This window comes from Myotis nattereri (assembly GCF_964212035.1).
Source record: "Myotis nattereri genome assembly, chromosome: 3".
Lineage (NCBI taxonomy): Eukaryota > Metazoa > Chordata > Mammalia > Chiroptera > Vespertilionidae > Myotis > Myotis nattereri.
Window position 1 is genome coordinate 58,564,700 of NC_138077.1, and position 487,587 is coordinate 59,052,286.

Consider the following 487,587-nt stretch of genomic DNA (forward strand, 5'->3'; position numbering starts at 1 on the left):
TCTATTCATTTTACCTTTTCAGAGAGGTGTTCCTTTGGGGTGTCTGGCCCCTAGTGGCAAAGCCTCCTTCTCCCATTCACTCCATTCCATCACCATTTCTTATCCTGCTTTATTATATTTAGGGTGTTACACACTTTACTGATGGTTTGAAAGCAATAAATTGTGGGGGTTCTTAATGGGATCACAGAGAGGCTAGAGCAAATCAAAGCATAGAAAACAACTTTAAATGAACATTAAATACTCTGTTCTTTAAAACATGTAGGGGAAGAAATATTCAAAGTGATGAATAGCAAGAACCTACAACCAAGATTACTTTATCCAGCAAAGCTATCATTCAGAATTGAAGGTCAGATAAAGAGCTTCACAGATAAGAAAAAGCTAAAGGAGTTCATCACCACCAAACCAGTATTATATGAAATGCTGAAAGGTATTCTTTAAGAAGAGGAAGAAGAAAAAGTGCGGAGAAAACGTCTGCCCCCTGTTCCGAAAACCACCAGCCTCGAGACTGCTCCTCCAGAGGGCAGGACCCTGAGACTCAGGAGCGAAAGTCTCACGGAGGGAGTGGCACCACTTCCTCCTCTCTGCAGCTGCAACCCTCACAAGTCAAGGCTGGAGAAAGGTGCCCTCAGATTCCTCCTGCATCTTCCCCAGCGCAGGCCTGTGGGGTGCTTGGGAGGGCTGGTCTCTCCCATAGTTCACTGTCCAGGGCCCCAAGGAGCTGCCAGCATAAAAGTCCATGGGGTAGGGCTGCTGCCAGGCAATGTCCCACAGGGCCACCGCCGCCTCATACGGTGTCAGCAGCGGCTTGGGGAAGGCTGTGCCCCAGCCAATGGAGAGGCGTGGACATGCCACTTGTACCCACATGTCCACCTGTGAAAGCAGACTGAGCTTGCTGGGGAAGATCTTGGGGAGCAGCAGCCTCACAAAGGGAAGTCCCAAGGCTTGCAGTCTGGATTCCAGGTGCTCCAGGATCTTGGGGCTGCCCTGACGGCTCAAAGTGCCCAGGATAAGGCCCCAGGATTTAGCTGAGCATGCAGTGGCTATGGTTTCTTGGCAGTTAGTCTGCATTCGCTGATGGTCATAATGCTCTCTGGATAGGACTTTGCTGTATGGATCATATCGGTAAGCAGGGACATCGGGGTTGGCAATCATGACAGACTCCAGATGGAAGGGGTCATCTCCAAGATATACAACAGCCTCCACCTCTTTGGGCAGGTAGGGTGATGTGCAGCCCAGAATCTCCCCAGGAAACAGGGGATTACACTGTGGGACACTCATGCGATACTCAGCTTTCAGCTCCTGGGCAACTGCCTGCAAGATTGACACAAACTGTATGGTGCTGACCAGGTCAAGGGCACTGGCTGGGGGAAAGGTGAGGCGGATAGAGTCCAGTAGGTGGGTAGTGTCTATCTGGATGTCCACATAGACATACAACACCCGTAAGTCTTGGGCAGAGGTGTCCATGGAAACCAGGCAGCTGTGGCCATAGTGCACCAGGAAGTCAGCTCCCAGGGCCCTTGCAGTAAAGTCATCCACACAGCAAGCCCCATAGGTCACATCACCCATCACCATCACTTCGGCCTCTGTGAACCTTTCCAAGATATCCACAATGGTGCAGGGAAGAGGAGAAGGCCTACCGGCATTTGCAGGGCCACCTTCTTGGCCTGGGCCTGTTGGACCCTTCAGATGGTCTTGGGGATCTCAAAGTTATAGTTGGAAGGCAGGACTTGAATGGCGGCCTGCAGCTGGGGGTTGTTCAGGATCTCAGGGGGTATCTGATTGGCCAAGCAACCCTGAGGGACTCGACCTCTGCCAGGGCCGCCTCGGAGGCCAACAGTGCTGCCATCACTGGCCCGCCCATGTGGGGAACCCCCGCTCACCCCCCCACAAGCCCCCTTCCCCCCCACCCCCCTGCTTCTTTCCATTCTCTCTAAAAGTCAATGGGTAAAATGTCCCTGGGTAGGGATTAAAACAAAATAATTCTCTAGGTGATATGATTTTATACTAATCCTGGGGTATAGACATTTAGATAGAAAGGCGGGTCGTTAGGGCTGGTTTGCTGTAAAATCGGTGACTCTTGATTAGATTATGCTTATAGAGGTTATTTGGGGAGATTAATTAGGGTGTGAAATTAATCCTATCTAAAGACCTCTGAAATATAATCCCTAGAAGAAGTAGGCGTGGTCTTTAGAGAATCAAATATAAGAACACTCAGGGAGCACAACTCAACCTTCTCCAGAACAGAGTGTCTTGGGAACTCACCTGGCTGGGGAGACTTCTGGAAGAGACTGCAACCACACATCAAGGCTTGATCCTTGAGCTGACCGCTTCCTATTTTTCCTGCTACGAAAGCCCTGGATCTGCTCCTTAGGTGAGCGCACAATTGCCCATTTGCACTATTCTAAAGAAAAGGTCGGTGGGTGGGTCGGTGCGTGAGGACTGGCCCTGATGCTGTAGCTGATGCTGGAGCTTGATGCCATATGGTGCCATGCCACTACTCCATATGTCACAAATGCCATATGGTGCAGGCATTTGTTTCTTTTCATTGCTGTATAATATTCAATTTTGTGACAATATCAGTTTATTGATTCATTTTACTGTTTGTTGGCATTTGAGTTGCTTCCAGTCTTGAGCTATTATGAGTAACTAGAGGCCCGGTGCACGAATTCATGCACGGGTGGTGTCCCTCAGGGTGGCCTGTGGGGATCGGGGCCAAAACCCTCAGTCCAACATTGCCTGCAGCTCCTACCTGCTGCTCTTGCTCATCCTGGCCCCACTGTGCCTGCTGCGGGCTCATGCCCAATCAGTCCTGATTGAGACAGGTTCACAGCACCACAGCAGCTCTCACCAGCCATGAACCTTGTGTCTGCTGCCCTCCTGAGGGGAGTGGCCTGTGGGATCGGGCCGAAACAGGCTCTCTGACATCCCCCGAGGTGTCCCAGATTGCCAGAGGGCACAGGCCAGTCCAAGAGACCCCCACCTGTGCATGATCGTGGCCAGGGAGGGACTTTGGGAGGGCTCCAGAACATGTCTGGCCCATCTCACTCAGTCCCGATTCGCCAGATCCCAGCAGCAAGCTCACTTACCAGTTGGAGCGTCTGTCCCCTGGTAGTCAGTGCACATCATAGCAACTGGTTGACCGGTCAACTGTCTGCCCCCTGGTGGTCAGTGCACATCATAGTGAGCGGTTGAGTGACCTTAGCATATTATGCTTTGATTGGTTGAACAGTCAACCAGTCACCACACAACCAGACACTTAGCATATTAGGCTTCTGTTATATAGGATGTTGCCATGGATGTTTCTTTATGTGTTTCTTGGTGTACATGTGTTTGCATTGGACAATATATAGGAGTAATATTACTAGGTTAAAAGATATGCATATGTGTAGCACTAGAAGATACTACCAAAGAATTTTCCAAAGTAGTCATAAAAATTTATATGTCCACCAGTAGTCAATGAGAGTTCTTATTCATTCACCTACTTACCAGCACTTGTTATTACAGATATCTTTTGAAAAATATTTATTACTCTTGTAGGTGTAAAGTGGTATCTCATTATTGCAGTTTTAATTTGCATTTCTCTTATGACCAGTGAATTTGAGTCCCTTTTTATATATTTATTATTTGAATATTCTCTTTAATGAAGTATCTCTTCATGTCTCCCTCTCCCACCTCTTTTAAAAAACTGAGTGATCTCTTTACTGCCATATGTGTTTATTTTTTATTAATATACTTTTTTATTTTAGAGAGGAAGGGAGAGATAGAAACATCAATGATGAGAGAGAATCATTGATTGGCTGCTGCCTCCTGGAATCGAACACGACCTCTTGGTTCATAGGTTGATGCTCAATCACTAAGCCACATTGGTTGGACCATATGTGTTTATTTTTTTAAAAAATATTCTAGGTTTATATTCTAGGTTCTTTATTAATTATTGATATAGAAAATGATCTTTTCCAATCCTGTGGTTTGACTTTTCACTTTCTTTAGAGTGCTTTTTCCATGAGCAGAAGTTCTCAATTCTAATGCAGTTCAATTTATCTATTTTCCCTTTATGGTTAGTGTGTTTTGTCAAGCTTAAAAAAATCTTTCCCTATAACAAGTCATCAATATATTCTCCAATGTTATCTTTTTTAAATTTTTTTATTTTTAATTGTTTTATTGCCTAAAGTATTACAAAGAGTATTACATATGTCTCCTTTTTCCCCCACCCTTGACAATCCCCTGGCCTCCCCTTCCCCCCAGTGTCTTATATCCATTGGTTATGCTTATATGCATGCATACAAGTCCTTTGGTTGATCTCTTACCCCCCCGCCCTGCCCCCCCACCCTCCCGGGCCTTTCCGCTGTAGTTTGACAATCTGTTTGAGGCAGCTCTGCCTCTGTGTCTATTTTTGTTCATAAGTTTATAATGGTCTTTATTACCCATGAATGAGTGAGATCATGTGGTATTTTTCTTTCATTGACTGACTTATTTCACTTAGCATAATGCTCTCCAGTTCCATCCATGCCATTGCAAATGGTAAGAGTTCCTTCTTTTTTACAGCAGCATAGTATTCCATTGTGCAGATGTACCACAGTTTTCTAATCCATTCATCTACTGATGGGCACTTAGGCTGTTTCCAGATCTTAGCTATGGTGAATTGTGCTGCTGTGAACATAGGGGTGCATATATCCGTACTGATTGGTGTTTCTGGTTTCTTGGGATATATTCCTAGAAGTGGGATCACAGGGTCAAATGGGAGTTCCATTTTTAGTTTTTTGAGGAAACTCCATACTGTCTTCCATAGTGGCTGCACCAGTCTGCATTCCCACCAGCAGTACACGAGTGTTCCTTTTTCTCCACATCCTCTCCAGCACTTGTCGTTTGTTGATGATAGCCATTCTGATAGGTGCGAGATGGTACCTCATTGTTATTTTGATTTTTCATTTCTCGGATGATTAGTGACTTTGAGCATGTTTTCATATGTCTCTTGGCTTTCTGAATGCCCTCTCTTGAAAAGTGTCTATTTAGGTCCTTTGCCCATTTTTTGGTTGGATATTTTATCTTCCTTTTGTTAAATTGTATGAGTTCCCTATAAATGTTGGAAATTAGGCCCTTATCAGATATGACATTGGCAAATATGTTTTCCCATGCAGTGGGCTTTCTTGTTGTTTTGTTGATGGTTTCTTTTGCTGTGCAGAAGCTTTTTATTTTGATGTAGTCCCATTTGTTTATTTTTTCTTTAGTTTCCAATGCCCTAGGAGCTGTATAAGTGAAGAAATTGCTTCGGCATATGTCTGAGATTTTGTTGCCTTTGGATTCTTCTAGTATTTTTATGGTTTCCCATCGTAAATTTAAGTCCTTTATCCATTTTGAGTTTATTTTTGTGTATGGTGTAAGTTGGTGGTCTAGTTTCATTTTTTTGCATGTAGCTGTCCAATTTTCCCAACACCATTTATTGAAGAGACTATCTTGACTCCATTTTATGTTCTTGCCTCCTTTGTCAAATATTAATTGAGCATACTGGTTCAGATAGATTTCTGGGGTCTCTATTCTATTCCAGTGATCTGTATGTCTGTTCTTGAGACAATACCAGGCAGTTTTGAGAACAGTGGCTTTGTAATACAGCTTGATATCTGGTATTGAGATCCCACCTACTTTGTTCTTTCCCAGGATTAGCAGCTATTCGGGGTCTTTTTTTATTCCAGATGAATTTTTGGAGAGTTCGTTCTAGGTCTGTGAAATATGCTGTTGGTATTTTAATTGGAAGTGCGTTGAATTTATAGATTGCTTTGGGTAGTATGGACATTTTAATAATGTTCATTCTACCAATCCAAGAACATGGTATGTTCTTCCATCTGTTTATGTCTTCCTCTATTTCTTTTTTCAACGTCCTGTAGTTTTCTGAGTAGAGGTCTTTTACCCCTTTAGTTAAGTTTATTCCTAGGTATCTTAATTTTTTTGGTGCGATGGTAAATGGTATTGTTTTTTTAGTCTCTCTTTCTGTAAGTTCACTATTGGTGTATAGAAATGCCATAGATTTCTTGGCGTTAATTTTGTATCTTGCTACATTGCCAAATTCATGTATTAAGTCTAATAGTTTTTGATGGAGTCTTTAGGGTTTTTTATGTAGAATATCATGTCATCTGCAAATAAGGACAGTTTTACTTCTTCTTTTCCAATTTGTATGCCTTTTATTTCTTCTTCCTGTCTAATTGCAATGGCTAATACTTCCAGTACTATGTCGAACAGGAGTGGTGAAAGTGGGCATCCCTGTTTTGTTCCTGTTCTTAGGGGAAATGGTGTTAGTTTTTGTCCATTGAGTATGATGTTGGCTGTGGGTTTGTCATATATGGCTTTTATTATGGTGAGGTATGATCCTTCTATACCCACCTTGCTGAGAGTTTTTATTAAAGACTAGAGGCCCGGTGCACAAAAATTTGCACACTGGCGGGGGTGGGGGGTGGTGTCCCTCAGCCCCACTTGTGCCCTCTCACAGTCTGTGACCCCTTGGGAGATAACGACCTGCTGGCTTAAGCCCACTCCCAGGTGGCAGAGGGCAGGCCCAATCCTTCGGTGCCTGCCCCGCAGCTCCTGGTCAGGCTCAGAGCAGGGCCGATTGGGGAGTTGGGGCGCCGCCCCCTGTCACATACAGAGCAGGGATGATCAGGGGGTTGGGGAGCTACCCCCGTCATGCACAGAGCAGGGCCGATCAGGGGGTTGTGATGCCACCCTCAATCACGCTCAGGGTAGGGCTGACTGGAGCTTTGGGGTGCCGCCCCCTGTCACACCCAAGGCAGGGTCGATGGGGAGGTTGGGGCGCCACCCCCTGTCACCCACAGAGCAGGGTCGATCAGGGGGTTGGGGCACCGTACCCTGTCATGCACAGAGCAGGGCCGATCAGGGTGTTGGGGAGCTCCCTCCTATAAGGCACAGAGCAGGGCCGATCAGGGGGTTGGGGTGCCTTCCCCTTTCATGAACAGAGCAGGGTGGATAGGGAGGTTGTGGCCCCGCCCCCTGTCACACACAGAGCCGCAGAGCGATCAGGGGGTTTGGGTGCTGTCCCCTGTCACGCTGCTCCAGGGGCCAGGAGGCCTTGTAGTCCCGCTGATCCAAGTGCTGGGAGGCCTCGCTGCTCTGCTGATCACGGTGCTGGGAGGCATATTACCCTTTTACTATATAGGATAGAGGCCTGGTGCATGGGTGGGGGCCGGCTGGTTTGCCCTGAAGGGTGTCCTAGATCAGGATGGGGGTCCCCACTGGGGTGCCTGGCCAGCCTGGGTGAGGGGATGATGGCTTTTTGCAGCTGGTCACACCCCCTTCAGGGTGAGGGTCCCCACTGGGGTGACTGGCCAGTCTGGGTGAGGGGCTGAGGGCTGTTTTCAGGCTGGCGGGTGACTGAAGCTCCCAACCTCTCCCTTTTTCCTTATTTTTAATTCTTGGATTTATTTACCTTCTATGGCTGTCACTGGGGCTGAGAGCCGGCTTTAGCTGTGAGACCTCGGCTGCTGAAAACAGGTTTCTGGCTTTGGTTACCTTCTGTATTTGAAACTTTGTTGCAACTCCAGCTCTGAGATCCTGGCTGACTGAAAGCAGGTTTCTGGAGTTTTGTTTAGCTTCTATATTTGTAACAATGTTTCTTAGCAGCTCAGAGCCCAGCAGCGGCAGGCAGGGAACCTTGGCTTCCTCCGTCACTGGAGCAAGCAAGCCTCCTGTTTGCGTCAGTTGCCTGGCCGCCGGCCGCCATCTTGGTTGGCAGTTAATTTGCATATAGCCCTGATTAGCCAATGGGAAGGGTAGCGAAGTTACGGCTAATTACCATGTTTCTCTTTCATTAGATAGAATGGGTGTTGGATTTTGTCAATTGCTTTTTCTGCATCAATTGATATGACTATGTGGCTTTTTTCTTTCAATTTGTTTATGTGATATATCATGTTTATTGACTTGCGGATATTGTACCATCCTTGCATCCCTGGGATATATCCTACTTGGTCATGGTGTATGATCTCTCTGATGTACTGCTGGATCTGATTTGCTAAGATTTTGTTGAGGATTTTGGCATCTATGTTCATGAGAGATATTGGCCTGTAATTCTCTTTCATTGTGTTGTCTTTACCTGGTTTTGGTATTAGGGTGATTCTGGCTTCATAGAATGAGTGTGGAAGTGTTCCTTCCTTTGGAATTCTTTGTAGTAGCCTGAGGAGGATAGGTTTTAGTTCTTCCTTGAATGTTTGGTAAAACTCCCCTGTGAAACTGTCTGGTCCTGGGCTTTTGTTTGCTGGAAGCTTTTTGTTGACTGCTTAAATTTCTTCCATAGTTATTGGCCTATTGAGATTTTTAGATTCTTCCTGATTGAATTTTGGAATGTTGTATTTTTTTAGGAATTTGTCCATTTCCTTCAGGTTGTCTAGTTTGTTGGAGTAGAGTTGTCCATAGTATTTTTTAACAATCATTTGTATTTCTGTGGGATTTGTTGTTATTTCGCCTCTATCATTCCTGATTTTGTTTATTTGGGTCCTCTCTCTTTGCTTCTTGGTGAGCCTGGCTAGAGGTTCATCAATCTTGTTTATCCTTTCAAAGAACCAGCTCTTGGTTTCATTGATTTTCTGTATTGGTTTTTTGGTTTTTTTGTTTTTTTTTTTGTTGTTTGTTTTTTTTTTTTTTTTGTCTCTATGTCATTTATTTTGCTCTAATCTTTATTATCTCCTTCCTTCTGCTCACTCTGGACTTTTCTTGTTGCTCTCTTTCTAATTCTTTGAGATGTAGAGTTAGATGATTTACTACCATTTTTTCTTGTTTTTTTTTGAGATAGGCCTGTAGAGCTATAAACTTCCCTCTCAGGACTGCTTTCATTGTGTCCCATAGGTTTTGGATTGTTGTGTTTTCATTGTCATTAGTTTCCAGGATTTTTTTTTAACTTCTTCTTTGATCTCATTGGTAACCCAATCAATATTTAATAACATGCTATTCAGCTTCCAAGTGTTTGAGTATTTTGGGTTGTTTTTATCGTAGTTTATTTCTAATATTATGCCACTGTGGTCTGAGAAGATGCTTGGTATGATTTCAATCTTCTTGAATTTGGGGAGACTTTGTTTGTGATCCAATATGTGGTCTATTTTTGAAAATGTCCCATTCGCCCTTGAGAAGAATGTATATTCCATGACTTTGGGTTGAAATGTTCTGAAGATGTCAATTAAGTCCATCTGATCTAGTGAGTCATTTAGGATTGCTGTTTCTTTGCGGATTTTTTGTCTAGAGGATTTATCCAGTGATGTCAGTGGTGTATTAAAGTCCCCTACTATGATTGTATTATTGTCGATCTCTCCCTTGATATCTTCCAGGAGTTTTTTTTTTTTTTATGTATTTGGGTGCTCCTGCATTGGGTGCATATATGTTTATCAGGGTTATATCCTTTTGTTGTATTGATCCCTTTAGTATTATGAAGTGGCCTTCCTTATCTCTTGTTATGGCCTTCACTTTGAGGTCTATTTTGTCCGATATAAGTTTTGCTACCCCAGCATTTTTTTCATTTCCATTTGCCTGAAAGATATTTTTTCCATCCCTTCACTTTCAGTCTGTGTGAGTCCCTTCTTCTGAGGTGGGTCTCTTGTGGACAGCAAATGTATCGGTCATTTTTTTTATCCATTCAGCCACTCGATGTCTTTTGATTGGAGCACTTAGTCCATTTGCATTTAAAGTTATTACTGAAAGGTACTTGTTTGTAGCCATTTCTAATTTTTGTGGCTGTTTTCTTTCTGAGCTTTTTATTTCTTCTTTTTACACCAGTCCCTTTATCATTTCTTGCATTGCTGGCTTGGTGGTGATAAACTCCCTTCACCTTTTTTTGTCTGTGAAGCTTCTTATTTCCCCTTCAATTTTGAATGATAGCCTTGCTGGATAGAGTATTCTTGGATTCAGTCCTTTGCTTTGCATCACTTTGTAAATTTCCGTCCATTCTTTTCTGGCATGATGTGTTTCTGTTGAGAAATCGTTTGATAATCGGATGGGAGATCCCTTGTATGTAACTTTCCGTCTCTCTCTCTTGCAGCCTTTAAGATTCTCTCTTTGTCCTGAACATTTGCCATGGTAATTATGATGTGTTTTGGTGTGGGTCTTTTGGGGTTCATCTTTTTCTGTCATGCTGCATGCCCCTGTTTCACTTAGCTGCTTTTCTTGTGAGTTCTCCTTTTCTTTCCTTTGGGGGTTTCTTTCTGTGCCCACGTTTGATCCCACCGACATATCTAGATGTTGAGTTGTTCAGGGGCTGCTCCTTGGGTGGCAGTGGCTCCTCAGGCTGTGGTTGCTCCTCAGGCAATTGTGGTAGCAGCTGCTCCTCAGCTGACAGCAGCTCCTCTGGTGGGTGCAGTTCACAGTTGTGGTGGCTCCTCTGGCTGGTGGGGAGAGGCTTTACACACAGCTGCTGTTCCTCAGACAGAGGGTGTGCTGATCACGAGGTTGCTATTCCTTGGATGGGGGCGGGCTACACACACAGCTGCTACTCCTTGAACTGGGGCAGACTGCTCATGTGGCTGCTGATACTTGAATGGGGGCTGACTGCACATTGCTGTTGTTCCTCTGATGTGGTTGGGCTGCTTGTGGGGCTACTGCTCGTATGACCGGCTGCTGCTCGTCGGACAGGTGCAGGCTGTTGTGGCTCTGCTCCTCAGACCGGTGTGTGCTGCGCAGGGCTGCCACTCCTCGGATGTGGATGGTCTGCTCGTGTGGCTGCTGCTCCTCGGACTGGGGTGGGCTGCTGCTGCTCTTCTAATGGGGCCGGGCCGCTCGCAGAACTGCTGCTCCTCAGATGGGGGAGGGCTGCTCTCACAGTTGCTGTTCCTTGGATTGGGCAGGCTGCTCGTGTGGCTGCTGCTGCTTGGGCGAGGGCAAGATACTTGTGTAGCTGCTGCTCGTCAGACTAGTGCAGGGTGCGGGCTGTGCACAGCTGCTGCTCCTCAGATGGGGGCGGGCTGTGCAGGGCTGCTGCTCCTCAGAGATAGGAAGACTGCTCATGCAGCTGCTGCTCCTCAGACAGGTCGAACTGCTCACGTGGTTGCTGCTCTTTGGACAGGGGCAGGCCATATGAGGCTGCTTCTCTTAGGCTCGAGGCAGGCTGCTCACGGGGCTGATGCTCCCTGGACAAGAGCGTGCCGCTCACATGTCTGCTGCTCACGTGTTTGAAAAAGTAATGTGAAAAGAAGTAGGAAATAAAGGAACAAATAAAGAAACAAACAAACAAAAGGAGAACAAAGAAAGAAGCAAAAATAAAGCAACAAAAAAAGCTAACAAAATAATAATAAAAAAATAAAAATGAAAAATTGAAATGTCATTCCTTTGGCTGGCTTAAGATCCCAGTTTTCTGGAATGTCTGTGATTTTTGTTGTTGTTGTTGTTGTTGGGACTGAAAGCCCCTCTATAAGCCAGACCCTGTTCTCCAATGTTATCTTTTAGGAATCTTATGTTTGCCTTTTAAATTAAGATCTACAATCTTCCTGGTTCAACTTTCATTTTCCCCCAATGAATATCCAGTTGACTTGTCACCATTTATTGAAAAGATCAACCTTTTCTACTGTTCTGTATATCACCTTTGCCATAAAGTACCCATATATGTGTCGGTCTGTTTGTGGACTCTATTGTATCTCATTGGTCTATTTGTCATTTCTTTTGCCAAAATACTACAGTCTTATTTATTGTGGCTTTAAAGTTTTGAAATTTGGTACAGTAAGATATCTAAATTTATTCTTTAAGATCATTGTGGCTCCTCTTGGACCATATATATTTTTAGAATTAGCTTGTCCTCCCCCCCCCCCCCCACACACACCAATACATTTTAAAAAATTGATATGAAAGAGATCCATTGATTGATTGCTTCCCGTACACTCCCCAGCAGGGAATTGAACCCACGGCCTCCTAGTGCACAGGATGGCATTCCAACCAACGGAGTCACATTGGCCAGGGCACCAATACTTTTTTTAAATTTTATTTTATTGATTTTTTACAGAGAGGAAGGGAGAGATACAGAGAGTCAGAAACATCGATGAGAGAGAAACATCGATCAGCTGCCCCCCGCACACCTCCCACTGGGGATGTGCCCGCAACCCAGGCACATGCCCCCGACCGGAATCAAACCCGGGACCCCTCAGTCTGCAGGCCGACGCTCCATCCACTGAGCCAAACCGGTTTCGGCACCAATACTTTTTTTTTAAAAAAAATTAGGACTACATTGAATCACTAGGTCAATTTTGGGGGAAATTCACATCTTTATAATATTTAGATATGCCACAAACATGACATATCCTCCCACTTGTTTAAGTCATATTTAGTTTCTCTCACTAATAATTTCTAGTTTTCTGTTTATCAGCCTTGCACATATTTTGACAGATTTGTTCCTAGGTTTTTATGCTTTTTGATGTAATTGTACCCTTTTAAAATTTTAATCTTAATTGGTTGTTGCTGTAGTTTTTCATTAGGACAAATCATCTCCTGACATATATTTATGTTAATGTCTCACAAAAAGTAAATTTTGTGAAAATAGAGATTTTTGCCCATTTTGGTTACAGTTTTATCCCATGCCCCAAAACAGTTCCTAACACATAATAGGCACCATAAATATTGCTGAATTGAGGAGAATATATTGTTGAATATATTGAGCCGAAATCTTCCTCTTGCAACCCATACTTCCTTCCTCCAGGACAGAGGCCTGCAAACTGCGGCTCGCAAGCCATACGCAGCTCTTTGGCCCCCAGAGTGTGGCTCTTCCACAAAATACCATGTGCGGGCGTGCATGTACAGTGCGATTGAAACTTCGTGGCCCATGCGCAGAAGTCGGTAATTTGTGTAATAGGCACACTCAAGGGCCCAAAGAGCCTCATGTGGCTTGCGAGCTGCAGTTTGCTGACCACTGCTCTAGGACAATACAGGATACATTTCATTCTTTTTTATGATGGCTCTTCTGCTGTGCCACAGCAGCATCTCCTTCCCAAAGACAAGCACTTCAGTCCTTCAGATGTTCCTCACAGGCAAGTTTTAGAGACTTTCATCAGATTGTCTGCTCCCTTATATGTGCTTTGGTTTGCCAATGTTCCCTCTCAATCTGGGATCCCAGAACTGATTTGACCAATGCATATGGTGAATTTAGAGTACTACTTGTCTGAGCTGGCTCATTTTTTATTTGCTGTGTCACAATATTGATGCATAGTAAGATTGTAATCAGACGATACCCCCCAGCCTATATTATTGAAATAAAGTTTAGTTATTTTAACATAAATGCAAATTTTTTTTTTTGCCAGAGTAGTTATACCCTAAAGCTAATGAAAGCTTAAGCTTCAAGGGCCTTCATTTGTCAGGCCCCTGTGAATGCAAGGAGATTCTGAAGCTGAATAAAGTGAGCTAACTCCATGGCTGTGATGATTTCTTTATTATGTTAATAAATATTTACTTTTGTACTTTATTTTTTTATTCATAATGTTCCTTTTTTAAATTAAAGAGGGGCTTCCAAATTCTATAGGCTTCAGGCCTCACGAAACCTGGATCTGACTCCACTAAATTTTAAAGTAGAATTTAGGTTAATTGAGATCATTTTGAGTCTTGATGTGATCATCAATTATATTATTAACTGCCTTATATAGCCAGAAAACTTGATAAGCAGGTCCAAGTAACTTAACACCTATAAACCTAGACAGGGCTAAAGTCCAGATCCTGCTGCTCTTCACTTATTTATACCTTTGGGTAAATACCAATCCCTTTACCAACCCTCTTTAGATGTATTTGATCAGTAAGCTACAAAATTGCTGACCATATTACCATTTAGTTCTTATTTAACCATCCAAGTAACTTTACTTTCATGAGAGACTTGCTAAACTCAAGAAATCTAATAACACCTTCCCTATTGCATGCCCAGTAATTCTGTTAAAACAAGAAGCAATTATATTATTTTGGTTCAACTTGTATCAATCAATTCAATATGACTCTTGACTCTAATACTAAAAAAATTATTTAATAATTTATTTTGTTTTCTTAAATTTTGCCTGGAATCAACAGCTACCTTATCTGTCTCTTGTGTCCAGAATCCATTTGTTGTCTCTTATTTGAAAATAAGGCAGAAATTGGCAGAATAGATAAAAAAAACACGAGTCAACTATATACTGTGACAAGAGATATACTTTATTTTTTTGATGTTGAATTTCTTTTTTAAATTTTTTTTTATTGTAGAAAGTATATGTCCCCCTTTCCCCCCACTGACCCCCTCCAGCCTACCCCTGCCCTCTCATCCCAGGCCTTCAGCACACAATTGTCTGAGAAGAGACATACTTTAGATTAAAAAACACACATAGTTTTAAAGTAAGAAAAAGATATACCATGCAAACAGTATCCAAAAGAGAACTGGAGCATTTATACCAATATTAGACTAAATACACTGTAAGACAAACATTATTGCCAGAAACAAAGAAAGTAATCTTTTAGTGATAGAAGGGTCAACTCACCAGAAAGACAACAATTATAGACATATGTGTCATAACAATAAAGTGGCAAGACACACAAACTAAAACCTGACAGAAATGAAGAGAAAAATAGACAACTCAATAACAATGATGAAGACTTCAATTCCCCACTTCCAACAATGGATAGAACAACTAGGAAGAACATCAACAAGGAAATAGAAGACATGAATGAAAGTATAAACCGATTAGACCTAAACAGACATTTGTAGAACATAACACCCCTGAATAACAGAATACACATTCTTCGCAGTTATACATGGAAATTCTCCAGTATAGACAACACTATAGAGTAGACTGAATATTTGTGTTTCCCCAAAATTCATATGTTGAAACCTAATTCCCAATGTGATGGTATTTGCAGATGGGGCTTTTGGGAAATGATTAGGTGATGTAGGTAGAGCCCTCATGAGTGGAATTAATATTCTTATAAAAGAGGCCCCGAGAGCTCCCTTGCCTCCTTTCCCCATGTGAGGACATGACAAACAGTTAGTTATCTCTGAACCAGGAAGAGAGCCCTCACTAGACACCAAATTTGCAAGCTTCTTGGTATTGGACATTTCAGCTTCCAGAACTGTGAGAAATAAATTTCTGTTGTTGATAAAGCATCCAGTTTGTTCTATTTTGTTATAGTAGCCTGAACAGACTAAGACAGATCATATGTTAGGCCATAAAACAAGCCTCAATTAATTTAAAAAGATTGAAATCAGACAAAGTATGTTTTTTGACCACAATGGAATGAAATTATAAATCAATTACATAAAGAAATTTGGGAAATTAGTAAACATCTGAAAATTAAACAACTCAATATAGCCAATATGTCAAAGGAGAAATCATAAGGTAGATTAGAAAATTCTTTGAGATGAATTAAATGAACAACCTACCAAAATTTATGGGATGCAGATAAATCTGAGGGAAATGTATAGCTATAAACATCTGTAGGGAAAAAGAAGAAAGATCAATAATCTTGCCTTTCACCATAAGAAACAAACAAAAAGGCATAAAAACTAAACTCAAAGCAAGCAAAAGGAAGGAAAATAAGTGAAATAGAGCATAGAAACTAATAAAGAAAATCAATAAAATAAAATTTGGTTTTTTGAAAAGACTGATAAAATTTTTAAAACTTTAGCTAAACTAAAAAAAAGAGATAAGACATGCATTACTAAAATAGGGAATGAAGAAGAGAGATTACTACAGACTTGATAGAAATAAAGAGGCTTACTAAAGAATATTATTAAAAACTAGAGGCCCAGTACACGGATTTATGCACTGGTGGGGTCCCTTGGCCTGGCCTGTGGGGATCGGGCTGAAACTGGCTCTCTGACATCCCCTGAGGGGTCCTGGATTGCAAGAGAGTGGTTCTTGGGTGATGCATCCTGGAATCTGGCTCTCTCCTCTCTGGTTCTGGGTGTGTCACCTGAGAACCGCCTCCTGGTGGTTAGTGAGCATCATAGCTACTGGTTGGATGGTCAAATGGTCTGATGGTTGCTTAGGCTTTTATATGTATAGATAGTATGCCAACAAATAAAAAAACCTACATGAATGACTCAGAAAGAAATACAGAATTTGGAATAGGCCTATAACAAATAAAGAGACTGGATTAGTAATAAAATAACTTCTTACAAAGAAATGTCTAGACACAGATGGCTTCACAGATGAATTGTACCAAACATTTAAAGAATTAACAGCAACTCTTCACAAGTTCTTCACAAACATAGAAGAGGAGGATATACTTCCCAACTCCTTCTATGAAGCAAGTATTACTCTGTTACCAAAGCCATTCATAGACATCACAAAAAAAAGAAAATTATAGACCAATATCCCTTATGAATATAGAAACAAAAATCTTCAACAAAATACTAGCAAACCAAATCCAGCAGTAACACAGAAAGAATAATATATCATGACCAATTGGGATTTATTCCAGTAATGCAAGTTTGGTTTAGCATCAGTAAATCAATTACTGTGATATAGCATATTAATAAAATAAAGGACAAAACCACATGGTCATTTCAATAGATGAAGGAAAAGTTTTTGACAAAATACAGTACACTTTCATGAAGATAAAAACATTGAATAGACTAAGAAAAGAGAGATCTTTCTCTACCTGGTAAAAGACATCCTTTAGAGGTCTACATAAAGGTTAAAGACTAGATGTTTTTTCCTTCAGATAAGAAACAAGGCAAGTATGTCTGCTCTCACTACTTCTATTCAACAGTGTTCCAAAAGTCCTCTCACATGGATGTTTCTCTCTGTCTTTCCCTCTCTCTTCCACTCTCCCTAAAAATCAATGGAAAAACATCCTCAGGTGAAGATTAACAAAAACAAACAAATAAGCAAGCAAATAAACAGAAATTGTTATGCTAATGAAAGAAGTCAGACACAAATGCCACAAATTGTTTGATTCAACTTTTTGAAAATGTCCAGGATAGGCAAAGTCATAGAAACAGAAAGTAAATTAGTAGCTGCCAGAGTTTGGGGAGGTAAAGAATGGGAAATAACTATTAATAGGTATGGAGTTCCTATAAGAAGTGACAAAAATCTTCTGGAATTAAATAGTAGTGATCAATACACAACTCTTTAAATACCACTGAATTATATACTTTAAACGGATGAACTTTTTGGTATGTGAATTGTATTTCAATAAAACTGCTATTAAAATTTAGTCAAGACAAACTATAATATTTGAAGAGATCAATAAAATAGAAGAAATAGAAAAGTAGTCCAAGTAAATAAATGGAGAGTAATGCCATTCTATGTATAAAAAGTTTTAATATTATTACCAAGAAATTTTCACCAGATCTATAATAATCAAAGAGTAATATGCTAATTAGACTGGACATCTTCTGGATGTCATTCTGGACATCCTTCCTGATGAAGCCGGGGCCCAAGGGAAGCCAGCCTGGGTCCCGGGTACCTGCGGGCGGTGGGAGGAGGGAAGCAGCCTGGTCCCCGGTACCGGAGGGAAGCCAGTGCCAGCAGCCAGGGGAAGGAAGACCTACTCTTGCACAAATTTTAGTGCCTCGGGCCTCTAGTCAATATATAATTCAGTGTAATATCAATGAAAAATTAATTGATTTAAAAAGCAATTATCTTCCAGATTCTTTTAAAGTTCATCTACTAAAGTAAATACATAAGAAAGACCAATGACATTTTAAAACAGGAAAAATATCATAATAACAAAAGCTATTATGAAGTTAATAATTAAATACTGTGAAACTAGCTCCAAGAAAACTATGGCTTTATTTTGTGATAAATGAACAATTGTTCATCATTTTTTAGAGAAAAGAAAAGAAATAAAATCACACTTCACAATCTATACAAAACTAAATTCCATATAGATTCAATAGCTAATTTAAACATCAAAATGATTAGAATAAAACTTCTAAGTATCCTAATAAAAGAGAAAGATGGTAATTGGCATATGACCGCTACCCTTCCCATTGGCTAATCAGGGAGATATGCAAATTAACTGTCAGCCAAGATGGCGGCCGGCAGCCAGGCAACTGATGCGAACAGGGAGGCTTGCTTGCTTCAGTGACGGAGGACTCCAACGTTCCCCGCCTGATTTGCCGGCCTCTCAGCTGCAACTCTAAGCAACTATGTTGCAAATATAGAAGCTAAAAAAACCCCAGAAACCTGCTTTACTCAGCGGGGCTTCAGCCAGCAGGATCGCAACATTGTATCAAATAGAGATGGTAAACAAAGGCCAGAAACCTGTTTTCAGCAGCCGAGGCCTCAGAGCTAAAGCTGGCCCAGAATAAAAAAAGAAAAAAAAGAAGAAAAAGGAGCGGTTGGGAGCTTCAGTCACCCGTCAGCCTGAAAACGGCCCTCAGCCCCTCAGCCAGACTGGCCAGGCACCCCAGTGGGGACCCCCACCCTGATCCAGGACACCCTTCAGGGCAAACCAGCCAGCCCCCACCCATGCACCAGGCCTCTATTCTATATAGTAAAAGGGTAATATGCCTCCGGGTACCGAGATCAGTGGAGCCGCGAGGTCTCCCGGCACCGGGATCAGCGTGACAGGGGGCAGCGCCCTAACCCCCTGATCGCCCTGCTCTGTGTGTGACAGGGTGCAGCGGCCCAACCCCTGATCGGCCCTGCTCTGTGGGTGATAGAGGACGGCGCCCCAACCCCCCCCCCCATGGGCCCTGCTCTGTGTGTGACAGGGTAGAGCCATAACCTCCCCATCGGCCCTGCCCTGAGTGTGACAGTGGCGGTGCCCCAACCCCCTGATCGGCCCTGCTCTGTGGGTGATAGAGGGCGGCACCCCAACCCCCTGATCCGCCCTGCTCTGTGTGTGATGGGGGGCAGTGCCCCAACCCCCCTGATGGGCCCTGCTCTGTGCATGACAGGGGGCAGCGCCCCAAACCCCTGATCCGCCTGCTCTGTGTGTGAGAGAGGGCGGTGCCCCAACTCCCCTATTGGCCCTACTCTGTGCGTGACAGGGGGGAGCTCCTCAACCCCCTGATCGGCCCTGCTCTGTGTGTGACAGGGTACGGAGCCCCAACCCCCCTGATGGGCCCTGCTCTGTGCATGACAGGGGGCAGTGCCCCAACCCCCTGATCCTCCCTGCTCTGTGTGTGACAGCGCGTGGCACCGCAACTTCCCTATCAACCCTGCCTTGAGTGTGACAGGAGGCGGTGCCCCAACCCCCCAATCGGCCCTACCCTGAGCATGACTAGGGATGGCATCGCAACCTCCCGATCCACCCTGCTCTGTGCATGACAGGGGGCGGCGCCCCAACTCCCCAATCGACCCTGCTCTGAGCCCGACCAGGGGCTGCACCTAGGGATTGGGCCTGCCCTCTGCCACCCGGGAGCGGGCCTAAGCCAGCAGGGCGTTATCTCCCGAGGGGTCCCAGACTGCAAGAGGGCACAGGCTGGGCTGAGGGACCCCCTCTCCCACCCGAGTGCACAAATTTTTGTGCACCGGGCCTCTAGTATTTTTATAATCTTGGGTAAGACTCTCCTAAGCTAGACAAAAGCAGTTACCAAAAGGGAAAGATAGATGGATCTGACTATATACAATTTAAACTTTCTGTACAATAAAAAGCATTAAAAACAAAGAAGACAGAAAATATTTGCAATATACAGAACAGGCACTATAATTTAGTCATTAGAGGGCTTTTACAAATCATTAAGCAAAATACAAACCATCAAAATAGAATGGACAAGGTATGTGAACAGGTAATTCACAGGTGACAAAATATAAGTAGCTAGTAATATGAAAAGATGTTTAGCCTCTCTAGCAGTTAATGTAAACTAAAATAATACAGATTGAACAAAAACAGGTATTTGAAGTTTATAATAACCATGGTTGCAGAGAGTATAGAAGAATGAGTATTTTCATACACTGTTGATGGGAATTCAAATGGCATGGCGTAGTTGGGAGGCAATTTGATTTTACCTACCAGGATCTTAGAAATGCCTGTCAATCTCTAAAAATACCTGCCAGTCTTAACATCTCCCTCCAGAGAATAAATGGAACTTAATAGAAAGCTTCCCTTGTGCATAAAAACTGAGATTCTCATCAGTATTGATGGGAGTAAAAACAGCTTTACTAATATTTATCAAAAGTTTGAAAATTTCATACAATCTGACCCAGTAAATTCCATTACTGGTAATTTGTCATGAGGAACTTATCCTATGATAAAACCTTTATACATAAATATGTTCCCTAGCATTATCAACCTTGCTAGCAAAAAATTTTAATGTATTCAAAAGTCCAAAATGGGAATAAATTAAATAATCCTTGGAAAATCTGCTCAATAGACTATAATTTGAAAATGATATTTATGAATATAATGTGTTATTAACATAGAAAGTGTTTTTGAGATTATATTTGCAAAAAGGTCAGGGTACTAAATTAATATGAATTATCATATTAAGCTCCTTTCTATATAAGCCCCAAGGTCCTCTATCCCCATCAGTGTATTTGCCCATTCCCCAACCTCCTCTGCAGGGTTTCTCTTGTGTCTGTCTCTGAGTTTATCTACTGCAGCCTGCCTTTCCATTGTTTCCTGGCTTCTACATTTTTTCAGCATCTAGTCCTTCCCTCCTTCCCTCCCCCCGCCCCCCTCCTTGCAGGCTTCACTGCATTCAGGCACTACCCTTCTTCTTCCCCAAGGCTTCAGGAATACAGGTGGTTGTCTGTACGAGATACTGAAGGGGTAGAGATAACAGAGGGGAATTTGAACATAGTTCTGAAAAGAGCATCAAAATGAATGTACATTACTGTTGCTGGAACAAATTCTCTTCTCTCTGTGGTATTCTGGTGCCAACTATTAAAATAGTACTCTGCTTTCCTCTCCTTCTAAAAAAAATAATATGCATCTTTGAACTATGGAACTATATGGTGGTTTTAATCACACATGTCTACTGTGGCTGATGGGGCTGCCAAGAGCTCTGTCTGCTGGGGCTGGAGGAATAGCGCTGGCATCTGCATGGCCCAGGGAGGCCGCCAGTCGGCCACCTTAGTCAGGAGAATCAGACCTTGATAGCAAACCTGGTGATCAAATAGGATTATAGGCTGAGCCCATTTCCACAGGCAAGAGAGGAAATTAAATTCTGCAGTCTCCGAATAGGAACAGCTTTTGCTGTCCCAGAAGCACGTTGGACAAAATTGTGCTTCCTGCAAATGGTGCTGCTCTCACATCCGTGCGCTGGAAGAAAGATGACTCCTGGGGCTCCGTGCCCTGGTCAGCCATGTCCACAGGAAGAGCAGGAAATGACCCCGAGTTGCTCACCGCAGTTTACAGCTGGAGGGGAAAGTGGCCAGTGTCTTCAGGATTATTTAATGGGAGCTGAAATCTTATTAAGCTCCTGTTAATAAGCACCGCTTCCTTATTTATCAGCATAATGCGGTCTGGGATTAGAGAGAGAGCCTAGTCTTTAGCTTTCAGGAAATAAACTATTTTTTTCTGTCTTACCCCACAGCTGTGAACTCAAGATTAACCATTTTACTGTCACAGTATTGACCTTAACTGTGATGTACCAAGTTCATATCTGAGCGTTTAATTATGTCCCAATTCTTGATTTTTAAAATTGTTGCCAGGTAATTAATAAGAAAACCATAATTACAAATATCAAACGTCCTTTCCAAATAGTGGCTCAGGTTCTTTTGAGAAGAATAATTCTGGCCTTATTTTTCTTTATAGTAGAAGCTTGTCTCTTTGAATTTTAGATTATTTAATTGATTGGGTCTATCAAATTTTCCATCAGAATTTCTAGAATGACCCTTACCCTCTTAGGTAGAGACATGCAGAATGTCTCTCTTCTCCCCTAAAAATCCCTTCTTTTTTTTAAAAAAAAAAATATTTTTATTGATTTCAGAGAGGAAGAGGGAGAGAGAGAGAGAGAGAGAGAGAGAGAGAGAGAGAGAGAGAAACATCAATGATGAGAGAGAATCATTGATCAGCTGCCTCCAGCACAGCCTACATTGGGCATCGAGCCCACAACTTGGGCATATGGCCTGACTGGAATTGAACCCTAACCTCCTGGTTCATAGGTTGACGGTCAACCACTGAGCCATGACAGACAGACAGCCAGAATCCCTTCTTATTCAGTGTCATAGACTGATTTGGGACACAGTGCAGCTCAGAGAGATCCCCCTTTTACCCAAATATTAGGCCCCCATGAGCAGAGTCCCTGCAGAGCTGAAGCTGCCACTAAACACCCAGGGAAGCAGCTAGAGGAGGGGGCCTTGTAGGCAGGTGGCCACCCCAGTTCATGTGCTCAGCGCTGTACTGGGTGGTGAAGCAGATGACAAAATAGAGAAAATACTTTGTGCAGCTCCTTTGGGAAAGTTGTAACGTGAGCTTCCTGAAGTCCACCAGGCATGGGATAGAGCTCTGGTCAGGAAAGAGAGCTCAGAATCCTTGTGTGGGGCCTGGAACTGGGTTACTGTCCTGCTGGGGAAAGCCCACTCTCTGCAATTTTGTGTTGGGCAGGTACTTGGCAAAGCCTCCCTGGCCAGTTAGAGTTTTCCTTTTAGCGAAGCTTGACTAAGAATGTTCATAAGCATTACCCAGTGCTTTTTATATCTTTATTTTAAAACATAGAATATTCAAATTGTTCTCTGTGACCATGTCTTCCTAGTAAGGTGGAAGATAAATGGGTCCAGCAACGCACTTGGACCAGGTAAAGGGAGGAAGTCTTTTCCATGCTGGGGGCTTAGCTGGGCTCAGCCATCTTGGAATGCCTCTGGGTGAGATCACCAGGCCCCTGAAAGCCTCTGTAGGGCCACAGAGACCACCTCCACATTTTCTCAAACATGCAGCCTCTGTATTTGAGAGGCCCCAATAATAAAAGCTAATTCAAACAATAAAATATTTATTGGCCACCGAATATGTGCTCAGCACTGAACGGGGTGCTGAAAAATTATATATTATAAAGTTATAATGCCTCTCATATTTAGCAGCAAAAAATCGATGAGTAGCCCATTTTTATTACACATTATATACATGAAGAAACTGAAGCAAAATAAGGTTAGAAAAAACCTCCCTAAGATCATGCAGCTGATAGAGCAGAGATTTGATTGTACTAGTCAATGGCAGGCCCTGAGCTTGAGGAAGGCACTAGAATGTCCTTCCCTGTCATTTTAGGACTTCTGAGATCCTGAACCTGGAGGATATAATGGTTTATTTTCCAGACTATGGTGATAGGGAAAATTTGGATTAATTAGCTGCATATTCTGTCTTCTAATTTTGTCCCAGTCCATACATTTAGGTTTGGGTTTGTGACAAGATTTCTATTATAACTGTGAGGGCCTTTCTCAAGGTATAGGAGGCATTTCCACACCACTGTTTCAAACAGTACTCAAATGTACTTTTATTTACTTCACTATCTGTTTGTTCATCTGAGCATGGAGTATTTTTATCTGGATCAGGTTCACCTGATAATTCCAAAGTGATTTTTCCACCCCTACATGCTCCAAATCCCTTGCGTTAGGAGTTTTATTTTTCTGTCACCGGTTTGATGGCTCATTTTTCTCAGAACTTTGTTTCTCAGAGCATGAATGACTCATACCTGTGCTAAGTCAGCAGGGTGGCCAGGAGAGAGGGAAATGGAGTCAAACCTGGAGTTTATCCATGTTAGGGATGATGGTTCAGAGAGAAATGCTGTCGGACAAAAGATGAATTGGTGGCCAAGGCATAAAAACCACAGGGTTCAGACAATTAGAACAAGGCATGATGAGAGCTGGCCTGGAGGTGAGCCAGGCACAATGAAGCTCCAATGCCCATTCTCTCTCATAGCACCTGTTCTTCGTTTTCATTGTATTTACTACAATATATCACTGAGTTTGTGGAAATTTGCTATAGCAAATTTAGGAAACTAATACAGTGAGTGATCTGGTAAATGTGTCATTTCTATATACTGCAGGAATAAATTTACTTTTTAGTGGAAATTGTCATACATGTTGGTGGGTGTTTAATTTGGAACAAGTTCCTTAGGAAATTAGTTTGACTTTCTTTAGTAAAACAGAAGCTAAGCATATCTCACGACCACATAAACAAACCCTGTTGTAAGTGTATACCAGGACATGTGTATAAGAATGTGTCAAAAAAAAAAAAACAAACACCCACAGAATTCAAGTGAGTACATTTGAAGACCAATTGACTTTATTAGATGACATAGGAATTGGGCAGCAAGTAGAAAGGCACTATGAAGAGTTGAACAAAATGGAAAGGTTTTATAGACAGAAAGAGGGTGGGGCAATGGAGCTTTTGCAAAATAAAAGAAAGGGTTGTTTCAGGCCAGGTCATCTTTTATTTGAGGGGAAAGGGAGTGGCAGGGGTCTCATGAAAATTATCTTACTAGTGCTAATCAGGATACTTTTGATTAACTGCTTGAAGTTCACATTCCTAGAAGAGGAGCTGGCAATTAGGTCTTGGTTTGCTGTCATGGGGGCAAATGACTCCATTTTGGGCTTATTACTTCTTTTTTTAACAATTCCCCCCTTTTGATCAAACAGCCTGAGAGATGTGACAAAAAATTAAGGCATTAGTGCCACTCTCAGCTACCACTCTCTAGTTCTTACAGCTTTTGCTGATGCTTTGTGTGGTATTCCTAGGTCATGACATGGTGCTGAATCTTGGAACTCTCACAGGCTGTGACCCCAGGCCCACAGCTTTCAAGACTGTCACTTTCTCTTCCCTCTCAGGTACTCCAGTCCTAGGGAGATCATTTGCTGAGTAGTTAGCAGCTGTGAACACGCATTTACACTTCCCCAGGAGTGCTGAACCAGGTACAGCAGGTAGTGTTGGCCACAGCAGACACCTCCTTGCTCAGCAAAAATATAATAGAAGGTTATTCTATTATCAAGAACAACTTTGGCTAGAGAATGTAAAGATTGGGATGGAGGGTGAGGGTTAGCTATTGCTTTCACAGCAGATTTCTGCCTCATTTATATTTATTCCTAAACCAGGGAAGTAGGGACCTGCCAAAGGTCCTTTTAAAATTTAAAGTGAAGCCTCCTGTAAGTACTTTCTAACTCAACAATGTAGATTCAGAGAAGTTGACCAATGAGGAATCCCAGTTCAATTGTGAAGTTAGGGTTACAGTTAGATAATCTAAGAGGCATTGCCTGGCTGTGTGCTATGGCACAACTGTGAGTAGATTCATTTTTCAGGAATTTCTGCATATACCTGTTCAAACCAGGGGTCAGTTAGATTTTTAATGCATATGGGAAGAGAATCTCCTAGCCTGAAACAAAGAGTCATCCTACATGCCTTGTAAAAATGGGTGCTGCTGTTGAGGACTCTTAATAGGTGGAGGAAAATCTTAGCTAGTTAATTTTGTATAAATTGGAATCTTTGATAACAATCCAGCAATCTGAAAGGTCATCCTCTTAGTAATGGCCTGCGAGATGCATGGTGGTGTTAGCTTTCCAGGCCAATGCTGGAGTAAAGGAAAGTAAAAGAAGGCAAAAATGTTCCAAATTTATTGAAGTGGGAAGTCTTAACCCTTTGTCTTGAACAGAAGCACTCTAATTGATGTCAGCTCCTTCTTTTCCTCATCAGTTTGATTCGGAAGTCTCCAGCGTCTATACAGGACCAGATGTCAGGTAGAGCCTGATGCACATCCACAGCTCAGTTTTGTAGCAGGAGCACTTGGAAAGGTCCTTTCTAATGGGGCTCATGGGCTGTCTTCCTCTCATGATGCTTCTGGAATACCAGCACCAGGCTTTAGACTGTAATGAACAGGAATCTTTGAATTGGGATCTGGTAAGGCTTCTTTAACCTGTTGACAATAGACTTGTATTATAAGACATCAAAGACTTACAGTAGCTGGTCATACTAGCACGGGCAACAAGGGATCAGCAGATGGTTGTAATCCAAAGCCCTGACTGTTCATTTCATTTACAGACATTGTTTACCCATCTTAATACTCAACTTCTGGAGCACACTGTTACCATGTTATAAGAACACCAGGATGGCAAAAGTCTGGCAATGAGGGATCATTTTTGGCAGGTCAACTTTGAACCACTAGAGCCACATTTCTGGCCCTACAGAGATTTGCAAGACAAAGATAGTTGTTGCCAGTTCCCCAGGAACTGGATTGCAGTCTGAATAATATCAAAGCAATGACCCACCCATCCACTTATTGTTGGAATGGTTCTTTCCTAGTTTTAGCATAGGGTGGAAGGTGTTAAAAAAAATTCCTACCAGGCTCTGAATATCAGCTTCCAATTTGGCCAAATTTGTGATCAAAGGTTATTAATTCCTTTCAAATATCTTGTCAGGTTTTAGTCAGGACAAACAGTAGATATTTCTGTTTCCTGTTGGCTGTTTAAGAGAATAGCATAGCAGTTTTCTAGAAAAGCTCTCAAGAGTCCCATCAATTTTAGGAGGGGCTCCTATGTGGCCCTCCTTTGAAGGTAGGTATAAAGGCATTGGAGAATTTGCAAAGGATCTTGAGGAAAATTTCTTCTCCAGTGTTCCAGTTGATTACAATTAAGACATCAATTTCTGGGCCAGTGTTTTGATACTGAGGAGAGTATAATGTGGAGGCCTAAGGTGTTGTTTTAGATACCTTTCGTAGCTTTAATTTTTTATTATTAGCATTTTGCAATGAATCTTTCAATGAAGGCACTTTGGAGTATAAAGGCTTTTGTAAGTTTCTGCATATCAATTAAAGTAGCCATTCCATTTCTTTATGTTTAACTGGCATCCTTTGCTCTCAAGTGCATTTCTTAAGTGAACATTTTTGTCTAATTGGGCCATTCCCTATAATGACCATTGTTAATACTTTGCCATTTTGCTAAATATCTGCAGTTTTGGGGACTATAGTTGTCAAATTTTTGGATATAAAGGATCCCATTCCCCTTAACCTTTATCTTTAGAAAAAAAGACAACCAAATTTGTGCACCTAAATATATCAGCAGTAACCAAGAGATATTACTGCATCCTGGCCAAGAAAAGGCCCTGTGGACACCACAGACAATTCCCACGGAACCATGGATTAGGGAAAGAACTGAACCAGCAAATCATAGGAATGGGACTGTGGACTGATTCCAAACAAATGGAGAATTGCAGCTGCTACCACACCAACAGTTACCAACATGGAATCTGGGAGCAGAATCAAGGGCCAGAGTTTTCCACTACTAGTATATTGCCATTAACCAAGCGATGTTACTGAGTCCTGGCAATTGTGGCCTGAAAGGCTAGGGGCTTGGTTCTGGGGAGAACCCCCCAGCCAGCTCAAGCAGACCTACCCAGTAAGGGAAAGCCAATTAAATCGGAAGCTTAAATACAAAGAGAGTGGAGCTCAAAACTGAGAGGAACTTACAGACAGCCCCGGAAATGGTGGGAAAGACAGTGAACTCAAAAGGCTTCCTGGGTACCACACTTATGTTTCTCTTCCCTGATGCCACTGGAAATCTCCTTTGATTGCATCACTGCCCCCAAATCTGTCATAAAACAAAATTTAACCAAGTAAATTTAAAGATCTAATTGGCTTTATTAAGTGATTCATGAATCTGGCAGCACCCCATCTAGCAACTAGAAGGGTATTCCAAGGAATGGTACAAAATGGAAGGTTTTTATAAGAAGAAAGAGGGTGGGGCATGGGAATTATTTGAAAAACCAAAGAAAGGTTGGTTTTGGGCCAGGTCATATTTTTTAAGGGGAGGAGGGTAGTAAAGAGAATGGTAGGGTATTATTATGCAAATTACCTTACTGGTGCTAATTGGGAAATTTCAGATTAATTGTTTAAAGTTCACATTCCTGGGAGAAGTTGCAATTAAGTTTTGGTTTGCTAACATGGGGGTAAATGACTCCATTTTTATAGCCCCCATTTATTGGCCTGTTATTCCTTTTTAAACAAATGTTAACAATAGTATGCTATATAATAAAAGGCTAATATGCAAATTGACTCAACGGTGGAATGACCAGTTGTTATGACACACACTGACCACCAGGGGGCAGATGCTTCACGCAGGAGCTGCCCCCTGGTGGTCAGTGTGCTCCCACAGGGGGAGCACCGCTCAGCCAGAAGCTGGGCTCACGGCTGGTGAGTGCAGCAGTTGTGGCGGGAGCCTCTCCAGCCTCTGTGGCAGCACTAAGGAGCAGTGAGCCCAGCTGTAAGGCGCAGTGAGCAGGTGGGTGGTAAGGAGTGTGGGGTCCTGGACTGCAAGGAGGATGTCCAACTACTGGCTTAGGCCTGCTCCTGGGGGGCCTAAGCCATCAGTTGGACATCCCCTGAAGGCTCCTGGACTGTGAGAGGGCACAGGCTGGGCTGAGGGCCCCCCTGCCCCGAGTGAATCAATTTTGTGCATTAGGCCTCTAGTTCTTCATAACATCCCTAACTTAGGAAAAATTAAATTGCTCGGCAAGAATAAGTGAATTCTCAAAATCATGCTGAGTGAAAGAAGCCAGTCAAAAAAGTATACATACTCTATGATTTTCATTTATGGAAATTTATTATCCATAAGTTAATCTATGTAATCCATAATTTATAATGACAAAAAGCAATTGATAGCTGTCTGAGGGCCAAGGATGGAGAGAGGGATGGACTTCAGCGGGAGTGCTGAATCTTTTGGGAGTGAAGAAAATGTTCTGAATCTTGGTTTTGGCAGCAGTTTCATGGGTATACAAGCAGTATGAATTAAAAACTTGAATGTTAAGACCTAAAAGCATAAAACTCCTAGAAGAAATCACAGGTGGTGAGTTTCTTGATGTATGTCTTAGTAATAATTTTTTGGAATTGACACCAATAGCAAAGGCAACAAAAACAAACAAGCAAACAAACAAACAAATAAATAAATAAGTGGGACAACATCAAATAAAGAAACTGCAAAACAAAGGAAACCATTGATAAAATGAAAAAGTAATTGAATGAACACATTTTCAAATAATATATTTGATTAGGTACTAACATCAAAAATATATGAAGAACTCATACAACTCAATAGTAAAAAAAATCTGATTAAAAATGGGCAGACAGCCAAAACCGGTTTGGCTCAGTGGATAGAGCCTCGGCCTGCGGACTGAAAGGTCCCAGGTTCGATTCGGGTCAAGGGCATGTACCTTGGTTGCGGGCACATCCCCAGTAGGGGGTTGGCAGAAGGCAGCTGATCGATGTTTCTCTCTCATCGATGTTTCTAACTCTCTATCTCTCTCCCTTCCTCTCTGTAAAAAATCAATAAAATATATTTATAAAAAAAAAAATGGGCAGACAATCTAAATAAATTTTTCCAAAAAAGGCATAAAGACAGCTAATAAGTATATAAAAAGATGTTCAATATCATTAATCATTAGAGAAATGTCAATCAAAACCTCACACCAGAAGTTGATGCTGCACAGACATGCTCCCAGGAACAAACTGATATTACAACTAAAATACAGGAAAATCTTCCTGAATAACCAACAGAAAACTCACAGGAGAGAACCCTGACACCTGAGGACTGAAAGTGGAGACTGCATAGAGATTGGTAGGAGGGGTGGAGGCGTGAAAGGGTGGTGGGGCACCCACAGATAGCAACTGAAGTCTTGGAGAGATACTCAGATACTCTTGGATCTAATCCCTAAGATGGGCTCCCCAGCAGAGAGCACCAAAACTGAGGAGGATACCCACATAACATCTGGCTGTGAAAAGCAGTGGGGTGCTGTCTGCCAGAGAGTAACAGCTAAAAATTCAGGCACCCTTTTAAAGGGCAATGCACAAAATTGCCCATGGAGCCATCCACCTTGTGCTCTGGCAGAAGAAGGGGGAAGTGGACTGGAGCTGTGAGAGCAGAAGCCAGGACTGGGGACTTGTGGCATAGAGCTCAGAAGGCAGACATCCCAAGTTTCCTGGGCTTAGTCATTCCCTCACACAGCGGAAGACATCTTTCACACATAGACATTTGTCTTGACTGGGGGGAAGACAATTGACACATCCTATTAGAAAACACCTTGTCCTGAGGCCACTTAAAAGAATAAAAATAACAATTAGCCTCCAGGCAGAAGCAACTGCCCTAGCCTGTTGAAAAAAAACTCTCACCACACCTGAGGACAATTGCCCTAGGGCAAGTCAAGTGGAATCCTGTCAGTCTGTAGGAAGAGAAGATCTCTGGAGGCTTTGAGTCTTTGCCTGACCTAATTAGTCAGAAACAGCCTTTAACACTGTCCTGCACTAGAGATTGAGAGGTGTAGAGAATACCTAATACATAGTCACAAAACCAAATAGAAAGCCAAAGTGAGAAAACAAACAATCCCCAAATGAAAGACCTAGAGAATTTTCCAGAAGAAGAGGTAAATGAAGCAGAGATAAGAAATTTATGTGAAACAGAGTTCAGAGTAATGATGGTAAAGATGCTCAATAGCGTGAAAATAAATACAGTAACTATGAGATAAAGAATGACGTAACACAAATAAAGAACACATTGGAAGGAATACATAGCAGATTCGGGGAAACCGAGGATCAAATAAGTGAATTAGAAGACAGAGTTGAAAATATCACTCAATCAAAGAACCAAAAGAAAAAATAATTAAAAAACAGGAGGACAGCTTAAGGAAGCTGTGAGACAATGTGAAACATAACAATAGTAGAATAGCAGGTGTGCCAGAAGAGGCAGTAAGGGTGAAAGGCATAGAGAAGGTGTTTGAAGAAATAATGGCAGAAAACTTCCCCAACCTGGTAAAGGAATAAAATCACACAAGTTCAGGAGGCACAGAGAACCCCAAACAAGAAGAACCCAAATAGGCCCATGCTCAGACACATCATAATTAAAATGCCAAAAATTAAAGACAAAGAGAGAATCTTAAAGGCAGCAAGAGAAAAGAAAATTGTTACCTACAAAGAAGTTCCCATAAGGCTGACACCTGATTTCTCACCAGAAGCTCTACAGGCCAGAAGGGAATGGCATAAAGTACTCAAGGTAATGGAAAGCAAGAATCTGAGACCAAGATTACTATATCCAGTAAGGCTATCATTCAAATAGATGGTCAAATAAAGAGCTCCCCACACACAAAAAAAGGCTAAAGGAGTATATCACCACCAAGTCAGCATTACAAGAAATGTAAGTCAGCATTAAAGAGATTGCCATAATGAGAAGAAGAAACAGAGAGAGAAACCTAGCCATACAGAATTAAAATGGCTATAAATAAGTACCTATCAATAATAACCCTAAATGTAAATGGACTAAATGCTCCAATCAAAAGGCATAGGGTAGCTGAATGGTTACAAAAACAAGACCCAACTATATGCTGTCTACAAGAGACCCACCTCAAAACAAAAGACACACATATGATAAAAGTGAAGGGATGAAAAAATTTTTTCCATGCAAATGGAAAAGAAAAAAAAAAAAGCTGGAGTAGCAATACTCATATTTGACAAAAAGACTTTAAAATGAAGGCCATCACAAGAGACAACAAAGGTCACTACAAAATACTAAAGGGGTCAATCCAACAAGAGGATATACCCCTGGTAAACATATATGCACTCAATATAGGAGCACCTAAATATATATAAAAACTTCTAGAGGACTTTAATGGAGAGATTGACAACAATATAGTCATAACAGGGGACTTTAACACCCCTCTGACTTCACTGGATAGATCTTCCAGACAAAAACTTAACAAAGACATAGAGACTCTAAAGGACACACTGGATCAGATGGATTTAATTGACATTCATAGAACATTTCATCTCAATGCAGCAGAATATACATTCTTCTCAAGTGCACATGGACCATTCACAAAGATAGACCACAGGTTAGGACACAAAACAAGTCTCTACAAGTTCAAGAAGATTGAAATCATATCAAGCATCTTCTCATATTACAGTGGAGTAAAATTAGAAATCAACTACAGTAAAAACACCCAAAAACATTCAAATAATGGAGGCTAAATAGCATGTTATTAAACAATGAATGGGTTACCAATGAGATCGAGAAAGAAATAATAAAAACTTCCTGGAAACAAATGAGAATGAACACACAACAACCCCAAATCTCTGGGACACAGCAAAAGCAGTCCTGAGAGGGAAGTTCATAGTACTACAGGCATACCTCAAAAAACAAGAAAAATCAGCAATAAACTGTTTAACCCTACAACTTAAAGAACTAGAAAGATAACAACAAGAAGAGCCCAGAGTAAGTAGAAGGAAGGAAATAATAAAGATTAGAGCAGAAATAAATAACATAGAGACTAAAAAAACAAACAAAACAAAAAATCAATGAAACCAAGAGTTGGTTATTTGAAAGGATAAACAAAATTGATAAACCATTAGCCAGATTAATCAAGAAACAAAGAGAGAGGACCCAAATAAAGAAATCAGAAACAAAAGTGAAGAAGTAACCACTGACACCACAGAAATACAAAGGATTGTAAGAATATACTATGAACAACTATATGCCAACAGCTGGACAATGTGGATGAAATAGACAAATTCTTAGAAAAATACAATCTCCCAAGACTGAATCAGGAAGAATCAAAAAACATGAATAAGCCAATAACAACTGATGAAATAGAAGCAATAATAAAAAAAAACTCTCACCAAACAAAAGCCCAGGTCTGGATGGCTTCACAGGGGAGTTTTACCAAACATTCAAAGAAGAACTAACACCTGTACTCCTCAAACTATTTAAAAAATCCAAGAGGAAAGAACACTTCCAAACTCTTTTTATGAGGCCAGCATTATCCTAATTCTAAAACCAGATAAAGATACTGCAAAGAAAGAGAATTACAGGCAAATATTCATGATGAACATAGATGCTAAAATCCTCAACAAAATCTTAGCAAATCGCATCCAGCAGTATATTTAAAAGATCATACACCATGATCAAGTGGGATTTATTCCAGGGATGCAAGGCTGGTACAATATTGGCAAATCAATAAATGTGATACATTGCATAAAAAAACTGAAAGACAAAAATCACATGATCATATCAATAGACACAGAAAAAGCATTCAACAAAATCCAACACCCATTTTTGATAAAAACCCTCAGCAAAGTGGGAATAGAGAGAGCATATCTCAACATGATAAAGGCCAAATATGACAAACCTACAGCCAACATCATACTTAATGGGCAAAAACTAAAACCATTTTCCCTAAGAACAGAAACAAGACAGGGATGCCAAGTTTTACCACTCCTGTTCGACATAGTACTGGAAGTATTAGCCATTGCAATTAGACAAGAAGAAGAAATAAAAGGCATCCAAATTGGAAAAGAAGAAGTAAAACTGTCCTTATTTGCAGATGACATAATATTGTACATAGAAAACCCCAAAGACTCCATCCAAAAACTATTAGACTTGATAAATGAATTTGGCAATGTAGCAGGATACAAAATTAACACCTGGAAATCTATGGCCTTCTTATACACCAATAATGAACTCACAGAAAGAGAAACTAAAAAAAAAACCAATCCCATTTACCATTGCACCAAAAAAATTGAGATACCTAGGAATAAACTTAACTAAGGAGGTAAAAGACCTGTACTCAGAAAGCTATAGGACATTGAAAAAAGAGATATGTTGCCGAAACCGGTTTGGCTCAGTGGATAGAGCGACGGCCTGCGGACTGAGGGGTCCCAGGTTTGATTCCGGTCAAGGGCATGTACCTGGGTTGTGGGCACATCCCCAGTGGGAGATGTGCAGGAGGCAGCTGACCGATGTTTCTCTCTCATCGATGTTTCTAACTCTATCTCTCTCCCTTCCTCTCTGTAAAAAATCAATAAAATATATTTAAAAAAAAAAAAAAAAGAAAAAAGAGATATGTTGATGATAGACATTCTGACAGGTGTGAGATGGTATCTCATTGTCATTTTGATTTGCATCTCTCAGAAGATTAGTGATTTTGAGCATGTTTTCATATGTCTCTTGGCTTTCTTTTCTTTTTTTTTTTTTTTTTTTTTTGGCTTTCTGAATGTCATCTTTTGAAAAGTGTCTATGTAGGTCCTTTGCCAATTTTTTGATTGGATTGTTTATCTTCCTTTTGTTAAGTTGTATGAGTTCCCTATAAATGTTGGAGATTAAACCCTTACCGGTGATAACATTGGCAAATATGTTCTCCCATGCAGTGGGTTTTCTTGTTGTTTTGTTGATGGTTTGTTTTGCTGTGCAGAAGCTTTTTATTTTGATGTAGTTCCATTTGTTTATTTTCTCTTTAGTTTCCGATGCCCTAGGAGCTGTATCTGTGAAGAAATTGCTTTGACATATGTCTGAGATTTTGTTGCCTTTGGATTCCTCTAGTATTTTTATGGTTTCCTATCTTACATTTAAGTCCTTTATCTATTTTGAGTTTATTTTTGTGTATGGTGTAAGTTGGTGATCTAGTTTCATTTTTTTGCATGTATCTGTCCAATTTTCCCAACACCATTTATTGAAGAGACTATCTTGACTCCATTGTATGTTCTTGCCTCCTTTGTCAACTATTAATTGAGTATGTTGGTTTGGGTTGATTTCTGGGCTCTATATTCTATTCCATTGATCTATATGTTTGTTCTTGTGCCAGTATCAAGCAGTTTTGAGAACAGTGGCTTTGTAATAGAGCTTGATATCTTCAACTGAGATCCCACCTACTTTGTTCTTCTTTCTCAGGATCGCTGCAGCTATTCAGGGTCTTTTTTTTTTTTATTCCAGATGAATTTTTGGAGAGTTCATTCTAGGTCTGTGAAATATGCTGTTGGTATTTTAATAGGGAGTGCATTGAATTTCTAGATTGCTTTGGGTAGTATGGACATTTTAATGATGTTGATTCTACCAATCCAAGAACATGGTATGTTCTTCCATCTGTTTATGTCTGGAGAGGATGTGGAGAAAAAGGAACACTCATGCACTGCTGGTGGGAATGGAGACTGGTGCAGCCACTATGGAAGACAGTATGGAGTTTCCTCAAAAAGTTAAAAATGGAAACCAGAAACACCAATCAGAAAGGATATATGCATCCCATCTGTTCATAGCAGCACAATTTACCATAGCTAAGATTTGGAAACAGCCTAAGTGCTCATCAGCAGATGAATGGATTAGAAAACTGTGGTACATCTACACAATGGAATACTATGCTGCTGTAAAAAAGAAGGAATTCCTTATAATAGAATCAGGGGCATAGAAAGGGAATGGATTGATTATTCTCGAGGGGGAAAGGGGTGTGGGGGGTGCTGGAAGAGACTGGACAAAAATCATACACCTATGGATGAGGACAGTGGAGGGGGAGTAAGGGCAGAGGGTGGGGTGGGAACCGGGTGGAGGGGAGCTATGGGGGGAAAAAGAGGAACAACTGTAATAATCTGAACAATAAAGATGTAATTTAAAAAAAAAAAAGAAGGAATTCTTACCATTTGCAACAGCATGAATGGAACTGGAGAGCATTATGCTAAGTGAAATAAGCCAGTCAATGAAAGAAAAATACCACATGAACTCACTCATTCGTGGATAATCAAGACCATTATAAACTGATGAACACAAATAGATACAGCGGCAGAGCAGCATTGAACAGACTGTCAAACTACAGTGGGAAGGCCGGGGAGGGTTGGGAGTTGGGTAAGAGATCAACCGAAGGAATTGTATGCATGCATATAAGCATAACCAATGGACACAAGACACTGGTGGGTAGGGGATGCCGGGGGAAGGTCAAGGGGGAAAAAAAGGAGACATATGTAATACTCTTTTTAATACTCTAAGCCAGGGGTGGGCAAACTTTTTGACTCGAGGGCCACAATGGGTTCTTAAACTGGACCGGAGGGCTGGAACAAAAGCATGGATGGAGTGTTTGTGTGAACTAATATAAATTCAAAGTAAACATCATTACATAAAAGGGTACGGTCTTTTTTCTTTTTTTAGTTTTATTCATTTCAAACCCTCGGCTGCTCTAAGCAATAAAACAAAATTTAAAATAAAATAAAATAAAATGTTATTTACCTTAAAAAAAAGAAAGAAAAAGAAAAAAGAGATAGAGGAAGACATAAACCAATGGAAGAATATACTGTGTTCATGGATTGGTAGAATCAACATCATTAAAATGTCCATACTACCCAAAGCAATCTCTAGATTCAATGCAATTTCCATTTAAATACCAACAGCATATTTCACAAACCTAAAACATACTCTCCATAAATATTTAATGTTTATTGCATGTAATGCTATATTTAAAATGGTTTTTCTTGAAATTTAAAAAAAAGCAAAAACCTCACAATAGTTAGAAAGGCTATTACAAAAAAGACAAGAAATAATAAGTCTCAGTGAGAAAGTGGAGAAAAGGGAACCCTTATGCACTATTGGTGGAAATGCAGTTTGGTGCAGCCAATATGGAAAATAGTATGGGGGTTCCTAAAAAAATTAACATAGAACCATCACATGATCCAGCAATTCAACTTCTGAATATCTACACAAAGAAGACTAAAATACTAATTTGAAAACATATATGCACCCTCATGTTTACTGCAGTGTTATTTACAATTGCTAAGACAAGGAAATAACTTAAGTGTCCATCGATGATAAAACCAACTTTTAAATGAAGATAGAATTAAGGGAGGAGGTTCCTGTATGAGTAAGGGCAAGTCTCAGAGAGAGGGAAGCTGTGGGTTATCAGTCAACATTCACAGCACCCGGGGAAGAGGTGCACTGGCCAGGTAAAGGGCTCCTGGGTGGGACACCAGCAACAACCATTACACCACCTTTCCTCCGTTCCATGTATTTAAGTTTGGATTGATTCCATTCCCCTAGGATTTGGGGGAGGGAGCAAGAGAGAATAAGTTCCAAAATCCCTAGTCATGGTCATAGCTTCTGGGATAAACTTTGACCTAAACAAGCCCAATCAGCATCCTCTTAAGGATATTCTGCTGGATCCAACAGAGAAGATACTCTGGACAACATAAGCTGGAGCTGCTTGTGGCCACCTTTCCTGGCTGTATTAAAGGAACCTGCCTATAATAGGAGAGGATATCAGCAGGCAAAAAATCTGAGCCAAAATAAAGTTGAAGAGAGAAAGAGAGTGGCCTGAAAGTACTGATTGTGCCTTTAGTCTCAGCTGGGCCAAGGCTTTTCCATTCTGTAATGCAGTGGTTCTCAACCTGGGGGTCATGACCCCTTTGGGGGTTGAATGACTCTTTCACAGGGGTCGCCTAAGACCATCGGAAAACACATATATAATTACATATTGTTTTTGTGATTAATCACTATGCTTTAATCATGTTCAATTTGTAACAATGAAATTGGGGGCCACCACAACATGAGGAACTGTATTAAAGGGTCGCGGCATTAGGCAGGTTGAGAACCACTGCTGTAATTTATCAATTAAGAACATTCTGTTGTCTAGAACAGAAAGTCTGACTTAAGGAATAAAATCAACTCAAGGAATAAAAAGGGATGTGAGGAGAGGAGAGGGAGAGAGAGAAAAATGACTTATTGGCTCACATAACTGAAGAGCCCAGGTGTAGATTTGTTTCAAGGGTGGCTGGAGGGGCCTGCCTGACCTCCCCATGATCCATCTCTTGGATCTACTTTCTTAGGACTGGCTCCACCTTTGGGTTAAATGTGAATTAGACAATAAGCTGAGTGACAGACATTCTGGTTTCCTCAAAATCTACTTACTCCGTTTAACAATAGTTCCATGATTCCTGAATCAAATATCCAAACCTGGATTCTCTCTTTCTTTAGGATAAATTATTTTTGAATACTACCAGTTCTTCCCCATCAGTTCTTTCCTCATGATCACTCATACCAGAGCCTTAGTGAAGGACAATTTGGGTTCACATTGCATCATCCTGCCTCAATACAACAAAAACGGTAGGTCACTAGTCTACTGCTTTCATAATTCTTTTATCTTCTCTATATTCTCATACTATCTTAATCAGCATGCTTTCTTTTTGGTTTTCCTAAAAGTTATTAAACTTCTAAAAGATGATGCAAACTTTTCCCTTCTTCCCAAGATAATATATGTAAACTGTTTAACATAGTTCCTGGCACATGGTGGGCTCAAGAAATAGAGATGAAGATGATGATGCAGCAACATCTCTTCCTTACATAGGTTTGGGAAGATTTGAAAATTGTTTCCAATGCTTAATACCCTAATGTAAGATTTTCTTCATATTTCACTGATATTTTCTGTTACAAATAAACCATTGCTAGCAAGTTCTGGATATAAGCAATTACTTTGAGAGAATGAAAGTTTTTAAAATTCTCATTGATCTGCCATCTTGTTTCTCTAAGTTTTGCTACAGTACTTTTTTTTTTTTTTTTTCATCCAAGACTCTTTAAACCCTGAGAACATTCATACATGTTAATAATATGCATGGCTGGTTTGGACACAGAAACGGATTTATTTTTAATGTTTGAAAAGCAATCCTCTTCTTTTTTTTAAAATTGATAGAGTCTCAAACTCTGACACACTAAAAGAATTCAATAAATAAATTTAAAACTAGAGAAGATATTAGTAAATCCTAAAAAAAGAGGGCTGATTTGATTGTTTGGATCAGCTTTTAAAAAAATGGAATAGATGATGTTTTCCCATCAAGTGGACACAGCTCACTTGTTCTTACAGAAGTTGTGAGGTCTGAAGCCTGAGGGCAAATACGTGATGTGTACAGTTAAAAAGTGGCAGGTGGGCTGGTGGAAACAGCATATAACTGGTAGTTTGTGCTACCAGTCAGCAAGGTAATCATACCCTGGCACATTTTAAACTTCACATATATGCTTTGGGTTGCAAATACGAATTTAAGAAATTCACATCAAATTAATTATTTGATAGTCAGGGATCTGGAAGCAAATAGACCCTGCTTTCCGTTCTGTCTAATGTCTCTCATATCTGAAATTAACCTTTGCCCTAACTCATGCTGGGTCTGTGATATAGAAAAGGACATTTTCACCTTGGTGACTAAATCAAAGACTGATGTATAATACTATTTTTAGTCTTCTAGCTATGGCGGATCATCTAGCCTTTCCAACATCATATTTTAGGATTTCTTTCCTCTCATTCAGATTGAGTACAGAGAACTCCTGTGATCTACCTCTAGTAGAACAACTCCCTTAAGTTTCCATTTCCCTGTCATTTGGATTCACTTCTGTAGTGGAGTCTACTCGGCCATGCCCCTGGTCTAATGAGCCCAGGCACCAGGATCCACTCTGGAAATGTCAGGAGGCTTTGCCTAGTTCGGCTTCTTAGAAATGCCATGCTTGTGCCAGTTTCCTAAGTGATTTTCCTGCCTCTGATATACACACTCCTCTCCCCCACAAACCATCTTCTGTATGAGTGCCCTCTAAAATGGATGTCTTTCAAAATCTTGGCTAGGGATCCCTACCCCCCTACCCCCTTTTTATCTCAACCTGACAGCTTAGAATTTCATGTTCTATTTAGCAATAACAGAGCTCTTGCTAAATATCAACAGAGGAGTAGAGATTTGGGGAATGTCTGGAAATAATCTTACAAAGGGGAGATAAGGAAGGTCTTAGAAAGATGGCTTTGGCCTCAAATAGTAAAGATGGAAAAGTCCCCTGGGCTGAGATTCTGAAAGGCTTCTTCATGTGATGCTGATGTAGCAATGATTGTAGGAGCATTTGTGGCTTTCATCAGGGTGTGCAGGGACTTCTGGTCTGAGAGTCATATGAAAATCCACACCCACCCCTATTACTCCATGATGACTTCCTGTTCCAATTCTCTCACTACTAATGCTCCCTCATCACTCCTAACCCCACTCTAATTACAGGTTTGCTGGGGTTCCTCTCCTCTCCTCTCCTCTCCTCTCCTCTCCTCTCCTCTCCTCTCCTCTCCTCTCCTCCCCTCCTCTCCTCTCCTCTCCTCTTCTCATTTGTATAATCCTCATATCTTCTAGATTGTCCTTGATCTCGTGAGGTATGTATGTTTTATTAAGCCTATTTATACATAAGGAAACTGGGAATCAGGGAGATTAACTAATTTGCCTAAGGTCACAGGCCAACTATAACAGCGTCAGGTCTATCTGACTCAAAGTCCATGCTCTGGCTGTGTTACACTGTGCTGACGCCCACTTCCCAGCTCTTCCAGGGAACAGGAAGAACAGAGGGTCTGAGTAAGGGGGAAAGCACCTTGGTCTGAAGGTTGGGAACCTAAGTTCTGCACATGGCTCTATTTGGTGTTTGGCGAATCTTCTCTTTGCTCTCATTTGCCACAAAAACAGAAAAAGAAAAAAAGGATACTTTCTACATGTCTCCCATTTCTAATAGATTGTTAGGACAATTCAGTGATTTTTTTACTCTGCACTCTATACATTTAGCAAACCCATGAGTTCACAGCTTTTAATCTCAGAACAATGATATACAATTAGGTTTTGGGAAGAAGCCACTCTGCCATATGCTATGAGTAGCACTGAGCTGGCCCCACTATCAGGCTAGAGACACACTTTCTGAAATAAGCTTGTGTCTATTTTAAAAAGGTATCTTTTCATAATAAAAACACTTAAAAAGTACTGGGCACTCTCATCTCTATGTTACACTTGTTTATAAAAGTACATTATTGTTCTTGTGTGTATACGAATAGGAAACAGTATGATTGGTGCCAGGAAGAGGAGGAACACACACACACAAACCTCCTCTCTCCTTTGGCTCCCAAAATGCTGACAGCCAGACTTCTACCTTCCAGGCAAAATACTGCAAAACTACCAGCCCAAGAGTAAAGACCTAAAGATGATTTCCTAAAAAGGCTCACCAGATTCCTTTACAGTAAATCTGTAAATCCTATATAATAAAAGCCTAATATGCTAAGGCCACTCAACCACTTAATATGACATGCACTGACCACCGGGGGGCAGATAGTCGACCACTCAAACACTTGCTATGATGTGCACTGACCACCAGGGGTCAGACGCTCAATACAGGAGCTGCACCTGGTGGTCAGTACGCTCCCACAGGGGGAGCACAGTTCAGCCAGACACTGGGCTCATGGCTGGTGAGCGTAGCAGCACTAAAGATGTCCAACTGCTGTCAGTTGGACATCCCCCAAAGACTCCTGGACTGTGAGAGGGTGCAGGCCAGGCTGAGGGACCCCCCCCCCCACCTCCCGTGCACAAAGTTTGTGCACCAGACCTCTAGTAGTTAATAAGCCAATCCATAGACCCAGATCCTCCAAGCAAATTTTTGATTTCTCACTCTTACTTATGAATAGACAATCAAGGATAATCCAACATAGAGAAAGCCTCCAACATAGATGCTAAAGACCAAGGCAAACTTCATTAGTAGACAGCCTTGACCCCTGACACAACATCTATGGTTCCACCAACTCTGTGATTCTGATTTAGACTCTGCAGCTATACGGTCATACAAATTTGAGATGTATTTCCTTGCCCACTAAAAAATTTATTAATCACTACAGTCAAAAGTGTAGATTAATAGGAAATAATTTGAGAAATGGAAATTTTATATGCTTCCTTATAAGATGTGAAAACTACTAATTCTAATCTCTTTTCTGCTTCCTTCATTATCATGACTTTTATTTTTACTACTATTCACAGGAATCTATAATAATAAAGCATAATATGCTAATTAGATCAGATGTCCTTCTGGACCACCTTCCTGAGGAAGCCCGGGCTGCGAGGGAAGCTGGTGCTGGCAGCAGAGGGAAGGAAGGCCTGCCTACTCTTGCACAAATTTCGTGCATCAGGGAGATTAAGTAATTTAATTGAGTCTATGTATTGGCTTATTAACTTTACAATAATTATTTTGTAAATAATTCTTTTGTAAATAAGGTTCCCAAGGGGCTTACTCAGACCTTCTGTTCTTCCTGTTCCCTGGAAGAGCTGGGAAGTGGGTGTCAGCACAGTGTAACATTTCTCTAGTATATAAAGACATGTATAAGGAATAATCAGATATAACTATCTACGTGCTTAAAAGTGTTTTGTTACAAATAGGCAAAGTGCAGCAAGGTTCAGAGATGTAGCCATAAATGGACATTTTTCCTTTTTTTATTCTATTTTAACATTGCCACCACCTCTGAGTGAGTCTTCTCTCTCTGTTTCCCATATCTCCAGACCCTCCCTGCTTCCCAATACCTGTGGCAACCAGCCTTCATCAGTCCCCCATGAGGGACAAGAACTGATGGGCTTCTTTTGAGCTCTTAAATTATATGATTTCACAATATGAGAAGTTTTACTTTAGTTAATAAGGATGTCTAACTAAAAATGAGGGATAGAAACAGGGAATATAGCTACCTCCTGTGTAGAATAATGTACTCTGTTAATCCTGCTTCCTGTTGGCTGGGAAGAGCTGGTCTGGTATAAAAACTCTGAAATAATGGGTTCCAGAGGTTGAGATGGGTGAGAAGATGATTTTCCTGGGAGGCAGTTTTTTAGGGGGGTGAATCCAAGTTGTATTTAGAGAGGGAAACTGAAGTTGTAACACGGGAGTAGGAACTGATTGTCAGGTCTAAGTGGTGTGGCAAGGAAAAGAGGCAATTCAGTGGTTGAAAGTCAGGATGGTTGGGGTGAATTTGGCATGTAGAGCATGCAACTACCCAGACCAATGGGTTTAGAACTAAGGTTGTGCACATCAGGAGGACACTTGCTTATTCAGTGGCTTGAAGTTCACCTTGGGAAACCTGGAGCTGCTCTATAAATTGGCCAATGGCTAGAGTCATGGTGCTTGGTGGAGAAGAAAAGTGTTGGAAAAAGAATGTGTTATTGCTGGAAAGGGTGTTCTTCGATAAGAAGGATGTGATGTCATTTGTAATACTGAAGCATGTAGTCCCACAGAAGTAGTGGTATTTGAGCCAAACTTTAATGATGAACATAAGTCCAGTAAGCAGTGGGAGATGGGAGAAATATTCCAGATTAGCGTAAGTAAAAAAACCCAGACAATACGAGTTATATTTAAAAAATTATTAGCAGATAAATCAGGCAGGATCATGGTTTTCCAATATGAGAAGAGGGAAAAATAAGGTTGGTAAAGAGTTGAGTTAGTTTGGAGTCACATGGTTGATGACTTTGGATTTAGGGCTGGAGGCAGTCAATGGTAAAGTTCTGGAAATTTTGAGTAGTGGAGTTCCAGGTAAGGTGATAGGTTAAATATACACATCTAATTCCATTACTTCCTGAAATTCCATTAAGACTAAAGAAAAAATTATTTTTAAATTTAAATGGAAGAAGTTAACAAATGCAAGAATAGGGAAAGAGATAACAGTTTGTAATCTACAAGAGTAGATGGATGAGAGGTAAATAACTGGCAAGGCAAGACAGCCAAATCTTATCTGTTAGTTGGGAAACCCAAGAAACAACACAGTTTATACCCTATAATCATCAAAAACCTCAGGAACTGGCAGGACTGGTTACCAACTGAGGGTGAAGATTGGGAGCAAATATCAAGGCCAAAATGAAGAAGACTGGGTAAAGGCTGTTTGAGAAGCAGTTAGAGCTGCTCTCCTTTCCCACTCCACACCATTGGGCAACGTCCCTCTCCCACCCTGGCAGACGTATGGAGTCTTATTCTCTGGAGAGGATAAAAAAAAAGTGAACTGAGAGACATCTCACACATTTGAGAATAGAGTTACCATACTGAAAACACATGGATTAAGTAAATTTATGCATACTGAGTCAAGCCTGCAGAGACTCCACCACTAAAACACGCATGAACACACACACACACACACACACACACACACACACACACACACACACACACCCTTCTCTCATTTGGCTCCCAAAATACTGACAGCCAGACTTCTACCTTCAAAATACTGCAAAACTACCAGCCTAAGAGAAAAGACCTTTTAAAGATGGTTTCCTAAAAAGGTTCACCAGATTCCTTTATAATAAAGCTAAAGTTAATAAGCCAATCCATAGACTCAGATCCTCCAAACAAATTTTTAGCTTCTCACTCTTACTCATGAATAGACAATCAAAGTTAATCAGACATCACAAGGAGCCTCCAACATAGATGCTATAGACCAGTGGTTCTCAACCTTGGCTGCACATTAGAATCACCTGGGAATCATTTTAAAATCCTGATTTCTGGACCTCATCCTCCAGAAAATCTGTTTCTTTGTTACTAATGTTGTGGCCCCACCCCATAACAAAGAAACAGAATTTCTGGAGGATGAGGCCCAGAAATCAGGATTTTAAAAAGATTCCCAGGTGATTCTAATGTGCAGCCACGGTTGAAAACTACTGCTACAGACCAAGGTAAACAAACAGGAAGAAAAATCTTGGAGGATACAGAGACAATACAGGAAAAAATAACACTTAAAAACCTACCGATATCTTCAGAGAGTTAAGAAATGATACTGAAACAATTAAGGACAGGCTCCTTAGAGAAAGAAATATTGAGAGAACAAAAAGGAGCTCTTGGAAATGAATATTTGATAGCAGAAATTTGAAAATACAACAGGAAGTTTGGAAGATAAAGTTATGGAAATCTTTAAGAAACAGAGCAAAAGACAAAAAGATGGAAGAGGACAGAAAGATAAGAAAATAGAAAGGTCAGCCTAGGACAGTGGTCGGCAAACTCATTAGTCAACAGAGCCAAATATCAACAGTACAACGATTGAAATTTCTTTTGAGAGCCAACTTTTTTAAACTTAAACTATATAGGTAGGTACATTGTTATTAACCTAATTAGGGTACTTCTAAGGCTTAGAAAGAGCCACACTCAAGGGGCCAAAGAGCTGCATGTGGCTCATGAGCCACAGTTTGCCAACCATGGGCCTAGGAGACCCAACACTAAAATTCAATATCCTAGAATGACAGATTAGAGAAATAGAGAGGGGGGGAAAAAATCAATGAAACAATTCAAGAAATTTCCCTAGAGTAAAGGATGTATGTTTTCAGATAGAAAGTACCACCTCAGTGCTAACCACAGTGGTCAAATAGGCATTTCATTACAAAATTGAAGAACAATGAGATAGACAGAAGATCCTAAAAGCTTCCATATAAAAAGATAAGGAGCCAGAATATCTATAGATATTTCTAGAGCAAGACTGGAAGCTGGAGACAATGAAAAGAATTTCTAACTCCAAATTCTATATCAAGACAAATGATCAATTAAGTAGGAGAGTAGGATAAAGATATTTTCAGATACACAAAAATCTCATTAAATTTACTTCTCACATATCCTTTCTCAAAAAGCTACTGGTGGATATGTACAACTGAAGTGAGGAAGTAAGTCAAGAAAGACAAATATATGAGATGCAGGTAATGGGAGATCCAGTTCAGAATGACTTATTCACTAGACCTAGGATATAACTTGTTATGATTGGAGCACATTCAAAAATTTGTGTCTAAGGACAGTGCAAGACTTTGAATATGTTTGTATTTTTCCTCCTGGAGTACACAGGTGGCGATGATGAAAGCCAATGGAACCTCAGTTTTATTATAAGTTCCACAAGAATGCTGGTATATGGATGAGACTGAAAATTGATACAATAAAGAAGTATATTTGTAATCATCTTAACAAGGGCCTTATGTTTATGTTGCTTAGGTGTAGAATAAAACCAAACCTGAATGAAATATATATATATATATATATATGTATATGAAACATATGGAACACATATAAATAAAATAAATATATACACATATATGTGTGTGTATATATGTATATATGCACATAGACTCATACACACTATATATATGTATATATGTATATACATAGTGTATCTATGGAAGGATACATAAGAAGCTGGAGATTAAACTCGCCTCTGTGTGGTTAGGGGGAAAAAAAAGAATGTGGGAGAGATCTTCTTTTCTCTATTTACCTCCTTGTTCCCTTTTTAAAAATTTATTTATTTATTTATTATTGGTTAAAGTATTACATATAGTATTACATATGTCTCCTTTTCCCCCCATTGACCTCTCCCCATCCACTCTCCCCTCCCAGAACATGCCCCCACCCCCATAGTGTCTGTGTCTATTGGTTATGCTTACATGCATGTATACAAGCCCTTTGGTTGATCTCTTACTTCTCCCTCCCGCTGCCTTGTGTCTTTTGATGTTTTGGACGAAATGCAGGGTAAGAGAGAGAGTAGACTGGGGTCATTTTGGTTTTGATTGTCAGTTCTTGGAAATAAGAGCCCGGCTGAGAAAAGGAGTGGATGCTGAAGCTGGAGGGACTTTGCCTGGCCTGGTTATGACCAAATGTGGCAATACAGTGGAGGTGGCAGTGGGTGTTGAGGGAAAGGTCGGAGGGCAGTAGTCAGAGGTGACTGTGCTTTCTAGCTTGGGTTAACACGTGAAGGCGCTGAGTGGATGAAACTGACTTCAGAAGGGTGGAGGGAGGAGGGTGAATTGCAAAAGAATAGTAAGTGGCAGGGGTGGAGGGGGAGGCAACAATTATAGTTCACTTCCCCCCTGCCCAAAAACTCATTTTCACTGGCCACATCATATGCCTTATGAGGTGATGAATGACTTCTGGAAAAATCAGTGGCGGGTCCTCTGCAGGCACTATTTTGGGTGACTGAGCTAGTGTAACAAAAGATGTGGTGTAAGCACTCACCTGCTGTCTCTTCTATGGCCAGAAAACATGGGGCTGGGAAAGAAAGGAATGAGGGGTGGGGATAATGCTTTTAAAAAGTTTCCCCAACTCTGCCACTTACTAAGTTGGAGACCTAGGATAAATTGCGTTGACTACTCTGTGCCTAAGTTTCCTTATCAGCAAAACAGGCATCATATCCCAATACTGATATCACAGGGTCATTATGAGGATTAAGTGGGATAATACATTTAAAAGTTTAGAGGAGTCCCTGTTACAAGGTGAACCTCTTTTAACCTTAGCTGGCTTTCTTTTCCGCAGACTTGGAACTCAGAGGTCTAGATAATTTAATATACAAAGGAGGGATTTTTTAAACCAGATATTAATATTGAATGAATAAGTATTAATGTTTCATTCAATAGCTAAACAAATAGTCTTGAGGTTCTGCCTTAGTTTCCTGGGATTTGTTGGTGAAGAGGTCAGATCACATCCCTGCTCTCACAGAGCCTAGACAGTTTTCCCCCAGAATTTCCCTACATTTATTTACTTATTTTTAATTGAGATATAATTGACATATAATGTATTAGTTTTAGGATTACAACATAATGACTTGATTTATTTATATACTGTGAAATGGTTACCACAATAAGTTTAATTAACATCTATCACCATGCATGGTTACAAATTATTTTTTCTTCTGATGAGAATTTTTGAGATCTACTCTCTTAGCAACTTTCAAACATATAGTACAGTTATATGAATTTATTTTATAGTAATGTGTTGTTAGAAATACTTTTACATTAGCCTTTGTTTAGTGACTATACAAGCACATAATTTTAAAATTATACTGTATAAAAGTTTATAAACTGAAAAGCAAGTATCCCTTCCTTCACTCTAAATTCCCCAGTTGTCTTCAGAAACAACCTGTCTTAACTAATCTTTTATGTGTTATTACTGAGATTAACATATAGAATTATATTAGCTCCTCTTTCTCATACAATGGTTAGGGGAAAGGGAAGAGGAGAAGGTTTGGGATGAGTCAGAGGCTTCTAGCTTGGGTGACTGGAGAATGGGGCTACCACAGAGACGTCAAGAGGAAGTATATTAGGAAGACAGAGGGAGGAACATCAGACTACAAGTGCTGAGTAGTACTCCGGAAATAGAAGCCAAACATAAATTTTTACATCAACTTAATGAAAATTTATTGAAAATTTCTCTGTACAAAACTCTAAGCAAGATGCTTAGAGTCTAAAGAAGGCAGGAGCAGGATAGAGCACACAAATGGCAATTTTACAAGGACAAGCATGGCTAACACAGCTGTCTATAACCCTCTAGGCTGGCTCTACAGAAATATTTCTATAGCGTGAGCCCCCCAAAGTCCTCTTTAGGTTCGAACCGAAGCTGCCCCATCTCTTAGTGATGTTGCTTTAGAGCCAGGGTCTCTCGACTTATTTCTACTGGGTTAGTATATTTGTCTCTTGGCACCCAGTTTTCTTATTGTTGAAAATGATGCTCATAGTCCTCAGACACAAGTTCACTAGCACTGCTCTGGGCTGGCCAATATGTTCTTAGGGCAACTGTGGGATAAGTCGACTTCTGGATGATTTGCATGCTGGTCAAACTAATTTTATTCCAGCTCTTTGTCTCTCAGCCATTAGTTGGAAAAGTTCGAAGTCTCCTTCCATTTATCCCACGATCAAGATGATAGCTCTCTACTCCAAGCTCTGCTTTCAGCCAGGTAAAATATCACAACCACCTGGTATCATCAAAACTCCTCACTGACCACTTAGGAAACTACTGTCTGTTTTAAGTCCATTTGGACAAACTGTCCATCTGTGGTTTGTCCCCAAAGCTTGTCGAAGGACTGGACAGACTGAACATTCATGTGCATCTCTGTTGGTCAAGATCTTTCTCTTTTCCCTCTCTCTCTCTTTTTTTTTGAGTATTGTGATCTCTCCGTTGGTTCTTGCACAGTTGCCCAGGCCACGATCTCAGTCAGTTTTTTCAAGAAGAGAAGTAGGGTTCACGAGGCACGGCACTGTCCTGTTTTATCCAGCGCTCTCTCCTAAGGCTTATCAATCACTTGTTGGTCACATGGATCTTCCTTAGTGTTAGCAACAGCCCATATAGAAATGGCTCCAGGATCCAGAGTGCTGCCATCTCCGTCTCTCTTAGTCTCCCAAATTTTGAGTTTGTCTGCTTTCCTTACTGACCCTGACAGAAGAACAACAACTCCTTGGCAGAGGGTGGACATTTCTCAAAGCACATAATTACATTAGTAGAGTACATTTTTGATATTTCAAAATGTTAATATTAACACTATAAAGCCATAAAATACATAGCTCCCTCTCAGACTGAAGAGGTAGGTGTTCAGTCATAGGTATACAAGATAGGTTGTGGCATTACCTTAGAATTCAGAGTAGATAAAAGTCACTATTCCAGGTAGTGGGAGTTCTACAGAAAGCACAGTTTGTAAAATTAAGAAAAGAGGCCACATCTGACACAGAAGGCATTAGTCCTAAACATTAGGATCCAATCCAATCCAATCCAATCCAGTCCAATCCAATCCAATCCAATCCAAGTGTGTTCTGAAAAGAAGCAGATAAAATCTGCTCCTGGCATAGGGAGCCGAGCTGGCATTATAAGGAGGCTATTTTGTATAGAGGGAGTCCTAGAGCCTCCACTATTATTTATGGTAAAATTTTCTCACCTTCTGGGAAGGTTTAGAGAGACAAAAAAAAGTCAGCCAGAAACTTGAAAAGGAAAGCGTATGTATCATAGAATGTACACTTGAAATCTACATAATTTAATAATCAATGTCATTCCAATAAATTTAATTTAAAAAGGGAAAGAAGAAAGAAAAACCACCCACATGGTATAAAAAATAGTCAAATGGACATTACTCTTTAATTAAAAATGTGTAGCACTTTTGTCACCTGAGTCTGTCTTTGAAATATTGACAATACACTGGGCTTCATCAGATCTTTCAGGTACACGGTTTTCTACTCTGGAGAAATAGAAAAAAGAATTAGGTCAGATTTCACAGTGGAGCCACTTCCTTTTCTAGATTTCAATGACAGGGCCAAATATAGGGGACATTGCAATAGCAATGAGGAAGAACAAACGATTGAAGAGAGAGGTGAAGTGTCACCCACACTGTTTTCAATAGCTACCCTTTATTTTTGTCTGGGCCTGTCCCTGCCTTAGGCTGAGTCCCTGCCACCTTCACTCTGTAGGCTCTTCTGGACTATTTCTGAACTAAGTCAGACAGGGCAGGCAAGATCTCAGGACCCTGACTCACCATCCAGGATCCCTAGACTCACAGTGGCTGGAATATCCATATAAGTGCTGGGCACTCTGGGTCCCATGTGCCCTTGGGTCCTAGCTGTGTCTCTGTGACCAGGCTCTTCACTGAAGGCTGCTTTGAGCCCACAGCCATGCAGCCAGAGCCTTGATATTTTTGACAAGCTCAGTTCCTCAGGAGGGACAGAGGTATGGACAATCTAATTATACCATGTGGTGAAAGGACTGATCACCAGGAATCTTCATGCATCCCTTCATGTATTCATTCAATCTTTCAACAAATATGTATTGAGCACCTACTATATGCCAGGCACTGTGCTGGTTGCTAGCAGCACAATCATTAGTTTAACTAATATGATCCCTGCTCTCTATAGAGTCTAGATTTATAGAGTTTAATAATATGTAAATATTGTTTCTTTATAAAGAAAAAGGACAGGTATCCACATGACACTATAATGGGCTGACATAATCTAGTTTGGGATGGGTTTTTAAGAAAGTGCTGCTTGAATCAAGATCTGAAGAATGAGATGAAGAAGTGGCACAAGAATATGCCAAGCAGAAGGCACAGCAGATTCAAAGACACAGAAGCTAAATGGAACATATTATCATTCCTCGTTTATTCATGTATTCATTCCACATATGTAGGAAAGCCACTAGTCAGACACTGTGCTAGGTACTGAGGTTACCGTGGTGAATAAGATGCAGCCCATGCTCCCCGCATCAGGCCCCTTTGGTATTGATTGTTTACTTGGCCATGACTGAGCATTGTGCATTGGACTCCCTGCCATCCATTTACAACTAGGACATTTTCCTCCTGGTCCTATTAGTTTCGCTTTCCTTTCCCTCTCCATTAGTTCATGTTTGTTGGAGTCTCAGCAGGCCTCAGATGTAAGTCTATCCAATTAACAGACCCTCTGGGAATCAGACCTCTTTCAACAATGTTATAGGGTCTGGACTCACCTTTCCTTGGCCTCTTCACTCTCTTCCCCTTCCACTCTGATGACTTCTGAAAGAGAGCAAAACAATCTCAGAAAATGTATTGCCCCTTCATCCTAAAAAGGGGAAAGTTTGAAGAGGCTCCAAAGTCCTACTCGGAGAAAAATCCTTGTAGCCTTACATGTGAAATAGACGGTTACTTGATGCAATTTCAGGGGACTGAGAAGGAGCTCCTTGCATCCAAAAAGTAAATGCCTTTACTTGCTCACTGTGCCTTAAGTTCTAATGTTGGAAATAGGATTTTCACTTACAAATCTAGTCTTTGCTAAAATAAAAATACTAGTGGGGAACACATTTAGTTTTAGCAATCATTTAGTGATCAGACAAGAATTTCCAATCCTTTTCTGAAAAAAAGACTTAGGAGGAAAAGGAAATCTTGAAGATGTTAATGCTGAAGTGGGTTAGCCAGTGGGCACTACCAACTACACAAAACCGCATGGATGGACTCACGTGAGAAGGCTCCAGCTGGCTAGATCTCCCAAAGCCTGAGTTGCTACTGGAATGGACTTACTACTGATGCAACTTGGAGTGTAAAGTCCTCTAGGTTGACTTCTGTGACAGTGCTATCGTCCCACTTAGAGCCTTACAGCAGGGGTTGTTAACCTGGGTGTCCACTGAGGAATTTAGGGATCACGGGAATTCTCTCAACAGCTCCCCTGATGGTTTTGAATATTTTCTATCATTGGCAGTTCATGCGCACACAGATACGGGTATGTGTGTGTGTGTCTGTGTGTGTGAAAGTGCATGTGTGTGTTGAGAAATAATCAGCTTTATTGAGATACTAGAGGCCTGGTGCACGTGTATTGGAGGTGGTGTCCCTCAGCTTGGCCTGCACCCTCTCACAGTCCTGGACCCCTTGGGGGATTGGGCCTAAGCCAGCAGTCAGACATCCCTCTTGCAGTCTGGGGCTCTCGCAGTCTGGGACCCCTCGCTCCTTACCCCTCGCTCCCACCTGCAGCAGAGGTGGGAGAGGCTCCCGCCACTGCTGCTGTGCTCGCCAGCTGTGAGCCCGGCTTCTGGATGAGTGGCACTCCCCCTGTGGGAGTGCACTGACCACCAGGGAGCAGCTCCTGCATCGAGCATCTGCCCCCTGGCGGTCAGTGCGTATCATTGTGACCAGTCTTTCCACTGTTCGGTGGATTTGCATATTAGCCTTTTATTATATAGGATAATTAATATACAATAAAATTCAATCAGTTTTCATATAGATTTTGGTGAGTTTAACAAATGTATGCAGTCATGCAATTACCACCATAACCAAGATATAGAACATTTATGTAAGCCCCCAAAGCTGCCCTTTTCTCCCACCCTGTTCCCTGGTAACCACTGATCTGTTTAATGTCACAAGAGTGTCACTTAATTTCATGTAAGTAGGATCAGATAATGTGTGGAGTCTTTCACTTAGCATACATAATGCTTTTGAAATTCATCTGAGTTGTGGCATGTTGCCAGTACTATACCACTATTAGTTTATTCATTCACCAATTTGGGATGCCAGGTTTTCAGTACCATAGGCTGCTATAAACATTTGTGCAGACATGGTTTTTATTTCTCTTTATTTTATTTTATTTTATTTTAATTTTTTTATTTTTTATTGCTTAAAATATTACAAAGGGTATTACATATGTGTCCATTTTATCCCCCCGCCCTAGACAGTCCCCTAGCCTCCCCTATCCCCCAGTGTCTTATGTCCATTGGTTATGCTTATATGCATGCATACAAGTCCTTTAGTTGATCTCTTACCCCCCTACCTCCTGCCCCCCAACCCTCCCCGGCCTTCCCGCTGCAGTTTGACAATCTGTTTGAGGCAGCTCTGCCTCTGTATCTATTATTGTTCAAAAGTTTATAATGGTCTCTATTATTCATGAATGAGTGAGATCATGTGGTATTTTTCCTTCATTGACTGGCTTATTTCACTTAGCATAATGCTCTCCAGTTCCATCCATGACGTTGCAAAGGGTAAGAGTTCCTTCCTTTTTACAGCAGCATAGTATTCCATCGTGTAGATGTACCACAGTTTTCTAATCCATTCATCTACTGATGGGCACTTAGGCTGTTTCCAGATCTTAGCTATGGTGAATTGTGCTGCTATGAACATAGGGGTGCATATATCCTTTCTGATTGGTGTTTCTGGTTTCTTGGGATATATTCCTAGAAGTGGGATCACAGGGTCAAATGGGAGTTCCATTTTCAGTTTTTTAAGGAAACTCCATACTGTCTTCCATAGTGGCTGCACCAGTCTGCATTCCCACCAGCAGTGCACAAGTGTTCCTTTTTCTCCACATCCTCTCCAGCACTTGTCGTTTGTTGATTTGTTGATGATAGCCAGTCTGACAGGTGTGAGATGGTACCTCATTGTTGTTTTGATTTGCATCTCTCGGATGATTAGTGACTTTGAGCATGTTTTCATATGTCTCTTGGCTTTCTGAAAGTCCTCTTTTGAAAGGTGTCTATTTAGGTCCTTTGCCCATTTTTTTATTGGATTGTTTATCTTCCTTTTGTTAAGTTGTATGAGTTCCCTATAAATTTTGGAGATTAGGCCCTTATCAGATATGACATTGGCAAATATGTTTTCCCACACAGTGGGTTTTCTCGTTGTTTTGTTGATGGTTTCTTTTGCTGTGCAGAAGCTTTTTATTTTGATGTAGTCCCATTTGTTCATTTTCTCTTTAGTTTCAAGTGCCCTAGGAGCTGTATCAGTGAAGAAATTGCTTTGGCATATGTCTGAGATTTTGTTGCCTTTGGATTCTTCTAGAATTTTTATGGTTTCCTGTCGTACATTTAAGTCCTTTATCCATTTTGAGTTTATTTTTGTGTATGGTGTAAGTTGGTGGTCTAGTTTCATTTTCTTGCATATATCCGACCAATTTTCCCAACACCATTTATTGAAGAGACTATCTTGGCTCCATTGTATGTTCTTGCCTCCTTTGTCAAATATTAATTGAGCATATTGGTTCGGGCCGATTTCTGGGCTCTCTATTCTATTCCATTGATCTATATGCCTATTCTTGTGCCAGTACCAGGCAGTTTTGAGAACAGTGGCTTTGTAATACAGCTTGATATCTGGTATTGAGATCTCACCTACTTTGTTCTTTCTCAGGATCGCTGCAGCTATTCGGGGTCTTTTTTTATTCCAGATGAATTTTTGGAGAGTTCGTTCTAGATCTCTGAAGTATGCCGTTGGTATTTTAATGGGAAGTGCGTTTAATTTATAGATTGCTTTGGGTAGTATGGACATTTTAATGATGTTGATTCTACCAATCCATGAACATGGTATGTTCTTCCATCTGTTTATGTCTTCCTCTATATCTTTTTTCAACGTCCTGTAGTTTTCTGAGTAGAGGTCTTTTACCTCTTTAGTTAAGTTTATTTCTAGGTAGCTTAATTTTTTTGGTGCGATGGTAAACGGGGTTGTTTTTATAATCTCTCTTTCTGAAAGTTCACTATTGGTGTATAGAAATGCCTCAGATTTCTTGGGGTTAATTTTGTATCCTGCTACATTGCCAAATTCATGTATTAAGTCTAGTAGCTTTTTGATGGAGTCTTTAGGGTTTTGTATGTATAATATCATGTCGTCTGCAAATAGGGACAGTTTTACTTCCGCTTTTCCAATTTGGATGCCTTTTATTTCTTCTTCTTGCCGAATTGCAATGGCTAACACTTCCAGTACTATGTTGAACAGGAGTGGTGAGAGGGGGCATCCCTGTCTTGTTCCTGTTCTTAGGGGAAATGGTGTTAGTTTTTGTCCATTGAGTATGATGTTGGCTGTGGGCCTGTCATATATGGCTTTTATTATGTTGAGGTATGATCCTTCTATTCCCACCTTGCTGAGAGTTTTTATCAAAAATGGGTGTTGAATTTTGTCAAATGCTTTTTCTGCATCAATTGATATGACCATGTGGTTTTTTTCTTTCAATTTGTTTATGTGATGTATCATGTTTATTGATTTGCGGATATTGTACCATCCTTGTATCCCTGGGATAAATCCTACTTGGTCATGGTGTATGATCTTTCTGATGTACTGCTGGATCCGATTTGCTAAGATTTTGTTGAGGATTTTGGCGTCTATGTTCATGAGGATTATTGGCCTGTAATTCTCTTTCATTGTGTTGTCTTTACCTGGTTTTGGTATTAGGGAGATGCTGGCTTCATAGAATGAGCTTGGAAGTGTTCCTTCCTCTTGAATTTTTTGTAGTAGCCTGAGGAGGATAGGTTTTAGTTCTTCCTTGAATGTTTGGTAAAACTCCCCTGTGAAGCCGTCTGGTCCTGGGCTTTTGTTTGCTGGAAGCTTTTTGATGACTGCTTCAATTTCTTCCATAGTTATTGGCCTGTTGAGATTTTTAGATTCTTCCTGACTGAGTTTTGGAATGTTGTATTTTTCTAGGAATTTGTCCATTTCCTCCATGTTGTCTAGTTTGTTGGAGTAGAGCTGTCCATAGTATTTTTTAACAATCATTTGTATTTCTGTGGGGTCTGTTGTTATTTCGCCTCTATCGTTTCTGATTTTGTTTATTTGGGTCCTCTCTCTTTGCTTCTTGGTGAGTCTGGCTAGAGGTTTGTCAATCTTGTTTATCCTTTCAAAGAACCAGCTCTTGGTTTCATTGATTTTCTGTATTGTTTTTTTGGTCTCTAAGACATGGTTTTTATTTCTCAATAGAGGCCTGGTGCATGAAATTTGTGCACTTGGGGGGGGTGTCCCCTCAGCCCAGCCTGCACCCTCTCATGGTCCCAGACCCCTCGTGGGATGTCTGACTGAACTTGGGGGGGTGTTCCCCTCAGCCCGGCCTGCACCCTCTCACGGTCCCAGACCCCTCATGGGATGTCTGACTGCCAGGTATCGGGCCTAAGCCGGCAGTAAGACATCCCTCTCGCAATCCTGCATTGAGCATCTGCCCCTGGTGGTCAGTGCGCATCATAGCGACTGGTTGCTCAGGTTGTTCTGCCGTAATGGTCGCTTAAGCTTTTATTATATAGATGGGTAAGTATCTAGAATTGCAGGGCTGTATAGCAGTGCATCAGGATTTCAGTTGTTTCACATCCTCTTCAAAACTTGGTATTTATTAGTCCTTTTAATCTTTGTCATGTTAGTGGGTGTGTAATGGTATCTTGTTATGCCTTTAATGTGTATATCCCTAATGATTAATGGTGTTATGGCTGTGTGACCATGTTTATTGACCATTTATACACCTTCTTCTATTAAGTATCTGTTCAAGTGTTTTGCTCCCTGCCTTTTGTTAAGTGAATTTTTTTTCTTATTACCCAGTAGTAATCTATAATTATATATTCTGGATATAAGCCCTTTATCAAATATACATTTTTGCAATATTTTCTCCCAGCCTGTGGCTTGACTTTTCATTTTTTTAACAAAGTCAAAGGATAAAAGCTTTTAATCTTGATGAATTTCAGTTTATCAATTTGTGTTTATTGTGTCTGTCTAAGATTTGGGTAAGGTAAGGTCACAAAGATTTTTTCCTATGTTTTCTTTCAAAAGTCTTTTAATTTTAGCTCTTATATTTAGATATGTAGTTCACTTCAAGTTAATTTTGTGTGTGCCTAGGTTCATATTTTTCCATGTGGATATCTAATTGCCCAACACCATCTGTTGAAAAACTATCCTTTCTGCATGAAATCATTTTCACACATTTGTCAAATAAGTTGACCATGTGAATTTATTTTTGGACGTTCCATTTTGGTCCATTGACTGATGTGTCTGTGCTTTCACCAGTATCATGCTGTCTTGATTACTATAACTGTATAGTAAATCTTAAAATTAGGTAGTATAAGTCCTCTGTTTCCTTATTTTTCAGAATTCTTTTGGCAATTGTAGGTCTTTTGCATTTCCACATGACTTTTAGAAGCAGGTTTTGAGTTTCCACCAAACAGCCTGCAAGGATTTTGATTGGTATTGCATTAAAACCATAAATCAATTTGGGGAGAATTGGTATCTTAAAATCTAGTCTTTTGATCCATAAACATGGCATATTTCTCCATTTACATAGGTCACTTAAATTTTTGTGGGTTATATTTTTTAGTTTTTAGTATACAGGTCTTGAATTTGTTCTTAAAATTTAATTCCCAAGCCTTTAATATTATTTGATGTCACTGTAAATGGTGTTTAAATTTTGTCCAGTGTCCAATTGTTTGTTGTCAGTATATAGAAATACAATTGATTTTGTGTGTTGACCATATATCCTGTGACTTTGCTACACTCAATTAGTTCTAATAGTTTTTAATGGATTCCTTAGGCTTTTCTATAAACATGAGCATATTATCTGCAAATAAAGAGAGTTTTGCTTCTTCTTTTTTAAATATGTATGCCTTTGTTTCTTTTTCTAGACTTGTTGCACTGGCTAGGACCTCCAGTACAATGTTGAGCAAAAATAGTGAGAGTGAACATTTTGCTTTATTCTTGATCTTAGGGGCAAAGCAATCAGTCTTTTGTCATTAAATATGATGTTAACTGAAGGGTTTTGGTAGATGTCCTTTTCAGGTTTAGGAAGTTCCTTCTTATTCCTACTTTTATAAGGGTTTTTTCTTGCTTTTTAAAAATCATAAATAGGTATTAATTTGGCCAAAGGTTTTATCTGTATCCAATGACATAATCACATGGTTTTTCTTTCCAGTTGTCGATATGGTGAATTTTAGTGTTTGGTTTTTGTATGTTAAACCTACCTTATGTTCCTGAAATAAACCCCATTTGACCATGATGTATCATACTTTTAATATATTGTTAGATTTTAGTTGTTAAGTATTTTGACATTTATGTTCATAAGAGATATGTGTAGTTTTATTTTCTTGTAATTTTTTTCTAGTTTTGATATCAGGGCTCCCCCTACCATCAGAGCTATGTGTTATTTGACTTAGTTTCCAAACAAAATAAATCTGTTTAGATTCTATATTTGTCAAAGTTCCTCTTGAAAATAATGGCGCTTATAGCTGAATGAAATATTTCAAATGTCTGTAGACCAATCCAGAATAATTAAGTTATCCTTTTATGTCCATGACAAAAATCATCACCATTAAACACACACACGCACACTTATATTTTAAGAAAAAGCAGATAATAAAGATAGATTTCTAACCTTTTAGGTTTGATTATAAATTTAGCATTTTGAAGGGCAGATGTGATGATATCACTAACTTTCAATTTTTAAGCCCTGTGAAGGTTTCTGCTTAAATGGTGGTTGAAATGTTTTATTTTGGAGAAAACACTTGCCCTTTAAGAAAGCATTCCTGGAAAAGCCAAGACTCAGGTTTGGTGGAAGGAGGCAAGTTGAAAAAAAACAACTGTTGGTTGCAAGGGCACTAATATATATATACAGATGTCAGTCACACAAAACCAAACAAGGAAGCAAAATTTCAGGAGGAGTTTTTTAAGTCTTTTTCCTGAGTGGGTAAGCTGACAGGTAGCTTTTGATTGGGAAAAGACAGTAATTCAAGATGACATTTTCTCATGCCTTACCTGTCTTATTTGATAAAAATACAAAATAAAAAGAGAAGAGAGATTGGAAACCAGCAAAATAACCATGCCATTTCCTCTTTTTAAAAATTTAACAGGTTAAACAGGGTAAATATGTATGGTTTAGGGGGAAAACCCAGTATAATTATGAACGAACACTGGAAAGAACTTTTGATGCCAAGTTAATTTAAGGATTGTTCTCCTCTGAGGAGAGGATTAGTTTTGGAATAGGAGGAAGCTCCATTTTTGGAGAAATTCCTATAGATTATCAGTAAACTTGTGCCTCTCTGAAGGGATCACAACTGCTTTCATGTTTGTCTGTTGGCAGAATTTAGTTCCTTGTGGTTGTACGACTGAAATTTCCATTTCCTTGCTGGCTCTCAGGTGAAGGCCATTCTCAGCTTCTAGAGGCTGCCTACATTTCTTGGCTCATGGCCCCTTCCTCCATCTTCAAAGCCAGAAATGGTGGGTTGAGTCTGTCTTAAGTTTTGGTTCTCTTCTCCTTCCATTCTTACCTTTCTAACCAAGCTGGGAAAAGTTCTCTGACTCATGTGATTAGACTGGGTCCACCTGGATAACCCAGGATAATTTCATTATTTTAAGGTCAGTGTCCTAATCACATATGAAAGTCCTCTTTGCTGTAGAAGAAAACATTATAGATTCTGGGGCATGTGAGGTGGACACCTTACTGTGGGCATTATTCTGTTTATCGCACAGCTAATGCCAGAGGAATTCACAAAGCAAATGTAGACATTGCTGAAGTTATGGAACCCAAATTTACAAACATCTCATATCTACACATCATAGTTATTCAGTACATCTCCCTTCCTCCAGTGTTATCAAGGCTCTTCTCTTTTATCAGATTCACTGGCATAAGTGACTGACCAAACAACGTTTTCCTATCAGTACTTTTACCATGCATAGCTCAATTTGACCATCTTATATGCACACATATAGCTTCTTAAAACTCTTTCCAATTTCTCTCATGTGTATACACACATCCTCCTCTTTAATTCCCTTCTCTAGTCTCCTGAATTTTTCTGATTGCTTCTTGGAGGAAGAAACATTCTTACTTTCTTTTTCTCTATCCCTTCTTCTTTGTTTCATTTGTAAACTAATTATTCCAATGTGAAAGCAAATTTAGGAGACAGCTTCTTCCCTAACTGAAGGTTGCTTCTGCACATTTAGCCAATTCTAAAGGCAATGAGATTGGAAAAAAGAGAAGCTCAAAACCCTAACCTTGAAAAGTCAAAACCTGGGCAAGCATGGTAAATCCATACATCTGATCCTCTGTACTGAATTTTCCCTACATTAGCAGCTTGAATTGCTCTGCCATATGCTTTGTGTCAATTTATGGAAATTAGATAATCACTCCCAAATTTCCTGTTTTAAAGTAGGGATGAAATAAATAACTGCTAATGTCATCCATCTATTTTCTACATGGATCTTAAAATCAATATAATGAAGTTTTAAATAAGATGCTGACCAGAAGCATTATTCTTTTTACCATAAGTGAGTAAGAAGGTTACCTGAATTATTAACACCAACCAAACTTCTACTAGAGGCAATTACTGAGATGAAGTCCAACCTTATTTTACAACTTTATCCAAACCAGCCCAAACCATATATAGGGATTATTCTAAAGTCAGGAACCATTTTCCCCACTAAACAAACACAGGCCACTTTTACAACATATGTGGGAGGCTGCTGAATGCAGTGCTATTTACAATAGCAAAAGATCCAAGTGTCCAATGATATAGAGTTGGTTAAATAGATTAAGGTATATCCACATAATGGAATATCTCGCAGCTATTTAATGTGATGCTGTAGAATGATGTTTAATGACATTGAATATTTTTTGTACATTTAGTACAAAAAAGTTAGAAAACATGTGAGATTATCCTACTTGTAAAACGAAATAGTCCTTATAATAGTATCCCACTTATGGAAAAGAACAGATTCATACATAAAAAGTATCTGGACGATATAGACTAAATGCTATCAGCATAATAATATTTTTCTTACTACTGGAACTATAGGTGATTATCTCCCCCCTCCCCCAGTATATTTAGTAATGCATATGTAATGCTTGGTAATCAATAAAAGTTCATATTCTTTTTTAAAGTTAGTGAGGAACAATTCATCTAACTGCTCAGGAGACCTATTTTAGAGATGAGAAGGCAAATCTGATGGTTATCTAATGTTCCTCTTCTCCCACCAAACATCCCTGCTTGAACATCACCAGGTCTATAAGTGCTTTCACCATTTTCCTTCATTGAATTCTGAAAGTAACCTTATCAAGGGAAGTAGGTAAAGCAAGGAATAATCTTTTATATTTGTAAGTCTTAGGTTAGAAATGTTGCCTTTCCTAGAAATCCAGAGCAATGTTATTAGTTGCTGAGTCTCATCTACAGGGATTCCAGATCATGAGGGGAAACCTTGTCTTCCAACCTCTTGTTGACTTTCTGCCAGTCTGGGCTCAACCAACGAGCTGCAGGAGGCAGCAGATGGGGAAGTCCCTGCAAAGTCTCACTCTGCGGAGAGGACAAGCACTGACTCACCACATTCATGATAGGGGCCAGACTTCTTCTTCCTTTTCTTTAGTGTTATGAAGAACACTACCATCGCACACACACCAAACAGCAGTACAGGTAGAGCAGTCAGGAGGACATTGTCTGGGACAGGCAGGGGTGGCTGAGGTGGCTTTGCATCTAAAAATGACCACAAATTTTTAATTAGCCAGGAAGATTGGTTATAAAAGGTTTATAATGGCCACTGTTCTCTTATTTATATGCCAGCTTTTCCCCAGGGCTCTACTGCCAGAGAAGCCAGAACTATACAATATGAGGTGTTAGAAAGTCCCAGTCCAGGGTCTTCAGCAGTTAACTAATAACCAAGCCAGTGCCTCTGACCAAATACCTGGACTGAGCTCCCTTACTTTCCCAGAGGCTGGGATGACAGTGACTGTGATCTGGAAGAGGGTTGGCCTTGCCCTTGGAATCTGGGTCAGGTACCTGTGCCAAGGCTCTGAATGTACAGTCCTCTGTGTGATGCCTGCATCCTCAGCTGCCTGTGTAGACAGGCCCAGGTCCTGAAGTTTCCTTCATAATAATTCTTCCATCCACTATCATCTCTAGATCAGGCTTCAGACACCTCTCACCTGGACAAATACAATGACCTCCTCACAGGCATTCTACCTCCAGTTTTGTTTTTGTTTGTTTGCCTTTTACACTGAGGTCACAGCAGATTTCCCCAAGCAGGGCTGTCAGCATGTCTCACCCACTAGAAAAACTTTGCTGTCTTTTCATGCCCTGAGGTATCAGGGTCAGATTCAGCTCCTGGGAGGCCAAGACTTATTTCCTTCCGTGGAGACTCATAAGTTTCCAGGGAGTTGAAAAAGAGGCTTTAGGGGGAAAACTGAGAACGGAGGGGCCCATTTCATAAACATTTATGAGAACACTTCCAGTAGTTAATCCTAAATTACAGGAAAACAGGACCTCCTGTTAGCTTAGCTGCAATTTGTGGACCCATGCCCTGATCCTGGGGCATTAAGGAGTTATTGCAAGTCTTATTCAATACTTTTTGAGTCTGTCCCAGTTCATCTCACTTCAGCCTATTTGGTATTCCCAGTAAAGTGGGGGTGGGAAGGTTAATACTTGTTAACATGGAGACTGCTACCTTTTGACACCCCAAAAGATTCCTTGACTCACAGTCTAACCTATCTCTGATCAAGCCATAGAATGGGGTCGCAGAGAGGCCAGCCCCAGCTTCTTGAGGCAGCTGGAGCTGAAAGTTTCTGAAGATGGTGGTAGCTGGGAAGGTTTCAGCAGTAGTTGAGAAGCAGAGAAAGGTGAGTCATGATGAGGCTATCTTGGTGGCAAGGCCCTATTTACTTGTTGACTGTGGGAGCCATGGTAGAGGGCCCCAGAGCATGTCATGTGTGGTGATGTTAGGGGCTCCAAGAAGGTGCTGAACTTCAGGGATGGCTTGGAGAGGCCTCTATCAGGCTACAGTAGAAGCAACCAGGACAGGCTGGATGGCCTCACCATTTACTGGATTCTTAGAGGGGGAAGTACTTGAGTGGAGGAAATCAATACCAGGAGAGAGAATTGGCCCATCGGTAAAGTTGGCTTTTAGGAACTGGCCCCAGAGGCTGTACATAAAAATATGTCCATAGGCCAAGATATGCTTGAACAAGAAGACATCAGGATAAAGAAGGCAGCAAAGCCAGAGGGTAGAGCTAGGAGTTGGAAGGATGACTTAGGAAAAGACAAAGCATGGGGCCAGAGTTGGAGAAGGGGCCAAGGCAAGCAGAAGGCAGATAGGTGGGGGAGGGTTCCACATCAGAACCAGCAGTGATGGAGACTGTGGGAGAAGGGTGCTTCTATTCCAGGAAAGAATCTTGCAGTCACTGCACCTCAAAAGTGGGGTTTCAAATATGGATACATTCCCTCAAGGGCAAAGTCATGACTTTAAAATGTCAGGCTCCTATTAGTGGACACTGCTTAGGCTCAATGCTTTCCTCCAGCTGGACTGGTCTCCATACTGCACTATCAACATGCCACAAGAATTTCTGCTTCTGAGTCTTTCCTTGACATATATGTACATTTCCTTTTGTGCCCACATTGGATACTGCTAGTCCATTGTGGTCCTCACCTGTCATCACCTCACCACCAATTTTTTCTTTTGTTTTGTTACAAGCTCCCACCTCCTTTTAAAAGGCTTCCCCTGACTCCCAAGAACTTGCCTATATCTGATTGCCTATAAGACTAATTATAGTCACTTTAGTTTTTAATTTTACAACTTATTTCTATGGAATAATTTAGATTCCAATCCAATCTTTTTAAAATACAGATTTTCGTGTGTATACATCATGAAGTTCTAATTCTATTGGAAGGTCTTTGAGGACAGAGAGTGTATCTTATACCTTTTAGTTTTCATCCTTGCAACCAAGAATTTCTAGAATGGTTCTATATTCACAACAAGAGCTATATGTATGTATGCCTGGTGTGTGTTTTGGGGGTGAGAGGTGTGGGTGTGGGTTTGTGTGTATTTTAATGAATGGAAGAATTCTAGCTTGGAGGAATCTTGCATTTTCTGACCTAAACTTCAGAATTGTCTACCCAAAGGTAGCCCAAAAGACTGGGTTAGTTTCAGGGCTTAAGAACATGCTTCCTCGAGTGCAGAATAGGTTCCTAATGTTGGCTGTAGGTTCATAGTGTCCTGGACCCTGCAGCACCTCTGTCAATATAAAATGGCTCAGTTGGAGGTTTCCTGGGACATTGGATGATCTGTCATAGCATTTGTGTATAAGACCTGGTAAAAGACATAGTCTTGGGCAGAAGCCTTACCTATATTGTAAGGTTGGGAGAAAAGCTCTGTCTGTGTTGGCTCAGGTTGCAGGACACAGAAGATGCTCACATTTGTTTCTGGAAACACCGGTAAAGACGAGCTGATAGAAACATTGTATAGTCCTGTGATATTATCTTGAATTATTTTCATGACAGCATCATACTCAGATGTTGAATTCATGGTTTTTAGCAGAAAATTCATCTTCGTAGGTTTTGGGTAACCTTGTACAGATGAACAGGTCACATTTATGAAGGAATTTTCTGTTCTATTAGAAATTAGCATTATTTCAGGTTGACTGAAGTTAGCTGAATAGAGATACAAAGAGAGAGAGAGAGAGATTGATCAAAATTTAAAAGTATTTAGAAGAGAATAGCAAATGACTAGGTACCTGTTCTTGGAACTCTCTGGGAACTCTTCTGGGAGCCTCAGAGTGCCTCAAGCATGGGTCTCAGACCATGGTGAGAGCCACATAAAGGCCTTCATTGAATTCTGAAAGTAACCTTGTGAAGGGAGGTAGGTAAAGCAAGAATAATCTTTTATATTTGTAAGTCTTAGGTTAGAAATGTTGCCTTTCCTAGAAATCCAGAGCAATGTTATCAGTTGCTGAGTCTCATCTACAGTCTCATCGCTATAGCATTTGGTTACATGTCCCATATTTAATTTTTAAGAATGAAGTTTGGGACCATGGTTACTTTCTGTTTACCCAAATCAAGGGGATGCTGTCTGAGTGATAGGAGGGCTAAATTTAAATCATCAGAAATTTATAGTGAGCCCTAACTGGTTTGGCTCAGTGGATAGAGTGTCGGCCCATCCATTGAGTTCGATTCTGGTCAAGGGCATGTACCTTGGTTGCAGGCTCGATCCCCAGCCCATGTTTGGGTGCGTGCAGGAGGCAACCAATTGATGTGTTACTCTCACATCGATGTTTCTCTCTCTTCGTCTCCCTCCCTCCCTTCCTCTTTCTCTAAAAATCAATGGGAAAATATCCTTAGGTGAGGATTAACAAAAATAAAACCTTTATAATGAGGCTACTTCTCTAAGGAACAAAGTCTTTGGAAGGAGAAGTAGTCTGACTTTAGGACCTAAGTGTCCCATGGAATATATTTCAGGTCACCAGACCAAGAGAACAGAATGGGACTGAGGCTAAAGTTCCACAAGGAACCAACAGAGTTCTGGGTGCTGGTGTGCTCTGGGCCCTATCTTCCGGGAATCCACACAGGATGGTGGGAAGTGAGTGGGTGGGGACTTTGGATTTAGATATTCAAAATACTGGTTTTGGGAAGGACTGTCAAAGTATCTTCATCATATATTTTAAGATGAAGGGCAAACCCAGCCATTTTTAGGAAAAAATATATGTTGTTAATAAACACAGAGCTTCTCTTGCCTTGTTTACCGTTCAGATTTTTATGGCTGTTGAGGATTGCTGGCACCTATTCCTTCTGCCAGAAAAATAGCTCACTCTCTTTCCAGAGTTATGAGGTCATTTTCAGGTTCTACATACTAATGTATACGTTAGCATGTTGTCTCTGAAACTTCAGTGATTTGCATGCCATACTACAAGTTCTGCTATATCAACACACTACTTAAGCATTCGGCTTGTAACTTTATGTGGTTTATCAAAGGTGGAATGCCATGGTACTACCTACTGTAGCCTTATTAGCAATATCTATGAAGTTATAGGTTTTATAAGATAGGTTTTTATTAGTTTTTCTAGTACATATTAAAATAATATAAAACCATTAAAAAAATTTTTTTTAAAAAAATGATTGTGTCCCACCTAAACCACACCATGTTTCTCTATAGAAACTGGCCACACTTTGAAAATATTGCTATAGCATTTGGTTACATGTCCCAAAAAACCCTACAGCCTAGTTGAGTGACACTTAAAGGGAGCAACTTCCCATTCTAATTCTATTTTTAATTCTGCTTTATTCTGGTTTCAGAATTGTTGTTAATCTGCCTTTTTCAGTTTTGTAAAAAATTAATCTGTGTCTACGCCTGACCAGCATGGCTCAGTGATTGAGCATCAACCTATGAACCAGGAGGTCATGGTTCCATATCCAGTTGGGACACATGCCCTGGTTGCAGGCTCGATCCCCAGTGTGGGTCGTACTGGAGGCAGCCAATCAATGATTCTAGCATCATTGACGTTTCTATCTCTCCCTCCCTCTTCTTTCCTCTCTGAAATCAATAATAATATATTTTTAAAAATTAAAAACAATGCATTTTATGGTATTATAATTTTTTAAAATCTATATTGACAGGTTTTTCAAGGCCTGGAGGAACAAAGGAGCTGGTTTACTAGTTTTTAGACTCTGTGCATTGGGTTATTTCCCTTCTGTCTACCAAGCTCATGGTTGGGCAGAAAACAACCTCTGGAATGTTGAAGGGAAAACCCAAATTACTTAGCTGTCACCCTCACTAGGAGCTCCAGGCAAAGATTCAGGGGGTGAGAAATCTTGGACCAAGGGAGAAAATAAATGTAAAAGAGATTTGAGGCCTATGTGATATATAAACTTAGTAATGGAAAAATTACCCATGGTTTTTACTTAGCCACATTACCTTTGTTTAGTTAGCTCTATTCTGTCCCCAAAGCGGATTCTTACTGATCTTTCAGAAGCAAACTATAAAAAGTACAAAGGACTTCTAGTTCCCTACTCCCAAACCCTGCATTACCTTCAAGTGGACTTCCCAGAAATGACTGTCCTCTGCCTTCTCTCTATAGGTCACCCCTGCCCCCTACCAGTGTTTCCCTGATCACTGCAGTCTCATCTAGAAGGCCAGGGGTTAGGACATGCCATTGACAACATACCAAGCACTGATAGGTCGATATCATTTTGGTGGATGATCATTCCTTGGAGGCTTTTTCGATGATAGATGAAACATTGATACAATCCCTTGTCCTTGATCTGAATATTGTGGAGTCGCAGGGTCCAGTTATCCTGGTCCAAGCTTGTGCGGTCCTTGTAGTTGGCATCAACACTTTGAGGATTCTCTTTGCCTTTGAGTAGTTCATAAAGAACCAACTTATCCTGGTCCTGCCAAAATACTACCAGCTCATCCAGGCTTATGTTTTGAGGGTTTGTAAAGTAACATGGAAGGTCTCCAGTTTTGTTGAAATATGCCTGACTCTTCATGGAAGCAGCACCTAAAAAAAGAAAGGTGGCTATTGGGGAAGGAGAAACAAGAGGGAAGAACAACAGCAACAACTCCATTTTTCTTTATATAATACCAGATGCTACCTTATCAGTAATGAGATTGAGGAACTAGATGTTAAATTCTGGAACAGTTGCATACGTGTTGGCATCTGGAGGATGGGACTTTTGTTCTCACTCTACTGCTAACTAAATCTGTGTGGCCTTGTGTAAACTACAACTGCTATGAGGCTAAGTTTTTTTAATCTGTTTAATGAAGGTGTGAACCAAATGTTCTAATGATCTATCCAGCACTATGGGTCTGTGAATTTAAATCCTAGAACAGGGACAACTAGCAGTTGGACAACTCATTCGCCCATCTGTTACCTTCCTATAACCTGAACACTAATTCACTGCAGCTGTCACAGGCTCCATTACTTCTACACCATCACCAAAAACTCTCCCTTTTCCTCCCCATCCCCTTATTCCTTAGCCTGAATAGAGCTTCCCTTATGACTGCATATTTCATGGCCAGCTCTCCCAAGGATATAGTACAGTTTGGAAATGACATAAATAGCCAACCAAGGCTTCTAATCTCAGTGACCTCTCTAAGCTCTTTCAGGGATCAGAAAGAGAACTGAGCAAATGCGATGGCTGTTTGGGATTGTGGTAGTCAAAGACCATTTAAGGCACATGAATGAAATACTGAAAATGAATCATAGATGGGAAGGTGAGAATGTGCTTTTTGGAGTATTGGGGAAACCTCAATTACCATAAACTTGCTCTTTCCAGGATGCATTGCTCTGGCAGTTTTTTAAACCCCTGGAGGACAGGCTGGGAGAGTTCAGAGAAAGGCTTTCCTCCCCAAGGACATTTGGAGTTTGTGGAAGGGATTTTGTGTGATTGATTATATATTGTAATAATTATGTATGGTGCTAAGTACTTGAAATATCAGGGGGACACTTTGTAAAGTATCTGATTGTCTAACCTGAAACTAATATAAAATAATATTGAATGTAAACTGTAATTAAAAAATAAAGCTTTTTTAAAATGTGATTGATTATAGGGTTTTTGTAGGACCTACTCTGAGTCATGGAATTGAGACTTGGCCAAGAAATTAGTGGTGAGTAAGAAGTGCAGGGCTGGGGGGAAATGCTGTTTCTTAGTTAATATGAAGTTAGCTGCCACCTTGGAGAGGAAGTTCAGGCGGATTCTAAGTAAAGCTCCATTGTTTAGACTTTATTAAGGGGGAAAGTGAGGTGGGTTGGTGAGAGAGAGAAGAGTAGTTTCATTCAAGTTGTTCGTTGAGGGGTGGTAGGAGAAGTTGAATTGATCTGATCCATGGGTTTCTCTTTCAAGAGAAAGTAGGACAAATAACAATGACATGCACTTGTCAAAACTGGACTGCGTGCAGAATGGCCCAGTGAGAACAAATAATCAAGGGGGTTGGTAGTGGTCTTAAATTTGAAGGGAAGAGGACTCTAGGCATCAGTGAGAGCTGGCACAAATTTGAATCACCACCTATTACATTCTGCTCAGTAGAACTCTGTGAACCATTTGAAAGTATACAAATGCAGTATCCATATAGAATACGTTCCCATATTGGAGGGAAGTGGGAAAATCTACCTGGGAACCCGAAACAATAATGAAAGGGGGCCTTAAAGGAGATTTACTATATTGAGCAATTATCTTACAAGGCAACCTTGAGGCTCCTGCTCCTTCTTTGCTAAACTCTGAATGGTAAGGTAAGGGTGCCACCTACTGTAAAAGCTTCTAGCAGTGATCACTGGGTTATATCAGTGACTTGCCAAATGATATAGGGCAAATGACCTAACAGAGAACCCAAACACAGTTGGAAATTCTGCCAGTTAGTGGTCAACGTTACATTATTACTCAGGGATCAATTGTGTCTTCTGGGCCTGGAGATGACTTAGCCTTAGGCTTCTGTCTTTCTGATTTATGGTTGTTTCTCTGTTGAGCCTCACTGTACCTTTTCTCCTTCCCAACCACTCTCTTCACTCACAAATCAGTCCAACTTCTCTGACCCAGGACCCCTCTCCAAAAGGTTAAAAGGGCTTTTTCATCCACATGTCTAACTGCGCTCCCCTTCACCTAACAACCAAAAGTGTGGCCTGTGTTCTAAAGACATCAGCATCAGGGAAGGGTGGTCAGAAATGCACAGGTTCTGGCCCCACTCAGGCCTACTGAGTCATAATTGGCATTTTAACAAAAGCTCCAGTTTGAGCTTGGTCAGTGTGGCTCAGTGGTTGAGCATCGACCAATGAACCAGAAGGTTAAGGTTCAATTCCTGCTCAGGACACATGCCGAGGTTGCAAGCTCAATCCAAAGTAGGGGGCGTGCAGGAGGCAGCTGATCAATGATCCTCTTTCATCACTGATGGTTCTCTCTCCTTTTCTCTTCCTCTCTATGATATAAATAAAAATATACTTAGAAAAAAATTCTCCAGTTTGAGAAGCTGCAATAATGGGTTTCTACCTCTGTCTCTGAGTGAAACAGAGGAGATTATGAGAAGAACATTTGTTTCCATCCAAACCTTCTTTCCTACTCTGGAATGGAAATCAGTCTGAAGCCCATTCTGGGTGGAACTGAAAGTATTTCACAATTTTCACTCCACAGTTCCTCACCAGCCACTGGCTTCCATGACATCACGTAGAGCTACGCATGCTAAGCCCCTCCCTTACAATATGGGAAAGATTTAGCTAAAAGTCTATTTTCCCTAAGTGGCTTCAGGCCTCCCCTGTTATGACCCCAAGTCCTAGACCACACAGCTCCTGGGCTCACTGGGACTCCATTAGTGGGAAAGCATTGAGAGTCTCTTCTTCCCCAGCACTTGGGTGATAGATATGTTCTGGGTCTAGTTATAACTGACTGCTATGATGATGTCAGGAGCTAGAAACTCAAGAATCCATTTAGATACCTCCCTAAACAGCTGAAGGAGCTTGTTTCAAAAGATACATGAAAACTTCCTCAGCAGTATACTGTTTGACTATCACACAAAAACTATAGTCTTCTAACCTTGTGAGGTCTCTGACCCCATGTGGGACTACATTCTTCCCTGGCTACTACCCAAAATGCATGTCTTATATAGTCAAGGGTCATCTGTACTCATGAATTTTCCTCCTTTTACTAAACTTCCTTCAATGTTATGCAGGATAGGGCAAAATTAGGTTTACAGTTGTTGGTATGGAGAAGAATACATCCTATATTAAAAGGCTAATATGCAAATTGTCCCCTCAACCGGAAGTTCGACTGGGAGTTCGACCAGGGGGCAGAGCCACCAGGCAACCACCCGCAGCCCCTTCCCCCAGCCAGGCCCACCCCATCAGCCCAATCGGGGTGGGCTGGCTGGATCCCACCCATCCATGAATTCGTGCCCCGGGCCTCTAATTAATAAATAATAATACAAGAACAAACTCTGTCTCACGTACTCACAACTGTAAACCTACTTTTGCCACACCCTGTATGAGGCCCTTTGGAAACTTCATTCCACTGTAATAAACTATATCTTCAATTTCTTCATCAAATGTTTTCCCCAAGGTTGTGCTTTCATTGAACTCTGGCCCTACCCAAAGGACGTCATTTGTCCCAGCCACTGCTTCTTTTGGCATACTTCATGGAGACCTTGAGCAACACCCTTCCCCTTTGAGGTGTCCCAGTCTCTCATTGCTGTCAGCTACTAACAGCAACATCATTACTTCCTTGTTCACTGAGCATTTTAGCATTAGATACAGATCTTTCTTTTCGACCAATTATTACTATCAATTTGAGTGACTTCAGCAAGGATGAGTTCACCAATACACTTGCTTAGAAGTTCTTTGATCTTTTCCACTCTGAAGATCTTCATCCACAGACTATTTTAGCAGCCCCTCTCCCATGACATAACCCTAAACCTTATTTCCAAGAACAGTTCTGCTCTAAGAACCTTAAACATCAATGTACCTATCTCTGTCCACAACATTTGCTCAATTACTTCACCTATATCTGTGTTTTACTTCACCAAGACCTCAACTCCATCCAGTCTAGACCCTATAGCTCAGTGCTTTCCAAAAGAGCCCTGCAACAATGGAAAAGTACTGTATCTGTGCTGACTAATATGGTAGTCACTGGCCACTACACTGAGCCATTGAGCACTTGATATGTCACTAGTGTGACTGAAAACTGAATTTTTAATCTTATTTAATTCTAACTAATTTAAATAGCCACATGTGGCTAATTGCTATCATATTGGACAGCAGAGTGACAGTATATCTTTTCAATCATGCTCTTTCTCTCTTTTTTAAAATATATTTTATTGATTTTTTTACAGAGAGGAAGGGAGAGAGATAGAGAGTTAGAAACATCAATGAGAGAGAAACATCGATCAGCTGCCTCCTGCACACCCCCTACTGGGGATGTGCCCGCAACCAAGGTACATGCCCTTTACCGGAATCGAACACGGAACCCTTCAGTCTGCAGGCCTACTCTCTATCCACTGAGCCAAACTGGTTAGGGCTCTCACTCTCTCCCTCTCTTTTTGTTAATCCTCACCTGAGGATATTTTCCCCCATCGATTTTTAGAGAGAGTAGAGGGAGTGGGAGAGACAGAAAGAGAGAAACATCTATGTGAGAGAGGCACATCAATTGATAGCCTCCCACACGCACAGGGATGGAGCCTGGAACCGAGGTATGTGCCCTTGACTAGAATTGAACCTGGGACACTTCAGTCTGAAGGCCAACGCTCTATCCACTGAGCCTAACCAGCTAGGGCTCAATTATTCTTTTGCCAGCAACTCCAATAAAGTTGCCCTTTTGTGCAGAATTCATCCTAAGCACACTCTACTTTTGATCTACATATCTGTTCTTACAACTGAATGTTTGAGCACCCCTGAAGGAAATTATTCCATTATTTGAACTGGTGACATTATCTTATCCCACTTAACTTGGCCTATGAGCTGCTCACCCTGCTTACCACCCTCTCCCTTCCTCACATGGTTCCCTCTGTTACTACTTTTAGTTTCTCTTTCTCTTATAGTCAAACTCCCTGAAAGAGTAAGCAGCAATTGCTGCCTTCATTCCCAACCTCTGTCCCCCACCACTCTGCTGAAACTTCCCTGGCAAAGATTGTCCGTGACTTCCTACCATTGCCAAATTCAGAGCTCTTTTCAGATTTCACTTTATTTGACCACTCTGCTGACTATCACGCTGCTGGCCATCTCTCCTTGAAACCCTATTCTTTCCCAATCACTGATCTAGTCAGTTTTCTCTGATCACCCCTTAAATACTGATTACCTTGAGTGCCTCCTCTTGATCTCCTTACTCTCTACACTCTGTCTAGTTTTTCTCCTTTAGTAAAAGAAAATTCATGAGGACAAATAAGCATGGATTTATCTACCAAATATATAAACTAATAATTCACAGATGCTCATCTCCAGCCAATAACTTTCACAGACATCCATATCCAACTGCGTGCTGGATACTGCTATTCAGATACCCATACCTACTCTGTTCAAACTTCCCTGTCCTCTATTTCAGTGAATGATTTCCCCACTTGCTGCTGTCAGTAACCAAATGAATCATCTGTCTGAATCATCTGTTGACAAAACCCAAAGAGGGTCTGCACAGGTGTGGCTGAGGAGAAACACTCAAAGAGGGTCTACATAAGTGTGGTTGAGGAGAAAACAACCAAAGAGGGTGTGCCAAGTGTGGCTGAGGAGATCTAGAACTGCCACAGGCAGAGCTGAACTCATGGCTGGGCTGGGGAGTGAGGAGCGGCCTGGTGCTGCTATGGCCAAAGTGCAGGCTCAGCTCCCCCTCCCTGTCTGCCCCACACCAGGATGGATGTTTGAGAGGGCTTTCCCCTCTGTGCTGAGGGTGGGGTAAATGAGCAGCTGGAAGGGGCAGGACAGTGGAAACTAAAGGCACCCAGTCACAGGGTGGCAGGAACCTCCACCAACTCATTAACAAATGAAGAAATTGAAACTCAGAGAGGAGCTGCAAACAGGGAAGATCAAAGTTCTGTGAAGCATGACACTTTTAAAATTCCTTTTGGGGGCAGGGATCCCTTTAAGAAAAGAAATGCAGAATTCAAGTTCAAAATGCCCATGGCCAGTATAATGTCTGCCAACTGTCTGAGAATGTGATGGAGAGAAAAGTTGTAATAAAGAAAGGCCGTGGTCTTGACTTTTTGCGGGTAAGATACCTGTCGAAAATTTTACCAAAACATATGACATGTGACCATACTGGTAGGGCCCCTCATGGGATTTTGGAGGGGCTTTAGATAGAGCTTGTGCAAGTGAGAATCCTGCAGCTCAGCTTCATTAGCGTCATAGTAAATCGGCTGATACAATTAGCTGAAGGTCACTAAAGTAGGTAGTAGCAGGGCTGGGGTTTTTTACTCTCCCAGTAGGCAGTGTCTACTATGATCTATGAGTGTGGGCTGGTGGGGGAGGTAGAGGAGGAAGAGAGGAAAGGTATGGAACATGGGAAGCAATGCTCCTTAATGAAAGGAGGGTTTTAGAAACCCATGAGCTGTTTCCTAAAAGTCTGAGACTTCTAGAAATGAAACAGAGACGACCAGAAAGGAGTATGTGTGGAGCAAAAGAGTTAAGCTTCAGGGATGTTAGAGGAGGGACTTCTCCTTGCTTCCTGGGTGCTACTGGACAGGCGAGTCTACCTTCCTTTGTGAGATGGAAAAGAAGGATGCACAGAAGGGATAAGGCTCCATCTGAGGCCAGGCCTGCCATCAGCTGAGATACCTGTTCTTCTCCACCAAAGATGTTTCCTTCTTTTCCACCAAAGCCTTTTTTTGCCTGTGGTATTGTGCAACACGGGGTAGAAGGTAAATAAAACCCACCAAGTCTCAGGCCTGGGCTTGCAGCAGTCAGACTTAACACAATGGAAGGATTCTAGGACTTTATAAAACCAAAGGTTCTTACCAGAGAGCAGGAGGGCCATCACAAAGAGAGTGGTACTCAGTCCCATAGTGCTAGAGTTGAAAAAGAAAAGATAAAACATGATTAAAAAGATGAAACAAAACCAAAACATGACAAGTGGAGTTTGATATTCACTTAGGTCCATGGGTGTAGTAGAGAAGGTTCACCAAAGCCATTTCCTTCCCCCTCTAGCTCCACAGATACACCTATTTCCCAGCCTCCCGTTAGTTAAGAGGGCCATGTCTTTGGGTTCTGGCCAATGGAACTGTGGACAGAAAAGTAGGTGTTACTTTCAGACCTGCCACTCCCTTGTCTTCATGAATCCAGAGGAGTTCAGAGGAGGAGTCCAAGGGTGTAGAGCAAGAATGTCTAACTTGTGGTCCGCAGGCTGCATGCGGCCCACAACAAATACTCATTAACGATTATTCTTTATTTCAGCCCTTTTCTTCAGCATGTCTCTATCGAAATAAACGTACGTTTCTATGAAAATGGAAGCTTTTGTTTTTTTGCGGTCCACGTAAATTTAAACCTTGTTTATTTGGCCCGTGCTAGCCTTTGAGCTTGACATGTTTGGTGAAGAGGATGGCAAAGCCTCACTGTGAAAGGACGCTGATTTGCTGAACAAATTAACAAGACAGCTTTCTCCACCCCCACCATGATCTATACTGGACTATGACATGAGCAAAAAATAAATTTTTACTGTATAAAGCTAATAAATTTTTGACATTATTTATTGTAGTGGCTGGCATTACTTGGCCAACACAATGCGTATGATGGGGCAAATGGAAAGTATTTATGTTTAGACATCAACATTCCTTTCGTTTCCCCGTGCTTCTTAAACTTTAATGTGCGTAAAAATTATAAGGAGAGTAAGTTAAAGCAGTTTTCTGGGCCTCATCCACAAAGATTCTGATTTAGTAGGTTGGGTAAAGACCCATGTACAACAAACTCACAGGTGATGAAGATGCTGCTTGGTCTGAAGACCCCACTCTGAGAACAATGGCACAACAGTATTCACTTAATCTACATGGTAGAGCCAATAAAAACGACAGGCACTGCTTTATAACCTCTATCTTCTCTTTCTTCCCCTCTCTCCCTCCCCCTTTCTGCACTCAAGGTTATAAAGTGGCTTACAGGGAAGCATAGAATAAGGAAAGATGAGCATTAGAAACAGGTGAAAAGAAAACCAAGTGCAGAAATATAAAATGGGTCCAAGTACAAGCCCAGTGTTAAATGCTTACCATAGAAATCTGTCCACCCTGCATGGCTTATAGTGTTTAATGGCCAAAGGGAAAGGAAAAGCTAACTGGTGAATTTATTTATAGATCTGTCTGGAAGATACAGTCAAACCAATGCTCAGGAAAATGTGCACAACTATTCCTGACTCAATAACAGAAAGTTCTTCCTTGAGGGTAGATAGAAGCTATCACCGATCCTTCCGGCTATGTGAGATGCCTTTCCTCTGTTCCCACGGCACTCAGCACAGGGCTTTGAGCTCAAAGTGTCTGTTCTGTTTTTTCCCTTGTAGACTGAAACCTCTCTTTTTATTTATTTATTTATTAATTCTTTATTGTTGAAAGTATTACATATGTCTCCTTTTTCCCTCATTGACCTCTCCCAGCCTGCTCCCACCCCCCAGCACAGGCCCTCACCCCTCTACTGTCTGTGTCTATTGGTTATGCTTATATGCGTGCATTGAAGTCTCCCTTTTTATCTGTTGATTGATCTATTTATTTATTTTCGTTAATCCTCACTCAAGGATATTTTCCATTGATTTTTAGAGAGAGTGGAAGGGAAGGAGTGGGGGAGGGAGGGAGAGAGAGAGAGAGAGAGAGAGAGAGAGAGAGAGAGAGAGAGATCAATGCAAGACACATGACACATTGATTGGTTGCCTCCTGAATGTGCCCCAACCAGGGCCAGGGATGAACTTGCAACCCAGGTATGTGTCTTTGTGCAGGAATCCAACTGAGACGCTTCAGTGAGCAGGCTGACACTCTAACTACTTAGCAACACTGGCCAGGGTAACCTCTCTTTTTCTTTAATTAAAAAATTTTGAATACATCATACCTGCATATGGTATTAAATTTAAAAGGTAAAGGTGATAAATAGTGGAAAGCAAGTCTCTCTCCCAATCCTGTCCCTTAGCTATCTAGTTTTCCTCCGTAGACATAACTGAAGTGACCACTGTTACCTGTTAGCAGTTTCTTGCCTTTACTTGCAGTTATTTTAGGAAAAACATAGACTGACTTTTTTTCATTTTATTTTTAAACACCTGGTAGCACAGTACACATACTTTTGCACACTAGCCACTACCTTGGAGATTGTTCTATGTCAGCACGTACTGTGTATCCTAATTCTAACAGCTGCATATAGTGGATGGTAATAATTTATTTTTCCAGCCCCTATCAATGGCTATTTATGTTGTTTCCAATCATGTTGCAATGAGAAAACCTTGATCATGTGTCAAATTACATATGTGGCAGAGTAAGTTATTTTGAATTGCTTCTGCCTTTGGCGATTGTGAATAATGCTGTCACAAACATGGATATACAAATATCTCATTTCTTTTGGGCATATATTCAGAAGTGGAATTACTGAGTCACACGGTAATTCTACTTAAAATTCTTTTTTAAGAACTGCTATACCATTTACCATAGCAGCTGCACCATTTTACATTCACATTAACAGTGCATGAGTTCCAATGTCACTATATCCTTGCCAACATTTATTTTCTGTGTGTATGTGGGGTTTTTGTGTCATTCCAATGGGTGTGAGGTTGTTCTCACTGTGACTTTTAAATAAATGTTTTTTATTATGAGTATCAGCATCTTTTCAAAAGTATAAGAGGTTATATTTGGTTTTATGCTGTGCATACATTTCTTTTGCTGACTTTTAATTTAGGTCTTTAGCCCTTTTCTTATTGATCTGTAGGAGCTCTTTTATATTTAAAAAAATAGTGCTAATTAGTAACTAATTAGAAAATTAGTGCATTGTGACAATGAGCTGCAAATATATTTAGTCACTAAAGCACACAGTGAGTCCTAGCTGTTTTGGCTCAGTGGATAGATCGTTGGCCTGCGAACTAAAGGGTCCCAGGTTCGGTTCTGCTCAAGGGCACATGCCTGGGATTGTGGTCTCAATCCCCAGTAGGGGGCCTGCAGGAGGCAGCCAATCAATGATTCTCATCATTGATGTTTCTATCTCTCTTTCTGCTTCCTTTCTCTCTGAAATCAATAAAATCCTAATATATAAAAACCCTGGGTCTGTCAAAACTGGAGGCTCAACCAACTGGAAGTCAGTCCTGCAGTCAGCGCTGGGTTGCCATGGAGACCCAGCTCTGACTGCTGAGGGGGCTGCGAATCAGGCCCAGAGAGAGGTCTGAAGAGAGAAGCAGGATCTGATCTGTAGCCTCTGTGGCAGCTGTTGATCAGCACTTGCCTCTCTCTTTCTCTCCAGCAGCCACACCTCCATTTCTCTCCAGGCCTCCACCAGGACTGCTGATCAGCCCCGCCTTTCTGATCAGGCCCCATTCATAGGCCCAGAGATGCTGACTGGCATAGAAACCAACCAATCAGAACCAGATTTGGGTGAAGTGTGAGGAGCCAATGGCTGCCTAGGAGGTGGAGTTTTTGACGCTAACTGGCATAGGAACCAACCAATCAGAACCAAATTGGCTAGCAGAGGAGGGCAGTTGGGGATGAGATCAGGCCTGCAGGGGAGGGCCATTGTGGGAGAGATAAAGCCAGCAGGGGAGGGAGTTGGGGGCTATCAGGCCGGCAGGGGAGAACAGTTGGGGGGGGGGGGGCCAGGTTTGCAGGGGAGGGCAGTTGGGGGCAACAAGGCCAGCAGGGGAGAGCAGTTGGGGGTGAAATCAGACCAGCAGGGGAGGGCAGTTGGGGGCGATTGAGCTGGCAGGAGAGTATCAGCGGTTCTCAACCTGTGGGTCGTGACCCCTTTGGCGGTCGAATGACCTTTTTACAGGGGTCACCTAAGACCATCCTGCATATCAGATATTTACATTATGATTCATAACAGTGGCAACATTACAGTTATGAAGTAGCAATGAAAATAACTTTATGGTTGGGTCACAACATGAGGACCTGTATTTAAAGGGCCAGAAGGTTGAGAGCCACTGAATTAGGTGTTAATCAGGCTGGCAGGGGAGCAGTTAGGGGATGATCAGGCTGGCAGGTAGAAGCAGTTAAGGGCAATCAGGCAGGCAGGTAGGCGAGTGGTTAGGAGCCAGCAGTCCTGGATTGTGAGAGGGATGTCTGAGTGTGGGTTTAGGCCCGATCCCTGTGGGCAGTCAGACATCCCCCGAGGGGTCCCAGATTGGAGAGGGTGCAGGCTGGGCAAGGGACACCCCCCACGCCCGCCCCCCCAGTGCACGAATTTCATGCACCGGGCTTCTAATATATATATATATATATATATATATAATTTTTTTTAAAGTAAAACACATGGTGGGTGTCAACATATGAACCTTACACTGCTCCTGATTGCTGTCTCTTGCCCTTCTAGTGATTTCAATAGATCTCAGAGCTTGAGCATTATCTGTTGGGCCAAAGCTGATATCGCTCAATGGTAGAACGTGGAAACAGTTCTCTACTTGATTCTTGTGCACTTCCTCATATTAAATCATCACCAGCATCCTATTTATCATAGAATCTGAGGGCTGGAAACCCTTTATATCTGAACTCCCACCTAATACAGGAATCTCCTATAGTTTTCAAACCAATAATAAGTTAAACGGGGGCATAAAATCAAATTATATTTTGTTATAAATTTAACTAATCACCTTGAATTCAAATAATTACAAGAAATGATTGGCCCTGGGAAATCCTGGATAAATGATCCATCCCTGTAAGTCACACTGTGGGAAATAGCGCTGGGGTATGACAAGGAAGTCAACACCATTTTTGACTTCTCTATTTGGAAACTCTCTTCCCCTGAGTGAGAAGCTGCCTCCTGGTAACTTCCTCTCATTGACACTGGTGTTCTTCTCTGAAACTGCTCAGGATAAGCCTAACACACTTTGCCAAAGTCCTTCAAGGTTTTGGGCACAGTGATCACATTCCTCCTCAAAATCCTGCCCAGCCGTGACAGTCCTAGTGAACTTCACTAATATTAATTTGGAGGTGTGCTCCGTCTTGGACAACACTTTGGACACAAGGTTTGTCAGAGACCTAATAAAATATGGTGTTAAAATTCTTGAGACTGACATGATTCTCTTTTATAAAGTATTCATGCCCCATGTGAAGAATTTCGACTCTAGCTGTCATGTGGGCTGGGAGTGGGGCTGGGGGTCGGGGAGTGGGGGGCGTGAGGAAGGGTTGGGTAAGCCAGTCTCTTCAATGTTGTTAGCTCTGAAAAAGAACAGAAATGTTGCTGCTCCCTCAGGAATGAGGTCTCAGCCACAACCACGAGTCCTTGCTTTCTCCAGAGCGCCTGCGAAGTAGAAACTTGCTTTTGGAGGGAGAGAGCCAAAAGGGGAATGAGAGGGGAAAGAACCTAAGAGTTTACAGGGGAGATTCTCTGAGAGATTCCTGTCAGCTGTGAGCAGACTGAGGTCTGTAGGTGAATGAACTGGTCACACACCTGAAACGAGTAGCCTCCGTGTAGCTGGAGGCTCCCTTTGGAAACAAAGAAGAACACCCATTCTACACTGCTTTCCCTTACTTCAGGGGTGGGGAGCCTTTCTTCTGCCAGGGGCCATTTATATCATCCACAGGTCATACAAAATTATCAACTTACAAATTAGCCCACTATATTTGGTCAAACATTTAATTAACTCACTCCTAATGCCTTAGCTGGGCCAGACCAAATGATTTTGCAGGCCTTGTATGGCCCATGGGCCAGACATTCCCCACCTCTGCTTTACATGCCTGGCCCATCATGGAGCGTGAGTGAGAGGCAGCTGAATGACTCTACTATTCGTCCTCAGGATAAGGTGGGATTCCTTGCCCTCGCGTTACAGATGAAGAAATGGAGTCTCAGAGGGGTTAAGAAACTTGTCCTAGCCGCTGGCTAGTAAATGACAGAGTTGAGGTTTTAAACCCACACAGCCTCTTTGTGTTCTTTTAAAACACTGGTGTAGTTCCTAAAAGTCCCAGCCGGTTTCAGCTGTGCCGGGGGAGCAAGCGGAAAGGTTTCTAATTCTGCCCACGCTTGCAGTGACAGGGAGCAGCCCATCCCCAGGTCAGCTGTGCTGGCAGCTACTGGAATCAGGGTGTGATGCTCAAGGGAACATGCGGGATGAGGTGGGAGGGGACCCAACGTGTCCCTTTCTATCAGGGGAGTTTCTGAGCTTCCATTCATTCCACAACTATTGTTTAAGCACCGTTATGTGCCAGGCAGAGAATGCGCCTCTTCCCTCCGGCCCTGGACAGGTCATTAGTTTCCTGTTGTGGGTTTAGCTCCAGGCACGTGTTACAACCAAGCCTCACCCAGAAGAGCTCTGGGCAAAGATGAGTACTTGAGCAGAAAAAGGAGGAAATACACAGAAGGGACCTTTTACTTCGGTCTGAAGCACATGTGAGATCTAGTTCAGGCAAGAGTCAGCATGAAGGGATGTGGACTGCGGGTGGCCAGCAACGGGGTGGGACAGGGAAGTACAAAAATGACGACACAGAAAGTGAGACAAGGATTCCAAGGCAGAAGTTGGGGAGCAGCAAATAAAATGTTCCTTATTTCACAACTTTGTCTAGGATACGTATTAGTGGTGATCAGGGTACTAGGAAAAAATGCTAAGTTTGCTGTTGTCTTAGGAAGGTTGTTCACTGAGACCAGCTCTCGTACAAACATTTACTGAGTGTAGTGTCAGGCTTGCTTTAGAGGTTGTGGGGGAATAGAAAGATGTGTAGGCCTTGGCCCCTCACCCAATCCTATAAAGAAAGATAGGGTCCACAAATAACTACCATGCCAGCTCCAGGACTAGTGTGGAAGGTGGCAATGCCCATCTCCTTCCAGCAAATACAAGAGTCCTTGTTCCAAGCAAAAAGCAGGACAACTTTGTGGTCACACGTTCTCTATCTCAGCTACTCAACCCTACCATTGGAGTGCAAAAGCAGCCACAGATGATAACTAAATAAATGAGTATGGCTGTGTTCCAAGAAAACTTTGTTTGTAAATAGAGTTGATGTGTAGGCCTTGGAGGGAGGACCAGGGTGGCCTCAGCCCACACTCAGGGCCTGGCCCTTTGCCTTCACCAGTTCATACTGTGACCAGACAAGGCAGCCGTGATGGCCAAGCACTGTCAGCCAGGTGAGAGGAGAGTGACATGTGGGAGGAGTACAAGCTGCCCAGGGCCCTGGCTTGCCTGTGTGACATGCCACATGGATTACCTCTCGGAGCACCAGAACCTTTAGAGCAGCTAGTATTACCTTGGAGGTACCAGGAGGAATAAGGTGGGTTTATTTCCCTTTTTAATAAAGTTCTTTAACTGCAAATTAGGAAGAATTCTGGGAATTGAATGTATCTGAATTTTCACAAGGCTTCTGACAAGGTGTCACATGATATGCTTAAGAGCAGTATGGGGAAATGTGGGGTTGATATTAGTATGCTTACTTGGCTGAAAAGCTGTGCCCTAATAGTGTTCATTTGTTCAACAAATTTTTATTGAGCCAGGCATGGTGCTACATGCCGAGAATATAACAATGAACAAAACCAGCAACAGCTTCCCTTCATGGGGTTGCTTACAGTTAAGTAGAAGAGCAAGATAATGATCAAATAATCACACAAATAAATATAAAATTACAATGATGACAAGTGCTATAAAGGAGAGGCTATACCATGAGTACTCTAAACATGAAGAATGATGTGGTAGATTAAACATAGACACATTCTTTACTACCTCTCCCATGAAGAGGTGGAATCTAATCTTTCCTTGAATCTGGGCTGGCTTCAGAGACTTGTTTGACCAATAGAATGTGTAGAAGGGAGGTTTGGGACTTCCGAGGCTAGATCAAAAGAAGCTTTACAGCTTCTGTCGTTCTTGGAGTACACTTTCTGGAACCTAGAGCTGCCATGTATGATATTCCACTACTCTGAGACCTCTGTGCTAGGTGTTTGAGTCAATAGTCCCAGCTGAGCCCAGCTTTCCATCTCTGCCAAGCCACCAGGCATGCGGCTTGAATTCCCTAGATCAGAGGTCATCAAACTGCAGCCTGCAGACCAAATCTAGCCAGCAGCTATATTTACAAACAAAGTTTTCTTGGAACGCAGCCATACTCATTTATTTAGTTATCATCTCTGGCTGCTTTTGCACTACAATGGTAGAGCTGAGTTGCTGAGATAGAGACCATGTGACCACAAAGCTGAAAATACCCTCTATCTGACCTTTTATAGAAAAAAATACCTTGCTCCAGATCAGCACTATCCAATAGAAATGTAAGCCAAGCCACATAATTTGAACATTTCTAGGAGCCACATTAACAATTGAAAATAGGTGAAATTAATTTTAATAATATATTTTATTCAATCCAATATCTATAAAATATTATAATTTCAACATGGAATCAATATGAAAATTATTAATGGAAATTTTACATTCTTTTTCTGTACCAAATCTTCTAAATCTTGAGGTTATATTACACTGACAGTCCATCTCAATTAAGACAAGCTGCATTTCAAGTGACTGCCAAGCTGGGCAGTGAAGCTCTAGAGAAGTCCATTCATTAGCTTAATATCACCAAGTGGCCTCAGTTGATGCCATGAAAACAAAAACAATCACTTAGAAGTCTGCCCAAATTTCTGACCCACAACACTGAGAGAGAGAGAGAGAGAGAGAGAGAGAGAGAGAGAGAGAGAGATATTTATTGTGTCATGCTGCTAAATTTGGGGGCAGTTTGTGATGCACCTATAGGTAGACCAAAGAGACTGAATAGGTGCTAAGTAGGTACAAGGTTGGGGAATGGCTTGGGAGGATTCTAGGCAAAGGAAACAGCATGTGCAAAGGCACTGAGGCAAAAGGTAGATGTGCTAAAGTGAACGAAGAGGTGGGAGACAAGGCTGGAGAGGTTAGTAGGAGCCAAAACATGTTTACCTTATGGGACAGGTAAGGATTTTGGTCTTTATTCTGAGAGCAATGTGAAATGCTGAAGAAATTAAAGCAGAGGAGTTACACAATCAAGTTTGCACTTTGAAAAGATGACTCTGTCTGCTGTGTATCAAATGGACAGTAGGGAAGCCAGAACAGATGCCAGAAGACCAATCAGTTGACAGGCATTCAAGTATAAGAAGATGGCTGTTTGGCTAGGCTGGAAGGAGCAGAAGTAGAGAGAAGCCGCATGTAGAATTCTAATCAACAGGATATAGTGACAGATTAAATATGGGGGATGGGGACAAGATATCAATTGGTTCATTGATTCATTCTTTTTTTTTTGATTCATTCATTTATTTATTCAACAACCAAGTGCCAGGAATCATTCTTGTTTAAAAGGCTGATATCAGAGTGGATGCTAAAGACTCTGTTTTTTACTTTTTCACTTTCGCATATTTAGTAAAACTATGAATGAAAATACAGAAACCATGGCTCTGCTTTCAAATGTGCAGATGACCCAAAAATGAGCTAGATGGCTACTGGTCAGTTGGTCAGCTGAATTAATAATTATGAATCCTGAAAAGAGAATCTGATGCTAACATGATGAAACTCATGATTCATAAAAGCATAAAGAACTTAAGTTTTAAAATAACAACTGTGAAGTGGAATAGCTTATCGATAGTCAATGCAAAAATTACATAAATGCTAGTGTGGCATGACTAACAAAAAAGTAATTCTAATCTTAGTGAAGAATGTGGTTGCTATACTCTGTGATTATCAGACCACATTACTTGTGGTATCACGTTCAGTGAGGGTGGTTATACTTGAATGACAATGACAAATCAGAGTTGTTCAAGGGAAGGAGCAGCACAATTCACTAGAGAATAATGAAAGCGTGTCAAATGAGGAACAGTTAAAAGAACTGGGGGCAATAGACTTGAAGAGAAATTTACAAGCACATGACAGCTGTCTGCAAATACTTAAAGGCCCTCTGTGGGACACATACACTGTTGCTGGAGGGCAAGTAGTTTCAATAACTGGAAGGCACAGGGATCCAGAGTTCAGTTTCAGATAATGGGGAACTTTGAATAGAGTGCTACGACCAAAGACTGGACGTTCTTGTGAGGTAATGAGCTCCCCATCACCAGCAAAAGTGGGGTAACAATGCTTTGGAGACATTTTAGGGGGGATTATGGAATTGGGTGGGTGGTTGAACTATATAACTTTTACGTTTCCTTTAAGGTTCTCTTTACATTTCAAGAAAGAAGGGAAAATAAAGGAGAAACCTGGACACACCACCTTTCTTTGCCCCCCGCCCCAGAGTCCATTTCTCTAAGGTGCATTTACAGGATCCACCTGTCTATGGAGGTTCTGCTGAGCTGACTACAAGTGGCCCAGGACTTCAGAAGAGATGAAGAATAGCAAGCAACCCTATAGCCCAGAGGGTGGGGTGAAGGTGTAAAAGTAGGTCAGACTTGGTCTCAGAACTGTACACTGGTGACAGAACATGGTGGTATTTGCAGGAGAGTCGATTTCTGGTAGAGCAGAGGAGGCTTTTACCCAGTATTAGTTCCAGCTGAGCCCATTCATTCTGATACTCTCACTCCTGAGAATTGCCTACAGAATGTTAGAGAATTGCTATTTTCTTTTCACATTAGCATTTGTTGACTTCCTAGAACTCAATGTAATGACCTTTTGCCTCTGTCCTTAAAACGCTCTGCAAGCTTCCAACAATTCTTCTCATGACAGCCCTTCAAGCAGATTCCTGAAGAGGTACAACCCTGCATCCCAGGCATCCCGTTGATATGTCTCCAAAACTACTGCCTCCTGATGAATCACTTTTAAATGCTAGATTGAGTTCCACTGGATAAATATTTCGGCCATACTCTTGATACACACATGAATAAGAACAGAGGCATAACTCTGTTTAATATTTCCTACTGGTATAATAGCCTTTGGCAACTTTCTAAGTCACAGCCAAATATAATACACAGTCTATAAGGATACATGGGAATGGGGGCATCATTCCTTTTATAGGACACTAAGAAAAGCTGACTGAACTGGAAGAGAGGTTGCCTTTGGAGAAATGGTGGGACATTAGCTTCTATAAGTAGGGTAGGATAGCTTAATGGGGCCTAGACAATGAGATAAGGAGTTTATATTTGATTTGATATAGAATTAGGAGTTTGGGACAGAAAAGTTATATAATGAAAGTTTAAAGAAAACAAGCCTATCAGAAGCCTGAGAAAAGAGGTGAGGACTGGTAGCAGAGCTCTCAAGAATGCCAGTATTAAAGGCTTGGAGTCTTGACATGAAGAGGCTGAACCAGCATGGCGACAGTAGGCATGACAAAAAAGATAGGAACATAGGTGATATCTTGATGAAAACATGAACACTTTCCAGTGTCTGGTAGACACGTGAGACGATTGGCTATGAGTACATGTCACCCACGCTAAGCTCTACTTTCCTTGTGCTCCCCCACCAGCCATGTCTCCTTTGAGGTCAGGCTGAATCATAGGTCTGACTTGGTTTCCAGTCGTTTCTTGGAGAAAATCCCCTTGAGCCCCCATCTTTGGAGAAGTTTTCTACTTAACACTGTCTTCCCTTCATGAGCTGTCTTTTCCCTCACCCACTTGGGAAGACAGTATTCCCACATGGATATGAGGGTATAGGTACAAAGATTTATTGGGTACAAAGAAGACATGTCTATGCAGATCCCTAAGGAGCAGAGGATGCTTTTATTCACTCCCCAATATTGTAAGAACCAAAGGGTTAAAATTAAGAGTCCATTTTCCTCACTCGCTCAGATGAAGGAGCACAGCATGGCAATAGCATTTAGCTTTTCTCATCCCCCAGCAGCGAGTTTATATGCAAGACAGATGCCCAGCTCTCTTAGGCACCTCTAGAATCAGACCTTTCTGTGTCAAGGAGCATGTCTTTTTCAAATTAGCAATGGCTTTGAATACCACTTCTCCCATTTTGCCAAAATATAGGTAAGCATCATACAAAGTTTTATAGGTACTCTGAGTCCATGCACATCTAGTCAAGGGCTCTATATGCCGAGAATAAAACCCACAGAACTCACTAAAAGGCAGCCATGCCAATTTTGGCCCCTAAAGGAAGCCCCTTCCTGTTCTCTCAGGACCAGAATCCTGGCCAAAGAGAGAGAGTCAATGTTTCAAAGGCACAATTTGAGAGGTGTCCCCCTCTCCCCATTTCGAGTTACCAGCCCTACCCTGGTGATTGGAATTCCCAAATTACTCATTCCTTGGGTTAAGGCGTTTTTGAAAACCCCTGTTAAAATGCAAGTGCTAGCTGGAAGGGAGAAATGTGTTTTTGTTTTTAGCCATTAAAAGGTAAGTTCAAGTTACTTTATCTAAGTAGGAAATGGAACTCAGAAAGGAATCATACTCACAAAAAGAGAGAGAAGAAAAGGTAATGAGACCTTTCTCGTCTTGATGGGAGACGAAAGCGCCGAAGACACTTTTCTTCCTAACACATTCAAAATGTCATCTATTTCCCAAACCTCAGCCTGAGTATATGCCAATGTACAGTTCAGAAATAAGTCTGTATATTAGAATAAAGAGGAGGATAAGGGTCCAATAAAGGTTGTGTGCCCAGCTTATGGACATTCTCCCTTCCTGCCTCCCAAAGACTTCTGTCTGCCTGACCTTAAAAGGCGAATTATCAACACTTGCATGGACTCTGGCTAACCCCCACAACCCTTCCCACCCCTCCCCCCACCTCCTTGCTAGTTTCAGACACGATTGGTTCTAGTTCTGTCTCTTCACAGCTTCAATCTCCTGGCCCAGAGGCCTCTAAACTCATTCCCACGTTTATCCGGTATTTGATTTTCTCCTCAACAACCTGGCTTGGTTCACCTTTTCACCTTTCATATTCTCTCCCTCTCCTTCCCACTCCCACTCCACCTCCACCTGACCTCCAGGGATATCAGAGTAACCAAAATATCAAGCTCAAAGACATAGTGATTAAACTCTGAGCCACAGCCGCAAAGACTTATTTCCTTCTCTTCAAAGTACAGTTGCTATGCTGTTATTTTTTTAGGCTAGAAGCTTCAAGGGTATAGGGACTATGTCTTTTATGCTCCGTTAAAAGCTCAGCACCTGGGACACAGTAAGCACTCAATAAGTATATTTACAGACCCAAATGAACAGATTTTAAAAAGCTCTCATTATGTACAGGACAGCTCATGTAAAAAGCACTAACGGTATCTACAGAAGACATAATATGAACTGTGAACTTGTGCACATAATTAAACAGACTCATTGTAGTGCAAAGCCTTAGTCCTAAGATTGAGGCTGCAGGTCAGAGAAGCAGGTCCTCTCCTTCGTTATAAAAATTTGAGAGGAGTGGGAAGTTCCCTTGGCCCCAAATTACTTTCACCTGTCTCTCCAGAACCTTAAATAACTATTAATGGAGGCATTATTTTAAGCCTATTTGCAAATGCAAATATGTTCATGGTATGCAGAACACAGTAAACCACTGCCTCGGCTCCTTTTTTTTTTTGCCCAGACTATTTCCTATTTCTTTCCAAATGAGCTATTGAGGTCTCTGATACTAAGAGGGGCCAGTCTTGGGATGGGACACTTGGATGGGAAGAAGAAATGGGGAAAGGTTTCTGGACCGGAGAAGGAAAGGGCCAAAGGAGAAAGCAGATGCCACCGCAGAGGCTGTGAGTTTTACCGCCCCCCCCCCCCCCACACCCCCACCACGACTGGCTTCCCACTGGCACAAAGGGCTCAGGCCAGCATCCTTGAAGAGTTTCTCCTGAAGCAGAGCTGCTCGGAGCCCCGGCACTGTAAGGCCAAGGGAGGGCATCAGTTGTTTAAGTGGCCCCTTCTATTTCCTGCCTGTCCTGTGGCTAAGTTTATCAAAGCAGACAAAGGAATCTGGCTGAACCACAGTTTTGTAACGCCCTACCTCGAACATAGCCAGTCTGAGAATCAAGCCTCATGGTCTATGGTTTTAAGCATGTACTCCACACCCCTTCTTACCCGCTCTCTTGCTAGCCATCAGCCCGACCACTGAACATCTGCCGCAGACGCACCTTTACCACACACCGCGCTCCCCAGGCACACGAGCTTCATTAGAACATACCTGTCACAAATGCCCATCCACCGTAGCTCCCAGAGACCAGATGTATAAGCCCAGAGGCATTCCCAAGGAACAGAGAAGCGAGGCATCAAGAAAAAACGAAGAGGAGCCGTAGTGAGCTACCCATTTTTCCTAACACTCCGTGTAGAGAGAAAAAATGTTAGCGCCGAGGCCAGAACTCAAATGCAAAAAGGGGAACTGACTAGAGAGAAATAACACCCAGAAAGGGCTGGGCTCTTGCTCCAGATAAGATTGGCAGGTGGGCATTTCCACTGATCATAATGACTACGAATGCACTCTCAGAGAGTGAGTGAGTGTAAAGCCCTGAGGAAAACCCCCAAAGACAGCCCCAGCCACAAACATGAGAAAGGCACATTCCCTAAAAGAGGGACAGATCCAGGCGTGTAGTCTTTATCAATAGGGAAAGATTCAGCTCAGTTCAACAAATGTTTTACTGGGCAGCCATGTGTTAGGCACTGTGTCTTGCATGGAAGGACTTCAAGACCAGAGAGAGCAAGGAGACCAGATATTTCACCTGCCACCTTCTTCCCAAATCATTCATTGAGTACCTACCTCTCCATGGATCCTGCTAGAAGCCAATGATATACACAGCCCCTACTTTCATATTATCTCAATCTAATCCTAGATGTCCTAATCTAGAATGTTTCTATTACCTTGGTCCACTATTCCTAGAAATGAGTGGTACTCTTGAGGTTGGGTAAACAAGTCAAAGTGGAAGTGTAAAATGTATGTGAACGCCCAGTGGATTTTTCCAAGCCTAGTACTTCAGCAGGGACAGGCTTTACAAATATAATCCTGCCCCCACATTCATGGCTTCTTTTTCTGACCTCATCAGTCCCTGCAAAGTTTCTTGCTCAAGGTGGGAGACATTTATGTGCCTTTGAGTCTGCAGCATTAGAGCTCAGGAGAGAGGCAGCCCTCTCCAAGCACGTCTCCCCACTCTCTTGGGGGCTAGCCATGTCCTGCGTGGCTGGAGAAATTAAGTGACAAAGTGAAAGCTGTTGCTGTCTGGGGTTGAGGACGCTCACTCGAGCAAGGATGTGTGGTGCAGGGGGAGCTATTGCAGGCTTGGAACTGGCGGTCCACAGTCAAATCCTGGCTTGACCACTGCATTCTGAGCAAATTACTGAGCATCTCCCAGTCTCAGTCTTCTCATCTATGAAATGTTACAGCTTCCTTGCTGCATTGTTGTGCAAAACAAAGGAGATTTGCATGTAAGTCATCTGGCACAGAGCATGCCATGCAGCTATTTAGCCTTCACGATTACTTTCCTATCTTCTTCTTGGACTTTCCAATTCTAACTTGGAACTTTCCACAAAGATCTTCCCTCTATCACTGGAAAGGTGATGATCATTCTTCCCAAAACAGGTCTGTACAACCCTTCACCTTCCACACGGGGCCTCTCAAACCCAGAGGACTCCTGTGTGGGTCCTGGGCCCTGACTCACAGGTCATCACTTCCTCTCAGCCCGTCTATGTGCATACCTTGGAAACTTCATCCTTTATCGAATAGGCCCCACCTGGGGTTTTCCTCTGGATTTTACAATCATATCATTTTTTTTTATTTGCAAGGGTCCATTTGGTTTCTTTATTGTAACACGTGAAATAACCCACCCATCCGAGCACAAGAGAATTCATTCATATTCTACTTAGTTTTTAAGTTTTCTTCTTTTCCTGGTACTCAGCAGTCAAAACACAAGATAGGCTAAATTGGAAGGTCCTGCTATCAAAACTCTTGGGATGGTATTTCCCAAATTACACTCATTTTAGCTACTAGTACCATTTTATACCCATGTAAAATCGGTGTTATTTGTTATTCAATGTTTTTCTCTTAACTCTAAGTAAATTTATTTTAAACAGTGTCTTCATGTTAACACTAACACTTTTTTTCTCAAAGCAATACCATTTGCCATAAATAAAGGATGGGTGAAAATAACAGGTCACATTGGGCTTTAGAATCACAGAGATCTGTGTTCAAACCCTAGCTCCACCAGTTAGTGCCCATGTGTCCTCGGGGAAGTTACTTAATTTCTCTGAGCCTTCATTTTCTCACAGAAGGAAGACTAAATACCTCACGAGTTTGTTGTGAGGAGTAAAGAGGATGACATACATAGGGTGTTTAGCACAGATTCTGGCATATAGTAAGCTTTTTTTTTTTAAAGTTGTTTTATTGTTTTCTCTTTTCCATGACCCTTCCCTCATCTACTTATTTCAGTTTCTTCCTAGAGCAGCTCTCCCTCAATACTGTGAGTCAGGCAGCAGAAATAAAGAACGAGACGGTGTCATGGGATTCTCTTATTCGAAGACAGAGTTGCAAGGTTGTTTAAGGAATCTCAGAAATCATTCCAGTCTCTCACTCAAGCAAGGTGCCCCTGACGTCATCGCTGATAGATGGATAAGCTTTGTTTTCTCACTTATGTTGGAAAAACTCACTACCTGATAAGACACTTATAAGAGAAAGGTCTTCTTTCTAATAACCCCCAATCTCCCACCCCTCACTCCTCAGCCCCATAAGTACCATCAAGTTGTCCCTGTCATATTTTCTGGAACTATAAGAAAGAAAATATATATATATATATATATATATATATATATATATATATAAATTATATATATATAAATTTCCCCCTTTATATAAAACACTCCAAATACTGTAAAGCAGATTTTATAAATTGCCTTAATAGTCTCTTCTCTCAACTAAATATAATCGGTGTCCTCAACTGTTCCTCATATGATGTGGTCTCTAGACCTAATTAACTTGACAGCTCTCCCTCTGCCACCCGGGGCCCCTGAATTTGTAAACATACCTCCTTGCAGAGGGGGCTCACAGGATGGAACGGACAATGACAAGATTACTTCCGTTCATGGGTCAGAGATCAAATTTATCTGTAAGCAGTTGCATCGGGAAAGTGGCTGGCCATGATTTTTTTTTTTTATGTCAAATCAGATCACCACCCCTTGGCCTCATTTTGTTTGTGTATCAGTGTTTGGGGCCAATGAAAATAACTCTGAATCTGCCACATGTCATCCACTGTATTTGACATCCCTCTTGAGTTTTTTGCCACTCCAAAATCTGAGAAGGAGGCCTTACCCAAGAGTTATGAGCGCCAAGCACAGAGAAGTTTCAATAGTGATGGTGGCCAAACAGTGGTCAGCAATATGAAATGCTGAGAAGAGGTACAGTAGCATGAAGATCAATTCCCGTGGGGAGCCCGCACGGCCATGGCATACTCAGCCCTAGGGCGCCTTATGTGCCATGCCAGCTCAGCCTGGTTCAGTGACCCTGAGTGGGGGTGGTGAAAGGCTTAGAAAAGACAGACATGAGAATGAAAAGCTGGGTCTCCGTGGGACGCTGCTTCCCTGCTGAGGAGACAGCGCCAGCGCCCACAAGCGGGTCTTTAATTTTCAGCAGATGCCACGAGGCAAAGTAGGGGCGTGATCAAGATGTTTACAACATTCCCGATGCACCTGAACTCTATCACACAGGCACATGGGGCCACATGTTCGGACCACAGGTTCAAGCTTACAGCTATAGCTATTGGCTATCATTGTGCTGGGAAGGCCCTGCCCTCCAGCTGGGACTTGCACGTGGCAACGAGAGGACTGTGCCCTCTCCTCAGTCCAAGGCTTGAACCTGTCCAAACACTGTAACCGCGCCCCATAAATTCCTTGTGTTTAGAGGGAAGGAAGTTGCTGGTAACCTCAGAAAGCTGCTTTCTTTGTGGGGCTGCTTCCTCCAGCGCCTCACTCCCGGATGCTCTCAGGTCTGAGGAAGCCAAAGCTAAGCAGCAGGGAGTGGCTACAGATGGTCGCCCGGTGGGAGAAACAGACACCTTCCTGGTCGTCCCAGCTCAACACTGCCCAAGAGAGAGGTCCCTGGGACCACCTCGTTAGGATCCACTCTGTGAGGCAAAGCTGGAAACCTGCAGGCATTTGGCAACATCTAAACACTTAGCCGAAAGTTTCAATTCCAGCCATGTATTTGTTGCCCTCTGTAAGTGGCTTCCTGTGGCCAGTGGTCAGGAGGCCGTCTAAAACTATGCCAGGTGGTGGGGGTGCCAATATAGGGTAAAATAATCTCCACAAATAACTGCAGCAACATTATTGATTGAAATGTTAATTAGTGTTTGTTTTCTGAGTTTTCTTGACACAGGGATTTTGGCAGGGGTGAAAGTAGGAGAAACCTATACTAGTACTAGCAGTCAAAGGTGCTTCTGAACCCTTGAGAAAGCCCATGGAAGACACAATACAGGTGCCCGAGAAGGTGAGAGAAAGAGACAGAGTGCTTTTGAGATGCAAGAGGAAGGGAGGGAAGGGCACAGGTATGAGGATACTGCAAACAGTGCGACCAAGCATCCTGTCTCAGTGCTCCCAAGGGGATAACTACCTCAGGGATGATGGCTCATTCCTACAGAGGAGGTGCCCTTGGCTCAGAGGGCCCAGCCTAGCAGATAATGTTGTCCCCCACCGTGGCATGGAGGCAGATTGCTGCCAGGCTTCACAGACCACTATGGGCTAGAGAGTGAAGTTGCCAATGACAACCAAGACAGACTGGGGACTTGAGGTCCTTTGGCCACTTTCAAGGCACCAGGTAAGCCTCCTGAATTCTGACTGGGCTGCAGGAGGGGTAGGGGGCCCCTGTATGATCAAGATAGAGTCTCCTGTCCAACTGGTAGAATGGGGGCTCAGAGGTGGTATCAGGTTGAATAAAAGGAGACAAAAAAGTGATCATCTCTTGCATACTTGGATTCATGGACAGCAATTCATACCCGATGCATAGTAGCATCCATGCAAGGGGGGCCCAGGATTGGACGGTAAACACAGTTCCCAAATTGTTCTTGATTTAGAAGTGATACAGCTCCGGGTGAGGTCCTGTTCTCATTCCCAGCCCTGCTGCACAACCTCTAGTGATGCAGGGTCATCAGCCACAGCCTCCAGGACCTGACTGACCCCTTCCAATGTAACTCTGCTGGGCCCACAGGCAGGGTTTCCTGACACAGCCTTAGGGAGAACAGAAAGCATTTGCTATGAAATCTTCCTTTTGCTGCTATTGTAACATTGTGTTTTTAGAACCCTTTCTCCTTAAATCATAAATATACTAACTGTTAGGAAAATGAAAAGACAAATCACAGACTGGGAGAAAATATTTGTAAAACATATATATGATAAAGGACTGGTATCCAAAATATACAAAGAATTCTTAAAACTCAAAGATAAGGAAACAGACCAATCAATTTAAAAATGGGCAGAAGAATAAATAAACAAAATTGAAACAGACTCATAGACACAGAAATCAGTTTAATGATTGGTTGCCAGAGGGGAGAAAAAGGGATTGAAAAGTACAAATTGGTAGTTATAGAATAGTTATGGGGATGTAAAGTACAGCATAGGGAATGTAATCAATAATACTGTAATAACTATGTACAGTGTCAGGTGGGGATGTGAAATATAAATGGGGGAACCACTTTGTAAAGTATATAATTGCCTAACCACTATTCTCTACTCCTGAAACTAATACAAAATAATATTGAATGTAAACTGTAATTGAAAAATGATGTTTTAAATGGGTAAAAGATCTGATCATATACCTCACCAAAGAAGATATACAGATGGCAATTAGTACATGAAAAGACGCTCAGTATCATATGCCATTAAGAATTTGCTAAGTAAAGCAACAATGAGCTACTCCTACCTACCTTTTCAAATACCTAAAATCCCCCCTCAAAAAATGACAACAACAATTGCTGACAAGGCTGTGGATTAATAAGAACTCTCATTTATTGTTGGTAAAAAAAATATATATAGGCACTTTAGAACACATCCAGTTAGTTTCTTATAAAAATTAATGATTATAATATAAGCCTACCATATGATCCAGCAATCATGCTCCTAGGTGTTTACCCAAATGAGTTGAAAATTTATGTCTACACAGAAACCTGCACGTAAATATTTACAGCACCTGTACTCATTAACTCCAAAAACTGGAAGCAACTAAGATGCCCTTCAATAGGTAAATGGGTAAACAAACTATATGGTACATCCATACAATGGAATATAGTTCAATGATAAAAAGAAATGCACTATCAAGCCACAAAAAGATATGGAGGAACTTTAAATGCATTTTGTCTAACAGAAGAAGCCAGTCTGAAAGGTTACATACTGTGTGATTCCAACAAGATGACACTCAGGAAAAGACAAAACCACAGAAATAGTAAAAAGATCAGTGGTTGCCAGGGGATGTGAGGACAAATAAATATGTGCAGTACAGTCCAACTATTCTTTATGACACTGCAATGGTGGATTTGTTATTATAAATTTGTCACAATCCATAGAACTATAGAATACCAAGAGACAATCTCAATATCAAGTAAGGACTTTAGTTATTAATAACGTATTAATATTGATTCATTAATTGTAACAAGCATATCACACTAATGCAAGATGTTAAAATAGGGGAAACTGTAGGGAAGGGGGGTGTTTGGGAATTCTCTGTACTGTTTGCTTAATTTTTCTGTAAATCTAAAACTGTTCTAAAAATAAAGTTTATTCATTTAAAAAAAACACACACTAACCACATGCACTGATTCCTGGTAAAGCAACGAAATTAATGGTGTGGCATTTTAGAGGCCTTCGAGACTAGTGGGTGAGAAAATTAGCATCAATTTCACAGTCCAAAGGTTCACTTCTGCACATTGCAGACATATAAATCAAATACCATACACACCATGTTGCTGTGAAAAATCTCCGGTTTTGTATTTCGGCCTTCTATTTTGACATTTTCTGCAGATTGCTGGTGCAGGTCCATAGATTTTTATGTCAATTCCTTAGGTAAATTAAAGAAAAGCCCCATTTTTTTCTAAGGGCCAGATCAATTTAAAAAATAGCTTTCAGTTCCATGTTTCTGGAGGAACATTCTTAGAAATGTAATAAGTTTCTTTTTTTTCCTTTGAGGTGGTGATACAGTCTTGACCTACACTTAAAAGCAACTTTTATACAGTTAAGCATTAGAAGTTGAGTCTTTTTCTTTGTCTGAGCCAAAATTTTGCCACCTCCATGGTTTTTTGTTTTGTTTTGTTTTGTTGTTTGTTTGTGGGTTTTTTTGTGTGTTTCATAGAGGAGAGCACCGGAATAGGTTAGACTTCGTTGCTGTAGCAAGCTCCAATTGTGTCAGACAGTGCCACCTCCATGTTTATATCCTACAACTGAGTGTGACGGAGGCAGAGACCCTCACTCTTACAATCTCTACCACAGGCTGGCTTGTTTGGTCTCCCTGCCCTGAGGTACCTTCTTCTATGACTTTCTCAGGATGCAAATTCACAACCATCATTCATGCATGCTGAAAAAAAGAAAAACTCAGAAAGGCAAACCAGTTGTTTGTAAGACGCCAACAGTTATTTGTAAGATCCTATCAAGTGAGTGCAAAAGATTCTTGCCTGCGCTTTCTATCAAAATCAAATGGTGGGTAAATAAAACATACCTGACTTCAGCAGCAAAATACACTGAAAATTACATTAGCACGTATTAAAAGGAGGTGAAGCCAGTCAGAAAGATAAATACCACATGATCTCACTCATTTGCGGAATATAGACAACAACATAGACTGATGAACAGGGACAGATCCAAAGACAGAAAAACAGCAATCAGACTATCAATCCCCAGAGGGAAAGTAGGGGAGGGAAGGGTTAGGGGGAGAGATCAACCAAAGGACTTGTATGCAGGCATATAAGCCAAACCAATGGACATGGACACCAGGGGGATGAGAGTATGCAGGGGGGGGGGGGGGAAGGTTGGGGGTTAATGGGAAATTAGGACACATTTATAATACCTTAACCAATAAAGAAATTTAAAAAAAAGAAAATTTAGGGAAAAAAAAGGAGGTTAAGAAAAAAATGTCGAAAGGGTAAGCATCGTGATGCATGCAGTTTAGAAAAAGGAGTACCATCGTACCAGGAGTAGGTTTGGCCTTCAGATGACCTATGAGTTTAGCAGTGTGGGCAAGTGAGCGAGATGAGGAAGGTGGGGTTGGGTAGAGTTCAGGCTAGAGACAACAACCCCAGCAAGTGAGGAGCCAATCTTTCCATACCCAGGGTCAGAGAGGGGTTGGTGGTCTGGTGGAATATGGCAGAATGGTGGGGGCGGGGAGTAGTGCTGTGTCACCCCCAGAATCAAGAGTTTCTGGGAAGTGTGGGATCTAAAGTGTGGTGGAAGGAGGCACGTCATCATTTCTCCCTGTGGAACAAGGCCCATCCCTGGGGAACAGCCCCAGGAGCCAGTGGGGAACTGGACCATGGGTCAGGAAACAAGGCTAAGCCAGAGAAGGACTGCAGTTTGTGGAACTGAGGGACTCGTAACTCACCCCCTGGAGACTAGAGATCAGGATTATAACTGCAAGAACACACCCAGTGCTGCTGTCCCAGCTTGCTTGCCCATCTGTGAACAAACACCTCATGAAAGGGCGTGGGCAGAGTTGCAGGGGTGGTGCCAGGGTGTCCATCAGAACTGGTAGTGACTATAGGCTCTAGTGACACGCAAATTCACACATTTTTATGCTTTACATTTATTCCTACCCATTTTTGTATCTCAGTGACATTTAACATTTTCCAACAATACTTTAACATCAATAGCTATAATTGCACCACTTGGAATTTCCACTTTTTACTTTGTCATCATTCGTTCAACAAGTACTGAACCAGTCGTGATTGAGTACAGGCCCTGGGCTGGTCCTGGGATCCAAGGTGAGTCCTTGCCTTCCCAGAGCCTGCAGGTGAGTGTAAGAAACCTGCACAATCTAATAATGTCAAGGTACTTGCCACCAAGTGATTTTCAACATAAACAACTTCACTTATGTATCATAGTGATTAAATACCATCTTAAGAGCATGAAATAGATTTATTAGGTCATATAGGTCACAATTAAGAAAAAATTCCCCAGCCCTGGTCAGTGTGGCTCAGTTGATTGAGCATCATTCTGTGCAGTGAAAGGTCACCAGTTCAATTCCCAGTCGGGGCACATGCTCAGGTTGTGGGCTTGATCCCTGGACAGGGTGTGTGCAGAAGGCAGCCAAGTAATCTCTCTCTCTCTCTCCTTTTCTCTCTCTCTCAAATCAATAAAGAAAAAAAAACATATTAAGCAAAAAATTCCCCAGGCCCTCTATCTCAGGAATGGGCTTCTCCAAGAGATATGGGTTATTCTTCACTTTATAATTTAAATGGCCATGGTGTCTGCATGACCACTAGTCATGGATGGCATGGTAGAGACAACTCACGCACGGGAAGGGTAGACTAAGTGGTCCTGAATTCCTAATTTAGTAATCCTATATTCTAGCCAATCAGTAAGGTTTACAAAACAATACACAAAAGGTGGCCTATTAGTGAACAAATAAGACTCAGTAAAATATTTCCAAGATGAATGAAATACATACAGCAGCAAGCTTACACATTACCAATAAGCTACCAATATCAGTGATGGCACTTTCAGAATTCAACAAAGTATCTGATTCCAAGCTTATTACCCTTTCAATCTTTGCTGTTCTCTGGGAATATTAAACCCGAATTCAGAAGATTGTGATCTCTGAATGGAAAGTGGCCCGTTTGCTTAAGGGCGTGTGCTTACACATTCTGATAAACTGTCATTTCTTTTACAAAGTATCTGCCACCTGCCATTTCCTTTACAACCTCAGAAGAAATAAAATGAGCTAATATTCCGAATGTAAAAGTTGCTTGAAGAGTTAAGTCCATACATTTTTTTTTCTATGTGCTCAGAGGAAAGAATATAATGCAAAACAAAACTAGCACATTTTAACAAATGGCAGCAAATTTCAAATTTAGGGAAGCATGAAGATGTGTGAAAGCACCTTTTTATGCAAAGTATTTATATAAGAGTATAAGTAAAATATGCACTACAGAGTAAGATAAAATAGATTGGAGCATACAGAACACAGACAATATGACTAAGCTTGTTTAAAAAACAAAACAACAAAACAAAACAAAACTGGATGTTTTGAAGCTTCCATTTCACAACAGGGTTAAGGGAGAGGGCATTGCACCCCGCAAGGTTCACTTCCCTGTGGCGTCTTAGTAACCAAAAGCAATGCTCATAGACTTCTGAGAACCCTTAAAATATGCATTTATCAACTTGCACTTGTAGTTTTCAAGTGGTGGTGCAGAACCATCGAGGTGTCATTTTTGCAGCTCTCTTTGCATATCTTTGCTAAAATATTGCAAAGGTCCGCTATCACAGAGCTGTTGCTACTTGAAAGGAATTTTCCAGTAAAACAAGATGTTACTTCTCGTACTCTTGAGTGATGTAAGGAATGGCCTCTTTTGAAAGGGGCCTTAAACAGCTTTCCTCAGGTCTGATTTATTATCGAAAACAATCACACATCAGTCTTGTACTGGTTGGCTACAGTTTTAATGTGAGATGTTGAATGTTTAAGAAGGACAATATTGGTAAATCAATTCGATTTTTGCGTTTTACGGATTAGAGACAAAATATTGCACTCGTCATCTCACTTGAGTTGCATTTTCACTCTGCATGGCCTATTTGCATACAAACAAAAGAGATTATTTTTAAAAGAGGTTTGCTTTGTTTTTGTTTGGGTCCTTTGGGATGACTGTGGTAAGCAAGACTGGACCAAACCATTTTCATACCTTGGATTTCACTATTGTATTATGTCACCCTCCACTTTCTATTTCTCACCACCCACTTCCAATTCATTGGCGGCTAATCTGGGGGTCTACGTCACCTCTTGTCTGAACTACTGTAATAGCCTCCTGGCTGGTTCCCTCTCACTATTCTTTTTTTTTTAAACCTTTTTTAAAAATCAAATCTATTGGGGTGACATTGGTTAATCCTATATAATAAAAGCCTAATATGCCAATTGTTCGGCCAGGAGTTTGACTGCTCACTATGACGTGCGCTGACCACCAGGGGGCGGTATGGAACATGGCAGGCATCAGCAACACAGCACTGGCAGCAGGAGGCAGTGGAGGCACTGCCGGCCCCTATGGGCCCTGAAAAGAGTGGGACTGCGGTGGGATGGTGGAGCAGATGAGTAGCTGGTGCCAGGTCAAAGTGGGTGTGAGCGGGGACCCGATCACCCTGCCGATCGCCCCACGGTGGCAGCTGAGGATGGGGCCGCTGCCCAGCTCACAGCACTGAGGGAGCTGAGTGGGGGGCCTGGTCCCAATCTATCGCCCCACAGATCAGATGGTAGAGCAGGTGCAGGCGTGGAGCCAAGCCAACCACCGGCAGCCCTTCCCCCCAGCCAGCTCCACTTCTGATCAGCCCCCGCCCCCGACTGGGGGTGAGGCCTGCCAGCCAATAGCCCATGGCCCCTCCCCCAAGCCAGGCTGGCCCGATCAGACCTCCCACTGGTGCACGAATTTGTGCACTGGGGCTCTAGTAAAATTATAAAGGTTTCAGGCATACAATTCTACAATACATCATCTGTATATTGTATTGTATATTTACCACCCCAAGTCAAGTCTCCTTCCCACTCTCACTATTCTTACTACTGCCCTTCATCAAAAACTATCTGTTTACAAAATGTCCTTACTTTAAAGACTTGATATCTGTTCTTCATATTTCTTACCAGGGCACACAAGATCTTTCACAAGTGCTCTTCAAAGCCTGAATGTAGTTTTTCTCTTCTGCTTCTATCAATCACCCCGTATAACTTACCCTCCAGTCATACATGAACTATTCACTATTCCCTGGTTCCCAAACCTTTTTAGACTTTTTAGTGGGTGTGAGCGGGGACCCGATCACCCTGCCGATCGCCCCATGGTGGCAGCTGAGGATGGGGCCGCTGCCCAGCTCACAGCACTGAGGGAGCTGAGTGGGGGGCCTGGTCCCAATCTATCACCCCACAGGTCAGATGGTAGAGCAGGTGCGGGGGTGGAGCCAAGCCAACCACCGGCAGCCCTTCCCCCCAGCCAGCTCTTTGTGTTTGTAGAAGCTATTCCTTCTGCATGAAATGTCTTTCCTGCCTTCTCTGTTTGCAAAACTCTACTATTCCTTTGAGATCCAGATTACTCCTTAGTTCACAATTGAACACTTCCCAGCCATCCTTCCCTCTCTTTTCACCATATTTGTATCTTTCTCCCTCTCGAATAACAATATTTATTCTTCCATTATAACAGTTTCTCATTGTGTTAAAAATTCACTGTTCATGCCCTGGCCAGGTGGCTCAGTTGGTTGTAGCATCATCCTGTACACCAAAGGTTGCATGTTTGATTCCCGGTCAGGGTTCATACCTAGGTTGCAGGTTTGCTTACCAGTTGGAATAATTATGGGAGGGAGGCAACTGGTCCATGTTTCTTTCTCACATTGATGTCCCCCACCCCCGTCCTCAAGTAAAGATTTAAATTTTCTTTAAATATGTTTTTAATGATTTCAGAGAGGGAGAGAGAGATAGAAACATCAATGATGAGAGAGAATCATTGATTGGCTGCTTCCTGCATGCCTCACACAGGGGATTGAGCCCACAACCCAGGCATGTGCCCTGACCAGGAATGAAACCATGACCTCCTGGTTCACAGATGAACACTCAACCACTGAGCCATGCCGACCAAGCAAAAAAATATATATGTATTTTTAATGTCACTGCTTATATGTCTGTCATGTCCTGAGTTAAGGGCAGGGAACATCTTTCATTCCCCTTTGCATTCCCAGGTCCAGTAACTGTTATTAAAGTTAATAACTCTGAGCAGATTGCTTATAAGTTTAAAAAGTTCTACTAAGAACTTTAAAAGTATTGGTTCATTTAATCTATACAATAAACATACAAAGTTTTTTATAGGTGAGGAAGCTGAATGTCAAAGAAGTTAGGCTACTTGCCCAGGGACACACAGCTGGTGACCTCAAGATTTTAGCAGGATATAGAATTGAATCTGTTTGAATTTCTAGCCAATAATATTATATGACTATCATTAGAATGTCAGACAGATAGCAGCATACTTTTGGGGGGCATAGCTTGGCACTTTTTGAGTAAGCCTCTCCACTCTGCGGTTTATTAATTGCGTGACCTTGAGTAAGTTACTACACCCAATCTAAACCTCAATTTCCTCATTTTACTGTTTAAAGGGGGGAAATAACACCTCGTTCACATGGTCATTGTAAAGATTCCAGGACAACATAAGTAAGGTTCCTAGCCCCATCCCTGCTCATCACAGCAATCATTTATTCCTTCCTATGAGCCATGCACTTCATATTCCTCCATTCACTCACTTAATCTTTACCGTCTGCAAATTTGAAACTATTAAACCTTCTAACAGATGAAGAAACTGAGGCTTAGAGAAATAGGTAACCTGTCCAAAGTTCCTTTAATCTAAGGAAAGTTTTTCCTAAGGTCCCTAGAACTGAGTGAGACTCTCAAATCAATACTTAAATAGCGTGTAAAGGAATCACTCTGCCTGTATGTGTGAAAATATAACTAGAGACATTAAAAAAACTGGGTTTGAATATTTTTGTTTTTCTTTTTTCCTAACTAGTTTTCCTGGCAATCATGAATACTTAGCAACTCGGAGAATTCTCTTGGAACCAGAATCTTGAGTAAGCCACTAAATGGTCACATTAACTTTTTTATTCCCTGTGGTCTAAATTCTCCATGTCCCTCTAATTTCCACCTCTCCACTGAGCCCTCAATCAAGCACCCCCACCCCCAATCCACTTCCTTCCAACCCCAGCTGAAAATCTTGGGACCATGTCCAACCCGATCGAAAGGGAACCAGATAAATGGCACCTGCCTTAGGGCCTGGAGGCCTCAGAAAGTGTCTTTCTGGGTTCATACTTTCAAACACTCTTAGCTTCTGCACTCCCAGCTCTCACCTGCTTTGCTCCATTTAGTTATTTCTTCCTACATGCTGATTCACCAGTTGTTACCATAAGGCGACAATTTTCAACTGGTGTGCCGTGACAGGCACACTGGTGTGCTGCAAGAATTTTTAGGACATGCAATACCTGACTATTAAGTCAGGGGCACTGACCGCTTTTCCTTTAGACTGTCAAATTAAAAAAAATAACAACAACCAATACAACAATAGCCATCTGGTGTGAATGAATCAAAATTATATCTTTTTTTGGTCAGATCAGCAAAAAAGTATATGTTTTTTGGTGTGCCGCAGCATTTTAGTACAGTTTATGTGTGCCATGAGATGGGAAAGGTTGAAAATTGCTGCCATAAGGGCACATGGGCCCAGTGTTGCTAAGTATTCTGATTTCCCAGAGGAGCTGGACATCCACATTTATGTGACTTCTCCAGATTTTTAAAGTACTGACAATGAATTGTAAAGTTCTTTTTTAAAAATCACTCTTAACGACTACTGTCTGTGTACTATTTTTGGTTTACCAGCCTTTAGTTTTTACCCTCTGCCCCAGACCAATGGCTCCCTATCATTTGGCTGCCAGAGCTTGTTTTAGACCCTGACCCAACACAGCTCTCTCCAACCTCACACCTTTCCATCCACACACTTTTCTGGCTACCGAGAGTTATCTACTCCTCCCCTATCTTCATAATATATAACATGCTTGTCTAGAGCTTTGGTCTAGAATCAGATGGGGGTCTGGAAATCCTGCTCTGCTACCAGCTACGTGACCTGGACAAGTCACTTAACACCTCTAAGATTCAGTTTCCACGTGTGGAAAATGGGGAACAATAATAGTATCTACCCCTTTGACTTGTGAGGATTAAATGAAATAATATACGATGTAAAATGGTATACCAAAATGCCTGCCATATAGTAAGAAATGTTAGCTGGGGGGAAATCTCCTTCCTGAGTAGCTTCTAAATAGGATCTCTATCTGATTCATTTTCATTGTCTCAAGATTAAATAAAACTTTATTGAATAAGTCAATAAACAAACAGTCCCAGCCCCCTCCCTTCTAGCCTGATTCCCTACAGCCTGAAATATAACATATTCCTTAACCACTCCATTCACAATGATCTCCCTCTCCTCTAATCCTCTGTTGCACAACACAGGTCAGAGGTAAAAGCTGCTGGCCTGGGCCAAATCAACCCATCAGGACAATGAAGCACTATGAATGTAAAAATCAGGAGATTTCACCTATAAGGCAACTTTCTGACTTCCCTTGAAAAATAAGACTGAGGTGTGCTGGACCTCACTCCTGCACACAGCACAACAGAGTGGTGATCAGAAGCAATGCTCCAGGTGAGGCTCATCTGCTGGTGTAACACGGCTCCACCATTCACACAATATGAGGGTGTAATAAACCACAAGCCTCCTTCACTCACTTATTAGCAAGGGTTTCCATAGGCACTCTAGGTTTGCCACTCCTGACTCAGAGTCTATACCTCACCACTCGGTTAGTTTTTAACTTGATATCATCCTGCTCTGCTGAGTGATGTGAATTCACTGTAGATTTAACAATTTTAAGCAAAGAAAAAAAGCCTTATTTCTGTAATTTTACCAACTTAGAGGCAACCACTATGTCTATTTTGACATAATCACTTGCTCTCGTGTTTCTATGCATTATCCTATATAATAAAGAGGTAATATGCAAATTGACCATCACTCCCACACACAAAACGGCCACCACATGTGGTCACAGATGGCCACCCCCATGTGGACACAAGATGGCCAGCAGGGGAGGGCAGTTGGGGGGACCAGGACTGCAGGGGAGGGCAGTTGGGGTGGACCAGGCCTGCAGGGGAGGGCATTTGGGGGGACCAGGCCTGAAGGGGAGGGCAGTTAGGGGTGACCAGGTCAGCAGAGGAGGGCAGTTAGGTGCAACCAGGCCAGCAGGGGAGCAGTTAGGCATTGATCAAGCTGGCAGGGGAGTGGTTAGGGGGTGATCAGGGTGGCAAGCAGAAGTGGTTAGGGGCAATCAGGCAGGTAGGCAGGCAGGCGAGCAGTTGGGAGCCAGCAGTCCTGAATTGTGAGAGGGATGTTTGACTTCCCTTTTAGGCCCAATCCCAGTGGCAGTTGGACATTCCTCAAGGAGTCCCAGATTGGAGAGGGTGCAGGCTGGGCTGAGGGACACATAAAACCCCGTGCATGAATTTTGTGCACTGGGCCTCTAGTTTTCTTTATAATTTCACTAGAGGCCCGGTGCATGAAAATTCATGCACTGGAGGGGGGTGTCCCTCAGCCCCGTCTACCCCTCTCACAGTCTGGGAGCCCTCAGGGGCAGGAGGCGACCCAGCAATCAGGGGAAGGCAACGCCCCATCACACCTCTGCTGCTGCGATTGCCAGCAGCGCAAGCCTCGGCTGGCCCTGGTTACCTGAGCCGCGGGCGGCCCTGGGCAGCTGGGCAGCCACCATCTGAGGCTTGCCTGCAAGGAGCAGACACTCAATGCAGTAGCTGCCCCCTGGTGGTCAGTGCACTCCCACAGCCAACCTCCTGCAGCCGGTCAACCTCCCGCAGCCCCTGCTAGCTGGCCCTGATTACCCTGATCGCTGGCCAGGCTGAAGGACCCTACCCGTGCATGAATTCATGCACCAGGCCTGTAGTGTCTTTATAAATTAAAAGGAGACATAATAGGCATAAGTTATTTAAAGTTCAGAAGATATGCACATGATTACAAATTATAGAACAAGATTTTATTTTAATGTTTTTGGCATCCTACGTTTACATAAAATATATTTTAGGTGGCTTTTACCTTATTCACCTTCATTGTCTATAATTAGGAGTTCTACTATGGCAACTTCTAGATTATAGGTAAAAATCTATTTGCTAGAACTGAATCAGAAAAGGCAAAGCTAAAGAAAATTGAGTCTTAACCTAAAATATAGGAATCCATAAATAAGAGGTGTTGGTGAGGATGTGGAGAAAAGGGAACCCTTATGAACTATTGGTGGAAATGCTGATTGGCGCAACCACTATAGAAAACAGTATGAAGGGTCCTCAAAAAATTAAAAATGGAACTGCCCTATGACCCAGTGATTCCACTTCTAAGTATATATTCAAAGAAATCCAAAACACTAATTTGAAAGATCCTATGCACCCCTATATGCATTACAGCATTATTTACAATAGCCAAGATATGAAAGCAACCCAAGTGCCTACCAATAGAACAATGTATATAAAGGTGGTTCATATATACAATGGAATATTACTCAGCCAAAAAAAGAATGAAATCTTATCATTTGTAACAGCATGAATGGATCTGGAGGATATTTTGCTAAGTGAAATAACTCAGTCAGAGAAAGACAAGTACTATATGATTTCACTTATATCTGAAATCTAAAGAACAAAATGAACAAACAAAACTAAAACAGGATAATTGACACAGAAAACAGACTGATGTTTGCCAGAGGGGAAGGGGTTTGAAGGACTAGGTGAAAAAGGTGAGGGAATTAAGAACTACAAATTGGTAGTTACAGAATACTGGGGATGTAAAATACAATGGAGGGAATAGAGTAACAATATTGTAATAGCTATGTATGGTATCAGTTGGGTATGGCAATATCAGGGGAACACTTTGTAAAGTATAGATTATCTAATCAGTATGCTATATACCTGAAACAAATAAAAAATTATATTGAATGTAAGTTGTAATTGAAAAATAAAGTTAAGAAGAAAGAATAGATTTTAAAGAAAAGATTGTGAAACCTAAAATATTTTATTTCCACACTAGAGGCCCAATGCACGAAGATTTGTGCAAGAATGGCCCTACCTTCCTCTGGTTGCCAGCACTGCCTTCACTCCAGCCCAGAGCCGCCTTTCCACCTTCTCACGCTGCCCAGAGGCCCGGAGCAGCTGGAGCAGTGCAGAATGCCTGCATTGTCGCCATGGCGACAATGCAAGCATCCCGCCCCACTCCTGGCCACTCGGCACCTGCATATGCAAATTAATCTGCTATCTTTGTTGGGTTAATTTGCATACTCACTCCTGATTGGCTGGTGGGCATCACAAAGGTACGGTCAATTTGCATCTTTCTCTTTTATTAGTGTAGAAGCTTTTACATCTATTATAAATTCATATAAACTTCATGGCACTGGTAAGTACTCATAGCCACATTTTACAGATGAGGGCACTGACATTCAGGGAGCTGGGTAGCTTCCCCAAGGTGATACCACTAGTAATATAAAACTACCTATTATTTGACACCAGCCTGACTGACTCAAAACTCTGGCATTGACTCAAAACTTTGTCATTTATATTTATTTTTTTAATCACAGACACTTACTCAAGACACAATGCTGCTTACAGACAAATGGGACAGCTACCTTTGTGCTCCTGTGGAACCTCACACACTTCACTGTCATAAAAAAATCATCACAGTTGCTATATTTACCACTAAGCTGAGCTCCTTGAGGAGAGAAATCATATATACTTATCTTTGGTGCACTTCTAATGTGTGGCACAGTGCCTGAAACAAAGGTGCTGAATGAACTGAAAACACTAGAACACAGAGAAATAGACAGTGGCCAGAATGGGTGTTTGCTTATACAGATGCTTCTCAACTTATGACAGGGTTATTTTCTTATTTTTTACTAGCGGCCCGGTGCACAGATTCATGCACCAGGGGGTGGGGGGGGGGTCCCTCGGCCTGGCCTGCAGCCTCTCACAATCTGGGACTCCTTGGGGGATGTCAGACTGCCAATTTTGGCCCAATCCCTGCAGACAAGAACAAGGGACCCCACTGGTTCATGAATCCATGCACCAGGCCCCTAGTATGCATATAAGATCTTTGGTTAATCTCTTTCCGCCCTCCCCCTTCCCCTCTGAGATTCATCAGTCTGTTCCATGTTTCCATGCCTGTGCATTGAGCGTCTGCCCCCTGGTGGTCAGTGCACATCATAGCTACAGGTTGAGCAGTCAGACGGTCACTTAGGCTTTTAATAGTATATATATAGATAGATTCTAGCCATTCTAATAGGTGTGCAGTGATAGCTCACTGTGGTTTTAATTTTAATTCCCATAATGGCTAATGACATTGAACATCCTTTCATGTACTTACTTGTCACCTGTACTTACATATCCTCTTTGGGGAAGTGTCTTTTTATATCTTTAGTCTTTTTTAATCGGATCATTCATTTGTTTGTTTACTATTTAATTTGATAAATGAAAATATCTAATTGGTGTTTGACTTGGTGTTTCTTTAATATCTAATGAGAATGAATATTTTTGTCATTTATATTTATATTTTTTAATCACAGCTATTAACTGCACTGGATTGCTTTTGTCATTTTATTTTATTTTATTTTATTTTTTAAAATATATTTTTATCCATTTCAGAGAGGAAGAGAGAGGGAAAGAGAAATAGAAACATCAATGATTAGAGAGAATCATTGATCGGCTGCCTCCTGCATACCCCGCACTGGGGATCAAGCCCACAACCCAAGCATGTGTCCCTTGACTGGAATCAAACCTGGGACCCTTCTGTCTGTAGGCTGACGCTCTAACCACTGAGAAAAACCAGGTAGGGCATTTTTGTCATTTTATAATTGTTTTATATTCCCAGTTAGACTATTAAAACTACATGTTGGCTATTTCTTCACAAAGCCTTAGAACTATCAGGTTCTTGATAAAGATTTATTCTTTAGTTGGTTGAAAATATTTGTAAGATGGACATGATGATCTAGGTTTATCTTTTGGGTATTTACTTAAGGTTTTGCTCCATGGGAATTTCTGGCTGGTAGTGACTGGTTTACTTCATTCTTTTTATTATTATTCGGTCTTTTATTAGATTTTCTTTTAGTAAAATCTGATTAATTTGATTCCCTAATATAGAACTGTGACATTGGGTTATTTGGCAATCAAATCCCTGAGACTATGGAAAGAAAATTTAAGACTCATTTTGAGTTCAAAGCTTTCTAAGAAAGCGCTTTAATACTTCTCCATTCCAAGTCTATGGGGTTTTCTTCCCTGCTTATTGAAATAAATGATAGGTGATCCCCAAAATTTCACTCAAACTTGTTTTCTTCTTTTCATCACCAAATTCACCAAGGTTTTCATCTTTGAGAAGCCTTGAATAACAACTTTCTATTGCTTAACAAAACAGTGGAATCTGTGTTTGTACCAAAATCCCAATGTGTAAAATGACAACTACAAAAATCGTTTTCTTCCTGAAATCCTTCCCAAACCAGTTTTGAGTGGAATAAGAAGTATTGACTTTTCTCTCCCATGTTTAGCTGTTAAGTTAGAGGATACTCCAGGTTTGGCTGACTCAACTCAAGTTGTTTCCCTGTGGCTCTTTACGGACAGCAGAGGCAAGTTTGGTCCAGTGAAGAGGTCCCCTTTCATCACCGAATGTTTTTCAGCAATAGTCTGTTTGCTGTCTCCACATTCTCAGCTCTCTGAGGTCTACTCCTACTTAACTGGGAGTATTCTGCAAAGGTCACTGAAGGCCTCAGGATTGACATTTTCAGTCATTCTCCTACTTCGCCTTTCTGCAGAATTTGATCCTGTGACTACCCTCTGCTTTGTGAAACATTTTTCTCCTCTTCACTCAGGTAACCTAATCGTTTTGGACACTCCCCGTCCCACATATGAGACACGTATTCAGTTTCTTTCTCTGGCAGTATGCATTCTTATTAAGGTACTAGTGGCCCGGTGCACGAAATTTGTGTGTGGGGGGGGCTGCTCTAACTGGTTTGGCTCAGTGGATAGAGCATTGGCCTGTGGACTGAAAGGTCCCAGGTTCGATTCCGGTCAAGGGCATGTACCTTGGTTGCGGGGGTATCTCCAGTAGGGGATGTGCAGGAAGCAGCTGATTGATGTTTCTCTCTCATCGATGTTTCTAACTCTCTATCCCTCTCCCTTCCTCTCTGTAAAAAAATCAATAAAATATATTTTAAAAAAAAGAAATTTGTGAGGGGGGGGCGTGTCCCTCAGTCTGGTCTGCACTCTCTCCAATCTGGGACCCCTCAAAGGATGTCCTACTGCCGGTTTACAGGTATCAGGCCTAAACTGGCAGTCCGACATCCCTCTAGCAATCCGGGACTGCTGGCTCCTAACCTCTCACCTGCCTGCATGCCTGATTGCCCCTAACCACTCTGCTTGCCCCCAACTGCCCCCCCCCTATGGCCTGCTTGCCCCCTCTTTCCCTCCCCACTGGCTTGCTCACCCCCAACACCCCCCCCCCCATGGCCTGATCACCCACAACTGCCCTCCCCTCTTGGCCTCTAACTGCCTCGAACTCGGCCCCACCACCATGGCTTTGTCCAGAAGAATGTCCGAAAGGTCTCCTGGAAGGTCTCCCAGTCTAATTAACATATTACTCTTTTATTAGTATACAGGCCTGGTGCACGGGTGGGGGCTGGCTGGTTTGCCCTAAAGGGTGTCCCTGATCAAGGTGGGGGGTTCCCTTGGGGTATGGGGTGGCCTGGGTGAGGGGCCTGTGGTGGTTTGCAGGCCAACCACACCCCCATGGGGTGAGGGTCCCTCCTGGGGGGAGGGGGGGCATGGCCAGCCTGGGTGAGGGGCTGAGGGCTGTTTTCAGGCTGGCCACCCCCCCCCCCCCCCCCCGGTGACCCAGGCCCTCAGCCCCTCCTTCAGCAACAGCCAGGGTGGGAAGCTTGGCTTCCCCCATCACCAGCGGCAACCCAAGCCTCCTGCTCACTCCAGCTCCGTGGCTGCTGCTGTCTTTGTTGGGTTATTTTGCATACTTGCCCTGATTGGCTGGTGGGCATAGGGAGGGACGGTCAAGTTGCATGTTTCCCTTTTATTAGTGTAGATTTTGTTCATTTACCAAATGTATTCATTTATTAGGGATAGTGGATGAAAAGGGGCACTGTAATAAATCTGAGAGTAACCTCACAGAGTGATGTGATAAAAAAACAAAAAATATTCCTAACTGGGCAGGTCCTAGGCATATAACTTCTTAACTCAAAGGTTTATCTTTGCCTTGACCAAGCCCTGTCCATTGTTTTTGTGCATCTAGGTTAATACACCATTGAAATGCTTCTTTTGCAGACCACTCAGAAGCGTAGTCACTTTCAAGAGAGCACATAATCTTGTTAACTATCCTGTCATTCAATCCCTGCTTTGCTTTCTTTCACCTTCATGTAATCTTTCTTATATTCCCTTCTTAATTCCAAATGCATAAAAGAAACTGCAAAACTGTCACTCTTCAGAGCATTTGAGATCTTGTTTCCCAGCAATCGTCATCAGTTTGGATCAAATTAACTCTTATAAAAATTCTCTACAGGTTTAGACATTCTTATGTTGACAGGATGTAGTAACAAAGTACCATAACTGAGTAGCTTAAACCACAAAAACGTATTGTCTCATAGTTCTAGAAGTCAGAGTTCCAAAATAAAGATGTTGGGAGTGTTGATTCCTCCCAAGGACTGTGACAGAGGGATCTGTTCCAAGGAGGGATCTTTCATTGGCTTGTAGATGGCCCTCTTCTCCATGTCTGTTCACACCATCTTCTCTCTATCTGTGTTTCTGCATCCAAATTTCTTCTTCTGTGACAACCACCAGTCATTTTGGATCAGGGCCTACCCTGATGACCTCATTTTAACTTGATTATCTCCAAACATGATCACATCTTGAAGTACTGATGGTTAAGACTTCAACATATGAATTTTGAGGGGACACAATTCAACCTTAAAACTGAGTTGCTAGAGTCACTTTTTCCATTGTATCTCATGTGCTCAATGTAGAAGGTTGGTAAATATGTTTTGTCTTTCCATGGACACATCCTCCTCTTTCTTGCATCTCTCTCCTGCTTTGCTGCAATCTATGGTCCCTCCTTGGAATTTATTTTGGACTCTTCATCCTACCTCCTTAAATTTCAAAGTTTTACAGGTTCCATCCTTGGCTTCTTCTCACTTTGCCACCTCTCTCTAGTGATCTCACCCATAACAGGAATTTCAACTATCAGCTGTACTTATGCTAAAGACTCTTAATGTCTACTCCAGCCCATATCCCTTTCTTGAGTTTTGCCTGTATAACCACTTGTCTACTTGCACATCACCATTCACTTGCTCCACACAATCTCAAATTCAGTATTTTAAAAAACGAACTCAACTTCTGCCCTCTCTTTCCCCCTGCCCAAACCCAATCCACTTCCTATAGATTCCCTATTTTGGGGGGAAGGATGCCACCGTGTATTTAGATCTCTTCTTCCAAGCTCCACATCTGTCAAAACCAAAATCCTGTCAACTGTAGTTCTTAAAAATCTTTTAAATGCATCCTCACCTCTCTGGTCCCACCATAAGTACCCTGGTTTCATGTCCCTAACACCCATCCTTGAATTATTACGATAGTTTTCTAAATGATTTCCTTGTCACCTCAAATCAATTCTGCATTCTGCTGCCAGAGGAATTTTTAAAGCAAATTTTATCGTTATCTCTGCTTATTTATGTGTGACCGCTCAAACTTAGGCTATGACTTTGGGATAATCATGACTGGATGCCTGGGCCCTGGAGGCTCCTTGTCCTGTCCCTCCCAGTTTCTACCTCATCCTCTTTTATTACTATCTGTAAGGCATCTTCTCGTAGCTATACTTGCAATTCCATCATGCACCCTATTGTCTATTCACCCATACCTTGGATCTTTAAACCAACGTGACACCCTTCCCCGTGAAGTCCACAGCTGAAGGTCTATAAAAGTATCTGAGTGATCTCTCCCCTCCTGCACTAGCTCTTTGCTTCAGGATTTATCTCTGTGCCTAACCTGGTTCTTAGCTTCCTTAGCCGCACCCTCCTCTCCAGCATTTGGCTTCCCTTTGTGGTCAGTCATTCCCTTGAGGTGGCTGGCCTTGTACGTAGGCTCTGCCTGTTTCAGGTCAGCTTCCCTTGCAGCCGAGACTGGGGCTGTCCTGATGGGCTCAGAGGGTATTAACCACCTGCCTGAAAAAACCTTCCTACTGTCATCAAAAAACCTTTCTATTGCCATCGTATTGCCATCAATAGTTGTATAATCTTAGACAAATCACTTTTCCTCTAGTATTTCTAAATTCTAACAGTAATAGTAGTAAAAACAACTGATAATAATTACTGAGTAATTATCAGAACAAGGTCCTAAGCACTTTACATGGATTATCACATTAAAATCTCATAACCACCTTATAATAAGTGACAATTATGCCCGCAATAAACATAAAAATCTGAGGACTACAATTATTAAGCAACTTGTCCAAAGTCATATAGCTAGAAAGTGGGAGGAGCTGGAATTCAAACCCTAGAACTAATGTTCCAAAGTATAGCCACTTAACCACTACACTATTCTTTCTTCCAACATGCAGCTCACTCTCTAGAGCAGTGATGGCAAACCTACGACATGCGTGTCAGAGGTGACCCGCGAACTCATTTTTTTGGTTGATTTTTCTTTGTTAAATGGCATTTAAATATATAAAATAAATATCAAAAATTTAAGTATTTGTTTTACTATGGTTGCAAATATCAAAAGATTTCTATATGTGACACGGCACCAGAGTTAAGTTAGGGTTTTTCAAAATGCTGACACACCGAGCTCAAAAGGTTTGCCATCACTGCTCTAGAGCCATGCCATCACATCCATAAAATAAGAAAATGAGGTCTCTAGTGTCTTCTACATAGAACATCCTATGAAAACAAGCCCATTAGGATCTAGTGAATTATGGGTAAAGCTGGTATATTTGAGGAGAAGTCAAGATACAAAAAAATTAAGTACAAGGAGCCAAAGCCCTAACAATGAAATTTTACAAATTATGAGTTATTGGTTTCTTTTTCTTAGATATTTAAATTTATTTTTCTGCATGCACATATAATCCAAGTTTAAAAACACAAAGTAGAAAATAAAAATTATCTATATTTCTGTATTTCTGATTGATGTTGTGTGTATACAGGTATCATGTATGTAATAAACATTCTGATTTTTTGTTCTTAAGCTAAACATATCAAAAATTGTTCTACAATAGAATTTTTAATGATTGTATGGTATATATGGATATTCCCTAATTAACCAATTACCTATGTTCACACACTTATTTCCAAGACTTTCCCTATTAGAAACAATAGCAAGAAAAATATTCATGTCCTAAAACTTTACAGACATTTATGATTATGTCCTTACAATAAATTCCTAAAAGTTAAACTGCTTGGCTAAAGGAAATACACACTTTAAGGGCTTTTGAATCTGTTTGAATCAACAGATTATTGTCCAGAAAGATATTACCATCGTCTGGTAATAAAGACATAAAATGATCCTCCCTCCTGAGAAGCCTGCCACTTTGATAAAAGAAAAATAGCATTTCACTGTTTTAATTTGTATTTCTTTTATTTCAGATAAGACTAAACATTATTTATTGGTCATTTATATTCTAAAATTTCCTGCTCATAATCAATTTTCAAGCACTTTGAAACAAAGAGAATCTAGACAGTGGCCTGTGGTTCTATCGACAGCTACAAGCAGTATTAACATAATTAAGTGGTACCACTTCTGTGGCTCCACAAAAATTGTAAATTCTGAAAATATTTTTCATACATGTGTAACATTTCAAAATTCCACTGGAGGGAAAAGTAATCTTTACTTGGAAATTAAATTCTAATCTTCTGAAGAAAAAGGAGCGAAGCCGTTTTCCAAACCACTAAGCAGTGGGTAGATTATTTACTTCTGGTCTTAGATTTTCAAAGACCAGTAGTAGTAAATAACAACTGACCCCAGTTGCCACGATCCAAGAGAAGGGAGGTGTGACCCCTTCCAGTAAGTCACAGCCATAGGGGACTGCCAGGGCATGGAGAAACCCTGTGGTGTACAACCAACCGGCAAGAAAGATTTTAGCCCTGACCCTTATGAGCGGTGTGAGCTTTAGCCTCTTCAGCCAGTTATCTCATTCATGAAACACAGTGATGATAGCATTTTCCTGAGAGTCATGGCAAAGATTAAAATTCAGTGAGATGACAGTAAAGTACACAGCACACCAAGCATGTTCAATGCTTAGTAGCTAATTGAATTGCTCTGCTTTTTTCCATCACCTCACCCTACTCAGAATCTCCCATGGTTTATTTGTGACTCATTATCTGGGTTCTGTATTTTCTTTTTATACCTCATCTTCCTCTTCCTTTTCCTTAGCCTGTTCCTTTCTACCTTCTCTATCGCATTAACCCAGCTCCCTGCCAAACCGACATTGGTATACACAAAATTTACTCTCTATTAGTCATGTTTATGCAGACATTTTAAAATTTCATGTTCTTAACATCAACAACTGAAACACTGAAATATTTGAAAAACAAATTTACAAAATTAACCACTTAAAAAACAACAACAAGCAATAACAATTTGAGCAGCTCAATAATTCCCTCCTTCAAGTGGCAGTCAAATGTCTTTGATAGAAAATGTTTAAAAAGCTTCCCCGCCTTGGAACTCTGGAATCAACCTAGAGTGGATACTCCAAGAAGGGAAGAATGGCTTTGGGACTTTAGCTAATGTTTCATAGCATCCAGTGGTCGGCAAACTCCTTAGTCAACAGAGCCAAATATCAACAGTACAACGACTGAAATTTCTTTTTGAGAGCCAAATTTTTTAAACTTAAACTATATAGGTACATTGTTATTAACTTAATGAGGGTACTCCTAAGGCTTAGGAAGAGCCACACTCAAGGGGCCAAAGAGCCGCATGTTGCTCTCGAGCCGCAGTTTGCCGACTATGGGCATAGACCATTCTTAATGTATATTAGCATCTTGGGCAGGAAAGAAAGAAAACAGCACCTTAACCTCAGCCTGCTGCTGAAGTCACTTAATTAAAAGTTGCCTTTCAAAAATAATAAGAAAATAATAATAATAAGAAGAATCACTTACCATCTGAGATCCATCTTGGCTGTGTTCCCCGTTGGGCTAATGTCTGGGAATGACCCCACTTGTCTGTCTGTGTGTTCTGTGTGTGCTCGTCTGCGTTATAGTGGAAGGTGGAGCAATCTGTTCAACTCCTGTGAAAGCCTTCCTTCTCAATGACTTTCTCAATGACTGTACACCCTGTAACTTTCTTTAATAAAAGCTGTTCCTCTTTTCTGTTTTGTCAGATTTTGCTGACACTTGTGGAATTTAACCCTTTCATTGCATGTGAATTCATTGACCTTTTCTAAATACATGTTTAAAAAATAATTAGTGCCTTGAATTCCAGATACAACATGGAGAGAGGCAGACTAACCCCCCCCCCCTTCCCCCGCTTGAATTTCCCTAAAAAACCTAGAAAATAAAATAAAGAGAGGAGGGTAAAAATATCTTCATCTATAAAATAGAATCAAAGAAAATTCTATAGACTTTGGTAAGACAATAAATGTGATTTATTATGCATCTGGATTGGGATTGAGAAGCTTTCCCCTGCTGATTACCACCACTGAGATGATGGAGGATTTTAACGACCTTTGAGGGCAAGAGGGTGTCCTCCTGTGAGAGTTGCACAATCAAGCATGGCAACAAAAGCTACTGCTTTTATTATTTCATTTCTACTATAGACAAAGATAAAAATGGTCAAATAGAAGATTCCTGAAATAGAGGAATATTTAAGAAAAAGCAGTATCCTACAATTAAGAGATGCACATGTAAGGGAAACATAAAAGTCATGAAGTAGAGACTATTACCAGAAAAAAAAGCAATCTTCACATACGAACTAAAAAGGGCACTATTATGGAACTCAAAGGGTGTGTCAAAACACTTATGAAGATAAATTTTTATTTAGATAATTATTGTGGAAATTTTAAATTCCAAAGACAAAAAGGGCTAAAAACAAAATTTAAAAGTGGGATGACTACAGAGAAAGATAAGCTTTGGCCTCTTACTCAACCCTAAATATCAGAAAAACATGAAACAATATCTATGGAGGTTTTTTTTTAATCCTCACCCAAGGATATGTTTTTATTAATTTGAGAGCGAGAGAGAAACATAGATGTGAGAGAGAAACATAGATTGGTTGCCTCCTGTATTTGTCCTGACCAGGCATAGAACCTGCAACCTAGGTATGTGCCCTGACTGGGAATCAAACCTGCCAACTGATCCACCTGGCCAGGACTCTATAAAGTTTTGAGGTAGAACATTCTCTACCCAGATAAGATTCCAGTTAAATGTAAAGTCAATATAAATGTATTACCAAAGAGACATATGAGTTTGGGGGCACACAATTTAGTCCACAACAAATACTTTTCATATCTATTAAGGCTATCTCTTTTTATTACTTTTTTTTCAAAATCTTCTAAAGTCATAGATACTATTCTTTCTACTTACATTCTGGAGTAATTTTTTTATTTAAAAATAAATCCTCCGTTAAGTATTTTAAGAACTTATCAGTAAATTTTATAATTGTGCTATTTTCATCATCTATTCTACTTTTACACAAGCTATATATAAGACAACACATTATTATTACTTTGCTTTGGATAAACAGTTATCCTTTAACACATTTAAATCTAAAGAAAAAATAGATTTTACTTTCATTTATTCCATTTCATTTACTCCATTATTCCATTTTAATTTTTGTGTATATCCAATTTTCTGAATTATTCACATTCTTTGTGCCTAAAGTTCCCCCCCACCCCAGCTTTATGGAGGTATAATTGACATACAACATTGCATAAGTTTAAGGTGTGCAATGTGATTATTTGATACTAGAGGCCCAGTGCACGAAATTCATGCACTCGGGGGAGGGGGCGTCCTTCAGCCAGGCCTGCACCCTCTTGCAGTCTGGGAGCCCTTGGGGGATGTCTGACTGATGGCTTAGGCCCGCTCCCTGTGGGAAGCGGGCCTAAGCCATCAGTCAGACATCCTTAGTGCTGCCATGGAGGCAGGAGAGGCTCCCACCACTGCCACTGCACTCACTAGTCAGGAGCCCAGCTTCTGGCTGAGCAGCGCTCTCCCTGTGGGAGCCCACTAACCACCAGGGGGCAGCTCCTGTGTTGAGTGTCTGCCCCTGGTGGTCAGTGCACATCATAGTGACCAGTCGTTCCACTGTTTGGTCAATTTTCATATCATCCTTTTATTATATAGGATACATATATATTGCAAAATTGTTACAACAGTGTTAATTAACAGCCCCATCACCTCACATAAGTACCATGCCTAAAGTTTGTGGACTTTTGTTTTCTTTTGTTTTTTTATACTTCTTGAAAAGTATGTATACTGGCAGTGAATTTCATAAGTATTTGTCTGCAAAAGCATTTCTCTATCATTTATTAAAAGTATTTTTGCTGAGCAAAGAATTTGGGTTAACAGGTTTCTTCCTTTCAGCACTTTAAATATGTCAGTACATTGTCTTCTTACTGGCACAGTTTCTGGGGTGTAGGAAGTCTGCTATAATTTCTATCCTTGTCCTTCTGTAGGTAAGCTTTTTCTGTGTGTATTTTTAAGTTTTTCTTTTTTTGTTTTTAGCAGTTTGAATATTGATATAAATTGAATTATGTCTCCCCAAAGCTCATATGTTGAAGTCCTAATCCCAAGTACCCCCGAATGTGACTTATTTGGAGATATAGCCTTTAAAAGGGTGATTAAATTAAAATGAGACTGTTAAAGGTTGCCCCTAATCCATTATGACTGGTATCCTTATCCTATATAATAAAAGCCTAATATGCTAAGTGTCCAGTTATCCATTCAACCAATCAAAATGTAATATGCCAATGATAATGCTAAGGCCTTTCAACCACTCGCTATGACGTGCACTGACCACCAGGGGGCAGACAGTTGACCAGTTGATTAGTCATTGTGACATTCTGACTGGTAGGTTAGCTTGCTGCTGAGGTCTGGCCAATCAGGACTGAGCAAGACAGGCCGGACATGCGCTGGAGCCCTCCCGCAGTCCCTCCCTGGCTGGCCAACCTCCCACGTCCCTCCCAGCCCCGATCGTGCACTGGTGGGGTCCCTTGGCCTGGCCTACACACTCTCAAATCCAGGACCCCTCAGGGGATATCAGAGAGCTGGTTTTGGCCCAATCCCACAGGCCAGGCCCAGGGACCCCACTGGTGCACAAATTCATGCGCCGGGCCTCTAGTAAGAAAAGAAAGAGACACCATGGATGACATCCACGGACAGAAGGATAACCATGTGAAGAGACAGCAAGAGAACAGCCATCTGCAAGCCAAGAGGGGGTGGACCAGAGAAAACCAATCCTGTCAAGCACCTTGATCTTTAACTTGCAGCCTTCAGAACTGTGAAATATACATTTCTGTTGTTTTAGCCTCCCAGTCTATGGAATTTTGTTGTGGTAGCCCTAGCAAACTAATACAAATTTGATATGCCAAGGACTGGGTTTGGTTTTGGTATTTATCCTTCATGGTGTTTTTTGAGCTCCTTAGGTCTGTGATTTGAGGTAAATTCTTAGCCATTATCTCTTCAAATGTTTTTTCTTGTCTCATATTCTCTCTCTCTACTCCAATTGCATGTGTATTTTACCATTTGATATTTTCCTTCAGCTTTTGGTTGCTCTGTTCTGTTTCTTACACATTTTATTTTTTTCTCTTCCTTACCACTTTATAGAATTTCTATTGACTGATTTTCAAGTTCCATCAGTTTTTCTTTTGCTGTGTCAAGTCTACTGATGGCCCTCTTTAAGGCATTTTTCATCTTTGTTAGTGAATATGTTTCTTTTAGCATTTCTATTTGATTCTTTCTTATAGTTGACATTTCTCTGCTATCTGTCTGATTCTACATGCTGTCTAACTTTTCCATTAGATCCTTTAACATCTTAATTATAATTATTTTAAATTCCATGTAATATAGTTTCAACAACTGTGTCATGTTTTTGTATGGTTCTGATTATTACTTTGTCTCTTCAGATTTTTATTTTTCTTGCCATTTTGTATGTGTGCTCCTCCCCCCATCATATGTTGAGGCCCTATTTGGAGATAGAGCCCTTGGGAGGTAATTAGGCTTAGATAAGGTCATAAGTATGAGGCCATTATAATAGGATTAGTGCTCATCTGAAAAGAGACATCAGTGAACTTTATTTCTCTCTCTCTTATCATATGGAGACATGAGAGGACAGCCATCTGAAAGTTAGGTAGAGAACTCACATCAGAACCCAACCATTCTGGCACCCTGATCTTGGACTTCGCAGCCTCTAGAACTGTGGGAATAAATTTATGCTGTTTAAGCCACCTAGTCTATGGCATTTTGTTATGGTAGCCTGAGCAGACTAAGACAATTTCACAATTATTTTTTGTCAAAGTCAGATGTGTTTTATACATAATAGATACTGAGGTAAATATGTTTTATCCTTAAAGATAAGCCTGCCTCGACGGGTGCAGCCACTGTGGAGAACAGTATGGAGTTTCCTCAAAAAACTGAAAATGGAACTCCCATTTGACCCAGTGATCCCACTTCTAGGAATATATCCCAAGAAACTAGAAACACCAATCAGAAAGGATATATGCATTCCTATGTTCATAGCAGCATAACTCACCATAGCTAAGATTTGGAAACAGCCTAAGTGCCCATCAGTAGATGAGTGGATTAAAAAACTTTGATACATCTACATAATGGAATACTATACTGCTGTAAAAAAGAAGGAATTCTTACCATTTTCAGCAGCATGGATGGATCTGGAGAGCATTATGCTAAGCGAAGTAATCCAGTTAGAGAAAGATAAATATCACATGATCTCAATCATTTATGGAATATAATGAACAACATAAACTAATTAATAAAAACAGATCCAGAGACAGAGAAGCATCGATCAGACTGTAAAACCCCAGAGGGAAGGTAGGGGAGGGTGGGGGTAAGGGGGAAGATCAACCAAAGGACTTGTATGCATGCATATAAGCCTAACTAATGGACACTGACAACAGGGGGGGTGAGAGCATGAGTTGGGAAGGTCTCAGGGGGAGGGAGTTATGGTGGGATAATACCTTAATCAATAAAGAAATTTTTAAAAAAGAGACAGACAAAGGCCCTGGAAGGACTATGAGTGTGACCCTCAGACACAGTGGTCAGTTCTTCTGGGGACTTAGAACATCTTTTCTCATGATCTTGGGGCAAAGCACTTCAGTGAATGATGCCAGAACAATCACATTAAAAAAAAGAATTGCCTGTAAATCCTGTCAGAAGAAACCCACTCACAAAAGATAAACATTTAAACTTCCTCTCATCTCCTCTCATCTCATCTCATCTCATCTCATCTCATCTCATCTCATCTTATCTCATCTCACCTCACAAGAGATGAACAAAGGGTAAATCTCGCCATATCCCTTTTCCTGAAGAATAAATCATTAATTTTCCCATTAATGACTTCAATAAAAGGATGTCAAAGGAGCAATTCAAAAAAAAAAAAAAAAAGATAAGCCTGCCTTTCCTTCTGATAGGCCCTTAGTAATGTTGGGTATATATGTTAATTTTGTCTGGAGTTGAGTTGGGTTTGAATTTTATTGTTACTATAGCTAACCTTAGTGCACCACAGGCTTCAGCTTTCTCCAGTGACCTTGTGTGGACTGTTTGCCAGAGTGTTTCTCTCAGTATCTGCTCTCCACTTGGCTTCATGTCTCTGCTTTGTTTTGAGTCCTTCCTTTGAACTGTTCCCCAGGAAGAATCTGTCTTTTGAAGCTTTTGTAGCTGTATTCTATTCTTATTTTTACTTAACACTTTTTAGAGTGGTTATGGGAGTGGGTGTAAGGAAGTCAAAGTTCTCTGGTCTTCTCATTGTTTCAGTTTTAGTCAGACATTGTCAACCTGCTTCTTATGGGCCTTGACTAGTGTTCTTGCCCTTCTTTCAGATTTAGTGCTGAATCAGAATCGATTGGGGTAGATTTTTTCTTCTTGTTTTCTTCCCCCAGTGTTGATGGGCTCACATCAATGTTTTTGTTTCCATTGTCCTGCAGATTAAGTTTTTTGTTCAATAAGGGAGATAGAATAGATGGATTTGGACAGAGTTTTAACAGCAATTTCTAGTTCCTGTCATCCAGCCATTCCTGTGAGGAAAATTTCCATAGGATTTTTTCCAATCTTTCTTTGTGAGCTCCTGATGAGGGTATCACAGAAAAACCCTGAAAAAAGGTGCAAAACTCCAGGGGCTTCACTAGCCTACATTTAACCTTTAGTCATTTATTATAATACTAGAGGCCTGGTGCACAAATTCGTGCATGGGTGGGGTCCCTCAACCTGGCTGGCAATCAGGGTAGTCTTGCCCAGTCCTGATCAGGCCAATAGGGGCTGAACAGCTGGAGAGGGACCATGGGAGGGCTCCAGAGCATGTCTGGCCTGTCTCGCCCAGTCCTGACCAGCCAGACCCCAGTAGCAAGCTAACCTACTGGTCGGAGCATCTGTCCTCTGATGGTCAGTGCACATCATAGTGACTGGTTGAGCAGTCAACTGAACAGTAGACTGATTGGTTGGAAACTTAGTATATTAGGCTTTTATATATATAGATTCCAGCTGACTCTTGTTACTGGATTATATGGCATCTAGAGGCATCTGCCGAAAGTGCTCTGATCTTGTTTTACCATGTAGGATCTTGACTCTCCTAAATTTTAGATTACATTTTTGTCCTGTGACAGAAGGTGTCTTAAGGAGTCAAGAATGTACATTAGTTTGCAGTTTGTCCAGCACTTTCTTAATGTAAGGGTAGGAATAATTCTCTTTTTAGCTCTCTACATTTCTGAGGTAAAACCAGAATTAATCTCTATAATTCTTCATATGCAATTTTTGGGACTTGACATAAATAACTAGATACACAAGTTTGTTGAAAAGAAAGTCAACATATATAATCAACTGAATTTCTATATGCCAGCCACAAAAAAAAAAAAATTAATGATATGATTTACCATCAAACTATGTTAACATCTAAAAAGAAGCCCTGATGGCGTATGACATTTCTACACCTGCCCTCCCCACCAAAGAAACTAAAAAAAAATTATTGAAAGGAAGTGAAGAATATAAAAATACATGGAGGTACACACTAAGTTCAAAAATTGGGAGGCTCAATCATATAAAAATGGCAATCCATCCCCCCAATCCTAATTCAGATCCTACCAGATTTTTGTGGAAATTAGTAAACTGATTATAAAATGTGTGTTGAAATGCAAAAGGCTAAGTATAGTCAAGGAATTCTGAAGAAGAAAAGGACTAGTTTTGTAGAAGGATTTCTCTAGTAAATATCAAGACTTGTTATAAGGCTATAATAATTAAATGAGTGTGGTATTGGCAAAAGGGTTGGCAAATGAATAGACCAATGGAAGAGGATAGAAAATACAGAATCAGATATGCACACGTATGCACACTTGAATGTGGAAAAGCTGACACTGCTGAGTAGAGAAAGGAATTAATTTTCAATAATTGGGTTTGGTCAATTGGATATCCCTATGAAAAAAAGTGAAGCTTATTTCCCTATCTCATACCTCAGTTTTATGTGGACTATAGATCTAAATGTGAAAAGCAAAATATAATGCTCCTAGAAGACAACAGAGTAGAATATCTTCATAACCCTAGAAAAGGCAAGTACTTCTTAAATAAAACACAAAAACCTTCAAGATATTCAAGGAAAATTTTAATAAGTTAATTAATATAAATAATAAAAATATTAGTTTACCAAACAATATAGTTAAGAGAGCAAAAAGGCAAGCCACAAATTGAGATATTTTAACCTATATAACTACAAAAGGACCATATCCAGAATACATAAGAAACTCCTACAAATCAATAAGAATATAAAACTGAATAGAAAAATAAGCTAAAGATTCCATCAAAGCCAACAAAAGGATATTCAGAAGTTGACTTAACATACAAAAAAGTGCTCAACTTAGTTAGTCATCACAGAAATGCAAATTAAACCACAATGCAATACCGTTACACACCCACCAGTAGAGCTATAATTTAAAAGCTGCCAATTTCAAATATTGCTAAGAATGTAGAACGATTAAAACTTTCATGCATTGGTGTTGTGTAGGTAAATTTTAAAAGTCTTTAGTATTTTCTACTAAGACTGAACGTATACTTATTACTGATAATCTATTGGTGCATAATAGCAATATTGTTCTAGTGGCTTAAAACAGTACACATATATTTTCTCACTCTGTGGAATTTGACAGTAGCTTATCTCTGTATGGTTTTCAGCTCAGGCTCTCTTATGAGTTTACAGTCAAGATGTTAGCTCCTCTAAAGATTTGATTACAGTTAGAAAATTTCCTCTCAAGATGGTTCATCCACATGACTATTGGCAGGAGGACTTAGTTCCTTACCATGTAGACCTCTCCACAGGACTGAGTGTCCTCATGATATTGCAGCTGGCTTCCCCAGGGCAGGAAAGGAAGAAGCTATAATGCCTACACTTGAGGGTCATAGATTTAAGCACCCACCCTTTTGAAGGGAGAAGGATCAAAGAATTTATGGACATATATTAAAATTACTACACATACCCTATTGACCAAACAATTTGATCCCAAGTTGTAGAAGCAAAAATGGATGAGTGTTCAAACATTTATAAGACTGTTTATAGCATCATTAGTCATAATAGCCAAATAGTAGAAACAAATCAAATGTCTATCAACAATAAAATGGATTAATAATTTGAGGTATATTCTAAGAGTAGAATACTATTCAGAAATAAAAATTAATAAACTAAACTACCAATACATGCAAAACCATAGATGAATCTAATATAATATTGAGAGAAAGAGATAAACCCCCAAAATGTATACTACATCATTTCTTTTATATAAATGTTAAAAGATACAAAATTAGTCTACAGTATAAGAAGTCAGGATGGTGGTTACCTTTGGAGAGGAGAAAGGAAGATGTGAATAAGAGGGATATGAGGGGGAGCTTCTGAAATGGTGATACTGCTGCATAACTTGCCCAGAGTGGTAGTTGTAAAGGTGTGTTTTACATCATTATAGTTCATTGAGCCATACACCTCTGATTTGTACAGATTTCAGAATTATACTTCACGTTTGGAAAGTTTAGAAAGATACCAAGGAAAGAAAAAAGTATTCTGCAGGCAAAAATAAAACAGGCCTGTCTGTGTGCTAAATTTGGATGGCAAGTAGACAGTGTGTAGTATCTGTTATAGACCACATTTGGTAAGTACCATCTTTGGCAGGCCTCAAAGCTTATGTGTTACGATAGACTTTGGTAGTAGCATAAATCTATTCCTATAGAATTTAGAATTGTCTCGAGTGGGTTCTGGAAAAGACCTCTGGATCATTTGATCCAGTGATTTTTCAAACCAACCTCTGTGACAGAGGCAACCCCTTTCGTACGACATCACAAAATGCCACAGCTTCTTAGAACACAGTATGAAAACCACTGATCTAGTCGACATTCCTTGTGTTACAAATAGAGAAACCAAGACTTAGAGAAACTGTGTTGCTTGTCCTACACAGCTACTTGGTGGTAATGTCCTAAGCTTAACTTCCATCTGATGGTTCCATGAGTCTGTTACGCTGTCTTGGTGAAGAAGCCAGAAGAGGGAAGTTACACATCTCAGGAGCGTGGGCTTTGGAGTAGAAACTCTCTTATCACTCTAGGTAGTGGCAAAGCAAAGTTACCAAAGAGAAGCTCAGATAGGAAATATGTTGGAGAATGTTCCAGTTAGGGACAACCCTGGGGAATGCCCTATTTGGTAACAAACCCTTTAACTATCCTTTCAACTCTGGCTACACATTAGAATCCCCTGGGAACTTTTAAAAAAATACTGCTTCCTGGGCCTCCCCATAGACTAATTTAACTAGGCTTTCTGGAGTGGGCTGGAAAGAACTGGATATTCTGACCTTTATTGGAGCTTTACTAAGAGGTATGTGGACTGAGTTCATTATCTCAGAGGAGTCTAAACAGCAAATTGTTCTTGTGGTCTTGCCACAAGAGGAAGAAATACCAGAGAATAAGGACACATATGTAATACCTTAATCAATAAAGAAAAAAAACACTGTACATAAAAAAAAAAAATGTCTGTGGTGGTAGCAGAAGTTCAGGCTCTCTACCTTTGCTTCTATGACTTCTTCTCTATGGCTTCAGTCTCAGGAATGCAGCCTCCCACTTGCCCCTGGTTTCTCTTCTTATAATGAACTATTGAGAAAACCAGATTCTTAGGCCTTACAGGACACTTGCAATTAAAGTACTTTGGTTTCATGCATGACTTTAGCAGATCATGGAGTTTCATCCATTTCCCAAAAGTGACTTCTATATAACATTACACTGGATGTCAGTGGGAATGTCCTGACACATACTTGGTCTGATTCCACACTTACTGCTCACTCTTTTTTTGTCTTAAAAGTATATTAAAGCCCTAGCCAGTTTGGCTCAGTGGATAGAGCGTTGGCCTGCGGACTAAAGGGTCTCAGGTTCAATTCTGGCCAAGGGCACATGCCTGGGTTGCAGGCTCGATCCCTCCCAGTAGGAGGTGTGCAGGAGGCAGCCAATCAATGATTCTCTCTCATCGTTGATGTTTCTATCTCTCTCTCTCTCTTGCTCTCTGAAATCAATAAAAAAACATATAGTTTTAAAAAGTATATTTAATTACAAAATATGCCAAAGGTACAGAAAAGCACATAAAATAATATAACGAGTACCATTATACACTTAAGTTTAATGGATTTTACATTTTTAGTGTATTTGTTTCAGATATTAATAAAAAAGGATACACATTCAGCTAAAGTCCTCCTGACCCACTGCTCTCCTCTTTCCTCTCAGGAGTAATGACAACCTAAGATTGGAGAATCCCAGTCTTCTGGTTGTTTTTATACTTTGTTCTGTGTATATATGTATCTTCCATAATTCAATACAGGGTGTCCCCCAAAAAGGTATACACAATTCAACAGCTGATAGCTCAATTTCAAAGATGAAATGTATTTTAATGAACCTACCTTTATAATTATTCAAAGTGTATGTATACATTTTGAGGGGACACCCTATATGATACTGTTTTGGTTTTTTTGTCATAACATTTGACAAATTTCTGTACATAGTATATTTTAACTTCTTTATTCATTATATTTTCAATATTCATCCATGCTGTAGATGTTAATTCATTTTTTTAATATATAAGTTTTAAATAACATGCTTTTTTTTCTTTTTGTTAATCCTCATTTGAGGATTTTTTTTATTGATTTTTAGAGAGTGGAAGAGAGAGGGAAAGACAGAGAGAAATATTGATGTGAGAGAAACACATTGATTGGTTGCCTCCTGCGCGAGCCCCCAACCAGGGCCAAGCTGGGAGGAGCCTGCAACCAGGGTACATGCCCTTGACCAGAATCGAACCCGGGAGCCTTTGGGCCACAGGCTGAGGCTCTATCCACTGAGTCAAACCGGCTAGGGATGTTAATTCATTTTAACCATGGCATATTATCTCATTCCATTGATAAGCCCCAGGTTATTTATTTATTCTTCTTGATGAAAAGTTGTTTCCCAGTTTTGCACAAATCACTTTGCCATGAGCACCCTTGCACGTGTATCTGTTTGCACAGAGTGAGAACCCCTAGAAGGGAAATCACAAGGTCCTAGGATATGTGCACCTTCAATTTTATGAGGTTTTTCTCAAATTTTTCTTCAAAGTAGTTGAGGCAATTTACGCTTCTTACATCTTTACCAACACTTGGTTGGCTCCAACTTTTACATCTTAACCAATTTTCCAGTTGTGAAAAAGCATTTATTGTTTTAAATTTATGATTTCTGGTTACCAGTCAAGTTGGGCATCTTTTAATATCCTTAACAGTTAGTCAGATTTCCTCTTATGTGAATTGCCTGTTCATCTCCCTTATCATTGGGTTGTCTCCTGCTTACTTTTTAGAAATTTTTAAAATCTTACTGATTATATTTCTTTTGCTTTTTAAATGCATATCAAATATCTATTTCTAGTTTGTGACTTGTTTTTTCATTTTGTATATGTTGTCTTTTGTTTGTAGAACTCTTTAATTTAATATAGTCTTATGTATGTCTTCCTTAATGAGTTATTCTTTTTGTTTTTATTTAAGAATTTACTCTTTTCTTCAAGGTCATATGAGTATTCTATCAGACATTCTTCTAAAAGCTTAAATTTTTTTTCTTGTAACAGTTAGATTTTAATCAGTTTGAAATTTTCTTTGTGTTATAAAGAAAAGATATAGGCATACCTCCTTTTATTGTGCTTCACAGATGTTGTGTTTTTTACAAATTGAAGGCAAGACTCACTACCATCAAAAAGACACAGAAGCATGGAACAGACTGTTGAATCTCAGAGGCAGGGGTGGGTGAGTGAGAACAGATCAACCCAAAAACGTATATGCATCTATGCCTAACCCATGGACATAGATAACAGTGTGGTGAAGGACAGGGGTGGGGGGCAGGGGCAGGCTAGAAGGGGTCAATGGGGAAAAGAGTATGTAATACTTTCAACAATAAAGATTTTTAAAAATGACAATAGCAGTACAATAGCCATTGGTTTGAATGAATCAAAATTATTTTAAAATGTGATTAACAGTTCTTATTTTATATAGCTATTATGGAAATTTAATGAGATAATGCATGTAAATTACATAGAACATTGCTTGGTACAATAATATATAAGTGGTGAAGGAAAAAAGATGTGTGTAAGAGACAAAGGAACTTATAAAGTTAACAACCATAAAGAGTTCACTCCAAGGGAAGCAATGGAGGTAGAAGTTCAACTGAATAAGTGATTCCCAAGAGAAAATAAGAAAATTCTAATTCTTCTGCACTTGGATAAACTTTGTTAAAGTCTTTTTTTGTTCCTATAGGAGTCTCCAACCCCTGCCAATTAGGATTTCCTAGAATATGTTCCATGAACATCTGCCCTGAGATATGTGTGAAGAAAAAAAAAAAGATTTTGTGATTGAATAATGCTGTGAAATATTCCCTTGGAAATTCAAATATACACTAGCACCCTAAGGGTTTGTCAAGTCCTTAAAAATGTTTAATTTTGTTTAATCCAGCATTTCTTGAATTTATTTGATCACAGAGCCTTTTTCCTATATACTATTTATTAACATTCCATGAAACTACTGTTCCATGAAATAAACATGGAGAAATTCTGGCTCCAATGAATATTAAAATGACCTTTATACCAAAACAAGGGCTGAGGGGCATGGTTGTAGGTGTGGGAAGAAGAGTGTTCATACTTTTTTAGACTGAGGTTGAAAATTTGCCTAGAACAATTCACTAAGCCAGCAACCACACAAATCCTTCAGCGTACAAACACTCAAACACATACAATGTTCCTGGGAGTATGTGCAGGGTCTCTGGAGAGGGGAAGGACAGCACCCCTCACTCACATTGCATCTTGCTGCTGCTGTGCTGGGATCCCACGGTGCAAGAACTAAAGGCTCCTAAAAATACTGTACCATCTGCCCTTGCCCACGACTTCCTGAATTTACTTCCCATTTTCTGGAAGAGAAGAAACTACAAGAAAAACATTTAAAGTGGAGAGGCCCAATTGTGGAACCAGTTGCCAGACCCAAGAGTGGAAGGGGAGGAGGGAAGACGGAGAGAAGGGACTGGGTAGAGACATCAATCAGATTCAGGACCAGGATAATGCGTGGGGGGGGGGGGGGGGGGGCGGGCAGGCACACCTGTAACATCAGTGAAGAGGACTCTGCAGAGCAGAGCAGAGCAGGGCAGGGATACACTTAAGAGAAATACTATTGACTTCTAAGGTCAGTGCCCAGGATGGAAACTTCCTGAGGAGCAGAAACCATGTTAAATGCATCTTTATAATCCTTTTGTTGAGGAAAAAGCTGGTGGCTAGGAGGGAGGAGAACTGTGTATTATGTTAGGGAAGGGGGAGCATGATGAAAAATCCCTGATAAGGGAGAGGCTTACAAAATGGCTTGCTGTCTATTTACATTGACTACTGTATGGTGATTTTCCAAATTAACATTGTTGGTTGGTTGGTTGGTTGGTTCCTAAAGCAAAGTGAGCCTTCCTCCTGTTTTCCTTTCTCCTCCCTGTGAGTCCCTGCCAAAGAAGAATTAGATATAAAGGATATCCTCCGTGGCCTGCTGTGAAGAGACCTAGAAGCCAGGGGACCTCGGGCAGGCTGAGGTCTGTGAGGGGCCCCTGAGCTGCGTGCAGGATGGGAGATCGTAAAAAGGAATATACCAACATTAACAAGGCCTGACTATCAGTGGTGGAGCGGGATTTACTTATTTCCATCCATTTACGTTTTTCTAATTTTTCTAGAATAAACATCTGTTACTTTGATCAGAATCGAAAATTAAGTTTATTTCTCAGTTCATATGCTATAAATTTAGTTTCTAGAATAGACACTTCACATTAGTGTGTTTTAGTATAGAAAAAAAAAATGTTTTCCAAGCACGTGGGAGTGAATGAAAAACAGTAACTACTCCCCAGAAAGTTGTATTTCAGAATTCTACAAAAAGCGGGGGATAAGTTATCTAGGGGTCGAAGTTCCCGCGAACTTTGGAGAAAAGTGGTAACGTTCTGCATAGGCGGGAGGGTGCGTGGCCGGAGCGCTTCTCGGCGAGGAGAAGACATACCTGGCCGCGCGCAGGCAGGGCGGGGGCAGGTAGGAAAGTTGGCCGCGGCCTCGGGGCGGGGGCGGGGCAGGCAGAGCGGCGCGGGGGCGGGGCGGGAGGCGGAGCCGCGGGGAGCGCCCCAGGTGGGCCTGAGCCGCGCACCTGCTGCCGCCGGCCGCCTCCGCCCGCGCCGACCGGACCGAGCGGAGCGGAGGGATCCCGCGGAGGTGCTGCGTCCTGGGGCGGCCGCTGAGGAGGAAGGGCAGTGCCCCGGCCCCAGGACGGAGAGGGGCCAGAGAGGGGCCGGCATGGGCCTCGAGTTCCCCGCGCCTTGGCTGCTGCTCTTCACCTGGCTCCCAACAGGTGAGCCGTGGGGGAAAGGGGGCCCACCTGGGCCCTGGGGGACTGGGAGCCAGTGCTGCCCGCCTTGCAGAGCTGGCGGCCGGCCGGGCAGCCGAGGCCTGGGCCGCGCTCAGGCGGCTCTTGGCAGCCCCGGGGCGCCAGGAGGTGCGGGACTGGATCGTTTTACCTGTGGGAACCTGTTGTTTTCCTCTTTGATGAGCCCAGGCCTTTCAGAAACAGGTGCAACTGAGAAGGGAACCTCTAGGCTGCCCCTCCTCCCGGCATTAGGCACTTCTTCACCTCTGAAACGGAATTGGTAGATGTCGTAACACCACTTTTACGTGGTGATACTTGCTTTTAGGTTTTAGATATGGTAACAACCATATTGGTCCAGAAGTGCATTTATTTCACTCCTGGGGGATTATAATGTGTCCTCAGGTATGTACCGATGTTCGGTGTGATTGATTCAGAATATGTTTTACCAGGACTACAACATTCAGCTCTTCGCTAATCTTTTCAGGGTCACTTTTCTACTTTTTTTCTATTCACCTGCTTCTCTGACTTCCCCCTTGCTCAGTATCTCCCCTTCAGGGGTCCAACACTCACCTCTACTCATCTTCAACCTCTAGGCCAATCCCATGCCTGCTTTGGAAAGCCTGGCTTTGTGTCTGGTTTTTTATCTCTTGGGAATATGACAGAAGTGTGTATCTGCATGAGTGAAACCAGGTAGGAAAGGCTAGCTGAAGATGTGGGCTCTTTCAGCCCTTTTCAGTGGGGATGTAGGTGTGATCTTGCAAACCAGAGCATATCATTTCCCGTTGAAATCTGCCCCGTTTTATTTTATCTTTTTTTTCTCCCTCTCTTTTAAGAATAACTGCCCTCTTACCTCTTTGTCAATGGGTGGTCAGCTCAGTTTGCCCACAGACCAATTTGAGTCTTGTATTTTTTGAGGGAAAAGATGTAATATGAAGGTACAGGCAGAATCCCGTTTTTACAAGCTTAATAGGACATGAAAATCACTCAGATGTAACACATTCAGGCAAGATTCTACAATAATTTAAGCTTATGCTGAGGGAAGGAGGATTGCAAAAGGGTAGAAAAACTAGAAAATTGGTATCCCTAAAGTCCTCTAGCTTACCACATTTTCTGCAGGATATAGGATCTACAAAGGATGTGAAACTGACAAAACTAGATGTTGGGCACCCACAATACACAAGAAAATGGACCACACCACACCTAGATCGACGTACCTAAAATTCCACCAGGGCAGTCATCAGTTTGACTATGAAAACAGATTCATAACAATCTCGCAATTTTGCACGGTTTTCCCTTCTATGCCTGACGTATATAGCTCCAAGTCCACAGCAGGTAAGGATTTATGAAGCTGCTTGAGCTGCCTTTTTAGGAAAATAGAGGTCTGCCCCTTCCTCTATCCCTGGGCACTCCATCCCCAGAGTGCTCCTGAGCTGAAAGGGGCCAGATTTTGTAGCCAGCAGTCATCCAGGTCAATAGGATAAGAAAAGAAGCCTTACAGATAAAAATCCCACTAGGGTATAAACCCCACTCCTTAAGGCACCAGCATATTGTTTTACAAACTATTTAGTTTATATGAAGAATATTAAACAATGAGCATTTTTCTAATATTGTGATGCTGACCAAAGGGTATACTCTTGTAGTAAGCACATTGCTAAATGGACAGGGACTTCAGAAAACTTTGCTCCCGGTGCTTGTGAGCCAGCCTTGCAGTGTGTGTAGCCAGGATGCTGAAGGAAAAAAGACTGCTGTGTTTGCCTGACGTTCTTTAAATGGAAGGCTACCTGCATAACACATTTTAGAACCAGAGAATGCTGAATGTGAAAAGTCCTAAGTGAGCATCTATCTCACTTTTATTTCAGAGGTGAGAAATTGAGATTTCAACTGTTTTGATTCCAACACTTTAAGGGGGAAATAGCTCTTTTAGCAGGCATTTTCCCTGCATATGTGCAGGAAAGGTCAATAAAGATACATTTAACTATTTAATGTGCATTTGGATTTTGCATCCATGATGTTGGTTAACTTACTAAACTGCTAAAAGCCTCCAGTAAACTGGGATGATCATAGCACATAGCTCGTAAGGCTTTTGTGAGAAGTAAATGAAATGTAGGTTTTTAAAGCACTTAATACACAGTGCCTGGAACAGAGTGAGGGCTTCATAAATGTCAGCCATGATGACAGGCAGTCATGATTTAGAACCTCATAAGAGTTTATAAAGCTAACTTTAAAGAAACAACTTAGGTTCCTCTACTCCTCCTCCACCTACAGCTATGAAACTGCAATTAATAGTCAAATGACTATCAGGCTGGATTTCAGAATCTGCCTTTTGCTAGTTGTAACTTTGAAGGAATCTCCCTTCATCTAGAAAACAGGCGAAATTCTTGACAAAACTTTTTCCTCCCCACTCCCTTCCCTTCCACCAAAAGACCAGTTCTTGTTGGGTGGATGAAGATCAAGCACAGTGTCTACAACATGGTCATCATTCAGGAAATACTGGGTCCCTCCCCACTGCCCTCACTTCTTTATTTTTAAACCAAACTTACTAAAATGTCCCTCAGATCAAACTGGTGGAGATCCGCTTCCTCTCTCACTCCCAGTATCATATACCAAAGCAGTGTTTTTCAAACGTTGTTGTTTTTTTTCATAGCTCCCAGTAAGAAATACCACTTACATTATGACATGTAAACACATATGTAAGATTTCTAAAATAGAAACAAAAATCCTGTTACTATGTTGGATATAAGAATAACAAATTGACATCAAATATTATGTTAATAACATTTAAATTCATAGGAAATATTCCCTAAATTAACAGTATTAAATAGAAAAATCCCATCAGATGATTTCCTCAAGGTCCACTGCAACTGGGACTATGAACTTTGGAAATCCCTCTACTAGAGTGTGTTCATTTTGTCCATCACCTTGTTCACTTCTGTTTCTGAAGAGGAGTCAACCCGATCCTCTGATTAGCATCCAAGCTTCTGCCGTCGCAGAGTGTGGGCCACTAGTGAAATGATGTCAGATTTTGGGCACTGACAAAGCCTCTGAGGTCAAGGAGTCATGGGAACTTAACCTAGGCCCTTTGCTCTGAGTTATGGTGAGATCAGTTTTCACACCATTTTTTTTCTTTACAAAGAAATAAATTTTTATCACATGAGTAATTCTTGCTTCTTAAAACACAACATTAAGATGAAGCTAAAGTAAGTACCTGCAGCCCTTTGTATTACTGGCTGACAAGCTCTGTTATGTTCACCCAACCTCAAAGTTTATTCCTGGAATGAAAGTTCAGTTCTACCCCCAACTTCTAAAAAAGGTGTGTCATTTGTGCTTTTGTGAAAACATTTTAAGATCTTAGGATGGTGTTAACTTATAGATCCACACAGCTGTCAGCGTGTAATATTATTCTTTGGGAAATCAGACTGCTGAGTCTTAAGGGACAAGATTCTTAGCATCTAGAACTCAGAATTTTTACTCAGCGGTGTGAATGAAGGTTAGGATCCTACCGAAGACTGAATGACATCTTGATCCCTGGTGTAATAGATAGCCAAGTGGAGCTTCTCAGGGTGAGGAGCCTGTGGGTGGTGGATGGGAGGCTGCCTCCTCAGCAGCTTCCTTGCCCCCCCCCCCTGCCCCCTTGGGCCCCCTGAAATACCTCCCCAGAGTCCCAGGAGTTTGCTGAACATAAGTAGAAGTCACTCCCAGTCCCTGCCTTCCCCTCTCGGCCAGTTTTACAGATGGGGAAACCTGTGTTCAGAGAAGACACCCACCTCAGGTTGACACCATGGAGTTAACTTGAGGACTGAGATCAGAACTCTGGCACCCTCACTCTTAGTCCATGGCCCTTTCATCTGTTTCATGCCATGGTATAGGCTTATTTTGTTTAATTAAATCCTGGAATGCGGGTATAGAAATAGATTGCCTCCTGTATGTCTAATGAAGTGCTACTTATTGAACATTTTAGAATGAGATGCCAGGTAATTGATGCACCGTCTGTCTGGGGGGTTTTTAGCCTAATACTTTACTTCCTTATTTGACATCCTTGGGGGAGAAATAAAATTGTGTGTTTTAAGAATTGGGAAGGCTCTGATCATGTCATCTTTCTCTAGTCCTTATTTCTGTATCTTCTGATGTGTAAATCTTAGGACAAGGTAAGGTCATAGGAAAGCATTTTTGACATTTTTTTTAATTTCCCAAATCCAGTTAATCGCCAAGTTCTGTTGCTTAATCCTAGGATCTACCCTTTTTCTATTTCAGGTGACAAACCTCGAGCATTAAACATCTTAAAGTTACTTGCCTCTAAACTTTAGAGTCTAAAGCTACTACCTCTCTGTCTACCCAAATGATAACTTACCTGGGCTAATCTTTCCAACCTTCACTTTAATCTTTCAAGAACCTCCACTAGATCCCCATAGCTTCTAAGAGTGGGTTAAAGTTCTTTATGTGGAATTCAAGGCCCACTCATTCTTGCCTCACTAACTTGGACAGCCCTGTCCCACTGATATGGCATGCTCTTGTACCCCCTCTTCCCTTCTTCTGTGCTTTTTATTTGGCCATACTACAAATGGTTAACTTTAACTAGTTAACTGCCATGATATTTTGAATGTAATTAAAAAAGGTCCGCCGCTTTCATCTATAGACGCTTATGGCGTACAAATGGTTAACCATTTATTTTCTGTACTTTTAGAGCACTTAAAATTTGTTCCAAGCACTTTGGACGGTCTTATATGAATTTATTGGTTCTTTTATTCAGCAAATGTTTAATGCATAACATTGCAATGGAATGAGATGCTGGGTCATTAACCAATAGGCATGCTGGCAAACAAAAGCAGACATGGCCCTGGCCCCATGGTGCTTAAAGTCTAAAGGAAACATGAGCAAATATAGAAATACAACTATGACAGGATCTATGAGGAAGATCTATAAGGTACCACAACAACATATAATAGATGGATTTTCCTCATTCAGGAGGCCCTCCCTGAAGAAGTGATACTTGAATGGAAAACTGAGGAATCATCATTTCAAACTAAAGGAATAGCATGTGCAAGACTGCTAGATAGGAGCTCAGTGAGTGAGGGAAGAGAATGTTAACATGAGTAGAGGAAGTCACAGGGTGTATGGTGGAAATGGGGCATGGTAGGAAGATTTGTGTTTATCCTAAGAACTGTGGACAGCTTTTGGAGATTTTTTAAAGAGAAGGAGTTGTGAGACTGACAGCAGTGTGGAATCCACATGGCTGAGAACCAGAGTATGAGCAGATACCAGTAAAGCTGAGGCAAGGACTGGCCAGAAGTGATGGTAGCTCTTACTAGGGTGGGAGTGAGGATGGACAGAGAGATTCCAGAAATACTTTGGAGATATATACACCCAATTCGATAATAGATTATATAGGGAGAGTGAGGGAGAAAGATGTCAAGGACGATTCCTAGTTTTCAGTGTTGCCCATCACTAAGATGGGAAACATTGAAGAAGCCCGAATTTGTATGGAAAGATGATGATTTACATTTGGGGCTTGACTTAGACTTTGAAACAACCAAGAAGACCTAGAAGGAGTATTTGGGTCCGTGTGCCTGTCTTGTACCTTTTTGTACAGTCGTAGTATTTGACATTCAAAGCTCTACTGGTATCAGTTTCTGAACAACCCTATAAAACTTAACCATGAAGTATCTTGTTTAGGTGTTTACTTGTTTATTGTTGACTCTCCCATCAGGAGTATAGCTTCTAATAGTGCAGAAGCATTGTCTCCCTTATTTGCAACTGTACCCCCCTCATCTGGAATGATGCCTGGCTCATAGTAGGTCTCCAATAAATTATGTGAATGAGTGATCTCTGAAGGCCAGGGCATATAAAAATTTGTCATCCTGAGACCCAAATTTGCATATGCTCTGAGATTAGCATGTGGGGACATGGATGAGTCACTGCTCTGATTGACATACTTTGGGAAACTCCGAGCATCTGCCTCTTAACCAGGTTTTGTCTTCTGCCCCTAAAGGAATACCAAGTTCAAACCACCTGAGTGGCTATTTTTTCACCTGGTAGTTTATCAAAAATTTTAAAAGATTGATTATGTTCCCCTGTTGGAAAGATTGTGGTGAAACATGGGACTGTCACACTGTTGATGGGAATATGAACTTCTTCCCTGAAGTTTCTATCCTACATATTAAAAGCCTAATATGCAAATTGACCAACCAGTGGAATGACTGGCGGAACAACCAATTGCTATGATGCACACTGACCACGAGGGGACAGACGATCAATGCAGGAGCTGCCCCCAGCCCACAGGCCCCAGGCCAGCCAAGTCAGGTGCCAGTGGGGACCCCTGATCACCTGCCAGGCCTAGGGGCCCTACCCGTGCATGAATTTCGTGCACTGGGCCTCTAGTTTAAATATAAAAGCCTTCTTTCCTTTGACCCAGCAATCTCACTTTAAGAAATATATCCTACTGGAAGGCATGCATGTAAAGAGATATTTTATATAAAGACACTCATTTTAACAATTCATGTCAGCATTGTTTGTAATAGTGATAAATCAGAAGCAACCCAAATGCCCATTATTAGGAAAAAGGGTAACTAAATATGGTTCATCCATGTAGTGAATTTTCAGGTAGTCACTAAGACAATTAGGTCTACAAAATAATTAAATCTATAGAATGTAATGATATTTATCATTAGTTTGAAGAAAAAACAAAGTTGTAAGTTAATATACATAATATGATTAATTTTTTTAAAGAGCAGCATAGGAGAAGATGTGGAGGGATAGACACCAAATTATCAACAGTGGTGCTTCTGGAGAGTAGAATGCATGGTGAGCAAGGAGGAGCTTTTTATGTTATACCCTTCTTAATTGTTTGAAATTTCTTATTTTATATTACAAAAAAGTAAAAAGAGGTTTCTATGCAAAATGGTTAAAATAAAATTGTGATGTGCCTTAAATATGGTAATATCCCTTAAAGGTTAAGCCTCCACCATTAGAAAAACTTATCCAGAAGGCATCTGATACACTGGAAACAGTCTAGGCCTTGGAATTTTAGAGGTATAAATTTAAATCTAGCTTGCTGCTTTCTAGCTGCATGACCTTAAACCAGTTACTTAATCTCCCTGTGGATTTTCCTCACCTATGAAATTGAGATAAAAATAAAACTTATCTCATGGGGTTTTTGCAAAAGTTAAATGAGATACTGTATCATAAAGCATCCAATACTATGTCTAACAGCATGTAAGTGCTCAGTGTATGTCAGTTTCCTCCCCAGCATAGCCACATGCTTAATGCCACCCCAAGACTAGCGCTGTTGAGTAGCACAGGCCAGACCTTTGTTAAAGATGTAATATGTAGGCATAATTCCTCCCCCACCCCAACTCTCTCCTAACTCTCTGGATCCCTTACTTTCTGTCTGTACTCATTGCCAGTCCCTCTTCCCCTTTATTCCTCTCATATTTGCACTGTTATCTAAGGAAATGTAATAAGTACCGATGGCAAATATACTTGGGGAGATAGCTTGCTCAGAGATAAACTCTGATAGGATTAGACCTGTGTACTTTATGTTAACATGCTTCCTGGAGCAGAGGTGCCTGGGTATCTGAAAAATACTCAGGAATCAAGACCTTCTGTCAGCGTCAGCACTAGGCCACTGCCCTTGCCAGGAAAGACCATGTTCTCCCCCCTCCCCCAACCCCACCCCTGGCTACCATCCCCTTTTAAGCATGACCCTTCATGTGGAAAGGAGGGAAATGCCATCTAGTATTCTGAAAACAGTTCTTAGTTAGAGAGAGAGAAATCTTTGCACCTACATCCCTATGCTGTATGGATAATATGTTCTAGAAACTGTAAAACATCTTGCCCAATATGATTGTCGACAGGGAAGACAATGAAAAAATAAATGTACAGAGATATGTATATATTTGGGAACACATGGCATTTAGTTGTAAAGATACTCTTCTTTTTCGGTATGTTTTTCTTCCACTTTAATGTCAGATGGTAGTCCCCACTCTGCACAGCAGCATAGTCTTGGAAAGTACCTCATGGCGGGAAACAGAGAATCCCCCTTCCCTTTCCCTCCTTCCCATGAGCTCTGGTATCTCATCTGAAGTTACCTTTCCACTCTAAATGACAGGTCTTCCTCCCTTCCTCTTTCTCAGAGGACGTAAATTGTGAACTTGTGAATGGGTTTGCCAGAGTACAAAGCAACACAGCTTTAAAAGCTTCTAATGCACTAACTCATTTTGCAAAAGGAAGATAGTAGTGATCCTTTACATTTGTATAATTTTAATTCTTTCAAAATGCTCTTACGTGATGGTCTCAGTTGATCTCAGTATTTTAAGGCAGGCAAGATACATACAAATGATACAAATGACAGCTTGTCTTTATTGAGTGCCTAGGATGTGACAGGCTCTTTCCTAAATGCTGGACATTTATCTCATTTAATCCTCACTACAACCCTATATTAGGCAAGTATTAGTATCATTCCAATTTTGTGGGTAAAGAAACAACTGGAGTTTGGAAATAACTTTTCAGGTCTTTTAAATGGTGGGAAGTGAAGGTAGAATCTGAACTCAGAAAGTCAGTCTCTAGAATTAATGTTTTCAAGGGAAAAATAAAAAGAGACAGCTATGAAATTAGGTGGCAATGAATTGGGGATAAAGAGATGCCACAGGATGAAATAAATCCTCTTATATAATAAAAGGCTAATATGCAAATTGACCAAACAGCAGAACGACTGGTCACGATGACGTGCACTGACCACCAGGGGGCAGATGCTCAATGCAGGAGCTGCCCCCTGGTGGTCAGTGCACTCCCACAGGGAGAGCGCCATTCAGCCAGAAGCCAGGCTCACAGCTGGTGACCCTCTCTTCTCCCATCTCTGCAGCAACACTAAGGATGTCCAACTGCTCCCCATGGGGACTGGCCTCAGCCATCAGTGATACAACCCCCGAGGGCTCCCAGATTGCAAGAGGAACCACCCCCCCACCCCACCCCCCACACACACACACCACCACCACCACCAGTGTACGAATTTCGTGCACCAGGCCTCTAGTTTAAGAATAAAAATACAACTTAAGAATTTGAAAACTTGTAGAACTAAGTTTAAAAAAGCAGTGATACAATCTCTAAACAAGGCATTTATCTTTTTTAATTTGTTCATATTTTCAACCCTGATTTTGCTGCTTTTGGTCTCTTCTTGAAAACCTTATCTGCTTAGTAATGTGTGTGCCCAGTGTGGTTAGTTTTATAGAGAAGTTACAAGCTAAAGGGAAACAAAGATGGGAGGTTTTTGCCTTTGACATGGACTTGCTACTTCCTTTGTCTTTTTCCCAATCTGAAAAACCCTCCTGCTTTTAGAGAATTCAGCATCTGACTTGCTTTCACTTGGAAGGTTAAACTTGCCTGCTTGGGAAAGAGTGGGTTAAAATAAATAAATACAAAGATTGGCTTTTGTTGTAAGCAAGCCCCGAATTCAAATCCTGAAGCTGAGAGGGCTTGGGTTATTGTCTGAACTTTTGCCCACGAAGATGAGCCGGGATGATCACACCCTAGGGTGTTTGTGAGGATTAGAGACAATATATGTACATGGCCCAGCATACAGTAGATGTAGAGAAACAACTGAGAAGAAGGAAGAAGGGGTTTGCTTGTTGCTTATTTACCTTGGGACCCTTCCCTGCTTTCCATGTGAGGGTTGTGGGGACAAGCGGGGGGTGGGGCGGTATTCTGAGAGCTGTGCAGGATGCTATGGGGCTGGCAAACCCTCAGAGGGACTGTGAGTGAGCTCAATGTGGTCAACATATCTGGGAACCTGGAATATTTTACGGCTCAATATTCACATAAGGGATGAAATTGAAGAGAGGATAAAAGGCAGCACAGCCAGTGCTGACGTTGGTAAAGGTGAGTTCTCTGACCCCAGGTGTGCTTTGCCCATAATAAGGGCATTCATGGAAGGGTACCTGAATGAGGATTTGATAATGAAGGCGCTCCCCTTGTCCCTGTTCTCCTGACTCAGAGTGTCAGATTCAGCAATCTGCAAAGCTACTACAGAGCAACTTCTGGCCCCACCAAGCTCCCTCCTCTGACTCCCAGCAAGCCGGCCCTCCCTCCCCTGCAAATGACCCGCCTCTATACAAATAATGTGGAGTAGAGTCCTTTCCATAAACTGCTATTTATGTTGAATCACTATTCAGCAAAATAAAGAACATGTAAGTTATTAATTACACTATCAGAATGACAGTTAAGTGTATATTAATTATTGCTCATGTAGCCTGCCCCCATGTTTTAGTTCTTTGCAAGCTAATGAATACCAAACACGTTCTTTTATTTATGGCCAGGCAGAATGGCAAGAGCTGCTCAGGGGAAGAATCTTAAATCATATTCTCTTAGAGAATGAATGACCATAGACAAGTCACGTTTTCCAATTTCAGATTTGCTGTGTCTGGTGTGGGGCCCAGCTCATCTCTTCCCAGAGGTCATATTTAGTGTGTGAAAGAAAACATCTGAAAGTGCTATGCAAACCTAGGGTCACGTGTAGACTGCAGGTCAGTGTCTTCTCCCTATTCCAATGCATGTGTGCTACTGTACAAAAGGAGCTCGTGTTAATACATTCATTGTTGGAATCTTACTGCAGTTCCTTCTATTCATTAGGCTATGTTGTTGGGCAAAAGCTCCAAAATCTATTTCAGGTCAGTTCTGGGAAAAACAAAAACAAAAAAACAACAAAACAGGGTGAAGATGGAGAAACAAAAATAAAACAGCAGATTATGATAGAATTCATGTTAGGCATGAGATGCTGGTCACTGGCTCTTCTGTTGATTGTATTGATTTCCAGGAATCCTACAGCTGGTAGACAGCAGCTCTTTCCCCCCAAACTACAGAAGGCTTGTTTTCAAAATGATGTTCTTTTTCCATTCACAGCTGAATAAGGAAGTCATCTATCTTCCTGAAAACACCACTGTCACCCTATTACTCTTCTTCAGAAAAGCCTTCAGTGATTATCCATTAACTAGACATTGGAGTGTGATATAGATTTCACTCCATCTCCCCACCTCCTGGTCACCACACCAGTACCACCTTATTTATCCCTTCTGCCTCCCATAAAGCCAGAGATGCCAGCTAGTTGGTTCCCTCCAGGTTCCCCAAGTAACTCCTGCCCCTTCCTGCTAAGGGCCGTGCTCATCTTCCATCCTGAAATGGTGAGTTTCTCTGCCCTCTCTTTCTCACGTGTCATCTTTATCCTATCTGAGTTAGAGTCTCTCGTAAATCTTTTCCTTTATGAAGGTTTCCCCACCCAGAGGTCTCCCCTACACTTCTGCAGACCCTCTCTGCAGCTCAGCTGCCAGGGCACATCCTTATTTACAGCCCAACTCGGGAGATGCCTCAGGTCTTATCTGGGGGCCAGAGCCTGTTCTGAGCAGCATTCTCTTGCTTCTCCATGGATATGAGAAAAGCAGGTGTGGGTGCCCATCATAAGCCTCAACAGACTATCTTTTGTGGGCTGTGTCCAGAAGGTGAGGTGCGACCCAGAACCATTGGCTTTGGCCACTGAGATAGGCCCACCCAGCTGCTCTGTAATGGGTGTCTATGTTTGTTTTGTTTGTGGGAGTAACTCAGTCAAAATAAAGGCAATTATACCTGAGAACTCCAGTTTGAAAGAGGGAGACTTATACACTGACACTAACATGGCAGTGTGCGTGCCAGGCACTGTGCCAAGCACCCGATGTGGATTATCTCATTGAATTCTTGCAAGGACCTGATAAAGGTAGTACTATTATATGTAATTTCCACTTAGAGTTGAGTAAATAACTTGTCCACTGTCTAAGTATGTAGTAAAGTGATTTGATCAACATCATATCTGAGTCCAAAGCCTAGGTGGTTGCTGTTTTAAAGTCTAGTCTGCACCAGTGTTTCTCAAAGGATGATGCCCAGAGCAGTAGCACCAGTGTCTCCTGGGAATTCATTAGAAATGTAAGTCCTGGGCCCCACCCAAGCCTTACTGAATCAGAAACTGCTGACATCAGTCTGGGCTGCCACAAGTCTTCCGGGCGGTGTATGCTCAGGTTGGAGTGCTCCTGCTCTACACTAACCCTCCTATGAGGAGATGCCCGATAACCCGGCCTAGAACCCATACTGACATAGAAACATTACAAGATATCAATTACGTGTGGCCCTCTGACTGCCAGAGTCCCACCTGACATATCTGTGCCACCTGGTTCCTCATCAAGGCAGACCTGCTGTCTGTGTATTGGAAAAGTGAGAGGAGGGAGTTTTCTTTTAAAAAAAAGTGTTTAATTCCTTCAAGTCTTTCTTGATAAAATTTGGCAGTCTGATTTTTGTTTCATTTGCTTGATGCTTATGTTGACCTGACCACTGGTTAATGTATTTTTGGTCATTTAGTCCATCATTTATTCAACAAACATTTGTTGGTTGCCAAGGAGGTGACAGGCACAATATGAGGCACTTATGTTTCAACAGTGAGTTAGAGACAAAACCAGTCGTCCTTCTCAGGGCCTACAGTAAACTGGCCATCACTACGAAGTGTGAACAAGTGCTCCTTATGGTAAGATGAGGCACTTGGGGCAAACAGGGGGAGGCCCCTCTCCCAGATTTGTAGTCAGGGAAGGCTTCTGGAGGAGGTGAGGGTGCAGCTGAAGACCTCAGGAATAAATAGTAATTAGTCTAGTGAAGGGAGTGGAATGGTGGCCAGTGATATGATAGAGTGCTGCTTTTGAGAGATCCACATGCAGGAAGACCTGCTGAAGATGGCAATCCTAGCATGGCCGAAGCTCTGAGTGTAAGGTAGGGCATGAAGGGAGATGAGGCAGGAGAGAAAGGCTGAAGACAGATGTGACCAGCCTTAGAGGCCTTGTAGAGGTTGAAATTTATCCTTAGGGAAATGAAGAGAAAATGATGTGAAGAAAATATATATTAGCAAGTTCACTCCAGTACAAATGTGGGCTTATTTTAATATAATTCTTTATTATTGTTGTATGTGTTATCACTATCGATGGACCATGAGCTCCTTGATCTTTTTCTTCACCATCTTCCCTTTTGTCTGTGCAGTATCCACCCCACATTTTTCCCAGGCCAAGTAAGAACTCAGACTCCACCTGTGAGCTCCCAACCAGTCAGGCAGTGTGGTGGTTCATTTGCATTGCTTTTATTTCCCACCAGCCGAAGTAGGTCACCTCCCAGAGATCTGGTCTCCCTTCAGCATTGTCTCCTGCTCTTGGCTGCAGGGTGTCTGTCCTTGTTGGTGACCGTCCAGCACACAGAGCGCTATGTCACCCTGTTTGCCTCTGTCGTCCTCAAATGTGACTACACCACCTCTGCCCAGCTCCAGGACGTGGTAGTGACGTGGCGCTTCAAGTCCTTCTGCAAGGACCCCATCTTTGACTACTATTCTGCATGTGAGTGTCCTCCCTCTCTGGCTCTGCCAGGGTCCCCTTGTGAAGTATTGCCATTAGGGTGTAGGTAGGAATGACTTAGCATCACAAATCCCCATAAGTGAAAAGCCACAGAGATCACTTAATCCAGCCCCCTCATTTTATAGTAAACTGAGCCCAAGCAGATAGAGTAACTAATTGAAGGTCACATACTATTTTATTTATTTTAAAATGTATGTCCCACCTTGTTCTAAAAAGATATAAAGCAGCCCAGACATTAAGAAAAAGGCAGAGCAAATTCTGCATCCTAGTCTGTGCCAGCACGCTAAGATGAGGATGCAGATTTGCCTCTCATCACCCTAGTCTTAGAATGCTGACAAGAAAACTCCTGCATCCCCGGAATGCACGAGGAAGGGTCATTTGTGAACTTGTGCCCACTGCCAGGTTCAATTCTACAGCCAGCTTTCCTGGTGGACAGTCACTCCCCTGCTGACTAAACAGTGATACGGAGCTCACTGCCCCCAGGGAGTAAGTACACTTGTTGTTTGACATCTCTGAGATGCACAATTCCCCTATGTTTAGCCAAATCTGACCTCTAAATAACAATTGGTTCCGCTGTCTGGAACTAAAGCTCTTCCTAGCTGCCCACCTCTGCCTCTCTCTAGGAATGAAGGAACCCAGATACCCACTGGCTGCCTTTAAATGGGATAATTAACCTGGGATAATTAACCTTGTAGAAATTTTGGGAACAGAAGCAGACACCCTGTTGGAAGGAAGCAGATGAGCTCCCTAAGATGAAAGGAGGGGGAGGCATCAGCTTTATCTCTTTGAGTCCTACAAATGTCAGTATGAACCCCCAAACCTGTCTGAGCCACCCATGGAGACTGATGCTGTCCCCAGAGACCCCTCTCTCTCTAAATTTAGGTGTAGTTTCATGGTGGGGAGGGGACTCTTAAAATGCCTGGGTTAAGTGGGGAGGTAGGGGAGATTAGGATAGTGGGCATTTGCCCCAGCAGATTTAACAGCTTTCAAACTTTGTATTGTAAGGGCAGGTGTATTATAAGGGAGAGAGTCTGGGGCAGCTAAAAATGAGACACGGGAAGTTGGGATGGGAGTCAGTGGATGCATCCAGGACTTGATGGCCTATTGGGGGGGATGCTGGAGTCTCGGGCTCAAAGTGTGGTTCATTGGTTTCACTTGGGAGCTCATTAGAAAAGCAGAATCTCTGCTTCTCACCCCAGACCCACAGAATCAGAATCTTCATGCGAACAAGATGCCCCGGGGACACAGAGGTTCATAGTGAGGGCACCTTTCTTCCTGGGAGTTCCCCGTGGCTGTGTGACTTAGGCGTGTCCTCTCTCCACAGCATACCAGGCAGCTTTATCCCTGGGCCAGGACCCTTCCAATGACTGCAACGACAGCCAGCGGGAGGTCCGCATCGTGGCCCAGAGGCGGGGGCAGAATGAGCCTGTTCTGGGGGCGGATTACCGGCAGCGCAAGATCACCATCCAGAACCGTGAGTGGGTGCAGAGGTGCAGACACCAGGCTGAGTCATTGTGGGGGATTTCCCCTTTTCTCTGCTGCCTGATGAGCTACTTGCTCCCTGCCCTTGAGGAAAATGCCAGCTATGCTGGTACAGAATGTGCCATGACACTGGAAGTCACTTCCCTGGAAGCTGGTCTCTGGATGTGCTTTGGCTAACGGTGTAGGAGTGGATGGTTTCCTCTGTGTCCCTGAGATTCAGGGCTGAGGTGTGGACCAGGCTCCTTTGACTCTTCCATGAATCGCCCTCAGGACCTGCTCGAACCCCAGGCTGCTGGGTTTCCCTCTGGCCGTGCCTGTTTTACCCGTCTAAGGAAATAGAGCCTTCCAAGGAGATGCCCACCTTCAGACCAGCACCCTTCAGTGGTACAGAAAAGAACATTGGGCTTAGAATCCAAAACACCGGGCTGAGGTCCCATTACTCCCACATGTTGGCTTAGTGACCGTGGCAGCTATGTTCTCTAGCTCCCGTTGCCTCATCTGCAAGATGGGCATAATGGGCTCTGTCTCCCCACACTGAAGTGAATATCAAATGTGATATGTGAGAGTTAGGCTTAAAGCGTATCCTTTGCGGTGATTAGACTCAGGTGTGAGTTCACTTATAGGGCGTGTGAACCTGGCAAGTCCCCTCAACTTTTTTAGCCTCAATTTCTATAAAGTGAAACTTGCCACAGTACCTGGGGAGTTGTCAGGATCAAGGGAGATGATATGTATGAAGCACTTAGCCACAGAAAGTGTGCAGTGAACTTTAGTTACGATCACTCAGCATACGTTGGGATGGAGGGGTTAGCACCCCACATTCCTATCTTATAATCCAGGATTGGTGTGATGGGTTATTGGCACAAAATTCAGAGCCTGTTTCAATGAGCTTTGTGTACTGTGTTAAGTAAACATTTGCTGGTTAAAAAGAAAAAAAAAGGTGGGGGAAATACACCCGGCAGGCCACTCAGAATTCCCATAGCAACAACATGAAGAAATCAGTTAATATTCTTTGACCATTTAAAGGTAGAGCATTTAAAGGGAGCCAGTTTAACAATTGCTTCCAACTTTGTTTCTAACACTTTGGCTGTAAAACTTACGTTTGATGCTTTGACATTCAACCTCTGATTCCCCCAAGCCATGTTCCCGGCTTTAGGGCACAACTGTCCTTTTCCCGTCTTTAGGGGCATTCTCAAAGATTCAGGGTGGTTCCACTTTCTCCAGAGCCCGCAGAATGAGCTCTAATAAGTCTCTTTCATTAACAAGTCTCCTTTACAGTTTCTGAAGGTCAAACGAAAGTCCCCAAAGGTGATAGTCCCTGCTTTTATGTCTTTTTTTCCCTAATTTTGAGCAGTGCGGTCTGCTACCTCCATTCCCAACCAGCCACATTGGGTCAGACTCTGCTCTTTCTTACTCTCATGGGAAAGTGGCATTTCCCTTTGGTTTTATTTCTACCTTCAAGCTTGTGACATCTGGAGCCTTGTTTTCTGATACTTTTATGCTCATGTCTGCATCATTTGTGATGAACCTGTCAAAATAGTTCTTGAATCATTTAAAATGCTAACATACTTGAATGCCCTCATTACTCTGACATCCCTAAAATAATCTTTATGTCTCTAATAAAAAGTGGGGAAGATTTATAATACACATTAACCTCTGAGGGGGAATTTCCCCCAAAGCATTTTCACCATTCTTCCAAGTCTGTGGTAAGCTTGTTTCTAGGAAAGGTAGTGGGTTTGGAAAAACATGAGTAGGAAAATGATCATAGGGATTGACGTAGAAAGAGAAGGAAACAAGTCAAAGTTAGATCCAATAGTGGGTGAGCTTACATTTTTGTTTCATTTCCTCAATAAATATTTCTTGACAAACATATAAGAAAGAATTGCAGATATACAGATCATTTCTTCACTTATTGTGGTGATCATTTCATATGTATATAAATGTTGAATGACTATGTCATACACCTGAAATTATTACAATATTGTATGCCAACTTAAAATTTTTTAAAAAAAAGAATTGCAGATATGACTGTCAACTAAGCAGGAGCAAATCTGTAAAGTAAGGTCTTTAAGAATTGGAAGATGTCCTCTGGCACTTACTGTGGCTAAAATAATGGAGTCTTGGAGGCTACCCTGATGCTCCGACTAGACTTTAAGCCAGGGGTGGGCAGACTTTTTGACTCGAGGGCCACAATGGGTTCTTAAACTGGACCGGAGGGCTGGACAAAAGCATGGATGGAGTGTTTGTGTGAACTAATATAAATTCAAAGTAAACATCATTACATAAAAGGGTGCTGTCTTTTTTTTTTTTTTTAGTTTTTTTCATTTCAAATGGCCCGGATCCGGCCCGCGGGCGTAGTTGGCCCACGGCTGCTTTAAGCCCTTTTAGGACAGAGATGGGTTTTTGTTTTTTTTTTAAATATGGAACGCTTCACGAATTTGCGTGTCATCCTTGCGCAGGGGCCATGCTATTCTTCTCTGTATCGTTTCAATTTTAGTATATGTGCTGCCGAAGCAAGCACCAGAGATGGGTCTTATTCCTCTTCAGATCTCCCGCATTTCCTCTTGAAATCATCCACACAGTGTCTAACATAGTGCTGGACCCACAAAAGGTCTTAGTGAGCCTGTGTTGCATTTGCTAATCTTGAACATCCGATTCATCTATCTTAGTGGGGGAGCACAGTGCTTGGTGTTCCTGATAACTGAAATTATTATTATTTTTTAGTAACATTTACTCTTAAAACAATGGCATTTCATCTTTGCCTATTCAGGTTTATCTCATAACCTATTCCTTTAAGATCCAGAGATATCTGTTCACAGCTGGCAAGTGATCCAGGCTACTATAGCATTGTCTACCTAGTTTGGAGAGGATATTAGAACTTGGTGGTTAAGAGCACCAATAGTGAAGCAGAGAGACAGGGTTTGAACCTACCTCTGCTAAGCATTAGCTCTCTGTTGTTAAGCCTGTTTCTTAGCCTCCTGGAAAAGGCTGAGGCCTGCTAAGCCTCTTGGTTTCTTCATCTGAAATGCAGCTAATAATGGTACCCACGTATCAGGATTACAGTTGTGAATATGCAAAAGCCCCAAGTATTAGTGACTTAAACAATAAAGGTTATTTCTTCTCTTGTATAAATTTGAAAGTCGATGGAACTAGTGTAGTAATGGCTTTCTTTCATTAAGTCCTCAGGTCCCCAAGCTCCTTCTAACCCACCAAGAATATCATCTTCGTCCTCATAATCCAAAATGGCACCATCATATTTGCTTTCCAGATAACAGAGTAGAAGAAGAAATAAAGAAAAACCGTGGCCAGTGTGGGTCAGTGTTTAGAGTGTTGTCCCATGCACCAAAGGGTCATGAGTTCAGTTTCTGGTCAGGTTATGGGTTCAATCCCCAGTCAAAGTGCATATGTGAGGCAACCAATCAATGTTTCTCTCTCTCTCCTTCTCCATTACTCACTCTCTCTCTCCAATCATTGGAAAAAAACACACATATCTTCAAGTAAGGATTAAAAAAAGAAGGAATGAAGACAAAAGGGTAAAAGTGTCCCCAGACTGTTTTTAAGAAAGTTCTTGAGTTATGATGTAACACTTCTGCTTACATTCTATCCGCCCTGAGTCATATGTCCATGTCCGTCTGTAAGAGAGAATGAGAAATACTGACTTTATTCTGGATGGCCTCATACATGACCAAAAATTCTATGACTCTGAGTGAAAGGGAGAATAGACACTGGGAGACAAGTGGTAATCTCTACCTCACCCGCTTGGAGAGTTGTGGTGGGAATTAAATGAAGTGATATATACAAAACCCTTTCAAAATACCTCATAGGCCTCAATGACTGGTCAGTTCTACCTCCATTACACTGTTTGGAGAAAGAGCAGGGCCTCAATAAAAGGAATTGAGGCCTTTCTCTGAACTATGAGGGGCCCACTTAAGATGTAGAAGGACAATGCTAGGGCCTTGAATCTACGATAGGTCAGAAAGCATTTCCCTCTCTTTCAATCAGTGCACATTCTTTTTCCTTTCTTGCAGGAGCAGATCTTGTGATTAATGAAGTGATGTGGTGGGACCATGGAGTGTATTACTGTGCAATTGAGGCTCCAGGGGACACATCAGGTGACCCAGATAAGGAGGTGAAACTCATTGTCCTGCGTAAGTACTGTGGGAACTTTTTATTTATCTGCCCCACCATGACACTTTTTTCATACAGGGAAAAAAAAAAAAAGCAGAAACAAGCAAGGCCAGGTTGTTATTTTTGGATTGCCAACCTCAAGTTCTCTTACCAAAGCTAACCTTTTTTTTTTTTTTTTTTTTCATTATATTGTTCAACCTTAATCTGTAGGTTGAGAGCGGTATTTGTTAGACCTCTAGGCTATTAGAACTGCTCCTGTATATTTAGTGTGACCCCTGCTTGGCTTCTCCCCTGCAGACTGGCTGACGGTGATCTTCATCATTCTGGGAGCCCTCCTCCTGCTCCTGCTGATTGGAGTGTGCTGGTGCCAGTGCTGTCCTCAATATTGCTGCTGCTACATCCGCTGCCCCTGCTGTCCCACCCGCTGCTGCTGCCCTGAGGAAGGTGAGAGGGGATGGACAAGCAGTGGGATGGCTTACTGCTGGAGCCTGGAGCCCCAAACAGATCAACTTCAATACCATAGGCTCTTCCAGGTTCTCCTCCACAACTTTCTCCCATCACAGGCTCAGGGGTCTTTGGCCTCAGCCCAGAAAATGATTCTTGGGCAAGCGACAGAGTCAAGTGAGAGGACTTTTTTCCTGTCCTCATTCTAGCCTACCTATGGCCTTCTTCAAATGACTCTGCCTACTGATAGCATTTCCTCCGTGGCTCTGGTATACCTGTGCTCCACTATTTGCTCTTAGCACTGACCTTGCTTAACATGAGGTCTCTGGAGAGAATTGTTTAAATGTAGCAGTGAGAGAGGAGGCCACTCCTTAGAGATGACTTGAAAAGAGTAGATCTGAGGAAAGAGGTGTTAGAGCAGTGGTTCTCAAACTTGAGTATCACCTCAAGGGCTTGTTAAAGCTTAATTGCTAGCCCTCACCACCAGTTTTTTTTATTTAATTGGTTTGGAGTGTGCCTGAGAATTTGCATTTCTCAAAAGTTCCCAGGTGATGTGATGCTCCTGGGCTAGAGCCACACTTTTAGAATTTCTGTGTTAAAGGAAGGGAAGAGGGAGCAGAAGATCTTGCTTTCTTTGGGCAGACATTTGACTTTTTAAAACAGAATTATGACAGGCCCTAAACAATTTAGCTACGGAATGCATGGTGAAGATAAAAGAAAAATAAATTATTCTACAATGATCTTTTCTTAGTAACTAGCTAGAATGGAATCAACTTCTTTAAATGAAAGTGGTATTTGTGTTCTAAAATAATATATCCTATTCCTGGTGATATCAGTAAAGTATTACATTTCTGAGGAAATTCCAGAAATTTTGGAATATGTAAAGACTGAGCACCCAGAGATAACCACTCTTATCCTTTTGGTCCACTTGAAAGGGAATTTTTTTTTAAGGAATTGCTTCTTAAGATGGAAACAAAACTTAGTCTACAATGTTGAGGTCAATGCTCTGAGTCTGACTTCAGGCCTGTGTTCCGAGGTTGATGTCTTACAGGAAAAGAGAACTAACCTTTATTGGCTGTTTGCTCTGTGTAGGCCCTTTGTACATATTTCCCCATTGAATCTTCACAACCCTAGAAGGCCAGTATCATCACTTTTGACAGATGAGGGGACTGAAGGTCAGAGAAGTCACACAGATAGTGAGTAGCAGTGGTAGTACGGTGCTGTATCCATGTTCATCTGACTCACGAGAGCCTGAATTTCCCACCATGGAGAAACACCATGGAGAAGTCACTGTCACTGACATATTAATATGCAGGAAAAGATGAGAAAAACCCTCTCAAGGTGTCTTCTTAGCATCCCTAGGTCAGTGGGACACTCAAAATAGGCAGGACTGGGGAGAAACCCAGCATAAATGATAAATGTGTCCACTGTCAGCTAATAAACAGGTTCTGGGGAGAAGAGTTCCTCCTAAGTGGTTAGAGTTCATTTAGAAGAACTGGTAAAGTCAAGAAATGCAGGCCACAAGTAAAGGTCCCTAAACTTGACCAGATGAGGTAAGTTCCGAAGTGAGTCACTAGGGCAGACTGTCCTGCGAAGTTTGGTGATGAGAGGAGATTATATGGAGGGGTCAGAAGTTGTTAAAGCTTTTGGATAGAGAAGGGTGTGTGTATGTGTGTGTATGACTATTTTTTGCTTGTTTTTAGAATAGGTAACCCTAAGCATATTTGTAGGCAAAGAACCAAGGCCTATGGAAAATAAGTAAAGTAAAATGATCAGTGAGGAGTGATGGAGCCAATGGGAGTGACACCAGGCTTACAATGAAATGACTGCCTTTAGGAAAGACAGCCTGACCTCTGAAGAGAGAGAGGAAGTCATTATGATATGGACAATGATTAAAGTATAAGGGAGGAAGCTGGGAGAACTCATACGTAGCAAGTAAAAATTCTAGACATGGCAGAGAGCTTCAAGAATGATATCAGTGGTTCTTGAACTTCTCTGACCACAGCCAGTCTCCCCAACCTGCTCCTACTTTCTAGTGAGAGTTACTAGAGAACCAGAGAGGGGAAAAATTAAAATGACACCACATTTCAGTAACTTGATCATTCATTCCATACCAGTAAAGAACCCACAGTAGAACTTAAAGGTGAAAGCTATTGAAAGTGAACTTTATTTTTTCTGGGAGAACTGGAGAAACAAGTTTCATCTCTAGATGGTTTACTAGCCCTCCTCCCCACCGAACCTCTGGGCACACCAGCAGTAGGCCACAGTGGGAATCTCTGCTCCATGCCGTGCACCTCCTCATGGGTGAGGGATGTGAGGCCTGGTGAGACTTTTTCACAAGTACACACAGTTTGTTAGTGGCAGAGCCTGGACTAGAACTAGGTCTCTTGATTCCTTGCCCAGGGTGGTTCCTCTTCCTCAACAAAGATGATGCCATCTGCTAAAAGTTCATGAGGAGGGGAAGGCATGAGACCTGGGGTATGTTTAAACTGCTGCTCTATAGGAGGGAAGCCAGGTCTATATATCAGACAGGGAAAGTTAGGTTGAGAGGAAGGCTCTTTGAGGTCAGTTGCCTCACAATGCAGTCAGCTCTGGCAGTGTGGAGCTAGGATGCATGTGCTGGTGATTCCCTAAAGCTGAGATGGTAAGAGTTCAAAGAGTGTGGGATTCTAGAAAGTTCCTGAGGATGTTACCGAAATGACTGGCCAGTCAAGTCATAGGGGACTGGTAGTATGGGAAAAAGTGAAAGGACTCTGTGATCATGCGTCAAAAGAGGGAAAAGAACAAGTTCTGGAAGAGTGGAGGGGATTGGTAAGGAACGGTAAGCAGTTACAAGCAAGTGCAGTTGGAGATCCTCATTAGGTGAGCAGCAGACTGGTAACTGAGTGCAGTTACAAGCAAGTCAGTGATGCCCCCTGACGATGCTGGCTGCAGAGGACAAGAAGCGTTGGCCTCTGGAGGAGGGGGAAGTGTTGAGGGTCATTGAGGGTCATTTCTATCAGGAAGGGGACATCTTAAAGATGGTACCCCAGGTTTTCCTCAGAAAGGAAGGTGAACGTGCCTTTGGTGGTGTAGTTTCCCAGTATGTACATTTGTCTCTGATGAGATCTAAGGCAAAAGAAGCAACTTATAACAATTTATTAAAACAATGTCAGCCATTATCTATCAACAATCATACATTAGGCACTTCATGTGAATTCTCATTTAACCTCAATAATCTTGTGAAATAGATACTATTCCCATCTCACAGATGAGGAGGCTCGGCTCAGACCCTCTAAAACCTCACTCAGAATCACACAGCTGGTATGTGCTGGGATTCCAGTTGAAGTCCATCTGACCCTCAAAGCCCATATTTAAGGAAATGTATCTCCGAGAATGATATTTCTTGAAAGATTGTTGAGGATCCTCAGTAGTCAACTCTGATTTGACTCCCAGCATTAGAATAAAGGAGCTCGTTGAAAACACAGATTTTCTTGTCTTGCATTAGACTGAGGGAGGGTTTGTGGTGATTCAGGAGTCTGTATTTTTAACCAGTTCATTAAAAGTGACCAGGGCAGACTTTCCTCCATTGAGTTTCAGAGATAACTTTCTAGGAGACTTTTGAAGCTTTGCCGCTTTCTCCGTGTTTCTTATTTTACTAGAGGCCCAGCGCACGAAATTCGTGCACTGGGGGTGGGGGGTGTCCCTCAGCCCAGCCTGCACCCTCTCCAGTCTGGGACCCCTCGGGGGATGTCCGACTTCCGGGCCCACAGGGATCAGGCCTAAACCAGCAGTCGGATATCCCTCTCACAATCTGGGACTGCTAGCTCCCAACCGCTCACTTGCCTGCCAGCCTGATCGATGCCTAACTGCTCCCCTGCCTGCCCAATCGTCCCCAACTGCCCTCCCCTGCTGGCCTGGTTGCCCCAACTGCCCTCCCCTGCTGGTCTGGTCACCCCTAACTGCTTTCCCCTGCTGGCCTGATTGCCCACAACTGCCCTCCCCTGCCAGCCATCTTGTGGAGGCCATCTTGTGTGATGGCGTGATGATCAATTTGCATATTACCTCTTTATTATATAGAATTGCCTATCTGATTCCTCATTAGGTGAGCAGCAGAAAACCCTCATAGTATAGACATCCCCATGGGGCTGTTTCCAGGGACAGGATGGCAAGGGAGAAGCTCAGAGGCTGTGTTTCCCATTTGCATCTCATTAGTTCCAGTGCATCAGGGAAGGGAGGAACCCTGAGGAAAAGGCGGTAGCAGTTAAGAAGGGAGCAGGTAGATGAATCTCTGGAGAATGTAAACATTTGATGGGAAAGTTCATGGAGGATCTGGAATGATCTCTAGGGAGTTATCTATGCAGGGGGTTCCATGAACTTAAAAAGTCCTTTGGAGAGCAAGGAGTAAGCCTAACTCTCCCTTTGTCTCCTATGGAATTGGGGTCGTGGGGGAAGAAAGTGGCCAAAAGGGGGAGGGGTACTATTTAGAGGAAGTCAGGAGTCAGTTAGAGGGGTAGGTGGTATATAGGGTTGTTCCCAATGGAATTAGATGTCCTTGGGCCTTGGAGGCAGAGACTAGTCTGGAGTGGGTTTTGAAAGTTGTGGAGCTGAGTTGGAGAAAAATAAAGTGGGGAGTTACCACTGGGGAAGGGTTTTTTTGTTTGTTTCACAGAAATAAAAGTGTCTAGGAGGGACTCGGTGGTTTGGCAGAAAGACTACAGGCTTGGGTGTCAGACACAGGGTCACACTCTGTCTCTGCCAGTCACCCGCTGTTGGACTGTGAGCTAGGGAGGTAACCTCTGGGACCCCAACTTCCTCATCTGATCCCACATTGAAGATTTCTCTGAGAAAAAAAAAATTCTCTGAGGACTAGTTAGCTTATGTAAAGTGGCAGGGCATTGTGTGTGCTGATGGTGGCTCATGTAGGGAGCTGGGAGAGGCATCTGTTAGCAAAAAGGAGAGGAAAGTGCTGGGCTAATGGACTTGTCTTTGGAGGGTCCGGAGTGCTGTCTGTTGGCTTGAAAGTGTGGCAACTGGGTGAGCTGCTATTAGTTTGCATCTGATTTCCTCCAGGCTGGGCTGTGACTCACCATTAGGGCTGGAGCTCCAGACATTTTGGGGGGCTCTGCTGCAACCACATCCTGTTGTGCTGGAAGTTTATTTCACACTGGAGCCACTGGGTAGCTGTCCAGGTGGCCCCTTAACTGCTGGCCTCAACAAATCACCCACCCTGTGCAGCTGGGTCCAGAAGGCCTGCCTTCTCTTCCCTCCTCCTGTGGCAGGAGGAAGCCTCAGGCAGAGCCTGCTGCTTGGGGTGAGGGGGTGAGGTGACACAGGGTTTGGGGAACTGAGAGGAGGTGAGAGTGCTGCTGGGAGCCTGGGGCAGGCAATTCCTGCACTCAAACACACAAGTACATCTTCTACATGCATGGATGGACAGGGACTTTGGGAGATGTGGCACTCGTCAAAATTACCTCAAAATAGAAATTCATGAGCAAAACCAACTACATGCTTTTGTTTTTAACATGCACTCATTGTGGGTTAGCTGCACCTTGGGGACTGGAGTGACATTTCCATGGATCCCTTGTGCTGCTTTTTTATGTTCTTTTCTTTGCCCTGAAAGGAAATGGTATTTCTCTTCTCCCTTCTCTGCCTCCACCCCACCTCTGAGAGATTCTTCCTGCTTGGGGAAAGCCTCAACACTTAGCAAAGTGAGGAGAAGAATACAGAAGGTCTACTGGATCCACTCCAGCTTTTTGCATTCTCTTGCCTTCCTCCCACTGGTTTTCTCCAACCAGGGCTGGCGTACTAGCTAGAAACATTCTTTTTTTTTTTTAGTTTTATTGCTTAAAGTATTACAAAGGGTTTTACATATGTCTCCTTTTTCCCCCCACCCTTGACAATCCCCTGGCCTTCCCTACCCCCCAGTGTCTTATGTCCATTGGTTATGCTTATACGCATGCATATAAGTCCTTCAGTTGATCTCTTACCCACTTTACCAGTAATTCTGCCCATTGACCTCAGCATCTACGTCCTTCTCTTTTTCCACTCTGAGCAGGCAGCCCTGAGCTTCCCTGGCCGCGCCTGACTCATAGCCTCCTCTAAACTGTTTGCATGTGTACCTTCTATATTTGGCCTGTGGCTGACGGCCTTGTTGGCTTGTGGCCTGAGATTTCACTGCCTGCTAATTACCCATGTATATCCCTGCGCATTATAGTTGACCTTGGGAATGGCGGGGTGATGAAATGTTTCTGAGACTAGGAAGTCAATTTTAAGGGTATAATCCCGGGGTGTGGGATTCCTACTCTTGCCTACGGAATTTATTCCCAGTTCCTTCCTGGAGGAGCAATTGATTCACTACTTCCTTAACCTCTTACTCCCATGCAGGATAAGTCGTAGTGAACTTTGAGGAGAGAAACTGGCCTCTTGGTAAGGCCGCTAGATGGAGAGAAGTGAAGTGGGAGGTGTGGGCCTTTCCCTGGCTGAGGGTCTGCATTTCTCCTTTTTCCCCTGCAGCCCTGGCCCGCCACCGCTACATGAAGCAGGCTCAGGCCCTAGGCCCTCAGATGATGGAAAAACCCCTCTACTGGGGGGCGGACAGGAGCTCTCAGTTTTCATCTTATCCAATGAACCAGCTGCTTCAGCGAGGTAAACTGTGCCAGAGACGTAGGGTGGGAGAGGGAAGAGGGCAAGAGTAGGAGCATGGGCTACCTCAGGGCTTTCCTGACCAATATGGTGGGTATCTTTATGACTGAGGATGGGAGGGGATGCATGCAAACTAAATAATGTGGCATGTTGGTGCCCTGATTCTGAGGAGCATTCTGTGAGCCAGCTTTTCTGCATGTTCTTATCCTTATTTCCATACAGATTTGTCCCTGCGATCCAGCCTCCCACAAATGCCAATGACCCAGCCCACCAATCACCCTCCCATCACTAACGGTGTCCTAGAGTATTTGGAGAAAGAGCTGCGGAACTTCAACCCAGCCCAGCCCCTACCCCCTAACCTCAAAGCCATATCTGGCCAACCCTGCAGTATGCTGTCCTCCCTGGGCTCTGAGGTCGTGGAACGCAGAATCATCCGCCTGCCCCCACTGAGAGACCTGCCATCTTCTCTGATGACCAGCAACTCCTCCCACCAGCATTGGCTCGCTCCAATTCCCCCTGGAGCCTGGGATCTGAGGGAGGAGAAGAGGCAGCACCACCACTCTGGTTTCCACCAGGAGCTGCAGGACCGGCAGCCTAGGCACTGGGCGTTGGAAGGAAGGGAGCTGGACCAGCTTCGGAGTGGAAGGCACCGCAGCTCCAGGCCGAACACATCATCCAGGCCCTGGTCAGACAGGGATAGCCTCAGCGATGTCCCTTCGTCCAGTGAGGACCGCTGGCGGTTCACGCACCTGCCTCTCAGGGGCCGCTACCCAGACAGACCCCGCAGGCCCAGCCCCCGGGAGAGCGCGCACAGGCACCAGAGGCGCAGGCCCCGCAGCTACTCCCCTCCCCTGCCCTCAGGCCTCAGTTCTTGGAGCTCGGAGGAGGAGAAGGAGAGGCAACCCCGGGACTGGGGGGCCCACCGCCGCCGCCGCTCCCACTCCCCAAACTGGCCTGAGGAGAAGCCGCCCAGCTACCGCTCACTGGATGTCATCCCAGGCAAGAATGGCAGGAAAAAAGGGAATGTGGAGAGGCGCTCGGTGAGCCTGGGGCATCCTGCCGAGGGTAGGGCATGGGCAGAAAGGACCCTTCAGCCAGGCTTGGCCACACCTGACACAGGCCACCGCTGAGGGTGCCTCTTCCCTGTTTTGCACGGCGAGCCCTGTGGGCTCGGTGAGACACCTCTTATAAGCTAGAAGGGACCTGGTGAGTCCCGAGGGTGGGGGAGGTGCTGGATGCTTACAGAGGGCTTTCTCATCCTCAGGTCCCCCCAAGTCACAGGTGAGGAAGTGAGGCTCAGAATCATTAAGCTCCAAGTGAGTAGTGGGGCTAGGACTTGAACACTGGTCTTGATGGCTAAGGCTGTTACTTCCTGTCACAGCTGCTTTGCTTTACTTAGCAACTGTATTTCCATACCCCAAATTAGAACACCTGGCCCGACAGAGGATGTATGTGCCACTCTGGGTGCCTCACGTCAGTGTGCAAGACAGTGTTGTAGTCAAGGAGAGGCCTCTGAGCCCTCCCCTGCCACCTTCCTGGGAAAGGACCTTTGGACTGATATACATATACACACTTTAGGATTCAGTGAACAGGCAGGGTTGCCACGAGGTATGAGGGAGCTTTCCAGCCGAAAAGGGATACAAAGGGATTGATGTAGGCCTTTTGGGGCCTCTGAATAAGACCTTTTTAAAAAAAAAAAAAAAAGTGACTTTGAAAACATATTTTATAATTAATATTCCCAAATTGTGGTATTCTTTTAGTGTTGTCACTTTGCAAAGTTAAGCTGTCACTGCTCAAAAAATATTCCTGAACTCCCTTCAGAACTGACTTAGAAGCTACCCACAAAAATATATTTCTCTTTTGACCAGAATCTCTTGCTGTTTCAGTTCTGTTGAGATAAAGTGATATGGAGTAAGCTCCGAGAGAAGTTGCCGGAGTAGAGGGCTATTACAGGAACAAGAGTTTTAGTCTCTCTCACACACTGAAGGATTCAGCTCTCACTTGGACATGCAGGTTCTGCTGTAATTGGTTTAAAATCCAGTCACATGCATGGAGTGTGCAAAGGAGCAGGCACCTTGTGAGAGCCACAGTGCTGGTCTTTCTAGGGGAGGACTTTGGTCAGAGAGTGAGGAAGGTAGCAAAGGCCTGCAGGCATTGCTGAAATAATCAGTGACAATTATGTCATACTCTCACAGATGTCCCATGAGAGAGGCAACGACCAGTAATAATGAAAATTAGTAGTATCCTAAGTGATGCGGAGCTCTGGACATCTATGCTACATCTCTTTTCATCCTTATAACCCCCTGTGAGATTGGTACTACTGTCTTCATTTTACATTGGATACAACTCTTCCTTCCATGCTACTAGTAAGAAAATTACATCCTGAAAGAAAACACAGTGTGTTAGGGACAACTGCTGTTACTTCGATTAGATAGTGACTAAACTGTCTCTCAACTTCATTACAGCAAAGAAATGCAATTTCAAAGCCAGTTTTGGGCCCCAAATCCAAACCCCATTTTCTTTTAAGTATCTTCTTGTCTTTATTTTCTTCTCTTTAAGTGAAATTATGAGGTTTCTTGTAAGTTAGAGAAAGGTAAAAGAAATACCAATTATGTTCCAGATACTAGGGTAAGCCCTTTTCAATGCTTATTTCATACTAGAGGCCCGATGCACGAAATTCGTGCTAGGGGCTCGGCCTGCACAGCCCCAGCTGCCTCGCAGCCCTGTGACCCCGCTGCCCCCGCCTACTGGTCATTCTGGAGGGTCGTTCTGGAAAGTCATTCCAGAGGTTGTTTCACTGTCCAGTCTAATTAACATATTATCTCTTTATTATATAGGGCTAGAGGCCCAATGCATGAAATTCAAGCAAGAGTAGGCCTTGCTTCCCCTGGCTGCCAGCACCGGCTTCCCTCTGGCACCCAGGACCCAGGCTTCCCTCACAGCCCCGGCTTCGTCCAGAAGGACTTCCAATCTAATTAGCATATTACACTTTTATTATTATAGATAATTCTTAAAAAGCTCTGTGAGGCTCAGTGAGATTAAGGAACATGTCCAAAGTCACACCATCAGTAGGGAGTGAAGCCAGAATTAGAACAGTCTCTGACTCTCAGACCTGTGCCCTTTCAGTCATGTTTCTTCATTTTCTGAAAGCTTCCTTTATCATCCAGATGTACACACCAATAATCCAGATGTACCCCCAAGCAACCCATATTTTTTATTATGAACTTACTGGTGAGAGGCAGAGATTTCGCTGAAGGTCATTTTAAAAGCCTTCATTGTTTTAGATGTCTCTGAGTTTATCTCCCAGAGAGCTATCACTTTACTTTAATCACCTCCCACTGTCCACTCACAGTCTGAGTGATCAGAGGCCCAGGACCGAAACTTGATTTGGAAGATTGGTTGGTCTAAAGGGCACCGTGTTTTGTATGTAACTTGAATTTTGAATGCCTTTAGTGGGACCAAAGTCTTTTTCTTTTCTCCTCTGCTCGGTGGGGCTGGATGCTTTCCACACACCTCCCTGGCCTCTGAAGTCTTTGGAGCTTGCAGTTAACTGCAGAAGTTATAATACAATTGGGCCACTAGATGGTGATCTTTGATTATGTATAACGTGGAGGTTTGTTTACTCCTTGAGTTGATAAGATTTATTACTGTTTTTTTAAACCAAGCTTTCAACAGTTATCCTTCTCCATAACTTTTTTACAAAATACTTATTAAAACTACTTCATTAATATTTGGCGCAATATAAATTTTAAAAAATCTTTTGGTGCACATGGAATCCTCTCTCTCAAGAATAATGTGTAACAAGTAGATACCAACAAACAAGGGTTTTCATGTAAATGATCACATGGGAATGCAAAACAGGTAAGAACTACTCTCTGCACAGTGTCCAAGAGAAAAGGGAAGTTCTGTTGAGGAATCTCCCACTTGACGCCAGAACTAGGGCACTAACTGAGATCTCATTTTAGGTCTGCTGATCTTTTTACTCCACCAAAGGCTGCAACCTCAGAAATATGAGAAGCAGCAGTCACACAGAGCTTTAAAACCCACTGGTTTCAGACTGAGTGGCCCCTAGGCTCTGGTCTCCTTCAAACTGATTATCATTCTTTTCTATCCACCCTATCAGAAAGCCACTTCCGGTTTGTTCTGAACTTGGCCTGTACGTACTCATTCTAAAACCTGTTCTAAGAGAAAACTAATGCATCCTTTCCTCTCTAAGCTAAACTCAAACTTTCTATAGAGAATCCAGGATTGTTTTTTTGACTCTTTGACTTAATGAAAGAAAGAAAAAAACACCACTTTTTTTAGAGCAGGATATTTCATCTTCTCCTTACAAGGAATGTCTATTCCTTGATAATGTCTAGATTTTTCTATAGCAAACCCTGGAAAAGTTCCCTTTGTGCCACTTTGTTGCTTTCCTTTGTGTCAGCATTCATCCCATAGCTTTTTAATTAGAAACCACGTGCCTAAAACTCACTTTTCTGACAAACTGGAAACACAAAATTCCTAAGAGTAGCAACATACATAAACAGTGCATTTTAAACAATACGTTTTAGGACAGATACCGTATCTTGCCATTTCAAATAAGATTAGAAAGGTAACATTCATGTACTACAGCTGTAGATACTCAAAACCTAAATAAAACAATCCCCTACCATACAAAGTTAGAGAAATATGAGGAAGGTAAGCCATAGTCCTTGACCTTAGAGAGCAAGTTGAAAAAGACAAAAGACCAAGAGAAGTTGTGTCTGAAGAAAAGCCACTGAGTTTGGTCAGGAAGAGGTAATTAGTTGATCTTTGAAAAGTAACTTCAGAGAAGTACTAAAATACGAAGCCAAACTTTTTAGACAAGGGTTGAGAATAGTTCAGGAGTATGTATATAAGAAAGGGAGAGTGGGCCATGTCTTCATGAACGAATGGGGGAGAGACTGGTGAATGGAACAAGGTACCTTTTTTCTTCTGTCTGAGGGAGGCTTGAAGATGTTAAAAATAGAAAACGTAGAGTGAATGAGACTTCAAGAAATTTTCAGAAATTAAAGATGTTTGGGGAGGCTCCAGAGAGTTAGGAAAGAAGAAAAACCTAACCCAGGAAGAAAGTCTGGCTTCATGAAGAGTTAAATATTTTTTGGATTCAGATCTGCTGTCCCAGCAGCCGCCACTCACCTAGATTTTCACCTAAATCAAAACCACCTTGTGTATTTTATGCATCGAAAACAAAACCCAGCTGAGTGGGTTTCTCTGTTCTGTTCCGCAGGAGAAAGACAGCTCCCATAGTGGAAGGAGTGTCGTCATTTAGTCACCGGATGCAGCACTACTTCTGTGGTGACTCTCGGCTCCTGCACATCACCGGTATCACCTGCACTTCCAGGTGACTCGGGAAGGACACTGCGAGTCTGTATCTTACAACTTTTGGCTTAAATTCTGAGAATCAAATAGAAGAATTTTAAAAGCAAGAGTTTTAGGAATTAATGACTTAGTTTCAGACTTGGTTCACACTCTCTGAATATTGAGACAGTCTCTGACTTGTAATGGGCCCAAGTGAGATTTGATTCCTAAAGAACTTAATTGCCTGAGTCCTCAGCTAGGTTACACTACTCAGAACCATGGCCATTCTCCAAGTGAGAACTCAGGAATCTTTAAGAAAAAAGTCAAACATGTTTCAAGAGCAGGAAATCTATGGAGTACGATAGGATAATTTCCATGGGCACTTCTCTCACTTTATAGCATATCTAGAGGGTCCCTCCCACCTTGCTGCCCCTGTGCCTGGTCCCAAGTGCCCATGAGGGCCCAGGAAGAGATGGCACAGGAAATACTCCCAGCAGTGTGCTCTCTTATGAGCCATTTATTCCAAGAAGCAGTTTTGTACCAGCTTGTTTTCCTTTTGTTCATTTTATGTTTTTGCTTATATCTAACTTATATTTTTGTATATGGTATGTAGCCATTAAAATTGCTTTAAATGTTTCTTGGGAACAACAGAGTATATAAATAAGAAGGAAATAAAAATGTACTGGTGTGAGGATTCTGCCCCAAATAAATACCTACTTTGGTGCATTTGACTGGATTAAGCCTTCTTTCCGACTAAAGCTCAGAGAAGAGCCAGGGCAACCTGAGGAATTCTGGAGCCGCCTTTCTCCTGGCACCACTCAGTCTTCACAAGCAGAACCTTCCAGGCAGGTTTTGCCACTCAGAACCCCCAAAGGAGGGGCTGCACCTTCTCTATAGTAAGCTCTACCACTCCCTCCTATTTTCCCCAAGACCCTTGGTAGCTTCATGAATCCATTTGTGCTTGATGTAGAGACCCTCCTTAAAAAGACTGGAAGGATATGGCCTGTGAGAAGATGTGTGTGTGTGTGTGTGTGTGTGTGTGTGTGTGTGTGTTCCTCAACAGTATCTTTATGTGTATGGCCCCAAGCTCAATGTACATCCTATTGTGTGGACATAACCATCCCCCTCCCCCCAGTCTCGTTAATTATATGTTGGAAAAATAAGCTAAATGCCAGCTTCGGGCAAAGGTGTCTTTGGTATTTTTTATTTCCATAATGTAATTGAGTGTGAATTAGCAGAAAAAATTGAAATTTTAATAGGTAATAAATACATCAAATTCAGTAGATGAGGGACTTCTGTTCAGGGCAAGATGGCATAGATTTTATTCCCTGCTCCTCCTTGCTTAGTACAGCTCTATAAATCCTGAAAGTGGCACAAGAAACAGCAAAGGAAAACTCTGAATGGTGCTAAAAAGAAGACAAGCTGGTTTGGGAACTCAGGACCTGAAGAACAACACAAAGGCAGGTCATCTTGTGTCCCTCAATCAATAGAAGATGGCCACCCAAACTTAGCATTTTCTGACTTGCCACCTAGCAATAAAAGGTATCTCAGCTCATTCATCCCCCTGGATCCAGTAGAAGACCCTCTGACGACTTCTGGGGAAGCAGCTGGGAGCCTTGCCAAAAATAGGGTATGCATTTTCCTTCCCTGCTGGGTCTGAGAATCCTCTTTTCCATGGAGAAATACTAAGGTAGGTAGGAGGAACCAGTAAGAGTGAACCAAGGAAAGCAGCTGGCCCAACTGGGAAAGTCTCTGTTCCCAAGGAATGGAGACTTTCCTCCCCTGCTCAGAGACACTAGGGCTGACAGGTGGAACCAGAAAAAATGTACCTGTCTATTAGAAGCCCTGTAGCTACCAGCCTGGTCCCAGAAGCCACTTTGTCTCCATGGAACTGAGACTCTCCTCCCTGGCTGAGAAACCTGTATAGCGGGAGGGTACCAATAGAAGGATTTCTCTACACCCCTCCCTCACCAAGATATACTAGTATCTGGCAATCCAGCCAGAGAAAATTCCTCCCACACACTCAGGCAGCATTAACAGAGACCAGCACAAGCCCCAGCAGAATTGGGTACATCAGACAGACCAAATAACACCACAAAGACTCTGAAAATGAAATCGCCATGGGGATGTACAAGAGTAAGCTAATAATCATATGCTAAATCTAAGTAAAGTACCTCCCTGTAAAGTAAAATATTTAAGTAGGACCCAGAGTATCTGAATGTGATAGACAAAATGTCCAGGATACCAAGAAAATCACAACTTAAATGAAATCAACTGATGCCAACACTAAAATAAATCAAATGTTAGAGTTATCTGATAAGAATCAGAAGGCTGACATTATAAAATGCTACAATTACAAATTCTCTTAAAACAAATGAAAAATAGAAAATCTCCCAAAAGAAATAGAAGTTATAAAAAAAGAAATAGAAATTATAGAACTGAAAAATACAATAGAAATAAAACCTCACTGGGTTGCCCTGGCCAGTTTGTTCAGTGGTTAGAGCATCTGCCCATAGACCACAGGTTTTCAGGTTCAATTCCTAGTCAAGGGAATTGGTTCAGGTTCAATCCCTAACCAAGGGAACCAATTGATGTGTCTTTCTCATGTCAATATTTCTCTCTTTCTCTCTCTCTCTGCCTCTTCCCTCCCTTCTACTCTCTCTAAAAATCAATGGAAAAAATATCCTCAGGTGAGGATTAAAAAAACAAAAACCTTGTTGGATGGGCTCAGTAGTAATGTGGAGATGATGGAGGATAGACTTAGTGACCTCGAGGACAGAACAATACATTTCACCCAATTTTACCAATAGAGAGAAAATAGACTAGAAAAAGAAAAGAACAGAGCCTTAGGACCTCTGGGGCAAAAAATATCCAACATTTATATCATTGGTATCTTAGAAAGTAGAGAAGAAAGAGTGGGGATGAATGAGCATTTGAATAAATAATGGCTGGAGAAACCAAGATGGCAGCATAGGTAAACACCGAAATTGCTGCCTCCTACAACAACTTCAAAAATACAACAAAAAGACAAAATGGACATCAACCAGAACTACAGGAAGGCTGGCTGAGTGGAAATTCTACAACTAAAAGGAAAGAGAAAAGCACACTGAGACTCAGGAGCTGCGGAAGTAAAGTGCAAAGGTACGGAGGCTCGAGCACATGCGAAAAGGGGCTGGTACCTGAGGACGCGGTTGTCTTTTTGAATTGGAAGAGAGTCACAAGCTCCCGACTGCTCTGAACTCCAGTTCCGGGAAGTCTCTGGGGACCCAGGACTCATACAGGGAGAAACTGGACTGTCTGGCAGCAGGCAGAACTCGGAACTCAAGGGTGGCTTTCCCTCAGAGGTGCTTGCAGCAATTAAATTACCGGGACACTGAGAGCTCGGCCTCTTAGGGCAGGGCTGAGGATCACCCATAGCTGTTTGCTCCACCCTGTTGATTCCTTGAGACCCTGCCCCACCCAGGCTGCAGCAGAGGCTTTTGCATATGAATGCCCTGGCCCCTGGCAACCTGAAAATTACCTAACAAATTACAGCTGGGCCAGACAGACCCAGAACTTCCAAGAGAAGGGCCAAGGCCCCACAGCAGCTTGCATTGCTTCACAGCTGGGCCTCATCTGGGCACCTCCAAACTCCAAAAAAGGAAGGGGAATCTGCAGATATTTTCGAGGCTCCCGCTGGGTAACCTCAGGCAGAGACTAAATTAGCACCTCCTTAGTGATCCAAGAGCCAGTGTACCCAGTGATCAGAGTGGAACCATCCAGATTACAACTCCTCAGATCCATAAGGGACACACTCAGGGGGCAGACTCAGTGAGCACCAAAGCCCCACTGAAGCAAGTCTTGCCCCAGAAGGGTGTCTTCAGCACAGAAGTTCTCCCACTGCAGACACAGCTGATTCTCACTGCCAATTGGCCTGGAGGTCAATTCCTCCCAGTGATACATACAACAATCAAGGCTTAACTATAATAAGACTGTGCACAAAGCCCACAAGGGGGTGCACCAAGAGTGTCCACCTCAAGTAACTGGGGAGGCTGAGCCACTGGGCCCTATAGGACACCTAGCACACAAAACCACTCTACCAACACGGGGAAGCATAAAAAATGCGGAGACAGGTCACAAATGACAGAAATGGAGGAAAGCAAACGACTGGATATAGAGTTCAAAACCACGTTTATAAGGTTTTTCAAGAATTTTCTGGAAACCGCCAATAAATTTAGTGAGACCCTGGAGGATATGAAAAAAGACCAACTAGAAATTAAGCATACACTGACTGAAATAAAGAATAATATACAGAGATCCAACAGCAGACAAGAGGATCCCAAGAATCAAGTCAAAGATTTGAAATACGAAGAAACAAAAAATACCCAACCGAAGAAGCAAAAAGAAAAAAAGAATCCAAAAATATGAAGATAATGTAAGGAGCCTCTGGGACAACTTCAAGCGTACCAACATCAGAATTATAGGGGTGCCAGAAGAAGAGAGAGGGCAAGATATTGAAAACCTATTTGAAGAAATAATGACAGAAAACTTTCCCTACCTGGTGAAAGAAATAGACTTCCAAGTCCAGGAAGCACAGAGAACCCCAAACAAAAGGAATCCAAAGAGGACCACACCAAGACACATCATAATTAAAATTCCAAGAGCAAAAGACAAAGAGAGAATCTTAAAAGCAGCAAGAGAAAGACAGTCAGTTATCTACAAGGGAGTACCCATACGACTGTCAGCTGATTTCTCAACAGAAACCATGCAGGCCAGAAGGGAGTGGCAAGAAATATTCAAAGTGATGAATAGCAGGAACCTACAACCAAGATTACTTTATCCAGCAAAGCTCTCATTCAGAATTGAAGGTCAGATAAAGAGCTTCACAGATAAGAAAAAGCTAAAGGAGTTCATCACCACCAAACCAGCATTATATGAAATGCTGAAAGGTATTCTTTAAAAAGAGGAAGAAGAAAAAGGAACTCTTACCATTTGCCACAGCATGGATGGAACTGGAGAGCATTATGCAAAGTGAAATAAGTCAGTCAGAGAAGGATAAATACCACATGATCTCACTCATTGGTGGGATATAATGAACAACATAAACTGATGAACAAGGACTGATCCAGAGACGGAGAGGCATTGATTGGACTGTCGGGCCTTGGAGGGAAGGTAGGGGATGGTGGGGGTAAGGGGGAAAGATCAACCAAAGGACTTATATACAAGCATATAGGCCTAACCAATGGACACGGACAACGGGGGGGGGGAGGGGGGGTGAGGGCATGAGCCGGGGGGGGGGGGAGGGGGGGATAGCGGTAACGTGGGGATAAGGACACATATGTAATACCTTAATCAATAAAAAATATATTTTAAAAAAAAAGAAATAATGGCTGAAAACTTCTCAAATTTGATGATTGATATCAACCTAGAGAGCCAAGAAGTGGAATTAACTCTAAACAGGATAAACCCAAAGAATTCATGCCAAGACATTTCATAAGTTTTTGAAAACTGAAGACAAGAAAAACATACTGAAAGCAGCCAGAGAAAACCAATACATTCCTTGTAGGAAAACACCAATTTTGATGGATTTCTTATGTGAAATCATGAAGGAGAGATGACAAAATATTTTTAAGTGCTAAATGAAAAGAAATGGTGACCTACAGTTCTATATCTAGCAAAACTATCAGAATGAAGGGAAAATAAAAACACAGGATGAATGAAAATTAAAAGATTTTGTGACTAGCAAAACTACCCTTGAAAGATTGGCTAAAGGAAATTCTTCAAAAAGAAGGAAACTTTGAGCACCTGGAAGCAAAAAGAAACAATAGAAAGAGCAGAAGCATGAGTCCATACAATAGACAATTCTTTTCCTTATGGATTTTATGTCATATTCAAATATTAAAACAAAAATTATAATACCATCTAATATTCTAAACAATGAAATTTAAAGGTGGGAATGTAAAGGGACCTAAATGGAAGTGAGGTTTCAATACTTCATTTGAAGTGGTAAATGCTGATACCAGCACATAATTATAAGTAGCACCCAGAGCAATTACTATGTAAAATATACAGAGACAAATTCAAAGGTGCTATAAAAAAAAAATCAAATAATCCATACAAGTAATCTGCAGAAAGATAAAGAGATAACAGGGATTATTGCTGACCCGAGGAAGATGGCGGCTGGCAGGATGGAGGTGAGGGATAGGAAGTGAGTGAGTGAGGGGATAAATGGAGAGTGTGTGGATATGTGTGGTGTGTGAGTGAGTGAGGGACAGTTAAATCCGGCAGGAGCAGCAGAGGCTGACAGACCAGGCTCTCTGGGACAGGGAGAGACTACCACCGCTGTGGCACTCCCGGGACTGCGGGACTCGGGCACGGAGCCCACACCATCTTAAAGGGAAGAGCGGCCTCTTCTAGGAACTCAGCAGCACCACCACCCAGACAGGCCTTGGAAACTCCCCGTGACCCAGCAGCCACTCCGGCAAAAATCCTGCAGCCACACCAGCAGACTCTGGGACTCTGTGCCAAAAGAGCAACACGCAGTAAGTGCAGTCTCCCCCTCCCCAGCGGCAGACCTCCCACATTGCCTGTGTGCGCATTCGCGCACCTCCAGCGCACAGGTCTCCGAGGCACACCACTCCATAGACTCCCTTAGGAGTCACTGGGAGACTAAGCTGGGTGTGATTTTGTACAGACGCAGGCTCACTGCCACCCAGTAGAAATTCTGAATTCCCTCTGCCTGAATAACTGCCCCCACACACCCAGCTGCGCAACTTAAGCGCCAGGGCCCCACAGAGTGCTTCAGAGCTCAGTGCCCAGGAACTGCACCTGCGAACTGCACCGCCACAGTTGCTCACTCCCCTCAGCCCATCTATCCACAGGGCACTTCGGGGAAGCCGTGGTGAGCCTCTGCTGGGTCCGATCTTGGACTAATAGGGATGCACTCCCCTGGGCAGTGGAAATTCGAAATTCACCCTTCCTGGATACCTGCCCAAAGCGTGCCAGGGTCCTTCAGAGTGCTTCAGTGCGCCTGTGCTAGCAAACTCACTGCAGGTGCTCCTGTGTGCCGCTACGGGGAATGTGAGCCTGTCCACCATAAGTGCACCAGCAAAATCTGAGTTTCCCCACCCCACAGCTGCAGAACTCTGGACACTACAGGTGCATGCTTTTCCATTGTGCAGGTCTTCCAAGACCACCACTCCACAGGCAGCCCTGGGGCCCCGCTGCGAGCCCTGCTGGTCATGCACTTAAACAAATGGGTGCACTGCTGGGCTGTAGAAACGCTGAATTCCCTCTTCTGGGATACCTGCCCACAGACACTGCAATCCAGTGGCTTCAGTGCCAGGGCCCTTCAGAGTGTGTTAGTACCCTGCTGGCAAACGCACCACAGGTGCCTCTGTGAGCTGCTGCTGGAATTGCGTGTATCCAACCACGGAGGCAGCAGCAAAAGCTGAGTCTACCCACCCCACAATGACAGAACTCGACACCACAGTCACGCTTTGCCAGAACGCAGGCTTTCTGAGCCCCACCACCCCAATAGACGGTTCCTGGGTGCCATTGTGAGCCCCTGCGGGGTATGCGTGATTTCAATCAAGGGCATAAGACAGCAAAAATTGGAACACCCCCTCCACAGCTGCTGACTTCTAGACACCTCAGTTGCGCATTTCCAGCTCACAGGCCTACATCAAGAGAACTCAAATAGCCCAAGTAGGGAGCTACACTAGACTACCAAACCCAGGAGACCTGAGAGGTCACACCAGTAGCACCACATCCTAAAGAAACTGGGTAGCAAAGCAATTGAAACTACAATTAAAACATTACAGCAAAACATGGAAAGACAAAAAAGCAACCCACAAAGGAAAGAAAAAGAGGAGTCACCAGAAAGGGAGTTAAATGAGATTGAGGCTACTAACTTATCAGAGAAAGAATTCAGAGTAATAGTTATAAGGATGCTCAAACGGCTGGATGACAAATGCACACAACTCAATGAGAATTATAAGGAGCTGAATGAGAATGTCACCAACATGAAAAGAAACCAAGAGGAAATGAAGAACAACACAGCTGCAATAAAGAACACAATGGAAGGCTTAAACAGCAGACTAGAAGAGGCTGAGGACCGCATCAGCAAATTAGAAGACAAGGTAGGAAAAAAAACACAAACACAGGAGCAACTGGAAAAAAAAACTTAAAAAGCAAGAGGAGAGCCTAAGGGAGCTTTGGGACAATGCAAAATGAAACAACATTCGCTTAATAGGGATACCAGAAGGAGAGGAGGAGAAGCAAGGAATAGAAAACTTCCCTGATACTGGCAAGAAAAAAACTACACAAGTCCAAGAAGCACATAGAGTGCCAAACAAGATGAACCCCAAAAGACCAACACCAAGACACATCATAATTAAATTGGCAAACACCAACAACAAAGTAAGAATCTTAAAGGCTGCGAGAGAGCGACAGAAAGTTACCTACAAGGGATCTCCTATTAGAATATCAGCTGACTTCTCAACAGAAACACACCAGGCAAGAAGGGAATGGAATAAAATATACAAAGTGATGCAAAGCAAGGGAATGAATCCAAGAATACTATACCCAGCAAGGCTATCATTCAAAATTGAAGGTGGAATCAGGAGCTTCACAGACAAAAAAGGGCTAAGAGAGTTTATTACCACCAAACCAGCAATGCAAGAAATGCTAAAGGGACTGCTGTAAAAAGAAGAAACAGAAAGACAGGAAGAAACACAAACATTAAGAATAAAAATGACCACAAACAAGTACTTTTCAATAATAACATTAAATGTAAATGGATTAAATGCTCCAATCAAAAGACACAGGGTAGCTGAATGGATAAGAAAACATGACCCATATATTTGCTGTCTGCAAGAGACCCACCTCAGAACAAAAGATTCACACAGACTGAGAGTGAAGGGATGGAAAAAAAATTTTTCAGGCAAATGGAAAGGAGAAAAAAGCTGGGGTTGCAATACTTATATCTGACAAAATAGACCTCAAAGTAAAGGCCATAACAAGAGATAAGGAAGGCCACTACATAATAGTAAATGGAGCAATTCAACAAGAATATATAACTCTGGTAAACATATTTGCACCCAATACAGAAGCACCCAAATATATAAAACAACTTCTGGAAGATATCAAGGGAGAGATCAATAGCAATACAGTCATAGTAGGGGACTTTAATACCCCTCTGACACCACTGAATAAATCCTCTAAACAAAAAATCAGCAGAGAAAAAGCAATCCTAAATGACTCACTAGATCAGATGGACTTAATTGACATCTTCAGAATATTTCACCCCAAAGCTACAGAATATACATTCTTCTCAAGTGCACATGGGACATTTTCAAAGATAGACCATATATTAGGACACAGACAAAGTCTCTTCAGATTCAAGAGAATACAAATCGTAACAAGCATCTTCTCAGATCACAATGGCCTAAAATTAGAAATCAACTACAATAAAAACATTGAAAAAAAATCAAACACTTGGAGGCTAAATAGCATGCTATTAAGCAATGAATGGGTTACCAGAGAGATCAAAGAAGAAATAAAAAGCATCCTGGAAACAAATGACAATGAAAACACAACAATCCAAAATCTATGGGACACAATGAAAGCAGTCCTGAGAGGGAAGATCATAGCTCTACAGGCCTACATCAAAAAACAAGAAAAACTGGCAATAAATGATCTAACCGTACAACTCAGAGAGTTAGAAACAGAGCAACAAGAAAAGCCCAGTATCCAGAAGGAAGGAAATAATAAAGATCAGAGCAGAAATAAACAACTTAGAGAAAAAAAAAAAAGAAAAAAAAAACAATACAAAAGATCAATGAAACCAAGAGCTGGTTCTTTGAAAGGGTTAACAAGATTGATGAACCTCTAGCCAGGCTCACCAAGAAACAGAGAGGACCCAAATAAAGAAAATCATAAATGAAAGAGGTGAAGTAACAACTGACCCTACTGATATACAAAGGATTGTCAAAAAATACTACGAACAACTCTACTCCAACAAACTGGACAACCTCAATGAAATAAATGGACACATTCCTAGAAAAATGCAAGCTTCCAAAACTCAACCAGGAAGAATCAAAAAACCTGAATAGGCCGATAACTACTGATGAAATTGAAACAGTAATCAAAAAGCTCCCAGCAAACAAAAGCCCTGGACCAGATGGCTTCATAGGGGAGTTTTACCGAAAATTCAAAGAAGAACTAAAGCCAATCCTTCTCAGACTATTCCAAAAAATTCAAGAGGAAGGCACACTTCCAAGCTCTTTCTATGAAGCCAGCATTACCCTAATCCCCAAACCAGATAAAGACACCACAAAGAAAGAGAATTACAGGCCAATATCCCTGATGAACATAGATGCTAAAATCCTAAACAAAATTCTAGCAAACCTGATCCAGCATTACATTAGAAAGATCATATACCATGAACAGGTGGGATTTATTCTAGGAATGCAAGGCTGGTACAATATCCGCAAATCGATAAACGTGATACATCACATAAACAAGTTGAGAGACAAAAATGACATAATCATATCGATTGATGCAGAAAAGGCATTTGACAAAGTCCAACACCCTTTTCTGATAAAAACGCTCAGCAAAGTGGGAATAGAGGGATCATACTTCAACATAATAAAAGCCTTATATGAAAAACCTACAGCCAACATCATACTCAATGGGCAAAAACTAAAACCATTTTCCTTAAGAACAGGAACAAGACAGGGATGCCTACTTTCACCACTCCTGTTCGACATAGTACTGGAAGTGCTAGCCAAAGCGGTAAGACAAGAAGAAGAAATAAAAGGCATCCAGATTAGAAAAGAAGTAAAATTGTCATTATTCGCAGATGACATGATACTGTACTTAGAAAACCCTAAAGACTCCATCAAAAAATTATTAGACATAATAAATGAATTTGGCAATGTAGCAGGATACAAAATTAACGCCAAGAAATCTATGGCATTTTTATACGCCAACAGTGAACTTACAGAAAGAGAAATTTTTAAAAAATCCCATTTGCCATTGCACCAAAAAAATTAAGATACCTAGGAATAAACTTAACCAAGGAGGTAAAAGACCTCTACCCAGAAAACTACAGGACATTGAAAAAAGAGATAGAGGAAGACATAAACAGATGGAAGAACATACCATGTTCATGGATTGGTAGAATCAACATCATTAAAATGTCCATACTACCCAAAGCAATCTATAGATTCAATGCACTCCCCATTAAAATACCAACAGCATATTTCACAGATCTAGAAAGAACGCTCCAAAAATTCATCTGGAATAATAATAAAAAAAACAAACAAACAAACAAAAAAACGAATAGCTGCTGCGATCCTGAGAAAGAAGAACAAAGTAGGAGGGATCCCAATACTAGATATCAAGCTGTACTACAAAGCCACTGTTCTCAAAACTGCCTGGTACTGGCACAAGAACAGACATATATACCAATGGAACAGAATAGAGAACCTAGAAATCGACCCAAACCACTATGCTCAACTAATATTTGACAAAGGAGGCAAGAACATACAACGGAGTCAATACAGTCCCTTCAATAAATGGTGCTGGGAAATGTGGTCAGACACATGCAAAAAAATGAAACTAGACCACCAACTTACACCATACACAAAAATAAACTCAAAATGGATAAAGGACTTAAACGTAAGACAGGAAACCATAAGATTATTAGAGGAATCCACAGGTAGCAAAATCTCAGTTATATGCCGAAGGAATTTCTTCACTGACACAGCTCCTAGGGCAATGGAAACTAAAGGGAAAATAAACAAATGGGACTATATCAAAATAAAAGGCTTCTGCACAGCAAAAGAAACCATCAACAAAACAACAAGAAAACCCACTGCATGGGAGAACATATTTGCCAATGATATCTCCGATAAAGGCTTAATCTTCAAAATTTATAGGGAACTCATACAACTTAACAAAAGGAAGATAAACAACCCAATCAAAAAATGGGCAACGGACCTAAATAGACACTTTTTGAAAGAGGACATACAGAAGGCAAAAAGACATATGAAAACATGCTCAAAGTCACTAATCATCCGAGAGATGCAAATCAAAATGACAATGAGGTACCATCTCACACCTGTCAGAATGGCTATCATCAACAAATCAACAAATGACAAATGCTGGTGAGGATGCGGAGAAAGAGGAACCCTCATTCACTGCTGGTGGGAATGCAAACTGGTGCAGCCACTGTGGAGAACAGTATGGAGTTTCCTCAAAAAACTAAAAATGGAACTTCCATTTGACCCTGTGATCCCACTTCTAGGAATATATCCCAAGAAACCAGAAACACCAATCGGAAAGGATATATGCATCCCTATGTTCATAGCAGCACAATTTACAATAGCTAAGATTTGGAATCAGCCTAAGTGCACATCAGCAGATGAATGGATTAAAAAACTTTGGCATATCTACACAATGGAATACTATGCGGCTGTAAAAAGGAAGAAACTCCTACCATTTGCAACAGCATGGATGGAGCTGGAGAGCATTATGCTAAGTGAAATAAGTCAGTCAGAGAAAGATAAATATCACATGGTCTCACTCATTTGTGGATTATAATGAGCAACGTAAACCGATGAACAAAAACAGATGTAGAGACAGAGAAGCATCGATCAGATGCTCAAAACTCAGAGGGAAAGCAGGGGAGGGTGGAGGTGAGGGGGAAAGATCAACCAAAGGACTTGTATGCATGCATATAAGCATAAGTGATTGATGTGGACAGCAGGGGGTGAGGGTGAGGGAAGGATTGGGGGGATGAGGGGACAGACATTAGGGGGATAAGGACACATTTGTAATATCTTATTCAATAAAGGAAAAAAAAGAGATAACAGAACAAGAACCAAAAGAAACATATGGAAAATAAATGATAAAATAGCATCCTAAAGTGCAAGCATATCAATAATTAACTTAAATGTAAGTGGTCTAAATACACCAATCAAAGGACAGAGATTGGCAGAGTAGATTAAAAAATAAAACCCACTCAACTATATGCTGCATATAAGAAACTCATTTCAAATTCATACACTGGTAGGTTGAAAGTAAAAGGATGGGGATTAATATTTCATAAAGTAGACTGCAAAGAAAATTACCAGAGACAAAAAGGGACATTATCTAATGAATCAAAAAGGATCAATCTTCTAGGAAGACAGAATATACTAATGTGTAAAAATTAAACCACAAAGCCTCAAATACATGTAGCAACAACTGATAAAGCTGAAAGAAGAAAGAGAAACCTATGATTATAGTTGGAAATGTTAACACCTCTTCCATCCAGCAACTCATAGAACTATTAGGCAAAATATCACAAGGATATAGATTATCTGAATGACAAAATCAACAGGATCTAATTAACATATGTAACAGATCATCCAACAATGGCAGAATACATTTTTTCTCAATTGCCTGTAGAACATTTATCAAATAGAAGAAAAAAAATGTAAAACAAACCTTGACAAATGTAGAATAATTGAAATTATACAGAGTGTGAGCTTTGACTATAATGGAATCAAACTGGAAATCTATAACAAAGACAACAGGAAACTCTCAAAACGTTTGGAAATTAAACAACACATAATTATAGGTCAAAGAAATCTCAAAGGAAATAATGGCACCTGGTGGGAGTGGGGGACCTCAGGCCATGGCCCCCCCCCCCCCCCCCCGTCCGGCAGGGGTTGACAGGGGATCTCAGCCTGCGCCCCCTGCCCTAGTGCCGGGGCAGGGCAGGAAGAGATTAACCAAAGATTTTATATGCATATTAGAGGCCCAGTGCACAGATTCATGTATGGTGGGGTCACTTGGCCTGGCCTGTGGGGATCGGGCCGAAACCGTCAGTCCAACATCCTCTGAGGGGTCCCATATTGCAAGGGGGTACTGGCCAGGCCAAGGGACCCCACTGGTGCACATATCCTTGCATCGGGCTTCTAGTGAAATAATAAAGATAAGAGCAGAAAATAACATTGGAAATAGAAAGTCAAAAATCAAGGAAACAAGAAGCTGGTTCTTCAAAATATCGATAAAACTGATAAACTTCTAGCAAGACTGACAAAAATAGAACACAAATCACCAATACAGTGGGGCCTTGACTTACGAGTGTCCCGATTAAAGAGTTTTTTGAGATACCAGCTGTCTCTCCGTGGATTTTTTGCATTGAGTTGACAGAGTAATTTGAGTTAACGAGCTCCTTAACGAGCTCTGTCTGGGAACAAATTAAACTTGTAAGTCAAGGCCCCACTGTATTAGGAATGAAATAGGAGATATCATTCCAGCTACTTGCAGACATTAAAAAAATAATAAGGGAGGGAGTGCTACTACAAACAACTTGATGCTGATAAATATGACAACTTAGAAGAAATAGAACAATTTCTAACATACCAGGACCCGCCAAATTTTAACTCAGATAAAGTAGACAATCTGAATAGTCCTATAAATTAAGGAAATGGAATCTTTAATGAAAAACTCTCCAAAATGAAATTTCAATGCCCATATAATCTCAATAGAGAGATCTAGCAACTCTTTAAAGGGTAATTAACAATAACTTTACATAATCTGTCCCATACAATAGAAGAGGAGGAAATATTTCCCGACTCATTCAGGAAGCAAGTGCAGAGTCAGACAAAGACATTACAAAAAAACAAAACTACAAACATCCCTCCTAAACTTAGATGCAAAAATCCTTAACAAAATACTACTAATATTTTAATATATAAAAATTATGCACTGTGAATAAGTAGGATTTATTTCAGGTATGCAAGCTGGTCCTCAGAATAGCCAAAACAATCTTGAAAAATTAAATTGGAGGATTCATACCTTCCAATTTTAAAATGTACTATAAAGCTACAGTACTTAAGATAGTGTGGTACTGACATAAAAATAGACATATTGATCAATGGAACAGAGTTAAGAGTAAGAAATAAGTCCTTATATTTGTGGTAAATAGATTTTTGACAAAGGTGTTTAGACATTTCAATGGGGGAAAGATAATTTTTTCTACAAATGGTGCTGAGTCATTTTATCCATATGCAAAAAGATGGATTTAGACCCTTCCTACCATTATAAACAATTTAAAATGGATAATAGGTCTAAATGTAAGAGCTAAAACTATAAAATGTGTAGAGAACAGTGTGTCCTTGAATTAGGTAAAGAGTTGCCAATAGCATTATCTTTAAAAGAAAAAAATTATAAATTGGACTTCATAAAAATGCAAACCTTTTGCACTTAAAAAGACACCATTAAGGAAATGAAAACACAAGTCACAAACCATATTTCTGATGAAATACTTACAACCAGAATATATAAGAAAATCTTACAACTCAATAAGACAACTCAATTTTTAAAAATAGGCAACATTTGGGATTCGACAAGATGGTGGCAATATAGGCAGATGCGTCCCAGGTCTTGTCCCGGAGCAGATGGAGTAAGCAGCTGAAACTAATAATACCCACCCGAATTGGCGAAATTACTCAGCTGGTGAGACGGTTTGCAGCCGGGAAGGGCAGAGCTCCCCTGGAAAGATAAAAGAACCAGGGATCTGGGCAGGAAAGTTTGCCAGACCTCTGAGCCCAGCGGGTCAGAGGGAGACCGAGTGGCAGACAGCCGCGTCTCTTGGAACAGGCACAGCCCCTGACTGGGGAAAGGAGATCTGCAGGATTCCTGGCACCAGGGGATTTGAGATCTGGGTTCTGTGATTACAGAGGACTGAGCCTAGAGGGGGCAGCCTGAAGAGCTGACCAGACAATGCAGTGCCAGTAAGAGAGGAGATTACAGAAATTCCGCCTTCCCCGTTTCCGCGGCCGGCGTTTGTTTATTTATTTTCACTGAACCCTGTTCATAGGACATTTCAGATACAGACACTCACTTGTGCTGAAGAGAGGGAGAAGGTGCGGACGAGTGGAATCTGGGGAGACGCTGGGGAGAGAAGGGGGGCCAGAAGAGGTGCCAGCGAATTGAGTGCTGAGATACCCCTGGGCCCAGGACTGGGGCAGCCATTCTCTCCAGCGGGTGGGACTCTTCCACCTAGCCCCCAGGCAAGGAGCACAGCCACACCCAGATTCCACCCTGAACAAGATTAAAATAATCTGATCAGTCCCTGGGAGTTAACAGCGTCAGGCCTATAGAGGGACTTTTGTCCCAGCAATAAAACAGAGCAGCTTAATGATTAAAGAACCAGCTCTGAGGAGTTGACCTCCCCAAACCAGTTTTAAGTGCAATAGAAAAAATAAACCCTTGCTACTGGATAGAGAAGCCATATAGCCTCAGAGGCCAACCCAAAAACACTGTCACCCAGAGGTTGAGCCACAAACTGACTCAGCTAAATACAAATTAAGGCAGTCTGGGACACAAATACGGCCTGCTTTAAAATCAGGACTGTGGTTTACAACACGGAGGAACAGTGTATCGCAGGGAAATTCAACACCTTCCTGAATACCTGGCAAGACCAAGGTAAGCCAGACTGAAGAGTAGAAGAACCGAAGGACCTTCACTACTGCAATTTTTTTTTCTTTTTTCACCTTTTAACTAAGAAACCAATTTTTTTTCTTCTTTTTCTGCTTTTTCCATCACCTGATTTTACCCTTTTAATTACTACATTTTTATTTTTAACCATTATTACTGCTACCATTTTACCATTTTTTAAAGTGACATTTTATTTTCTCTTTATTTTATTTTGGGATTAGTGTTCTCCATTCTATTTTCATCATTCCTTTAGCATCAATTTTCGCTACCTCAATTTTACTTCTATGCTAAAACCCTCTTCCTCAGTTTTCCCCTTTTGTTGTCCTGTTTCTCTTACCCTATTCCTGCTTTAGATTTTCCTGATTCCTTCTTTTTTCCCCCTGTCAAAATTTCACCCTACTTATATATCCTATTTCCACGCCACTGCTCTAAATCCTTCAACACCTATCCCTTATCTTTCTTCACTATCCAAATTTTTTTTTCTCTTTTTTTTATCTTTCTACTAGAGGCCCGGTGCACAAAATTTGTGCACTCAGGGGGGTCCCTCGGGCGGCCTGTACCCTCTCGCAGTCTGGGACCCCTCGGGAGATAACGACCTGCTGGCTTAGGCCTGCTCCCGAGTGGCAGAGGGCAGGCCCAATCCCTAGGTGCAGCCCCTGGTTGGGCTCAGAGCAGGGCTGATTGGGGAGTTGGGGCACCGCCCCCTGTCATGCACAGAGCAGGGCGATCGGGAGGTTGTGATGCCACCCTCAGTCACACTCAGGGTAGGGCAGATTGGGGGGTTGGGGCACCGTTCCCTGTCACACTCAAGGCAGGGTCGATGGGGAGGTTGCGGCGCCACCCCCTGTCACGCACAGAGCAGGGCCGATCAGAGGGTTTGGGGCACTGCCCCCTGTCACTCACAGAGCAGGGCCCATCAGGGGGGTTAGGGCTCTGTACCCCGTCACGCAAAGAGCAGGGCCAATCAGGGGGTTGGGGCACTGCCCCCTATCACCCACAGAGCAGGGCCAATCAGGGGGTTGGGGTGCCGCCACTCTCACACTCAGGGCAGGGCCGATGGGGAGGTTATGGCTCTACCCCATCACACACAGAGCAGGGCGTTGGGGCGCTGCACCCTGTCACAAACAGAGCAGGGTGGATAGGGAGGTTGTGGCCCCGGCCCCTGTCACACACAGAGCCGCAGGGCCATCAGGGGGTTTGGGCGCTGACCCCTGTCACACTGACCCCGGTGCCGGGAGGCCTCGCGGTTATGCTGATCCCGGTGCTGGGAGGCATATTACCCTTTTACTATATAGGGTAGAGGCCTGGTGCACAGGTGGGTGCCGGCTAGTTTGCCCTGAAGGGTGTCCTGGATCAGGGTGGGGGTCCCCACTGGGGTGCTTGGCCAGCCTGGGTGAGGGGATGATGGCTGTTTGCAGCTGGTCACACACCCTTCAGAGTGGGGGTCCCCACTGGGGTGCCTGGCCAGTCTGGGTGAGGGGCTGAGGGCTGTTTTCAGGCTGGGGGTGACTGAAGCTCCCAACTGCTCCTTTTTTTCTTTTTTTCTTTTTTATTCTGGGCCAGCTTTAGCTTTGAGGCTTGGCTCCAGCTCTTAGGCCTCTGCTGCTGAAAGTAGGTTTCTGGGCTTTGCTTACAATGTTGTGATCCTGCTGGCTGAAGCCCGAAGGACTAAAGCAGGTTTCTGGGGTTTTGTTTAGCTTCTATATTTGTTACATAGTTGCTTAGAGTTGCAGCTCAGAGGCCTGCAGCGGCAGGCGGGGAACGTTGCAGTCGTCCGTCACTGAAGCAAGCAAGCCTCATGTTAGTTTCAAGCTGCCTGGCTGCCAGCCGCCATCTTGGATGGCAGTTAATTTGCATATCTCACTGATTAGCCAATGGGAAGGGTAGCGGTCGTACGCCAATTACCATGTTTCTCTTTTATTAGATAGGATTGTTTTATTGCTGTTTGCTTGATTGTTGAGTATATTGTTTTTTTCTGTGTGTGTGTGTGTGTGTGTTTTTGTTTTTCTTTTTCTTTTTTTAGGACTGGTGGTTAGGTTGTTTTGCTTTTTCTTCTTATTTTTTTTTCTGTTGGTTTTTCCCTTCCCTCCACCCCCCAACCCCCCGGTTATTTCTGTGCTTCTGTTTTCCCTTGCCTCTCTTGATATTATTGGTTATTTGTAGTTTGCATTCATCTCCAGGGATCTGTTGCTGGAATTTGTTGGGATTAGTGGCGGTTCTATTGGAGTTTTCTCCTCATATAAATAGTCTCTTCCCCTCTTCTACTTTATTCTCTCTTTTCACTCATTTTTTTTCTTTTTTTATCCCCCTCTTTTTTCCCAATTTCATTTTTGCACTACTTTTTTTTCTTTCTTTTCTTTCCTTTTCTTTCCTTTTCTTTTCTTTTCTTATTTCTCCTTTATCTTTTTCTCTTGTTTCTTCCTTATCCCCTAATCCTCTTAAATCGGGCAGTCACCTTTATTTGGGGTTATTAATATCATGAATATATTTGTGTTCAGTGCTTGGTACGTTGTGCCTTGTTGTGTTGTATTATGTGCCCTTAAATCAACGCAGCAGATCCAAGCAACAGCAGCCTCGTGATCACCACACCCTCTGAGGATCAGCAGCTGTACGTGAAGCCTCCCCCCACCAGCCAGAAGAGCCACCAAAGCTGTGAACAGCACCCACCAGAGGAGCAGCTGCCAATGGAGGAGCAGCTGCTACCGCAACCGCCCGAGGAGCAACCACAGCCCAAGGAGCCACTGCGACCCAGAGAGCAGCCACTGAACGACTCAACGTCTAGATATGTCAGTGAGATCAAACATGGGTAGACACAGAAACCCCCAAAGGAAAGAAAAGGAGGACTCGCCAGAAAAGCAGCTAAGTGAAACAGAGGCATGCAGCATGACAGAAAAAGAATTCAGAATAAGGGTTCTAGAGCGCATAAACCGGATGGAGGAAAAAATCAACAACATATACAAGAAGCAAGAAGAAACAGATGAAAAAATCAACTACTTATGCAAGAAGCAAGAAGAAACAGATGAAAAAATCAACAACTTAAGTAAGACCCAATAAGAAATGAAGAGTGATGTAGCTGCAATAAAAAACACCATTGAAAGTATCAACAGTAGAGTAGGAGAAGCGGAGGACCAAATTAGTGAATTAGAAGACAAGGAAGCAAAACACACCCAAACTGTATTGCACTTGGAGAAAAAAATTAAAAGACAGGAGGAGAGCCTAAGGGAGCTCTGGGACAACATGAAACGAAACAACATACGAATAATAGGGGTGCCAGAACAACAGAAAGAGGAACAAGGATTAGAAAACCTATTGGAAGAAATAATATCAGAAAACTTCTCTGATGTGGGGAAGAAAAAAGTCACACAAGCACAGAGAGTCCCAAACAAGGTGAACCTGAAAAGACCAAGACACATCACAATTACCATGGCAAATGTTCAGGACAAAGAGAGAATCTTACAGGCTGCAAGAGAGAGATGGAAAGTTACATACAAGGGATCTCCCATTAGATTATCAAGTGATTTCTCAACAGAAACACATCAGGCCAGAAAAGAATGGACGGAAATTTACAAAGTGATGCAAAGCAAAGGACTGAATCCAAGAATACTCTATCCAGCAAGGCTATCATTCAAAATTGAAGGGGAAATAAGAAGCTTCACAGACAAAAAGAGGCGAAGGGAGTTTATCACCACCAAGCCAGCAATGCAAGAAATGATAAACGGACTGGTGTAAAAAGAAGAAACAAAAAGCTCAGAAAGAAAACAGCCACACACAAAAAAAGAAATGGCTACAAACAAATACCTTTCAATAATAACTTTAAACATAAACGGACTAAATGCTCCAACCAAAAGACATCGAGTGGCTGAATGGATAAAAAAAAACATGACCCATACATTTGCTGTCTACAAGAGACCCACCTCATTAGAAGGGACTCACACAGACTGAAAGTGAAGGGATGGAAAAATATCTTTCAGGCAAATGGAAAGGAAAAGAAAGCTGGGGTAGCAATACTTATATCAGACAAAATAGACCTCAAAGTGAAGGCCATAACAAGAGATAAGGAAGGCCACTTCATAATACTAAAGGGATCAATACAACAAGAAGATATAACTCTGGTAAACATATATGCACCCAATGCAAGAGCACCCAAATACATAAAAAAACTCCTGGAAGATATCAAAGGAGAGATTGACAACAATACAATCATAGTAGGGGACTTTAATACACCACTGACATCACTGGATAAATCCTCTAGACAAACACTCAGCAAAGAAACAGCAATCCTAAATGACTCACTGGATCAGATGGACTTAATTGACATCTTCATAACGCTTCACCCCAAAGCCACGGAATATACATTCTACTCAAGTGCTCAAAAGACACATTCAAAAATAGACCACCTATTGGGTCACAAAGTCTCCCCAAATTCAAGAAGATTGAAATCATACCAAGCATCATCTCAGACCACGATAGCATAATATTAGAAATAAACTACAATAAAAACAACCGAAAATACTCAAACACTTGGAAGCTGAATAGCATGTCATTAAATATTGATTGGGTTACCAATGAGATCAAAGAAAATTAAAAACATCCTGGAAACTAATGACAATGAAAACACAAAAATCCAAAACCTATGGGATGCAATGAAAGCAGTCCTGAGAGGGAAGTTTATAGCTCTACAGGCCTATCTCAAAAAACAAGAAGAAGTGGTAGTAAATCATCTAACACTACAACTCAAAGAATTATAAAGAGAGCAACAAGAAAAGCCCAGAGGGAGCAGAAGGAAGGAGATCATAAAGATTAGAGCAGAAATAAATGACATAGAGACCAAAAAAAAATACAGAAAATCAATGAAACCAAGAGTTGGTTCTTTGAAAGGATAAACAAGATTGACAAACCTCTAGCCAGGCTCACCAAGAAGCAAAGAGAGAGGACCCAAATAAACAAAATCAGAAACGATAGAGGTGAAATAACAACAGACCCCACAGAAATACAAATAATTGTTAAAAAATACTATGGACAGCTCTACTCCAACAAACTAGACAACCTGGAGGAAATGGACAAATTCCTAGAAAAATACAACATTCCAACACTCAATCAGGAAGAATCTAAAATCTCAGTAGGCCAATAACTATGGAAGAAATTGAAGCAGTCATCAAAAAGCTTCCATCAAACAAAAGCCCAGGACCAGACGTCTTCACAGGGGAGTTTTACCAAACATTCAAGGAAGAACTAAAACCTATCCTCTTCAGACTGCTACAAAAAATTCAAGAGGAAGGAACACTTCCAAGCTCATTCTATGAAGCCAGCATCACTCTAATACCAAAACCAGGTAAAGACAACACAATGAAAGAGAATTACAGGCCAATATCCCTCATGAACATAGATGCCAAAACCCTCAACAAAATCTTAGCAAATCGGATCCAGCAGTACATCAGAAAGATCATACACCATGACCAAGTAGGATTTATCTCAGGGATGCAAGGATGGTACAATATCCGCAAATCAATAAACGTGATACATCACATAAACAAACTGAAAGAAAAAAACCACATGGTCATATCAATTGATGCAGAAAAAGCATTTGACAAAATCCAACACCCATTTTTGATAAAAACTCTCAGCAAGGTGGGAGTAGAAGGATCATACCTCAACATAATAAAAGCCATATATGACAGGCCCACAGCCAGCATCATACTCAATGGACAAAAACTAACACCATTTCCCCTAAGGACAGGAACAAGACAGGGATGCCCCCTCTCACCACTCCTGTTCAACATAGTACTGGAAGTATTAGCCATTGCAATTAGACAAGAAGAAGAAATAAAAGGCATCCAAATTGGAAAAGAGGAAGTAAAACTGTCCTTATTTGCAGACGACATGATATTATACATACAAAACCATAGAGACTCCATCAAAAACCTACTAGAGTTAATACATGAATTTGGCAATGTAGCATGATACAAAATTAACCCCAAGAAATCTGAGGCATTTCTATACACCAATAGTGAACTTTCAGAAAGAGAAACTAAAAAAAATCCCATTTACCATCGCACCAAAAAAATTAAGCTACCTAGAAATAAACTTAACTAAAGAGGTAAAAGACCTCTATTCAGAAAACTACAGGACGTTGAAAAAAGAGATAGAGGAAGACATAAACAGATGGAAGAACATACCGTGTTCCTGGATTGGTAGAATCAACATCATTAAAATGTCCATACTACCCAAAGCAATCTATAAATTCAACGCACTTCCCATTAAAATACCAACGGCATACTTCACAGATCTAGAACGAACTCTCCAAAAATTCATCTTGAATAAAAAAAGACCCCGAATAGCTGCAGCAATCCTGAGAAATAACAAAGTAGGTGGGATCTCAATACCAGATATCAAGCTGTATTACAAAGCCACTGTTCTCAAAACTGCCTGGTACTGGCACAAGAACAGACATATAGATCAATGGAATAGAATAGAGAGCCCAGAAATCAGCCTGAACCAATATGCTCAATTAATATTTGACAGAGGAGGGAAGAACATACAATGGAGTCAAGATAGACTCTTCAATAAATGGTGTTGGGAAAATTGGACAGATATATGCAAGGAAATGAAACTAGACCACCAACTTACACCATACACAAAAATAAGCACAAAATGGATAAAGGACTTAAATGTATGACGGGAAACCATAAAAATTCTAGAAGAATCCAAAGGCAATAAAATCTCAGACATATGCCGAAGCAATTTCTTCACTGATACAGCTCCTAGGGCACTTGAAACTAAAGAGAAAATGAACAAATGGGACTACATCAAAATAAAAAGCTTCTGCACAGCAAGAGAAACCATCAACAAAACAACGAGAAAACCCACTGCGTGGGAAAACGTATTTGCCAATGTCATATCTGATAAAGGCCTAATCTCCAAAATTTATAGGGAACTCATACAACTTAACAAAAGGAAGATAAACAATCCAATCAAAAAATGGGCAAAGGATCTAAATAGACACCTTTCAAAAGATTACATTCAGAAAGCCAAGAGACATATGAAATCATGCTCAAAGTCACTAATCATCCGAGAGATGCAAATCAAAACAACAATGAGGTACCATCTCACACCTGTCAGACTGGCTATCATCAACAAATCAACAAACGACAAGTGCTGGAGAGGATGTGGAGAAAAAGGAACACTCGTGCACTGCTGGTGGGAATGCAGACTGGTGCAGCCACTATGGAAGACAGTATGGAGTTTCCTCAAAAAACTAAAAATGGAACTCCCATTTGACCCTGTGATCCCACTTCTAGGAATATATCCCAAGAAACCAGAAACACCAATCAGAAAGGATATATGCACCCCTATGTTCATAGCAGCACAATTTACCATAGCTAAGATCTGGAAACAGCCTAAGTGCCCATCAGTAGATGAATGGATTAGAAAACTGTGGTACATCTACACGATGGAATACTATGCTGCTATAAAAAAGAAGGAACTCTTACCATTTGCAACAGCATGGATGGAACTGGAGAGCATTAAGCTAAGTGAAATAAGCCAGTCAATGAAGGAAAAATACCACATGACCTCACTCATTCATGGATAATAAAGACCATTTTAAACTTATGAACAATAATAGATACAGAGGTAGAGCTGCCTCAAACAGATTGTCAAACTGCAGCAGGAAGGCCGGAAAGGGTTGGAGGGCAGGAGGGAGTGGGGTAAGAGATCAACGTAAGGACTTGTATGCATGCATATAAGCATAACCAATGGACATAAGACACTGGGGGTAGGGGAGGACGGGGGATTGTCAAGGGCGGGCGGAAAAAAAGGACACATATATAATACCCTTTGTAATACTTTAAGCAATAAAGCTTAAAAAAAAAATAAAAATAAAAATAGGCAACATTTGAATAGAGATTTCACCAAAGAAAACATAAAGATGACTAATAAGAATATGAAAAGATGCCTTTTATCATATCACTAGTTATTAGAAAAATACAAATTAAAATCACAATAAGATATCACTTTACACTGACTAGAAATGAAAATAAAAGAGACAAAAAATAATAACTGATAGCATAGATGCAGAGAAATGGGAATCCTCATGATTGTTGATGAAAATGTAAAAATGATGTAGCCACTTTGAAAAGCCTTTCAGCAATTAAAAACAAACACCCACATTAAACATAAGTTTACCATATGACATAGAAATTTTACTCCTTTGTTATCTACCCGAGAAGAATAATATATGCACATAAAGATTTGTACATGAATGTTCATAGTAGTCTTATCCTATATAATAAAAGCCTAGATGGTGTCACGTGCAACGTCATCACAAGATGGCTGCCACAAGATGACCACCACAAGATGACCGCCCTCATGTTGTCACAAGATGGCCATCACAAGATGGCCAGCAGGGCAGGGCAATTGTGGACGATCAGGCCATCAGGGGAGGATAGTTGGGTTCAAACAGGCCTGCAGGGGAAGGCAGTTGGGGGGGACCAGGCCTGCAGGGGAGGGCAGTTAGGGGCCACCAGGCTGGCAGGGGAGGGCATTTGGGGGCGAGACCAGGCCAGCAGGGGAGGGCAATTGGGGGCAACCAGGCCTGCAGGGAGGGCAGTTAGGAGTGACCAGGCCTGCGGAGGGAGGGCAGTTGGGGGCGATTGGGCTGGCAGTGGAACAGGTAGGCATTAATCAGGCCAGCAGAGAAGCGGTTAGGGGGCGATCAGGCTGGCAGGCAGAAGCGGTTAGGGGCAATCAGGCAGGCAGGCAGGTAAGCAGTTGGGAGCCAGCAATCCCTGATTGTGAGAGGGATGTCTGACTGCCGGTTTAGGCCCGATCCTTGTGGGCCCAGCAGTCGGACATCCCCCAAGGGGTCCCAGATTGGAGAGAGTGCAGGCCAGACTGAGGGACACCTTCCCCATGCACAAATTTTGTGCACTGGACCTCTAGTTTATAATAACTTTAAAAAGTAGGGAAGAAATCTTCCCTCAATTGGTGAATGGATGAACAAAATGTGGTATATCTATAATAGAAAAGAACAAATGACTGATACATGCTGCAATGTGGATAAACTTTAAGAACATTATGCTAAGTGAAAGAAGCCAGATGTAAAAAATCACATATTATGTGATTCTATTTATATGAAATGTCCACAAAAGGCAAATCTATAGAGACAGGAAGTAGATTAGTGGTGGCCTGGGACTGGGGCAGGAAGAAATTCATTGCAAATGGGTAAGAGGTGATGGAGATTTTCTAAAATTAAATATGATGATTGTTGCACAACTTTGTAAATTTACTAAAAGTCATTAAATTGTAAGTTTATGGATGTAATCTATGATACATCTATACCTCAATAAATGTTTTTTTTCTACTTGATTTTAACATAAAAAAGGAAATTGAAGTGCAAGTAAAGGTTTTGTTAAACTCCAAATCTTTCATTTCAAGAGATTTTGTCTTATAAAAGAGCCCTCCCAGATTATGAAAAAAGGCAAAGAGTTGGATTTATTGTGTTTTAAAACCCCAGGTTTCAAAGGGACTTCCTGGAGAGAGAGAGAGAGAGAGAGAGAGAGAGAGAGAGAGAGAGAGAGAGAGAGAAAGAGAATGAAAGAAACTCATATTTCTTACAATCTCTCTGCTCCTTACCTCCCACCTCAGTCTTGTTGTCAAAGTAAACAAATTTCTCAGTATATTTATTTTAGAAAACCTGAAAAAGATATTTTTTATTCAAGATTATTTTCCAACATCTAAAGAAGGGATACAAAGGCTTCTGATAGCCATCTTAAAAATCAAAAGTTGTTCTCATCTTTTTTAATTCTGTAGAGTAAAATGTTGTGCTTTTCTTGGGGTAGAGTTCATGGAGAATAGAGTTTCATAAAGATAGTGTTTATAGAGTTCATTTTAAGTTCAGCTACATCAAGATGCAAACTAGCCAGGCCTTGGACTTCCTTTCATTATCTCAAATGTATTTCACAATTTTTGACAAACAAAAAGATTTACATTTCAGGTAAGTCATTAGACTGTTTGACAGCACAAGTTTTAATTTCTTTACCTTGAATAGCAGGAAACTACAGCAAATAAATTATAGGTAAGATAGAACATAGATGAGTTTTGTATTACTGGAGACCTCATCTGAACCTGAGTTAGTTAAATACAAACTTTCTTTAGTCACTTTGATCAAGAATATACTGTACCCTCTAGATTTTATTATCAGAAACAAATTATTTACAGAATAGTGTCCAAATAAAAAAGGACTTCTAGGACCTGTTATTGATTTTATTCAGTTTCTTTTTAAGTTAATGCCCTTGTTAAAGGAAGGCTCAAATTTCGGTTTACATATTTTCTTTATAGATGAAATATATTATTCTGTTTCTGTGTACATAAGTATTAGTTTTACCAAACTTTCTATTTATAAGGTGCTTTATAATCACATTCTCATACTTAGTATTGGTTTTATATTTAATGCAGCCTATTCATTCCCAATTTTTTATTTTTATTCATCACTTCATTATCAAAGCTTTTGCAATAAGTTCTCATAAAGGCAATCTTCCTTGAGGTTGTTTATGTTTATAAAAGCTGTCAGTGACCCTAAAATTTTGACCACATTTTGGTATAATTTTTGTTCCATTATCTTTCAGTATTAAATATTGCTGTGGAAAAGACTGAGTACAATCTGTGGGGATTTTCTTTCTTCACTTCTCTATAGATCAGTGGTTCTTAAAGTATGGTCCCTGGATCAGCAGCATCAATATCACCTGGGAATTTGTTATGATGCAAATTCTCAGGCCCCATTTTACAGCTACTAAGTTAGAAATGTTGGGCATAGAATCCAATATTTTAACAAATCATTTCGGAGTTTCTCATGCACACTGAAGTTCAATAACTGGTTAAATATTTAAATATTCATCTATTCTACCTGAATACTTGAAGATTTCTTATTTTGAAATTTAGTGAACTGGTCAAGAGCCAATAAAGTAGTGTAGGTAAACGTGGTACTCACTGCCTCCTACGACCACATCAAAATTACAATTAAAGTTCAGCCAGTGTAACTCAGTGGTTGAGTGTCGACCTATGAACCAGGAAGTCATGGTTCGATTCCCAGCCAGGGCATATGCCCGGGTTGCAGGCTTGATTCCCAATCAGGGTTGTGTAGGAGGCAGCCAGTCAATGATTCTCTTTCATCTTTGATGTTTCTATCTCTCTCTCCTTCTCCCTTCCTCTCTGAAATCAATACACATTTATTTTTTTAAAAAATTACAACTAAAATACAGAACAACCATCACTTAGGACCGCCTGAAATATGGCTGAATGGAAGCCCTACAGCTATAGAATTAAAGAAGAAAGCACATTAAGACTTGTAGGAGGGACAGAGGCATGGAATGGGCTAGTTTGACACCCACATGTGGTGTGTTCTTAATCAGGAGGGATATCTAGGATACAGAGGCCTCCCATGAGGAGCAAGGGGTTCCAACCCAAACCAGACCCCTAAGTCCATGTTCCCAGTGCTGGGAAGAGAAGCCCCATAACTTTGGGCTGTAAAAACCAGTGGGATTATGGCTGAATGACACAGTTCCTAGAAACTCAGGCAGTTCCTCTTAAAGGGCCAACACATGAACTTCCTTGGACTCGCTTCCTCTGAACTCCAGCATTGGGGAAGTGGCTTGGGGGGATCCAGGTCCATATGGGGAGGACCTGGATTGTCTGGCATCAGAGCAAGAACTCAGGTGGCTTTCTCCGAAAAAAGGATGCTTACAAAGGTCATTGTTCCTAGGCTGAGACCTTCCTCATTGCAGAGCTCACTGTAAGGCGCCATATCTGAGTCTCCATAAACCAGGCTCACACTGTTTGCTCTGCCCTGGTGATTCCCTGAGACCCCACCCATACAATTTGCAGTCCCACCCAAGCTGTTTGCAGTGTCTTATCCATATGAATGGTGTGTCCTGGTTCAGGCTTAGACTTTCCTAAAATCTCTCAAACAAGCAGCAGCTGGCATCAGCATGTCCAATACCACTCAATAAGAGGCCCCAGGCTCAGCACTAGCAGCAGCCTGCCCTGCTTCATGGCTTGGCCTCTCCTGAGCACTTCCAAGCCCAACACAAATAGCAGCCATCTGCAGATCACTCTGTAACTCCTGATGGGTGGGCCTAAGCATGGCACAGGGGGATGACTTTGCATCCTCAGGGGGCCCCAGAGCCAGTGCATCTGGTAGATAGCTTCCGACCATTCCAGATTACAACACTATACATCCACAAGTGACACACTAAAGGGACAGATTCAGTGAACACCAAAGCCCCACTGAAGTAAGTCCTGCTCCATAGGGGTGTCTCCTGCACAGCAGCTCTTTCACTGTAGTTGCAGCTGGTCCTCAGAGCCAATTGGCCTGGGTGGTCAATTCCTCCCAGTGATGCCAACAGCAATCAAGGCTCACCTACAAGATAGTGCACACAGCCCACACAGGGGTGTACATGAGGCCCCGCTCAGGTGACTGGGGAGGCTGAGCCACTGGGCCCTACAGGACACCTACTACTCAAGGCCACTCTACCAATTCCAGGAGACATAGCAATTCTACCTAATACATAAAAAAAAAACACACACACACAGGGAAACAGCCAAAATGCACACAGAAATATCACAAATGGAAGAGCAGAAGAAATTCTCCAGAAAAAGAATTAAATGAAATGGAAGCAAGCAAACTACTATGTACAGAGTTCAAAACAATGGTTATAAGGATGCTCAAGGATCAATGAGAGCTTCAAGGGACTTAGTGAGAATTTCAAGGAACATCGAGGAACATGAAAAAGGACCAATCAGAAATGAAGGATACACTAACTAAAATGAAGAATAATTTACAGGGAATCAACAATAGGCTGGAGGAGGCCAAGAATCAAATCAATGATTTGGAAAGCAAAAAACACTCAACCAGAAGAGCAAAAAGAAAAAGGAATCCAAAAATATGAAGGTAGTGTAAGAAGCTTCTGGGACAATTTCAAGTGAACCTACATTTGCATCATGGTGGTGCCTTAGTGCTACCACAGAGGCAGGAGAGGTTCCTGCCACCGCCACTGTGCTCACCAGCCATGAGTGAGCCCGGCTTCTGGCTGAATGGTGCTCCCACTGTGGGAGCGCACTGACCACCAGGGGGCAGCTCCTGGACTGAGCACCTGCCCCCTGGTGGTCAGTACATTTCATGGTGACTGGTTGTTCTGCCAGTCATTCTGTTGTTTGGTCGATTTGCATATTAGGGTTTTATATAGATAGTGCAGCTTTGAGCTACAAGTGTGACAGGGAAAGGGGAGGGGAGAGTCTACAGCCTGGCCTTCAGGAGCTCTAAGTCTGATAACAAGGTAGCTAAGCTTCTATGATGTTACAAATAGCTCAGCCTTTTCCTGGGGCCAGAAAATGGTCAGTATTCCTGAGGCAAACTTGCAGGGAAGGGAGGTGTCAGTTTCTTGGCATGGCAACCAAGTTAAAGTGTGTCCTGTTCTTGGTCAGTTCTTAAAATGTACTTCTTTTCTGAGTAATGGACCCATCGAGGCATCTTATCATTTTACAATCATTGTGTCATCCTCCAGTTTCCCAGGGTCTGTACGAAAACTTCTTATCTATAGTTAGTGAGGTGAATACTTATTAAACAATTGTCTCTATTCTTATTATGTGCCCTTCCCCACTATCATTATGACAGGCATGTCCTCAGAGCTGGGATGGCTCAGCAGGTAATACATAACAAATCTACTCTAACTTCTCATCTCCCTAAATCTTTCTATTCCTTCCTCTACAAGTAAGAGGGTCATTATGTTTATCTGGATAAAGAAAACTTCCTGTGAAGCAAAGGCCCTTTGGTGAGCAGTTACATAGGACACAAATATTCTGACACTATGAGTTCATTCTGAGAGATCCCTTCACATAACTCTTTCTCCAGAACAACCGGTTACCAATCCTCATCTTATCCCTTTCATGTCCATTGACTGTCCTGCCAAATCATTAGACCAGATCTATGTCTTATAATAGAGCTGCTCCACAGGAATCTCAACTCAGCATAGGCCAGAAGTGAATCCAATTTTCAGTCTACCAACAACAAAAAGAGAAAATAACTAGAACTCTACCAACTGCACGTGACAGCACATTGAGTCCAGAATCTCTGTGAAGTGCACCTACCCTATCTAATAATAGACAAACATGGTAATTAACCACACCTCCGACACGCTTCTCATTGGCTAATCTGGGCGATATGCAAATTAACTGCCAACCAAGATGGCCGCCAGCAGCCAGGCAGCTGAAGCAAACAGGAGGCTTGCTTGCTCCAGTGAAGGAGGAAGCCAAGGTTCCCCACCTGCCTCTGCTGGGCTCTGAGCTTGCAGTCTAAGCAACTATGTTGCAATTATAGAAGCTAAACAATCCCCATGCTTTCAGCCAGCTGGCCCCGAGCTGGAGTTGCAACAGTGTTTCAATCATAGAAGCCAAACAAACCAGATACCTACTTTCAGCAGCCAAGGTCTCAGAGCTGGAGCCAAGCCTCAGAGCTAAAGATGGCTCTCAGTTCCAGTGACAGCCATAGAAGGTAAATAAATACCAGAATGAAAAAAAAGAAAAAAAGGAGTGGTTGGGAGCTTCAGTCACCTGCCAGCCTGAAAACGGCCCTCAGCCCCTCACAAAGACTGGCCAGGCACCACATTGGGGACCCCCACCCTGAAGGGGGTGTGACCAGCTGCAAACAGCCATCATCCCCTCATCCAGGCTGGCCAGGCACCCAAGCGGGACCCCAACCCTGATCCAGGACACCCTTCAGGGCAAACCAGCCGGCCCCCACCCATGCACCAGGCCTCTATCCTATATAGTAAAAGGGTAATATGCCTCCCAGCACCGGGATCAGCAGAGCCGCGAGGCCTCCCAGCACCAGGATCAGTGGAGCAGTGAGGCCTCCTAGCACTGGGATCAGCTAAGCAGCGAGGCCTCACTGCCCCGATGTCAAGCAGAGCCGCAAGGCCTCCCAGCACTGGGATCAGTGGAGCCACGAGGCCTCCTGGCCCCTGGAGCAGTGTGACAGGGGGCAGTGCCCAAACCCCCTGATCACCCTGAGGCTCTGTGTGTGACAGGGGGCGGGGCCACAACCTCCTTATCCGCCCTGCTCTGTTTGTGACAGGGGAAGGCGCCCCAACTCCCTGACCCGCCCTGCTCTGTGTGTGACAGGGTGCAGCGCCCCAACCCCCCCCATGGGCCCTACTCAGTGTGTGACAGGGTGGAGCTGCAACCTCCCCATCGGCCCTGCCCTGAGTGTGACAGGGGGGAGCTCCCCAACCCCCTGATTGGCCCTGCTCTGTGTGTGACAGGGTATGGAACCCCAACCCCACTGACGGGCCCTGCTCTGTGCGTGACAGGGGGCAGCGCCCCAATCCCCTGATCGGCCCTGCTCTGTGCATGACAGGGGGTGGTGCCGCAACCTCCCCACAGACCCTGCCTTGAGTGTGACAGGGGGCGGCACCCCAACTCCCCAATCGGCCCTACCCTGAGCGTGACTGGGGGTGGCATCACAACCTCCCAATCCGCCCTGCTCTGTGCATGACAGGGGGTGGTGCCGCAACCTCCCCATAGACCCTGCCTTGAGTGTGACAGGGGGCGGCGCCCCAACTCCCCAATCGGCCCTGCTCTGAGCCCGACCAGGGGCTGCACCTAGGGATTGGGCCTGCCCTCTGCCACCCGGGAGTGGGCCTAAGCCAGCAAGTCGTTATCTCCCGAGGGGTCCCAGACTGTGAGAGGGGGCATAAATGGGACTGAGGGACACTGCCCCCCCCCCCACCAGTGCACAAATTTTTGTGCACCGGGCCTCTAGTATAATAATAAACTGAAGTTTATTTCTTCCATCTCCGGTCTAGTACACTCATAATTCAGTTCCATGTATATTCCTCAGGTTCTTGCTGATAAATACTAGTGTAATTTTGTAATTCTTGCCATGCAGCCCTCTTGCTCCCCAATTAGACTTGGCAATTCGCCCCATGGATATTTTAGGATTTGTCTACAGTTATAGATATGGAGGCAATGAAGGAGAGTGGAGCAGGGCATGAGGAGAATTGGTAATCACTTGGCAGGAAAGCACCTCAAATGGGATTACTACAGGATCTTTAAGCAAGGCAGGCTCATCATCAGCCAGGGAGGGTAAAAGGCTTCTTTTTCTGTAACAGAGGCTCTGTGGTGTTTGAGTTAGCAGATACTTGGAGTCATCTGAATCCTTCTAGGGTGACCATCGCAATTCTTGAGTCCCATTCTTTCCCATTTGATATCCTGTCCCTTTATCTTCCTCACTTTTCCCTGAATTTCTGTCCTCTTGTCTGTTTTTATCTCTTTCTATTGCTCTTTTTTTGGCGTGTCTTTCTTTTAATCAGTTCCACTTTTCTCTCTGTATTTGCTCATCTGTCTTTTCTGCTGACCACCTTGTGTTACAGGATTATAATTTCGACCCGGTGTAACTTTTGCTTATACAAAGTTTCCGTGGTGCCAACACCCCTACCCTCAACAATCTACACACCTTTCAGTTAAAGTGCCCTAACTCTCTGAACCTTTGTCTAAATTCTTGAGGGACTCTGATGGACCCACTTTGCCAAAGTCCACCCTGGGTCCAAACTCTAAGGATGACAGGGTTACTTAGTATCTAGGACTTCCCCTTTTCTGGGTTGTGGCTGGAGATTTTCTTTAAGAGACGGATTTGAGTAGGGAGGATCCAGTCCTATCATAGTGTCCTTCTTGCTCTTCCTCAATATGCCATTACTTCTTCAAGGCCTTTGCACTCTCTATAGTCTTGACAGTCAGTCAAGGTAAGTGAGGTAAGTTTGCACACAGGTAAGGTAGATTATTCATCTTTGTTTTTCCAGTACCTAACTTAGTGGATGGCATATAGTAGAACTCAAACGAGCATTTGGATAAACAATATCTCTCTTAAAAAAACCTGGAGATGTTAGCCAACCACATGGTTAGAGTATAAGCCTTCATTGTGATGTAGTTGCCCCAAACATCTAATGTTACCTGTATTAACAGATGTGTATTGTGTGGAGAAAGGCTGATCCTAGTTCTTCTAGTCAGACCACTTCTGGAATGTTGTATTTGGCTCTAGACATCACATATTAAGAGGGATTCTGATCTACTGGTGCATTTCAGACAAAAGATATTTTTTCAGAAGAGGAAACACAGGGTAGTGCAAGGAGAGACGACGGCCTGTGAGGAGCAGCTGGAGAAACTGAGAATCTTTAGCCTGATGAATACTTACTTGATGATTGTGGAGGAGAGGTGAAAGCTCTAGACAAATAGCAAACAGTCTGCAACGTGAAAGAGGGGGTTAAGCTCATTCTTGTGAGCTAGAAAGAAAAGAACCAAGGTGGGAGGCGGTTTCAGAGAAGAAGCTGTAGTTGGGTATACGTAAGAATTCCCTAAACTAGCGTTCTGCAGAACACTACACCATGTTAGGCTATACAAAGTGCTTTTACTGCAGGATTTCTCAGAATCTTTAATATACAAATGTTAAGAAAGAGATATAATATGCCCCGTTCCCCAAATATATTTGTCCATACAAACTTTTATTCACCGAGCACTGTTAACATCTCTTCAAACAATATTTCATTGACCAGATTGAGTTAAAGCTGCTCTGGTTCACATCAAGACACAGCATCTGGGGAAACTGGGTGGTGTGCTGTCACTTCAGTACTTCTGAAACCTTGGTCACTAAAACTAAAGTATACGATGTTTGGGAAACTGGAGCAACTTCTCTTACTTGTTATGTTTACAGTGTGAAATGCAACCCAGTTCTAAATGACAATAATGGAGCAAAACCAATGAAAATGAGGCTCTCTCGTACAGTGGTTCTGAACTTTTTTTCCTAGCAATACATCGTAATGACATTCCCATTCCTCTCCAAGGATTCATTTATTGTGTTCAAGGTAATGTTTCTCACCTTTTCATTGACACAGAAACAAACAAACAAACAAAAAACCCTCATGTTCTGCCCTCCTGCCCTCCCCGCAGATTGTTCTAGGATCCTCATATGGAACCATTCCCCTCCATTTGAGCATCACCATTTTAGAAACTCAAAACTATAGTATTAATATAACTTTTTAATAAGAAAGAAATTCCCAGGCCTAAGTGAAAAAAATGGTATTTGAAAATTGTGAGGAAAGTAAGATAAGAAAAATTATCGAAATGAAGTCACTTAAATTGGGGGAAAAGGAGACATATGTAAAACTTTACACAATAAAAAAAAATCTAAAAAAGTGAAGCTACTTATTTGAGGCTGAAGGGAATAAAATAAAAAAGGAAGATGGATTCATTAAAATATGAATTATTAAATATTTGTTGCAATAAGTAAGACATGATGTAATAATGAGAAAATGCTGACCCAACAACATTGAAAGGACAGGGTTTCAAAATTATAATTAGTGTCTATACAACTGTTCACAGGACATAAGGCAGAGCTGAAGCATTGTAGTCACTAAGAAGAATGTGCACTGCAGAGGAGGGATTCATCAGGATTTCCACAATTTAGACCCATTCCTGTTTCCCAGAACCAGATTTACCAGTGTGTATTTTCTTTAATTTGATTTCCAACGATCTATCAGTACTTAGAAAGGGATGTTTGGGTTGGTAGATAAAATAGTGAAATTATAAGAAAGATATATCTTCTCCTGTGTTAATAAAATGTCAGTCTGTTATTCTGTACTGAAAAATTTACTAAGGTTTTATCAAACTTGGATAGTTGATAAGCCAGACCCTAGACCAGATCACACCAGATATACCAATTCTTGAGGTCCTTGTGAGTAATTCCATTGCACTGCTAATGAAGAAACTTGAAATACCATTTCTCTCTTATTCTGCAATTTTGCCCCTAAATCAGCACCTCAAAAAGTGGGGTCTTCTGTTCTAAAAAGCAGGTAAAGGAATCCCCACATAATTTTGCATATGCACAGAGACGAATCTCAATTATACATTTGTGTTTTCTTGGCCATTTGGAGACCCAGGCCAGTTTCACCAACACAACACATGGTTTACTGAGTTCACTGATAAATGGGAAGACATGAAGTCTTGGGGCCTCACTCTTTAATGGACTGGAAAATACAGAACTGCCTCTATCATGGGAGAAAAGTGGAGGAGACCAGCTCATATATGATGCCACCTCACTCCCCTAACCAAATGGAAGGAAAAAATGCTTGAAGTTCAGTGATGGCCAAGACCAGAGGCAGGAATCTGGAACTGGGCAGAGTCCCAGGAGTCATTAGAGCTTTGTGTTCTTGGTCTCCAGGTTTGTTGTGTTCTCTTGGATGTGGGGAATCTTCTTAGCTGCTGGCTCCTGACTATCCTCTGACTTTAGAGGAACATAGTAGTAGCCCATGATGGAGAAGATCAGGCAGACCAGCAGCAGGAGACAGGAAAACAAAGTGAATTCGACCCACTGCAGGAAGAAATATATATAAGAAAAGAATATGGTGAAATCTAAAACTAAAGGGATCTTCAAAGGGCGAGAACGGAGGAGCAGATTGACCCAGGCTCGCCATTTAGACAGAGGTTTGCTAGGAGAAGACTGGGTTCACTCACCTTTCTTCACATGGGTATATGGTGGACATTACTGATACTTACATATGTCTATTTTTCTAGCAAGGTCTGTGTGCGTCCAACTCATCTATCATGGGGAATGTGGAAGACAGAGGGATGGAGGAGGAGGAAAAGGAGGAATTTGAAGGGGAAACCTTGGGTAGATTACAAGCTCCTCTTTCTCTTGGATCCATACCTGTACCAGGTCGCTGAACTGTGCCACAGTAAGCACAATGAAATTGCCAACTCCAATTGTCAACAACCAGGCTGCCTGGAGTACAGATTTCATGCTAGAGGGAGCCTAGAGAGGACACAAGTTTGTCAGTAAACGAAATCCCTACACTACTCTCATGCCCCATGCATCTATCCAGAAAACTTCTTCCACAAAAGTTTCTAGATTCAACTTTTCCCACTGAGTTCATTTATCACATTGACTCAAGGGGTATTAATTATGTTAATAGTAATAACAGAATGGAGCTCTTATTAATCAAATATTTTAACTCATATTATATAATCTTCATTACAACCCTAAGAGATAAGTTCTATTAATATTCTTATTTTATACATAAACAATAACACTAGAGAAATGATTATTCACTTGCTCAAGATTACACAAAGGGTTGTGTGGCCAAAATTTGAACATAGGCAGTTTGACTCCACAGCCCTTATTCTTAATTTTTAAGTATTTTTTCCTCGATATCAAATTCCATAGACTACTATGCTGCACTTCCATGATCATGGGAATCAAGATGACTCTCTGTTTAGGATCATGTATATGGAATCTAAAGCCAAAATATATGAAGGTCTTGGCCAGGTCACATATCTATTTAAGGCAGTGCCAGGAAAATAATTCACCATCTTCCATCTAAGCCCTATCTCCACCTCCATTTCCCACCTGAAAAAAACCTACCTGAGAATAAGAAAATTCAAGTCCTGTGACAGAGAACATGACCTCCCCAGCTGTCACCAGCACATATTGTGGTAGCTGCCATGCAATGGATATTTTGTTGGCCGGAATATCTTCTGTCTTCCAAGCCTGGGGACCCTGACGGGAGCTCTTAGTGAGGGAAAGAAGAAATTGGTTTGTCAGTAGTCCCAAGTAAATATTCCTTACCTACAGCATTCTATGATCTTATGTCCATCCCATCTTTATATTTTTATCCTTTTGCTACCTCCAAGAGATTGAGCAATTTTTACAGTTTCAGGGTTTGTTTGTTTTTTGAAATTTCTTTTGGCAACACTGCACTCACTAGCCTGACTTAGGATATTGACATTAAAATAGTCCTTAAATGGCAAAATATGTTGTTATTATATGTCAAAATGACAATCTTTGTTTTCTTAGAACCATAATGAGACTGAAGGAGACCATGTCACCTCATAGCAATGACTCAAGATAAATTAGTTCTTCCATTTTCCCAGATCCTATGCCTGCTACCAATGATATCTCTTTTTATGTCCCATATGGAGACCTCAGTCATAAAGTCACTAGAATATATCATCTTACACTAGAAATAAGTATGTGATCCTATCTTGCTACAAAATCTTCTTTGGATTCCAGGATAGACACAGACATAGATACAGCTTACATGGAAGGAGAGTGCAGGGGTAGCCATGAGCTACTTACATTAGTAATAACAAACAGATAAGCTGCACCAAAGTTTAGTAGACCCAAATTCAGCAAAAAGTCATCATCTTCTGTTTTACAACGTACTGCAGAGTATCTGGAACAGGATGAGTTTAGGTTAGAATAAACATCACAGCTTAGAAAAGCACCCCCATTATCACAAGAAAGAGTGATCTCATCTCTTTATTGATGGTGAATCGAGCAGCAAAACCACCCATTTCTCTTAAAGAGAGAATTCTCAAGGAGTAAATTATTTTCATGCCAGATTTTTCTGCCCCTGGTCTGAGCCCCTTATTATCTATCTGGTATCTTTTTTTTTTAACTTAAACCTGAATAAAGAAGGCACAAATCATCTTTTTTTATGGACACCAGGCTCTTAAGTCTTATTAATTTTTCTCAGCATAAAACGGTGAACCCAAAAGGATAAACCTGAAGTACTGATGTGCCAGTAGGCAATACCAAAGGATAGAAGTGGGAGTCCATAATAAACTTTGCAAACCTCCCAGAGATGGGCCTTATTAACTTCATAGCAATCATGATCTCAATATACCTGTGTAGAGAAAGGTGAGACTAAGGAAGGAGGCAAGGGTCAAAAAAGAGCTGGAGTCTGTGTATACTCAAGATTAGCCAAGATATACCCACTATCTTGATATACCACCACCTATATGCAAAGAAAGCATTTTAAAATTTGTTGATAGAAGTAAAATGTTCAAAGGGTAATGAGTGTACTTACTCTCCTATTTGTACAGTTCTGTAAGCAGACACACCATAGTCTTCACCAACATTAAGTGAGATATCTGCACCCAGGTTGATGTTGACCTCTTTATGCAAAGTGTTAAGGAACCTAAGGGTAGAGACATGGTTACAGATCAGACAAAGCTTCCCAAGCAACAACACATGATAAAAGGGTAAGGGGATTTTTCTTTTGTTTGCCATTATATCCCCGTGCCTAGAACAGTGCCTGATACATAAAAGGTACATCATATGTATTGTTAACTGAAGGAATGAATCAACTCAAATGTAAAAAGTATCAATAGTCTTCTTAGCTGTCCTTAACATTCTCATTCCTAAGGGAATAGCTTTCTATCTGCCATACCCTCACCTGATCTCTAACTGGATGGACACTATCCCATGGCAGTCTGAGTTTCCTCCCTAATCCAGCTTAGGTGCATCCAATATCTTTCCCTCTTATAATGGTGGGGTTCACCAACTGCTACTCCATTAAGAAAAATGATTATATAAATATATACCAGTATGCTCAAACCTCAGAGGGAAGGTAGGGGAGGGTGAGGGTAAGGGTGAGAGATCAACCAAAGGACTTGTATGCATGCATATAAGCATAACCAATGAATACAGACACCAGGGGAGTGGGGGGGGGGTACTATGGGGGAATAAGGACACATATGTAATACCTTAATCAATAAAGAAAAAAAAACTGATACTTTATCTTCTTATAAATGATTTGACTTATGCAAATTCAGACTCCCAGCCCATAATAGATCCATCATTATCATGGAGTCTGCAGACAATCCTGGACCCTTCTAGAACGATCTTTTTAGTCTTCTGAACCTAGGCCTCTAAGTATGGGTTTGGGGTACATTTCTATTTTGATAGCTTGTGCTTTTTTCTTTGGCCCATGGAATAAAAAGGGCAGTTCCCTCTAGAATCCTTAAGTTGACTCCTGGACTTTTTAAATAATCCTGCGCTAATCTAGAAGTTTCCCCTTCCATCTCTTCTGAAAGTTCCTGTGGCTCTCCAACCCAGGAAAGTCCTATCAACTTTTAACAACAACTACCTACTAGTAATCTTGATGGCCATACGCATGTGCATCTGTCCATTTCATGTCAGATTCCTGCCACAGAAAGCAGGTGACCTCTTCAGTGCCCCAGCTCTGAAACTGTCCCAGGCTGTCTGACAAGGCCTTCAGACTTTTCTGAATTCACAACCAAGTCTTTTGACTCCAAATGTTTCACCTTTACTACACCAAGATGCGTCTATAAGTTTAAAATAAAAACTATACTTTACTTTAAAAACACAGTAAAAATAGAAGCCCAACTACCAACAATGAAGCATTATTTGCTTACTTCTAAATTTCTCTCTGGTCATCAGAGAGAGGAAAGTACTGAGTTACTTTCCTGAGAACAAGATAAGTGGATAAAATTCGGTATAGGAAATGCATGCATCAGAGCACAGGAGACATACACAGACACAGGGTCATCTTTGAATGCCACATGGGAAAGCAAGCCTATCTGCTCTGCGTCCTGGAAAATGCCTTCTGACACCTATGCCCCTGACATCCCAGGAGAGAATCCCTGCACCAGACAAGTAGAATGTTAGGCCTCATTATCCGAAGCCCCACAGATCAGAAGAGGCCCAAGATTCATGAGAACAGAGTGGCCTGGGATTTCTTTGACATCCAAACCTCACGGCTGTCATCCCATTGGTTGTTATGTTTTCCGCATCCTTCACCTTAAATAAAGGAAAGTAAAAATCAGTCACAGCTGACAACAGGGAACCAATAATCAGAAAAATTTATCATTAGGCATATCCTTGGTAAGCTATTGATGAGCCAGTCATCACACTCTAAGATAACAATTTGGAACCAAGACCACTCCTCAACTTACCATCATGCTGGAAATACTTTCCCCCTCTTTTCGAATGATCAGACTGTACCACTTCTTCTCCTCCACAGAATGCTCAGTGTAGACAGACAAATTGTGATATTTCAGGTGGAAGTGAAAATCCTGGCTTTTTGTCTTCAGGTGAAGTTTGGAATAGTGTGGCATTTTCTGTAGAATGGAAAACCTGTCACACTCACCTTCTACCCCATTTTGGACATCATAATCCCATAGCTTCCCATGCGAGTAACCTTAACATTATTGTTAAGCTAGTAATTCCATTTTTGTGAATATACCATAGGAGTAATTAGAGGGATGCATAAATATTCATGAGTAAGGATATTCATCATAGGATTTACATATTATAATACTTACCATTACAATAACTTCTGATTTTAAAATTATTGCCATTTTACAGATGCTTAAACTGAAGTTTAGAGATAAAATAACTTGTTCAGGGTCTTGTAACTAGGGAGTGACAGAACTGGAAATCGGACTGGAGCAGTTTGACTTCACAAATGCATGCTCCACAAATGCATAATGTAGTTAGCCACTATATTATGCTGCTGCTTTGGTGCATAATCAGAATGTGTTTCTAATTCTTTCAAGTCCATTTCTCACCTGAAAAGATCTGATGGACTCTGGCAACAAAGAATTGTTGTCATCTCCCACCACTGTCACCTTCACCTCATCATCTGCCAGATTCAAGACTTGTAGGAAAATCTCTTGGGGACCTGGCTGGGGTGGAGCCATTTCCTTAGGACAGAGAACACATGTTAGAATCACTAATAAACAACCCTGTGGATACAAGGAGAACAGATATCTCAGTCCTATCTCTGACAGCCTAGTCCCGTGGTCGGCAAACTGCGGCTCGCGAGCCACATGCGTCTCTTTGGCCCCTTGAGTGTGGCTCTTCCTAAGCCTTAGGAGTACCCTAATTAAGTTAATAACAATGTACCTACCTATATAGTTTAAGTTTAAAAAATTTGGCTCTCAAAAGAAATTTCAATCGTTGTACTGTTGATATTTGGCTCTGTTGACTAATGAGTTTGCTGACCACTGGTCTAGTCCATCTAATCAGGACAACACAGTTTTCTCCCACTAAAGACCATTTGGCTTAGGAAACTCTGAAGTCAGTCTAGAGCGGGAAACACCAGCTCAATGCAGCAAGCACAGGTGTCAGGTAACAACCTTCATACTTTTTGACTCGGCTGGGGCCTCATACATCATTCCCCAATAGTGGCCATTCAATCTGTCAAAGGGTATATGTGTAAGTATCTGGTAAGGTATCATATAAGCTTGTGTTTGCAAAGAGATGGCTGGATACCTTGATATAAGTGTTTGGAGATTCCTTGACAATATATTCTGAATCACGCAGGTGGGAGCTGAGCCTCCTTTTCATTGCTGCTCTACCTCTGTACCTACTCATTTGTCACAAATATGAGTTATGCACCTTCTTTAAAACAGGTACTGTGCTAGGTCCCAGGGAATCAGAAGAGTGAACAAGATAGATAAGGTCCTGTACTCATGGAGCTTAAGAATTATTGAACTCACATTAACTTTTGTCTCTACAACTGCCACAATTGCAAATGCCAGGCACGCTAGGATCATACCAACAGCCATTTTTCTAAGCGATCTGCAGAGGAGAGGGAGAGACATTTATACCTAAACTTTAGAGTTAAAGGATAAAATCCACCCCTGCCCCCCCAAGCCTACCATTAAAGACCTTTCCTGATTTGGCCCCAATTACTTTCCAAAGTATTTCCTAGAACTCCCCTTCACACATCTTTTCTTCTCCCTGTACTTGAGTCGCACTGAATGGTTCTTTGTAATGCACCATATTCCCCACATTTATCTTTGTTTATGTTTTTTCTATCCATCACGTCATAATAACAAGAAGAATAGTATGCAGTCAGAATAATTGAACATGCACCATATGCCAGGCGCTATATATTATTACTTCATTTTCCTCTTGTTCAGAAGTTTTTCTTGACCCTAGCAACAGACTTCTCTACACTTCCCTGGCACTTTGCTCCCTTATTAGGGCAGCTAACATATTTTACCTCATGTAATAATTATATGTGCACAAGTTCCACCTCCTTATTAAACAGTAAACCTCTTGAGGGCAAGATTTGTGCTTTTACATTTGCATGGCTTGTTGCTGAACCCACTTCAATGAATGAGTAAGTGATAAAAGGCCATTTGAGTATGGTAAAGTGGTCATTAAATGGAAATTGCTATTAAATCGAGAATTAAGAGGCTTACAACACTCCTCTGTCAAACTTATCAAAGAATAACAACCACTTCTATGGGAGAAAGCAGTAAATAGGGACAATTCTATCCCCACTCTTACCAGGTCCCCTTACTTGTTTTATAGGGACAATAGGAGATTTAAAGGGATTCATTGTCATCAAAGGCTTTAGACTTCTTTGAAGAGGCAACATTCAAGAACAAAGCAAAAAGTTGGAAAGTGAGAGACCACTGTCACATACTCTTGAGTTTCCATGAAACTTAGACATACCCCTTCAACATTGCACAGTTCAGAAGGCAGTAATGGCTTAGACTTCCTACAGTAAGAATTAATTCGTTCTAATTCCCATCCTCTGGTATTCATGGTGTGTAATATAACGTGGGTAAATAGAACCAGAAAAAAATTATAAAACCAAAACAAATCATCACTAGGTAGAAAACTACTAACATTGAATCTTTATCAAACGGGGCAAAGATTGAGTCAGTCTGGAGGAATACAGGCATAATGAGCACTTACGAGAAGTTGATTCCACACTTGGAGACCAGAGGATAAATGACAAGGTCAAACAATGGGATGAAGATAAGAACCAGAAGGGGATTTAGTACCTGCAATACCATAGTAAAGAAGATTAGTTACAAGTGTTCTCCTATCATAAGTGTGAGCATGTGCTCTCATTTGCTTTTGTGCCTCCTTTCTCACATCCAAAGACACTTTTCTCATACAAAGTACAAAATGATTCCATATCTCTTAGTCTCTTTACACATAAGACTCTATTTCCCTTGCATAGCACCTTAGTTTCCAGATATCCCAAGGAATCAGTTTCACTCTGAACCTGTTTTTCTGTCAATCACTTGGGTGTTCCCATTTTCACTTGTCATGTCCATTTCCACAGCCCAAAGGAAAATGTCAAGGCCAGAAGAAATGAAAGGAAGAATTGGGGATTCTTGAACAAAGAGTTAAAAAAAAAGAACTAAGAGTCACCAATGAACAGAGATTCTGACTTCGTTGCTCATACAACAAAGCCTTCTACTTTCGTTGACAACATTTCCATTATACTGTGCCAGGGATAAAAGTCCAATGCTTATACTTTTCCTGTGAGCTCAAAACTTACTCTCCCTGGACTTGGTCAGGAGCTACTTACTTAACAGAAGATGTAAAGAGAAGTGTGGCGCTCAAGGAGAATATGTTCATCCCTATGCTTAGCACTCTTCAGCATACAAGGGAAAATAACATCAAATTATGGTTGGCAATCCTAATACTACAGGTAGAGGTATAAATGAGGAAAGAAATAAGTCCCCATGACTACAAAGAAGTGTCCTACCTGCATCTGGTCCGGCTGAAGCACAATAAAACCCTGAAACATTATAATAAATTAAATTTAGAGGTGGCTAAAGACAAGAAAAGCCTAAATCAGCAATCTTGGTAATTAACAGGCAATAAACATACTAGTAAGTTAAAATTCACCAGGTCTTTGTTTCAGCCATTATCATGCTTGTAAGGATATATGGGCTGAACAGACTGTTAATGGCTTTAGGCTATGTTTGTTGAAGGCAGATGCCCTAAGGCAGAATATGCTTTTCTATGTACCATACTTTCCTTAACCTCGGAGAGAATAGTCAGTGTGTTTTTATTCATCCCAGTAACTGCAGTCATAGGTAATAATTATGTGAAGGACAAGCTATCTGGTTTAGGGTAAAGATTCCCACTGATTCACAGAGTTCTCCAGGGGGTCAACAGGAGGGTAATCATGGTAAATCCTGGACAACCAGAGGAAGGAAAAAGGTAAACTTATATTTGACAGACTGCACAGAGGCTAGCTAATAAGACCCTACCCTCTTCCCAACTGTGATGGCAGAAAAATAAGACAATAATCTAGAAAGTGGAATGATTGAGAGCAGAGATGGAACTTTATGTGAGTTTGCCAAAGAATGGAGGTTGGAAAAAGAGATAAAAATGCTTACAACTTTCCCAATTTTTCCATATCCATGTACAAAATATTCCATGTGCAGATCCTCTGCTGTGAATCTTGACTGGGATGGAGCCAGTGTACTAGCACCATTAAACCTGTCTCTGCTGTGTGGGGCAGGCACAGATGGAAGAAAGCCATCACTATCCAAGGTCTGTATCCCTTTGCTACCCTCTCAGTACTTCCTTGTACACATTTTAACTTTTCCCATCCTTCTGTTCCTGATTTCTAAAGGTAAGACTGGTTTTTATTTCTAGACTAGATTTCTTTATTTTGCCTACTCAGTATTTGCATGCTAAAGGCACCTGTCTTATGACCTTTAGTCCATTTTCAGGCAAAAACACAAAGAAATTAATTTTTCCCACATATGGATTATAAAGAAAATAACAGACTTCTCTGGAAAATCTCTTCCACTCACCAAATTCCTGTTCATCCTGGTGGCTTGCAAGGTCCATCGTGAGCCCTAGGGCAGACAGATGCCATTAGGAGAAATCCCTTTTCTATGAGAGGGTAAAGGCTGGAAGAGGGGAGGCTTTCAAAAGAAGTATTCTTACCTGCTGTTCCAGAAGGGCCCAGAACATGGGCAATGGGATATAAAGGAATAGTATCCTGGTCAGTGCCTTCACATCCATAATGAGCTGCTTCTGCAACACAAGGGAAAGGAGGAACAGGCTAACGGTTTTCATGCTTGGAGTAGAAGTAGTCCAGAACAGTAAGAGAAGAGGTTAAATGCCGCAGGAGGGAATCGGTTTGGGTATTAGGAGAGATGTTACAGAGATATTTATAAGATATTTCTGAAACTCCAACTTACTGGGTATTTCTCAGCTGCCCAGTCCAGCCAGTGCTGTCGCTTTGGAATGTCCCCAGAACGGTTCTTGAAACGGTTGGAAAGAGCGAACTAGGGCAGAGCATAGACCTCAGAGGAGAGACAAAAAAGAAACCTTCCCCTGCTTTTTTCTTTTTTTATTTATTTTTATTTTTTTTATTGATTAAGTTATTACATATGTGTCCTTATCCCCACATTACCCCCCATCCCCCCACCCCACTCATGCCCTCACCCCCCTGTTGTCTGTGTCCATTGGTTAGGCCTATATGCTTGCATATAAGTCCTCCCCTGCCTTTTTCAAGTCATCATCCCTTCTCTGAAACAGACATACTTCAAGTGACTTATTCCGGTGCTTTGATTTAATCAGACATTAAATTTCAAAATATTTCAGATATAATTTTATTTATCCTTCTGTCTTTTAAAAATTTAATTTAATTTCCATCACCATTTATTCTCCCTATACCCTTTTCCACCGCCACCCTCCTCCACCCCACAGCCACCACATTGTTGCTCATGTCAATGAGTTTTTTCTCTTTTTTGCTCAATCTCTCCACCCACCCCCACTCTCCCCCACTGCCAACAGCTGTCATCCTGCTCTGATTGCTTATTTCACTTAGCATAACGTTCTCCAGGTCCATCCATACTGTCACAAAGGGTAACGTTTTCTTCTTTTTTACGGCTGAGTAGTATTACATTTTGTAAATGTACCATTGCTGTTTTATCCACTCATCTACTGATGGACACTTATGACTACATTTCAGAAGATTTTTTCCAATTTAAAAAATGATTATGTTTTCCTTTTTTACTTAGAAGTTAAGTAGGGGAACAGAGGAAGACTGATTAATTTCAATTTGCCCAAAGGCACAGACATAGAACAGAGGTCATTGAGAAAAATGTAGGTCTATGTTTGAAGGTCTCTGCTCAGCATAGCATCTCTTTGTCTTTGGTTGAAAAGGCAGGTAAACAATTCATGGACTTACCCAGATACATTTGATAACTTGAGCCACTATGTTTCCTTCTGGCGGTGTTTTTTTGTACATTTTGCTTCCCATTGCAAACACAGCTGCGGTTGATACACAAAGAAGGTTCTTAGCTTCTCATTCAGCACATTCAGTACCCGAGGCTACGGACAGACTGCGGATGTGTAGGAGTGACTGGCAGATCATCTCGTCAAGGGAGGAACCTCACTTAACACTTCCTGACTTGAGAGTTATAAAAGTTATAAAAAGAATTAAATGGTCAATTGTTAAAAGAGATGTCTGTTGAGACTTTTCTGTAATCACAGAAATGGAAGTCATCTTTGAGTTCTCACTCTTTTTTCTCCATCTCCACATCTGATATGTTACCAGCTTTCATTGATCTTGCTTTAGTCGGCAGGCTCTTTTCCACTACCATTGCTATAACTCTTATTTAGGACCTCACAGCTTCTACCCTGGGTTATTAAAATGGCCATCTTCTAGTTCCTCAGTCCCTGGTCTATTCTTCCCCTATCTGATGCCAAATTAAAACTTTCTTTTCAGGACCTACCTAATAAACCCAAGCCCCTGGCATGAAATACCATCCCAATTAATTATTGTTTTGATGGTTATTATTATTACTAACTACCTATTGAAGGTTTATTCTTATATGTAAAGTGTTAAACATTTTACATACATGAACTGATTTAACCTGACAAAATATGTACTACTCTCTCCACTTTACACACAAAGAAATAGAAGATTAAAGAAATTAAGCATCAGGTACAAGGTTAGAAAGCTAGAAATTGCCAGAAACTACACTTTAGACCTGAGGCCTGTCTGATTCAAAAATCTATGCTCTTAAATATCAGAAAGCTTCTCATTCACTCCTTCTTGCATTAAACCTTTGGATACTACTAGGAATAAAGTTAAAAAAAAAAAAAAAAAAAAAAGACCTGGCCTCTGTCCACAACGTAGCTTACCATTTCCCACTTTACATTTCATTACAGAGAGTAATGCTCTAACCACTATTCATCATTCCTACAAAAAAATTATCTTCTGTACTATTTCTGTTCTTAAGCTTATTCTTTGCCCTTAATCTACATCTTCATTCTTTAAGCACATCTCCTCAGCTAATTGTGGACACATTTTTATTTTCTTACTTTTCCTTATACTTTCCAAATAATCAGCAATGAGCTGATAATACTTTTATAATTATAAAGTGCTTTTGATTCAAGTTTATTAAATTTAGGTAAAATCAATGGGGAGACTCCAGCTTAGATATACTTTCCTCCCCAAGGGATTTTCCTGCTCCAGCAAGATGTCCCTCTAGCTGATCATTTACCAAAGATGCCTTTTCAGTAGCATTTCCAATATCCTTACACACTGAACATTGTGAGTCTCTGGCTCTTTTTCCTCTATTGAGTTCTTTATGTGTTTTGACTGGACATCTTCCAAGGGGGTGTTACCCAAAGGCTCAAAGTGAGAACAGGTTTCCAGGTCAGTGATTAGAAACAATTATGTCCAAATTTCTCATTAGATTGCATAAACTAAGCAGCCCCTTTCCTCTTCCATTACTGGGTTCTTGGTGGTAAAGAGAATGCCACTTGATCTAAGTTGCAGGAGTCCCCACCTACTTATCCAACTCCTCTTATTCTCTTTGTTCCTCTTATTCTCAATGCTCCTTGGGAGAACTGCAGAGCAGGGCAGAAACTGCTAAACCTAGAAGTGACTTTATAAGTCCCAAAGAATTCAAATGTATCTTTCAATTACCAGATGAAATAAACTAGTTTGAGAGAAAGGGTTATCTTCCTTGCTTCCCCACATATTTTAGTGTAGAGAGTACACATTAGAATTACCTAGATATTTTTAAAAGTATAGATGCTCAGGCCCTATTCCACAGAGAAACTAATTTAATTGGATCTACATCAAGCCCATGGCTCAGTTATTTTTTTTTAAGCTCTCTAGGAATCTTCTTATTAGTTGTGTAACCTTGAGCACTTTTTTAAAAAAGGTTTTTGACTTTAGTGAATTTATCTCCAATGTTTAGGAGAAACCCCTACAATAATGCCTACCTAAAAGAGTTAGTCTGAGGGGTGGGTAAAATCATTTGTGTAAAGTGCTTACATGATGCCTTACATTGGCAGGCATCGGTGATTATTAGTTTCCTCGGCGACACTGGACTTACCAAGAGCTATCACCATAAGCAATCCCGGGACTCCAAAAGCCAGTGCATAGCAGTCTCCCCCGAAACACTGCACATCTCCTAAAGAAAAAAAAAAGTAATCCTGAATCTTGAGTCCTTGATGTTCTGCAAGCTCAAGTTTTTCAGGTTGTAGACGTAGACATCCATAATCTTTCTTTGGGGTCAGACAAATCAAGATTGAAAGAGATTATCTCAGGTTTTCAAGCCCTTATAAGAGGATGAACAGCAGGAAGTCTTGGACAGATTTTTGTCTGGCTGAGAAAGCTTTATAGAGGGCCGCTCTGAAAAGATTCTAACCTCTTAGCATGGGTGTGACAAAGGTAGAAATCAAGCTCCCTGCATTGATGGAGAGGTAGAAAACTGAGAAGTATCTAGTCCGTTCCTCTTCCTAAAACAAAAGGAAATATTATCAGTTCAATATAACTCTTAGCTGCACTCTACCCAATCAATGTTCAAATTCAGCTGGAAGTACATATACAGAGACAGATTCAGATATTGCCTCCCCGGTATCTGAATATTATATTAGATATTTTAAAATATACCTGGCTCACCACATACAAACATTTACCCATCTTTCAAACCTTAGTTTAAACATGCATCTTTAACATTCTTTTACCCCTTTACCATACCAAAAATAATCATCCTGTATACTATGCCACTACTGTGCTCCATATATACCTATTATAATATATATATTTTTTATTAAATGTCTGTTTCTTTCAGTAGGTTGTGAGTTCCTTTAGGACAGAAATCGTGTGTTACCCATTTCTGTAATCCCCACTGTCTTTCATAATACCTGCATATATTACAGACTAAGTAGGTATTTATTGACCAAATTAAGCAAATGATTGACTGAGTTAGAGAAAATATTTTGTGGAATGTGTGGTAGGAATAGGATTGGAACATAGGACAGTGAAGTAAACTGCTGATCAAGTAATTTACCTAGTGCTTATGGGAAGTCTGCCAGAGAGTATAAAAGGAAGTCCATGGTCTTAGAGGTGGCTGATGGAAACTTGGAGATGGGTTTGTCCTATGATTAAATATCTTTGTGGAACAGTTACCAAATGAAGCAATTTTCAAATAAAGTTGCTAATGCTTTATTCATTCATTGCGTACTGCTGTGCTTCATTTTGCCACCCAGATCTTTTCCTGACACAGAACAACCTGTCCTTCCCATTTTCTATTTTACAGTGTATTTCACTTCTTCTTCTGCTCCCTATTTAAACCTTATTTCACACACATATTTGTATAGTTCATAGTGTGTAGAATCTCACTTGCCAAAGTTTTGTTATTTCTCCAAATTATGAACTCTGGACCCCAGACATATAAAGAATACAAAATGATTGCTAAATGGTCTGAAGGATAAAAGACCATTTGAGTTAAGACCACAGGAAGACAAGACACAGAGACACCAGAGAGAAAAAAACTAGAAGCATGACAAATAGCTATAGAAGAGGGAATATATACATGAAGACAGACCAAAAAAGAAAACAGAGAGCAAAAAACAGAGCCAGAAAATTCGGCTGATCTAAGAATAGACAGTTTCCCTTACCCAGTTCTCACTACTTCCTCATACAAGCTCAATTTACTTCTTTTATACTGTCCCCCCCCCCACCACCACCATTGACAATGTAAAGTATTTAGGAAAAGAGAGAATGTCATCCATACCAGTGATTTTCAGCCTTTTTCATCTCATGGCACACATAAACTAATCACTAAAATTCTGCAGCACACAAAAAAATACATTTTTTTTTTTTTTTACCAATCTGACACACACAAAAAATAGATACAATTTTGATTAATTCACACCAGGTGACTATTGTTGTGTTGGCTGTTGTCATTTTTTTATTTGACAACCTAAAGGAAAAGAGGTCAGTACTCCTGAGTAAATAGTCAGGTATTGCATGTTCATAAAATTATTGTGGCACACTAGTTGAAAATCCCTGATCTAGACAAGTTCATCTAAGGAAATTCATTCTGCTTGGTCATTTTGCCCTTTCATAGGATCTCAAAGTTAGAGATACTTAAATCACCTTTACACTACTCATCCCTTCCCATTCCCAAAGTGCTTACCACATTTTTTTCCTAAATGCTTCAAGTGAGAGTAAATTCACTACTTCAAACTATTTGAAGTTTTTCCTTCTTTCAAGCAAAAAGCTAGTTTCCTATAGCTTTCACTCATTGGCCTCACCTGACATTTGTCCAAAATCAATAGAAAGCTATAATATTTTTCATTCTTATTGAATCTAAATATTTCCATTTCCCTCAACCTTTCTTCATAAGATGTGTCTTTTTTAGGACATCTACCACCCTGGTCATTTTCCTTTGAACATTTTTCAGTTTTTCTCTCTATTAATGACCCATACCCAGAATGGAACATAACTCCTCAGATATCATCTCACCAATGTTGGCAAATGGCTACCTGCCAGGTACCTCTTTTAACATCTGCTCTGCAGTCTTGGAAATACAGGATTAACAGGACTCTTACATGTGTTTTTTCAAACTGGTCTCCACCAAAAGCTGCCACACAGGGTTTGATACCTCCTGTTCCCAAAGCTATTAGACTCAAGCCGACCAATGATAGGACTCTGAAATGGAGAGGTGAGGACACTAACCATATTGATATTAAACACAACAGTAAAAACTGAATATAGGGCTACAGGAGGAAAAAAAGTATACATGTAAAGATCCCTTTACATTTCTAACCTGTGAGCACTCTCCATCTGCCTTCACTCCCAGGAAAGACTTGAGGGTACTTAAGAGCTTTGTGACCCTTGAGCCTCTGCCAGGAAGTATTTATTGCATGGGAGGATTTTGTCCCTGACATTTCCATTTATCCCTTGTGTACAACAAATAGAAGTAGATACTGAAGCAACTTCAAAATTAAAGCTCTAGTTATCAATTTTGTCTTAGTCAAAGAGACACTTCAATAGAAAGACCTTATGAATCCTTATCCCACATACCATTACTGAACACAAAATAAAATGTTAAAATCCATCATAATTATTAGAAGTGTCACTGATTTTTGGTGGGACACCAATAAGGAGGTATCTAATAATTATTAAATTTCAAACAAAATTCTTAACTCACTGGATAAATACATGTATAGGCACATTATAAACATGAATACATATGTCCTGGTTCTTGAACAACTGTAATCCTCTTTGGTGACTGAACCATCAGACATAAAAAGCTATCAAATACTTCTTGCCCCATAAACATCAGTAGCTTTAGTAAAAATGGATAGAGCAACTGCGATATATGCAACTACATATAAATGGAAAATATCCAAGCTTTGAATATGACTTCTACAATGCATTATAAGAAAACGTTACAGACATTTTTTTAACCCTGGTAAAGTACAGATGCATGAATGGATGAATAAGTGAAGGAATATGGAGGACAAAATAGTTTTAATGATTGCCTTCAAGCATACAATGAGTTTTTATGAAGAGGATACCAACTAGGCATTCTAAAAGTCCCCAAATATTTAATAAAAACAAATGAGTTCAGATAAAGTATGAAAGAGTTCAACTTGTAAATAACTTCTTCTTAACCAATTTGGTAATAAAAACAACAGTAGGCTGTGAAATAAAAGGATATCTCTGGTAAGAAAATAAAAAATAATCTGTAATACAAGTATAAGAGGTTTACCTAATGGAAAAAAAAAGGTCCAGTTTATTCCATGATTTTACTCACGTGTGTACCATGTGTCCCCCCAGTATTGGTAAGGCACCCAAGGACTTGATCACATGGCCAAGTACATACACCAAAGATAGATACATAATTGTCCTGTTGAGAGAGTTAAATTAGTCATTCCAAACAGAATTCAGAGACTTAAGTAATACAGACTCAGAGTTCATACTATTCTCAGTGCCAGAATAAATAAAGTGAAAAGAGAAAGGGGTGGAGGAGGAAAAAAATTTCCTGAGAAATGCAAATAGAAATAATAATGGTAAATGAAGTAAACAGACTAGAAAAAGAGAGAACTATTTGCCTTGAGTGTTAGAGGTAATGGACATTCCCTTCAAGCTCCTTTCTCATATATGACCTCTCCTCCCCCCTTACTTTTATGTTCTTACTTTACACAAACACATACACAGAGCATTCCTGCTCTGGTACAGATATGTCAAGGCCAGAATAAATTTGTAGTGAGTGATGATGTTTTAAAGTTGGAGAACCAGAAGAAGAGGATATTTTGAGATGTTTTTCTCACGGAATGTCTTTGGCTCTAGATATTGACAGAGGTTGAGGAAAAACTCCAATTAAACAGAAAAAAGGAATGGCTAATACAAACTTTCTCTAAACCAAACCATTAAGACAGAGAGAGAGGTAAATTGCTCTCAGATTCAGCTTAGTCACTTGAACACTTGGTTTAATTATAATATCTGCCACAGTTGCTTCATGGGCAATTAAAAATGGAGCCATGGACTCTGAATTGACTTGCCAGTGATAAAGATCATACAGCTGGTAGAGACTGCCTGTTGTGTTGTTTTTCCTGAAATCTGAATGGCAAATACAAAGTAGAAGAGTGTGGAATTCTGGTAAGAATGTATGTAGAACTATAAACATTGAAATAAGGCATACAGCCACATATACAATACACTTCTTAGGTATATCACCACACTAGCAATCTCTTTATATATAAGTAGAATGTAAGTTCTAGAAGGAACCTTGGAAATTATATAGTTTACATCTGTGATTTTAAAGTATTACATGCTAATGTGGAATATAAAGAAAGGAATGAAGGAATCAGAGAGAGGCTAAAGATACCAAAAACTTAGGATGTGGATTTCTCATTTTAAATATCGAATTTTCCTAGGTTGGCTCTCCAGGGAAGGGATCTTAGAAGGTTTATAATGGCAAGTAGGGGATAAAAAGTTGGGTGACTAATTAATATCAGAAGGAGGGGCCAGGGTTTCGCAAAACATTTTGGAGGGCCTTCTAGAGAAAAGTTCTCTTTGTTGGAATAAAAAGAAAAAATTAGAATGAAAAAGGACTGAAAAAAGGCCAGCTCTCATAAGCCCAAAAGAGATGATCTATGCTAGATCATCCGACAGAAAAATCAAAAGGAGTCTGAGCTGGAGTAATAGAGTCTGACTAGGGAGATCAGCGCAATATCAAATTATTGGACTAAATAAATAAGAGAAGTGTAAGTGGCGTAGAAGGAAAATAGGCAACTTTCTAGGTAAAAGACTCATGGAATTAGTCTAGGATATGGAGAACATAAGAGAGGAATCTGATGGCAGGAAATTAACAGAAGGAGAAAGAAGTCAAGAGAAACATGGAAAGCCCACATTTGAAATGAGATCACGGGAATCATTGTAATTCAAACCATATAACACAGAACTGTGTTAGATAGACTTGACCTAGCTTCCATTTGCAAATGAGGAAAATGAAATCCAGAGAGATCAAAGGGCAGTCCTAAAGTGACATTCCAATTAGTATTTGCATTAGGTCTAGAACTTCTACTTTCTAACTCAGAGTCCAGTGTTCCTTCAGGTTTATCATGAACAAGTTAATGTGGAAAAAGAAAGGGAAATAGAAGACCTTTTAAATTTTATTTCAACACCAGAAGTAATTTTTAATTAGAGCTTAGGAACTGAGGGGTATGTGTGGTGATGGCAAAGGAAGAGATCGAGTGTGAAGAGAGTAATTTCTGACCAGACAAAAAAGATAGGAGAGGGGAGGAAATGCTATAGACCCACTAAGGAGAAAGAGAAAGAAGTGTAGAGAGGACATCCAAAAGCATATTTGACAATAAAGACATTTAAGAGGGTGGTTGTGATTGCCAAGGTTGAGTCCAGACTGATAGGGTTGGGTCACAGCGTACAAAAAACCAACATTAGGGATAAAAGTCATCTTCATGGTTGCCCACAGCTATCCTCAGTCTTGTGCCTACATTTGAGTATCTGAGGGTGAATAAATTTATTAGTTGAAACATTTAGCAGGCACTCTTCTAGGTGCTGTGGATAAAAATGTATATGAGACTTTATTTTCTCTTCAGAAGAAAATATTAGATTTATATACAAATAACTATAATAAGATAGAATTTGGTAAATGCCATATGAGGGCAAAAAATAAAAGTTCAGAGAAGATTAGGTTACTTCTGACTAGTAGTAAGAGTGAAGGGCAGAGAATAATCCATAACATAGGTGGCCTTCGAACTGAGTCTTACAGGATTTGGACAAAGGAGGATGGGGAGGAAGGAAATTCCATGAAGTAGAAACAGTGCAAACAGACGTAGAAAATGTTTGCACTGACTATTGTTAGGGGAACTTTAGTAGTATTCAGTTTTTCTTTAATAAAGTCTTGAAAGGGAGTATGACAATAAGGGCAGGAAGGTCAGTGGGGATGAGATTAGTAACAATGGGTGAGTCAGCAGAAAATTTTGAGCAAAGTAGCAATGTGAACAGAGATTTCTTTCAGGAAGATTAATGTGGCAGTCCTGTATATACTCAATTGTAAGAAAAGGATATGGGAGGCAGTGATGACATTATAGGTGTCCAGTTCAATAGCCCAATTTAGAGGTAATGAAGACCAAAACTCGAGTTGCGGCAGTTAATGGCAGTGAGAATCACTGTTGAAGAGGGATAAATGTGAGAGATATTATAGAAATAGAATTGGTAGAATTTGATAACTGATTGAATGTGAGCTTATAGGTTTGGGAAGTGAGGATAAGTTGGAACACCCAGGCGATGAATGGCACTATGCAGTTATAATGCATACTGAACTTGAATGAGAAATTAAGATTATAGAGTTGGAGGAGCTATCTGCATATTGCTAATATTGACGCCATAGGATCTGCTAAAAGAGAATTTGGAGAAATAGAAGACAGTAAAAAAATATTCCCTGGGGAATTGCCTACATTCAGGAAAGAGTGAAGTAAACAAAAGGCAAAAAGCCAAATAAGGAAGAATCCAAAAAAAGTATGAGGGAAAAAAATCAGAAAATGCAGTGTTAGAGAAGCCCATGAAGTTTCAAGAATATAGGAGTAATAAATAGACTGAAATGTTAAAATAAGTTTAAAGTGAATAAGAATCTAGAAAGTACTGCTGGAATTTGTCAACAAAGAGATCACTATCACCCTAGCTGGTTTTGCTCAATGGTTAGAGGATTGGCTCAAGGACAAAAGGGTCTTGGGTTCAATTTCCAGTCAAGGGTACATATCTTGCAGGAGCCAACCTATCAGTATGTCCCTCTCACATCCATGTTTTTCTCTCTCTCCCTCCCTTCCACTCTCTCTAAAAATCAATGGAAAAAATATTTCTGGTGAGGATTTTTTAAAAAAGAGAGCGATCACTATCAATGATCTTAGAGAGAGGCATTTCAATAGGATAAAGAGATCATTTATGCTATATTTTATTGTACTTACCACAATCTGCTGCTCTTCATTAAAGGCAGTTGAATATGAACAGTGTGAAACAGGTATTTGTGTCTTATTCATCTCTTTACCACCCCCCCATGCTTATTTGAACAAATAGAAGTTTGCTAAACATTTATTTAATTAAATTCTATCAGATTAAATTCAATTGAATTGGATTCTATTGCATTACATTATATTAGTCTGCCCTAAGGAGTGATAATGAAGAGTGAGAAAGGAAGGCAACAAATACAGATGATTCTTTTTAAAATTTGGAGATAATAGTAATAAGACAAAGACAGTTTGAAAGGAGAGTTAACAATAGTCTTGTTTGTTTAAAGATCTCAGAGATTTGAACAGGCTTCTAGGTACAGAAAAAGACCATCTCTATGGAGAATTTGAAGGCAAGAGAGAGGAATATTGAAAATACAAAAACTCTAGGGAAAGTAAGCTAGGTAATGGTGACACATATGTGAAAATTCATCAAACTTTACACTAAGACTTTTGATTTTTGTATTTTATTTTAATTTTAACTCAATAAAAATAATTTTTTAAAAATAAAGAATACCTCAAAAAGGATTGTGATTGAGGGCATAAGTAGAGGTTGTAAAAAAATATATATATAGTTAAAATAAAAAAATCCTTAAAATTAAAAAAAAGTAGAGGTTGTTATATTTCCTCTGAAATAGACAGGAAGCTATTGTTCACCATACCCAAAAACTATACTCCAACTTTAAAGGAAGTCATTTTTAAAAATCAATGGAAGTACTGGTTATGTATGTGAGTCTTTTATTCTATAACTGAATAGAGACCATGGCTTATGCTTTTTATTCTGCATATAGTGCCAAACCCCTATTTGGATGGACTTGGTAACTAATACTATAGAAGGAGCAAACATAGAATTCAGCTACCTACGTACCGCCCCCCTCTCAAGTAAAAACAAAACAAAACTGTTTAGTACTTTACATATAGGTTGTAGTTATTATAAAGTGCTGATTAAATACTTCAGAACAATGATTATATAGAGGCCAAAGTGAGATATAAGCCAGTGTTTCCTAAGAGAATTCTTTGAAACACTAGGTCCACAAGATACCCTGAAAAAAATATCCTTTGGTCAAACAAGTTTGGGAAACACTATGTGCCATAACCTTCTCTTTGAGATTTTCCAGTGCATATTAGCATGTTAAAGGCTATAAGAAGTCATGCAGTAAAGAAACATTTTAAGCTGTGTTTAGCCTAGCATTTTTCAAACTTATTTCTCCATGAGGTCTTTATCTTCCTGTATAACACTCATTATTATCCTATACAGCAGATTTTTAACAGAATGTACTTTGAAAAATACTAATTCAGATAAATCCATAGGTGACAAGTCCACAGAAAATGACTGGGTGATGGATATCTAAGCTCCATCTCTAGCCTGTGAGGATAATGTTACAGAGGACAACTCTAACATTATCCTATAAATGTCTCCTGGCGCTAATTTCAGGAACTTAAAAGATACTGAACTGAACAGACCATTAGTCTAACTCATAAAAAATTTTAAATTCTTAAGAAGAAAACTACAGAAAGAGGTTAGAGAAGAGAATAAGAGTTGGTATAAGAACCGAAAAGAGGGACTCATAGATATTAAAGGAATTGGGATGATTCAATATGGAGAAGAAATGGCGAGTATATCAAATAACTACACTGACGTCTCTAAAATTATAAATTTTCTGGTGGTTAGAAATCTTTATTTTTCCCTGAGATCAGGACAAGAATTAGTCTTAGACTACAGGATAGAAAGTTAAAATTAGATTTAAGAAAAGCAGCAACAACTCCTGATTGAAAAGGATGTAAAAATATTGGAAAAACTGATAATGAAAAGAAATAGCCTTTCTATGTATCTGTCTTAGAGAGATTCTATCTGTCATGGATGATATGGTGTGTTCTTGCTTGGGAAAAGAGGCTCTAAGTGGTAACCTCTGTGAAATTAATCTGTAAAACTTCTGGGGGTGTGATCTTCCATCTTCCTTACTTGAATTTTCCCAACCATGAGTCAGCAACGGCGGCTCCCAGAATGGGAGTGAAATAACAGAGGCTGCTGAAGGCATGGTATACAGATGTGGAGGTGTCTTCATTCCAGTGCAGGAAATACAGGAAATACAGGGTCAGCACAGCTGAGATGGGGAAAAATGGAGGCAAAATAAGATAGGTGCATTAAAGTGACTTATGGAAGAGAAGTACATTTGCTCTATGGTCTTCGAAGGTGATCTTAACCTTCAACACTCCTAGCAGGGAAATGACTGAGGAGTGACTCCCAGGCAGTAGAAGCAGTGCCCGCGGGAGCTGTGAATGGGGTGGTGCTTAATGTACAAATGTAATACTCCTCCCTTCAGTCTATGTTCACACATAGCATCATTTAGGCCAATCATAAAGAATATGATGCTTCTAATATACCTTCCATCTCCTTTTCAGCAACAATCCTATGTAATAAAACGCTAATATGCAAATCGACCAAACAGGGGAATGACCGGTCACTATGATGCTCACTGACCACCATGGGGCAGACGCTCAACACAGGTGCTGCCCCCTGGTGGTAAGTGCGCTCAGCTAAAAACGGGGCTCAAGACTAGCGAGCACAGCAGCAGTGGTGGGAGCATCACTCGCCTCCACAGCAGCGCTAAGGATGTCCAATTGCCGGCTTAGGCCCGCTCCCCATCAGTCGGACATCCCCCAAGGGCTCTCGGACTGCAAGAGGGTGCAGGTGGGGCTGAGGGACACCCCCCCCCCCCGAATGCACAAATTTCGTGCACCGGGCCTCTAGTACATTCATAAAACTAATATGAAGAATGGAACTCAGATGGTGAGTGTTTTCCCATTTCAATTCTCACAGATTGTGTTCTGGTTTCTATTAGTCCTTTCTATGCTTGGCCTGTATCTGTTACTAGGTAAAATCCCATGAGGCATTTATTGGAAGTCCTGGCCAAAGGAAGGAACCAATTTGGATGAAGACAGAAAGAGTGGATAAGGGAAATAAATGCATACAAGAAAACTAGACATTACAAACATGGAGTGAGGGTGCATGGAGAAGACTTTGGGACACAAAATTACCTTTCATTCCATAATAGGAAAAGCGCTCACAGAATTCATTCACCACAATGAAGATAATGCTCAGTGGATAGTTGGAGCCACAGATTTTCTATGAAGCAGAAAGACAACGGTTCAAGCATGAGCTTCTCATTTAAATCTCTACCATTCCACAGCAGAAAAATGTATTTCTTTTAAGTCACCATGATAGGTAATGTGAGGCAATGATGCCTACTCTTCAAGAAACAGCTATTATCTACTAAAAGTGCTTGCATTGATTGCTGATTTAGGAATGATAGAAGCTATTGTGAACATTACTTGTTCTTCATTCATTTAATATGGAACTGCTCAGACATTCCTTGATCCTAGGCCCAAGATTTGCTTATCTTCCCAACACTACTAATTGAAAAGCCTGGGACTCTGGGCAGAATACTTACTATATCTAGGAACATAATGAAGAGGTGGCTATAGATAGATTAAAAACAACCCCCCTAAATATTTTTTTTTAAATATATTTTATTGATTTTTTACAGAGAGGAAGGGAGAGAGATAGAGAGTTAGAAACATCGATGAGAGAGAAACATCGACCAGCTGCCTCCTGCACATCCCCCACTGGGGATATGCCCGCAACCCAGGTACATGCCCTTGACCGGAATCGAACCCGGGACCCCTCAGTCCGCAGGCCGACGCTCTATCCACTGAGCCAAACCGGTCTCGGCGACCCCCTAAATATTAATATACTAGAATACCAGTGCATGAATTCATGCACCAGGGAGGTCCCTCAGCCTGGCCCGCGGGATCGGGCTGAAACTGGCTTTCCAGCATCCCCCAAGGGGTCCCGAATTGCAAGAGGGCACAGGCCAGGCCAAGGGACCCCACCAGTGCACGATTGGGGCTAAGGAGGGATGTGGGAGGTTGGCCAGCCAGGGAGGGACCGCAGGAGGGCTCCAGTGCATGGCCAGCACACCTCGCTCTATCCGGATCTGCCAGACCCCAGCAGCAAGCTAACCTACTGGTTGGAGTATCTGCCCCCTGGTGGTTAGTGCATGTCATAGCAACTGGTCAACCGGTCGACTATCTGCCCCCTGGTGGTCAGTGGACGTCATAGAGAGCAGTTGAGCGGCCTTAGCATATCATTAGCATATTACACTTTGGTTGAACGGCCGACTGGACGACCGAACACTTAGCATATTAGGTTTTTATTATATGGGATATTAATGTATGATAATAACTTGCTTGAAAGACACAATGAATTGACTTATAACCTTCCCAGCTCACAGCCTGAGAATTCTGCAAGCTGAGGTTTTGTTAATACACTTTCACTAGCTATGTAACATTGCCACTGGCTGGGGGAACATACTGGCCCTGGCCATGTCACCACACCTGTCTTTATGCTTCAGGTCTGTTATTTCAACAAAATGAGAATACTACCACCTCTTGGCCCACATTAAGAACTTAGTAAATATTGTCCATTATTACTGTATCCTCTTCATTACAGGATTTTGATGTGAGAACTGAATGAGATAATGAATTTGGAAGTGCTTTAACCATTATTACTTTTTTGTTTTTCTATCCTGCCTCCCACTGTAAACTTGAACACATCGTAAGTACTGAATCTATTCTCAAACTTCTCTTGGTGTCCAGCTTAAGACTCTGGACACGGGGAACTAAGGGCTGCGTTTTTATATTGGTGAGAAAGAACAATCACACACAGTTCTCTAGCACAGGAGTGCTTGCCAAGTTTCCCTGGACTTTCCCATTGCTTTTTCTTTTCTTCACAGAGAAATTCAGAATATACATACAATGAAACATAGCAAAGTCCTGGGTCTCAAATGAAAAATTTTGACTCTCTCTTCCTGCTGCTTCCCCTCCAAAGTAAAAGAAACCTGTTTAGGTTTTCATGTTAATTCTAACTCCAAGAAAGAATAGTTTTTAATCCCTATTACATCTCAGCCTAAAGCTCCAAGAAGCCAAAGACGAGAACCAAAAGAACAAGCTTGTTCCTGTCTAAGGCAGAAAGGAGTCTGGGGACTCACCGGAGGTGGCTTCTTTGGAAGGCTGGGAGGTGGAGGTGGTACCTCTTCAGTGGAGACAGGTGAAAAAAAAGTTTCCTTGGACTCATTTTTCTGGAAGGGATTCATAGCTGGCTCCTTACTCTCTCTCTCTCTTCAAGCATTTGGCTTCGGTAAGCACTTGGGACAGCTGCCAGCCTACTGTGAAAAGTGGGACTGACTGGGAGGGGAAAAGGGGTGGCTTTAGAAACTAGGTTTAACCCTGTAGGTGTTGGCTTGAGCAACTGCCTGACCCAGAGCAAAGCATAAATCTATAGGAAAAGAAAATGTTGGGTCTTAGAGACTAGTTCAAAAGAATAATTATGTCAAAGAAGAATTGTGAACAACACATCATAAGATGGGAAAGACAATGCTGGAGAATTGCAAAAGAATGCATAATAGTTAAGAATGCAATCCTTCAAACAGATTTAAGCATTGATTTGTGGATAACAACAGTTGCCACTTACTGAACACCTATTATAAACAATCTATACTAATAAAGAGCTAATATGTTAATGGTCAATACCCCATAACTGTAATGACCAGATCATTAGCATATTAGCTGGAGCATTGCTCTGGAGATGGGCAGAAACGGGGAGGCACCCGGAAGAGGCGGGACCATCCCCTGCTGGGGAGGGCAGGGGTGAGAGTGCATAGCGCCCCCTTACCAATCCTTCGCCACCCACCACTCACACTCTGAGTGCCCAATGGCCACCTGCCAGGGGAAGGAGCACAGCACAGGGGGTGGGAGGCTTCCATGCTCTCCTCTGGTGCCATGATGGGGTGGTACTGCTGTGTTGCTCCGGAGATGGGGCGGAAGCAGGAAGTCATCCAGAGAAGGCAGGACCAGACCTAGGTGATTCGAGGGACTGAGGGTGAGGCTTAAAGCGGCCAGAAAAGGCCAGAGGGTTTGGGGGCTGGGCCAGGTGTGCTGGAGCTCTGCATGGAGAGGTTTGGGTGTCAAGACAGGGCGGCACCACAATTTCAAATTGTGCGCTGGGCTCCTAGTATACATATAATTACATATAGGGTATGGCAAAAGTAGGTTTACAGTTGTTTGTATGGAAAAGAATATAGTAATCCTATATAATAAAAGCCTAATATGCAAATTGTTCAACTGGGAAGTTCAACCACTCACTATTATGTGTGCTACTATTATGTGGAACACGGTGGGGGTCAGCAATGCGGGGATGGCAGTGGGCTGCAGTGAAGGCACTGCCGGCCCGATGGACCTGGACAAGAGTGGGTCCGTGGCAGGATGGTGGAGCAGGTAAGTGGGCAGAGCCAGGCCAAGGCAGGTGTGAGCGGGGGCCTGATCACCCGCCAGATGGTGACCAGCGGCTGGCAGGCCCTGATCGCCTGATCAGGGCTGGGCCCCAGGCTGGGACAGGGTACTGGGAGTGGGTGGCGGCGACCAACCTCCCGCAGTGCCTGAGTGGGGGGCTGTGACCTCTTGCCAGCTACCTGGGGGTGGGGGTGACAGGAATGGAGGTGCGGCGAGAAAGCGTGCTGCCTGCCCGGTTTCCATGCTGTGCCACTGGGTGGCCCAGAGGCCCATGCTATGCCCTGGCCATGGCATCTGACCACACTCACCGCATCTCTGTGTGGGGACTTGGGCACCATGACTCAGGTGGAGGGGGGTGAGTGGGGCCCCAGGGGCCCAGGTGCTTCCCAGGGCCCAGAGGTCAGCTGGGACCTGCCCTTCCATTCCAGATGCTTGCACTTCTATCACCGGCCAGGCCTAGGGACCACACCCTTGCAGGAATTTTGTGCACCAGGCCTCTAGTCCTATATAATAAAAGGCTAATATGCAAATTGTCCCCTTGGGAGTTCGACCAACCAGGAGTTCGACTATTTGCTATGATGTGCATTGACCACCAGGGGATAGCACAGAATGAAGAAAGGCCCTGGCCAGCAGCTGGGGAAGGAAGGCCCCAGGCAGTAGTCAGAGGCCCCTATCGGCTCTGATTGTGGGCCAGGCCTAGGGACCCTACCCATGCAGGAATTTCATGAATCGGGCCTCCAGTAAATAATAATACAAAAATAAACAACATTTCATGTACTCACAACTGTAAACCTACTTTTGCCCCACCATGTATATATAATCTATCTAGCACTGGAATTTCACCATGACAAATAAAGATTGGTTTTAGTAAACTGAAATTCATTGGAGACTGGGAGTGAACACAAAATTGAATTTAGAGAGGTAGAAAGATGTTGAATTTTGGTTTTCAACATAATAAAGTTCAAATAGAAATATCCTATAAGCAATTAAAGGCGTGGGGCTAAAGAAAATGAGAGAGAAGGGTGGTGATGTACATTCGGGAGTCATTCGTCTCCTTTGCTAAATTCATCCCCTGTGCTTTCATCACTTCAAGATGAGTCCATCATTTCATGAATAAATATTTAATTTGAGCAAAAGTTATGAACCAGTTACTTTCTAGGTACTATTGCAAATATCATTTTCCTTATATTTTAGTGGATGAACTCCCAAATACTCCAGAATATAGTTAGACTTTTTCAGAGGAGGAATAAGAACAGGGATGGTGATAACAGATGAATTTTATACATACTGTATTATTTTTACTAATTCAAAAAAGTAAAAAAGGAACAAAGGAGTAGGGTGCCCTTCTAGTTTTCAGTTGAAAGAAAAAGGAAAAGAATGGTCAGAGGCAATAAGAAAAATAAGGAAAGCAACTAAGAGGTTGGGAAACAGGAGCATGAATTATTTTATCTGAGACTATGAAAGAGAACCTATGGCTCTATCCCTTGCAAAATTCTTACATTACCTATTTGAGTAATTTATTGACAAAACCAGGAAAAGTCTGGCCTATCTTCCATAAACAACTTCAGACTTTGACCATGTTCTCCCAGCTTTTTTTACACGCATCCCCGCTCTGTCCCACAAACTTTTACCTAAAGAGTCCAGCTTCATTTCTGAATGTAGCATTAATAATTAAGCTGTAGTTATTCTTTCAGGAAATATTTCTCTGTTTGGGTTGGTTAATGACCCTACATGCAAAACAAAAATGAAATTACTAGTCAAGTTAACCACTAGAGGCATAAATGCCTTGAAGGGCTAATTATGTCAATGGCTCCCCTGCTCTAGCCTTGTACTTCTAGAACAGCATTTGACTTAGCAGAGCAGATGAAATAGTACCTGTATGCAATGCACTATTTCATTTGTGCTTATAGGTACCCTAAATACCAAACTTTATTGCATTGGTTCTCTGATACTCCTTTGTGTAGACAAAATTCTTCTTTTGATGATGGCAATATAATGCTAGTATTCATAGACTCAAATAATATCAGAGATGGAAGAAATCTTAATCTTGTCCTATGTAAAGTAAACTTGCCTGATGATCAGTCATTAATGTTAATTTATATATGTAATAGAGGCCCAGTGCATGAATTCCTGCACAGATGGGGTCTGGCGGCCTAGTCCCAATCACGGCAGATGGGGCTGGGCCTGTTGGGAGGAGAAGGCAGGCAATTGCTGGCCCACCCTGATTGGGGCACAATCAGGGCCAGGCTGGCTGAGGGGAGGGGCCATGAGCAATTGGCTGATGGGCCCTACCACTCATTGGGGTGGGGGGAGGATTGGGGGTGGGGCTAGGGAAAGGCTGTGGGTTGTGGGCTGGCCAGCTCCATCCCTGGTTGGTGTGCGTGGGGTGATTGGGGGCAGAGCTGGCTGGGGGGGAGGGGCCACAGGCCAATTGGGTGGTAGGGGCCCATCGGGAGCAGGACCGGCCAGGGGGAGGAGCTGTAGGTGGTTGGCCAGCTGGCCCTGCCCATAATTAGGGTGGAGGGCTGATCTGGGGTGGGGCCAGGTGGGGGAAGGGGCTGCAGGAGGTTGGCAGGCCAGCCCTGGCTCCTATTGGGGTGGGGGGGCAATCAGGGGTTGGGCTGGCTGTGGGGAGGGGCTGCAGGCTGATAGGGGTGGTGGGGGCTCATCAGGGGCGGGGCTGGCCGGGGGGGGTGGCTGCAGGAGGTTGGCGGGCCAGCCCCACCCCCTGATCAGCCAGTTTGCTGGCTGCAGTGAGCGTCATAGCAACCAGTCATTCTGGTCATTATGGTGTTCTTGTCACTGGCTTTTTATATATATAGACTAGAGGCCCAGTGCACTAATTTGTGCATGGGTAGGGTCTGGCCAGCCTGCCCCCCGATCAGGGTTGGGGGACTGATTAGGGGAGGGGCTGGCCAGGGGGAGGGGCCGCGGGTGGTTGGCCATCTACCCCTGTCCCCTAGTTGAACTCCTCGTCGAACACCCGGTTGAGGGGACAATTTGCATATTAGCCTCTTATTATACAGGACCAGAGGCCTGGTGCACAAAAATTTGTGCACTCGGGGGGGTCCCTCAGCCCGGCATATGCCCTCTCTCAGTCTGGGACCCTTCGGGGGATGACCACCTGCGGGCTTAGGACTGCTTCCTGGGGGATCGGGCCTAAGCTGGCAGTCATACATCCCTCTGGCAGCTGGGGGGCCCTCAGGGGATGTCCACTTGCCAGTGGGGACCAGGCCTAAGCTGCAGTAGGACATCCTTAGCACGGCTGAGAAGGTGGGAGAGGCTCCCACCAACACCACTGTACTGGCAGCTGTCAGCCTGTCTTGTGGCAGAGCAGAGCTCCCCCTGTGGGAGCGCACTGACCACCAGGGGGCACCTCCTGCATTGAGCATCTGCCCCCTGGTGGCCAGTGAGTGTCATAGTGACCAGTCATTCCCAGTCGTTCTGCTGTTAGGGTCAATTTCCATATTATCCTTTAATTATATAGGATAGAGGCTTGTTGCATGGGTGGGGGCTGGCTGGTTTGCCCTGAAGGGTGTCCTGGATCAGGGTGGGGGTCCTTCTGGGGTGCCTGGCCAGTCTGGGTGAAGGGCTGAGGGCCGTTTTCAGGCTGGCCATACCCCCTTTGGGGTGGGGGTCCCCACTGGGGTGCCTGGCCAGCCTGGGTGAGGGGCTGATGGCTGTTTGCAGGCTAGCCACAGCCCCTTCAGGGTAGGGGTCGCCCCTGGGGTTCCTGGCCAGCCTGGGTGAGGGGATGAGGGCTGTTTTCGGGCTGGCCACACCCCCTTCAGGGTGGGGGGTCTTGCTGGGGTGCCTGGCCAGTCTGGGTGAGGGGCTGATGGCTGTTTGCAGTCTGGCCAAGCCCCCCAGCGGGGACCCTCACCCCATGAGGGTGTGGCCATCCTGGGTGAGGGGCTGATGGCTGTTTGCAGGCTGGCCACAGCCCCCAGCCACCCAAGCTCCCAGTGGAGGCTGGCTGGAAGCAGGTTTCTGGGATTTATCTTCTATAATTGAAACTTTATTGCCTTGAGTGGAGGCCACAGCTGGCCAGGGAAGGTGGGAAGCTTGGCTTCCTCCATCGCCGGGGCAACCAAGCCTCCTGCTTGCTCCAGCTCCGTGGCTGCCTGCCACCATCTTGGTTGGGTTAATTTTCATATAGTCGCTCTGATTGGCTGGTCTGCATGGCTTGGGCATAGCAGAGGTGCGGTCAATTTGCATGTTTCTCATTTATTAGATTAGACTAGAGGCCCGGTGCATGAAATTCATGCATGGAGAGGATCCCTAGGCCTGGCTGGCTATTAGGGCTGATAGGGGCCTTCCATCTATTGGCCGGACCTTCCTTCCCCAGCTGCCGGCCATGGTCTTCCTTTATTCCATGTTGCCCCATGGTGGTCAACGCACATCATAGTGACTGATCGAACTCCTGGTCTCCCGGTTAAACTCCCAAGGGGACACTTTGTGTGTGTGTGTGTGTGTGTGTGTGTGTGTATCCTATCTAATAAAAGATAAACATGGTAATTAGCCGTAACTTCGCTACCCTTCCCATTGGCTAATCAGTGAGATATGCAAATTAACTGCCAACCAAGATGGCGGCCGGCAGCCAGGCAGCTGACGCGAACAAGGAGGCTTGCTTGCTCCAGTGACAGAGGAAGCCAGGTTCCCCGCCTGCCGCTGCTGGGGTCTGAGCTGCTCTCTAAGAAACATTGTTACAAATATAGAAGCTAAACAAAACCCCAGAAACCTGCTTTCGATTTCAGAGCTGGAGTCGCAACAAAGTTTCAAATGCAGAAGGTAAAGAAAGTCCAGAAACCTGCTTTCAGCAGCTGAGTTCTCAGAGCTGGAGCCGAGCCTCAGAGCTAAAGACGGCTCTCAGCTCCAGTGACAGCCATAGAAGGTTAATAAAATCCCAGAATAAAAAAGAAAAAAGAAATAAAAGAGAGGTTGGGAGCTTCAGTCACCCGCCAGCCTGAAAATGGCCCTCAGCCCCGCACCCAGACTGGCCAGGCACCCCAGTGGGGACCCCCACCCTGAAGGGGGTGTGACCAGATGCAAACAGCCATCATCCCCTCATCCAGGCTGGCCAGGCACCCAAGTGGGACCCCAACCCTGATCCGGGACACCCTTCAGGGCAAACCAGCTGGCCCCCACAAGTGCACCAGGCCTCTATCCTATATAGTAAAAGGGTAATATGCCTCACAGCACTGGGATCAGCTGAGCAGCGAGGCCTCACTGCCCCGGTGTCAAGTGGAGCCGTGAGGCCTCCCAGCCCTGGGATCAGCAGAGCCGCGAGGCCTCCTGGCCCCTGGAGCAGCGTAACATGGGGCAGCACCCAAACCCCCTGATCACCCTGCAGCTCTGTGTGTGACAGGGGGTGGGGCCACAACCTCCTTATCAGCCCTGCTCTGTTTGTGACAGGGGAAGGTGCCCCAACCCCCTGATCTGCCCTGCTCTGTGCCTGATATGGGGGAGCTCCCTAATCCCCTGATCGGCCCTGCTCGGTGACAGGGTGGAGCCGCAACTTCCCCATCGACCCTGCCTTGAGTGTGACAGGGGGCGGCACCCCAACCCCCCAATCGGCCCTACCCTGAGAGTGACTGAGGGTGGCATCGCAACCTCCGGATCCGCCCTGCTCTGTGCATGACGGGGTGGCGCCACAACTCCCCAATCAGCCCTGCTCTGAGCCCAACCAGGGGCTGCGGGGCAGGCACCTAGGGAGTGGGCCTGCCCTCTGCCACCCAGGAGCGGGCCTAAGCCAGCAGGTCGTTATCTCCTGAGGGGTCCCAGACTGTGAGAGGGCACAAGTGGGGCTGAGGGATACCCCACCCCCGCCAGTGCACAAATTTTTGTGCATCGGGCCTCTAGTATCCTATCTAATAAAAGAGAAACATGGTAATTAGCCATAACTTCGCTACCCTTCCCATTGGCTAATCAGGGTGATATGCAAATTAACTGCCAGCCAAGATGGTGGTTGGCAGCCAGGCAGCTGATGCGAACAGGGAGGCTTGCTTGCTTCAGTGATGGAGGAAGCCAAGCTTCCCCGCCTGCCTTGCCGGCCTCTCAGCTGCACTCTAAGCAACATTGTAACAAATATAGAAGCTAAACAAAACCCCCAGCTTCAGCCAGCAGGACCGCAACATTGTTTCAAATACAGAAGGATAAACAAAGGCCAGAAACTTGCTTTCAGCAGCAGAGGTCTCATAGCTGGAGCCTAGCCTCAGAGCTAAAGCTGACCCAGAATTTTAAAAAAAAAGGAAAAAAGGATAGGTTGGGAGCTTCAGTCACCTGCCAGCCTGAAAACGGCCCTCAGCCCCTCACCCAGGCTGGCCAGGCACCCCAGTGGGGACCCCCACCCTAAAGGGGGTGTGACCAGATGCAAACAGCCATCATCCCCTCACCCAGGCTGGCCAGGCACCCAAGCGGGACACCCACCCTGATCCAGGACACCCTTCAGGGCAAACCAGCCAGCCCCCACCCGTGCACCAGGCTTCTATCCTATATAGTGAAAGGGTAATATGCCTCCCAGCACCGGGATCAGCGTGACAGGGGGCAGCGACCAAACCCCCTGATCGCCCTGCGGCTCTGTGTGTGACAGGGGTCAGGGCCACAATCTTCCTATCCGCCCTGCTCTGTTCGTGACAGGGGAAGGCGCCCCAACCCCCTGATCGGCCCTGCTCTGTGCCTGATAGGGGGGAGCTCCCCAACTCCCTGATCGCCCTGAGGCTCTGTGTGTGACAGGGGGCAGGGCCACAACCTCCCTATCCACCCTGCTCTGTGTGTGACAGGGGGGAGCTCCCCAACCCCCGATCGCCCTGCGGCTCTGTGTGTGACAGGGTGCAGCGCCCCAACCCCCCCCCCCCCCACTCCAAGGGCCCTGCTCTGTGTGTGATGGGGTAGAGCCATAACCTCCCCATTGGCCCTGCCCTGAGTGTGACAGTGGCGGTGCCCCAACCCCCTGATCTGCCCTGCTCTGTGTGTGACAGGGGGCAGTGCCCCAACTCCCCTATCGGCCCTGGTCTCTGAGTGACAGGGGGGAGCTCCCCACCCCTGATGGGCCCTGCTCTGTGTATGACAGGAGGGAGCTCCCCAACCCCCTGACTGGCCCTGCTCTGTGCGTGACAGGGTACAGAGCCCCACCCCCCCTTATGGGCCCTGCTCTGTGCGTGATAGGGGGCAGTGCCCCAAACCCCTGATCAGCCCTGCTCTGTGTGTGACAGGGGGTGGAGCCGCAACCTCCCTATCGACCCTGCCTTGAGTGTGACGGGGGCGGTGTCCCAACCCCCCAATCGGCCCTACCCTGAGCGTGACTAGGGGTGGCATCGCAACCTCCCGACCCGCCCTGCTCTGTGCATGACAGGGCGCGGCGCCCCAACTCCCCAATTGGCCCTGCTCTGAGCCCGACCAGGGGCTGCACCTAGGGATTGGGCTTGCCCTCTGTCACCAGGGAGCGGGCCTAAGCCAGCAGGTCGTTATCTCCTGAGGGGTCCCAGACTGGGAGAGGGCACAGGCCGGGCTGAGGGACCCCCTCTCCCCCCCGAGTGCACAAATTTTTGTGCACCGGGCCTCTAGTATATATGTATATATTTGTATACACACACCAAATAAAAATATACAGGTCCCTTAAAAATTTATCTAAGAATCTGTTTTTTTAAATTAAATTTATCAGGTTAACATCAGTTAATAACATTATATAAATTTCAGATGTACAGCTTTGTAATATAATAAATGTGTAACCTATTGTGTTTTCACCATCGGAAGTCTAGTCTCCTGTCACCTTATATTTGACCTCCCCAGTTCCCTTTCCCCTCTGGCAACCACAATTCTCTTGTCTGTACCTATGAGTTTCTGTTTTGTTTTGTTGGTTTTTATTGCTTTTTGTGTTATATCCCACATATTAGTGAAATCATACAGTTCTTTTCTGCTTTTTTCATTTACCATAATAATCTCAAGATCCATCCATGTTGTCACAAATGGCAACATTTCATCTTTTACATGACTGAGTAGTATTCCATTGTCTATATGTAATTGTCTGTATCCAATCATCCATCTAAGGACACTTCGATTGTCTTCACATTTTGGCTATTGTAAATAATGCTGCAATGAACACTGGGGACATAAATCTTTACGAGTGTTTTCAATTTTTTTCAGGCAGATACCCAGAAGTGGGATTTGTGGGTCATATCATAGCTCTGTTCTTAATTTTTTGAGGGACATCCATACTGTTTTTCATAGTGGCTTCACTGATTTACATTCTCACCAGCAGTGTACTAGAATTCCATTTTTTCCTCTCCAACACTTGTTATTTTTTGACTTATTAATAATGGTCATTCTAACAAGTGAGTTCATATCTCAGTGTGGTTTTGATTTTCATTTCCCTAATATAATTGGTGACATTGAGCATTTTTTCATATATGTGTTGGCCATCTATATATCTTCTTGAGAAAAATGTCTATTCAGGTTCTCTGCCCATTTTTGTAATTTTTTTTTTTCTGTATGTGGTTGAGTTGTAGGAGTTCTTTATATGTTTTGGATATTAGCCCCTTATGGGAGGTATCATTAGCAAATATCTTCTCCCAATTAGGTTGGTTACCTTTTTGTTTGGTTGATGGTTTCTTTTTCTGTGCAGAAGCACTTTAGTTTGATGTAGTCCTATTCACTTATTTTTTGCTTTCACTTCCTTTACCTTTAGGGTCAGTATCACAAAAGAACCTTTATTTTTTTTATTTTTTATTTTTTTAGGTGCCCTTGACCAGAATCGAACCTGGGACCCTTCAGTCCGCAGGCCGACACACTATCCACTGAGCCAAACCAGTCAGGGCACAAAAAACCCTTTAAAAGTCCGTAAATTTAGTGCCTATGTTTTCTTTTATGCATTTTATTGTTTCAGGTGTCATATTCAAGTCTTTAATTCATTTTGAGTTATTTTTTGTGTATGGTGTCAGATGGCAGTCTAGTTTCATTCTTTTGCAAGTAGCTTCCCAGTTTTCCCATTTATTGAAGAGACTTTCATTTCTCCCTTGTATATTCTTGGCCCCTTAGTTGAAAATTAGTTGCCATATATGTGTGTTTATTTCTGAGGTCTCAGTTCTATTCCATTACTCTGTGTACTTGTTTTTCTGCCAACACTATAGTGTTTTGATTACTATAGATTTGGAGTATAGTTTGAAGTCAGGGAGTGTGATACTTTCGACTTTGAGAACCCATGTTTTTAACAAGAACCTTTAATGATTTTTATGACAGGGATTTAGAGAACCTGGTTTGAATTCCCTCTTAGTCTAACCTGAAGAATGTTACAGAAGAGCTCAGAAGGGACAGAACAAGGATCAGAACTCTAGCCTTCCAAGGCCTATTCTAGAGCCCTATCCGATCAATATGCCCCTTATACCTTATCATTTTTGCTAAGTTGAAAACAGATATAAGGACAAAAAGAAATAGATTTGAGCACAAACTCTTCAGAGACAAAATATAATAAAAAAGAAAAAAGATAATAAAAATGGAAAATTCTAAAATATCTGTGATAAGAGTAAAAACATTTATGTCCTCATTGCTTGACATCTGAGTGACATTTTATAGTCATCTATAGAAAGGAGACTGATGCTCTAAATTGATAGATACTAATATATTCAGAGAGAAAAGGCAAATATGGAAATAAAAGAAAACGTGTTTAACAGGCATATAAATATAAAATCAGCACACAAAAATAAATTGTATATAAATTCAGCAAAAGCAAACAGAAAGAAGGATTTAAAAAAATAATAATAGCATAAAAAAATACCTGGAGGAAATCTAACGAAAGATGTTCAAGACCTCAAAAATCACATGATCTTACTTACATGTGGAATCTAATGAACAAAATAACAAACAAGTCCAGAGACATGGAAGCATGGAAGAGACTAACAGATCTCAGAAGGAAGGGGGGGAGAAAGAGATTAACCAAAGAACTTAAACTCACACTAGAGGCCTGGTGCATTAATTTGTGCATGGGTGGGGTCCCTTGGGGTGGCCTGCAGGAATCAGGCCCCAGTTCTCGGCCCCCAGCCTTGCAGCCCCAGTTCGTGCCCCCACAACTCCACCTGGAACCTAGCCTTGGCCTGGTGCTGCCCCCTCACCTGCTCCACCATCCCTACAGGGCGATCAGTTGGGGCCGGGCCCCTCTGTCCAGCTCCCTCAGCGCCTGGGATCCAGGCGGTGGCCCCACCCCCCACTGCCCCCACTAGTCACCCTCTGTGGGGCGATTGACAGGGTGATCGGGCCCCGCTTACACCTGCCTTGGCCTGATGCTGCCAGCTCACCTGCTCCACCATCCCGCTGTGGTCCGGCTTGTCGGGGCCCATCAGGGCCAGCAGCACCTCCACTGTCACCCACAGCCAGCACAGTGTTGCTGACGCCCGCCATGTTCCACACTGTCCCTGGTGGTCAGCGCACATCATAGCACATAGTGACCGCCCAGGGGGCAAATTTGCATATTAGGCTTTTAATATATAGGATATGCATAGTCCATGGATACAGACAATAGTGTGGTGAAGGCCTGGGGTAAGGTGGGAGCCAGGTGGAGGAGGACAGAGGTGGGGAAGTGGTGGACATCTGTAATACTCTCAACAATAAAAACAAATTAAAAAAAGAACTTGCTACTGGTCAGTGGCTTTCAACTATAAACTAATATTTATTTTTTCATACAAATAAAAAAATGTTAGAGATGTAAATATTAGTTATATCAACACTTAACTGTTTATTTTTCTCTCAAAAGTAAAATAAGAAAATGATGAAAAATATTGAGATAAGTTATTTCATTAAAATAATTATTTAGCTTCACCTTACCCTAAATTATAATTTAATTTTGTCAAGGACTAATAGATTTTCAACAAAAATTAACGGAATACGAGATAGAAAAGGCTCAAAGATATAATTAAAATCACAGAATTTATTATAAATCCATAGTTTTGACATTTCACAATTGGAGATAGCAATCTGGTAAAACAGAGCACTGAACTTGAACACTACAACACCTGATCTGCCACTTGTTAACTAATAATATGTGGGCAAGTTACTAACCTCTGAGTCTTTTTCTCATCTTTAAAACTTCAAAAAAGTGCCCAGCTAGGTATGGCTCAGCAGTTGAGCAATGACCCAGGACCAAGAGGTCACCGGTTCGATTCCTGGTCAGGGCATATGTCCGGGTTGCGGGCTCAATCCCCAGTGTGGGGCATGCAGGAGGCAGCCAATCAATGATTCTCTCTCATCGTTGATGTTTCTATATCTCTCTCCCTCTCCCTTCCTCTCTGAAATCAATAAAAATATATTTTAAAAATAGAGCAAGTGGAATTAAAAGAAAATTCTTTTAAAAAAACTTCAAAAAAGTTTTAGGATTAAATGAAAACACATGGAAATGCAGGTTCTCATAAAAGGTTAAAAAATGTAACATCAATAGAAAATTCTGAATCAAATTTAATTTCTTTTACCATTTAAAGTACATTTTCCTCAGTCTTAGGAATATTTTTTCTTAGTATAAAATATATTGTCATATGTCTTGTAAATTTTATATTTATAGCTGAATGTTTCTTCAATCATCAGTATCACTTCCTGAATCACTCAGCTGCAAATCGTTTCCTAAAATAAAAAAATAGCAAAACTGTAATAATGAAATATTTATATTTAATATATTTATTTTTTGACAACAAATATTATACAAAAAGTAATCCAAGTGGTCCTATTTAGGCAATATTTTGTCATTAATAATCAGATTGTTGATCCTACAATTTAATCATATCATTAGTAATTTAAATAATACTATCTGTAAAGAAAAAATACACCATCAATCTTCAGCATAGTTTTAGTATCATCTGGCTTTTATATTAGTCTTCTTTTACATACCAACATCACCCTTCTTTTTATATCACTGGTTTAACTACATCAGTAAATGAGAGAAAATATAATTTAGAAGATCAGCCCATATCATTTGGAAGTGAAAAATTATATAACTTCTTACTCAAAATGTTGTCAAAATATTTACATAGTGCTTAAGGGTAACTCATCATTAATTCCTTTTGTAATTCATCCATGTGATTACAGTCATGAAACTTACATTCCAGTGAAGAAAACAGACAGTAAAAAAAATAAACAAATATATAATGCCAAGTAGGTATAAATACTATGAAAATATAAAGATGGGTATGGAACCTGGCCAGCATGGCTCAGTGGTTGAGTGTTGACCTATGGACCAGGTGGTCACGGTTGGATTCCTGGTCGGGGCACATGCTTGGGTTGCCAGCTCTATCCTCAGTGTGGGGTGTGCAGGAAACAGCTAATCAATGATTCTCTCTCATCATTTGTATTTCTATCTCTCCCTTCCTCTCTGAAATATATATATAAAATAAATAAATAAAAATGAGTGTGGAGAGATGAGAGATGCTACTTTATACAGGGTAGTTGGGGAGGCCTCCTTGAGGAGTGACATTTGACTGGAGATCAAAATTTAAAAATAAAGTCAGCAAAATATGGAGATGGGTAACTGCCCAGGCTCAGGGAACAGCACATACAAATGCCCCAAGGCAGAAGCATGCGTTTTGTGTTCTCTGACTATGAAAAGGCCACTGTAGCTGGAGTGAAATGAATGAGGAGAATGATAAGAAATGAGGCCAAAAAGATATCAGTTGTTTTTTAGGTCACGGTAAAAACTTTGGATTTTGTTTGATATGGGAATTCATTGGAATAAAGATTTGGGAGTCACTGACTGCAGGGGTTTATCTGAAATTATGGAATTGGACAAAGTCATTTGGGTGGTAAATTAAAATGGTTAAAAATATTCTCATATTTTTTAACTCCTCCACAATCAACAAAAGCTGGCATGTTTCAAAGTTAATACACAGTTTAAGAGTAGATTTTATGAGATTAAAAATGGCGACAGAGTAGGAAGATGCTGCACAGACATGCTCCCAGGAACAAGCTGGAATTACAACTGGAATACAGAAAGGCTTTCTGAAATGTGAATGGAAAACTCACAGGAGAGAACTCTGATACCCAAGGACCAAAGGTGGAGATGGCATAGAGACTGGTAGGAGGGGCAGAGGCGCGAAAGGGCTGACCTGGCACCCACAGATGGCAACTGAAGTCCCGGAGAGATATATCAGCTGTGGGGGAAACGGGGGTGCCACTGAGAACTCTGGGATCTAATCCTGAAGCTGGGCTCCCCAGCAGAGAGCACCAAACTGAGGAAGATATCCACATAACATCTAGCTGTGAAAAGCAGTGGAGTGCTGTCTGCCAAGGAGTGGCAGCTGAAAGTTCAGGCACCCTCTTAAAGGGCCAATGCACAAAAATTCCCTGTGTAGCCACCTACCTTGTGATCTGGCAGAGGGAGGGTGAAGTAGAATAGAGCTCTGAGAGCAGAACCCAGGACTGGGGACTCAGAGGACAGAGCTCAGAAGGCAGACATCCCAGGTTTCCTGGGCTGAGTCATTCCCTCACACAGCAGGAGACATCCTGCTGACACAGACATCTGCCTGACCTGGGGGGAAGACACACTATTGGAAAACACATTGCCCTGAGGCCACTTAAGAGATTAAAAATAACAATTAGCCTCCAGGCAGAAGCAACTGCCCCAACCAGTTGAAAAAAACTCTCACCACACCTGAGGATGATTGCCTGGGGGCAATTCAAGTCAAAATCCTATTAGTCTGTAGACCAGTGGTTCTCAACCTTGGCTGCACATTAGAATTACTTGGGAATCTTTTAAAAATCCTGATTTCTGGACCTCATCATCCGGAAATTCTGTTTCTTTGTTACTAATGTTGTGGCTTCACCCCATAACAAAGAAACAGAATTTCTGGAGGATGAGGCCCAGAAATCAGGATTTTATAAAGATTCCCAGGTGATTCTACTGTGCAGCCAAGGTTGAGAACCACTGCTGTAGATAGAGGTCTCTAGAGGCTTTGAGTCTTTGCCTGATCCAATTAGTAAGAAACAACGTTCTACACTATCCTGCACTAGAGATTGAGAGGTATAGAGGATCTACCTAAAACATAGTCACAAACCCAAACAGACAACCAAAATGAGGAAACAAAAAAACAACCCCCAAATGAAAGAACTAGAGAATTCTCCAGAAGAAGAGATAAATGAAGCAGAGATAAGAAATTTATCTGAAACAGAGTTCAGAGCAATGATGTTAAAAATGCTCAACAGCATGAAAAAAGATATAGTAACTACGAAAAAAGAACAGTCTGAGATAAAGAATGACATAACACAAATAAAGAACACATTGGAAGGAATACACAGCAGATTAGGGGAAGCTGAGGACTGAATCAGTGAATTAGAAGACAGCTGAAAATATCATTCAATTAGGGAACCAAAAAGAAAAAGCAATTAAAAAACAGGAGGACAGCTTACGAGAGCTGTGAGACAATGTGAAAGGTAATATTAGAATAGCAGGTGTGCCAGAAGTGGCAGAAAGGAGAAAGGAATAGAGAAGGTATTTGAATAATGGTAGAAAACTTTCCTAACCTGGTAAAGGAAAAAGTCACACAAGTTCAGGAGGCACAGAACCCCAAACAAGAAGAACCCAAATTACACTGTCTATTAAACTGACCGATGGCCAGGCACATCATAATTAAAATGCCAAAAATTAAAGACACAGAGAGAATCTTAAAGTCAGCAAGAGAAAAGAAAACTGTTACCTACAAAGGAATTCCCATAAGGTTGACACTTGATTTCTCATCAGAAACTCAGGCCAGAGGGAATGGCATGAAATACTCAAGGTAATGGAAAGCAAGGATCTGAGACCAAGATTACTATATCCAGCAAGGCTATCATTAAAAAATAGATGGTTAAATAAAGAGCTTCCCGGATAAAAAAGAAAAAAAAAAAAAGCCTAAGGGAGTTCATCACCACTAAGCCCGCATTACAAGAAATGCTAAAGGGATAGCTGTAAGGGATTGCTGAGAAGAAACAGAGAGAAACCTAGCCATACAGAATTAAAATGGCTATAAATAAGTACCTCTCAATAATAACCCTAAATGTAAATGGATTAAATGCTCCAATCAAAAGGTGTAGGGTAGCTGAATGGATACAAAAATATCACCCAACTATATGCTGTCTACAAGAGACCCACCTCAAAACAAAAGACACATGCAGACATATATGTAATACCCTTTGTAATACTTTAAGCAATAAAAAAAAAAAAAGACACATGCAGGATGAAAGTGAAGGGATGGAAAAAATTTTTCCATGCAAATGGAAAAGAAAAAAAAAAAGCTGGAGTAGCAATACTCATATCCGACAAAATAGACTTTAAAAGCATCATGCTAAGTGAAATAAGCCAGTTGGAGAAAGATAAGTATCATATGATCACACTCATTTGTGGAACATAATGAACAACATAAACTGATGAACAAAAATAGAGCCAGAGGGGAAAAATATTCTAGAATATAATAGAAGTAATCCTGTTATTTGCAGATTTTTAATATTTCCTACAACTTTTATGATATCATACTACGTTAGTACAGTTTTGGTGATATTATTATACTTAAAATTCTTTTATGCTTGAAATATTAATGTTTATTGCATATAATATTATAGGTAAGACCATTTTCTTGAATAATTGGTGTTTATGGCATGTAACATCATATTTAAAATGATTTTTCTTGAGATATTGTTTATTGCATGTAACATTGTATTTAAGATCATTTTTCTTGAAATATTAAGGTTTCTTGCATGTAATATTATTATATCTAAAATCGTTTTTTCTTGAAATAAAAAAACTGGGAAAAAGAGTAGTTTTTATGCAATATACAAGTTATTGTAAGACATCTCAGTCCATTACCTGAACTCCAGAACTGATTACATCATTTGATAAAGAAATCTGCTAAAGCTTCTTGTGTGCATCTGGTTCCCATGTCCATTTTCTCATTTTCAATACTTAAACTTCCACTTACTGCCTTAGCTAGTTTGGCTCAGTGTTTAGAGCATCAGCCGCCCATGGACCAAGGATCCTGGGTTTGATTCTGGTTAAGGGCATGTACCTCAGTTGCTGGCTCAATCCCCAGCCCTGATCAGAGGAAGTGTGGGAGGCAACCAATTGATGTGTGTCTTTCACCTCAATGTTTCTCTCTCTCCCTCTCCCTTCCACTCTCTCTAAAAAGCAGTGGAAAAACATCCTCGGGTGAGGATTAGCAACAACAAAAAATTTTTCCACTAATTACTATACAACTATTGAATGGCATAAGAATGTTAAACTTGATATGATACCTGTAACAGGCATTTCTCAAATGACACAAACCCAAACATCCTGAATTCTACTTTTCTTACTAGACTTCATGCTATAGAGGTTATATTACCATGTTGTTAAAATGGTCAGTTTTGAAGATATGAGATTAGTCTTTGAATATGAGATGTTTAGTACAGGCAATATTTTTAATCAAAATGGTAATTATAACTTGGGGAAAAATAGTTTCCCATAGCAAATGCATTCAGACACCTAAACCAATGGTTTTTAATGAAACCAATACTGCCCCCTAAGAGATGTTACAGAAATTTACATGAGGGGTTGCTTATGCAGGTGATTTGCAAATTGCTAGTGGCATTCAGTGGGAGAATAATTTAGGGATGTTAAATGTTTTGCAATGCTGGGGCCAGACTTGTACAATAAAGATCTCTTCTACATTCTATAACACTTGAAAGTCCAGTGGGATATTCATGTACTTGGAAGAAATGTTTATAATTTTAAGGCCATAACCAAATTACATTTTTATAAACTAAAAGTATTCTTTTGCACAGATTTAAAATTCACTTACGAGGATGTAGCTCTCATGTAAACTGAAAGAATACTTTACTTTTGTTGTTCTTAGAAGCATAGAAAGATTTTCTTTTTTAATAATTTGGGAAAACACAATAGTGATCTCAATGCTGCCCATTGTATTTGGGTCAGCAATACAGCACCTCAATACAGAGTTGATATATATAATTTTATTTGTAAATAATTCTTTATTGTTGAAAGCATTACATATGTCCGTCCCTTTTTTCCCACCATTGACCCTCTCCAGCCTGCCCCCACCCCTCCCCAGGTTCTCACCACCCCATTGTCTGTGTCCACGAACCACGCATATATGCATACAAGGTCCTTGGTTGATTACCTCCCACCCACCCAGCCTCCCCTGCCTTCCCTCCAAGATTCCGCACTCTGTTCCATGTACTCTGTTCCATGCTTCTGTGTCTCTGGACCCATTCCATTCCTCAGTTTATTTTGTTAACTAGATTCCACAATTGAGTGAGATCATATTATACTTATCTTTCTCTGATTTACTTATTTCACTTGGCATGATACTCTCCAGGTCCCTCCATGCTGTCTCAAAGGGTAAGAGATTCTTCTTTTTTTACCGCTACATAGTATTCCATAATATAAATGTACCACAGCTTTTTAGAGTGGATATATGTTAATTTATATAAATTATTTTCATTTTGTCTTAATATATTAAATTAATAATTTTAAGACAGTAAGGGGGATTAAAAATATCTGTTATAAAAGAGGGTACTAGGTTTGATAAGGTTGAAAAATGAGATGATTTCAGTAACAGTAGGGAGAGTTTATTTTCTCTTATTAGGAAACCTCCAGTTTGGATAAAATATATTGAGAAAAAAATCCCAAGTGGTTACTATTGGTATAACAAATCACTACTGACTTTTGCATGTGATTTTTGTATTCACAATCTTTCCAATTCTTTTATTATTTTTATAGTTTGCTGATTCTCTTGGATTTTCTATGTAGGAAATTACACTGTCTATTAAATAAGGAGAATTTTATTTATTGTTTCCAATTCTTATATCTCATTTCTTTTATTTTTTATTGCATTTGCTAGAGCCTTCAGTAAAATGTTGAATAGAAATCATAGTATTAGTCCTCCTTGTCTTCTCCTGACTTCAGTGAACCAGAGAGAATGCTTCTAGTCTTTATTACCATAACTAGAGGCCTGTGCACTGGAGTGGGGGGTTCCTCAGCCCGGCCTGCCCTCTCTCATAGTCTGGGAGCCCTCAGGGGGTGTCCTACTGACAGCTTAGGCCCGTTCTCCATGGGGGAACGGACTTAAGCCACAGCTGGCCTCCCTCTGTGGGAGGCGACCAGGCCTATTGGGAAGGCACCACTCCATCACCCTGCTGCTGCCACTGCTGCTGGCCACAGCGGCTGCCTGCCCTTGGACAGAAGGACATCCACAAGGACAGGCGTTCAGCTGTCCGGTCTAATTAGCATATTATGCTTTTATTATTATAGATGTTTAGGTGTTTTTTTTAATAGTTAATTTTTATGAAGTTAAAGAAATTCCTTTATATTCAACCTTTGGTAAAAGTTTTAAAATTAATATTGAATTTTGTTAAATTCAAATTTGCTGAAATGATCATATGGCTTTACTCCTATAACTTGTTAATGGGGTGAATTATATTGATACTATTTCAGCTACTGAACACTTCCTACATTTGTGTGATAACCCTCATTTGGTCATGATTTAGCTTTGCTTGTTTCAAGTACATTGGCCATTCAATTCGCTAATATCTTATTTAGTAATTTTGCATCCATGTTATTAAGTGAAACTAATCCACATTGCTTTTTGTCTGTACAGTTTTGATATTGAAATTATTCTAGAATTATAAAAGAATTGGATCACTTTCCCTACTTTTCTATACTCTGAAACAGTTTGTAAAAGAATTATTTGTGAAACTATCTTTAGTTTTCCAGTATCTTGGGAATTTGGAAATAGGGTAGAAGATAAAGAGACATTAGTTTCTTTTGGTAAATTATACTTTTTCTAGAAAATCATCTACTTCTATGCCAAATTTACTGGGTTAAATTTTTTATATAATTCTCATAACTCAGAAAACAAAAGCATGGCATAGCTATAATTTTAACCACTTTTTCATTACTAATATTGTTTATTTTGTGCCTTTTCTCTTTTTCTTCATAAGCCCTTGTTAGAGGTTGGTCTTTTTTATTAGTTTTCAAAGAAATTACTTCTGGTTTTGTTTATCCTCTAATGTTTCTTTTTTTCCCATTACACTACTTTAAAATCTAATCTATATTACTTTCTTCTGCTTCCTTTAAGTTGTTATAATTTTTCTAGTTCCTCCAAGTGAAACTTTTACTCATTTATTTTCAATTAAAAAATTTTTGTGAGGCCATACATTTCCTTTTAAGTACATGTTGGCTGCATTCCAAAATTGCTAAGATATACTATTTTTGATTCTGCTTAATTATAAATATTTTATAATTTCACGTAGCTTCCATTTAACATGTAAGTTATTAGGCATGTGCTTTGAAGTTTCTAAGCATGTATTTAAAATTAATTTTTATTACTTATTTATATTTTTATTGTAGTATAATCATATAAAATAATCAATAAAATATGAATTCTTTGAAATGTGTTACTTCCTTAATATAGTAGGAATTAATTTCTATAAATGTTTTACATATATCTAAACCAAAGGCCCACTTCGCAGTTTTGGATTGTAGGATTCTATATTTACTATTAGAATAGGTATGTTAATTATGTTGTTGAAAGATTTTGCATGTCTTTACTAAATTTTGTCTGCTTGATTACAGATGTGTTAATATTCTGCTATGATAAACACTTGTCTATTTCTCTTACTTATGTCAATTTTTGTTTTATATGTATATACACATAAATAACTACATATTTTAATATATATGAACATATGTGGTAAAGATATATTATTATGGGTATACCACTTAATAATTGTTTATCCTCCTAGTGAATTAAACCCCCTTGTCATTATTTGGCCATTCAAGAAATCAGATGCTCCAATTTTACCTCTCAAGTTAGGAGTAATAGCTTTAAAGACATAAATAACTGGAAGTTCAAAGACCTTTCCTGGGCCCTAATGAACGCATAGTCTTACTCTCTTCACCACCTAGACGTGGCTCTTTTCTTGTTTAATTCTGTTACTAGGCTAGAGCTAGTCAGTCTTTCCTAGATGCTTACTTTATCATTATTAATTTACACAGTGAGAGTAGTTTTAAACATAAAATCCCATTCTCCCCCAGAGAGTATCAACCTGCATGCCTTTCCTGGGCATCTACTATGTATCAGGTACTGTGCTAGGTGCTAGCATTCAATGATAAGAAAAAATAAAGAAGATTGCTGTCCTCCTGGAGCTTATACTTTGGAATAGAACAAATCACACAAAAAAATATAAATTGATAACTATGAAATCTGATATAAAAAAGATATTACTCTGAAGGTCTATAAAAAGAGGGATCTGACCCTATTAGGAAGGTCAAGGAGGCTTTCTTGATAAAGAATACTTTGAATTGTAACGCAGAGGGGAAAAAGTTAACTACATGAAAAGCAGGAAGTATTTCTGGATGAATGGACAGCATTTAAAGGGTCCTGATATGGAGAAAAGGTTTAAGTATAATGACAAAAGAAGGCAAATGTTGCTATAATACAAAGAGAAAGATCATTATGTTAAGGTGTTTTGTTGCTATCCTAAAAGAATTACAAGCTATTAAAAAGTTTAAAGCAGAAGAGGCGACAAATCATAGTTTAATTATGAAAAGATCAATATAGTTGCAATGTACACAATAGATAAAAAATGGGTTTAAATAGAATGGGGTGAACCAATTAGAAAGTCACTACATAGTTAAAGCAGGAAATAATGGTAGCTATAATAATTTATAATAATAAAAGCATAATATACTAATTAGACTGGATGGTCCAGACAAAGCCGTCCAATGGAAATGACCTGTCACTATGATGCACACTGACCACCAGGAGGAAGATGCTCAACACAGGAGCTGCCCCCTGGTGGTCAGTGTGCTCCCATAGGGGGAGCATCACTCAGCCAGAAGCTGGGCTCACCACTGGTGAGTGCAGTGGCGGTGGCGGGAGCCTCTCTTGCCTCTGCATTAGCGCTAAGGACCCCTCGGGGAATGTCCGACTGCCGGCTTAGGCTTGGGGGAGCGGGCCTAAGCTGGCAGTCGGACATCCCCTGAGGGGTCCCGGACTGTGAGAGGGCACAGGTTGGGCTGAGGGACCCCCCCACCACCCAGTGCACGAATGCTGTGGACCAGGCCTCTAGTATTTAACTAAAGTAATAGCGGTAGTGTAAGGACAGAAAGAGGTCTCTCCTTTTATTTGCTGCAGCCTTTCCTAATTATGAAAAGCACCTAGCAACTAAACCCCAAGATTGGTGGCTCCTTTGATTCAAACAGCTCTTCTGTTCAAGCTGAGGGTCAAGATAAGCTACTCTCAAGGCTTCATTCTTGCATCCCCCTCTCCTCCCTGCTGTTTTCATAACTCAGGGATAATTCACATCCAGGAGTCTCTAGTTAGTAGAAAGTGCCTTTCCTCCTCCCTTTCAAACCCAAGCCTCCCCCTTTTGAACTTTTTGTAAATTTTGCTCTAAGCATGTTATACAGGCTTGGAAAAAATACTGATAAGACACCTCCTTAGAACATTTGCCAGACTATCTCCTAGAAAGCAAACAAACTATAACTTTTCAAGACAACCCCCCTGGTATCTGCCCCATTTGAACCCAAACCCTCTTCCTTCCTTGTCGTTTAGCAACAGACACTGCTTAAAAGAGCAGGCCACCCTTTCTTCCCTGCCTGTATTGACTAGCAATACTTGGCCTCTCTTGGAAAGTAAAATAAACTTCCTCTCTGCATCTCCTATTTCTTTTTTTTTTTTAAACATATTTTATTGATTTTTTACAGAGAGGAAGGGAGAGAGATAGAGAGTTAGAAATATCGATGAGAGAGAAACATCGATTAGCTGCCTCCTGCACATCTCCTACTGGGGATGTGCCTGCAACCCAGGTACATGCCCTTGACCGGAATCGAACCCGGGACCTTTCAGTCCGCAGGCCGACGCTCTATCCACTGAGCCAAACCGGTTTCAGCTCCTATTTCATTTGTGAATTTTTTCACAGCCCATGTCACCAGCCAAACCCTAACAGGTAAAGATGCAGAGAAATAAATGAATTTGAGAAATATTAAGGAGGTAAAATAAACAGAACTTGGTTAAGGACTGACTATACTGTAAAGAAAGAGAGGAATCAATTCTGGTCAAGGGCACATGCAGGCTTGATCCCCAGTAGGGGACGTGCAGGAGGCAGCCAATCAATGATTCTCTCTACTCATTGATGTTTCTAGCTCTCTCTCTCCCTCTCCCTTCCTTTCTGAAATCAATAAAAATATATAATAATAATAAAGTAAAATTGTTTAAAAAAAGAAAGAGAGGAAATCAAGTCTTGAATACAATCAGGCTTCTAGTTTGCCTAATTAGAGGAATCCTATCTTTCATTTGGCTGAGCTTGTTTAGAAAATAAGCTCAGCTAAATATTATAAGTTGGTAAAAAAAAATATTATAAGTTGGTTTTGGACAAAGTGAATTTGAAATGCCTTTTACTAAAAGATGATGTTGGATTTATGCATCAAGAGCTCAGAGGTCTGGGTCAAAGATGTAAATTTAGAAGTTATCCATTGACTGCACCACAAGTATGGAGATTATGCAAGGAAATAGTATAGAAGAAAAAGGACCTAGGATTAAGTCTTGAAGAACTCCAGCTCTAATGACTGAGTAGAAGATAATAAACCAGCAAAGGAGACAGAGAAAAGTATCTAGAAAGATAGGAGAAAAGTCAATAAGACATTATGTCACAGAGTCTAAAGAAAATGAGTAATTCAATAAGAAGGTAATGATTAATAGCATCAACTGAATAAAACAGGAGTCTTTCTCCTTATACAAATTTTACATCATAATTGGTATGGCTTCACTGTGAACTTTTACTTTTCTAATTACTCATGCTTATGTATACTTACTTAAGGTATTCATCAGAAGGCCACTGTTGTTATGATATCTATTATGACCAGCATCTACATCAGGAATCCTGCATTGTGGCATGGCAGACATGGTAGGATCTCCAGAGATATAATTCCCTGGATCAGATGGAGAGGATCTGTACTCTTCATCTTCTGAGTCACTGGAACTACCCTCACTGCTTGAAGATGATGAACTTTTAGAATCTGATGAACTATCACAACTACTCATCTGGTCCATCAGACTAGCTTCTGCCTTCAGTTCTGAAAATGTAACAGAAGTTAATAGATAGGTTTAGTAAATAATATTAAGTACATATAATAAATTTTGAATGAGTTAGTTTCTAAGAAAGTGTTAACAAGAAATAAGACTAAACATACATTTACAGCTTTTTACTTTAAAAGCTTCTCTACTAATACAAAATAAAAAGTAACATCCTTCTCCTAACCTTCTTTAAGTTCCTTTAAGCCTACCCCCTCAACCCCTCCCCACCCGCCCGGAATAATCACTTTCTTGTGACCATATATGTTTTTAAATTCTGATTGGAAACTGGTATTTTATTTAACACCCAACTCACACATTGTTAGAGCCTGAGTTCACTCTTTGTCACTACCCAACTAAGAGTTAAAAAAAGAAAGAAAAAAAGAAAGGAGCAATTCAAATTTTCCTGCAAAAGCTGCATCCATGGACCCAAACTTTACCTTTCCAGCTTTTCTCTGTAGCACCTCTTTCTCTCATTTCTGGACAACATACATTTCTGGACAACATACATACAGAGTTCATGAAATTCCCCAGTTAAAAAAAAATCTCTATTATCAAGCCAAGCCTTACTTCAATGTTGAAATTACAAAAATTAGAAGACATAGGCAGTGTCTAAATCTAAACACTACATTTATTTATACTATTATACTGAAATATACATGTAATTCAAATAAAATATATTAAAAATGTGAAAGATTAAAACTATAAAAATTAAAACTTATTTAGGCAGGAACCATCCTCCAATTCTTTTTATTTCCCCAATACATATAATGCAATGCAATACATACAGATGAATTCCTTTTTTTGTCAGCTCTATTGAGGTATAATTGACAAAATTAAAGTGTACAGTTAGTTTTTGTCATGAAAGTATATTACATTTTTTGTCAAATGCTTTTTTACATCTATTGAGATGATCAAGAGTTTTAATCCTCATTCTGTTAACGTGGTGTATTGTGTTTATTGATTTACATACATTTAAACATTCTTGCATCCCAGGCAAAAAAAAAAAATACATTTAATCATCATGGTATATAATTCTTTTAATGGGCTAGTTTTTTTTGTTGAGAATTTTTGCTATGTTCAATAGATATTGGTTTGTAATTTGCTTTTCTAATAGTATCCTTTGTCTGGCCCTGGTATGAGAGTAATGCTGGCCTCATGAAATGAATTTTAAAGTGTTCCCTTCTCTTTAATTTTCTGAAATAGTTTGAGAATATTTGGCATTAACTCTTTTTTAAGCAGACATTTGGTAGAATTCACCAATGAAGCTGAAAAAAAAAATTGCTTTTTAATCAAGAATGATAGTTGAGCCCTAGCTGGTTTGGCTCAGTGGATAGAGCGTTGGCCTGCAGACAGAAGGGTCCTGGGTTCAATTGTGATCAAGAGCATCAATCCCCAGTAGGGGGCATGCAGGAGGCAGGCGATCAATGATTCTCTCTCAACATTGATGTTTCTATCTCCCTCTCCCTTCCTCTGCCTCCTGCACACCCCACACTGGGGATTGATGTGCCCTGATCGGAATGGAACCATGATCTCCTAGTTCACTGGTCAAAGTTCAATCACTGAACCACACAAACTGGCCTTTTTCTACTGTTTGTTTTTGAGATGGCTTTTGTTTTTTATTTTTAAAACTGGTGAATATTGATTGACTTTCAAAAATGTGTATTCCTGGGAAAACTCCACTTAGTCATGATGTACTGTCCTTTTAATATATTAGCATTTCTCCACCTCAGCAATATTGGCATTTGGAGTTATATAATTCTTTGTTGCTGTTCTGTCACTGCAGCATGTTTAGCAGCATCCCTAGCTTGTATCCACTAGATGCCAGTAGCACTACTGCTTGCCAGCTGTGACAATCAAAAATGTCTGCAGACATTGCCAGATCTCCCCCTAGGGGACAAAAATCATACCTAGTTGAAAACCACTGTTATATAATCGCTAAATTCAATTTGCTAAAATTTTGTTTAAAAATTTTGCATCTATATTCATAAGGTATCAGTTTGTAGTTTTGTTTTTGGGTTTTTTTTTCCTTTGTACTATCTTTGTTGGGTTTTGGTAGCAATAATTCTGACCTTGAGGAATGAGTTATCAAGTATTCCCTCCTTATTGGATGATTTATTTTAGATTTATTTATCTTTATTGTTGAGGGTATTACAAATGTCCCCCATTTCCCTCCAATTGCCCCTCTCCATCCAATTCCTGCCCCACCCTAGGTCTTTACCACACTATTGTCTGTATCCATGGATTATGCACATGTGCATGTAAGTTCTTTGATTATTCCTCGCTGGTCCCCCTCTCCCCTTCCCTCTGAGATCCGTCACTCGGTGCCATGCTTCCATGCCTCTGGGCCTATTTTATTTGTTGGTTTATTTTGTTCATTAGATTCCACATATAAGTGAGATCATGTGACACTTGTTTTTCTCTGACTGGCTTATTTCATGTAGCATAATACAGAGTTTGTATCAAATTGATATTATTTCTTCCTTAAATGACTAGTAAAATTCTCCAGTGAACCCACTTCTGGCTGGAAATTTGTGTGTTTATGGGAGTAGGGGTAGGGTTTTATTCTATTGTTTAAATTATTACATATAATATTACATATGTTTCCATTCCCCCCATTGACCTCCTCTCACCCCCCGGGCATATGCCCTCACTACCCTAGTGTCTGTGTCCATTGGTTATGCATATATGCAAGTATACAAGTCCTTTGCTGGATCTCTTACTCCCTCCCCCCCCCCCGCCCCCCGCCAGGGGTAGGGCTTTAAATACAACTCAATATTTTTAGAGGATGTAGGAATATTCATGTTATCTGTTTCTTCTTGAGTCAACTTTGTACCCTTTAAGGAACTGGTCCATTTCATCAAATTTATCAAATTTATGGGCAAGCACAGGGAGAATAAGAGTTTAAGTAACTTTCCTTAGGCCACACAGCTGATACATGATAGAGCTGAGATTTAAGTGCAAGTAGTCTGACTCCAAAGATGACATTCTTAGTTAACCATATATACTATGTCTAACAGAGACCAAAAGCTGGTTCTTTGAAGATTGAAATATATCAAATTCTAGCAATATTGATCAAGAAAATGAGAAAGACATGGCATAAATAATCAGTGTTAGGAATATAAAAGGGCCATAACTATGAATATTGTAGGGCTTTGTATGGATAAATTATGCTAACAGTTTGAAAATGTGAATTAAACTGACAAGTTTCAAGACAAAATTAAATAAAGAATAAAAAAAACTGAGTAAACATATAGTCAGTAAAGAAATTTACCCACACTATCAAGAATCAGGAAAACATATACAACTGTTTCAATGAATAGGAAAGTATCTTGTATATAAATCCTTTAGAGTACATTCAGACATGTACACAGATAGACAGGAAAAGGAGAAGAATGTGTTGGAAAGTAAAGAGACTCCTGTAATTTTTTTAAAAAACCTAAACCAAAGTGGCAAAATGTTAAATCTTAAGTTGTAGGTGTATGATTTGTTATATTATTACCCGTATTTTTCTGTATGTTTGAAATATTCATTAGGGAAAGTTTTAAAGGTTAGTTGAAATCATGTACGGGAAGACTTGGCACATAGTATTTACCTTTAAAAACATAATGTATACTATGCTGCTCTAAAAAGGAAGGAACTCTTACCATTTGCAACGTCATGGATGGAACTGGAGAGCATTATGCTAAGTGAAATAAGCCAGTCAATGAAGGAAACATACCACATGATCTCACTCATTCATGGATAATAGAGACCATTATAAACTTTTGAACAATAATAGATACAGAGGCAGAGCTGCCTCAAACAAATTGTCAAACTGCAGCGGGAAGGCCGGGGAGGGTTGGGGGGCAGGAGGTAGGGGGGTAAGAGATCAACTAAAGGACTTGTATGCATGCATATAAGCATAACCAATGGACATAAGACACTGGGGGGATAGGGGAGGCTGGGGGACTGTCTAGGGCGGGGGGATAAAATGGACACATATGTATGTAATACCCTTTGTAATACTTTAAGCAATAAAAAAATAAAAATAAAAAATAAAAAAATAAAAAAAAATAAAAAAAAAATTTTACAGTATGGATAGAAACTGATAGTTCCATTAGGGTGGCGAGATTGAGTGATTTTATATTAACATTATTCTTCAACATTATGTTCTCTTCTAAATAAATAATAATTGTCTAAAAAATAACAACTTCATTATAAAAATTCAAATAATTTGCACATAAAAAATGAAAGGTTCCTATAATCCAAACTTCTAAAGATAATGCTTACATTTTACTATAATTCTCCCAAGTTCTTCTATGCATCTACAAACTTATACAAATTTTGTTTTCAAAAATTATTCATACAACACATATATTACATGTAAAATTTTCTTTTTTGCTTAATACAATATCTGGATATCCTTCTTTGTTACTAAAAATGTGGTCTCTTTTAAAAAATCAATGTGCAGTATTTGATGGGCACTTGGGATTTTTCCATTTTTTCCTTAATATGAAAAATGCTGCATAGAACATTCTTATGTGACTGATAGAGATATATCTATGTATATCCTACATAATAAAAGGCTAATATGCAAATCCAATGGCAGAATGACCAGTCGCTATGATGCGCACTGACCACCAGGAGGCAGATGCTCAACACAGGGGCTGCCCCCTGGTGGTCAGTGCACTCTCACAGAGGGAACATGACTCAGTCAGAAGCCCGGCTCATGGCTGGCGAGTGCAGCAGCTGTGGCAAGAGCCTCTCTTGGCTCCACTGCAGTGCTAAGGATGTCCCACTGCTGGCAGTCAGGGAGCGGGCCTAAGCCGGTAGTCAGACATCCCCCAAGGGCTCCAGGACTGTGAGAGAGTGCAGGCCAGGCTGAGGGACGCCCCCTGAGTGCACATATTTTGTGCACCAGGCCTCTAGTATTTAATATATCTATCTGCACAAGTTTTGCTTTAGGAGAACTTTCTATGTAAGGGATATGCACTTTTTATTTTAATAGTTATTAGCAAATAAGGATGATGATAATAACAAATCCTCATATAGTAGTTACTATGTACTAGACCAGTGATGGCGAACCTATGACACGCGTGTCAGAGGTGACACGCAAACTCATTTTTTTGGTTGATTTTTCTTTGTTAAATGGCATTTAAATATATAAAATAAATATCAAAAATATAAATCTTTGTTTTGGTATGGCTGCAAATATCAAAACATTTCTATGTGACACGGCACCAGAGTTAAGCTAGGGTTTTTCAAAATGCTGACACGCCGAGCTCAAAAGGTTTGCCATCACTGTACTAGACACTGTTCCAAGTGCTTTGCAGAAAAAAATTGCTCTACAAAAATTAATATGTGCCAAATTATAATTTCTTTAAAAAATGCATGAACTACTTGCTTCCCTTTATGTTCTTACCACTACTGAATGTTGACAAATGTTTTAGCTACTTCCAATCTCATAAATGAAAAACTATCTGTTAATCTTAAAATGTGCATTTTAAAAGCATTAGTGAGTTTCACCAATCTATCTATATAAAAGCCTAAGCAACCGTTAGGACAGAATGACCGGTCGACCAGTCGCTATGATGTGCATTGACCACCAAGGGGCAGACACTCAATGCAGGAGCTGCCCTCTGGTGGTCAGTGCACTCCCACAAGAGGAGCGCTGCTCAGCCAGAAGCTGGGCTCATTGCTGGTGAGCACAGGTGTGGCGGCAGCACTACCAAATGGGGAGCGGCAGGAGCAGGCGCAGTGAGCTAGGATGAGCATGAGCAGCATGGCGCCCGCCCCGGTTCGTGCTCCTCCCTGGCTGCCTGCTGCTTGGTGCACTGCTACATCCCTCAGCAGTCAGACATCCTCCGAGAGGTCCTGGATTGTGAGTGACTGTGTCATAGCTTATAAACTACTACATCCCATACACAGTTAAACAAGGAAGGTGGCTTCTGTAATACTTGAAAAAGAGATCTATGGCTGCTTAATTCTACTTTATCAGAAGACTCTCCAAACTGTCCACGTCCTATTTATTCTACATGGGGATGAACATGCATTCCTATATATTGAGAACAGTCTCTGAGATTTAAAAATTAAAACCTGGCAAGACTACTCTAACAATGAAAAAACAGGATACTGCAGCGATGACATGCATGGACTCTGGCTTGCACATTTTGCAGTCAACCCTGATTCTGACACTTATAACTGTGTGACAAAGCCAATTACTTAACTTCGCTCTGCTTCAGTTTTTCCACCCGTAAGATGGGGAAAATGGTACTAATGCCTCAGAAGGATCATGTTATGAACTACTTTTTATAATCAGGGCAAAAAAATGCTACCCATACACAGCAAGATGCCTTTCACCTGTATGGAAAGTATGGTCACTGGTGCATGCAGCATTGTGGATTGCAAGAAGAATGTCCGACTAAGCCGGCCTAAGCCGGCAGCATGTGGACATTCCCCCGAGGGGTCCTGGACTGCGAGAGGGTGCAGTCCGGACTAAAGGACCCCCACCCCCCCCAGTGCAGAAATACACTGGGCCTCTAGTTAATAAATAATATTGACGAGACTAAACTCTGTTTTACTTACAACTGTAAACCTACTTTTGCCCCACCCAGTATTTATTAGCCAATGTATATTTTATGTTGTGAAACAGACTTAAGTCTATATAGAAATTTTGCATGTGATAAAAATGGCTCTTCATATTAGCAAGAGAAATGATGGCTTATTCAATAAATGGATATTAATATATAATACTGTTTATCAATACAATATGTTGATTATCAAGACTATTTATTGATACTGTTGGGGCAGAGGGAAATTTGGATTCTTATTTCTTAAACCAGTGGTTGGCAAAACTCATTAGAACCAAATATCAACAGAACCAAATATCAACAGTACAACGATTGAAATTTCTTTTGAGAGCCAAATTTTTTAAAATTGAACTATATAGATAGGTACATTGTTATTAAGTTAATTAGGGTACTCCTAAGTTGGCCTTTGCTAAAAATGTCCTCAATCTGATTGAGGTACGTTTGCTGAGGTCGACCCCTTCCAACTCTCCCATCCACACTCGTGTTGTATACTTGTTTCGTCTATCTCCTTTCGTTCATCCTCTCTATATGTCCAAACCATCTCAACATACCTAAAAAAATGTTTCATTTTATAATAATAAAGCCACCATCACAAAATAATTACAATTCTTAAATTGATGACAAAAATACCTGTAGGATTTGCAGCTGGTTGGAAAAATACAGGTAACTTTATGCTTCGAGTAGGTACTTTTGTCACCCGCGCGCGATTTGCGGACACGACTAGCACTAACCACTGCACAATGAGACTGCTGACTGACTGGTTCACGCAACTCCTGCATGAATCACGTGCGCCTCCCCCGAGCTGTGTATCCCGCGGCCCGCCTGTGCTGCGTCGCCTGTCGCCTGACCAACCGACACCCCCCACTTCGCCACTTCTTCAAAATAGACTCGCCCGGTCGAAAACCGACTTCTGCGCATGGGCCACGAAGTTTCAATCGCACTGTACGTGCGTGCCCGCACGTGGAATTTTGTGGAAGAGCCACACTCAAGGGGCCAAAGAGCCGCATGTGGCTCGTGAGCTGCGGTTTGCCGACCACTGTCTTAAACTAAAATTCCAGGTAGCTCAAAGATGTAAATGTAAAAATTAAACCACAGAAACACTAACACAAGTGCTAGGCATCTAGATATAAATCTGAAAACATGATTCAACTATTGCAGGAGGCACTGGCAGAGTAGGGTCAAGAAAATATTTAAAAGAAGACTGTCTGCCCTAGCTGGTTTGGCTTGGTGGGTAGAGTGTCGGCCTGTGGACTGAAGGGTCGCAGGTTCGATTCTGGTCAAGGGCACATGCCCAGGTTGGGAGCTCAATTCCCAGGAGCGGGTTTGCAGGAGGTAGCCAATCAATGATTCTCTTTCATCATTGATGTTACTAGTTCTCTCTCCCTCTCCTTTCCTCTCAGAAATCAATAAAAATGTTTTTAAAAAAGACTGTCTAAGGAACAGGCTATACTAGTTATATACATCTCAATGTAAATTCTTATACAAAGTTAGATCTTATGCTTAGATCATGTTAACTTACTCTCTACTCTACAATGCTTCAATACAATGCTTTTATTAAGGTCTCTGCTACAAAAACTGACACAGAGAGGAACTTCTCGTATTGTAAAATTATCATTGAAGATACTATATCATTTAATACTCCCTAGAACGGGTTCCATATGATGAACTTCTTTTAGAATTTAATAACAGGGAAGAGTCTAATTCTTTAGAACCTGTCTCTTAAGTAATCCAAAATATGCTATTTAGGTCTTAATTTTTGTTTTAGTGTTTAGAAAGCTCAGATCTAAATTTAATGTTTTATTTATTAACGAATTTGCTTCCTCTTCCCCTTCAATACCATGATTTTCTTTTCCAGTATTTTTCTGTATATATGTAAATTAATGACATCATGATTTGAATCCATTTTGGAAGCAGATATGATATAATAATAAAATTCAAAATCCCTTTTACCAAAAAAGGGTTCTGAGCTTATATCTTCCTTATTGTTAGTAAAGGGGACAATAATATATTAGGGGACTAAAACTATACTGGGCCTAGAAGAGGGCAAGTGGAATTGGATTGCTACATGTAATTTATATAAGAAAAGTGAAGAGGCAAATATACAGAAGCAAATATACTTTGGTGACCAGGGTCTTATTACTACCACAATTACTATAACACTAACACTGAAACTGCAGCTAGAAAAAAATGGAGATTTAAATGTTCTTACTTTCAAAAGGACTGTGCCTCCCTAGAAACACTTTCTGCTCAGATTCAGAAGAACTTGCCTGCTGCTTCCGCTTACTATATCTCCTCACTTCACTATTGTTTTGGTGACATCTTATACATCTATAGTCTGTCTATGCATAAAGAACTTCGACAGACGATGCTGTGAAGAACTGAATCTGAATCATCATAACTGTCAAAAAGAAGAAAACTCCAGTTACATATATCTAAACACTTTCCCCCCTGAATAATAAAAAAGATATAAATTCTCTTATATAGATACATAATTACAGAATACCCTAAATCACAAACTATACTCTTCCTCTCCAAAATCCATAATATAAAAAAAATATTATGTTCTCAATAAAACTTTACAGTTAATTCCTTTGTTAATTAAAATTAAAAACTTCACTTATCTATATCATAAAAACAACCGGTCACCAGGACTCACGGCTGGCGTGGTGGGGGGAGCCGCGCGGTGAAGAGGGAGCAACAAGGCAGGCGGCGGGGCCATGTGGCTGAGAGGGTGCAGGGGATGGGCGCTGGGCAGGCGGGAGCTCGGCGCAGGTCCCCAGGTGGTGAGCAGAGGTGCTCCTGCCACTGGGGGAGGGTTGGGGGCGCAGGGTGAGGCGGCATGCAGGGGAAGGGCGCAGGCTGGGAGCTTCGCAGGGCACCGGCAGCGTCCACAGAGCGTGTAAGGCGACACCGGGTGGCGGACAAGGCCCTGATGGCAGGCTAGGCCTAGGGGACCCTACATGTGCATTATTTAATCGTGCGCTGGGCCTCTAGTTCTTAATAATTTCTTGTAAAGGAACATTATATACACTTAGATTTTACCTCTTTCAATATCATCCATCGGAGATGTTGGGGACATCTTGTCTTCGGATGGAGAATCTTTTACAAGATTGGGAGTCCTAGTTAAATTCCACATTTGTTGCTGCTGATGCTCTACACGAGACTGAATTTTACTGCTTCCTTCAAATCTGCAATTAAGAATATCAAAGGTCAGCCCTGGCTGGTTTTGCTTAGTGGATAGAGCCTCAGCCTGTGGACTGAACGGTCCCAGGCTCGATTCCAGTCAAGGGCACATGCCTGGGTTGCGGGCTCCATCCCCAGTAGGGGATCCTGTGCAGGAGGCAGCCAATCAATGATTCTCTCTCATCACTGATGGTTCTATCTCTCTCTCCCTCTTCCGTCCTCTTTGAAATCAATAAAGATATATTTAAAAAAGAGAATTATAAAAAAAAATCAAAAGTCAAAAAAGATATGATGGCAATGTAACAATTTCAATTTACGAAGTTACTAACACTGACCACTTATTTTTTTCCTTAGACATCTATAAATGGTATTCAAGAATTAAAACATTAATTCATTATTTAACAAATACTTCTGGATCCCTGCTATATATGCACGGCATATACACAGTTCCATTGAGTGATACAAGTGTGAATATAAACAAAACCACTGCTCAAATTTTTTTTTTTTTGTTAACAGCTTTATTGAAATATAATTGACTTTACATATTTAATTATATGATCTTTAAAGTTATGCCATTCGTTCTATTTGCATATTAGGGTTTTATATACTAGTATATAGATGATTGACCACCACTGCTCAGAATTGAAGTGTTGCTGAAACCGGTTTGGCTCAGTGGATGGAGCGTCGGTCTGTGGACTGAGAGGTCCCAGGTTCGATTCCGGTCAAGGGCATGTACCTGGGTTGCGGGCACATCCCCAGTAGGAGATGTGCAGGAGGCAGCTGATCGATGTTTCTCTCTCATCAATGTTTCTAACTCTCTATCTCTCTCCCTTCCTCTCTGTAAAAAATCAATATATTTTTTAAAAAAATTGAAGTGTTAAGATATACACAAATGCCTAAAATAAAATACACCTAAGTGTATATAGGTACTATATATTCCCTACATTCTAAAATTATCATTTCTGTTAAAATTAAGTCACTTCCACATTTTAACAGAGGCATGCTACTAAAGCAGATTCATTTCCTTTTAATACTTTTAAGAAGAGTTTATAACACAATTATATTTGACTTTTCTGCCTTTCCTTTTTCCAGTCACCAAATTCTGTCAATTCTTTCTTGTATGCATTTTTCTGTTTCCCACATAGTTTCACTTTACTCAGTTATTTGGTGTATTAATGTTTCAAAACAAAAATGTTTTTAATTAAAAATTTAATCTTAGTTTAAAAAATTTAATACATAATCACTGCCAATGGAGCCATTAAGACGTCCTAATTTCATATTTAATATTGAAGGTATTAGCTTTAACCTACCTTTATAACCTTACTTTTAATCCACTATCAACCTCACTCCTCACTTTCCAATACTTATTTCCATGCACAGAGACAAATCCCTTCCTTATTCAAACAGGTCTTACTCATTGGCCCAAAATAAGTCAGATATATTCCTGCCTTTAAATATCTTCATGTTCTCTCTGATCAATTAAATCAGTCATTTTCAAACTTTCCTACCAATAAGAAATCACCTGGGAACTCATATATTTAATAAGCATTAAGGGTAATTCTTATCACCAAGTATGTTTGGTGTGGAAAAAGCCCTAAATCTTAACCTCTTCTCAAATTACATCAATAAAGGCTCCCTGAATGCTGCAATCAACCATAATCTTTCTCTTCCTTTAATTCCTAGAGCAAATTTTATCTATACTATTTGCATAGCTTTGAGAGCAAATCCCTTATATTACATAGCAATTAATGCACCTGCCTAATTCCAAAAAAAGGTATGAGATGGCTATATTCTCTTATTGACTTTCCTAGTAGAATTATATGTTAATCCAATTAAAATGCAGAAATTTTGAGGTTAGTACTTATATAGAAAACCTTCGTTCTCCAAGTGCCTTACATAGTCTAGGTGTTCAAAGACACTTTTACTAATGAAGATGAAATTATGTTGAAGAGTACATAATGGCTCCTTTCAGTCCAGTTATATATAGAAGAAATTATATCTATACATGTAGAAAATATTCAGAAACAAGTTTTTATGTATCACAGAGAGAAATCGTACAAGGTTGTGGCTAAGGTTCTCCACCAAATTTAAACTTGAAAAAAGGTTAAAACATTTTTGTATCCCATAGAAATAAGCCTTATATAATAATGTGGCTTAATCAAATAATTTTTTTCACTGACATTTCCTTTGCAATTATGTGCTGATAAAAGAATTTGTTTTGTTAACCACATACCTTGTTTTTTTTACAGTGATGTTGCTGCTGAGTTTTTCTAGTCGACATTCTCCAGTATCATGGTTAATTATCAAAATGCATTCTTTTAAGTAAGGTTTCTTTGAACCTTTAAAAACAGTTACTGGTGAAGTTGATCCCTGTTTAAAAAGTTAATTATCATTACTTGAAATTTATCATATAAATTCAACTGGGAGGGACTTTGAGATCTTCTGTTTCTCAATTTATACTTCAAGTCACCTAACTACCTAAGTTTAGTAAAAGTCAAAAATAAAGAGAGGCTGAGATCTTAAAGTTGCTATCCTTGAGGAAAAGGAATAGAGAAAGTACTTTCCCTGAGTCAGTAAAGATTTGTTTCATTCGTCTACAACAGGTAATTGGGATTCAGTTCTAATACAATCAATATATTTTACAGATAAAGGAGCAGAAGCCCTGAATCATATTTTCTACCCCTTTTCTTCCTTTATAAGTTTAGTTTTTAAAATCTTATATTTTCTTAAAATGGTGCTTCCCTATGCAGATTAAGGAAAATGAATGTATCAAGAAACACCTGTTAGAGTAAACCCACTGATTAAACTTAGCATCATGAAAGGTGGGACAAGCAAACATTATATGCTTCATGACGTGATATAAAAGAAAGTATGCAGCATCACCCAAAAACAAACAAAACAAAAAACCCACAAATAATCTAACTCTCATTAAGTCTTTAAATATATAACTACCAGTTTACAGGAAATATGAAGAATAAAGGAACAAGTTAAATAATACCAGACAGAAGTAATTTGAAATCCAGAACATGGGTATATTCTCTAAGACAAATAACCTGGTTTCTCTAGCATACTAATTGTATAAAAAGGGGAAGGGACATTTACAGAATAAAAGAGACTTAAGAAACATAGTCAAAATATTATAGAAACTCTAATTTGGATTCCTAGAGGAGAAACTGTAAAAAGACATTTCTGAGTGCATCATGAAAATGTGAGTATGGCTCCAGTATTATAATTAATTCTGCTACACGTAATAACAGCAACTTACTTAGGTAAAAAAAGAAAAAATCCTTGTCAGTTAGAAATGCATACATAAGCATTTATGAAATGGCATAATATCTGAGATTGCTTTAAAATATACCAGGAAAAAAAGTGGTACGAGAATATATAAAAAATATTAGCAAAATGTTGGTAATTATTGAAGATCGGTGATGAGTACATGGGGGTTCATTATACTATACTATTTTCCATAATAAAAGGTTAAAGAAACCTAGGTCATTGCTCACGACCTATGTGTTCTCACGACCTATGTGTTCGTTCTCCTCCTTCCTTCATGTGCATCCCTCAATCCTTAAGGAATCTTGTTTATCATCTTTTAACTTTATTCCATACATTTGTATCCTTAAACAATAAAGTGTTATATTTGCTTGTTTTTCAACTTTTTAAAAATGCATTAAAATGTTAAAGCACTCATTATAATAATTTTGTCAAACACAATAGTAATATTAAATCTGGTTAGAAAAGGGTGACTTCTGAAAAGACTAAAGGATATATCATAGTTTAAAAGTTAACAATCAGAGATTTAACATGTAACAGAAAAAGTAATATGAGATAAATTTGGTAATTAAAGATATCATAAATGGGGGTAGATTAGAGATTTCTGAAAGGTAGGGAGAGAAAATGATGAAACCAAAAGAAAAGAACAGGTTTTTCACCTCACATCTAAGACTTAAAAAAATCTATAGGAAATCAAGCATGCAAGGTGCACAGACAAGAATATGCCTGGAGTGGCCTTAGAAGAGTGAGATGTGGAGCACTAAGTTGAAGCACTGGTAATGTGAAGAGCCAGAAACATGGTCATGACAAAACAAATTGGGCTACTTAGCTGGTAATTATATTTTTCAAATGTCCTGGCTGAAGACAAGTGACTATGATACCCCAAAATAGCAAGGACTTCAAGTTATGGTTGATAGACATTCATGCAATATTCTCTAATATTCTTATTAAAGACTAGAGGCCTGGTGCACGAAATTTGTGCATGGGGGGGGGGCGGTCCCTTCAACCCAGCCTGCACCCTCTCCAAACCGGGATCCCTTGGGGGAAGTCCAACTGCCAGGGATCAGGCCTACACCGGCAGTCAGGCATCCCTCTCACAATCTGGGACTGCTGGCTCCTAACTGCTCACCTGCCTGCCTGCCTGATCACCCCTAACTGCCCCCCTGCCAGCCTGGTCGCTCCTCACTGCCCCCCTTCTGGCCTGGTTGCCCCTAACTGCCCACCCTCCTGTGCTGGCCTGGTCACCCCTCACTGCCCTCCTCTGCCAGCCTGGTTGCCCCTCACTGCCCCCCCCTCCCCCCGCTGGCCTAGTCGCCCCACACAGCCTGCTGTATGGTCATTTGGTCGCCCCTCACTGCCCCTCCGCCTGCCTGGTTGTCCCACATAGCCTGCTGTTCGGTCGTTGCATGAGGGTGTCCTGACCAATTTGCATGTTCCTACTATTATTAGTATAGATATTTGTATTATTACCTAGATAGAATACATCTTAAAATTATAATACATTATTGTACTCTTGAGTTACTAAAGAATAAGGATTAGATCATAAAATTTTGTATTGCTCCTAGCAACTAAACTACCAAGCTCTTCACAGATACTCAATGAACGTTGAATGCCAACAATATGAACATTTTTTACTGTAATTAACAAGGTAAATAAGACTTTCATAGTCTCTATACCTGTCTTTCACACTTTAAACAAGTTTTAAAAAATTAAACTTTTTGTCATCATGGAATTGAGCAGCATTATTTTTATTTATTTATTTATATTTTTGTAAGTTATTGATATATTTCATTATCTTGGGAAAATTAAAAAAGGACAAATACAGTTGACTACATTTTGGTGGTAATTAAGATATAATTTTCATCTTACTATTTTTTAATGAATTTATTGGTACAATATTAATAAAATTGTATAGGTTTCAGGTATACAATTCTACAATACATCATCTGTATATTGCATTGTGAGTTTACCATCCCAAGTCAAGTCTCCTTCCAGCACAATTTATCCCTTCTTTACCCTGTGCTATCTCTACCCATCCCCACTTCCCTGTGGTAATCACCATAGTATTATCTGTGTCCATGAATCTTCCTTTTTTTTTCTTTGCTAATCCTTTCACACTTTTCACCTAGTCCCCAACCCCTTCTCCTAGGACAGCTGTCAGTCTGCTCCCTGTATCCATAAGTCTATCTCCACTTTGTTAGTTTATTGTGTTCATTGATTCCACATATAAGTGAAATAGTATGGTACTTGTCTTTCTCTGACTTGCTTATTTCACTTAGCATAACACTCTCCACGTCCATCCATACTGTTGCAAAAGGTAAGATTTCCTTCTTTTTATGACTGAGTAGTATTCCATTGCATAAATGTACCACAGCTTTTTTACCCACTCATCTACTGAGGGGCACCTGGGCTACTTCCAAATATTGGCTATCTATACTAATAAAAGGGTAATATGCTAATTAGACAGGTTGACTGGACATGTTCCAGACATCCGACTTCCTTCCAGACAAAGCCATGGTGGCAGGGTCCAAGGCAGAGGTGGTTAGAGACAATCAGGCCAGGAGGGGAGCAGTTAGGGGGCGGCCAGGCCGGCAGGTGAGCAGTTAGGGGGGGGCCAGACTGGCAGGGGGGCAATTAGGGGACAACCAAGCTGGCAGGAGGGCAGTTAGGGGGCGGCCAGGCTAGCAGGGGACCAGTTAGGAGGCAATCAGGCCAGCAAGCAGAGGCAGTTAGGGGCGATCAGGCAGGCAGGCAGGTGAGCGGTTAGGAGCCAGCAGTCCCAGATGGCAAGAGGGATATCCGCAGGAATCGGGCCTAAACTGGCAGTTGTATCAATAAAATTACATAAGTTTCAAGTATACAATCATCATCTCACTTAGATTATTGTTATTTTCCTCCATACTCTACTTCCAGTTTTGTTTCTTATCTGCTGACAGGCAAATTGATCATGCCTCATTACGAATATCAGAAAAGGAAAGTAATCAGTAATGGAATGGAAATGTACAATATTATTCCTAAAGTAACGAGGAGGGGAAAAAAGAAAGATGAGATGCCTGAAACTAAATAAAGAACAAAAATGAGGAAATAAATCAAAATAACTAATAAACATACAAAATGATAATAAACATACAAAATAAAAATACAAAATGATACAAGTAAAAATTAAGTATGTCAATTTCAAATTAAATGTGGATATAATTCTCTTAGTAAAAATAGAATGTCAAACTGGGTTTAAAAATGAAACAATATTCTGTTAACAAAAGATATACTTAAAACAAAATGTCAACTAAATAAAAGGAAAAGAACTAAGATTCCATGAATATGCAAACAGAAAGCAAAGGTGGCAATATTAATATCAGATATGGTGGCATTTAAGCTTAAAAATCACCAAAACAAGATAAAAAGGGTTGATTATGTAATGACAAAAGATATAATTAATTTAAAAATATAACTACAACAAGCTGTTAAAATAGGACTCTGGTATTAAAATAGGCTGAAGTCTCCAGAATGCGGTGGGCTATTTTCCCATGTGAGCTAAGTAAACTTAATGAAAGGAATCAGACTGGGTTCAATATATAGAATGGCATAATAGTCTACCAGACATACTAGTATAGAACTCTCACAAGTCTAAGGTTTGAGGGATAAAGTCATAAGCAACCAGTAAGGATGCATTTCCTACATAATAGGAATTGTAGTTGGAAGTTTCCAGTGGGCTATTTCATTGAGGCCTACAAAAGTACCCGATATTTTTAGTCAGCACTAAAAATATGCCAAACTTGGACTGCACCAATGACAAATCATAACAGTCTTTTCCTTTCAAAATTCAACATTTTGAAATTTTATAGCAGTTAACCATACAGAACTGTTTATAAAGAAAAAGATTTGCAATGCCCAGTATTAACCAACTAAATTGTCTTACTTTTTTATTAGTTTCTCCTATATGTTATTATCAAAACAAACAAACAAAAACCTAGAGAAATGAGAATTAGAAAATCTACCCTATTGAAGAACCGTGAGAACCTTCTTTAAAGTATCTATAATAATAAAAGCAGATGGAAAACCAAGATGGCGGCATAGGTAAACACTGGAAATTGCTGCCTCGCACAACCACTTCAAAAATACAACAAAAAGATAAAACAGACATCATCCAGAACCACACGAAAGCTGGCTGAGTGGAAATTCTACAACTAGAAGGAAAGAGAAAAGCATACAGAGACTCAGAGGAGGTGTGGTGTGGAAGTAAAGTGCAGAGGTACGGAGGTGCACACGGAAAGGACTGGCGGCTGAGGACACGGTTGTCTTGTTCAATTGGGAGGGAGTCTCAAGCTCCCGACTGCTCTGAACTCCAGTTCCGGGCAAGTCTCTGGGGACCCAGACTCATACAGGGAGAGGCTAGACCAGGGGTGGGCAAACTTTTTGACTCGAGGGCCACAATGGGTTCTTAAACTGGATTGGAGGACCGGAACAAAAGCATGGATGGAGTGTTTGTGTGAACTAATATAAATTCAAAGTAAACATCATTACATAAAAGGGTACAGTCTTTTTTTTTTTTAGTTTTATTCATTTCAAACGGGCCATATCCGGCCCGTGGGCCGTAGTTTGCCCACGGCTGGGCTAGACTGTCTGGCATCGGTCAGACCTGGAGGGCGGCTTTCTCTCAGAGGTGCTTGCAGCGATTACCGGGACACTAAGAAGCGGGGCCTCTTAGGACAGGACTGAGGAGCAGCCATAGCTGCTTGCTCTGCCCTGTTGATCCCCTGCGACCCCGCCCCACCCAAGCTATGCACCAGCTTTTGCATATGAAAGGCCTGGCCCTTTGCAATCTGAAAATTACCTAACCAACTGCAGCTGGCCCAAGGCCCCACAGCAGCTTGCATTCCTTCACAGCTGAGTTCCTGCTGGGTAGCCTCAGGCAGAGGCTAAATTAGCACCTCCTTAGATCCAAGAGCTAGTGTACCCAGTGGTCAGAGTGGGACCATCCAGATTACAACTCCTCAGATCCATAAGGGACACACTCAGGTGGCAGACTCAGTGAGCACCAAAGCCCCATTGAAGCAAGTCTTGCCCCAGAAGGGTGTCTCCAGCACAGAAGTTCTCCCACTTCAGACACAGCTGATTCTCATAGCCAATTGGCCTGGAGGTCAATTCCTCCCAGTGATACCTACAAAAATCAAGGCTTAACTACAACAAGACTGTGCACACAGCCCACAAGGGGGTGCACCAAGAATGTCCACCTCAGGTAATTGGGGAGGCTGAGCCACTGGGCCCTATAGGACACCTAACACAGAAAGCCACTCTATCAACACAGGGAAGAATAAAAAATGCGGAGACAAAGAAACAGGTCACAAATGACAGAAATGGAGGACAACAAACTACTGGATATAGAGTTCAAAACCACACTTTTAAGGTTTTTCAAGAATTTTCTAGAAACCGCCAATAAACTTAGTGAGACACTCAAGAAATCTAGTGAGACTGCCGATAAATTTAATGAGATCCTCAATAAGTCTAGTGAGACCCTCAAGGTTGTGAAAAAGGACCAACTAGAAATTAAGCATATACTGACTGAAATAAAGAATATTATACAGACTTCCAACAGCAGACCAGAGGATCGCAAGAATCAAGTCAAAGATCTGAAATACAAAGGAGCAAAAAACACCCAACTGGAAAAGCAAAAAGAAAAAGAATCCAAAAATATGAAGATAGTGTAAGGTGCCTCTGGGAAAACTTCAAGCATACCAACATCCGAATTGTAGGGGTGCCAGAAGAAGAGAGAGAGCAAGATATTGAAAACCTCTTTGAAGAAATAATGACAGAAAATTTCCCCTACCTGGTGAAAGAAATAGACTTACAAGTCCAGGAAGTGCAGAGAACCCCAAACAAAAGGAATCCAAAGAGGACCACACCAAAACACATCATAATTAAAATGCCAAGAGCAAAAGACAAAGAGAGAATCTTAAAAGCAGCAAGAGAAAGAAAGTCAGTTACCTACAAGGGAGTACCCATACGACTGTCAGCTGATTTCTCAAAAGAAACTTTGCAGGTCAGAAGGGAGTGGCAAGAAATATTCAAAGTGATGAATAGCAAGAACCTACAACCAAGATTACTTTATCCAGCAAAGCTATCATTCAGAATTGAAGGTCAGATAAAGAGCTTCATAGATAAGGAAAAGCTAAAGGAGTTCATCACCACCAAACCAGTATTAAATGAAATGCTGAAAGGTATCCTTTAAGAAGAGGAAGAAGAAGAAAAAGGTACAGATACAAATAATGAACAACAAATACACATCTATCAACAAGTGAATCTAAAAATCAAGTGAATAAATAATCTGATGAACAGAATAAACTGGTGATTATAATAGAATCAGGGGCATAGAAAGGGAGTGGACTGACTATTCTCCGGAGGGGGGAATGGGGTGTGGGGGATGAGGGAAGAGACTGGACAAAAATTGTACACCTATGGATGAGGACAGTGGGGGGTGGTAAGGGCCGAGGGTGGGGTGAGAACTGGGTGGAGGGGAGCTATGGGGGGAAAAAAGAGGAACAACTGTAATAATCTGAACAATAAAGCATTAATTAAAAAATAAATAAATAAAAGTATAATATGCTAATTAAACCGGACATCTTTCCAGACGAAGCTGGGGCTGCAAGGGCCGAGCCCCTTGCATGAATTTCATGCATTGGGCCTCTAGTAGTATAATAAAAGTTCTATTTTATGGGATGACTCCAAGCTTCTAGGCATTTTTACCAGGATGATAAAAATGAATTCATAAAGAAAACAGAAGAAACTAAATGCCTCAAACTAATAATCATTACAGTTCCATAAAATACCCACAAAATTAAGAACTCTGAAGAGTAAACCTCCTACTTGTTATTTAAGAAGTTCTTTAATTAAGAAGGAAAAATTCACAAAGTTCAGTTGAAATTGTAATTTCTATTCTTATTCATAATTATTTAAGGACTGCAAGAAGAAAAAAAATATTTGCTCTTGATAGGTGGTAATTTTAACAATTTTCTTTCATTCTATCTGTCTAAAAGTTACAGGATACGTTCAAACACTTATGCATTACACAAAGGTCCTTCACTTCCTGATTATTAAATACCTTTCCACCTCTCAGTATGTCCCCAAATGCACCCACCTAGCCAAAGTAGCTTATATATAGTTCTTCAAATGTAATAGGCTCTTCAGTTGCTTTGTCTTAGACCAGTGGTTCTCAACCTTCCTAATGCTGTGACCCTTTAATACAGTTCCTCATGTTGTGGTGACCCCTAATTTCATTGTTACAAACTGAACATAATTAAAGCATAGTGATTAATCACATCAACAATATGTAATTATATATGTGTTTTCTGATGGTCTTAGGTGACCCCTGTGAAAGGGTCGTTTGACCCCCAAAGGGGTCGCGACCCACAGGTTGAGAACCGCTGTCTTAGACCATTATCTTTTTCTTTTCTCTGCCTAAAATGTCCTTCCCTCTATTCTTCAACTAGGCAACTTCAAAACAGTATGTACTCTTGTCTCATTTCCCTCTCCTGGCTGAGTTATCTCACTTTTGTACTCCCATAATACTCTGTATATACTCTTGTGATAGTCCTTATGGTTCTATATTATAATCCATTATTTCCTGTCTTCCTCATTAAATAACATTTTTTAGGACACTGACCATGTCAAATATATCTCTGTATTCCCAATAGCTACCTAATGCATGAATTGTGTAATTATTTAATTTAAATTCAGCGGGAATTTTACAAAAATATCCCCTTAGCCTAAATATATAGAAATAGGTCAGCCGGCATGGCTCAGTGGATTGAGCGTCGTCCCCTGAACTACTAGGTTTCTGGTTCGATTCCAGTCAGGCATATGCCTGGGTTGTGGCCTCAATCCCCAGTAGGGGGCATGCAGGAGGCAGCCCATTGATGTTTCTCTATCATCAATGTTCTTCTCTTCTCTCCTTCTCCCTTACCCTCTCTCTAAAAAATCAATAAAATTTTAAAAAATAAGTTAAATAAATAAATAAATAAATATATAGAAATACTGCCCAGCCAGCATGGCTCAGTGGTTGAGTGTCAATCTATGAACCAGGTCACAGATTGATTCCCGGTCAGGGCACATGGCAAATGCCTGGGTTGCAGGCTTAATCCTCTGTGTGGGCCATGCAGGAGGCAGCTGGTCAATGATTCTCTCTCACCATTGATGTTTCTGTCTCTCTCCCTCTCCCTTCCCCCCTAAATCAATAAAAATATATTTAAAATAAATATATATATATATATATATATATATATATATATACACATATATATACTCACTTCTATATTTGGCAGAGTTATTGTCACCTGTTCACCTTTGCCGACCTCAAGTTCTCCTTCACAAGAAGTGTCAACAGAAGCTGGTTTGAAGTCATCTAAAAATAGATATGGATACAGACTGTTATAAGATGGAACAATACCCTATTACTTAGATATGAGCATGTGTCAGAGTGATAAATCATTTTTCAACAACCAGTAATTAAAATGGTTTAAAAGAGTCTTTATATTACAAATAAACAAACAAAATACAACCCAGTTTACTTCTGTATGTATAATAAGGAACCACAAAATTCAGCTAGAATAAAAAGATGAGAGGTTGGCCAACAACCTCTGACATCAGTTTCATGATATCAACATCAATGGGGAGAGAAGACAACGATATCTTCTTTTATAACATCTTTTCAGAGACATCTCCTTCCATTCTTGCCTCATTTCAAACTAGCTTCCAATCAACAAAAGGCTAAACTATCAAAGTACCTAGAGCTTGCCCTTCTTTTCTCTGCGCTTTTGCTCTCTTAGAATTGGAATCCTATTTTAAAATTCCCTCTTCTATGAAGGGGTCTCTGTGTTTAGCCCTTTCCCTATTCTCCAAAATCTCTACTCTTATCGATTTCTGTAGCATTTACCATATCACTTATGAAAATCTAACATATATTACCTGAAATTATTTAACTCTTTGTGTCCTATTGAACTGTAATATTTATTTAGTTATTGTTAATTTATTGGGGTGACACTGTTAACAAAATTATACAGGTTTTAAGTGCACAATTCTATAACACATCATCTGTACACTGTATTATGTGGTCAGCACCTCAAGTCAAGTCTCCATAACATTTATTTATTTTACTTATTTTTTAATCCTCACCCGAGGATATTTTTCCTTGATTTTTAGAGAGAGTGGAAGAGAGAGAGGAAAAGACCGAGAGAAATATCAATGTAAGAGAAACACATCAATTAGTGGTCTCCTGCTCTTGACCGGAATCAAACCCGGAACCGAACCCGGAACCCTTTGGTCTGCACGTTGATGCTCTATCCACTAAGCCAAACCAGCTAGGGCAAGTCTCCATAACTTTTTTTCCCAAACTGTTTTTAAAAAATAATTCTTTATTGTTGAAAGTATTATATATGTCCCCTTTTTACCCCCGCTAACCCCCTCCAGCCTGCCCCCGCCCCCCAAGTCTCCATAACTTTTAAAGCACAATGCCTCATATTTGAATTCCTTCAGGATTGTGGCTCCTAACACAATGTCTTTAATATAATGGGTTCCTAAGAGATCTTCATAACTGACTCTGGTTCATACTCCTTCTCTGAACCACCTGCAAACTTCTTTCTAAAAAATATTTTTATTGAATTTTATTTTTTTTTATTTTTTTATTTTTGGGGGGTTATTTTGGCGGCGGGCAGTGGGGCGCAGGCACAGCCAGGCACGCGCAGTCGCGGTCGGCGCATGCCTAGCAGGCGCTACGGGCTCCGGGAAGGGGGCCTTTTTATTGAATTTTAGAAAGAGAAGAAGAGAGAAGGGAGAAGAGAAACATCATGTGAGAGCAGAACATCAATCAGCTGCCTCCTGCATGCCCTCTATTGGGGAATCCAGCCCATAACTCTTTTGATGCATGAGTTGATGCCCAACCAACTGAACCACACCAAATATTTTTATTGTGTTCAGAGAGGAAGGGAGAGGGAGAGAGAGATAGAAACATCAATGATGCAAGAGAATCATTGATGGGCTGCCTCCTGCACGCCCCCTACTGGGGATGGAGCCCGTAACCCATGTGCCCTTGACCAGATTTGAACCTGGGACCCTTCAGTCCTCAGGCTGATGCCCTATCCACTGAACCAAACCAGCTAGGGCACCAATTTTTTAAAAAATATATTTTATTGATTTTTTACATAGAGGAAGGGAGAGGAATAGAGAGTTAGAAACATTGATGAGAGAGAAACATCGATCAGCTGCCTCCTGCAAACCCCCTACTGGGGATGTGTCCGCAAACAAGGTACATGCCCTTGACCTGAATCAAACCTGGGACCCTTTGGTCCACAGGCCTATGCTCTATCCACTGAACCAAACCAGTTAGGGCCAAATTTATTTTTAAGTATAAAGTAATTTAAGTTAAATTATGTGTTTGTGTTCTAATTGTTTTGAGGATTAGATTCATCTTTACTGCAAGACTCATCATCAGTAGATGAGTAGATTTAAAAAGCTGTGGTACATTTATACCATGGAATACTATGCAGCAGTAAAAAAGAAGAATCTCTTGCCCTCTGAGACAGCATGGAGGGAGATCTGGAGAGTATCATGCTAAGTGAAATAAGTCAGTCAGAGAAAGAGAAGTATCACATGATCTTACTCATATATGAAATCTAAGTAACAAAATAAACTGATGAACAGAGTGGGTCCAGAGACACACAAGCATAGAATAGAGTGCGGAATCTCAGAGGGAAGGCGGGGGAAGCTGGGTGGGTGGGAGGTAATCAACCAAGGACCTTGTATGCATATATACATGGCCCATGGACACATGGGGCGGTGAGAACCTGGGGAGGGGCAGGGGCAGGCTGGAGAGGGTCAATGGGGGAAAAAAGGGGGCATTAAGTAATACTTTCAATAATAAAGAATTATCCTATATAATAAAAGCCTAATATACTAAGTGTCTGGTTGTCCAGTCGTCAGTTCAACCAATCAAAGCATAATATGCTAATGAAATGCTAAGGCTGCTCCACTGCTCGCTATGATGTGCACTGACCCCCAGGGGGCAGACGCTCTGAACGGTAGGTTAGCTTGCTGCTGGTGTCTGGCAAATCGGGACTGAGCAAGATGGGCTGGACACCCCCTCCCGTGTCCCTTCCCAGCCCTTATTGTATACCGGTGGGGTCTCTCAGCCTGGCCTCCACCCTCTCGCAATCTGGGAGCCCTCGGGGGATGTCGGAGAGCCAATTTTGCTTGATCCCGCTCAATGCAGGAGCTGGCCCCTGGTGGTAAGTGCACTCCCACAGGGGGAGTGCCACTCAGCCAGAAGCTGGGCTCATGGCTGGTGAGCACAGTGGTGTTGGCAGGAGCCTCTCCCACCTCTGCAGCAGCGCTAAGGATGTCCGACTGACGGCTGGGAGCGGGCCTAGGCTGTCAGTCGGACATCCCCCAAGGGCTCCTGGGCTGAGGGACCTCCTCCCCCGAGTGCATGATTTTCATGCACCGGGCCTCTAGTTTACAAATAAAATAAAATAAAATAAATAAGTCTATCAAAACTATTCTGAACCTATTTGCATTTCTATTATTCTATTAAGATAAATTTCTCTTTTTATTATGTTATTTAAGCAATGTCTTTTATTTACCTTCAAACAAAAAGTTTTTTTTAAAAAAAATGTTGGTTTTTTTAATCCGAGAGAGAGAGAGAGAGAGAGAGAGAAAAGAATCCAAGAGAGAGAAACATGGATCAGCTGCCTCCTCCTGCACGCCCCCTACTGGGGATGGAGCCAGCAACCAGGATATATGCCCTGACCAGGGAATCCAACCTGTGACCTTTTGATGCATGGGACTAAGCTCAACCAACTGAGCCACACCGGCTAAGGCAAAACAAGTTTTTTAAAAAGTGGACAAGTTTTCAGTTTCAAGGGGTTAAATATAGTTCTAGAATTTTAGAATTTGTTGAATAATCTCATCTTCATGCTTTCTATATGCTTCCAAATGTCAAATGCATTCTCTTGTAAGTTGCTGATTCCAAACTAAATAGTTTATTTCTTTCAGTTCTCCTTGGTTTGGAAATTTCACCACCAATTTTACTGTTATTTTTTCTCTCTGGATCTCCTTCATCTATGTTATTTTCTTTGGCTTTCTAATACAATTACTTATCCTATATAATAAAAGGCTAATATCCAAATCGACTGAACAGCAGAATGACCAGTTGCTATGATGTGCACTGACCACCAGGGGTCAGACGCTCAACACAGGAGCTGCCCCCTGATGGTCAGTGCATTCCCATAGGGGGAGCCAGAAGCCGGGTTCACAGCTGGCGAGCACAGCGGCAGTTGCAGGAGCCTCTCCCGCCTCTGCGGCAGGCTAAGGACCCCTCAGGGGATGTCCACCTGCTGGCTTAGGCCCGCTCCCTGACTGCGAGAGGGCACAGGCCGAGCTGAGGGACGCCCCGAGTGCATGAATTTTGTGCACCAGGCTTCTAGTATTTAATTAAATATAGAAATACTCTGCCTGCTTCAACAACAAGAATAAAACCAAAGAGCTGAAAACCTTTCTAATGTCTTCCACAGGACTAAGAGTGTATTCACACATCTGGGTTTATTGTGGTTGTTGTTTAGTTTATTTTCATTCTTGTAGGTGGATCATCTGATTCTCAGACTCTTAAGTCACAATTCCAGCATTTTGAGAACTTTTACAAACGAAAGGCTTTGAAACTCCTGCAAAGTGCTTTTCAAAGGCTATTTTTATTCACTTAATTTTGGGTTCACACCCTTAAAAAGAGAATATACACCCAAGTTAGATGAACATATATTCTTGAGCAAATTTTTATTATCTTAAATTCTGTAATTTGGAAAATAAAGACTACTGTATACCTGAGAAAGAAGAGGAAAGAAGAGAGGTAATACTAGTTGAGAGAAAGTCATGGGGAAACAAGATAATAACTACAACATACTTTTGTAAAATGGGACTGAAGAAGGCAAGAAACTTTACAGCCAGCACTTACTGTCTCACTGTGGGGAGCTTAGAATAACAAAGTATGGAGAAGAACTCAAGGGGCACTGTTTAAGAGCCTCTGTTTACAAATATCTCCCCCATTTATTCCATCAATTGGATATTGATTTTCTTAACAAAACCCTTTATAAAATGTAAGTATATCCTTGGAAAATTAGAAGCCTATTGGTTCTTCATATCTTTACTATGAGTCAATATAATTAGATTGTCTAAAACTTACTAAACATTTTGGGAATGGAAGTTCTAATGCAGTGTTTTGGTTGAAGCATGGAACACTTCAGAGTAAAAACCATAAAGACCTCTGGATGGTCTAGGACCGTGGTCGGCAAACTGCAGCTTGCGAGCCACATGCGGCTTTTTGGCCCCTTGAGTGTGGCTCTTCCTAAGCCTTAGGAGTACCCTAATTAAGTTAATAACAATGTACCTACCTATATAGTTTAAGTTTAAAAAATTTGGCTCTCAAAAGAAATTTCAATCGTTGCACTGTTGATATTTGGCTCTGTTGACTAATGAGTTTGCCGACGACTGGTCTAGGAGCAGGAAGACAGAAAAATGTAAAACTGAGACACTAGACACCAAGGAAAGGCAGAGCTGGGGAAAGGAAGTGAAAAAATACCTACTTTACAATTTTGGCACAGAAAAATAAGAGGTTATGACTCAATGATCTCAAAGTTTCCTTTCCGCTCTTTAATTTTATAAGGGCTATTATGCAAAGAATGAATGTTTTACATACCAAATCATAATATGCTATATTTTCCTTTCTGTAATCTATATCATCCAACTATTAAAACAAAAGAGCTCCCTTTTCAACCTCAACAACACAAAAAAGAATAGGACTTAAACATAAGACGGGAAACCATAAAAATACTAGAGGAATCCACAGGTAGCAAAATCTCAGATATATGCCGAAGCAATTTCTTCACTGATACTGCTCCTAGGGCATTGGAAACTAAAGAGAAAATAAACAAATGGGACTACATCAAAATAAAAAGCTTCTGCACAGCAAAAGAAACCATCAACGAAACAACAAGAAAGCCCACTGCATGGGAGAACATATTTGCCAATGTTATATCTGATAAGGGTTTAATTTCCAACATTTACAGGGAACTCATACAACTTAACAAAAGGAAGATAAACAACCCAATCAAAAAATGGGCAATGGACCTAAACAGATACTTTTCGAAGAAGACAGAACGAAGGCCAAGAGACATATGAAAACATACTCAAAGTCACTAATCATCCGAGAGATGCAAATCAAAACGACAATGTGGTATCATCTCACACCTGTCAGAATGGCTATCATCAACAAATCAACAAACGACAAGTGCTGGAGAGGATGTGGAGAAAAAGGAACACTCCTGCACTGCTAGTGGGAATGCAGACTGGTGCAGCCACTATGGAAGACAGTATGGAGTTTCCTCAAAAAACTAAAAATAGAACTCCCATTTGACCCTGTGATCCCACTTCTAGGAATATATCCCAAGAAACCAGAAACACCAATCAGAAAGGATATATGCACCCCTATGTTCATAGCAGCACAATTCACCATAGCTAAGATCTGGAAACAGCCTAAGTGCCCATCAGTAGATGAGTGGATTAAAAAACTGTGGCACATCTACATGATGGAATACTATGCTGCTGTAAAAAAGAAGGAACTCCTACCATTTGCCACAGCATGGATGGACCTGGAGAGCATTATGCTAAGTGAAATAAGTCAGTCAGAGAAAGATAAATACCACATGACCTCGCTCATTATGGAATATAATGAACAACATAAACTGATGAACAAAAACAGATCCAGAGACAGGGAAGCATCAATCAGACCATCAAACCTCAGAGGGAAGGTAGGGGAGGGTGGGGGTAAAGGGGAGAGATCAGCCAAAGGACTTGTATGCATGCATATAAGCCTAACCAATGGACACAGACACCAGGGGGGTGAGGGCATGAGTGGAGGGGGGGGGGTAATGGGGGGATAAGGACACATATCTAATACTTTAATCAATAAAGAAATTAAAAGTAAAAAAAAAAAAAACACCAAAAACTAGTTCCAGAAGACAACCAAAAGGAAATGAAAAGGAGAAATCACAGGGAGGTAAATATCTTTCCAATAAAGAATAACACACCCTCCAGTACTTTGATGATCAGTATTTGATCATCAGGAAATCAAGAGAGATGCAGATTATTAGAATGGTTCAGAACCTCTCCCCAGGAACACACTAAATAAGAACCCTAATTAGCCAAACAGAAAAAGTGACGGGAAAAAAAAAGGATGATTTGTCCACCAGCCTCAGGGCATCCCCCCTCCCTCTGTCTAAACTGGGTCCTTTGCTCCCTTCCACTTGCCACCTGGCTGTTTTCCTTTCCACCTTCGTATCGCCTAGCAGTCACGTCTGTCTCCACAGTCACTGCTGCAGACCCTCTTCACAAAGTTTCCCTTTCGCCTGCTGGTTTTACTGAAATCTCTCTGTCCAGGGTTTCTCCACACCTGCTCCTTCCCCCGATGCCCCGAGGACTCCAGGCAGGGCGGTGGATCGCGCGGGGCCGCCCCGTTCTCCAGCAAAATAATGGAGTCCTCCGTGGAAACACAACTCGGAGACGTTTGTGCCTCCAAACCCCCATCCCCAGAGCTCCCCCCTTTCCCCGGGATTGTCCTCACTCACAGCGCACCGTGTGGAAGGCGCATCGCGGCTGCTTCTCAAAACTGTCGCCCAACTTGAGAATCCGCTCGCGACTGTCGACGTACCAGGGTCCATTCATTATTCTCCGTCGGCTCCGACTTCGCCTTCGCCGCGGACGCGCCTCCGGACCCTCTGCCACCTCAGCCTGAGGAGCAGCGTTCGCGGCCGCCGGAGCGGCCAACCGAGACTCCGCCCCGCGCCCAACGCGCGCGCCCACTGGGAGCATCTCGAGTGCTGATTGGCTGCCTGGCGGAAGGCGCCCCGCCCCTTGGCTCCGAGAATCCCGGTCCCGCCTCCAGGCCTTTTCCCGCGTTGCGACGCACGCCGCTCCGGGAACGCCGTGCCGCGGAGGTGCGCGGTGGGAGTGGGGTCTTTCGGTGGAGGAACGCGGAGTGGGATGAGGTAACGGGCCTGAGGTGGCGGCGGGGAAGGGAGCGGGCCCCGAGGTACCGAGAGGCGGGGGCGCCAGACTTCTGGAGCTAGCGACCCGGACTGCGGGAGCCCTGAACGGGAGAATGGGCCTGCTGCACGCCCGTTCTGTGGAGATTTAGCCTGGAAACTGAGGCCCGGGAGGGGCGGACTCGGGGCCCGAGGCCTGGTAGCGCCCAAGTTGGTTCTAGAATCAGGAGTGAAGGAGCTCGCGGCCTTAGAGCCTCGGCCCCGGGACCTGACTGGAAGGCGACGCCGTTACCTAGGCAATCGTTTTCTGACTTATTTCCAGAGGAAGTTCTCGGCACGATTAGGACCCACAGGTTCAGGTCGCGTGAAGCGAGGCGGAGAGAAGATTCGGAGTTCGAAACTGCAGATGTTTAGGATCAATTTCAACGCCATTGCCTTGTGTTGTCTTATTATTTCCCTCACAGTGATCCGTGGAGGCAGTAAACCGCGCAGCCGAGGCGACCAGGTTCCTGAAGGATCAAGGCCGGAGCTTGTGCTCTGGCAACAGGGTAATAGCATTTATAGTAGAAAATAATTCTTTCTTTTTTTTCCTGTCAGAAAGTTCATGAGTTTAATAGTGATAAAGATGAGGGAAGTGTTGTCTTAGAGGAGAAGCACCTCCAAAAAGGTTAATAATGTAATAAAACTCTACTCCCTTACTTAACTAATGCCTTAGCCAGATTTGTCAATGTATTGTCCCAGGCAGGCAGATGAATGCCTCCCAGAATCTATCTGCTTATCTAAATGCGACTCTTTTTTTTCTTTTCTTTGTTTTTTTTCTAAATGCGACTCTTTTAAGGTGAAGGTGTACTGAGACGTTGTTCTGTGGTGGTGAAGTCAAACCCAGAATCTTTGGATTTGAACTTCATACTTGACAGTGTGACTTTATGCAAACAAAAGTGAAGTATGCTCATTGTAAAAATCGGGGGAGAAAATAATAGTTCTTACACCTTGGAGTTGTTGACAGAATCAAATGAGTTAATACATGAAAGCATTCAAAGCTCAACGTAATAAAAGCTCTGCAAGTGGTTATTAATATCGAGACTTTACTGTCATGCAACATTTTAGGGCCATCCTCGGTGACTGCCTTCTCTTCTAAATCTTGAATTATTCTAGGGAGTAGGGATTGCTGCTTTGTTTATTTTACAAACAAGAAAACTGGTTCAGGGAAGCCCAGTATTTTGACTCTATGATCTGTATTATCTTCTGTGTCATCCCTTTGGCACTTAACACTTTATATAATTATTTTATTTTACATATATGAGTGTGTGTGTGTGTACACTTTTCCTTCCCAATCACCACATTGGAGGGAATATGTCCTAAATAAAATCTTTGTGACCCTTGCATCTAATATAGTGTCCCCCCACGTGTTGGGTGATAATAATGTTTCAGCGGTTTTATTATGTTAGCCAGAGAGCAAGAACAGTGTTTTAAGCCTGTTAAAAGGCTTCCAACCAGAAATCTTAGGTTTCCATTTTTGTGTAACAAGGAGAAAAGCATAGGGTCAAGAAATTGAGTTTTAGAACGCTCAAAGTTGGTGCCTTTATTTGTTCTCTCAAGATATACTCATTAAGTTTCTACCCTATGCCAAGCTCTAGTCTCGCCTCTTGGGTATATAGCAATGAACCAGAGAGAAGCAGGCAGCTATCAAGGGTGGAATGAGTTTTGCCCTCATAAAGCTTACATTCTAGTGTGAATTTTCTCCAAATTATGTTGTACCAGCCTAGGAATGAGCAAATAGATTAATGAACTACATAAAATCCAAAAATACACTCAAGTAGAATTTCAGATAGTTTCTGTTATATCTGTCCATGACTAATTATCTCAGGAATTTATGACAGCCATGTGCATTTGTTCTTATTTCACCAGTAACCTCATCTAGCTTAAAAATTTTAGATTCCCATCTACACCATTCAGAAAAATAACATATGTATTGGAGATATAAATAAGTTAAATGAAAATACAACAAAAGCACAAAAATAGGAGAATATATATTTAGGTCTTTGGATAGGGAGCATGACACCAATGGCAGGAGCCATAAAGGAAAAGATTATTATGCTTGACCACATAAAAATTATAAAACTGATAAATACAACTTCAAGGAAAATTCATCTTACAAAGTACCAGATGAGTGCATAAAGACATGTACCAGGGTACATTAATATTCATTACCGCATTACTGATTATAGCATACACTCTGAATGACTTCCAGTAGAGGAGATGTTTAAATACACAGCCCCCTTCTCACCCTCAATGGATGCCTGTAACCACAGGTGCACCAAACCATACATATACTATATTTTTTTCCTATGTACATATACTAATGATGAAGTTTACCAGTATAAATTAAGCACAGTAAAAGGTTACTAACAATAACTAATAATATAGAACAATTATAACAAACTAATAAAAGTTATGTGAATGTGGTCTCTCTCAAAATATCCCATTGTACGGTAGTCACCTTTTTACTTCAAGAAAGCACTTTACAGCTTCTCTTTGACATATCCAAATTGTCCAGCATTACTACTCTTGCACTTTGGGGCCATTATTTAGTAAAATAAGGGTTACTTGAATACAAGCACTGCAATACCAGAACAGTCCTATGTCATCACCAAGAAGGCTTCTAAGTGACTAGTTGGCAGAAAGACTTTGGAGACACTGGACAAAGGGATGATTCACATCCAGGGCAGAAGGGAGTGAGATGGTACAAGATTTCATGTATTTCATACTATTTAGAATGGTCTGCAACTTAAAAATAATGAATTGTTTATTTCTGGAATTTTTCATTTAATATTTCTGGGCCTCTGTTACCGCGGGTAATTGAAACTGCAGAAAGTAAAACCATGGATAAAGGAGGGACTGCTGTATTTTGATTCACTCTGATAGAGGAAGCATAGCTTAATGTTGCCATTGAAAAGAATGAGGTATTTATACCTACATTCTTGGAAAGTTGTATGCCTGCTATGTGCTGGAAGATGTGCTGGACTTTCTTTAAAATAGTTCCTGAAAATTTGTTTTTTTAAATAATTCATATTTTACCTAATAAGGAATGATTTGGTATGCATGTATTATGGCCAACTCTTCAATATAAGGATGGACAAGTGTGGTGAATAATAGCTAAAAAAGTGATTTAGAATAGGTGATTTGGGTATGTTTTGTGTTTTTTACTGTTTTATATGGGAGGGAATATTATAAACATTGTAATTAAAACCGTAGACTTTGGAGTCAGACTGATTTGAATTTGAATGCATGCTGGTGGAACCATGACAAGTTTCTTAAGTTCTTCAAGCTTTATTTTTCTTATCTGTAAAATGGAGATGATTATGGCTTACAGTCTTGTTATGAGGATTAAGTAGGGTATGCATATAAAATATGGCACTTTTTTAAGAGTGATATCTTTAAGAAACTGAGAGATAATAAATGCTTCTTGTTTTAAGCTGCTAGTTTTACAGCAATTTGTTATGCAGCAATAGATACTAATACAGATGCCTTTCTTGTCTTTCACACAGAATGTTCTTAGAAAGCTGAATGGAACTGCCCTAGCTGGTGTGACCTCATTTGTTTGGGCATTGTCCCAGGCACTTAGAGGCTGCCAGTTAGATTCCAGGTCAGGCAGGGATTGGTGTTTTGCTCTCACATCGAAGTTTCTCTCTCTTTCTCCCTCTGCCTTTTTCCTCTCTCTAAAAATCAGTTTTAAAAAAATTAAAAAGCAAAAACACTGGATGAAACTAGTTTTGCTAATCTAAATCTAATTTTGCTCATATAAATAGTAGCCCTCTGTATTATCTTCTCTTTTGTGTTATTTTTTCATTGAGTTTGTCTTGAAGATCTTTCAACATCAGTACACATAGACTTCCTTCATTCTTTGATTTGATGCACAGTATTCTATGCCATGGATATATTATGGATTATTTAAACACTAAAGGCCCGGTGCATGAATTTGTGCGCGGGTGGGGTCCCTCGGCCTGGCTGGTGATTGAGGCCTGTGGGGGAGCCAGCCAGCGGCGGGGGAGGGACTGTGGGAGGTTGACTGTGGGAGCACATTGGTTACCATGGGGCAGCTTCCGCATTGAGCGTCTACCCCTTGGTGGTCAGTGTGCATCAAAAAAAAAAAAAAAGTGATATCTTTGAGCTTTGAATGCTTTAAATTATTTTTATAAAGAAAAGCTTTAGCAACAAATTGAATTGGAATGTGGATTTAAAACAGTGTTTAAGATAATTGATTTTATTCAGTCTGTTTTTATAAACAAGCTTTGATTATTTTATAATTAAACAGCATTTCTGAGTTGTGTGTTGGGGATCTCCAAGACTAATCCCAGGTTCAATAATTTGATAGGAGGGCTCACAGTTCTCAGGATATCACCGTATTCATGACTATGATTTACTTATTTGTAATATTTTTTTATTGATTTCAGAGAGGAGAGGAGAGGGGGAGACATATAGAAACATCAATGATGAGAGAGAATCAATTGGCTGCCTCCTGCACGCCCCCTACTGGGGATTGATCCCACAACCCGGGCATGTGCTCCGACTGGGAATCCAACTGTGACCTCCTGGTTCATAGGTCGGCGCTGAGCCATGCCGGCTGGGTTGTGATTTATTATAGTGATGAAAAGATACAAAACAAAATCAAAAGAAAAAGGCCCATGGGGCAAGATCTAGAGCAGTGATGGCGAACCTATGACACGCGTGTCAGAGGTGACACACAAACTCATTTTTTTGGTTGATTTTTCTTTGTTAAATGGCATTTAAATATATAAAATATCAAAAATATGTCTTTGTTTTACTATGGTTGCAAATATCAAAAAATTTCTATATGTGACACGGCACCAGAGTTAAATTAGGGTTTTTCAAAATGCTGACACGCCGAGCTCAAAAGGTTCGCCATCACTGATCTAGAGGAAAACAAGTACAAACTTCCAAAAGTCCTCTCCCAGTAGAGTCACATAGGACATTCTTAATTTCTCCTGCAATGAGTTTTGACAACATATTGAAGTGTTGTCTATTAGGTTAGCTCACTAGAGATTCAGTGACCAGAGTCTTTATTGGAGGATAGTTGTGTAGACAATCTCTGTTACCATGTACCAGATTCCAAATTTCAGGTAGGAAAGTAGGCATTCAGCATAAATCACATGGTTTAGGCACAGTGAGTCATTCTTATTAGGGAATGGTAGAAACCTAAAATCCAAGTTCTAGACACCAGCCGAGGACCAGCCTTGTAAGGAGACCTTTGAAAAAATAGCAGCCTTGGGCCTATGTTAGCTCTTTTATGCATATGCGATTTTTCTTTTATGATAAAGGAAAATTAATTCTTATCCTAGGATTGTTGTTCAGATTAGAAAAAGTGAATGTGAAGCCCCAGACACAGTTCCTGACTGTTAGTGAGTACACAATAAATAATACCTACTGTAGCTGTTACAGTAAAGTATAGGGGTCTCTTCTCTCTTTTAGAGGTACACTACTTAGGAAAACAAGAGATTTCTATAAGGGAGAAATGAAAAACAAAATAAAATCTACCTTTCATTTCTTAAACAAAGCAAGTAACGTTAAGTTTTCATTTATATTGAAACTATATTTCAAAACTTTAGGGAGTAAATATTTTAGGGTATTTGACCTTTCTTTTCCTGATTCTGTTAAAATACAGGTGATATGAGAAATGAAGCCAAGTACAGACCCAAGGATTTTATCTCTAGCTGCTGAAGTTGCAAAAAGTCCTGAGCAGAATGTCCCTGTTATACTGTTGAAGTTAAAAGGTAAGAAAATCTTTTTGTGATTGGCTAACACTGTTTAAGGAATAAAACAATTCCATCATGGGTACAATTTTAGTATTTGTTTCTACAGTAAAATCTCACTATAGTGGACTAATTCCAGCAAGGGGGTGTCTGTTAAAGCCCAAAGTCTATTATAGTATAAAGTAGGTTTTCCAAATGCATATGTTAAAAAATTGACAAATTAGTTTACCTGTTTTACTTATATAGACATGTTTGTGTAATTAAGCATGTATGAAAAGTTTAATTTCATAGAAAAGTTTTCTGTATGTATTACTATAATTTTAAATTTATACTGAATAGGTCTAATAAATGTGTGCATTCACCAGTCACCATGAGTAAACAAAATGCACACAGCTGGGCTATGGCTTAATGCACGTTTGACTTTGGCCGGCATCCCTTAAACCTGCTGCAGAGCCTTAACTGGTTTGGCTCAGTGGATAGAGTGTTGGCCAGCAGACTGAAACGTCCCAGGTTCAATTCCGGTCAAGGGTATGTACCTTGGTTGTGGGCACATCCCCAGTAGGAGGGTTGCAGGAAGCAGCTGATTGATGTTTCTCTCTCATCGATGTTTCTAACTCTCTCTTCTTCTCTGTAAAAAAAAAAAAAAAACCAATAAAAAACAAACAAGAAATACTGCAGAAAGTCACTCCGTGCAACAACAGAACCAATTACCACTAGCGATGGGGTGTGATCACATGCTAATCATTCGAGGAACATTAATGAGCAGTGAATCTTGGATTTAAATATGTAGACTATAATTGTAGATACGTAATATTTATTTATGTTGGCAAAATTACTAGTATTTTTTCCAATATATGGCCTATTTGCTAAAATTTATTAAAAATAACTCAACTCATAATAAAAAAATAACTTGTTAATTTAATTATAAGCAAATCTTTGTTAAAACCATTTTAAAATTAACAAGGTGTTAATTTTCACATATGACATAAGGACTGGAAATTTTGTCCATTAAGTCCAAAGCTCGGCCCTACCCAGTCTGGCTCAGTGAATAGCACGTTGGCCTGCAGACTGAAGGGTCCCAAGTTCGATTCCAGTCAAGGGCATGGACCTCAATTGCAGGCTTGATCCTGGGCTCTGATCGGGACTCATCTGGGAGGCAACCAATTGATGTCTCTCTCTCATACTGATGTTTCTGTCTCTTGTGTCTCTCCCCCTCCCTTCCACTCTCTCTAAAAATCAATGAAAAAATATCCTCAGGTGAGGATTAACAAAAAACAAACAAAAAATCCCAAGTCCATTGAATCGAGATCCTTAAAATAAAGGGTTCGCTGTAATTTGTTCATAGAAACCTTAACATCATGATAAAGCAGTGCTTTCTCTTTTAAATTATTTTTAGTTACTATTCAACCTATAAAAAATAGTTTTTGAATTTATTAAGTAAAAGTAAGTATATCTTATTTTCTTTTGCCTTAGAAATAATAAACAACACACCTTTAGGAAGCTCAGAGTTGAAGAAAATCAAACAGGATATATATTGTTATGACCTCATTCGATATTGCCTCTTGGTGCTCAGTCAAGATTGTTCTCGAATCCAGGGTGGTTGGACTACAATTTCCCAGCTTACACAGATATTAAGGTAAAATGAAGCAATAAGTCTGTGTTCTTGGGAAATATATTGTTAGATTCTTATTTTCAACATTCGCTCCTTTTTATTCATTTGCCTAACAAGCATTGGCAGCCTCCTATTGTAGGTATGGTTGTATTTTTCTTTCACACTGTATGTTGTTTTTTCTCACAAATCCTATCTAATAAAAGAGAAACATGGTAATTAGCGTACGACCGCTACTCTTCCCATTGGCTAAACAGGGTGATATGCAAATTAACTGCCAGCCAAGATGGCGGCCGGCAGCCAGGCAGCTGGAAGCGAACATGAGGCTTGCTTGCTTGCTTCAGTGACGGAGGAAACCAACGTTCCCCACCTGCCACTGCCGGCCTCTGAGCTGCAACTCTAAGCAACTATGTTACAAATATAGAAGCTAAACAAAACCCCAGAAACCTGCTTTAATCGCAGTGCTTCAGCCAGCAGGATCGCAACATTGTTTCAAATACAGAAGGTAAACAAAGGCCAGAAACCTGCTTTCAGCAGCGGAGGCCTAAGAGCTGGAGCCTCAGAGCTAAAGCTGGCCCAGAATAAAAAAACAAAAGAAAAAAAGGAGCAGTTGGGAGCTTCAGTCATCCGCCAGCCTGAAAACAGCCCTCAGCCCCTCACCCAGACTGGCCAGGCACCCCAGTGGGGACCCCCACCATGAAGGGTGTGTGACCAGCTGCAAACAGCCATCATCCCCTCACCCAGGCTGGCCAGGCACCCCAGTGGGGACCCCCACCCTGATCCAGGACACCCTTCAGGGCAAACCAGCCGGCCCCCAACCGTGCACCTGGCCTTTATCCTATATAGTAAAAGGGTAATATGCCTCCTGGCACTGGGATCAGCGTGACAGGGGCAGCGCCCAAACTCCCTGATCGCCCTGCGGCTCTGTGTGTGACAGGGGGCAGGGCCACAACCTCCCTATCTGCCCTGCTCTGTTCGTGACAGGGGAAGGCGCCCCAACCCCCTGATCAGCCCTGCTCTGTGCCTGATAGGGGGGGAGCTCCCCAACCCCCTGATTGCCCTGTGGCTCTGTGTGTGACGGGGCAGCACCCCAACCCCCTGATGGGCCCTGCTCTATGTGTGACAGGGGGGAGCTCCCCAACCCCCTGATGGGCCCTGCTCTGTGTGTGACAGGGTATGGAGCCCCAACCCCCCTGATGGGCCCTGCTCTGTGAGTGACAGGGGGCAGCGCCCCAACCCCCTGATTGGCCCTGCTTTGTGCGTGACGGGGTGGCGCCGCAACCTGCCCATCGACCCTGCCTTGAGTGTGACGGGGCTGTGCCCCAACCCCCCAATCACCCCTACCCTGAGCGTGACTGAGGTTGGCATCGCAACCTCCCGATCCGCCCTGCTCTGTGCATGAGAGGGGGCGGCTCCCCATCTCCCCAATTGGCCCTGCTCTGAGCCCGACTAGGGGCTGCACCTAGGGATTGGGCCTGCCCTCTGCCACCCAGGAGCAGGCCTAAGCCAGCAGGTCGTTATCTCCCGAGGGGTCCCAGACTGTGAGAGGGCACAGGCCGGGCTGAGGGACCCCCCCTTCGCCCCGAGTGCACAAATTTTTGTGCACCAGGCCTCTAGTATATATAAATATGTGAATATTTCACTGTCTAAAATTTTGCTCCATAAGCTCTATGAAGATCGTGATAATGTCTTTTGCTCACCATTGAATTCCAAGTGCCAGTAGACTCTTTATTGACTGAGAATTATAGGAAGAAATGAAACTATTAAGGCACTGACTCTATACTGGAAAAACTTACCATAGAGATGGATGTCACAGTCATGTGAATTTATTGTACAAGGCAGAATGAAATAGGTGCTGAAATGAAAGGCATAAGCAAAGGTAGTATAGGAGAACAGAAACTGTTCATTTCACTTTGTGTTGATTTAGCTATCTCAATTGTGTATTTCATTAGGTAATCCCAATCCTGTCAATATTTAGAAGCAGCATTTACTGGTCTACTGCCATGCTAAAAATTTAGAGAAAAGAGGTCAAAATCTTTTATTTTGAAAGAGTTGATAAAATAAACCAGATGTTCTCAGTGTCTAAGCCACCTCCAAATTAACTAACTGAACGTGTGCTTTACTAAGTGAATTTAGCTTTTGAAACTGCTTACTCCTACTTTGTTATTAGGTGAAAGACAGAATCAACGTATACTTTAAAAAAACAAAACAGTGGTATACTTAGTACTTTTTTTATACTTTGATTTTCAAGATTATTTACATAAGTAAATAAAGCTCTATGTCTTTGTTTTGGTTAGATGTGTAAGCTCATGAAAATATTGGTTGATCTGTGCTCTCTTGAGTGGAATGCAATGTTTGTGAACATATAAAAACACTAGAGGCTCGGTGCACGAAATTTGTGCACCGGCAGCGGGGGGTGGGTTGGGAGGTGGAGGTGTCCTTCAGCCCACCCTGCACACTCTCACAATCCGGGACTGCTGGCTCCCAACCACCTGCCTTCCATGATTGCCCCTAATCGCTTCTGCCTGCCAGCCTGATCACCCCCTAACCACTCCCCTGCCAGCCTGATCAACACCTAACTGCTCCCCTGCCAGCCCGAAAGTCCCCAGCTGCCCTTCCCTGCCAGCCCAGTTGCCCCTAACTGCCCTCCCCTGCAAGCCTGGTCCCCCCCCCCCCCCAACTGCTCTCCCTGTTGGCCATCTTGTGGTGGCCATCTTTTAACCACATGGGGGTGGCCATCTTGTGTGAGGGTGTGACAGTCAATTTGCATATTGCCTCTTTATTATATAGGATGATTTTATTTGTTAATGTTCTCTATAAAAATAGGTATTCTTAGCCGAGACCGGTTTGGCTCAGTGGATAGAGCGTCGGCCTGCGGACTGAGGGGTCCCGGGTTCGATTCCGGTCAAAGGCATGTACCTGGGTTGCAGGCATATCCCCAGTGGGGGTTGTGCAGGAGGCAGCTGGTCGATGTTTCTCTCTCATCGATGTTTCTAACTCTCTATCTCTCTCCCTTCCTCTCTGTAAAAAATCAATAAAATATATTTTAAAAAAAAAATAGGTATTCTTAAATAAGTAACTTTAGGAGCCAAACAGAAACTGATACATATGAGCATTAGTCTATTGACTTTAGGACTTGATGTGCAAACCCAAAAACAAAACAGATACATTGAGCATTAGCCAGTTAAGTTTTTAGCATAATCTGTCTGTAGTCACTATTGCTCATCAGTGTCTGCATATGTTGTGGAAAAGCCTCAGGTAACAGTACTTATTTATGACACGTATAGAGACCATGCTTGAGTTTCCTCTTCTGATGTAAGGAATATGCAGTCAAATATTTTGCAGCTTTTAGGAAATTAGCTCTATTAGAAAGTTGAATTGGTATAAAATTAGAGTATTTGATTTTCTAATATGTCCCTTGCAGACTAATCTCACCCTGGGTATTTTTTCAGCTATTTGATGTCTAAAATGTATCCGTTAACACAAATGATATTAATAAATTAGACTATCAAGGTATCCTATTACTTTTAGAATGTTTGTAGTCCATTCACTGAAAACTTACCTCATTTCTCTTTAATGTGAGTCAAGTGCATTTTGTTTCCTGAAGAGTTGACAAATAGGTTTTTAGGACACATGAGTCCTGGCTCTAAGTATAGGCAAAACCCGCATGACTTTTCTAGAAAGTTGTTAAATAATTTTCCAGCAAAAGTTCTTTATTGACTTGACAATTAAAGGAAGATACTAAAAATTCTTATTAAGGCACAGTGTCTACAGAAGCTTTAGCATTCAATTGAAATTTATAATTAACCCAACCTGAGTCACAAACTTGTGCTCTTATTTCAGCCATTGCTGTGTGGGCTTAGAGCCAGGAGAAGATGCAGAGGAATTTTACAATGAATTACTTCCATCAGCTGCAGAAAATTTTCTGATTTTGGGAAGGCAATTGCAAACATGTTTCATCAACGCAGCTAAGGTATATGTGTTTATTTGTGCTTTGTGTTTTGTAGCCAAAACAGTTAAATTCTTGAAAAGATGTCCCACGTTATTTTTCAAATGTACAATATTGGGCTGAATGCACAATTAGAATAGTAAATTCAAATATTTTTTAAGTAACAATCAAAAAAAATGTCTACATTAAAAAAGTTTTAAATGCTGGCTGAAGCATACTGTTTGACTTTTTGAAGGATCTGCCTTACTATGCAACTTTGAACAGCACCTGTAGACGTTTATTTCCATAGCAGTTTCCTAAAACATACCTTCTACTTAAAAAACAGTAGAGGAGAGTGTTGTTCTCTAGCCTCAAGGCTTTTCTCAATAACTCCAATGGTGAAGCAAAATAAAAGTGAACCTTCTATTAGATCTTTCAAATCTTCTCTAGTCAAAATATTTCAACTTTAACATAGGGTCATATCAATCCGACAAGTATTTCTTGTATGAATTGTACTAGATGCTATATGTACATTTTTTTTGACCCATGGAATAAAGAATTTGAAATTAAGCCCTGGCCCAGGTGGTTGGAGCATTTTCCTGTACACCAAAAGGTCTTGGGTTTGATCCCCAGTCGGGGTATGTATAGGAGACAACTGATCGATGATTCTCTCTCACATCTATGTTTCTGTCTCTCTCTAAAATCAATAAAAAAAAGGATATCCTTGGGTCAGGATTAAAATAATAATAATAATAAAAGAATTTAGAATTAATTTTTTCTTTTTCTTATCTGTGAAGCTCTTTATCTGACCTTCAATTCTGAATGATAGCTTTGCTGGATAAAGTAATCTTGGTTGTAGGTTCTTGGTATTCATCACTTTGAATATTTCTTGCCACTCCCTTCTGGCCTGTATGGTTTCTGTTGAGAAATCAGCTGACAGTCATATGGGTACTGCCTTGTAGGTAAACTGCCTGTCTTTCTCTTGCTGCTTTTAAGATTCTCTCTTTGTCTTTTGCTCTTGGCATTTTAATTATGATGTGTCTTGGTGTGGTCCTCTTTGGATTCCTTTTGTTTGGGGTTCTCTGCGCTTCCTGGACTTGTAAGTCTATTTCTTTCACCAGGTAGGGGAAGTTTTCTGTCATTATTTCTTCAAATAGGTTTTCAATATCTTGCCCTCTCTCTTCTTCTGGCACCCCTATAATTCTGATGTTGGTACGCTTGAAGTTGTCCCAGAGGCTCCTTACACTATCTTCATATTTTTGGATTCTCTTTTCTTTTTGCTTCTTCGGTTGGGTATTTTTTGTTTCTTCGTATTTCAAATCTTTGACTTGATTCTTGGGATCCTCTTGTCTGCTGTTGGATCTCTGTATATTATTCTTTATTTCAGTCAGTGTATGCTTAATTTCTAGTTGGTCTTTTTTCATATCCTCCAGGATCTCACTAAATTTATCGGCGGTTTCCATAAAATTCTTGTAAAACCTTATAAACGTGGTTTTGAATTCTATATCCAGTCGTTTGCTTTCCTCCATTTCTGTCATTTGTGACCTGTTTCTTTGTCTCCGCATTTTTTATGCTTCCTGTGTTGGTAGAATGGTTTTGTGTGCTAGGTGTTCTGTAGGGCCCAGTGGCTCAGCCTCCCCAGTTACCTGAGGTGGACACTCTTGGTGCACCCCCTTGAGGGCTTTGTGCAGTCTTGTTGTAGTTAAGCCTTGATTGTTGTAGGTATCACTGGGAGGAATTGACCTCCAGGCCAGTTGGCAGTGAGAGTCAGCTGTGTCTGCAGTGGGAGAACTTCTGTGCTGGAGACACCCTTCTGGGGCAAGACTTGCTTCAATGGGGCTTTGGTGCTCACTGAGTCTGCCCCCTGAGTGTGTCCCTTATGGATCTGAGGAGTTGTAATCTGGATGGTCCCACTCTGACCACTGAGTACACTGGCTCTTGGATCTAAGGAGGTGCTAATTTAGTCTCTGCCTGAGGTTACCCAGCAGGAGCTACGAAAATATCTGCAGATTCCCCTTCCTTTTTTGGAGTTTGGAGGTGCCCAGATGAGGCCCAGCTGTGAAGCAATGCAAGCTGCTGTGGGGCCTTGGGTCTTCTCTTGTAAGTTCTGGGTCTGTCTGGCCCAGCTGTAATTTGTTAGGTAATTTTCAGGTTGCCAAGGGCCAGGGCATTCATATGCAAAAGCCTCTGCTGCAGCCTGGGTGGGGCAGGGTCTCAAGGAATCAACAGGGCGGAGCAAGCAGCTATGGCTAATCCTTGGCCCTGCCCTAAGGGGCCGCGCGTCTCGGTGTCCCCGTAATTTAATTGCTGCAAGCACCTCTGAGGGAAAGCTGCCCTCAACTTCCGAGTTCTGCCTGCTGCCAAATAGTCTAGTTTCTCCCCGTATGAGTCCTGGGTCCCCAGAGACTTCCTGGAACTGGAGTTCAGAGCAGTCCGGAGCTTGTGACTCTCTCCCGATTCAAAAAGACAACCGCGTCCTCAGGTACCAGCCCCTTTCCGCACATGCTCGAGCCTCCGTACCTTTGCACTTTACTTCCGCAGCTCCTGAGTCTCAGAGTGCTTTTCTCTTTTCTTTTAGTTGTAGAATTTCTACTCAGCCAGCCTTCCTGTAGTTCTGGATGATGTCCATTTTGTCTTTTTGTTGTATTTTTGAAGTTGTCGTAGGAGGCAGCAATTTTGGTGTTTACCTATGCCGCCATCTTGGTTTCTCACGCTAGAATTAATTTTAATAAATTTAGAAGTATATTGCTTAATTTCCAAATATTTGAAGATTTTCTTGATGTTTTATAACTGTTATCCATTTCTTAATTCTGACATGGTCAGATAGCATACACTGTACATTTAAATCCTTTGAAATGTTTTCAGACTTGTTTTATGGCCTCCATATGTTTTTATCTTGGTGCATATTTCTTTGTAAGCAGTCCTTGCTTTGCACATTGCTATCTCAATTGAAACACACATATCAGAGCCATGTAAAAGTTTAAATTTGCACAAGTTTCATTTAACATGATACCATGCAAAAGCAAGCACTCCCTGCATACCTGAATATGAATTCTGCAGTTGTTTGTGTAATGTTTCATTAGTGTCAATTACATCAATTTGGTTGTAGAATATATAAGGAATCATAGGTCTATAATGCTGTAACTCCTTTATGTTGGAAGAGTTCTTGGTTATATGAACATTTGAGTCTACTGCTACATTAGAGATTGAGCAGATGCACAACTTTTGTGAATTACAAAACTATTTAAGTTATGAGATATTAAGTTTTATTTGAGATGCTTTGAGAATATAAGGAGTAGATACAGTCTTGTACTTCAAAAAAAAAACTCAGGCTAGTAAAATAGTCAAGCTCTTTAGATATTTCTTTTAGAAAACCTAAGACAAATATATTATTAATTTAAAAAACAAGAAATAAAAAATTATGTAAGTGAAATTGAATGACATGGACAACATATTGTGGTTTGAGTGTAAGACTCATTGTTGGCATAGAATTTAACTTAGTAGTGGAGAATATGCCGTCTTTGTAATAAGTTACAAATTCCACTTGTAGAATTTCCACTGCCATTTTTGAGGGATGCTAGCACTAAATCAGTATTTGCAAATTTGCTAGATTTCATTTTATTCAGGTCAATTAAAGTGGCATGAACTATGGACATTTTGTTGGACTTGATTTCTTTTTCTGGCTATGCCACAGACTAATTCTTATCTCTTATCTAATCTAGAATAATTTTCACCCTGTATTCTAGAAAAGAAGAAGCTAGGAAAATTGTCATTTTTCTATTGACTTAACATTTGCTAATTGTAAGAGTCGTTTTTCGATATTGAGTGTATAGTGGAGAGCTAAATAACATGGTCTCTACCCTCATGGAGTCAAAGAATAGACGCTTCAACTGAAATACACTATTAATGATGCTTTACATGCTGACACCTACATTTGCATATTGTGATTTTCAGCGTTGGGTGTATAACCAAGTCATCCATATAACTTTGTAAAAATACTATGTCCAGACTTTACCTTTGGAGATTTAGAATCACTGTGTTTGCACCAATGCCTGTGCATGGTATATTTAAAAAGCTCCAGAGGTGTTGAGAAATCCTAGTGTAACCACTTCCAGTTTTTATACTACTTTCATTGTCGTATTTAATCTTAGGTTAACAACCATGTCTAGTAAGTAGAGTAGCCTATAAGCTACTTTTTTTTATAAACTAAAAAAGTAAAGGCTTCAAGATGACATACCTCATGAATAACTGTTAGATCCAGACACCAGGTCCCCTAACTCCTCAGAAATCAATTCATTCTCTCTCTCTCCCTCTCCCTCTCCCCCCCTCTCTCTCTCTTTCTCTCTCATAAAGCAATTACAGAAAAGTAACTTGGTTTTTTTTTGGTTTGTGTGTGTGTTAAGGGTGAAGAAAAAGATGAATTACTACACTTTTTCCACATTGTGACTGATTCTCTCTTCTGGCTTGTGGGAGGCCATGTTCAACTTATCCAAAATGGTGAGAGAAAAGATATTTAATGTAACTGATAGTCATTATAAAGTCATATGCTAACAGTTGGGGTTTTTTTTCTGAAAATACATACTTCGTTAACTATAAGCATAACCATAATTAAAAGAAACCATGTTGAAATAGCCCCACATATAAGAAAATAAAAGTCCATTTGAACATTCCAGCTTTAAAGAGCCAACATTGACAATGTGAATATATTAAGGGGAAAATTGCTAAAACATAAATAGTCTATGTACATAGGGATTTCTCTCATACTAAATCTCAAATACAACTGTAATCATTGAAACTTAAAAAAATTTCCTCTCAAATTATTAAAATTATTATTAATTCTTATCTTGGATTTGCTAAATTGAAAAGGCTAAGGAGCTCCTTACCTGTAAGGGTAAGGTTTTATGTAATGATATTTTATTGAACTTTAAAGTTATTTTATAGGCTATTTCTACACTTACATTGAGAAATATATGTTAGTGTTATATTTTCTTATGACTGAGAAAGTAATCCTTAATTATAATTATGGGAGCATTTTTCTGTTTTGAAAGACAAATGGAACAATGTAGAAACATTTATTTATTTTAGGAATTAAAATTTAAATTGAATTTTTATTTTTCTCTTAGAATTATTCATACAAATAATTTAAAGAGTCAAATAGTTCTGTAAGGATTATTAAACAGAAAATATCATCCCTGGTTCTCATGCTTCACTTCATGTCCCATTTTCCCAAGGCAATCACTTTCAGTTTATATAACTAACTAGAGGCCTGGTGCACAAAATTGCACAAAATTCGTGCATGGGCTGAGGGGGAGGGCATCCCTCAGCCCAGCCTGCACCCTCTCGCAATTTGGGATTCCTCGGGTAGGGTCCCTAGGTCTGGCCATCAATCAGGGCCTATGGGGGCTTTCCTTCCCCTGGCTGCCAGCAGCTGGCCCTGCCACTGCCACTGCTTGCCATCTGTGCGGCACTGCCCCCCTCTCCCCTGCCACCGATCGCCTCCCTCTGCAGGCGACAGGTGTGGGGTGCGATCACTTGGATGGCCTGGGCCTCCCTCTGAAGGGCGATCGCTGGCTGGCCCTACACACCCACCACAGCATCACTGGCCAGTGGCCTCGGCCTCCCTCTGTGAGACGATCAATCCTGGGGCCCCCAGATCGATCGCCCCACAGAGGGAGGCCCCGTCCACCTGCCACAGCGCTGCCAGTCCCGTGGCCTGGGCCTCCCTCTGCGGGGCCATCGATCGTGGGGCAATGGCAGGGCTCCTGACCAATCACATTGCACTCACCTTGGCTGGCAGCATGGTCGTCCAGAAGGTCATCTGGATGTTATTCTGCTGTTTCGTCATTTGGTTGATTTGCATAATATGCTTTTATTATTATAGATATTCTTGATAGTTATATTTCTGTAGAGCTAAGGAATATGCTTAGATAATTCCTTTTTTTGAAAACACATTATTTGTTTCCTGTTATGGAACAAATACTATTATAAAGTTTCCAATTTAAAGAAATATTTTACAAAAAATATAAAGTACTTAGTTTCATTATAGTGGAATGTAAAATACCTCATAAAAAGTGCCAAAACCGGTTTGGCTCAATGGATAGAGCGTCGGCCTGTGGACTGAGAGGTCCCAGGTTCGATTCTGGCCAAGGGCATGTACCTGGGTTGCGGGCACATCCCCAGTAGGAGATGTGCAGGAGGCAGCTGATTGATGTTTCTCTCTCATCGATGTTTCTAACTCTCTATCTCTCTCCCTTCCTCTCTATAAAAAATCAATAAAAAATATACTTTTTAAAAAAATTAAATAAATTAAATAAATAAAAAATAAAAAGAGAGAGAATACTTGCATAATTTAAAACATATGCCATATATCCTTTAAAAATAATAACTAACAAAAATGACAATATTCTTCAGATCATCTGTAGATTTAAAATATCAATAGAGTATATATTAAAACTAAATTAAGTAGTTGTGAAATCTATATGCAAAAAATAAGTGGGTACAAAATTGGAGTCTCCAATAACCTTTTCTCTCTAAAAAGAATCAGCTGCTTCGAGAAATGGCTGACTGCAGATCCAAAATAGAAAATATGCAAAGTAAACCCGAAATATATGGAGTACCAGATAGGAAAGGTGCAATCAAAATGTATTTGGGATTCTGTGAAAGGACTCAGAAGCCAACATAAGGAGGCTTATATTAGACAAAAATGGTAAATTTGAATGGTAATCAGAATAATAACTACAGTAGATTGAAACAGCAAATACTATGAGACTATTTTTAAAAATTGCCATTACAGTCCAATAGGGAATCAGTTCATTTTGGTAAATGGAGACTCCAGCATTTATCTTGCCTTTTCTTACATATTGATGAGAAATTTCTCTGTAAAAGTAATCTAACCAATAAGTGAAAAAGAAATAATGGAATAGCGCTATTTGCAACCCTTGGTGGATTAGTAAATTTAGAAATTAATCATCCATCACTGTCAGCATCTTAAAAGGATAATCATAGTGAATTCAAAGTTAATTAAAAAGTTAATAAAACATCTTTACGTAGGTAAAAATGAAATGTTATACTTATCCCAGCTACTTAGAAGAACTTTTTTACTATGAAAGTAATGGAATATAAGAAGCCTTAGAAATATTTTATAGTAGTGGACCTGTTTTCTGAAGTTTTTAAACATTTAAAAAATTGGTTTCTAGTGAAATACTGAAATATTATACTATATATAAATAGACATGAGGAACAGTAGTCAGCATGTGAAAGAAATCAAATATGTTACTTCAGGGAAAAGGAGCAAGTTGTTTTGTAGAAATTAGGGGAGTGTTAACAGAACTTCCTTGCCATATACCTGATCCCACTTTAGTTACAATTCTGATTAGTTAGCGGAGAAGGGAATAGAAACTAACATTTAATCGGAAACCACCCTGTTCTTCAACATTCTACATTAGCCTGTGAGACAACTGTTATTTCTAGTTTTACAGGTGAAGAAATGAATGTTCTGAGAGGTTAAACAATTTGCAGTAAGCATCCAATGCCAAGTCTTCATAACTGGCTGCTGAGAGCCTAAAAATTATTAACCAATAAAAGCAAATGTTTTGTACTTAATGATTTTTATTATTATTTAAAACAAAATGTTAGCAAACTTGATACATTTTATAACAGAATTACATTTTTTAAGGATGTGATTATAGTTACCGGTGCCATTTCCATGTTCTCCCTTCACAAGAAATTTGATTTTATTTGCTGAAATTCACTATTAGAAAAGAGATTCAAATTTAGGACATATTTTATTTTTCATTTAAGGAGAGCTAAGAGATTCTTAGCTTGGTATTGATGGTTGCTCTCTGACTATTTATAATAACTGTCCATAAAAATGGAATGAGTTACTTATAGTTTTTAAGCTGCGTATGTTAAAATCTTTATTTTTAGGTATACATAGACAGGAAGTTTAGCAGAAATAGTCATGCTTTGATTTGGTTTTGAAAGGACCAAATTGTATCAACATAGAATCTTTGTTTTAATTTTTCTTTTTTCCCTCTTACTTTAGTACTACAAAGTGATCATTTCTTGCACTTACTGCAGACTGATAATGTTCAAATAGGATCTACAGTCATGAATATGGTACAGAACATACTACAGATCAACAGGTGACTTGGTTTTACAAAATACTTATAATTTTTTATTTTTGATTAGCAGCATAACCAATTGTATTCCAGTTTTACTGAAATCAATTGCAAATGGAGTGTACATGTCACTTATTACCATTGTCTATCAGAAAGAAAAGAATATAAAATAAGATACTGGAAATTTATTATTGAATTGATATCTTATCTGAGAGCTTAAGATTTTATACCAAATCTCACACTTAGTGAAGAAAAATTACTGTCATTTCTGAAGAAAAGTTTTGGTATCATAATAACCATTAAACCTAGTATATGTATATATGTATGTATATGGCAAATGAGCATGTGAAAAGATGGTTAGCAACATTATTAATTAGGAAGATGTCACTACACACTTGTTAAGTGACTAAAATTTAAAACATTGACTTACCTAAGTGTTAGAGATATGGAAGAACTCATTCACTGTTGGTTGGAGTGGTAAAATATGCATTCACTTTGGAAAATGGTATGGCAGTTTTTTTAACAAACATACGCATCTATATGATCTATCAACCCACTGCCTAAGAAAAATGAAGCATATGTTCATACAAAGACTTGTACACAAATGTTCATAGCAGCTTTATCTGTAATAGCCAAAGACTAGAAACAACCCAAATGTCTACTATAGGTGAATAAACATGTATCCATACAATTGATTACTATTCAGCAATAAACAAATGAACTTTTTATGCATGTGGTAACACAGATGAATATCAAAATAATTGTGCTCAGCGAAAAAAAAAACAGGCCAAAATACATTCTGTATGTTTTCATTTGTATAAAATTCTAGAAAATGTAAACTAATTTTTAGTGACAAAATACCTCAGTGATTGCACACCCCTAGAAAATCACATACTCCTGAATGAGGTGAGTATAAAGACACCCAGTAATCCCCTTTAGAGAATTTCTAAGTTTCAGATAATTTTCATGACATCTGCAAGATAAGGTTGTTAGTGTAATGAAGGAAACACCAAAGGATAAAATTCCTTTTGTATTAAGTATATGATAATTGAATTCCTATAGCATTTTTGTCTTCATGTTTGGAGATAGGTGCCAGAGAGGGCAAAGAGAAAAGGACCACAGTGGAACATAGGGAAACTTTGGTGGGGGGAGTTGATATGTTTATTAGGTAGATTGATAGATTGATTTTTGTTTTTTTCCATTGATTTTAGAAAGGGGAGGGTGAGAGAGGAGAGAGAGCGAGCCACATTGATTGGTTGCCTTTGGATATGCTCCTACCGGGGTGGGGAACCTGCTACCCAGGTATGTGCCCTTGACCAAAATCGGACCCAGGACCTTTCGATTTGCAGGCTGATGCTTTAATCACTGAGCCATGCCAGCCACGGTCATGTTCATTATCTTGATTATTATGGTGGTGAAACAAGTCAAAATTTATTAAATTATACACTTTAAATATTTGCAGTTTGTTGTATATCAATTAAACATTAATGAAGCTGTTAAATCAACAGGATTTGGTGACGTTTTGATATGGGACACAATAAAAGATGCATTCAGGTATGACACCAATATGACAAAGTTTTGGTGTCATATTGGGTAATTAGACAGTGGTATAACCTGAACAAAGAATATAAGGAGTTGGTGTGGGGAGACTGATGACAGATTCAGTATGAATTATGTTAAACACAAGATAGATACACTCATCAGGCAGTGAAATGAGTGGCCATGTAAAGACTTGTACACAAAGTGTGTTTTTTATTTTCAAGATGTTTATTTTCTGTTAATTTCTTATTTGAATAAAGAATTGCCATTTATTCCTCAAGTTTATAAAAGTCAGAGAAAAATACTACATACTAATAAAACCATGTCTTTCTTTTAGCTATCATTGTATTTAAATATTGTATTCTAAGTATAAGATTCCAATATCATGTTGTTATAACTAGCATAGATTAAATTATTTTTAACTCATTCAGGTTTCTTTTCCATTTAGTGGCATTTCATGTAGTCAGGGTGGCAAACTTGTTTTTCAGGGTTGTTTTTTCAATTACAGTTTACATTCAATATTCTGTATTAGTTTCAGATGTATAGCATAGCGGTTAGACAATAATGTACTTTACAGAGTGGTCCGCCCAATATTTCAAATACCTACCTGGCCCCATAGTTATTATGATATTATTGACTATATTTCCTATGTTGTACTTTACATCTCTCTGACTGTTTTGTGGCTGCCAATTTGTACTTCTTAATCCCTTCACCTTTTCTCCCAGTCCCCCAGACCTCCTTCCCTTTATCAACTATCAGTCTGTATCTATGATCTCGTTCAATTTTGTTTATTATTTTGTTCTTTAGAGTCCACATATAAGCGAAATCATATGATATTTGTCTTTCTCTGGCTTGTTTCACTTAGCATAATATCTTCGAGTTTCATCCATGCTCTTGTAAAAGGTAGTATTTCATTCTTTTTTATGGCCGAGTAGTATTCCATTGTGTACCCAAATGTTTATAGCAGCTTTATTTGTAATGGCCAAAAACAAGACGACTCAAATGTCCGTTGACAGGTAAATAGACAAACTGTGACCTCTGGAAGAAATCTGGTACATTTATGAGTAATCAGCCTACAAATGATGTTAAAAGCATGAGAGAAGATAAATAAGCTCAGTGGGAAATATGAATAGAGTGAGAAAGGAAATTGGTTGAAAATAAAATCCTGGGGAATAACCTTTATACTGGGGAAAGAGATCCAATAAAGAAGACGGAGAAAGAATGGTCAGAAATCTCTGAGTGGAGCATGGAGGAGGAACCAGAAGAAAATTGTATTACAGAAGTTGAACTGGTAGAGAGTACCAGGTACAACCCTCACTTTTTCTACTGCACAAAAGTCATTTATGGTGTTATTGAATAAGAATCTTTTGCTCTCAGGTAAGCGTCATTGCCATTATCTTCTACAAACCAATTTCTCCTTTTAAGAATTACAAAATATCCTAATTAATAATGCATAGATAGCCAAACAAAGGTGCACATCCCTAGAAAATCATATACTCCTTAGAGAGGTGAGTAAAAGGATCCCCAGTAATCCCTTTCGCCTTTTGACTATTTCTAAGTGTCAGATAATTTTTCAAGACATCAGTTCTGCAAGATTAGGTTTTTAGTGAAATGAAATACCTAAAGAACAATAAAGTTCTTTCTATAGAAAGTGATAATTGAATTCCTATAGCATTTTTGTTTTCATGCATCACTAAGCTGCTTTCTCTTATTGTAGCCTTGAAGCTTTTGAATCATCTGTTTAATATATTGCACATTTATCTTAACTCAGCCGTGGGCAAACTATGGCCCGCGGGCCGGATCCGGCCCGTTTGAAATGAATAAAACTATTGAAAAAAAAGACCGTACCCTTTTATGTAATGATGTTTACTTTGAATTTATATTAGTTCACACAAACACTCCATCCATGCTTTTGTTCTGGCCCTCCGGTCCAGTTTAAGAACCCATTGTGGCCCTCGAGTCAAAAAGTTTGCCCACCCCTGTCTTAACTCCACAAGTTGATTGTAAGTTTTTCTGAGGAGGGGCCTTTGGCCACTTTGTATTACCTATTTTTACCTAGCATGGTGCCTTATATATACAGTATGAATCCAGTAAATATTAATTGACTTATTGTGCTGCATTCTTGGGACTAAGGTATACATTTTTTTATATGTATACATTTTTAAAAAATAGTTACCCTCTGCTTAGCCGGCATGGCTCAGTGGTTGAGTGTCGACCTATGAACCAAGAAGTCACGGTTCATTTCACGGTCAGGGCACATGCCTGGGTTGTGGGCTGGGTCCCCAGTGGGGGCATGCAGGAGTCAGCAGATCAGTGATTCTCTCTCATCATTGATGTTTCTGTCTCTCTCTCCCTCTCTCTTTTTCTCTGATATATATATATATATTTATTTTTATTTTTATTTATTTTTTAATGGTTACTTTCTTGGATCAGGCCACAGCCAGGCATCAAGTTGCTGAACATTTTATATTTAATTTGTTGTGATATCTATGTATCAATTAGTAATTGTACATTTTTATTTTTTATTTATTCTATTAGTGGTGATTTACTCAGAATAGAAGCAAAAACCCTGCATTCAATTTTAGATGAAGTTATTTTCAAGCTTTTATCAACTCCTAGTCCAGTCCTAAGAAGTACTGCTACAAAGCTCCTACTGTTGATGGCAGAATCCCATCAGGAAATTTTGATTTTACTAAGACTAAGTGCCTGCTACAAAGGTAGTACATATGTTCTTTCTTTTCTTGAGTTTTGAAAAAATAACATGGATGGTTTATGGAAAACAATTCCTGTGTTTTGAAAAAGTCTCTAACTGAAATGTGCAGATAAAACCCTATCACAACAGGTAACCAATTCAGGAAAAAGTCTTTATATAATCAAGCTATCTTCATGTCTTAACAGATAGCATATGGCACATTGTTGATTAATGAATATTTCATCATCATTTACAATGAATATTTACTTCCTTCTGACAAAAAGGTTGTGTATAGAATATACCATATAGTGATATAAAATTATGACCAAAAAGATTGGTGACCTTTTACCAACTTTACTGGAGAAAGTAAATCTGCCTGAGAGATTGACAGCCCTTTAGATATTTATATCAATTAACAATTACACTTCAACTCCCTCACTGTCTTTCCTCAAAACAAAACATCTCCCTCCCTTTTAATCAAATGTGTATGTGAATAAAAAGTCAGAAAATTTAAGACGGAAAGGGCTCAGTATATTACCCTTCCCAGATAGTAGCTTTCATTTAATTGAACATTTACTATGTGTCAAATACTACTCTACATTATATGCTTTAAAATATTTAATCCTCATAACCTTATGAGATATTTACTCTTATCTTTATTTGATAGCAATGGGAACAGAGACATGGAAAATTTATTCAAGATCACACAGTGTTGTTTTTTCAATTGCCAAATGAAGTTATATGTTAGTTTTGTTTTATTTCTTTGCTAGCCAGAGCCATTAATTTATTATTCTTATTCAACATAGTGCGGAAATGGGTTCTAGTTTATTAAATATACCTGTTTATACAGGGTTATAGTATATGTAAATTTCAAAATTTTAGAATACAATGTGATGGATTTAATACCAAAACTATTACAATGGTCTTTTATAATTCTTGATGGCACTTTATTAACTTGTCTTGCACCAGACATTACTGTGAACATTGTAATTATCTTGTGTTAAAGGGACAGAGAGGGAGAGAAATTGCCAGTAATAAAACCCTCTAGTTGATTTTTGTGCCAGGTGAGTGTACATTTTTAAAATCTGTAATTTCTATAGATTTCTTCTATAGAAATGCGACTGTTACAACAGTTCATTATAAAGGAATTTCACCTTCCTTTCTTTTCTCAATAGTAGAACTTACCCAGTTTCTTCAAAATATTTTATAATTATTAATATTGCTGAGAACATCATTCTTAAAGAGAATATAAATCATGAAAAGATCCATATAGTGGCTTCCCCAATTGTGCACTCCAAAGCCATTGTAGCTTACTTATTTATTTTGAATACATATGTTATAATACATCATTTCAACATGCCTTGGAAATTATACTTACTTTGTACCTCATACTACTATGTTTTATTTTGGATGAAAATGCAGCATTATACTGTTATAGCACTTCTATAATATTTGCTCAGGAAGCTTTTGATTTGCCCCAAGTTATTTGTATTACTGTATACTGTATTACTTAATAATAACTTTAATAATGATAAATAGGTCAGCCAGCATGGCTCAGTGATTGAGTGTCGACCCATGAACCATGAGACCATGGTTCGATTCCTGGTCAGGGCACGTGCCCGGTTGCAGGCTCAATCCCCAGTGGGGGTGGGGGCGTGCAGGAGGCAGCCAATCAATGATTCTCTCCCATCATTGATGTTTCTATCTGTCCCTCTCCTCTCTGAAATCAACAAAAATATATATACAGATATATATTTTTAAATAGGTAAAAAATAATAATGACAAATAGCTTAAGTGTTTCCACTGGGTAGGTATTACAAAGTATGTATTCATTATCTTTTTTAAAATGTTTTAGTCTAAGGTATTTATGTTAAAACAGAAAATAAATTGTGTATCTCTACTCTTTGACTTACCACAATGATTCCAGTCCCCCTTTTTGATTAAAGAGATTGACTAGACATATTTTGCATCAGATTGTACAAGAACTGTTAGGACACAGAGCACATAATTCTTAGGACAGAGGAGTATCCTAAATATCTCAATCTAGAAGTCTTTGAGAGAAGAAAAAAGAAAAATCATGTGATTAATCTTGTGTTCATTTGTTTCTAAATTAGCCTTTTTAACCTTAAATTAATACTGATTAGATAACAAAATCATATCTTATTATTAATAGTTGTATCTTTGTTATTCCATTTCAGGACTCAGAAGTCTACTAAATAAACAAAAGCCGGGGACAGAGTTTCGTCATGAATTTAGACAGCTCATTAGCCTTTTAAGCCCGAAGGTCTATCAGGAAGTAGAAGAGCAGGTACTAAATAATGTGCAATTATAAAAATTATTTGCTAACATTTCAATAAACACTTTAGTTTCAAAATATTGGAGTGATAGCCTCTTAAATCTTTTTTTTTGCTCTCTCTCCCCCCTTTTTAAGTTATTTCTAAGATCCAGAGTAGCCATAGTTTGATGGGAAAAAGGGTTACTTATGGATTGATTTTAGTACATTGAATCTTTGACTAAGCTGTCAAGCAAAGAAGTTAAAACGGTTAAATAAGCAGAACTATGAAATACTTGAAGCTCATCAGACTGTATCTTGAATACTTTCTATATATTGCCTAAGTGAGCCTAACATACCTCCTTTGGGAGGTCAGGTTTAATATTCTTAGGTCTTCCCTGTCATGGGCCTATGAAAATGTTGCCTCCTGCCCAACTTATTAATGCTTCCCCAGGGCTGATAATTTAAGAGGTAAACTTCTAAAAAAAAATCTTTTTTAGAGATGTCTCTAAATTCTGGCATTTAATTTCAGAAACTACATCAAGCAGCATGCTTGATTCAAGCTTATTGGAAGGGTTTCCAAACTAGGAAGAGATTAAAGAAGCTTCCGTCTGCTGTGATTACTTTGCAGAGGAATTTCAGGTAAAAAATTTTGGTGAGAGGAATGTTGACCTGAGAAGGCTACATATATCTTATTAGAGTACAGCTGAGTGAAAACAGGATTTTTGGGTTTTGGGATTTTCTTCAATTTTCTAATCTGTTTCTTTTATTCTTACTTTTCATTGTTCTGTAAATTTCTGAGTTACAGCACTGTAGTAACCAGATGTGCGTTCAAGCAAAGGACATAAAGTAAAACAAGAATATAATGTAACGGATACAGTCTTACTCACTTAAGAAGTGTTTGTGGGCCAAGTCTACAGAGGGAGCCAGTGATAGTCAATTACCTTTTCGAACCCTTAAAACCAAAAATTGCCATAATTGTTTATATGTAATTATGATGAGAACATGTGTGTGTATTTAAGTATGTTAACCTGATCTTCCTAAATAAAGAGGGCATGGATAGATATGGTTATTGTGATATGACATAATCTGTCATCTCTATTTCAGGTGGACTAAAAATGAAATACTGAAGACAGCCCAGTTTTTGATGTGACTAACCCATCCAGATTCTTAAAGGCAATAAAAGAGCACAAACACGCAAATTACTTAGCTCCCAGGTCATTTATGATACAGTTGAGCCTTCTCAGAGTGCTTTCTCAGGCAGCCTAACTTAAATTTTAGTTTACTAAAGTGAAACTTGCATGTTCCAGAAGTCAATGTGTCTTTTTTTTAAAAAAAAACTGAAACTATTCTTTGAATAACTGCAGCTGCATTTCTCAGTTTTAAAAATATTTTAAAATAGTGAACTAAAATTTAGCTTTAAGTTAGACTGCATGACAAACGCATTCTTAATCATAAATAACTTTTTCATAAGATCATCTACGGCTCGTGTGTGTGAGTGAGCACACTTTTCATTGCCTGTAACAGTCTGGATGGGTTAGTGGCAAGTATTGAAGCTATTGTGGCTAACTGTATCCCTTAGTAGACATTCTTTTTATTGATGAAGGTTTCCTTCAGAGAAGAGTTAAAGATAGGATATTAATATTGGACATGAGCTTTGTTGGTAGCAAAAAAGGCATTAATTCTTTAAACATATTTAAATTGCTAAATATAAGCCAGAGGCTTTACTAGATATTGGAGAGCTAAATAGAGTTGAGTTTGAATCTCACCTCAGCAACTTATGGGCTGAAGACCTTAGACAAATTGCCCCACTTCTCTCAGCCTGAAATTTTCCCTATATAAAATGGGGATAATTGCCTGTGTACTTCACATGATTAATATAAATTTTTTTTTTTTTTGGTATAGTACCTGACATTTAGAAAATGGTAGGGATAATACATATGGCACATTTTTTGCCCTTGAAGATTTGCAAATCTAGTTAATTAAATAGTCCTCATGAGAGGCAAGTATAATCAATTCCAGCATTGCTCCGAGTTTATTGTCTTACCTAAAAGCTCCTTTTGAATTTTTAAAAAGGATTTCTTTGGTGATGTAAATTAGGGAAATGATGAATGCTTTGAGAGACACTGTGTATATATTCTTCTGTTCAGGAGCTGAGATTTCTTAGTATAGTCTTCCTCCTGTAGTATATTCATTATTTATGGATTCTACCTGCTGTTAACCTCAGCTATTATCCTCTTACATTTAAAGGTACTCTTTACATGGATTCAGATAGTTAATGTTTACTCTCACAGTAATTGCCAAATATGCCAGATTACTTTCTCTTGCATTATTAAAGAACAGAAGTATGTCTATGGAATCTAATTCATAATAAATTGTTTTAAAATAGAAATTCCATTGCTTTCTGTAACCAAACCAGATTGGTTATAAATATTTCCATTAAAAGAATTTAGCTTTTAAGCCAAAATTATTTAAATCTCACATTATAATGTATTTGTTTCCAGTATTTTGGATTTGAAGTTTTAGGATGGAGTGTGGTATAGTTTTAGCCTTTAGGTTCTATTTAATTTTCTTTTTTTAATTTTGTTTTATTGCTTAATCTATTTAGTTTTTTAATTTCAAGTTTGCTTCAAGCTTCAGCAGCTTTCCTCCTCTTTTAGTTGTAACAGTTTATGCAAATTTCTCTTGCTTCCTTTATAGCTGGGCTTTCTGCAAAGGTTATTTCTGTCCCTTTGTGGTTAGGTCATTATCTCATATTCATTTCCCCCTTTCGTGTTTTTTTGGAGGGAGAGACTGCCCATCACTCACAGTTATGGAATTATGGGCCCTGATGCATCAGAGCTCTCTAGATTCAGCAAGAGGCACTTTTTCTTAGTCACCTTTGGTAAAGCACTTTCTTGGAAGATTTTTTCTTGTTGTTTTTACTTAATGGTTTTTTGAAAGAGAGAGAGAGAAACATTGATTTGTTGTTCCATTTATTTATGCATTCATTGGTTGATTCTTTATGTGCTCTAACTGGGGGTCAAATCCACAACCTTGGTGTATCAGGCAGATGCTTCAACCAATTGGACTACCCAGCCAGGGCTTTTTGTTTAATTTAATCATTTTCATGGTCAGAAACTTTATTTTCTGTTAAGTACTCTTTTCCTCAGCATTGTTTTCTGTAGCAACTTACAGCTACTCCAGTTAACTTTATGAAACTTCACAATTTTCCTACTTCTATTATGGAGTTGCTGATATTTATGTATTTTAATTATATATCTTTGACCTTGTAGGAAAGTAAAACAGTTTTTTCTTCTACCCATCTTAGGTTCATTGGCTGGAGCCCTGAAAATTAGACTAACAGAAAAAACCACAACACATTAACAGGAGAAAAGAGTTTATTTACTTGTGCAGTGCATATCATGCAGAAGAAACCTCACATGATAAATAACTCAAAGGGTTGGCTAGAATTTGGGCTAATATACATTCTAACAAAGATTAGTAAATTTTGAAAGAAATGGTGGGTACAAAGAAAGGAGATTTAGGCTTCCAAGGGCAGCAAACTGTCAAAAGGTAAATATATTGGGGAAATGAATGGAAGATAGGGGTTATTTGTGCAGGTTTATCTTATTCATGGCCATAAAACTTCTTTGGGATAGAGGGATTTGTGGCACTCCTCATTTCTCAGACCTTTTTGCTTTTAATTGGATAAGGAAAGCTCTGGAACATCTTTTTTTGCATATGTCGATTCTCATTTGCTTCCAACTCAATCTTCACACCAAAGTGGCATATTCTGCTACCTTTTTTAAAAAAATTGTTGACACTATTACAAATGTCCCCCATTATACTCGTGTCTGTGTCCATGGGCTATGCGTATATGTTCTTTGGCTAATCTCTTCACCTTCTTTTATCCAGCATCTCCCACTCCACTGCTTGCTAACATATTCTGCTAACTTTTAACTAACCCTTGAAACTGAGCTCCTTAAGGGAATAATTGTTTCTCTTCTCCTTTAGGACAGTAATACCAAGCAGGTAGCAATTACTCAGAAAAAAATGTTTGTTGAGTAAAGGAACAGGGCCCATCAACTGCTTTGCCCATTAATTCATATGGTACTCCACAGGTTCATACTATTTCACAACAAAGGAATTCTTAGAGAATTTCTGGTGTCTTGTCAGCAGGTAGTTTGGTCAATTCCCTCTTCTATGGCAAAGATTCATGTTCGTTAAATATACATCATGGAATGCAGTTACATAAATTAATTAGAGAATATGATATCTAATCAGTCATTTCATTTTCAGAAGTGCTATACAAATGCCAGAGGGTCATATGCCTACTAAACCAGTTAATAATGTTTTAATATTTGAGTGATAAGTGATTATAGACACTCTTACTCACTAAAATGTTACTAAGGGGGGAAACATTAAAAATCCTAATAAATATATTTTTAAATGTGAAATTACAGTATATGAATCCAGAAACACATATTTACCATCTTTACTTATGATTTCAATCACCAAACCTCACTTTTCTACTGTCTTTCTGGTTTATATTTTACTTTTACCTGCATGCTTCATAGTCTTCCAGGTTTGCCATATTTCATAGCCTGTATGCCTAAACTGTTTATTGAACTCAGGTTTTTTGACATATCAAATGTCCTAGTGATGCAGTTTTAATGGTTACTATGTTTAGTATATTAAAGTTAATAGTAATGCATACTAGGTGTTTATAATCAGTTCAGTTAGAAACAAGTGGTTTTTTCTTTTGTTCATCAATTTGAAAGGCGATGCTGTTTAGAGCCTGTTCTCTTTTACCCTCTATAAGCAGGTAAGGGGGAAACACCCTTATCTGCATGTTGTACAGGCACACCTTTTGGAGGGAAGGTCCATAGGAGAGGCTTGCTTCCATCAGCTAGTGGGAAGGAAAGGGAAAGGTTTTTACTTAATCTAACTATCAGGAGGAGCAAAAGATATGTACTTAGAACTATTCAACTCACCCTACAACCTCTCTAGAACATCTTCTCTTTTGGCACACATGTACTTGAGGTCTTTTCTACCTTTGATGATAAGGGTAAGAAAGACTATGTTTTGCTTTTTAATTTTTTTTAAATTCTTTATTGTTGAAAGTATTACATATGTCTCCTTTCCCCCCCATTTACCTCTCCCAACCCTCTCCCGCCTCCCAGCACAGGTCCTCACCCCTCTACTGTCTGCATCCATTGGTTATGCTTATATGCATGCATACAAGTCTTTTGGTTGATCTCTTACCCCCCTCCCACCCTTTTTTACCTTCCCTCATGAATTTATTGAGGTGATATTAGTTAATAAAATTGTATAGGTCTCAAGTGTACAGTTCTATAATACATCATCTGTGTATTGTATTGTGTGTTCACCCAAACTCAAGTCTTCTTTTATCACCATTTATCCCCTCTTTACTCTCTTCTATCTCCCTTCACCCCCTTTTCCCTCTGGTTACACAGTACTGTTGTCTGTGTCTATGAGCTTTTGTTTGCTTTTACTTTGTTTATTTTTCTTAATCCTTTCACCTTTTTCACCCAGCCCCCCAACCAGCTCCCCTCTGACAGCTGTTTTTTCTCTGTATCTATGAGTCTCTTTCTATTTTGTTAGTTTATTTTGCTCATTAGATTCCACATATAAGTGAAATCATATGGTACTTGTCTTTCTCTGACTGGCTTATTTCACCAAGCATATACTCTCCAATCTTACAAAAGGTAAGATTTTATTCTTTTTTATAGCCTAGTAGTAGTCCACTGTGTAAGTGTACCACAGTTTTTTTATTCACTCATCTATTAATGGGGACTTCGGCTGCTTCCAAATCTTGGCTATTGTAAATGAACATAGGAGTGTATGTATTCTTTCAAATTAGTGTTTTGTGTTTCTTTGGATATATTCCCAGAAGTGGAATTGCTGAGTCATTAAGCAGTTCTATTTTTAATTTTTTGAGTTAATGCCATAGTGCAGGGGTCCTCAAACTTTTTAAACAGGGGGCCAGTTCACTGTCCCTCAAACCGTTGGAGGGCCGGACTATAGTTTAAAAGAAAACTATGGACAAATTCCTATGCACACTGCACATATCTTATTTTGAAGTAAAAAAACAAAACGGGAACAAATACAATATTTGTATTTGCATGTGGCCCGCGAGCCATAGTTTGAGGACCCCTGCCATAGTGTATTCCACAGTGGCTGCACCAATCTGCATTCCCACCAACAATTAAATCTATCTGGTCTAGTGTGTCATTTAAGCTACTGTATAGGTCTCAAGTGTACAGTTCTTGTGTTTTTTTTTTCTGGAATATCTATCCATTGATGTCAGTGGGGTGTTAAAATCCCCTACTATGACTGTGTTTTTGTCAGTCTCCCTTTATGTCCATCAAGATTTACTTTATATATTTAGGCGCTTCTATATTGGGTGCATATATGTTTACAAGTGTTACATTCTCTTATTGACTGGATCCCTTTAGTATTATTTAATGTCCTGTTTGTCTCTTCTTATAACCTTTGGTTTGAAGTCTGTTTTGTCTGATATAAGTATTGCTACCCCAGCTTTTCTTTTGTTTCCATTTGCATGAAATATCTATTTCCATCTTTTTACTTTCAGTCGGTGAGTTTGAGATACCATACTCTTCAGTGGGGACTTTTGCAACTAAGATATTGTGAACCACTGCACATGGGCATGGGGGCCAGACCTTTTCTATGTCTCTGCTCATCTTACTGGTTTCTACATGGCTTCTGTAAATCCTTGGTTATAATACTTATGTTCAGCTAGTCTTCAGTTGGATATTCAGATTGATTGCTCTATAATTTAGCAGTAAATCTGGTTTGGTGTAGGGAGGAGGTGAGTGTAGCTTCCAATTACTCTGCAGCAATCTTGGAATTATAAGAAACATATTTTGAAACAAATAAACTCTCTACTTTGGCCTAAGTGTAAAACCAAAGAGAACAAATTGTACTAAGTAGCAGTTAACCCTTTGTATGCCATAAGCATCTATAGACACAGTGGAGATGGTTTCCATTTTGGACTCGTGGCAGTTAACTGGTTAAGAAGCAACTGATCAATGATTCTCTCTCATCATTGATGTTTCTATCTCTGTCCCTCTCCTTCTCTGAAATCAATAAAAATATATATTAAAAAAGAAATAAATGGAAAGAAAACAAAAGAACACGCATGAAATGTTATAAAAATTATTTTCTGAATTTTCTTCTCTACTTTAAAATACTTTCTTTTAAAGTTGTCTTATTTGTTTTTGCTTTTTCACAAGAAATTGAGTTAAAAATCATTATAACTGTCTACACCATTATGAAGTCTGCCTTTTAATACTACCGAGCTATGGCCAAATTGACTACATTTGTTGGCAATTTAATTATAAGAAAGCAAATTCTCTTAATAAGATACATGCAAATTAAATCTATATAGATAAAATAAATAATGCATTCTGCTTCTCTTTTATCCTCTTTGGTTTCTTTCTCTATGGTTACCTGAAGGAATTTTGAGTATAGTATGTTTACTAGAGACTGACACATGTGATCTCCTTACATAGTAATTTAGGAAGCATTCAAAACTGGCTAGAAATGGCTAAGGAGAAATTTTGTTGAGTAAAAGCAGATAATACAAAAATCCTAATTAAATAAAATTTTGTGGCCACATATTATAAAAATAATATTAATAATTGAGAAATATGTAAACATCTAAAGAAAATTAAAGTCATCCATAATCACACCATGCATGTGTTGAAAGTTTTGTTTTTAATCACTTGTTTTTCTATATAAGTAAATACACACACACAACACACACACACACATATATATTTATATATATTAAACAATTTGGATCTCTTCTCTATCCTGATTTTGTTTTCACTTGACTTAGATTGTTGGTATCTTCCCATGTTACTGAATAGTCTTTGAAATTTTCATTTTTTATAGTACCCATCCATTGAATGAACCAGTATTTATTTATCCAACTCGCTATTGTGGGCGTATTTTTGTTTTCAACTTGTTACTGTTGTAATGCTATGGAGAATAATATATAACACGTTTTTCCTTAAGAAAATTATTAGAAATGTAATTAATTGGTTAATATTTTTAAGGCTTTTGATATATTCTTTTCTTTTTATTGATTTTAGAGAAAAGAAGGGGCGGGGGGAGACACATTGACTGTTGTTACACTTATTTATTCATTCGTTGGTTGTTTCTTGTATGTGCGCTGACCAGAGACCTTGGCACATTGGGATGATGCTCCAAGCCCTGAGCTACCCAGCCAGGGCGACATGTATTTTAAACATTTCTCTGAAAGGTTGTATAGCAGCAGCACATGAAAATTTATTTCATCATTCTCTAACACTAGGAGTTACGTTTAAAAATTTTTTTAACGCCGAAACCGGTTTGGCTCATCGGATAGAGCGTCGGCCTGCGGACTGAAAGGTCCCGGGTTCGATTCCGGTCAAGGGCATGTACCTGGGTTGCGGGCACATCCTCAGTGGGGAGTGTGCAGGAGGCAGCTGGTCGATGTTTCTCTCTCATCGATGTTTCTAACTCTCTATCTCTCTCCTTTCCTCTCTGTAAAAACTCAATAAAATTTAAAAAAAAAAATTTTTTTAACAATATTTATATGATTACTAATGAGTTTAAGCATTTTCATATACTTCTGAGTGGACATATGATTTATGAAAATTGTACATATGGTATTTAATGTTTCCATCACAGATCTAAACGAGCAAAGATATTATTAAAACTAAAAAGACAGAAGGAAGAAGAGGACAACAGATTACAACTGCAACTTGAAAAGCAGAGAGCCATGAGACTTTCCCGAGAAGTACGGCTGAATATGCTTGAAATTGTTCATCCAGGTGGGTGGCAGTATCAATTTTATAAATGTAAGAATGTTTAGGATATCATTTAATAAACCAGATTCCCTAGTTATCTGATGATTACTTTTTTAAAATTTGGACCTTTTCTTTGTTTCTCCATTTTCAGATAAATCTTATTAAATCTCTTGACTCGAAAGAAAAGTTACTATTTTTCTGATTAAGGCCTCTTAGTTAATGATGAGCTACCTCTCCACTAATTTTTTTTATTCTTATCGTTCAGATAAATTAGAGAAATAGGTAAACATATTCTTAAAGATAGCTGTCAGTGAATTGAAGTAAGGAGTTAGAATATGACCCTTCTACCACTAGAACTTTACTCATGCCTCAATTCAAATTTTCTGACACCTTCTTGCCACCTTTGACACACTAACCTGAAATTTTTTTAATTTAATTTTTTCCATCACCATTTATCCCCTCTATGTCCTCTTCCACTCCCCTCCATCCTATCCCCCAAAAATCTACACACTGTTGTTTATGTCCATGAGTTCTCTCTCTCTTTTTTTTCTTTTTTGGTCAATCCTTCCACCCTCCAACTACTACCACATTCCTCCACCAGAGCTATCTGCCTGCTCTCTATCTATGGGTCTGTTCTTGTTTTGCTTGGTAGTTCAGTTTATTCATTAAATTCTACACTTGAGTGAAATCATATGGTATTTATCTTTTCCTGACTGGCTTATTTCACTTAGCATAATGTTCTCCAGGTCCATCCATGCTATTGCAAAGGGTAAAATTTTCTTCCTTTTTACTGCAGAGTAGTATTCCATTGTGTAAACGTATCACAGTTTTTTTATCTCCTTACCTGCTGATGGACACTCGGGCCGCTTCCAAATCTTGACTATACTGTATAATAAAAGCCTAATAAGCCAAGTGTCCAGTTGTCCTGTCATCCGTTCAACCAATCAAAGCGAAACATGCTAATGATATGCTCAGTCTGCTGAACCACTCACTATGACGTGGGCAGACAGTCGACCTGTGGACCAGTTGCTATGACGTGCACTGACCACCATGGGGCAAGCGATCTGACTGGTAGGTTAGCTTACTGCTGGGGTCCAGCTGATCGGGTCGTAGCAAGATGGGCCGGACATGCCCTGGAGCCCTCCCACAGTCTCGCCCCTGCTGGAGAACCTACCGCGACCCTCCCCAGCCTCGATCGTGCACCAGTAGGGCCCCTTGGCCTGGCCTGCACCCTCTCACAATCCGGGATCTCTCAGGGGATGTCAGAGAGCTGGTTTCAGCCTGATCCCACAGGACAGGCCAAGGGACCCCACTGGTGCACGAATTCATGTACCAGGCCTCTAGTTGTAAATAATGCTGCAATGAACATACATATATTCTTTTGAATTAGTGTTTCAGATTTCTTCGGATAAATTCCTAGAAGTGGAATTGCTGGGTCATAAGGCAGTTCCATTTTTAATTTTTTTAGTTAACTCCATAATGCTTTCCACAGTGGCTGCACCAACTTGCATTCCCACCACAGTGCACAAGGGTTCCCTTTTCTCCACATCCTCGCCAATACTTGTTACTTGTTGAAAGTAATATTAAAATGTATTCTGAGAAATCTGACTGGTTTCAAGATTCTTTTTTTGTTCTTCTTCCCTTCCTACTACTCATTTCCAGTGTCCTTCACTAGTTTTTTATTTCTCTCCCTTTCCATAAATATAGATGTTTCTTGGTATTCCAACTCCACCCCATTATTCTCATGTTGCTCTTCCTAAGGCATCTCATTCATAACTGTAGCTCCAACTACTAAGTGCTGAGTACTCTGAAATCTTGTCTCCATCCTTACCCACTCTCCTAAGCTTTGGTCCAGCAGAACTTTCCACAAAATGAAATTTTCTGTATCTGCACTGTTCAATACTTAGCCACTGGCTAGAGGTGACTATTGAGTACTTGAAATGTGGGTAGTGTACTTGATGACCTGAATTATTAATTTTACTTTATTTAAATTTAAGTAGCCATTGTGGCTAGTATCAACTATTTTGGACAACATAGCTATGTAGCCAGCTGCCTGTGGGATAGCTTTACTTAGCTATCTATAAACATCCCAAAATCTAGTCCTTATCTCTCCCCTCTAATTTCCTCTCTGTGTATTCCTAATCTCAGGTTATTGCACCAACAGTCTACTCAGTTTCTGATCTGTGAGACATCCTAGAGTTCTGTCCCTCTCTTACCGCCACATTTGGTTGGTCATTAAATCCTATCAAACATTTTTTTTGGAACTATCTCTCAAATACATCCCTTTTTATTATTACCTTTTATTGCCTTGTTCTTTCAGTTAGCTACTGTGAACCCTGGGCTATATGCTGACTAACTCTGATAAATTAAAAAGAAAGTAATCAGTAGAATTGAGTGGGTGACTGGAGAGAAAGTTAGAAGCACACAGAGTGGATAATACATACATATGTTTTGCCCTTTCCCTCTGATGGTACTAAATGACTTTCTTACCATGTGCTTGTGATTCTTTTTCTAAATGTTCTTGCTATTGGATTTTTCAGCCCTTTTTTCAGTGACACAAAACATTATATGAGTCTTTTCTCTAAAGAAGTTGTATAATCTGAAATCTGAGAAACCTTTTGAAGCTCTTTCTGAAATTTTAGAATCATATAAAATAATGGAATTGGGAAAATAAGTAAACAGTATTAAAAAAACAAAACTGCAGGATTGTTGTTATTATCATTGTCCTGGTTCCAGAATTTGAGTGAGAAAGCATAGAAATGAGTAGGTTGTAATAGTGTCTGTCCTCCTTTTAGGTCAGGTGGAAAAACATAATCGGGAAATAGAAGAGAAATCAGCATTAATTATCCAGAAACATTGGAGAGGGTACAGGGAAAGGAAAAATTTTCACCAACAGAAGCCATCTCTCGTGGAGTATAAAGCAGCTGTCATACTTCAGAGAGCAGTGAGTGTGATGTAGTAAAAGTACTAGATTAGGAGGAAAAACTTGGATTCAAATGTGACTTTGCTATTTACCTGCTATAAGTCTTGGTCTACTCATTTAGCTTTCTGAGCCTTAGTTTCTCTTCTATAAAATAAGAGCCTTCTTACAACTTACCAACTAATTCAGTCCTTAGTACTTTCATAGATCTTTATACACATTTACCATACAGCAGTGTTTATTTGTTAAATTTTTTCTTTCTTACTTGAGTTATGAACATCTCAGGATAAAGACCTAAGTGCTAATTTATTGTAGTCAGCTCTCAGCACGTGTCTGATGTTTAAAAGGATGTCTATCCTACCATTTTCATTCAGGTTTTATTTGAGTCAGATGACCTAATTTATGGGAAAGTGTTTTGTAAATTTTAAAGTTCTATGCAAGTGCAGTATGTCATATTTGATGTTTTTAATGCACAGATAATGTAATAAATATAATTTGATCATTATAATTTTTGAGTTACAGAAAGGTGTTCTTAAATTATCATTTTCTTGTGGTTTATCTGGAACATAGTAATATATATATATAACTTCCCAGAGAAAGGCTAGAACGGTTGTTTACTTCCTCTTCTTCCCTTACCTGGCAAAAGCAGAATCATTGTTTTTTAGGTAGCTAAAAATTGAGAAAGTCCTATATAAAGTTGATAATATATATATGAATGCCTTGGAAAAACACTGCAGAAGAGTATTTATTTCATTTAGTTACCAGTTTTCCTAATACCTGGTTAACTTTTATACTAGTATTAGTACTAGAGGCCCGGTGCACAGGGGAGGTTGGGGGGTGGGGGGCCCTCAGCCTGGCTTGCACCCTTTCCAATCCGGGATCCCTCTCACTATCCGGGACCACTGGCTCCTAACCACGCACCTTCCTGATGCCCCTAACTGCTCTCCCCTGATGGCCTGATCCCCCTACCTGCCTAACTGCTCTCCCCTGCCAGCCTGATCCTCCTAACTGCACTCCCCTGCCGGCCTGATTGCCCCTTACAGCCTCTGCCTCGGCCACGCCACCGTGGCTTTGTCTGGAAGGATATCTGGAAGATGTCCAGTCTAATTAGCATATTACCCTTTTATTAGTATAGATTTCAGGTCCTATAGCATTTTACAATCCCTTATAGTTGAATGTTAGGTCAGTTTGTTATTTTCACAGTGATAGGTTTTGAAAATTCTGAATTCTCTGAATAACTTTTTACAAAGATTTTTAAAGCCATTAAAAAAATAATAAAGTGCTGGGAAAATAGGAAGAGGTCTCTGCCATCTCCTTCCTCGGGCTCTTAATCTTAGACTTTATCTGCATCAAATAGTCCTGCACAACCACTGAATCACACCCACACCTGATAGCTCTGCTAAATAAGATCATCTAAGGATTAACCCATGGATGTCAGTGCTGGAGATATTTTCTTTTCTTTTTTTTAAATATATTTTATTGATTTTTTACAGAGAGGAAGGGAGAGGGATAGAGAGTTAGAAACATCGATGAGCGAGAAACATCGATCAGCTGCCTCCTGCACACTCCCTACTGGGTATGTGCCTGCAACCAAGGTACATGCCCTTGACCGGAATCGAACCTGGGACCCTTGAGTCCGCAGGCCGATGCTCTATCCACTGAGCCAAACTGGTTAGGGCTGGAGATACTTTCTTTAGAGGAACCCTTGGGTCCTTTCTAATACTTTTACCACATGGCAACCTCCTTGTTAAAACTCTTCCCTGTCAAAGAATCAACTGGATCTTTATTAAGTTGACTCGCTACCTTACCTGTATGTACGCCCAATACATTGTAAAAGGGTCCTCTACCTAAAGTGAGGTACCCCCAATTTGTCCACCATTCCTTTGACAGAAAAGCAGGGGTCATTATAGGAGAAAATCTGAGGACAGTGAAGGCAGGGTTGTTTTGGTTTTTACACTTTCTTTTGGCATAAGAGAAAAAATATTCGTCAGATCTGCCTAATATCTTAACCACCCAAAAAGAGGAATATTGGTTTCCATTGAAGCAAGATCAAAAGAGATTTTTTATGAAAAAATAATTTTTATAGTCTTTGCAGGTCACTACTAAAAATAACAGTTAAGCTCTGGCTGGTGTGACTCAGTTGGTAGTAGTGTTGCCCCATACACCAAAAGGTGGCAGGTTTAATTCCGGGTAAGGACACATACCCAGGTTGTGTGTTCAGTCCCTTTTTGGGTCTTGCGCGGGAGGCAATTAGTTGATGTTTCTCTCGCACAACAATGTGTCTCTCTCTCTCTCTCTCTCTCTCTCTCTCTCTCTCTCTCTCTCTCTTCCCGTCTTCCCTCCCTCCCTCCCTCTCTTTAAAAAAAAAAACAAAATAAAATAACAGTGAAGCCAAAGAAAAGCTAGTCAAATATAGAAAAGAAAAGAAGAGGATTACTTTAAAAGAGGGAATGGAGAAAGAAAAATGAAGGTACAGACAGGGAAGAAAAAGAAAAGTAGTAGAGAAAATCAGAACAGGGCAATGGTTAGTAAAAGATATACTTGCCACATTTTTTAAGCATCCATTTCTAAGACATACACTTAATTGGACTTGTATTGCTCAATATAGTAGCCACTAACAACATGTGGCTATTGAGCACTTACTTGTAGTTAGTCCAAGTTGAAAAGCGTTGTAAATGTAAAATATCCACCAGATTTTGAAGACTTACTATGGAATAAAAAAGTAAAATATCTCATTAATAATTTTGATACTGATTTTATGTTGAAATGCTAATATTTTATATATATATGTGAAAAATGTTAACTTTACATGTTTCTTTTTACTTTTTTAAATATATCTATTAGATAATTTAAAATTGCATGTGTGACTTGCATTATACAGGGTGAGTCAAAAGTGAGTTTATAGTTGTTCATATGGAGAAATAATACAATAATAATAATACAAGAGTAAACTGTGTTTTGTGTACTAAAAACTCTAAACCTACCTTTGCCCCACTCTGTATTTCTGTTGCCACTCTAGTTGACCTTGGTAAGAAAGAAAACAGTCATCAGTTTCACAGAAAAATGTAGGGTTTATCATTTCATTGAATTCATCCCTCAGGGAACTGGTTATTAGTGTTTTTCACAGAGAAAGGCTAGAACTGTCGTTCACTTTCTGTTCCTCCCTTACCTGGCAAAAGCAGAGTAATTATTTTTTAGGTAGCTAAAAATTGAGAAAGTCCTATGTAAAGTTGATAATTTCAAATTATACATCCTTACTTGCATAGATAAGTTGGAATTCTCTGTAGTGGTGTAGTGTTGGAATTCAATTTGTTTTTTTGGTATTTATTGATTTTGAGAGAGAGAAAGAGAGAGAGAAAAAAAAATCAATCTGAGAGAGAAACATTGATTGTCTCCCCTTCCCAAGCCCCAACCGGGATTAAACCCACCATCTTTTGGTGTATGGGATGATGCCCCAACCAACTGAGCTACACCAGCCAGGTTGGAATTCAGTTTGAAGTTAGCTACCTTTTTCTTTTGATGTTGCAGAATTTTTTTATTTTTTTTTTGTCGTCTTGTCTCTTAAGAAGTTTAGAAGGTAGGTCATGGTTGCTATCCCTTGATTCTAGAGCAGGGGTGGGCAAACTTTTTGACTCGAGGGCCACAATGGGTTCTTAAACTGGACTGGAGGGCCGGAACAAAAGCATGGCTGGCGTGTTTGTGTGAACTAATAGAAATTCAAAGTAAACATCATTACATAAAAGGGTACGGTCTTTTTTTTTTTTTTTTAGTTTTATTCATTTCAAACGGGCCGGATCTGGCCCGCAGGCCATAGTTTGCCCACGGCTGTTCTAGAGCCAGAATGATGGCTAATTCTTGCTATTTGATTGCAGCGGAAAAGTACTATAGTGCCATTACACATGTCCATCACAGACCTACCACAAAAGCACTTAGTGAAACAAACCATTAGCAGTTGAGAAAATAAATAAAAATTGGGGAGTAAATACAATTTCAGAAAGTCCTGAAATGACATAGAATGGGGAAAAGATACAGAAAAGTCAAGGTGGGGCCCTAGCCGGTTTGGCTTAGTGGATAGAGCGTCGGCCTATGGACTGAAAGGTCCCAGGTTCGATTTCCGTCAAGGGCACATGCCCAGGTTATGGGCTTGATCCCCATTGGGGTGTGCAGTAGGCAGCTGATCAGTGGTTTTCTCTCATCATTGATGTTTCTATCTCTCTCTCCCTCTCCCTTCTTCTCTAAAATCAATAAAATCAAAATAAAAAAGGTCAAGGTGGGCTTTTTCTTATCTAAGGACTGAGATTCCTGTTTTGGAACATTTACTTTGAAGTTCCCAGCATAGCATCATAAGCATAGGATGGTACTGAAAGCCAGAGGTGGAGGAAAGGTAGGAGAAGTAAGGAAGAAAAATCAAGAAAAGGGAAGAATAGAAGGAAAGGAGAGGGTCTCTCAAAAGGAGGGTGCAAGTACAGTTTAAGGCTTGGTTTCTATACTAACAACACAGGAGTATTAGGGAAATTATATATACTGAATGTGAAGACCTCCAGTCCTTTTCCTCATCTCAGCTCTCAGGGTGCTGTCAGCCAGGTTTGTATCCTATACACAGTAGATTGAATGTGTTTTCTTTGGGAAATCTGAATAGCCCAAGGGAAAAGTCTTAAGTATACTCACAGTGAGGTAACCCAGTGAAACCACCCAGTTCAGAAGCCCTATATTGAAAGACATAGGAGATACACCCTATCCACCTACTGCTCAGAATTTCTAAATAACTCATAAATATCAGCTGAAAGTATCACAGGACATCTGAAGAAAACTAAAGTTGAATAAAACTACTTGGTAAAAATAGAGATATTACAAGGGTAAGAAAACTTTAAAAATCTATTATTTCCTCAGACAGTAAAATAAAATAATACATGAAACAAAACCAGGATGCTTATAAGGAGAAAATATAGATTAAAATTTAATAGGAAAAGAAAAGACATGCCCTGACTGGTTTGGCTCAGTGGATAGAGTGTTGGCCTGCAGACTGAAAGGTCCCAGGTTCGATTCCAGTCAAGGGCATGTACCTTTGTTGCGGGCACATCCCCAGTAGGAGGGTGTGCAGGAGGCAGCTGATCGATGTTTCTCTCTCGTCGATGTTTCTAACTCTCTATTCCTCTCCCTTCCTCTCTGTAAAAAATCAGTAAAATATATTTTTTAAAAAAAAGAAAGAAAAGACGTAATAAAAGTGCTAGGAAAACAGGTTTGGGAAATCTAGGAAGCAGCGCAAAAAGAAAAGATAACCAGTCCAGGAAGTCAGACACCACATTTAAATCAAACAACCAAAAAAACCTGAGGAGTGGAAATCAAATAATTTAAGATTTCCCAGAACTGAATGTCATGAGTTTTAGATGAAGAGGTCTGACTCCTGTAATATAATGACAGAAACACCTACATTTATTTCACATGACTGTGAAATACACTGGGAACAAAACTACTTCTCAACAGCATCATTAGAAGCAAAAAGGTATTGGAGAAAGACTGTGACATGCCTAAGCAAAAATTATTTCCAACTAGAATTCTGTACCCGACTAAACCATCTATTAAAGGTAAACATAGACTAAAGACATTTTTATGCATCACAAAGTCTCTAAAAGGAATAACCCAAGAAAGAAAACAACATAGAATCCAGGAAACACAAAGGAAAGATGAAAAGAGTCCCCAAGATAATAGTGAATGAGAGCTCAGGATGATAGCTATGCATGAGTCACAGAGAGCAATCAATCCAAATTGGAGCATGTGAGAACGCTTCAGAAAATGTGTATCCAAACAAAATGAATTTGATAAAATGCCTGATGTGTTTTAATGTATTGAAAATTAGGGCAGAGTTTCTGATCAGTGATAAGTATATAGAAAACTAAGCATAAGAAAACAAAATTATTAATTCTAGTGAAAATAAAAGATATACAAGGAAGGAAAAGTAATCATGTTCAAAATTTATGTAGTAACTAGATGCCCATCAAGTGAAATCACATGGCCCCGCCCACCCACGCAGCCTTGCTGTGCTTGTAGCCCCGCCCACCCATGCATGCCCTGCCACGCTCATAGCCCTGCCCAGCCACTGTGCAGCCCCACCCACATGCACCGGTCTTTGGTGGTACGGCATTAGGGCCACAGGCCTTTTATCCTATATAATAGAGGTAATATGCAAATTAACCCTCACGCCCTCACAAGATGGCTGCCTACAACCAGGCTGGCAAGGGGGTTAGTGAGGGACGACCAAACAACTAAACAAGCAGGCTGCGTCGGGCAACCAGGCTGGCAGGGGGTTAGTGAGGGACGACTAACAACTGAACAGCAGGCTGTGGGGAGACCAGGCTGGTGGGGGGGGCCATGAGGGGCAACCAGGCCAGCATGGGGGGAAGATGGGAGCGACCAGGCCAGCAGGGAGGGCAGTTGGGGACGATTAGGCTGGCAGGGGGGCAGTGAGGGGAGACTAGGCTGGCAGAGGGCACAGCTGGGGGAGATCAGGCCAGTGGGAGGGCAGTTAGGGGCGACAAGGCTGGCGGCGGGGCAGTTGGGGGTGACCAGGCCAGCAGGGAGGGGCAGTTAGGAGCGACCAGGCTGGCAGGCAGGGAGGGGGCAGTTGGGGGCAACCTGGGCAGCAGCGGGGGTCAGTTAGGGGCGACCAGGCCGGCACACAGGGACAGTGGAGGCAATCAGGCCAGCGGGGGGGGGGGGGGGGGGGCAGTTAGGGATGACCAGGCAGGCAGGCAGGTGAGTGATTAGGAGCCAGTGGTCCAGGATTGTGAGAGCGATGTCCGACTGCCGGTTTAGGCCCGATCCGGGATGGGGCCTAAACCGGCAGTCGGACATCCCCCGAGGAGTCCCAGATTAGAGAGAGTGCAGGCTGGGCTGACGGGACCCTCCCCCATCTCCCCGTGCATGAATTTCGTGCACTGGGCCTCTAGTAATATAGATAATGATGTAAACATGAACATTGACTTAACTGAAACTATGATATATTTTTTTCATCTTATTTATCATTTACACAATGGACTACTACACGCTATAATTTTATTTTTCAATTACAGGTTACATTCAATATTTTTTATTAGTTTCCGGTATATAGCATTTAGACCAGGGGTCCTCAAACTACGGCCCGCGGGCCACATGCGGCCCGCCGAAAACATTTATCCGGCCCGCCGGGTGTTTTTGCTTCCGCTGCCTGTTGCTTAGCAGCTGACTAGTTTTCTTTTAACCTATAGTCTGGCCCTCCAACGGTCTGAGGGACAGTGAACTGGCCCCCTGTTTAAAAAGTTTGAGGACCCCTGATTTAGACAGTCATATGCTTTACAAAATGATCCCCCAATATTTCCAATACCAACCTGGCATCATACATAATTATTATAAGATTTTCCCTATGTGGTACTTTACATCACCATGACTATTTTGTAATTAATATTTGGGTGTTTGGTGATATGGAAAGTATGTGGGTCTACAAGCAGTGAAAGAGCTAAATCTCTACCTTCCATATAAGAAAGTCATTGAATAATACCTGTATCTGAAAAATCACAGAGAAGTAGATGGAGATAAGCATCTAAAGAAAAACAGGGAAGAGTTAAAGTTGTCTTTGGGGGTAAGGAAACCAGCAGAGAAAGAGAGGGGTTTTTTTTTGTTAATAATTCTTGTAAAAATGACACTTTAAAAAATAGAATTACATAAACTTTTTCTGGGAAACATCAAACTTTTAGTAAAAGCCTAAAAATACTTTACGCTTTGCAGGCCATGAAGTCTATTGCAACTATTCACTTCTATAATTGGAAGCTATAGACAATACATAAACAAATGAATGTGACTGCATTTCAATAAAACTTTATTTATAGACCCTGAATTATGGATTTCATATGTCACAAAATATTTTTTTTAACTTTGTAACCAGATAAAAGGTAAAAAAGCCTACTCATAACTCGAAAACCATTCAAGAATAGGCAGCAAGCTAGACTTGGCCTGAGGGCCATAATTTGCCAACCCTTGCCTTAAACCAGCGATTTTCAACCAGTGTGCCATTACACACTGCTGTGCTGCAGGAATTTTAAAACATGCACTACCTGACTATTTAGACAGGAGCACTGACCTCTTTTCCCTTAGATCAGCGGTCGGGAAATTCAATAGTCAACAGAGCCAAATATCAACAGTACAACGATTAAAATTTCTTTTGAGAGCCAAATTTTTTAAACTTAAACTATATAGGTAGGCACATTGTTATTAAGTATTAGGGTTCTCCTAATACTTAGGAAGAGCCACACTCAAGGGGCCAAAAAGCCGCATGTGACTTGCGAGCCGCAGTGTGCAGACCATGGCCTTAGATTGTCAAATAAAAAAATGACAACAGCCAACACAATAGCTATCTGGTGTGCCGCAGAATTTTAGCAGTTTGTTTATGTGTGTCATGAGATGAAAATCATTGCCTTAAACAATGTGAACTTCAATGGAAAAAAAAAAAAACTGCAAAGAAGGGAGAATAGTGAAAAAAATAGGGCAGAATAATTTCAAATTTGTCTCCAAATCTTGCCTTTTAACAAGATTTTCTGTTTTACCAGAATTCCATTCTAAAGGAAATGAGGAAGAACATTCATTTACAAAGCTTTAACTTATAGATTATCTCTTGGATCTTTACAATCTGTAGGCTAAGTAGAATTAGGGTCACTGTTTCTGTCCTATAGAGATAAGGGACTAGCATTGAAACTAGAACTCAGTGCTTATTTCCTGTTTTTCCTCTTTATTGTTTATGCACAGATAATACATGAATATATCCTTGTAAAATATGAAAATACTACAGAAGAATGTAATTAAAAAATAATTATTTTCTCTCATCCCTGTCACAGCCCCATCCCTCTCCTCATACACACTGAGTTAACAGCTATTGCAGTATTGTTGCCTCCATATTTTGTTGTAAGAAGAAATTAGTTCTATTAGGGAAGAAAAATCATAAATCTTTTTTTTCCCCAGACTCTTAAATTTCTAGCAAAGTGCCGTACAAAAAAGAAACTATTTGCTCCTTGGCAAGGACTCAGAGAACTCACTGATGCACGTAGAGTTGAACTGAAGCAACATGTTGATGACTATGTCAGAAGACATCCAGTATGTAGTTTTCTATCCTATATCAGTGTTTCATTATTTTAGTACATGATATTTGCCAACAAAGCATTCTCTCAGATGGATATGTACATATATTGATGGTGTAAGGCAAAGCAGTTGCTTTATCATAGAGTTAATGGATTTAGAGTCTTCTCTATAATTTTATTGACCAGAGATGTGTAGTCAGTTATACAGGAGGGACTTTGCTTCCAGTCAGTTATTTTCCATACTGCATTAGCAAGACTGTCTCCACATTCACACCAACATTTGTTATTTTTACATCCTAATGGGTGAAGTGGTATTGTAATTTGGATTTGCATTTCCCTGATGATCAGTGATTTTAAGCATCTTTTCATGTTTTTATTGGCCTTTTTTAAATCTTTTTGGAGAAATGTCTATTCAGGTTCTTTGTTTATGTTATAAGTAGATTGTTTTGTTGTTGAGTTTTAGGAGTTCTCTATATATTTTGGATATTAATCCCTTATCAGACACATGATTTGCAAATATTTTCTCCCATTCATTGGGCTTCCTTTTTAATTTATAGATAGTGTAAAACTTTGATTGCACAAAAGTTTTAATTTTGATGAAGACTAGTTTGTCTTTGTCTTCTTTTGTAGTCTGTGCCTTCAGTTTTATATCCAAGAAATCATTGCAAAATCCAATGTCAAGTTTTCCTCCATTTTTTTTCTATGAGTTTAATAGTTTTAGCTCTTACATTTAGATCTTTAATGTCCCTTTTTTTTAATGCATTATGTGATTCTGATGCATACTCCTGTTTAAAAAATAAGCCCTAGCTGGTTTGGCTCAGTGGATAGAGCATTGCCCTGTGGACTCAAGGGTCTCCGGTTCAATTCTGGGCAAGGGCACGTGCCTCGGTTTTGGGCTTAATCCCCAGTGGAGGGTATGTAGGAGGCAGCTGATCAATGATTCTTTTAAAGTTCTGCTTTAGCCATTTTGTAGTGCACCTGTTTAAAATTCCATGGCTGAAAAGTGAGATGTTAGCTGGAACAGAGCTGAATCCAAGATGCAGGAATTAGAATTTTTGTGGTGTTGGAAGCTTTAGCAGCTTTAAAGTTAAATTTCATTCTTCTCCAAACTAATTAGTTAAGTTCCCTTTAAAGTAGCTGACTGGCCAAAAGAACATGATCCTTTGGCTGATTTTGTCCCTTGTTCTATGAAATCAGAAGCAGTTACAAGATGGCTTAGATAAGTTTGGGAATTGTAATATAACTAAGATAGTCTTATCAGGTGGTGTCTAGAACAGACGGGTTGGCCTTGTTACTTCTCTTCCAGGCCATGTCTTCACCAAACCATTTATAATTTTTACTATAATTTCTAGGTCTTCTCCCTTCTCCCAGAATACCATACTGTGTGAGGAAGTGAGGCATAGGAGCATACCAAAAAGAAACTTCCCCACCTGTATTTTCATCTAAAGCTGCTTTTAAGAGTCTATTTAAATGCTTGCACAAGAGTAGAAGGTGGACATCTGTCATAACAATAAACTAATAGATGAGAGACAAGCATTCTGGAACCTCTGCTAAGTAGTTGAGGGAAACATACTTTGGTATATTTGTCCTTCCTGTGACAATTTTTTTATGTCCTCTGTTTCAAGAGCTCTCAGATGTCAGATGTGGCCAGCAGAGAGCTCCATTCCCAAGCACAAGAACGACTACAACACTACTTCATGGGCAGAGCCCTAGAAGATAGAGCCCAACAGCACAGAGATGCTCTGAAGGCGCAGATCAGTACCAACATTGAGCAGTTAATGAGTATGTGCTCATTCCATTTTTATTTTCTAAAAGGAACCTTTACAAGATTTTGTGATATTAAAAATCTTCAGAAGGAAAACACCGTTTAGTGATCTTTTAGTCCATCTCCTATCCTTAGAAATTTCTACTTCTAGGTCATACCAACACCCAGTGTTTCCAAATGATGCAGATCCCATAACCTCCTTCTTGACTACTTCCTCCAGCCTTTCTATCATTCATGTGCATCAATTCAGACAAAGTTATTCATTTTAAAGATACTAATACCAGGCATAGCTGGTTTGACTCAGATAAAGCATCGGCCTGTGGAGTGAATGGTCATAGGTTTAATTACGGCCAGGGCACATGCCCAGGTTGCAGGCTCGATCCCGGGGGGAGGGGGGTGGGCTGTACAGGAGGCAGCTAATCAATGATTCTCTCTCATCATTGGTTTTTCTCCCTCTCCCTTCCTCTCTGAAATCAATTTAAAAAAAAGAAGTTACTAAGACCTTCTAGCCAGATTCTATTATGTAGTCTCAAAAGCTGTTGATCATATTTTAGAAGTAGATGATAGCAGTGGTTACAGTGCCATTTTATAATTTTTAATGACGGGCTTTCACAAAATTGAATTTATCTAATCATCACTGGTGCATTTAATGAGATATCCCATCTGTGAAGCCATAGTGTTTCAGTCAGCCTCTAAAACACTTGAAATATATGTGGAGCAGAGGGGGCTGGGGTCCTCTATTTAATGACATTACTTGAAAGTTTTGTATTTTTGAATGAATAAGTGGCTATAACTGAGACTCTCATCTGTAGGATGGAGTTCTGCTATTATTTTAAATATTCCTGCTTATAAATAAATCTGCATCTTATTTTATTCTTTTAAACACAGAATGAGGGAGTTGGGTGCAGTTCCTGCCAGCCACGCCACAACTACAACTTGTGAATAGTTACATGCCATCTAGACTTAGCAATGATGATAGATTCAGAGTTGGAACTCTGACCCTGCCTGTTATTGCAGAATTTTGACTCTGTAGTTTCCAAGTTCCTCCTTGTTTGTACAGAACTCTTCCACTTACCTGTTTATTTTCTATTACTACAGAGGCACCAAGTCTGAAGGAGGCAGAAGGGAAAGAACCTGAGCTCTTCCTAAGTAGATCCAGACCTGTGGCGGCCAAGGCCAAGCAGGCCCATCTCACCACTCTGAAGCATATACAAGCACCCTGGTGGAAAAAGCTCGGGGAAGAAGCAGGAGATGAGATTGATGTCCCAAAGGATGAGCTTAGTATAGAATTAGGAACTTTATTCATTGGTGGAACCAAACCGCCTTAACGAGTTATCCTGAGAAATGATATAAATCCTACATTTCAGGGGATTATATTGGCCTGCCTCTGGCATGCTTTGACAAAACTTATGGTTTTTCAGAGGTTCTAAGCATAGAGTTACCTTCTACCTCTATCTCAGTTGTTTTTGTTTTTTTTTTTCACACACCTCCATCTCTGGCCACACACACAAATTGGTGTGGCTTTTATTGTGGAACTAAACTGAGCATGTCATTCTACTGCTTTTATAAAATGTGATATTTCTCTTTTTGTTTCTGCTGTTTTCCAACTAAAGTTGTTTTCAAAATAAATATGTTCAACAGTTCTGAAAAACTTGTCAGACTTACTTCAACTTTTCACATTTATTATTAAAATTCCTATTCTATGAATACAGAAAGTGTACTCTTGGCCTTTATTAAAGTAAGGAAAAGGTCAACTGATAGACATTTAACTATTTTCTACAAAATACTGTTTGAACTCAATTTCTATCTTGTTATTTCTAGAAGGAACTACATTTAAAAAATCCTAGGATTCAATGCAATAAAAAATGTCTCCATATAAAAACTGCGTTCTTTCTATAAGAAATATAAAGCCCACCATTTCCTTATTTGTCTTGTCTCCTAGGAATCTCAGAGCTAAATATAATGCTTAATTTCTGTTATGTTCCTAGGTACCTATATGATTATTTGGTTCCAACCTAATAATTTCTGATAATCCCTATTTATCTTTGTGTTTTAATAGCAAAAGCCACCACTATTTATGTTTGTTAATACAGAATTTAAGTTAAAATCAATTAGCAAATCATGGACTCCATATAAGGAACGATGGAGTGTGTGTTTTATATAAATGAGTGGTAATACCAGTATTTCGGGATGGAAAGACCAAATAGCATAATGTCCATTCCCAAAGTTGAGTTTAGTAAAATTCTAGTCAAAATCCTAAAATAATTTTTATTAATAATTGGAAAATAAATGTACAAAAATTCATCTGTGAATAAGCAAATGAGAGTTCTGGTTTCACTTAGAATGTAGAAAGCTACATGAGAATGTTGTTCCTACCTTAAAATAAATGCTAGGTAATCTACAAAAATAACTTTTTTTTAGCCTATCAGTTAAAGCCTCAAGAAAACTAAGTAGATTGAGATAGGGCTCAGTATCTGTGAAATGAACTATTTCATAGTTAGTAGAGCATTGGAGACAAAGGTAACAGGATAAGAAATGATAGTAACTAAAATTCTAGCAAATTCTTAAAGGCCGAGTGTGGGGTAGCATGTCAGTTAGAATATCAGAAGTTTCAGACAGAAGGAGAATTTAGACCTCTACTAAATACAAGAACCTTTGGGAGCAGGTAGGAGGCCTGAAGAGATGCCCTTAGTGGTGCAGGCAAACGTGAAGTAATAGGCTGCTACTTACTGGTTGATTGACATGCCCAAAGCATCACCCACTTTCCCAAACCCTTGCCTTAAAGCTGCAATCACAGGGGCAGCAAGCCCTCTAACCTCCAAGGCTCAGATAAAATTCCATTGCACATAAGGAACGAATAGAAATAAAATCTGTCTCGGAGGGCGGGATAGGAAACACTAGACCCAGACACAAGTAGAAATCCAGGGATAGAAACAAAACCCTCCACTCCTGGGAGGGGCAGGAAATCGTCTTGGGCTCAGAAATCCTACACCAATAGAAACCAGAGGTCTGCTAATGCTGGGGAGGAAACTCCTGCTAAAGACCAGCCACAGCAATTTGCCATGGGGTAGAATGGTAGAAACCCTGAGGAATCCCCACCCCAACCCCAGGAAGAAGAGACCTGGCCTAAAATTTAGGCTGGATCAGGACAACAGACCACCTATGTCTCAAAAGACTAGCCTAGCACCAAGTAATAAGGAATAGTTTACTGCTAGGATAGGGAAAAGGTACATGGAGAGAGAACCCCTCTGTGGTAAAAGCATACAGGGATGACTAAAAGTAGAGGGTGGAGCAGGAACGCTGAGAACAGCTTTCAAGACCCCACTCTAAGCACAAGGTATCAGCAGCTAAAAAAAACTTGAAGCTGGTGCATTGAAGATAAAAAGAAAACCAGCCCTGGCAGGTTTGGCTCAGTGGATAGAGCCTCGGCCTGAGGACTGAAGGGTCCCAGGTTCGATTCCAGTCAAGGGCATGTACCTTGGTTGTGGGCACATCCCCAGTGGGGGTGTGTGGGAGGCAGCTGATTGATGTTTCTCTCTCATCGATGTTTCTAACTCTATCCTTCTCCCTTCCTCTCTGTAAAAAAAATCAATAAAATATATTTAAATATATATATATATATATATATATATTTTTTTTTTAAAAAAAGAAAACCAAACCCAGCTAAACTGACTAGTTTAACTCAGTCCCCCCTGCAATACTGAAATACAATCTTTACTTTTAATTTTGACAATGCTGTCATACTTTCTGACTGATAATGCTGTTATGTTTACTATATTAAGTAAAAAAATAATTCTGTATTACTCAGATAAGAGTGAAAAAATCTAAGACACATGAAAAAGTGACTATCAATAATTCTTTAATCAACAATTAGTCAGAATTTAATTTTGTTGGATTACTTGCTCACATCAGAACTCACTATATAGAAGAAAGTATATGTACTTTTAAATACAAATAATATATGAAATATACATACAAGTATGAAATGTAAATTCTAAACATTTTTAAATTAATTTTAGAGAGGGAGAGAGACAGAGAGAAACATCAATTGGCTGCCTCCTGCACTCCCCATACTGGGGATCAAGCCTGCAACCCGGGCATGTACCCTGACTAGGAATTGAGCCAGCAGCGTCTCTGTACATGGGAACCTGCTCAACTGAGTCACACCAGCCAAGGCTTTTTTTTTTTTTTTTTTTTTTAACATTTAGGACCCTATAGAGTGCCTAAAAATAGAAGTAGAAAATTCTGTAGTTAATACCAATTCTGTAGGAAAGCCACTCTGCATCATGTTCTTCATTTCAGTAATATCCATATCTATTGAGGTCAATTTCATATCATGGCAAAAGGGAATCTATATGCATGATTGCTGGACTGAATTTTAGTGATTAAATTTTGAAGGCCCACCCCAGATCTATTGAGTTGTAATTGATAAAATTGCATATCTTTAAAGTATCTAATATGATTGTTTCATATATGTATGCACTGTGAAATGATTAGCACAATTTGGTTAATACATCTATCATCTCATATAGTTATGAGACACGTGTGTGTGGTGAGAATGCGTAGGATCTACTCTTACCAAATTTCAAATATTTAATATGGTATTAACTGTTGTCACCATGCTGTATACTATATTAAATACCCAGAAGTTAATCTTATAACTGAAAGTTTGTACTCTTTAACCAGCATCTCCCAATTTCTTCCACCTCCCAGCCCCTGGTAACCACCATCACCATTCTACTCCCTGTTTCTATGAATTTGACTTTTTTTATAGATTCCACATATGAGTGAGATTATACAGTGGTTTTCTCTCTGGCTTATTTCACTCAGCAGGATGTCCTCCAGGTTCATCCACATGGTCACAAATGGCAGAATTTGCTTCTTTCTTGTGACTGAATAATATTCTATTGTATATTTCATGTTCTTCAGATATATACCCAGAAGAAGAAATTGCTAGGTCATATGGTTATTTTATTTTTAATTTTTTGAGGAGATCCATACTGTTTTCCATAATGGCTGTGCCAATTTACATTCCCACCAACAGTGTACAAGGGTCCCCTTTTCTCCACCTCCTCATCAACACTTGTTATCTCTTGTCTTTTTTATAAAAGTTTAAGAACTGCTGATCTAAGATGATAATTTCAGCATTAGTCTTTAACAATTGGTTCCTTACCCTGGTCTAGTTGAGAATTTAAGGAAATGGTATTCATAGACCCTTCATCAAATCATCCCACCTTACTCCAGGAATCTAATGATACTTCCTACTACTATTACTACTACTAAGTAATAGTTAACATTTATTGTGTGATAAGTGCTCATCTCTGCTAATTATTTTATGGTCATTATTTTATTTAATCCTTACAACAACCCTAATTTCTATTTTGCAAATGTGAAAACAACTATAGGAGGCATTGACTAACTTACCCAAGTTTAAATCCAGGTCTATATATCTCTAAAATGAACCACTTACTCATTTCAGTTAATCATTCCCTCACTCTCTTCATACTTGGGATTTATGTAGATATTTAATTGGTTGCATGAAAATGGCCCATTTGCCTTATGGAAGCCCTCATGAGCACTGGGATGGTGCATTATATACACTTAATAATTGCTAAATGACTTAGTTATCAATATTTGACCAAGTGTCTATAATGTAAAAGATACTGTGCTAGATGTAGAAGACAGTCTCTGCTAATGGTGCTTAGGTTCCAGTGAAAGATAACTATTAACAAGAGGAAGATTTACAGTGTTGCTACTGTTATTTTTCAGGGAGTGATGTTGGACATGAGAGTCACTAACTTAGTCTGGGACTTGGACAGACGAAGCCTCTCAAGGAAGTGAATTGAAGAATAAACTGACTAGTTGAGGGAGAAGGAGGAGTGTTCTAGGCAGAGGGAATGAAAAAAATATATCTATTCAACCAGTTTGCCGTTTACCATGAAGAGGTACTGAGTAACTATTTACTGAGTGTGGATTTGTCTAGCACACATGGAAAAGTGGGCTTGCCCTACTATTAAGAGATCCAAGCAGTTTTAGTGCTCTGTATTTTCATGTAATGGTCACAAGAATAATAAGCATAGAAAGATTAAAAAAATAAAATGAATATGGATTGATTACATTGACTTCATGGAGTTCCCATAAGACAGAGAGAAGACAAGAGAGATAAGGCAAAGTCCTAAGATGGCCTTCTCTAGAATGTGCAGCCCTTAGCATTACATAGGCTTAAAAAGGAAGTCATAGCTTAATGGAAAAGACTGTTCCAGGGAGTAGACTCAACACCTGTGTCTGAACAGAACTCCTATAAGGTATTTTATTACTGGGTTATAAATTATGCAGCTAAATCATTCATATTAATCAGTCTGTATTTCTTGTGCCTGTCAGCCTAATTAAAATGTGTGTAAGAAAAGCGAATGAGAAGGTTGATAATCTTGAGGGCTGAGAGGAATAAGTCAGGAGACAAAAGGTAGGATTGCATTTACTTCAAGAATCAGAAGGAAGGTTGCTAACTGCTTCTGGTTATACAAAATCCATAAATAACTTGGTGTTGACTCTAGGTTAAACACACCTTCCTAAATAGCATGCTTAGTACTTTAGTAGTAACTGAAGATATCTTAAAAATTTCTGATAAAAATCAAAGGGAGTTTATTGTGCAGGACACACCTAGGACAATTTAAGACAATTAGGAAGTCCACAGATTTTCTCACAGTATGTGCTTTATATGCAAATCTTCAAATTTATTAGTTATATCAGCAATGGTTGGGTGACGTTGTTAATCTTGGTGACGCTTTTTTGCTAGGAATATTAATGAGGGTAGGCCTTAGTGATGTAGTCCTTGGAAGTTCCTATGAAGTGTATCAGAGATGTCAGTTTGATAAATAACTTGAGTTCTAGTGTTCTCATTGTTAGTACATTAACATATTAAATATAGCTGTATCCTGAGGAACATTTATAGTACTTGGGAGTTCTCCAAAAGGGGGGCCTGCCACATCTCCGAAGGTACATAAGAACATTCTTCAAATTGATGGGCTAGAGAAGTCCCCATTACAAAGCTTACTTGGAGTCCTGGGATTTGTTCTTAGCTCCTAAACAAAAAATTAGCCACACCAGAGCCTGGCACATAGTCTGTGCTTATAAGTATTTGTGAATAGGAGCTTTTTAGTTTTCTTTTCTTTGGTTTCAGATTCTTCACACCCTTGCCTTTGGGTGCCTTAGAAGGAGAAATTCAGAATTGCTCCTCATATGACTTCATCATCTATAATAATAAAAGTGTAACATGCTGATTAGATCGGATGACCTTCTGGATGAAGCCGGGGCTGCAAGCGAAGCCTGGGTCCCGGGTACCAGAGGGAAGCCGGTGCCCACAGCTGGGGGAAGGAAGGCCTACTCTTGCACCAATTTCGTGCATCGGGTCTGTAGTATACAATAAATGCTCAATAATGATTCATATAGAGGTAGTACCCGAGTTGTTGTGGCATGATTGCTGCTTCTCTACAAAACACTGTGGCTTCATCCCCTATAGAGAACAATCCACTTGTTGAGCCATTCCCCACCCTTTGGTTATGATGGCTTCCAAGGTTTTCTGCCTGGCTCCACATGCTCCATGTAGTACCCAGAGCCTGCTGATTCTGTTGGAAAGACTTGAAGTTAAAAGAGGCCTCAGTCAATTCTGGAGAAGAGCCTATTCCTGTGGTCGGCAAACTGCGGCTCGCGAGCCACATGCGGCTCTTTGGCCCCTTGAGTGTGGCTCTTCCTAAGCCTTAGGAGTACCCTAATTAAGTTAATAACAATGTACCTACCTATATAGTTTAAGTTTTAAAATTTGGCTCTCAAAAGAAATTTCAATCGTTGTACTGTTGATATTTGGTTCTGTTGACTAATGAGTTTGCCGACCACTGGCCTATTCCATGCCTTTGAGTCAAACAACTCTAGCATTTCTAGCCTCAGAAGATACAGTGCAAGTTTTAACAGTGATCTTTGGCTGGGAGACAACCCTTGTCATCTCCTAGGCAAGGATACCTAGCTTCTATAGCTCTCCTATGTGCCAGGGTTCCTGCTTAGCCCTTTCCACCTTTGTGCAAACTGCTGCTGCTTGAGGATGCTTAGCCAGAACTGAAAGAAAGGCTATAGGTTCTTAATATCAAAGTAGGAGCAGAAAACAGCAAGTTTCTGAATCCCCCAGGCATCTCTGATGCTTCTGAGAAGACAGAAGCAAGGACATTTGCTCATTCTACACAGCCCTCCTAAAATCCAACCTAACACCTATCCTCCCCATCCCAAAGCTTATCCCAGCAGAAGGCAAGCTGATACTGCAGACAGAATAGATCCCTGAATTTCAATTTCTTCCATCCTCAAAGACAGACTACATATAGAGACCTGTGGAGACCAGAAGCCTGGAGCTAGGCACGAAAATATACATCAGGGGCTGCTGTACATAGTAAGTTTTAAGGAGTATAAGAGGATGAAATAAAGTCGTCAGGCCTGGTCTGACAAGGCTTAAAAAGGCTTATTATTTCCTAAAACCAGTCCAGTCTCTCCATGGGTCTAATGCCTAATTAGTAGTTCCAACATTCCTAGGAGGCAATTCAGGAGAACAGAAGTCCCAATTCCTGTAGGAGGCCTCCTTCAACATCTGTTTCTAGGAGTCAATTGGTATGAAGAATGACTATTAGTATCAACTGTTACATGGAGACAAATAGTCTAAAATCTACCGCATGTCATATTGGCCTCCTAGGGACACCAGAACAGAGCCCAAACAACTTAGAGCAGCAATCCTCTGTACTCAGCATAGGTGTGACACCATCTGCTACAACAGTGTTCTGCCGGCAGGCCCTAGTCAAGAAATGAGCACCAAAATATGAACAATATCTCTGCACTTCCAGAGAAAACACCCATGACTCATTACCTATGAGCACTAGAAGAAAGGTATTTTCTTAGGCTTTGAGTATGGGGTGTTTGGTACATTCTGGATTCTTCAGGGATTTTTGTTGATATAGTGGAATATAGCCAATTAAGAAGCCAGAAAGAAATTATTTAAATATAACACTGAGACTAGCTACATGAGAGGTATATATATCATCAGGGAGCAGTTTCAGCTGTTGATGCAGTCAGCTGGATGTCTCAGCCCTAAGCAGCTGCAGTTCATATTCAGCAACATTCCTTTGTTTACTGTCCTCAGCTAGCAGCTCTTGGAGAGCCTGCAGAAGACCTTCCAAGCCTTGGCTCATGTCAGGCTCTGGAAGGGCAGCCCTGCACATTCTAAGTTTTGAGTACAAGAGGATGAAACAGAAGTTATTGGGCCTGGTCTGTTTTTCTAAAATTGCAGTCCCCTGCATGCACTATACCTCTTCTATGCTTATTTTTTCCCTAAGCATTTTGCCATCTACCATATTATTTATCTTCATTTTCTCTCCTCACTAAACTGAGTTCCAGAAAAGCAGGAATTTTTGCCTCTTGATCACAGCTATATCTTCAACAATATACAGTATACAGTAAGTGCAGGGGACTGCAATTTCAGATGGGTAGCCAGCAAAGACCTTACTGAGCATTAGGGTGAAGATGCATTTAGTGGACTAGCTCAGTGGCTGGCACACAGTAGCCTCAATAAATTCAAATTAATACTCACTGTCAAGAGAGTGCCTTAGGGGCTTAAGGAGATCAGGCATGATTTCGGTGCCTTTTTACTGGAGCTCCTCACTGACTCCCATTCCAGGACCTGACTCCTCAAATTTCACCTTTGGCCCAGTTTAAGCGCCACTTCCCATGAGGCACTTAACTAGTATTCACTATTCTCTCACTCATGGCCTTAGAGACATCTCTAATCTTTTATATAGACGCCAGGTTTTAGTCCAGGTTCTTTTACTAAGTCGCTATTTGTCTGTGGGCGAGTCACTTTAATCTGGTTCCCATTTTTCACGAGTAAAATGAAAAGGTCATATTAGACGACTTTCTTCCCGGCTCTAATATTTTATTACTTTAAAAGCAAGACCCACATTCCCCACCCTCTTCTCAGAGGTCATACAACCTCCCTGATGGCAGTGGTAGTCTGGGTCAGTCGAGGCCAATGCCGCGGGGTAATTGGAGGAATTCGGCCAACACGGCAGACGCAGAAAACACCTGATCTTTCCCCGAACGCCCGCCCTCCCGATATTTCCGGTTCGGACCCAGATCTTCTTCCGGAACACTAGCTCGCGCCAGACTCCGCCCTTCCACGAATCTTTAGAGTCCACTGGCTGTTTCTTTGAGGAAGCGGAGCATTTCCTGACGTTGATTGGTTTCTGCCATTGTTGACGGGTTAGTTACAAACAAGGCGTGCCTGGTCTCCCTGGTAACGCCGTGCCGGTAGCCCTGATTGGTCCATGTCATAATCCCATCTTCCGTCCCAACAGCGAGTGGTAGAGTCCCCTGGCGGGGCGCGGCGGTGGTAGGTGTTGCCATTCGGGATTCCCGAGTTGACGTGGCTTAAATTTGGGAGGGGGGCAGCTGGAGCCGCAGGCGGCAGCCTCTTTCAGGTGAGTGGGGGACGCTCCTCAACTCCTCCTCTCCGTGAGTCTCTTAACGGTAACCCACCCCCGCCGCAGGCCCGCAGAGCTGCCGAAGCAGCCACACGCTGGTCCCCTCCCCGCCCGTCCTCTCCCTGATTCAGTCTGAGATCCGGCCCTTCACTCGCCTCCCTTCACCTACCCGGCCTAGCTCTCGTCGCCCACAAGCCTGCTGGCCCTGCGGGAGGGCTTCCGGTCGTCCTGCGCGGCCTTGGGCACGTACGCGCGGTCGGTCCCCTCCCCAGGACGGTTCTCCGCCGGGAGCAACGGAGAAAGGCATTTGGGTCAGTCCTTCCTGGTGCCTCGCTCTCTGAGCCGCCCGCCTCGGCCGGCCTGGACCCAGCTGCTGACGGAGAGAACCTGCTCTGCTCAGGCCCTAAACAAACTTAGTGTCCGGAAGGGGAGGCAGGACCCAAATAAATGAAAGGTCTTGAGGGCGGAGATCGCAAAAATGTTGGAGAGAGAAGCGCAAACAAGGGTCTTTGGAATGATCCTGCTAAGGAGTTATTGGAGAGATTAGGAGAGAGGGATGATTCTTGCAATCCCAGCAACACTAAAATCCCAGAAATCAGAGGTGGGCAGGCTGTTAGAGGAAAGGGTTACCTGAAGAGAGTTCCGGAGGAAAAAGAAATTGATTTGGTGTGGAGGATGTTTATTCTGCATAGCGCGAGTGGTGTGTAGGCGTGTGAAGGGGAGGATGAGCCTCTTGACAAATGAATATATTTGTCTGACTTATTTAAAGAGGTTCAGTTGATCTATGGGGAGAGAACATTTTAAGAGTGGGACAGATATTTAAAATCACTGGATAAGTCCTTCACATTTGGAAATAGTTGGAAGCTCTCTGAGCTTTTAAAGAGTCCTACAGCTCTGCAAGACGACAGTGGAGAACTCCGTACAGAGAGGCCGGAGGTCTTTTCTGAAGCACGAAGTAATTAAATTTGGATGGTCCGATGATCGTGAATGGTCAAAACCAGGAAATATTCTTTTGGAAAATGGCAGGATTTGGTCATGGACTAGATATAGGGATAAGTTGCTAATTGTGGCTATTGGATAAATAGCACTTTAAATATATTATAAAATATGCAAAAGCATATTTTCTAACGGATGAAAAACAAATCTTGCCCACTCCCTGGGATGCTCTCAAACTAATTTGGAGTTCATATGAAGGTGTTTATTTTTTCAAGAAGGCTGTTTGCATTTCTGAGGACTTCCAGACTGAGGAGATCTCCTTTCTAAAAATTTTTTAAGGACCTCCATTCTTCTGGGATGCAGATTCTCCTAAAAATAATCATCTATAGGAGATAATTTTTTTTCTTCTGCTTGACTCTTAAAGGCCTCCCCTCCCCCTTTACATTAATGAATTAATTAGAAGAATGTTGTTGCTTTTACTCTTGTTTATAAGAAATCGTTCATGAACTTCTTTAGGTTAACCACTTTTAGGAATAACATAGTTGGGAAATGTCTCACCATTGATCATTACATACCACTCTATTGTTAGGAACTGCTATGTAAGTGGAGCTTAGGCTGTATAATACTCTATTTTTAATAAGCTATTTTAAAATCAACAATATGTGTGTTTGGTAAAATGAAATTTAATGCAAAAGGATATAATATTACAAAAAAAATCTCTTTACTGATCCTTTTTCCCATTCCCACCTTCCAGAAGTACGCATTGTAAGTAACTTGTTTTTTCCTAAGAAACTTTCTGATCATATTCAAGCACATACATATTTCCCCCTTCTTTCCTCTCCCACAAGTGGAATAATAAAACACATGCTATTTTACAACTTTTTTTGCCTCTAAGTATTACGTATTAGGTGTTTTTTCCATATCTATAAGTATAAACCACCTCCTTTTTAAAAAAAGGCTACATAGCATTCCCTTGTAGAAATATGAAAGTGTATTTAGCCTGCCCTCTCCTGATGGACATTTAGATTGTTTCCAGTTATTGGCCATCACAAACACTGTTATAGTGAACATCCATGTGCATATATGCTAGCCTAGCAGCTAGGCTCTTGTGTAAACCTGTCTGTGATGTAAACAATATGGAATTCTTTGGGACTATACTATTATGAGTCATTTCATTTTAGTCTATGTAGTCCTCAAAAAAAGTGCTTATGGAACTCTAAGTACAGGATTATCTTCATGCCTCTCAGCCTTATTTTCAGCCCCAGTGACAAATGTTGGGTGATGGGATTACTCGGAAAATAGATTCTTTTTTTGTTTCCCCACCGGCCAAGTAGCTTTGTTGAGCTCTGTGACTAAGCATATTATTTAACCTCGCTATGCCTTTGTTTATTCATCTTAAAACTTAGGGTATTGATATACCTCCTCTTTGAGGTTGTTTTAATAACAAAGTGAGTAAAATAATTATGGTAAATAAATTAATTATATGTAAAGCGATTGGAGCAGTACTTAGTACATAGTACTGAGTATATAATTATAGCTAACATTTACTCTAAATTTATTGAAAATAGTAATATTTTATATCATGAAAAATAGTTTTTATTTTCTAATTATAAAATTGTAATATTGCATATGCTTTTTCCAGCTATATGGCAATATTTCCTATGAGCTCCTCAAACTGGTTGAGAATCACGTTGAGAATTAAGGAAAACTACTGAGGCTCAAACAAATATGCGTTATATAAGTTTGAGGAGAGACCTGGAAATCTTACCGTTTTCTGTTGTAGTTTCTATGGGAAAATATGATTTAAATTCCAAAGCAAATGGATGTACACAGGCATGTGCTATCTTTAGTTATTTTCTTGTATTAAGTTCTCTGTGGTTAGGGACATGCATTATATTTCTTTTTATATTTCTTGTGGCTCCTGGCATTATGCTCTACACCAAGAAGGTATTTTGAAAATAATTATGGATAGCAGTGAAGACTTAGAGAATGTGAGACTTAATGAATTTTAAGTGCCACCTCAACACACAAGTGTTGAGATCCTGTACAGGGTTTGTGGGAGGTGTGGCCAGGACTGACATGGAGGGATTGTTTTATTTGCCTAAGTGTTTTTATTGAAGCCTGGCCTTGGCATGTAGCTCTTTATTTTTTTCTTTTCTCAAGTTGCTACTCATCATTCTGGCGCTTTATAAAACAGTAGTAAGAACATTGTTAGTCCACTGGCCACACATACTCCATACATGAACTTATCATTATGAACATAAATATTTTCCCATTTACTAATTTTTATTTATATGCATTTGCCCATTTCTGTCCTATAGTTAATCTAACAGAGGAGGAGGTCTGGTTCATTTAGCTTAATTATTCTACTTAGTGGTTCTCTTACCCTCAAATTCCCAACCTTTAAGCTACCTAAAGCACTTAACTGTGTCTGAGATGCCCTTTCAACTTCCATTTCCATATTGTTCCTTTAATATCAACAGCTATAGAAATCATCTTGAATCACAGAGTCATAGTACTGGACATTAGAATACTCCCTGTCAGTCTTCATTTTAAGATGAGGAAACTGTAATGTGAATTACCCAGAACAATACAATCAAAAGTTCAGTTCCTGACTCCCAATTTGGTGCTCTTTCCATTATGCCATCTCTTTTTCATGGCCCTCTGAGATTATTGAATCACTCTACGAGCAACTCCTTTTACTTCTGCCTGAAATGGTACATCCCTGATACCGATCTCTCCTTTCTTCAAATATACATGTTTTTAAATGGTTATGTGGAAAAGTAACCTATTTTCCATTTAAAGAGCATCCTATCTAATAAAGAGGGAATATACTAATTGACTGCCACGCCCTCAAAGATGGCATCACCCACAGCCAATAAGGAGGGAATATACTAATTGACTGCCACGCCCTCAAAGATGGTGTCACCCACAGCCAATAAGGAGGGAATATGCTAATTGACTGCCACACCCTCAAAGATGGCAGCGCCCACAGCCACAAGATGGTGGTGTCCAGTCCCCTCCGCCCCGCCCGTGCAGCAGGCGCATGGCTCCGCACGCCTGCCTCCGGAGTCCCCCAGTCCCCTCAGCCTCCCAGCCCCCCAGGTGCCCAGGGCTGGCCTGAGGCACAGGCACGCCTCAGATGGCAGCTGCCCAGCCATCCAGGGTCGCCCGAGGCTCAGGCAACAGGGCCGGCCGAGGCTTGCACGGCCAGCAGTGGCAGCAGCAGAGGTGTGATGGGGCGTTCGCCTTCCCCTGATCGCCGGGTTGCCTCCCGCCCCTGAGGGCTCCCAGACTGTGAGGGAGGGCAAGCCGGGCTGAGGGACACCCCTCCAGTGCATGAATTTTCATGCACCGGGCCTCTAGTTTTATGTAATAATGCTTAAGCTGAGGGACTTTGAAATACGCAATTTCTGTTGAAGAATTGCGGCCTTTTAACCTGTGGTGTTTCCCAAACTCTGGGAATTATACTTTTATGGGAGCAGTTCAGCATATTCCTCTGTCCTCTGCATTTCCTGCAAATTGGCAGCCAATCCAGTGGCTTCACCAGACTGAAGTTGAGTTTCTTTGGCAAGACTATAAATGGTGGTATAGTCTTTCATCAGGAGGGTCATAATGTCTGCTTTTTGCTCTTTTGTTGCTATTAGCTATCAATGCTCTTAAGTCTAGATCAGCCGTGGGCAAACTACGGCCCGCGGGCTGGATCCTACCCGTTTGAAATGAATAAAACTAAAAAAAAAAAAGACTGTACCCTTTTATGTAATGATGTTTACTTTGAATTTATATTAGTTCACACAAACACTCCATCCATGCTTTTGTTCCGGCCCTCCGGTCCAGTTTAAGAACCCATTGTGGCCCTCAAGTCAAAAAGTTTGCCCACCCCTGGTAGATGCATGAATTTATTAGTTGTAAAATATTAGACTAGAAATTCTGATTCTATCATTTTATTTTCATTTATTAGCTGGAATAATTTTATGAGACAGTGTGCCCCCTCATCTCCCCCATCATCTACTATTTGCTTCCTGAATGGTACAGTTCAAATAGAAAAGGCAAGATAAATTCTTGTACTTACCTTATCAGTTCAGATGATGGATGACCCGTTTATTATTATTATGAACTTGTGGCTGTAAATATTTTTGGTATGTTTCAATGTGTTGCAGTTCATATTCTTTATATATATATATATATAATTTTATTGATTTTTTTACAGAGAGGAAGGGAGAGGGATAGAGAGTTAGAAACATCAATGAGAGAGAAATATCGATCAGCTGCCTCCTGCACACCTCCTACTGGGGATGTGCCCGCAACCAAGGTACATGCCCTTGACCGGAATCGAACCTGGGACCTTTCAGTCCACAGGCTGACACTCTATCCACTGAGCCAAACCAATTAGGTCTGCAGCTCATATTCTTATCAGAAATTCTGATTGTTCCTTTGACCTATGGGAACTTCTTCAGTTTGGCTCCTGAGTCATTTTGACATGACTGTAGAAGTCTTTGATAGCTTCCTTGTTATTTCGCATGACAAGATATTTCTGGCTCATATTGTACATTTCCTACTTCAGAAGTGGAACCAGTCATTTCTCTAAGAAGCCCTCTGCTTTAAAAAAAAAATTTTTTTTAATGGAAACTAGTATTTCAAGACCCCATCTAGGCACTAGAGATGCTCATTGTTTCTCAGTTTGTCATTGTTTTTAAACCTTTTCAGAGGACAGAGCTAGGAAAATATATCTGTTAAAGTAAAATACCTTGTAGGTACATACTGATATGTTCAATTCAAATTCAAGATCAGTTTTATTCTGGGGTTCTTAATTTCTTCTGTTATATCTGTTACTCCCTTTTTCATACTGAAAATAGATATTACTATGCCCGTAATTACTCATTTGCTTTAATTCCACATGATGCATATAATAGTCTAGGAATAACAGCACTGATACAACCACCACCAATTGTGGTTATTGAAAACAATTTTAAAAGGTGGTTTTTGGGGTGTATTTTTTGCGTATGCTATTTACATTCTTTCCAATATTTTTCATGGTAGCCCTATATATTGTCAGAGCATATAATCATTAAATAGTATGCTCTCTCCATCCCAGTCTTAGTTCTACAAGTAACTATATATTGAATACTTACAATCAATCTTTAAAAAAATTTTTTATTGAATTTATATTTGGGTGAGATTGGTTTATAAAATTCTATCGGTTTCAAGTTTATAATTCTATTTTATAATACATCATCTGTATATTGTATTGTGTGTTCACCATCCAAAGTCAAGTCTTCTCTTCACTATTTATCCTCCCTTTACTCTCTTTACTTCCCCTATCCCTCTTTCTCTCTGGTAATCATCATACTATTGTCTGTGTCTATGAGTTTTGGGTTTGTTTGTTTTTTTGTTTAACCCCTTCAACTTTTCCACCTAGTCCCCTAACCACCGGGCTGCCCCTCTGACTTGTCATCAGTCTGTTCTCTCTATCTCTGTTTCTATTTTGTTTGTTACTTTATTTTGCTCATTAGATTCCACATATAAGTGAAATTATACTGTATTTGTCATTCTTTGACTGGCTTATTTCACTTAGTGTCATACTCTCCAGACCCATCCATGCTGTTGCAAATGATAAGATTTCCTTTTTTTATGGCTCAGTTGTGTTCCACTGTATAAATATACCAAAGCATTTTACTCATATATGATGGGCACTTGGGCTGCTTCCAAATCTTGGCTATCCTATATAATAAAAGCCCAGCAACCGAATGGTGGAATGACCAGTCGACCAGTCGCTATGATGTGCATTGACCACCAGGACCACTGCTTGGCTGACTATGATGAGCGGTGCTCCCACAGTGGGAGCAGCCCCTCAGAGGGCGGGTTCACAGCCGCTTGGCTGACAGGGATGAACGGAGCTCCCACAGCAGGCCCATCCTCACAGGCCACGCCCCCCACCAGTGCACGAATCCCATGCACTGGGCCTCTAGTGGTAAATAATGCTGCAATGAACATAGGGGTGAATATAATCTTTCTAATTAGTGTTTCAAGTTTTTTCAGATATATTCCCAGAAGTGGAATCGCTGGGTCATAAGGCAATTCCATCTTTAATTTTTTGAAGTAACTCTACACTGCTTTCGACAGTGGCTTTGCCAATCTGCATTCCCACCAACAGTGCAAGAGAGTTCCCTTTCCTCCATATCCTCTCCTGCACTTTGTTGATTTATTGATGATAGCCATTCTGACAGGTCTGAGGTGATACCTCATTGTAGTTTTAAGTTGCATTTCTTTGATGATTAGTGATGTCGAGAACATCTTTTCATTTGTCTATTGGCTACCTATCTGTATGTCCTCTTTGGAGAAGTGTCTGTTCAGATCTTTTGCCTATTTACTAATTGGATTGTTTGTTTATTTTTGGTGTTAAGTGCTTTATAAACTTTAGATGCTAACTCCTTATTAGATGTATCATTGATGAATATATTCTCCCATTAGGTGGGTTGTCTCTTCATTTGTTTATTGTTTTCTTTGCTGTGCAAAAACATTTTGGTTTGATATAGTCCCTTTGTTTATTTTTTTCTTATTTCCCTTGCCCATGGAGATATAGCAGAAAAAAATACTACTATGAGCTATGTATGAGATTTTACTGCCTATATTTTCTTCTAGGATTTTTATGGTTTTGAGTCTTACACTTAAGTTTTTCATCCATCTTGAGTTTATTCTTGTATATGTGTAAGAAGGTGGTCTAGTTTTATTTTATTGCACATATCTGTTCATTTTTCCCCAGCACCATTTATTGAATGATTGTCTTTACCCCATTTGTATGTTCTTGCCTCTTTTGCCAAATATTAATTAACCATGAAGACGTGGTCTTATTTCTGGGTTCTCTATTTTGTTTTATTGATCTAAATGTCTGTTTTTATGCCTGTACAACCAGTAATGATGGGTTTGGGTCATTTTGGTTGTCTCAGCTTTCTCTCTGATAGAACCTTAGTGATGTTGAGCATTTTTCAATTTGAATGTCTTCTTTTGAAAAATGTATATCCAAGAGCATCAGCCCAAGGACTGAAGGGTTCTGGGTTCGATTCCAGTCAAGGGCACATATCTCAGTTGCAGGCTTGATCCCTGGTACTGGTCAGGGCATGTGTGGGGGGAAACCAATGGATGTGTGTCTCTCACATCACTGTTTCTCCTTCTCTGCCTCTCCCCCTCCCTTCCAATCTCTCTAAAAATCAATAGTAAAATATCCTTGGTGAGGATTAACAACAACAAAACAGAAAATTGTCTATCCACATTCTTTGTCCATTTTTTTAAAGGCATCTTCTATTGCTTGATTTATTGCTTGCTTGCATTTAGAGAAAGAGGAAGGGAGAGGAAGAGAGCGAGAGAGAGAAACATCAAACTGAGAAACATTGGTTGGCTGCCTCCCACATGTGCTCCAACTGGGGATAGAACCTACAACCTGGGTATGTGTCCAGACCAGGAATCAAATCCATGACGCTTTGGTGCACAGGACAATGCTCCAACCAACTGAGCCACACCGGCCAGGGATCTTTGTCCATTTAAGATTTTTAAAAAATGTTTTTTATTTTTATTTTTAGAGAGAAAGGGCGGGGGATAGAGAGATAAAAACATCTATGAGAAACATCATTGATTGGCTGCCTCCTGGTCGCTCCCAACTGCCTTCCCTGCAGGCCTAGTCACTCCCAACTGCCTCCCCTGCAGGCCTGGTCCCCCCCAACTTCCCTCCCCTGCAGGCCATCTTGTGTGTTGGAGTGATGGTCAGTTTGCATCACTCATGACTAAGTAGCATATCCAGTTGTGACTGTGAGGGTGTTGTGACCAATTTGCATATTACCCTTTTATTAGTATAGATTTTAGCAAAACCACATAGTTTATCTGGAAAACTTCCTGAGACAATGGGGTTCATGGGCACATAAAAAGAAAATATTTGCCAGGCCGTTGTGGCTCAGTGGTTGAGCACCAACCTATGAACCAAGAGGTCACAGTTCGATTCCCCGTGAGGGCACATGCCCAAGTTGTGGCTGATCCCCAGTAGGAGGCATGCAGGAGGTAGCTGACCGAGGTCCCTCTCTCGCATAATTGATGTTTCTATCTCTCGCTCTCCCTTCCTCTGAAATCAATAGAATATTTTTAATAAAGTAAAAAAAAAATTTGCTGAATCATGGAGTTTATTTGACAGAATAGGAGACAACAGTCTGGGAGGGGCAGGAATCGTTAGAAGTTTATGTTTGTAAGTTAAGTTCTGATGAAAGAAATGGCATTGACGATAATTTGTAAGGTGCATTATTTCCCACTAAACAATTGTGTGTTTTCGTTTTATTTAAAAAATATTAGTGCTCATGATTAAAATCTCTGCAGTTGTCATTTAAATGAAAGGTGAATGACTGCACTCTACATACTCAAATGCCTTTTTAATTTATTTTTTTAATCCTCACCAAAGGATGCTTTTATTGATTAATTTTTATTTTTTAATTTTTTTAGGGAGAGGAAAGGAGAGAGAGAGAGAGAGAGAGAGAGGGAAAAAAAACCCATCCATGTCAGAGAGAAACATCAGTTGGTTGACTCCTCTATGCGCCCTGACTGGTGATCAAACCTGCAGCCTAACTATGTGCCCTGATTGGGAATCGAACCCTCAACCTTTTGGTGTATGGGAAATGCCCTTTTTAATGATACTATCATCTGCATTCTATTTTTAATATATATCACCTACACAGATTTTATTTCACTTATAGATGATATGGTTACCTATATAGGAAAAAACTATATTCAATGTTTTATTGATTCTTATGTTTTCTTTTCCTGTAGAAATGCTGAGTCGTTTGTCAGGATTAGCAAATGTTGTTTTACATGAATTATCAGGAGATTACACTGATCCAAATATGAGGGCTTCCTTAGATCCTGTAAGTAGCTCTGTTCTGAATTAAACAGGCGAGGCATGTGTTCCATGTTCTTCTGAGGAAAATAATTTAAGGGTGTGAATAGCCTCCCCTGTGCCAGGTAGAAGAGAAGATTAAGAAAAATATTGAGACTTTATAAATGGTCCGTCTTCCGTAGTTTGTAGCCTAAGAGCCACAGAGATAAGAATCAAGTCCTGGATGAGATTCTTAAGATCTTTTTCATTCCCCCATCCCCAGACTTGTTTAGCATTAGATTGTTTTAACTCCTATTTGGATATATATTCCTTTTCCATAAGAAAGATTTGAGTAACAAATGGTAGAATTGGAACACCTTTCTGGTTTGAGAATATCTGTTTGCTATTGTTAATTTATCTATCACTTCTCCTAGGGTTTGCATTGTATTTTCTGAGGTCCACATAAGGAACCAAAATAAGTCCTTTAGTTTTCTGGAAAGACAAGAAGTATTGTCTAGTGGTTAAGAGAATTTTATTCATTACTCTCTTAATTTAAAATTTTGGGCTCCCCCATTTAATGGTTTGTGATATTTGCTTGCCTTTATTTTTCTTGTTGGTAAAATTAGAATAATAAGACTGTAAGTGAGATAATGTTTCTAAGATGCTTAACATTTACAAAATACTTAATATATTATAATGGCTGTGGTAGTAATTATTATTGGATTCGAGTTGGAAAGATTTCCTAAGTAAGAATGTGAGTTGTGATAAGATTAAGTTGGAATGAAGGAACTCATGTTTAAAAACTAATACCTTTTCCTTGGTGCATTGGCGACTTTTTGTCTAAAAACTAGGAATTACCACAAGAATTGGACATGGAATTTAATGATAAAACCCAAGAGGATGTTCTGGAACGCCTGGCGTACACAGAGCAGTTGGTGGTGGAGCTAAAAGAACTCATCAGACAGAAGGATACTGAGCTGCAGCAGAAGGATGAAGTTCTGCAGGTACCATTGTTTTGGCTCTTTCTTGCTGACTGTATACTAAATGATTATTATTGAATCTGATTCTTATTTCCCATCATCAACAAAAGATGATGCCTACTTTTGTTATGTACTAGATAAGTGATGAAGTGATGAGTAAACATTTATGCATTTATCATCATTGTTCTCTGACAGGAAGAAAGAAAAGCTTCTGACAACAAAATAAAAAAACTGAAACTTCATGCTAAGGCCAAAATAACTTCTTTGAATAAACAAATAGAAGAATTGAAGGCACAAGGAGGGATTGCTTTGCCAACTGGATCTCAGTCAGAGGAGCAACTCTCCAAGGTATGGTCACTGGGTATAACACGTATTTTCTAAGTGGAAAAAGCCTTCTTAATATAGCAGGTTTTCACTAATCACAAATATTTATGAAGCTAAAGTAATACAGTTCTAAATGCTATCCTTATTGAACTTGCAATCTAGCTGGGCTATGGGCCACACACAGGGCAAACAAAAGGTCAACAGAAAACATGGAAATGAAATGCCAGTTGTGACTTAGACTTTCAGAGAATTAAAAAGGACATTATTATGCTAAATGAAATAAGCCAGTCAGAGAAAGACAAATATCACATGATCCCACTTATCTGTGGAATCCCATGAACACAATAAATTGATCAACAAAGTAGTAAGTCCCAAGGCATGGAACAGAGTGACATATTGGGGTGACAAGAAGAAAAAAACCAGCCTGGCCAGAGTGGCTCAGTGGTTGAGCGTCGACCTGTGAACCACGAAGTCACAGTTCGATTCCCGGTCAGGGCACATGCCCAGGTTTCGGCCTCTATACCCCGTGTGGGGTATGCAGCAGGCAGCTGGTCAATGATACTCTCTCTTCATTGATGTTTCTATCTCTCTCTCTCCCTCTCCTTTCTGCTCTGAAATCAATAAAAATATATAAAAAATAAAATAAAAGTTAAAAAAAAGAAGAAAAAAAACAAAAAACTTACATACTTATGTACATAGCCCATGGACATAGACAATACATAGTGTGGTGAAGGTTTAAGGTGGGGAGTAGGGGCTGGGTAGAAGGGAGAGAAATGGAAGATATTTGTAATATTGTCAACAATAAAAATATATTTAAAAAAAAGATCTCATAATCCAAAAAACCCACAAAAAACAAAGGCTAATGAGAAGAAGTAAATACTGAAGTGAGGTTTTTAGGTAGAAGACATTGCTTTTGGAGAAGTTTCATTATTGGTTAGAAGGTTAAGCTAGATGGTCTCTAGGTTTCTTCCAGATCTGAAATTCTTTAATTCAGTAACTTGATAGAGAATATTTTATGTCCTTATATGGCCATATAAGAGTTAAAGTTTCATGCATGGTAGGCTCAGTTAGATTTCCTTGGCCTCCCTGTAAGGCAGCGGGTCTCAACCCTTTGGGAGTCGAACGACCCTTTCACAGGGGTCGCCTAAGACCATTGGAAAACACATATATAATTACATATTGTTTTTGTGATTAATAATTATGCTTTAATTATGTTCAATTTGTAACAATGAAATTGGAGGAACTGTATTAAAGGGTCTCAGCATTAGGAAGGTTGAGAACCACTTCTATAAGGTATGTTCTCTAGACTGATAACCACAACCAATTAAACAGTTTGAGGATGGAGCTAGAGGAGTAAGGAAAGTGGTGCCTTTTGAGGAATAGAGCATTGTTTCAAAACTCGTCTTTGTTACCTTTCTGAGTTTGGTATAGAATATATGGAGGGTAATATATCACATGTGCATACCATAGTTGGCATAGACTTCACTCTGCATAAGAAATCTTTTGATTTTCTTAATTTCATCCTGTCTCACCCTTTGACCCACTAGTGTTTTTATTTTCAGTACTTTTAGTTCTTGGGATATTTAATTGATTCTCTAGGTACAACCCTTGGGGTAACTAGTTAGCTTCCTAGTTAGTCTTTCTTTTTGGGTCTAATGCTCCGAAGACATTACTTCTCCTGCATTGATTGCTTTATTTGACTTCTAAATAGCTTGTTTTAGAAGCTGTTGTCATTCTTCTCATGTAATTTCTTCAGCTCGATTCTTTTTTTCTTCCTTCTTGGTTTCTCCTCTGGTAATTCTTTCTTCCCCCTAGCTACGATAGTAGCAACTTTTCCCATGTGACTTTGTTTCTTCTAACTTGCCTTTCCTCTGCTATGTTGTTAGATTTTTAAATTATCCATTTCAGGAGACTGAAAAATTATCCATTTTATAATCTGCCTTTTTTTTTAACTTCTGAGACCTTAAGCCAGTGATGCTTAAGCATCACCTTCTGAGCTTGGCGTGTCAGCATTTGAAAAACCCTAACTTAACTCTGGTGCCGTGTCACATATAGAAATTTTTTGATCTTTGCAACCATAGTAAAACAAAGATTTATATTTTTGATATTTATTTTATATATTTAAATGCCATTTAACAAAGAAAAATCAACCAAAAAAATGAGTTGGCGTGTCACCTCTGACACGCGTGTCATAGGTTCGCCATCACTGCTTAAGCAAATCAACATTTTACAACATCAGTTCCTTCCTTTGTTAAATAAAAAGATTGGATTAAATGATTTCTAAGTTCCAGCAGCCCTTTAACTGTTATACACCTATTACAGAGCTAAATATTCTGTGGAAAGTATACTTGAAGAAATGATGGTAATCTTCAGATGCTTGAACAACTAATACATGAAAGAAAGTATAAAATTATTCTGTGTAAGTCCAATAAGGAGACTAGGTTCATTTGGAGGAAGGGGTGTGGAGTCAATAGTGAGGCATAATCTGGTTGAACCTAAGGAGCTTTTGGGGGAATAAATAGACTATTGAAAGATTTTGATTTCCTCTCACCGGTTCTTTTATGATCTTTTGCCCCTCACTTAGGAGTTTTGGCCTCTGGCTCTTCAAGGCAGGGAGACTGAGTTTTCTGTTGAGTCCGGCATGACACTGACAGGTTTTGCCCTCAGACTAAAAACCATAAACATGGGAAACTCGGTGCCATTTTTCCCAACTATCAACATCCCTCCAGTATAGGTTTTTGGTTGCTCTCCTCATTTTCAGATAGTTGCTTTTATTTCTTATCCATGTTTGTAGCTGTTACCTGAGGGTCTAGTAGGAACTACTTGGTGCTACTAAAACTGGAAAATTCTAAAGTTTCTTACTTGTTCAGGTAGGTGTTTTCTCTTGCTCCCATCAGTTTGATAAAATGAATCAAATGGTTTTATAGGGCAAATTAGAACAAAAGATCAAATATATATTAATTGTAATATTTTTAAAAAAATATATTTTATTGATTTTTTATAGAGAGGAAGGGAGAGGGATAGAGAGCTAGAAACATTGATGAGAGAGAAACTCGATCAGCTGCCCCTTGCACACCTCCCACTGGGGATGTGCCCGAAACTAAGGTACATGCCCTTGACCGGAAACGAACCTGGGACCTTCAGTTCGCAGGCCGACACTCTATCCACTGAGCCAAATCGGTCAGGGCTGTAATATTTTTAAATAAATGACTTTGTCTTTTGCATTTTCAGCATGACAAGAGTTTTACAGAGGAGGAGATGGAAGTGGAAAAGATGAAGTGTAAACTCCAGGAGAAGGAGGCATTAATTAGCAGTTTGCAAGCCCAGCTCACCCAGGCACAGGCAGAGCAAGCTGCACAGGTATGTGGTGTACCACTTCATGTCATTAAGTTAACAATTCACCAAAGCCCATGAATTATTATATGACAAAGATTTTTTAGGTGCCCAGTGGGTATTTATCCATGTTATCTATCAATTTCCTTACTTCTTTCTTGCCTTTCTTTCCCTCCCTTCCTTCTTTCCTAAGTATGATAATTTTATTAGACTATACACTAGTATTTGTCATTCTTGGTTGATGTTTATTGATACCAAGAATGCTTTTTGATATATAGTTTCACATTTTTATTTCAGAAGACTTTCCTTTAATTATATAGCTTATTGTATTTGGTCTGTTTTCTTCATTAAGGACTTCTTTTAGCTATATGTTTCATCTTTGATTTATCTTTAATATTTGTCACTTTGTCTCATTTGATTTTTATCTCTTTTTTTCATTTTATGTTTCTTCTTTCACTTAAGGCATTCTATTTTGTGTTTATTTTGTTGTTGTTGTTAATCCTCACCCGAGGATATTTTTTCCAGTTATTTTCAGAGAGTAAGATGGAGTGGGGTAGAGAGAGAAACTTCAGTGTGAGAGAGACACATCAGTTGATTGCTTACCACATGCACCCCAACTGAGCCTGCAACCAAGGTACATACCCTTGACTGGAATTGAACCCGTGAACCTTCAGTCCAAGAGCTAATGCTCTAACCACTGAACAAAACTGGCCACAGCTATCTTTATTTTTGTATTCCTTCTTGTGTTGTCTTCTTTTTCTGAAATGATTTTCTTTTATATCAAATTCTTCTTGAGTTCTGTCACCTTATTTCTGAGTTTTTCAATTCTGATTTATGGTGTTCTTTTGTGTCATATAATTTTCATAATTTTTAACATCTTTTGAAAGAGTATAATTTTTTTTAACATAACACTGATATGTTTTCATAACCTGTAAATATATTATTCTGCTCCTTAGTTGTTTTTTATTTTTATACTAGGGGCCCGGTGCACGAAATTCGTGCACTGGGTGTGTGTGTGTGTGTGGGGGGAGAGTGTCCCTCAGCCCAGCCTGCCCCCTCTCACATACTGGGAGCCCTCAGGCATTGACCCCCATCACCCTCCGATCGCCTGATCGGCCCTTTGCCCAGGCCTGACGCCTCCGCCAGAGGTGTCAGGCTTGGACAGGGGACCCCCATCTCCCCCCGATCACTGGCTCTGGCCCCCGCCCAGGCCTGAGGCCTCTGGCCCAGGAATCATGCCTGGGCAGGGGACCCCCATCTCCCTCTGATCGCTTGCTCCACCCCCTGCCCAAGCCTGACGCCTCTGACCCAGGCTTCAGGCCTGGGCAAGGAGACCATCATATCCCCCCAATCCCCGGCTCTGCCCCCCACCCAGGCCTGATGCCTCAGCCAGAGGAGTTGACCCTCATCACCCTCCGATCACCAATCACCGGATCGGCCCCTTGACCAGGCCTGAGGCCTCCAGCAGAGGTGTCAGGCCTGGGCAGGGGACCCCCAGCTCCCCACGGTTGCAGGCTCCGCCCCTGCCCAGGCTTAACGCCTCTGGCCTAGGCTTCCGGCCCGGGCAGTGGAGACCCACAATGGCAGCGGGGGGCGCCGCGATCGTGGGCTTCGCTTTAGGCCCAGGCAAGGGACCCCTAGCTCCTGAGACTGCCAGCTTCGACCGTGCCCAGCTCCCATCGCTGGCTCCACCCCTACTTCCTGCTATCACTGGCCAGGGCGGCAAAGGCGCCTGATTCTCTGATCATGGCTGGGGGGCAGGGCAAAGGCCGCCTTTGCCCTGCCCCCCAGCTCTTAGCTCCCTGCTGGGTTTCCGATCACTGTCAGTGGCAGGGGGCTTCTTCCTGCTTTCCCTTTCGCCTCCCTGCATTGTGCCTACATATGCAAATTAGCCGCCATCTTGTTGGCAGTTAACTGCCAATCTTAGTTGGCAGTTAATTTGCATATAGCCCTGATTAGCCAATGAAAACGGTATTGCTGTACGCCAATTACCATTTTTCTCTTTTATTATTGTAGATTTTTTTATTAAATGTATTGGGGTGACATTGGTCAACATGAAAATATAGGTTTCGGGTGTGGGTTTCTATATTACAAGATCTGTATTGCACCATGTGCTCACCACCCAACGTCAAATCTCATGCCACCATATATTAGGACTCCTTTCTCCCCACACTCCGGCAGCTAACACATTGCTGTTTGTGTTCATAAGTTTCAGTTTTATATCCCACACTAGAGGCCTGGCCTGCGAGGATTAGGATCAGGCTCCCCCGAGGTGTCCCAAATTGTGAGAGGGTGGTTCTCGGGTGACATACCCCGGAATTGGGCTCCCTCCTCTCTGGTTTCAGGTGCGACACCCGAGAGCTGCAGCTGCCAAGTCACCACAGCTCGGCAACTCCTGCATGGAGCATCTGCCCCCTGGTTGTCAATGCACGTCATAGCTACCAGTTGGAGTGTCTGCCCCCTGGTGGTCATTATGCATCATGGCTACCGGTCGGATGATCAAATAGTCAGATGATCACTTAGGCTTTTATATATATAGATATGAGTGAAATCATAGATTCCTTAGCTTTTTCTGACTGACTTATTTCACTTAGCGTAAAGTTCTCAAAGTCCACCTGTGCCGTGCCAGTACAGCCAAGGGTTCAGTGAGCTGAGGAGGGACAGCGAAGGAATAAAGAAAAAACAAGGAGAATATAGCTGGGGCTCGGAGGATCTCCTGTGCCTGGATGAGGCCACAGAGAAGGATCCAGCCAGCAAGCTGAGGCTTTATTTTTATTTTTATTTTTATTTTTTTAAAATATATTTTATTGATTTTTTATAGAGAGGAAGGGAGAAGAATAGAGAGTTAGAATTGATGAGAGAGAAACATCAATCAGCTGCCTCCTGCACACCTCCTACTGGGGATGTGCCCGCAACCAAGGTACATGCCCTCGACCAGAATCGAACCTGGGACCTTTCAGTCCCAGGCCGATGCTCTATCCACTGAGCCAAACCAGTTAGGGCAAGGCTTTATTTTATAGTCAGAGAAAAACAAGGTAGTAGTCACCATAGTTACAATGTTCTTGTGAGTTGCACTTGTTTTGGCAGCACTTGCTGCACCTCTCACAGTCCATTAGCTACCTAGGAAGGATCTAGGGGGCAGCCATAAGGTCAAGCTTAATTATGCTAAGAGGGCTCTGCCCTCTAAGCTGGGACTTGTTTGTGGCCCTCTCACAGGTCAAACTGAGTCTTAACTCTAGAGCCGCTCCCTACATCCACCCATGTTGCAAATGGCTGTTTCATCCTTTCTTATGGCTGAGTAGTATTCCATTGTGTATATGTACCACATCTTTATCTCTATCGCAGGACATTTTGTTTGTTTCTATGTCTGGGCCATCCTGAATAATGCTACAGTGAACATAGGCATGCATATATCTTTGCAAATAGATGATTTTGAAGTTTTCAGGTATGTTCCAAAGAGAGGAATTGTTGGGTTGTATGGTAGCTCTATTCTCAATTTTTTGAGGAATCACCAGACTGCTTCCCATAGTGGTTGTACCAGTCTACATTCCCACCAGCAGTGGATGAGTGTTCCCTCTTTTCCACAACCTCTCCAACACTTGCTATTGCTTGTCTTGTTGATAATGGCCACACTAACAGGTGTGAGATGGTATCTCATTGTAGTCTTGATTTGCATTTCCCTAATTGCCAGTGAGGTTGAACATTTTTGCATATATCTATTGGCTGTTCGTGTGTCATCTAGGGAGAGGTGTATTTTTGGGTCCTCTCCCCACTTTTTGATTGAGTTGCTTGTTTGGTGTTGAGTTTTATGAGCTCTTTATATATTTTGGAATTTAAACCTTTGTCAGAGCAACTGTTTCAAATATCATCTCCCATCTGGTTGGCTACCTCTTTGCTTTGTTGTCAGTTTCTTTTGCTGTGAAGAAGCATTTTAATTTGATATAGCCCCATTCATATTTTTTTGCTTTGGGGTCAAGTTCATAAAATGTTCTGTATGACTAATATCCATAAGTTTGGTACCTATATTTTTTTCTATGTAACTTATTGTTTTGGGTCTTATATTTAGGTCTTTGATCCATTTTGAATTAATTTTTGTACATGGTGACAAACTGTAATTCAGTTTCATTCATTTGCATGTGGCTTTCCAGTTTTCCCAGCACCATTTATTAAAGAGACTATCTTTACTCCATTGTGTGTTTCTGGCTTCTTTGTCAAAAATTATTAGTCCATATACATGTGGTTTTATAGCTGGGCTCTCCATTCTGTTGCACTGATCTGTGCATCTGTTTCTCTGCCAATACCATGCTGTTTTGATTATGGTAGTTCGGTAGTATAATTTGAAGTCAGGTATTATGATACTTCCAGCTTTGTTATTTTTTCTCAGGATTGCTTTGGCTATTTGGGGTCCATAAAAATCTGATGATTTCTCATTCTACTTCTTTAAATAATGGCATTGGATTTTGATGGAGGTTGCATTAAATCTGTATATTGCTTTGGGTAATATGGCCATTTTAACTATGTTGATTCTCCCAATCCATGAACACGGGTTATTTTTAAATTTTGTTTTATCTTTTTCAATCTTTTTAAATAATGCTTTGTAATTTTCTATATATAGGTCTTTCACGTTCTTTGTTAAGTTTATTTCTAGGTATTTTATTCTTTTGGTTGCAATTGCAAAAGGAATTTTTTTTCATTCTTTTCTGAAGTTTTGTTGTTAGTATACAGGAAGGAAGTGGATTTTTGCATATTGGTTTTGTATCCTGCAACTTGACTGTATTTGTTTATTGTTTCTAATCATTTTTTGATGGAGTCTTGAGGGTTTTCTATATACAGAACCATGTCATCCACAAAAAGTGATAGTTTTACTTCTTCCTTCCCTATTTGGATGCCTTTTATTTCTTTCTGTTGCCTTATTGCTCTGGCTAGGACTTCCAGCACTGTGTTGAATAAGTGTTGAGAGTGGACATCCTTGCCTTGCTCCTGATCTTAGAGGAAAAGCTTTCAGTTTTCTACCACTGAGTTTGATATTACCTCAGAGTTTATCATATATGGCCTTTATTATGTTGAGGTACTTTCCTTCTGTTCCTATTTAATTGAGTGTTTTAATCATGAATGAATGCTGTATCTTATCAGATGCTCTTTCTGTGTCTATTGATAAGATCATATGATTTTTATCCTTTCTTTTGTTAATGTGGTGTGTTAAATTGACTGATTTTCATATGTTGAACTATCCTTGTGCCCCTTGAATGAACCCCACTTGATGGTAATGTATTATTTTTTGGATGTATTGCTGTATTCGATTTGCTAGTATTTTGTTTAGAATTTTTGCATCTGTATTCATCAGAGATATTGGTCTGTAGTTTTCTTTTTTTGTATTATCTTTGCCAGGATTGGTCTTAGGATTATATTGGCCTCATAGAATGTATTAGGAAGTATTGCCTCTTCAATTTTTTTTTAGAAGAGTTTGAGAAGGATAGGTTTTTTTTTTTAAATATATTTTATTGATTTTTTACAGAGAGGAAGGGAGAGAGAGAGTCAGAAACATCGATGAGAGAGAAACATCGATCAGCTGCCTCCTGCACACTTCCCACCAGGGATGTGCCCGCAACCAAGGTACATGCCCTTGACCGGAATCGAACCTGGGACCCTTCATTCCGCAGGCCGACGCTCTATCCACTGAGCCAAACCGGTTTCGGCAGAGAAGGATAGGTTTTAAATCTTTGAGCGTTTGGTAGAGTTCACTGGTAAAGTTATCTGGTCCTGGACTTTTATTTTTGGGAGGTTTTTGATGGTTGTTTCAATTTCCTCACTACTGATCGGTCTGTTTAGATTTCCCAATTCTTTATTTAGACTAGGCGGGTCACATAATTCTAGGAACTTATCCATTTCTTCTAGGTTATTGAATTTGGTGGCATATAGTCCTTCATAATATTCTGGTATGATCCTTTGTGTATCTATGATGTCCATGGTGATTTCTCTCTCATTTCTAATTTTGTTTATATGGGTCTTTTCCCTTTTTTCCCTTGAGTATGTCCTGCAATTGAGGTTTCCTGGTGATAAAATACCTAAGCTTCTGTATGTCTGGGAACATCTTTATTTTCCTTTCATATTTAAAGGATAGTATGGCAGGATATATTATTCGTGGCTGTAATTTCTCTCTTTCAGATGTTTGAATATTTGGTTCCACTCTCTTCTGGTTTGTAGAGTTTCTGCTGAGAAGTCACATGAAATTCTGAGGGGTTTTCCTTCTTTTCCCTGGCTGCTTTGAGAATTCTTTCTTTGTCATTAATTTTTGACTGCCTTGGAGAGGGCCTCTGTGGATTGAGGTAACTAGGTGCTCTGTTTGCTTCTTGGATTTGAGGATCTAATTCTTTCCATAGGTTTTGGAAGTTCTCAAACTTCCACTATTTGTTTGAATAGACTCTGTTCTATGCTCCTTCTTCTTCTCCTCTGGAATGCCTATAATTCTAAAATTGCTTTTTCTGATGGAATCAGATAATTCTCATAGAGCTCTTTAATTTTTCTTTATGCTCAGGTCTCTCTCTTCTTCCTTCTTTCATTTCTAGATTCTTATCTTCATTATTCTTTCCTCCATCAGGTTGGCTCTGTTTTCTATGCTCAGTAGTTCACTCTTAATCTCCTTAATTGCATGTCTCATTTCCAGGATTTTTGATTAGTTCTTTTTTAAAGTTCCAATTTCTTTGGTAAAGTACACGTTTTAGTCACACTGATTTATTTACTGAGTGCATTGAATTGCCTGTCTGTATTTTCTCACCTCATTGAGTATTTTCAGAACTTCAAACTTGAAATCTCTGTCATTTATATCACATATTTCCATGTGTTCCAGCTTGCTTTCTGGAGATTTTTCATTTTTTTTTTTATGGTCATCCTCATTACTGTGGTTATTCTTAGTATTTGCTGTCCTTTGCCTATACTCCATTTATCTCTAAAGAGATAATTCTACTATTTTCCAGTAGATTGTGCTGAATCGCAAGATTTTTTTTACCTCTGTGATTTCCCAGTCTTGAACCTCTGCAGCTTCCATAACACAGTACAGTCACGCTGCTGGGGGGTGAAGTTTGTTTTGCCCTCGCCATAATGGCGACCTCTGACCTCTGTGGGGTTCTGCCCCAAGCACCTCTCCTGGGTATGTCACAGAGGGAGATAGCAGTTTACTACAATACTCTTGGTTTACAGATAATATGCTCTTGGACCCAAGTCCAAGGGCAGTGGAAGGCGAGTTATGAAGTCCAAGAGGCACCAGGACTCTGTGGTTCCATTTCTTTGTCTGAAACACCATTGCTGGCTCAACAGGCCGCATGATAGAACCCCATGCTCTGTCAAGCACATGCTGACTCAGACACTGTTCGCTCCTTTGCTGCTAGCCTCGCTGCTGGGCTGTCTGCTCCCGCACCATCCACTATTCCCCCCCCCCCCCCCCCGCCGCCCCCTCCCTCCCCCCCTTCCCCCCCCCCCCCCCCGCCCCCAACAGATCTCTGTTCCGGCTGAAGGAAGCGCCTGCTACTGCTGGCTTTCTTCCCTCTCCCGGTAGGCCATATGTGCTTTTCTCACTTCTCCTCTCCCTGTTTATTCCCGGTTGTCCACCTTTAGATGTTTCAATACGTGAATCTCTCAGTTATGTGTCTGTGTTGAGCAGGAATTTCTTTGTTGAATTATAGTTGGTTGACTTGTTGAAATTTCAGGGGGAGGAGAGGATAAGAGGCTATCCTATGCCGCCATTCCTCGGCTAATGTCACTTCCTTAGTTGTTTTGTAATTGTGACTTAGGGGCGTTGATCTTGATCCTTTCTGCTCCTTATTTTTGTGTGAAATCAATTTTCCTCAGTGTTTGAAAGGAATCTTAGTTCAGGAAAGCTTTTTTGATTTGTCTCTTCTGTTGTTTTTTTGTGTTGTGTTCAAACATATGACTGTTGGATTTCTAAGATTTTCTTGCTTATACCAAAACATAGTTGTGTTTAGTGGAAAAATTATATTTCTTCAGTTTTTATTTATTTATTTTATTTTAATTTATTTATTTTAATTTATTTATTTTAATATATTGTATTGACTTTTTTTTACAAAGAGGAGGGAGAGGGATAGAGAGTTAGAAACATCGATGAGAAAGAAACATCGATCAGCTGCCTCCTGCACATCCCCTACTGGGGATGTGCCCGCAACCCAGGTACATGCCCTTGACCAGAATCGAACCTGGGACCCTTGAGTCCGTAGGCTGACGCTCTATCCACTGAGCCAAACCGGTTAGGGCTATTTCTTCAGTTTTTAATTAAAATTAAGTAATGTTAATAACTAAATTCCTTATTCACATTAGGTGTATTTCAAGCCTTTTGTAGCCATATATGGCTAGTTGATAATGAGTTACATAGCACATGTATAGACCTTCTTTTTCTTCTATTTTGGTTGTCACTACTCTGCTCAATTTTCATTTCATTCTTAGTATAGGTCTGTGTATTGTAAGGCAGCCCTGCTAAGTCAGTTTTGAGAGTTCAGAGGAGCTAGGTTGTTCTCGCCTGTTAGTCCTTCTTACTGTTGACCCCTTGTATTTACCCAATATTGGGAAATGGGCAAGTCCTGCCAATTTAAGCTGCTGTTAAGATTGGACAACTGTGTTTTCCAGTAAGTGCTTATTGGCTCTTTGGGGGTTTTCCTGTTCTCAGGGCCATTAGATATTGCTCTATTGCTTCCTCTCACAGACTCTAACACCAGGTCTTGTGCCTTTTGGTGGGTTGACCCTACTTGCTTGTATTTTGGACTTTGTGGGACTACGTTCCTGTTTTTATTATAAATATTTTCTATGGGTTTTGGTTTTGCTATCTAGTTGTACTGTCCCTTTCTATGTGAGAGACATTTTCATTTATTTGTTTTGTTCTGTTTTTGTGAGAGACATTTTAAAAATGCTGTTATTGCTTTTATCTTCCTGAAAAATAGTTTGATAAACATTCTTTAAAAACTGCAATACATGCAATTCCTTTTTGTGTTAGGAGGAAGTTAGAAGGATATTGGTAGGTATTTAGGGTGAATAAAGAAGGGAGATGAAAGAATTAAGAGTGCTAAATAGTTTGATTAAATAATTTTTTTTCCTTCTGTGTCTTCAGTTTGATAAAAGTTCAACAGAGATGGAAGAATTTTCAGTAATGAAGCAACAGCTCCAAGAGAAGGAGGAACTCATTAGCACTTTGCAAGGCCAACTGAGCCAGACACAGGCAGAGCAAGCTGCTCAGGTAGGGTGGAACGTACTTCGTAATTGTTAGAATAAAAAATCACGAAAATCTAATGGGTTATTACATGACAAGTCAATTCAGACACTCACTTTTAAAACCGTAGTAGATGAAAGTATAAAGCTAGAGTGTTACACTAGAAATGAAAAGGTTGTGCTAGAAGAAGAATTAGAATGTTACTTACCTGGATGAATTTTCCATAACCTAATTGATAACTGTTTCTTTGTTTTACAGGCCCAGATATTTGATTTTAATAGCACCCAGAGATTCAGTCTCTTAGGAATGGGTTCATGCTAAGTTCAAAAGAGACTGATAGATAAACTAAAAGAAATACAAATGATTAGGTCCATTCTTTCCTTTTAACAAAATCTTAGTGGGAAGTTAAATTATAATCAGAAGATTACTTAGTGTGTATGTAATGAGAAAGTGGTATAGTTTATGTGGTTTAATAGTAAATGGAACTCTAGTATCTAGTGACATTCTTCATATTTTTTTTCTTCTATTAGGACCAGAATGTTTGGACTGGTGTCCTCAACTCTTTCTCTCTGATTATTGTTCTAAATTTCCAGTTTTACCACCTACCCCTATATTTTTTCTTTGGGAATGCTTTCGACTCCTGACACATTTCTTTTTTTCCTGAAGTGACTTTGCAGCAGATGTTTACTTTATTGATAATTTGCAGTATTAGTGGTGCCTTCTCTCTGTGGATGGTCTACTGTTGTGTATACAGTTAAAACTGTATATCCTGAAATCCTTACTTTTACCTATTAGCTTTTATTGTGTCCTTTTCATATATAAGCACTATATGCAATTCAGGATGAAAAATACAAAACATAAATTTACCGACAAGTGGCTTAAAACATGGAAAGCCAAGATATATAAACATATTAACAGATGAATCATAATGCAAGTCATTCCAAGTAAGTGCATAGCAACAGCAACACAGACTGAAAGTATTTTGGAGAGGTGAAAGTGGTTACTTTGAGTGTGACAAGAGTTCAACAGAAACTTAAGCAAAATTGTGATGGATAGATAATGTAATATTCTTGACAAGGTAGGGGAAGGTGTTCCATTTGTGGAGAATGGTATGAGCAAAGTCTCAGAGAGGAAAAAGACTGGTACATTTGTGGGAAAGGATGTATATATGTGTTTGGCTAATGAGGGGACTTCAGGGCCTATACACTTGAAACATAGGATTCCAAGTTCATAGTGATGACAGAATTCAGATAATCACAAAAATGTTGAAGATCTTTTCTTACCTAAAAGGAAGGCCAAGGTCAATTCAAGGTGTCACGAATTGAGAAATCAGCAATAGTTAAGGACCAATGCAAAATGGACTCCTAAAAGCTGGTGGACATGCTCAACTGGAGATTTTTTTTTTGAGCTTGTAAGACATCTTTTAATTCTTTGACTCTTTTAGATTTTTTTCAATCTTTAATTTATTGATTAAAGTATTACATATGTGAGATCTTAATGAAATGAATAAGCAGGCACACACACGTGTGTGTGCAAACACATGCATGCACACACACTCAAAATAGCAATGATACTGAGCAGCTCACAGTCAGTCAACATATTTTTATTTCATTCTATTAAGAGCCAATTACAAGTGAAGATGATCTAGAACTCTTCAAATAATGACAACTGAAAAGTGCTATCTGGGGAGGTGATGTGGGTTGGGAAATACACAAAGTTCTTTGGTAGAAGCAATTCTTTGAAAATAAGTCTAGAAAGAAAGATTCATGTTTTCTGTTGCAGAGAATCCTGAATAAAAAATCCATTAGTTTGAAGTTTGACTTATGAGGATTTCATTGAAACTTTTCAAGCATGAATATAACATTGAAAGAAGTGTCTAGGCATTAACAGAAATCTAACTTCACTTTGTATGTTTAATATTCTAACCTTGAAACTTCAAAAATATATAACTATTGAATACTTAAACATTTCTAGCAACCATGCAAATACGATTTTCTGTCAGAATTTATATTTAGGGTGACTTCTGAATTTGATAATAGGCTTTCTGTCACATTTGGAAGTTGCTGTCAGGCCTGCCTCTCTTCCAACATTATCAACTTTGACATTCCAACTTTAATTAGAAGAACCTATTGCTTATCAGTTCTCAGTGTCAATCTTTGGAGAATAGTCTATGAGTTTTGTTTGTGATATTTGGGGAGTGTAACTTGTATAGTTTCTCTGGTGTGTCTTTAGTTGAGTTCCATGCAGCAGGTGGTCCGAGAGAAAGATGCCCGCTTTGAAACACAAGTTCGTCTTCATGAAGATGAGCTTCTTCAGTTAGTAACCCAGGCAGATGTGGAAACAGAGATGCAACAGGTGTGTTGCTAAAACTTAGTAGAATGACTGTCATTTTTGGTTAACATTTAGTTAAATTGTCACGGCCATTTTTTTCACCATTACCCACTGCTCTTCACATGGTCTTAGCGTGCTCCTTAATTGGCTTCTTTTTGGTGTCCTTGTCTTCTGTTGCATATTGATTATTTTTTTCTTATCCTACCTTGCCTCTTTAACCAGGTTGTTGGTACTCAAAAGCTGAGTTTAATTGGCAAATGTATGTGGTAGTCAGAAATTGGTTTCCCTTTGGTTTGTTGATCATAAGCTGTTACCTATGTGCATTAAAAACCTGATCCAAAGCTTCAAATCATGAAGCCAGTTTTAAATTTTCAAAAATTAAATTAAAATAGGATTGATTTTGAAGCCATGAAGTCTTTCATCAAGTCAATATTTAAAAAAAATTATTGAATCTCTTTTGAAAATTGGCTTCATTGATTTTGAGCTTTTCACCTACTAACTCAAAGGTATTTGTTTCTGTTTAGTGTGTAGTGCAGTGTGGTACCTAAAGGGACTCCAGTGGCTTTTCATGATTGATCCATTTAATTATTTTGAGTGAAAACTTTTTCTAAGTTCTAAGCAGTCCTTCAGAATATGCCACTAAGGTTTCAGAATACAATGCTTTTTAAAGTAGAATATTACTGTATACATGTATCATAGATTAATTCATTCAACACACGTCTATTGAGTGCATGTACCATGCATGACACTAGAAGAAGAATGGTTCTTGCTTGCAGAGAATGTTTTCTTTGGTAAGCGAGATATATATGTACCTGTGTTATTTAGGTCCAGGACATGGACTGCATAATTTTAAAAAGTGGATGTGTGTCATTTTCCTTAATTATTAGGAAGGCTCCCTAACTCACGTACTTGCTTGCGTCTCAGTTTGGTGGTTGTCAGTGCTCTGGAAGAGACCTTTTTCGAGATTCTCTCGCTGCTGGTTGGGGAGCATGGCATGCTGGTGTCCCACTCTTTAATCTTTCATCCTCAGCATCCAAAACTCTTAAGTTCACAAATCTATGTGACATTTTGAAAGGTAACCAGATGACAGTGCTCATGTGTTAGCACATTATGTCTAACATGTTTCCTTGTCAGAAACTGCGGGTGCTACAGAGGAAGCTTGAAGAGCATGAAGAAGCCTTGTTGGGCCGTGCTCAGGTTGTGGACCTGCTGCAACAGGAGCTGACTGCTGCCGAACAGAGAAACCAGGTACTGCCCTCTGATCTCAACTGCCTGCCTCGGCACTACTCATTTCTACTGTAGTTTGCCAGGCAGCAGGTATAAGATTTTGTTATAAGTTTTCAGAGAATTGATGGCATTTATCAATTCTTTCAACAAATTCCCTGTGGTGGTGGTGCATTGTAAGCAAAACAGATACAGTTCAGGTTTTTTTCCCTCGTGAAGCTTACATTTAACATATGTATTTTTAAATTTAATATTTACTATAATGTATATCTCTTTTCTTTATTTTTATTGTTGACGCTATTACAGATATGCCTATTTACCTCCCCCCCACCCCTGCTTTTGCCCACCTCCGCCCAGCTCCAGCCCCCACCCCGGACCATCACTACACTGTTGTCTGTGTGTTATCCATATGTGTTCTTTGGCTAATCCCTTCTCCTTCTTTCATCTAGTCCCCTCCTCCCGCCTCACCTATGAACTTACATTTCACATCTTTCTTTGCTGTTCTTTTCCTTTGTGATTTTAGACCTAGGTCTTACTTTCTCTAGAATGTCATATGCTCCTCTGGTGATTCTTTTCCATCAGTTTACCTCTTCTCTGTCTTGACTGATTCTTTTGCTTTATGTACTGTCCCTTCTTTGTTTTTGCTGGTTGACTTTCTGTTGGGTTGAATTAATCCCACCATTTTGTAATATTTCCTTGAATCTAAAGGTGATCAAGGATGCTGGTGTTCTAAGATCTTAAACCCAAGTATTCCATTCCATGACTGTAACCCACCTTGTTGTTCCCTTTCTTAGACTTTCCTAACCTTCCTTCTCATCGAGGTCCCTTGATCCTTTCACTTTGTTCCTTTAGTATTATTAGTTCCTTTTGGCCTCTCTCTCTTGCCTGTCCAGTATAGACCCATGTTCGACTATTTTGGCTATTCTTCTACCAGCCCTTGGATTCCTTGTGTCTCTGCCCTATCACATTCAAAAAGCCACACTGTAATGTGGAGTCGGTGTCACAGTTCACATTCTCTTCTTGTTCACGTGAGTGCAGATGCTGCTGGAGAAAGTCAGGCATCTCCTTTCTTCTTAATTTTCAACTCTTTTTAAGAAGACTTTCTTGCCGAAACCGGTTGGCTCAGTGGATAGAGCGTCGGCCTGCGGACTCAAGGGTCCCAGGTTCGATTCCAGTCAAGGGCATGTACCTGGGTTGCGGGCACATCCCCAGTGGGGGATGTGCGGGAGGCAGCTGATCGATGTTTCTCTCTCATCGATGTTTCTAGCTCTCTATCTCTCTCCCTTCCTCTCTGTAAAAAAATCAATAAAATATATTTAAAAAAAAAATCTTAAACATTAGTCAAAAAAATCCTTAAAAAAAAAAAAAGACTTTCTTGCATAGAAACATATTCCCTTATCTCCAGTCCTAACAAAAGCCATACCCTGACACTGAGGCCCCTTTCTGGATGTCATCAGATAATCAAGTTCAAATCCCAGTTATGTCACTTACTAGATTGGTACTTTATAGATGATTGTATATATGTGACTTTTGGTAAATTTCCCTCCTTCTCTGCTCCTTTTAATACCTTTTAAGTATCTCTTTCATGGTGTCTATAATTTTGCATTATAATGATCTAAGTGTGACTCTCTCACTGAACTCTGAGTTCCTTGAAGGCAGGGACTGGATTGATTGATTAATTAATTTATTCATTTATTCATTGTTTTTGAGTACCGTGTACTTAAAATACTATATACTGTGCTATGTGCTAGAGAGCAATGATGATAAAACAGATACAGTCTCTTTCTCTTATTGACTTTATTTTGTATTGGGAGAGACAGAAATTAAAAGATAATGACTCAAATAAATAATACAATTAATGGCACAAATAAATACAAACTGTCAAAAGTATCAAGACGCAAACATTGAGAGTCTTACGCAGTTGTAGGTTTGGTGCTGAGTGTCTAGCCCAGGGGTAGGCAAACTTTTTGACTCGAGGGCCACAATGGGTTCTTAAACTGGACCGGAGGGCCGGAACAAAAGCATGGATGGAGTGTTTGTGTGAACTAATATAAATTCAAAGTAAACATCATTACATAAAAGGGTACGGTCTTTTTTTTTTTTTTAGTTTTATTCATTTCAAACGGGCCGGATCCGGCCCGCGGGCCGTAGTTTGCCCACGGCTGGTAACCCATGCTTCACCTAGAAGAGGCACTTCCCTTTGCTTATTGAGATGAAAGAATGAATTTATGGTTCATGAGATTTTGTCTTTCTTTCTTAGGTTCTCTCTCAGCAGTTACAGCAGATGGAAGCTGAGCATAATACTTTAAGAAACACTGTGGAAACAGAAAGACAGGAGGCCAAGATTCTGATGGAAAAGATGGACCTTGAAGTGGCAGAGAGAAAATTATCCTTTCATAACCTGCAGGAAGAAATGCGTCATCTACTGGAACAGCTTGAGCAAGCAGGTCAAGCGCAGGCTGAACTTCAGTACCGGTACAGTGCTTTGGAGCAGAAGTACAAAACAGAAATGGAAGAGAAGACCTCTCACATTTTGAGTCTTCAAAAGATTGAGCAAGAGCTACACTCTGCCTGTGGTGCTCTAAAGGATGAAAATTCAAAGCTTCTCCAAGAGAAGAGTGAGCAGGCACTTCATTCAGCCCAGGCCATTCAGCAGCTGGAAGGTCAGTGTTTGATTGCTTTTGAAGCTCACGGTCCAGAACTTGGGTGCTCCTACTTCAGAATTTTAGGGTTAATAGCATCATTTGCTCAAACCAATTGAATCAATGGAAGGATTAAAGCATCTTTTCTGAACTCTTTGTTGTGTTTCTCCTGTCTCTGATGAAAATTATAATCTTGCTTAATACTATAATTGTACTAAAAACTATTGATAATGATGTGTCAGATATTTAAAGGAATGCTATATAAAATATGACTGGGGTCTGAAGGGTTCAGTGACTGAATTGAGTAGGATTTGGAATAATTTATGGATAACTCAGGCTAGATCTAGGTGCATAGGTAGGGGGACATGGATCTGAATGCTTTTCTTATCATTGAAAATTTCTTTTTAAAGAAAATTTTTATCCTTGATGAAGGTTTAAGAAAACATTTTTTTTTTTAAATATATTTTATTGATTTTTTTACAGAGAGGAAGGGAGAGAGATAGAGAGTTAGAAACATCGATGAGAGAGAAACATCGACCAGCTGCCTCCTACACATCTCCTACTGGGGATGTGCCCGCAACCCAGGTACATGCCCTTGACCGGAATCGAACCTGGGACCTTTCAGTCCGCAGGCCGACGCTCTATCCACTGAGCCAAACCGGTTTCGGCAAGAAAACATTTTTTGAAAAATGTTATTAAAATAAGAGATGCCTCTAATTATTTTAATTCTTATAGATTGTTATATACATAAAGGAAAGAATTAAGTTGAAGATCTGTATTGAAGAACTGAACATTAACTAGAAAGCCTTGAGGCGCATAACATGGGAACGGTGTGTTACAAGCACACTGCCCTCTTAAATGAACCATGTTCATGTTTAAAACTGCTATAAAATCTCCATGGACTGTATAACACTTCAGTGAAGAGTAAAGAAATAAAACAAAAAATGCCACGTAGGCCTGTTTTATTTTACCTTTGAAGCAAGGGGTTTACTGGGGATGCCTTTTGGTCCTTAAGATCATTTAAACAGTTTTAAAAGATGTTGTCATTGATGGCATAATTGTAATTAAGAAAACTAAACAGCATATAATGTATCCCTAGAAAATAATAACTCACTAAGTTTCAGACTTGAGGCAGAAATCTTTTCTATTTATTTTCTTTTCCTTAGATCAACTTGAACAAAAATCCAAGGAAATTACCCAATTTCTAAATAAACCAACTTTGCAGAATGATGAAACGGCAACTCAGACTTCTTTCCCAGATATTTATAATGAGGGTGCACAGGTAATTAAATGTACATTTCTTATGAATATGGTCTATTTGTGTTTGGGTGTTCTAATGAGAATTTATTCCAGAGGGCAGTATAATAAGCCTTTTGTCCTTTAGGCCTGATAAAATGCTTTTTGGAAGGAATCAGGAAAGACATTAATTTAGTGTCTCAGCAACAAATAATGAGAAAAAAGTAGATAACAAGCACCATGATCTCAGGAGCCCTTCTGATTCTAAGATCTTAAAAAATCTGTATTGGAGAGTAATCGTTTCTTTTTTAATCTATAATCAGTTTTCTCAGTTGAGAAGGCAATTTCATTTTTGGTAGGCTGAGATTTGATCAGGTTTAATGCATGCATTTCAGTCTAACCAAATTTATTAGTGTATTATAGAAATCATAATGTTCTCGTTAATTAATTAACAGTAAAACATTTAATTACCAAGTGGCCGTTGATTGGCCAGTATTTTCTTTCTTCCTTCTATAAAAATTTTTGTGGGAAGTTAGGTTATAATCACAAGAAGGCTGCTAATTCAGCATGCACAAAGGGAGTTATTTTGATGATCTTAATTAGCTAGTGTCAAAGTAGGATACTTGGATTCATTCATCTCCATGTATAAAGATAAGAATGTATCTTTCTAAACTGACAGACATATTGGCCAGCAGAGTCCCATTTTCCCTGCGCAGTACTGTGCACTGATAAAAACTTCTGCTTCCTGGTTTCTAGCATCTAGGCTTTCCAGTCTCTTCTATTCTTTCATTCTCAACCTTTCCCTCCAATGTTTTGTTAAGACATTTTAAACAATTCAAAAAAATTGAAAGAACATGAGTATACCCAACATCTAGATTCTGTCACTAACATTTTACTGTATTTGCTTTACCAAATTTCCATTTATCAATCCAGTGATTCATCTTAATTTTTTTATACATTTTACGGTAACTTGTATACATTTTTCTCTAAATATCTCCGCATGCATGTTATTGACTAGATTTTAATATTTGTTTACTAGAGACCCGATGCACGAAGATTCGTGCAAGAATAGGTCTTCCTTCCCTTGGCTGCTGGCACTGGCTTCCCTCCGGCACCCAGGACCCGGGCCTTCGCTCTGGAGCCACCTCCCATGCACTCTGGCTGGCTCCGTTGCTGCTGCCCAGAGACTGGCCCTGGGCGGCCGGCCAGGACTTGCGGGAGGCTTGGCTTCCTTTGTCGCTGGGGCAACGAAGGAAGCCAAGCATCCTGCCCGCTCTGGCTGGCTCCGTGGCTCCGTCCGGCGCTGCCATCTTTTTATCTATGGGCTCCATAGTTGTGGAGTGATGGTTAATTTGCATATTACTCTTTTATTAGTATACATAGTTCTTTTGAGGATTTACAAAACATGAAATGTAAAAATATTAAGTATACCATTCATTGAGTTTTGGTAAATGCTTATAAATGTGTTATCCAAATCCTTAACAAGATATATTATTACGGTAGTATCCTCATACCCTTTTTTTTAAAACTGGGGTTACATTGGTTAATAAAATTAAATAGGTTTCAAATCACATCATTTTGCAGTCAATCCTACCCTTCCTCTCCAGAGACAATCAGTGTTCAATTTTTCACTGTAGAATGATTATACCTGTTTTACGGCATCATATTAATGTAACCACATATGTGTGCTCTTTTGTGTAAAGCTTCTTTCTTTCACTTAGTATATTTTGAGATTCATTCATCTTGTTCCATATGTTATAATTTATTCTTTTATATTGCTGAAAAGTATTGTATTCTATTTTATGAATATACTTGCATTTTCCTTTTGCATGATTGGGCTATAATTTCCTTGATAATTTCATGGTTTTTTTGTATTTTATTTTCATTTATCTATTGATTTTCCTTTTAAACAGCTTGAATAGAGGTGTAATTTACATACAGTAATTTGCACACTTTTAAAGTACACAATTTGATAAATTTTGGCATATGCTTTAAACCATCACCACTATAAACAGCATGAACATACTCATTACCAGGTCCCCTGTTAATTTCTTCTTCACATCTCTTCCTACCCAGGCAACCTCTGATCTTCTTTCTGTCATATAGCTTAGTTTGTGTTTTTTAGGATTTTACATAAATTGTATATACTCTCTCTTTTTTTTTTAAATATATTTTATTGATTTTTTTACAGAGAGAAAGGGAGAGAGAGAGTTAGAAACATCGATGAGAGAGAAACATCGATCAGCTGCCTCCTGAACACCCCCCACCGGGGATGTGCCCGCAACCCAGGTATATGCCCTTGACCGGAATCGAACCTGGGACCTTTCAGTCCGCAGGCCGACGCTCTATCCATTGAGCCAAACCGGTTTTGGCAAATTGTATATACTCTTTATGTGTTTCTGTTTCCTTTTGTTCAGCAAACTTATTTTGAGATTCATCCTATTATGTGTGTAGAAATAATTCATTCCTTTGTATAACTGAGGATATTATACATACATACCACAATTTATCCACTTGTTGGACAAATTTGGGTGGTTGAAAGCTTTTGACAATTATGAATAAAGCTTCTGTGTATGTTCTTTTATAAATCTTTGTTTGAACCTATGCTTGTTTTATTCTTGGTAAATAACTAGAAGTGGAATGCCTAGATCTATGAGGAATATTTGGAAGGTTTTAAGACACTGCCAGACTGTTTTCCAAAGTGGTTGTACCATTTTACATTCACACCAGCAGTGAATGAGAGTTGCAAGATAAACTTTACTTTGTAATAATATATTATCCTTCTATTTTGTTGAATTCAATTTGCTAAAATTTTGTTTTAAAATTTTGCATTTATGTGCATGAGGAATATTAGGGGTTTTATTGTGTGTGTGTGTGTGTGTGTGTGTGTGTGTGTGTTTTAACTTTATTGTTGAAAGTACTACTCTTTATCCCCCCGTAGACTCCCTCCAGCTCTTCACTACCCTAGTGTCTGTGTCCATGGGCTGTGCATATATGCATACAAGTTCTTTGGATGATTGCCTCCCACCCACCCACCTTCCCTCTGAGATTCTACACTCTGTTCCGTGCTTCCATGTCTCTGGATCTACTCTCTTCATCAGTTTATCCTTTCTAATAATAGACAAACATGGCAATTAACCATACCTCCACTATGCTTCCCATTGGCTAATCAGCAGGATATGCAAATTAACTGCCAACAAAGATGGCGGCCGGCAGCCACACAGCTGAAGCGAGCAGGAGGCTTGCTTGCTCCAGTGATGGAGGAAGCCAAGGTTCCATGCCTGCTGCGGCCCAGCTCTGAGCTCCAGAAGCAACAATGTTTCAATTATAGAAGCTAAACAAACCCCAGATACCTGCTTTCAGCCAGCCGGGGCCTCAGAGCTTAGAGCGCCTGTGATGGCAACAGAGTTTCAATTATAGAAGCTAAACAAACCCAGATACCTGTTTTCAGCCAGCCACGGCCTCAGAGCTGGAGTCAGGCTTCAGAGCTGGAGCTGGCTCTCAGCTCCAGTGACAGCTACAGAAGGTAAATAAATCCCAGAATAAAAAAAATAAAAAAAAAGGCTGGGAGCTTCAGTCACCCGCCAGCATGAAAACGGCCCTTAGCCCCTCACCCAGACTGGCCAGGCACCCCAGTGGGGACCCCCACCCTGAAGGGGGTGTGACCAGCTGCAAACAGCCATCAGCCCGTCATCCAGGCTGGCCAGGCACCCAAGCAGGACCCCCACCCTGATCCGGGACACCCTTCATGGCAAACCAGCCGGCCCCCACCCGTGCACCAGGCCTCTATCCTATATAGTAAAAGGGTAATATGCTAACTGACCCTAACAGCAGAAAAACTGGGAATGACTGGTCACTATGACACACACTGACCACCAGGAGGCAGACGCTCAATGCAGGAGCTGCCCTCTGGTGGTCAGTGAGCTCTCACAGGGGGAGCTCTGCTCAGCCACAAGCCAGGCTGATGGCTGCCAGTACAGCGGTGGTGGTGGGAGCCTCTCCTGCCTCCTCAGCAGCGCTAAGGATGTCTGACTGAAGCTTAGGTCTGCTCTCTGCTGGCAAATGGACATCCCCTGAGGGCTGCCGGGCTGCCAGAGGGATGTCTGATTGCCAGCTTAGGCCCAATCCCCTGGGGAGCAGGTCTAAGCCAGCAAGTGGTCACCCCCGAGGGGTCCCAGACTGCGAGAGGGCACAGGCTGGGCTCAGGGACCCCCTACCCCCGAGTGCACAAATTTTTGTGCACCGGGCCTCTGGTTTTGTTAATAAGATTGCACATATGAGTGAGATCATGTGATACTTGTCTTTCTCTGACTGACTTATTTCACTTGGCATGATACTCTCCAGGTCCCTCCATGCTGTCTCAAAGGGTAAGAGATTCTGCTGCATAGTATTCTATGGTATAAATGTACCACAGCTATTTTTAAAATATATTTTTATTGATTTCACAGAGAGAAAGAGAAACATCAATGGTGAGAGAAAATCATTGATTGATTGCCTCCTGCATGCCCCCCACTGGGGATTGAGCCCACAACCTGGGCACATGCCCTTGACCAGAATTGAACCCAGGACCCTCAGTCCGCAGGCCAGTGCTCCATCCACTGAGCCGAACCAACCAGGGCTGTACCACAGCTTTTTTATCCACTCATCTACTGATGGGCAACTGGGCTGTTTCCAGATCTTATGCTGCTATGTACATTATGCTACTATGAACATAGGGTGCATACCTTCTTTCTGATTGGTATTTGTGGTTTCTTAGGATATAAGGAATATTAGTTTGCCTATAATTTTCTTAATATCTTTTTCTGGTGTTGCCGAATGAGTAATGCTGGCATTTTGGAATGAATTGGGAAGTTGTCCTTTCTCTTTCATTTTTTTAAAAATTCTGTGTATACTTGGTATTATTTATTTCTTAAATTTTTGGTGAAAATTCACCAGTGAAGCCAACTAGTCCTGAAGTTTTCTTTGCAGGAGCATATTTCTGTACAAATTATATTTGTTTTATATCTTGTAGAAAAATTGTCCATTTTATCTAAAATCTCAAATTTATTAGGCATAAAGTTATTCAAATAGTTCCTAATTATCCTTTTGATGTCAGTAGAATCTGTAGTGATATTGGCTCTCCCATTCCTGATATTGGTAATTTGTGTTTCCTTTCTTATTACAGGTTAGACTGCCCAGAGGTTTATCTACTTTACTGATCTAAAAAATGGCTTTGGTTTTATTGATTCTCTGTTGTTGTTTTTTATTTTTATTTTATTGGTTTATACTTTGATCTTTGTTATTTCCTTCTTCTGTTTACTTTGGATTTGATTTCTTATCTTCTTAAGATGTTATCTGAGACCATTAGTTTGAGACCTTTCTTATTTCTAATACTAGAGGCCTGGTGCACAAATCCGTGCACCAGTGGGGTTCCTCGGCCTGGCCTGTGGGATCAGGCTGAAACTGGCTCTCTGACATCCCCTGAGGGGTCCTGGATTGCAAGAGCGCGCAGGTCAAGCTGAGGGACCCCACCAGTGCATGATCAGGTCCGGGGAGGGATGCAGGAAGTTTGCCAGCCAGGAAGGGACCATGGGAGGGCTCCACAGCATGTCCGGCCCATCTTGCTCAGTCCTGATCGGCCGGACCCCAGCAGCAAGCTCACCTACTGGTCGGAGTGTCTTCTCCCTGGTGGTCAGTGTACATGATAGTGAGCAGTTGAACGGCCTTAGCATATCATTAGCATATTATGCTTTGATTGGTTGAACAGCCAACTGGGCACTTAACATATTAGGCTTTTATTATATAGGATTAGAGGCCCAGTGCACAAAATTCATGCATGGGGGGGTCCCCTCAGCCCGGCCTGCACACTCTGTAATCCAGGACCACTGGCTCCTAACCACTCACCTGCCTGCCTGCCTAATCACCCCTAATCATCTCTACCTGCTTGCCTGATGACCCCCTAACCGCCTCTGCGTGCCAGCCTGATGACCCCCCTAACCACTCCCCTGCTGGCCTGATTGCCCCCAACTGTTCCCTTGCCAGCCTGATCGCCCCCAGCTGCTCCCTTGTCGGCCTCATCACCCCCAACTGCTCCCCTGCCGGCCTGATTGCCCCTAACTGCTCCCCGCTGCCAGCCTGATCACCCCTAACTGCCCTCCTCTGCTGGCCTGATCGCCCCCTAACTGCCCTCCCCTTCTGGCCTGATCACCTCCTAACTGCCCTCCCCTGCCGACCTGATCCCCCCTAAGTGCTCTCCCATGCCAGCCTGATTGCCTCCTAACTGCCCTCCCCTGCCGGCCTGATCACCCACTAACTGTTCTCCCCTGCAGCCTGATCGCCCCTACCCGCCTCTGCCTCGGCCCCTGCTACCATGGCTTTGACTGGAAGGATGCCAGGAAGATGTCAGTCTAATTAGCATATTACCCTAATTAGCATATATTAGTATAGATAGGCATTTTGTACTATCAATTTCTCCCTGAACTCTGCTTTAGCAACATCCCTCAAATTCATTTTCACTCAGTTTGCAATACAAATATATCTTTTTATTTATTTTTTGCCCTCTGGCTTATTAAGTTTCCAAATATTTGTAGGTGATATGTTTAGAGGTCTTTTTGATTTTTAATTTAATTCCAGAGTACCTATTTTATATGACTTGAATCTTTTAGAATTGATTGAGACTTGTCTCATGGCCCAGAATATTGTCTATTTTGGTAAATGGCCCAGGTATACTTGAAAATAATGTATAGTCAGCTCTTGTTGGCTGAGTGTTCTATAAATGTCAGTCATGTTGGTTGATAGTGTTATTCTTTTCTTTCTATCCTTATTGCTTTTTTGCCTACTTGTTCTCTCAATTATTAAGATGATTATTGAAATCATCAGACTATAGTTGTGGATTTATCTATTTCTCCTTTATAGTTCTGTCAGTTTTTGTATCATGTATTTTCAACCTGTGTTATTAGGGATATAAACATTTAGGATTTTTATGTCTTTTTGTTGTGTGTGTGTGTGTGTGTGTGTGTGTGTGTGTTTAATTACAGTTGACATTCAGTGTTATCTTGGTTTCAGGTGTGCAGCATACTGGTTAGACATTTGTATAAGTTGTGAAGTTACAACAATCTCCCCATGCACCACCCTCCCCCACCCTTAAGTCTAGCACTTACCTGGCACCATACATAGTTATTACAGTACTAGAGGCCTGGCGCATGAAATTTGTACACAGGGGGATGTGTCCCTCAGCCCAGCCTGCACCCTCTCCAATCTGGGATCCCTCTCACAATCCAGGACTGCTGGCTCCCAACCGCTAGCCTGCCTGGTTGCTGCTAACCACTTATGCCTGCCAGCCTGATCATCCCCAAACCACTCCCCTGCCAGCCTGATCAATGTCTAAGTGCTCCCCTGCCAGCCCGATTGCCCCTAACTTCCCTCCCCTGCTGGCCCAGTCACCCCTCACTACCCTCCCTTGCTAGGCTGGTTGCCCCTAACTTCCCTCCACTGCCAGCCTGGTCGCCCCCAACTGCCCTCCCCTGCAGTCCTGGTCAGCCCCAACTTCCCTCCCCTGCAGGCCTGGTCCCCACCACTGCCCTCCACTGCAGGCCTGGTCACCCCCAAGCACCCTACCCTGCAGGCCTGGTCACCCCTAATTGCCCTCCCATGCTGGCTTGGTTGCCCTCAACTGCCCTCTCCTGCAGGCTTTGTCCCTCCAAACTGCCCTCCCCTGCAGGCCTGATCACTACCAACTGTCCTCCCCTGCAGGCCTGATCGCCCCCAACTGCCCTCCCCTGCTTCCAACTTGTGTCCACATGGGGGCGACCATCTTGTGTGTTGGAGTGATGGTCAATTTGCATATTACCTCTTTATTAGATAGGATTATTAACTATATTCTCTATGCTGTACTTTACATCTCTGTGACTATTTTATAATTGCTGATTTGTACTTCTTAACCTCTTCATGTTTTCCACCTAGCTCCCCAAGCTCCCCTCCATCTATTTGTTCTCTGTATCCATGATTTTTATGTCTTTTTTTTTATTGTGACCCAGTTATCGTTATGAAATGACCTTCTTTATCCCTGGTGACATTCTTTGCTATGAGATGTACTTTGTCTGATTTTAATATAGCTACTCTATTTTTCCTTTGATTAGTGTTAATGTGATACATCTTTTTAACAATATATATCCTTAACCATTCAGTCTTCTTAGAGTTGATACTGTTCCACTCCCCTTAAAATATAGAAATCTTATAATCATAAACGCTTGTGCTATTCCTTTTTTTTCTTTATTGATTAAGGTATTACATGTGTCCTTATCCCCTTGTGCTATTCTTTATGCTATAGCTGCTGTATGTATTATATTAACAAAAGTTAGAAATCCCAGATCACAATTTCAACATTAAGACTTTCCTTCTATCCTTGTTTGATGGACTTAGTTATGGTTTTCTTTGTAATTTTATTTCCTAGCTTTTATTAAGTTTCTTACATGTATAAATTTATGTTTGGGAAAATTTTGGCCATTATTTTTTCAAGTAATTTTCATACCCATTTTGCCCTTTGTTTTTCTATGGAAGTCTTTACTAAGACTTCCTATTTTTTCATCCATTATAAAATATCTTTCTTTATGTCCTGAGATACTTATAATCATAGATCTTTAAAATCACTGTTTGCTAATTCCAAAATCTGCATCATTTTGTACTTGGTCTCTGTTGATTATATTTGTTTGCTTGTTCTGAGACTTCATCACATTTCCTATTTCTTTGTGTGATAAGTGATTTTGTATTGAATATTGTGAGTGTTTTTTTCTCAAGATTCTCTTCTGTTATTTCTAAAATCTGAAGAGTTTTGATTACTTTTTATCAGCCAGTAATTAGGACTCAAACCACAAACTCTGGCCTATGGTAGGCAGCCACTCAAAACTTGGTTGTATTATTTTTGTCTTAGCTGGACTGCTTCAAGTCAGCCTTGCAAATGCGCAATTCATTGTTCATAGTTTATATATAGAATTTAGGGCTCCCCTAAATTTGTCCCAAAGTCCGTCTCCTCATTCTTCAAGCCAGAAACACCTGTGGCTTTTCTGTGGTTCACCTGCCCGGTATAAAGCAAATTGGGAACTTCCCTCAGGATAAAAGCCATAAAATCCTTACACTCATCTCTTGTCATTTCTTTAAGCTTGAAATGAAGGTTTGGGGCTAAGTGAGCTATAAAGACCCTCAAGGCTCAAAAATTCTACAATTTTCTGAAAAATTATATAGAATAATCCCCCTGGAGAAGAAAAATATATAAAAAGACATAAAACTAAAGGTGTGGCATAATTTGATATTTGCCTGTCATTAGAAAAAGCAAACAATACATATGCATAAATGAAACACAGGCGAAAAACAATTGTGGCTCTTCCTCCTTTCCTAAGGGGTACATATTACTTTGCCTGTGTTCTTCCTTGAGAGCTTCTCTGTGTTCAGTCTCCTGAAGAGTCACCTTATTTTCATGTGACATTAACCTAATTTTGTGATGTTATGTATTTGTGAACTTAAAGATGTTCTTTCCTATGCAATAGACTTGGGATTCTGTCTTTGTAATCTAGGCTTCAGTTTTACATTCAAAAACCAATGAACTAGAAGCTTGTGTGAAATATTTTTTCTTTCTGGAAAAAATATTCTTTAATAATTACTTAAGCAATAAGTAGATGCTCTTTTTTAAAATAGATATTTTTTTATTGCTTTCAGAGAGGAAAGGAGAGAAGAGAGAGATAGAAAACATCAATGATGAGAGAGAATCATTGATCAGCTGCCTCCTACATGCCCTCTGCTGGGGATTGAGCCCACAATCCGGGCATGTGCTGTGATAGGGAATTGAACCATGACCTTCTACTTCATAGCTTTATGTTCAACCACTGAGCCATGCCATCTGGGCAGTAATGCTACTTTTAACATATTTTCATGGCTGAAGAACTTTTAGAAGATGAAAATGCTTAAGGCTATCTGGCACTAGTATGAGAGTTTTTCACTGGAGATAATTAATTTGTTGTTTTTCTACAATTTAGGTGGTCACTGAGGAGAATATTGCCTTTTTGCAGAAGAGAGTGGTAGAACTAGAGAAGGAAAAGGGAGCCTTGCTCCTTAGTTCCATAGAACTGGAAGAACTGAAAGCTGAGAATGGTAGGTAAAAATGAAAACCATAATTCTATCTTCTTAACCCACAAGTGCTTCTACTTTTACCATGATATGTATATAATATATAGATTCTCTGATTATTTGATAATAAAAACCTTACTTAGATAGCTGAGGGTGATTATTGAAGACAGGATTAACATAATTTAAACAGTTTAAACACAATACCAATGTTTACTATAACTTTTTGCATCATGGGTTATAAATGCTGTAGGATGTCTGTATTCTATTCATTTTGGAGTACTCAAGGACTGTTAAAGGAAAAATGGCCTAAATAGGACTTGAATAAGACGATGAATTTTTAAATAGGAAAAATGAAAAAAGAACAGAAATGCCTGGTAATAAATTTGTGAGATGAGGTAATAGAGATCAGTATAAATAAAGGTTCAAAGGTAGAAACGATTTTGGGTTTTATTCATGCTATACTCAACTGAGAACCCTATACTTATCTTTAGCTAGAGTGTTACCTTTTTCAGGAAGTTGACTTTGATATCCCAAAGTTGGGTTAAATGCATTTTTGTGTTTTTGTAACATCCTTGCATTCCTTTAACATTATATTAAAATAATTTGTTTATATTTTATACTATTTGCTCTTCAAAGATAAAGGTAAGCTGTTTCAGGACGGGCCATTTTCGTTGTTCTTTGCTTTACCTTTTATCAACAACTAGAATAGTATCTGTCAAATAGTAGCTGCCAAATAAAGTTTTGTTGATTTGAACTAAATTTAGCATTTTATTCTGTAGGAATGTGTGTGAATAGTTTAGTAAGAATGAAGACATACCTTCTCCCATTTATCACCTGCTTCACAAGGACCTTATGATTTTAGTAGCATGTAGTTAATGCTTTACTGATCTGTTTTATACTGATTAACTAATATGCTATGTCTTGAGTGAAAATGAATACCAAGTAAAGTTTGTCTCATTTCTTAAATGCTAAAACCAGTATTTCCACTCTAATCATGCTATAGTTACACTTAGCTCTAAACTGGTGGTTACTTTATTAGGCTACTAGAGGCCTGGTACATGACATTTGTGCACTGGGGGGGGCAGGTCCCTCAGCCTGGCCTGCACCCTCTTGCAGTCCAGGACCCCTCGGGGGATGTCTGCCTGCCACCTGCCTGCAGGGAGTGGCCTAAGCCAGTAGTCGGACATCCCCTGAGGGGGCCTTAGCACTGCCACGGAGGTGGGAGAGGTTCCCGCCACCACCGCTGTGCTTGCCAGCCGTGAGCCCAACTCTGACTGAGTGGTACTCCCCCTGTGGGAGCGCACTGACCACCAGGGGGCAGTTTCTGTGTTGAGCATCTGCCCCCTGGTGGTCAGTGCACATCATGGCAACCATTCGTTCTGCTGTTTGGTCAATTTGCGTATTAGGGTTTTATTATATAGGATTCCAACCATTGTTCCCACCAAAAATTCAACACATTGTTCAACCAACTCAGAGCACTTTTTTGAGACCTATCCATGATGATTATTTTGCAGTTTGGCAAACAATACCTATCATTGTCATGCAGCTCATTATGGTTTAGAGGTATTACATACGTTCTATTCTCCTTGCTCTTTCCTGTAGAGATCACTAATACAAAAGAGAAAAAAAGGATTTTTTGTATTAGTTTTTCCATCTGGTCTCATAGGTTACCTTTGCTTTATGCATCATGTTCTGCTCACCTCACCCTTTGCACTCTTTTACCACTGTGCCCCTTCCTCAAATAATCTTGTGAAGTGTCTGAACATATTGTATGACTTAAATTTGTTTCATGAATGTTCACTCATTCAGCAAATTTTTATGTGCCAGGCACTAATCTAGTTGCTAGGGATGCTCTGAACGTATTAGAAGGGAAGATAGGCCATAAACATGTATCTAAATAAGATCATTTCAGAGAGTGATAAATATATATATATATAAAAAAGCCTAAGTGACCATTATCACTGGACAACTGGCCGGTAGCTATGATGCTCACTGACCACCAGGGGGCAGATGCTCAATGCAGGAGCTGCCCCTGGTGGTCAGTGCGCTCCCACAACCAACCTCCTGCGGCCGGCTAACCTACCGTGGTCCCTCCCCCTAGCCGGCCGACCCCAATTGGCCCTGATCGGGACTGAGCGAGGCGGCCCCAATCAGCCCCGATTGCTGGCCAGGCCAAGGGACCCCACCTGTGCATGAATTTGTGCACCAGCTCTCTAGTTGCATTATAATAGAACATGGGATAGAACTCAAAAGACTGGATTCTGATTTCAGCTCTCTATGAACCAGCTGTATATAGGTCATGACATTTCTTCGTTTCCTCATATGGTCATTGAGGAGATTTGGACAGCTCCCTTCTAGTGCTGAAATTTGATATCTTTATGAACATATGTAAAAGAACATTGAGGACATTATAAGTGCTATATTAATATAAGATGTTTTTGAATACAGTAGGGTTATGGATAAATTAAGGCAAATTTATTGCCCTAGAAGTCTCAACTTATTTTTACAGAAATATTCACTGCTTCTTGTCACATGCTCGGATGTCCTTTTACTTTAAAGCCTCCACTTTCTATAATAATAAAAGCATAATATGCTAATTAGGCTGGAAGACCTTCGGGACTAAGCCGTGGTGCCGTGGGGGCCGAGGCAGAGGCAAGCCACCATGGCGGTGGGGACCGAGGCCCTTGCACGAATTTTGTGCATTGGGCCTCTAGTTTATTATATTTCACTCAGGTTATTATTATCACCTAGGAGTAGGTGATAATACCTGCTATTTTCTTGCAATTTCTATCTTATACCTGCTCTTTTCTTTCCATTTCTTTTTAATTAGCCTTCTCTCCCAATCTACTTTTATATGTTTCTTTACTCTTGATTATTTCATGCATCTCAAAAAGCCTCACACATAAAATCATGCCTCTGCGTTTTTAAACACTTTACCTATATCTGCTAAGGATATTTATTTTGTGACTTTCAGAAAAACTATCTTCTCAGATTACTCTCCTGGAGGCTCAGAATAGAACTGGAGAGGCAGATAGAGAAGTCAATGAGGTAAGTGATGCATTCTTAAAATAACCAGAATGTGAATTAGATCACGAGGATTTAGTTTCAAACCTAAACATTTCTGCAATTTTCTAATGTTGACAGACAATTACATTACCTAGAAAGTTAGATCTGTTTAAGAAATCAGTGGTTATTATTTCCCATATACTCTCATTTATTTCTGAATATTTGGATTTTTTAATTTGTCCTGAACAAATAAAAACAGGTTTGATAACCCATTTCTCATAATGGGTTATCATTTATCTCAACTTCTTTGCCCATCTCAAAATAGTTTCTCAGTAAAGTGCTCAGATAAACACTCTAGTTAACCCCCCCCCCCCATCAGTTGGCACAGTTTCACTTAAGATTATATTAAAAAAGTATTTTTGGATGATGTTGCTTTTTATAATCTGAAAATTACTATAATAAATTTGTGATTCCTTAATATTCTGTTGATATAAGATTACTGTTAGCTGGTGTTTTATTAGCTATGTTTTTCCAATCAATAAGTCAATGATAGAGTCATATAAATGGCCTTGAGAAATAATGTAACTTCTTAACAGAAGTGTCTGCTTGCTTATTGTATTAAAGTTCTCCAGAGAAATAGAATAGGAAGTGTGTGTGTGTGTGTGTGTGTGTGTGTGTGTGTGTATGGGGGGGGGGGGGAGATATTTTAAGGAATTAACTCATGCAATTGTGGAGGCTGGCAAATTCAGAATATACAGGTTAGGCCAGCAGGCTGGAGACCCAGAGAAGAGTTGAAGTTCAAATCCAAAGGCAATCTGCTGACAGAATTCCCTCTTTGGAGGACAACATCCTTTTTTTTTTTTTTTTTTTTTTTGAGTGGGTGGGTTTTAAGGCCTTCAACTGATTGGGTAAGACCCACCCACATTATAGAGAGTAATATGCTTTATTCAAAGTCTACTGATTTAAATGTTAATCTCACCCAAAAATACCTTCACAGAAACATCTAGAGTAATATTTGACCAAGTGTGACCTAGCCAAGATGGCAATAAAATTAACCACCACAAGAATATTCATGCCTTTTCATGGGGCCATTGGTGCTCTGTTCACAAAATTGTCAAAAGGAATTAAATTTTGAAAATAGTAGCATTATATGAATACTGACAGAGTAAAAATAAATTTTGTTTGGCCAGGGGATGCTTAATGTTTTAAGATGCTTAGTAGTGGCTAGTGAGAACAAGATAATTTAGCTCAAAAAGGAACAAATAAGAAAGATGGGAATCTGTTAAGAAGAAAAGAAAGAAAAACAAAACAACCAGAAGGGAGAACAAATAGGGAACAATGAAAAAGAAAGATAAAAAGGCACTCAGAAATTGCAAAGAAAGGGTGAATAAGGTCATTCCGTGGGATAAGAGAAGGTGAGTAGGAAAGTGTAAACTCAGCTGAAAGAGGCAGGCTTGTATTAGGAGAAAAAGTGAGAGTGGCTAGAAACAGTTAAATTCTCTGGTTATATGCCCTCTCCTTATGGGATGACATTGATTTTTTACTGGAGCCAAAAAGTTAATTAAACTGTAGATGTAGGAAGCAGCAGATAGCATGACAGATAGTTCAAAAAGAGGAAATAAGAATACTTAGGGTAAGAGAGAGAACAAAAAAGGAGTTCGTTTTATTAAAGTCTTCTGGCAGGTGTGATTCCTTAACCATATCAGATTTTTAATGTATATATGGATGGAAAAATAGGAATGTGACATGAAGAAATTATAAAGAAACATTTTTCCTGTCCCAAATACTGTTTCTAGAAATATGACTGTGAATAATACAGAAAGTGAAGAGTTTTAAATGATTAAAAATAATGCTTATGAAAACTGATGAGATAACTTTTATCAGAATAATAATTCTAAAATAATGAATTTTTTGCTTTGTGGCTGAGAATGATACTAAGCTAATATTCACTGAATACTTACTATGTGCCAGTTTTTGCTAGTAGGTGGCAGAACTAAGATATGAACTTGGACAGTCAGGCTGCAGAGCTTGTACTCTTGACTACTTCATTATTTGACAATTTTCTATCAAATTGGATTTTGTTTTCAGGTAGGAAAAGGTATTATTGACAAAGGTGGAGATTTTATTATACATATAGGCCCAGTGCACAAAATTTGTTCACTCAGGGGGTGTTCCTCAGCCCGGCCTGTGCCCTCTTGCAGTCTGGAAGCCCTTGGGAGATGTCAGACTGATGGCTTAGGCCGGCTCCCTGCAGGGAGTTGGCCTAAGCCGGCAGTTGGACATTCTTAGCATTGCCGCGGAGGCGAGAGAGGCTCCCACCACTGCTGCTGTGCTCACCAGCTGTGAGCCTGACTTCTGGCTGTGGTGCTCCCCCTGTGGGAGTGCACTGACACCAGGGGGCAGCTCCTGCATTGCGCGTCTGCCCCCTGGTGGTCAATGCACTTCATAGCAACTGGTTGTTCTGCTGTCGGGCCGAAACTGGTTCTCTGACATCCCTTGAGGGGTCCCAGATTGCGAGAGGGTGCAGGCCAGGCCAAGGGACCCCACTGGTGTACAGTCGGGGCTGGGGAGGAACACGGAAGGTTGGCCAGCCATTGAGGGACTGCGGGAGGGCTCCAGGGTGTGTCTGGCCCATCTTGCTCAGTCCTGATTGGCCTGACCCCAGCAGCAAGCTAACCTACCAGTCAGAGCATCTTCCCCCTGGTGGTTAGTGCACGTCATAGCGACTGGTCAACCGGTCGACTGTCTGCCCCCTGGTGGTCAGTGCACAGCATAGTGACTGGTTGTCTGTCTGCACCCTGGTGGTCAGTGCACGTCATAGTGAGCAGTTGAGCAGCCTTAGCATATCATTAACATATTACGCTTTGATTGGTTGAACGGATGACCAGACACTTAGCATATTAGGCTTTTATTGTATAGGATACTGTCCCCAAACTGACTTAATAAAAATACTAATTAAATTTACTATGAGATTTCACTGATTTTGTTTTCCTAAAAAAACAATTATAGAAGTAATTTATATGGATTGAGCAGTTTAACATAATGATCTCTATATATAAAAGCCTAAGCAACCGGCCAACCAGCTGATAGCTATGATGCGCAATGACCAGCAGGGGGCAGACGCTTTGACTGATAGCTATGACGCACACTGACCACCAGGAGGCAGATGCTCAATGAAGGAGATGCCAAGCTGTGGTGACTTGACAGCTACAGTTCTCCGGTGACGCAACCAGAGCCAGAGAGGAGGGAGCCCGATTCCAGGGTGTGCCACCCAAGAACCACCCTCTTGCAATCCGGGACCCCTCAGGGGATGTTAGAGAGCCAGTTTCGGCCTGATTCCCACAGGCCAGGCTGAGGGACTCCACCTGTGCACAAATCCGTACACCGGGTCTCTAGTCTTTATAATAATAATGATTCCCATTTTGCCAAAGAAGTCCATAATTTCTTACATAAGTTCCAGCAAGACTCCTTTTTGATTATTTGATCCTGATCATTTATTTCAATCTATAGCAAGCCCTCACTCAAATAATGTAATTTCATTCAAAGTTGTTTCATTATAATGTTGATAAGATGCTGCAGGAACTTAAACTCTTTTTTATATCAATTAATCTATGGTAAAATTGGTTTCATTATACATAGTTTTGCCACAGTTCTAAGAATCTATCAATATCATGAGGACTTACTGTACTTGGTTAAAAATACACCTGTCTATTAATTGCTCATTTCAAGTTTAGAAAAAGGAATTTTATAACTTCCTCCTAGGTATAGTATGAAACAAAAATTTTATATAGTTCCTGTTTCCTTTTTAAGTTTTAAGCATTTCTTGGGGGAAACAAGTAGGTATTTTAATTTGAACAAATAAAGTTTCCCAAGTAAGCAATAACTAGAAAATAAGTTACAGCTTTTCTTAGGCCTTATGAATATTGCTTCACCTCAGTGCAAAAATGAGAGGGTGCCTTAGAGGTCCAACTTGGAAAATAGATACTGATTTTAAGAGTATTTAGCAGTTTAATGATAGGAAGAAGGTTTGGACTAAAAGGTTTCAGGTTTTGGAAAATGCACAAATTTCCATTTATTAATTAAACTATTTCTTATAAGCCATTTGATTGAAGTTTTTTCTTTTTTTTGTATTTTAAAAACAGGTCAGCATGGTTGATATTACCACGCTCAACAAGAGCAACTCTTCTGCTGAAGAAAGTGGACAAGATGTCCAAGAGAACACATTTTTTCAGAAACATAAAGAACTGTCAGTTTTACTGTTGGAAATGAAAGAAGCTCAAGAGGAGATTGCATTTCTTAAGTTGCAGCTCCAGGGCAAAAGGGCTGAGGGGGACCCTGAGGTCCTTGACCAGAAAGAATTGAAACAGATGGAAAGTGAAGGAAAACCTTCAGTTGCAATGAAAATATTACTTGAAGATACAGGGCAACATTTTCTTCCAATATCAAATGAAGAGAGCAGTCTTCCAGCAATTGAAAAAAAAGAGATGAGCTCTGAACATCAAAATAGAATATCTGAGAAAATATCTTTAAATGACACTGGAATGGAATTGAAATCAACAAAACAGTATGATGCTGATAATCCCCCTTGTGCTGTACCAGGCATTTGTCAGTGTCACCAGGATGAATTGGAAACACTGAAAAGTCAAATTTTGGAGCTCAAGATTAGCTTCCATAAAGCAGAAGAAACATATGGGAAAAATTTAGATGAGAAAGCTAAGGAAATAAGCAGTTTAACTCAGTTGGTTGAGGAGTTTAAGAAAAATGCTGAAGACTCCAACAGTGCATTGACTGCTTTGTCTGAAGAAAGAGACCAGCTTCTCTCTCAGGTGAAAGAACTGAGTGTAGTAACAGAGCTGAGGGCTCAGGTAAAACAACTGGAAGTGAGCCTTGCAGACGCAGAAAGGCAAAGAAGACTTGACTATGAAAGTCTAACTCATCACAACGTGCTTACTGAACAGATCCACAGTCTCAGCATAGAAGCCAAATCTAAAGATGTGAAAATTGAAGTTTTACAGAATGAACTGGATGGTGTACAACTTCAGTTTTCTGAGCAGAGTACATTGATAAAAAACCTACAAAGCCAGCTACAGAAGAAGGAATGTGAGGTGCTTGAGGGGGCAGAACGTCTGAGGGATATCACAGATAAGATGGAAGAACTTTCACAAGCTCTTTCACAGAAGGAACTTGAAATAGCAAAAATGGATCAACTCTTACTGGAGAAAAAGAGAGATGTGGAAACCCTTCGACAAACCATTGAAGAGAAGGACCAGCAAGTGACAGAAATAAGCTTTAGTATGACTGAGAAAATGGTTCAGCTTAATGAAGAGAAGTTTTCTCTTGGGGTTGAAATTAAGACTCTTAAAGAACAGCTGAATTTATTATCCAGAGCTGAAGAGTCAAAGAAAGAGCAAGTAGAAGATAAAGAAGTTGTTTCTGGTCTTAAGCAGACTTTTGATGAGTTTAGTCCAGCAGGACTAATAAGTAAAGAAGAACTTCAGCATGAATTAGACTTTGTAAAGAAAGAAAGTGAGCAGAGAAAGAGAAAGCTCCAGGCAGCTCTTATTAACAGAAAGGAACTTCTACAAAGAGTCAGTAGATTAGAAGAGGAATTGGCCAAAGTGAAAGATGAATCTAGAAAAGAAGTCCCATTCAGTGAGAATGAGAGGAGAGAAATGGAGAAAGATAAAGAAAATAAAGAAGACTCAGAAAAATGTGTAACTTCTAAGTGCCATGAAATAGAAATTTCTTTAAAACAGACAATATCTGAGAAAGAATTAGAACTAGAGCATTTAAGGAAGGATTTGGAAGAAAAGGCAGCAGTTGAAGAAGAGTTACAGGCTCTCATCAAACAGATGAATCAGAACTTCCAAGATAAGGTAAACCAAATAGATTTGCTCCAAGCAGAAATCATTGAAAACCAAGCAATTATTCAAAAGTTAACCACAGGTAACAAGGATGCAGGTGATGGAGGCTCAGCAGAACCTGTAAAAGAAACAGTTGTGAGCAGTCCACCTGGTGCAGGTGGTGGTGAACACTGGAAACCAGAACTGGAAGAAAAGATACTGGACCTTGAAAAAGAAAAGGAACAACTTCAGAAGAAGCTACAGGAAGTGTTAACCTCTCGCAAGGTGATTCTTAAAAAGGCACAGGAGAAAGAAAGACATCTTAGGGAGGAGCTAAAGCAACAGAAAGATGACTATAATCGCTTGCAAGAACAGTTTAATGAGCAAAGCAGAGAAAATGAGAACATTGGAGACCAGCTAAAGCAACTCCAGATTCAAATAAGGGAATCTGTAGACAAAAAACTCCCAGGCACTGACCAGCAGGAACCAGGTTCTCCTGCTCAAGGTTTAGAAAAACATTTATTCAAAGCCATTGAGCAGCAACCTGCTGAACCTATTTTAGAATCTGAATTGTGCCCAGATTGGCCTTCTCATCCTGGAGATGCAAATGCTCTGCAGGACAATACTTCTGTTGCCCAGATTAAGACCCAGCTCAAAGAAATAGAGGCTGAGAAAGAAGAGTTAGAATTGAGGGTTAGTTCTACAACAAGTGAACTTACGAAAAAATCAGAAGAGGTATTTCAATTACAGGAGCAGATAAATAAACAGAGTTTTGAAATCCAAAGTCTGAAAACAGCATCCCATGAAGCTGAAGCCCACGCTGAAAGCCTGAAGCAGAAATTAGAAAGCAGTCAACTAGAGATTGCTGGATTAGAACGTTTAAGAGAATTACAGCCTCAACTAGATGAATTGCAAGAACTCATAGGCAAAAAGGAAGAAGAAGTTAGGTACCTTTCTGGACAGCTTAATGAAAAAGAAGCAGCTCTAACTAAAGTACAGACAGAGATAATAGAACAAGAGGATTTAATTAAGGCTCTGCATACACAGCTGGAAATGCAAGCCAAAGAACATGATGAAAAGATAAAGCAGTTACAGGTGGAACTTTGTGAAATGAAGCAAAAACCAGAAGAGACTGGAGAAGAAAGTAAAGCAAAACAAATACATAGGAAACTGCACGCTGCCCTCATTTCCCGAAAAGAAGCACTAAAAGAAAACAAAGGTCTCCAAGAGGAGTTGTCTTTGGCCAGAGATGCCATTGAACATCTCACTAAGTCTCTGGCAGATTTGGAAAAACAAGTTTCTGCTCAAAACCAAGAAAGAGATACATTCTTAGGAAACTTAGCTCTTCTTCAGGAAGAAAGAGACAAACTTATTACTGAAATGGACAGATCTTTAATGGAAAATCAAAGTCTCAATGGTTCTTGTGAAAGTCTAAAATTAGCTTTGGAGGGTCTTACTGAAGACAAAGAAAACCTAATGAAGGAAATTGAATCTTTGAAATGTTCTAAGATGGCAGAAAGCGCCGAGTGGCAAGAGAAACACAAAGAGTTACAAAAAGAATATGAAATTCTTCTGCAGTCCTATGAGAATGTTAGTAATGAGGCAGAAAGGATTCAGCATGTGGTGGAAACTGTGAGGCAAGAGAAACAAGAACTGTATGGTAGGCTGCGAAGCACAGAAACCAACAAGAAAGAGCTGGAAAAGCAGTTGCAGGAAGCTCAACAGGAAATGGAAGAAATGAAAGAAAAGATGAGGAAGTTTGCTAAATCTAAACAGCAGAAGATCCTAGAGTTGGAAGAAGAGAATGACCGGCTTCGAGCAGAGGCACACCCTGCAGGAGGTACATCTAAAGATTGTATGGAAGAACTTCTTTCTTCCAATTCCAACATGAAGGAGGAGCTAGAAAGGGTCAAAACAGACTATAAAACCCTTTCTAAGGAGTTTGAGGCTTTAATGACTGAGAAAGACTCTCTGAATGAAGAGATTCAAGATTTAAAGCACAAGATAGAAGATAATGTATCCAAACAAGTTAGTCTAGAGGCCCCTGAGACACCTGATAACCAGATGCATATCATTGAAGAGACTGCAAGCCAGTCTCTCCCAGGTGAGGCTAATGAGGAAAACTCTTCAAGTAGGAGTATAAGGCCTGAATATTCAGAATCCATTCTACCAGACACCAGTGCCAATCTTGGTACAAGTGAGAATGTCAGCTCACATGATGAAATTAATAACTACCTACAGCAGATTGATCAGCTCAAAGAAAGAATTGCTGAATTGGAGGAGGAGGAACAAAAAGAAAAGGAATTTAACCAGACTTTAGAAAATGAGAGAAATGCTTTACTGAGTCAGATATCAGCAAAGGATGGTGAACTAAAAGTGCTTCAGGAAGAAGTAACCAAAATAAATCTTTTAAATCAGCAAATTCAAGAAGAACTTGCCAGAGTTACCAAGCTCAAAGAGATAGCAGAAGAAGAGAAAGATGATTTGGAAGAGAGGCTTATGAATCAATTAGCAGAACTTAATGGAAGCATCGGGAATTATTATCAGGATGTTACAGATGCCCAAATGAAAAATGAGCAACTAGAATCTGAAATGCAGAACCTTAAAAAGTGTATGAGTGAGTTGGAAGAAGAAAAGCAGCAGTTAGTCAAGGAGAAAACTCAGGTGGAATCAGAAATCCGAAAAGAATATTTGGAGAAAATACAAGGTGCTCAGAAAGGACCTAGTAATAAAAGCCATGCAAAGGAACTTCAGGAACTGTTAAAAGAAAAACAACAAGAAGTAAAGCAGCTACAGAAGGATTGCATCAGGTACCAGGAGAAAATTAGTGCTCTGGAGCGAACCGTTAAGGCCCTAGAATTTGTTCAAACTGAGTCCCAAAAAGATTTGGAAATAACCAAAGAAAATTTGGCTCAAGCCAAGGAACACCGCAAGAAGGCAGAAACAGAATTAGCTAGCTTCAGAGTACTGCTAGATGACACTCAAAGTGAAGCGGCAAGGGTCCTAGCAGACAATCTCAAGTTGAAAAAGGAACTTCAATCAAACAAAGAATCAATTAAAAGCCAAATGAAACAAAAGGATGAAGATCTTGAGAGAAGACTGGAACAGGTAGAAGAGAAACATCTGAAAGAGAAGAAGAATATGCAAGAGAAACTGGATGCTTTGAGTAGAGAAAAAGGCCACTTGGAAGAGACATTTGGAGAGATTCAGATTACTTTGAACAAGAAAGACAAGGAAGTAAAACAACTTCAGGAAAACTTGGATAGTACTGTGGCCCAGCTTGCAGCTTTCACTAAGAGCATGTCTTCCCTCCAGGATGATCGTGACAGGGTAATAGATGAAGCTAAGAAGTGGGAGATGAAGTTCAGTGATGCTATTCAAACTAAAGAAGAAGAAATTAGACTCAAAGAGGAGAATTGCAGTGTTCTAAAGGATCAACTTAGGCAGATGTCCATCCATATGGAGGAGTTGAAGATCAACATTTCCAGGTAAATTAATTTTTTTTTGTCTTCCAAAGGTTATTAAAGGCTAAAAAAGTCTATTTAATATGGGACTGACTTTGGCTTAAATTCCCCCAGAAGATGTATTCTCTCTTATCCCCCCTTTCTCTCTCCCCCCCTCTCTCTCCCTCCCTCCCTCCCACCCTCCCTCCCTTCCTCCCTCCTAAAAATGCCTTTGTGCTACAGCTGTATTAACATGAAAAATTCATGTCTGTCTGCTTCTCTTCCCATCTTTCTGTTGAGAGATCTCCTATATTTCTCCCTTTCGTTCATATCCTTCATTTCCACTACTCAAGATTTATACCACAGTACTCCCAAATCATTGCCTTAGCCTCCCAATCATATGATACTCTCTTTTCTCTTCCTCATATTCCACATCAGTTCATACCACATATGTGTGTTACAGTCATTTTCTTCAAACTCTAATTTTTTTAAAAAATATATTTTATTGATTTTTTACAGAGAGGAAGGGAGAGAGAGAGAGAGAGTTAGAAACATCGATGAGAGAGAAACATCGATCAGCTGCCTCCTGCACAACCCCTATTGGGGATGTGCCCGCAACCCAGGTACATGCCCTTGCCCGGAATCGAACCCGGGACCTTTCAGTCCGCAGGCTGACGCTCTATCCACTGAGCCAAACCAGTTTCGGCCAAACTCTAATTTTATATCACTTTTCAAACTCAAGAACTAACAATATCCGCCACGCTTCATACTCTTCCACTTTTAATAGTATCCTTCTGCTAATTGTCTCTCACACAAAGAGTATTTTTTTAAAAAAATATATTTTATTGATTTGTTTACAGAGAGGAAGGGAGAGGGATAGAGAGTTAGAAACATCGATGAGAGAGAAACATCGATCAGCTGCCTCCTGCACAACCCCTATTGGGGATGTGCCCACAACCAAGGTACATGCCCTTGACTGGAATCGAACCTGGGACCCTTGAGTCTGCAGGCCGACTCTCTGTCCACTGAGCCAAACCAGTTAGGGCAAGAGTATTTTTTAAGGGGCCAGCCATTAGCTTTTCTAGAGCAAAGTAAAGCAAAATAGTAGAAAGTATTACTTTCTAAAGTGTCTAAAACCATGTCACTAAATAAGCAACATACTTTGGAATTTATAATTTAAATGTGTGTTTTTAAAATATATTTGCATTGATTTCAGAGAGGAAGGGAAAGGGAGAGAGAGAAACATCAACGATGAGAGAGAATCATTGATTGGCTGCCTCCTGCATGCTCCACCACTGGGGATTGAGCCCACAACCTGGGCATGTGCCCAGACTGGGAATCAAACTTTGACCTCCTGCTTCATAGGTTAATGCTCAACCATTGAATCATGCTGGCCAGGCTGGAGATTATAATTTAAATACCTGAATCATGCAGTGCAATATACCTTTAATACAGTAATACAGAGTATTTGGTAGAACTAATATCTTTTCATTAAAATGATGAACACCTTCAATTATGAATACTCATTTGTAGATTTGAGTATATGTTGTCATTTGTGTTTTTTAGGCATCAAGTAGTTCTTCCCTTAAATCTTTAATTTATGACCTTTTCTCTTTTTTTTCTAGACTTGAACATGACAGGCAGATTTGGGAGTCCAAAGCCCAGACAGAGATCCAACTTCAGCAGAAAGTGCGGGATACTCTGCAGGTGGAAAACAAAGAACTTCTGTCCCAGTTGGAAGAGACGCGGCATCTGTATCACAATTCTCAGAATGAATTAGCTAAATTAGAATCAGAACTTAAGATTCTCAGAGACCAGTGGACTGATTTAAATAATTCTTTAGAAAAATGTAAAGAAAATAATGAAAATTTGGAAGGGGTTGTAAAGCAGCAAGAGGCTGATATCCAAAATTATAAGTTCAGTTATGAACAGCTAGAGACTGATCTTCAGTCCTCCAGACAACTGACCAGTAGGCTGCACGAAGAAATAAACATGAAAGAGCAGAAGATTATAAGCCTGCTTTCTGCCAGGGAGCAGGCAATCCAAGAAGCTGTTGCTGAACTTCACCAGCAGTATGATAAAGAAATTAAAGAAATGGAAAAGCTGCTGACCCAGGAGGAAGAGGAGAATATTGTCTTAGAAGAAGAAAACCAGAAAGCTGCTGTCAAAACCAATCAGCTGATTGAAACACTGAAGTCTATCAAGAGGGAAAACATGCAGCGGAAGGCTCAGTTGAATTCCTTCGTTAAATCTATGTCTTCTCTCCAGGACGACCGAGACCGCATAGTATGTGACTACCAAAAACTGGAAGAGCGACATCTCTCTGTAATCTTAGAAAAAGACCAACTCATCCAAGAGGCTGCTGCTGAGAATAATAAGCTTAAGGAAGAAATGCGATGCTTGAGAAGTCATATGGATGATCTTAATTCTGAAAATGCCAAGCTAGATGCAGAACTGATCCAGTACAGAGAAGACCTGAACCAAGTGATATCAAGCAAGGACTACCAGCAAAAACAACTCATTGAAGCTCAAGTTCAGCAGAATAAGGAGCTGAAAAATGAGTATGCTAAATTAGAAGAAAAACTGAAGGAGTCTGAGGAAGCAAAGGAGGAACTGCAGAGGTCCTCTGTTGCCCTACAGGAGGAGAAACAAGATTTATCTAAAGAGGTTGAGAGCTTGAAAGTATCTATATCCCAACTAAAGAGAGAATTGACAGCCTTGCAAGAAGAAGGCACTTTAGGATTATTTCAGGTCCAATTAAAAGTAAAAGAAGAAGAGGTACAGAGGTTAAGTACTACCCTTTCCTCCTGTCAAAATAGAGTTACAGAACTGGAAGAGGAATTGGTTCATGTTCAGATGGAAGCTGCCAAGAAAGTAGGTGAAATTGAAGATAAAATGAAGAAGAAATTAAAGCATCTTCATCATGATGCAGGAATAATGCGGAATGAGACGGAAACAGCAGAAGAGAGGGTGGCAGAGCTAGCAAGAGATCTGGTGGAGACGGAACAGAAATTACTCATGGTCACCAAAGAAAATAAAGATCTCACAGCACAAATCCAGTCTTTTGGAAGGTCTATGAGTTCCCTACAGAATAGTAGAGACCATGCCAATGAAGAGCTTGATGAACTGAAAAGGAAATATGATGCCAGTCTGAAGGAATTGGCACAGATGAAAGAACAGGGACACTTAAGCAGAGAGAGAGATGTGCTTGTTTCTAAAGCTGCCTTTCCAGTGAATGCCACTGAGGATGACAGCTTGCCTCACCTTGAGAAACTTAACCAACAGCTTCAGTCCAAAGATGAGCAACTGCTTCACTTGTCCTCAAAACTAGAAGTTTCTTACAACCAAGTGCAGTCCTTTTCCAAGGCTGTAGTCAGTCTACAGAATGAGAGAGATCACCTGTTGAATGAATTGGAAAAATTCCGCAAGACAGAGGAAGGAAAGCAGAGGTCTGCAGCCCAGCCTGCAACCAGCCCAGCTGAAGTACAAAGTTTAAAAAAGGCTATGTCATCGCTCCAGAATGACAGAGACCGACTAGTGAGTGTGTAGTTTTCTCTTTCTGATCCTTGAGAGTTTTTGAATCTTTCTTTAAATTTAACTTTCTAAAGAAAAACACACAATTATTTTACATATTATTTGGGCACTGAGGGGCAGTGGTATATATATCCCACAGGTTCTGTTTGGTCTTAGAGAGAAACAGAAACATTATTTAAATTACTTTAAACCTGTCATTACCATTTTTTTTAAATTACAAATTTCCTTGGCATAAAACTCTCCATGGGTTATAAAACGTCTAAGAAATGGAGAGCTATTTTATATCTTTTATACACACAACACACATGTAAATGTTTCTAGAATTTGTCTAGAATAAATAAATGACTAGTAAAGTTTTATTTCCAGACTGAACCATTTACTCACTTTCCTGTCATACCTAACCTTTTTCAATCAGAGTGCAAGTAAGGAGGATTTCTAATTCTAAATTCTGCTGCTGTTAGTAAGAGCCAGTAGTTAATCTTTTATTCTGAAAAATTACAGGTCATCAAGATTCAGAGGCAAAACTGGAACTGTATGAGCCAAGCCAGGTTGTCCAGGGGATTCTACTTTGTGGCATTACTATCTTCACTTTCTTGACAGTTTCTTAACTCTGTCAAGCCCATGTGCTTAGGCCAAATAGGAAGTAAAAGCTTTAAAAAGGCTAGATTTTTCCATTTTAAAAAGTGACCCATGACAGAATCTGAAAGTTCTAGTTTTTAAGATTAGCTTTAGTGAAAAGATCATTCTCTTAACTGTAAAGTCTTACGCAGTTTTTTTTTTCTTTGTAGGCAACGTGTTCATTCATATTGCATTAATATCCAGTATTTATAGACAGTTTTTTTGCTTTTTGTTCTCTGAACAAAGCCTCCCACCCTTCAGCAGTGGCTTTGACATCAACACAATTTATGTATATTTGTTTATATTTTTAATATAGTTTGAGTTCAGCTGACTTTGTCCTAGGAGCTTGATCTTTTATCATTGCTTTCAGAATGTAGATGCAAAAAAGTTTTTTATCAGGGCAGTATATACCTCAAAGCTGTAATTGATACCACCCAGGTGTTAATAATCTTCTAAATCAAAATCTTTTTTCTGGAAGCTGCCAGGATAGATTCTGAATTAATTCTTTCATTCATTGAATTGCTTTACAATTCTTATCTATTATAAACACTAGAGACTAACCTTTGTATCTCTCAGCACTAGTTCCTCATTGCTATCTGCTGGATATTTACAAGCCAAGCTGGCTTTTAAAAAAATTTCCATGTTTCTATATTCATAGTAATACGTATTCCTTTGTTCCCTAAGGCTCATAACTGTACGATTTTATTTCATTTAGTCATCGAGGTCTATAATTTCTTTATTCATAATATGACTTAAATTTTTCTTTTTCCTTTCTACCATCAACATGTTAGGATAAGTCCTTAATACCTTACCTTTACACTGTTGTAACATTGCTGCTCCAAATTTGTCACCTCTTGAGTATATTGTATATACCACTGCTGACTAAATATTTCTGAAACTACTTTGTTGTTACTGCCCTACTCAAAAACCTGTAAAAGTTGTGCTATCTCGAGATGAGGCTTATAATTCAAATCTCTTAGTCTGACACTTATGACCCTATAATTTGTCCTTTTCTTTCTTTTAGTCTTCCCTTTTACTGTTTCCCTACTTATACTCTTCATTCCAACCAAACTGATCTGCTCATTATGCAGTAATCATATCTAGTACTTCGTACTTAGCTATATTACCATTCTTTCAACTAAAATGTCCTTTCCATTTTCTTTATTGGGGAAAATATTACCCATTCTTTAAAAGTCACCCTAGAGCTCAAATCCTCTTTGGTTACATTTCCAGATCATTTGATTGTTTATTACCTTCTGTTTTTACTTCCATGACACTTTTCATTTGTCCCGTAATGCCTTGATTGTGTGTGTTGTGTGTCTATGTGTGTTTAATGTCTGCACACTTATTATTTATTTCCCTGATTAGATTGCAACCTCCTAGTGATATGTGTCACGTCTTAACTTGTTTATATATCCCATGGTCCTTAGCATAGGGGTAGTTAATTAATTTTATGATAGATAATCAGCAGTTGGTGATCATCCCCTATATTTATGGTTGTTCCTGTAAACACTGTTTTCTTCATTTTGTAAAACTATCATGTTAAGGGAGTTATGGGAGCTTTTGAGACTGAGACATCTGCCATGAAAGAATCATAAAGCCTAGGCAGGTTATAAATCACATGACAGTGTGACTCAGTGGATACCACTACATACATGGTTCACTGACTTGCTGAGGCCCTTCTGCATATTTTGTGAATATATTATCTGTCCCATCAACTCTTCCTTTCCACATATCTTGTTCTCATTCTGTCTCAGGGGTATTAAAGTTTCTAGTTTCTCAATTATTTGGCTGCATGTGGATAAATATGGGAGATACCATATTTCAACCTCTATCCGTTGAAACTTTCAGTCTAGGCCAGCATTATCACCTCTGCTTACCTTATTCTCCCTTCCCCTCAGGACCAACCCAGAGATGATTTAGGTCTGAAAGTGACTTCGACTGCTTTGGTTCTCTTCTTTACGTAGTCATGAGGAAGTTTCCCCAAATAAAGTCTGAGAGTCCAAGTGGCAAGAATTAGCCCACGGGATTCTACTGGGACATATTAGACAACTCTGAAAACTTGTATATCTGTCTAAACTTCCTTAGGACTTTTCCCTAAGCAAACTAAGCACTTATACAATTACTACCTAAATAGTAGAGAGCATATCTCTAGAGGTACCTATATATTTGTTTATCTACACCCACTTCATTCTAAAAATGACTTGAGGTAGCATATAAAGATATGAACAGTGTTTCAAGATAATACAATACAGTAACTGGGAAGGAAGAGAAAATGAGGGTAGAAGGAAAAAGAATAAACCAGGAATAAGTTTAATGCTCCAAGGAGATGTCACACTGTCCCATACTCTTTCTTAGAACTATGGGCCACTAGTTGCTCTGAGCTTTCTGGCAGTCATCAGAAATAGGATATTAAAAACCATGTGCATGAATGGAATGCTCATATTTTAGGAAAGGGGAAGAAAGAAATACTACTTGTTCAAGATAAGAATAAGAATAGTTACTCTTTAAGTATTGAGGCCTGTAAAAAATGTCTTGTCTGTTTCCAGAGAAAGAACACTATGAAGTTTTGAAGTATCCTTTACTTCTCTACAGTAAATACATGTTTTACTGTGAAAAAAGTTTTACATTTTCTGATGATCTGGTCTATTCCAAGGATAACATTTAGAGTGTCTGGATCACAGGAGTGAGTGGATTCCATAAAGAATATATTTTCCCTTTAAAATAAAACAAAAACATTTTTATTTTAATTTTTGGGTTAAAAAAGTTATATACACATATTTAATAAGTCACTGAATTCTACAGTTTGATCAGAAAAACCAGCAGTAGCACTCCCAACCTGTTTCTCTTTCTCCCAAGGCAATTTGTTGTTAGCTAATTATTTTGTGTTTCCTCAGTATCTAAATATGCTTATAATGTATCTTGGCTTTTTATCCTTAGATTAGGTATCAACTTTTCAGTTCTCTTTACTACCTCTACTTCCACTTTAATTACACACACTTTCAATATACAATTCCTTCTCCATTCTCCTGATGTAATTTAATTTTAAGTTTGGCTAAATCAACATTCACAGTTTATATTTTTATGATTATAAATGGTATTAGAGCTGAGACATGTTTTTCCTAGAGTTAATAACTGTGTTTTTGTTAACTTGCTTAGTTTTCTTTGTACTTATCAGTGTAATTTAAGCCAAGAGTTACTGCTATTTATTCACATTTTCTCTCAAGATGTTTATTCCTATCAATTTCATCTTGATGAGAAAATTCTCCAAGAGTCTCTGACTTGCTCTTATATGAACCAGTTGCCTTGTACTCCTAGGACACAGTTTTCATCCTAGAATATCTCCTTTCACCTTTCTCCTCTATTAGATCTTCTGTTTCTTGCATTACATGTCTCTCTTGTCTTGATGTTGTGCCATTATTTTGATGGAATCAATCATCCTGTAGCTCCCTAAGAAAAGGTATGTATTGAAAATGTCCCCTACTATGACTGTATTGTTGTCAATCTCTCCATTAAAGTTCTCTAGAAATTTTTGAATATATTTAGGTGCACCTATATTGGGTGCATATATGTTTACCAGGGTTATATCCTCTTGTTGGATCGATCCGTTTAGGATTATGTAGTGACCTTTGTGTCTCTTATGATGGCCTTCATTTTAAAGTCTACTTTGTCGGATATGAGTATTGCTATTCCAGCTTTTTTTTCCCTTTTCCATTTGCATGCAAAATTTTTTCCTATCCCTTCACTTTCATCATATGTGTTTCTTTTGTTTTGAGCTGGGTCTCTTGTAGACAGCATATAGTTGGGTCATGTTTTTGTATCCATTCAGTTACCCTTTGCCTTTTGATTGGAGCATTTAATCCATTTACATTTAGGATTATTATTGAGAGGAACTTAGTTGTAGCCATTTTAATTCTGTATGGCTAGGTTTCTCTCTCTGTTTCTTCTTTTCAGCAATCCCTTACAGCTATCCCTTCAGCATTTCTTGTAATGCTGGCTTGGTGGTGATGAACTCCTTTAGGCTTTTTGTCTGGGAAGCTCTTTGTTTGACCGTCTATTTTGAATGATAGCCTTGCTGGATATAGTAATCTTGGTTTCAGATTCTTGCTTTCCATTACCTTGAGTACTTCATGCCATTCCCTTCTGGCCTATAGAGTTTCTGATGAGAAATCATGTGTCAGCCTTATTGGAACTCCTTTGTAGGTAACAGTTTTCTTTTCTCTTACTGCCTTTAAGATTCTCTCTTTGTCTTTAATTTTTGGCATTTTAATTATGATGCGTCTGGGCATGGGTCTGTTTGGATTCTTCTTGTTTGGGGTTCTCTGTGCCTCCTGAACTTGTGTGACATTTTTCTTTACCAAGTTAGAGAAGTTTTCTGCCATTATTTCTTCAAACACCTTCTCTATTCCTTTCTCCCTTTCTGCCTCTTCTGGCACACCTGCTATTCTAATATTGTTATGTTTCATGTTGTCCCACAGCTCCCTTCAGCTGTCCTGTTTTTTAATTGCTTTTTCTTTTTGGTTCTCTGATTGAGTTATATTTTCAGCTCTGTCTTCTAATTCACTGATTCAATCCTCAGCTTTCCCTAATCTGTTGTGTATTCCTTCCAATGTGTTCTTTGTGTTATGTCATTCTTTATCTCAGACTGTTCTTTTTTCATAGTTACTATATCTTTTTTCATACTGTTGAGCATTTTTACCATCATTACTCTGAACTCTGTTTCAGATAAATTTCATTTTCTCTGCTGCATTTACCTCTTCTTCTGGAGAATTCTGTAGTTCTTTCATTTGGGTGTTGTTTCTTTGTCTCCTCATTTTGGTTGTCTGTTTGAGTTTGACTATGTTTTAGGTAGATACTCTACACCAGTGGTTCTCAACCTTCCTAGTGCCACGACCCTTTAATACAGTTCCTCATGTTGTGGTGACCCCCAATTTCATTGTTACACATTGAACATAATTAAAGCATAGTGATTAATCACAAAAACAATATGTAATTATATATGTGTTTTCTGGTGGTTTTAGGTGACCCCTGTGAAAGGGTCGTTCGACCACCAAAGGGGTCACGATCTGCAGATTGAGAACCACTGCTCTACACCTTTCAATCTCTAGTGCAGGACAGTGTTGAAGGCTGTTTCTGACTAATTAGATCAGGCAAGGACTCAAAGCATCCAGAGATTGCCTCTGTCTACAGAGTAATAGGATTCCTACTTGAATTGCCCCCAAGCAATCATCCTCAGGTGTGGCAAGAGTTTTTTCAACTGGGTGTGGCAGTTGCTTCTGCCTGGAGGTTAATTGTTATTTTTTAATCTCTTAAGTGGCCTTAGGACAAGGTGTTTTCCAATGGTGTGTGTCTGACTGTCTTCCCCCCAGGTAAGGCAAATGTCTATGTGGGAAAGATGTCCTCTGCTGCATGAGGGAATGATTCAGCACAGGAAACTTGGGGTGTCTGCCTTCTGAGCTCTAGCCCCTGAGTCCCCAGTCCTGGGTTTTGCTCTCACATCTCCAGTCCATTTCACCCTCCCTCTGCCAGAGCACAAGGTAGGTGGATCCTCAGGGAATTTTTGTGCCTTGGTCCTTCAAGAGGGTGCCCGAACTTTCATCAGCCACTCCCTGGCAGACAGTACCCCCACTGCTTTTCATAGCTAGATGTTGTGTGGGTATCCTCCTCAGATTTGGTGCTCTCTGCTGGGGAGCCCAGCTTGGGGATTAGATCCCAGAGTTCCCAGTGGCACCCTTCCCCCTCACCCCCCATAGCTGAGATACCTCTTTGGGACTTCAGTTCCTGTCTGTGGGCGCCTTGGCCAGTCCTTTTGTGCCTGCACCCCTCCTACCAGTCTCTATGCAGTCTCCACTTTTGGTCCTTGGGTATCAGGGTTCTCTCCTGTGAGATTTCCGTTGATTATTCAGGGAGCCTTTCCGTATTTCAGTTGTAATTCCAGCTTGTTCCTGGGAGCATGTCCGTGCAGCATCCTTCTACTCTGCTGCCATTTTTAATCCCCATTTTTTATTTCTGCTCTAATGTTTCTAAGTTCCTATGTTCTCTCTTAAATCTTTGAGTATATTACATTTCCCCCTGATAATCTCCTTCAAATACTCTTATAGTTTCTTTTCATCTTTATCTTAATAATAGCCATTCTTCAGGTGAGTGTTAATCCTTGTTTTACTCTTTATGTTTAAGGGAAGGGTCTCAAAAGCTTATGAGAGGGGCTTACCAACTCCAAGTTTCATTGCAGGGCAGTCATGCTGATCTTTTTGTGGGTAGTCCCTATGTTGGTGTCTTTAGTTCCTCTTGGGATAGTCATATTTTCTAGAGAAGAGCTTATCATTTTCTGCATGGAAGGTAAAGGCCTGTATGCCAGCACTTGGAGAGTTTCCTACTCAGGGGAAAGGCTTCATGCATTCTGAAAGAATACATTTGTCCTGGCCGGTGTGGCTCAGTTTATTGAGCATGACCCATTTAAGGAGAGGTCCTCATTTTGATTCCTGGTCCAGGCTCATACCCGGGTTTTGGGCTCAATCCCTGGTAGGGGGTGTGCAGGAGGCAGCTGATCGATGTTCCACTCCTGCATTGATGATTTTCTCTCTCTCTCTGTTACTTCCTCTCTCTCTAAAAAATCAATTTTAATTTTTTTTTAAAAAAGAATATATTCACTTGATCAACCTTGCTTTAGACCAGTGTCCTTACCTTCAGCTGTGTCTGATGTTTCATAGTCCAGAGACACTTCTTTTACCTTCTCCAGAGAGTAAGACTCTAGTTATCTATCAGGGTAACAAAAGTGTGGAGCTGAGGAGGGTACTTAGGGATACAATTGTTTCTTAAGCAGCTTTCATCTAATCCTCCTTATTTCAGCCACCTCCTCCTTATTCCCATCGCCATCTTTTCCAGAGGTACCTGGTGCTGTTAATTCCTGAGCCTTTTGAAGATTCTGCAGAGTAAGTTCTATTGGCTCTTGGCTTTCCCTACTGCTAGCTTAAGATATGGCTTTTCCAGATCTGTTAAGTCATTTACAACTTATGCATCTGCTTTTCAGCTTCCAAAATTAATTCTGTTGCTGCTGACCTCTCTCTTGTTCTTTCTGTTCTTGTGTTTTATGCTTTAAAAAATAATGCCTTTATTGTAGCATTAGTGACTTTCCGAAGTGGGTGAAACAGATGTGTGTTCAAGGCTCCCTCTTTGCCCAGATGTCCTGACATTTTTTCTTACTATCAAGCTTTTAATGAGTATTGGGGATAAAGAGTTTAAAGATATATCTGGAATGTAGAAAGGCAGTTCTGTTAATTAGAGTCAAGTCCATCATTACTGTATCATCATCATCATCACCACCACTAACTGTGTAACACATTAATTTTTTTGTTTCTCATAATCTTATGAGAGGTCCTGTAATTATATTCATTTTATAGGTGATGGAAATTAAGGCTTAGAGGGTGTGAGGAACATGTATAGGATCACAACCTGTGTGGACAGGATAACTGATTCCAAAGCCTAAGTGCCCTTAACCACTGGGCATGGGCATCACTGCCTTCTTCATATCATAGTCATCAGATGAGCTAGAGTAAAGGTTGACATCCATAACCCAGGCACATGGATAAATAAAAAAACAGTCTGTGTTTATACTTCTTATTCTAGGGAGTTACCACTCACAAAGAAGCTATCGGTCCCTTATGTCTATCCCCCATCAGAGTTGTAGATCGAGTCAATTTAGGACCTTGGGAGGTGCGGGGGAGTGGGTAGGGGGGGAGGGATAGCAGTTGCAGGAATGGTCAGGTCCTGTAGCCTTGATGGCAGCTTCATGGGGTGATTCCCACAAGCCTGGCCGCATGTATTTCACCATTTTAGGGATTCATGCTGCAGTGATATGTCAATGAACTGTTAGGTGCTGATAGTCTGTGTGGTGTCTGACTGACTTAGTAGGGACCTGCTGATGACTTATAGCTGGGTGAATGATGTGATGAATCACCCTTTACTTTCCTTTTGGTTAAAGCTGAAGGAACTGAAGAATCTGCAGCAGCAATACTTACAGATTAACCAGGAGATCACTGAGTTACGTCCAGTGAAGGCTCAACTTCAGGAGTATCAAGATAAGACAAAAACATTTCAGATTATGCAAGAAGAGCTCAGGCAGGAGAACCTCTCCTGGCAGCATGAGCTGCATCAGCTCAGGTACGATAATCTCTGCTTTTATACCCTTTTAGTTTTCTTATTTTTTAAAACATCTTATTATGAAATAATTATAGCTATATATAGGAAGTTGCAAAAATAGCACAGAGTTCTCATGTACCCTCCACCCAGTTTCCTCTAATGGTCACATCTTAACTCTAATGCAATATCAACACCAGGAAATTGGCATTGATATGATTCAAAGACCTTATTCATATTTCACCAATTTTACATTCATCTGAGTATTTATATGTGTATAGTTCTGTGTAGTTTTACCATATGTGTAGATTCACATAAGTACCACCACAACTCACATATACAACTGTCCCATCAACACAAATATGTCCCGTATGCCACTAGTTTATAGTTATACTCTTCCCTCTCTCTGCTTCCCACCCTCTCATTCCTAATCTCTGGCCACCAGTAATCTGTCCTCCATCTCTATAATTTTGTCATTCTGAGAATGTTTTATAAGTGGAATTATACAGTATGTAACCTTTTGAAATTAGCTTTTTTCATGCATCATAATGCCCTTGAGCTCCATCAACTTTGTTGAGTGTATCAATAGTTTATTCTTTTACCAACAAATTGTATTCCATGGTATGAATGTATTGCTTTTAGCCATTTACCCGTTGAAGAACATGAGTGTTGTTTCAAAATTTAGCTATTGTAAACAAAGCTGCTATGAACATTTGTATATAGATTTTTATGTGGACAATAAGTTTTCATTTCTCTGAGATAATTTCCCAGGAGTGCAAATGCTAGGTTGTATGGTAAGTGTAATTTTTAGTGTTTTAAAAAGCTGCAAAACTATATTCCAGAATGACTGTACCATTTTATATTCCTACCAGCAATACATGCGTGATCCAGCTTCAATATTAAATGCTGCATTCTTGTCAGCATTTGATATTAACAGATATGTAATGTTATTTTAATTTGCATAATAGCTAATAATGTTGAACATCTTATTATGTGCTTATTTGACAGTCATTTGTCCATTTTGGTGCAATGTATATTCATGTTTTTTGCCTATTTTTCTATTTAAGTTGTTAATTTTTTACTCTGGAGTTTTGAGAGTTATTTATATATTCTAGATACAATTTCTTTGTCAGACATGTGGTTTGCAAATATTGTTCCCAGTCTGCAGCTTTCCTTTCATCCTTCTCAACAAGATCTTTTAAATTTGGATTAATATAATTAATTGATTATTTTTCTCTTTATTCAGGAGTCAGCAATTTCTATTGTTCATGTCTTCTTTATATGTTCTATTTCTTTGCTGATGCTTCCTTTATTTTTATTTGTTTCCAGTGTATTAGTAATTGCTTGTTGAAATATTTCTATAATGACTGCTTTACAATCCTTGTCACATAATTCCACACTGTCATCTCACTGTTGTAATCTGATGGTTTTCTTTTGTCAATCAAGTTGGGATTTCCCTGGTTCTTAGAATGTGACATCCTTGTTTCTTATTATGATGAGTTCAGTTTTGGAAATTATGACTTGGAGTCTTATTTAAATCTGCTTCAGTGGACTTCCACTGATACCACACCAGCAGGGGAAGGGGAACATTGCCACTTTATTGCCAGATGGAGGGTGAAGGCCAATGGGCTCCCCACTCAGCCTCTATTGATAGTTCTAGAGAGAAAGGGTGCCCTGATATTGCCAGGAAGAGGTAGAAGTCTCGTCTCCCCACTTGTACCCCACTGACAGCACAATTAGTTGGGAGGGTTGCCTCGTTACTGTTAGGTGAGAATAGGAATCCGGGGTCCACACACGGCCTCCGCTGATATCACTATGGGGTGTGGAGAAGGTCACTTTTGTTACTGGGCAGTGTCGCAAGTCCATTCTCCTCACTCGGTCTCCCCTGGCACTGCAGAAAGCGGATTGGGGGAGTGGCACATTGTTACCATTGGGTAGTGCCCGAAGTCCAAACTTTGCTCTTGGCCTTTTCTGATACTGCCTCTGCAGGGACAGGGAGGAGCACTTCATTACCTTGTCATGGAAGAGATGGATGTCCAGGTCTCAACTTGTTTTCTCCACTGATACTTCAGTAGGGGTGGGGTCAGTCAGAGAGAGGCACCTCTTTACCACTGGGTGATGGTGACAGTTCAGGGTACATAGGGAATTATTCATCTTTCTCTCACAAGTATATTTTTGCTGTGATTATTTCATGTTTTCCTAGGATGGAAAAGAATTCCTGGGAAACTCATGAGAGGAGAATGAAAGAACAGTACCTTATGGCTATTTCAGATAAAGATCAGCAGATCAGTCATCTGCAAAATCTTATGAGGGAATTGAGATCTGCCTCCCAGACTGAGACCCTCAAAGTACAGTACCAAAGGCAGGTGAGTAATTCCAATGCAGATTGCTACTCAGAAGTAACCATTACCCAGGAAGCATCAGCTTCATGCAAGCTAAGTGCCTACCTGTCAGTATTCGGCAAGCCATTTCATGACTTCCTATGGGGTGGACAGGGTTTCTGGAGGGAAGGAATTAAGTGTGAGCAAGCTTCATCGCTGTTTGTATCCTGGCAGGCATCCCCAGAGACATCAGCTTCCCTGGAAGGGCCACAGAACCTAGTTTATGAGACAGAACTTCTCAGGACTCAGCTCAATGACAGCTTAAAGGAAATTCACCAAAAGGAATTAAGAATTCAGCAACTGAACAGCAGGGTAAGTCTTTCCTGCTAGACTAGAATTCAGTTTCTTATTTCCATGACTAGAAGCAATAAGGTAAGTAGATGATGATTAAATCTAGGCTCCAGCTATAGCATACCCTAGGGTACAGAAGTTTTACCTTTCTCAGATTAACTTGCCTAAGGTGTTAGGAGGAGTTTGGTCTGAGATAAATATGACGTACATAGAAAAGCAAGGTGCCTGCCTTATGTAGAAGGTACTTTTAAAATATTGTTAAATTCAACTAATTGACATGAAGAGACTGATAACACTATTTACTTTGGCATAGAAATATACATTTTTAAAAATTTTTCTTTTATATTATTTATTTATTTATTTATTTAATATATTTTATTGATTTCTTACAGAGAGGAAGGGAGAGGGATAGAGAGTTAGAAACATCAATGAGAAAGAAACATCGATCAGCTGCTTCCCACACACTCCCTACTGGGTATGTGCCTGCAACCAAGGTACATGCCCTTGACCAGAATTGAACCTGGGACCCTTGAGTCTGCAGGCCAACGCTCTATCCACTGAGCCAAACAGGTTAGGGCATAGAAATATACATTTTAAAAATACTTTTGTTGAGCCCTAGCTGGTTTGGCTCAGTGGATAGAACATTGCCCATCAACTGAAGGGTCCCAGGTTCAATTCCAGTGAAGGGCACGTACCTCCATTGCAGGCTTTATCCTGGCCCAGGACCTTTGAGGAGGCAACCAATCTGTGTGTCTTTTTCACATTGATGTTTCTCTCTGTGTGTCTCTTCTCTCCCTTCCACTCTCTCTAAAAATCAATGGGAAAATATACCCAGGTGAGGATTAACAAAACAAAAAAAAATTTTGTCGATCCAAATAAATTGGTAAAATTGCAGACCCTTTGTTAGGGGAATTATGTCGGAGTTTTTAGAGGGGCTCCAGAGAAGCTCCTACCCAGTTCCCCTACCAGCTAGTCAGTTATTTCCAGAAAGTTCTGTCCTTCCAAGTTCTGTAACACTTTCCCCCCCCCCATAAACTAGATCCCCCCTCAACCCTATTATATTTGCTCTCCTGAACATTAGACTGTGACTCTCTCTCTGGGCATTTATCTTTCTAGGACAATATTTTAAACTGCAATTCAGTGCTATTAGTAGATTATGAAGTCATTTTAGTAGATAGCAAAGATTTTAATGTAAATGTTTTATTGAAGTAAAAAGTACAAAAAAGCACTCAGATCATAAATGGTATGGCTTATTTCCATAAAATGAAGACAGCTGTGTAATCAGCACCCCACTCAAGAGTTAGAACATACCAAATCCCGAAGTCCTTGTGTCCAATTCACTACCACCCCCCCACCCCCTAGAGCTACATGTAAGTGGAATCATGTTTTCTCTTTCATGTTGCTTCATTTATTTTGTGAAATTCATCCATATTGTGTATAATATGATTTTTCGATTCTCATGTATTGCATTGTGGACATATGCCATAATTATCCTATTTTACTGTTGAAGAAATTTGGGTTTCTCTATTTTGGAGCTATTATAAACAGTGAAAATAGTATTTTTTATTTAAAAAAAGATTGAAAATGTGTATGTATTATGTAATTAAAAGTGTATCTTGTTTTCAGAAACTTTAGTTTCAGTTATTTATGGACTGGTTTCTGGCTCATAATCCAAGTTACGTTTTCTTTAACAACTTTATTGAGGTATACTTCACATATCACTTAACAAAGTATGAGAAACATTGCTTTAGGTCGCCATAATTCTGGGCGACAAAGAGTTCTTCCTTTAGAAATCAGCTGTAAGAAAGGTATCTCCATATCTAGCATCATTCATTCATTTATTCATCAAGCAAATAGCTATTATTTGCCTTTTATGAGCCTAGCCATATGCTAGGTATTGAGGATACATATAGCCATTTATGGAGCTTACATTGCAGTGAGCTTAGAGCCTCACTCTAACTGGTCCTAGAAAACTGGAAGAATTGCTTCTTGGGCCCTAGATTGGGATTGTAGTAGATGGGCTGTCAGCATAGAATGGCTCCACTCCAAGGCATTGCCCTTTTCTTATGTGGATGCTCAGACTTCATATGTATTTGAACAAGCATGGTTATATGTTTCTATGTAATGCCAACTCGAAAACATGAGAGGAATGATACTGTAGTCTAGATGCTGTCCTCCATTTTTACAAGTATAGACATGATGAAATACAATAGCTTATGAGCTAGAGCAGAAGTCACAAACTTTTTCTTGCAAGCCCAGATAGTAAATGCTCTGTTAAAACTACTCAGCTTTGCAATTGTAGCACAAAAGCAGTCATAGACGATGCATAGACAAGGAGGGTGGTTATGTCCCACTTAACCTAATTCACAAAAGGTAGTAGGCCCTGGATTGTAGTTTGTCAGCCCCTGTGGACCTCTGTAGTTTATTACAGACAAAATAATATAAACATTGTAAAGGTGGTTCATAGGAGGGTAGCTTATTGTAAATAATTAGACTTCTTCAGTTAGGGGGTTTGTACACTTCTAGATATGTCAAAGAAAAGAGTGTTAGGATTTTTTTCAACACTGAGGGATGTTGTTTGTTTCTGTTTTGGGGTGTTTTGTTTTTTGGTATGGTTTGTCTCCTATGTTAGGAGAAAGTTAACTCCTTGCCTCAGAACCCAGTAGTTGTCATTATACCAAGCTATTTCTGTCTTCAAATTAGTTTGTGCTTTCCTTTACTAACTGCCTTTTCTCCTAAGAAAAGCCCATAACTTGCTTAACTTCCTTGCTGAACTCTCAGTTGGGGCACCATCAGGTAGCAGATAGAGCTCTAGACTTGGAGTCAAGAACATACTTGAGTCCTGGTCTGCCACCTACCAGCCACATGACGTTAGGCAAGTCACTGCTCCTCTCTTTGTTTGTCATTTATAAATGTCTCTCAAATAAGAGAATACTCTTGAAAATGCTTTGTAAACTGAACATTGCTCTTAGAGGTAAGGTTATTATGTTTTTCATTCTGGCTATGTAGATGTTTTTGTTATACCATGTGGATTTGTTGTTCTAATTTTTCATATGCATCAAATGTCCTTTCCAGTCATCATGTTATCTCTAGAAAAGTATTATATTCTTTTCTCTGAACATTGATCCAACTATTTTACTTAAACATTAACCCAGAATACTGACAACAAGGAATACTCAGGAAGAGATTGAACACACAGCTAGGCACACCAGTCTCCTTTCACGTGGTAGACAGTCCTACAGTGGGTACTTCGGAGAGACATCTCTGTGGTTATTAATGTATCTGGGTGTTAATTATTACTAAACTTAAAACTTGACACCTACAAGTGAGGACTTAGAATTAGAGTTCCGGGAGACCAAATTCAAATCAATATGTAGAAGCTCCAAAGAGTAAATTTTTTGCTCAATATTAAAAATAATTTTCTGTCTTTGACATGGTGGGAAAGGGATTGGGCTGCTTTGTCAGGTAGTGAGTGCCCCTGACACTGGATGTGTTCAAGGAAAGACTGAATAACTACCTGTCACTCATGTAGCAGAGAAGAGTCCTGCTTTGAATGACTGAAATTTTTATACCGGTGAGAGTCTGTACTCCCAGTATAGTTTCTTACGTATATATCAATATATTAAGATCTATTCTATTTCCCCCTCCTACCACATATTGTAATTTTTTATTCTGTGTTCTTGGTCATTTTAACTTTTTACAGCATCGAAAAATCTACCCAGAAATATTATTGTATGAATTTTTTGATGACAGCTGTATCTCCAGCCATCTAGAACTCTAGGGGTAATAGTCATTTGTTAGTAACTTCACCTTGGACCCAAGCTACTGCCCTTCTCTTATATACCTGGGAGAGCCTCTCCTATTAGGTTGCTTGTGGCTTCTGCTTCCTGGTTCTTCAGATAATGTACTGGGCACCACAAATACAGTTTCTTGCTACTTCCCCCAACTTGTTTTCCTTTCCTTGTCAAAAATTATGAGTTTTCTCACTTTGAAGGAACACATTATTGAAATAAAGGCCTTGCATTTAAAAACAAAAATTAAATCCTTTAAACTCAGGACAGCTAGCCTGAGGACTGCTTATAGTGAAACAGCCCTGTCCTCTGTTTCAGTTTTCTCAACTACTCGAAGAGAAGAATACCCTTTCAATTCAGCTGTGCAATACCAGTCAGAGTCTTCGCGAGAACCAGCAGCACTACAGTGACCTTTTCAATCACTGCACGGTCTTGGAGAAGCAGGTCCAGGAGCTGCAGGCGGTGAGTAAGGAGAAGTGGAGAGGCTGGGAAAACTGTTATGAAACTGAGTTTCAATGAGAAAGTAAGTGGGCAGCATTAATGAGGCTGCTGTGTGCAGGCTGAAGGTTAATTAGCTGTGATGGGAGAAAGTGAGAGAGAAGAAGGGAATTATTAAATGGGAATAAGTTGTAGGAAAAATTGAGGGGATTAAAATAAAAAGGATGAGTGAGGTGGTGGGAGATAAATCAAAACGCGTGGAAAACAGTGATGATTGAGGCTTTTAGAATTCTGAAACTAGGAAAGTTTTTATTTTGCTTCAAGAAATAAGAAAGCTGTAGGGAGATTTGGACCTGAGGAACAAAATAGGCAGAGCTGCCCAGCCGGAGTGGCTCAGGGGCTTAGTGTTGAGCTATGAACCAGAAGGTCACGGTTCGATTCCCTGTCAGGGCACAGGCCCGGGTAACAGGTTTGACCCCCAGTATGGGGTGTGCAGGAGGCAGCTGATCAATGATTCTCTCTCATCATTGATGTTTCTATCTCTCTCTTCCTTTCCCTTCCTCTCTGAAATCAACACAAATATATATATTTTAAAAAATAGGCAGAGCTGTTGGGGGCAGTGAACAGCAGTTCATTGTCGAAGTTGGCGGAGATTGAAAATCATTATGGAGATAAATAGGGCATGGCCGGAGGAGAACAGTTTTGGGAGGGATTGTTGAGCAAGGGAAGATCAGAGTAGCTTCTGGAAAATTCGTGAGCCTCCACTGGAAGAAAGCAGATTCAGTGTTAAGCCTTTAAAGATTTAAGAGGAGAGATTCAAGAATGGGAATCTGGAATAAAATTAATGAGAGTTTTATGTAGGAGATTAATGTATTAGAGCTGAAGATTCTCACTTCTAAATCTCTACTTGAAGAGAATTGCAAACACGTATTCCTCTCCAACATTTCTTATTCTCTTTGATGTTAAGTGAGTTCTCCTTTTACCCAACTACAGTTTAAGCACTTTCATCACTGAATGGCTAAGCTTATTCTTCTTCTAGGGGCCGTCGAGTTTGGATGTTGCTCCAGGAGCTCCCCAGGAAAAGAATGGGGCTCACAGGAAGAGTGATCCTGAGGAACTGAGGCAGCCACAGCTAAGGTAGGGAGGAGCTCGCACCCCTGCAGCATGCATTATATACGCAGAAATTGGACAGCTGTCTGGGATCTTCTAGACTCTAGATTGAACTGGAGTCCATTGTATGGATCTGACATATCATCTTATCTTATTGGCCTCGCAGAATTGATGTGAGGATTAAATAGTAATAGTTCTAACAGATTAAGTATGAAAAGTTTGTAAAGCAAAAACAGAAGCACCATTACATACACCCCCCCACCCCCACCCCACTAATTCTGTGGTTATTCAAATGAAAGCTATTCAGTTAATCCCTAAAATCTCTTAAGATATTTTCTGCACCTTAATCGCTCTACATCTATGCTTTTAATGTCTTATTTGCATCTGTAAATTTTTCTGCTTTATAACCGTATGAAAACTTGGAATCCCTTGCATCAGCAACTGGGTTCTGCAATTAGTGATGCTGTTTGTTTTCCTTTTGTCCTGAAGTTTTTCGGAAGCCCAAAAGCAGCTGAGCAACACTAAACAGGAGGTGAACGAATTGAGGAAGCTGCTGGAAGAAGAGCGAGACCAAAAAGTGGCTGCTGAGACTGCCCTCTCCATGGCCGAGGAGCAGATCAGACGGTAAAGGGCTGAGGGAGATACCTGTTTCCACCTCTGGTCCTTTCTGATCACACTCATGTACATTCCAGCAGCTAGACTTAGGAATAATTAGGATGTAATCCTCATCTCAAGACGGGTGCTCAGGGACTTCAGGGTCATTGTAGTCATGTGAGAAGACTGTACTTTTGGAATCTAGGAGGCCTGCACTTTCCAAAGCAGTTGTTCTTAGAGAATAATAATAATATCATCTACCATTTATGACAGCTGTATTAACTTTTTTTTTTTTTTCAGGGCCACATTAGAATTTTAACAGAGAAAATTGGGAGTACATAAACATTGCATATGAAACACAAATTGACATAACCTAAATGAAAGTGCCTGAGGGAACAAAGTACAAATTCAAGCTTAGAAATGTAGGTACTGGTACTTGATGAAATCACATTATTTCCCAGCAATTCAGTTTCTTCCTTTGTGGTTTAGAGTGATAATCAAGTGAGTCAATAAGTGAGTATATGTATATAAACATACATAAATAATAATATATAAAAATTCTATATACTGCCCAGTGCTATTAAAAATACAGATGTTCTCTTCTTAATTTCTTTCAATCACGTTTCTTTCTCTTGAGCTTTCTCTTGTATTTTCGCTTATACATTTCTTGTTTGAATTTCTGTTTTTTAAAAACCGTTGATTTACCTGTTTTTCTGTCATGTTAAATTCAAATGCAAGCGATAGACTATGTCCTTTTGTGGGGCATTTGTTTAACTTAAACGTTGCCCAGAGAGTGTCCATGAGGGGCTTGCTGACTAATCTTTTCTCCGGATATTCTTCCTCTCATTCCATTTTTTCTTCTTTTTTCTCTTCCTCCTGTTCCTCTTCCAGTTTATTTTTTCCATCCTTTTCCATTTCTTCTTCCTTTTCTCCTTCTCTCAATTCTTTATTTTTCCTTCTTTCATCTTTACTATGATTCCTATTGGATTGCTCTGGATTTTTATCACAGGGCATAACTGGTTGTTTCTGTATAGCAAGATATTTAAAAATCATGAGATTAAGCCTGGTTCATTGTTGGGGGTTCAGCCCCAGCGGGTACAGGGGTTCCCAAAGGTGTGGATGGAGTCGGCGAAGAATGAAGGACACGGAGGCAGCGTTCAGTTGATCAGCATAGCTAGGTTCTCTCTCCAGGTTCTAGCCAGATTCTCTCGCCAGGTTCTGTCGCTCGATTCTCCAGCCACGTTCTGTCTTGACAACTTTTTTCATGTGGGGTGAAATAAGGTATCTTTTATATCCTAACTAACTATATGTCATATAGTATATGAGGTAGTTGTAGGATTCTTTAGAGAGCCAGTGAAATGGCAACCCCATTCGCTATCTGAGATCTGAATCAGTTGATTTTTTTTTTTACAAAGATTAAAACACATGGGAGATTAAGAGACCACTTTATAAAGCCGAAATAGAAGAATTAGCTTTTGTTTGTTAGCAGATGCACTTCCTAAACCTGAATTTCTCCTAGTCCAAGGCAGTGACAGGCCAGGGTAGACTTTCCTTGCAGAAGAAGAACCCACACTTGTGAAAGTAGAACATTACAGCACGTCGTACTTCTTAAGGGAAGTCTGTGCCAAGTGATTTGGAAGGACAGCTGTGTGTCCCCAGTTCCTTATTCCCAACTCACCAGTCAAGAGAATCACTATGCATGAGAGAGTAGAGTGGCTGAGATTATTTTGAGTGTCCCTTTCCATGGAAAGAAACATTAAAAGCAGGCACTTTATTATAAACAGGGTGTCAGGGGGAGCCACCTACATATATTGCCTCTTCCCTCAGAGAGTGGCATTTGTGATATTAATGGCTTGCAAAGTTTAGGTCGCAGAGGCGTCAGCCCCAGTGAGCAGGTCTTATTTGAGATACCTTTCTTTCCCATCCAGCATATTCACAGCTTCTTAATTTTCATCACTCATTTGGGCCTTGGTGTGCAACCTTGAGGGTGGGCTCTTGAGGGATACCACACAGCCATACTGTCTGCAGGGCATTTTCAGGCCTGTGTACCCATGGCTGTTTCTCTGCCACTTGTTATGGACTTGCTTAGATCTGTGAAACTCAGCCCTTTGGGGGAAATCTCTTCCTCATGTGTAATTAACTGGTCCCAAGCCAACTTGAAACTGCATTGTTCAGGGTGACTCTCAAGTCTATGGACAAGCCACATTAACCCAAGCTTAGCCCCTCCACAATTTCCTCTTTGGCCCTGATGTAGAATGGAAATCAAAGTAGCCAATCAAGTACTTCTACCTAGGCCTGGTACTGTCAGATTAATCTTAAAACTTCTCATTAATCTTAAAACTTCTATTCGTGCGGAACTCAATGGACTTGCAATTTAAAAGCAGCCAGTACTGCCATAGTCGGTTTGGCTCAGTGGATAGAGTGCCGGGCTGTGGACTGAAGGGTCCCGGGTTTGATTCCAATCAAGGGCACATATCTGGGTTGCGGGCTTGATCCCCAGTGGGGGGCTTGCAGGAGGCAGCCAATCAATGATTTTCTCTCATCATTGATGTTTCTATCTCTCTCTCCCTCTTTCTTCCTCTCTGAAATCAATAAAAAATATATTTTTAAAAATAATAAAAGCAGCAAGTACTCTTTGGCTCACCAGTACCTACATCTCATCCTTCCTCAGCCTTGCCTTTAGAAGTAGACAGGCAGACTGACTGTATAGTACCATAGACCATGCTATTACAGATTAAACCTGCCCCGGAAAAGTTTCTCACATGGGAGAACAGACACTCAGCCTGGCTCTCAAGAGGAACAAGGCAGGATGGAGCAAGGTTGTGCTTTCCAGTTTTTCTTCCCAGACTCAAAAAATCAGATTTTAAAGTATTCCTTGTCTCAAGGAGGAAAGTGTGTGGCCTGCAAAGTGAGGCCAGGAGTAGTAGGCTACTGGATAACCCTTCATATGGAGGAAAATCAAGAGTAAAGCATTCCATTCTCCCCACCACAATTAAAGCATGTATCCCTATGGGCAAATGTTTGATCAGATGTGCTGTCACCTGCAGCCCCTTTGATACAACTCTTGTTTTTGTGAAGAAACCATTGAGTGGGTGTAAAGGCAGCTTTATTACATAGAGAAATTCCAGTATTAAATAAATAAGCAAATCAGAAAAAAAAAAAAAAAAGAAAACAGAAAGCAATAAAGGCTGCCAGTTCAGTTCAATTCTTGGCCATTTTTGCTTAATGGCTTTTAATAAATGAGAAAAAATTAGTGAGTTTCTCTGAGTCAAGTGTGATATAGTGGGGAAAAAAGAACATGTTATGATGGGGAAAATGAGACATTTTTGGGGGGCTAGCAATCTGAATCTGTGCCAGTAATCTAATGCCCATTCTTGTTAGCCTATAGTCTAATCACTGCTCCTTCTTTAATTATCTGGTCCTGCAAGACCTGTTTACCTAAGTACTACTCCCATTTTAGAGAGGCCATAAACCATGAGCAATACACAACCTCCAGACGGAGTTATCAGCGCTGGCGCCAGGCCAGGCCTTTAGATGTGGTCTCACAGCCCCCACCCCAATACACGGGGCTTTTTGCAAAGCCCGCAAAAGGTCCAGAAGTCTCATCCCATATTTTGGGGACAAAGAAACCAAAGGGTATAAAGGGAAAGCTTCTTCCATATTGGCTTGCTCAGGATTGGGAAAGAAACAGCCTCCCCTGAGTCCTGTACCGATACCTGTGAAATATCTAAAAATAAATGGGGTTTTCCTGTGCCTCTGGTACTCCTGTGTATTTTTCGGTTGCCTGGTAAATTCTGTAACAGTTGTTTAGAGATAGGTGTGTGTTTTGAATTCTGCTCTACCTCTCACTGGCAGTGCCACCTTCAAGCCTTACTTTGAAGGAAGTAACACCAGCCTCAAAACCTGAAGATTAAACCTGGGATATAAAGCACCCAGTCGGCAGTAGGCAGTCAGTTCCTGGTAGTTTTTAATCACCTTTACTGTCTGCCTGGACATCCTTTCATGGGGACAAGGTGTGAGAGCAGCCTTTGCTGCCAGTCCCTTGTGCTACCTCACATGGCAAGATGACTGAGACGACTTCAGATCACCTCACTTGGTATGAACCAATGCCATGCTTCTTTTTTCCCAACACAGGCTGGAGCACAGTGAATGGGACTCTGCCCGGACTCCTATCATCGGCTCCTGTGGCACGCAGGAGCAGGCAGTGTTAATAGACCTCCCAGGCAACAGCTGTCGAAGGGTAAGAAGGGAAGAAGGATAAAGAGAGAGTACTGTCCTGTACTGCAGGGCTGCTGTGCTGAGGCAGGGGATCGAGAAGGAATGTGCAGTTCTGGACACTGAACAGCTGATGGGGCTAAGACTGGAACGATAGGGAAGGTTGGAGGAATCTGGTGGAATTTGCCTATTTGTTGACCTTCAGGAGACTTGCTCTCAGAATATCTCTTTTTTTGCAGGGGTTGGGGAAGGAAAAGGGACATTATCTCTACAGGGTAAAACTCTCTGACTTTCCAATTTTTCTTTCAGTCACGGAGTGGTGCTGGATGGAAGCGGGTCCTACGTTCACTCTTTCATTCCCGGACCCGAGTGCCTCTGCTGGCTGCCATCTACTTTTTGATGGTTCATGTCCTGCTCATTTTATGTTTCACGGGCCATTTATAAACTTAGTTCTCACCTTTTGGAACACTACTCTTGGAATTTGGAATTCCCTCACCTCTAACATCAAAACCATCAATTCCAGTGGAATAGTCATCTTCCCACTTACAGGTCCTCTCTCCAAGTCTCCACAGAAAGTGCCTGCAAAAACAGAAGTGGAGGGAGCACAGGTCAGAGCTGCAAGAACCATCAAATCTGCCTTTTTCTACTGCCCATGGCCAGAACATTTTTGCATAGTCTGAGGAGGCCCCACATTTGGTTGCTGGGCTTAACATTTTTTCAGATCTGTCAGGCCTTGATCTCTTGTGAAAGATGTGGAGGAATGTTTTCCAGCCAGGAGGGTGGCTCCAATAAACCTAATAAGCTGAAGTCCAGTATCATTCATTTCTCCTGCTTCAGGGGGAAGGCGGATCCCCCATAACAAAGTTCTGGGGAACATTATCCCAGGGATATCTGACTAGGTCAGGTCTCCTGGTGGGAGCTGATGGGTTTTAGCTGTTGGATCACAGGGAAGGAAATCTTCCCTGGCTGTTCAGACAGCATTGGAGTAAGACTTGTGGTTCTGAACTGTAAGGAAAGGAGCCCATTACTGATGCCCTCTATCACATGTGTACCAGGGTGCTGAGTGGCCCGTGCCTTTCACTGAAAGGCAGGAAGAACTGATTATAGACAGCGGGATTCAGATGCTTCTCATTTTGTGTTACCTGGATATGCCTCAAATGTGGGCCCTACGGCAGTACACTAGGAGCCAGTCCTAGGTGAGGCACAGGCTCTCAACCAGGGAGATCTGGCTGCTCTGGGGACCACTCCTACTTTGCTGTTGGTAACAGTTATTCCACTTTTTCAACTTCATATTCATCTGCCCTCTGTGGTAACAGAGCTAAGGAAAATGGAGGGAGAATATGGAGAAGACCAAATATTTAAATCTAGGCCTGAGAATGACAGCAGGATCAAATTTCATTTGTGCCTCCTCCCCAGCCCCTCAACACCTACCTGTTGATTATTTTCTCATTGTACACATAATGTCTTCCTGACTTGCTCTCACCACCCAAAGAATAGAAAAAACTGGTGAACTGACTGATCTGTTCTAATCTGTTCTGTAGTGACCATATCTTGGTCACCCCAACCAGGAACTTTCCTGAATAAATGTAAAATAATAAAATTATTTTCAGAATGAAAAACTGGTGGTGGTGTGTGTACATGTGTTTGTATATTAAGGGGAAGAGATGTAGGAGGGGATAGCCAGAAATGGATACAGGGGTAGAAAGCTCTACCTATTTCAGGTTTCCTTCTGACTAGCTTCAGTAACAGCTACATGTGTCCTTCCAGCTTAACCACTAGACTGCAGCCAGGGTAATGAAGTAGAGTGAGGAAATTTCATCCAAATACTGAACCCAACAAGCTGGGCCTTAAGGCATGAGATTCATGCAGGTTTACACCTGGGCCTTGGAAAACTCTTACCTGGAGCGTACAGAAAACATGAAGCCCCTAGGGCAGTGGTTCTCAACCTTCCTAATGTCGCGACCCTTTAATACAGTTCCTCATGTTGTGGTGACCCCCAATTTCATTGTTAAAAATTGAACATAATTAAAGCATAGTGATTAATCACAAAAACAATATGTAATTATATATGTGTTTTCCGATGGTCTTAGGCAACCCCTGTGAAAGGGTCTTTCGACCCCCAAAGGGGTCGCGACCCACAGGTTGAGAACCGCTGTCCTAGGGGATGCCTCTGCTTGAGAATAGCTAACACTTTCTTAAGGTACAAACATTGAATCAAGTCCATCTGTCTTCAAAGCCCATGCTGTTTCTATGTGCAACAAACTGCCTCTCATTGGGAGTGGACTTGGGACATTTGCTAAAGTAGAGATGAGAATTCTTGGTGTCATCTCTAGTTAAATTTTATAGTTTCTCCAAAAAAGTGCTTGGGTGATGTGTCACAGCATCTAGTTGGATCATTCCCATTTTCAACACTGAACTATAATTCAGAATATCTACAACTTTACTCTTCCTTAAAATAATTACAGTGCTGCCACAATAAATAGGTCATGAAGTAAGAGAGTTCAATAAATAAAACTCTCCCCAGGCATAGAATCCTTAGATTTGGAAATGACTGAAATCTTAACTCATTCCTAAGAAAGACATTCTCTCCTCTCTATCTTAGACTAGTTTCATCCAGTCTCTGCTTGAAGCCAGTGGAGAGCTCATGACTGAGCAAATCAGGTCACAACTCCACCTCAATCAAGATTAAGAGAGGCTTGCCTGGCCAGTGTGCTCAGTTGGTTACGCATCGTTGTCCCATGAACCAGGAGATTATAGTCCCATTCCCATTCAGGGCATGTTCCCAGGATACCCAAGTTGTGGGCTTGATCCCCAAAGGGGGCATGCGGATGCTGCCAATCAATGTTTCTCTTTCATTGATGTTTCTATCTTTCCCTCTCTCTAAAATCAATAATAATAAAAAATATATATTTAAAAGAAAAGATTAAGAGAGGCTAGGTCAGGTACAATGACAAATACCCCGTAATTTTCAGTAGCTAAATCAACAAAGGATTATTTTTCTAGTCAAAGACTCCAAACCCCTCACACAATAGATTAAGTGTTGTCATTCTCAGGTGGGGACCCTGTCACTCCCCTACTGAGAATGGACCCACTGTGGAGAATTTGCAGGTCCTGGGCACTGGGCAAAAGGACGGCAAAGCTTACCCTGGTCTTAAAGTCTCCACCAGAAAGTGATGTATTTCATTACATTTCACTGGCCAAAACAAGTCACCTTAGCATGTCTGATTTCAAGAAGGAAGGGAGGGCCCAGCCAGCATGGCTCAGAGGTTGAGCGTTGACCTATGAACCAGGAGGTCACGGTTCAATTCCCGGTCGGAGCATATGCCTGGGTTGTGGACTTGATCCCCAGTGTGGGACGTGCAGGAAGCAATCAATAAATGACCCTCTTTCTCCTCATTGAGGTTTCTATCTCTGTCCCTCTCCCTTTCTCTCTGAAATTAATCAAAATATTTTTTTAAAAAGGGAGGGGCAGCCAATCTTGATGAACAGTAGTACAGAATGCCACAGATCTCCCATCATCTGGTACCACCTACTTCTTTCAGACTTCTTCCTACTGTGTGGAACCAAATCTCCCTACCGGTTAGCTCAGACTCCTCACTGTACCCTAAACAATCTGAATTTTTCTCTATGTATTAACTTTTCCCTGTGACTTATTTCCTTCCATTATTCAGCTTATCAGTATTTATTTGAACACCTTACTACATGCAAACCCAGTTTTGTGGCTCATGTACTGTGGGTAATGTAAAGTTGAGTTTCTGTTTAAACCTTACCTTGCAAGATCCTTTTTCCCATTAAGCCTTTCTTGATTACTTCAGCCAATACCAAACAGTTTACATTCCTTTACCATAACACATGCACCTATTTAAAACACAAATGCTGTTCTACAGTGTTAAGTGTTTTCTGGTAGAATGTTTTGCTTCCCTGATCTGACTGGATATAAATTCAAGAGTAAGAGCTTTTTTTTTTTTTTTTTTAACTTCCCCAAGACCTTGCAAAAGACTAGGCATAGAAACATTTAGTCCTTTTTTGTCTAAGTGCCTAAGCAGAAGTAAGTGACTCAAACTTCAGGAAGTAGCTGCGAGGACAGGGTGGCAGGAAATGACAGAAAACCTGAACACGGAACTGAAGCAGCAGCTCATTTTCTTGCTCAGAAGTGGCAACAGCCAGAGAGGGAGCCAAGTGTGGCCGTGAGGAGCTGGGAGCCCCGAGCAGCGCTCACACTGTTGAAGGTGGGTACTCTGAGCCGTGGGAAAGTGAGGGAGCACAGGGCAAGGGCTGAGGTAAGAGGAACCTACCTGGCTCTTGGTCCTGAGAGAGAGAAAGTCACTGCTAAGACGCTTTTCACCTTTTATGGCCAGAAGGCCTGGGTGGGAGTGGTTGTGGATAATGAGCATCTGGGGAAAGAAACAGAAGTGGGGTCCTGGAAACCAGGGAATGTGATGCAAAACCATCATTCCAAGACCCTCGGTTGCTCTGAGGCACTGAATGGGAGGAGGACCACAGGAGGTGAAGACAGTCTCTGCTCTCAGACAGCATATGATTTATCAGGGAGCCACAATCCACATAAAGGACATTGTAAGGGATCAGGAAGTAGATGCTCACGTACACCAGTGCTGAGAACCAGGTGCTGATGGAGGCAAATGGCATGATGGTGCAACTAGGGCTAGTTTCTGTGACTGCATGATCACAGAATCTCAGAATGCCAGAGATGGAGGGAACTTTATAGATTAGCTAGGTTAACCTCTTTGTTTATTTTTTCATGAGGAAAAACTGAGTATCTGAGACATTCAATGATTTACTAAATTGTTGAAGTTAATATTTGTAAATTGCCTACCCTGGTACCTGGTGAATGAGTACATACTCTGTCTATGTTGATTCCCTTGCCCGTGTTCCCACAGGGGCTTAGTGACAGAGCTGGGTGATCTTCTGACTCCTTGCCTTTTGCTGATGCTAAAAGGCAGCCTATAGTGAGGCCCTGGATGGAACCTGAAGTTCTGAGCACCATGTCTCGCCAAGTTACTCTCCGGTTTCCCACCTCTAGAAAGTACATCTTGGCTTCCCTATTTCTGGCAGTAGCTCAAAAATACTCAATTGTCTCTGTAGCAGAAACTTTCCTTTATTTTAAAGATACGTGATGAAGGGAGATTAGGGGAGCGTCAGGCTGAGGCCGCAGAGGAAGAGCAGGAAAGAAAAGGACCATCGGTTTTCATTGCTTCCTTGTTGCTCACAAATATTGCAGAAATGTCTCCTTTCCAGTTTTTTTGTGTGAAGTTCTTTTGTTGCAGAGCAGCCCGGGAGCCAGGACCTAGGTCTTGTGTCTCTGCCCCACCCCCATCCATAACTGTTGCCCCACAGGGGGAGGTGGATCTGCTCTCAGCAATGACTCATTCCACAGTGTGCTGACTTAGTCAATACTTCTCCAGTGTCTTCTTTGCATCTCTAACCAATCTGCCACAAACTTTCCTTGGGCTGGTTGCCGAGGCATTTTTCAAAGATCAGGAGTTTTCAAGGGGGAAGGAAAACCAGAGAGTCTGAGAGCCTGGGAAAAGGCACTGCAGAGTCCTAGGAGTGTTGTAAGAGGGACTCCTTTAAGAAACAGTGAAGAGCATGGGGAGCGACACCAATGGGATGAGGAGTCTGAGCTGGGAAGGGTGGGCAGGGGAGTCACCAGCCAGCAAGTGGTATCAGGGTTAAGAAGTCTCAGCAGCCATCAGAGCAGGTGAGCATTGTCTGTTTCCTCTTTCCACCAAGATCCAGAGCAGCTGTGCAGCTCTTCTTCATGCACAATTGGCAGTGCCAGTGGAAACACAGGGGATTCCCAGCAGAATAACAATTTGGCACCCCTTCAAACTGGTGTTCTCTAAATAGTTCTTTATCATCTCTGTAGTTAATGAAAATCTAATAAAATCTAATGTTCAAATGAGGAACTTATTACATGCAATTTTGAGTCAATTATTTTCTTTTGAAATGTAATTAATTGTTTTTAAAAATGGAAGAAAAAGTGACTTATTCCCCACAAATAATACTTCCCGTGCATTAACCAGTGTAGGAATTTCAACCCTATTGACCTCATGCCGCTGTTTAGTGGCTGGTCTGAGTAGAGATGGAATAGCACTTGCATTGGGGGTTGGAAAATTGCTTGATAGAGTTAAACAGGTTGTAGAGTGGAGTGCGTAGATGTTCACTTATCAAGAGATGGACCAGCATATGTTTTGATAGCTATAAAAGGAGTATATGTAGAAACCTGAGTGAAATGGTACAATACTTCTAGCGATGCTCTAGCACCCCTCAATTGATTACCACTTCAAGTCACTGCCTGGCTGGTTTCTTGGCAAATGAATGATCCCAGCAGTTTTGACACCCAGGTCATTTAGTGTTACCTATACCCATGATGACTTCTCTCCAGACTCAGGTGTTCCCAGGCCATGTTAGTTTATCTCAAATAATAATAAAAACAAACAAAAAACAGAAGTACTTTTCTAAAACTCATCCCTGTTGCCTCAGCTTCTATTATCTTCTAACAAAAAATGACAAGAAACATTGAGCTGCTATATCATTGACTTCAGCATTCTTGTTTTCCCATCTCTTGATTTTTCCCCTAATTATTGCCATCTTCTGTCGCCCTCAGATGTGGAAGTCTGTAGTAGGGCATGATGTATCTGTTTCCGTGGAGACTCAAGGTGATGACTGGGACACAGACCCTGACTTTGTGGTGAGTTTGGAAACAGCTTTGCTTGGATAAGGAAAAATAGAGGGGAAACATTTGGGCCATTCTGTAACGTTTCAGGGGCTTAGAAGAACAGTCTGGGGCTGAGATAGACTCCACAGTAGAACTGACTAGTAGGGCAGTTGGCTGTAATGAGTGGAGCATGCATAATATCTGAGGTTGAGAATGGAAAAAGACAGGTGAGAAGGAGAGAGGAGTTTGACTTTGTGATTGATGGGTTATGACAGGCTATGCTAAGGGAGCAGGTTAACCTGGGTCTCCTTTGGCCTATGAGCCAGGATTTGGACTGGACATTTGTAATTTGGGGGGATTGAGAAGTAATAGGAAGCCTGAAGAAGAAAGTGTGAGGGATGCAGTAGGAAAGGGATTTCAGAGCTCACCAGTTAATTTAACATGGGGGCTAGGGTGTGTACACAGAGAAGCATCTGACTGAAGGAGGCAGCAGATGCAGGGACATAGAGGTCATGGGTGTCAGCTGCATGGCCTCTCTCAGTGTGGCACATCTCTTGCCATCACTTATCACTGAGTGCTGTCTTTTGCAGAATGACATCTCTGAAAAGGAGCAACGATGGGGAGCCAAGACCATCGAGGGCTCTGGACGCACAGAACATATCAAGTAGGTGCCAAATGGACTAGGGAGTGGAAAGGGGATGTGGGAAGAGCCCAAGAAAAACTCATAGTCTCAGGGAGAAAGAAAAGAGAGAAGGTAGTTTGTGTCCACAAGTCCTTGTATTTTTTTCTTGAATCTGTCCTGTGTGTTCCTATGTGTGTGTCATTATGTATTTTTATTTCATGTCTCTCCTCTTATTCTCCCCCGAACCCTGTTATTTCTCTTTTATTTCTAATTACTAGCTGATTCCCCAAGTGGATCTACCAGTATTATAAGGGGTTCAGAGAGGAAGTGGCTCAATTGTGGAGGTTTTATCACACTTTATCATCTACCTATCTATTCACATAAATATAATTGTGTATAAGGTGATTTCAGATGGGCCAAGGAGGATTCAGTAAGATATCAAGGTAAAAAAAACAAACTCAGAATAAATATTGTAAACATAGGACATCAGGTTGCACATCTGGTCTGAATGATTTTTTTTAATTAAAAGTTTGTATTTGGTTACTTGATAGAAGTTGGAAACTATGAAAAAATGTGGCCCTGGGAAAGCCTGTTGAGTAAAACTATTTTAGTGATGGTGTTTAGGAGCCCTAAAGATTATGACCCAATATTTTACAAAACAAAAACAAACAAACAAACAAACAAACACACACACAATATTCTGATACCATAAGAAAGAAGTTACTTACAGACATAACTAAGGGTTTCTGTGAGATATATTATATATTTGGATGGAGAGATTCCCTCTTCTCTTCCCTGGATTATTCAGGATTATCTAACCAGAGCTGTCTGCTTTGGAGAATATCAGAATGTCAAATATTAGTAGCAGGGTAGGTACAATCTATATTAATAAAAGGGTAGTATGCTAATTAGACCGGACATATTCCGGATGACCATCAGACGTCCTTCCAGACAAAGCCGCAGTGGCTGCCCGAGGCTCAGGCAAGCCACAGATGGTGGCTGCTGCTGCCCAGGGCTGGCCTGAGGCTCAGGGAAGCTGGCCATGGCAGCTGCCCAGCCGCCCAGGGCCGGCCCAAGGCTTAGGCAAGCCGCCGATGGTGGCTACCCAGTGGCCTGAGGCTCAGTTAGGGGGCAATCATGCTGGCAGGAGAGTAGTTAGGGGGCGATCAGGTCAGCAGGGGAGCTATTAGGGGCATCAGGCTGGCAAGCAGAAGTGGTTGGGGGCAATCAGGCAGGCAGGTAAGCAAGTGGTTAGGACCCAGCAGTCCCGGATTGTGAGAGAAATGTCTGACTGCTGGTTTAGGCCCGATCCTGCATTCGGACATCCCCTAAAGGGTCCTGGATTGGAGAGGGTGCAGGCTGGACTGAGACACATCCCTCTGTGCACAAATTTCATGCACTGGGGCTCTAGAGAACAATATAACAGGAGCAAAAATAAGAAGTAAAAATTGACAATTACACACAAAATGGCAAAAACTAATACAGCTCTGAGCTCCATTTTAACTCCCTCCCCCAACTGTAACAACAGTGTTTTTACTTCTTTTCCCCCTAAATTTAAAAAATGTCAGGGGATAGCCACACTACAAAATCTTGGCACATTTTTATATACTTTGATAATATTGAGTTATATGCATTGTTGTTTAATCAGACATAAATGGTTTATCTTAAGTAATTGTAATGAATATTATTCTTAAACAAATCAAGCAATTCTGGCAGCAGTCGAAGAGATGTAAAAAAAAAATGGATGAGAGTCATGCAGGAAGCTTCTTTATGCCCTCTGTAGGCTCAACAGGTCCCCTTTCCCCTCCCCGCAAAAGTACCCCTTTTCTTTTCTGGGTAAAGGCCACTCAGCCCTGGTGTCTGAGAACTGTTAAGATTAGAATACAAACTCCCCTTGTACCTTTTCCTCCCAGTGTCTGTCTCATGCGTCGTAGGAGCAGAACATTTTAAGGAAGACTCCTAATCCCTGCCTTGATCATATGAAAGAGCTTGAGTTTGGATTCCCAGCTCTGCCATTACCAGCAATGTGAATTTACACATATAACCTCTCTGAATCTCAGCTTATTTGTTTATCAGATGGGGATAATAATAGCTACCCTGCAGAATTCAATGGGTTAACATATATCTATGTCTAGAGCAGTACTTAGCACCTCTTAGCAGCTCAATAATTTTATTTCTCTTTTCTGTTAGTATATAATTCTTTAATCAGACTTTATTTCTAAAAACCTAACACAAACATGTAAACAGATGACAGTCTTCCTTCCTCCTAAGTGGTGTTTATGTAGACTATTGTGTTTCACAATCCTGCACATACATTATGCTGACTGGAGACCCTTGCGATTGTAAAAATTGGTAACCCTACATGTTCCCTTATTAGCTTTACTGGATCTGCATAAGATAGAATAAATAGTGGAGACATTTATACAAAACCTACTCCCCTCCAATTTACCCAGGCTACCAAGGTGTAAAAGCCCAGTCTCTGCCAGTGACTGGCCAAGTGACCTTGGACAAGTCACTTCTCAGATTCTCGGTTTTCCCATTGGGATAAATAAGCCCTCTAGAGGACCTCCCAGTAGTAAGTCCTCTAAGATTCTCTATGGCTAGTGTGGGCTAAGCCAATCTTTAAGATCAGATGGGAATCAATAAGATTCGTGGGAAAGAGGGGGAAGTTGGAGAGAACAGTAGCTACAGAACTGAGATGACTCAAAGCAGGAAAAGGAAGTGATTGTGGTTCAGACTAATCTTACTACCTCCCCCCACACCATGATCTTTCTTTTTTAAGTCGGTCTAAAATAAATTTAGCTTGGGGAGTGTTTGGTAATTTGGTGAATAGCTCAAGTAACCATCCACCCCTCATCTATTGTATAACAAGTCCTGGTCCAGGCAGCTCCAAGCAGCCTAATATTTCCTAGGAGTTGCCTGGTTTTCAAGGGCTGTTGCCCCTTTTCTCCATCTTCTTCTTGCCACTCTTGACCACTCATACTTGGGTGCCTCTTTACAGTCAATACAGCCCATTCCCTCTCCTGGTAGACACTGATCTGCTTCTTATCACTACAGATCAGATTTGCCCATCTTAGAATTTCATGTAATGGAATAATAGAGCACTTACTCTTTTGTATCTCTTTTCTTTCACTCAGCATAATGTTTTTGAGATCTATCCATGGTCTTGTGTGTATCGGTCTGTTGTCCTTTATTATTGCCAAGTAGTATTCAATTGTATGAATATATCACAATGGTTTTACCTGTTACCCTGTTGGTAGACATTTAGGTTGTTGACAGTTTAGGGCGATGACAAATAAAGCTGTCATGAACATTTGGGTTCAGATCTTTTTGTTGACATATATTTTTATTTCTCTTGAGCAATACCTACCAGAAAAATTGCTGATTCATATATTAAGTGTGTGTTTAATTTTTAAAGAAACTAACAAATTATTTCTGATAGGAATTTACAATGTTTCATTCCTACCAATAATGCATGGTTTTTAAGAGCTCCACATCCTTATCTACACTCATGTGCCTATGTGATAATTTTAATTTGCATTTTGCTGATGATTAATTTTATTGAGCTTCTTTTCATGTGCCATTCATGTATCTTCATATCTTCCTTTTGGTGTCTGTTCAAATCTTTTTTCTCACTTTCAAAGATGGTTGTTTTTATTCTTATTGAATTTTAAGAGTTATTTATATATTCTAGATACAAGTATTTTGTGAGATATGTGTTGTGCAAATATTTAACCCAGAGTGTAACTCACTTTTTCATTTTATTAATGGCATCTTTTGAAGATCAGAAGTTATTCTGATGAAGTCTAAATCATATATTTTTTAGAGTTAATCCTATATGTGCCTAAGGCATTTTTGCCTATCTCAAAGTTGTGAAAATTTTCTTCTAAAATATTTATAATTTTAGCTTTTACATTTAAGTCTATGATCAAATTAGTTTTTGTATACAGTGTGAGGCGAAGATTAAAGTTTATTTTTTGCATATTGATAGTTCATTATTTCAACACCATTAAAAGACTATTCTTTCCTCATTGGTTTACCTGGCATCTTTGGCCATATACATGGGGTCTATTTCTAGATTATATATACACTAGAGGCCTGTTGCACAAAAAGATTCGTGCGATAGGCCTACCTTTCCCCTGGCTGCCGGCACCGGTTTTCCTCCGGCACCCAGGACCCAGGCCTTTGCTCTGGCCAGAGCCACCTTCAGTCTTCACTCCGGGTGCTTCGTGCCTATGTATGCAAATTAACCGCCATCGATGATTAGCCAATGGGAGGCGTAGCAAAGATACAGTCAATTACCACGTTTGTCTATTATTAGCTAGGACATGCCTTCCCTGACCCATATGATACTGAGTATTGTATTGACAAGTCATAAAATCAAATAGTCCTCCAATTTTTCTCTCCTTTATAATAATAAAACTTTTAATATTCCAGGATTTTAGGTTTCCACATACATTTTAGTGTAAACTTGTGAATTCCTACAAATATGCCTGTTGGTATTTTGATTGGGATTGCATTGAACCTGTAGATCATTTTGGAAAGAACTGACATATTGAGTTTCCAATTCATGTATGTGGGATATCTCTCCATTTATTTAAGTCTTTAATTTTTTTCAGAAATGTTTTTATGTGTTCAGGTCTTATATATGTTTTGTTAAATTTATGCTAAAATGTTTTATGTTATTTCATGAGATGGTAAGTTGCATTTATTTTTAACTTTTAATTTCCAATGTCTGTGGCTACTATGTAAGTAAAATTGATTTTGATAGTGACCTTGTATCCTGTGACCTTGCCAAATGGACTTAATGGTTCTAGTAGCACTTTTTTTTTTTGGGTAGATTCTTTAGGATTTTCTACACCTGTGATTATATTGTTTGTGAATATAATTTTATAGTCTGAGTTACTCATCTTTGTGCTTTTATTTTTGTAATAAAAGCAAGATCTGCTCCTTTTCTTAGCTCATTTTTGAGGCCCTCAATTTCACTGGTTCCCAAAAATTGCATTGCTTTATCAATTCCAAGGTATTTTAACTTAAAATAGGCATCTGAGAGTTAATGTGTCAAAAGTTTCATAAGTATACCACTGAGCACATTGAATTGTAATTTTTTGTTTCGTCTCTATTACTTCCACCTGACCACAATCTCCATACATTAATCATCTTGGTGTTGTCCTCAGGGCCTAATAGTGTCCCACACTCAAATTTTTAATTAATATTTATTAAATGAAGGAATGATATAACTAAGACCTACTTAAAGTGGCTTTGGCTATATTCTAAAGAATTTGATAATCTGGTCTTCTTTGACCCCATCATTTTCACTCAAATTATATTGTCTATTGGCATGATCCTCTGAGTATCCTTGCTGTCATCCATTAGGTGATATAGATGAATCTCATTTTCTAATTCCTTTTAAAAAAACTTTTTTTCAGCTATCATATCTTTATGACCCATGTAGCAATCATTGCACTCATTAAAACTTTGCAGACTTATCCCATTTAAAAGTAATGGTTAGCTCCATTTTCTTTGTTCTTCATCTGAGTACTCTGGTTGAGAAGTATCAGTCATTTATGGTTCTTGGAACCAATATCTTTTTTGACACAGACAGTTCTAAAGTGTTAGTGCTGTTGAGCTAGCAATACAGGATCTCTGCCTTAGCTGCTGCCAGAGGATTTAGAGCAGGCACGGGAACAGAGGGTTCTTCCAGCACTTAGTTTAATTTCATCTGGTTCAAAGCCAGCTTTCTAAAATTAACTGTGACTAAAGCTGAGCAGGCTTTGTAAAAAGACCTTTGATGGGCTCATACTACAAGGCCACCAGATGGATCTAGTCTTCCATGAAAGAGGAGAATTTGTGCTGTGAAATGGCCATTCTACCGGTAACCAATGTAATCTGGTTTTCCTGAGTGAGTGAAGTTCCAGTGACATCACTATCTCAATTCCCTAAATGTTCATTTCTTGCTGTAGGAAGTCAATTATTTTATTTAGGGTTCTCTTGCCTAAAAGTTTCTAAGAATCCCCAGGGGCCTTTATATGTATCAGTCTTGATTGTCACGTATTGGTGCTAGTGCTGAGCTACCACCTCATATCCTCAGACCAAACAGATATGCAGAGGTGCTCTCCACCCCTATGGCAAAGGTGGAAGTGAAGTAAGGAGAATGCCTCCTTTTGGTGTTACATTCTCTTAGTGATAGAGGTGTCCCAAATCAACGTTATTTGAGCCTCAGTGTTGCAACAATTAGTGATAACAGTGAACTTTACTAGTTTTTATTAGTTTTTTGTTCTCTTAGTGATTATCAGAGTTAGGAATGAGGGTAAAGGGCATTCGTTTTTTACAAGAAAATACAAAAAATGCGTAATATGCAGATAAATTTCCCAGTGCTACATTTTTCATAACCATTATTTTAAATGACTTCCTAGTATGCTATTGAAAGATAATAATGCAATTTACTTACTATTCTTCAGTTATTGCCATATAATTTGTTTCTGGGTTCTTGCTTTACTATATACAATGTTTCAGTGAATATCATTAGACATTAAGCATTTCCATATTTAAAATTATTTCCTTAAGGTAAACTCCCAAGACTAGATTGTATGGGTAAAAGCCTACATGAATATTTTTGTGCTTCTTGAGATAGAGTACCTAATTGCTAGAAAGTGAATTAATTCAGAGAGGAAAATAATTCCCCAGTTACTAGAATATAGGTATCGATTCCTGGTCAAGGGCATATACCTGTGTTGCAGGTTTGATTCCTGGTCCCAGTCGGGGCATATGTGGAAGGCAGCCAATCGATGTGTCTCTCTCACATCAATGTTTCTCTCCCTCTCTCTCCTCCTTCCCCCTTCCCTTTCACTCTCTCTTAAACTCAATGGAAAAAATATCCTGGGGTAAGGTTTAACAACAACAAAAATTGGACTAAATATCAGCACGTTATTTAGTGAGCAAAATAACAGACTAGAGAAAAAACTGTTGGCTTATGGAAAGTTTAAATCAGGCTATGGTATGCAAACCACACTAATCTCTTACTCCCAGACCGAACTCTGGTATACTTTGGGGGCAGGTTATTGCTAAAACTAAATAGGTCACACCTCAAGATTTCAATTTTTCAGGGAGGAGGGTTTGTTGGCTTCTCTGTGTTATACAAGTCTCTGTCATGTGGTTACTTCCAGCATCCACCAGCTGAGGAATAAAGTGTCAGAGGAGCATGATAGTCTCAAGAAGAAGGAGTTGGAATCAGGGCCCAAAGCATCCCATGGCTACGGAGGTCGATTTGGTGTAGAAAGAGATCGAATGGACAAGGTGAGCTGAAAGGGAGATATTTGCTTCATTTTTTTAAAAAAGATTCATTCATTATGTTATTTCACTTGTTATTTGTATCATTTTTCCCTATATCGACACATAAATTATAGACAGCAAAAAATAGAAGCCAAAAAATTGAGAAGGGCTGGCCATAGTAGGCCCAGCTACACTGTAACTCCTAGACCGAGGGGACAGGGAACATAAGTAGAGAAGGGGAAAATGTGTTTTAAAATAAATTACTACTTTTAAATGTTTGTGTTTTATATCTATGCTAGAGGCCCAGCACATGAAATCGTGCACATGTAGGATCCCTAGGCCTAGCCTGCGAACAGGGCCATCTTCTGCCTGCTTGCCATTCCCCAGTCCCACCCTGCTGCCATGCCCTGGTTTGCCATGGTTCCCTGATTGCAGCATGGCTCTGGTTCCCCGGAGCCTGTGGGCTGGGAGGAGGGACCAAGAGGTTGCCTGTTCCACCCGCTCGCCAGTCCCGCCCCACCACCACTCACCTTGGTTCCCCGTTGGCCATGCTGCCATCAGAGCCTGTGAGCCGCTGGAGGGAGGGACTGAGAGGTGGTCAAAGCACCTCATGGTGACTGGTCAAGTGGTCGTTCTGGTCATTACGCTTATGGTCTCTGGCCTTTTATTATATAGGGTTGCAACTTCTCTTATTATTTTCTTTATTATATATTTAGTGTTGTGTACTATATATTATATATTATATGAAATGCACATAAGTGTGAAAAATATTGATGTGAATTTATCCATGAGAAGCCCTCCAATATGAATAGTTTTTATTTTATTGATTAGATGCTGTAAATTTGTGATAAAAGGATGCTTGTATATTGAATCATATGTTCCATTGATTTGCCTGACCTCAAAGATAGAGATGTATTTCTATAAGAAAAATGGTTTACTTTTGAGGAGAAAAAAATCCAATGAAAGCTTTTAGTTCACCTTTAAGAGGTGTTTTGTTTTGTCATTGTGTGAAGTGCAGCATAGGCATTGTATTCTCCCATAAAATTTCTAACAAAAAAGAAGTCATGCATTCTTAAATTCAACAAGCAAAATTGATCTACACAGACCCCATAATAAAAGCTTAATATGCTAAATGTTTGGTTGTCCGGTTGGCTGTTCAACCAATAAAGCATAATATGCTAATGATATGCTAAAGCCACTCAACCGCTCACTATGACGTGCACTGACTACCAGCAGGCAGATACTCTGACTGATAGGTTAGCTTGCTGCTGGGGTCCGGCCGATTGGGACTGAGCGAGATTGGCCGGACATGCCCTGGAGCCCTCCCTTGGTCCCTCCCAGGCTGGCCAACTTCCCATGTTCCTCCCTGGCCCCATGCAGGAGCTGCCCCCTGGTGGTCAGTTTGCTCCCATAGGGGGAGCGCTGCTTAGCCAGAAGCCAGGCTCATAGCTGGCGAGTGCAGCAAGTGCAGCGGTGGTGGCAGGAGCCTCTCCTGCCTTGGCTGCAGGTGAGTAGTAAGGAGCGAGGGGTCCCGGACTTTGAGAGCCCCAGACTGTGAGAGGGTTGTCTGATTGCCAGCTTAGGCCCATCCCCCGGGGACATCACCTGAGGGGTCTCGGACTGTGAGAGGGTGCAGGCCGGGCTGAGCGACACCTCCCACCCAGTGCACGGTTTTCGTGCACCGTGCCTCTAGTCCAGCCGTGGGCAAACTATGGCCTGCGGGCCGGATCCGGCCCATTTGAAATGAATAAAACTAAAAAAAAAAAAAAGACCGTACCCTTTTATGTAATGATGTTTACTTTGAATTTATATTAGTTCACACAAACACTCCATCCATGCTTTTGTTCTGGCCCTCCGGTCCAGTTTAAGAACCCATTGTGGCCCTCGAGTCAAAAAGTTTGCCCACCCCTGCTCTAGTCCATATATAAATATTAGAAGATACATAACTCTTAGGACCAAATAGAAAATAAAACATTAGATGGAGTAAAAAGTGGAGGGGAATAGAAAAGATTTAAGTGACATGCCATCTTGGATTAGTCCCAATATTCGCTATCAACCTCCGTTGGGAAAGAGTCAGTCACTGCTAAATATTAGGGCTCAGGTGACATTTCTGAATTTGATGCTCATAAGGGAGAAAAGAGTCAAAACAAAAGCACCTGGCTGTTTATGTGAATATTCAATCCTGACTAAGGCATCCAGTCAGTCTCCTTTGGTCTCTCCCCAGTAACCACCCTCATTTCTGTTTTGATTTACAAAGCCTTTGTTTTAGCTCTCTTTTTGTTTCTGGTTTAACCACAGCTCTGTTTTCCTAGTCTCTATCCTTCTGGTTCCCAGCATGTTCTATGTGAGTTTCCTGAATGATGGGATTTTTTTAAAAAAATATATTTTTATTGATTTCAGAGAGGAAGGAAGAGGGAGAGAGAGATAGAAACATCCATGATGAGAGAGAATCATGGATCGGCTGCCTCCTGCAAGTCCCCCACTGGGGATCAAGCCCACAACCCAGGCATGTACCCTTGACCAGAATCAAACCTGGGACCTTTCAGTTCCCAGGCTGACGCTCTATCCACTGAGCCAAACCGGCTATGGCTGAATGATGGGATCTTGATGGTGTTAGAGAAGAATCCGGATGTGCAAGGCTCCAGAAGTCACCTTGCTCTCCCATCCTTGTCATCCTTGGCACTACTAGCAGAGGCTAAAAGTCTGACCCAGAATTGAATTTCCTGTATTCTTACATCCCAGCCTGTCTCTGTGTCATTTTATTTCTTGAGGGTCATTTTTATCTTGTCACTCATTCCGTCCTTGATTTTTCTCAGAGTGCTGTGGGCCATGAGTATGTTGCTGAGGTGGAGAAGCACTCTTCTCAGACTGATGCTGCCAGAGGTTTTGGGGGCAAATACGGAGTTGAGAAGGACAGGGCAGACAAGGTAAGTAACTGTTCTCTCCACACACCACCCAACTGAGAGCCTGTGGGACTTACCAACACTCCCCCTTGAACGTGGGTCTATGGGTCTTCTGTGAGAAACAAGGCAGTGGACTCGAGGAGGGTCCAGCACGAGGACAGCTCCTGTGACCTCCCTCAGCAAGTTCCTTGGGCCCCTGCTGGAGGCCACATACTGAGCTGAAAGGTAGTAATTTAAATGAGACAAAGACTCTCAAACTTTGTTTGAATAAGGAATCCCTCAAACCATTGATTCTTGTTATACCTAGTCTATATGAAGAGAGAAGAGGGAAGCTCCAAAGCTCCTCTTTTGGTCAAACATAAACACCTTATAAATATAGGGTGTCCCCCCAAAATGTATACACACTTTAACAACTGATAGCTCACTTAATTTTGAAACTGAACTGTATGTTCGTAAACACTGACTGTTTAATCATTCAAGATGTGTATACATTTTTGGGGGACACCCTGTATATTTATGCTTTTCAGGAAAATAGAGATGTCAGCTTAAATGTTATTACCATGGCAGCAAATAATCAATTAAAAAATAATCAAGTAAAACAACTAATTAGGGTGACAATGTTTTAGAAGGTAAAGGTTACTTTTAACAAGACTTAGCACCAAATCTCTGAAGTCCAGGTGTTTAAAGATTCCTTTGTACAAAACACACAAATAAAAAAGTAGTTTTAAAGAGAGAAAAAAGGGACGATTACAGATGACAGAGTGGTCACAAGAGTGCAATTGATAACTCATTGATGTTGTCAGTTTCACTCCTTAGTAGATCAGATTCTTTGGTCTTGCATTGTGGTGGGTGCAGAATAGTATGAATCCCCTGCAGCTACACAAAGAAGACATCTCCTTCATAGCTGCTGAAATTCCTTTCTAACCTTCAGTTGTTTATTCGGTGGGCCCGAATCCTTAAAGCTAAGTGTTAGATGTTATTTTACTGTAGATGGGAAAAACACCAGAAAAGTTAAAAACATACTATAAAGGAAAGGAAATATGCAGAGGGCAATGTTTTAAGGCAGTAATGGAATATGGAGCATGTTATGGTCTCCTCTAATCAGGTTGGAATTTTTCTTTCATCTTGGCCTCTTCCTAACATTTCATTGTTCTTTCTTTCATCTTGTGCCTCACAGCCACACATTGAATCACCTAAACAATCAGTGTGTCATGTAAATCAAGCAACATTACATACTGCTAGCTTTAAGATGCAAAATCTAGACTCACTTAGAGACCCATAGTTACTGAGCCAGTTGGTGATGTTAGGTGTTGGTCAATACTTATTTACTTATATCCAGTCCCAGGAGCGGCTAGGATCCAGACTCTCCTGGTTGCCTCTCATCCCACCAAAACCCACATCTCTGTGTAGGGAAAGAAAAGAGGCACAGCATAATTAGTTAGGAATAGGATGCTATTTCTTACATGTCTACAGTGTTTTATAGTTTTCAAGGAATTGTTATCCCATTTTACTGTCATGAGGGTTAGGAAGCAAAGCACTAATTTACTGAGTAACCCAATGAAAACACTTTACACACTTTGCCCCATTTAGTTCTCACAACATCCCAAATGAAGAGAGATCATTTCTTCCATTTTACAATTGAGGTTAATGAAACAGGTAAATCTATTTTCATTTTATATTTGAAGAGACTGAGGCTCAAATATTAAAGGGTATGTGTAAAGTTAAACAACTCTAAGTAGGGGAGGTGGAATTTGAATCTAGAACTGTCTGTGTCCAGAGTCCATGTTCACTGATTTGTAGCACGCTGCCTCTACACTAGCCTGTCAGTACTATCAATTTCTACATTAAACCCCCATACACAGGCCTGAGCCCCTATAAATGAACCTCTGGGCTAAGCTGGGAGCAAGGATAAATGAGAGAGGGGAAGCATTGTCAGCTCTGACTAACCAATTTTCTCTCCATTTCTTTGTAGTCAGCAGTTGGCTTTGATTACAAAGGAGAAGTGGAGAAACACACATCTCAGAAAGGCAAGGACCCTGCTGTTCTGCTCAGACTTCAAATAGCCACAGCTGTCAACTCCCTTTTAGTTCCATAACCCACTTCCTCACTATTTCATTTATTTTCAAATCCAACTGTGTACTTGCTTCGTCCTTTCTCCTTTACCACTTTCTATGAGATTGATCAAGTTTTATTTAGTCCCCCCTTTTATTCCCTAATGGATTAAAAATTCTACGCCTTTATTTTAGGAGGTTATCCTTAAGTTGTAACATGCATCTCTGACTTAAATTTAAACATTATATCTTCCTGCATAATATAAGATATATAGAATATTTTAATTACATTCTTTTTGCATCCTACATTCTTTGTACCAGCTGGACAGTTATTATTACCTGGTATATTGGCTCTATGTGTTGATAAACCCCACAAAATTGAATCATGATTATTACCTAGTAAATACTTATTTAAATTGACCCACATATTTACCAACTCCCCCTCATCATTGTTTGCTGTATTTCATTGTTTCCTCCTGGCTTCTTCTATTTTTTTCTTGCTAAAGTATACCCTTTGATAATTCTTTCAGCGAGTCTATGAAGGAACTCTCAGGCTTTATTTTAAAAAATCTTTTATTTTCTTCCACTCTTCATTATTATTTTCCATTCATTACTTTGCAGATATTATTTCATTATCTCTGGTATCTCTCATGTCATCATCATTTCTTTGTAGATAATATGTCTTATCTCTGTTTTCTTTTTCTTTTTTAAATTTAATTTTATTGTTTAAAGTATTACACATAGTAGTACATATTTCTCCTCCCCCCCCATTGACCTTCCCCCAGCCTCTCCTACCCCCTGTCACATGCCCCTCATCCCACCCCCCACAGTGCCATGTGTCCATTGGTTGTGCTTATATGCATGCATACAAGTCCTTTGGTTGATCTCTTTCCCCCACCCCCCAACATGCCCCAGCCTTCCCTCTGTAATTAGACAGTCTGTTCGAAGCTTTATTGCCTCTGTTTCTCTGTTTTCTTAAATTTTATTTTATGAAAGGTTTTCTTTTGTCTCTGATATTCTGAAATATTATCAGAATATGTCAAGATGTTTTTTTATTATTTTACATGAGACATCCATCCTCTTCAACCTGCAAAGTACTCATTATGGAAAGTCCTCAGGCTTTTTGTTTTGTTTTGATAATGACTTTCCTCTCTTCTTTTTTTTTCTTCTGCAACTCACATTAGACGTGTATTCGAACTTTTCATTATCTTCCTGATCTCTCACTTTCTCTTTTTATTTATTTCAGAGAGGAAGGGAGAGGAAGAGAGAGATAGAAACATCAATGATGAGAGAGAAGCATTGATAGGCTGCCTCCTGCATGCCCCCGGCTGGAGATTGACCCCCCAACCCAGACATGTGCCCTGACTGGGGACCGAACCGTGACCTCCTGGTTCATTGGTCAATGTTCAACCACTGAGCCATGCCCGGCAAGCTGATGTCTCTTTTTTCAAAAAGGAAGTTTAGACTTACAACAAAATTGAGAGGAAGGTACAGAGATTTACCATACACCCCCTCCCTTTATTTTTTTTACCAAGGACGAATCTACATTGATACATCATAACTACCCTAAGTCTATATTCACTCTTTTATCAATTTTTAATTTTTTTCAATTAAAGTTTATATTCAATATTACTTTGTATCAGTTTCAGGTGTACAACATAGTGGTTAGACAGTCATATGCTTTACAAAGTGGTCCACCTGATATTCCAAGTACCAACCTGGCATCATACAGTTATTACAATATTATTGACTATATTCCATATGCTGTACTTGACATTCCCATGACTATTTTGTACTACCAATTTATACTACTCAAACCTTCACCTTTTTCACCTAGTCCCCCAACCCTCCTCCATTCTGACAACCGTCAGTCTTTCCTTGGTATCTTTGAGTATGTTTCTATTTTGTTTGTTTGTTTTGCTCTTTAGATCCCACATATAAGTGAAATCATATAATAGTTGTCTTTCTCTGTCATACCAGGCTGTTGTAAATGGTAAGATTTCATGCATTGTTATCGCTGAGTAATATTCCATTGTATATCTATACCACCACTTTTTTTATCCACTCGTCTGTTGATGGGCACTTGGGTTGTTTCCATATCTTGGTAATAAGCATAAAGGTGTATATATTTTTTTGAGTTAGTGTTTTGGGTTTCTTCAGATATATACCCTGAAGTGGAATCACTGGGTCATAAAATAATTCAATTTTTAATTTTTTGAGGAACTTCTATACTGTGTTCCATAGTTGCTGCACCAATATACATTCCCATCAACAGTGCACGAGGGTTCCCTTTCTCCACATTCTTGCCAACATTTGTTGTTTGTTGATTTGTTGATAACAGCCACTCTGACAGGTATGGGGTGACATCTGGTTGTGGTTTTAATTTGCATTTTCTGATGATTAGTGACATTGAACATTTTTTCATATGTTCTGTTCAGGTTCTCTGCCCATTTTTTCATTGGATTGTTTGTTTTGTTGGTGTTGAGTTATATGAGTTCTTTATAAATTTTTTATAGTAACCCCCTATTGAATGTATCATTGGCAAATATTTTTTCTTTCAGTAGATTATCTTTTTGTTTTGTTGATGGTATGTTTAGATTTGTAAGAAATTACCAAACTGTTTTCCAAAGTATCATTTTTCATTCCCACCAGCAATGTATAAGAGTTCCTGTTGCTCCACATCCTCACCAGCATTTGGTATTGTGAGTGTTCTGGATTTGGGCCATTGAAATAGGCATATACTTAGTATCTCATTTTAATTTACATTTTCCTGATGACATATGATTTAAAGCATCTTTTTATATGCATATTTGTCATCTGTATATCTTCTTTGGTAAGATGTTTGTTAAGATCTTTGGCACATTTTTAAAATTGTTTTTTAATTGTTGAGTTTTAAGAGTTCTTTGTATATTTTGGATAACCGTTCTTTATCAGTGTGTCTTTTGCAAATATTTTCTCCCAGTCTATGGCTTGTCTTCTCATTTCCTTGACATTGTCTTTCACGAAGCAATTTTTTAATTTTAATTATGTCCAGGCTTATCAATTATTTCTTTCATGGATTGTATCTAAAAAGTTCGCCATACCTAAGGTCATCTAGGTTTTCTCCTACACTATCTTAAAGGATATATATATATATATATATATATATATATATATATATATATATATATATATATATCTCCTCACCCAATGATATTTTTTTCTTCATTTTTTTTAGGAGAGAGTGGAAGGAAGGGAGGAGGGGTGAAGAGAGAGAGCGAAATATTGATGTGAGAGAAACACATCAATTGGTTGCCTTCTGCATGCACCCTGACTGGCACCAGGGGTCGAACCCGCTATCCTTTGGTTCAAGAGCCAACACTCTAACCACTGAGAAAACCAATCAGGGCAAGGAGTTTTATAGTTTTGCATTTTACATTTTAGTCTATGATCTATTTTGAGTTAATTAAAAAGGTATAATGTCTATATCTAGATTCATTTTTGTTTTGCATATGGATGTCCAATTGTTCCAGTACTATTTGTTGAAAAGTCTATTTTCTCTCCATTATATTGCCTTTGCTCCTTTGTCAAGGATTAGTTGACTATACTTATGGGGTCTATTTCTGGGCTCTCTATTCTGTTTCATTGATCTATTTGTCTATTCTTTCACTACATTGTCTTAATTACTATAACTTTATAGCAAGTCTTAAAGTCAAATAGCATCAAGTCTTCCAACTTCATGTTGGCTACTTTTTCAGTATTGTGTTGGCTTAGGGTCTTTTGCCTCTCCATATAAACTTTAGAATCAAGTGTCAATATCCAAAAAATTACTTGCTGGGATTTTGATTTTGATTGCATTCCATCTATGGATCAATCTGGGAAGAACTGAAATCATGACAATATTGAGTCTTCCTATTCATGAGCATATAATATATCTCCATTACTTAGTTCTTCTATGGTTTACTTAATCAGGATTTTCCTTATATAGATCTTGTGTATTTTTAAAAGTTATACCTGAGTATTTCTTTATTGGAGTTGCTAATGTAAATGTATTTTATTTTATTTTATTTTTAAAAAATATATTTTATTGATATTTTTACAGAGAGGAAGAGAGAGGGATAGAGAGTTTAAAACATCAATGAGAGAGAAACATCGATCAGCTGCCTCCTGCACACACCCTACTGGGGATGTGCCCACAACCAAGGTACATGCCCTTGACCAGAATCGAACCTGGGACCTTTCAGTCCACAGGCCGATGCTCTATCCACTGAGCCAAACTGGTTAAGGCTGTATTGTATTTTAATTACAAATTTTAGTTGTTCATGGTTGGTATGTAGGAAAGCAATAGACTTTTGTATATAATCTTATATTCTGCTACCTTACTATAATCCCTTATTAGTTTCAAGAATATGCATATCAATTCTTTTGGATTTTCTACACAGACCATCATGTCATCTGTAAACAAAGACAATTTTATATCTTTCTTTCCAGTCTGTGTACCTTTTATTTCCTTTTCTTGCCTTATGGCATTAGCAAGGACTTCCTGTGCAATGTTGAAAAGAATGATGAGAGGAGCCATCCTTACCTTGTACCTGATCATAATGGGAAATATTCAAGTTTCTTACCATTTAGGTATGATGTTAGCTGTAGGGTTTTGGTAAATTGTCTTTATCAAGTTTAGAATGTTCCCCTCTATTTCTGGTTTACTAAGTTTTTTGTTTTCTTTTTTTAAAAGAAGAGATGTTGGATTTGGTCAAATGCTTTTTTTCTGTATCTATTGAAAAGATCCTGTGGTTTTATTTTTCTAGTCTGTTAATGGATTACATTAACTGATTTTCAAATGTTGAACCAGCCTTTCATACTTCAGATAAATCCTACTTGGTCATGGTGTATAATTCTTTTCATACATTGTTGGATTCAATTTGCTAATATTTAGTTGAGGATTTTTGAAACTATGTTTTTGAGAGATACTGGTCTATAGTTTTCTTTCTTGTAATATCTTTGTCTGGTTTTGGTATTAGAGTAATGATGGCCTCTTAGAATTAGTTAGAAATTATTCCCTGTGATTTTATTCTCTGAAAGAGTTTGTAGAGAATTGATACATATTTTTTCCCTTAAATGTTTCATAGAATTCTCCAATGAACCCATCAGGGCCTGGTGTTTTCTGTTTTGGAAGATTATTAATTATTGATTCAATTTCTTTAATAACTATAGGCCTACTCATATTATATGTTTCTTCTTGTGTGAGTTTTGGAAGATTGTGTCTTTCCAAGAATTGTTCTATTTCATCTAGATTTTCAAATTTTTGGGCATAGAGTTGTTCATAGTATTCTTTTACTATCCTTTTAATTTCCGTGGGATCTGTAGAGATGTCCCCTCTTTCATTTGTGATCTTATTAATTTGTACCCCCCCTTTTTTTTATTAGTTTGGCTAGAGGCTTAGTGACTTATTGACCTTTTCAAAGAACCAGCTTTTGTTGTATTGATTTTCTCTATTAATTTTCTGTTTTCAATTTTATTTATTTTTTCTCTATTTTTTTTTCTCTCTTCAGCTTACTTTAAATTTAATTTGCTCTTCTTTTCTAGTTTCCTAAGGTGGAAACTTAGATTACTGAATCTTACTTTTTCTTTCTCCTTTTCTAATATGCATTTAATGCTATAAGTTTTTCCTTAAGCACTGCTTTTACTGCATCTCAAAATTTTTGGTAAGTTGTGTTCTTGATATCTCAATTTCTCTTCTCTATTTCCATTTATTTATCTCCTGGTGCTGCATTCTGAGTAACTACTTTGGATTTATATTAAGTTCACTAATTATCTCTTCAGCTGGCTTTAGTAATTATTTAAGCTAACTATTAAGTATTTAACTTTCTATCAGATATTTTCATTTCTGGAAGTTTCCCTTGGTTTTATTTTAAATCTCCTGATTCTTTTTCCATAATGTCCTGTTGCTTTCATTTTTAAAAATTTATTTTTATTAATTTGAGAGAGAGAGAGAGAGAGAAACATTGATTTGTAGTTTCACTTATTTATGCATTCATTGGTTGTTTCTTGTATGTGACCTGACAAAAAATCAAACCCCACAACCTTGGCATTATCAGGATGACACTCTAACGAACTGAGCTACCTGGCTATGGCCTGTTGCTTTTATTATATCCCACCCCGCCCCCCACCTCACCACCCCACCAGTTCTTTAAGCTCTTTAATCATTTTTAAAAAATGTTTATTTTATATTATTTGCAGTTCTTGGGGGTGCCAATTTTTCTATGGTTATTTTATTTTCCTCATGGTTGTTTATTTTGTTGAGGGTTGTGATTTTTGTTTGTGAATTTATTTCAGTGGGGGAGAGATATTTGTTTTATGAGAATTTCATGGGCTGTGGTTTGATTAAGTTTCCCATACAGAGAAATCTTGCCTTTATGTCTGGCTTAATTTTAGAAGTCTTAATAGTAAAGGACCATTTAAAATATATTTTTCACTATAAATTCAATTTATTTTTTTTTAATTTTTTTTAATTAAATCTTTATTGTTCAGATTATTACATTTGTTCCTCTTTTTTCCCCCCATAACTCCCCTCCTCCCAGTTCCCACCCCACCCTCTGCCCTCACTCCCCACCCACTGTCCTCATCCATAGGTGTATGATTTTTGTCCAGTCTCTTCCCGCATCTCCCACACCCCTTTTCCCCCCAAGAATAGTCAGTCCATTCCCTTTCTATGTCCCTGATTCCATTATAATCACCAGTTCATTCTGTTCATCGGATTATTTATTCACTTGATTCTTAGATTCACTTGTTGATGCATATTTGTTGTGCATAATTTGTATCTTTACCTTTTTCTTCCTCTTCCTCTTCTTAAAGGATACCTTTCAGCATTTCATATAATCCTGGTTTGGTGGTGATGAACTCCTTTAGCTTTTCCTTATCTGTGAAGCTCTTTATCTGACCTTCAATTCTGAATGATAGCTTTGCTGGATAAAGTAATCTTGGTTGTAGGTTCTTGGTATTCATCACTTTGAATATTTCTTGCCACTCCCTTCTGGCCTGCAAAGTTTCTGTTGAGAAATCAGCTGACAGTCGTATGGGTATTCCCTTGTAGGTAACTGAGTTTCTTTCTCTTGCTGTTTTTAAGATTCTCTCTTTATCTTTTGCTCTTGGCATTTTAATGATGATGTGTCTTGGTGTGGTCCTCTTTGGATTCCTTTTGTTTGGGGTTCTCCGCGCTTCTTGGACCTGTAAGTCCATTTCTTTCACCAGGTGAGGGAAGTTTTCTGTCATTATTTCTTCAAATAGGTTTTCAATATCTTGCTCTCTCTCATCTTCTGGCACCCCTATAATTCTGATGTTGGTATGCCTGAAGCTGTCCCAGAGGCTCCTTACACTATCCTCGCATTTTTGGATTCTTTTTTCATTTTGCTTTTCCGGTTGGGTGTTTTTTGCTTCCTCGCATTTCAAATCATTGACTTGATTCTTGCGCTCCTCTGTTCTGCTGTCGGGAGTCTGTATAATATTCTTTATTTCAGTCAGTGTATGCTTAATTTCTAGTTGGTTCCCCAATATAACATCGAGGGTCTCATTAGTTTTCTTGTAGATCTCATTAAGTTTATCGGCGGCTTCTAAACAGTTCTTGAGAGACCTTAAAAGTGTGGTTCTGAACTCTAGATCTTCCATTGACAATTTTGTCCTGTTTCTTTGTCTCCGCATTTTGTTATGCTTCCTTGGTGCACCCCCTAGTGGTCTTTGTTCGTGGTCTTATAGTTAAATCTTGATTGTTGTAGCTATTCCAGGGAGGGTTTGACCTCCAGGCCAAGTGGCTATGAGAATCAGCTGTGTCAGCAGTGAGAGAACTTCTGTCCTCTAGGGAGGTGCTAATCTGGCGTTTGCCTGAGGCTATCCGGCAAATGCCTCTGTGCAGGGCTTGGGCGGGGCGGGTCGCACAGGATCAACAGGGTGGGCCGGAGAGAGCAGTTATGGCGGCTCTCAGTCCTGTCCCCAGGGGCTCTGCCTCTCTGAGTCCCAGCACCTGCTGCAAAGCTCGGAGAGAAAGCTGCACTCGCTCTGACCGAAGCCAGGCAGTCCCGCTTCTCCCGTTTGAGTCTGGGTCCCTAAAGACTCGCCCGGATCTGGAGCTCAGAGTCTGCGACTCCCTCCCAATTGAAAACGCCAACCGCGCCCTCCGCCGGCAGCCCGCTCCGCGCACTCTGCACCTCAGAATTTGACTTCAGCACTGCGCCTCCTCTGAGTGTCCGTATGCGTTTCTCTTTCCTCCTAGTTGTAGGACTTCCACTCAGCCAGCGTTCCAGTGGTTCTGGGTGATGTCCGTTCCGTCTTTTAGTTTCACTTTTGAAGTAGTTGTTCAAAGCAGCAAACTCCGGCGTTAACCTATGCCGCCATCTTGGTTCTCCAACCCTTTTCTATAAATTCAATTTAAATAGATGTAGATCTATTTAGTCTTTCATTTAAAAAAAATTTTTTTTTTTAGTCAGTTATGATATACTTAGAGGCCCAATGCACGAAATTTGTGCATATATAGGCTCTGCTTCATACCAAGGGGCTCGGCCCTCACAGCCCTGACCTCATAACCCCGCCCGGCTTCATCTGGAAGGTTGTCCAGACAGTTGTTCTGCTGTCCATTCTAATTAGCATTTAAAATTGCATTGATTTCTGCTTTTATCTTTTTTTTCTTCAATTTAAAGTGAGTTTAGTTTGTTCTTTTCCTAGCTTCTAAAGGAATTGCTCAGGTAATTGAGTTTTAACCCTTTATTTCCTGTATATGCACTTGAAATTATATATTTCTCTCTAAATACTGCTTTTGCTGCATTTCACAATGTCATGTGTGTTTAAATTTTCATTCATTTCCTTTATGATTTCTTCTTTGACCCAAGAGTCAAAGAAGACTCTTCATGTTCCAAGTTTTGGGGGGAATTTTCTAGATAAATTTATTATTAATTAATTCTATTGTGATCAGAGAATATGGCATCTACTATTTCAATCTTTTGAATGTATTAAAAACTTATGGCTCAGCATATGATCTAGGTGAATGTACCAATGTACATTAAAAAATGTATATTGCAGTTTGGGTCTATAGTGTTCTGTAATTGTCAACTGGGTCTTGTTGATAATGTAATTTAGACCTATAATTTTAGATTCTTTTGTCTAAATTTCTGTCAATTCATGAGAGAAAGGTATTAACATTTTCAACTATGATATGAATTTGTCTCTTTTTCTTTCTGCTTCTGTCAGTTTTTGCTTCATGAATTTTGTTTCTGTTAATAAGATTATGCCAGCATTCATATTACTGATGAATGATGAATTGTTTTCTTATTATTGTACTAGAGGCCCAGTGCACGGATTCGTGCACCAGTGGGGTCCCTCGGCCTGGCCTGCAGGGATCAGGCCGAAACTGGCTCTCTGACATCCTCCAAGGGGTCCTAGATTGTGAGAGGGTGCAGGCCAGGCTGAGGGACCCCACCGGTGCACGATTGGGGCCAAGGAGGGACCGTGGGATTGGTCCAGGGTGTGTCTGGCCCATCTCACCCAGTCCCCATCAGCTGGACCCCAGCAGCAAGCTAACCAACGGGTCAGGGTATCTGCTCCCTGGTGGTCAGTATGCATAATAGCGACTAGTCAGTCAAACGAACAGTTGGACACTTAGCATATTAGGCTTTTATTATATAGGACTAGAGGCCCAATGCACGGATTCGTGCACCGGTGGAGTCCCTCATCCTGGCCTGTGCCCTCTCTCAATCCCGGAACCATCAGGGGATGTCTTATAGCCAGTTTCAGCCTGATCCCCACAGACCTGATCCAGACAGGAGGGAGCCCAATCCTGTGTGTTGAGAGTCTGTTCCCTGGTGGCCAGTGCACATCACTCAGTCATTTGGTCGTTCGGTTGCTTATGCTTTTATATATATATATTCTCTAATCTCTTATAATGCATTTTGTCTTGAGGTCAACTTTGCCTCATATTCGTGACATCTTTCTGATGCTTACACTTTCTGTGGAATATATTTTCTTAGATAAGTATTTAAATTAATTTCTCAGCTTAGAATTCACATATGAGTAGTGTACAATTAGATATTTGTGTTCCATACACTTAGGTGTGAGACTGTAGTTTACAAGTCTCTTAGGTAAATTTCCTCCCTATAGTTTGTTGCTGAACAAACTACAAGCACCCTCACCATTTCCCTGAACAAGTGAATAGAGTTTTTCTAAAACTCTTTTATAGAAGTGGGCAGAGACTCATTTCCTGCTCTTCAGCCCTCTGTTTATTTATAGAAATCAGACCCTCAGATCCTAGATTCTAAACCTAAGCAATAACTTTGGGACTTAAAACACCCTTGAGTTTTCTGTGCCATCAGCTCATAAGTGCCCTCAATCTACTGCTTTGATTTATCTATTTGTTTTTGTAACCAGTATTTTTTTTTTTAGCTTCACTATTAACAACAACAAAAATTGTTATATTTTAGCTGACATTTCTAATTTTTTTATGGGAATAGGAAAAGGCAGACATTTCATGTAGATATGCCTTCCCCCCCCCCCCCCCAAAGCTTCTCCTTGTACTCTTTGTACTTTTCCCTTCCTTGAAGAGGGGAGAAAATTGAAATGATCATCTCATCTTGGCAGGGAAGTAAGAGAGAGAAGATAAAAACAGTGAACAAAAGATGGTTTAGAACACCGTTTCTCTTTAATTCACCTATATTTAAGCCTTGCTCTCTTCCCAGACCCCAGTCACCCATTCTTCTCGAATTTTCTCTTCAATGGCTCTTTCCTGTGGCCTGAGAGTGGGCTCTTATGACTGCTCCTTCCATCGCAGATTACTCTCATGGCTTTGGCGGCCGTTATGGAGTAGAAAAGGATAAACGGGACAAGGCAGCTCTGGGATATGACTACAAAGGAGAAACAGAGAAACACGAATCCCAGAGAGGTAAGTCGGAACTGGAGAGGAGGGAGGTCACAGAGTACCATAGAGCCTTAGCCCTTCCTTTCTGTTCTTGTTTATTTTTAAATGTTTTTATTTATTTTAGAGAGAGAGGAAGGGGGAGAGGGAGAGAAATAGAAACATCTATGAGGTAGAAACATTGACATTGATCAGCTGCCTCCTGCACACCCCTACTGTACTGGAGATCAAACCTGGAACCTGGGCATGTGCCCTGACTGAGAATTGAACTGGTGACCTCTTGGTGCATGAGTTGATGCTCAACCACTGAGCCACACCTGCTGGACCATCTTTCCTTTCTGGAAGCTGACACAGAGGACCCAGAATATAGAGGGGCAGATGTGCAGTGGAGGTGGTGGGTGAAAAATAATGTGTATGTGTGTGAGGGTCAGTGGAGGTAAACCAAAAGCGGTGGAGAGCGAAACTGTAAGATTAGGGGCAGGACAGAAAGGGGAGGCTTAGGAGAAGGGACCACTGAGAAAAGGATGAAGACAGACAGGATGGTGATGATAGGAGTGTGATTTGCCAATGATTCCTACTGGCCCCTCTGCCTCACAGAGGATAGAGAGGTCTCCTTCCTCTCTGAGATGCATAGGGGATGGCTGGAGGGCTGTCCTTATTTTCTTCTGTTTCTTCCTTATCATCTCCCCCGTTTCTATCACTTTCTTCTTTTTATGTTTTCCAACTCTCAGCTTTCTCTTCTCCATTCTCTCCTAAGTTTCTGCTTCCAATCCTTTTGCCTCTCTTCCCATCTTCGCCTCTCTCTACCCTCTGATTCTCATACTTCCTCATCCTCCTCTCTGTCTTCTGGCCTTTCTTCCCCTGCTCCCTCTCCGCGCCCATGTCCAGCATTTTAGCTCCTGGATGACTCTCAGACCTTTCTGTCCTGCAGATTATGCCAAGGGCTTTGGTGGTCAGTATGGAATCCAGAAGGACCGAGTGGATAAGGTAAAGTACCAGAGCACCAATGTCTTGAGAATAGTTTTCCAAACTGCCCTGGATGTGCATGGAGAAGAGAAGCAAAGCTGGAAAAAAGGTAGAAAAAGCTAGGTGTACTGGGCTGTCCTCCTGGTGTCCTGCACTCCCCATGGACTGCCCTCAGCACCTAATGAGCATGTCTTCTGAAGCCTGAGCTTTAACTGAGGAGAGGGAAGGGAGCCAGAGAGAGACAAAGAGACAGATAAAGATGACGTTTAAAATTTCATTGATTGCTTGGCATTCTTTATCCCAATCTGCAGTCTTTTCCCACTCCATGTCACTGATCTCCCCTGTACCAGTTCCTCTTCACAAATTACCCAGGGCCTTGCTGCATTCCATGCAACTGGATTTGGAGATGTGAGATTTTAGGTACACTGCACATTAAAAAAGGGAGCTGAGCCCACCAGTTTAGAACTTCTTTTCCCTTTTCTCTGCCACAAAACAACAGTATTAGAATACCCTGTCCAACTGTTGAGGATCAAATGGTTAGCATACCTCCTACAGTGGCCTCAATCCCTAATATTGCTTTCTGAGTAACTACCACTTCCTTACCACCACCACCACCCTTATACCCCCCCACCCCCCGCCCACACACACACCCCTACTGTTCTTCTGCAGAGTGCTGTTGGCTTCAATGAAATGGAGGCTCCAACCACAGCTTATAAGAAAACGACACCCGTAGAGGCTGGTGAGTGTAAACAATTCCCTTTCTCTATGCTCCTCTACTGCTTCTCCTTTCTCACTCTTTCTTCTCCCCAGACTACCTCCTCCATGCCTTCAACTACCTAGATTAGCTGAAGGACATTTGGCCCCTATCCTCATATTCCCAGGTTCTTTCTCCTAGAAAAATTAGGTTAAGAGGATAAAGAGACAGATGTCTATTTTTCCTTAAAGTGCTACACTTCCACCCCCTCCCCTGACCCAAGAGAGCCCTAATTCTTTGTTTGTTTGTTTGTTTGTTTGTTTTAAATTAAATCTTTATTGTTCAGATTATTACAGTTGTTCCTCTTTTTCCCCCCCATAGCTCCCCTCCACCTGGTTCCCACCCCACCCTCTGCCCTTACTCCCACCACCCACTGTTCTCATCCATAGGTGTACAATTTTTGTCCAGTCTCTTCCCACACCCCCCACACCCCTTTCTCCCCCGAGAATAATCAGTCCACTCCCTTTCCATGCTCCTGATTCTATTATATTCACCGGTTTATTCTGTTCATCAGATTATTTATTCACTTGATTTTTAGATTCACTTGTTGATAGATGTGTATTTGTTGTTCATAATTTATATCTTTACCTTTTTCTTCTTCTTCCTCCTCTTAAAGGATACCTTTCAGGATTTCATATAATATTGGTTTGGTGGTGATGAACTCCTTTAGCTTTTTCTTATCTGTGAAGCTCTTTATCTGACCTTCAATTCTGAATGATAGCTTTGCTGGATAAAGTAATCTAGGTTGTAGGTTCTTGGTATTCATCACTTTGAATATTTCTTGCCACTCCCTTCTGGCCTGCATAGTTTCTGTTGAGAAATCAGCTGACAGTTGTATGGGTACTCCCTTGTAGGTAACTGATTGTTTTTCTCTTGCTGCTTTTAAGATTCTCTCTTTGTCTTTTGCTCTTGGCATTTTAATTATGATGTGTCTTGGTGTGGTCCTCTTTGGATTCCTTTTGTTTGGGGTTCTCTGCACGTCCTGGACTTGTAAGTCCATTTCTTTGACCAGGTAGGGTAAGTTTTCTGTCATTATTTCTTCAAATAGGTTTTCAATACCTTGCTCTCTCTCTTCTTCTGGCACCCCCATAATTTGGATGTTGGTACGCTTGAAGTTGTCCCAGAGGCTCCTTATACTATCTTCATATTTTTGGACTCTTTTTTCTTTTACTTTTTCCAGTTGGGTGATTTTTGCTTCTTCATATTTCAAATCTTTGACTTGATTCCTGCGATCCTCTAGTCTGCTGTTGGAACTCTGAATAATATTCTTTATTTCAGTCAGTGTATGCTTAATTTCTAATTGGTCCTTTTTCATAACCTTGAGGGTCTCACTAGATTTCTTGAGGGTCTCACTAAATTTATTGGCGGTTTCTAGAAAATTGTTGAAAAACCTTAAAAGTGTGGTTTTGAACTCTATATCCAGTTGTTTGCTTTCCTCCATTTCTGTCATTTGTGACTTGTTTCTTTGTCTCTGCATTTTTTATGCTTCCCTGTGTTGATAGAGTAGCTTTGTGTGCTAGGTGTCCTATAGGGCCCAGTGGCTTAGCCTCCCCAATTGCCTGAGGTGAACACTCTTGGTGCACCCCTTTGTGGGCTTTGTGCACAGTCTTGTTGTAGTTAAACCTTGATTGTTGTAGGTATCACTGGGAGGAATTGACCTCCAGGCCAATTGGCTGTGAGAATCAGCTGTGTCTGCAGTGGGAGTACTGAGCTGGAGACACTCTTCTGGGGCAAGATTTGCTTCAGTGGGGCTTTGGTGCTCACTGAGTCTGCCCCCTGAGTATGCCCCTTATGGATCTGAAGAGTTGTAATCTGGATGGTTCCACTCTGACCACTGGGTACACTGGCTCTTGGGTCTCTAAGGAGGTGCTACTTTAGCCTCTGCCTGAGGCTCCCCAGCAGGAGCTATGGCGAGATTCCTCTTCTTTGTTTGGGGTTTGGAGTTGCCCAGATGAGGCCCAGCTGTGAAGCAATTCAAGCTGCTGTGGGGCCTTGGGCCTTCTTTTGGAAGTTCTGGGTCTCTCTGACTCAGCTGCAGTTTGTTAGGTAATTTTCAGATTGCAAAGGACCAGGCCTTTCATATGTTAAAGCCTCTGTGCACAGCTTGGGTGGGGCGGGGTTTCAGGGTATCAACAGGGCAGAGCAAGCAGCTATGGCTGCTCCCCAGCCCTACCCTAAGAGGCCCCGCATCTCAGTGTCCCGGTAATCACTGCAAGCACCTCTGAGAGAAAGCTGCCCTCGAGTTCTGCCCGCTGTCAGACAGTCCAGTTTCTCCCCATATGAGTCTGGGTCCCCAGAGACTCACCCGGAACTGGAGTTCAGAGCAGTTGGGAGCTTGAGACTCCCTCCCAATTGAAAAAGACAACCGTGTCCTCAGCTGCCAGCCCTTTCCATGTGCACCACGTCCTCAGCTGCCAGCCCTTTCAGCGTGCACCTCTGTACCTCTGCACTTTACTTCCGCACCTCCTCTGAGTTTCAGTGCTTTTCTCTTTCCTTTTAGTTGTAGAATTTCCACTCAGCCAGCCTTCCTGTGGTTCTGGATGATGTCTGTTTTGTCTTTTAGTTGTATTTTTGAAGTGGTTGTGCCAGGCAGCAATTTCCGGTGTTTACCTATGCCGCCATCTTGGTTTCTCCTCGAGCCCTAATTCTTCTTGCCTATGTCTATAGCTTCTAGTGGTGCCCGTGGACTGAAGGCAAAATTTGAGTCCATGGCTGAGGAGAAGAAGAAGAGGGAAGAAGAAGAAAAAGCACAGCAGATGGCCAAGAAACAACAGGAGAGAAAGGCCCTGGTAAAGATAACCCACGAGGCTCAGCCACCAGCAACCACTGTGGAAGAGCCAGTTGTGCCGGCCCCATTGCCTAAGAAAATCTCCTCACAGGTGAGTGTTTGGTGCTCTGGGATCCATATCCAGGACCCCTGCCCAAACAGGAGCTTAAAGGTTCCAAATCTTTGGTAGAAAATAAGGCACAGGCTTCCCCTGTGTTAAGCAAATTCTATATAATTGCTGTCCCTGCCTTCAGGAAAATTTCATTCTGTTATTGGGCCTCATATATACAAGAATGTTAGAAAAACGGGCAAGATTTTTTACACAGTATAATAGAAGCCTGGCGGGCATAGCTCAGTTGAGCATTGACCTATGAACTGGGAGGTCACAGCTTTGATTCCTGGTCTGGGCACATGCCTGGGTTGCGGAAAGACAGGTCACCAGCTCTATAGCCCAGTGGTCAGCAAACTTTGGCTCGCGAGCCACATGCAGCTCTTTGGCCCCTTGAGTGTGGCTCTTCCACAAAATACCGACTTCTGCGCATGGGCCATGAAGTTTCAATCACACTGTATGTGCGTCCTCGCACATGGTATTTTGTGGAAGAGCCACACTCAAGGGGCCAAAGAGCCGCATGTGGCTCGCGAGCCACAGTTTGCCGACCACTGGTGTAGCCAATCATTGCTGCAGGAACTGAGAGGAAAGAGCCATCACTACAGATTGGAGCCCATCTTGGTGAATGAGTTGGATTTGGATTGGCCGAGGTAGGAGGGGGTGTTGCAAGTCAGTATAAGAGAGAAAATGGAGGCTTGCTTGCTTACTGAAGAGATGCTTCATTCTCCGTAGGTCTGGCCTCCACCAGGGAGTTGCTCTTCACCAGAGCCTGAGCCTGTGAGAACCAGCAGGGGACATCCATTGCCTTCCTTGCCCTCAAGGCAAGAACCCCCAGAGGTAAGCAGAGCCCCAATGATTCTCTGTCCCTTTCCCATCTCCTCATGTCCTAGGAAGATGGGCCATAGAGTATGACCAACCATCCTGGTTTGTCTGAGACTGTCCTGATCTCAATACTGATAGTCCTTCCCAGTCAGTGTGGTCTGTGGTTGAGTGTTGACCTATGAACCAGGAGGTCACCATTTGATTCTCAGTCTGGGCACATGCCTGGTTTGCAGGCTCTATCTCCAGTAGGGGGCATGCAGGAGCCAGCCAATCTATGTTTCTCTCCCGTTATTGATGTTTCTATCTCTCACTCCCTCTTCTTCCTCTCTGAAATCATTATATAGATATTAAAAGAGTCACTTCTTTTAAGAAGAAAAAAAAATTTATAGTCCTACGTTCTGGGACACAACCCAGTTCTGGGAAGACTAAGAGAGCTGGTCACCCTAGCTGTGGTATTCCCAATAATATGCTTTTGCTTCAACGTTTTCTTGGTCTTCCAAGGAATCTGCTTCCAACTTCCTTTTCTTCAAACCTTTTACATTCCCCTCCTATCATCTGTTTTGAGTGGGTGGGTAGATGTGGAGGTTGAGGAATGAAGAATGGATGAATGACTGTGTATCCTAGGAGAGGCTGTTAAATGGAAGCAAGGGTAGAGGGTAGAAGTGGTAGGATGGTGATGGGTGTGGTCTTAGCAGTCCTCCAATGGAAGGTTTTGGAGCGGCAGCTCCTGGTGAATTCAAATTACTCTGCTCCACCCTGTCTCTTCTCAGGATGATGATGAGGAGGCCCCAGCTTTACCCCCCAGGACTCTGGAAGGCCTCCAGGTGGAGAAAGAGCCAGTGTATGAAGCAGAGCCTATGTATGAAGCAGAGCCTATATATGAAGCAGAGCCTGAGCCTGAGCCGGAGCCTGAGCTGGAGCCAGAGCCAGAGCCTGAGAATGACTATGAGGATGTTGCACATATGGACAGAAATGAGCAAGATGATGAACTAGAAGGGGACTATGAGGATGTGCTGGAACCTGAAGATGCCTCATTTCCCTCCTCCGTGGCTGGTGAGTGGTAGAAGGGAGAATCAGCTCCTGAATTTGGTCAGGTCTTAGGGAGGGTAAAAGGAAGCATTGCCCCATTACCCAGAAGAACCTATTTGTTTTGCATGTTGGTGAGACCATGTTTATGTTTCTGATAATGCAGGATCATCAGACTGTCCAGCTGGGGCTGGGATCTCAGCGAGAGCCCTGTATGATTACCAAGGAGGTAAGTTGGGAGTGACCTGAGGGGTCTGGTGTCTGAAGGTCCTTGAAACAAGAGAGAGGGATGAATTCCGAGGGTCACAGAAGTGTCCAGACTTGACATCAAGAAGACCAGGGCTATTTCTCTTCCTGAGGTTTAGAGTGGGTATAGGGATAAAGAGATACCTGTCTAACCATCCTAATATCCTGTCAATTTCCTCTCCAGAGGGAAGTGATGAGATTTCCTTTGACCCAGATGACATCATCACTGACATTGAGATGGTGGACGAGGGCTGGTGGCGGGGACGTTGCCACGGTCACTTTGGACTCTTCCCTGCAAATTATGTCAATCTTCTCCAGTAAATGGCCCAGATTGTATTCTGCACTGTGACTTCCCATGATCAAAGTGGCTCTGCCCCCACTTCCTCCCATCTGCTGCAAGTGTCTAATAGGATGTCATGAGTTGCCTGAGGTTTTAGATAGATTTCTCTCTCCTCCTCCATTAGGGTTTGGGGCAGAGATAACATGAAGATGAAGCTCTCCTTCATTGTCCTCTCTGTCCTGTGTGAGCTCATAGACATTTACTTTGTTGTCCCACCTCCTTCCCCATGAGTATTCCTTCTGTTAACGTAAAAAAACCATTGAAACCGGTAAAGAATTTTTGTGAGTTTATTTGAGCCAAACTGTCGACATATACCGGGAAGCAGAACCTCAACGAATTGAGATAGTGCTCCCGAGAATGGCGGGGTTACATCCGTATTTATATATTCCAATCAAAGAAGAACATAGGTGGGTTACATGAAATTCATTGGTGATAGATTAAGGAGGTGGGATTAAGCAAAGCGGGGAAACCTCTGGGATAGGATAAAAAGTAAAATGATGGACACATACTTAGGTGGGTGCAGGAACAATTAACATGATGATGAAGGGATTTGTGGTATCTGTCCTGGGGCCCAGCACATTTGGTTGTGCCCCAGGGGCTCCAGAAATAGGTAAGTCACAAGTTACCCAGACATTTCAAGGGTATGTTATCATAGATGCAAAAAGACAGATAGGCTCGGTTAAGGTAAAGGTTGACCTTGTCAGTGAAGATACTGGCCTAGGATGTAACTGCCCACCATAACTGCTTTTAGTTAAAGTGTAATTTCAGACCATCCTTTGTGGTTACTTTAGGTCTCCGAGTTTGCAAGACTGCCATGCAGGCCTCCCCTGAGCTTGTCAGGTCAGCATGTGGCCCCTTTTGTCCACACTTCTAACACCTCAAGCTCAGCCTTCTGCTTTTGTGAGCTCTGAGCTTCCTGGTTTGCTTACCTAGGAAGGTATGTTTAGACTGCCTGGTTTACCTCATTGTGCTATTTGCTTACTTTCCTTTCCTGCAGAGATACCTTTTCTCTGCTCAGTCTTAAAATTGGAAATAAAGTGGGACTATGTTTCACCTCTAGGCTGACATACATACTACTTTTTATGCATCTCTCAATGGCCTTGACTCTCATGGCTCCAATTCTCCTTCCCTCTTTCAGGCATATCCAGAAGATTCCCTCCTACCACTGACCATCCTCCTGTGCCCTGATGTCTAGCCTTTTCCTTAGGCTATACTTAAACCCAGTCCTAACAGATCAGCCTGGGGAATGGTGGTAAGGTGGGGAACAGGAGGCCAGGTAGAACTTCTACTGGCTTCAGCAGTTGTGAGAGGCCAGCCACCTTCTGCCTGGGAGTAATGACTACACTCTTCTAGGAGATGAAGATTCTTGAAGAAGCAGCACAAATTAGAGATTAGGAAGGAGGAAAAGGGATATTTGGCAACAACAACAAAAAAGACAAAAGCTAAAGGAACACAGACTTCAATGAAGTGATAGAAGATTTAGTCAGAGACAGTGTCCTCTACTCAAGAAAGTTCCAATTTCTTTGTAGCTGGATGACTGAAATTGATGGCCAAGTATGTGGGTAGATGGGAAAAAACTCATGAAGCTTCTGTGTGGTTCATGGATGAATATGATATGAAAAACAGTGAAGACATTTTGACAGCCAGTGATGGGCAACAAGCGAATCACTAGCAAAGTATGAGGGTGAGGAGAATGAGGACAGGGCATGGTGGGTTTATCCTAGCCCAGGCCATTGTGCTCCTGAAGCCCAGATAGGAGATGCGAGGCAAAAATCAGAACAAAATCTAAATCAAAGCCAGAGATTTGGTTGGTGTAGGGAATCTTGTAAGTAAGACATAGAAGTCTGTGCGGTAACCAGTATCAGAAGTTGAGCACAACTTTCAAAGATGAAGAGAGTGGCAGCTCGGATTAGTGACCGAGCTCCCCAGATGCTCCAGGACTTCCTACAGCTGTGAGCTGCCCACGTGCTGGGAGCACTGTGTCCCTCAGGCTTATTCCCTGGCTTTTCTTTAAGACACACACTCCTTTATTTTCACAATGGCTTCTATGCCAGTGAATCACAAATCTGTCTCTAGTCCTACCTTACAAGATTCACCCAGGTAGCCTTTCAGAGTGCAAAGCAGCTTTTATTTTTGCTTATAGAGACGTTGGGATTTCCAGTACACAAAGGTAAGCCATCATAGATATACACAACCCCCTTCTTCACTTCAGTTGTATTTGCCATCACACACAGGTCAGAATTTTACAGTGGTTTTCTGGTTACATCTCCAAGTCCCTCCTTGCTTTTTTCCCTTTTCCCTTTATTTTAAGACAGAAACTTCTTTTTCAGACCCCGGTTCTATTAAAGCAACAATTTTACAGAACTGCCTCAGTTCTCCAGACCTCTCCCTCCACTTTGGCTGATTTCTACTCTGAACTGATTATCTTGGTGGTGATACTCATCAAGGGCTCTCCTCATAGACATCTTCCATCCAGGCTCCTATTCCTGGGTACACTGTCCCTTTCCACTCCCCTCAGTGCTTCTTAGTCTGAAGCCATGTCTAACCGTCTTGCCTCTGTCAGATAACGCTTGCTGCCCATGCTACTCACTACAGCCTTACCTCACTAACCAGATGATCTTCTGCCTAATTCAGTCTCATAAAAGGTTTTCCTTTTGCTCCAACTGCCCTCTCATCATAAAATGTGCTTGTTTGTATAAACCAGTGCATATACTGCGGTATCCTGCTTTCCTGCAATATGTACAATTAGATATCTTACAAAATGTGTTTGATGATGTTGATTGATTCAATATTGCTGTGAAGGCAGCAACAAGGAAAGTGTGACGGAAACTGTGCAGCCCACAGAGCAGTGTGGCACTGTCCTGATTGCTCCCTGAGCCCTGCCTGCCCCCCACCCACCCAGATTGCAAAAGGAAAGCCCTCTGCTCTCTTCCTTTCTCTGTACTTCTCTCCCATCTAACAGTAGCCCCTAATTTGTATCTCCCTTGGCTCCCCTTTCTTTCTTTTCTTCTAGTAAGATGAAAGACCCAGAATGGACTCTAGGAGCTTTCTTTTTTCATATAAGGACTTGAGCCAAAATACATGGAACTGATACCTGAAGAAATCTCCCTTCTCCTACCTTTCCCACTTTAGTGTTTAGTTGTTTCTAGTTACTCATCTTCAATGAATAAAATATTAGCTCACACTCTATATTTTTAGAAAATGTTGCCTTATATACAAATGTACAATATAAACCAAACCATAAGAATGAGTTACATAACCGAATAGTATCAAGTGGCATATTCTAATGAAAAGATGAGCATACTTCTGTTCTGGGACTTGCTCAAATGCTTCTTGACTCTTCTCAGAGGTGCCACCTACTTCATCTACACCAGCTTCAGACCATGTTCAGAGAGAGATCCAGGCAACAACAAGCATCCAGATCAACTAGCCTCATTTTTGTTGTTATTGTTGGCTAAATTCTTTGTTCTCTACTTGCCCACAGTGTCTGACTTCCTTTCCCTTCTTTCTCACTTGTTTGAGGGCTGCTAGGACTGAGAAAATGGCACCAATTAAAGTGAGAGGGATGTAAACACAAGATAAGTAGCTTAACATTCCTCGCTTCAGCTACACTGGGAGAGAGCTGAAGGAATCTGCTTTTGAACGTAACCCCAGGGCATACAGGCACACCAAACACACCAGCTCCACTTGATTCAATTCACAAGTTAATATCTCCATGTGTCTCTAGAACCTACTTAGTAAATACGGAGCTGATGAAGTCACTATGTGTGAGAGAAGATTTTGCTATACTAAACAGCTGATCCTAACTTACTGCCACTGGTATGTCATCTTTTAGGGCAGTGGTTCTCAACCAGGAGTGACTCAGAGGATATTTAACAATGTCTGGAGGCAGTTTTGGTTGTTACAGCTGTGGGTGTACTATGGCTAGAGGCTAATGATGCTGTAAGATGTCATATGACACACAGGACAGTCCCTCATGACAAAGATTTATTCAGTGCACAATGTCAGCAGTTCCCAGAAACCCTGCTTTAGGGGAAGTCAGTTTCAATTGTGTATTTTTCTTTTAGTTTTGTTCTCATGAGTTTCACTGTTTGTTACCCAAAACTAGCAGTATCACCCATTTTTGACACCTGAAGACGACCAATAATATGTAGGAACAATGACAGGGAACCACTATTGTTCCATGACTTCCTTCCTAAGATCCCTGAGTTACTCAGGTGGTGTCTAGGACCTGGTGACTGGTGCCGCAGGACCTGCAGTGGGTGCTGGTGCTGGGCTATGCAATGTTCTTCATAATCCAGACCTATTGTTTTCAGAAGAAAAGAACCTTGACTCTTAAGTCATTATTAAAATGTTTAGATGTAGGCTTGAGGCTTTTTGCCCTAATTTTCTCCATGAATATTGTATCTTATGGACTCTTCATTTTTCAAGGTTTTCTTATATGTTGCCAAGATTCTGCACAACAAACTCTCTGACCTAATTTCTGCCTTTTATCCTTTGGTTTGTGGTCTCTTCAAGGCTCAGCCAAGGTCTCTATTCTGTAGGGCTGTGTTCGGACTGTCTTGGTTTAGGGGCAGTGGGGCAACTAACAACAGCCCTGGGCTTGAATGTCAAGACAACCCCAGCCCCAGAACCTTCAAACGGTGAACCCCTCACCATGGAGGACCGGCACCTTAGTCCACATCCCTGTATTGCCTGCCCCACAAATCTGAACGTGCTTATAGACTGACCTCCCACCCCCAATAAAAGCACAGGCCTATACTGGTTATGGAATTCATTGCTCTCTCATTTCTAAGAAATGGGGCTTATCTTCCTAAATGACCTTGTTACCTACTTTCTCTTCAACCTGATTTATCTTAGAAATAAAAAAGGAAAGGAAGTAAGTCATCAATATGGTACTATAGCAATTGTACAAGGCAGGGCTTAGGGAATTCTTAGACCTTGAAGGACAGTGCATGTTCTAATACACCCAGATAAGCCTATATGCAGTTTACAGAGGGAAGTTCCCCAAGCCACGTTCTGTCCTACTTTCAGTAACTCTGAGGAGAAATTCAAGACTGGTGGTATCTGAATCTTTAGTTGGTTTGTCTTCCTTGTGGTCTGGCTCTAAAGGTGGTGACCAAGCTCTCTCGGGCCTGCTCCTGGGGCTGACACATGCTGGTCAAAAGAATTGGGTCAGTCTTGTGCTCTACAACATTGAAAGGACATGTCTTCAGGTGCTCAGACATGGAGGGGACTTCATTAAATTCCCAGCTGTTGATCTTAGCGAAGAGGCTGCTGAATTGCCAGATCTGTTGGGAAAGACAGAAGTTCAAAAGTGAACATTGGGGCAATACCCTCAGGCTAGCTTTATTTGAAGGATGTAAGGAAATGCCTTTCTGTTTTTCCTGGTCTCAGCTTCCAGGGGGTGGTTAATGGCTGCTGCAGACAGTTCCTTCTCTAGCACCCAATTCCTAGTTCCTCCTTCCAACTGATAATCTTCCTAGCCAGTCATGCAGTTGTGCTGGAATGACTAATATTAATCTGCATATTGACCCCCCATCACCACTAACACACACACACACACACACACACACACACACACACACACACACACACACACCAGTTCCAGCATACACAGGTAGTTCAAATCCATACAATTAGTTTCAATGAGACTCAACTCCAGAACTTCTTTTTTATGTTGAGATATTAAGAAGCAGATTCTTTTTTCTCCTCTGCACTTGAACTGGGAAACAGCAGTTTTAGGAGTTGCTAGCAGCCACCAGGAGCCACCAAGGAACCCTATGTCTTAGAATGGAGCCATTATTAAGAAAGTAGAAATTTAAAAAGGAAAGGAAAACACCATTTGTTTTTCTTGAGCTGCTAGATCAAGCCTTACCTGAAGCTATTCCCTTTGGGCTTTTTAGTTATTTGGGGGCCAATGAATTCCCTTTATTGTTTATGTCACTTTAAGTTGGTATTCTGGCATTTGAAACTAAAAGTGTTATAACATATAAGAAAGCTTATAACAGAAATCTTAGTAGAAATCTAGGTGTCTGGTACTCAAACATCCTCTGGCCTTTCTACCTAGAATGTGGTGGCAAAGTCCCTAGTTTTAAAATCTGGCTACATGAGTAGGCATAACCTGGTACCATTTCAATCTGACCACTTCACCCCCAGTTTATTGCCATTGTTCCTATGAAAGAAAAGTGCTTTCTAGAATCTTGAACAATTTCCCTTTTACTTCAAAGAGCCATTTTAACTCCAGAAAGAGAATTTAGTTGGAGTTAAAGGATGTTCCAACTAAATTCTCTTTTTTTCTTTCTGCAAGGAAATTAGTTTACCCCAAACGATATGCAAAAATGGGCAGTAATCATTTAATTGAGAAAAAACATGGGCCAAAAAATAATGGAATTTCTAGTAAGTAAATTAAATTATTTGCATCTGATTTTACAGAGGAAGATACTAGGCAATTCTAGAGTATACAATTCCCAAAGGGCAGGGCTTTAGTCTCATTTGTGCTTATTTCTAGCACATGGTTGGGTGGCAGTCAGTGTTTGTTTAACACATGGATGTAGGCATGGGTATATAGGAAGAAAGAATCTCAATTTTTGAAGAAGACTGCTCAGGGAATAAATAATAGTAAATATACACAATGTTTTAGACATATTTAATAAATATAGATGTAAACAACTCTAACTCCCCAATGCCAGTTTGCACACACCCACATATTGGGAAGAAACTCAACTGTGAAATTAAGAAATTATTCACCTCAATGGGCACATAAATTTGTGGTTCATATAACCAACATATTTACCATGAGAAAGTATGCTAAGGTCATTTTGGATACGATGAACTAGGAGTTTCACTTCTGTATGGTACAAGAAGTGAAAGTAAGGTGATAGAAGTTATAATACAGTTAAGCAAGTATAAACTGACTGGGGGTGGTGGGGAGAGGAACACATTTGATATATATAGCAGGTTGTTTTTGTTTTGTTTTTTGAAAACTTCAATAAGCATTTGAACTAGGGGAAGTCATGGAGCAAATTATTTAAGAAATTATTTATCTTCAAAGTGCCTTAACAAAGGCATACATTGTTTAAAATATAGTTGACATGGGACTGAGGGGAATTTGTTGGCTCCTGTGTCAATCAGAGTCCAGGCAGGAAACAGATGGCACATTCAAATTGGGTCATTTGAAGGGCATTTTTTTAAAGAAATAATATACAAACTGTGGACATAGTTTAGGAAAGCCACAAGAAATAGTGCAGTATCCAGACTTGAAAGGGAAGAAGAAGGGAGATCATTGGACCAGAATGAGTCATCATGTGGAAAGAGCCATCTGACATAACCACCTACAGTGGAGAGACATTTCCACTGCGAAGTGTCAGGGAGGGAGAATGCATGCAGGGAGGAAGCCAGAAGAATAGAAATGTCAACCTCACTCTTCTCCCTCCCTCCTGCCCATCTCCTGCTGAAGCACGCCCATTAGGTTAACCTAACTGGAAGCTGAAATGCAAGGGAACCAGTTGAGGCAATCTACAGAGATAAGCCTCCTGTGGGGGTGGGGGTGTTGGCGGGGGGGAGTAGGCAGATCTTGGTGGAGAAGGTTGGAGAATGGATCATTCGAGCACACAGAAGATATCCAGGACACATACATAGAGATAAACAGGCACTGCCATTTGTATTGCCATTAATATGTTTATCAGTCTGTCTTCCCTGGTGGACTGACCTTGAGCTCAGGAATTATGTCTCATTCCCAGTAACTTAGTAGAATCCCAGTGTCTAGTACAGTGTTTGTCACACAAAAGGCTCTTAAATATTTATTGAATGAATGAATGAATGAATGAATGAATGAATGAATGAATGAGTAGTTTACTTGCCTCTTTGTGGACTCTCCAGGAGGTGCCTCCATGGGAATACTTCTTCTTCTTCCATTGCAGGAGTACCATCCCTCTCTCTTGTAACAAAGTGGCACAGATATTCCTCATCAGCACAGACACCTGGGAGAGCTGGGACAGGCTGATGCTGTCCAAGAACCCAGCAATGTACTGCAAAATCTCCAAGGGCAGGCTGGTTAGAGAATTTTGGCCTTTTCCTCTAGGACCTGAGAGATGGTTGCTCTTCCTTCCCTCATTCAGCTCTGAAGCAACCTCCGGCTTGATGGCAAAGGTCTTGAGCTCTTGACTATAGATCAATTTTGCCTTTTGCCCTGGGGGACGGAAATGGTTTTGAATAAATGTACATCCCAAGTAGGCAAGGGGGCACCGATGCTGAAACCAGCCATCGAGACATGACTGAATGTCTGTGTGGACATTCTTGAAATGCAGGGGGAATTCATCCCTCCTGAAGAATTTGTTGCAGGTGAAAGTGAAGGCAGAGCTGCTCTTGTTGTGTCTCCTGGTCACACACTCACTGTGGAGTTCCACATGGAGCCCCTCTGGGTTGGCAGTGGTTAGGAGGTCAGCCAGCACTGTTCCAGAGGAAAACTGTTCTTGCTCAAAATTGTATGTCTGGGTAGCAAAATCCATGAATAGCCCATCAATGCTCCTGGATTCAGAGATGACGTGACCTTTGAGTTCTCTTTCCAAAGCACACAGGAGGGTGGTCTTGATGAGATCTGATTTGGGCAGGTCCTCCACAGTGACCCCTAAGTCTGAAGTGTCTACGGCCTTGTGTTCACTTGGCTTACAACTCAACATGGCATCTCCAACACGAGCCCGCTTCCCACAGTAGCTCACAGGGACTTTGAAGGTATATACAGTCTTCACTTCCTGAGCCTCTAGGTTGCCATAAACAAAGTCTTTCTCCTTAGGTGTACAAGCAGGCATCTGACCGAAGTGGATAAGCATCCTCCCATTGTGCACCAGATACATATTATAGTCCTTTGCATCCACCGCCGATTTCAGTCTCTCCAGAACACCATCCTGCCAAGGGGCAAGCCCTGTTGTTTCCATAGCTGCATGATAGTCCTGCTGTCTCTGGTTCTCTTGTGATTCTCTCTCTTCAGCACTGGCCTCTCCTGTCATGTTATTGGTGATGGAAATCTGTTCTTTCCCTGGGCCATTACTGCTCTTGTTCTCACAGCTCGCTGATGAGTTTGTTAAAGCAGAGGCTGCATGCTCTTTGCTGAAAATATTTTCCCACTTGCTGAACTTTTCCAGGTCCATCCCTTCTTTGGTTTTGGCCAACACCTGGAGTTCTTCTTGACTCAGTTCTGCCATCTCTTCTTTAGTGGCCGACTGGGAGCTATGTGGCACTAAACCAGCATTGACTCCACCCACCGCTCCTCCCATTTCTTCCCAGCTGGCTTCACCATTCATAGTAGGTGCCTCCTCCGTGGGCTCTCTAGTTTCTGGGAAAAGTTCCACCATTTTCAAAGATCTGAAAAGGACCTTCTGGTCCTGGAGGGCCAGGGCTGTGTCCAAACACTCCTCACTGGGGGTCTCTTTCATGATGTTCTTATGAAGGGGTGTTTCGGAGTCCACATTTGGCCAGCGGTTCCACTCCATGGAGCAGCAGACCACGCTGGCGGGACACACCTGCAGGTGCTTGGCCAGCTTGTGGCGGGACATGGAAAGGGGGCAGCCATATTCAGAGTTGAGGCATGGCACCTGCTCTAAAGGGCAGAGGAGCTCATGCTCTGCCTCTTTGCACATGTGGAAGGTGGCACCACAGGACAGGTGGCAGTTTATCATCATGCAGGAGACATTGGGCTCCACGGGAATGTGGCAGTGACGGTTGAAGCATCTCTCACAATGCCTGTGCTGTCCCGGTGGAGGCCTGCGTGCCTTGCCCTGGAAAAACCAAAGGCCAAGGGGAAGAGAAGACAAATGACTGCTGGGAGAGAAGCTCTATGTGTGACTGTGACTGTGTTTTTAGTGACTTATTTTCTGTTTATACGTGCTTCTGATAGGAACCTTGGAAAGTATACAACAGCATAGAGAAAAAAGCAAAAAATCACTCATAATCCCACAATCCAGAAATAATAACTATACCGCTCTTTTCCATATGTTCATTTTATGTATATAATAGAGGTGTTTAGAATAGGAAAAAAACCAGTGCTAAATGCAATGATGTTCAATGTTGAGAATAATAATTGTTGACAATTATTATTTTTAAGTTGTGGATTATGGGTGATTTATAGTACACAGTTAATACTGTGAATGCAATTTTGCATCCTGCTTTTTAACTTGCTACTATAACATGAGATCAGGCTGTTTTATTAATTATTCTCTACAAACTTTCTTCATAATGGCAGTGTACATTCCAGAATGAAAGTGCTGTCATTCATTTAACCAGCTACCACCAGGGGACATGCTGGGAGGCAGGGCCATGTCTGGTCTTGTCTACATCTGCATCTCTAGCACCTGTCACTGGGCCTGGACCATTGTAGGTACTCAATAATACACTGAATGAAGAAATTGTTAGTTACTTACATTATTGCTGCATTTTTTTGCTTTTTTATTTTTAAAGGTTTACTAAAAATCTTTGCTCACAAATCTTTCTTAGCTCTCTGATTTTCTCCTGCTCCATATCCATTTCTTCCAGGTTCTGCTCTAGCAGCCCTGGTTTGGCAAAAAGCCAATAAAGATCATCAAACCATAAGGACAAGTATGCCAGCTGCTTAGGCTACAGGCTAAATAAAGCCAGACCTGGACCCCTAATATGTAAAGATCCAAGAAGAACTTAATACTTACCATAGCTTCCGAATTTCTTCTTGCTTTGTAACTCTAGGGGAAAATATAAAAATACAAATATGAATGATTAGTAAGAATTTTGGTTATTTATATTAACAGGGGCCAAAGGGACTTTCACATACTCTCTCTAATTTAATTCCTTCCACCACCCCAAAGGTGTCATTGCCCCATTTTATAGTCAAGGAAATGGAAGCCAGAGAAGTTAAATAGCTTGTCCAAGGTTGTCTAGCAGCTAAGTGATGAAATCAGGTCCCAACCCAGGCCACCCTAATCTATGCTCTTTTCAACTGACCCACACTGCCCTCTGATGGGGCCTTCTTGCCAACCATGCGGTGTGTAACTTATGCTTCTTGTAACTTTTTTCCACTATCTACCAACAATTATCCTGACATTCCACTTCGACACCATCCAAACCTGCTGAACATACACACATCTGGTACTTATAACTAGTCTTCTCATGAAACTGGGGCGTCGTGTCCACGTAGAGGGTTGCCTGACATCTGGCTTAATCTGGGCAGTGCACGGGTGAAATATCTGTCACGTGTCACTCACTGGTGTATTCAGCTGTGCTGTGGCTAGAGCAGAGCCAAACCCCTAAAGCCCCAGAAGCAGCGGGGACTGTGGCAAACAGAAGTTACCCTGCCTTCAGGGGAATGTAGCTTTTGGGCTCTTGTCAGTTGGTCCCAGGTGGGAATGTGTTTCCCGATCTTCTGATTTTCCCAGAGAAATGAGGGGTGTAGATTTTTGAGTGGTGGTATGTGTAGTGGTTATGAGGCAGATAGCATGGGATTTCACCCTGGCACTAGAAGTCATAGCTATGAGACTTTGGGAAAGTTACTTAACCTCTTTATTCATCACTTTCCCCATCTGTAAAGGGACGAAAATAATAGTACCTACCAATTGTGAGGAACAAATTAATTAAATACAGTACCTGAAACTCTTAGGATAGTACATGTCTGATAGGAAGTTACCTATACATGTTTGCTATTTTAAGTATTTTATATTTTATTATGTTACAAACATTTTATTACATAATATATCAAGATAAAAATTCTTGAAATTTTAAATGTTGGCAACTAATTTTTTTAAAACCTCTATTTGGACCAAGGAAAAACATGTATGCAGCCTACATAGATCTGTGGTTGCCACTTTGCAACACCTGGCCTGGAGAATTAGTAGCATAATTTCAGTACTGTGTCGGTCTGGGAAGGGGTTAGCATCCAAAAGTCATGTTACTGGCAAGATGAGGAGACCTCAGTTCTTGTCTTCTTGAAGGAAAGATTTCAATCAAGAGACAAAATGTAGAAAAACAAGCAAGAATTTATTGGCCTCAGCAAAAACACACCTAGGACAGTGAAACTGGGCATAGAACAGTGATGGCAAACCTTTTGAGCTCGGCGTGTCAGCATTTTGAAAAATCCTAACTTAACTCTGGTGCCATGTCACATATAGAAATTTTTTGATATTTGCAACCATAGTAAAGCAAAGACTTATATTTTTGATATTTATTTTATATATTTAAATGCTACTTAACAAAGAAAAATCAACCAAAAAAATGAGTTCGCACGTCACCTCTGACACGTGTGTCATAGGTTCGCCATCACTGGCATAGAAGAAGTAGCAAGGGAACCCAGGCTGGGCTGCTTTGGCTTACTGGGAAGTCAAAGAAAAGGGGGCCTTCGAGACAGGTTCAGGGGGTTAGACCAGGATGAGCTGCTGCTGCCTATTGCTTCCCTGGTTTCAAGTCTCATGGGGTTCCTTAGAGTTTAAAGGATATGTGCCTGTGGGGGGAGGTGAGGGGAAAGGGAACAGCCTAGGCTTGCTCCCTGGAGGGAGAGTGCCCTGGGACCTTCCTTTTCAGGGGTTTTAAAGGCTGGACATTTAGAAGAAGTGTTAGGGGAAGATCAATAGAAAATTCATCAGCTTTATGCTGATGTGCCAGGATGAGATTTATTCTCTTAATTTGTCTGTCCTTGGGTGTGGTTGGCAAATGGCACTTACTTGAATTTCTGTTTTCTGTCTCCCCGAGTAGGGTGATTTACGCTATTTATCCTCTAATTGGGGAGGAGAAGTAGAAAGCATTTACTCTTAAGTGTCCTTGGTTTAGGAAAGACAGGATTTACTTGGTGGCTGCAAACTGCTATTTAACTATCTGTCTTAGTTTCCCTATTCCACTTGTCTTGGAATTTTCCTAGCTTCTTACTGTGCTATAACAGTCAGAAGAAATGCACTATTTAAAATTTTTATTTTTTTAGGATTTGCCAATTCATTGTGGGTGAATTTTCCTTCAACTTTAAAATTGGTTTTTCAAATATACAGAAAGACTCTATACCAGGGATGGGCAAACTTTTTGACTCGAGGGCCACAATGAGTTCTTAAACTGGACTGGAGGGCGGAACAAAAGCATGGATGGAGTGTTTGTGTGAACTAATATAAATTCAAAGTAAACATCATTACATAAAAGGGTACGGTCTTTTTTTTTTTTTTTAGTTTTATTCATTTCAAACAGGCCGGATCCGGCCCGCGGGCCATAGTTTGCCCACGGCTGCTCTATACTAATAAAAGCCTATGTGGTCATCATGCCCTCACGCCGTGATGCCCTCATGCCCTCACACCGTAACAATCCATTATCAGGAGGCTGTGTGCGCAGTGGGCACATGCGGGTGGGTGGGGACTTGATGCTGCATGCACAGCACGAAGGCAGGTCCCGGCAGCGCCACATGGCGACGCCAGGGGCAGGACCCCCGGCTCCGGCCTACCTCTTTGGGGCAATCCATCAAAGAGCCCCGGATGGGTGGGCGGGGCCTACCTCTTTGGAGAGATTGATTGTGGGGCTCCCACACTGTGAGAGGGCACAGGCCAGACTGGAGAACCAAACCCCCCCAGTGCACGAATTTTGTGCACTGGGCCTCTAGTATATACAATAAACACCCAAGTATACTCCACCTAGATTCAATAATTGTTAACATTTGCCAGTTTTGCTTCTCTCTCTCTCTCTCTCTCTCTCTCTCTCTCTCTCTCCATATACACACAATCACATATTTCTGGCCAAAGTTCTTGAAAATAAGTTGTTGATATCATTTCACATCATCGCTAAGTATCTCAGCATATATTTTCTAATAATAAAGACATTTTCCTTTGTAATTGTAATAACATAATTTTACCTAAGAAAACAAAATAATTTTTTAACATCACCAGATATCCCCAAAATGTCATATGTATTTTTTATATATATCCCCAAAATGTCATATATATATTTTTTAAATGTTTCGATCATGATCCCTTTAAGGTCAATTTATTACATTTTGTTAGTGTTTTAGTCTCTTTAATCTGGGAAAGTTCCCCTCAACTTTTTCAGAAGAGACAGATTTAAATTTTAAGGTAATTATATTCTGGTTCTTTTAGGTATTCATTTGTGCATCCATTTATTCAATAAGCATTTGTTGATTACCTACTATGTGCCAGTAAGTGAGCATAAGGGTCACGTGGACTGCTTGTTAAAGTGGTTGTTAAACACTGTTGCTCATTAGAATCAGTGTTTGTTAAATTATAGATCTGCATTGTTCAATATGGTAGCCACCAGTCACATGTGGATATTTAAATTTAAATTGATAAAAATTAAATAAAATTAATAATTTAGTGCCTTAGGAATACTAGCTATATTTCAAGTGCTCAATAGCCACATATGGTTAGTAGCTACTCTATTGGACAACACAGAATAGAGCATTTCCATCTTCATAGAGAGTTCTATTGAACAATACTGCTATAGATGCTGTCTACACCCCTGACCTGAGTGAGAGGTGTGTTCTGGTATTTACATTCCTAACACATTCCCCATCTGATTCTTGGGCACTGGGAGTGCTGAGTGTGAAGCAGGGATCATGCCAGAGTGCTCTATACCCCTAATAGCCAGCCTGGATCAGGAGGCAGATCAGAAGTTGAAAGCCAGAACATCAACCAGGTTCAGGGCCCAGTAGAAGATACATGAAGGTGTTAAATCCAGAGAGGAAGTTAGAAGAATGAAAGGTTGTGATGGCTGAACTGAGATGGAGCAGAGTAAGATCGGGAAGAGGATATCTTTTGGATTCAAGAGTCCAGCTACTGGATCTTTTAACATACAATTTAACTTTCAGTAGATTCCTGCTACATTCCAAAATCACTCTTGGGGGGAAATGTCCATTGTGGACTTATTGTGGGAATTCATAATATTAAGCTAAAGCATCTGTAATTATTTGGTAGTTAATAAGGAGTCACTTAACACTGTAATTGATGTATCAACTCATAGTGGAGGGATGAAGTGGGAGGACCTAGAGTTAGAAACTGCTACATAGAGGATGTGAAGGATGCTTGGATGGAGAAGACTGATGGCAGTATAAATAGGTAAGATGAAACAGGTAGGAGACATTACAAGGGAAAATTAACTTTTTTTTTTCTGGCTGGAGATGAGGAAAGAAGAGGAATCAAAGTTGATTCCAAGATTTAGAACCAAGAAGAGAGAATATTGGCTATAATTCTGAGAAAAATAGAATTCTGAAGTGGAAATTGTTTTGGGAAGAAAGATACATCCAGCAAGTTTTTAAAAAATATTTTATACGTTATTATTGATTTTGGAGAGAGGATGGGAGAGGGAGAAACATCAATGATGAGAGAGAATCTTCAATCAGCTGCTTCCTGCATGCCCCCTACTGGGGATTGAGCCCACAACCTGGGCATGTGCTCTGACCAGGAACTGTGACCTCCTGGTTCAGAGGTCAATGCTCAATCACTGAACCACACTAGCTGGATGGTTCCAGCAAGTTTAACTCAAGTTGCTTCAGGTGCTGACAGATCTCATGGGTGGGAAGATTTCTGTAGAAATACAGATTTGAGAATTATCCACTTTGAAATGAGAGAGGCCCTGGCCGGTATGGCTCAGTTGATTGGAGCACCATCCCTTACAACAGAGGTGGCAGTTTTGATTCCCAGTCAGGCACATATCCAGGTTGCAAGTTCAATCCGCAGTTGGGGCATGTATGAAAGGCAACCAATGATGTTTCTCTTTCTCTCTCTCTCTCTCTCTCTCTCTCTCTCTCTCTCTCTCTCTCTCTCTCCCTCTCTCTCTCTCTGTAAAAAAAAAAAGAAATAGAATTTTTTTGAAAAAGAGACAGAGAGAAAGCCATAAATGGGGAAGTAACACAAAATAGAAATCTGAGCTTTGAAGTACATAGCTAAGTATGACACTTTGGGGACATTAGGAAGAAGTAGAGCCAGAGAAGGAGAGACCAGAGAATTAAGAGTCAGCAGTACATAGCCCAGATATAAAGGAAAGGGTGAGCCATAGTCTCGAATGCTGCCAGGAGGTTAGGAATAATGATGACAATGCAGAGCTCTTGCCAGAGCAAATGTGGCATTTCAGCTGTGCTGTGGGACCCTTGGCCATTCAAAATATGGTGTTTGCTGGGAAGGGAGGGGAAGCCATTAAGCACACGCTCTAGTGTTGGCAAGTCCTGGGCCCCGCCTGGGAGAATGTGACCATCTGCTTTCTAGTCATAAAATATATGAATTAATAAGAATGGAGTCTGAATGAGTCAGAGTCCCCTGCCGGATTTCAGGCGGCAAAGAAGAGGCAGATCACAAATGGAATAAGGCTATATGAAAGAAACTACAAGGAAACTACAACTTCATATCTGCTTGCCTGGTTCTACCACAAAGTGGAGCCCAGTTTCTGGGAAAGGAAAATAGTTCAAAGATCTACACAGAACTACACAGTTCCATGTATATAGTGAGCACTCTGCCCCAGTAGCAGGGATGAGTCTGGCTGGCAGGACAGTGGTGATGAACTCGAAGCCCACTCACTTCTTATCCTTCAGCATGATTCTTTATAAAGCATGATTCTTAGGAACAATAACATTGAAGCAGGAAATATTTGTGGTTGGAGCCTATTGCTCTCCATCTATTTGAAGTTATTTGAAAATATCCCTTTAAAAGAAAAGAAAAACGATTGCATGTAGACAACAAAGATGCTACGTGTGTGTGTGTGTGTGTGTGTGTGTGTGTGTGTGTGTGTGTGTTAATGCTGCTATTTAAAGATCTTCCACAGGTTCTGGAGCTACACCAGATAAGTGACTTTGAGAGAGGTCATGTGCTGAGCACAAAGACACAGTGAGTAAAGATGACTCTTTGGAGAAGCTTGGCAGGTAAATATAAAAAGGTAAATACCATCTAAGAACATACAGAATCACATCTGAACCTTCTGTTGTATATCTGGGGGAAATTTTTCTCCCTGAGATAAAGAACAGTCTGAAATTCCTGACAGTCTAATTATTGCTGGGTAAGCTGAGTGACCAATGGCCCTGGTTTGCCTGGGACTCTCCTGGTTTTATCACTAAAAGTCCCAAGTCGTCGGATGCCTCTTAGTCCCAGGAAAACTTAAGCAGCTAATTGATCACCTGATTTGGAGCCAATTGTTTTTGCCCCAAGTTGATCACATTAGATATATCATTGGTTGTCTTGGGAGATAAGATGCCCTGTTCTCCTAACCTCTATGCCAGTGCAATGACTGGATCCTTGTCCTCCAGGGTATTTGTCTGACTTCTTAGATTGAGTACTTTCTCTGCATTTTGGATGTCATGGAGAAAGAGAAACAAGATTCTAGCACCTAACATGTACTTTTACATAACCTCTCACTTAATCCTCACAATGACCCTGTGAGATGGGTATTACCATTTCCAGTTTACAGACAAGGATTCTGAGGCACAAAAATCCCTAAATTTATCTGGCTTCAGATCCTGTCCTGTTTGCTAGATCACACTGTGTCTGTCCCTTGAAGATCCACAGAGACATGATGTGGTCCATCCCATGATTTGGAAGAAAGAAAACCCAAGAGTAGAGCCTATTGGGGGAAGGCCTCTCCTCCTCCAGTTAGGACACAGAAAGGTACCTACAGATATACTCTTCCCAAATCATAGAGGAGTCAGATGCTCTTCATTAAGAAGCACTTTCATCCCCATGAGGACTTTTTTTTTTTTTTCCACTTCTCTGGACCATGCCCATCCTGTGCCCCATCTGAACAGAGGAAATAAGAAGACTATCCAGGTCCCATGGATTTGTACTGCAGGGACTACAAATGTAAAAGTGAAATGTTTAGGGTTAAAAATATCTACTGCAATATGGATTCTGAGTTTTAAAATGAAACACCTACTAAATCAAAGCATATAGATCATTGAAACTCTTCACTGTGAAAAAGTTGACAAAATTCTATGCCCGAAACAACCTAAGGTTATTCAGGTGCCATTTCCTCCTCAAGTTTCTGTGCCCTTCTGCTCACCTTTAAATTCTTGCTTCCTCTTTGAAAAGTCAGTGCATTCCCCTCTCTTAAAAATGAGCTTCAGCCGAAACCGGTTTGGCTCAGTGGATAGAGCGTCAGCCTGCGGACTGAAAGGTCCCAGGTTCGATTCCGGTCAAGGGGATGTACCTTGGTTGCGGGCACATCCCCAGTGGGAGATGTGCAGGAGGCAGCTGATCGATGTTTCTCTCTCATCAATGTTTCTAACTCTCTATCTCTCTCCCTTCTCTCTGTAAAAAATCAATAAAATATATTTTTAAAAAAATGAGCTTCAATCAAACCTATGGCTCAAACACTGCCCTGAAAATGTTTGAAAATTCTCTTGTCTAGAGGCAACAGTAGTCAATATAATTTAGACTTAAATAGTTCAAAGATCTACAAAGAATTAGATTTTGCTGGTTGTATTGGATGCAGTTTAAGTGGAATCTGAGTCGTTGAAAGGACCTGGTACATGAGTGTGAGGGATGGATATTTCTTTAAAAAAATAGGAATATATTTAGAATCTGGCAGGGGAGCAGAAACTTTCTTTGATGCAGGCTGTGGTGCTGTATGGACTATTCAGAAAGCATGAATGGTAGGTCAGCTAGAATAGTGGTCCTTAAAGTGTGTACTCAGATCAACAACATCAGCATTACCTGAGAATTGGTTAGAAATGTAAATTCCTGGGCCCTACAAATCAGACTTATGGAATTAGACCTACTGAATCCAGCTGATTCTGTTGTAAGCTCAATTAGGGAACCACTGAGCTATTGAAAATGCTTGATACTTTGCACCTAATCCCAAAGGAACTATTGCCTAGTTAGATAGGAAGGCCTTGGAGAAAGATCTGAAAAGGCAGTGAGCTATTCTATCTTCTTCTTTTCTTTCTTTCTCCCCCCGCCCCCCTCATTTCTACCACCACTGCCTGGTCTAAGCACCATCATCTCTTATCCAGTCTGGTGCAACAGACTAATAATCAGTTTCATTCCTCCCATCTTGTGCCCCAGAATCTCTATTCACCAGCAGAGAGAGTGATTTTAACAGCTTTTAACACTAGGTCATTACTGCCACTTAAAATCTCCATCACAAGGAATACACTCTGAAGTCCTTATCTTGGCCCACAAAACCTAGTGTGCCCTGCTCACCTCTTTTTTTTTTCCTCTCTCTCTCTTTCTCGAGTGCGTAGCTCAAGCCTGTTGCTTAATTCCACGTAAGGCCTTTCTACTTGGTCTTTCTGCCAAAATTCTCCCCTTCCTTTTTATTTCTGTTATGGGCTCCTTCTTGCCATTTAAATTTCACCTTACATGTTACCTCCACAAAGGGGCTTTATCTGAAACCCCCGAATAAAATAAATAAATGAACTCTCATATATTAGCTAAGTAATTTTTAACAAGTTATTTAATCTCCCTAAAACTAACGTATTCATCCATGAAATGGGGCTCATAATAACCCATAGGATTGCATAAGGATCAAATGAGATAAAGTGGGGAAAGTGTCTAATCTATGGCTCACTCAGTTGTTAGTCACTCCTCTACAGAAAGGTCATCTTCCTTGTCCAGGCCTTTATTTCTTCCCATTGCATCACTCCCACAGCTCTTGGTTGGCCTTGCCACTTCCGGTTCTCCCTCACTCAGATGTATCTTATATGCCACTGCCAGCTTAATAATCTTTTTTAAAAAAATCTTACCTTACTCCTTTAAGAATGTGAGTTCCCCCAAACACTTCCCCCTTTTGGTCTCCGGTCATCACCACAAAGCATTTATTCCTTAAGCACTTTAGGAATTCACATAGTACGCACCCAGGAGCGCCTTTTAGGTGCCACAAAGGCAAGCTGAGGGCATCTTTTTTCCTAGGTTGACGTTTGTAATTTAATTGTTTGCCACATTATGCTGCTCATTCAGTTAAAAAAAAAAAAAAGAAGAAGAAGAAGTCGTCAACTGAGACTCCATTTCTTTCTCACGATTAGTTGTGGGAGTCAGTGCAACCTGAGGGCAGTGTTGCTGTGACGGTGTGAGTGGGGAGACAGCCTGATGAAGGCCAGAGATGGAGCAGAAGTGCTCTGAGCAGGAGAACATTTTCCTGCAGCAAAAGGAGCTCTGACTGGAATATCAATAGAACGTGGAGAGCAAATGGAATGACCTCAAGGAATGTGTAAACTGGTTTCTGAGGGACCTAGAGAGTATAGCTAACACTGCTCCTAGCACTCAGTTAACATTTACTAAATAGGATTGAATAGAACACCAAAGAAGGCAGCAGTTTGAAAGGGCTACCTCTTTCAAAGGTAGCAATTTTTTTAAATCCTCATCTGAGGATATGCTTCTATTGATTTTAGAGAGGAAGGGAGAAAGGGAGACAGAGAGAGAGAGAGAGAAATATCAATGTGAATGATTGGTTGCCTTCCAGGCCCTGACCAGAATTAAACCTGCAACCAGGTACGTGCCCTGATCAGGATTCGAACCCACAACCCTCTGGTGCACAGGATGATGCTCCAACCAACTCAGCCATACCAGCGAGGGCTCAAAGGTAACAATTTGTAACAAATTTAGGAGGCAACTATAATGATGTCAGATGTAGGTGCTTTTTTTTTAAAGTAAGACAAAGAAATATTTTCAACTTTATTAGATTAATGTAGCCTTAACTGAATGGAAGAGACTTCAGAGGACTCAGTTACCACAGACATTGAAATGATGCCGGAATTGTTATCAGGAGCTATGGTACCTGTTCTAAACTCTGCAGACATAAATCAGAAATGTGAATCAGGCAGGCAACCAGAAAGCCTTTATGTGCATTGGCATCACCTGAGCAGTCTTTTTAAAATGCAGATTATGATCTGGTAGGACTGGGGTGGGGCTTGAAAGTCTTCCCTTATAATAAGTTCCAGACAATGCTGATGGTACCAGAACCACTTTGAAAGAAAAGGGTCTAATTTAACCTCTTCATTTTCTACAAGAGCAACTGAGGCCCAGAAAAGCCAAGTGTCTCGCCCACCCTCCTCACATTGAGTTTTATTTGAGAGATTCTGTAGAAACCACAGTGCCACACCGAGCTACCCATGTGTGGTGGCTAAGGGCATGTGGGCAACTTAGACTGTACCAAGGACAAAATAGGACAGAGCGTGGAAGAATGAGGAAGAGGTGGTGTCTGAGTGCCGTTGGCCAAGAAAGTCATGAGAAGGCATTTGGCAGGTATATTTAAATCACTGACTCAAGGAAAAAGAGAATGGGATTAACAGATAATGGTTTTAACATTCTTTACTATAATTTTAAAGTTAGTAGGTAAACAGGATTGATGTCAGGGAGATATTTTTAGGCAAGGGGCCCTCTCTGCACCCCTCACATGTCAGTGACTAACTATTTTGCCTCCACATATGGTAATAATTATTTATTCCTGAGCTTTAACTCCTGTAGAAATGGCAAGGCCGAAGGGTAAAGGTCAGAGATATTCTTTAACTCTTAAAATACTAACCAGTCAATTCATTAATTACTATAATTATACATTTTGAAACTGTTTCTCCACTATGAAGATACTTAATCCTAGGGAAAGAAAATGTATAAAGTTAAATTAAAGTAATCCCTTTCCTCTTGAGATTTTAACATCTAACCAGTTCCCTGAAGGTAATTTCCATACCTAGTTCCATATTCCTGGGCTTCGGGCTATGATTCCAACAGTTTCACTGTACCCCCAAAACATGACCATGCTTTTCCAAATCTATTCAACCTCACCGTCTTCAGCTCACCTGTGCTACGGATCTCTCTACCCGTAAACACTCTAGTTATTTAAATAGCTAACTAATTCTCATATCTGGCGCTTGTATTATTAGTATCAGTATTTTAAATGACCTTTCATTTTCTTTTGTATTGGCTAAGAATGGATTTCCTAGGGGTAGCTATAAGTCAGCCTGTCTTCTTGGATACTCCTAGGCCAATACTCTCCAGTCTTCCCAGGAGAGACCCCAGCATATACCCTGAAGACCTTGGTGTTGGGGAAAACCTGACAAGATTAAGTGCAGTTATATGCACTTATGCACAGCAAACAAGCATAGTTATAACCGAGACACTGAGAGCAGAGTTATGAGCTGCACCTGGAGGTTACAGAGGCAGGCAAGCAGGAACCCGGAGTTAGGGTGTCTGGGTAGGTCTCCTTTTACTTGACATTGGTGGCTCTAGCTTGTGTTCTTCAGAGTTCAGAGTGCACAGAATCACTTTTGCTGCATAAGCCACTTCCCAGAGTGTCCTTAGCTGAACTCTAAGCCATATAACACCAAAGCAAGGCTCAGAGAAAAGACATGAAAGCAAGCCCTGCTCCCTTCTCCCTGCAAGTTCTATACAGTTATTCCAAAAGGTAGAAATAATCTAGCTACATTTTAAAGCTTGCAATACCTCAATTATCATTAATCGTTTTACATTTGTCCCTCTGTATGTGCAAGTTACAAGTCGGTAATAATTTATAGTTTGTGTGCAAAAGTCTGTATAAATTTTCCAACTTGTAAAATACTTTCACTTCTATTCGGGATGCATATTGGATTCAAGAGCTGTGGGCTGGAGAGAGACATATCTAGGGAGTATTGTTAGGGAAAAACAGGTTTTAAACTCTGAGTTTAAATAATACATGCAGTATATACAACTGTGCTACATTAACCGGTAGGGAGACACAGGGGATGGAATTTAAACCACAGAGAATGACTTGCACTTAACATAGCAAATGCTGATCGGGAAAAGATCACAGCATTTGGACTTTAGAAAACCCTAGGGGTTGGCCTTCCATCTATTTCCTCACCACTTCCTGCCCCTCAACCCTGCGACCCCTTATCAGTACTGTGTAACTTCAGATACATTGCATAACCACTCTGGTTGATTGCAGAAGAAAGACCTAAGTGGTCAGAAAGCAGATAATCTCCTCTTGCTCTAAGATTTTAGATTTCCAAACAGGAGTTTACACATGGCCGGGTCTCATTCTCAGCGCCAAGACCCCCACCTCTCACCCCCAAAGGCCCATATGTAAGTAACTGTCTGGACAACCCTCTTGCTCAGAGCAAAAAGGTGATGTGCAGCTCAGCCTCAGTCTCCGTGCTCACGACTCCAAATGTCTCCTGGGCGCTCCAGCTCAAGCCTGAAAAGCTTACCTTCACGGCATGGACTGCGTCAGCATCTGCTGCACCTGGGTCCCCTGATTGTGAGCAGGCAGGTCCTGGGAGGCAGAGGAAGGTGCATCCGCTGCACAGAGCAGAGTTCTGTCGAGGAGGCTGGGAAAGGAAAGTTCAACAGAAATAGTCCAAGTATTTCGAGGTTAAAAATAAAACTATATCACAAGGAGCAATGTGACCAGGCTCAGCTTACTGATTTTTTCTTTCCCCTGTATTTATCAACACTCGATCTCTACTGGAGTGGCATTTAGCAGGGGAAGCCGGAAGGGAAGTGAGGCTTTATATCAATGGGTTTTCTTTCCCTTGAGGAAGGCAGAAAATCCTTTTAAGGATCATTTTCAAGGCCAGAGCAGCTGCCCGGAGTCCTGTGCGTGTGCAGTCGGCAGATCCAGCTGTGCTCTCGGTGGCTGGTGGAGCCCTCAGGCTGCTGCTCTAATTATAACCATGCTTTTCACCTAAATCCACAACTCGCTGACACAGCAACTTGTGCAAGTAACATGCGGTCTTGTTTTGGTTTCTCCTATTTCTTGTCATGACAAGTAGGTGGCTGTCCTCTTCTGGCCCTCTTCTTTCCCCGGTGGTTGGAAAAGGGAGAGTTTGTAACTCATAAATTAGGCATGAGTAAGTCCAGTGTGAGAGAATTAGAAGTGGTAGGAGGCTTAGCTTTGGCTTAATCCAACTCCCTCTTTTTACAGATGAGAAGACTGAGCATTAGAGAAGGTAAAATTGTCCAACGTCACAGAACTTGCTCCAGTGGAAGAGCCAGAAGAAAGAATCAGTTATTCTTACTCCCAATCTGGTGCTCTTCTTCTTCTTTTTTAAAAATATATTTTTATTTATTTCAGAGAGGAAGCTCCCTGAGGGAGAGACAGAAAGAGAGATAGAAACATCAATGATGAGAGAATCATTGATCGGCTGCCTCCTGCATGTCCCCTGCATACCCCCTACTGGTGACTGGGTCTTCAACCTTGATATGTACTCTTGACTGGAATTGAACCTGGGGACCCTTCAGTCCACAGGCCAATGCTCTATCCATTGAGCCAAACCAGCTAGGGCTGGTGCTCTTCTTGAGCTCATCCTCCTCAAAGGAACTCACTCAGCTATCTTCTGAGGAAAGAAAATACATGAACCTGGCTTTGCAGATTTCTAGGTACAAAATTCTCACCTGTGATTTCTCTGTCTGAGGTTTCCGTTACCTCCAGTCACATGTGGTGTGAAATATTAAATGGAAAGTTCCATAAATAACTCATAAGTTGTAAATTGCCACCGTTCTGAGTAGCATGTTGAAATCCTGTGCTGTCCAGCTCCATCCAATCTGGGATGTGAATCATCCCTTTGCCCAGTGCATGGACATTGCGTACACTACTGCCCATTAATCACTTAGTAGCTATCTTTGTTATCAGCTTGACTGTCGCAGTATCACCGTGCTTATGTTTGGGGCCATTAGTAATGGCCCCAGAGTGCAAGAGCAGTGATGCTGGTAATTAGAATATGCCAAAAAGAAGCCATAAAGTGCTTCCTTTAAATGCAAAGGTGAGTATAGTACAATAAGATATTTTGAAAGTGAGACCACATTCACAATGAGGAGGAAACTGGTCTTGCAAGGAGTGTCAGGCCATAAAAACTGTGAACAATGTACTGCCCTGGAGGTGGGGGGCCATTATCGCTGGCCCCAAGACAGATCATCAGATATGGCCTGGGGCCCCCCAACACCTGGGGGCCTTCCTGTAAGCCCACGAAAGGGGGTGGAACCATATCTGCAAGACAAAAGCCCCAGAAGGTTATAAAAAATGAAGCCCTCTGCATGTTACTACACTCTGATTTGGAAATTATTCCCAGAGTCCATTAGTGTTAATAAATGGGGTCCCTCCCTTTCTCTAGGAAGTGTGCTTGGTATTTCTTTGGTATTCTATAATAACATAACATTATTGTAGTTATCCTATCTAATAAAAGAGAAACATGGTAATTAGCCGTACCTCCGCTACCCTTCCCATTGGCTAATCAGGGCGATATGCAAATTAACTCCCAGCCAAGATGGTGGTTGGCAGCCAGGCAGCTTCAAGCGAACATGAGGCTTGCTTGCTTCAGTGACGGAGGACTCCAACGTTCCCCGCCTGACTTGCCGGCCTCTGAGCTTGCAGTTTGAAACATTGTTACAAATATAGAAGCTAAACAAAACCCCAGAAACCTGCTTTCAGCCAGCTGGGATCTCAGAGCTGGAGTTGAAACAGTGTTTTGATTATAGAACCCAAACAAACCAGATACCTGCTTTCAGCAGCTGAGGCCTAAGAGCTGGAGCCAAGTCTCAGAGCTAAAGCTGGCCCAGGATAAAAAAAGAAAAAAGAAAAAAAGGAGCGGTTGGGAGCTTCAGTCACCCGCCAGCCTGAAAACAGCTCTCAGTCCCTCACCTAGACTGGCCAGGCACCCCAGTGGGGACCCCCACCCTGAAGGGTGTGTGACCAGCTGCAAACAGCCATCATCCCCTCACCCAGGCTGGCCAGGCACCCCAGTGGGGACCCCCACCCTGATCCAGGACACCCTTCAGGGCAAACCAGCCGGCCCCCACCCATGCACCAGGCTTCTATCCTATATAGTAAAAGGGTAGTATGCCTCCCAGCACCGGGATTAGCGGAGCCGCGAGGCCTCCTGGCACCGGGATCAGCGTGACGGGGGCAGCGCCCAAACCCCCTGATCACCCTGCGGCTCTGTGTGTGACAGGGGGCGGTGCCCCAACCCCCTGATCGGCACCTGCTCTGTGTGTGACAGGGTGCAGCGCCCAACCCCCCCCCCCCCCACGGGCCCTGCTCTGTGTGTGACGGGGTAGAGCCATAACCTCCCCATTGGCCCTGCCCTGAGTGTGACAGTGGCGGCGCCCCAACCCCCTGATTGGCCCTGCTCTGTGGGTGATAGAGGGTGGCGCCCCAACTGCCCCCCACGGACCCTGCTCTGTGTGTGATGGGGTGGAGCCATAACCTCCCCATTGGCCCTGCCCTGAGTGTGACAAGGTGCTGTGCCCCAACCCCCGGAACCGCCCTGCTCTGTGTGTGACAGGTGGCAGTGCCCCAACTCCCCTATCGGTCCTACTCTGTGAGTGACAGGGGGGAGCTCCCCAACCCCCTGATGGGCCCTGCTCTGTGCATGACAGGGTAAAGAGCCCCAACCCCCTGATTGGCCCTGCTCTGTGCGTGACAGGGGAGAGCTCCCCAACCCCCTGATCGACCCTGCTCTGTGCGTGACAGGGTAAAGAGCCCCAACCCCCCTGATGGGCCCTGCTCTGTGAGTGACAGGGAGTGGCTCTGCAACCTCCCCATCGACCCTGCCTTGAGTGTGACAGGGGGCGGTGCCCCAACCCCCCAATCGGCCCTACCCTGAGCGTGACTGAGGGTGGCATCACAACCTCCCAATCCTCCCTGCTCTGTGCATGACAGGGGGCGGCGCCCCAACTCCCCAATCAGCCCTGCTCTGAGCCCGACCAGGGGCTGCACCTAGGGATTGGGCCTGCCCTCTGCCACCCGCGAGCGGGCCTAAGCCAGTAGGTCGTTATCTCCTGAGGGGTCCCAGACTGAGAGAGGGCACAGGCCGGGCTGAGGGACCCCCCCTCCTCCGAGTGCACAAATTTTTGTGCACCGGGCCTCTAGTATCATTATAATTGTTCTATTTTATTAGTAGCAATTGTTAATCTCTTACTGTGTCTAATTTATAGATAAAACTTAATCATAGATATGTATAATATAGATAGTGTATAGTATATGTTGGTACTATCTGCTGCTTCAGACATCCACTGGGGGTGTGGGGTGTTTTAGGACATATTTCCTGAGGATAAGGGAGGATTACTGTATGTGATTTTGACCAACTTACTTAACCATTCTCTACCTATTTTCCCAATTGTGAAATGGGGCTGATAATATTTACTGTGACTATGTGTTGATAAGCTTAAAGCATTAATATATGTATACATGTAAAGCACATAAATGATGTCTAGCACATACCAAGTGCACAACAATGTTGTTATTTGAATGTGTGGGCTAAAAATAGATGTGCTAATTTCTGCTGTAATTAACAAAAACTGATTTCCCTTCCTGGATTCTTTCATGCATATACAGAGGTAGGCAGAAGTAAATTTATAGTTGTAATACAATTATTATAAACTAGAGGCCTGTTGCACAAAAAGATTCGTGCAATAGGCCTTCCCTTCCCCTGGCTGCCGGCACCGGTTTTTCTCCGGCACCCGGGACCCAGGCCTTTACTCCGGCCAGAGCTGCCTTCAGTCTTCACTGCTTTGGCTGGAGCCGCCTTCAAGCCTTTGCTGCTCTGGCCGGAGCCGCCTTCAGTCTTCGTTCGGCCGCTTCGTGCCTACATATGCAAATTAACCACCATCTTTGTTGGCGGTTAATTTGCATACCTCCCTGATTAGCCAATGGGAGGCATAGCGAAGGTATGGTCAATTACCATGTTTGTCTATTATTAGATAGAATAATAATACAAGAATAAACTGTTTAGCATAGGCACAGCTGTAAACCTACTTTTGCCTACCCCTGTATGTCCATGTAGGTACTTTTGGGGGGTGAGCAGCTAACAGTTGGAAACTATAAAAATTTTGTGTATGAATCTTGTATTATGAAATTATGCTGAACTTATTTATTAGTTCTAATAGTTTTCTTATGGATTCCTTATGATTTCCTATATACAAAATCATGTCATCTGTGAATAGAGATATTTTTACTTTTTTTATTTTGAATGTCATTTATTGCCTTTTTCTTTTTTTTTTTGGCCTTATTTCCTTTACTGCCTAGAACTTCCAGCAACGTGTAGAACAAGAGTGGTGACAGTGGCCATCCCTAATCTGTATTCCCAATCTAAAGGAAAAAGCATTCAGTCTTTTGCATTAAGTATGATATTACTTGTGGATTTTTTGTAGATGGCTTTTATCAAGTTGAAGGAGTTTGATAGTTTATTCTAGTTCGTTGAGTGCCTTTATTATGAAAGGATGTGCACTTTTGTCAAAAGCTTTTTCTGTGCCTGTTGAGATGATTGTGTGTTTTGTTTTGTTTTGTTTTGTTCTAATCCTCACCCGAGAATATGTTCTACTGATTTTAGAGAGGGAAAGGCAAAGAGAGAGAGAAAGAGAAATATCAATGATTGAGAGAAGCATCTATCAGCTGCCTCCTGGATGTACTCCCACTGGGAATCAGACCCACAACCTACACAGGTGCCCCAACTAGGAATTGAACCTGCAACTTTTCAGTGCTCCAACCAACTGAGCCACACTGGCCAGGGCAGATCATGTGTTTTTCCCCTTTATTCTATTTTTTTAAAATATATATTTTATTGATTTTTTACAGAGAGGAAGGGAGAGGGACAGAGAGTTAGAAACATCAATGAGAGAGAAACATTGATCAGCTGCCTCCTGCACACCCCCTACTGGGGATGTGCACGCAACCAAGGTACATGCCCTTGACCGGAATCAAACCTGGGACCCTTCAGTCCGCAGGCCGACGCTCTATCCACTGAGCCAAACCGGTTTCGGCCAAAATAGTGTCTTGCCTTAAGGTTTAAATTGACAGGTATTAATGTAACTATGCCATTTTCTTTTCTATTTGAAAAAGGATTATTGGGCTGTCCTCCCCTTGTGAGACAGCCCGGCAGGTGCTTCTCCTCTAATAAAGCCTGTAGTCCTGGTTTTCGGCCTCTATCTGATCTTTCAGGACCCAGGACCCAGGCACCCAGGACCCAGGAACCCAGGATCCAGGCACCCAGGCACCCAGGGCCCAGCCACCCAGGACCCAGGAACCCAGGCACCCAGGTGGGCCGCGCGGGAACAATAGGCCCCGAGGTAGGAGGGGGCGATGCCTCCCCAAACACGACTCTCCAGACCGGCCAGAACCCCCGGCCTGCAGAGGCTCCTCGGGTCTCCGGGGGGGGGGGGGGGGCCAGCTTGTGCCCCTGGAGGATTCCCGGGTCGGTCGGCTCTCCCACCAGGGAGTCCTCCGTCCTCACAGGGCCTACCCTGTCTCCTTGGCTGCGAGGACAGTGACCCAGGTGGCTGCGGAGGACCCAGCCTGGCGTTGCTGGTCCTGGAGGCGAGGACACGGTGACTCTATCCGAGAAGCCGGGAGTCCCTGTGGGGTTGGAGGTGCTTTAAGGAGAACCAGGACTTGGGCTGAATAAGGAGGTATTGGAGTCAAGGAGTATTAGCGCCATCTCCCCAAGACCTCCTGCATGTCTACCCCTTCCTGCACGCTGCTTCCTGGAGGGTCCAAGGACAGACCTGCATCAGAGCTCCATTCCATCCCCTGCAGCCTCCTCCTCCCTCCCTTCCCCTCCCCTCCCTTCCTTGCCCCCTGTTGCTCGGAGCATTCCTGATGAGCCTCTCCAATGCTAACTCTGCCCCTCAGGGTCTATTTCCTGGGGGACCAGCTGGACAGCTGCCTGGAAAAGGCCTTCTTCCCGCAGTCTTGATCCCACTTCCCATTTTCCCTGAGCCCTCACAGCCTCCTCTTCACTTTCTCCTGTTGGGTCCCAGGAACCCAGGACCCAGGACCCAGAACCCAGGAACACAGGTTGACAGCCTTATATCTCTCTCCTTGAGTTCCTATTCCAGTGAGATTATGTTCTCTTCCATTTCCTCGAGCTCATGGAGAAATATTCATGCACATTTTCTTTTACTTCCGATGGATGTTCTTCATCTGCCTTTATTGGTTGTTACTGTTCTCTGGGAGGAGAAATATCCAGTTACGGAGGACAGCCCTCGGGATTAGCTACTCGCTAAGGGCTGTGCAGGGGAGGAGGGTGGAGGGAGGACACAGCTCTACCTCGAGGTCATTTGGGAGCACTTTCTCGTGACTCCGTGTCTTCTGAGCAGGGTCTGCTCACCAACTCCATGAGCATTCACGGCCCCGCGGTGTGGGGGGTCCGGGCTGTGGCAGCGCCTCACACAGCCCATTGCCAGGAGGATTCCTTCTGCGCCCAGTGGATCCCAGGCTTCCTCCCAGCTGGGCTCCCCTGGCAGGCCAGGTGTGGGCACCTCCGCTGGCCTTCAGCGGGGGCACTTTAAGGGCCTTTCATGAAAAACCTTGGGAGGTCCCACGTGCTTGTTGGTGTCATGTTTCAGTCTGAGCCCAAGTTGACTGATCTAGCCGCTATCCTTTGTAAATTTTTTTGCATGTATTTTCAATAAAAATGATATTTTCTTCTCAAAAAAAAAGAAAGAAAAAGAATTACTGATTTGAGATATCTTATTTTTGAAATATAGGCTTTTTCAGCTATAAATTTTCTTGTAAGCATTGATTTAGCTTAATTCCATAAGTTTTGATATGTTGTATTTTTGTTTCCATTCATATCTGAGTATTTCCTAATATTCCTGATTTCTTCTTTACCCATTGATTATTTAGGAGCGTGCTGTTTAATATCCATATATTTGTGAATTTTATGAATTTCTTTCTGCTAGTTCTAATTTTGCTCCATTATGTTTGTAGAACATATTATATTCCGGAGGCCCAGTGCATGAAATTTCTTACTGGTAGGGTCCCTAGCGGCTGCTGGACTAGTCCCTCCCTTCCCCTGGCTGGCCCGCCCCCTGGTCAAACTGCCAGACACCTCCCGGTCAAGGGGACAGTCTGCATATTACACTTTTATTATATAGGATAATTTCTTTTTTTTTAAAAAAAAATATTTTTATTGATTTCAGAGAGGAAGGGAGAGGGAGAGATAGAAACATCAGTGATGAGAGAGAATCATTGATCGGCTGCCTCTTGCACACCCCACACTGGGGTTTGAGCCCGCAATCAGGGCATGTGCTCTGACTGGGAATTGAATCATGACCTCCTGGGTTCATAGGTCAATGCTCATCCACTGAGCCATGCCAGCCGGGCTATATATAACTTTAAATTTACTATTGTATAACCTCAAATGCCTTTTATTCAAAACATTCCTATGTCCTTTATTCAAGTTTTGAAGTTTTCTCCACAGAGGTCTTACTTTTCATAGTTAATTCTAGATACTTTATATTATTAATGGTGAGATACTTATTTTATTTCTAGAGGCCCGGTGCACAAAATTCATGCATGGTGGGGGGTGTTCCTCAGCCCTGCCTGCACCCTCTCCAATCTGGGACCCCTCGAAAGATGTCCGACTGCCGGGATGGGGCCTAAACCGGCAGTCGGACATCCCTCTCGCAATCCAGGACCACTGGCTCCTAACCACTCACCTGCCTGCCTGCCTAATGCCCCCAACTGCCCCCCACTGCCGGCCTGATCACCCCCAACTGCCCTCCCCTTCCAGCCTGATCTCACCCCTAACTGCCTCTGCCTTGGCCCTTACCACCATGGCTTTGTCTAGAAGGAAGTCAGATGTCCGGAAGATGGCCAGTTGACCCAGTCTAATTAGCATATTACCCTTTTATTAGTATAGATTTTTTTAATGACTGGTTTTGAGGAAAAATGCTATTAATTTTGTAGGTTGATCATGTAGCTGGAAATTTGCTTAGTTGTCAGTCTAAAAGTTTGCTGATTTTCAGTGTTCCTAGGTGATCATCTCATCTTAAAAAATCTGTCTTAGCTCTCCCTATGCCAGTTTTTACATTTCTTACTACATATGGACTCATACTTTATTAAAACTAATGGTGATGGTTATTTGCCCTTAAATTTTGGTTAAAACTACCCTCTAGATTAGAAAACACCACACATAAAGATTGGAAATACAATGGAGTCAAGACAGTCTTTTCAATAAATGGTGTTGGGAAAATTGGACAGATACATGCAAAAGGATGAAACTAGATCACCAACTCACACCATACACAAAAATAAACTCAAAATGGATAAAAGACTTAAACGTAAGACAGGAAACCATAAAAATACTAGAGGAACCCACAGGCAGCGAAATCGCAAACATATGCCGAAGAAATTTCTTCTCTGATAATGCTCCTAGGGCAATGGAAACTAAAGAGAAAATAAACAAATGGGACTACATCAAAATAAAAAGCTTTTGCACAGCAAAGGAAACCATCAACAAAACAACAAGAAGACCCACTACATGGGAGAACATATTTGCCAATGATACCACCGATAAGGGTTTAATTTTCAACATATACAGGGATCTCATGAAACTTAACAAAAGGAAGATAAACAATCCAATAAAAAAATGGGCAACGGACCTAGATAGACACTTTTCGAAAGAGGACATACAGAAGGCCGATAGACATATGAAAACCTGCTCAAAGTCACTAATTATATGAGAGATGCAAATCAAAACGACAATGCATTATCATCTCACACCTGTCAGAATGGCTATCATCAACAAATCAACAAACAACAAGTGTTGGAGAGGATGTGGAGAAAAAGGAACCCTTCTGCACTGCTGGTGGGAATGCAGACTGGTGCAGCCACTGTGGAGAACAGTATGGAGCTACCTCAGAAGACTAAAAATGGAACTCCCATTTGACCCAGTGATCCCACTACTAGGAATATATCCCAAGAAACCAGAAACGCCAATCAGAAAGGATATATGCACCCCTATGTTCATAGCAGCACAATTCACCATAGCTAAGATTTGGAAACAGCCTAAGTGCCCATCAGCAGATGAGTGGATTAGAAAACTGTGGTACATATACACAATGGAATACTATGCTGCGGTAAAAAAAGAGGAACTCTTGCCTTTTGCAATAGCATGGATGGAACTGGAGAGCATTATGCTAAGTGAAATAAGCCAGTCAGAGAAAGATAAATACCACATGATCTCACTCATTTGTGGGTTATAGAGAACAACATAGACTGATGGGACATAGTCTTTGGGACAGACCCAAAGACTGAGAAACAGCGATCAGGCTATCAATCCCCAGAAGGAAAGTAGGGGAGGGCGGGGGTAAGGGGAAGAGATCAACCGAAGGACTTGTATACATGTATATAAGCCAAACCAATGGACATGGACAACAGGGGGATGGGAGCATGAGTTTGTGTGTGTGGGGGGGAGGTTGGGGGTTAATGGGGGGGATGAGGACACATTTGTAATACCTTAACTAATAAAAAAAAAAAGATTGGAAATAAAATATTAGTTTATAATCTGCTCCCATAAAAGGGCTGCTGATTCTATTTTATTTATTTATTTGCTGATGACTCTTTTTTAGAAGTCCAAGATAGTTTTGGGAAGAGGAGTGTTTAGGGCCTAATTGGCCATCTAAGGGACTAGGAAGGCCTCTTTTTCAGGCAGAGTTGTGGGGTTGATTGTGTAGTACTGAGCTATACTTGGAAAAACTAGTTGTTTAAAAATATATATTTTTTGTTGATACCTAGAGCAGAAGGAAGGGAGAGGGAGAGAGAAACATCAATGTGAGAATGGAACATCGACTGGCTGCCTCCTGCATCCCCCAATCCTCTAGGGAACTAGCCACAAGTGGGGCCAGGAATCAAACCGGCGACCTCTTGGTGGCATGAGACAACACTCAACCAACTGAGCCTTGCTGACCAAAGTGAAAAAAAACTAATTTCTAAAAAATTTAAATTCTTTACTGTTGAAAGTATTACATGTGTTTCCTTTTTTCCCCTATTGTCCTCTACCCAGCCGTTCCTACCCCCCAGTACATGCCTTCACCCCCTACTGTCTGTGTCCATTGGTTATGTTTATATGCATGCATGCAGTCCTTTGGTTGATCTCTTACCCACCTCTTCCTATCCTCCCCTGCCTTCCCTCTGAGATTTGAGGGTCTGTTTGATGTTTCTATGTCTCTGGATCTATTTTTGTTCATCAGTTTATGTTGTTCATTATATTACACAAATGAGTAAGATCATGGGATATTTATCCTTCTCTGACTGGCTTATTTTGCTTGGCATAATGCCCTCCAGGTCCATCTATGCTATTGCGAATGGTAAGAGTTGTTTCTTTTTTTTACAGCAGTGTAGTATTCCATTGTGTAGATGTACCACTGTTTTGTAATCCACTCATCTGCTGATGGGCACCTAGGCTGTTTCCAAATCTTAGCTATTGTAAATTGTGCTGCTATGACCATAGGGGTGCATATATTCTGATCGTTGTTTTGGGTTTTCTAGGATATATTCCTAGAAGTGGGATCACTGGGTCAAATGGGAGCTCCATTTTTTTTTTTAATATATTTTATTGATTTTTTACAGAGAGGAAGGGAGAGAGATAGAGAGTTAGAAACATCGATGAGAGAGAAACATCGATCAGCTGCCTCCTGCACATCTCCCACTGGGGATATGCCCGCAACCCAGGCACATGCCCTTGACCGGAATCGAACCTGGGACCCTTCAGTCCGCAGGCCGACGCTCTATCCACTGAGCCAAACTGGTTTCGGCGGGAGCTCCATTTTTAATGTTTTGAGGAAACTCCATACTGTTTTCCACAGTGGCTGCACCAGTCTGCATTCCCACCAGCAGTGCATGAGGGTTCTTTTTTCTCCACATCCTCTCCAGCACTTGTTGTTTGTTGATTTGTTGATGATAGCCATTCTGACAAGTGTGAGATGGTATCTCATTGTTGTTTTGATTTGCATCTCTCAGATGATTAGTGACTTTGAGCATGTTTTCATATGTCTTTTGGCTTTCTGAATGTCCTCTTTTGAGAAATGTCTATGTAGGTCTTTCGCCCATTTTTTTTTTTTTATTGGATTGTTTATCTTCTTTTTTTAAAAAATATATTTTATTGATTTTTCACAGAGAGGAAAGGAGAGGGATAGAGAGTTAGAAACATTGATGAGAGAGAAATATTGATCAGCTGCCTCCTGCACACCTCCCACTGGGGATGTGCCCGCAACCAAGGTACATGCCCTTGTCCAGAATCAAACCCGGGACCTTTCAGTCAGCAGGCTGACGCTCTATCTACTGAGCCAAACCGGTTAGGGCAGTTTATCTTCTTTTTGTTAATTTGTATGAGTTCCCTATAAATTTTAGAGCCTAAACCCTTATTAGATGTCATATTGACAAATATGTTCTTCCATGCAGTGGGCTTTCTTGTTCTTTTGTTGATAGTTTCTTTTGCTGTGCAGAAGCTTTTTATTTTCTCCTTAGTTTCCATTGTCCTAAGAGATGTGTCGGTAAACATATTGCTATGAGGCATGTAGTATTGGAAGTGCTTGCTAGCCATAGTGATCAAACAAGAAGAAATAAAAGGTATCCAAATTGGAAAAGAAGTAAAACTGTCATTATTCACAGATGACATATTGTACATAAAAAAACCCTAAAAACTCCATCAAAAAACTACTAGATTTAATAAATAAATTCGGCAACATAGCAGGATAAAAAATTAACACCCAGGATTCTACAGCATTTCTATACACCAACTAGTGGCCTAGTGCATGAAATTCGTGCACATTAAAAGGGGATTAATTAGAGGAATTTTTTTTTTTTTTTCCAGGCGGGAGCCCAGCGCTCCAGCAGATCCATTTTATTTGGACGGAAGGCAACCATAGGCGCTGATTCTAGATCATGGTTCAACCAACCGCCCCTATTCTAAAAAGCGGAATCCACATCTTCCGTGGGATTTCCACCTGGGCTTCCAAGTGGGATGACTTTTAAGGAGCGGGTTTACAGTTGCCCGCGAAAGCCCAAGCACGCCCAAGCATTCACGTGCAGGCCGGGCAGTCGGTGGGATCGGGGAGGGAGCGGGCCAGGGGGCCAGAAGGGGAGCGAAGGAGCCCCGAGACGCAGCGAGGGCCTCCCGGGGCTGACAGCCCGGCGGTGCCCGGAGAGGCGGCCGACCAGCCGGCCGGCCCCGCGCCAGCAAGGAAGTGCCGAGCCCGGCGCGCAGGCACCCCGCCGGGCTGGGACCCGCGCCAAGGGGCCGCGGGGCAAAGGGGCCAAGGGACAGCGGGGCTGCGCTCACCCAGAAAGAGGCAAAAGAGGTCGAGGCAGATGAGCAGCGCCCGCTTGCTGCCGCCCTTCCTCGGGTTGTTGTTGAGCGCAGGGCTGCCGCCGTTCTTGCTCTCCGGGACGATCGCCTTGTCATACTTGTAGTTTTGCATGGCGCTGGCTGCCCCGCGAAGACGCCCCGCAACAGCGGACACACACGCAGACGCGGGGCTCGCTTCCTGGCCGAGGCTGCTCAGGAGAGTGGCGGGTCTGGGGAGCGGAGGGAGCCGAGAGTGCGGCTTCGCTGCCTGCTTCCAACACGGATGGTGGTGTTTTCTGCTCCCCTTGGGTGCCTCTGCTTTCTTCCTCTCTCAACCCCAAATCGTTGGGAAGTCCAAGAGGAAGAGAGCCAAATCCCGAGCAGAAAGTTGTGCAGAGCTGCGCGGCTCGGGGCGCGCTGGGCTGGCGTGTGCCTGGGAGAGCGAGCGAGCGAGTGGGCAGCGCGGGCCCTCGGCCACCTTCCTCCGCAGCTGGCGACTTAATGAACGGGAGCTGCGCGGGGCCCGGCCACCCCGCAGCGCCAGCCCGGCTCCAACTTTTCCTCCTCCTGCTGCTGCCGCCGCCGCGGCTGCTGTTGTGATCGCCTCGGGTTTGTTTTCTGCACTTTGATTTCACGAGGTCCTTTAAAAAGAGAGAGAGGGAACGAGAGGGACCTCCTCACTTGTCTCTGAAGGGATTCAGCAAGCACAGCCCCTTCCTTAAGCTGCCTAAGACGCAGGATAATTAAGGCCACATTTCCCCCACACCCTTCAAAAAAAAAAAAGAATCCTAAAAGGAAAAGTTACTCTCAAACTAGAGAATCAGGGAGCCTCTAGTGTTCAGAAACATCAGGTTGTCACAAACGAAAAAAGAAAAGAAAAGAAAAGAAAAATATATATATATATTATATATATATTATATATATAAATTAAAAAAGAAACATTTTCTTGCTGGCCTTGGATCAGGCAAAAGTTAAGGCTGTGCAGCTAAAATGCACTTCTCACAAGTTTGGGGCTTTCAAGTCTTTTTTTTTATCCCCAAGTTTTTGTTTTTATTTGAATCGCATTTTTCTGTAAATAGTCAAGGAAAACTGTGTCTTTTTCTGAAGATCTTAACACCCAGCACGGATTCCTGTGCTAGATTCTGAGGATAGTAACATGAAAAAGACTACAGGACTCCGGAGCTAGACTCAGTGGGTTTGAATCCTGGCTGTGGCTCTGTGCCTCAGTTTCCCCACATGTAAACTGGAGATAACTCTCCCATATAGTGTAATTGTGGAGATTTAATTAATCTACCTAGAAAAGTGCCAGGGGTATAGGAAGTGCTCTATATATGGATTCCATGAGTTTTACTCCTGTTTCTGGGGTGAAGGAGTCTCAAGCCTCTAGCCCCTGTGCCAGGGGTGCCTGTA

At 40.9% G+C, this 487,587-nt stretch overlaps 8 protein-coding genes and 1 pseudogene across 18 annotated transcripts; 4 read left to right on the top strand and 5 right to left on the bottom strand.

The window, feature by feature from the left end:
* Positions 1 to 550: 550 nt before the first annotated feature.
* LOC308515358 (2-(3-amino-3-carboxypropyl)histidine synthase subunit 1-like) lies at positions 551 to 2,490 on the bottom strand (annotated as a pseudogene). Its single transcript has 2 exons — positions 2,382 to 2,490; positions 551 to 1,822 (listed from the first exon to the last, which is right to left on the bottom strand). The product of its transcript is annotated as a 2-(3-amino-3-carboxypropyl)histidine synthase subunit 1-like (transcript).
* Positions 2,491 to 24,078: 21,588 nt separating this feature from the next.
* On the bottom strand, positions 24,079 to 114,481 carry CD86 (CD86 molecule). Of its 3 annotated transcripts, XM_081087660.1 has the most exons (9): positions 114,380 to 114,481; positions 73,511 to 73,560; positions 66,254 to 66,589; positions 63,441 to 63,746; positions 60,651 to 60,800; positions 50,595 to 50,640; positions 49,268 to 49,338; positions 48,738 to 48,785; positions 47,514 to 48,545 (listed from the first exon to the last, which is right to left on the bottom strand). In XM_081087660.1, exons 1-8 carry the CDS (start codon positions 114,391 to 114,393, stop codon positions 48,739 to 48,741), a joined length of 1,020 nt encoding a protein of 339 aa, XP_080943786.1. In that variant the 5' UTR covers positions 114,394 to 114,481; the 3' UTR covers positions 47,514 to 48,545; position 48,738. The 3 variants fall into 3 exon arrangements, with proteins under 3 accessions (XP_080943788.1, XP_080943786.1, XP_080943787.1); XM_081087662.1 differs by lacking the exons at positions 47,514 to 48,545; positions 48,738 to 48,785 and adding an exon at positions 24,079 to 25,720; XM_081087661.1 differs by lacking the exons at positions 47,514 to 48,545; positions 48,738 to 48,785 and having other exon boundaries at positions 49,107 to 49,338.
* A 14,788-nt stretch (positions 114,482 to 129,269) lies between these two features.
* Positions 129,270 to 160,707, top strand: ILDR1 (immunoglobulin like domain containing receptor 1; the record flags this gene model as incomplete). 4 transcript variants are annotated; one of them, XM_081087689.1, is made up of 8 exons in its annotated part: positions 129,270 to 129,324; positions 142,551 to 142,721; positions 144,064 to 144,213; positions 148,247 to 148,366; positions 148,644 to 148,790; positions 155,286 to 155,417; positions 155,637 to 156,454; positions 160,666 to 160,707. In XM_081087689.1, the coding sequence occupies 8 exons, from the start codon at positions 129,270 to 129,272 to the stop codon at positions 160,705 to 160,707; spliced, it is 1,635 nt and encodes a 544-aa protein (XP_080943815.1). The 4 variants fall into 4 exon arrangements, with proteins under 4 accessions (XP_080943815.1, XP_080943816.1, XP_080943814.1 ...); XM_081087690.1 differs by lacking the exon at positions 155,286 to 155,417; XM_081087688.1 differs by lacking the exon at positions 160,666 to 160,707 and having other exon boundaries at positions 155,637 to 157,227.
* Positions 160,708 to 195,091: 34,384 nt separating this feature from the next.
* Positions 195,092 to 223,294, bottom strand: SLC15A2 (solute carrier family 15 member 2; the record flags this gene model as incomplete). Its single annotated transcript, XM_081085982.1, has 23 exons — positions 195,092 to 196,629; positions 196,966 to 197,070; positions 197,680 to 197,826; positions 198,394 to 198,490; positions 199,127 to 199,237; positions 200,816 to 200,862; positions 201,018 to 201,182; positions 201,633 to 201,767; positions 202,566 to 202,647; positions 203,779 to 203,867; positions 204,584 to 204,616; positions 205,647 to 205,691; positions 205,783 to 205,872; positions 206,040 to 206,126; positions 207,035 to 207,117; positions 209,199 to 209,276; positions 209,514 to 209,604; positions 211,705 to 211,804; positions 212,916 to 213,008; positions 218,594 to 218,735; positions 219,670 to 219,757; positions 221,682 to 221,811; positions 223,290 to 223,294. The coding sequence occupies 23 exons, from the start codon at positions 223,292 to 223,294 to the stop codon at positions 196,453 to 196,455; spliced, it is 2,220 nt and encodes a 739-aa protein (XP_080942108.1). The 3' UTR covers positions 195,092 to 196,452.
* A 10,324-nt stretch (positions 223,295 to 233,618) lies between these two features.
* On the bottom strand, positions 233,619 to 274,936 carry EAF2 (ELL associated factor 2). Of its 3 annotated transcripts, XM_081086872.1 has the most exons (6): positions 274,750 to 274,936; positions 267,391 to 267,485; positions 258,048 to 258,184; positions 255,674 to 255,819; positions 245,801 to 246,061; positions 233,619 to 234,585 (listed from the first exon to the last, which is right to left on the bottom strand). In XM_081086872.1, exons 1-6 carry the CDS (start codon positions 274,844 to 274,846, stop codon positions 234,539 to 234,541), a joined length of 783 nt encoding a protein of 260 aa, XP_080942998.1. In that variant the 5' UTR covers positions 274,847 to 274,936; the 3' UTR covers positions 233,619 to 234,538. The 3 variants fall into 3 exon arrangements, with proteins under 3 accessions (XP_080942998.1, XP_080942999.1, XP_080943000.1); XM_081086873.1 differs by lacking the exon at positions 258,048 to 258,184 and having other exon boundaries at positions 267,418 to 267,485; positions 274,750 to 274,914; XM_081086874.1 differs by lacking the exon at positions 258,048 to 258,184 and having other exon boundaries at positions 274,750 to 274,914.
* Positions 274,937 to 275,061: 125 nt separating this feature from the next.
* Positions 275,062 to 325,585, top strand: IQCB1 (IQ motif containing B1). Of its 2 annotated transcripts, none has more exons than XM_081086870.1 (15): positions 275,062 to 275,169; positions 275,631 to 275,714; positions 280,850 to 280,958; positions 282,411 to 282,573; positions 286,390 to 286,519; positions 290,878 to 290,971; positions 294,519 to 294,618; positions 298,672 to 298,850; positions 301,024 to 301,133; positions 301,630 to 301,739; positions 309,801 to 309,943; positions 312,715 to 312,863; positions 321,828 to 321,959; positions 323,569 to 323,725; positions 324,807 to 325,585. In XM_081086870.1, the coding sequence occupies exons 3-15, from the start codon at positions 280,862 to 280,864 to the stop codon at positions 325,034 to 325,036; spliced, it is 1,794 nt and encodes a 597-aa protein (XP_080942996.1). In that variant the 5' UTR covers positions 275,062 to 275,169; positions 275,631 to 275,714; positions 280,850 to 280,861; the 3' UTR covers positions 325,037 to 325,585. The 2 variants fall into 2 exon arrangements, with proteins under 2 accessions (XP_080942996.1, XP_080942997.1); XM_081086871.1 differs by having other exon boundaries at positions 275,136 to 275,169; positions 275,489 to 275,714.
* Positions 325,586 to 334,116: 8,531 nt separating this feature from the next.
* Positions 334,117 to 414,399, top strand: GOLGB1 (golgin B1). The gene is made up of 22 exons (XM_081085661.1): positions 334,117 to 334,216; positions 343,961 to 344,055; positions 344,858 to 345,010; positions 345,182 to 345,334; positions 348,542 to 348,670; positions 357,756 to 357,881; positions 360,087 to 360,209; positions 361,320 to 361,433; positions 363,670 to 364,072; positions 365,218 to 365,333; positions 375,295 to 375,409; positions 378,360 to 378,433; positions 382,534 to 387,722; positions 389,303 to 391,214; positions 399,811 to 399,989; positions 402,169 to 402,331; positions 402,521 to 402,658; positions 406,747 to 406,890; positions 407,906 to 408,003; positions 408,466 to 408,600; positions 412,705 to 412,810; positions 413,095 to 414,399. The coding sequence occupies exons 2-22, from the start codon at positions 343,963 to 343,965 to the stop codon at positions 413,227 to 413,229; spliced, it is 9,798 nt and encodes a 3,265-aa protein (XP_080941787.1). The 5' UTR covers positions 334,117 to 334,216; positions 343,961 to 343,962; the 3' UTR covers positions 413,230 to 414,399.
* A 2,430-nt stretch (positions 414,400 to 416,829) lies between these two features.
* On the top strand, positions 416,830 to 451,285 carry HCLS1 (hematopoietic cell-specific Lyn substrate 1). 2 transcript variants are annotated; one of them, XM_081085662.1, is made up of 14 exons: positions 416,830 to 417,014; positions 419,414 to 419,497; positions 420,055 to 420,128; positions 427,253 to 427,382; positions 430,175 to 430,285; positions 432,234 to 432,288; positions 443,102 to 443,212; positions 444,117 to 444,172; positions 444,821 to 444,890; positions 447,573 to 447,784; positions 448,514 to 448,618; positions 449,374 to 449,656; positions 449,796 to 449,858; positions 450,060 to 451,285. In XM_081085662.1, the coding sequence occupies exons 2-14, from the start codon at positions 419,414 to 419,416 to the stop codon at positions 450,194 to 450,196; spliced, it is 1,491 nt and encodes a 496-aa protein (XP_080941788.1). In that variant the 5' UTR covers positions 416,830 to 417,014; the 3' UTR covers positions 450,197 to 451,285. The 2 variants fall into 2 exon arrangements, with proteins under 2 accessions (XP_080941788.1, XP_080941789.1); XM_081085663.1 differs by lacking the exons at positions 443,102 to 443,212; positions 444,117 to 444,172; positions 444,821 to 444,890 and having other exon boundaries at positions 416,937 to 417,014.
* Positions 451,286 to 454,295: 3,010 nt separating this feature from the next.
* FBXO40 (F-box protein 40) lies at positions 454,296 to 486,310 on the bottom strand (the record flags this gene model as incomplete). Its single annotated transcript, XM_081085983.1, is given in 5 exon segments — positions 454,296 to 455,506; positions 458,078 to 459,991; positions 460,895 to 460,922; positions 460,924 to 460,948; positions 486,172 to 486,310. Coding segments are annotated over 5 exon segments (2,322 nt in total). The 3' UTR covers positions 454,296 to 455,290.
* Between the last annotated feature and the right edge of the window lie 1,277 nt (positions 486,311 to 487,587).

What these genes read in the sequence shown, in the direction of transcription:
- IQCB1 (XM_081086870.1), top strand. Translation starts at nt 280,862, where the DNA reads ATGAAGCCAAGTACAGACCCAAGGATTTTATCTCTAGCTGCTGAAGTT. An exon ending in GTTTCATCAACGCAGCTAAG is followed by an intron (nt 286,520 to 290,877) that starts GTATATGTGTTT and finishes GTGTGTGTTAAG; the next exon opens with GGTGAAGAAAAAGATGAATT. An exon ending in ACTAAGTGCCTGCTACAAAG is followed by an intron (nt 298,851 to 301,023) that starts GTAGTACATATG and finishes ATTCCATTTCAG; the next exon opens with GACTCAGAAGTCTACTAAAT.
- GOLGB1 (XM_081085661.1), top strand. Translation starts at nt 343,963, where the DNA reads ATGCTGAGTCGTTTGTCAGGATTAGCAAATGTTGTTTTACATGAATTA. An exon ending in CAGATAGAGAAGTCAATGAG is followed by an intron (nt 378,434 to 382,533) that starts GTAAGTGATGCA and finishes TTTTAAAAACAG; the next exon opens with GTCAGCATGGTTGATATTAC. An exon ending in CATGAGCTGCATCAGCTCAG is followed by an intron (nt 399,990 to 402,168) that starts GTACGATAATCT and finishes ATGTTTTCCTAG; the next exon opens with GATGGAAAAGAATTCCTGGG.
- HCLS1 (XM_081085662.1), top strand. Translation starts at nt 419,414, where the DNA reads ATGTGGAAGTCTGTAGTAGGGCATGATGTATCTGTTTCCGTGGAGACT. An exon ending in AACGACACCCGTAGAGGCTG is followed by an intron (nt 444,891 to 447,572) that starts GTGAGTGTAAAC and finishes CTATGTCTATAG; the next exon opens with CTTCTAGTGGTGCCCGTGGA. An exon ending in ATTTCCCTCCTCCGTGGCTG is followed by an intron (nt 449,657 to 449,795) that starts GTGAGTGGTAGA and finishes CTGATAATGCAG; the next exon opens with GATCATCAGACTGTCCAGCT.
- EAF2 (XM_081086872.1), bottom strand. Translation starts at nt 274,846, where the DNA reads ATGAATGGACCCTGGTACGTCGACAGTCGCGAGCGGATTCTCAAGTTG. An exon ending in TAACTCTGCCAAATATAGAA is followed by an intron (nt 258,185 to 267,390) that starts GTGAGTATATAT and finishes CTTTTTAAACAG; the next exon opens with GGATCAACTTCACCAGTAAC. An exon ending in GATGGATGATATTGAAAGAG is followed by an intron (nt 246,062 to 255,673) that starts GTAAAATCTAAG and finishes TTACATTTTCAG; the next exon opens with AACTGAAGGCAGAAGCTAGT.
- CD86 (XM_081087660.1), bottom strand. An exon ending in TGGCCCCTATCATGAATGTG is followed by an intron (nt 50,641 to 60,650) that starts GTGAGTCAGTGC and finishes GCTCTCTTTCAG; the next exon opens with AAGTCATCAGAGTGGAAGGG. An exon ending in AGTGAAGAGGCCAAGGAAAG is followed by an intron (nt 49,339 to 50,594) that starts GTGAGTCCAGAC and finishes CTATTTCTCCAG; the next exon opens with AGTAGAAAACCGTGTACCTG.